Genomic DNA, 479,245 nt, shown 5'->3' on the forward strand with positions numbered 1-479,245 from the left:
TCAACCATACAGAAATAGAAAGAATGATCTCTCAAACGCCTGCCTGTCCACTCTCAACATTTCAAGAATTTTAATGTTTTGCCATAGGTAACAGGCTGAATGTTTAAACTAATTTATTTCTAGATGTTTTAAAGTGTCCTAAAATACTTTATTAGTTGCTTAGTCCACTCTTTATCTTCTAATTTTATAATATTCAGTTATTCAATTCTGCTACTGCTGTTGATTTTGAAATCTAACTCTACTAGATGGACAACACACTAGGAATTGTACACAGTACACACACCTCCATCAAGATTGAGGTGCTCACTGAAGATGACCATCTTGCCATCTTTAGCTTCAGAGAGCAAACAATTTTACTGGGAAAATGGTTAAATGGATCTGTTTTCACTTTCTCTTTTAAAGGATACAATATGGCCTGTTGACTCAATGTATTACGTAGTGAGGATGTGATGCAACCAAAAAAATCAAAGTTCAGCTTCCTTGTCGGAATGAACAAATTACAATAGTTAGAGCTAAGTCTTCAGAACCCAAACTCTGGGAATAGTTCATGTCTTCTACTACTATGTAATTTGGACAGACAACTAACCATTAGAACTTTAATCTTTTCAACTATAGAAGCACTTGTTCTTCTTTCACCAAAATTAAAGGTTTCTGGGATGACATAATACTTAGGAGTGTCTGAGGAACTATATTCCCATATTCAGCTGTAGTTGAATCTAATGATCTCAGCTGAGGCTGAGGCCTTGAGGCATTCATGAGTTCTGGTTCTAGCAATTTCTTTTGGCCTCCCTAACATTTCACGAGCCACAAGGCACTTGGGGCCGCACTTTCTTTACTCAAAATGTTGTGCAGTATGGAAAGGGTAATTTGAGGTTTTATACTTATTCTGTGAGATCTCCAATGTAATATGCTTTCAAAGGGTATAGTGTTGGTGCTACCAAGGCACTATAGAGTTCTTTCATTTATTCCACACAACAATTCCTCATCTTTAAAGTGAAATTATTAGCAATAAAAAGAAATAAGAATCACATTGCTCTTCAAAGCTTGTAAGGTGATTTTCATATACCCCTTTGGTTAGTTACAAAGACTGTGCACAAAAAAATGATTACAACAAAAATGTAAAGTATATACTGAGTATGTTTCTGAAACCATTCAGACTTAGTTACAATGTTCTATTGTACCATTCACTCTCAGATATCAATGCAAATCATAGCTCATTATGTCAGTACTTTACTGGTTTATTAAATTGTTTCTCAAGAAGTCTCCCCCATTTGAAATAAAAATTTAGTTTTTTACTCTAACCAGTTACACGTATAGGATTCTGTGTTTGTTAAAATATTTTATCAAATGATTCTGAAATTAGCCAATTTTTCTACAAACTTATTCTATTTTCAAGGAAGACCAAAGTACAACCATTAATTATGGAGCAGTGTAATTATAACACAACCTTATATGTAATTATAACTAAAGCATCCCTGTGTACAATTCCTAGTGAGTCGTCCATTACTGGTGAAAAAGGCCTTTGATTCTTATACCTCCTTACTGGGGCAACTCATGTCTTTCGGGAGCGACATGAAGGGGATCTGATATTTATATGCTTGGAAATAGGGAGGTATGAAGCTATTTTGGAAGGGTGTTGTGGGGGAAGAAAAGAGAAATGACATCTAAATAAAATTAGAGGAACAGGGAAGGTTTTACAGAAAAAGTGAAATTTAAGTTGAATTTTAAAGGATGAAATATAACTTACCTAGTCAGGGAAGGGAAGAAAGAAAGTATAAGAAGCCCTAGGACTTCTGTTGGACAGGTCCCTGCTATGCACTGAATTATGTCCTCCTCCAAGTTCAGATGTCAAGAAGAACTCATCAGGACAAACAGATACCAGGGATGTGCACACACAGAGAAAAGGACATGGGAGGGCATGGCAAAAAGGCACTCTCTGCAAGCAAGGAGAGGCCCCAGGAAAAACCAAAGTCACCAAATTACCCTTGATCTCCAGTCTCCTATGAGAAAATAAATGTCTGTTGTTCAAGCCACCCAGGCTATGGTACATTGTTATGGCAGCCTGAGCTGACTAATACAGTCCTATGTAACTAGAAAGAAAAGTGAGTGTCAGGATGGTGGGAGCCAAGTAGGGGAGAACCTGCAGCCAATGATCAAACGGCGAGGGTCAGCAGTTTGAAATCTATCTGGAACACAAGCAGCACCTTTGAAGGATTTTAAGCCAGAGAGTCGCAAAATCAGTTTCAGGTTGTGTGTTAGAAAGCTTACTCTCCAGCAGTTTGGGAGGCTGGGGCAGGTGGATCGCTTGAGACCAGGAGTTTAAGATGAGCCTGGCCAACATGGCGAAACTCTTATCTCTACTAAAAATACACATACACAAAAAAATAGCTGGGCATTGTGGCGCATGCCTGTAATCCCAGCTACTCGGGAGGCTGAGGCAGGAGAATTGCTTGAACCCAGGAAATGGAGGTTGCGTTGAGCCGAGACCGCGCTGCTGCACTCCAGCCTGGGTGACAGAGTGAGACTCCGTGTCAAAATAAAAATATTTTTAAAAAGAAATAAAGAAAGAAAGCTTATTCCTGCAGCGATGATTGGTTAGAGGGGTTCAGGGCTATGGGAGGGAGACTCTCTAGGAGGCTAATAATCCAAATGTAAATCATTAAGTTTTGACCTAAGAAGGTGACAGTGGGGTAAAAAAGAAGAGATGAATGCAAGAGATATTTATGAGGTAAGAGTGACCGAATCCTATGATTGATTGGGAGTGCGGATTGAGAGGAGAAGTCAGGAATGACTCCCCACTTTCTGGCTTGGGGTAGCTGGATGAATGGAGACGGCATTTGATTTGAAGGGAAAAAATACAAAATTTTGTTTTGGCTATAGAAATTGTAGAGGCCATGTGTGTAGGTGAAAGAGAGCAGTGGACAGAGTGCTTGGGTGGAAGGCCTCTACTTTCCCAGTGAAGAATGAGGCATGTGTTCTATGCAGAATTGAGGTAAAGGGAGACAGGTGGAAGAATGGTGTAAAGGGGCATTTGCTGTTTTTCAGCTGCCTGTATCAAGCCACCTGCCAAGTTGCATCCCAGAGTCCTCTTAAAGAGGCAGCATACTAAAGTGATAAAAAACAAGAACTCTGGAGTCTGATTGCCATGGTTCAAATCCAGCCTCACTGTACACTGATAGTGTGACCTTCAAGCAGAGTCTGTCATCTCTCTCTCCCTCAGTCTCCTTATCTGTAAACAGGGATAGCAATAGTATCTCCTTCAAAGAGTTGTGTTAAGGATTACATGAGATTGTACGGAAGAGCTGCCATCATTATTGCCTCTCACCCGCTGAGTGTGGCCTTGGGAGGAGGATAATGCCCGATGACTCTCTCCCTCTGTGGAAGTCATCTGTCTCCCTGACCCAGTACCAAATGATCACTTCTGCGATTTTGCTTCTGAAGGCAGCAATGCCAGAAAAGGAGGAAGGCTGGAAGGCCATCCATCCCAGCAGCTGATGTGCAGGGCCTGCCTCCAGCTTCCAGAGCTACCTGGGGTGTTGCCACTTGCACACTGGTTCTCCATCCTCTCCACAATTCTGTGAGCCTTAATATACTTTCAATAAACTTTCCTTTGCTTAGGGAAGCCAGAGTCATTTTCTGTCTCAGCTAGGGTTCTGACTGGAGAAGGAGAAAGACAGATGACTCTGAACCCATATAGGATTGCAGGGTGACACTGAGGAGCACCTTTACTTTAGAAACCTAATTTCAGCAAGTTATTGATTCTCCACAGTGTTACTCACAGCAGTACTCAGTAATGTCACTTATTATCAACCACAAAGAGTTAATAAGCCTATGAGGAGATGACATACTAATCAGCTAATTTTTAAATAAAATTTGCAAGATATTTTTTATTAATCCATAAGACAAAGTAAAGTTTCAAAATGTATTACTTCCGCCTTAAACTCTAAAATGTAGCCATGGAATTATCTATACCCATATGAAGTTTGTGAAATTTTATCATTAATATTAATACTCTACAGTTACCTAACTTCTTATTTTAAAAGCAATATGCTTCCATTAACCTGGATCCTTACCTATGCTAGAAAAGATTTTTTTATTTCCTTCTGTAATTTGGATAATAAGATTAAGAATGCATGATTTTTTCCAAGGTTTGACATGACTAAGTTTCTTAACTCATAAGCAAATGCCTTTTTTATTTACTTGTTTATTTTTTAGCAGCAGTGTCTCACTCTGTCACCCAGATTGGAATGCAGTGGTGCAATCATAGCTCACCACAGCTGCAAACTCTCGGGTTCAAGCGATCCTCCCACCTCAGCCTCCCAGTGGCTGGGACCACAGGTGCATACTATCATGCCTAATTTTTAAAAAAATTTTTGTAAAGACAGCGGTATCTCTACGTTTCTTAGGCTGCCTTGAACTCTTGGCCTGAAGTGATACTCCTGCCTCAACCTCCCAAAGCACTGGGATTCGAAGTATGAACTGCCACACCCGGCTTGAATGCCTTTTTTAAAATCATGAGCCTCAGCATCATCCTTACTCACATTTATTAACACTAACATGTATGAAGTTTACAAAGCGTTCCTGCTGGTACTGCCTTATTTGAGCCATATTCACTTGTTTACTCCATCACTCTTTTTAATCTTTACAATGTGACTAATTAATTAGTAAGATGACTAAGAGAGGGTTCCCTACTCCCATTGCCATCACAGGCCAGTGATGGAGGTAAAAGAAAACAAGTGATTCCAGCATGCTAGACACAGTTCTACAATGGGATTTGGGAGCCCAAACTATTAGGGAAGCATACAAAAGTTGGACCCAAACCAGAATGAGGTGAGAAGAAGACCTTGGTCGATTTTTGTATTATTATAAAGAAGTAACTGAGGCTGCGCAATTCAAAAAGAAAAGAGGTTTATTTGACTCACAGCCATGCAGGCTGTATAAGGAGCATGGCACCAGCGTCTGCTTCTGGTGAGGGCTTCAGGAAGATTCCACTCATGGCGGAGGGGGAAGCGGAGCTGGCATGTGGAAGACCACATGGTGAGAGGAGGAAGCAAGAGAGGGAGGAAGGGATGCCAGGCTCTTTTCAACAACCAGTTCTCATGGGAGCTAAGTGAGAATTCAGTTACTCCTGCAAGAATGGCACCAAGCCATTCATTAGGGATCCACCCCAATGACCCAAACACCTTCCACCAGGCCCCACCTCCAACACTGGGGATCAAATTTCAACATGAGATTTAGAAGGGTCAAACAGACCAAACCATCACAGAGGGCATCATAGATTTCCCATAAATTTGCAAAAACACAGAACAGATAATCATCTATTCCATTTCAGATGTCAAAAACAGCTCAAAGAGGTCAAGGGTCTACAGCCAACAAAAGGTAAATGATCCAGCCAAGACTGCCAACTCTTACCTTTCTCCTTCCACTACACAATGGTATTATCAACAAAATCATTACCATCACTTTATCATCATCATCATCATCATCAACACAGTAAGAAATTTCATAGGACATATATTCCCATAACTACAGTTTATATTTTAAAAGAGAGATAAGGTAGCATCAAAACACCAGCGAATGAGTCAATACATTACCTAGTTATATCTGCAGAGTATCACATAGGCCTTCCGTTTCTTACGGGTTTTTTAGGTGACTAGAACCAAGCAAGTTTGTGAAGAGCAGATTTCACGAAGGAGATGAATACTGAGGAGTGTTTGAAGAAGAATCAGAAAATCCTGTGGTGGTGAGAGAAGGGAAAGGGATTAAGGATAAAAGAATCACCTAAATTGGCTCCAAGGTGGGACCTAACAAGGTGTGGTCGCAGCATACTCCCTGCAGCAAAAATACTGGCCAAAGTGCAGCAAGAGATAAGAACATTCACGAAAGATAAAACCAGTAATGCCGAGACTTGATACCTCTAAGGCCCTTTGAATTTCAGATGTGCTTTCCTGATTGTATGAATGTGGGGGAAAAAAAAAAAAGTACAGAGGTTAAAGAGAAGGATGTATGATCATTTAGGAAGGAAGAAAAGAAAGTATCTGAATTATTAGAAAGTGCAGAGTATCACATAGGCCTTCCATTTCTTACGGGTTTTTTAGGTGACTAGAACCAAGCAAGTTTGTGAAGAGCAGATTTCATGAAGGAGATAAATACTGAGGAGTGTTTGAAGAAGAATCAGAAAATCCTGTGGCAGTGAGAGAAGCAAAAGGGATTGAGGATAAAAGAATCACCTAAATTGGCTCCAAGGTGGGACCTGACAAGGTGTGGTCGCAGCATACTCCCTGCAGCAAAAATACTGGCCAAAGTGCAGCAAGAGAGAAGAACATTCAGGAAAGATAAAACCAGTAATGCCAAGACTTGACACCTCTAAGGCCCTTTGAATTTCAGATGTGCTTTCCCGAGTGTATGAATATGGAAAAGAAAAAAAAAAAAGTACAGAGGTTAAAGAGAAGGATGTATGATTATTTAGGAAGGAAGAAAAGAAAGTATCTGAATTATTAGAAAGGTCATCCAAGGCCATTCCTAAATAACTTGACTGTTGAGATCAGTCATTTCTTTTTGTGGTCACAGATGATGGCCACTTCTGCTCCTTTAAAAAGTGTTCTGTTTCTAGCATTATTCTGAAAGCATTTTTTTTAACCACCTAGTTTTTTCGCTTACTCTGCTGGTCATACCCCATGTGTACAGAATTTTAAACACCTTTTCTGTCCTTGAAGCTGGAAACATCTCTGTTAGTCTGTTAAAAATACGGGTACTCTGAGCCCTTCTGTAATGATCACTGTAGATGACAGTGGTTACTGAGTGACAGTGGTCACCAAAATGTTGGCTTAGTTTTTAATATATTCAAATTTAATTTAAATTCTGAAACAATTACTAGTATAGGCTACACTTAGACTATTAACCATTTCAAACATTTCGGTCCAACCCATTAAATCCCAAAGTCCTTTGCTTCCCGGAGAACTGATTGTCTACTATGGATGTCTGAGCTGTTTTTTCAAATGCCCAACCAGACTCTGAGCTGTCATATTAGCTGGGGAAGAGATAAGGTGTAAGAAAAGTATCCAGTCATCCAACCACATTTCTGGTTTTTTGTACCAGCTTCAGATGAAATACAGTCACTCAATAAAGTCCTTCTGTTTTCTCTTTCCCTCCCTCCCGTTCTCTCTCCCTATTTGCCTAGAGAGGGGAACCCTAAACCCTTTGGAGCATTTCCAGCAGCTCCAAAAGAATCTCTTGACTATTTTCCCAGGGAATTCCTGCCTTAAATGTCAGCAGAGTACAATTCCCCCGCCAAAGCGGAGTCCGCCTGGATCTGAATCAAGAAAAATGTGCCTGCTACACCAAACACGAAAACCTGGATCTGTGTTGCGTGGGGGCACAGAGCGAGATTTATGGTGTTTCTGGAAGGTTCAACAACCATTGGAAGGAGAGGTTTTCTCCCATTAACCTCACTAAGGAACAGGAAGCTAAGTTAAACACTCTGATTCCTTGCTGTATTTGATCATTATTTCTATTTCACTCTTTCGGTGGTGAACTCTATTTCTGGAAGCTATCCTGAATTATAACCATAAGGTAAAGCTTCCTTGAAAAAGGAACAAAGCCCCATTAAGCCCTTCGTCGTGATGGTAGTGGTTGCGGCGGCGGCTGCTGTTGTTGTTCTGTTTATTTGTTTGTTTTTAATGAACATACTGATATATAAGTGCTCTGGGGGAATTCATGATGCTGAGATTCATGAAAAGCAAAGTAAGATTTATGAGTTGCGATTGAATCTGCCCTTACCAGCCTGGAGACACTTCCCGTCTGGTACTGAGGCATTGCTGGCATGTTTAGTGCTTTTGTTTCAGTTTTCAATCTCTGAACACATGAAGAAATATTAAAAGTTCTGAGGGCAAGGATGGGAGAAGTCCACAAATTCCAAAGATATACAACAGCACCCAAGGAAAATAGTATGGCATAGTAGATTAAAAATTCAGAAACAAAGTGTGTCAATTAGCTAGTGTTTGCTAAGTACTTGTCATTTTCACTTATGCTTCTCTCTAGTTCCTCATGTGTTACTGACCCCCAACTTCACAAGGCTATTGAACTAAAGATTCATAAGGTCGTCTGGCGCAAAGACCAATTTTAAATCAATGTGCCATGTAACTATCCTCCCCCAAAAGATCATAACACTGTACAATGAGAAAGTCAATAAGATTTAATTAATAAATTGTTATTCAATTTTTTAATGAATTGCACGCTCTTAAACATACCAGTGGAGGGAGGTGGCGGTGGTGGGGGGATTAGATTCCAACTGTCACTTGGATCCAGGTCCACTTCAAAACATTTCAGTGTAGAAGGTATTACTCATATTCACCAGAGCTTCCCACCTCCTGGTGACCCACCACCACCAAAAGCACATTATAGCTGCTTTCCTTCATTATCGCATTCTGCATACAAGACCACAGACAATCCTGTGGGAAATTTCTGCCCCTAGTCCAAAGGAAAGCCAGGTAACTAGCTGATTATTGCCTACAGCTGACAGTATCACAGGACGATCAGTAGTAGCAGCTCAAGTACAAAAAGAATAATCAGCAATACTTAACAAGAAAAACTACCTCTGGTAGGTGAAGAGTTAATCCCCAATTTTAAGCTACTCTGCTGAGAGTACTAAGAAGTGTAGGGGGTGGTGCCAATGAGGGTGGCCCCTTCCTTGATGGGAACAGTCATCCCTTAGGAACTGCACTGCCAAGGCATCAGCCAGCCAGAAAACAGGGAAAGAGGCTGAGAAACCGTGGTAACCAAGTTTTGCTGGCACTTTGTAAAATGGTAACTGCAACTGCCGAGGTTGTGCAGAGAATGCTAATAAGCCTAGGACAACCTGTGAAGATGGACCTAGAAAATATCCACCCACTGACCAGACCAGCACCCCTAAGGAGCGCCACTCTGTAGATTCCTGTGGATCTGCCCACAGGACTCATTCACAAGGAAGCCCCTAAAGATGGCTGCCTTGTGCCTTAGCTTCACAGCCCTCAAAATACCTCTGACTCAAATGCCTTAGGGTCAGAGTAATGACACTTAGCACATCTGCCTAGAAAGTCAGTTTTCCAATTTGTAACAAACATTTTGCAGCTTTTTAAAATCTCATTCTAAAATCCAAATGGTAAACAGCTTTAAGAATCAATATGAAATGTTTTAAGTGTTCTTTGTGGATTCACATCAATTCTCCCTGCCACTCACTCTCATCACAATTTATTCTGACTTTCAGGGAGCATATTAAAGGTAGAAACCACTGATGTACAATAATCAGTGTACAACCATATTATTAAGAATCTAAATTCAATCTTGGTTAGCTCAAAATGCTTGAAACAGTAATAAAGTGCTCCTTTGAAAGTCACACTCAAATTTTGAATTCCTCTTTCGAATGAGAGTTCTTCACCCATTCCCATGTCTCAAGTACGCAAATGAAAACAAAACAAAAAACTGTAACTGGGATTTAAAAGTATAACAGTCTTTCTTCTCTCTTATGTATTTCTTTCTTGTCATACTTCATTCTGGAAAAAAAAAATCCAATCTGAAATATAAAGTGGGAAAAGGGAGGCGTCCATAGATAATGTGAGTTATTATCATTGTTCTAGTTGTCGACTTGAGTAGTGGGTTCATAGATGTTCATTACATTATTTAAAAGCCATTAAAATTAACTATTAGAAAATAAGAGGGCCATACATGCACGAGTGATGACAGAGTGTTATAACTCAGGAATTCTGATTATTCCAATCCCATGCACCTACGGTCTATTTAAAGAAAAAATAATAATGAGATGGTAATGCAGGTAGCTAATGGCTAAACCTTCTAGAGTTCACCAAACTCCTTAGACAGGGACGTCTTCATAAGCACGTAGCCTGTGCAGCTGCACAAGGTCCTGCCTTTAGCAGCACCCAGCCTTCATTTATGCTCTGCTGTTGCAATCTTGAAATTAAATAATGTTTTACTAAGGTGTCCTGCATTCATTTTGCACTGGGACCAGTAAATTATAAAATCAGTCCTGTCCTTAGGTTTCCAGAGGTTAAATTTACCTACAGTTCCCCGTAATTTCATCCCCATCCAACTTTGATATTTTTTAAGTTTGCTACTTCTTCCCCCCAGATTATTAATATAACAGTCAGGTGAGCACCTAGAGCCGTCTTATTTCCTGTATTTCCTATGTTTCCTTATTTTTAGTGTCCAAATCAGTGCTGCCTGTGCTATAAATGGAGCTGCAGTTCTATATTGTGCTTATAATGCTTCTTCTCAGATCAAAAACTTCAAACAGAATTCACTGGCTAAAAAATAAATGCACCAAGTGTCTATCTCAATTCATCTCAACTACTGGATTATACAAATTCATTTTCTAATAGTTGCCCGATTTAAACTACAACATGTAACCAAACAAGACAAATTCTGAACAATTCTTCGTGGTAGGAAGAATTCAAATAAAGATTTGAGGAAATCTTCATTTTCAAACATTACTGGCTGAAAAAAATAAACATAACGTAAGTAAATGTTTTTGCATTCCTGAAATGCCCTGTGTCTACAGTGATCAGGTACAGAAAAGTTACTTCAAGTTCAAATATAACTTAGCGATTGCCACATGGTGCAGAATCTTTCCACCCCTAACACTCCAAAAACCCAATCAGACAAGTGGCCGTAATCTGACTCCCAGCACACAGGGAGCTGCGGGGCAGGCAATGAGAGCTGCACTCTGGCTGGGGAAGGCATGAGTGACAGACCCACAGCAAGGCGGTGGGGGTAAGTCCTTCTTTGCCTTAAGGGATCAATGCTCAGGGCCAAAAGATGAAACTGTCTCTTTTATTTCAGATGTTTGTGCCTTCTTAGGCAGAATCTGGAAGGCAGCTATGGGGCAGGTGGGTGGTTCTTTTAGATCTAAGTACTGGGCATTTTCAGAAGAGAGGCATAGAGAAGGTAGAAGAAAAGGGATGCTTTTTAGGCAAATCCTCCGTATGTTTGAGATCTGCAAAAGCCCAGGAAAATTACCTTATGGAGGTAAATCTAGCTATAGTGCATTTCATCAGAAAAATTACTCACCCAGATGCTCAGCTGTCCTGGAGTGGATGAGGCTGAGTGTTCAGCTAGAAAATGATGTGTCCGATTCGGTACAACCGGGTCACATCAACAAATCCCCTTTGTTCTGGGGCAAAAGAAGCAAAACTAATTGTATTGATCATTTCCAGTGAGTGTGAACATGTAAGGGAACACTGACAATAAAAACAGGGTGCTATGGGTGACGCTGGGGTGAGCCCTCATAAGGCCAGAGATATGTCTATGCTGCCAGCAAACTTCAGGATTCACAGCCGACTGAGGCTGGTACATCTGCCTTGGAAGGAGATCAGATTTTTGTGGATTAAAAAAAAAAAAAAGCTAAAAAAATTCTTAAAGAGTATGTTTATGTTTTGTTTTCAAGTTTTGCACTCTTTTAAATTTCTCTGGCTGATGAAAATTTGAAGCTGAAAGAGCAACTGAGTTTCTTAAATTAGGTCTCTGGAGAGGTAGACAGGTGCATGAGAGACCAAGCAGGGAGAGAACTCGGGAAACGGCAGAAGTGAGAGGTGAAGCGGGTGAGCAAGGCGGCTGGCCTTTTCTGGGTCCCACCTTGCCTGGTGTCTCCTGCGGGGCTGAGAAGGACGTTTTCTGCCCACCTAGCTTCCTTAGCCTCCTATTTTGTCCTCCTCCTTCTCCCCACTAACCCTGACCACAAACAACAGCACCTGTGATCGCATTTTGCCCCCTTTGCCATCCCGGCTACAGCCCTGGGCTGCCAGTGAGTTCAGAAGTGACTCTCCTAACTTCTTCAATGTGTGACTTTCCTGAGTTTGCCCTCTTTGGGAATATTTTTAGTGTCTCCTCCAGGGTGTCCTCCCTGCCCCATTCCAACTACCGTTTTTGTTTCTTTACATTCTCTTCCTCTAGAGAGTATGATGTCATTGTCATCCCACCTGGAGTTTTTCATACTTCTGAGATTTGCTTCACTGGGGCAGGGGATGCATGGGATGTGGCTGGCCACCCTGCTGTGGAGCCATCTCTTCCTTTATCCTGCCACCCAGGCTTAGGCAAGAAAGGGTTTTTCACCCTCCACCTCTAAAGCAAAGCCCCGTAGCAAACTAAGGGTTAGGCTGAGCTGGAAATTCCCCTCACCCTTTTTGGCACTGCATTTCCTCACTACCCATGCAGAAAGCAGGCTCCTGGGAACATTCAGTGACATGGGGAAATGAGGGCCCCGCAATTTGTCAGAGAGAAAGCCACAATAATATTAATCTCTTAAAGTACTTGACTTTCTTACCTAACCCCTTATGTGGTCCTCTGCAATTAGATTCTTTGGTAAATGCTCTCCATACTTCTTGGCTCTCATGACTATCACAGGCAAAGGACAAGGACAAAAGTCTTAGATGACATGGTAACTGGGGTAATTGCCCCCACAAAAGGGCAGTCCTAGCCATTTCCTCCCAGAATGAGCAGTTGGCGTCAATATCGTCAAACCACCCCTTCTCTGCTCCAAAGATCTAATGACAACAAGAGGGATATAGACGGGAGGAGAAGGCGTCCTCCCTCTCCCAGACTGCCTGCCCACCACCCTCCCCCGAGAAACTCCGCAAGGTGAGACGCACTGTCCTCTAAGCCCATGTAACAGAAAGCCATCAAGAAAACCTTAGAGAAAAGCCGTTTTCCATAGAGCCTTCTGCTCAGGGGCCCAAAGTTTCTCTAGCCACACCCCCTTTTCCTGACTTCCCGAGCTCTGCACCATGAAGGCAAGAAGGGTACAGGGGCGTTGCTGGCACACCCCAGCCTCCAGGCTCCCTGTGGCAGGTTTATCTGCATTTGTACGGTCAGGATCAAGGGGTGAGAGAGGGTCGGGCACGAGGAGAGGCTGTTCTTCCTCCCCTAAAAGCATCCCCCACTCCCATCTCTCCCCACCTCCAGCGGCCAGGATGCAGCCGGGCCGGCGGGCAGGCCGGCGGGCTCGCGGGGCCGCTTGTGTGTGTGCACCTGGCTACTGCCCCGAGCCTGGCACGAGCCGGGAATGGCCGCTGCTCCGCCCTCTGAGAGGCGCTGCAGGCTCCCTGGGGACGGAGGTTGACACGTCCCTGTGCCGCACGCCCAGATCTGGGCGGTGCGCGGTGTCCCTTGGGCAGGCTCAGCTCCCGGACTCCTCCCGCTGGCAGCCTGCTCGCTCCTGGCGCAAGGGAGAGTGAGGGAGAGTCGCTGTCCCAGCTGAGGCCCCGCCTGTTCCCATCGCCCTAGCTAGTGACCAGAAGCTCCTCTCCCCTCAATGAGTTCACTTTCTCAAAAGACAGTCTTCAGCACCCTGGCTTCCTAGAAGTCTCCCCCTTAATCCAGAGTCTTGGGGGAGGGGGAGATTTTCAGAATGCCATTTCAAAGCAATCAAATGCAAAGCTAGAAAAGACGACCCCCCCCCCCACGCATACCTTGTTTTAATACTTTATGTTCAAAATATAAGTGGCATGTAAAATGTACTTGAAACTTAAAAAACTTGCTCTAAGGGAATTAAGTACAAGGTAAATATATTTTATTCTTAATCTTTTAAGGAATTTGATTTAGACATTTTCCTTTCTAGGGACAGTTTGGATAATTTTCCAGTGAAACTGGATGATCTTTGAATATTAAATCAAAGGAGACTAGAATAACAGTCTCTTGACTATTCATGAAGGAGCTTTAGCAGAAGCATTCTTTCTTGGTGTTCTAATCACGCTTGGCAGCACCTGCCCACAGTACCCGAAGATGGCAGGCCTTGTTCCCTTCATCCAAATTCATAAACCCGGTTGTAGTGGCTTCTGATGATGACTTGTTTCTCTTTTCAGTAAGTGTGGACCGTTGTGTACCAGAGAGAACATCATGGTGGCTTTCAGAGGGGTCTGGACTCAAGCTTTCTGGAAAGCAGTCACAGCGGAATTTCTGGCCATGCTTATTTTTGTTCTCCTCAGCCTGGGATCCACCATCAACTGGGGTGGAACAGAAAAGCCTTTACCGGTCGACATGGTTCTCATCTCCCTTTGCTTTGGACTCAGCATTGCAACCATGGTGCAATGCTTTGGCCACATCAGCGGTGGCCACATCAACCCTGCAGTGACTGTGGCCATGGTGTGCACCAGGAAGATAAGCATCGCCAAGTCTGTCTTCTACATTGCAGCCCAGTGCCTGGGGGCCATCATTGGAGCAGGAATTCTCTATCTGGTCACACCTCCCAGTGTGGTGGGAGGCCTGGGAGTCACCATGGTAGCGTCTTTAGCTATTTTCAAACTAGGACTCCAAGCTTCTTGCAAACTCTTTGCTAAATAATGCCTTGGTGGCATGAGGCACATCCCTAAAATAGCTAATTCACTCCTAAGGAATTTTTGGATGATTCTTAATAGTGTGAAAACTGATTCTTGCAGTGTTTAGGTATATCTGTAAGAAATCATTGTTTTTTCTTGAGTGCCCTAAAAATAACAAAATCTAGGTGGCCTGAAAATTGTGTTGGTTTTTACCTCTCCTTCTCCCATTCCAGTTACTATATTGACTTTATATTTAGCTTAATGCATTTTCCTTACAATTATTTGTTCACTAGCAGAAAAAAACTTTTCTTGTCGTGTTCATAAGATGTACAATGATCTACATAAAGGGTTGTGCTTAAAAAACATAGACCTCTGATCCTAGTTTTGTTCTTAGCTGATTAGGAGTATCAATTGTTAACTCAGCACCAGGGCTGATTAAAAAAATAAAAAAAAAAAAAAGCACATGGCTTAAATTTTAATTGAAATATATATTAATTAATTTAAACCTAATTAATGGATTTAATCATTGCCTTATGCAATTACAAGGCTCTCAAGAAATTCTTTTACGAGTTAAGTGCTGCAGTGGCACATTTTGCTTCCTTTGTAGAAAAGGACATTCAGCACAAACTCCTGCTTGGTCATTGTAAGAGTAATTATCTGTGATGACCCAAAACGAATGTAAATTTATTCCTTCTTTTTGGGGGATGAGAGAAGGAAGGCCTCAGTTGAAGGTGGGGTAGAAGACTTACCTTTATTTTTACACAGATCAAATGTGCCTTTCACAGTGATACTAATACATTGTCATCGAAAATACTCTTGCTTCAATTCTGATGGAATATTTTTCTTTCTCTAGGTTCATGGAAATCTTACCGCTGGTCATGGTCTCCTGGTTGAGTTGATAATCACATTTCAGTTGGTGTTTACTATCTTTGCCAGCTGTGATTCCAAACGGACTGATGTCACTGGCTCAATAGCTTTAGCAATTGGATTTTCTGTTGCAATTGGACATTTATTTGCAGTAAGTTTCCAAGTCCATTTATATAACCAATCCCACCTCATTTATCCTCACTCTAGCTGGCCTGAAGATGTTATGTTTTACAGCAGTTGCTCTTTAGTATCCAGCCATGACTGTCCATTTTAGGTTATAATTTTTCCAACTGCGCAATAAGAATGTTGATCTAGCTGCTAACATCTTGAGGTTCCTCTAAGTGACAAATGACAGCAAATTGCAATGAATGATACTTGCTAGTAGCCCTGTTTCAGCAATGTCTGAAGTTGTTTTCTTGTTTCCTATAGATCAATTATACTGGTGCCAGCATGAATCCCGCCCGATCCTTTGGACCTGCAGTTATCATGGGAAATTGGGAAAACCACTGGGTAACCCTCATATTGATAGTCCCTATCTTCCTACAGTTGAGGACAATTACCTGTGGGACTCTTTTATTTTTTATTATCTTGCTTACTAGTTTCTCTTGCATTTCTCTAACCTTGACCCCCACTTTATTTACATCTTTTGTAAAGACTAGGGAAAGACTAGCACAGATCTGCTGTAAAACATCTCTTATATCTGTTCTAGGCCTTCAATAATAGTTTTTTCCTTTTTTGAAGCACTATTTTAGACACTGTACCTGACAGATTGCAGCAGAATACACTGTATATAGAGGTTGCGCATGTGGATCAAGTTAAAGTCAGCATGGTGTAGTAAATACGGTGTTTAAATAATTGAAAGTAAAGTCTTCCCAGCAATAACAGAAAAAAATTGCAAAAAAAAAAAAAAGAATGAATGAAATACTTAAAAGCGCTGCCCATAGCAAAGATATTTACCCTTTTTTGTTTACAAATGCTTAAACTCAATTAATAGTATGTAAGTTGCAAATATTTGAACTGCAGATGGTGTCGAATAAATAATGCAAAGGTTTATGCTATCATCACCATAACCGTAACTGGAAAAATGAATGACTCACAGAAAAGGCTCACTTTTCAGTCTCAAACCCAACCTATTATAAATAAATATTTATGAATGTAGTGGCAGCGCTTCCAGAGAATAGCAGTGTCCATTTAAAAATATTATAATTAATTTTGTTTCCGTTGTTTCTCACAGCAAAGAAATTTAAATCCTTTACAATTAAATAAGTAATGCAGCAATTGTGAAGGCCACCAACATGCTAACTTACAATAGCCAATAAAAATACAAGACCTGTAAGCCAGCTTCAAAGAAGGCTGGCTTTTATTATAGCTTACATATTGCAAATGTCACTTGCAACTTTAAAAAATTCATGAATATAACAGAATATGCCCCTTGTGTTTATTCAGACAGTGATTACTGACCTAGTCACAGCCATTCATCTATGGTATACACTGCAAAGGACAAGAAAATGCACCACTGCTCTGTGCATTCACTTCTAAGAAAAGTATACCAAATCTTTAAAAGTAATCTACAGCATTAAATAACAGAATGAGAGTCAGTGTTCAAATCAAGACTTGGCCAACAATGCCATCCATGAGATTAGTCATTTTGCCACTGATACCTCCATTTTTGTGTCAAAAAACGTTACCACATTAACAGAAATGGAAATTTCTAGTGAGTAGTATATGATCGTTTTTTTCTTCTTCTTTTTGAGATGGAGTCTTGCTCTGTTGCCCAGGCTGGAGTGCAGTGGCACGATTTCGGCTTGCTGCAACCTCCTCCTCCTGGGTTCAAGAGATTCTCCTACCTCAGCCTCCCGAGTAGCTGGGATTACAGGTGCACACCACCATGCCCAGCTAATTTTTTTATTTTTTCATAGAGACAGGGTTTCACCATGTTGGCCAGGCTAGTCTCGAACTCCTGACTTTAGGTGATCCACCCGCCTCAGCCTCCCAAAGTGCTGGGATTACAGGTGTGAGCCACAGTACCCAGCCCTGATCTTATAATGAAAATAGAACTTTCAGTTCAACAAATTAAATTGAAACGATTTTGTCATTAACAACTTTTAGTTAAATTTATAAGCACTTGAAAATGTAGATGAAAATATATATTTTATTAATTACTTGTCAGTTGTAGTAAGCTAGTTAAAATTTAAATAGTAGGAAAATTCTTAGCTTGTTGATTAAACCAAAAGTTTCCCATGTTATATTATACCAAACTTAATTCTACTAAAAATAGCAATGGTTATATGAAATTTAGAACTAATTTAAAGTATATTTGTAGGTAGAGAGATTAGGAATAACATTAAAATATTAATTGGGTTTTTTGTGTAGTATAATGATATTATTTTAGTTTTCTTTACACTTTTACACATTTTCTAGATTTTTAGCAATAAAGAGTCTTTAAAGTACACATGACTTCATTTTGAAATAGCAACCTGACACTGAGATTTGTTTATTTTTGAGAACATGCATCTAGGTATCTCACTCATAGATGTTTTGGAAAGGGTAGTAATTATTTTGCTGTTCTGGTCTCCCTCGTGGGATTTGTAGCCTGTGGAATAGTATATGTCTAATGAGACCTTACTAAAGAAACAAAGAGCAAAGACATTTAGAGGAGCGCTCCCATTTCTCCTTTAAAAGAGCATAGAGAAGATAAAGGCTCATATGGGTTTTTTCATGTTCAAGAGAGGAACTTGATTCTTCCAGCCACTCTAACAACAGTTTCCCCGTGAATGTTATGTCTTCAGCCTCAGCTTAAATTTTGAATTTTATTTAAATCTTACAATGAGGATGCAAACTGAGATTAATCTGCAGAGGGTGTTTTAAACAAAAAGCATCCATCATGTTTTTTTTCAAATGAGTAATACAGTGGTAAACAGTATACTACAGTGTTTGGAACAGTGTTTCAAAAGAGAGGTTTTCATTTTGTTTTTTGTTTGTTTGTTTGTTTGTCTGAGACAGGGTCTTACACTGCTGCCCAGGCTGGAGTACAGTGACATGATCATGGCTCACTGCAGCCTCAACCTCCCTAGACTCAAGTGATCCTCCTATCTCAGCCTCCCAAGTAGCTGGGACTACAGGCGCACACCACCAAGCCCAGCTAATTTTTTTGTATTTTGTAGAGACAGGGTTTCACCATGTTGCTGAGGCTGAATCGAACTCCTGGGCTCAAGCGATCCACCCACCTTGGCCTCCCAAACTGCTGAGATTACAGGGGTGAGCCACTGTGCCCAGCCTCAAATGAGAGGTTTGAAGTCAGACAGGTCTGAAATCTCAGCTCAACCATTTGCTAAGCACAAAATCTTAAGCAAGCTTCTTACCCTCTCAGAGTGTCACTCTTCTTTTCATAAAATGGGAAGAATAATAATATTTATCTCATAGATTAGTGTTAGAATTAAATGAGATTATACAAGAAAAGTGCCAAGTACGGCTGGCTCGGGGACAGTGCTCAACAAGCAGGGTTTCTGTTGACCAAGTGCGTCTGCTAAAAAAATGTCTAATATTCTACAGCACACATGTGCTCTAAAGCAAATGTCTGCACTTCATTCAAACTCAAAACTTTATTCTAGGTGCATAGTTAATATGTAATAATTTCCGGCCGGGCACGGTGGCTCATGCCTGTAATCCCAGCACTTTGGGAGGCCAAGGTGGGCAGAACACGAAGTCAGGAGATTGAGACCATTCTGGGTAACACGATGAAACCCTGTCTCTACTAAAAATACAAAAATTTAGCCAGGTGTGGTGGCGGACGCCTGTAGTCCCAGCTACTCGGGAGGCTGAGGCAGGAGAATGGCGTCAATCCGGGAGGCGGAGCTTGCAGTGAGCAGAGATCGCCCCACTGCACTCCAGCCTGGGCGACAGAGGGAGACTGCGTCTCAAAATAATAATAATCATCATCATCATCATCTCCATTTATTGAAATCCTCTGGAATTGCTACTTCTCAACTATCCATAAACTCATGTTTTTTCACCAAGCCACCATCGTAAGGAACCACATAGATGAAAGCTATCTGCACAGTAATGAACACATGAGGTTTTCATTTAAATCAAATCACCAAATTTTGGAAGCCTGGAATGGAGCAGGTAGTACTAAGAACTAAAAACTATTAAGTACTTTACAAGTAATATTGCACTTAATCCTTTTACCCCATGAGGTTTGTATTATTATAATCCCCACTTTACAGATGGGGAAAGTAAGGCTTTGAAAGTTAAGTAACTGATACAAGCACTCACAGCTCTGCTAAGTGGTAGAGCTGGGTTGGTTTTGATCATGCTGACCTGAATAATGGAATCCCCAAAAGATAAAGCCTGTGTGATGATCATGATTATGCAGGAAACCAGTGAAAGATGGCAATATTGAGAAAATAAGAGAAGGACTCTCCACAAATTTTTTGTCTATATTAAAGAATTCTTAGCTCGCTTAATTTGTAATACCACCAAAGAGGAGCTATCTTTACATTAAGGATTATCATAAGATGGAAAGAACATAATTAATGAAAAGAGAATAGGAGATGAAACAGTTCCTTCTTATTTTCTGTTCAAATGCTGTTTAATGATTTATGGATCTCTGATGAGGATTTGGTGTTTTTTCTTATTTCCTCTCCAGTTCCCCTCTTTTTGATGCATGACACAAATACACTCTTAATTTAACCCAGCTAGATTATATATTCATGAGCTGCTCAATGGAATAGCTTCTCTCTACTTATACTCTATCCTCTTCCATCTTTTCCTTAGATATATTGGGTTGGGCCCATCATAGGAGCTGTCCTCGCTGGTGGCCTTTATGAGTATGTCTTCTGTCCAGATGTTGAACTCAAACGTCGTTTTAAAGAAGCCTTCAGCAAAGCTGCCCAGCAAACAAAAGGAAGCTACATGGAGGTGGAGGACAACAGGAGTCAGATAGAGACGGATGACCTGATTCTAAAACCTGGAGTGGTGCACGTGATTGACATTGACCGGGGAGAGGAGAAGAAGGGGAAAGACCAGTCCGGAGAGGTATTGTCTTCAGTATGACTAGAAGATCGCACTGAAAGCAGACAAGACTCCTTAGAACTGTCCTCAGATTTCCTTCCACCCATTAAGGAAACAGATTTATTATAAATTAGACATGTGCAGGTTTGTTGTTTCATGTCATATTAGTCAGTCTAAACAATAAATATTTCATAAATTAGCAAGGAGGAAAGGAAGAAACCTGTTGTGAATTTCAAATCTAAAAAAAGAAATATTTTTAAAATATGCTTAAGCAAATACATACCTATTTTATCTAGTTACCTTTCATTAACAACCAATTTTAAATGTGTGTCAAGATTTGGTTAAGTCTTGCCTGACAGAACTCAAAGACACGTCTATCAGCTTATTCCCTCTCTACTGGGATATTGGTATGGTCAATTCTTATTTGAATATTTATTCTGTTAAACTAAGTTTAACAATGGCAAAATACAGTATGTCACAGTCATGCACATAAAAGAGAGAAAGTATAACAAGCTCTTTCATGAGCAATCCCTTATTTATAGAGTAGCTCAGCAAAAGAGCATTAGCCAGTGTCACTGCTAATCAGTTACTTCCTTCCATTTATATCACAAATACCCAAGTTTCAATTCTAACTTCAATTCATAGTATTTCTTCTTCCTCCTCACTGCCTAAAGTAATGTGGGACTAAAGCCAGAAATTTGAAAAGAATATTCAGAAACCCTTCCCAAATCATAAGAGCACCTATTGAGATGCAAGACAAGCAAACTCATAAAATCTTGTAGAGGCAAAGTTACCATCATACGAAAATCACAAACAAAAAGGAAATCTGTACTCTTATCAAATGGTTGATCTGTTTTCAGTGCACACCCTCAAATGCGCCACACCAGTTTAATGATCTAAGCTCTTAACCCCTTTACCACTTTGCTTATTTTTTAAAAATTTATCGGCAAAACTGGGGATTTTGTTTGTAACTTTGGTTATCTATATTTAAACATTAGCTGAGACATATTTTTGGTAACAAGAACTTAGCTAGTTGAGTCCTGGCTTTTTGTTGATTATTAAGCTGTGTTCACTCTAGAAGGTGTAAAGGCCCTGTCCCAATCTCGGCCCTCTCACTTCTCATGACATTTGTTGATAATCTTTACTGCATGTGTAATCATATTTGAGTGAATTAAAATGTATGACAGACAAGGTACAACATGGTTGTAGAATAAAATGGTAAGGACATCAGATCACTCTGTATTCAAAGCTTACCAGAAGACCAATCTTTCATTTCTGGATATATTGTACATAACCCAACACATTTTTAAAGTATTTTTGTTACTGACTCATTTACTTGTCAAAATAATTTGGCTTTTTGTCCTGCTTTGCCTTTTGTCAGTAGAATGTTCTCCAGAAACCCCAGTTTCGGTCATCTTAACTAGTCTAGTCTAGCTGTTATCTTAGACAAAGTACTGCATATGTCAATTTCACTGAACAAAAGCTACTAGAAGTAAAGCAGAAACCTATCACCGCAAGGAGTGACTTGTGAGTAACTGATGATCAAGGGCTGTCTTCTCTTAAGCATGGTTCCAACTGTGTGTCACTTTTTAGCATTAATGGCAGTTGTGTGTCTGTGGCAGTGAGATAATGGACCACTATTAAACCTGATTCTCTTCGGTGCTAGGAAAGAGTGATGTGTGAGATTCCCAGAGAGTCATCACACCACTGTTATGCCTGGGAGTGCCATTGGCATACCGCAGGTGCCTAAATCCCAGGCCCCTTTCTCAGGGGGCGTGGCCACACCACACACTGTGCCAGTGACATATGGTTACTTCCTAGCAGGGATGGCACCTATGGAAACTAGGGTGCAAATCTCCCAAAGATGGTTTACACCGTCATTTCAAATGTTTGCACAATATACCACTTAGAGGCTTAAAATCAGGGTGGTTCAGTTCAAAAGGTAATATCAACCATCAGCAAACATGTCAATTTAAAAATAAGTTCGGTTAACAAGGAAGTGTTAAACAGATTTTTTGAATACACTTACAATATACTGGCTTATAATCATTTTTATTCTGCCATATGGTTTATTTCATATACACTCACTTTTACACTCACTTCCAATTATAGTATTCAATAAGTTAGGGTTTTAAAAAAGTGAATGATGTTTTTGTAATTTGTTTCTAGGAGCTAGCAGAGAGCCTGGCACATAGTAGGTATTTGAAACAAGTGTGTTAATTAATAAAAATATATAAATCTCATTTGAGATTTAAGAATATAAATAATTTTCTTTTAATCTTTATTTTGCTCAATATTTAATAGGAAGCATGATTTCAAGGACTACTGAAGGAAGGCAATATAAATGTGAAAACCATAAAATATATTTTTTGCATTCTACTATTTTTAGGGGCATGAAATGAATGAAAGCTTTAGCACTTTTTTCCCCCTACATATGAGACAACATATTTTTTATTTCACTCAAGGCTCTGCCAGTAAAAAGTAATGAAATTGTACCTTTCTAATGACATCTATGCAGCAGGGGTCTATCGCCTTGTGGATGGCACCAAATTATCCAAGTGTATTAGAAGACTGGGGCTTTTTTCTTTAATCCCTTCTTATTAATGAAGTGCATAGTGCTGCTCCCAGGAGACCACTGCTGACAGATACACAGAGAAGAGATCAGAGAGGAAAAACTGGGAAGACATAAATGAATTATACCCAGCCATGAAACAATGCCAACTGTCTCTTCCCTAAGGAGTACAATTACCCTAAAATTGTAAGGTGGTCCCTACACTGAAAACGCACATAGTTTGTCAAAAGTGTACAAAAGGGAAGGAGTCCGATTTTAAGCTTTCAGGGGACCAGAATTCGAATGTATGTTTCCATTGTTGAAGATAACATTTTCTTCAAAGAGCCTTAACCTTTTATACTGGAAGGAAATATTTTCTGGACCTAAGTAGTTGCCTAAATTTAAGATTCCTACACGTTATTTCTGCCATTGATGCTTTTCCTAAACCCTTATACTATCTTTTTATCATGTGAGCCTTTTCTTAATGCAGCTCCTAGGTGCTAGCTAGAGCCGCTGCTCAGTATTGAAGATTTTACAAGAAGATTAGAAATCTTTGGAAAATATCTGTGATGAAATTGAGCTATATGATTTATTAGAGATCTGACTCCAAAGAGCACAGAATACTGTTCTCAGACCATGAAACCAGACAATACGTGTATTGGTTTAAACTCGATAATAACAGGAAAATCCCAAAATAGAGCAGTAAATTCAAATGGTAGGATGAATCCTGGAAAACCTCCGATTGCAGCATGTTGACACCAACCTCACATGTTATGAACATTTCACATAGAAATTGCCTTTGTGACAACTGAAGATGGCACAGACAACCTTATCAAACAATATAAAAGCCAATATAATTTCTCATTGTAAGTACTATGGAATATGCAAATTCAGAACATTTTATACCTAAAGGTAATTCTGTCTTTCCTAATGTGTTTATAACACGAAAATTATTGGAAGATGTGGTTACTATTTGGAAAGCATAATGTAACAAAACTCTCTTTCGTTACCACAAATTTTGTGAGTTTAGTACTTTACAGATTGTCCCATAAGGTCAGTAGCTTTTGAAACCCATAATTCTCCAAAATAAATGAAAGACATTTAATTCAAGGATCAAAAATTGTGGCCACTTTTGCAAATGACTACCTATAGCCTGTGAAAATACATTTCAAAAAATGTCATGTGCAATGAACACTAAATGTAAGAGCAGTTACAGTGTGACTCACTCATGTTAAAAAAATCAAAGAGCTAAAAAATACATCTAATTTATGTAACCCATTGGAATGTATTTCTAGGTTTTCTTCAGGATTAATTAAATAAACATGCAATTTATGAAAACATATAAACAATTATTTATCACTTTTATGACCCAAATCACAATAAAATTGTCATTTAGGATAAACTGGGGAGAATAGACTGAACATATGGTTATATTCACAGTTATTTATTAACTTAAATGTTATTCCAACATTAGAGCTAATGTTAAAAAGATTTAAACTGTAATGTCTAATATTTGGAATAATATATTAAAGTATTAGCATTGTGGTTGATTTTCACAAATTATGTTGCATCTTGTACTACTAAGCTCGTGAAAATAAACATTCGGATGTTTTAAAAGGTAAACATGTTTGATGAAGTTAAAAATTCATTTGTAGTTAGATCTTAAGATGATCCTTTAGAATGATCAGGAGGTTTTGATATTTAAGTATAATCAACACCAAAGGAAATGGTGGTAGGCCCATGAAATCAAATGTATTTTTTGAAAGCCTGCAGAGTATACACTGTGCGATGCCCTGATACAGATAGTGAAAATTGTGTTTGTACAGGCTTAATTCTGAATGTCCACATCTATGCAAAATAAACCATTGGTTATCAGCTATCATTACGGTGAATCTAAAAGTGAAGACACAAACAACTGCCACTAGTATTGCTAAATAAACGATCCGTCCGCAGGCCATTTGGCAGATTCTGCCTACCCAGATGGATAATGTAGGCTCAATGAGTACTGGTTTAACCCGCTGGGTTCTTGGTTTCAGGGGCTTCTCAATTTTGAGAGGTTATACACTCTCAGTGGAAGACTAAGGACAATCATGTATGTAGTGTATAACCCATCAGATGAGTGGTGAGTGATGCCTTAGGAGCCAGGTGGATAAGTACCTCACTTATAGCATTGGTCACACTGTAGTGAAAGCATTGGTCACACTGTAGTGAAATCATTGGTGTAGGTGTCTATCTCCTCCACTAGATTCTAAACTCCTTACTGTGTCTTATTTCTTCTGTATCTTCCCACTCCCACCTCTACCCGTTGGCACTGAGACGAGGCTTGACTTTTCACTCAATAAGTGCCTTTCACTCAATAAGTGCTTGTTGCACGGATAAAGAAAGAATTAATATCTTACAATCATTAGGAAATGTTCAATCTAGTTGGATTTTGCTGCATAGATGTGTGCTAAATATTTGAATTCTTATAGTTTCAGGTAGAAGCCCAAAATTAGCTCAAACACTAAAGAAAAAGGGAAATGCAAAGAATAAAACACTAATTGGATTTCTAAAATTTATACCTAATGTGTAGGCAACTAGACATGTTTTCATTGCTATATTTATACAATGGCCAGATGTTAGATGAAATTTAGCTCAATGAGTACTTCAGCAAAAAAAAAAAAAAAGGTTTTTTAACAAGCATAGAAACCCACAGATATAAATGTCAGCTTGCTTTTGGATAATTAGTCCATTTGGAAAATGTCCAAAACAATGTCACCTGAATTAATTCTTACTATTTTTCCATTTTTCCACTTCTTCAATCTTTGGGTTTAAGGCAAATTAAGAACTCTAAAAAGCTGAGTTGAGTTCTTCAATTTCCACATGTTCAGAAATCTCTGGGAAATGATGATGATGTTTGTAATCTTTTTGCATACCACATGGCTGATGCTCAATACATGCAAGATGGATGGATGGATGGATGGATGGATGGACAGATGGATGATGGATGGATGATGGATAGGTGGATAGATGGATGATAAATGATGGATGGATGGGTGGATGACAGAAACACTCTAATCTGGGAGTAAATGAAAATCATAGCCTGTATTCCTTCTATCCTTTCAAGGATTGCTTTTCATAGAAGAGTTATAGAATTATGAAAGCATCAGCCGAGGGTTTCAAGGGAAGAGGAGAAATGAATGCATTAGAATAATTATCAATTGTGAGCACATATATGGGAATTTTGAATGTATAAATATTATTCTCAAGTACTTAATATTCAAAGCTCATTGTGGGCCAAGCATTATTATCATTCCCATTTCCAAAGATGAGGTAACCAAGTGTCAAGGAAATTAAGTAAATTACCCAAAATTACATTTAAAGGTAAAGCAAAAACTGGAATACAGATCCCAATTGATCCCAATCCCCACATAGTTCCCCTAAATCACACAAAGTTTTCCCACTTGTCTATCAGCTTCATTTCCCACCAGCTATGTTTCCTTTAAGTGGCAAAAAATAAAAACGTATTCTATCTATACCATGGGAACACCCCATGTCAACACCACCAAAGGGCAATAAAGTAAGTACTACAGGACCAGACTAAGTACTGTAGACCTTACAAAAGGTCTCAAATAAGAGAACAGGGCTGACCGCTACAATGGGTTTAATTTAGGATACTCTGGATAATTTAGGAAATTTTTGGTTGTTTTATCCTTAGGAAAATATTATAAATCCCACTATTTGAAACATTTTTCATTTAGTCTAGAAAACAGAGTTGAGGATAACTGCAAAGTTAGTGAGAAGATCTTCCACATTTCAATATGAAAAATAACAACATTAGCTTTGTATTTTTGTGCGCTTACTCAAGCTTTACATAAGTTTACTTATTCCTCATAGACGCCTTATAAGGTAGGTCCTGCTTCTATTCCTATTTTTCAGGTAAAGAAACTGGAGCTGAGCCAGGCGCAGTGGCTCACGCCTGTAATTCCAACACTTTGGGAGGCCGAGGCAGGCGGATTACCTGAGGTCAGGAGTCCAAGATCAGCCTGACCAACATGGTAAAACCCTATCTCTACAAAAAATACAAAAATTAGCTGGGCGTAGTGGCACACGCTTGTAATCCCAGCTACTAGGGAGGCTGAGAGGAGAGAATCACTCGAACCCGGGTGGCAGAGGCTGCAGTGAGCAAAGATTGCGCCAGTGCACTCCAGCCTGGGTGACAGAGTGAGAAAAAAATATAAATAAATAAACAGAAAGAGAGAGAGAGAGAGAGGAATGAAAAGGAAGGAAGGAAGGAAGGAAGGAAGGAAGGAAGGAAGGAAGGAAGGAAGGAAGGAAGGAAGGAAGGAAGAAGGGAGGGAGGGAGGGAGGGAGGGAGGGAGGGAAAAAGAGAGAAAGAGAAAGAAAGAGAAAGAAAGAAGAAAGAAAGGAAAGAAAGAAAGAAAGAAAGAGAGAGAGAAAGAGAGAGAGAGAGAGAGAAAGAAAGAAAGAAAGAAAGAAAGAAAAGAAAGAAAGAAAGAAAGAAAGAAAGAAAGAAAGAAAGAAAGAAAGAAAGAAAGAAAGAAAGAAAGAAAGAAAGAGAGAGAGAGAGAAAGAAAGAGAAAGCAAGGGAGAAAGAATGACTGCACGCTAAGGATAGTAAATAACTTGTTCAAAGACACACAGCTACTAAGCCATAGAAGTAGGATTCGAACCCATGCAGTCTTTCTGTAGCTCTCTACTCTTAGTCACTGCCTGTGTTGCCTCTTACCTGTGGCGCTTTGGGGTTCCACTAGTTTCAGCTTTCATTATCTGCTTTTTCCAAGCCTTTGACTTTTCCATATCCAACAGAGATTGCAGTACATTGGAACTCTTCAGTAGTTCCCGACTTAATCTATAATAATCATTTTGACCACCTCTGAAGGAAGATTTAAACACTCAAGTGCAAATGCCATGAAGATAAATCAGCTAAACTTACAACATATTTTTGAAAGGGACTTTGAATGGCCAATTAAATTCTTTATTTAGTGAGCGGGGCGGTGACAGAAACCTCTTATACAATATACCTTCCATTTTTCAGCTCAGATTTCCTTGTTAGCCTTTAATTTACCAAATGTGGTCATTTCTCTCTGCCTTTCATTGAGACTTAAGCTCTCATTTCAATTTCAATTGTCAATATGTATTTTACTCCTTCTTTACATATTAATCACCTGATTTATATATGCTTGAGTCCCTATTTTGTTCAAAGATCTATCACAGATTTTAATAAGTTAAATTTATTTATTAAATATTTATCAATTTTATTTTATAAAATTTAAATAAGAAAATCAGCAAGATGGTGTTCAGCAATCATCTGAGCTAGCGTTTGATCACTTACCCTAGATCAGCCTATAGAGTTGAAACATTGGCTTTTTAAAAAATAAAACAAATAAAAGTGGGGTGTGTGTGTGTGTGTGTGTGTGTTTGAATGGGCCAAACTGTAACATTGTTACACTGCCAACAGCTTTGGGAAATGATTGGATAGGATGACTATTGCCAGTACTTTCTCTTTCTTTCAATAAAACGACCAACATTTGCATTTATAAAAATAGGACTGAACATACCTATCACCATCCTGTTTCCAAACTACTGGATTGTAGCCTAAGTCCCCAGACATTTTGACTTCACACTCTTGGAAGAAAAAAACAAAATCTTTAAAAATGTGGAAAAAATGTACTACCAATGACTATTTTTTAAATTTGGGGCCCTCAGAAAGGAAAGAGAGGAAAAGAGAAGAGGGAGGGAAGGACAGCCCTCATCCCACAGTAGCAGCAAAGCAGATAGAAAGGGGCGCCCAGTTCTTCTGCCCTCGACTGAATGCAGGAATCACTAAGATGGCAGTTGCCTCTGTACGGAGAAAAGTCCCTGTGCTAAGTCAGCATGAACCTGTCATCCTATATTGTAATTAGTGCCCCAAAGAGAACTGGGCTATGCATTGTCTTTAAGAAACTCAAGCCCATATCTCAATTTTAATTGCCAAAATGTCAATTTAAAGGGAAACAGATTCTTCTTATGAAATGAAAAGACTCACTTGATTTCATCAGTGAATGCAGAATTTTGATTTCATCAATGAATGCAGAATACAAGCAGGATTTCTCCATTTCTCTCAAGAAATCTAGTCTCTAAAATTTATTTCTTTAAAAAAAAAAAAGAGTCTAAATTTTAGTACTTGGCTCCTGGAAAAGTTTCACCATATTAAGCTACTCCAAGATTTCAATGTCAAAACTTATCACAAAGGACTTGAGTTTTATCTTGTTGTTCCAAAAGCCGATATTATGGAAACAGTCACAGAACTGAGGAATGAGAGCAGCTGCGATTTCTCCAGTGACCTGAAGTAAGGAAGACTTGAGAAATTCAGATATAGATTATTCAGCCCTGTGGTGTTAGTACGTTGTGGTTAAATCATTCATATTCTTTGAACTCTAATAAAAAATTCTCATCAAACAATGACATTTTCATCTCATCAAAGTTTAATCACAAGAGTATTGTAATTCTGATTTTCTTCACCTCAGTTCAAATTGAAAGTAATTGTCAGACGTCATTTAATTCTAACCATTACATCCATTCTTATCTGTTCTCCCTCACATTATTATGGCCCATTGTGCTCTCCAAGAGGCATGTCATGTTTTTTCTATTATTCAAGCAGTTTTAAAAGAACTTTGTCACATACTTACAATTAAGGCTCATTTTAAAAAATAATTTGAGATGACAAATTAACATGAATGGAAAATGTTTTCTTGAAACACTAAGAGACATGAGGGGCAATAAATTCTAACTATTGAATTGTTTCATGTAAAAAAACCACTTAATTGCCTGAACTTTTGATTGTTTCAAAAACATTCTTTGCAATTTCCAGAATGACGGACTTAAAATGAACAAAAGCAAAGAGGAAAATACAGCTTGTTTAATTTTCTTCCATTGATGTTTTGGGAAAAACCTCCCTGGTCTAGTCTTGAAACATCCTGGGATCTGGCTTAAGAAATGGGATAAAGTTTACCTGAGTGGAGACAGAGAGGATTGGCTCCTTCCCAGGGGTGGCCTGTGAGTCCTAATCACCTCTTCCAAGGTATATGGAAAGCTAAAACAAAATCCAAGAGGACTATAGGATTTGGGGATAATATACATGTCGTATTTTCTATGTTTTCCACAACAGACATGTAATACTTTCAGAACCAGAATGTAAAAAAATGAATGATATATTAAAAGAGACCTAAGAGGCCTGATTTAAATATATGGGCCAGAGGGGAACACAGGATATAATGTGGGGCCTTTTAGATAGTAATGCTTCTCATGTTTGTATCTATGTCAAAGGTCAGAAAGCTTCAACAAAGGCAGGGGTCATAAGCTCAAATTCTTGCAGGGGTAGGTAGGCAAGCAATGGAGTCAAGAAGTCCATGAAGAGACTGGGACAAACTGGGGCAAATTCAGCTCTGCAGAATTTTGCCACCAGAGTTCTTGGGTCCAGTGTAACCTGATTTGATTTTTCAAACAAACTTAAAATTAAAAATTGTATATGAAGTCTCCAATTATCTTCAATTCTATAGTTTGCCAAATCAAAGACTCTTAAATTCTTTTTGCCTCCATGCCTATTTCCTCTACGTTGGTTCAGACCATTGCAATAGATAACTGCATTAGCCTCCAGCCTCAATGGTTATCAAGAAAGGGTGACCTTGCCCACAAGGAAATACCCCAAAATGTCTGGAGACAATTTTGGTTGTTTCAATTCAGAGTGAGTTTCTGCCATCTAGATGCCAGCAATGCTTCCAAACGTTCTATAATACATAGAGCAGTCCCCTACTCCCAACAAAGAATTATCTGGTCTAATATGTGAATAGTGCTGAGGCTCAGAAACTGTATTAGTCCATTCTCATGCTGCTATAAAGAACTGCCTGAGACTAGGTAATTCAGAAAGGAAAGATTTAATTGACTCACAGTTCCACGTGGCCTGGGAGGCCTCAGGAGACAAAATCATGGCAGAAGGGGAAGCAAACACACCCTTCTTCACATGATGGCAGGAAGGAAAACTGCCAAGGAATGAGGGAAAAGCCCCTTACAAAACCATCAGATTTCATGAGAACTCACTCACTATCACAACAGCAGCATGGGGATAACCGCCCCCATGATTCAATTGCCTCCCACTAGGTCCTTCCCACAACATGTAAGGATTATGAGAATTGCAATTCAAGATGAGATTTGGGTGGGGGCACAGTCAAACCATAGCAGAAACCTTGAAACTGATCTACCTGCCTTCAGTTTTGCTTCACGCCAATTCATCTTCACACTGCAATCAAGGTTACCTCTTAAAAATGAAATAACCTTCCTTTAGTAAAACCTGGGAGATATTATTTGTTTTTCTACCCAGATCCCACTCACATACTTCTTTGCAACAAGAATCATTTTGCTTCAGAGAAAGATGTGTTCTCAGTCCCAGGGAGTCAATCATTGTTAGGCTTCCTCAATAAGAATAATGTTACTGTCCTCCCCAGTGACTGATTTAGAAAAGGACTTGAGAATAACTAATTTACTGTGATTTGAGACAATATTTCTTACTTCAAAGGGAGCTCTGATAGGTTTATTTGCAAAGATGGCCATAATAATGTATACCATTCTTATGTGTGTGTACCTTTGAAATATGATTTTGCTGTTTTTCCCATCATGTGGTAAAATCTATTCTTAATTCCTCGAATTTGAGCTGGCCACTTGCTTCAACCAACAGAATGGAGTCAACTGGGTATTGTGTGATTTTGAGACTAGGCCTCAAGAAACCTTGTAGCTTGAGCTCTCATTGCCTTGGAACACTGCTTTGAGATTGTCATGTGAAGAAACCAAGCCTAGTCATCTGAGGGATGAGATCACATGCAGCAGGGAAGTCAGTTGCCCCAGCCATGAAGCTGAGGCCCCAGACCTATTAAGTAAGGTTATCTTAGAACCACACCACCCCGGCTAAGCCACCAACTGACAGGCTGCAGGTGAATGAGAGTCTAAGCAAGAGCAACAGAAGAACAGCCCAGCTGAACCCAACCCACTCTGCTGAGTCCCAGAATCATGAGCAAGTGAAATGGTGGTTGTTTCTGGACATTAAATTTTGATGTGGTAGGTTTCAAAGTAGTAATAAATAACTGATACAGAAACATATGGATATTTCTACCCTTTGGATGCTGTTGTGTAATAAAAGCAACATCCAGCTTTTGCAGCTATTCTGAGGGACATACTTGGCACCTGAGAAGAGCAGGGCAGGAAAAAGAAATGATCCTGATCTTTTATGTTGCCACAGAGTTGCCAAATTAACCATCTTACCTCCAGACTTTATTTATTTATTTACTGAGACCAAGACTCACTCTGTCACCCAGGCTGGAGTGCAGTGGTGCAATCTCGGCTCACTGCAACCTCTGCCTCCCAGTTTCAAGTGATTCTCCTTCCTCAGCCCCCTGAGTAGCTGGGACTATGGGTGTGTGCCACCATGCCTGGCTAATTTTTGTATTTTTAGTAGAGACAGGGTTTCACCATGTTGGCCAGGCCAATCTTGAACTCCTGACCTCAGGTGATCTGCCCACCTCAGCCTCAGAAAGTGCTGGGGTTACAGGCATGAGCCACTGCACCCGGCCTATTAATTTATTTTTTAATAGACAAGATCTCACTCTGTCACCCAGTCTGGAGTGCAGCAGTGCAATGATAACTCGCTGTAACCTCAAACTCCTGGGCTCAAGTGATCTTGCCACCTCAGCCTCCTAAGTAGCTAGGACCACAGGCATGCACCACCATGCCTGATTAGTTTTATTTTTTATTTTTCTAGAGGTGGCGGCAAGAGGTCTCACTATGTTGCCCAGGCTGATCTCAAACTCCTGGCCTCAAGCAATCCTCCTACCTCAGCCTTTCAAAGTGCTGGGATTACAGGTGTGAGTCACCAGCCTAGACTTCTTGTTATATGATAAAACATAGTAAAATGAGATCCTTTATTGTTTAAGCTACTTTTGTTAGAGCTTCCTCTTCCTTAAATATGAAAGTGTTCTTCAGTATGAAAGTATTCTTCTTTGGATTTTCATTGTCCTTACGATAAAATTAAAGCCCATTCATGATCTGGGCCCTGCGAATTCTGTAGCTTCATATCTCATTTCTGCCCTTTTCATCATCCCTACCACTCCTCTGCCCATCACACTCATATTGAACTTCTTTTGATTCTTCATATGAGTCACTCTCTCTTTCTCTCTCTTCCCTGCCCCCCACCCCAAGGACTTTAACCCAATCACCACAATGCCATCACTCAACCTTTCTCACCTTTTAAAAATGTAGTTCAGAAAACCAAACACCACATGTTCTCACTCAAAAGTGGGAGTTGAACAATGAGAACACATGGACAAAGGAAGGGGAACATCACACACTGGGGCCTGTCAAGGGGTGAGGGGCTAAGGGAGGGATAGCATCAGGAGAAATACCTAATGTAGATGACAGGTTGATGGGTGTAGCAAACCACCATGGCACATATATACGTATGTAACAAACCTGCACATTCTGCACATGTGCACCAGAACTTAAAGTATAATTAATAAAAGAAAAAGTGTAGTTATTTTATGCAGAATATATTTTAACAGCTCTGCAAAATTTGCCCTACTGATGATAATGCCCTACTCTTTCTACTCATTTTTCCCTCCTCCCCTAAAGGCAATCACTTTCACCTATTCTAACTATATATTTTGGTAATTACCTCTATGTTTCTAAATAATAGATTTGTGCTGCCACTTGCTGATTTTGTTAACTCTGGGTTTTAGACATTTATCTATTGACTTGACACTATTAAAGAAGAAGATTTATTGTGTTTCTCTCCCTTGTTTCCAACACGCAAATACATACATACACACTGAGCCATGGAGTTAACCCTGGTTTCTTTGCTTTCCTTGCATGAGTTTCCCTTTTTCCTGAAGTTAATAATAATATTAATTTTTGTTTTCTTAATTTTTTATGTATTTGTCAGTTCAACCTGCAAATCCTTCATCAGTTGTCTACATTTCCTCTTTAAAGGTTTGGACATAGCAAGCATTCTATCAGTTTTACCTTCCTAAAGAAACCTCTCTGACAGCCTTCCTGTTCCAACATGGACTGTTGGAGCTTCTCACCTGGTAACTGTCTGTCATCCCAGAATTTCCCGTCACCATCATCTTGGGGATTCCTTTCACCCCTCTCAAGTGTTTCTCATGTTCTCTACTTTCCTCTTCCTTTGTTTATCCTGAAAATTGATTTGTAGTTTTGCTGAGTATGGAAATTGTGAAGGCCTCTGGCTTCTAGTTGATGAGAAATCTGATGCCATTTATCTTTTTAATCCTGGATCCTCTCTTTCTTTCTCTCTCTCTCTGTTTCTCTCTCTCTCTCCCGCCCCTCCCACCGCCCGCCCGCCCCCCACCACCCCTCATTTTTTTTTCTCTACTGCATTGAAATTTAAAAATGATATGTCTTGGTTCTGTTTTCATTCATTTATTTTGCTAGGCATTCAGTGAGCTTGTCAATATAGAACACAAATCCTTTAATTCTGAGATATTTACTTGAATTAATCCTTACATCCTACTTTGCATTTTATCTACCTCTCTTCTTCAGCTCCTGTTATTCAGATATTGGGCTTCCTGTACTCTGTTAGATGCTTTACTTGGACATCTGATTATCCTTGGCTGTCTGCTCACATTTAAGTGGTAGAGACAAAATCGTCCAAGCAAAAGTGTGTGTAGAACATATGAACTGTGAACTTTAGGGTAACTGATTGGGCAGTTTCCCCAGCCATTAAGGTGGGGAAGACTTGATGTCAATATTTGCAGGTCTTTGTTCGTGGACTGGTCAGATTCCTCAGAGAAAGCTCTTCTGTCCCCTGCATGGAAGGTGAAGGCCTGGCTGCTGGACATCTGGAAGCTCAATGTGGGAAGGCGACTGGGAGATGCTCTCAACCTCCAGTTTTGTATACATGCATTTTATCTCCTAATTTTTTTAATGGTATCTCCATCTTCAACTGAGTCCAGTGTCTCTAAAAAAATAAATCCACCTTCTTCTGCCAGGGTTGGGAAGATCTATTGCCTGGCTTTATGAAGCTGGCAAGGTGATCTGGGAATCTGAGTACTTCAAAAGCTTTCCATCAATCCTCCTCATGTTAGTACTTCTAAGTACCCCTTCTGAGCTGTCAATCCTGAGGAGTAGAGTGTGTTGGATTTCACCTTTCTCTACTTTAGCTTATACTTCAGTTCTCTCTGGTCCTTCACTACTCACCCACCTACTTTCTAGGTTACAAAAGTTTGCAGCTATTGCCTTCTTTTTTGTTGTTCTCATCCTTTAGGGCTTAAGGCTTTTTTAAAAACTCGCTGTATAGTTGTTTTGTGGAGAACTTGGGAGGGAGTGAAAGTGTTTAACTTGCCAACCTTGCACAGAAAGCCTCTCATCTCTTCTGCCCTTGGAATAATGTTACTTCCTCTGAGAAACCCCCGAACCTAGGAAAAGTGCCTCTGCAACATGCCCCCTGTTAAAACCTTGTGTTCCTCCCACAAATATGTGGATGTGGGTGTGGTTGGGACCAAAACACAAATTTATATTTGTCTATTTGTGTCCCTATAAACTTTTATTCAATGATGATAATCTCCTCCATCTCTGTAAGGAAAGTTGGTGGATCCCCACAATTTTCTGCTTACATGAAAAAGACAGTCTTATGATCACATTAACTCACAAAACTCAATTCACTGACTGAAATGTGTTCTCCCCAAAATATTAAACAACTCCTCAATATTTCTTCAAAGTTAAGAATTCTTCTGCTCTCTCTTGCTTAGGCCTACATTTGTCGGCTGCCTGCTGCCAGAGAGGGGTGTGACCAGCTTCTGCTCTCTCCCTACTCTCCTCTTTCATGATGGACAGCAGCACATTCAGCTATGGACAAGAAGGGAAGGAAGCAAACCGTTGGCAGATTTAACAAATAAAAATAGTGGTTAGGTGGCTTCGAGATATCTGGGTCTAGCAGCTTATTAGAGCTGAACTCTTTCCCTCGTGGGTTGGTGTTCTGTTTTTAATTTTTTGGAATTCTCATCCTTAGGGACTCTCTTTACCTGCAGTTCTCAAGATGACAAGGGGATCCATTGATCTCTAAGTCCTAACATCAGCCCTCTCCCTTTGCTCCACAGCAGGAATCCGGATGACTCCAGTTTGGCCCTTTCTTCCATGAAAAACACTCACATGTCTTCTGATGAACTCTAGGCACGCAGGCTGATCCCTGTGCAACATCAAAGCAGTGTGGCATCCTTTCTGTCACCTTCTGGATTTCCCAAGGAAGAGTGAGACCCCAGTGCAAGGTTCCCCCTATTCCTAAAACACACAGAAAGCTCTCCAAGTGAACCTATCAAAGGATTGAGGGAAAGAAAATGTGGTGTTCTCCTCCCACCCTACCCCTTTGGATAGAAAATTAGAGGCTTCTAAACATCATTTCCTCCAAGAAAATCTTCCTCAAATCCTTCTTTCTGCTCTGCAAGCTTGTACAACCTTCATCTGAATGAGGGGTCCAAAGGTTAAAGAACTAGTCCTAGTGCATTCATTACCTTATAAATCCTGTGTCACAGGGAACTTTTTTCACATTGACTTTGATTTCTCACATCCATTATATCAATTTCTTGATCAAAACACAGACAAAAAGAGTTCATTTTCAAAATTCCTTTTTACTTCATTGCTTGTTGTCTCCACCTGCTAGAAAACTCACTAAGCATAAGGACTCATCAGAGCATCTCTACCATCCAGCACGTGCATAGCACATAGATGGCAATCTATAAATAAATATTGATTGAAGACTGAATGAATGAATGAGTTGGTCTTTACTGGTTTTCCCCAATGGGCTGTTACGTAACAAATGGTCAATTACTTCTCCATTCCCTGCCCAATAGAGGTATGAATTTTATCTTCAATTTGCAGATGTAAATTAAACAGAAAAAAGAGAATGCTAAGTCTTGAGGCAAGTTATTAATGAAGGTCTTTAAAATACCTTTTTCAAAAGATTTTAACATGGAATCAATATTCTTCTATTTCAAGCAGTTTAGGTGTTGCCCTGAGTAGACGGTCAAATGAAATATCTAACTACTGAGATAGTCCAACATCACAATGCCATAAAAATACACTTTTGTTTCATTTCTAAAAAGAAACTGAAACTCAATTAACATAAAATTAAGTTGATCAGGACTCTTATTGCTCACACCAAGTGAAACATGAAAAGTAAACAAATTATATCCTATTCTAAAATTTTATGATGCTATGATATGAATAGTGGAAAATAATTTGAACTTTTCAAATACTTCCGGCAAAATTTTGCAATTTCTAGTTAGCAGTTGGTACATAATTTATGTTAGAATTTCCATAATAAATGGTTCTCACCAGAATACTGAATTTGCTTTTAGTTATTCAAAAAGGAATGAAACAGTCTATACAGGATCATAGGGAAAATTTTGGATCATATAAAGTTTACCTGAAGTAAATATCACCTAAAATGTGTTTTCTTTCTAACTCTATTATTTGGAATTCATACATTTATTGTATGTGTCCCTTCCTGCTTCCTAAAAGGATTTGAGGTAGATTTCAAGTTTTAAAAAAGATATCTGGGTACACAGGACAAAGATAAGAAATAACAAAGAAAATAGACAGAAGGGTGATTGTGTATACAGAGTCAGAGATGAGATATTTGCTGCACTTCAGCACTAAATTTAGCTCTAAAATTTCTGATAATAAGTCAAAAGAAGAAATGTAGTGGCCTATATTAAATCTACCATAAAGTAAAATATAAATACCAGCTTTTCAAGAGTTACTATTTTAGTTTTTGTACTAAATTCCAGGAATAATTTGTCCTATAAGTCCTTATAAAATAATAGCTAGCATATATTGAATATTTACTGTGTGCCAAGTACTCTTCTAAACTCTTCATATGTATTAATAATTTAATCCTCATAACAGCACTGAAAGGTAGATTATTATCCCTGCTTTACAGGTTAGACAGCAAAGGCACAGAGAAATCAGTCACCCATGGTTACAGCTAAAACAAAGCAGCAATAACCTGGACCCACGCAATCTACTTCCAAACTCCTGCTCCAAATTGCCACACTGCATAAAATCCTCTTCAGTGACTCCACAGATGACCTAGAAAGTCTCCATTTCTTAAATCAACACTCAGAGCCAAGGGCATAATATTGAACCTAAAGCATTTTCACCATTAAAACTTAGCTCATTGAACTATTGGAACTTAGCTAATGACACACAAATTGTTCATTACTCAGTCCACTGTAGGAAACCTAAAGGAATAATAATAATTATTTAACTCAACATTTATTGAATGCTGACTATATAGCAGGCATTGTGCCAAATAGCTTAGATGCATTATACAATGCAGCCCTCAATCAAGCTTATGAAGGAAGTATCTATTTACCTATTCACTCGAAAATATTGACCACATACCTTCTTTTTTTTTTATTTTTTTGAGACAGAGTCTCACTCCTGTCACCCAGGCTGGAGTGCAGTGATGCAATCTTGGCTCACCGCAACCTCTACCTCCCAGGCTCAAGGAATTCTCCTGCCTCAACCTTCCTAATAGCTGGGATTACAGGTGTCTACCACTACACCCAACTAATTTTTGTATTTTTGGTAGAGATGCGGTTTCACCATGTTGGCCAGGCTGGTCTTGAACTCCTGACCTCAGCTGATCTGTCCGCCTCAGCTTCCCAAAGTGCTGGGATTACAGGCATAAGCCCCCACACCTGGCCGACCACATACCTTCTATGCGACAAATACTGTGCTAAATTGGGCCACAGTGGTGAACAAAACTGGAGCTAATCATGATCTCAAAAGACACAATTATGAACACCATAGTTCCAAATGTTGAAGTCCTGAAAATATTATTATGGAAAAATAATTTTAAAAATTATTTTAAAGATATTTACTTAACATTTTTAAAAGTGACTTTATTCGAGAAACATAAAGACACAACAGAATACTTCATAGGCCACTCTACACAATAAAATAGGCACTAATAATATTTTTGCAAGCATAAGCACTCAGGTATACTAATGATAGCCACATGGGTATAACAGTTATAAGCAGATAAACCATATTCATAAAGAAATAGGTAAGTGAAATATACATATGTATAGCACTATGATAATTGTGTGCACTCAGCTTGATAACTACAGTCAGCTGAAGTACTATGACAGACAACCTAAGTCTTTTGATGAGGTCAATCAAAACCTGTGATGCGTCACCACCACATCAGCACCACACCATTCACCCAAAGAGCCAAGAGCTCAAGAAATTTTATCTTTCACAAATGTAGATGGACAAAAAGGGCATCTCTTCATTTACTGAAGGAGTTTCAATGTTTTTACGTACATGCACAATGCTTACACACAAAGCCAATGCTGCAATAATGCACGTTTGTGGAGTTAAATTTACAAAAAACAAAAATGCATAAAATGAAGAACTCTCTAAAAGTCTTCAGACAATTTATAGCTCCAGTACTGGAATGATGCAAAGATTAAATACATAGCATAGCGAATTGTAAAAAATAATGCTGACAATTTAAAATTGTGGGGAAAAAAAAACTTGAAAAAAAGATAACAGCTAGAAATTAACACCTTTAAAAAGTGTATTACAGGGATAAATTATGGGAAATTGCACAGAGATAGTCCACAAAAGCTGGTCCACTTTCACAATCATTGACTATATTTTGAAGTCTTGCATCTAGATCTGGTGGGGTTTTTTGGGGCTTATTTATTTTGTTTGTTTTTCTTTTAGGACATGGCTCTCTTCAGTGAATACATTCACATTCATTTTCTACATGGCTCTGCCCTTTCTGGAATTCTTCTACAATTTTATATACATTGACATCAGCGTTCCTATTCAATTTTCCCATCTTCTTCTGTGCTCTGCCTTTATGTTGTTTTGGGCATGCAGAAATCCATTTTACATGCACTCATACACAGACAACTGTGTTGGAAACAATACTGTGATCCAACAGCCTAAGTGTCTTCTTATCTTACTGTGTATATAATTATTTCCTCACCAGTCAGTAACTCCTCTGGCTTCTTCAGCCAAATATGGCTTTAATTTATTAAAAGTTCCTGCAGTGTCATCAGGCGGAAGAAATGCCAATGCTCAAAAATGACAAATTTTTAAACTAAAGTTTTTTCCTTGCCGTATCATATAACCAATCCATTCACTTGAATTTTCCACCAAATGCATTGAGCTGAGTGGGAAAGACAAACTTCATTTTTAACGACTAGAAATTCACTTTTAGTAGCTTTGAGCGCACCTAATTCCAAATCTGTGATTATGGTTTGGAAATTCAATTGAAATTAATTTCCTTCCGCATAAAGACAATAACAAGGTAATAGCTCCACCTAACACGTAACCATATTTATTTTCAGAATTTTAGACATTAGGGATTTTAGACTTTTGGGAGTTTGGACTTTCAGAATTTCAACATTCAGGATTATGGCTTTCAGGACTGTGTCTTTTGGGATTATGATCCAAACCCAAACAAAAAAGGGTAGTGCTGGAGGCATGCATAAATTAATCACAGATAAACACAGAACTACAACAGAGATGCTGTGGAGAAAAGGCACAATGTGTTATGATATCATTTTCATTATCATTTTGAAGGGGCATTTGAAATGCTATCTGTGTGGGAGGTAAGTAGGTAAAGAGGAAGGAGGAAAAGCCTCTGGGATCTGAAAAAGCATGAAAAAACCCCGAGAGAACAAGAGCAAGAGTGAAAAACAGAGACAGAAATTAACTTGCCCAGCATCAAGAGCTATTAAGGGAGAACGCCTGGATTCAAGTCCAGGTGTCTGCCACATCCAAGTTCATGCTGTTAACCCTCACATTACAGTGCTCCCAATGCCCAAGGGTGTCTCTCTTATATAACCTTTGGGAGCTAAATGGCAGTCAGCTCAAAACTGAGTTTTTGAATAGCACTGCATGTGCACATTGAAGGTGTTCTTCCGGTATTTGAAAAAGCTCTCTCCATTGTGAGTTGCATCATTCTCTCACTTAATTTTCACTAATTCAATTACATGCATTGGCACTGAATTTTTTTTTAATGTATAGTTAACAGTAAAACTGATTTCACCCAGCATTCCACGTTGAGTATGAATGTCTTAGAATGAGAGTGAAATGGGCAACATGGATCATGCATCCTGTCAGTTTTATCCCAGCCAGCCTCTCCTGGGGAGAGCCTCTCATTGAGAGATCCAGGGCTCTGGGGCTTCTGGACACACATTCTGCAACATTTTCCTTAACCATAAACTGCATTTCCAGAACAAGCACTGTCCTTTCCACCTCCACGCCCAAGTGCAGGCGTCTGTGCCCTCTACCTGGGCGGTGCCTCCACCCCTCTTCAGCCAAGCAGATTCTCTGAACTTCTACCCGAGGGCTGCTTTTCCTCACCACTGTTCATGCTGTGTCTTCACTGTTCTGCACAAACTGGCTGCGTTACATGTTTGTTCCCACACTAGACCTTGAGTTCCTCAAGGACACTAATAACGCTCCACAAGTGTGTCTTCCTAAAGCCCAGCGGATAGCAGGTCTTCAATAATTGTTTGTGAATTGATGAGAGAAAACATATTTACATTGATAATCTGTCTATCCAGGGTATTCATGGCCTTCGTGTGGCCAGGGAGAGACTCTGAGCACACCAGGCATGTCGACAATGAGCTTTCTTTTCTTATCCGGAAAAGATTCCAATGTTGAAAGGAATTGCTTGTCTGTTAACAAGTCTCTGGTCAAAAGGCTCACAGGCCAAATTCTAGACTCTGGTTAGAGCCTGAAAGACTGTACCCACCAGTGTACTTGCCACGTAGGGGTTGGGCACACCCAAGAGACTGCACCCCCACACCAACCATGGTAATTCCCAGGCTACAGTGTGGGAGGGGCAGGCACCAGAAATGGCGAGGCATTGCCTGGGACCCCAGAACAAACATTTTGGAGTTTGTGCTAAGAATGGGCACTCTGGCCAACTGTGGTGGCTTACACCTGTAGTCCCAGCACTTTGGGAGGTCAAGGCAGGAGGCTCACTTGAGCCCAGGAGTTTCATACCGGCCTGGGCACATATCAAGACCCTGTCTCTACAAAAAAAATAATAATAATTAGCTGGGTGTGGTAGCACACGCCTGTAGTCCCAGCTACTTGGAAGATTGAGGTAGGAGAATCACTTGAGCCCAGGAGTTCGAGGCTACAGTAAGACATGTTCCCACCACTGCATTCCAACCTGGGTGGCATAGCAAGACTCTGCTCTCTCTCTCTCTCTTCCTCTCTCTCTCTCTCTATATATATGACATTTTTTGATGAATTTTATGCTTAAGGAGATCTGCATTCTGATCGTTTAGAAGTCAAGGTTAAAAACAACACACTGGGGCGTTGGTGGTGGCAGTGGCCACGAGGAGAGAGGTCAGCGGGGTGCCTTCGTTGCATTGTCTGAGAGAAAAGGCATCTCAAGGTGGTGTCCATCATGTTCTCTTTCAACATGTTCAATCACCCAATTCCCAGGGTCTTCCAAAACCGCTTCTCCACACAGTACCACTGCTTCTCTGTGTCCATGCTAGCAGGGTCTAATGACAGGTCAGATGTGGAGAAGGGAGGGAAGATAATTATGATGCCCTCAGCCCTGGACCAACTCAGCCAACTTAACATTACCTATCCCATGCTGTTCAAACTGACCAGTAAGAATTCGGACCGCATGACACACTGTGGCATGCTGGAGTTTGTGACTGATGATCTGCTACCTCTCACACTGGATGATGCAGAACTTGCTCTTGGAAGAAGGCAGCCTGGTCCAGGTGGAGAGTGTCAACCTTCAAGTGGCCACCTACTGCAAATTCCAGCCTCAGAGCCATGACGTCCCAGACATCACCAACCCCAAAGCCGTATTAGAAAACACAGTTAGGAACTTTTCCTGTCTGACCACTGGGGATGTGATTGCCATCAACTATAATGAAAAGATCTACAAACTCGAACTGTGTGTGATGGAAACCAAACCTGACAAGGCAGTGTCCATCACTGAGTGTGACATGAACATGGACTTTGATGCTCCCCTGGGCTACAAAGAACCCAAAAGACAAGTCCAGCATGAGAAGTCGACAGAAGGTGAAGCCGATCACAGTAGCTATGCTGGAGAGCTGGGCTTCCGCGCCTTCTCCGGCTCTGGCAATAGACTGGATGGAAAGAAGAAAGGGGTGGAGCCCAGTCCTTCCCCAGTCAAGCCTGGAGATATTAAAAGAGGAATTCCCAATTATGAATTTAAACTTGGTAAGATAACTTTCATCAGAAATGCGCGTCTCCTTGTCAAAAAGGTTGAAGAGGATGAAGCTGGAGGCAGATTCGTCACTTTCTCTGGAGGACAGTTGTTGCATAAAAAGGGAAGAAAGCCCTAAATGAGGACTGTTGGATGGTTGGAAAATAATAAAAGAATTAATTGCAACATCTTGGCTTTTAGTTACTGGCACTGAAGGGACGAGCCTCATTAGAGAATACTCTGTTACTCAAGATTTGTTTGAGTTAAGAATTACCAAGTTTGACTTGGAAGTGGAGCAGCAGGACTTTGTAGTTGTATGCTTGATTTGGAGAAAGACAAAGAGCTGTCCCTGAGGGCCTGGAGGCAACTGCCTCCTCACCTCATGCTTTCAGCTTGAGTGGGGCTCCCACTGCCTCAGCAGGAGCAATTCCGAGTCCCTAATTCTGTCAAAACTGATGGAGGTGACTGAATTGTCTAACATGAAGTGTTCTTTCTCTTTCTTCATTTATCCTTTCTTTTCCTAGGTCAACTGCATAGGTGTCAGTCTTTGGCCCAAAAAAAGGGTTTAACTAGACATGCGTTCTCTAAGTAGTGGCTGTCCCACTACTGTGGCTGCAATTTAAGTATTTGACAAAGAGTGTTTCTATTTTTATTTTACATATTTTTTTTCAAAAGCCCACTCCTCAGAAGAACCTGATCTGAATGAGTTTGCACTTTTATTCTCATTTCATATGGACATAATTGGCTCCTTAGTGAACCTGTTCATAGTAAAACAACTCCATGCAGAAGCAAACATGTGAATGTTAGAATGAATAAATGCTAAAGAGATGCTCCTCTTTTTCCTTCTTCCCTACTCCTCCACTCCCAATTTTAATTTATTAAATTATCCAAGCTTCAAAAAAAGAAACACACACACACACACACACACACACACACACACACACACTGAGAGTTGAACTAACTTGTCACCAAGAGAAAGAGAAAAGGAAAATAACTTAAGCACGAAGACATAGAGGGATTAAGGCAATCTTTCTAGCAACTGAAAGACAAAGATGGTGAGAGATGGATCCTGGCCCTGGGGCAGGAGGAAATGTGACTGAAAATCTAGGCTGGGAGTGATACTTGCATTTGATTCAGCTACAAACTTCACTGCTGCTGAGTTAGAATCAAGCAGCTGACTAGGCCTCAAGCCCCATGATCCCTTGAAGCTTCTCCTAATGTAGAGGACACTCCAACCTGGCTGGGCATCAGCAAGGACCTCATCACAGAGGGGAGGAGAAAGGCTGGAACCAGGCCGGGCGTGATGGCTCACGCCTATAATCCCAGCACTTTGGGAGGCAGAGACGGGCGGATCACCTGAGGTCAGGAGTTCAAGACCAGCCTGGCGAACATGGTGAAATCCCGTCTCTATTTAAAAAAAAAAAAAAATTAGCTGGGTGTGGTAGCACGCCTGTAATCCTAGCTGCTCGGGAGGCTGAGGAGGAGGATCACTGGAACCCGGCAGGCAGAGGTTGCAGTGAACCGAGATCATGCCACTGTCCTCCAGCCTGGGTGACAGACAGAAACCCCATCTCAAAAAAAATTAAAAAGACTGGAGCCAAACAGGAAACTTCCTGCCCAAGGTCCTCCTAGGCAGAAGAGGCAACCCCAAAGCAGCAGGCTAGGTCTGTCTCTCCCACGTGGTTTACGTTTGTCTCCCATGTGATTTAGGTCTGTCTCTCCCGCGTGGTTTAAGCGTGTCTCTGCCACGTGGTTTAAGCGTGTCTCTCCCACGTGGTTTAGGCGTGTCTCTCCCGCGTGGTTTAGGCGTGTCTCTCCCACGTGGTTTAGGTGTGTCTCTCCCACGTGGTTCAGGTCTGTCTGCCCCGCATGGTGTGCCTACCCTGTGTGGTTTAGGCGTGTCTCTTCCACATGGTTTAGGTCTGTCTCTCCCACGTGGTTCAGGTCTGTCTCCCCGACGTGGTGGGTCTACCCCGTGTGGTTTAAGCGTTTCTCTCCTGCGTGGTTTAGGTGTGTCTCTCCCGCATGGTTTGGGTGTGCCTCCCCCACGTAGTTTAGGTGTGTCTCTCCCACGTGGTGTGTCTACCCCATGTGGTTTAAGCGTTTCTCTCCCACGTGGTTTAGGTCTGTCTCCCCCACGTGGTGTGTCTACCCCATGTGGTTTAGGCATGTCTCTCCCACATGGTTTAGGTCTGTCTCTCCCACGTGGTTCAGGTCTGTCTCTCCCGCGTGGTTTAGGTGTGTCTTTCCCACGTGGTTCAGGTCTGTCTCTCCCGCGTGGTTTAGGTGTGTCTTTCCCACGTGGTTCAGGTCTGTCTCTCCCACATGGTGTGCCTACCCTGTGTGGTTTAAGCGTATCTCTTCCACATGGTTTAGGTCTGTCTCTACCGCGTGGTTTAGGTCTGTCTCCCCGACGTGGTGGGTCTACCCCGTGTGGTTTAAGCGTTTCTCTCCTGCATGGTTTGGGTGTGCCTCCCCCACGTAGTTTAGGTGTGTCTCTCCTGTGTGGTTTGGGTGTGTCTCTCCCGTGTGGTTTAGGTGTGTCTCTCCTGCGTAGTTTGGTAACCAACACAATATTGTCTTGCACAATTTTTTTAAAAAACAGCTGCCAGGGTTCACAGTTTGGGAAATTTTTGTATAAAAATTAGACCTCTAAATTCTTAAAAATTGGGTTATGAGGCCACACTGGACCTCCATCCTCACTGGCAGCCATCAGCTGGAGCCCAGTTGCTTGTGGTCCCTTTGAGTGAACTGTGACTCTGGATATATACTCTGTCCCTCACTCCACACTGCCTCTTCCACCAGATTCCCTTGACTCATGTATGTCACATGCCAGCTTCGTAGAAGCATTTGAGATTGTGTTCAGCGACCAGGAGGCAGTAAGGCAGGGCTTGGAGCATTCGGTTAGAGCAAGCTCTGTTGCCACCAAAACATAAATTAACATTTGGTTTTGTCCTTCTCCCCTTTGAGAAAGAGTCTGTGGAATTGATTTGCAGGGGCAGCAAATATATCTACGCGCAGATTAAAACCAAGTGGAGAAACTAGAACTCCTTTCAGAGATGGCTGCCCTAAATAAGACAAAAAGGAGAAATTCTTCAATGTGCCAGGAAGAAAGGGAAGAATGGGAGTGAAAGGGTGAAGCTAGCAGACAGAGGGGCAAAGAATGTGCCCTATGATATGACTCCTCCCAGTGACCCACCAAGTCCTCAAGGTTTCCTGAAACAGTGAAAGGAAGGTGGGAATGGAGGAGCGAGAAAGGAAGAAGGAAGTGAAGGAAAAGAAATGGAGGGAGAGGAAATGTGAAAGGACAGGCTAGCTCGATGTAAGAGCTTCTTCTAAACATAGCTAAAGAGGCCAAATTCTGTATTTAGGGCTTCTCTAAACCCAGCAGAGCAGCCAGCATCCACACAGGACCCCAGGGACAGAAGGACACACAAAAAGACAGCTGTAGAAACTTGCAGAAATTAAAATGAGGCTTCTGGATTCTCATGGCCTCGGAGGTAGTGTTTTGAGCCAAGTCTAAGGCTATCTCAAAAGCATAGGGCATCCCAGTGTTACACTAATTCATAAGGCAGTAATTCTTACAAAGGAAGTTTATTCCCCCCTAAGCCTCAAGGAGGCTCACAGGGTCGACAGCAGGTATGGAAAAATCAGTGGATAATAGTCTCAAACCTCAAACTATTTTGTTCATCTCTAAACAAGCAGTTTCCAACATTTCAGGAAAAATTCCTTTAGCAATATTAGAAAGCTTTAGATTCATAATTCCCCTCTCAACCCACCAACACACACACAAAAATGCACACACAGTTTCCTTCTCTAAAAACAAAACAGCAGTATCGATAACCATGTCTATTTTGGTATCATGACAAACTTATCTATGTATATTCTGGAAGGATTACAATGACTTGATGGGGAAATCTTTTAAAGAGAAACATAAACCTGATGTAGGATAATTGCACCACTGGTAATCTCTAGGGATTTGCATTCCTTTTTTTTTTTTTTTTTTTTTTTTTTAACTTTTCAACTGTTTTGAGGAAACGTTCCCCAGAGGCCAGGTGTTTAGGATCAGGATCTGACTAACCGACAGTCAAAATGATGTTGATGACAATAAGCAACAATAGTAATCAGAAGAAATAACTGTGATGATAGTAATAATCCTGGAGGTGCCATCAGAGCCAAACGTTGCCATGGAAACTGCGAAAATGAGAGGGGGTGGGAGACATAGAAAATCTTTTACAATGGAGTGCTGTGTTCCTGGAACTTCTGAGAATGAGCTCATGTATTGTATCCTAAAGAAGATTCAGATAAATAGCGATGTTTCATGATTACACACAACAGAGTTAAGGACAAAACGACTTGCCAAGATAGGAAAGGACGTGCTGGGGCGATGGGTATTTGGGGTGATGGGTATTTGCCTTCAGGGTCTGCCTCAGAGAAACAGCTGCACACCATCTTTTCAGAGAGAATTTAAACCAGCTGCACCGTAAGGAATGTACACAACAAAATGAAAATGTTTTGAGCACGGTAGTTCTTTTCCTTCTGCGCAGCTGTCCAGAGCAGTTCAAGTTTAATAGTGGCACACGTCACTCTTTAAGGCACAATACAGAAATCTTCTGAGTCCCAAGATTGAAATCTGAATGGCTCTAAAACCCTCTGCAGCTATTTCCTAAGAACATAAAGAAAATGCTGGTGCAGAAAGAGGTCAGAAAACCCATCTGGATTGCTTTCGAGCTTGGCAAGTCTATCTCTGAGGTATTTTTTTGTTGTTTAAAAACACTTATCACGATGTTATACAATTATACATGAAATCATTCTTCATTTTAGGCCACACCCTGGCTACTAAAACTTGCAAAAAGAATCACTCTCATTTCCTGGGATAGCCAGCCTGTCTACATGTCCGCCCACTCTCAAGCAAGCCCTGGAGAAGCTGGGCCACAGAAGGTGAGCCAGGCCCTTCCAGTCATGGTGCCCACATCCAAGGGGACCAGAGGACAACCTCCCCGTATATGGTAGCTTCACCAAACACAGTTTGTCATAAGCACCCAGAGATGAATATCTAGAATAATCAGTAATCTGGAAGTTCTTTCACTAACAAGAATAGTCTTCCCTTCTCGTGGGCTGATACTTTGTGTCACTATAGAATGTTCTCCATTCTCCTTCCTACCTGTGAGATAATAGCTACTAATTTCTCATTCTTTTCCTGAATAAATATATTGTGATGGTAGAGGTATGATATCTGGTCAGCAGCATACAAGCTAATCTGTTAATAATACGGTAACTAAAAGTATTCATCTTTTTATTTTGTTCTTCTTCCCAGAAATGTAAGAGGTTAGAGGGAATATTATGTGCTTACATTTCTTTAACTAAAAGTGCAAAATACTGAATAATTCTCCCCAGTGACACTCTGAGAGAGTTATACATGTCTCCTAGTGAAAACCAGTTTGGAGAGCCAGATAGAACTGTACTTAAATCCAATCCCAGCTTTGCCTTTTACCAGCTGTGGGAACTTCATCTTTCTAAACCTCATTTCTCTCCTTCATAGAAGAAGGATGATGAAATTACTAAAGCCATTGAGAGGATTAAAGGAAAGCACATATGCGCCATGCCTTGTCCAGAGCAAGTGCTCAGTACTTTTATTATAGGTGACAAGTGGATACCTGATAAGTTGTTGTAAAAGATTTGTTCATCCTAATGGAAAGAAGAGTAAGGCAGCATGATACAAAACTATAGAGTTTTGTGCTGAAAATGCCTTTTCTACTAGAGCTGGAACACCAGCTTCAGAGGGTCTGCAGACTAGGAAGTCGGTGGCACCCAGAGGGTCATCCCAGTGTGGACGGGGGAGTCTTCTACCCTTCTTACAATAACCCCTGGAAATCTCCAAAAATACACAGCACTACAAGAGCTTTCCCCAAAGTAAGAAATTGAAGAAAAAAAAAAAAAACACCCTCTAAGGACAAGAACCCAGTCTCATTTCTTGGTGCCCTGAGGCATCCGACAATAACAACAACAACAAAAATAGCCATAGCCATCACCCCAGTTTGGAAACACTCTTGAACCACAGACCTGGCTCCAGGTTGCTTCTGAGGTCTCACAAAGTGAAGGCTTTCTCTGAGCCCTTTCCTGGTAGTGATTTAGAATTCTGCAAACAATCTAGAATACAGGGCTCAGCCCTCTTCGTCACTAACAATTCTGTTTTCACACTTATCCAGCCAAGTTGCAGGAGGAACCCCTGAAGTAGTCTAAAACACATACTCAGTTATCAAAGTTTTTGGTCCTCAAGTCACTTTGATTTTACTAAAAGCAATCATTTGAAGGACATCTTGTCAGCTGGAATCCCAAACAAACAGACGAGCTTGAAACAGGAGTAAGTGATTTGAATTCTAACAGTTTTCCCCTGAAATAAGCTTTGTAGTAAAGGTTGTGATGCCAAGAAAAGATAAAAGGGAGCAGAGCTGCAGATAGAGTTCAGGATGACTTAAAAATCAAATATAATCATAAAATGCTAGGAGTTTAGCCAGACGAGCACGCAGGAAAATCTCAGCCCTCCCTTCTTTCATTAAGATTTCTATTTCATATACTCTGAAGGTTGATGTCAAAGGGTGAACAAGCACCAGGGAGCCCCTCAGGGAAGGTTCAGAGGGCTCCCAGTCAAGGTTGGCCCTATCATTAGGCAGAACAGGCAGTAGCCTAGAGCCAAAGAGTATTAGGAGCAATGAAAACGTGTAGTGACTGGATACCCTTTGGCTGACTTCAGGCTTGCAGGCATCACAACATTTTCCAGTATACCTGGGGCAATAAAAGTCTTCATCTCCACCTCTCAATTCAATCCAGGACATACAGCATTGATTTCTGACATTAAATTGTATTGAGGGTTTTTTTTACTATTGTTGAATATAGCTATTTCCCATTGTTTATAATGCATATCTCTTTTAGAAAAAAAATAAAAATAAACGTGAAAGAGCTACATAATGTGAGATACCATCTACTCAAAAGTGTTTTAATAAGCAGATTTTGTTGATTTATACATTTCTATTGCCTGAATAGATTCACTGAATCTGCAAAACAACACTGGATTTTAAGGGATTTTAAACTACATTTGCTTAAAGACAAGCAGCATTATTCAACGGCTGCCATTCTGTATGTTGATACAGCTTTTGACCTACAAGAACCTACATACTTGATGATAATAATTCAAAAACTGTCTCTTCACCAGCCTCTACTCAAGTAGGAAAGATTTATTGAAGCTCTGCCTTCTATAAAACCTGCTGTTTGGTACCCATGGAATATGAAATTCTCACAACTGCTAGACCACTCGCTAGTACTGTATATCCATGCAGTTCTGTCCCAGACCCTGCCTTGTATGCCTAGCAACATGTGAAGATTTCAATTTCTAAATCCAGTGATTCCAGTTGTACGTATTACTGTCATTATGCGGTCTCACTAAATATTATTAAAAGCAATTATGATGAATATGAAGAACAAAAGATCTACTACCTCTACAAAAACCAAATCAAATGTATTGAAAAGAGACAATAAAGTCAGGTCACCTTAAAAAAAAAAAAATAGTCTCATCTTAAGATTGACCAAGGCAACGGTAAAAGATTGAGGGAGGAAATCAAATCATTTAAAAACGGGAAGAATAGTAGTCTTGGATTGCTTTGTAAGTTTCTGTAAGTTCTTCCTTCACCTAAGAAACTGAAGCTTCACATGGCCAATGACACTGTGTAGGTGTCACTTGTCTGTGAGAGCCAATGAAGAACATTAATCTGAAGAACCAAACTCAAGAACAAGGCCTTTTCCTGCTTCACAAGGTTGATGAATTTGTGTATAATTATGGATTTCTATTTATTTATTTATTTATTTATTTATTATTGTTTTGAGATGGAGTCTTGCCCTGTAGCCCAGGCTGGAGTGCAGTGGCACATTCTCAGCTTACTGGAACCTCTGCCTCCCAGGTTCAAGCAATTCTCCTGTCTCAGCCTCCCAAGTAGCTGGGATTACCGGCACCTGCCACCATGCCTGGCTAATTTTTAGTAGACATGGGGTTTCACCATGTTGGCCAGACTGGTTTCGAACTCCTGACCTCAAGTGATCCACCCACCTTGGCCTCCCAAAGTGCTGGGATTACAGGCATGAGCCACAGCACATAAGACTTGTGTAAGCTATTTTTACGCTTCTCTACGTTAACTGACTTTTTTGATTGGGTGATCCACTAAGGGTTTTATTTTGGTCAAAGAAGAATAATTTCATTTTATTACACATGAAATGATATTTTGGGATGATACTGAGGTAGTTTCTCCTTTTCTATTGTCAGGGCTATCTTTACTTTGAAAGATACAGAAAGACTGTGTATATCCTTGCTTGTGATCTCCCAATCAGTCGCATCTGTTTCTAGGTCAGATGGCATACAAGTTCCTCCCCTGCTAAGAGTTACTGTTTTTGTGCCTCCCCCAAAAGATAAATAAAAATAAGATTGAATATGGTCTTTTAATCTTGGAGTCATAAAAGAAATGTTGAGTGGCAGGGGCTCAAATCACTCCCAGATGAGACATCACAACTTGACAAGTGATAGAGCATGTGGCTTTGCATGTGTGAGGTTTCCTCCTGGAAAACAATAATGGCAAACCACAGACAGGATCAGGAACACTCATTATTGCTTGGGTGTAATTCATTATACCTTAGATTCTGGAAAACAAAACATAGCAACATGCTTCACTCTTGTCATGCAGAGAAGCTGTGACTATTTCTCTGTAGATAATCAGAGCCTGGACAATGGTCCTGAGATTGTCTAGGTACCACTATGAAAAATGCCTCAACCACAGATGGATTTCTAAGTAGCCAGACCTAATGGGCCACCTTTAATGATTAACAGAGCCAAATCTTGTTATTTTATACTTAAGGTTACTGGAGCAGATAAACCACATATGATCTGATCAGTGTACTCATTAAAGAAAGTTGGTGCATTTGCTCTAATATATGTCCCTGTGTCAGATATATGTGCCAATGACACATTAGATAAATTTCTGTTAAGTAGATAATCATTGATTAATTAACCTAATTAATTTCATAAATTAAATTTTCCCATAACGATAATAAAAATTTTTATGATGTGGTTTGATATACAGAGATTAGAAAATATCCAGGTTAAACCATGTCTATACAAATACTTCCTAAATTGTGGATACTATAATACAACCTTACTTTTTCTTGCCTCTATCTCAGGATGCTTTCCTTTTTTATATACCTATCATCCCTCTGGTGATATTTAATTAGCAATAATTACTTCAATCATTTATTTTAACTTTACCATCTTGGTCAAACTACTTTCTTTCTAAATTCTAACAAAGATCCACCATGAAAGGTGAGCCACCTTGAAATCACACCATTGTGATGAAAATTGCCAGGATCACCATAGCTTACTGCCACAAGGCACAGTCATCTGTGTCTTAGCAGACTTCTAAGAGGAAATCTTAGAATGCATTGTACTAGAGTTCACTTTTGAGAGCTGGTAACCACCTGGGACTCCATTAATCCTGATTTACTAAAAAAGAGATATCAGAGAAAAAAGCATATTGTCCCCTTCCTTATTTTTATTTTAAACTCAGAATTTCCTTGACAAAATGTAATTCCAATGCAAGCATTCTAAATGGGAAGTTTAACTAGTAAATAAAGTTGTGTTCTGAAGGTGGTAGAAAGAAGATAGGAAGGAGGGAGGGAGAAAGGAATGGGGGAAGGAAGGAAGGAAGAGATGGGGAGAGAAGAAAAAAGGAAAGGGGTGGAATAAAAAGAAGGCATGTTTTCTAAAGAAATTATTATTATTATTATTTTGAGGCATGGTCTTCTTCTGCCAGCTAGGCTGGAGTGCAGTGGTGCAACCACAGTTTACTGCAGCCTTGAACTTCTGGGCTCAAGCAATCCCCTGCCTCAGCCTCCCACAGCACTGGGATTATAGGAATGAGTCACCATGCCCAACCACTTTTACATATTATTTTTAAACAAGGAAAAGAGATATGCAGCCACTAATCGAATAGCTAAAGCTTTCTTGATGTGATGACTACATAACACTCTCAGAGAAAAATTCTAAGAGGTGCGGGAGAGTGTAAAATTGTAGGGAGTTGTGAACTATTCCCCATCCACCATCACACTCTATCAACAGAGGATTTTAAAATCTGCATTCAATTGGAGCCTAGGCTGGGGGTACCTCAAAGAGCTGGAAGCATTGATCACCATAGCACAAAATTACAAAGGGTGATCAACAATGTAATATTGATAAAGACATAAATGTTGGATGAGTTTAAATATTGGGTACTATGTCATGCTTTTTTCCCACATACACAGCATCTTCAATTTTAAAAGTCCATAGAATGCAAAGACAAGTGCATATGGATGTTAACTGCAGCAGCACTTAGCCAAAAAAAAAGTGAATATTACAAAAATGAGCATCGATAGAAAAAAGGTGAAATAAATTGTGATACAGCTGCACAGTGGAATACTATATAGCTATTTCTATATTTAAAAATGATACTAAAGAAAATTATTGTGTATGTGTGCTGCATATGCAAAGAAAAATAGTCAAAGAGATGTATAGAACTATAAGAAATATAGCAACATAGGAAAGAGTTGGAAGGGATATATACCATACTTAACAAGGACTACTTCTGATGGAGAATGGTATCAGAAAGAACAGATGAAGAATACTTTCTACTTCTTATTTACATAATTCAAATTGTGTAGAATCGTATACTTTTTTGTGATAATCTTAGTATTTTTTCTCAAATTTCAAAGATGTTTTATGTTACTATTCCTAGAAACACTCTGGGTATGAACCACAACTTCCACCATTCCAAGTGTTTTTAGAATGGAACTTGAAGAACCTTAGACACAGTAGGGTTCCCTTTATAGAATCAGCAATCCCCAGCAGAAGACACTACAACATTTTGTGGATCCACCCAATCTCTCAGGGTCCCAAAAGAATGAGCAGCCTAAAACAATCCTGGAGTATGTGACCATGTCAGGCTAAAATACCTATCAGGTGCATCTCAGAAGTGAGAGCTACAATATCAAAGTATACTTTTCCTTCCCAATATATCGCATACAGAAGTTTTTAGAAGCTAGTCACAGAATATCTTAGAAAGTTGCATTGCTTATTTAAATTACATTTTGTGGATTTCATGGATACATGAAAACACTCTCAGGATGGTAAAATAAACTGTTCATATTGCATTTAGGAACTTTTTGTCTTGCCCACTCCCCAAAATCATTTGAGAGCAGTGTATGTAGACTGGAAGTGAAAAGACTCAAGAAAGATGGAAAAATAGTACTTTCCAGTGCTCGTCCTCCTGCAGAAACATCAGTTTGAACAATTATTCAGGCACAAAAATACCTTCAGAAGAGCTACGGAAACCAAGTAAGTGATTACAGTATCTGGGTGTAGCACAGAAAAGATGTGTTGAAGAAGGTAGGCCGGGCGTGGTGGCTCACACCTGTAATCCCAACGCTTTGGGAGGTGGAGGCAGGTGGATCACCTGGGATCAGGAATTCGAGACCAGCCTGGCCAACGGGGTGAAACCCTGTCTCTACTGAAAGTACACAAAAAAATTAGCCAGGCATGGTGGTGGGTACCTGTAATCCTAGCTACTCAGGAGGCTGAGACAAGAGAATCGCTTGAACCCAGGAGGCAGAGGTTGCAGTGAGCCGAGATCGCGCCATTGCACTCCAGCCTGGGTGACAAGAGCAAGACTCTCTCAAACAAAAAATAAATAAATAAATAAATAAATAAATAAATAAATAAATAAATAGAAAAAAGGAAAGAAGGTAGGAAGGACAGTTCACATTACCTACCCATGACACCCTCCCCCAATCCCAGGCAGCACAGAATAAAGACAGATACCCTTCATATGGAGGAAAGAGACGAGAGTGAGCAGCAGACTTTGCCTCAGACTCCAATGCTAAGCCTGCCCCAGTAAAATCCAGCACTGGGGAGCACCCTATGGCTTTAGACTGCAGGCCAGCCTGCCAGGCTGAGCCTCCAGACTTGCCTAGGCACCAGGCCAGATCTTATAGCCCCAGATTCCAGGCCTGCCTGTGAGACTCAGTCCCCAACTTCCAGGACCACACACATGTCTCTGGATGAGCTGACTGGTAAAGGGATTGCCCAGACAAAGCCAATCTGCAAAGATTGGAATAAGTCCCTACTTCTTCAAATGCACAGACACCAATGCATAACCACAAAGATCAAGAACAATCAAGGTAACATGACCTCACCAAAGAAACAAATTAAAGCTTCAGTAACAGACCCTAAAGAAATGGGGACTTACAATCTGCCCAACAAAGAATTCAAAAGAATCGTTTAAAGTAAGCTCAGCAAACTTCAAGAAGATACACAGAAACAATTTTACAAAATCAGAAAAATAATAAATAACCAAAATGAGAAAATTAACAGATTGAAATTATTTTTGAAAACCAAACAGAAATTAAAAGCTGAAAAACACAGTGAATGAAATAAAAAATGCAATTGAGGGCATCAACAGCAGAACCAATAAAACAGAATAAATAATTTGTAAATTAAAAGGCAAGTTATTTGAAAATGTACAGAGAAGAAAAAAGAAAAAAATGAAAAGTAAAAAAGAAAGCTTACAGTATTTATGTATCAGCATCAAAAGAGCAAATATTCAAGTTATAGGAATTAAAGAAAGAGAAGAGAGATAAAGTAGAAAGATAAAGTTTTCAAATCTGGGGAAAGATATAAAACTTTTCAAATCTGGGGAAAGATATAAATATCAAGGAAAAAGAGGATCAACATTCTTCAATCAATCAGATTCAATCCAAACAAGACTACACCAAGACACGTTAAAATCAGATTGTCAAAAATCAGAAACACAGAGAAAATGCTGAAAGCAGCAAGAAAAAAGAATGAAATAATAAATAAAGAAGTTCCAATAAGACTGGCAGTGAACTTCCCAACAGAGACCACATAGGCCAAGAAAGAATGGGACAGTATATTCAAAGTGCTGAAGGAAAAAAAAAAAACTGCCAACCAAGAATATTTACCTGACAAACTGTCCTTCAGAAATGAAGAGATAAAGATTTTCCCAAACAAAAGCTAAGGAGGTACATTGCCACCAAATCTGCCTTATAAGAAATGCTAAAGGGAATTCTTCAAGCTGGAAAAAAAGTGATGCTGACTAGAAACACATAAAAGTATAAAATTCACTGGTAAAAGTACATGGTTGAATTCAGAATACTCTAATACAGTAATGGTGGTGTGTAGGTAACATATCATGATTATGACAGTTAAAAGAAAAAGATTATTTAAAATACTAACATAACAAAAAAACAAAATAGTAACAGCTACAATTTAAGGATACACAATACAAAAATATGTAAATTATGATATCAGAAACATAAAATTGGGGGTAGGGTGGGATAAAAGTGTAGAATTGTATACGCAATCAAAGTTACGTTGTTATCAGCTTAAAATAGCCTGTTATGAAGTGTTTTATGTAAGCTTCATAGACTACAGACTATAATACAATAACCTTTAGACTAGACTAAATAGACCTAACAAATATATACAGAACATTTCACCCAATAGCAATAGAACACACATTCTTCTTAGGAATACATGAAGTATTCTCCAGAATAGCCATAAAACAAGTCTTAATGAATTGAAGAAGACTGAAATTATATCCACAATGTTACGAAACCAGAAGTCAATAACAGGAAAAGCCTTGAAAAATTCCCAAAAAGATGGACATTAAACAACACGCTCCTTAGCAATAAATGGGCCAAGGATGAAATTTAAAAATATCTTGAGACAAATTAAAATGAACACACAATATAGAAAAACTTATGGGATGCAGCAAAAGTCATTCTAAGAGAGAAGATTATAGCAATAAACACATACATCCAAAAGAAAAATGATCTAAAATAAATAGCCTCATGTTATACCTCAAGGAACTAGAAAAAGAAGAACAAACTAAGCCAAAAGTTAGTAGGAGGAAAATAATAAAGGTCATAGCAAAAATAAATGAAAGAGAGAATAGAGGCAGGCAGGCGGATCACCTGAGGTTGGGAGTTCGAGACCCACCTGGCCAACACAGTGAAACCTAGTCTCTACTAAAAATATAAAACTTAGCTGGGCATGGTGGCATGTGCCTATAATCCCAGCTACTCAGGAGACTGAGGCAGGAGAATCACTTAAACCTGGCAGGTGGAGGTTGCAGTGAGCTGAGGTTGCACCAATTAACTCCAGCCTGGGTGACAGAGTGAGATTCCATCTCAAAAAAAAAAAAAAAAAAGAGAGAGAGAGAATTGAAAAGAAGTAGAAAACATCAACAACCCTGAGTTGGTTTTTGAAAAGATAAGCTCAGAAAACATTTAACTAGACTAAGAAAAAAAGACTTAAGTAAAATCAGAAATGAAAAAGACATTACAACTGATAACACTGAAATACAAAAAAATCACAAGAGACTACCATGCACAATTATATGCCAACAAATCAGATAGCCTACAAGAAATAAATTCCTAGACACATAAAACCTATCAAGACTGAATCATGAAGAAGTAGAAAATCTGAATAGACCAGTAAAAAGTAAGGAGACTGACTCAATCTCCTTAATAAAACATTTCCCAACAAAGAAAAGCCCAGGACCTGATGGCTTCAGTATTGAATTTTACCAAACATTTAAAGAACTAATACCAATCCTTAAACTCTTTCAAAAGATTGAAGAGGAGGGAACACCTCCAAACTCATTTTATGAGACCACTATTATTACCCTGATACAAAAGCCAGATAAGTACACTACAAGAAAAGAAAATTACAGGCCAATATCCCTGATGAACATTGACACAAAATCTTCAACAAAATACTAGCAAACCAAATTAAGCAGCACATTAAAAGGATTATTCACAATGATCAAGTGGGACTTATCCCTGAGATGCAAGGACGATTCAACATACACAAATCAATAAATGTGATATACCTCATTAACAGAATGAAAAACCAAAAGCATATGGTCTTCTCAATAAATGCAGAAAAATCACTTGACAAAGTTCAACATCCGTTCACGATAAAAACAAACTTTCAGAAAAAAGGTATAAAAAATGTAGGCATTTATCAAAAAAATACATACAATGGCCAAAAAGTATATGAAAAAGTCTCAACATTAATCATCAGGGAAATGCAAATTAAAACCACAATGAGATACCACCTCACACCTGTTAGAATAGCTATCACCAAAAAGATAAAGGATAACAAGTGTTGAAGAGGATGTGGAGAAAACAGAGTCCTTGTGCATTGTTGGTAAGAGGAATGTAAATTAGTACAGCCATTATGGAAAACAGTATGGAGGTTACTCAAAACCTTAATAATAGAACGACAATATGATCCGACAATCCCACTACTGGGTACATACCTAAAGGAAATGGAATCAGTATGTTGAAAAGATACTGGCACTCTGATGTTCATTGCAGCATTATTCCCAAGAGCCAAGATATAGAATCAACCTAAGTGTTCATCAACAGATGAATGGATAAAGAAAATGTAGTATATACATCATAAAATACTATTCAGTCTTAAAAAATAATAAAATGCTGACATTTGGTATAGCTTGGATGAACCTGGGCATTATGTTAAGTGCAATTAGCAAGGAACAGAAGATAAATACCGTATGATCTCATTGATACATGAAATCTAAAAAAGTCAAACTAATAGAACAGAGAGTAGAATGGTGGTTGCCAGGAATTTGGGTTAGGGGTCAGGGCTGGGGAGATGTTTGTCAAAGGATACAAAATTTCAGCTGGGAGGAAATAAGTTCAAGAGATCTATTGAATGACATGGTAATTATAGTTAATAACGATTTATTATACTCTTGAAAATCACTAAGAAAGTCAATTGTAAGTGTTCTTACCACAAAAAATAACAATGTGAGGTAATGTGTATGTTAATTAGCTCAATTTAGCTACTCCACAATGTATACATATTTCAAAATTTAGGTTGTACATAATAAACATATACAATTTTTGTCAATTAAAAAAACATTTTTGAAAATAGAAAAAGAAAAGTCGTATATATAGCTATGTAATGGAGAATAAATTCTTCAATGAAGACACCATTTGGAAATAAAGAGAGCCTGAGAATATGCTCTTAATAAAAGCTTCTTATTGTTATTGTTTTTTGATTTTCTGCTAAATAAGGTAACTTTCATAATAGCCCTGCAATAGAATAAGTATGAGTACAGTAAGTGTTATTATGTGTCATATTTATCAATAGCGATGCATGTTGTCTCAGAAACATATACCTTTTTTCATAAACTAACTTTGGTGTAATTTCTACATTATCAAAAGTCAACATAGAATTAATTTTCTCTACCTACAGTACTCCACTTATTCATTCGAAAAATGTCATGACTGCTTACCTCCAATATTAGGAACTCTGACATGTGGAAATTCTTTGTAAAGTGGAAAGTACTACTCAAATATCAATGCTTGTTTTTCAGTCTGAGCAGCCATTTTTGTGTCTGCTGTCTCCTTAGAGCAGCTATTGACTGCTCTCCAGAAAAAAAGAGAATCTGATAGGTCTCACAGAGGTGACAGAGAAATTTCAGCCACTTCCACCTTTTATAAGAGAATCACATAATATTCTCCATTGTACCCACAATAAAGGCAACAGGACTCATGTAGGTGACCTAACAGGGAAGGGAATGTTGGTTAGGCAGCACCACCTAATGGCTGCTGGACAGAACCTGTATCCTCTACCTTGAGAACATGGGCTGCTTTATCACTTTTTTGTAGATGGGTTTTAGATACAGGTAGACTAGGCATTACACTATTAATTTTTACCAAGGTCAAAAGAGGTACATGACCTCGAGCACCTCCTTAAATGCTGGTAGAAATGTGACTGGACAATGTCAGGCATATCAGAATTACTGCCACTTAGCCTACTCAAAGCTAATAGATTCAGGACACCAAGACTAATACGATGGCATCTTGCTTTCTATTAAAGGCACTTCTTTTAATTTCTGCTACAGACAAAGAAAGAGGAAATAAAAGCTACTTAGAATAAACCCTGCTATAACTTAGCATATGTCTGGAAAAGAACTTCAGGGAAAATTCAAGTTGAGATTCACTTCCCAACAATTAATTTCCATGATCATAATAATTGAGATGAGGACTGACGTTATCCCCTAACCCTACTCCGCACCTCCCTCTTCTCATTGTTAACACATCGATGTAGAAAAACGCTTTCTTCAGCTCTTTCTAGTCTAACCATAAGTTATTATCACCCAGAAACAGTAATGCATACTTGTGTGCCAAAAAGGACAAAGGACTGCTTTTTATTGGAGTAATCCATAAATTCCAACTTCATTACTTCCACATTTCTTTTCTGAAAACAAAAGGGATGATTTAATCAGATAAACACACCTAACTTTACTCCTCTCCCATCCCTCTCACAGCTGCTGAATCTAGTCTTTGTCTTCAAGGCTTTCATTTCCTTGATCTTTACATTATCGCTGAATCCTCTACTACTTTTTTCCATTTTCTCAGTCATACTTTCAATAGGATCGTGGTTTTCCAGGACCCATTTACCCACCTTCATACCTTCCCTTCTAATTTTTAATCTCTCATTCTTCGAGTCAGTCATTTTGCTTTTGAGACCCATTTTGAATACAGAGCATTACTGAGGGGGAAGTTCACATAACTGAGTAGATGGGATCTGCAGCATGTCCATGCCATCTAATTCCATTTGTCTCTCTCCACTGAGCCGTCTCCATCAATCATGTATACTGATCCCTGTTGAGATTCTCTTTATAGCTCTTTGAAAACTTCTACCCTTTACAAGTCCTCACCAAACTACCGCCATATTACCTGGTTCTTTCTTCACTGAGATGCTAGATGACTTCAATTTGAACTCTTTAATTATTCTTTCTTAAACTTCCAATCTCCCTGCTTCTCATGGTGTTCCCCCTTTTAATCACATTCAACCAGAAGTGTCCGCCGAGGCTAACCTTTCCCCTCAGGGTTTTATCTCACTCTTTCCCTCCTCGGGTACTTAATAACAACTGCCTCTCCTCACATCTTCCGCCTCTCCGTCCCCCGGGCACCTTCCTTCCTTGGTTTAAAAATACAACTCTTGGCCAGGCGCCTTGGCTCACGCCTGTAGTCCTTGGGAGGCCAAGGCAGAAGGATCACGAGGTTAGGAGTTTGAGACCAGCTTGACCAACATGGTGAAACCCTGTCTCTACTGAAAAAAAGAAAAAATAGCACGGTGTGGTGGCACGTGCCTGTAATCCCAGCTACTGAGGAGACTGAGGCAGGAGAATCACTTGAACCTGGGATCTGGAGGTTGCAGTGAGCCGAGATTGTGCCACTGCACTCCAGCCTGGGCGGCAGAGTGAGACTCCGTCTCAAAATAAAATAAAAGTAAATAAATAATAAAAATACAACTCTTCCCTCGAACCTGTTTTCTCATCAAGATGAAGTTCCATCCCGCTCCTCTTCTTTGTTGAGCTTCTGGAAAGGATAGCTGTAACTCACTGTCACCACATCCTTCCACCTCTTTAGCCTTCTTACCACTGACTATCAGGTTTTTCAATGGCTTTTGGCTTCTCTAAGGCACCAGTATCCTCCTGATTACGAAATCCAAGACCTATGCTTGGATTTTCCCTTCTGTCTCTCCTCAGTATCCAGTCCTGTTACCATCTTCTTCATGAAACCCCCTTCTACATTGGCTTTCAGGAACACATTGTTCTCCTACCACCCTAATTATTCCTCCCACTTCCTCTACTTCCTTTGCCTTGAAATTACCTCCAAGGTAACCATGTTCCCAGCACATGGGATACACAGGGATCAATGCAAATAAAACTCCCTGTCCCAGTTTTATTTGTAGAAGCTAACATTCTAGAGGGAGACAGAAAATAACACAGTAATTAGACAAATCATTTAGCATGTTAGAAGGTGAATCAAGTATAATTCTCTCTCTTTCAGATGAGAAAATGGACACCTAAAGGGAATGAATCATTTGCATGAGTACATGTAATCAGTATCAGGATTACTCCAATCCAGCGCCCTGACTCCCAAAACCGTGCTACACAACATCTCCAATGCCCAAGAAAAGACCTCTGGAAAAGAACTTCCCTCGTAGAAAAGGATTCTGTCCAGCAGAGCCTGACTTTTCTCCTACACTTTCCTTAGTGCATATTCCCTCTTTAGGACCCTGACACCACGAAGCCTAGTCTCGATAGTCTGTTACTCTCCACATAAAATTCCAACCCAAAATAGAAAAGAATCACCTAAAGTTGGCTTTGTTTTCCTTCACTCACATAAGAAAGACAGAGGGAAATTTTGAAAAATGTCAACACCTAAGGAAAAATGTAACTGAAAAATATGAAGAAAATACACAAATTATACAAAAAAAAGAGGCATAAATATGGTTAATCTTATGAAGAACAGGTTTCTGATTTAGGCATAAATACCTAAATGACTCAAGCAACTCACCCATTCCATCCTTCCCCCTGCTTTTGGAAAATGTCTATAAATAAGTTCCCCAAGACTTTTGTGTTGTCTACTTCAAAACTGGAACACACAGCAGAAGGCAGGCTGAACTCCCATTGTAAGCCCATGATCTGGTCCTTGCAGATACAGGTTGTTACCTCCGCCTCCTATGAAACAGTTCTCATTATGCTTCCACTCCTTCACCCAGTCCCCAATAAACTAACGGTCCTACCAAATAAAGTCTACCAAGTAGAAGTTCTCAATAGAATGACAACTTAACTAGGTAAGGATCCATAAAAGTTAGTTTAGTTCAATTAAGCAAACAATTATTCAGCTCCTGTTACATGCCAGGCCCTGATACAGAGTAGTCATTTAATCAATATTGGTTGAATGAATAAATGAATAAATGAATAATTAAATAAATGCCTTGTTGTGTGCTAAGGCTACACAGGCGAATGAGACGTATCCCAGCTCTCAAGGAGCAAGTTGACCTCTCAATCTGAACATGTATACACTCAAACTTCACATATTCAAAAACTAGCTATTCATCTTTTTTTCTCTCTTTTGAGACAAGGCTGGAGTACTGTTGTGCTCCTGGCTCACTGCAGCCTCCACCTTCCTGGGCTCAGGTGATCCTCCCATCTCAGCTTCCTGAGTAGCTGGGACTAGAGGCATGCACCACTAATTTTTGAATTTTCTTTTTTTTTTTTAAGAGGTTTACATCATGTTGCCCAGGCTGGTCTTGAACTCCTGGGCTCAAGCCATACTCCCACCTTGACCTCCCAAAGTGCTGGGACTAGAAGCATGAACCACTACGCATGGCCTTCATCTTCTTATTAAAAGTAAACTTTGTTCTCCTTTCTTACTTTGCTTATGTTCCCAATCTCATTTAACCTCAGAGTCATTCATACTTCCCTCTCCATGGGCCCCTACATCTTCCAAGTCCATGGCCTTATTTTCCTTCCCATGATCACTTTCCTAGGTCATGATTTATGAGCTTTCATCTGAATAATTTGCTCTACCTTCCTGACTGGACACTCCAGCTCGTCTGTCCTGTCCTCCACCCTCACCCATGCCACCTACTCTCCACCTTGCCCCCAGAATTATCTTTCTAAAACCTAACAATCTCAACAACTTTCCTGTTCAAAAACAATAACTGACTTTTCATCATCCTCTACTGTGGTAGTCACGCCATCCATGATCAAACAGCAGCCTCCATCTCCAATCTTATTTAAACCATACTTCCTTGTCTTACCTGACATCCACATACCCTTAGCCCAAACTCATTGGATTATTATCTGCCCTAGAGCAGGTTCTACTCCCTCCAGCTTCTGTGCATACATCTGGGCCATCCCTTCCCCCTGAAATGCCGTGACTATGGGCCATGCCCATTATGGTTCTATACCTCCTCCAAGGCCTGACTCTAATTCCTTCTACTCCAAGGCATATTCCTAATTGGAACGTCCTCTCTCTCCTTTATTTCTCTTAATGAAATCCATTCATAATTTCATTATGGCATGTTTCACAGTCTTTCTCATGTTAGAATCACTATCTGCCTCTGTGAGATTTTGAGCCCCAGGAGATCTTGGACTTTATCTAATTCATCCATGTAATCCCCACAGTGCTCATTCCAGTTGTGGCTGAATTGGCTGGGTAGTAAAATATTTTGTCTATAACTGAACTGAGCATACATAGAATGATGCTAATGAGAAGTGACTGCGATTTAAACCTGATTTTAAATAGAAGAAAATAAACAGTTTGCTTTGCATGAAGAGGAGTTAGTACCCTGGTCATGAACTCTCTCAATCTCATCAGTCTTCCAGGAAATACATAGTCCTCCAGGAAACCCCTATAATTTTTTTTGCAAATGCAAAGCCAGATTCACAGGGGAGACTGGTGAGAGTTTCATGAACTCCAGCTTAATTCTTCACTACTACGTACACAACTCAAAGCACAGGCCCTGCAGACAATAAGAGCAACACTTAAAGACAACCCTAGTAAAGGACAAACTTGGTGGAAAATAATACAAAAACATACTTTTAACTTGTCCAATGCCAGTTCCTGAGCCATGCCAAAACATTACCTCTTGAAGATGAGAAGGCATTGGAAGAAGGGGTAAAAAGAAGGGAATTGAGACTTTAAGGGTATTGAGACAAAGAGGAGGACCCACGACCATCTGCTGGACCCGACCCAGGGATTTTCCATGTTCTGCAACCTAATATTTGCTTCCTGGACACCGAAATGGCCCTTCACATCCTCTTGATTTGACCAACAATTTCTGCATCCCATCTCTGGTCACACACTAATGGTTAGCTGCCACTTTCTTGGATAACTACATGGGGTGTGGCATCCCCGTCAGATCCCTGACTCTAACTGTTAATCATATCTTTGATGGCAATAGAAAGATTTATGGTCCTGATCCCATATTCCTAAATCACCTCCAGCTGGTCAGTCGACTGGTGAAAGAGACTCGAAAAGATGAATCTAGAGAAAAGATTGCCATGAACAATATGTACTTGCCTGATGCGTTCCCTCTATGCCAAACTCTACATTAACCCACCAAGGTGGCTTCCGCCACAGGATATGGGAAGATCTGAATATGCAGGGCCATTTCTCCACAAAAGAAACAGGACAAAAATGGACAATAATTCCTACTTGCTGGATACCCTGACATTGACATCCCCTCATTCCTTGAATTTACAGTCAGTAGTAAACTTGCACGATCGAAATTAATCCTAACATAACCTCCTCATTGAAACTCCTAATGCTGTCAGGTTCTTTTATCTCACCCTTCCTCTAATGCACATCTCCGATCGGGTCCCACATGAATAATTTCACTGTACCATTACTGATACCAGCATTCGAATGATTTAACAAAAAACATGGCAATTTTTTCTTAACCAGAATCTAGCTGATCAAAATTCTGATTAAACTTTGGCACAAAAAATAATTTTTTGAAGAAAAATTTAAAGGACAATGAAAATGAATAGATATTCAAGTTTTTAGAAAATAAACTTCTAGAGACTGTCCAGGATCAATCCATATTTAGCCCAATTTCCTGCAACTTCTCCATGTAAAATATTGTACAATGAGAATTTATAGTCTGACTGGCAACCCTCAGGCACTGTAAAATTCTTAATCATCAAAAATGCAATTATGCTCACTATGCTGTAATTACTAAGGAAAGAAAGTGCACTCATACATTTTACAAAGATTTTCTAAAGAGAGGAAATGGTAGGTGGTGGGGGGAGAGTTTCTAATTAACTTTCAATTAATCAGAAATTCAAGTATAACCAGAAAACTCCACTTCTTAAACATTCCATGAGTACTTGCTATGCACCAAGCACTCAATTACTATAAATTGGTAAAGTGCAAAAAAAAAGGCCATTTCCTAATTGATAGATGGAACCCCTTTCTGGAAATTCAATTTAACAGATGATTCCACTCTGGGTTTGTACATCAAGGGAGGTCATATGTAAGTACCCAAAGCTTTGAAATTTTTAAACATTTTAGACATCTAAATCCAAATGAGATAGCAAGAATAGTTTTCAAGTTTTATCTTCTGAAATCATGAAGGGTTTCTGTTTGCCACAGGTATGTTTTAACGGTAATGCAGCATTTCAGTAGAGACAAACTATTTATGCTGCAAGTGACACACACACACACACACACACACACACACCTCCTCAACTCGGACTAAATTAATAAGGGATATTTGCTGAATTTTAGCTGAAAAGGCTGGAGGAAGATGCGGTGAGTTTGGATCCAGCGACTGGAAAGATATTGCCCAGGGCTAAGTTCCACCTCTCTCTATGTGGCTGACTTGCTCCTAAAGCTGCCTCACTCCAGAGCTCACATTCTCAGGCTTCCTCAGGCAGAGGAAGGGAGGAGTCTCTTCCTACAGCATTTGGAAGAAGTGCTACATTATCCTTACCCAGAAACCCCAGCAAATATTTCCTTAGGTCTCTACAGTCCTGATTTGTTACAGATCCTTCACTGAGCCACTCACAGGGCCAGAGCAGATGGGATGGTCCTGACAGTGGCCAGTCAGGGGCCACTGCGGAACCAGGGTAGGTTCAATCTTTCCCAATCCTACAGGGCTGAGAAGGAAGGAAGGTAGCTTCCCCAAAGGAAACTTGGAGTACTTTTAAGAAGGAGAAAGGGAGAGTGATGGCTAAAATATAAATACATGAATGTCTAACTAGACCACTAAATACAAAGCAAACTCTGAGGGCTTTACTCTTACTTGCCAGCCTTGGCATCAGGTCAATCATAATTTTCATATCAGAAATTTTTTTTGACATGTTTATTTCATGGAACTTTCCAGAGTGAGGGGTGAGAGGGTAGAGATAGCAACCTAAAGCTGCCCTCATTGTTCCAGCATTCTAGTATACTGGGGCAAAACATCAGAGACCCTTGGCATGAAATCTCAATGACCTCTTTGGAAAAAATGGACACTAGTGGTCAGTCCCCGGAATATACAGATCAAATTTTTCTAATAATACTAATAGCTGACATTGGTTATGTGCTTGCTATGAGCCAGGCACTGTCAGCCCATTACACGCATTAACTCATCTAATCCTCAGAGCAACCTCGGAAGTTGATCCTGTGATTGCCCTCGTATTACATATGAGAAAATTGAGGCAGAGAGAAGTTACCTTATCCAAGGCCACACTCCTAGGAAGCGGAAAGGCCAATACTGGAACCCAAGCTGTACAGCTAGAGGAAGACCAGGTCAGGATTCAAGAGTCCAAGGCTTTATTCTGGAGTATAACTTGACTGTTGGTGGAAAGGAACATTTCTGGATTTGATCATTGGTGCTGCTACTTAAATCTTCCCCAGTCCAGCTTCAGGGGAATGCATTCCAAGTTCCTAGAGTGGGAGAACTATAAAATACTAAAAGTCCAAGGTCAGCCTCTTGCTGGGAGCCCAGCGAGAGTATCTTTTGCCATAGGAGTGATGGGCTCAACAAAATATTAATAACAGCAGGAGAGGCAGGGCCAGCGTGGGCAGCACAGGTGTCTCTTCTTTGGGTGAGAAATCAGAGCGAATAGTGCCAGGTAAAATAAAAAGAAACTGTAATGGCCTCCAAGGAGAAGAGCCTGTACTGCCAAAAACTGTCAGGAGTAGGATGGGGAATTCAGGGACTTTGCCCTTAGATTCTGCTGGGTGGAGGACCTGGAACCAAAGACTATTATTGCCACCCTTATGATTGTAAACTGCACTTTGCAATTTGTCCCTCTAGCCAGTGTGACCTGAGAAAGTAAAGGTTACATATTATGGGACATAATTAAACGAAAAGTATTGCATTAGCAGATGCTGAGAGTCCTAGCAATTACCATGATTTCAATTTTTAGCTATTGTTTTCTACTTTTTGCCCAAACATTAGAAGACAAGGATGGAATTCTAGAATCGCATTTGTTACAAAACACACCAACCCACTACACTAATTCTCCTGACCCACTGGAAATGGAGTGAATACAAAAGATAGAGTCTTCAGTCCAAACCCAATGCAGGTTCTGACACGCACATGGTGATGAAAATCCTACAGCTTAAAGAACTAAAGCAGCAGGGGCCAGCCAGCTCAGACACCACAGGAGGGCAAAGAGAAGCTGAATGAGCAGTCCATGCAGCTGAAGACCAAATGTTGAAACAGTGTCAAAGGTGCATTAAAATGCCTGCTGCTGGCTTCCATGCACATTGTCTCCTGCAAGCTTAAATGACTGAAAGAAAGGTCAAGGAAAGGGACCACGAATTTCTGCCTTGGTGTCCAGGCTCGCTTCCACCCAGCCTAAGTGACAGCTGGCTGCAGTGTGCCTGCCACCTAATGGTGACACCAGTTGCTTTTTTATTTAAGTGGCTGATTGCACTTTTCAAAACATCTAGATTTCTCTCCTCACGCTAATTTCAGTGAAATGATAAGAGTATAAATTGCTTTGTTACAGTTCCAAACAGTAGCCCTGCTTGAATTTTTTATGGCTGTAATGAAGATCCTGAGTATGCTTTTAAATATTAAAATTCAGATTAAATATCAACTAGATGTAATGACAGCTTAAAAAACGTTATCAGTACATTGCTATGCTTCATGAATATAAAACCCGAAAAAAGCTGGGGTTCATTTACTATGCTCCTTCCAACCCAGGAATTTCAGGCTAAATTTCCTGACACCTTCATTTTCTCCCTGAATCCTATGTTTTTAGCTGTTAAGTGGGGGTGCAGCAAAGAGTTGTAGAATCAAACATTAAAGTTAATAATCCTTCTTTAAGAAACACATTTTCTGCACCATCATTTTCTCTGGCCACTTATTTCTTCTCTGCATTTTATGCACACGTCTTATCAAGATGTGTTATTTGAAGGCTGTGCCCCCAAGAACGCTCTCTGTACCCCGATCTTACATCACAGGGGTGAATTGTTAAGGAATTTACACCACATTTAGAATCCAGGTAAAATTACCAGAAAAAAATAAAGGGCTAAAAACCCAATACCATACTTCATCAGAAAAGTAATGGAAAGTGAGTCTTTCTGAAGCATTTAAAAAAAAAAAAAGAAAAGTGTTGTTCTGATGGGACAGAAGAAGCAGTCTGCTGGTAGTCTGTGGTTCTGCAGCTCCACCCCTTGGCAGGTGTTGAAAGTAAATTATTTCTGCATGAGCCATCCTGGATTTTTTTTTACATTAGATGTGTATGTGTGTGTAAAAATTTTGGTTTGGGGGATATTTTAATCTGCTTGACTGTAGTGATCATTTCACTTTGTATATGTATATCAAAACATCATGTTGTACATCTTAGATATATACAATAAAAATATATTAAAAATAAATTTTTAAAATATTAAGTTTGAGGACATGGAGGATGACCAAGAGGGTGACGGAGCTGGTTTTGGCAAGGAATCATTGAAGCAAAACTGTGAAAGGAGACATAATGATATTTGCTTTCTGTTATAGGATTATCTATGTAATTGCTTTAATAGCAATCGTAATGGCATTAAATTCGGTGCCTGAAAGTGGTGAGATGATGAGATTGAAGGACATAAAACCAAGCAATTTAACCATAAGTTGGCATTTTATCCTTTCACTTTCAACTCTCCCTTGCCACACTGGTAAAGGCTAAATGCTCAGATCAGTGCCAGTCATTTTGTAGATTCTGGATATCTTGTAAACCAAGCAAATCTCCTTACATATGCAAGATCCATGGTGACATCACACGACCACATATTAATAAATTGTTATACAACATCCTTAAAGGCAGGATACATTACAGTTAAGAAAAATAATACCTTGGTTAGAAATAATGACTGGTATTGCCAATAAGTAAGAGGAAGGGGTGTAGGGAGAGAGGAGTGTAGAGTGCCGGGGGATGGCCTCTGCCTGCAGCTGCCTGCAGCCCAACTCGATTTGTTACCCAGCTTCCAGAAAGAGCCTTAGGCTGCCAGGGCCTGGCTGAGCCACAGAGGCTGAATTGGGACATGCTGAAAAAGGCTGACCACCTCATTGCTGTGTGCTTCTTCAAGCTAGAGCTTGTTTTCCTGCCTTCCAGATAGGAAAAGTAGGCTGTTGGAGCCTAAGCTGTGTCTCTGGTGAGCTCAAAAAGCCTTTGTCTGTGGCTCCGGGCTTATGAGTTGTCAGCCACTTCAAAGGCACTACTGGGGTCTACCTTGGCATTGTTTCCCTTTTCAACCTTTTTTGTTTTTAGCTTAGACTTCAGGCCTTTTTGTCCTTGATAAATTCATTTTTATAATTTTGGTCAGTGAAGAGGTCTCTCATAATGGACAATAAATAGGTAACAACAACTCAAAGGGGGATAGTTTAATATCTAAAATCCAGGTAAGAAGGTGAGAAGTTTCTGGACCTGTGTTAGTTCCTCAAACATCTGTATGCATTTTCAACATGGTGACTCATGCTTCCTTTCTCTTATAAAGCACTACCATTGTGTATTGCTGCTTGGCTTACTGCCACTCCAAGAGATCCTAGTTGTAAAAGGTGGAACCTAGACACCGGTACTTTTAAAATTTTCCCAGATATATCTAGTGCACCATCAGGATCGATGGTCCTAATTTTATTTCATTTTACTTTGTTTTTATTTCTAATTTGTTATTTTTAATTTTTGTGGTTACAAAGCATCTCATGTACTCATACTATGTGTATATATTTATGGGGTACAAAATATGCTTTGATATAGGCATGCAATGCATAATAATCACATCACGGAATGTGGGGTATCCAGCCCCTCAAGCATTTATCCTTTGTGTTACAAAAAACCCAATCACACTTAGTTATTTTAAAATGTACCATGAAATTATTATTGACTATAGTCACCCTGTTGCGCTGTTAAATACTAGGTCTTATTCATTCCTTCTAATTATTCTTTTTGTATCTTTTAAGCATCTCCACCTCCTCCCCACACCCCTACTATCCTTCGTAGACTCTGGTAATCATCCTTCTACTCTCTGTCTCCATGAGTTCAATTATTTTGAATTTTAGATCCCACAAATCAATGAAAACATGCAATGTTTGTCTTTCTGTGCCTGGCTTATTTCACTTAATATAATGACTTGATGTTCTATCCATGTTGTTGCAAATGAAAGGATCGCATTCTTTTATACAGCTAAATAGTACTCCATTGTGTGTAAGTACTATACTGTTTTTATCCATTCATCTTTTGATGAACACTTCAGTTGCTTCCAAATCTTGGCTGTTGTGAACAGTGCTGCAACAAACATGGGGATACAAATATCTCTTCAATATACTGATTTTCATTCTTTGGGGTACATACCCAGCAGTGGGAATGCTGGCTTATATGGTAGCTCTATTTTTAGTTTTTTGAGGAACCTCCAAACTGTTCTCTTTAGTGGTTGTGCTAATTTACATTCCCACCAACAGTGCACGAGGGTCCCCTTTTCTCCACATCCTCACCAGCATTTGTTGTTGCCTGTCTTTTGGATATACGCCATTTTAACTGGGGTGAGATGATATATCATTGTAATTTTGATTTGCATTTCTCTGATGATCAATGATGTTTAGCACTTTTCCATATGCCTGTTTGCCCTTTGTATGCCTTCTTTCGAGAAATGTCTATTCAAATCTTTTGCCCATATTTTATCAGATTATTAGATTTTTTTCATATGAAGAGCTCAGGTTATTAGATTTTTTTTCCTATAGAGAAAAAATTTGGTTATTAATTTCTGTTAGATGTGTAGTTTGCAAATAATTTTTCCCATTCTCTGGGTTGTCTCCTTGCTTTGTTATTTCCTTTGCAGTGGAGAAGCTTTTCAACTTGATGTGATCCCATATGTCCATTTCGCTTTGGTTGCCTGTGCTTGTGGGGTATTGCTCAAGAAATTTTTTCCCAGACCAATGTCCTGGAGATTTTCCTCAATGTTTTTTGTTTGGTTGGTTTTTGTTTTTTCATAGCCATTTCATAGTTCGAGGTCTTAGATTTAAGTCTTTAATCCATTTTGATTTGATTTTTGTATATGGTGAGAGATGATCTAGTACCTTTCTTCTGCATATAGATACTGTTTTGCCAGCACAATTTATTGAAGAGACTGTCTTTTCCTCATGTCTGTTCTTGGCACCTTTGTTGAAAATGAGTACACTGTAGGTGTGTGGATTTGTTTCTAGGTTCTCTATTCTGTTCCGTTGGTCCATGTGTCTGTCTGTTTTTATGCCAGTACTATGCTGTTTTAGTTACTGTAGCTCTGTAGTATAATTTGAAATCAAGTAATGTGATTCCTCTAGTTTTGTTCTTTCTGCTTAGGATAGTTTTGGCTGTTCTGGGTCTTTTGTGCTTCCATATGAATTTTAGAGCTGTTTTCTCTATTTCTGTATGTTGTTGGTATTTTGATAGGGATTGCATTGAGTCTGTAGATTGCTTTGGGTAGTATGGACATTTTAACAATATTTTTCTTCCAACCCATAAACATGGAATATCTTTCTGTTTTTTTGTTTTTGGTTTTTTGTTTGTTTGTTTTGGTTTGGTTTGGTTTTTTTGGTGTCCTCTTCAATTTCTTCCATGAGCACTTTAGTTTTCATGATAGAGAACTTTCACTGCTTTGGATAAGTTAATTCCTAGGTATTCAATTTTATATGTGGCTATTGTAAAAGGGATTACTTTTTTCTTCTTTTTCAAATTGTTCACTCTGGGCATATAGGAATGCTACTGACTTTTGTATATTCATTTTGTATCCTGCAAATTTACTGAATCTGTTTATCATTTCTAATAGTTTTTTGGTGGCATATTTAGATATTTCCAAATATAAGATCATATTATCTGCAAACAAGAATAATTTGACCTCTTCTTTTCCAATTTAAATGTCATTTATTTCTTTCTCTTGTCTGATTGTTTTAGCTAGGGCTTCAAGTACTATCCTCAATAACAGTGGTGAAAAGTGGGTATCCTTGTGTGTTCCAGATTTTAGAAAAAAGACTTTAATTTTATCCCCATTCAGTGTGATACTATCTGTGGGTCTGTCATATATGGCTTTTATTGTGTTGAGGCATGTTTCTTCTGTAACCATTTTTTGAGGGTTTTTATCATTAAGGGATGTTGAATTTTATCGAATGCTTTTCCAACATCAATTGAAATGATCGTATGGTGTTTGTTCTTCATTCTGTTGATATGATGTCTCACATTGATTGATTTGCATATGTCAAACCATCCTTGCATCCCAGGAATAAATCCCACTTGATCATGATGAATGATATTTTTAATGTATTGTTGAATTCAGTTTGCTAGTAATTTGTTGAGGATTTTTGCATCATTATTTATCAGAGATATTGACCTGCAGTTTTCAGTTTTCTTCTTTTCTTTTTTTTTTTCTTTTGATGTGTCTTCGTTTTTGGTGTCAGGGTAACATTGGTCTCACAGAATGAGTTTGCAAGTATTCCCACCTCCTCTGTTTTTCAGAATAGTTTGAATAACCTCTGCTATTTTTCAGAATAGTTTGAGTAGGATTTGTATTAGTTCTTTAAATTTTGGTGGAATTTGGCAGTGATGCCATTGGGTCCAGGACTTTTCTTTACTGGGAAACTTTTTATTATGACTTCAATCTCATTACTCTTTATTAGTCTGTTCCAGTTTTGGGTTTCTTCATGGTTCAATCTTGGTAGATTGAATATGTCCAGAAATTTGTCAGTTTCTCCTAGTTTTTCCAATGTATTGGCAAATAGTTGCTCATAGTAGCCACTAATGATTCTTTGAGTATCTGCAGTATCAGTTGTAATGTCTCCTTTTTCACCTCTGATTTTATTTATATGGATCCTCTCTCTTTTTTTTAGTCTGGCTGAAGATTTGTCAATTTTGTTTAACTTCGCAAAAAAACCAACTTTTTGTTGTATTGATCTTTTATATTGTTGTCTTCATTTCAATTTAATTTATTTCTGCTCTGATCTTTACGATTTTTCTCCTACTAATTTTGGGTTTGATTTACTCTTGCTTTTCTAGTTCTTTAACATGCATCATTAGGTTGTTTTTTTGAAGTTTTTCTTTTTTTTTTTCTTTTGACACAGGCACATGTAGCTGTAAACTTCCCTCTTAGTACTGCTTTTGCTGTATCATAGGTTTTGGGATATTATGTTTCCATTATCATTTATTTTAAGAAACTTTTCAATTTCTTTCTTAATTTCTTCATTGACCACTGGTCATTCAGGGGCATATTGTTTAATTTTCATGTATTTGTATAGTTTCCAAAATTCCTTGTTACTGATTTCTAGTTTTATTCCACTATAGTCAGAGAAGATGCTTCATAGTATTTCAGTTTATTTGAACATTTTAAGGCTTGTTTTGTGACCTAACATGTGGTCTATCCTTCAGAATACTGCATGTGCTGAGGAAAATAGTGTATATTCTGCAGTCCTTGGATGAAATGTTCTGTAATATCTATTAGGTCCATTTTGTTTATACTGCACATTAAGTCTGATATTTCTTTGTTTTCTGTCTGGAAGATCTGTCCAATGCTGAAAATGGGGTGTTGAAGTCTCCACCTACTATTGTACTGGGACCTATCTCTCTCTTTAGCTCTAGTAATATTTGCTTTATATATCTGAGTGCTCCAGCAATTGGGGACATATATATTTAAAACCGTTATATCTTCTTGCTGAATTGACCCCTTTATAATTATATAGTTACCTTCTCTGTCTCTTCTATAGTTTTTGTCTTGAAAGGTATTTTGTCCAATATAAGTATAGCTACTCCTGCTCTTTTTTGGTTTTCATTGGCATGAATATCTTTTTCCATCCTTTTAAGTGTATGTGTGTCTTTACAAATGAAGTGTGTTTCGTATAGACAACAGATTAATAGGTCTTGTTTTTTTGTCCCTTCAGACAGTCTATGTCTTTTTGTTGGAGAGCTTAGTCCATTTATGTTCTATGTTAATATTGAAAATTAAGGACTTATTGTTATTTGTTTTCTGATTATTTTGTGGTCTTCTCTTCTTTCTTTTCTGTCTTCCATTTAGTAAAGGTAATTTTCTTTAGTGATATGATTTAGTTCTTGATTTTTTTGTGTGTGTATCCATTGTATGTTTTATGGTTTGAGGTTACCATGAGGCCTGCAAATACTATCTTATAACCCTTATTTTAAGCTGATAATAACTTAATACTGTTTACATAAACAAACAAGTAAGCAAGTAAAAAGAAAATTAATAAATACTCTACGTCTTAACTTCATTCCCCCACTCTTTAACTTTTTATTGTTTCTATTTATCTCTTATTGCACTATGTCTTTAAAAGTTGTTGTGGTTAGTATTCTTTATTCATTCATTGTTTAGTCTTTCTACTTAGGATAAAAGTAGTTTACATGCCATAGTTACAGTGTTATAGTATTCTGTATTTTTCTGTGTACTTACTATTACCAGTGAGTTTTGTACCTTTAGATGATTTCTGGTTTTGGTTTTGTTTTGGTTTGGTTTGGTTTGGTTTGGTTCTGTCGCCAGGCGGGAGTGCAGTGGCACGATCTCAGCTCATTGCAAGCTCCGCCTCCCAGGTTCAAGTGGTTCCCTTGCCTCAGCCTCCCAAGTAGCTGGGACTACAGGGGTGTACCACCATGCCCAGCTACTTTTTTGTATCTTAGTACAGACAGGGTTTCACCATGTTGACCAGGATGGTCTCGATCTCCTGACCTTGTGAACTGCCTGCCTCGGCCTCCTAAAGTGCTGGGATTGCAGGCATGAGTCACTGTGCCCAGCCTAAGTGATTTCTTATTGCTCAGTAATGTCCTTTTCTTTCTGATTAAAGTACTCCCTTTAGCATTTCCTACAGAACAGGCCTGGTGTTGATGAAATCCATCAGCTTTTGTTTGTCTGGGAAAGTCTTTATTTCTCCTTCATGTTTGAAGGATATTTTCACTGAATAGAGTAAAAGGTTTTTTTCCATCAGGACTTTAAGTTTGTCATGTCACTCTCTCCTGGACTGTAAGGTTTCTAATGAAAAGTCTGCTGCCTTTGGTTTGGAGCTCCATTGAATGTTATCTGTCTCTTTTCTCTTGCTTCTTTGAAAATCCTTTCTTTATCTTTGACCTTTGAGAGTTTGATTATTAGATGGCTTGAGATAGTCTTCTTTGGGTTAAATCTGCTTGATATCCTATAACCTTCTTGTATGTGGACATTGACATATTTCTGTAGGTTTGGGAAGTTCTCTGTTGTTATTCCTTTGAATAAACGTTCCACCCTTATCTCTTTCTCTACCTCCTCTTTAAGGTCAATAACTCTTTAGATTTTTCCCCCTTTTTTTTTTTTTTTTTTTTTTTTTTTTTTTTTTTTGATGGAGTCTCGTTCTGTTGCCCAGGCTGGAATCCAGTGGTGGGTTCTCAGCTAACTGCAAGCTCCACCTCCCAGGTTCATGCCATTCTCCTGCCTCAGCCTCCCGAGTAGCTGGGACTACATGAGCCTGCCACTAAGCCTGGCTAATTTTTTGTATTTTTAGTAGAGATGGCATTTCACCATGTTAGCCAAGATGGTCTTGATCTCCTGACCTTGTGATCCTCCTGCCTCTGCATCCCAAAGTGCTGGGATTACAGGCGTGAGCCACCGCGCCCAGCCTAGATTTTCCCTTTTGAAGCTATTTTCCAAATGCTATAGAAGCGTTTCAGTTTTTTGTTCTTTTTTCTTTCCTCTCCTCTGTGTATTTTCAAATAGCATATCTTCGAGTTCACTAATTCTTCCTACTGTTTGCTCAATTCTGCTATTAAGACTCTGATGCATCCTTCAGTAGACCAATTGCATTTTTCAGCTACAGAATCTCTGCTTAATTCATTTTAATTATTTCAATCTCTTTGTTAAATTTATCTGATAGAATTCTGAATTCTTTCTGTGTTATCTTGAATTTCTTTGAGCTTCCTCAAAAAGGAATTTTGAATTCTCTGTCTGAAAGGTCACATATCTCTGTTTCTTCAGTACTGGTCTCTGGTGACTTATTTAGTTCATTTGGTGAACTCCTACTTTCCTGGACAGTCTTGATACTTGCAGATGTTTGTCTGTGTCTGAGCATTGAAGAGTTAAATATTTTTTCACAATCTATATAGTCTGGGATTCTTTGTACCTATCCTTCTTGGGAAGGCTTTCCAGGTATGCAAAAAGACTTGGGTGTTGTGATCTAAGCTGCATCTGCTTTAAGGGGCACCCCAACCAAGTAATGCTATGTTTCTTGCAGACTTATAGAGGTACCACCTTGATGGTGTTGCACAAGATCCAGGAGAATTCTCTGGATTACCAGGCGGAGATTCTTGTTCTCTTCCTTTACTTTCTTCCACACAAATGGAGACTCTCTCTCCGTTCTGAGCCACCTGGAGCTGGGATTGGAGTGACACAAGCAACCCTGTCGCCACCACCGTGAGGACTGCGCTGAATCAGACCTGAAGCCAACACAGCAGTGGGTTTTGCACAAGTCCTTCTGTAACCACCCCCCGGCTACTGCCTATGTTCGCTCAAGGTCCTGGGTTCTACAATCAGCAGGTGGCAAAACTAGCCAGGCCTGTGTCCTTCCCATCAGAGTATAAATTTCCCTAGGCCCTGAACGGGTCCGGGGTGCCATCTGGGAGCCAGGAATTAGAGTCAAAAAACTTAGAAGTCTATCTAGTGTTCTATTGTACTGTGGCTGAACTAGTACTCAAACCACAAGACACAGTCCTTCCCACTCTTCCCTCACCTTTCCAAAGGCAGAAGAGCCTTACCCCATGGCCACTACCATCACAGGCCCATGAGAAGTACTGCCGGACTACCACTGACATTCACTTAAGGCCCAAGGGCTATTCAGTCAGTTGTGGTGACTGCTATCTGGCCTCAGCTTCACCCTTCAGGGCAGTGGGCTCCTCTTTGGCCCAGGGCAGGCCCACAATAGCCAAGTCCTAGAACCAGTGACCCCAAAAGCCTACTTGATACTCTATCCTTCTTGGCCCAGCTGGTGCCTAAGGTGCAATACAAAGTCCCCTTTAGTTTTCCCCCACACTTTTCTCAAGCAGAGGGAGTCTTGCCCCATAGCCACCACAGCTGGAAATGTGCTGAGTCTCATGTGAAGTGAGCAAACCTGAGTCTCACCCAAGGTTTTCAACATAGTACCTGAAAGTACCTGAATATTGCTGCTGGTTATTCAGGGCCTACAGTCTCTTCAGTTAGTAGGTGATAGGTCCTGCAAAGACTGGGTCCTTCCCTTCAAGGAAGCAGGTTCCTTTCTGGCCCAGAGTGTATCTAAAACTATCATCTGGGAGCTAAGACCTAGAAAGGGGGCCTCATAATTCTAACCAATCCCTATCCTGCTGTGGTTCAGCTGGTATCCAAGGTGCAAGATAGTCTTCCCACTCTCTCCTCTCCTCTCCTCAAGTGGAAGATAGGGAGTCTCTTTTGGAACCACAAGCTGTGTAGCCTGGGGTTAGGGAAGGGATAATGCCAGCACTCCCTTAGCCACCCCAGCTGCTAGTTCAGTAGGTCATGTACCCTCCACCAGTCCACTGTGCCTGGGCCCAGTTCAGCGCTAGGACTCCCCTAGGAGTGGCAGTCCTTGTGGCCTAGACTGCTTTTCAGGTTAACTCAGGATCCCCGAGCTGCTGACTTGTCAGAGGCTACACAAGGGACTGTTCCAACTCCCTCACACGTTTTGCAAACTATTATTTCCCCCATTACATAAAATGGTCCATAATCTAGGTATTAGAAGCCAAGTTTATTCCAAATGCTCACAGCAAAGTTTAATAAATCTTCCAGATAAATCTAAAAACAAATCAAATATGTAGAAACAGAAAAGAATGATAGTGGCGGTGGTGGTTGGGGGTGTGGTAGGGAGATGTAGATCAAAGGATACAAAGTTTCAGTTTTGTAGGATGAATAAGTCTAAAGATCTAATGTATAGCACGAGGACCCTAGTTAATAATATTGTATCGTATACTGAAAGCTTGCTAAGAGTTTAGATTTTAGGTACTTTTGCCACAAAGAAAGAGAGAGGAAGAGAGGGAGGGAGGCAGAAAGGCCGAAGGGAGGAAGGCAGAAGGGAGGAAGGAAGGAAGGAAACTATGTGAGATGATGAAGATGTTAACAAATGTTAATTTGCTTGATGGTAGCAATCACTTCCATATGTGTATGCATATCAAAACATCATATTGTAGACCTTAAACTTACAAAGTACAATACAAAATTAAAAAGATAAACAAGAAAAAAGAATCTACATATGGCAAAATAAAAATAACCAAAGTTGAGAAACAAATGAAAAATTTAAAATAATAGATAATAATTCATTTTTAGGAACATAGCAATAATCAGAGATATTCAGAAATATTTGCATCTTTTAATTTATCAATTTAATACTTTATTATGTGAAAAATATTGTTCATTCATAGGGTTGGCTACAAAATTATTTATGCTACCCAAAATATGAAAATAATCAACATGTCAAACATCACCGAAGTAATTAGATAAATTTAAGATATATCTAAATAATGGAAAGTAATGTTTTGAAAATATTAAAGATGTGAGAAACTGTGAGATAATGTCAGTAAAAAGCCAACATACCAAAATAAATATACACAAGAAATCTCAATTTTGTTTATATACATATAATTGAACATATATCCATATATACTAAAAATATTTTTTAGATTTTTTTACTCTAGGTAGTAAGATTACATTTTAATTACCTCTCTTACCTTTTATATATTTTCAACTTATCTACACTAAGCATTTGTTACCATCATAACTCCCAAATGAATGATAACTAATTTTTTCTAAAATTAATAAAACATGTATTTAACGAACAAAAATTGTTGTTCTTATTAAATATTATGGTCAAGACTCACTAATGCCTGGATTTGGCATTTTCTTATGTTATATTTTTTCCAAATTATATTCACTCAGAAAAGTTTAAAGAGATTCTCTTGTTTTTAAATGACATTTTTATGAAATTAGCCATTTCTTTGTGTGTATTTAAGCTCTTAAAACTTCCTTTTAAGTTAGAGTGCAGTCATTCCAATGGAGGTCCTCTGGTTGCTATGACAATTTACCTCTTATCTCTGCTACCCTGTGATCCCATCACTTTGGCATTTGGCAGCATCTTACTTGAATTGTTTGTGTAGTGATGCAGAGAAGCTTTGAACATTCTTGCCTTTATATAATATTCTTTAGTAAAGAACTAGTCCTTTGCAATGTGCCATTTGAAGAAAGTTCAGAGGGGGGAAGATAAATAATTCATAAGAAATAACAAGAGAACCATCACGCCTAGGTTGTTCTGAGCATAGACACACAGGCCATAGCTGAGTTGTAAATAGAATTTGAGTAGCACAGTCGTGTGTATTCTAGTTAAGAAGCAAACCTGGATTTGTCTTTTGAAATATATAGAAAAATAATGCTACCATCCCATTATTTATGTATTCATTCTTTCATGAAATATTTAAAAAACACTAGCTCTGCACAAGGTCTGTGCTATCTGTAGAATGAAGAATGTGATGAAAGACAAGACAGCCTCTGCCCTAAAGAAGTTAATGTTTGGGGCCGGGTGTGAGTTGCAGAGTGTTGCCACCAAGAAATGGCTGCCTGGCCAGAGGCTACATTTTCCAGCCACCCTCTGAATCCAGAATTGGCCATATGACACTCGTCATTGGAATGAGAATGGATGTGATAAGTGTCATTTTCAGACAAGTGTTTTTAGCAAGATGGTGTGCCTTCATGCTTTCTTCATTTTCCATCCGCTGGAAGCTAAAGAATGCAGGCCCTAGGAGATTGCATAGCCCCACAAAATGGAGGAAGGCATGGAAGGTTTCAGGCTGTGGTGGTTTTAAAATGGGTGCAAAATCCCTTGTTACACTTTTCTTTGAAAGCTGGAGCTTAGTTTCCCCTTGCCTGAGTGTGACCTAAATTCAGTGACTTGCTTCTAACACATAGAGTGCAGAAATAATGACAGAGTGTGACTTCAAGGGTAGGTCATGAAGGACAAGGTCCATCGTGCTCTTTCTTGCATCTCTCACTCTGGGAGAAGTCAGCTGCCATGCCATGAGGACACTCAGTTAAGAGGCCTGAATGGCAAGGTACTGTGAGTGAGTCATCTTGGAAGCAGATCCACCAGGCCCAGTCCAGCCTTCAGGTGATACAGCCCTTGCCAGTAGTTTGCAACCTCATGAGAAACCCTGAAGTCAGAACCACCCAGCTAAACTTCTCTCAAATCTCTGAGCCACAGAAATTGTGAAATGTGTTTTATTACGCCAGTAAGTTTGATGGGGTGATTTGTTATGCAGAAATAGATAATTAATAAATAAAATAGGTAGAAAAACATGAACTAGATTAAACTAAGGCTGTCCTTCAATCAACACCTGGAGAAGAGCCTCCTGCTAACCAGTAATACCACATTAGACTATTACATTAAATCATTAAAAGTTGGGGGGTTGTTAGAGAAGCTAGTATAACCTTAACTAATACAAGGAGATTACATATGTTTATATTCAACCTCCCTTGTACCATACTGTTTGGCACTTTTAGATACTTGATAAAAAATGATTATAATTATATTAAAACATTACTCACATCTTAAAAGAGGTAAAAAAAACAAGTACAAGAGACACTTAGAAGATGAAGAGTTTGTCTCCATTTGTAAGAACAGAAATTTTTTTATGGACCTGGTGACTTTTTTCCTTTTTTCTTTTCTTTCCTTGTTTTTTTTTTTTTTCTTTTTTCTTTTTTCTTTTTTGAGACAGGATCTCACTCTGTTGTTGCCCAGGCTGGTGTGCAGTGGCTCAGTCATAGCTCACTGCAGCCCCAAACTTCTGGCTCAAGTGATCCTCCTGCCTCAGCCTCCCAAGTAGCTGGGACTACAGTCACGCACCACAACACCTAGCTAAATTTTTTGTAGGAGTCTCACTATGTTACCCCAGCTGGTCTTGAACTCCTGAGCTCAAACAATCTTCCTGCCTCAGCTTCCTAAAATTCTGGGATTACAGGTGTGAGCCACTGTTCCCAGTTTAAAACTGGTGACACTTGAACAATGCCATGTAATGAAAAAATTTTTGAGATAATTGGTGAGAGGGTGTTTCATCCAAGAGTAGCATCAGAAGAACAAACACAAAGGTGAGAAACATGGAGAAAATGTGAGGGCTAATGGGTTATGCAATCTGAGTGCAACATTAAATGATAAAGAGGATGAGGAGTCAAGATGGGAAGGAAAACCAGGGATGGAACACAGAAGGCTTAAATACAAAGGCATTGGGTTTCAACTACAGGGCCATTGATGAAGAGGGCATGAATAGAGGTGCCCCTGGCCTTCATGTGTAAGATTATTAGGGTGGGAAGAGACTAGAGACATGAAGAATATTAGAAGCCTACTGAAACAAGCTGTGACAGGTCACTAAACCTCTCTTCCCAGAATGGAAAAGAAGGAACAGGTGTGAGAAACACAGGAACAGCTTAGGCTCCGTGATTTGCTTTCCCAGAGGTGATGATGGCTTTGTCTTGAGCAGGCCACACTGTTTCTCTTCGTGAGTAAATTCTGTGAGCATGGAAGAAATTTCTTCCATGCAGTTAAACCACAAGAACATGAGACCAAGATAATGGTCTCATTAGCATCATGTTCTAACCAACTAAGCTAAGTAGTCTTTCAGAAAAATCATACCTGCCTCTTGGGCTCATCTAAGAAAAGAAAGCCAAATATCGATTACTCAGTCTTTCTCATGGCTAAACCCCCAAGAATCAGCTGTTCTTTAGAGCAATGGACCCCAGGGAGTGGGAACTTGATAGGTAGAATATACCATATCGTCCCTAAAAATTCAAGCTTACATTTGGCCCAGCTAACAGAGGTGATCTGTTCTCTTTAAATAAGCAAGTTAAGTCCCATAAAAAAAAAAATAGAAGAGCATCTGGCAAGATGGAAAAACATCATCTCAGGGTTAAAGGAACCTTCATGCCTCCTCACATAAAGCCTCTTCCTCAAATATTTTCTTGTCTTCCTCTGGTTTTCCATTGCAGGTCCTTCTCTCACCTACATTGATCTTTATTTACTTTTACTGACATGCATAGCCTGTGCTAAAACTCTTCCTAAAGACCCGGTCTTTCTGGAAGATGGACTTCTTTCATCCGGTGGTGCTTCCTTCCCTCTATTTCTGTCATAGAGAATTACTAACCATGCCTCTCTCATCTTTCTTTTCAGGGCAGAAGCCACCCCCAACCCACCCTTATGGATCAACCGCAGCACTCAGAAGAAGAGAAAGTTGCTGGTATATTTCAGCTTGCTTCATTAAAAACAACTCTAGGCACTACAAAGTGTGTGTTATTAATATGCATATGTGATATCTTTGAGGCAGAGCTGCCTTTAAGGTGTATTTTCAGCAGGACAACATTTTCCCACGTGAGGCGGGGAACAACAGTGCATCATATGTGTGGGAGGGAAAAGCCTGTGGGCTATGTACAATACTTATTCCCTTTGTGTCTTGCTTCCCTCTCCCCCTCACCCCCTCCCACCCACTTTATTAATGGTTTCTGCAATTACTGGTAACAGTGCATTGCCAGCAAAGAAAAATCGGTGACTGTCTGACAGATTGTTGGAAGGAGGGGCAAGAGAGGTTGCCTGTGAAGAGAAAGGAGGGCACTGCTACTGCAAAATGGAGTTTCTGAAGCCAGGGTACATTAGGATGTGTGGAGGTCAGACATCCAGGTGGATATAGGATTCGCTGTGCTACAGTATCAACATTTTATAAATAAAAAGGGAAATCTTAATACAGAAAATGTCACCCTGAGAGCACATCCGATCATATCATCTAAGACAACACTTTCAAGGGATTCCAGGAAGGCTGACATGGGAGGCCCCCAAAAATTTGATTGAGCATATTTTTAATGTCTGTTATAGGTTTAAAAAGATACATTTTACATGGAATGCAGCAGTTCAAATCTCCAACAGATTTGCTCTTCATTAAATATATTACTTGGTATACAGTATAAGGATTTCACGTTAAGGCCAGAAATGGAACGAGAACCTCTGAAAGAAGTTATCAAGTAAACAAATATATATTTAGTCGCTAATAGGACTGCTGAGAAATGTTGGTAAAACTTGGCTTTTTGATTAGTAGATTTGACAGTGGAAACATTAGCCCAGCTAAATACAGCTGTATTCTTGGCCTCACTAAACACAACTGTATTCTTACCCACATGTAGAGAATGCTATAATTGCACACACGTTAAAATAAATTTGAATGATTTTGCCCATCAGAATAAGTATATTGCACCTGAAACTAAAAGCAAATGTTGAGATTCAGTATAAGAGTATTTCTGTTTATTTGTCTTTTATTGGTTTATAATATCCATCAAGCATATATTACGTTTTTATATTTTGAAAAATGTTTTGAAAGAGAACTATCGGTTATAAGGAGATATTTTGCTTACAATGGCAAATCTTCATTGTATTTTGGGCCTGTAGCATTTAGATCTTATCCTTTAAGTAAAATATTTGGTAATGGTGGTCATAAAAACATATGATATTTTTCAAACTACTGTGGTTACAGTTTTTAGGATATGTGTGAATATATATCTAAAATTACATGAACTGCATTTGGTTCCATTACAAAGTTTTGACAAGTTAAGAAAATGTGGCTAAATCTCCAACAGGACTTTAGTGATTAAAATTCTTTCTTTTATTTATTGGTGAATCTTAAAAGAGGATCTGAATACACAGGTCATGGCAATATTTTTAGAATCTTCTTTCCTCTTCTCTCCAATTCTCTAGCTTCCCAAATCTGTGATTACAGACTCCTCAAACTCCAGCAAATTCTCTCACACTCTTCCTTCAAAGGTACCTCTTTCTCAGTCACACACACTCTCTCATCTTTTGCAGAATGCTCTCCAACTGGCAACGATCCCCACAACCCACAGTCGCTTCAGCAGAGCAGTCATTTTCACCACTTTTCAAGAGAACAAATCTGTCAGCCTGCATGGCCCTCATCCTGTCCTCTCCTCTCCTGCATGGGGGCTGTGTTAATATCAACACGTCAATATGCTTGTTCTCCGTAACACACAATTGTGTTATACGTATAGATACAAACAAACACACACACACACACACACACACACACACCAACTTCCTGCTGTCTGGTTCTGGGCTTTCTCAGATGCTCCATCCGGTAAATCCCATCTAGCTCTAAGCTTCTGTTGATCCAAATTCTGTGGAGTCTCTACTAAACTCAGATCAACAAGTCTTCCCATGTCAGGCACCAAGCTAAGCCCAGGGATGAATGTGACAAAGCCCCTCTATTGGAAGATCACAGATCAATGTGGTTGAAAGGATTTAGGAAGTAAAGGAGGAGAAACAATGCCGCTTGCTAAATCTGGGGGCTTTACCTAAGTACAGAAATAAAAATATGTCATTTCGCACCCACTAGATTGTTTAAAAAAGTGCTAAGTCTGACAATATCGAGGGTTATAGAGAAAGCAGATCAGTGGGGAAACCTCATAGGCGGCTTTGGGGAGAATTGGTAGATCCACTTTGGAAAACAGTTTGACATTGTCTTGCAAAGTTGAATACCTGCAGGCCCTGCTTCCCAGTGTACATGCCCCAGATAAATGCATACACATCTAGTGGTTCCTACCAGCCAAATATAATAGCAAAAACTTGTCAAATGCCTGTCGACAGGAAAGGGAAATAAACAATTACTGTATTTTCACATCATGAAATATTATGTAGCAGTGAAAATGAATAAGCAACAGCTACATGCAACATGAATACATTTGGAAACATAATTTTAAGCAAAGAGAAGAAGGCAAGAGAAATCTACAAGCAAAATGATGGGCATTTTTAAATAGAACTTAAAAACAAATGCAACTAAACAATATATTGTTTGAGATTATACACATTGAGATAAAACTGTATTTAGGAGGAAATTCAATGGGCCATTAATCATAAATGTTAGCATAAATGTAGCTACCCACTGAACAGAAGCAGGATTTGGGGTAAGATTACACACAGGATGGGAGTTTTAGTAACATTCTAACACTTAGATTGGGTGGTGGTTGTGGGCATTCCATTTATTTTTAAGCTTTGTAACTATCATTTTTTACAAAATAACATAAGTATAAAGTCATAGAATAAAATAATATTAAAAATCAAATTTTCTTTATTTAAAAAATTAGTGTATAAAAATTAAAACATGTCTGAAACAATAATTTTATTTAAAATGTATTATTGCTGTCCTTTAAAAAGATGTTGTGCTAGACAATGTTGAAATTCAAAAGCAAGTCTTTGAAGAGTCTGATGGGAGGATAGGTCCATCAAACTGGAACACACATGGAAGCAAGCATCTTAACAGGGGGTGACAGATTGGCTCAGAAAGCTCATATTCAGTGCCTTCCATGTCAGGCACCCAGGTAAGCCCAGAGATGGATGAGATAAAAGTTCCTGATTGGAAGATCACAAACCAATATGGTTGAAAGGGGTCAGAAAGTAAAGGAGTTGGGGAGACTATGTCACCTGCTCAATCTTGGAACTTTACCTAGAGAAAGAAGGATGTCACAACCCTGAAACACACAAGATGCCCACTAGACTCACCTATTTTTCTGGTACCTGACCTCATCCTCCAGCCCTTTCTCCTTCCTACCCTCGGCACCTTGAGGTCAAGTATTTGCTAATGACCCAACAGAGTCATCCTGTTCCTCAGAGCCTAGGCTGTGCCCATGAGCACCGAGGATCCTGTGAAGATATTCACGTAAAAATGGTCTGGCAGGGTTTTGCAGCCATGCCCTCCACCAAAACAGCAGCTTCCTCGAGTCATGACACAAGGTCAGTTCCCTCTTCAGGGTCGCCTCTGGAGTGGATCTGCTGCTCTTAGAAATGGAAGAACAGATGCTTCTAAAGCCCACCTCTTTTCTCTCTCAGCCTTTCAAGTTTCAGTCCTTCCAACTCAACTCCAGCATTGGGAGAGTGCCTTCCACGCTCAGTGCATCAGGAGACGCAAAAACTTGCAAGTTCAGGCCCACCCTCAGGGAGCACACAGTTCAGAAAGGGATACAAACTCACAAGGAGCAACTTCTAGAGGCTAAGTGAGGTGCTGAATGCTCTTGGAGATCCAAGAGGAACAGAGTCCGCCTTCAGGGGAATCAGAGAATGCTTTGTGGAAAAAATACCATTGGAAACAGGCCTTGATAAAAGGCCTTTGACTCTCCACCAAACTTGTCTAATTCTACATGTGAAGATCCAAGAACATCTGGATTCTACATGTGGCATCCTGGTATAGAAATGAGTTGCCACCACAAAATTTGATTGAGAGAGAGAGCAACAGAGAGAGAGAGAGAGAGAGAGAGAGAGAGAGAGAGAGAGAGAGAGAGACACTCTTAATTTATTGAAAAAGCTCAGATTTCTGCTTTCCAAACTCACCTACCTCTCCTCTCTTTTACTTAACTACAGACTCCACACATCTTTTGTCTATACTACCTCTTCATTCTCTTTCCTGAGCTCACCCTTCCAAACACCCTGGCATCTGGAAGCCTAGCACCTATCGAGCTGTTCTTTCATTAAAATAGTAGGAAAAGTTGTACTTCAACCAAAAAAGTTAAGGAGGTAGGGCAAGGGGAGGCACTTTGCCATTGGCTTTGTTTCCAAGCATTGGCCTTTCAGTAAAATTGCCAGCCCTCTATAGAGGAAACATCAAAGTGTCCACTAAATGCCATCCCAACACTTGAAAAATGTGTCAAGCTTTATTTGTACGTAAAGCTTCTACCATTAATGTATATAAATGCCTTACTAAAAAAGGCCAAGAGGAAGTCATTAAGTAGATTGACAGACTGGCTGAAGAGAAGGGACAGAGAGAAGCTTAAAAATGCATCTGTTACCCAGGGACCCCAGCGTAACTCATGGAGTCCACATAAGCCAAGGGATACTAGGACGAACTGCGTGTCACGGTAAAAGTAATAGAGCTGGATATGATGAGGGCATTTGTTAAAACGACGAGAATGGTGTCTATAATTTAAATTGGTCTCACCTCAATTCGCACTATATTTTAAGTTACGTAAGAGGAGTTGGTAAAAATGCCCTGAAAAACTATGTACAGAAAAAAATCATTTGTGATTTATTTGCATATCTCTTAGTCATTGTGGACAAAAATAACAATGTTAATTCCCTAAGGAACAAAAATGTGACAACTGAAAGCAGTCATCCAGATATCCTGAGGACTCTGAAGAATCCAGATATGGAAGGTAAGCATTTTGGATATTCGAGCTACAGAACTGTAAGCATTTATGCTGCCCTGCGTAAGGTGCCAGCATAGATTTCCTGATCCAATTTGTCTGCTGATTATTCTAGTTTTCTCATTTGTATTATCAATCACAAAAAAAATGTTTAAAATAATGTCTAACACAGAATTCTTGACCTAGTCTTGCAAAGAACTACTAAAGGATCCAAATACCCTTCATAGAAGACGAAATTGTCAAAAGATGTGTCTCTTGTTTTGTGGGGAGGCACTCCACCAGTACTTCCACAGGAAAATGTTAAGTTCAGAGACAAGAAGCAGATTCTGTTCAAATCAACTCAGCAGGAATTTGTCAAAGACACACTTGTGACATCTATGGTGCTTTGCTATCTTGAAAAAAAAAAAATAGCAAAAATTCCCTCCCTAACATGGGATTTTTTTTTTTTTTTGCTTTTTTTAGAAGTTCTGTGATTTGACTGCAAATGGGCTTCTGTAAGTGATAACTGTTAGATTTTTCTGATAGCCCAGACATTGCCCAAGCTCACCACCGAAGAAAGTGATGCCTTTGCATTCACAATATAGACTGGCTCCCTTCAGTAGGTCTGACATACAAGATGGAAGTCCCTGCTCAGAAAGATGCTCTTCAAAGACACATAATAAATCATTCCATTCAGATTCTAAGAGGAGCCTAGACTCTACTAGCATGAACGAGCAAATGAAGTTAACAACATTGTGTTGGTTTCAAGGACTTTTTAAAGGAATGCCTGATCCCAATGGACCTGGACATCATAGGACAGAATTTTAATTTGGGTACATAAGCTAAGACTTTTTAAGATTTTATTTTCATATCATAAAGCAAATGAACATAAAGACTGTAGTAGAGTACAAATTCAATAGCTCATAGAGGAAAAGCTTGAGGGAAATGATGAAACCTGAAGGAGAGAAGTCCTAGGACCAGGTACAAGATGAATGCTATAGAAAGAAAGAATTCAATATATGGGAACATTTTCTAAAGGTTATAAAATCACTTAAAACAGAACGGGCTAACTTATTAGGTGGTGAACTCCCTAACACTAAAAACATATAAGAGCAGGCAGCCCTTGTCAGTTATGCTGTGAGGTCATTCTCATATTGGGGCAGGAGGGTGAACCAGATACCCTTCAAAGGCTGGAAGAGTCAGGGACTCCACTATATGCTCCATCCTGGCTCTCAGGGAAAAAAAAAAAAAAAAAAAAAAAAAATGTTGCACGTGCTTGGATAAGCACAGCTCTGTCAAACCAGGAGGTGTTAAACCATTATTCCAGAGAGCATGTTAATTCTGAATAGCACAGGGACCCTGGAGATTAGTGAATAATAAATAAAGCATTTCTTCTTTTGTTGGTAGCGTCTGTCCCTGTTCATTAACTCTCTATTTCTGGGCAGCCAAGGGGCATTCTGGGAGGCACGATGCCTTTGGGTTTTCTCACTGCTAAGCAGAGCCACTCAACAGCTTGGAGCATGCTGTCTGCACTCCCCAAAGGAAAAATCTAGAGTCTTTTCATTTGTACTGTCTGCAACACCCTACTTTTCCTCTTTCTCTCTCCTGATCTATCAAATATAATATTCATAATCTATGTACATATTCACACCCCATCCATTGGTATTCCTTTATAAGTGACTTAGGTCTAAGTCTTAGACTGGAAAGATAACTAATTATGGTGGTTTTTAAAGCTATTCATTTTATGTTTTCAAGCTCATAGTATAGAATGTCATTTTTTCATTGATTTTAATTGAAATTTTAAAATTGGAGGCTTTCGTTTGCTCCTCAGAAAGCATAGTCTGTTTTTCACCACAATTATTTGTCTTTTAATTGATGAAAAATGACTAAATACAAGAACTGGGGAAGGGCCACCCAGCACATGAAGAAAGCTCATAGCATCTTCCTCAGCGGCCTTCATGCACCGCTCCTAACATCTACCTCCCACCCACCAGTGCACAATGGTGTCACAAGTTGTATTCAAGCTCTAATCCCAGGGCCTCTGGCAAGCCCACATGCTTGCAGTCTCTCCCCAGGCTTTTGCATGTTGATCCTTCCTCTGTGAAGGATCTTTATTTGACACTCTCTTTCTTGGCATCCGCACCACTGAATTATTCTGATTCTCTTCTTATTTCTCTGATGCTAATTCTATGCTTCTTTTGTGGGTTTCAAATTCTCTTGCCTTCTAAATATCACTTTCTCTCTTCTTTCCAGATTCCTCTCACCCCCAAGTCCTTATTGCCTCATTGAAAGTGAGTCACAGAATTATATCTTCATCCCTGACCTCTCTCTTCAGCTTCACACCTGTTTGTCAATTGCCTGCTGGACATCTCCACCTGAATCACAACAGCCCATTAACTAGTCATGTAATTGTCCTAGGTCAGTTTCCTCTAGGGCTTCCTCCACTGGAAAACAAAGGCGTTTAACCAAAGTATCTCCAAGATTCCTCCTAACTGCAGTGATTTTGTCGACTATTGAACTCATCCTCTTCTCCCATAAATAAGCTCTTTTTCTTGTCTTCCCTTCTGTTTGACTTCCCCCAATCACGACTGGGCTCAAACCCCCAAAGACCTCAAGGCGCAGTTAAAAACAAGAAAGCAAATTTGAAGCAAGCCTGGCTTCCAGCTCAGGATCTTTTCACCTTACCCCCCTCAGGATTTCCCAATCTGCCTCGAAGCTTCACCTTCTCCTGGACACGGCTACTCCACACTCACATGGAGGGCGTTTGCTTACAGTTCCCTAAATACCCACGCACCCACCCACCCTGTTTCACACTTCGTGGCTTTCGTCATATTTTCTCTCCTCTGCAAACAAGTCCTTTCCCTTCCAAGTTTCTCTGCCTGATGAACTCACACCCACTTTTCAAGGCCTTTCTGTTACCTGAAAGTAAACAATTTCTCACCCCAACCAACCACAACTGTCTCTTGGACATCTCTCGGACACTCTTCACTAGGGGTCCTTAACCTCAACTGCACATTGGAGTCACCTGAAAAGCCTTTCTAAACTCTCAATCCCCAGGCTGTCCCCCAGACCAATGAAATCAGAACCTCTGGGAGAAGGACCCTCGCACTGGTGTTTTTAAAGCTCCCCAGGTGATTCCAACCTGCAGTCAAGGTCGATAACCACTGCTTCGTGCCATTTATCACTTTCTTCCTTGTAGTCGTAATTACGCTGTATTTGTCTTATTCCCAGGACTAAATTTGAAACTCCTCGAGGGCACAGACCATCTTACCACATCTGCTTATGCCCTGCAGTTCTTAGTGAATCAGAGCTGCAACAAATTTTGTTGAATTGAATTTAGAAACTTAAAATTAACCAAAAAACTTCCATTTTAGATTTTGCAAATAATTTTAGAAGAGGCATCATATTAGTGGAGGACTAATTTGAATTTTTTCATGTGGTTCTGTCTGCCATTACCAAAAATATTCTGATATGACTTTGAAATCAGAATAGCTCTCATTAAAGACCAACAACCCGCAAATATGTGGCCTTTGCTTTTATACTTTTGCTTTTGAACTCTTCACAAAGAAGTCTTCTATGATTCTTTGAGAACCAACCGCAAAATGTGACTGTGTACATGTGCTCATTTCTAACTGAAATAAACAAAAGCATTCAGTAACATGGACAGTTATCTGCCTGCCTAGCTCTGGTACAGAAGGTACCACAAGCAAAACTGCAACGTGAACTTAACACAGAGCATCTGACCTCTTTTCAGGAACTGCAGAAAATGAAATGAAAAATGAGACAAGGACGACTTGCCAGCCTTTCATATGGCTACAGTTGCTAAGGAAACTGCTTTCTTAGCTTCAACCTGTCCGGTATAGCCCATTTCATGCATTCTTCTGGGTTTTTGAAACTAAGGATATCAAAGAGGGAAAAAAATGGTAGAGAATAAAAGTCAGGGTTGTCCTGGTCGAAACAGAGCCTTGCACTGTTTCTCTCTGCTATGGTGTTGCTGTTTCCCAGGCACCTAGAATATTTGCCACCTGGCAAAATCCTCCTGGAACTAAAATCATAGAATTAGCCAATAGGGTAAACAAAACAATAGGAAGCCCTATTTGACATGCAGCAGTAGCTAAAAAACTGTTTTCTTACCCCAACTGGGCTCTCTTTCCTGCTGGGAACGTAGGAGGCAGCTCTTAACGCAGCAGGAAAAGTTCCTCAGCTCTCTCCTGCCCCACATCTCAGGAGAAAGTGCTTCAAGTTTCTCAGCACCGTGAATACGACCTGGAGTTCCACCTGTGAATCCAAATTGCACGTGTGGGAAGGGGCAGGCTAGGAACTCCAGTCTGCAAGTCAAACGAGGGTAATAGGCTGGTCATAGGAAACAGGGAAATCAAAGGTAAGGAGGGCCAACTTACCTAATATTTTTTCTTTTTCTTTTTCTTTTTTTTTTTCTTTTTTTTTTTAAGAGAGAAAGGATCTCACTCTGTTGCCCAGGCTGGAATGCAGTGGTGCAATCACAGCTCACTGGAACCTCAAACTCCTGGGCTAAAGCGATCCTCCAGCTTTAACTTCCCAAGCAGCTGGGACTACACGCACGTGCCATCATGCCGGGCTAATTTTCTTTACTTTTTTTGTGGAGACAGGGTCTCGCGATGCTGCTCAGGCTGGCCTTGAACCCATGGGTGCAAGCAATCCTCCCAATTTGACCTCCCAAGGTGCTCGGATTACAGGCATGAGCCATCATGCCTGGTCCCAATTTACCTAATTCTAGAACCTCACAGAGGATGTGGAAACAGAATAAAACACACAAGACCAAATGATGAAGATATCACTCCATCAGTAGCCAATTAAATGAGCAAGTATTTCTCAGCATCTACCGCGGAGGCATTAGGTTTGGGTGGTGATTAACAGAGATTCATTTTGGAAAGTAACTTGGCAGTAAATATTACTGTACTTCATATTCAAAAATAATGCCACCTTCCTTCTTCCCCCATTTTCTATCAAAACTTGTTTTCTGGGCTTCAGTGAGAATAATCTATTTCCTTCTTCAATTCTGGTTAAATGTAGCATAAACGAAGGTTACCTATACAAGAAACTGTAGCACTGTTTGAATTGCAGAAGGGAAAGTTGGGTAGTGGGGAGACAGGCCAGCAAAAAGCTTTTCACTTTTAACTATTTGCCCCTTTGGAATGTTGAGCTATGTAAATGTTTTTAAATAAATAAATAGCACTTTAAAATAAAATAAAGTGCTGTTTACTTAAGAGCTGAAATGTCCAAACTAAACTAGAGATTTTTTTTTTAATTTTACATGTCTTTAAGAACATGTAAAATTAAATGCTGCTTGCTTAATTAAAGGCTAAGATGTCCAAGCTGAACTATAGATTTTTAGGGTATCTTTGAGGAAATTTATACTGATTTTTCTCAAATTTATAAAGTTTTCAAAGAACCCAGATAATATATTGAATGTGTTGTCTTCTAGTTACTAATTCTTTGAAAGGCAATTATTAAAATATTTTCTTAGATACTGTATAGCATATAAAATATCTACCTCCTACATTTTTTAAATGTGGAATCCTACTATATTATGCAACATAGCTCAAGAAGTTCTATTCAGACTCCTGGGATATTACAAATTAGTCGGAAATAATGCCCTAAGATCTAAAGATATTTTTTATTTTCTCAGTCCTTAAGTCAAAAATCATTTCTCCACGTGGCTTCGAAAGGCAGCCATGTATTCATTACAAGAGAAGTGGACTCACTGCAGTTAGAAACTACGAACTGGTTGGTCTTATCAAAAGTAGATAACTCTGACCAAGTATTCCAAGATCTTCCACCTCCTCAGCTAAAAAGCAGGAAGCATGGTGTGATTATGGTAATGTGAAAAGGCTCATTAATGACCAGTAGGATGCTCCCAGAGCGCGAAATCCATCCAAACATGGATTACATTTGCGTTTTCTTGATTTTTCAGGTGAATGAAAAGATGCCAGTATGTTCTCTCAGATGTGTGTCTCCAGACGGGGAAGTTTTCTGTGGATGTCACAGCCAGAGGCTAGTATATTCTGCTAAACCCCTAGATTACTGTGTCGGTCACATAGGACCGCCAGAGCATTCTTAACACTTCTGGAAACCTGCTCCGCAAAATCAATAGGTCAAAAGGATTTCCTGTATCTCAAAAGTGTGACAGTAAAATACACAAGGAATCTATTGAAATACAATATGAAGAGCGTATCATAATATGGCTTAAACTCTGATTCCTGCCGCTCTTGCTGTCATCTAGGCATAGCGGGAAGGATGCAGGAAACAGGTGAGGAAGGTGTGTAGTGCTTCTCCAGGGATATCGGGGTCCCCAGCCCCAGGCTGCATTTCAGAACCAGGCAGGGAGCAGGTAAAAAACACCCAAGTCAGGATGGCTACTAAAAATACAAAAAATTAGCTGGGCATGGTGGTGGGCACCTGTAATCCCAGCTACTTGGGAGGCTAAGGCAGGAGAATGGCATGAACCCTGAAGGCAGAGGTTGCAGTGAGTCGAGATCATGCCACTGCACTCCAGCCTGGCAACAGAGTGAGACTCCATCTCAAAAAAAAAAAAAAAAAAAAACCACCCAAGCCTGGGACCTGCTGCAGAACAATTAAATCAGAATCTCTAAGTACAAGGCCCTGGTGCTTCCCGGGTTGAAAATCACTGGTTTACATGAAGACTAACTTCAAAATGTGATTAGTCAAAGGTAAAATTACTTCTGAATGCAAGAGCCATCTGAAGAAGGTACTAAGATGTTAGTTGTTGGGTTCTGGTTACAAGGTAAGTAGTAGTGTGTGTGTGTGTGTGTGTGTGTTTAACACGATAGTATGTTTCCTTGGTGTTCTTGTTGTTCTTTTGTTCGTTTGCTTGTTTTTATTTTTTGTGGTTTTTTGTTTTGTTTTGTTTTTACAAAACTGCCTTAGCTAATAAAATCTTGGGATACCCTAGACAGAAAGGCATACATCAAAGAAGCCAAAGATGTAGCTTCCCATTAGGGAATGCTTTTGTTGTATAGGTGCCAACTACTTGGCCCCGCCTGAAGAATGCAAACTCCCATATGAAACTCTGGCCAACCCTTCCAGAGTTGGCTGCAAGATTCTATTCCTTGGGCCATGAAGCATTCTCTGGTCCCCACAGCACCAGTTGGCAAGGACTTTGCTCTGTCAGGTCTCATGGCCAGGAGCTTTTTGGGCACCCCCAGGAAAACTTCTCCTTGAAGCCTTCCTCTTTCCAGAATGCACGCGTATATGTGTGTTGGCAGGGGAAAGATCTCCTTTAGCATTTCCTTTGAGGATGCATTTAAAGTACTGACTTCAGGCAGGGCCAAAATGACCTGTGAGCAGAGGCATCTGCAGGCAGCATATGTGTTCTTTCCACCTAGCATGAAATTTGATACAGCATCTTTGGGTCTGAGAAAAAGAAGGTGGGAGGAGAGCTGAGGAATGTCTTCATTTCCTTTCCTGTCATTAAGCCCTGCCTAGCCTGGGCTTTGTCAGCTCCAGGCAGACTCCCATCTCCAATGTGAGGCCAGGCTGCTTTGATTTTGCTTCGATTGGGATCTAGCTCAACCTTGTTATATGCCAAATACCCTCCAGGGTGTCCTACTTTTTGGGATCTTCTCCTGTGTCGGAGCTCCTGTGGCTCCGCCTTTCTGTCCTTTAGAAGAAGAGCTCCCACCCCCACCGCCACCCTTCCCAGGGAAAGAGCTCCGAGGCTGGTTTGCCTGCTATTTTAAAATGCTGTGCAAGAGCATTTTGCAATCTCAAATGAAAATTATGAAAACGTGAATTCCTATGACAAAAATTATACCAGCCAGGTTTGCAAATAAATGGGGCATGCTCTGAATTTGATTGAAAGAAAAAAAATGATTCGAAAATCATTTGAAAATTGAGCTAGGGGGAAAAAAAATCTCCTTTCTCTGCCCCTGCTCGGAGTTACTTGGTTCCTTTCCTCTCTGCCTACCCAAATCCAACTTATTCCCATTTCTAGTGATTTCTCAAGTCCGAAAAACTAGTTTTTTTAGAACTAAAAACTAGTTTCTAAGTTTTTTTAGAAACCAATCATATTTCCAATCATATCAGCTCCAGAAGGAATTAAGGTGCACTGGGATTTCACGGGTTTTGGAGTTACACAGACTTGGTGAGACTCCCTCTTGATCTGTCACATAACAAACGTGTACCTTGAGCACTACTCTTAATCCCTTAGGGCCTCAGTTTCCTCATTAGTAAGAAGAATAATGCCTCAGAAGGTAGTGATGAGTACTAAATGAAATAACATGACATATTGCTGTTCACTAAACGTTGTCTTTTGAAGACGCAAATTGGTTAAGAATACTTTCAACTTCAAATTCCCTCTTTTGAACTTACTGGTTGGGTAACCTTTGGCAGACAATTTAACCTCTCTAAACCCCAGTTTTTTCAAATATTAAATAGGAATTAAAAATTTAGCTCACAATTTCTGACACTTTTGAATTACTCGAAAAGTCACAATTTTAGAAAAGCATAATTTTAAACCACTTTTGTAGATAATTACAATATTTTTCTTTCTTTTCTTTTCTTTTTTTTTTTTTTTTTTTTGGCAGAGCCTCCCTCCATCACCCAGACTAGAGTGCAGTATCTCAATCTCGGCTCACTGCATCACTGCAAACTCCGTCTCCTGGGTTCAAGCGATTCTCCTGCCTCAACCTCTCAAGCAGCTGGGATTATAGGTGCCCACCATGATGCCCAGCTAGTTTTTGTATTTTTAGTAAAGATGGGGTTTCACCATGTTCACCAGGCTGGTCTCGAACTCCTGGGCTCAAGCAATCCACCCTCCTTAGCCTCCCTAGGTGCTGGGATTAGAGGTGTGAGCCACCAAGCCCAGCCTATAATTACAATATTTTTCTATTAGCTTGTATATAGCTCTGTCTCAAAATATGTGTTTTACCAGTACATGGGAAATTTACTAAAGAGTATGGTTATCTCCCCTCATATGCTAAAGGTGTTTATGTTTAGTTAGCAAGTCCTTTTTATATGGAATGTTTGTTTTGAGTGTCTGAATCAAAGATTACTTTGTACTGGACGATAAGACATGGCTACAAAATATTCCTATTCCCAAGTCTAACTATACCATGTCACCCTACACAAGATAATCAGCTGCTCTATTATTGATTAGGACCTTGATGAGGATCTTAGTAGTAAAAAGTCAACAAGAGAGAAGTCCTCATTGTAATTAAGAATTTTCGTGGGCCAGTGGGAAACCTGTGTTGGTCTGATAGACAGCAGCCTGGGGATAGGGGTGTGGAGAGAAGGGAGAAGTGGGCATGGTAGGAGGACTGTACTCCAGTCGGGAGACTGAGACCAGAACCCCACAGCAGGTGCAGCCTCCCTGATCAGACAGCACCTGAGACCCAATCTGACCTCATGACTTCTGTCAGCAGAGAGAGACACAATAATGACAAGATATGGTCCAATTTTACCCACACATCAGCCACATCCAATCCAACAGGGAGCACGCTCCAGGGATAAGAGAATCTGGTCCTGGGAACAGAAACAGGAGACTGGCAGCCAGCTGGGGGTAATTGCTGCTTCTTTTCCTTTACTTACTCTTCTGGTGTTAAGAGTTTGCAATTTGGTTAATGAACACGGATGAATGAGAATTTCGCAATATGATGGAACATGTGGGTGCAAGAATGAATTTCATAGGACTTTAGCCTGTGAATTCCACAAAGTAAGTATTTTATAATTATTTTCAGAAGATATACAAACAGCCAACAGACATGAAAAAAAATGTTCAACATGACTAATCATTGAGTAAATGCAAATTAAAACCACAATGAGACACCACCTTACTCCTGCAAGAATGGCCATAATTAAAGAGTCAAAAGCAATAGATCTTGCTGGTTGTGGTGAAAGGGAGCACTTTTACACTACTGGTGGGAATGTAAATTAGTACAACTACTGTGGAAAACAGTGTGGAGATTCCTTAAAGAACTGAAAGTAGAATTACCATTTGATCCAGCAATCCCAACTACTGAGTATCTACCCAAAGGAAAAGAAGTCACTATATGAAAAAGACACACGAACATGCATTTTTATAGCAGCATAATTCACAACTGCAAAAATATGGAACCAGCCTAAGTGCCCATCAACCAACGAATGGATAAAGAAGATGTGGTATGTACACACCAAGAAATACTACTCAACCATAAAAAGGAATGAAATAATGTATTTTGCAGCAACTTGGATGGAGCTGGAGGCCATTATTCTAAGTTAAGTAACTCAGGAATGGAAAAGAAAATATTGTATATTCTCACTCAAAAGTGGGAGCTAAGCCTATGAGGACCCAAAGGCATAAGAATTATATAATGGACTTTGGGGACTCAGCAGAGAAAGCTTGGGAGGGGTTATCAAAAAACTACATATTGGGTAGTATGTACACTGCTTGGGTGACAGGTACACGAAAATCTCAGAAATCACCACTAAAGAACTTGTACATGTAACAACAACAAAAAAAACACGGGTACCCCAAAAACTACTGAAATTGTAAAAACAAAAAAAAAGTTAAAAAGTATTAATATTTTCAGAAATGAACTGAGCATGAAGCACTGAGTTTCCCAGTTTATGAGTCAATGGTACTCAACTCATCCAAACCACTTTCTCTCTACTGCATGCCCTTGGCCACCCATGAAGCATATGGACATACGCACAAACACACATGCCTTTAAGCAGCATCCCTCAAATCACATCAGCTCAACAATCACCTACTTTGCCTTCCTACAAGGCTAATACAATCTCAGGTACCTACTACCTCCACTCTCCCATGTTAAACTGCTAGACACATCTGCAGCTTCCACTTTCTGTGATATGTTTATTAAAGTAGGAACTAGCACTTGCTTATTATTCTTCCATAGGGCTAGCACTATGCCTGAAACACAGTAGGCACTTATTATAGCAAGGGAGGGAGGCAGTCAGGAAGGCAGGCTGGCAGGCAGGAAGAATTTTTACAGTTCGACTAATACTAACTTGCCCCAACTTTTCTTTTTCTCATTTTTTTGCTCTGATTCCAAGGTCCCAGGGGGAAAGAGTGATCCAAAATTAAAATCAGATACTTTACTGCTCAAAATAAATATATTTCTAGAAGCAAGTTTACAGATATAAAAATAGATGCTATATTATCCATATGCATATGAACTATAAAAGTCAGAATACTGTTAAAATTTTACCATAAGGAAATGGTTAAGTAAATATAGTACATTTACTATACTATAGAAAGATTTACAACATTAGAACTATGCCACCTTAAAAAAAGCTGTATTTAGAAGAATATTTAATTGCAGGGAGAAATTTCCACAAAAACCTTTAAGTAAAAAAAAAGCAGATTGCACAACAAAATGTATAATAGATCCTCTAATTTTGAAAAAAAAAAAAAGACCAAAAATATATGAATAAAAGGTATACCCCAGAATGGTAAAAATTGGTATTTCTGAATAATGAATTATAAGTGATTTTTAAATTTTATCTTTATGCCATTACAGATCTTCCCCAAATTCATGCAAAATTTATATTAGTATTAAATATATAATCAAAAAAGGAAATTATTATAAGAAAATAAAAGCCATGTGAATACGAAATGGATTTATGAATACTAAATGAGAGAGAAATGATTTAAGAAAATCTCTTCATGCAAGTCAAGATTCCCAGAATGTGATGGTTAGTACCAGATGTTGTAAAAGCAGGAAAGATTTTTAATTATTGTTTTCCAGACCAAATTTCCAGAAACTACCATTGCTGTGTGAGTGCTCTCTGATTACTCCGTACAAGAAACCAAGCTCTTCATTTTTCTGCTCATTTTCCAAGCAGGCTGATCATGTTCTCTGGAGAAATACACAAGACTTTATATTAAAAAGTTCTCCTGAAAACTTAAATGCCACCACAGCTAATTTTGTTGTTATTATTTGCTTATTTGTTTGTTTACGAGACTTGTACAAATAAAGACCCACACACAGACAGGAAACCATAAAACAGCAACTACACTGTTTGGAAACAGGAAGACCTGTCTCCATGTATACCATGATAACATCTGCTTCTAATTGAAATGATTTATCAAAGTGACCATCAGCAGGAATGGGCCGGCAAGCGCATAAATCTAGCACAAGCACTTTCAGCTCTGAGCTGGGAAGCATAAAGTCTGGTCTTGTTTCTGATATTAACAAGACAGCAGCTAGCTGGCTGAGCCTATGGAAATCAATTACTATCTCAATAACTCAGTCTCCTCATCTGCACAATGGAATTAATATTAGATATCGATTGCCAATTTATCTCTCTGGTCCCAAGGTTGCTTCTCTTTCATTCATTTATTATTCCAATAACTACCGATGGAGGGCCTTCCATGTGACAGGCATTAATCCTCCAGGTCCCCTGTACCAACCTTATTCTTTGTCCCCACAGACAGGCTGCATGAGCATTACTGGGCCCCCACTACTAGCCTTTGCAAAAGGCACCTTGATGTTTCCACTGCCTGTGCCTTCGTCTACTAAGGTGAAAATGAAAGATGAAGGAGGAGCACAGGTGAAAAAGCACCACAGGTGTCTGATGCTTGCCAGGTAATATGGTTTGGCTGTGTCCCCACCCAAAATCTCATCTTAATTATAATCTCCATAATCCCCATGTGTCAAGGGAGAGACCAGGTGGCAGTAATTGAATCATAGGGGCGATTTCCTCCATGCTGTTCTATGATAGTGAGTGAGTTTTCACGAGATCTGATGGTTTTATAAGTGTTTGGTAGTTCCTCCTGTGTTCACTCTCCTTCCTGGTGCCTTATGAAGAAGGTGCCTTGCTTCTCCTTCTACCACGATTGCACGTTTCCTGAGGCCTCACCAGCCATGCAAAACTGGGAGCCAATTAAACCTCTTTCCTTTATAAATTACCCAGCCGTGGGCAGTTCTTTACAGCGGTGTAAAAATGGACTAATATACTAGGTATATTGCAATGTGACAGGTGACAGTACAAGTTATGTAGAGCACAGTTGGCTTCTCAAATAAAATCACCTTATAAGCTGAGAGCCACATTGCCATGTGGGGTGGTGGTACCTGGAAATGATTCGAGACTTACGTGTTGTTTTGCATCTGTTTGTTTTATTCCCTAGTCTTTATTGGGCTATGCCACAAGGACCTTCTGAAGGTCAGAAACAAAAACACAGTAAACAAAGAGATGACCCCAGATGCTGCAGCAGGGTTAAGAGAAGGATAATTTTGCTCCATTAACAATGTTAGAAGCACTTCTCTGGTCTCACCAGCAGGAGGAGAGGAGGCTCACTCTACTTGGGAGGTTTCCCTGCACAAGAAGGCATTTCTGCCCTGAGCAGTGATACATCTGCAAACGCTGGTGCTCAGAACTAAATACCTCAAAAGAACCTGGTCTTCAGATTTAAAAATAAAATGAAATAAATCCGTTCTGGGATCACTGAATTCTTTATGACAGCACTGGATCTGCCATCTGTGCACCAAGTCACAGAATCAGCGCCACCAGGGCCCTTTCCTTTTAAACAACAAGGAAGTTGATACCTGTTCAAATGGCAGTACATAGCCTGGCATGGGGTGGAGGAAGCTGTTTTTCCAGGATGTGTCTGAGACGCATATCAGTGTAGCCTGCTTAAATTTTGTCTCATTTTTTACATTTTTCTTTTTTGGGTGAATCCAACTCAAGCAAGCAATTCCCAAGCTTTAATTTTAAGCAGTAAGGACCCTTCTCAAATATTTCCCTCAATAAAGAAGACTGGAACAGAAGGGCAGCCACAATACTCACATGGGTTGTAGACACCAGTCCTCATAAACAGGAAATAATTCAAGTAGTGACACATGCGGAAAAACAGAAAACAAAATCGGATCACTACAGGTTGGTAGCCAGTGTTAATCCTTCTATGAAAGGCACTAACCTGAGAGTTACACAAGCAAGGCCACAATCATAGTCTACACTACCTGTGATGCTTAATTTTAGGTGTCAACTTACCTGGATTAGGGAATACCTAAAGAACCAGTAAAGCATTCTTTCTTTCTATGAGGGTGTTTTCAGAAGAGATTGGCATGTGAGTCTGAATTGAGTGTTGGGACTCCAGGACTTACACCAGTGACCCCTACCTCTCCCCAGCCCCTGCCCCCAGCCTAGGTTCTCTGAGGCTTGCAGACGAGGATGAAGCCACACTAGCAGCCTCTCTGGGTCTCCAACTTGCAGAAGGCCTGTCACGGGACTTCTCAGCCTCCATACTCATGTAATCAATTCCCCTAATAAAACCCTTCTCATCTATTCTATCTATCTGAATCTGTATCAATCTATCTATATCCTATTGGTTCTGTCTCTCTGGAGAACCCTAATACACTGCCATATTTTTTTTAAAAAAATGTATAGCCATGTTTTGCAGCAGCATTATTCGTAATAGCCAAAAAGTGGAAGAAACCCAGGAGTCATCATTGGATGATTTCATACACAAAATGTGGTCTATACATACAACTGAATATTACTCAGGCTTAAAAAAGAAGGAAATTCTGACACCTGGTACAGCATAGATGAACCTCAAGGACGTTATGCTAAGTAAAATAAGCCAGTCCCAACATTACAAATATGATTCCACTTACATGAGATACCTAAAATCAAACATATAGAGATAGAAAGTAGAATGATGTTGCCAGGGGCTGGGGGGGAGGGGGAGTTGGTGTTTAATAGGTACAGAGTTTCAGCTGGGAAATATGAAAAGTTCTGAAGATGGACGATGCTGATGTTTGCACAATAAGGTACTTAATGGCAGAGAACTGTATACTTAAAAATGGTTCGTATGGTAAATTTTATGTATATTTTACCACAATTTTTAAAAAGCTCTTTATTCATAGACCATCTTTTGTCCAAAAGTTAGAGTAATAAAGTCTTTTGACCCAAAAATTTGTATAAACAGTCATCTGGAGTTGTATTGCCCATAGCTATGACATTAATATTTACATCTGTTCATCTGCCTGTTTCATTCCCTGAAAGTTAGAGGGTGTAAAATGATTGTCCAGGAGGAAGGGTGAAGTCTCTACCTATAAAGAGAAAAAGGAGTTCTTTTTTCCTGCAAACTCGAAGTTTTCTCATGCACATGAAAGTAGAACCTCTGATCTTGGTTTGCTTCCACCACACACTATGATTTGCTCACCATTATCATCAATCAGCGTTGAGCACATGCAGTGTGCAAACCACCAGTTAAGTCACAGTGGAAATGACAAAGAGATGTGGAACACAGCCCCTACCCTCCAACACATAACAGAGGACTTGAGACAGTGAGACACACATACAAAGACAAATACCAATACAAGATGGTATTTAACAGGTGCTGCATCCAATCAACAACCCTAACAAACAAGCAAATAAGAACTTACAGAAATAGAACAGGAAAAAGGGCTAAAAACTTATCCAAGGTTATGGGGCATCACATCTACTACTGCACAAATAATATCTAGTATTTACTGAGTCCCTTCTGTGCTGGGGACTGTGCTAAACCTTCTATATGTGTTGTCCCATTTATTCTACGTAAGAACCTAATGAGGTCATCGTCATTGTTATCCCAATATTACAGATGAGGAAACAGAGGCTTGGTGATGTAAAATGACTGTGCAAGGCACTCAGTCATTCAATGAGAAAGCTGAGTTCTCATTCAGGTCAGTACAACTCCACAGGTCATGTCCTTAACTCTCATTCTCTATTGAATGTGTGTTATCATACTCAATATCTGATTTCCTTTTTGCACCCTGTAAGTGTGACTTTGCCATTTGCTTCACAATGTAAAATATTTGGCAGTCAAAATTGCTAGGCGTATAAACTATGTCAAGCATCTGGAGCAAATGATACTTAGATTTGGCTACTCAGAGTCACATATGGACAAAAGACAAAAAAGAAAATCCCAGGTTGTGATTTTAAACCACAGAATGACAATTAGCATTCCAGGAATCACCCATGCACTAATTAATCATGGATGTCATTTATTGCTTTAGGACACACAGATAAGAAACTGCTTTTAATATCCAATTCCATATTAAGGATAGTCCTTTTCATGATTCTAAGAGAAAAGATAGGTATTATAACATCTTTGTAATGACATCAATTTATAATAGCACATAGATGTAGCCAAAGCTATGAAAGTCTGAATGCTGACACTAAAACATGTCTGGAGACTGACCTTTTGCTTTCAAAACACCCAGTCGAATGTCTCTGGACTCCTACACCTCAAGCACCAACAAAAGTTAGCATTCTTCCATGGCAGTTCACTTTTAATATGATACCATCAGCAATGATCACTAGAATATGATTTGGGCCATTTTTGTAACAGCAAGCATCCACTTGTGCTGATTCATCCACAGATTTTCCGGCCAGATGCCCCACTGGCAAAGCCCTGGAGCCTTCCCTTCATTAGTTCTCCGCTCCAGCCATCCGAGGTAATTCCTTCCTTTTCTCTCTCCTGATCTGTCGGTTGCAAATGGAAGGAATAAACAAACCTTCTGGAGTGGATAAGCCAGCCTGCACAGAGGGATACACAGGAAGGATGTGCAGGGCTTACAGCTTGAACCAGGTATGGGGCTTCCTTTCTCTACCCTTGATGCCCTAATTTGGGCAGGGTTGAGGGCAAGGTAGAAAGGTCAAGGGCACCAGTGAAAGAAAGATAATAAGAGGAGCATCTGCTGCTGTGAAGAAACCATCTCTATCTATCTCAGAATCTCCTATTTCTCTTCAAATTTGTTCTACTTTTCTCTGGTTAGTTTTTATGGAATCCGAACTTGGAGACAAGTTTTTAAGTGACCTAGGCCTTTTGTCTCACTGCTAACTGAGCAAAGAGAGAAATAATGTCACGTCCGTGCGTGCGTCTGCGTGTGTGCGCGTGGGTGAATCAGGAATATCACATTTTAGCCCCAAAGGTTTCACAGTCGGTCAATTATTGAGGGATAGAATGAAGCAAGAACTAGTGAAGATAGCTACCAGGTAACTGATTGTTCTCTTGATGAGTTTGCCTTGAGGGAGGAAAGACAGAAATGGATCAGAGCCTGGAGAGGGAAAAGGAAAGTAACTTCTATTAAGTACCTATTGTGTGCACAGGTGATTCATTTAAGGTAGCTTGTTAAATCCTCCTAAACACCTTTCAAGTTAGTAGTATCTCTATTTTTTGGCTGTGGAAACTGAATAACTAGAAAGGTGTTTAGGAGGATTTAACAAGCCACCTTAAATGAATCACCTGTGCACACAGTAAGACCTCAATAGAAGTTCATTTTCTTTCTTCTCTCCAGGCTCTGATAAAAACTAACCAGGTGCTTCCAATCTTCCAATAAGATAGTCAAAGGGTTAGGATTCATAATCTGTATCCTGCTCTTTAATTCTTATTTAATAAAGTTTTTTTTAAAGAAAATATATAATCAACAGAGAAACACGATAATCTGTTAATTAACAATCTTCCTGAACTGGTCGTACCTTAAACTCACAGGTAAACCAGCACCTGTAAGCCAATGTCAACACCTCATAATTACAGGGAAAGTCTGCAGGCAGAAATAAACTCTATCTCGGGCAGTAGACTTAAAGATGGAAACTTATGAAATAACAGCTTATGATAAATCGAAGATGGCCACACCTTTTGTTTTACATTCTTCTCACCAAGAGTTGGCTTATGCCCATTCTTGAGCTAGATGTCCTTGGATCTAGGTGGGCTCTGTGACTACTTGACCAACAAACTATGGCAAAAGTGACTCTGTCCGTTGCTGGGCCTAGGACTTAAAAAGACTGACAGTTTCTTGGAACTTAGCCACCATGCTATGAGGAAGCCCAAGCAGTCCCACAGAGAGGCTACAGTAGAGAGGAAAGGAGGCCCCCAGCCACAACCCCAGCTGAGCTTCCAAATGACAACCAGTGTTAAATACATGAGTGAGCCACCTTGGAAGCAGATCCTTCAAGCACCTCATCTGGTGCTGTGTGGAACAGAGATAAGCTATTCCCACTGAGCCCTGTCCAAATGGTAGATATGTGAGCAAAATAAATGACTGCAGTTGTTTTAAGCTGCTAAATTTCAGTGGGAATTATAATGCCCAATAGATAATAAAAACACATTTCATTGCTTCCTTAGCATTTAATAAGATCTGAAATTACATAGATATGTGCTTTTATCTTGTCTGTAGTCTTTCTCTCCCCATAGAGTGTAAGCTATGTAAAGGCAAGAACCATATCTGTTTCATTCATCTCTCTATACCTAGCACCCAAGCACAGTCTTATCCAGAGAAGGTGCTCAATTAAATATGTGTTTATTTAATAAATAAATGAGAGCAGCATCATGCTTGTGTATGCTGCACTCCTTCCTCCCTCCCTAATTTAAGGATCAAAACCACAAATTGGAAAGATTTTAAGCATTTCTCTAATACGTTGAGATTTTCACAAAACAAAAGAACAGCAACAATTAAAAAAACAATAATTCAGCAAATATTTGACCCCAACCAGTGTGAAAAGAAGACTCACGAGGTCTCTGGTCAGGCATTACAGGCCACTGTGCACAGCCCATCAAATTCTGAAACATGGTCATGGTGTTATATCTCTATGATACCATGGAGGAATATCAGAGAGACATATTACCTCAAAGATACATCTTCTCTGGGTTAAATATTCTCTGGGTTAAATAAACTTCTTCATTGCTCAAACAACAAATGACATCAAGAGTGAAAATACATGGGATTTGACCCTTGGACAAATTATTTCATATTTTCTGTGCTTTGCATTCAAAGTATGTAAAGTCACTATGTTAAAAAGTCCTTTTAATCTGAATTTTATATGTTTCAAATGAAATAATAATTGTGAAATAAAAATTAAAATTTTAAGATTTTTAGCTGTAAAATGCAATTTGGTTATTAGTTATCACCATCATTTTCATGGTGATGGATGAGTTAATTTTTGCGAAGGACTTGGAACAGTGGTTGGCACACAGTTCAGTGCTGTGTACCTGATTGTGTAATAATATAAAATAAATGGGATCATTTTGCACCACCTCACTAGAGTCCTTGGCACCAGCCAACCCTACCTTGCATTTCTGACATCGGCTTGCTGTTCTGCTCTCATACTGCTCACTGCTTCCAAGACACACGGGCCCCCTTTCTATTTTCTAAGCTTTTCCCTCCTCAGGGTCTTTGCTGTTCCTTCTACCCGTACAATTGTTTTCCTGGGTCTTTCTATGCTTACCTCTTACTCATTCCTCAGATCTCAGCTCTTCTGGGAGGCTTTCCTTGATCACTCTAAATAAGTAAGTTATTCCAAACCCCCTACCATTAAGTCCCAGCACATCATCCTACTTTATTTTTCGTAAGACTTATTCCTATGTATAATGATCTTATTTATTTGTGTACAACTTTGCTACCTCTCTGCCTACTAGAACAAATGGTTACTAGGAACAGGGACCTTGGCTCTCCCATTTGTGACTAAATCTCCAGTGTCTCCAGTGTCTAGGAAAGTATTTGATACTTAGTAGGTGTTCATCAAATATTTGGTGACTTAATGAAAGAAAGAAGCCTCTCTTCTGGCTACCTTCTGGTGTGCCAATGATCCTCATGAAATGTGGTGCCCGGTACTGGACTCGGTACACTGGGTCATATCAGACCAAGACTCATTACAAATTCTATGGACATCTCTCAGGCAGCCAGAGATCAAATGAGCTATTTTGGCAAGTGCATTTTAATACTGACTCACATCATGCTTTCAATTCAAGTCCCTGAGCCTTTTTTCTGCATGCTACTCCTAGACATAGTTTCCCCTTTCTGTATTTATGCTTGTCCACACCTGGCTGGTGCCTTTCACTGTTCCCTCTCCACCCATGCCTAAGGCCATCATAACAGATTAAAAAAAACAGTACAGCAACCATCAGCACAGGAACTGCCCCAGGCTTTGCCTACAACCTACCTCCCCCACCCTCTGCAAGACTTCTCTGTCAACAGATCCCTATCTGGCTGGCTTTGTAGCCAGATGCTCTCTGCCTCCCTAACCTCTTTGGATATTGCTCTGTTGAATGGCCTGGCCAGCTTTTAGCTAAGCATCTCCCCCAAGACAATACCACCCTGCCTTCTACACAAGTGCCGTGCTCAAAATCCAATCCTCCTTTGTCTGGGGGACAAGAACAAATAGTACTAAGGGGTGTGTGTGTTAAATCCAAGTGTAGGACCTTACATTAATCCTTGCTGAAGTCTGTCTTGTAAGATTTTACTCACTGTTCTAATAGTTCTGGATTTGTATTCAGTCATTCAATAGTTTTGCGAAGCTCATCCAGCTTCACAAAATCAACAAAGGTGATCAGCATGTCATGAATAATCTCATCCAAGTTACTGATAACAAACATTGAACAGTACAGATTAAATACAGCCCTTCTTCAAAGCTCCAGCAAGTTGACAACGATCCATTAGTCAGCAGGATTCAGGAACTGGTGGGTCCATCAGGTGACAATGCTGCCGAAACGCAGAAACATCGAATCCGCAGGTTCCCTCTAATTCATAAAAGAATTTGCTAAACTGCCTTGCTGAAATTCAGTAGTTTGTTTGCCCATGTAGTTCTTGTGCCATGCTTACAGGCAGCACAGTTAAGAAATGGAAATACAATACTCCTGTGAGTATTAACTTTACCCTCCTCTACCCATCAGGAAAGAATGTGGCCAGGGGCCAAGGTTCAGGATGGTGTATCTCAAGCCATCTAGACGAAGAGGGGTCCCTGGCTACACCTGCGGGCAATTACTGCCTGCTCAGACCTGATGGGCTCTCTCCCACCTCTCTGAGAACTACAGAGGGTCCAGATGGATTCCCCTGCCTGCCCTCGTTGGATTTCTTGAGGAGGACAGATTGATCACATACCCATATGGCCGTAGTTCAAAGCAGTGAGTTAAGAGGCAAAGTGCCTGAGGGAGAGGATGTCTTTCTGCCAGAGTGAGAACACAAGACAGCTATAAATTCAAAGTCCGGAGTCCAGACCCAAAAGTGCTACCACAATGGAATAGGAATGGGGAAGCCATTCAGGGAAGTCAGCTCTATCTTTTGAAAACTTTCTGTGCTATAAAGGAAGGAAAGATAAAGACAAAAATGACTTCCTCTAAAGAAGAGTGGGAAGGCTGCCTCCAATCTGACCTTCCTCTCGCCTCCCACGTGGTTATTATCTCTGTGTCTAAAAAAGATGTACCAAGAAGTGGAGGAGGTTAAGAAAAAGCAAACTAATTGTTAATTCTAATATGGCTTGTTGTTTTTGTATTTACATTTTCATTGTTCCCCCACCGCCCCGCCATTTGACTAGGACTTACTAATTAGTGATTGATATATGTCTTTCTTAACACAGATCTCAGCAGCCAAAAGAAAAGATTTGTCAATACCACAAATGCGTCATCTTTTTAGGTGAGTGGCATGAAAAATGTAGGCAAAGGCAGTCAGAAAATAATCAGGACCCAGAATCTGTAGGTCAAATATATTTCACCCCACTTTCTAAGCTATATCCTATTTGGTTCTTCATTAAGCCTGCAAACAAGTAGAACCACTCATTCTCCAAGTTCCTAAAAAACGAACAAACAAAACAAAACAAAGTATAATGTTTTGTGGAAACAATTTTTCTTTATTAATCAAGAAGGAATAAGCATGAACCGTTTAACTATGTGAACACAGCAGAATCAGACATGCCAAATATCAGAAGGCATGAATCCAAGTCATTTTTTGAAAACATCAAGAAAAATGTACCTTTATTCATTCTTTCAAATAATATGTAATGGCATTTACTATATGCAAAAAAAAAAAAAAAAAAAAAAAAAAACTTTTACTAAATACTTTGAGGGAGATGCCAAGGCACATAGACAGTCGTCTCTGGCCGGGTACGGTGGCTCACATCTGTAGTCCCAGCACTTTGGGAGCCCGAGCCAGGCAGATCACGAGGTCAGGAAATCAAGGCTATCCTGGCTAACACGGTGAAATCCCGTCTCTACTAAAAATACAAAAAAATTAGCCAGGCATAGTTGCACGTGCCTGCAGTCCCAGCTACTTGGGAGGCTGAGGCAGGAGAATCGCTTGAATCCGGGAGGCAGAGGTTGCAGTGAGCCGAGATCGCAACACGGCACTCCAGCCTGGCAACAGAGTGAGACTGTCAAAAAAAAAAAAAAGACTCATCTCTTTCCTCTCCAGAATTTTGTTATAACATTTTTATAGGCTGGATGTGGTGGCGCATACCTGTAATCCCAGCACTTTGGGAGGCCAAGACAGGAGGATTGCTTGAGGCCAGGAGTTGGAGACCAGCCTGAGCAATGTGGCAAAACCCCATCTCTACAAAAAATACAAACATTAGCCAGGCATGGTGGTGCATGCCTGTAGTCACAGCTACTAGGGAGGCTGAGCTGGGAGGATGGCTTTAGCCCAGGAGTTCAAGGTTTCAGTGAGCTGTGAGCTTGCCACTACACTCTAGCCTGGGTGACTGAGTGAGACCCTGTCTCAAAATAGTAATAATAATAATTGACATTTTATACAGGTAAGAAAAAACAAATGTCTGTAACAATGAAGGAATTATATGTGACAGCACTATATTATTGTTTGTATTAGTTATCTGCTGCTGTGTAACAAATTGCCATAAACTTAGCCACTTAAAACGACACACATTTGTTATCTCAGTTTCTGTGTGTCAATAACCTGGGCACAACTTAGCTGGGTTCTCTGACTCATAGTCTCTCATAGAGCTACAATCAAGGAGTCAACTAGGGCCAGGGTCTCATCTGAAAGCTTACTTGGGGAAGAATCTTATTTTTAGCTTACATATGTAGTGTTGGCAGGATTTGATTCCTTTTGGCCTATTGGGTGGAGAATCTCAATTTCTAGCTAGCTATTGGCTGCAGGCTGCTCTCAGATCCTTGCCACATGGGCTTCCCCAACATGGCAACTTGCTTCATGAAGCCATCAGGGAGGATCTGCTATCAAGATGGAAGTCACACTCTCTTGTAATGTGATCCCAGAATTAGCATCTCCTCAAGATCGACATGTCCTACTCATTAAAAGCAAGTTACTCAATGGGTTGAGATTACACGGGCAATGAATACCAGGAGACGGGGACTATTATAGGCCATCTTGGAAACTATGTAGTGCAATATTTAAATAGAATAGGAAACATAAGTACTCAAAGGCATCCATTCAAGTTTGCTCAACATTTTTTCTTTATTACATAAGGAGAAACAGAGGAAAACCTCTTAACCTTTACAGCCCCCTGGTATTGGGAAGATAAGAATCACAGTTATCCTAGAGGTACCCTCACACGGAAAAGAAAATAGAGAGGAAAGGGTGTGGGGAGGAACAAGGCTTTACTGAGTGCTGCTCACAGGCCAGGCACTAGCGAAGCACCAGCTATTCACAGGGCTCAGAGAGGGCGCCCCTGTGGACTTGAGTGTGTAAAGCATCAACGTGATATAAGATAATGGAGATACTTCATTGCATTGTTAGAAAAGTAAGCTTTTGACTTGAAAACAACAGAATCCAAGACACCTTCCCATCATCAAGGGATAGAAACCTTCTACTTTCTTAAACCTAGAGCAGTAAGCTCCACCTAAAAAGGCATGTGTCTCATAAACTTTTCATGATTGAAAAGGTCACATGTGCTCACCATTCCTACAATGTTATCCTCAACCAATAAGCCTTGTGAAAATATGAAATTCAGCCAGGCACAGTGGCTCACACCTGTAATCCCAGCACTCTGGGAGGTAGGTGGATCATGACGTCAGGAGATTGAGACCATCATGGCCAACATGGTGAAACCCTGTCTCTACTAAAAATACAAAAATTAGCTGGGTGTGGTGGTGCATCCCTGTAATCCCAGCTACTCGGGAGGCTGAGGCAGAAGAATTGCTTGAACCAGGGAGTCAGAGGTTGCAGTGAGCTGAGATCGCGCCTCTGCACTCCAGCCTGGCGACAGAGCGAGACTACCTCTCAAACAAAAAAGAAAAAGAAAGAAAAGAAAACACAAAATTCAGAGGAGTTCTTATATTTGCACTTTGTCTGGCTATGACTCTTATTTAAATGACTAGCAGGCTGGGCGTGGTGGCTCACGCATGTAATCCTAGCACTTTGGGAGGCTGAAGCAGGTGGATTGCCTGAGCTTAGGAGCTCGAGCTCCTGCGCAACACGGTGAAACCCCGTCTCTACTAAAATACAAAAAATTAGCCAGGCATGGGGGTGTGCACATGTAATTCCAGCTACTTGGGAGGCTGAAACAGGAGAATTACTAGAACCCAGGAGGCGGAGGTTGCAGTGAACCGAGATTGCACCACTGCGCTCCAGACTGGGTGACAGAATGAGACTCTGTCTCAAAAAATTAATTAATTCATTAATTAATATAACATAACACTCTGCCCCCATATACTACTTCTTTGAAATTCGTGGCTTAAAAACTAGACACTCCATTTCATTTGCTGCTTTCAAGTGTCCTAGTATGTTTGCCATGAATTAGGCAGGGGTTGGGGGAAATTTGAATGGACAGGACAAGCCATATCCACAGTAGAAAGTTGAAACCAGCTACACTGGCTCTGTTTTTCTAAGAGGAAAGTGTAAAGGAACATTTGTTTCTCCCCCTTCTCTCCAACTCCAAGGCAAGCTATTAAGAGTTCTATGGGACATACTAACAGGGAATAAAGCATCATGGATTTGACTTTGCCACTGAGCTACTAGTGTCAGGTTGCCAGTTGATCATCTTATCCAAGTTTGAGATGAGAAAGCTTTCCACTGATTTCCCTTCCTCTACCAGATTCTCCAAGGATGAAAATCTTTAATCTGTGCAAAGCAAATTTTGATTTTCCTTTTCACCACAACAATTATTACCAAATGCAAGAATCAGTAGCTAAGAAACCTGAAGTAAAAGCAATTTCCCATGACTTGTTTTAGTGGTACTGAATGGAACCTAAACCTGTTATTGGTAATTCCCATTAAGTGTCGTATGTACTTTCCTCCCTCCCACTTTCTTTTCTTTCTCCTCACCCAATATCCCTCCATCCTTCTCTCCTGACAATCTTCAAGACAAAAGACCCCTCTCCTCAAAGAGCAATGTTGGCTTGTGAAGGCTGCCATCCCGAGTAGTGCAGAGAAGTTGATGTGCTCTTTAAGCTCTAGGGTCGAGTCCAGGCATCCATATTTTTTGTTTCTTAGGTAATAATTCTACAGTGAAGCCAGAATCAAGAGCTTCTTTCATGTTTGGCCCAATTCTCTACTGTATTTGATGCCTATATTTGAAAAATTAGAAAGCTTTTGATTGAGAAATAGAAAGCAGAAGAACTTACAAGGCATGTCAGAAAGACAACACCAGTGTGTCTATAACACCAAATGAACCTGTTTATCCTTAACAAGGTGGGTTCAATTAAAACTGAGGATGGCAAACTTCATGCACATTAGAATCACCTCATGAACCATTTTAAATCCTGATGTCCTGCCATACTCCATACCATGTAGGTCAGAACCTTAGGGAGCGGGACCCAGGGTGTTCTCCCGAGAAGGCTCCCAGACTTGTTCCTCTTCCACTGAGTCAGTTTCCTTTCACCAGATTACCAGATGTCCAGGCAATTGCCAAGAGCGGCAAGGTTGAGAACTACCAATTTAGGATCTTTTCATTTTACCATCTAGCCAAGCAAGACATTTTGAATCAAATCCTTTAATATGCAATAGACCAGGACTTAAGGGAGTACAAAAGAGGGTCATTTCGTTCAAGGTGGTGGGTAGGGGAGAGGACAGGGAGAATGGGAGTAAATGAGCAGCTTCCTAAGGACAGTTCCTAAATGGAATGTTAAAGGTGGCCATGAGCAGAGGGTATCCCAGGTACAGGGAACAGCTTGAAGGAGCCAAGAGGTGTGAAAGTCCATGACACATGAAGCCCTGCTATGTGCTGTAAGGCCCAAGAGAACAGAAATGGGGCTGAAAGTAAAGCCCCAATTAGGAAGCGATGGCTGTATCCAAGGGCTGGGCTTTTTCCACCAGAAAGGGGCATGCTGAACATGCAAGGGAGTGATTGGAGCAATTCTGCATTTTAAAGAGGGGAGTCTGGCACATCTTGACTGAATTTGAGGGTCATAAAGCCTAACTAAAAGGAATAGAGAAATTGCAAGGACCAAACTAAGCCCATGGCAGCAGGAAGAGAGTAGAGAGGTATAATTGGAGATCTTAGGGTATGGGATTTGGTGACTGATCCAGTGTGTCCTGACTTTCTGGGTTGAGCAGCAAGGCGAATGAATGGTGGGGTGTGAACTGAAGAAGGGAATATCTGAGAGGCTCTGATCCCAGGAAAAGATGAAGTCTGTCTGTGCACCTTCTTGGAAGAGCATCCTAATTATCATAGTTACAACATGTGACGGGTTTTCAGATGCACTCCAGGGCCTGGGACTCAGCTGCTGTTGGGAGAGCTTAGCTGAGCGCCTCCTCAAGCCCATGACTCTAAAACTAGACAGCCATTTAGGGTACCTGCTGGAATTCCTGATTATATGTTAGGATGATCACTCTCATTTCATCCAGAACTCAGATGAGCCCAAGAAAAACTCATCCTTCAGTGCTTGCTGGAATATGGCTTTACATCCCGTTCTCAACCTCAGAATTCCAGGACCAGAGCCCCTGCAGTTCCAATCAAAAGGGAGGGCTTGGACTCATTATGATCCCCAGCCCCGGGGACAAGCAGGAGGCCTAATAGGCTGTGCACCACAGATGGGTCCATATTAATTCTATAGCAGTAGGTGGCTCTGACAAAGGAGAAGGAAAATGGGGAGGTTAAGGACCCTACACCCAAACCTTTAGAGCATTCTCCAAAGCCTGGATCTCTGGAGATGAGCTGCATTAAGCTGACTTGAGCTGAATCAGACTATACCAGGTCAGTTAGTAATACTACATTAGTAGTATTAGGTCTCACCCAACACCTTCCTCTAGGAAAACAATGAGAATGGTGATGTAAAATGCTAGAAAGTGAATTAACTGCTCCCCAAACGTTATGCTATTTTAACATTCTGTGGTCATGTTGTTTTTTGTTTTTTTGGTAAACACTGACAAATGCTGAGAATTTTGTCAAAACAGACCGAACTGCAATCATGCTGTGTTACACTGACATTATTCACACTTGCTAATGATTAACTCCCTTTGACACTGTAGCATTGTAGAAGGCAGAGTTGAACAAACAGCTTCAGGGGGCCCAGAAATGAGTTACACGAGACTGGGCCAACTGACTTGGAAGAGCTCCAGTGCTATTTCCCTAGTTTAGACTTGTCCTAAGGGGCATTTCCATTTGGGGACCTGAAGTCCTAGAATTCCTTCCTCTTCCTGGTTCAACAAAACTCTAATTTATTGACCTGCAGGGCACAGTCTAAGACATCTGTTAAGTTTGGCATTTCCTTGACCTGTACAGAGAATTCTGTGGAGTAAAAATGGTTTGCCTTTTTCATTCCAGTTTTTGTAGTGTGCATGCATCCCAACTCTGATCTAAAGGAAGTACCTTCTTATCAGCCCAAGAAACAAAAGCGTTTTGCTTTTTTTGCATCAAAGCTGCTCCCTTTGGGGCATCACCTCAATGCAGTCTTCTCTCTTCAGTGTGACAAAACTTTGGATAAATATCCAAGAATCCTTCCTTTACTGTACAAGGAGAAAAGAAGAAAGTGTATTGAACAGCAATTTTTTGTGCTTTGCATGAAGAAAATCAGCTGCAAGAATGTGAGAAAATTTCGGTATACAAGCCAAACCATTGCTTCATGAGCACTGCCTAACAGCTTATGTTCACCTTGGAAGAAAAAGGTAACGAAACATAAACAAACTCTGGAACGAAGGAGAAGGAACAGAAACGCTTACAAAGCTCCCACCCTGCACAGGCGGCAGACACCGCTACTGACAGCCCAGGCAATACTTGGCAGGTGTCAGAGACGGAGGAAAGCGAGGCTAAAGGTGATTCGTTCTCAACTTCAAATGAGAGGTCCCCTGGGTAACACTTAATATTGCTTCATCTCTGATTTCCTATCAGCTGCCTTTGCCGTAATGGGAGATGTCCATGGGAATTAAACTGAAAAGAGGCCTGGGGTTAAATCTCTATAGTCCTTCTGTCAGCTAAGGAGAGAGAGATGAGAAACTTGCACAGGGCTGGTGGGCTCCCCACCCCTCCTTTTTATCAGGAACAGGCTCCCCTAACTTTAAAAAAAATGAAAAAGCTTCTATCCCAAAATCAGAGATTTATTTTTTAGTATATCCAGATCAAAAGGAGAAATAATTCCAATTTGTTTATAGAAAATGCAGACATGCCCAGGGGTTATGATAAATTGAGATCTAGACTTCATGTGGGATTTGAGGCTGCCCAGCTTACAATAATGCTAGACTATTTGCAGTGTCTTTAATGCAATGTCCTCAGACCTTTCAAAGCCGGTATAATTGAAAATCGTAGGCAGGGGAAGATTAAACTGTTTGATCAAGGATAGGAAGAGATATTTTTTCATTGAAGTTTAAGAGGATCCAGGAAGTTGGGGGGGAAAGGCAAAAAGTAGACTTTTGTCTATGCATAAGAATTTCAGGAGTGAACACATAACACTATGTAAACTTAATAATCTAAAATGTGAAATATAGCTTAAGGTTTGATGAAAAAGGAAGCTATTTTCTTATGTTTTCTGTACTTAAGTATTGAAAGAAAGCAAAATATATATTCTTAAAACATATGATTATGCATTTTTGGCATGTTTCTAAAGTACACGATAGAGTCCACTGAGAAAGAAGAAAGAGAACCTGTTTATGGTTCACATTAAATTAACTAACAATAATCAAAAGTATTACACTTGGTAGAAGGTCAAAGATACTGCCCCAGTGAGTCATTTTCTTTCAGATTTCCAGCACTGGCAATGAAATACATCGACCTGCCATACTAATTTTTTCTAGAAACAGCTACGAAGACTGGAGTGCGATCTACAGTTAGAGAGAACAGCTAAGTGGTGCTTGCCCAGATCTGAACCATCAGATTGGTTTTCATGGGCACCCTTAACTATGCCAGAGTCATCCAGCAAAACAGAGCAGGACATTCCCTGTGTCTCATGTGGTTTTGCTAATTGAATGCAGACTAGTGCCGGGTCCTTCTTAAATGTATCCTAAACCCTGTAGCCATTTGCAGTGGTAAGGAAGGGTTGGAAGCCAAGATTTATTTGACTTTAAGACTTCTTTCAACTTTTTATGTCCTGCCCCAAATAGCAATTTTATGAGAGCATTGACAGGGAACTCAGGTGGGATCAAGTTTGGCTGCAAAAGGAATGAAAACAATGAAGAATCTGATTGTGAAAGTAAGAAATGTATATGACAAAATCCACACTTATATTGGTTTGCATAACAAAATTCCACAGACTGGGGTGGCTTCAACAACAGAAATTTATTTTCTGACATTTTTGGAGGATAGAAGTCTGAGATCAAGGTGCCAGCAGCGCTGGTTTCTTCTGAGGCCTCTCTCCTGGGCTTACAGATGGCCGCCTTCTCACTGCGGCCTCACATGGCGTTTGCTCTGTGTATATCTACGTCTTAACCTACTCTTCTTATGAGGATACCAGTCATATTGAATTAGGTCCCACCATAATGACCTCGTTTTAATTTAATTACCTCTTTAAAGACTCTATTTCCGAATACAGTCACACTCTGAGTTACGAGGGGTTAGGACTTCAATATATGAATTTGAGAGGACAGAAATTCAGCTTATAACAACAGTTAAACATGCTAGTATCCCCCAAAGGGACCACTGCAAAGAAGAAAGGGAAGTACAGACTCAGAAACTTGAAGAACTGCATGGGGTTTATTTGGAGCAATTGGATCTGCCACACATGTAGCTAAAAGTTACCCGCACTTGAGATGAAAAAATTTGAGTCCTGCTTTCCACCCCTCAACAGAAAACACCCAAATTCATCCCTGAAGTGTGGTTAGGTGGCTTCAGAACTAAACAGGACCACAAAGAATCATGCTCCATCCTTTCTACATGAAAAGGAGGTAAGCATTTGTTCATCTGTGAGGGTACCTTCTGTGGCCAATGAGAAACATGGATGCCACTTGGCATAGTACCTGGCACATGCAGTCCCCTCAGTAAAGCTTCTTTGTATCGTAAGTATCTGATTTGAAACAGGTATAGGCTGTGTAATTACAAATATTGCAAATAATTTTTTTTAAGAATTCAGAAAACCTATGCCTTCCCAGGGTCAGAGGACAAAAAGGCATTTGTTTCCTACCCTGCTTCCCTTTTTACTATTATTTCATCAAGTAAACATGTATCCAGCAGTGACTAAATTCCTGGAACCACACTAGGCACTTCAGATAGTGTCTACCCTGGAGGTAGTCACAGCCTAGGAAAAAAGGCAGATATGAAAACACATCATTAACCAACTAACAGACAAAAGCTACAGTGTCGGTGTGATGGCTACTTTTATGTATCAACTTGGTTCTGCCAGCATGCCAAAATATTTGGTCAAATAGAATTCCGGGTGTTTGTGTGAAAACGCTTTTTGGTTGAGGTTAACATTTAAACTGGTGGACTTTCGGCCAGATGTGGTGGCTCACGCCTGTAATACCAGCACTTAGGAAGTCCAAAGCTGGCAGATTGCTTGAGCTCAGGATTTCAAGACCAGCCTGACCAACATGGAGAAACCCCATCTCTACTAAAAATACAAAAATTAGACGGGTGTGGTGGCGCATGCCTATAATCCCAGCCGAGGAAGGAGAATCGCTTGAACCAGGAAGTCGGAGGTTGCAGTGAGCTGAGATCGCGCCACTGCACTCCAGCCCGGGTGCAGTGACAGGGCGAGACTCTGTCTCAAAAAATAAATAAATAAGCTGGTGGACTTCGAGCAAAGCAGACTGTTCCCCACAATGTGGGTGGACCTCACCCAATCAGTTGAAGTCCTGAATAGAACAAAACTTGCCCTCACCTGAGCAAGAAGAAGTTCTGCCAGCAGACTGCGTTTGGACTGAAACTGCAAATCCCTGAATCTCCAGCTTGCCAGCCTACTCCACCTGATTTAGCAGATTTTGGACCCACCAATCCTCCATAATTCTGAGCAATTTCTTTAAAATAAATCTCTCTCTGTATCTCTCTTCCTGTTTCTCTCTCTCTCTCTGTCTCTCTGTGTGTGTACATATATATACATATATACGTATGTATATATATGTATTATGTATATATACATATATGTATATATAAATATGTGTACATATATACATAATACATATATACATACTACATATGTATATATACATACGTATATATGTATATATACGTATGTGTATATATTATGTATATATGTACACATATTTATATATATATTTATATACGTGTACATATATGTCTATATAAATATGTTCTGTTTCTCTGGAGAACCCTGACAAATACAATATGTATAATGTTTTTAAACCTTTAAAATACAGAAGGCTTCCCAGAAGAACTGGTATCCAAGTTGAACCTGGAGAAGAGATTATTTCCTAAAACTGGCCAGTTAAAAATCTGGGCATTAAGCCAAGGGACAGTTTTTCTAAAACTAGTGTCTGTCAATGAGACAAATATTCCAGAATCCAAAGATCTCTCCAAGAATTTTTTTTTTTTTTTTTTTTTTTTTTTTTGAGACGGAGTCTCGCTCTGTCGCCCAGGCTGGAGTGCAGTGGCCGGATCTCAGCTCACTGCAAGCTCCACCTCCCGGGTTCCCGCCATTCTCCTGCCTCGGCCTCCTGAGTAGCTGGGACTACAGGTGCCCGCCACCTCGCCCGGCTAGTTTTTTATATTTTTTTAGTAGAGACGGGATTTCACCGTGTCAGCCAGGATGATCTTGATCTCCTGACCTCGTGATCCGCCCGTCTCAGCCTCCCAAAGTGCTGGGATTACAGGCTTGAGCCACCGCGCCTGGCCTCTCCAAGAATTATTTTTCATTTCATGCTTCCATTCTGATACTCTTTAAGATTAACATGAGCATACCTAGTATCACCTGGATAACTGCATAGAACCAGAGTACTTTCATATAACGTTAACATCTCCCATTGCATTTATGCTGATGATCAAGTTTGCAAGAAATCACATTAAAATCATATCTAGAAACGACATGATGAGAGAATTTTAACACCACACAGCATGCCCTGTGCTGAATTGCCCAATAGTTAAAGAAAGGAGAGGGACGTGCATATACACACACACACAAAGATTCATTCACATGTTTTTTTATTTTTATTTTATTTTTTAAATATCTTGATATTTCAATAAGCCTAGAAAATGGTAGATTTAAACTCATATCCGGCTGGGCACAGTGGCATGTTCCTGTGGTCCAAGATACTCAATAGGCTGAGGCAGGAGAATCTCTTGAGCCTGGGCAACAAGACAAGACCCCATCTCTTAAAAAAGAAAAACCACACACACACACACATGCACACACACACACACGCACACACACACACGCACACACAGACGCACACACAAGCACACACGCGCACGCGCACGCACGCACACGCACGCGCACACACACACACGCGCGCACACACACACGCACATACACACGCGCACACACACACACGCACGCACACACAACAGAAATCCTTTACCTGCAGACGCCGAGAAATGCTGCATAAAAATGGAATAGTTGAGCTCTGAAAGAAGAAAAAGAGGGAGAGACAGGCCTGTTGATACTAGAAATAAAAATGAAACTGAATCTTGATTCTGGCAATCACTCATGCTGATGAATAAGCATGGGGCGGGATAGGGGAAGGGGACTAATTGAAGGCAGTGAAGCCTAAAGTCTTAAGTTTTATAATGAATAGAGAGTTATACAATGTAGAAAGCTGGAAGTGTAACTCATACATAAAGTCACATCTTGGGCCAGGCCCAGTGGCTCACGCACTTTGGGAGGCCAAGGTGGCCAGATCACCTGAGGACAAGAGTTAAAGACCAGCCTGGCCAAAATGGCAAAACCCTTTCTCCACTAAAATACAAAAATTAGCCAAGCACAGTGGCAGGCACCTGTAATCTCAGCTACTTGGGAGGCTGAGGCAGACAGAACTGCTTGAACCCGGGACGCAGAGGTTGCAGTGAGCCGAGATTGAGCCACTGTACTCCCAGCCTGGGTGACAGAGCAAGACTCTGTCTCAAAAAAAAAAAAAAAAAAATCACGTCTTGAAGGGCTGCAATTCTGGCCAAGTAAAACTAGAAAAACTCTGCGGGCTGTCTGGAACCCAACAAAGAATATCTCTGCTTTGGCTGTGTGTAGGGGAAAACATGTTAAGAGAAAGCAAAAGACTTGGCCTGGACCTCTGATGGGTTTGAAGTCTGAATGCTTTTCTTCACAAGGACTGGGAAATCCCAAGTCAATAAAACATCACATATTTGCTCACAACTTTGGGGCACCTTGCAGAAGACATGCAAATCCCTTTTCGAAGGATGTCACTGCATCTTTGTCACACAGAATTTTCACTTTAAAATGTGCAAGTCCTGTGTAAAATGAGCCCACAAGAAGAAATTACAAGAGAGAGTCAGCAGACACAACAGAAGGATTGAGTGGCCTAGAACTAGAACTAATAAAATCATAATCTCAGAGCTAATATGAAAAATATGAAAAGTATATTTAAGCTGATTAAAGACATTAAAAAGCATAAAATAAACAGAAGAATATAAATGACAAAAAATAGATTTGAAAAATAATTAAATAGACATACTAGGGAAAAATATACCAAAATTTAAAACTCGATGAGTTAAAGAACCAATTAGATGCAATTGAAAAGAATCATTAATGAGTAGCTATGAAAAAGTTAACCAGAATAGATCCTAAAATTATAGATATTTTAAAGGATAATTATGAAAAATTAAGACATTTAGAAGAGAATAAAAATGTTTAACAATCTATTAGGAATTTAGAAGAAAAGAAGAGAGTGTCAAGGAGAGGCAAGATTTGCAATGATAATGGCTGAGTATTTCTCAAAAGTGATTGAAGGGATGACTTCTCAAATGAAAAAACATGAGTCTTAACCAGACTAACTAAAGTAAAAATGCTCTTTGATATAATATACCATTGCGAAACAGAAAGAGAAAATCATAAAACTAAAGTAAAACAATAGGTGAGCCTAAAAAGAAAAACATTCAGACTAGCAATTGACTTCTCAGTAACAAAAGTAGAGACCAGAAGATAATGGAATAATTTCTTCAAAGCGCATAAAAAAGCAAGAATTCTTTAACCACCTAAACTACCATTCAGTAGTGAGGGTATTGAAATATATACATATAGATAATTAATATATAATTTAACATATATAATTTAATATAGATATTTGTCTATTATATAGTATATAATATTAAAAGGATTTATTCACAAACCCTCAATGAAAAAAATTTCTGTTTTAAGGACTCCAACCTCCCCTGTCCCCACATAATTAAGTTTGAAAGAAATGATGAGGTTGGGTGCAGTGGCTCAGACCTGTAATCTCAGCAGTTTGGGAAGCCAAGTTGTGGGGATCACTTGAGGCCGGGAGTTTGACACCACCCTGGGCAACACAGCAAGGCCCTGTCTTTACAAAAAGCAAAAAACAATTAGCCAGACTGGTGGTGCAAGTCTGTGACCCCTGCTACTCGGGAGGCTGAGACAGGAGGATTGCTTCAGCCCAGGAGTTTGAGGCTGCAGTGAGCTATGATTGTGCCACTACACTCCAGCCTGGGTGACAGAGCAATTCCCTGCCTCAAAAAATAGTGATAATAATAAAATTTCAAAGTAAAAGAAATGATGAGCAAAGTAATTGATAAACATGTATAGAAATTTAAACAGCACTATTTTTAAAAATACAGGGAAACAATAAGAAGGAGTGATTTTAAAGCATTCTAAGAGCTTGGCATTTTTAAAGAAAATAGTAAATATACTGACAACTGTAGATTTGATCTGGTCAAATGATCATTTAAAAAATTGGGCCAAGTGTGGTGGCTCATGCATGTCCAGCACTTTGAGAGGCTGAGGCAGGCGGATTGCCTGAGGTCAGGAGTTCAAGACCAGCCTGACCGACATGGAGAAACCCCATCTCTACTAAAAATACAAAATTAGCTGGGTGTGGTGGTGCATGCTTGTAATCCCAGCTACTTAGGAGGCTGAGGCAGGAGAATCGCTTGAATCGGGAGGTGGAGATTGCGGTGAGCCAAGATGGTTCCATTGCACTCCAGCCTGGGCAACAAGAGTGAAGCTCTGTCATTAAAAAAAAAAAAAAAAAAAAAGGAAAAACAGGCACTAAAAGAATAGAAATCAAATGTTTAAAAGAAGATAAAGGGAATTTTTTTTTTTTTTTAAGTAGAAAAGATGGTAACAAGCACCAAAGAACAAGCAGGCAGTTAGAAAGCAAAAATGAGATGGTAGGAATTAATTTTAAATATCAGTAATCTCAACCAATCTAAATGGATCAAACTCCTCTGTTAAGAGACAAAAGCTCTCAGGCTGGATTATTTCCATTTAAATGAAACATAGGCGCTATAGAACAGGACACATAATGTCACAAAGGAAAACACAGACTTCAGAAATGCAAGATATGGAGCGGCCTACAAGAAACTAACTTGTCTCTGAAACAAGTCAATAGCATGAAAGAAAAAAAAGGGGAACTGCTCTATATTAAAATAGTTTGAAGAAGTATAACAAATTAAATACATTGACCTTGTTTAGCTCTTGATTTAAATTACCAACCATAATAGGGCCAGGCGCGGGTGGTGGCTCATGCCTGTAATCCCAGCACTTTGGGAGGTCGAGGCAGGCAGATCACCTGAGGTCAGGAGTTCAAGACCAGACTGGCTAACACGGTGAAACTAAAAATACTAAAAATACAAAAATTAGCCAGGCATGGTGGTGCGTGCCTGTAGTCCCAGCTAGTCAGGAGGCTGAGGCAGGAGAATCACTTGAACCCGGGGTGAAGACAAGACACAGACACAGAGGAGAAGCCGTATGAAGATGAAGGAAGTGACTGGAGTTATCAGCCAAGGAATGCCTGGAGCCACCAGAAATTGGAAGAGGGAAGAAAAAAATCTCCCCTAGAGAATTTTGTTGAGAGGGAGCGTAGCCCTGCCATCACCTTGATTCCAGACTCTTGCCCTGCAGTTAGAGAATACATTTCTGCTGTTTTAAACCAGCAAATTTGTGGGAATTTTTTACAGGAGCCCCAAGAAACTTACACATATACCTCTCTGCATAGTTGGTAGATCAAGCCAACAAAAAGTAATAAAAACATACAAAAGATTTCAAGCGCATAGTCAGCAGTTTTTATCTAATGAGCATATGTGCAATCCTGCACTCAATTAGTTGTTAAAATACCCCTTATTTTTCATTGCACATGAATCATCTATATAAATTTGAGTCATCTTGTAACAGAATGATTTGTCAATATTGTAGAGCTGAAATCATTTTTATCCTCTAAAAGAGCAGGTGCATTGCCCAAGTAAGAGGAAAATTGGCTTAGAACTTTCTGACCTTTTAGTATCCTAGAGACAGCTTGTCTTTTTTTCTGCTTAGGAGAGAATATAGTTCACTAATTAACCACAAATAAACAACTACAACCAGGCTCTTAGTTTTATCTATTTTGGACGACTCTTACAGGAATTAAAATTTTCAAGGACACACAGATTCCTTTGTCATTTCAAAGTAAGCACTCATGTTACAGGCATTGTCATCGTTACTAGCAGCATAATTACTCTTAAAGGAACAGTCCCCAGAAGGAAGACGGTTCCCCCCTCCACCCCCGCCCCCCGTGTTGCTGATCAGCCCTGAGGCTTCATAAGTAAATACACACAAAGTTAACATGCTTAAATAAATGTTGCATGAATCAGATCATGCATTTTATATGCCTCTCTCACACACACACACACAAAAGGTAGGTTCACAAGTATAACACAGTGAACATCCAGGGAGAAAAAAATAAAAGTAATTTTCAGAAAATAGCCCTACCTATCCTTCTTAACTAGTATACCAACAAAAAACAACAATCAAAATATAGCAACATGACGGGAAGATACTGACAATATAAGCTGTCTTTTCCTTTCTCCTTGAATTGCATCATTCATACCGTTACCTCCTCGGGGCAAGGACTAGGTTATTATTTTTTGGCACAACTCTATTTAACCATGCAATGTGTGTGCACTTCCAGCTTGTAGAAATATTAGATAATTTTATTAAAAGAAAAAAAATCTCCACACTTTTGCACCCTATTGTGTCTCCTGGCCCCCAGCAAGGAAAGAAATCTTTAGAACTGAATCCAGTTTGGAAGAAGGGATGTTTGCCTAGTGAAGCATAAAGTATATCCTAGGATATCTGGGAGAAAGGTCACCATACCAGGGTTTCCATTTCATCAACTATACACTGTCACGGCATTTCCTGGAGGGATTATGTAATGTATTTGGACAAAGACCTCTCTGGTTGCCCACTCTTAGTGAAAAGTAAGCTTTGGAAAGAACAGTTAAGGCATAAAAACACAATTCCTGAGGGCAGCTTTGCAGACAGAGCCAAAACGACTCATGACCCATAAAATACGTTAAGTTCTAACCAGCCCTACCACGGAGAGTGTCAGAATCACATCGAACAGCATGAGCCACATCTGCCAGCAGACGTCACATGATGGGTTCCAAATTTCAGTTTAATTCTCATTCTTCCTCATATTGTGCTTTCTTTCTGAACTACACTGATTTCTTTTCAATTGTGACCTGGGCAGTTTGCATGGATGCCTTACATAGGTAAAATGGTACCTTCTGAAGAGCCGTCCAGAATGTTAGGTAACATCAAATTCCTTGTGCCAGATTTTCAGAGACAAAATACGGGTGTTCTAATTGCCCTTTCTGAAAACAATGATTTAAAATTTTCTTTTCCCTTCTGAAGGGGCCATCCCAACCTATCTGACGATAAACTGATGTGTTAATGTTACTCCTTGATTTGCAGGAACAGAGCAGTTAGAACCAAAAATCTTAAGTGAATCACAGCATGCAAGTGTCTCCTGAATAAATAGAAGCACATTCCTTTAGGGAGGTAGACATCATAAGCCAGGCGTTGTTAATGAGTGAAGAGAAATGCTTAGAGCTTGTGCTTGGAGACCCAAGTCCTGCAGTAAAAGGACTTAGGAGTTGCCCTGTCCCTCTGATGTTCCCTGGATCTGCAGCTGTAGAGCTTCTCCCTGGTTACTCCTATATCTGGACCATTACAACTTTCTTCTCCAGTAGATTCTCCATATCACTGCCAAAGGCTGTCTTTTCCTCATTGTTTTCAACTACCCATACATTTCTGGGATGCTACGGCCATTTTCCATTGCCCTAGGCAGCAAGACTTAGACTCGAAGAAATTCGGCCCTGACAGTCTCTGAAGACTCTACAATCAAAATACCCTATGCTTCAAAGTCTCCCAAGGGCCCTCCCAAATGGTCTTTATTCCCTTGTTTTCTCCCTTCCTTTGTTTATTTGCTGCCTCTACTTCCCCTCCCCCCATAAGAAAAAGGAGGAGATATACAGTGCTCTACCAGTTATGCTGAAGTCACACTGACCCCACGACACCAGCTCGTAGGCTCACCCTGCCCTCTCCAAGGTAAACAGTGCCTGAGCCCTTCCTGTCCTCTTTGGCAGCTTCATCAGCCACCTGAGAGCTGTCGCTGCCCAGTGCCAGCTTCCTTGTTCTCTGTCATCCACCCACCTCACCCCCACCCCACTGCGTCTCCCTAGTCCTTGGCTTTTTAGTGGGTTCCAATCAGACTGCCAGGTGGTGTACACATTCATCAGATAAACACGGTTTATCTCACAGGGGTGACCATTTTTCTCAAATTGAAGATGGGTGGAATGAAGGGAAAGGAATTAAGTAATTTATCTAAGTCATCTGAAACATAATTTTTGTAGTAAACAAACACGGATGTGTTACGGAGTAGAATGCAAAATCTACATTAATTTTTAAAATGAAAATGAGACTTCAAAGAAGTTTAGCATCTGTGAAGGGTGGCTTCTGGCGGCACCAATAGGTCTCTCCACTTGTACATTCTCACTTTTCTCAACCTGAGGGGCCAGGAGAGACACAGGAAAACACATGCCAAAATCCCAGGCTGTTCTTGACTTATTAGTCAATTTCTTCCTTCACTGATTTGAGCACCTCCTATGTGCCGGGCCCTGTGAATATAAATATGATTTAAACAAGTCCCTACCTTCAAGCAGCTCACAGTCTAGCAAGATTAATGCAAATAATCGGCTCTAACAGAATGTAATCACTTTTACAATAAAGGTATGTGCAAAATGTTATGGTATCACATATAACATAGCAATTAACCATTTCATATGTTTTTCTACCATGTTTTTCGTATGTATCATATGTTTTTCTACCATATCTCCTGCCCTCAACAAAGACTGCCTCAGGTGTTACATTTCTGTGTCTAATTAATTTACTTTGCATAGTACCAAATGCATATAGAACCCAATGCATTATTTTGATGCTGGGAAGTGGTCATGGTTAAACACATTGTTGTGGATTGAATTGTATTCCCCCAAAAAAGATATGCTGAAATCCTAACCCCTAGTACCTCAGAATGTGGCCTTATTGGGAAATAGCGGAGGTAATCAATTAAAATGAGGCCATCGGAGTGGCCTTAGCCCAATATAACTGGGGTACTTATAAAAAAGGAGAATTGTGGACACGTACACACAGAAGGAAGACAACAGGAAGACAGACAGGAAGAAGGTGGCCATGTGACTGGAGCGATCTGTCTACAAGCCAAGGAGCACCACGGATTGCCAGAAAATACCAGAAGCTAGAAGAGACAAGGAAGAGTCCACCCCTGGAGCCATTAGAGAGGACGTGGCCCTGCCAACACCCTCGGTTCCGGACTTCCAGCCTCCAGAACAGGGAGAAAATAAATTTCTCCTGTCTTAAGCCACCCAACTTTTGGTACCTGTCATGGAAGCCCTAATAAACTAATATACAGATGCATGTCATTTCAGTGTAAGTTTCTAATATTTTTTGGAAAATTAAACCTCGCCTTTGCCATTCTTGGCAACATTCTTTGCTTGAAGCTAACCTCCAAGTCATTTTCTCTACTGCAGTGGTTCTCAACGTGTGGTCGCTGGGCCAGCAGCATCAGCATCAGCAGGGGGCTCATTAGAAATGCCCTACACTTCAGGTCCCAGCCCAGACCTTCTAAAGTCAGAAACTGTGTGAGCAAGCCCTCCAGGTGATTCTGGCTTGAGAACCGTGGCTGTACTGAATGCATGGGCCAATCTCACTTTGCTTCTGAATCCTGTTCTATTCCAAGTATTAAGGATTATTACAGATTAGTTCTCATCTTCCGAAATATCATAACAATAAAAATAAGCTACTGCTTTCATTATCATTATCCCCAAGCTAAACCTCTAAAGATCCAACAGAGTTTCTTTGGAAGGGCTTTTAACTCCGTGATAGACAAAACTGGTTAAGTGAATGCAATGTAGAGATTTGGGGAATTTTCTCCCATACTTGGCACCGCCCTGCTGCCTTCGAAGCACCTCAGTGCAGATGTTCTCATGCCACAGAATACCCACCCAATTCACCCGACTGCCCCATCCAGGCCTTGTCCTGTCATTCCCCAGAATCCCAAATTTCCTCCTCTCTTCCTTCAATAAAATGTCCAGGCTGGGCGCAGTGGCTCACGTCTGTAATCCCAGCGCTTTGGGAGGCCGAGGTGGGCTGATCACGAGGTCCGGAGTTCAAGACCAACCTGGCCAATATGGTGAAACCCCATCCCTACTAAAAAAGTACAAAAATTAGCCAGGCCTGGTGACGTGTGCCTGTAGTCCCAGCTACTTGGGAAGCTGAGGCAGAATTTCTTGAACCCAGGAGGCAGAGGTTGCAGTGAGCAGAGATTGCGCCACTGCACTCCAGTCTGGGCGACAGAGCAAGATTCTGCCTCAAAAGGAAAAAAAAAAAAAATCCATTCACTTGCAAGTTTGGTCTCAAGAGAGTAGTTGGTGAAAAATATTGATTAATTTATAATTAAAATATTAATCACTAATGACCTCCCTCCTTAATTGATCCAGGTTGTATAATTTTCTAAGTTTTTTTTTTTTTTCAACCTCAATGAACTCTATTTGGGAAGATTTCGAGTACTGTGTCAAAATAAAATGAAGGTCTTTTGTTTGTTGTTTTTCTGGATGGTAGGTTTGGAGACTGGGTTGGCCAGTGCCCTTTAAATGACAAGTTCATGGAGCAAACACTCAGCTAACACGAGGCCAGTCCTGTTTGGCAACTGCTTCCCATTCCTGGGTCAACAGCCCATCAGTCTGTTGACCTTGAAGCCATGGCACCAGGCTTATCCTTGTACTTTTGCTGCATTCCATATTGGGTGGGGTTTTGGTTTGGGTTTGTGTGTATGTGTGTGTATGTTTTGTTTTATGTTTTGTTTTTTTTTTTTAGATATTTCAATTTCTTAACAGGAAATTTTAGCTGCTGGTTTGAATTTAATTGAAGTATTTTGTATGTACACCTTAAGACCCTCAGGCTAGGGTATATTTTTAATAAATCAAACAAATAAATTCCAAGTTTGTACTAACTGAAACGTCCTCATGTCTTCAATGATGGCCCTCTAAACGAAAATACTGAAAAAGGCAAGAATAATGCTGCCTTAGTGGCAAATATATATATGAAAAGCAGCCCAGATTTTAAAAGAGAAAAAAATTCATGGCCTAAATTTTCCTGGAAATGAATCCCAGTTCCAACTTCCAGAGATCACTCTGAACCGAAAGCCCCAAATAGGAGGAAAGGGAAATTGGTGTGTAATGAACATTGTGCCAGGTGCTTTATTTCTTTACGGGACAGTTGGGTTAAGTGATTTCAACCAATCAGATACAGCTCCCTGAAGAGAAACTCCCATTCCTGGTCAAACTATAGGACTGACTCAGGTTTGCATATAATGCATCAACCAAAGTTAGGCCATTGTATTAGTCAGGATATTCTTTTAAATAACCAGAGGGCTTTGTTGTCTCTTAGAATTGGAATGTCAAGTGGGAAGATAAGTTTCAGGGGCTGCTTGATTGAGCAATCCAAAAATGTCATTAAGAAAAGATCCGGTTTCTTTCCATCTCTCCACCCACTCTACTTTTTACAAGTCAATCAACCCAAGTTGTCTTTTTGTTTTGTTTTGTTTTGTTTTCATGATGACAAAATGGTGGCAGCCATTCCAGACTTCACACTGACACGCCACAGCAGCTGGAAGAAAGATTCTTTTCCTCTGTTGCCTCTCTCAGAAGAGTGAGGAGGCTTTTTGTGCAGAATGCCCCAACAAAACTCTTTTCTATTTGTTCTTTCATCGAATATTTACTGAGACTTACTATGTGGCAGGCACTTGGGTTTTATTAGAAAACAAAACAAGATGTTTGCCTTCATGGAACTTCAGCAGAAACTTACATTTTAATGTCTTTTGAGTCTTATTTGAGCTGTCCCTTGACTTCTTAGGTTCTGGTAACCTCACTTATTCCCTTTGTCCCACAAACTTAGGTGTGGTATCTGTTTTTAGCCATTAGTGATCTCTGGTTACCTGAGTGTTCCCTTTTTTCTCTCTTAACCTTTCAAAGAACAAATATGTGTCTCCTTTCTAAAAGGGATCCTGACTGATATGGGATGAAAACCTAAACAAATATCTGTATGCAATGAGAAAAAGTTGGGAAGGTGAACGCAAAGCCTGAGTAGGAACCCAGTCTGTAATCACTAGATGATGTATCCCCAGCTGGGACACTGCCAAGCAAAAGGCCATGGGTCAGCTATACTAACAGAAATTGAGGACTGATTTCTGTAAAAGCAGCGCATATCTAGGCATAACTGGTAAATTTATCCCTAGGCATCTATCTATGTGAATGGGTTTGTGTTGAACAGAAAGAAACCTTCTAGGAGAAGTTTTCTGAATAGGTACCCAGTGGCAGAGAAGGTACCAAAGGAGGGAAGGAAGAAGGAAGAGATTGTAGAAAGAAAGCACAGTGATGTTTACTCTGTCCACTCACAGGGTCTAGGTCTGCCCCCCATGGAGAGACAGGGAGCAGGCTGGCCAGAGAAGACAAGCAGCACTACTTGAAGCCCAGGTGACAGCTGGCTGGAGCGTTCTCTGACTCTGAACTCTGTGGGGTCTGGCTCATTCTCTCTTTGGGCCCACTTTATCTGGGCTTTCATCTCATCATTCCACCAAAACTGCTCTTGTAAAGGCCACAAATGACCTCTGTACTGCCAAATCCATCACTCAAATGTCAGTTCTCATCTGACTTCAATATCAGCATTGCTAATCTTTTGTTTTCTTCTCCAGAAGCTTGTATTTTAGAGACATTCAGCTGCTCTGAATAAGTGCCAAATAGCTAAAGGAAAACGAAACCATCATCTAATCCATTTGACTAATAAGAGTGATGACAATAGTAATAGCTGACATTATTGAGCATTTACCATGTGCCAGACAACATTCTAAGCACCTTATGTGGATTATCTCATTTAATCCTCACTGCAGTCTTGTGAGATAAATGCTATTATTATCTTCATTTTATAGATGAGGTCTCTGAGGTACAGAAAGATTAAGTAACTTGCCAAAAGTCACACAACCAGTAAGTGGTAGAACCAGGAAGTCTCCGTATTTCCATTGTTTGAACTCAAGCGAATCGAATTCCCTATCAGAATTTTCAAATTGTCATCCGCGTATGTTTTGGTGACGTACATATCAGAAGGAGAGAGAACTGAGTTTAAGGATGTCAGGTTCTTAGAAAGATCACCACACTAGTCTGCCTCCTCCACACTACTGTCTTAGTTCAGACCATGGCTGGCCATGGTGTACTGACTTGCAGCCAGAGGGGTCAGAACACCATTCAGAGGGACCCGGAGGGGCGTGTAGTCCAGCAGACAGAAGGTCTATGGATGGCCAACAACATTCAAGAGGCCCGGGGTTCACAGAGTAGGACAACAGGAAATCTCAGGAGTGGATGATGTTCTCATCAAAGGCCAATGGAGACATCCATTGGAGGGTTCCAGGGACCGAGACACCGGGTTGAGATTCAGGAGTAGAACTATTACCCCTGAGAAAGGAACTGGAAGAACAAAGCAAAACAGGAGCCCTAGTGGGAAAGATATTTCAGCAGATTATAAAAATTGAGACTCAGGAGCAACATACAAAGCATAAAAACATAGGCTCCAGGAGGGCAGGGAACCTGTTTGTCCTGCACCATCATATTCTCCTACACAATCTGGCACACACCCCATACTGTTCTATGACTTCCAGGTATCCAGTCTCAAACCGAAGGCCTGCCACCAATAGCATGGTCAAGTTCATATTCAGTGGATATTGAGCACTACAAGAGGTGCTGTGCCAGTTTCTCTCATGCTGGGTCTAGGAGCACTGGACTAGGAGTTCTTGAATGTCCCCAGCTAAGGATATAAACATACTAAAGACCAGGTTGAGGCTGGATCTGCAGTCTGTTGTCTTAGCAGCCAACAGAGAAGGCATGTGAAGGATAAAAACTAGACACACCAAGCAATTTCCTTTTATCTTTCTTTCCAGAAGTATTCTTCATATTTCTAAATTTTTATGTAATTGCTCATTCAAGTCATACTGCTGGCAGAGGCTGAATGTATCACCAAGCACTCTCAAAGTCTGATAAAAACTGATCGGATAGTCTGATGTTTTTGAATAACCTTAGCAATGAAATCAATTAAGATCAGAAGCAGATTGTTTCCCAAATTTTTTTTTTTTTTTTTTTTTTTTTGGTAAATATCCTTTATGTATTGATTTTGACCTGGCTAAAATGTTACTATACATTTTTAACCATTGTTGAAATACTTCATAAAAATGACTAAATACTAAAACTAAGTGACATCAGTATTCAAAACAAAATCAGCTAGTTAAAAAGGACTCATTCACATAAGTACAGAAGCACCTTTTGGTTTTATTATTGGTGAATTATTGCTTTATTGTTAATATGGTTAATATATTGACTTCCTATTATTTCAAAATGTAAAATCGTGCAAAACTATGAATTCGTTACAGCAAAACTTCCAGTGCTCTTAAAATATATTTTGTTTCTTTGTGACAATGGTGCACTTCCCTTTCTTGTTGGTTTATCATCCCATGAACCGTAAAGTCCCAGTCTCAGTGACTGAATCTTTAACTCCGTGAAGTCTCCGCATCATCAGAAAGTTCATGTCACTCAAAGGATGACACGTAGAACAATGGTCCCCAACCTTTCTGGCACCAGGGACCAGTTTCCTGGAAGACAAATTTTCCATGGACAGGGTGGTGGGGATTGTTTTGGGGTGAAACTGTTCCATCTCAGATCATTAAGCATTAGATTCTCATGAAGAGTACACAGTCTAGATCCTTCACATGCACAGTTCACAATAGCTTCGTGCTGCTCTGAGAATCTAATGCAACTGCTTATCTGACAGGAAGCAGAGCTCAGGTGGTAATGCTCGCTTGCCCACCACTCACCTCCTGTTTTGCAGCGGCTTCCTGACAGGCCATGGACTAGTACTGGTCTGTGGCCCCGGGGTTGGGCCCCCAAATGTAGAGTCAACTGTCCTTGCTCATAGAATTCCACTTTAACCTTCTCCATCTTACTATTTCCATCTGACCAAAAATACTTCCATTATAAAGAATGACGAAACAAGAGAATACATCAGAGAAGTTAATTTAAAATACTGTAGTTCTAAATTTGAATTGAAAGTAACAGTATAAATTCAGTATAAACTGAAACATTGGAAAAGAAATTTTAAGACAACTAGAAACGTGAACACTGACTGGATATTTGGTAATACTAAAGAATTATTGCTAAATCTCTTGGGTATGATAATGATATCATAGTTGTGTTTTTTTTTTAACAGTCTTTATCTTTTAGAAAACCATACAAACATTTTCAAATAAAATGATATGATGCCTGAGATTCTCTTAAAAATACTGCAGGAGTGGAGGAAGCAGGTGTTGAATTTGGATAATGGGTATGTGAGTGTTAACAGTACTAAACCATCTCTCTCTGTATGCTTCTACTCCTTCTGCATCTCAATTTTGTTAATTTTCAATGGGGCCAATAATAACAGTCATAAGATTATTATATATATGTATACATATGAGTGTGTGTGTATATACATATACACACACATACTGAAGTAGCTTGAGTATGACTGGAGAGTCATACTTGCCTAGTGGCTCAACCATGTTTTCCTCCAGAAACTCTCTTCATATGTTTGTGCAAATTAAGATACTTAATTCTGTTGCTTTCAAATAATCTTAATTCTTTTGCTTTCCACTATCATAGGGTTTCCTGCCACAGATTCACCTCATCCTCCTCTTTCATTCATAGAAAGCAGGTTGAATCAGATTGAATATGAATAAAGAGAATCAAATTAGACAGCAATCCAAAAGGAAGTCAATTAGACATGTCATTTTGAGGGGTAGAAGAAATGGTAAATGCTGGCTTATTGTATTAGTCCATTTTCAAACTGCAATGAAGAAATACCCAAGGCTGGGTAATTTATAAAGAAAAAGAGGTTTAATGGACTCATATTTCCATATGACTGGGGAGGCCTCACAATCATGGCAGAAGGTGAAGGAGGAGAAAAGCACGTCTTACATGGCGGCAGGCAAGAAAGCAGGTACAGGGGAACTGCCCTTAATAAAACCATCAGATCTGGTGAAACTTATTCACTGTCATGAGAACAGCATGGAAAAAAACCCACATCTGTGATTCAATTACCTCCCACCAGGTCCCTGCCATGACACATGGGGATTATAGCAGCTACAATTCAAGATGAAATTTGGGTGGGGACACAGCCAAACCATATCACTTACTTTTTTAGTTTCTAAGGAACGTACTGTTTATTACTAGTCTTCAGTACTAGAGAAAAACCTTTGACCATCATATAGCATAAGATAGCCCTAATTCTTCTGTGCATCTGGGGAAATGTTACTTCTGCAATCTCTAATATGCAAAAGGCTGAGGAACATTACTGTGTCTCTTGTTACACTTCCAGAATTTTCCCTCTAATCCCTTGAGTTACCAGCAGTTAGCATTCATTAAGAAGTCAAGGCCAGGCATGGTGGCTCATCCCTATAATCCCAGCACTTTGGGAGGCTGAGGCAGGTGCCTTGCTTGAGCCCAGGAATATAACACCAGCATGGGCAACGTGGCAAAATCCTATCTCTACAAAGCGGGGAGGATCACCTGAGCCTGGGGAGGTTGAGGCTGCAGTGAGTCGTTATCGTGCCACTACACTCCAACCTGGACAACAAAGTAAAGAAAGTTAATACCTGAAACAAGTTTCTGAGGGCTAACTTCAGTCCACTAATGTAAACAATAATAATAATAATAATATAAATTATTTCCATTTTATGTATAGGAAAACTAATGTTAAAGAAGGTTAAATAACTTTTCCAAGAAATTCAATAACCAGTGAGAAACAAAGCCAGGATTCAACCCCGATCTCACTTGATTCAATGTCCATGCTCTCCGCCATGCTCACAGACCTCCTTCAAACTTAGAGAAGCTACTCCAGGGAAGTGCACACCATGTTCTCTCTTTAAATGCATGACCACAAATTCTCAGTAGGTGCTCAACTCTGCTGGGAAATCCTGCTACACTCCTCTATTTAGGTCAGTCCCTCTCTATTATCTATCATTTATAATAAATAAAAATCACAACACTGCCCTTTGCCACACATCTCCCTCCAACTACTGCCCCATTTCTCTGCTCTCCTTCATAGCAAAATTTCTTGAATGAATAGCCTCCTTTTCCTTCCTTCCTTTTCTCTGCTCCCCTACTACAATGAGGCATCCATCTCACAATAGAAATTGCTAATGTCATAGGCTCTAATGACCCCCATCTTCCCAAAGTTAGTGCAAGATCTTCTCAACCAACATCAACCACTCTCAACACAGTTGATCATACCCTCCTTGAAACTCTCATCTCTTAGACTCCATGACACCAAGCCTTGGTGCACGTAGGCAGGAATGAGGGTTGGGTGAATTCAGGGCATAGAAAGAAAACCAGTGTGGCTGGAGGGTGCAGAGTGATGGGAGAGCAAGATGAGGTATTTGAGGTGCTAAGGAGACATAGCATCATGTGAAAATCTAAAAGGTGAAGGGAAGAGTTTGCGAGGCTTTAAGGGGATTTTAAGCAGGTGACCAGTGTGCTCTTCAAAGGTCACTCCAGCTGTTTGGCAAGTGGACCATGCAGGCAAGAGAGTAGGAACAGGGACAATTAGAAGGCTCATAATAAATTCTAAAGAAGTGTTTGTTGGCTTGAATTAAATTGGGAAGAAGAAGGAGGGCACCAGTAAGCAGAAATGTCTGGAGGACAGAAACAGAGCCAAAGACTGCAACTCCAGGCAGCAGATAAAGTGCTCTAGGAATTAGTGAGGGGACAGTCTCACCCGTGGGATTCAGCCCAGTTTCCAGCAAACCCAGGAAATTGCCAAATGAGGCCCCCTGTCCAGAGGTGGCCGTGGAGTCCAGTTGCTCCTCTAAGTGGGGAGTAAACTGCCTTCTTCAGCACCTGCAATTCCTATCAAGTAATGTTCGGCAGCAGGGAGAATTTGACTCATTATCTTCCACTGTATCTGTCGTGTCACATTACTCCTAGGGCCCTGCCAGAACACTCTAGAAGCATGATGCATTATGACTTGACACCAGTTACCCAGTGCTGTACCTCATTAGAGGGAGCAGGGAAGGCGTGAGCTAGGGGTAACCCGCTTTGTACTATCCCAACTCTCTCCATGACTTCATTAGTCTCTTGATCTTTTTGTGGTTGTCATTAGGGGCTCAGAGTTTTATGTCCTGGTCAATTTCCAAATGACAGCTTTTAGTGTCAAAGTGATCAAGGAGAGCTGCTTTCCCCTCCCCCTGTGACAGCGGCAGACAATCACAGGAAATTGATCATGTTGGATAAACTCACCTGATCCTAAAAATGATATTGGCTTCATGCTCCAGGGCAGGGCAAAAACAACTGAAAAATAATTGCCAGTACACCCCAGAGGGAAATTCCTTCCCTTCCCCAAATTTGACAATCAATCTAATCCAGTACACGTGACTAAAAATCACTGCTGTAAAGAACGTAATTCCATTTACACACCAAAGACGCCATGGCAGTTTGGTTTGAATAGGGGATCATTTTGTCTAGGCTTTTATTTTTCTTCATGAGAGACTATATTTGCAAGACTGGCAAAGACATACAATACTAAAATAACAATCACATTTAGGACAAAATAAGCATGTCCTGATGCATGTTCTTACCAATCTTAGATTAACTTGTCTTTAGCCGTGTTTTGATCATTCCTTCTCAATTTCTAAAAACATTCCAAAAACAAAAACTATATGCATCATTGCAATGTTCTTTTCCACCTAGTCTCAGAGTTAAATGTGCTAGCTATCTTCAGAAAACACTCAAAACACTCAACATTTTGTGTTACTTTAGGCTTTTATAAATGGAAAGTTTCCAGATGGGTTTATTCATCTCTCTGGAAGTGAGGAATCAACCTGACCAATATGATTCAGAGAGAGAGAAAGAGACTTTCTGTAACCAGGAAAAACAGTTTACATTCCTTTACATTTAAACTCCAGATGCAACCAGGCTTTGAATTTTTATATTCCTTGAATTCTTAGGGAAGTACTGGGGAAGGCACTTGGGTAAAGTTGCTCTCTAAATTAGTATGAGAGCGTTCATTTAGAGGTTGTGACCCTATAGTGTGTGCTTCTGTCTCGAACATATTCAGCTAAATATGGCATGTCTACTCATCACTTAAGAGTACCTGGCTGGGTGCAGTGGCACACTCCTGTAACCCTAGCACTTTGGGAAGCCAAGGTGGGCAAATCACTTGAGCCCAGTTGTTCGAGACCAGCCTGGGCAACACAACAAAACCCCATCTCTACAAAAAATAAAAATAAAATAAAATAAAATAAAAAAGAGTACCCAACTTTCTACAACAATATGGGCTGGTGCTCATTTGTATGTTATTAGAGTCTGTTTGATTTGTTGTTTTTCTTCTGAAACCTCTGCTCTCTCCCTAAGTCCTTCAAGGTCCAGAGGTCCTCACCTGCCATGTACCCGCCTCAGGGCCACCCACTATGCCAGTTTGCCACCATGCCTCCTGTCTGCTTTTTTCCAACTAGGAAAATGGTCCTGATTAGTGTATAAGAAACCAAACTATTTGGGAAAAAAAAAAGCCAGAGTTCTAGCAAATGAACCAGGATTAAATTTCAGAACTATGTTTCCTAGACTCTACAAAATGTAGTTGGAAGGAGATTCAGTAGCCAATAAACATACAAGAAACTCTGAAAGTGTTCAGCAAGGAGGTAAGTTGATAAAGGACAAGGGAGACATCAGAAGACACATGACAAGCTTGCCCAATGTCATCCAACAACAGCATCTAACTATAAGCAGTATGTCAGTAATATTTCCCATCCACAAAATATGGTCTGTTTTTATATCCACGTATCTATCTATTTATTTACTCACAAGATGAATGTATGTGTTTTTCTTCACACTTTCCTGAAGATATCAAAGGCCATAAAACTTAGAAAGTAAAAACTACAAATGAAAATTATGTGGTGTACATGTTTTCTGGATTTGTTTTAGAGGGCTTAATAGGCAAATATTTTTGTCAAATGAAGGTTAAATTTACTTGGATATAGGGTGATCTAAGAGCTCAGAATGAATGGAGCTATGTCACCTAGTTAGGCAGCGTGGACTCAGGCAGGATCCTAGCTCTAGTATTGATTTCTTGTTGTAATTCTTTGGGTAAGCTTCTACTCCTTCTGCATCTCAATTTTGTTAATTTTCACTGGGGCCAATAATAACAGTCATAAGATTATTGTAAGGATTTAGTAAAACAGTATGTGTCAAGCAACAAGCATAGTTCCTAGCATACCTTAGGTGATCAATGGATAACTAGTTCTTTCCCCTTTTACCTCCAGTTAGATTTTAGACATATACAACAATCTAGGTTTATAACGTTTTTTAGAAGTCCGTACTTACATTGTAGTATAATCTGTAATCAGCTTGAATATAACTATGAGATGTTTTTCCTTCATTCTAGATTCAGGTTTATGTCTTCCTCTTGCTTATTTGAGGACTAAAGTCAAAATGTCTATACCATCCTGTATAGCCACGTATGGGTCTTGAGCACTTGAAAAGTGACTGGTCCAGCTTCAAATGTGCTGTAAGTATAAAAACACACCAGATTTCAAAGACTTAGAACAAAAGAGAGAATGCAAAATATCTCATTAAGTTTTATAGTGATTGATTACTTTTATTATTATTATCATTATTTAGAGAAAGAGCCTCTGTCTTTCTCCCAGGTGGGAATTCAGTGGTATGATCGTGGGCTCACTACAGCCTTGAACTCCTGGGCTCAAGCAGTCCTCCCACCTCAGCCTCTTAAGTAGCTAGAACTAGTGCCACCACACCCAGCTAATTTATTTTATTTTTAGTAGAGACAGGGGCTCACTATGTTGCTCAGGCTGGTCTTGAACTCCTGGCCTCAAGATAGCTTCCCACCCTGGCCTCCCAAAGTGCTGGGATTGCAGGCATGAGCCACCACACCTGGCACATTTTTTAACGACAATATTTTCTGTATAGTGGGTTGAATCAAATCTATTATTAAAATTACCTTCACCTATTTCTTTTTCCCTTTTTAGTGTGGCTACAGGAAAATTTAAAATTATATATGTATTTCATGTTATATTTCTATTAAACAGCATTAGTCTAGAGAGTAAAGACCCAGAGATATCCCAAATAAATCTCGAAAGGTGGGGCTGAGTGTGGTGGCTCACACCTGTAATCCCAACACTTTGGGAGGCCGAGGCGGTCAGATCACTTGAGGTCAGGAGTTCAAGACAAATCTGGCCAACGTGGTGAAATCCCGTCTCTACTAAAAATACAAAAATTAGCTGGGCAGGGTGGCAGGCACCTGTAATTCCAGCCACTCGGGAGGCTGAGGTAGGAGAATCACTTGAACCCTAGAGGTGGAGGTTGCAGTGAGCTAACATCACGCCACTTCACTCTAGCCTAGGTGACAGAGCAACACTCCATCTCAAAAAAAAAAAAAGATATCTCAAACAGTGAGCGTTGACCATGTTCACCAACAGCCCAAGGCCCAAACTCAGAATTCAGAGTCCACAAACTTAGTGAGCTCAGTCCTCCTGTTGCTTTATGTCTGGCTTAGCTGACCACTCCCCTTCGGTTCCTGCTTTTTCCGACGATGAGAAGTAACCCACCACTGCAGGAAAAGAGCTAAACCAGGGCTATCAATCTAAATGAACCATACTTCCAGTGTTCAGTAGCACAGGTGATTAATGGGGACTGCACTGGGCAGCCCAGTTCCAAAGAACAACACCCTCATATCTTCCTGACTATAATAAGATAGTTCCCTCTGGTGAAATTGGGGTGGATTTTTACAATAGAAATATAGCCTCCCCCAAAAGAACCAAGCTCAAGATATTCCCCTAATCTTAACCAAGCCTTACATTTTTATGTGTTAAGATTACAATAAGGCCTGGCGCAGTGGCTCAGGCCTGTAATCCCAACACTTTGGGAGGCTGGGGCAGGCAGAGAGCTTCATCTCAGGAGTTCAAGATCAGCCTGGGCAACATGGTGAAACCCCTTCGCTACAAAAAGCACAAAAGTTAGCTGGGCGTTGCGGCGCATACCTGTAGTCCCAGCTACTCAGGAGGCTGAGACAGGGAGATCACTTGAGCCCAGGAGGTCAAGGCTGCAATGAGCCAAGACTGTGCCACTGCACTCCAGCCGGGGTAACACAGTGAGAGCCCATCTCAAAATTTGAAACAATTACAATAACACCCTTAACTCAAATACTAGCCTCAATTTAATAGTTTAGGTTTGGCCTGGCAATGACAAGAGTTGGTCTCATAATAGGCTTATAAAAGACTGATGGCCTAAGAGAAAGCAACCGAATTGCTCATTTGCTACTAGGTGCCGGATGTTTAATTTTCACCCTTGAAGAATTCAGAGGCACACACCTCGACTTATTGCACACTGGGTATGGAACATAGAAAACAGTGGCCATGTAGGAGTTTGAATCAAAAGGACTTTTTTAGGTTAAGTTGTTATTCTTGCCTTTCACTGAATGACAAAATATTTTTTTAAATCATGAAACACCATGCAGTGTGTATCTCAGGTGTCTAAGGCCCCATTAGTAGACCAGTTGTATTATGGAATGGTGTGTGATCTACAAAACCACACTGGCTTATTTTACACTGAAGATTGTACATAGGATTTTTTTTTTTTTTTTTTTTTGAGACGGAGTCTCGCTTTGTCGCCCAGGCTGGAGTGCAGTGGCCAGATCTCAGCTCACTGCAAGCTCCGCCTCCCGGGTTCACGCCATTCTCCTGCCTCAGCCTCCCGAGTAGCTGGGACCACAGGCGCCGCCACCTCGCCCGGCTAATTTTTTGTGTTTTTAGTAGAGACGGGGTTTCGCCGTGTTAGCCAGGATGGTCTCGATCTCTTGACCTTGTGATCCGCCCGTCTCGGCCTCCCAAAGTGCTGGGATTACAGGCTTGAGCCACCGCGCCCGGCCTGTACATAGGATTTTTAAAGTGACACCTTTAAAATACTGGGGAAATAAAGATGAACGCTTTCCATATAGAATTCTGAAAACTAATTTTTGCAAGGGCATTAATTATTATTCTGGGATAAATGCAATTTGAGATTTCCCCACCCCCAAAGAAAGAAGGCTCAAGTGGAGCTCGTGGTCAGGGAGAATTGGGGAGCTGTCATGAACTCGCCAGAGTTATACTCATGTGTTATGCTCAGAACACTAACCATTTCTCCTCGTTCCTTGATTTGACCAGATATCTTAAATTGATTTATCCACTTCATAAAATGTGCTCCCTTTAGAAAAGCAAATCTGCGCTTTTTAAAGAGCAAATGTCACTTAGTTGAGTTGTTGGACCACACAGGAAGCACAATGGCAGGAGCAGTGGAATTAGGAAAGCCGTCCTCTCTTTCTCTCAATTCTACCCAAATAACCATGAACTAATTATTCAGCCCCTCTCAGTCTCTGTTTCCCATTAGTAAACTGAAAGCAATGACTGCAGCTCTCCTTACCACACAAAGACGTCTGGATGGCTAGCAGAAATGACAGCATGGCTCCTTCCTCTACTTCGGGCACACAGGGGATAAGGACTTGACTACCGATTCCATCCCCTAATCCCCCTCCTTCTCCTACCACCCCATGCAGCTAAGAGCAGAGAAATAGAAGACAGTTCTGTACAGCAGGACTCAAAGAAAAAAGTAGTTAACTGAAAGCAATTAATTCTTGGTGGTTTTGAGAAGACCCAGAACTCCTAGCTAACTTGATCTAGCTTCGTAAGTCACTAAAAGCCCAGTGCCTTTTCTGTCTCCAGCACTGTACCAGCCTCTGGAGGAAATGCAAGAGACCTTCCAGACCTGATCACCATACCATATTTATAATCTTGCCATGGAGAAGACATCCACTCATGAAGCCAGCAGAACAGATGTGGGCAACTTTCAAAAACAAAGTAACAAATGGTCAGCTCCTGTTATTCTGTAGTGCTAAGGATGGAAAGAGAAAGAGTGAGTAAAACATACGCCTAATCCCATACGTGGCTGACAAAGTGTAGCGGGGTTTGCATAGGCCAGCTCTTGAAAACTCATTATGCAGTGGTCAAGGAACAACAGGGATTCGGGTGCATTCAACCACTGAATACGAGGAATATACCATTTCAAAATCGGAAGCATACACAGTTAAATCCATAGATGTCTTCAGGAATTTTTAGTAGAAAATATGAAATTTCAACAAAATGTGTGAACCATGCTGTTTCAACTTGTGCTGCTCGAAAGGACACATTCACTTCCCTTTGCCCCTAGTGGTTCTTTAATGTAACTTACATTACATTCTTTTTGAGAACTTACATCAAATTTCTTGAGCTTTTTTGCTACCACTAATGGTACTTGTCACTCAAGTGTTTCAATAGACATATTCTCAGAGAGGATCCTCTCAGGCACAGGGATAAGTGCTAACCTTCATTCTTCTGAAAAACAAATGTAAAATGATCAAGCCAAAAAACAGGACCACCTCTGGTAGGTCCTCAGAAGCATCAGGCCATGCTGTGGGGCGTTCCTAGAGGCAAACAGCACACGTCCATGAGGAGCTCAGTGTGTAGTAAACAGATCCAGCCCATCTTTTTTATTTTCAATTTATTTGTCAATACGGCCAAGTTTAAAAAGTTCTGGAGTTGTGGCAGGCAAGTGGGTTACATTAAAGGTTCTGTTTGGAGGCAGAGAGATGGAAGATAAAGGATGTGCCTTTAAATTTCCCCTGAACTTGTTACTTTCCAACTCTAAAATGCTTTTGGCAAGAGAAAATAACACATAAGACAACTTCTGCTTATAGATGAAATATCAGAAACTGAATTTATTCTCCTGCTTAAACAAGAGGAAAATAGAACAAAACCTGTGACTGGTTTTCAGACATTAAACAACAGGCACTGTGAGACTGTGATGTCAAGAAGATAGTCACAGCTACAGTTGGTGAAAGCCATTTTCAGGCTGCAGGACAGGGAGGATGAATCCAAACACAGCCCAGCAGTTCTATTGAGTTGTAGAGTCAGAGACTAGAAATCAGAGAAGCCAAGGCAGCTAAAACTTGAGGGGCAGAGAAACCAGGAGCGAAAGGACTGTATATACAGAGAGAACTCCAGTATCTATAAAGGAAGGTCCTCAAGTATTTGGCTGAGTACTGATCTGCAATTGCAAAGAGGAAGGAGGAAGAGGAGGAGGAAGAAGAGGAGAAGGAGAAGAAATTGCCAGAGGTGAGAAAAAGAATCACTGGAAGTGATAAACAGAATAATTTCCAAAGCTTGTTCAGGGCTGGAAATAATTTGTACTCCACCAGGCAAAGTAGTTAACTGAAATCAATTAATCCTTTATGGTTTCAAGAAAACCCAGAACTCCCAGGTTATTTAATCTGGCTTCGTAAATCAGCAAGATCTCATAATATGGGGCATCAGGTAGGATCCACAAAAGGGTATTATATTACCTTAACAACGAGATTAAATTAGACATAGATTAAAGACTGCTGTGAAACTGCCCTAACAAAGTATAAAAGCAAATCAAAAAGAAAAGCTAACTCGAAGTCACTTAGCAGTTCACAAAATCCAGCAAGTAACAGTATAACCTTCACAACGTACAATATCTGATTTTTAAAAAATTACAAGGTATGAAAAGAAGCAAGAAAATGTGTTCTATAGCAATAGAAAATCAATACATGGAAACAAGCAAAGAAATAACAGAAATGATGGGACTAACAAACAAGAGTGTTATAACCAATAAATAATAATAACAATTGGAAATGTATAGCTACTAAGTTGAAAGTAAAGATGACATGAAACCATAAAAAAATTAATCTAGGCCGGGCATGGTGGCTCACACCTGTAATCCTAGCACTTTAGGTGGCTGAGATGGGAGGATTGCTTGAAGCAGTTTGAAACCAGCCTGGGCAAAAAAGAGAGATCCTGTCTCTCCAAAAACAAACAAACAAACAAACAAAGAAATACAAAAAAAGTTAGCTGAGCATGGTGGTGGCTACCTGTGGTTTCAGCTCGGGAGGCTAAGGTGGGAGGATCACTTAAGCCAAGGATGTCAAAGCTGCAGTGAGTTGTGATCATGCCACTGAACTCCAGCCTGGGCAACAGCAAGATTCTGTCAAAAGAGAGAAAGAGACAGAGAAAGGAAAGGAAGGGCAAGGCAGGACAGGGCAAGGCAGGGTGGAGAGTAAGACATGGATAAGTTAAAAGTAAAAGGATGGAAAATTTTATGCATGAAAACATGAATCAAAAGAAAGTTGGAATGGCTATATCAGACAAGGTAGACTTTTAGAACACAGAATATTACCTAGGATAAAGATATTTTATAATGACAAAGGGTTCCACTTATCAAGAGGACACAATAATCCTAAATATATGTACCTAATAACAGAGTCTTTAAATAGATGAAGAAAAATTGACAAAATTCAAAGGAAAAATAAATGAATCCACAATTATTGTTGGAGAGTTTAACACTCCTCTCTCAGTAACTGATAGATCAAGTAGACAGAAAATCAGTATAGCTATGGAAGATTTGAACAACACTATCAATGAATTTGACCTGACATTTATAAAACACTCCAGTCAACAGTGGCAGAAGGTATATTCTTTTTTGAGTACACCTAGAACAATCACCAGAATAGATCATACTGGGGGCCATAAAACAAGTCTGCGTGTGTTCACTTGTGTATGCATGTACATATAGAAATTAATTTAAACGAAAACAGAAAAACAATGGAAACAAAAGTTGTTTTTTGAAGATATAAATCAAATTGATAAAACTCTAGCCAAACTGATGAAAAATAAAGAAAAGAAGATACAAATCACCAACAGCAGGACTGAAAGATAGGCCATCACTACATTTTCGATAGCAATTGAAAAGATAATAAGGGAATATTATGAATTTGATGCCAATAAATTTGATAACTTAGATGGAATGAAAAAATTCTTTGAGATGCAAACCTCATTCAAGAAGAAATCAATAATCTGAATGGCCCCTTCACAATAAAGAATTAAATTAAATTATTAAGTAAATTGAATTCACAGTTTAAAACATTCATATGAAGAAAACTCCAGAAAACTTCACATAAGGAATTCACTGATGAATTATTCCAAACATCTAAGAAATAAATAATACAAATTCTACACTCAATTTTTCCAGAAGAATACAATACTTCCCATTTCATGTTATGACATCAACATTACCTTAATACAAAAACCACACAAGATATTATCAGAGAAAATTACAACCAATTTTCTTAATAAATATAAACATTAAAATTTTTTTTAAAGTTTGAGAAAATCAAATCCATCAATACATAAAAGGGATACCACCTTATAACCAAGTGAAATTCATCCCAAGAATGCAAGATTTAACATTAAAAACCAATTGATGTAATCATCATGTTAATAAATGCAAAAAGAACAACCACAAGTTCATCTCAATAGATTCAGAAAGAGAATTTGACGTAAGTCAGCCTTCATTTATGATAAAAGCTCTCAGCAAAGTAGAAATAGAAACTTCCTCAACTGGATAAAGAGCAGCTACAAAAAGCCTACAGCAAACAGTATCCTTAATGGTGAAAGACTAAGTACTTTCACCCTAAGATCAGGAGCAAGGTGAATTTCTTTCTCTCACGGACTGGGAGAAAATGCTTGCAAAATATATGTCAGATAGAGGACCTGTATCTATAAAACTCAATAATTAAAAGACAGGCCAACTAAAAAACAGGACAGGGTTGGGTTCACACCTGTAATCCCAGCGCTTTAGGTGGGTCAGGAGGGAGGAGGCCAGGAATTTGAGACCAGCCTGGGAAACAAAGTGAGACTCTCTCTACAAAAAATTAAAAAATTAGTCGGGCATGGTTGTGCACGCCTGTAGTCCCAGCTACTCAGGAGTCTGAGGTGGGAGAATCACTTGATCCCAGGAGTTCAAGGCTGTAGTGAGCTATGATCACACCACTGCACTCCAGCCTGAGTGACAGAGTGAGACCTTGTCTCTCTTTAAAAAAAAAAAAAAAAAAAATTTAACCGGGGGAAAAAAAAGGACAAAAAATTAGAATAAACACTTCACTAAAGAAAATATATAAATAGCAAATTAACACAGGAAAATATGTTTACCATCATTAGTTTTTCAGGAAATACATATATGAAAACCATGAAATACCATTCCACACTCATAGAATGGCTAAAATTTAAAAGACGATGCTGACTAGGATGATGACAAGGGAAGTGGAAGAACTAGAACCATCCATCATACATTGCTGGCAGAAATACAAAATGGTAGAGCCACATTGGAAAACAGTTTAAAAAATGTGTTTAAAGAATGCACATACCATATGACTCAGCAATCCCTTTCCGGTATTTATCCAAAAGCAATGAAAATAAACGTTTTCACAAATGTTTACAGCATTCATCCCAGGAATGCAAGATTTAACATTCAAAACCTTCATGTGAACCAAAAACTAGAAACAATCTAAATGCTCTTCAACTGTTGATCGGATAAACAAACCTCTGTATGTTCAAATAACAGACCACTACCTAGAAATACGAAGGAACAGACCAATGATACACACAACGATATGGATGAATCTAAAAAATGTAAGCCAGACGAAAGAAACCAATTACAAAGGACCACACGCTGTGTGATTCCGTGTAAATAAAACTCTAGAAAAGTCAAAACTCTACTGACAAAAGGCAAATCAGTGATGGTCATGCGTAAGAGGTAGGAGGAGAGGAATGCCTATAAAGCAGCACAAGAGAACTTTTTGGGGCGATAAAGTTTGCTGCTGTAGACATTTGTGTAGACATTTTTGCGTGAACATGTTTTTGTCTTGGGTACACCCCCAGGGAAAGGAAATTACCAGATTGCAGGATAACTCTGTTTAACTTTCTGAGGAACTATGTCTCTATCATGATTGCAGCAGTGGTTACACACTGTATACATTTGTCAGAATTGTACACTTACAGTACAACTAAGTAACTTACTGAATTGTCTGCTTAAAATTGGTCCATTTTCTTGCATATAAATTATACCTCACAAAAGCCGATTTCTTAAAGCAAAAAATATGAAATCCAAGAAAAAGAAACAATTGTAATTAATCCTGAATTACACACTTTACTAAAGTACAGTGCTCAAATTAATAAGATGCAGCCAAATTTCTACTTACTTTGTGCTGTGTAGACCCTGCTAGTCTCCTGTGCTTATTCTACAAACTGTGGTGGAAATATGGCCACTAGAGAGGAAAGGCCTGGGTTTCCCTTCTGGAACCATCACCTACCACCAGACGGGCATGTGGCATGTTAGTTGCCTCCAAATCTCCCCTGCTTCAAGGGTCCTCCACCTCCACCTCCAACAAAGAGTACCTTCTCTGAGCATCTCTGATTGGAGCTTCTTCTTCAATCTGATTCTGTCTGTTTTTCCCTGCCAGGATTCCTCACAGTTTATGGTCCATGGGAAGATTCCTACTCTAGTCTCTGAATACATGTATGTGTATATGTATGTATGAACATGTTTGTGTGCATATACATGCACATGTATGTGTGTATTTCTGTCATTTCTAATGACCTGGGACAGGTCTGTGTGTGCTTAGTCCACCTTCTTGTACCTCTCAGAGCCTAGTTTCAAATAATGACATAAAGGAGCTGTACAAATGGAAAGCAAATAAAAGGCTTATAATTAAAGCCAGTGTGTTATTTCGACTGACTTGGAAGTCAAACAGGAAATTTCTCATTAAGAATTTAACTATTTCACTAATAAATTTATCTAGTCTGCATAGGTCCTATTTGAGGTCTCTCACTCTTCCCAGAAAAGTCCTGAAGTGTATTTACCCAGAACGACAAAGTATATTAGTGCTGGATTTTTAGAATGATGTATAGATGATAGAGGTAGCTAAATAGATGATTGATTGATTGATAGACAGAGAATAAATAGGTATAAATAAAAGGTTTTCTTTATGTTCTGTTTTTTAAAGGAACATTAACTATATCTAGATGTGTTTTTATTTAAAAGCAATGAAACTGCCATCCTGTACATAAGAAAACCCCTCCCCTGCAGTGACCTTCTAAAATTCTGCCTTAAAACACAAGTGGAAGTACATTCGATATCTCATTCTCTCAGTCACGAAACACCAATTCAAAATCTCAAAACATTTTCTCAGCTCCTCTCAGCAAACAGAAATGGGTTTTCTGCTTCTAGTTGTACAAAATTGCACCACAAGCACTCACTGGATGGTGTCTGCCCAGTCAGGCCTGCAGTTGCCCTGCCAGAGGTTTTCCCAGGACTGGAGAAAGTGCCAGAGAAAGAATTGTCAGGGAGCCAAAGTCAGAACACCTGAGACGAGAGTGAGTTGCATGGGCAGAGCTGAGTTATACTTGCACTGTGCTGGTGTCCAGGTACCAAAGTGACGTTAACTATTTTGAAAATTAACAAATGAAACTTGCCATGCACAAAGGCATGCAAATATCCGATCTAAATGCCAACTCCATTTCACTAACAAAGGAAAAACCGGACTTGGCCAGAATTATGAAACCCTAAAAACAATTTGCAATCATTTCACCATTCTAGCAAATGTTGGACAGCACCCACAATCAGGAGACACAGCCAGAAGGTTGATAACACACACCACTGCCCCACTGCGGTGGCTTATCCCGTCCAGCTGAAAGAAGAGGGCAGTTGTGATCAAGACATTTGCTCAGAGGATTTCCAATGCAATGGAGGCGAATGTGAATATGGAGTAATAGAGAGTGACATTCCTTATGTTGTGTCAGTTTCGAAATCCAGATCGACGGAGATATAGATGTCAGCTCGGAGGACAGGCAGGCTTCATTGCCCATGGACATCACACTGCCAGCACCTGTCCACTCAGCAGGTTGTGTGCCTTGAAGTGGAGGAGTACACATGATCTCCTCCTCAGCCTCCCCTCCCCGGGCTGCAGCGGCCATAAAGGGGACACCTCCTCTCAGTCTGTGTCAGCACATGGAGATCAGTCAGGGGAGACCACTAATAATTATTTGATGCAGATGGTCACTTCATTAGCATACACACCAAGCAGCCAGTTACAGGGTATTACCCTGCCTCCCCAGCCCTCTTCCTGAACCGGCCTTCAGGCTATCAGGCAATATATTTTAAGCAAAAAAATAGCCCGCTCATACCACTCTGGAGTCCTCTTTTGTGAGACACGCAGCCCTTTCTTTTAGTAAATCCTAAAAGAATGACAAGTTTCTGGGTTCCTGGGACTTAACAGCCAGATGCAGAGACTCACCTATTCCTAAATGAGGTCATCAGAATGCCTGAAACTTGTAATGAGAGCTGGCAGGCTCCTCAGCTCCCCTTCCATGGGTTGAGCCTCTGCGCATTTGTGGCAGGTCCTGAATCAGAGAAATGGGCTCTCACAGTGACACTGAGCTAAGGCTTGGTAGGTCCACAGCCTCATTTTGACAACTCACCTCCCCCAGCACAAAGAAAGGACCTGGGGAGCAGGGAACGGCTAGAGATGCAGGGCTCCAAATTTTAAAGTGAAAAAGAAATGTAAGAGACACACAAGTCCAGTGGGTTTTCAATATTTTTTAGTAGGAGATCTCATTTTGCAAATAACACCATGGAATGAATGCTAAAGTATAGAACAGGAAAAGCAAAACTGCTTTAAAGGAGAGTTTGGGGCTCCAGAACCCTATCTGCCTACCTCTACCCCCATTCCCAGCTGCCACAGAATTATCTGACAAAACCTAGGTCTTCTCACAGAGCAATTTGGAAAGCAGTGATTAGTCAGATGCTCTTACTGGGGAGAAGAAACAGAGCCCCAGAAAAAGGAAGTGACTTGTCCAAGGTCAAACCATGTGAGTCTTCTAAAGTGGCAAAAAATAAAAATAAAAAAATAAAACCCCCGTGAACCTATAATCTCATCTCCTTATTCCCCATGCCAGGCAGGGGGGATACTGACCCACTCAATTTGAAGTGTTATTTACAAAAGTGCAGTAACCTCCTTGGACAAAGAGTAATTTCTTTCACCTTCAGCCCCACATTTTCTCCCCATAAGAAATGATCACTATAGAGGGGTTACGCATATAAGATCATCCAACACAGCCCACAAAACTCCCCAAAAAGACACCTCATTCTCACCATCAGCCCAGCATAGAGCTCCTTGTCACCAGAAGGGCACGCCCAACCCATGCTATGCGACGTATTTTGTGGTGAATTGATAAGTGAGTCCCTTCTTCCCAGAGAAAATGAAACAGGGACTCAAGCATTTGAACGTGATCAATAAGGACAGACCATCTGTAAGAAACCAGGATCCCCCATTCCTTCTCATCCTCCCCTCAACAGGATGCTTCTGCCTGAGTTACATAAATAAATGTACTTTGCCTGACCTCTGTATACACAGCAGACAAAATTATTCCTGTTCATAAACGGGAATTTGCCCTGGCTCTTATTGATACATCTTTTGTGCATTTTAAGGTCTTTTAACAGAAACTTGTGCCATTCTTAAAAGCGCCAGCTATCTGGAGAGCGTATCTGAATCTCAGAGTACGAGGTTGATTTATATTTCTGAGGGATCACAACTAAGATATGCTGTAGCCACATTGATTTAATGGTTCCTATAAGGCTCCTTGCTTGGTGCAGTCTCCATGCATCTTTTCACTAGTCAACATTCGTGTCTTTTTAAAAACACAGTAAATCTCTTTGATTGGGACTTGAGGCTGGAATCATTCAATTTGTGTTAAACTAAACTGTCTTATCTCCTTGTGTGCCAGGCTGTCCCTGGCATGTCCAGAACGGCATCCCAGCATGGCCCGGGATGCCCGGGCATAAAAGCAGCAAACAGTATCATTCAGACAGGTCAGACAGGCTTTCTCTGGCCCTCCCACTACTCAGCTCCCAATGATGAGAGACAGGAAAATGTCACGTGATTACTACGCCATGAAATAGAAGAAGGCACTTCCTCCTCTATGGAGACAGACAGAAGCTTGAGCAAAGACCAATTAATTTCAAAGGGGAAGAGACAGCTGCACATATGTTCCCTATGAGTGATCTTAGGCAGAGTCTCCCAAATGCCAAGAAAAATATTTCTGTTGGGAGCTTCTTTAAGAATAGCATTTCTCCTGCAGTTTTAATGCTCTTTTTGATACATTCATCCCATTGCCTAACATTTATTGAACACCTACTACATGCAGGCATTTTCTTGCTCATGGATGCTTTCAAGCATCTCCTCATCATGGATTCATCCATTGAACAACTATTGAACAAGCTCTTTAATGTCAGGACCCTTGCCAGGTGCTGAGCACGCAGAGAGCAAGGACACCATTCCTTGCTTGGAGAGTCAAGGAGCATAGCACTGAGTCAATTCCCACTTAGCACTGGGCCCCTGCTAAGAGCTCTATGACTGTTGTCTTGTTCACAACTCACAGCGATCCCGGGCACATTTTACAGATGAGAAAACAAAGGATTCAGAAATTTTAAGGCACTGTTCCAGGCCTTTCCAATTTCATTGTGGAAATTCTTTCCAGCTCACTATTGACTATCACCTCAGACAGCAAAGAATGTGCTATAAGAGAGATACATAAAAAATAACATGATAGCACCATCCTTTCCAGCCAAAGATGACAGCAATTTCCATTTTTCTTTGTGCCCCTGCAGTTAAAAAGAGATAAATGATGTAAAAAAGAGTTTGGCAGTTCTTTAAAAAGTTAAACGTGGCTGGGCGCAGTGGCTCACACCTGTAATCCCAGCACTTTGGAGGCTGAGGCAGGAGAATCACCTGAGGTCAGAAGTTCAAGACCAACATGGCCAACATAGTGAAACCCCATTTCTACTAAACATACAAAAATTAGCCAGGCATGGTGGTGGGCGCCTGTAATCCCAGCTACTCGGGAAGCTGAGGCAGGAGAATCACTTGAACCTGGGAGGCAGAGGTTGCAGTGAGCTGAGATCACGCCGCTGTACTCCAGCCTGAGCAACAGAGTGAGACTCCGTCTCAAAAAAAAAATAAAAGAAAAAAAAAAGTTAAATGTAATTACCACATGGCCCAGCAATCCCAATCCTAGGACTGTACCCAGAGAAATAAAAACCTTTATTAAATAAGAATGTGTACACAAATGTCCACAGCAGCATTATTCATAATACCCCAAAGCAGAATCAACACAGACGTCGATCAAATGATGAACAGACAAACCAAATGCGATATATCCATACAAAGGAATAGTATTCAGCCATAAGAAGAAATAGAGTGCTGATACATCCTACAACATGGCTGAACATGAGGGAAGCCAGACACAAAAAAGCATAGATTGTGTGATTCCATTTATATGAAAGTCCAGAACAGGCAAATCTGCAGACAGAAAGTAAATTAGCAGATGCCAGGGCAGGAAGGAGGAATGACAGCTAGTGGGTACAAGATTTCTTTTTGGGATGATGACAATGTTCTGGAATGAGATAGTGCTGATGATCAGACAGTCTCGTGAATAAACTAAAACTGCTGGATTGTATGTACACTTTAACGTGGTGACTTTTGCACTATGGAAATTATATCTCAATTTAAAAAGTGAGATGAATGGGCTGTGGTGAATCAAGATGCTGGTAAGGATCCTGCATCCTGCCACCCTGAGAGTCACAGCCCAGGAAGAGCCTCAGAATGGAATATACTCAGCCATAAAAAAAAGAATAATGTGTACACATGGACATAGAGTGTGGAATAATAGATATTGGAGACACAGAAGAGTGCGAGTGGGGTAAACCGTGAGAAATTACTTAATGGGTCCAAGGTACACTATTGGGGTGATGGTTAAGCTCAAAGCTCAGACTTCACCACTACCCAATATATCCATGTAACAAACATGCACTTGTGCCCTTTAATTTTTTTTTTTTTTTTTTTTTTTTTTTTTTTTTTTTTTTTTTGAGACAGGGTCTCGCTGTCGCCCAGGCTAGAGTGCAGTGGTGCAATCTTAGCTCACTGCAACCTCCACCTCCTGGGTTCAAGCAATTCTCCTGCCTCAGCCTCCCCAGTAGCTGGGAATATAAGCATGCACCACCACCAAGCCTGGTTAAGTATTTTATTATTAGTAGAGACAGGGTTTCACCATATTGGCCAGGCTGGTAACTCCTGGCTTCAAGTGATTCACCTGCCTCGGCCTCCTGAAGTGCTGAGATTATAGGCGTGAGCCACCACGCCTGGCCTACCCTTTAAATTTATACAAACAAAAAAAAGAAGAAGAAGAAACACAGTCCTTAAAAAGAAAAAACAAAAGAGCTGGGCATGGTGGCTCGTACCTATAATCCCAGCGCTTTGTGAGGCAGAGGCAGGAGGCTCACTTGAGGCCAGCAGTTTGAGACCAGCCTGGGCAACATAGTGCAACCCCATCTCTGTAAAAAAAAAAAAAAAAAAATTTAAAACCTAGACAGGTATGATGGCACGTGCCTGTAGTCCCAGCTATTCAGGACGCTTAGGCAGAAGGATCACTTGAGCCCAGTAGTTTGAGTCTGCAGTGAGCTGAGCTATGATCATGCAATCTCACCACAGCACCCCAACCTAGAAGACACAGCGAGACCCTGTCCCTGTCTCAAAAAAAAAAAAAAAAAAAAAATGCCTCCTTGAAGAGCACCTTTGACAGCTCCTGCTGCTTCTGCTGCTCACAGCAAGGATGTCACTCTGGGGGGACCCAGCATTGCTAATGCACAGGTGCAAGGAGGGCAGCCCTCAGCAGAGCCCAGAAGCAAGTGACAGCCAGCCCCAGGCTATCTGTCCTTGTCCTGAGCCAGCCCTGGGCAAAGTGTCAGGGACCCTCGGCACTCACTTGTGTTTTGACTTCAGACAAGTCTTAGTGCTCTTTCCAATGGGCTAACCCTTCAGATTCTTTGCCTCAAATTAACGAATGAGGGAAATGTGTTCACCCACAGTAATTTTTTCTCCTCTCATAAAATAGCAGCTGCCTATTCAATCTTGAGCTTCAGCCCAGCAACTGGAGGCTGCAGTGAGCTATAATCGCACCACTACCCTTCAGCCTGGGTAACAGAGTGAGACTCTGTCGCAAAAAAATGAAAAATAAAACAATATAAATTAAAGTAAATTAAAAATCGAGCAGTCACTGAATGCAGATATAAAGCCCATTACTACTCAATCTACCCATTCTGAAGTGAGTCACTGCAAACTGGAAACCTCCTCCCAACGGGGCGCCCCACATTAGGGGCATCCTAGGAGACTGAGAAGCTTCCTACTCCCCTAGAAGGGCTGACTGGGTGCTTCAGTTCATTAAGTCATACATCTTCCGAGCTGGAAGGATCTTCCAAACCATTTCACTCAGGCCCTTCGTTTTATAAATGAGAAAGCTGAACCCTGGCCACTTAACTTCCTTATCCCCAAGTCACAAGCTAATAGAGGCACAACCCCATTCTCTGCTGCCTCCTGCCCAGGGCTCTTTCTAACCCAGCACACTGCTTCTGTAGAGTCAGCTCTTATTTGTAGAAATTCTACACTCAAGATGACCAATATACATTTCTCCTAACGCCTGCGTTGAGCCCAGTCCTCTCTGAACACACTGCAACCTAGATATGAAATTTCACTAATTAAGGTCTTTTTTTTGCAGGTTCACACAGAATGGGACCCTAGTGATATGAAAGTCAAGAAAAAGCGACGAGTATCATTAGGGGAAAATAAATGCTGGACCTCAAATGCTTATCTTAGCGGTCTTAACTCACGAAACCATTCCTCATCATTATAGCATCTGTTTGATGGGTGAAGGCTATTGTTACATGTTGTGACTATCAGAACTCTTGATTGGGAGTAAGAGAAAAACCAGCTCAAACTAGCTTATGAAAAAGGAACATAATTAGCACACAGAAGTAGACTTTAGGAAAGCTTGATCAGGGCTTCAAAAATGTCACCAAAGATTCAGTGTCCCTTTCTCTATCTCTTGACTCTGCTCTCCTCCAGATTGGCTCCACACGCATGTGGACTCACCCCATTCCAGAACGTACTCTTACTTTTAACTGGTGGAGAAGAGTAAGTGTCCACTTTCCCGAGAGCTCCAACAAAAGAGAAGTGAGGCCCCAGGTGCGGTGGCTCACACCTGTAATCCCAGCACTTTGGGAGGCCGAGGCGGGCGGATCACCTGAGGTCAGGTGTTTGAGATCAGCCTGGCTAAAATGGTGAACACGAAATACAAAATTAGCCAGGTGTGGTGCTGCATGCCTGTAATCCCAGCTACTTGGGAGGCTGAGGCAGGAGAATTGCTTGAACCTGGGAGGCAGAGTTTGCAGTGAGCCGGTATCGCGCTACTGCACTCCAGCCTGGGCGACAGAACAAGATTCCATCTCAAAAAACAAACAAACAAACAAACAAAAAGGCCAGGCACAGTGGCTCAAGCCTGTAATCCCAGTACTTTAGGAGGCTGAGGTGGGCGGATCACAAGGTCAGGAGTTCGAAACCATCCTGGACAACATGATGAAAACCCCTCTCTACTAAAAATACAAAAAATTAGCCGGGCGTGGTGGTGGGCGCCTGTAATCCCAGCTACTCAGGAGGCTGAGGCAGGAGAATTGCTTGAACACAGGAGGCAGAGGTTGCAGTAAGTTGAGATCACGCCACTGCACTCCAGCCTGGGCGACAGAGCAAGAATCTGTCTCAAAAAAAAAAAAAAATGAGTCTCAATACTTCAGATTGTCCCAACAGATATTTTTCTTCCTCCCATAGAACCATAGTCTGATTTTTATCCTTTCTATGATGCTGAGGACTAATTAATAAAGGGCCATTAAACATAGAAGAGAATTCTGCAACCATTGGGCCTACGCTTATTAATAAAGAGATCTCAACATCAGATTCTACTTTCTAAAGAGTGGCTTTCTCAGTCAGCTTGGACATCTAAAGAACTCAGTAAAGGGATGAGGAAAAATAAAGCTTATGAGAATACTCTACTAGATCAACACAATATTTTCTTTAGAGTAAGAGATGATTCTCTGGAGGTTTGCATTGCTAATTATAATACACAGTTTGAGACCTTAAATTGATCTAGCATATAAGCAAACGAAAGCCTCCTGCTATCTGGGGTGATTTATCAAAACCAGGAAGTGTGCCATGTCACCCCATCCCCCCAAAAAGGAAATTGCTGGAAAGCATGTTATCTTTATAGAGTCATTTGGCTCAGCAAATACTTTCCTGTCAGTCAGTGTCAGCCACAGGCAAAAGTGTGAAATTAAAAAGGTTGGATCTTCACTATGAGCAACATCCCTCACCCAAGCCTCTTTTTGGTTGTTTTGGTTTGGGTTGGGTTGGTTTTTTTGTAGAAACAGGTCTCACTAGGTTGCCCAGGCTGGTCTCGAATTCCCACCTCAGCCTCCCAAAGTGATAGGATTACAGGTGCCTAGCTCCCAGCCTCCTTTTGGAGCAAAATTTTTCTCATTTTCAGTGCCCTTGACCTTTCCCACACCCCCAGCAGCACCCTCATGTGCCCCCAGATGCCCAGAATCCCCCTCTTTGGATCCCTAGTCTTGCTTTTCCTGCAAATACTTCATCATCATTATCAACACACATTAGTTAAGTACCTATAAGGTGAAGGCATTTGTGGGGTGATTTGGACATTGTTACTTTGTTGGTTCCCTATATCAGTTTCTTTGTAAGACTGCCTCTTCCCTCTTCCCTGCAGCTCTGGCAGGGTTGTCAATAAAAAGAAAACACTGTCCTCAGCAAATGGTAGACCTGCAAGTCAGGCTGGCCTGTCTGCATAGACAACTATGTGACCCAAGTAAGACCCATGAGAGCCCTTTCTAGGGATTGCTATGAAGAGTGAGAGTGACAAAGAGTATTTTCCTTCTGCTACACAACCATGTGCTGTAAGAACCACCTAAGCCAGACACTGATGGTGTTTATCTTTGGGCCTGAGAATAACGTCAACCCAGAAGAGAGGAGAAGCGAAAATGGGAGAGACATGGTTCTAATGGCATTTGGAGTCTTGGATTAAGCTGCATCTAAAATTTTATCCCTAGCTTTTTATTTACAAAGCCCTTAAATGTTCTCTTTAGTTAGGTTACCCAAGTCATTGTCTTGCATGCAACCAAACAATCTTGAGTGATCTAACAGAATATCAAGAAGTATAAGGTATCAACAGCTTACTATATAATCAGCTGAAGAGGGCCATGGCTACATGACCCAGATAAGAAATTTTAAAAACAATGCATCAACAACACAGGCTTCCCATCAAAGCTTATTGCATCCCAGAATTTTGTAACCAGCTGACTGATCTTCCTGTCTCCTGGTCCCTAATCTTCACTTTTTTTTTTTTTTTTAAACCAGGCCTTGGGTTGGTTGAGTCGCTATACCTGCTAACCAGAAGTTGGATTATTTTCCAATGACATGATTCTGTCACAGCATTGACCTGCAAGCCAGAACCTGATACCTAGTGTCCTGCTAGAGCCAGAATACCCCTTTATATGACCAAGGAGCAAGAGGTATAGTGATTCCCAGAGTGGTACTGGTACCTGCATCCATTCATTGCACAGACCTGCCTACCAGAATGAAGGAACAGCCACCCTACTAGCAAAATGGCTCTGCAGTGATTCAGGCCTTGACAAGTAACAGTGTGTGTGGCCTCTGGATCAAGGGGTTAAGGACTACCTGAACATTAAAACCAAAACCAAAGCCAGAAAGTCACTAATCCAAAGGAAAGAGGTAAAGGGAAGAATCCAGGTAAAAGCATCATGACAGAACCCAGGATACTTCAGGAACAGGCAGCAGTCGCTGCTCTCCGCTCTCACCCAAGTTAGCCTCTCTCGTCCCTCAGATCACTAACTTGGTTCCTGAGCACTCTGGGAGCTGACTATAAAGTTGGTGAATAAGATGCGTACAAATGAAAGAATGTCTACAACAAAGATAAGGGTTTTTTTTTTCTTTTTTTTTCTTTTTTACTTCTTTCATTTTTTAAATTTTTAAAAAATAGGGCCAAGAGTCTCACTATGTTGCCCTGGCTGGTCTCAAACTCCTGGGCTCAAGTGCTCCTCCAGCACCGGCCTCCCAAAGCACTGTGATTACAGGCATGAGCCACTGCACCTGTCTCTTTTTTTTTTTTTTTTTTTAGAGGCAGGGTCTCGCTATGTCAACCATGCTGGAGTGGCACAATCAGCTCATAGCAACCTTGAACTCCTGTCTTCAAGAGATCCTCCCAGCTCTGCTTCCCAAAGTGCTGGGATTACAGGCATGAGCCATCACACCAGCCCAAAGACAAGATTTGACTAATGAATGATACAGGTAATGAACGTGAGGAAATCAGATGGAGGAGAGCTTACTTCTTTCTAGGTAGCTCAAAAATACTGCAGAGAAAAGGTAAGAATTGAAGTGGACAGTTGAGGCAGAGTTGAATTTCAATGGCAGCAAGGGTGTATTTAAAGCAATAGAAGATAAATTCACAAAGGCCCCATAGTCAAGACAGCAAAGGGCCTGTTGAAAATACTTTACCCAGCCTCTTTTCCAATCAGACTAGGCTTTCTATCTCCTGTTCCTTGGGGTCTTATTTTCTCTCCTCTGATCTGATAAACTAATCCTTCTTGAAGTGCAAATGGATTGATGAGTAGCCCTTTCTGAGTAACATATTTGCATTTTAATAGAGACCTTCTGGACAGAGAGCCTTAAACCAAAGAAATGGCTGTGAATACTGGTCATTTCTGCTACTATGATAAATTGGTAGGAGAGAAATTTAGGACAGGAAAGTTTTCCCTCAAATAACTATTTTTTTGCATGTAGAGTTGGTACTCATCTCAGAGTTCAGAGTTTAATAAAACTCAATTTGCCTGGTAACCCGTATTTCTCATGGGAATGCTAGCATTCACATGCCAGCCATCCAAATCATAGCTACCTAAGAAAAGCTTACTTACCAATCACTGGTATGTTTCTAAATGTTCTGTAGGTCAATTGATAACTTCAAATGGACCAGAGCTTTCCCATAAGTGCCATGGACCTGTCATGCCTGCTAAACTGGATGGGAAAGTCCTTTAAATACAATAAATATTACAGGTTACTTTGGGTTTCTTGAGTCTAATGCTCTCAAGTTTGGGAAATCTTGTGAAGCAATGATTATGTAATAAAGATAAATCACAAAGGAAATTGTGTCAATTTTTTTTTTTTACAATAGCAACAAGTCTTTTTTTTACTTTAAGGTTGTTTTTATTAGTATTAGTAGTAGCATTGTTCTGGAAAGAATGTTCCATTCGGAAGCATAAAATGGGAAGTAACTGTGAATTTACCATTTTCTTACTCTAGCTCATATTTATTTCTTTCAAACACAAGTACTTGTCATCAAACCAAAGTTAAATATTATGATGTCACAGATGCTGAACTAATAAGTACATTAAGATACACAAAATACACGGGTACTATCAGAGTCCATGACAGAAAAAAACTCATTAATTAATCTTTGAGACAAGAGAAAAAGGTTGGTTGGAACCCTACCTCAGCTTCTCTCATGACATGAATATGTTCATTAATCTTTCTACACTTTAATATTCCCATTAGCAAAATGTAGGCCTTGTCAATCCCAAAGTATTGTCATCATAGCTTATCAAATGGTTTCTTTTGAAGACTCAACTGAATGTCAAGTTTAAAATATTAATTATTTTGTATTTTTCACTCATTACAACTCAGCTTTAAAATATAAGGGAATATATTACACAAGGTTATTTTGGAAGTAATTCCATAAAAACTTCAAAACCAAAGGATATAATTAAGTATATAATTAACTTCTACCATATCCATATGATAGAAAAATTGGCCTTCTCCTGTGCCTTTACTGGAACATTGATTAAAGTCAAGTCCAAACTGACTGTTGTTGGCCACAATGGAGTACCTGATATTATATATCAAATACCCCTGGTTCTCAATACAGTCATACCTTCAAAGAATTTTCTTTTTTTAATTCCCAGAAGAACCACTGTAGGAGGCGTCTTACTTTCTCCAGAGTTTAACATATGTACAATTTCAGACCAAACACATTTCTTTTAAAAGCCCACATATCAAAACTGTGCACTGCATCTTAATGCTGTCTGTGCCCCAGTATGTAATTTGTTTGGGGTTTTTCTGTTGCTTTTTTGTTGTTGTTGCCTTACTTTGAATAAGTAAATTAACCAATGAATGCCTGAGGACACGCAGCACATGTTCAGGGCTTGTGACACAGGAGGGCATAAAAGCAAGGATGGTAATATCTGCTAATAGAACTTCCCATCCCAGGAGGGGGTTTTCATTTCTTTTGTTTGCACAATTTAAATAGGCAAAGCTACCCCTTTAAATGACACGAACCTTTTGTCCCTATGAGATTTCGGTTATCAGGCCACAGTCTGTCAGTTTGAAACCATTTCCTTCCCAATTAGCTTGCAGTTGGGTGGTGCGTCGTGCTGTTTTGCGGTTTCTCCACCTTCATTTGACCTTCAGCATCATCTGCAATGCTCTCTGTTTAGCACCAAAAAATCACAATCAATGCAGAGAGGCACCTGGTGTGTTTGCTCAAGAATTTCGTGCTTGAAACCTTATAGCTTGAAAGGATTTGGGGACTGTGGTTTGTCTGTAGTTGAAGGTTTCCTCTGTGACCGGGATACTTTCTCTTCCTGAGACTGCAGGGAATAACAACCCCAGAAAATCTCCCGCACATTTAATGCTCCCGCGCATTAGTGGCAGTGCAAGGGAACACACCTTTATCAGGAGATTCTATCTCTTCCACGTTTATCTTGTTTTAACTGAGATTTGGGCTATTTCCCCTCAAGCCAATTCTCTCCAGCTATTCCCATCCCCTTCTTTCCTGCTTCACAATGATTGCCTACAGACAGAGTACTGCAGCCCACCTGAACATCATTTCTCATACTTTTCTTTCTCATCACTGCAACTACCCAATTATAAAATACAACTGAATAGCATAGAATGACAATGTAAGTGGTGGGGAAAAAGTCAATGAGTCCAGTGCAAACATCCAGTCTGTCTGAAAGAATCCCAGAACAAATGTAAAATAAATACCAGCTTACCAAGTACCTCTGCAGTTTGAGACTGAATCCTACCGGAGTGAAACTGCAGCATCTGAAAACAGTAAATGGCATAATTAAGGAAACCCTTAAATCAAAATATAAAAGTGAGACCTGTTTCCATGAATATATCAGGTTATTATTAAGCCATTGGAGAAGGTGTAGGAAATATTAAAGAATTACTTATAATTTTTTAAAGCAGTATCTTCACCTCCAAGCTTTAAGAAATTTCTTAACTTCTAACAACATAGAAAGTTAGTTTTGAAATTTCAGAAAGTCCTAAATGCCATTTCTTCCAACCGCCCTGTTCTACAAGTGAGGAAACTGAGGCCCCAGAAATTCAAGGCATCCAATCAACACGAATGAAGAGACCCAGAAGCATAGCTGCACACGTAAGAGCAGAGGCCCGTCCTTCCAACCCCTACCTCATTTTTCCATCCCATTCTCTGGGAATCAGAAGCAGCTTGAGAAGTAGTAATGGCAGAAAAGAAAGGTCTAAGTCCTCAAAATTGTTTGTTCAGCATTTTATTTGGAGTCTGCCTCTTTTGACATTTAAATCATGAACGTTTTGCCAGGTGAAAACTCTGAAAAAGAAGAGAAATTGCAATCTGGCTCAAGAAGTTTGTCTGACAAAGAAGTAAAGCGAAGAACTGTCAAAGGGTTAAAGCTGACATCCAGACTGCACAAAGAAGCCCTAAGTGAGCTGATTGTAGTAGGAGCATTAGCCTGAAAATCAGTACTGCCCGGGAGCACTTCCATCTGTCAATCAGAAAACATTAGAGTGGGTACTTAAGAGAGTTAAGAGCAGATCCAATAGCCAAAATGATGAGCTTCCAAGTGAAATCTAAGGAATATCGACAGCAATTTGCTACAGAGAGGTATCTATCACTCTATCATAACTATTGCCATTGTCATCAACATCAATTTTCTACCTAGACACCTACCAGAATGGCTAAATTAAAAAGGACAGATAACTCTAAACACCGACAGGGGCGTGGAGCAATACCATACATTGTTGGTGGGACTGGAAAGGCGGAGCCACTGTGCCAAGTTTTGATAGTTACTTATACAAATAAACATGTATCTACCCTTTGTCCCAACAACTCTACTTCTTGGCATTTACCCAGAGCAACAAAAACATATATTTACAATATGCAATAATATTCAGAACAGATTTATCCATGAAATCCAAAAACTAGAAAAAGTCCATCAACAAAAAAATGAATAAACAAACTATAGAATATTCATATAATGAAATATCAATCAGCAAGTAAAAGGAACAAACAACATTACCCACAGCAATATGGATAAATGTCAAAACGTTATGCTAAGTGGAAGAAGCCTCACACAAAAGAGTCGTTAGTGGAAAAGTCAGAACAGTGGTTGTCTCTGGAGGGGTGGGGCTGGAGAGAGGCAGAAATTGACTGGGAAAGGGTGTGAGGGAACCTTCTGGGGTGATAGTTACATTTTACATCTTGAGAGAAATTTGAGTTACACAGTATTCATCAAAACTCTGTAAATATTTACTCAAGACCAGTGCATTTCACTGCATATACATCCCACATCCAAAGAAAAAAAAAAACTGTAAATATATATTAAACTTTAGTTATATATGTGCATTATGAAGTACTTAGGGTTAAGTGTATTGATGTCTGCAATTTACTTTGAAACACATCAAAAATATAGACTCATAGATGGATAGATGAATAGACAAATTAGAGAGATAAATAGATGATTGATAATAGCTAGATAAAAATCGCTTTAGTATAATATTAATAGCAGACACTCCATTGTATATGTGTTCACTATATAATTCATTCAACTTTGTTATCCGTATGAAAAATGTTATAATAAACTGTGGAGGGCCAGGTGAGATGGCTCATGCCTGTAATTCTAACACTTTGGGAGGACAAGGTGGGAGGGTTGCTTGAGCCTAGGAGTTGAAGACCAGCCTAGGCAGCATGGCAAAACTTTGTCTCTACAATAAAAAATAAAAAAATTAGCTGGGCTTGACGGTGCCCATCTGTAGTCCTTGCTACTAAGGAGGATCTCCTGAGCCTGGGGTGGTCCAGGTTGCAATGAGCCATGATCACACCACTTCACTCCAGCCTGGGCGACAGAGTTAGACCTTGCCTCAAAAATAAAATAAAGTGGCCGGGCGCGGTGGCTCACGCCTGTAATCCCAGCACTTTGGGAGGCCGAGTCGGGCGGATCACAAGGTCAGGAGATCGAGACCACGGTGAAACCCCGTCGCTACTAAAAATACAAAAAAAATAGCCGGGCGCGGTGGCGGGCGCCTGTAGTCCCAGCTACTCAGGAGGCTGAGGCAGGAGAATGGCGTAAACCCAGGAGGCGGAGCTTGCAGTGAGCCGAGATCGCGCCACTGCACTCCAGCCTGGGCGACAGAGCGAGACTCCGTCTCAAAAAAAAAAATAAATAAAATAAAATAAAATAAAATAAAGTGTGGAGAATAAATCTATTAAGATTTATGACTATGTTTAATCTCTATTAGCAAATGTCTCTCTCTCTTTCTCACACACACACACACACACACACACACACACACACACTTTACCCAATCCTCTAGGAATTTCCAGTCCCAGGTGTAAAGTTCATTAATTTGAATGTGAACCTATCTGTGGGAACTTCATCTAAAGGTCTTTTCAGCATGTGCAGGAGAAAACATGGTAGTCCCATGTCTAGTTTTTGCTGCCTGACCAGCTTGGGCTTGGATCCTGGTTCTACTACTTTAGAAAAAGTTGTCTACTCTCTCTGAGTCTCACTCTCCCCATCTGTAAAATGGCTAATGATCACCCACCTCCGTGAGTCAGTATAAGGTGGTATGATCCATTTAATCACCAGCCAATCCCCAACCCCTGCTGAGTGCTCAATACACGGACCCTCATCAGATGGGCACTCAATGAACAATGGTCAACTTGGTTTGATAACAAGTTAGCTTCAACACACTACATACTCCTTCATTTAGGGAAAGCCGTGCTTGAGAAATGCCCTATTTGGAAACACACTGTTTTAACATCCTAACTTCCTTCAAAGTTTTTCAAATAAAACAATCTTGGATGAGACAGGGTATGTTCGTGCGCTTTGTACATAGTGCAGCACGATGTGAACCAAAGCAGGCAAACAATTCCATGAACTAGGGACAGTCAGGGCACGAGGGCTTCTTGTACATTTCTGTAATTTTTCTAATCTTAAACACACAGGCATGCACACATACACCATCGTCTTTACACGGTTGGAAGGCTGTCTGGAAGGGCAGGCTAAATAAACCCATCTCATGAGGACCTCCCACTCCTCACCCCTCCACTGAGCATAAGTACTTCATCAGCATTTCCTTGACCAGCACAGAGCCCTGATATGCTGAACAATAAGCGCTCTGTTTCTCACAGATGTGCTTGTGCCAAAAAAAAAAAAAAAAAAAAAAGCTCTTGTACCTCGCCAAGATGAAAACCTTCCCCTTGTTTTATTCAAACGCCTGTGTTTCAACATCATGAATTCTTAGAAGAAACCATAGTAAGGTAGTCAGAATTGCACATCGCCATCCTATACATCGTACTTCTTAAGGAAATAAATGGAAAAACTGTTGTCCCTGGACAGTCTGCTCCCCTCTTCTTTCTGCAAAGTCCCCAAAACAAGATGTTTGGTGTACCTCTAAAACAAGATGGGGGTAACAGCATGGGGTTGCCAAGAGGCAGTCACAAACGAAGCCACCAGTGTGTTCTCATTAACCTTCCTTGTCTACTGAGAACATTCCCTTGGTAGTTTCATAAATAGTGCACATTGCTTTGGGAGCATTTCCTCTGATTGAAAGATTTTAATTATGGGTTCAAAGGACAACCCATAACGCAGAAGTCTGAGAACTGAGAACTAAGGTCATTCAGCAGTAGCCATCCAAATACGATAACCTGTGAGCTGAATGTAAATCTGCATGTTGCATGATGGTACAGCTGGCCTTGCCCACAGGACACCCTAGAGATTATTTTCCCAGTACAAGGGCAGGCCTCATTCATCTTCCCTGATAGGGAACTGAACCATAGAAGGCATCATGTCCATTAGACTTGGCACCACTAGTACCCAGCACACATCCAGGCACATAGCAGGTCCTCGATAAATGTTGGTTGGAACTAAATTATAAGGCTGCGGGGCAGAGGCAGCACGGGGCAGTGTTCATATGCACAGGCTCTGGAGCCTCTTAGGTTCAAATCCTGGCTCTGCTGCTTAGACAAGCTGTTTAACCTCTGTGTTCCTATTTTTCCATCTGTAAAATGGAAACAAAAATAGAATACCAAGGGCCGGGCGCGGTGGCTCAAGCCTGTAATCCCAGCACTTTGGGAGGCCGAGACGGGCGGATCACGAGGTCAGGAGATCAAGACCATCCTGGCTAACATGGTGAAACCCCGTCTCTAAAAAAATACAAAAAACTAGCTGGGCGAGGTGGCGAGCGCCTGTAGTCCCAGCTACTCGGGAGGCTGAGGCAGGAGAATGGCGTGAACCCGGGAGGCGGAGCTTGCAGTGAGCTGAGATCCGGCCACTGCACTCCAGCCTGGGCAACAGAGCGAGATTCCGTCTCAAAAAAAAAAAAAAAAAATAGAATACCAGTCTCACGGGATTGGGAAGATTGAATAAGCTAACAAATGCAAAACACACAGAACAGTATTTAACATATGGTAAGTGCTATATAAATGTTAGCTACTATTTTTGTTTTATCTGAGCAGTTCAGCAGGCATGGGATTCACATGAGAACTTCCTAGGTTTTCCTGGGAGAACATAAGAAAACCGTCAGGCTGAGTGCTGTGGCTCACACCTATAATCCTAGCACTTTGAAAGGCCATGGTGGGAGGATTGCTTGAGCTCAGTCCTCAAGTGTTCAAGACCACCCTGGGCAACATAGCAGGACCCCATCTCTACAAAAAATTTTTAAAAGTTAGCTGAGTGTGGTGGTGGCTTGCCTGTAGTCCCAAGTACTCAGGAGGCTGAGATGGGAGGATTGCTTGAGCCCAGGAATTCAAGACTGCAGTGAGCTATAATTGTGCCACTGCAATCCAGGCTAGGTGACAGAGTGAGACTCTGTCTTTAAACCAAAAAAAGAAAAAGGAAGAAGAAACTGTCAGACTAATCACCGAACACTACCCCTAAAAAGATCAGGCACACGTGAGGAAGAACAGAACGGCAATCTCAGGGACCCCTGTTGCACTGGTGTCATTATTCATAGCACTTCCATTCATTCTCAAAATTATCTCAGCTCGGACCACAAATTATGTGGTCACTGTACACATGATCCACCTTCAGACCCTGGTTCAGAGTAAGTGAAGAATTCAAGAATTCTTGCTGTTCCCTCAGCAAGTCGCTGTGCCATCAAAAATTGCCCTTTACAAACCCAGCTGCCTTGATTCTGGAGAACCCGTTCTCCACGTGTCTCGGCAGAAACCACTACCAAACACAATAAGCAAGACTCTTTGATCGCCCAAGAGTTGCAATTAGTTGGAATGAGGAGGGATACCCTCCAGCTTTGAGAATGCTGGACCATGACCTGACATGGCGGCTCACTCCTGTAATCCCAGCACTTTGGGAGGCTGAGGCAGGTGGATCACCTGAGATCAGGAGTTTGAGACCAGCCTGGCCAACATGGTGAAACCCTGTCTCTACTAAAAATACAAAAATTAGCTTGGCATGGTGGTGGACACCTGTAATTCCAGCTACTCAGGAGGCTGAGGCAGGAGAATTGCTTGAACCCAGGAGATGGAGGTTGCAGTGAGCCAAGATCATACCACTGCACTCCAGCCTGGGTGACAGAGCCAGACACCATCTCAATAAAAAATAAAACAGAATGCTGGACCTAGAGTAGTGGTGCATAAAAGAGGACTGGCCATGAGGAAAGGCAGCCACACAAGAAACAGAAGTACAGGAAGAACAGAGCAGAATATCCACATAAAAGAAGCTTAGAGTCGGCCACAGCTGCGACCAAAGCAATGGCAGCAGCCAAGTTACCATGGATGCTGAGGAAGATTACGAAGTGCCCTAACTCTGTCCCCCAGAAAGGGAGGGGTCTTGGGAAGTTGCAATCTTAGCAACCCAGGTACAATATTGGATTAGTACCTGCATCTAGCATGTAGTAGGTACCTAACAAATTATCTTTGTGAAACACAACTCTGATCACTCTATCCTTAGCCCTGTTAGCAAACCTTACTCATCTGTGTATAAAACACCCCGCCGGCTCCCAGAGGTAGGCTGCGAGTGTGGAAGCCAGGGAGCAAGACGACTGTCTGGAACACCACCCCTTTCTAGTTCCTCACATATGTAAGGAGCTCATGGCTCCAGGGCTGACCTTGATGCCCATCTCTCAGCCCTCTTGCCTGGTATTTATCATGTGATCTCTGATATCAGCCTTGGATTTCTCTAGCCAGTGAACAGGCTGGTCCTTTGCCTCCTAGCTCCTCCAGTGCCCAGTTCAAGCTCCCTGCTTAAGACAGGTTCTTTCAGAAGCTGTAACTAGGTCAGTGCCACAGATAGGCACTCAGTGGCCCTTGGACAAATGAAGGCATGTGCTTGGCAATAAGACTTGTACCTAATTCCTGAGCCTCCTTCCAAGCAGAGGGGGCTGCACCAGCATTAACACACTTTGCCTGTCTGCACATTCTCACTCCTTGCCGGCAAAGAAAGACTAAAGTATCTAATTGGGAAATTCAGGGAAAATAATTTGGTGATGTTGACTCAGCGCCTACCTTTCTGCTAACTGGTGAAAGGGTCTACCCAGGGGTGGTGGCCAGCTTTTTCCAGAGACACCTGTGCTGGGTGGTTAAGTCAGCCAGATCCTGAGTTTGTGGATTTGCAAGCTCACCTGGCCCCAGAACAAATAAAGTCATGCTCTTTTCAGACCAGTTTATCTGTGTGGCCGCACCTCCTCCTTCGCAAGCAAGGAGGGCGGGGAGTCCCCTAACTCCACCCTAAGAAGCAGAGTGGCCAGGAACATGTATACCACTGAAGAGCTCTTTTTCTTCGTAACTTCATGGCAACACGACCTACAGTTATTCATTTTTCAGGCCTGAGTTGATCGTTAATCATCTTAATTATGTTCATTCTGAAGCCAACAGGAGAACTAAGACCAAAACTTTATTGTCTCTGCTTTCATTTCTTGATTAAACCTTTGGACTAAGCACACATCTTCCTTGTTAAACTCACTCAAAGGAGTGTGGAGTGCTTCATCTGGACATCCACAGGAAGAAGGAAGACATGAGGTAGGCGGTGTCCTTGTGTTCGAGTCAATAAGGAAGAAAATGTTGTGATCAAGCAGTGCTGTGAAGTAAAGGAAGGAAACTCCCTGGCAGGCATGCAGCCGTACCTCTCTCAGGAACTTGCACTTGGGAGTAGACACAGGCTGTTGGTTCAGAGAGGAAGAGTCGATCTTTTTACAGTTAACATGTCCCTAGAATGAATCCGCCTTCTCTAAGGATCACCATTCCTGCCATGGTTTTGGAATTTGTAAGCTCTTCCTTAGGCAGAGGTTCTCAAACTCTAGTCTCAGAGCCCCTTTACACTCGGCGATTATTGGGAATCCCAAAGAGCTTTTATTTATGTAGATTATTAGTGATGATATTTGAAATTAAAATGGCTCACACCTGTTAATTCCAGCACTTTGAGAAGCCAAGGCAGGTGGATCACTTGAGGTCAGGAGTTTGAGATCAGCCTGGCCAACATGGTGAAACCCTGTCTCTACAAAAAATACAAAAATTAGCCAAGCATGGTGACTGGGGCCTGTAATCCCAGTTTCTCAGGAGGCTGAGGCAGGAGAATTGCTTAAACCTGGAAGGAAGAAGCTGCAGTGAGCCGAGATTGTGCCACTACACTCTAGCCTGGGCAACACAGCAAGACTCTGTCAAGAAAGAAAAGAAAAGAAAAGGAAGAAGAAAGAAAGAGAGAGAGAAAAGAAAAGGAAAGAAAGAAAAAAGAAAGAAAGAAAGAGAGAGAGAGAAAGAAAGAAAGAGAGAGAGAAAAGAAAAGGAAAGAAAGAAAAAAGAAAGAAAGAAAGAGAGAGAAAGAAAGAAAGAGAGAAAGAAAAGAAAGAAAGAAAAGAAAGAAAGAAAGAAGGAAGGAAGGAAGGAAGGAAGGAAGGAAGGAAGGAAGGAAGGAAGGAAGGAAGGAAGGAAGGAAGGAAAGCAAGAAAGAAAGAAAGGAAGAAAGGAAGGAAGGAAGGAAGGAAAGCAAGAAAGAAAGAAAGAAAGAAAGGAAGAAAGGAAGGAAGGAAGGAAGGAAAGCAAGAAAGAAAGAAAGAAAGAAAGGAAGAAAGGAAGGAAGGAAGGAAGGAAGGGAGGGAGGGAGGGAGGGAGGGAAATTAAAAGAGTAAGAAAACTTTAAACATTCATGTAGACATTTATTTTAAAAGAACAATCAACCCATTACATGCTAAGGTACATAACACATAGATAACATAAATAGCATTTTTATTCTACTTAAAAAACTGTATTTTCCTCAGCAAAAAATTTATGAGAAGAGTAACATTATTTTGCATTTTTGCAAGTCTCTTTAACACCTATGTTAAGAAAAGGCAGCTAGATTCTCATATCCACTTCTGCATTCACTTTGTTGCAATATGTTGTCTTAGTGGTATATCTAAAGAAAATTCAGCTTCACATGACTACGCAGTTGGAAAAGGGATGGCCTCACACATTCCCTGAGAGGGTTCCTAAGTGAACTGTGGCACTAGTGAACTCCGGAAGTCATAAGGGACCTCCAGAGGACCCCCCTCCGCCCCCCAGAGCACACTTGAGAACTGTGGCACTAGCGGTCTCTGGAACTCATAAAGGAGAGTGCCTGGGGCTGGGTTCTCTCTCCCACCATCTCTCCTCCGAGCACTGTGCTCTTAGATTTCCAACCTACTCTACTCTGCCCTCTTCTTTCTCAATGTAAGTAGTGAGGAAAAGTCACATCTGAAAGTGGCTTCTGCTGGAGAGGCCTCCCCTAACCATGCACTGCTGGACTGCCAAACAGAGCAAGGGTGAAACCAAACTAGTACTTTGCCTGGAATATTCTGTGCTATGAATATCCCCTGGGAACCCAGGGTAATAGCAGGCAGCTTATTGCACATTCAACCATCTAGACATTGGTTATGGCTTTTTTCCCATCAAGAATGTCCTAACCTCTTCTCCTCGCCTGCTTTCCTTTCTTAGAATCACCCAACAGTCTTCCCAGCTGTGCCTATGGGACATGGGTGGTTTTACAAGATTTAAGAACCTGTGGTTGAGCCTCATATGCAGAGGGAAAAAACGCTCCTTAAAAAGAGATACAGAAACCATCCTGAGAGATTTTAAGCAGAAGCAAATGTCAAAGATCCAAGAGGAGAGATGAAGAGAATGTGTGTGTGTGTGTGTGTGTGTATGTGTGTGTTTCATATGTTCCATTATCACTTCCAAGGAATTATTTTACAAAAGGAAATATTTTGGACCCAGAGTAGAAATTAAAATTCCACTTAAGGATGGCGACACCCACATTAGGGACCATCCCATCTGATAGACAAGCAATTGACATTCTTTATAAGCAACCTTGCTAAAAGTTAGCCAATGGACCACCAAATCATTTGACTTTTTTATTAGCATCTCTAAGACTAGAGTTGATATCTATTTCTGTTGGAGGGTATCACTGATTTCCATAACCTGAGAATCCTTGACTTTCCACTTTTACTGAATATTTAGATGAATAAATGATGTTGGTTCGAATATCTCAAGCAAGACAGTGAGCTCATGCCTCCAATTCCAGAACCATGAAAGGCCTCTACTGTTCCCTATTTATAGTAAGATTGCTGAGCTATCAGAAATGCATCTACATCAACTTATACAGTGGTTTTCATGTTTGTATGCATGGCCTCAGCCACTACCCGTCATCAGGTTCTGAAGTGTGTGTGCTCACACAGCCCTCTATCCACTCATCCTCAATCTCTGCAGAGAAAAGGAAGAAGCAGCTTTTCTCTTCCTGCACCCATTTATCCCAACCCTGTTAGTGTGCCTCTCATTCATTCCTTTCCCTTTCCTTACAGCCCCAAAGCTTTAGTCTTGTAAAGAATTGTACCCTGCCCAGTCTCTGCCCTGCATAGAGCTATGAAACTTTCAGTACATTATAAAGAGGCTAGGCACAGAGGCTTAGGCTAATTCTCAGTCACCTTTCGTGCTGCTAAGTGCAAACAAGCACTTTTTATCAGCTCTCCCCTCCCCAGCGTTAGAGAATATTATTAACCCCAAAGAGCCTCAGGGTGCTCTCTCTCTCTCTCTCTCTCTCTCTCTTATTTTCTAGCTGCAGGATCAAACTTCTCTTCATTCCGGTTTGTGGGTAAGAGACGTGCATTACACATTCTTGTGTGTAGCCATGAGTGTACAAGCATTTCACTTCCTTTTTTGTTTTATATCCTACCCTCATGCCTCTGTACCCCAGAGTCCCTGTTTCCTGGAATGTCCTTGGCAGCTGACCCCAAACTCCACAGGAAAGGAGAACAGTGCTCCTGCAGCCCTGCGCCACCCCCACCTGATATCTCATTAGAATTAAGGGCATTCAAAGAAGAACATTAGCTGACAAGGCTCTTTGAAGAATTTTTTCCATTCCTGTAAGAGGATCTTCCCAAAGGGAGATTCAGATCACTGCTTCGGTTTGTTTAGTGCTTTAACTTTAGTTTGCAGCTACCCCTTTGCAGGGAATCAATCAACAAATATTTAATCAGCACCTACTATGTATCTATCACTCCCAGCCTCTCCAAGTGAGAAACAAGGGAAACTAAAGCATAATCTTTGCCCTCAAGGAGAACGTGACCTACTTAGGAAGACAAAGCTAACACAGAACAATTAAATGCTACACTGTGGATCTAAATAAGGGAGAGAGTTGTAGAAAACTATATCCTAGAAGAGATAGAATTTGTCTTACAACTTGAAAGATGGATAGGATTTAAACAGGGAAAGGAGAGAGGTCCCTAAAAGCAAGAGTAGCTTGTTTAAGGAGGGCCGCTAAGGAGAATGCACCAATTTGGAAGAGGATAACACCCTGGGAAGTCTTGGGAAAGAGGCTGATTAGAGCCCAGAGTGTGGAAAGTCAAGAGACTTCAGTCAATTTGAACACAATCTTGATGCTTTCTGTACTTCATAATTTCAGAGTTTTCCTCAGTGTTTTTTTTTGGGGGGGGTGGGGAGTACTTTGTTGTTTTTGTTGTTTTGAGACAGGATCTTGCTCTGTCACCCAGGCTGGAGTTCAGTAGTGTGATCATACCTCACTGCAGCTATGATCACTGCAGGCTTGACCTCTCTCGCTCAAGCTATCCTCCCCCGCTCAGCCTCCCAAGTAGCTGAGACTACAGGCATGTGCCACCATTCCCAGATAATTTAAATTTTTGTTTGTTTGTTTGTTTAGAGATGGGGTCTCACTATATTGCCCAGGCTGATCTCGAACTCGGGTTCAAGCAATCCTCCCACCTCAGCCTCCCAAAGTGCTGGGATTACAGGCATGGGCCACCATGCCCAGCCTTCCTCAGATTCTTTCCCTGAAAAACAGGGGACATTATCCTGAGGTTGTGATGTCCAACATGTCTGGAATTATGTGATGTATATGTTGCCTGAAATTCAGTCTCTAGCTAGGAACATTGCCCCTTTGTCAAACAAGTTTTAAAGCATTATTAAAACAGTCAAGCTGTAAAGACATTAATTGCAATATTTCTTTAGGGCATTTGTTTTCACCCAGACTCCTCTGAGCCCTAGAATTCCAAAGTGGGAGCCTCAGGGGCAGCTTTGGGAGATGAGACAGAGATAACTCAAGTGAGGGCCTGGGTGCCTTGAGGCAATACTGCTTTTATATTACTTGTTATTGGTTTTCCATTTAGGATTTTCAAACACATCAATAAATTCCTGGTGAAAGTTTTTTGTTACTAGTCATTCCACCATTTATAGGTCATCAAAACCACTTATCCACTTATTTGGGTTGAATCTTCCTTTTATTTTATTTTATTTATTTATTCTTTTTGAGGCAGGATCTTGCTCTGTCACCCAGGCTGTAGTGCAGTGGCTTGAACTCCTGGGCGCAAGCAATCCTCTCACATCAGCCTCCTGAGTAGCTGGGACTACAGGTGCTCACCATCACGCTCAGTTAATGAATCCTCCTTTTAAAGACACACACACACACACACCACTGCACCACTGTAATTACAATATGATTGATAGATTCATTCACTCATTCCCTTATTTCTCATAAACTTGTAGATGGCTATGTACCTAGCACCTACTAGTCAACATCATATGATTGATGGAGTTTGGCCTTGAACACCAGCATAAGAAAATAGATGTGAGGAGGCTGGTTAATGACAATGATGACAACAACAGTGATGATGATGATGCCAGTGCTGAGTGCTTACTGTATGCCAAGCACTGTGCACCAAATACACTTATTAATTTAACTTTTGACACATTCTTATGAGTTATTATTAAACTGAGACTGACTGAGGTTTAACATATTTGCCCACAGTCATGCAGCTAGGAAGAGGTGGAAACTAGCATCAAAGGTCATGCTCTCAGCCAGAAGGATTAACTGACGTGGCTTTATAATGAAGCCATGCTACCAGAAACATTCATTTGTTCTTTAAATATTATTTTACACAAGCGGATATTTTCTGAATATCTTCTTTATAAAACCTCTCACACTTACGGGTTAAATAACTATCCCCTAGACCCCTAACCAGGGAAGACCCTCCCATCATACTTTTCCTTGCTTTGACAGCTGATCCCTCCCTCCTGCTCAGAATCCACAGTCAGCCAAATGCAAGACAGAAAATTAAAATGAGAAAATGGACACAAGACCTGAAGATCACTTTTAGAGAAAATAGGAGCTACCAAGCTCTAATGCAGTATATTTTTCAAAACATGCAACTGAGGTAGGACACCAGCGGGACTCATATCCAGGTCCCAAGGGGATAAAGTGAAGAAACCTTCAGGACCCAGCAGATGGTGAGGAAAGCTAGCTGCCCTCATTGCCTGTTAGGATGAGACTCTCCACCAGTGCTATGATGGTTTACAAATGCCATGGCAACGACCTGAAAGTTACCACCCCTTTCCGTGGCAATGACCTGGAAGTTATTGCCCCTTTCCTAGAAAGTTCTAAATAACCCATCCCCTCAAATTGCATTGACCCACCCCCTAATTTGCATGTAATTGAAAGTGGGTAGAAATACAGTTGCCAATCGACCAAACATTGCAAGTTGTAGGCCTGCTGCCTAGGAGTTAGCCCTGTTCCTCAAGGAGCACTACTGTTCAATAAATATTGCTGTTTAACACCGCCAGCTTGCCATTGAAATCTTTCCTGCACAAAGCCAAGAATTCTCCAGGATAAGCCTTAAAATTTTGGGGCTTCACAACCATTAAGGGGAGACACACCCTATTAAATTGTTAGTCCGGAACTTAGAAATATAAGAACATTATGTGCTAACAGGATTTGGGTACGTGCTGGTGTCACAATGCAATTTTAAAAAGGGGAGGGGGTCAATTGCTCTGGGAAAGGGGAGTCTCCCCCAACATTATCCAGTTGTACAGTAAGTTACTATTACTCTTATGGTCAGTAGGAACAAACACAGGCATACTTTGCAGAAATCAGCAAAATTAACCAGGCCCTAAGCAACTTCTTATTTGTTGGGTTCAGCAATGCATCGTCAACAAAGGCAGGAAGAAAAGTGAAACTGGAGGGTACCACCAAGATGTTTCCTGGCTAGAGTTATTTCAGAACACTATCATTTCCACCAGAAAGCTTTAAACATTTGCGTTTCTCCTATGAATCAGGCTGTATGGCATCAAAACAGACAAACAGAAAAAGTATATTATTAGCATAAAACAATATTAGCATAAATAGAAAGGGAATCAGGATATTCGGAGGGGTGGAAGAAAACAGCGTGTATAATATGTGGCCTACTCATTTCAGCCGACTTCAGTGTAGCTGATAAACTGTGAAATTTCCATAATAACATAGAGTACAGAAAGCAAACAACAATTTTATTTGATAGGGAAATTGCATCCTGATACTGGATATAAAATTCTACAGCATGTTCGATGATATTTTCAAAGCACTGAAAATATAGACGTATGTTTTCATTTTACAATGCAGTTGTAATGTAAATAATAAATCCACCACAATTTGGCTGGTCCAGAGACTGCTGGCATCATTAACTCAGAAACTCAGAGATGCAAACGCTCTACTTACCTTGCCAGGCCCTCAGCCAGAAGTCTCCTATAACTCTGCAGATGTTTATACATGCCCTCTGCTTCATCTACATTTCTGTCTTGCTTAAGGGTCTTCTGGGGTTCCCTATTGCTATTTGTATCACATTTTAACCAGCCATTGCTCTTTGATGCCCTTCTTTCTCCCTGCCTGTATCCTCTTTTTATTTCTTCCTACTTCTCCACACATTTTTTCAACAACAAATCAAGACCATCTTCCCTCAGCTTCCCAATACTGTTCATGATAGTAGATTGATCGAAAAATGGCCACGCCCCTCCCTTTTTTGTATCTCTGCCCTTTGAAATGTAACTGCAGCTCCTCTCATCAAAAAGGCTGCTCTTATCGTTTTATGGAAACTATAGTAGCATGCAGTGGAAGGAACAGAAGATGAGATCAAAAACAATCCTTAGAATACCTTCCTTTTATGTGTCCTCTTTTTCTTTTTCTTTTTTCTTTCTTTCTTTCTTTCTTTTTCTTTTCTTTTATTCCTTCCTTTCTTCCTTCCTTTTTTCTTTCTCTTTCTTTCTTTTTCTTTTCTTTTCTTTCTTCCTTCCTCTCTTTCTCTTTCTTTTTCTTTTATTCCTTCCTTTCTTCCTCTCTTTCTTTCTCTTTCTTTCTCTTTTCTTTTCTTCCTTCCTTCCTTCCTCTCTTTCTCTCTTTCTTTCCCTTCCTTCCTTTCCTTCCTTCCTTCCTTCCTTCCTTCCTTCCTTCCTTCCTTCCTTCCTTCCTTTCCTTTTTTGAGACAGGGTCTTACTGTATTGCCCAGGCTGGAGTTCAGTGACATGATCTTGGCTTACTGCAAACTCTGCCTCCCAGGCTGAAGCCTCTTGCCTCAGCCTCCTGACTAGCTGGGACTACAAGTCCGTGACACCATGATCAGTTAATTTTTGTAGAGATGAGATTTTGCCATGTTTCCCAGGCTGGTTTCAAACTCCTGGGCTCAAGCAATCTGCCTGCCTCAGCTTCCCACAGTGCCAGGATTACAGGTGTGAGCCACCACACGCAGCCCCACTTTCTCTTAAAATTCTGCTACTACTATGGGAATAAGTGCATGTTAGCCTTCTAGAGGATGAGGGACCACGTGGAGGAAAGTCCAGGTATTTCAATCAACAGCTGTCAACTCCCAGAAGACCCGCATAGTCACCCCAGCGTTGCAAAAGACACATGAAAAAGATGAGATCAAAACTGCCCAGCTGAGCTCAGCCCAAATTGTCAACCTCCAGAATCACATGCTATTGTTTTAAGCCACTAAGCTTTAAGGTAATTTATTACACAGCAAGAGAAAACTGATACATCTATTTTGTCTTGTTTTCCTCTTCCTTCCCTGCGTTCATCACACCTGACAAAACACTTATTTCTTCTAGGAATTTCAACGTATCTTGGAAAATGACATCCACCAACCAAACAAATCAGACCGATCAACAACTCCCATATATGAATGTGTGGGTAGATGGGTAGTCACCATGCTAAAGGATATGAACGTTATTACCAGTTTCTACCAACACCACTCCCATGATCATTTTTAGTTTTTATTTTCTGCCTCCATATCTTTTAACATGGGAATGAACATCTGAATTTACCTACTATTGAGAAATTACTAATAATTACTTCAAAATTTTTCATAGATTGCCTAACATCCACTAATTTTTCTAATTTTAAAACTGAAAAATACTTGCTTTCCTTCAAAGTCACCTAGTAATGTGAAGTACCTCTGTGAAACAAATAGAATTGAATCCAGTGATTCCTATGTAGTTTATTAATTTCAGCCCTGACTAATTATTTTCAGCCCTATAGCATCTGAACCATAGCTATTGTGAAGCAAAGGCTTTCAGTGTCTATACCTCTATGACCAACATTTATCCAAACTACAATATGCATAGTACCTTGCTTCTCATTTCTCTCCTAAAATGCCTCAAAGTCTTATCTTTGAATGTGTAATTTAATTGATTTTTAACCAAAAATTAAATTTGTGTATAAAACTCATACTTTCATCAAGAACATAACTGGAAGGAGGCATCAAACTTCCTAATTTCAAAATATATAACAAGCCAGGTGTGGTGGCTGACACTTGTAATCCCAGCACACTGGGAGACTGAGGCAGGAGGATTGCTTGAGACCAGGAGTTTGAGACCATCCTGGCCAATACTGAGACTTTGTCTCTACAAAAATCAAAATAAAATAAAAATAGGTTATTAAGCTACAGTAATCAAAACAGTATGGTACTGGCTTAAAAACAGACATATAGACTAACAGATGGTCAAATAATCTTTGACAAGGGTGCCAAGAATACACAATGGGGAAAAGATAGTCTCTTCAATAAACAGTACTGGAAAAACTGGATATCTCCATGCAAATTGGACAATTGTACCTTTATCTTAAACTATACCAAAAACTCAACTCAAAATGGATTGAAGATTTAAATATAAGACCTGAAACTGTAAAACTCCTAGAAGACTACATAGGAAAATAATTTCTTGACATTGGCCTTGGCAGTGATTTTTTAAAATATAAAACCAAAATGCAGGCAATGAAAGCAAAAGTAAGCAGATGAGATTACATCAAAATAAAAAGATTATGCACAGCAAAGAGAACAATCAACAAAATGCAAAGGCAGCATAAGGAAAGGGAGAAAGTATTTGCAAATGATATATCTGATCAAGGGTTGATATATCCAATATATATAAATAATTTCTACAACTCAATAGCAAAAAGCAAGTAAGTTGATTAAAAAATGGGCAAAGGACCTGAACAGTTTTCAAAGAAGACATACACATGGCCAACAGGTATAGGAAAAGGTGCTCAACATCGCTAATCACCAGGGGAGTGGAAATCAAAACCACAGTGAGATATCACCTCACATCTGTTAGTATGACTATTATAAAACAAACAAATAAATAAACAAATAAAACCACAATGAGATATCACCTCACATCTGTTAGTATGACTATTATAAAACAAACAAATAAACAAACAAACAAGTAAAAGATAACAAGTTGTTATTGAGCATGTGGAGGACAGGGAACCATTGTACATTGTTGATGAGAATGTATATTAATAAGTCACTATGGAAAACAGCATAGAGGTTCCTCAAAAAATTAAAAATGATGGCCAGGTGCGGTGGCTCACACCTGGAACCCCAGCACTTTGGGAGGCCAAAGTGGCTGGATCACCTGAGATCATGAGCTCGAGACCAGCCTGGCCAACATAGTGAAACCCTGTCCCTACTAAAAATACAAAAATTAGCCAGGCGTGGTGACGCATGCCTGGATTCCCAGCTACTCGGGAGGCTGACGCAGGAAAATCACTTGAACCCAGGAGGCTGAGGTTGCAGTGAGCCGAGATCGTGCCACTGCACTCCAGCCTGGGTGACAGAGCGAAACTCCACCTCAAAAATAAATAAATAAATAAATAAATAAATAAATAAATAAAACAACCATATGACCCACCAATCCCACTTCTAGGTAGATATCAAAAAAAAAGAAAAAAGAAAAAAGGAAATCAGGATCTGAAAGAGATACCTTCACTCCCATATTCATTGCAGCATTATTCACAATAGCCAAGATATGGACATAAGCTATATATCCATCATCAGATGAATGAATAAAGAAAATGTGGTACATACCTACACTGGAATACTATTCAGACTCACAGAAAAAAAAAGAAAACCTTGCCAGTTGCAACAACATGGATGAACCTGGAGGACATTATGCTAAATGAAATAACCCAGACACAGAAGGACAAATACTACATGATACCACTTACGTGAGGAACGTAAAATAATCAAATTCATAAAAGCAGAGAGTAGAATAGTGGTTGCCAGGCACCAGGGGGAGAAAGAAATGGAGTTATTAGTCGAAGGGTACAAAATTTTATAAAAGAAATATTTTGTTAAGGAAAGAAAAAATAAATTTGTACCTTTATCATTGACAAATTCCATTGGCCTAGCACAGCACCCAGCAGATAGGAAGAATTGGGTCACTTTGGTTTGCACTGAATCTAACTTGGACATTGCTGCAATTGCTTATATAATATATATTGAAAGAATATATCAACATCATATGGACTTTACATACATTAGCTGTACTCATTTTCAGTTTCATGGATAAAGAAAGATTGAGAAAATAATTTCTTGTAAAACATATTCTTGGAACTGCCATCAGGAAGTCTTAATTAGGATTAAGCTTGATGCTAACAAAAACTCAAAATAACAGTGACTTAAATAAGACAGAGGTTTATTTCTTTCTCAAGTAAGAATTCAAATGTTGGCAAACCAGGGCTGTAAGATGGCTTGCTCCCTGAAGTTCCTATGGATCCAGAATCCTTTTAGCTCATGGCTCTGACATTTCTGAAGTAGAAATCTGGCCTCATGATACAAGACGATAGTTAGAATTCCAGCCATCATACCCACATTTTGGGCAGCACGATGAAGGAAAGGACAAAGAAAAAAGGACAAAGGGCACATGCTTGCTGTCATTTAAGGAAATTACTTGGAGAAGCTGCTTAAATCCCATCGGCCAGAGATTAGTCAGACGGCCATGCTGAGTCACAAAAGAGTCTGATGAAGTCTTTTTAAAAAATCTACTATATGCTCAACTGTAATCAGGATATTAAGAAGGAAAGAACAACTATCACAGTATGTAACCAGCAATCCCTGCAGAAATGTGCTCTACATTGGGGAGATTGTCTTTACATTATCTCAGAGCATAAAATTGCCCATGACTTGCCAGTTTTCCATTTTGTCCTTGGTTTGCAAAACAGCCACCTAACAGACAAGCTCTATCTATACTTCACTATGGCATTGAGTGGGGAGAAAGAGATCCTTTTCCAGTTAGGACTCTTGTATTAGTCTGTTCTCACGCTGCTATGAAGAAATAACCAAAACTGGGTAATTTATAAAGGAAAGAGGTTTAATTGACTCACAGTTCCACAGGGCTGGGGAGGTCTCAGGAAATTTACAATCTTGGTGGAAGGCACCTCTTCACATAGTGGCAGGAGAGAGAAGGAGTGCAAGCAGGGGAAATGCCAGATGCTTATAAAACCACAAGATCTCATGAGAACTCACTATCACAAGAACAGAATGGGGGAAACCGCCCTCATGATTCAATTATCTCCCACCAGGGCCCTCCCATGACATGTGGGGATTATGAGAACTAGAATTCAAGATGAGATTTGGGTGGGGACACAGCCAAACCAAATCAACTCTCTTCTGTTGAAAATGAAAAAAAAAAAACCAAACAAACAAACAAACACTCCGCCAAAACTAGCTCAAGGCAGAAGAAAGTGTATTGGCTCACATAGGTAAAAAGTCCAGGATGGGATTTTCTCCAGGAACAGGTTCATTTAGGCTCCAAAAATGTCATCAAGACTCATTTTCTGTCCACCTCTCTGTGGGCTCTGTGTTCGTCCACTCATTGGCCTTATTCTTGACTTACCTGTGGTGGCAAGGTGGCAACAGGAGCACCAGCTCACCTGCTTCCAGGTTCGAGTCCCTTGGGAAAGAACAACAGTCTCCTTGTGCCTCATTCTGACCGGGTCACATGGCGGATGAATGAACCAAATCCTCTAACAGAAGAGAATGTTAAGAATGAATGTGATGCTTTTTAAACTATGTGGCCTGCGAGTGGGAGAGAGTGGTTCCCCAGATGGAATTTGGGGTGTCATTTTACCCTAAAAACAGTGAATGGATACTGGGAAGACAAATAGTAAATCTCTCCAATGGAGACATACTTCACACGATGTGGGATTCGATTGGTATTCTCCATTACTCAAGATGTAACCACTTCCCAAAATATTCCCAGGACCATGGGGCTAAAAATAAAACCAATTTCATAGGCTTGATGTGAGAACTGAACGACAAAACATACTTGCAAGAGGATAGTGTAACATCTCCAAGCAGGAAGAAAACTTGTCAAGACCCCATTCTGGGAGGGTTACTATTACCCTCTGCCAGATTAGGTCACTAGAAAATTGTCATCTTCAGTATTGTTTCCGGCATTCAGTGGTGCCCAGTTGTGGAACTGGAGAATCCCTAAGCCAGGTCTTTCCTGCCTTTCCCTGTACACTATTCTCATTTCACCATCCGAAGTATGTGTGTCTTTTCTGCATCCTACTCTGTGACATACCTTTTATGAAAACTTTTATTAATACTACAGAATCATGGTCAGGCGCAGTGGCTTATGCCTGTAATCCCAGCACTTTGGGAGGCCGAGGTAAATCATTTGAGGCCAGGAGTTCAAAACCAGCCTGGCCATTACGGTGAAACCCCATCTCTACTAAAAATACAAAAGACTAACCGGGCGTGGTGGCAGGCACCTGTAATCCCAGCTACTCAGGAGGCTGAAACAGGAGAATCACTTGAACTCAGGAGGCAGAGGTTGCAGTGAGTCAAAAATCACGCCACTGCCCTCCAGCCTGGGTGATAGAGCAAGACTTTGTCTAAAACAAAACAAAACAAAACCAAACCTCCAAAAAACCACTACAGAGTCATTAGCCCGTCTGTTGTCAGTATCACAAAGTTCCCATTTCATGTATAAAGCCTTCATCACATTAATTTCTAGGTATATTTACCATCTCCCAACACATAGTCTCTGTAAAAATACCAGCTGTAGAAGTTATCTGAAAGCAATTGCCCTCTATGATTGCTGCCTTTACTTTCTTTCTCTGTCTCCTCCCTCAGGGAACACTGGAAGAGGAGACAGGCCTCAGGTTTGGGCAGAAAGTTCGAGACCAGCCTGGCCAACATGGTGAAAACCCGTCTCTACTAAAAGTACAAAAAAATTAGCTGGGTGTGGTGGCAGGCAGTTTTCAGGCTGAGGCCGATCTAACTATGCACACAGGAACATTCCAATATTTCTTCAGCAACGTTGTCCCAGCACTTCACTGGTTAACTTTTTATGTCCAGCATTTGTGGATTCCACAGCTACTTGTCAATGGTGAATATTGATCATCATGATTATCTACTGAGCAGCTACCATATCCCAACTACTCCTTGCATGTTGTTCATTATTTTCTGAACACTCAGCATATTTGCAATGTGTTATTTCATGTCACAGACAAGGAAACTGAACGCAGAGACGTTTTATTTCTTGCCAAACATCGCCTGAGGATGAATAATGAAACTGATTTGAAACCAGAATTGTCCAATTCCAACATCTCTGTTGTTTTTTTTTTCACTCTGATATGCTGCAATTAAAACGTTATTTCTAAGACTGTACTTTCCGACATCGTTTCTATAGTTGGTTGTGAGAGAACTTTCTCTGAACTTGTGGAGCACAGGAAACCGGCAGGAGGCGGCACAGGGTGCTCTCCACATGCGTGAAACCCGCTGTGGGTGTTGCTTTCCTGCAACTGCCATTTGCCACTGATGATCTTCTCTTCCTCTGGAAGAGTAAGAGGGGAAGGACACAGTTTCAGTGCTTCCCATTTATAATTAATTAATTAAGGGCAGGTGCAGGGGCTCACACTTGTAACCCCAGCACTTTAGGAGATTGAGCAAGGAGGATTCCCTGAGTCTGGGAGTTTGAGATCAGCCTGGGCAGCAGAGTGAGACCCTGCCTTAAAAAATTTTTTTTTTCTTTCGTTTTAATTTTTATTTTTTTGAGACAGGGTCTCGCTCTGTTGCCCAGGCTAGAGTGTAGTAGTGTGATCTCGGATCACTGCAACCTCTGCCTCCGGGTTCAAACGATTCTCATGGCTCAGCCTCCCAAGTAGCTGGGATTACAGGTGCCTGCCACCACACCCAGCTAATTTTTTTGTACTTTTAGTAGAGACGGGTTTTCACCATGTTGGCCAGGCTGGTCTTGAACTCCTGACCTCAAGTGATCTGCCCACCTCAGCCTCCCAAAGTGCTGGGATTACAGGCATGAGCCACCGCACCCAGCCAAAAAAAAATTTTTTTTTTTTAATTAGCCAGACATTGTGGCATGTGCCTGTGGTTGCAGTAACCATGGGGGCTGAGGTGGGAGGATAGGTTGAGCCCAGGAGTTTGAAACCAGCCTGGGCAGCAAAGTGAGACCCTGCCTCAAAAAAAGAAAAAAAAAAAAAAAACTAAAAAGCTATTTCTTACAGATATTCATTGAGTGGAAAGCAATTTAATTTTACATATAATAAGTTATTTCAAAAAGAACTGTGCTCCAGAGACACCCTTCTTGACCAAAACAAAGCAGGGCAGAGGTTGGGAGGCCTTTTGGGCTGGGCTCCAGGACACAATGACTAGAAGATGATGCAAAGCGCAGGACAGAGTAGAGAGAACTACACAATTTGCTTCCAAATTAGACTCTGCAAAAGTAGTTCTTAAATGTTAGCTCACATGCAACCCAGTCACTTTACTGAGTAGATTCCTGGACTCCAGTCCTGGGTGATTCTTGCAGGTGGTGCATTGACCAGATTAGGAGAATCATTGTCCAAGGTCTCAAAGCCAAATTTAGGACGCTGAGAGAAAGAATCCTAAGTGGTTGAATGGGAAACTGATTCTCCTTTTGAGCACACCTTAGATTCAAATAATTGATTGGAGAAGATCATTCTATACAAAAATCCTCTGACCTGCAGAGTTTCTACAAAAAGTCTTGAGAAAGAAAAAAAACATATATTTTTGGAAAAGATTGAATTTAATTATAATTTTGCAAATTACACTGATGAGAAAGGTCAACAAAAAGAAGTGTATTGCGGATGATCTTATAAAAAGAACCTTTTGTAAAGCAAACAATTAACTTCTGATTTGTCTACTCTGAACGCTTGATGTTTATTTAAATTGGATGTTCTCATAGCAGGACACACCTGATACCTGGCTTGTCTAAACACTTAGAAAGTCAAATTGTCTAGTTATCAAAGCCCATCTTATTTCCTGAACACGTATGGATGGTCCTTCAGGAGTCATTTCACAGTGATGTGCAGAGAGAAAAACGAAACAAACAAACAAACAAAAAACAAATCATTGTTCCTGAGTGCATTTTCTAGCCTATGTCTAACTTTCTAGCAGATAAAGGCAATAAAAATGTTTGGGTCCAACACTGCAACATAATTTGAAATTCCTTGCTTACTGAAATCCTAGCCAAAAGGCTTTCTTTAGTTTTGTATTAAATTATCCCACTTGGTTGGCGGCCTTAATCAACTTAACCAATTATTTACCAGATCACCATTTGCCTCTGTGCAGACACCCCGTCAGAGCTCAGGTGGACAATTTCTTGGGCCAGAATGCCTTTCTTTTTCGTCAATACCAAGACTGTCTCCTGCCACACCTTTAACAGTGCTCTCCATCTGTAACCTCAGGTTCATAATGCAGCTTTGTTACTTGGTTTGTCTAAAAGCAATTAGTAGTTTCAGATTTTTATTTCCTATTTAGGGGAGAGATGATTTGGGGGAGAGTTGGGGAGGTGACTGAACAAAGCCAGTTGAACAGTTAATACTTTAACCTTGCGTATAATTTATACAATAAACAAAGTCACATGCTTCCCTAATAATTTAGATGTAAGCAAATGTTGATTTATTCAGGAAGGCTACTGCCAGAAGCAAAGCCTGCAGCACTAAAATTTGAATTAAACTAGGACAGAAGCAGGCTAGTCTATAATAACATTTGTATAATTTTATTTTTGCCCTTGGCTCAGTTCATTTCCTCGTACAGTAGATGCATGAAATTGGTTCTTCAGCCACCTTTAGCTGATGCTCATTGATATCCGGGCAGGCAGAGAAGCAAGAGAATGCACCTTTCTAAGCTTTGTGTTTTCAATCATAAGGCCTTGACTTCCTAGGTCATTTCTGACAATGATTATCTTTCTCTGAATTGTGTTTTTGGCAAATATCTCAGAAAAGCTTCATTTAACCTAGAGATACAGTTTCCCCCCTCTTACTGTGAGGGGACTCTTAGAACTGAGACAGTTAAATAGATGCAAATGTTGTGCTGTTTTTATTCCTTTATTCAAGCCCTGGGGCATGAAATCTGAGTTCTCTTACTCTGCTTTCGGCAGTGAAATAAGGGCCTGAAAAATTCTTTAAATGATGGTGAAAAATAAACATTAACTTGAAACAGTGAGGAATCAACCCCCCCTTTTACTATTAACCTTTGACTTAAGTAAAAACTCGGACCTACATTTTACAACTTACCACTTGTGTTAGGATCTGAGGCTCCTTTTGAGGGAGCAGGCTCAAGCTGGTAAATAATTTTGGAGAGCTTCTGAAAAGTAGATGAAGTTTTACATCCAAACATAGGGAAACCTGGTTTTTTCATGGCAGTTCCTGAAATAATGACATTGCCAACACACACAGCACACACATGGAAGCATTCTCAACCCCCATAATCACCTGGAAATGTCTTACAATTTTTATTCTTCCTCCTCCATACTTCCATTTTAGGCAAAGTAACAGCATTTTAGAGCGTCAAAACTTCTGAAATGAAGAATTTATTCCCTTAGTTCAGGAAATCAATTATGCTAAAAATTCTTCCTGACCTTTTATTTAAGGGGAGTTAAGAAAAAATAAAATCCTAAAAATTTAGAAACTAAAGAATTGGTATTTACACTTTATGTGCAATAATGCATTTATGCCTCACTTCCTCCAGCTGAGAAGGTAAATAGCAGCCCTAGTGTTTTGGAGGCAAACATTGTTCTGTCCTATTCTTGGTAACAAAATCTGCTCCCAGGCCTTCTCCATCCCTGTCTGATTGTGCCCTGGGGCTGTTGCAGGCGGCCAGAGGAGCCTTTCAGAAAATCCAGGCCATGTTTTGACTTCATTAGAGATTCCAAATAGAACAAGTTTTAGCCTGGCTCAGGCTTTGGTTATGAAAGTTTCCCACAGCTCTCAAAAATATACAGAATAATAAATGGCTGGGCAGAGAAATAGAAGGCAATAGTCATTCCATCAAAGGTTTCTAGTCACATCATAAACTACAATTGCAGAGCCTGAGGAGCTTATGTCACTAGGACCCAGAGATAAAATGTTTTGCCTTTGGCCCCCGAGGTCACGCGCTGGGGCAAGAGCTTTGAGGTTGGGTCCTTTGTTTGCAGACTGGCAGGGGAAGGGCACTTGATCCCTGCCTAGGAACAGAAAGAATGCCTCTCTCCCCCACCCTGTGGCCCCTTGGCCTTCCCTGGGGACAGGCTGTGTGGCTCAGCGGGCATTGTGAAACCTTCCACCCCAAGGGGTGGCTGTGAAGCTTCAAATGTTTTCGGGCATTTCCAGCATAAAGGCAAAAATTGATGAGTTTCAGTGGGATAAGCTCTGAGGCTCCAAGGAAAAAACCCTAAGGCGGTGGGTGTGAGGAGGAAACTTTTTATTGTCTTGCTGCAGATTTTTTCTTTCATTTTTCTTTTCTTTTTCTTTTATTAAGTCAAGATGTTATATGAATGCACCAGTTAAATATTACATGCAAACTTCTTAAGGGAACCATTTCCTCCCCAGTTTACAGATCAGTCTGTAGTTTGTCCATATTCCTGTTTCCCATCCTTCTTCCTCCTCTCTCCCTTGTTCCAGGTTCTCCCTTCTCTTACCCCCAGCCTTTTTTGGGAGGAATCATAAAACCACACTTTAATGACAAACTCCAGAAGGCTAGACCTGATGAGGATCCTAGATATTCACCCTACCAACTTCCATGGAATGGCCTTCATTTTCCACACACTTTTATTTCAGAAAACATATGAACTACTAGAAGTCACTCAAACAAGGAAGGATTTACATTCATTTTTCCCCCCAAATAGTCTTAATATACATGTTTCTTGCTAGAAGCAGATTTTGTTGATGCTTTATTTTTTAAAGCCAGTAACTAACTATAGCCTGACAAATCCTATCCCATCACATTGATATTAGATTGGTGGGCTGTGACTTTATGACATCAAAGAAATTGATTACAACTTTTTTATATGTGGCTCACATGCAGTCATTACCATGATCCAAACATTATATGCTAACCTCGGAATCACGCAAGTGATGGGAGAAACACACTGTGGTTAGTGATTAAAGATTGGACTCAAAATTGTCTCCAAACCCATTTTTTAAGTCTTTGAATATGACCAAAATTGTATTAATGAGCTTTGGCTGGAAAGAACACTACAGTGTGTCTCTATCTCCATTTCTCACATTTTAGTTAAACTTATAAACCCTTCCCCCAGATGGGCTTCCCCTGGTAACCATATTAAACAGAAACATTAGGTAGAATCCATAAGAAAATATTCATGCTTGTAATCCTAGCACTTTGGGAGGCCAAGGGGGGCGGATCACCTGAGATTGGGAGTTCTCAACCAGCCTGACCAACATGGAGAAACCCCGTCTCTACTAAAAAAATAAATAATAATAATACAAAATTAGCCAGTCATGGTGGTGCACGCCTATAATCCCAGCTACTCTGGAGGCTGAGGCAGGAGAATCACTTGGACCCGGGAGGCAGAGGTTACGGTGAGCCGAGATTGCACCATTGCACTCCAGCCTGGGCAACAAGAGCAAAACTCGGTCTCAAAAAAAAAAAAGAAAAGAAAAAAGAAAATATTCATTCCTTTTTTTAAATGCATAAACCATCCAGAAAATATATACCTTAAAAATAAAAAAGGGGTTTAGTAAATATTTTATATTTCACTCATCTGGAATTATAATAGAAAGGAAAACTGTTTTATTAGAAAATTTACCATTTGCAGGGAGGTGTGTGTGCCTATGCCCCTGAGTCTTTATTAAGGCAATGGAGGAAAAGCAGCCAGGAACAAGGTGAAAAGAAGTTCATTCACTGTCTCAGAAAATAAAGACCTCAGACTTTCTAAATGAAAATATACCATTAGCATCAGATACTAATCACAAGGTAATTATTTTTAAAGAGGTTCCTAAGTAAGACACACACACCCATGACACCCCGAGGCTAATCTACGCACCGAGAGACTTATTCTGCCCTTCGTTGTATGTGAGTTAGTTGTCCTTGGAGTGAATAAAAGCTGCTTTCCATGTTATTCTACCCTCCTGTAAAAAGAAGAAAAAAATGTCACTTCAGAAGATATGGATAAAAATGCATCTGATTAAAAAACATTCCTCAAGGGCAATTTGGATAAAAGTTAAACTGGGCAACATCAAACTAGGCCCCTTCCTATAAAATACATCAAATTCAAAGAAGTTTCTTGTTTTTGTTTTCTTTTAAGTTACTAATCTTTTTAATGAATCTCAGACTCCATCAGCCAAACTGCTTTTTTGGTAAGAACAGTTTTTACCTATGTAAAGGCAAGGATTGGTTTGACAGAAAGCACCCAAAATATTAATGACACGGCAAAATATCTTTCTATTCTTTAGTTAAGAAAAAAACTCTGTTCAAGGAATTTCAAGTGAACAGAATTATCCACACTGGAAAGGACAGTCCTCATCAATCTAGGTGACTTACTATGGGCTTATGATCCCTAAAAGTGGCCCCCAGTACTCCCCCCATATCCCTGCTGGCATGAATTACAACACCAGGTCACCTCTTCAAGAAATCCCCATTAATAAGCCTCCAACAGTGTAAAATATCAGCTGTTGTGGAAAATTTTTTCAAGTATAAAGAGAGTTTCTGCCCTCATTAGGCTACATGTTATTAGACTGCATGTATATCCATATCTTATACCAAGCCTATGAGCTATCTAATGTCCTGTAACTCCCTTTGGAGCTATATGCTAGTCAGCACTCTTCATTCATTCATTCATTCATTCATTCATTCATTCATGTAACCTCCCTTATTGAAGACCCCACAATGTGCCAGCACTGCTTCTAAGAGCTGGGACATCAGACATGAAGGAGACAGGTATCATCCTGCTCTAGAGGAGTTTATTTTCCCCCAGGCAGAGGCATTCAATAAACCAGCAAACAAATGAAGGAAACCATTTTGGACAGTGATCAGTGAAATAAAAATAAAGGAACGTGGTCAGATAGGGTGGGCTAACATGGACGGAAAGTCTTTGTTGGGTAGGTGGAGATGTTGAGCTAGAATCTGAATGTCAAGAAAGAGCCAGTTGTTGAGAAGCTAGGAAAATGAATTCTGCTTGTTTTTTAGTAAAGATTGATTTACTCACATTATTGTATGGATTGTACAACCTCACAAGCAGTATCACAGACAACTCACAGGATTCCAAGCAGAAATTCAAAACCCAGGCATAGCAAGAACGCTTAGCTTTTATTTGCCAGCAGGACAACCCCAGGCATTATTGCTCAGCTGAGGGCATATTTAATTACCAAATGCTCTGCAAATGTCTTCCAAATTGTATAGATAAAGCCATCTAAATTGCTGACTTTCAAGAGGATATATTCCTTCCTTTATCATAGAAATGCCCCATTCCCTGATGAATTTGCATTTCCAATGATTCACCATTCATTTTAAATTCATTTTAATTTACAATTATTTTCTTAAATTCTTCTACACAGCTGGGAATCTGTAAAGTGCATTTGCTTTATTTCATTAGATAACTAACTTCATTGCTACCTGAGCAGTTCTTTGCTTCAGAAAAACATGCAGCACTCCTGCTATTTCACTGTACAGGCAGCATACTCACCATGCCAGCCAGATTTAGAAATGATTGCTTTTGCTTGTGGCTTACAAGAAAAGACTTCATATCATATATTAATTTTTAAAATGTTTTCTTAAGCCTCATTTTAGCCTCTATGGCAAACCCAGAGGCCAGGTAAAAATGAATGGTTATAATATGGTTTTGTTTAAAGGCATGAAAGTTAGCCATAGCCTTTTCCCATGACACATCTGGACACTTCCATTATGGTCACTTAGGTGTCTGATGGTTTGTCAGAAAGCTAGCCATAACTTAGGCGGAAAACTGGACTCCATTAAAAAAACATTAAAGGCTGAGAGGGAGGCAAGTTGATGTGGCATGGCTCCCAGCACTAAGAAAGCAAGAGTGCATGGTGAAGCTTAGAAATAGAAAGTGATGTCCTCATAAAAACATGGCTCCAGGCTGGTGTGCCACTAGAAATTCTTCTGTCAGTTTAGAATATTTAGCTCTAAGGGATTTCGACTTTCAAATGTATCTTTGGATGCAAAATAGGCTGCACAGGAGGAGATAGCATAGAAGGGAAAGAAGCGTTTGCTCCCAATTATGATCAGCTTACGTTAAACTGAAAATTCCTTTTCTTCCAGATAGAATATTTGATTAGAAAGGGGGGCAAGTAGATTAGAGGAGCTACCTTGCTGACATCAAGTGATCCTCTGGCCTCCGTAACTAGAAAACGTTGCTGATAACTGATAGAGCTAAACAATATTAAAAGCTTCAGCACTACTGGTTATCAGGGGAACCTTTCAGCCTAATTGGAAAGCTCAAAGCTTCAGGCATCTGAAATTTTTTGGTTTAGGGCTCTTCTACAGCATTCCAATGCAGTATATCCAATCAATAATGTGATGCTATGCACAATACCATCACGAGGCTTATTAACTCCCCTGAGTTTTGTATTTGACTTGTTAAACTGTAAAAAGAGTTGGAGAAAACAAACAGAAAAGAAATATCTCGGTCCCTAGCTGCCAAAATATAAAATAAATAAACAAACTCCAGTGCTCAAAGAAAACTGAAAAGGGCAAAGTGGAAAATATATACAGATGTACTTTCATGCACAAAACATGAACATCTTGGATGATTTCTCTTAGTGTGATCCGTCCTGTATTTTAGGCAAAGGGGGCATCCATCCAAGCAGATTTAATTATGTGCTAAAATTCAGTTATGATGATGTAGATTCCACTCTAAAACCTATGGACATGAGGCTTTTTTCCACAGCAGACCGTGGTGCTTTTCAGCCCACCCTGGCTACAAGCAGTGGTTACAGCTGCAGCAATTAGAGGCGGGCATCCCAAGGAAGTTCAATATAGTCGGTTCCTCAGAGCGACAGCTGTCTGCATCTGGGATACTTCACAATTTTCTTACCAATCTCCTTGCACAGAACTAAACAGCAGAATCTTCACACTCTGGTAACTCTGACAGAGCCCGCTTGATTCAGATGTTTGTGAAATTGTCTGCTCCAGAGAACTTCCGCGGAAATCATCAGGGAGGTTTCGACAGCAACAACCAGAAAAAGTTCTTCGTTTGGTTTTGAATTTTCCTTTTCCCCCAAAGGTTCACCAAGCTGCCGCTATAAGAGGTTTGAAAGGGAACACAGGTGGTATTAACAACCAAGTGAAAGGTAAGGAGCAGAAGTTGGAGTTCAGATCAAATCCAGCACCCGCTCCTGCCCTGTGATGGGAAACAACAACCTCTAGAAACACACGGCACAAGCCTCTTTTCTGTGCCTGAGTTAAGAGATACACAGACCTAAATCTGAACTTAAACACACATATTTACTCACATTTTAATCTATCTGAAGTGATACTACAGCCCACAATCGCTGTCAGCCAGCAGCAGTCAGCCGTCTTTGTCATTGCGTATACACGGGCATGAAACTGTGCAATGGCTGGGAAGAGAATCCTGAAGATGAGTGGGGACATCTCTTAGGAAATGCTACATCACCAACACTCTCAACAGCAAAGCAGATGATCCTGTGCAGCCAAACAGGAACTTGATGACTCCAAGTTGGAAAATAATTCAGAAGAGTCAGACTCAGAATGTGAAGTTTCGTAAATACCTTAACTAATTTATTTCACGTATACTTTCCTTATTACATACGCACAAGAGATGTATATGAGAGAAATCCACGCCAAAATAAGTTTAAAACCTTTTTCAGGGTCTCACTCTGTTACCCAGGCTGGAGTGCAGTGGCTCAGTCTTGGTTCACTGCAACCTCCACCTCCTGGGCTCAAACAATACTCCCACCTCAGCCTCCTGAGTACTGGGACTACAGGTGCGCACTGCCATGCGTGGCTAAATTTTTTTGTATTTTTGTAGAGATGGGATTTCGCCACGTTGCCCTGGCTGGCCTCAAACTCCTGGGCTCAAGTGATCCACCTACCTCTGCCTCCCAAAGTGCTAGGATTACAGGCGTGAGCCACTGAGCCTAGCCAAGAAACTCTTCCAATAGGTATACAATGAAAATTCTTAGGAATAAAACAATTACTGTGGTATAGTTGTGGTGGTACATCTTTCTTTCTGCATGGTACATAAAATCAATACAACCTAGACATCTAAAATTCAATGAAATATACAATTTTTGTAACCTGGAAGAGTTTACCTAGCTTCTCTGAGCTTCAGATTTCTCTCCTAGAAAAGGAGAATAATAACCCCGACTCCCAGAGAGATGGGGGCTGACAGAGCCAGCTCAGATAGAGTTCACAGAAGTCTATGTCCAACATTGTCTATTCCTCGTCAACAGTAGTAGCTACTCACCTCTTGTCATTCATCTGTTTCGGCCTGGACACAATGCAAGTATCACAAACATACTCATTTACTTAACCCGGTGTACTTTACTTTGTTCATTAAACTCACCAGCCATGCACCAAGTGGACAAAAAAACAAGTACCAAGAAGGCCTTGATGTAGCGTATTTTTTTGGTGATCATCTATGAAGCAGATAAAGTGAAATGAAATGATTGTTTGAATCCAGTGTTCTAATGGTAGAATAATTGTGACGTCAAAACAGATTTTTTTAAATGTGACTCCAGTGGAATAGAAATGAATACATCAATCTCAAAGTGGATAGAGAAAATTGTTTTTTTTTTTAAAGGAAAACTTTTGACAGTGAAAGAATGAGCCAACTAAAATGCCAAATTGTGTTTAAGTCAAAAGGTTAGATGACAGTTATTTTTCTCTGATTCCAACAAACAGGAAAAGGGGAATATGCAAATGAGCAAACGCAACCTAAAGTTAGCTTTTATTTTTACTTATTTTTTTCCTTTTAGAAAATCCAGTTTTAAGTGGTTGTTTCCTTTTAAAATAGTAGAGAAACAGAGCCAATGGGCTTCCAGTTTCCATTTTCATTCTTTCTTAGTATTTTCCTGCACAAATCTTCACCATAATACTGTAGATATCTCCTTTCTGCTTTGTAAGGTCACAGTTGGTAGAGTCATATACAGAAAAGAACAAGTCAGCCCCCTTATGCCTTAACAAATGTGCAACTGTGCTCTTTTAAAAGACTAGATGGCTGTCCAGAGAGATAGAAGGGCATCAAAGTAGAGAATATGAAGACAAGCTAACAATCACTAATGTATTCTTAGAGGCAAGGCCTGTATTAAAATGATGGAATTACAATTTACGACCAAATTGTAATCTCATAATTTTAGGTCAATGTACACCCCAAACAAACAAAAACACAACCTGTTTTTAATGCATAGGGTGGGAAAGATAAGATAGAATATAACACCAAAAGAAAATAATTCTGCCTGACAGAATACCCGGAAGAGTGAACTGAATAAGTAAGCAAGTGGACATCAGCCTTCACCTGAAGTACCCTTCTTCCTTCAGTCCACTAAGCTAGGCATTTGGAGTTGCTGTTGCAGCTGTAGGATATTTACAAGGTCCATTATTTTATGCTGTCTGCTGTTGTGCACTTTTGCAAATAAATATTTTGCATGTCCCAAAATAAGCTCACAGGTGGAGATGGCATCACACCCAGAGCCAAGAACAGGACCGTAAACTGACATGACATGGCTTTGAGTGCCTGTGACAGCACAGCTGCTGCTGGAGTTAAGACAGAGTGTTCCCTGTGCCTCTGCCCCTCTCTGCTAACCCAGCCCCACATTTTTAGATAAATATAGTTGAACAGAATCTATTCAGCGAACGTAGAGCAAAATGGTACAGACTTTGGGCTCCCACAACCCCACCAAACCTGCTCTCTTTAAGGACACCAGTGACTTAGTAGCCAAATCTTTTGGACAGCCTTTAGCATCTTTCTTTTCCTGTCTTGACCACATTCTCCTTAAAATCCTCTCCTTTCCTGGGGGCTTCAGGACACCATCCTCTCTTGGAATTCTTCACAAAAGCTATGGTCTCTGCCTCTTGTGTTTCTTTTCTTCTTCTTCCTTCTTCCTCCTCCTCCTCCTCCTCTTCTTCTTCTTCTTCTTCTTCTTCTTCTTCTTCTTCTTCTTCTTCTTCTTCTTCTTCTTCTTCTTCTTCTTCTTCTCCTTCTTCTTCTTCTTCTTCTTCTTCTTCTTCTTCTTCTTCTTCTTCTTCTTCTTCTTCTTCTCCTTCTTCTTCTTCTTCTTCTTCTTCTTCCTCCTCCTCCTCCTCCTCCTCCTCTTCCACTTCCTTCTCCTCCTCCTCTTCTTTTTCTTCATCTTCTTCTTCTTCTTGTTGTTTTTAGAGACAGGATCTCACTCTGTTGCCCAGGCTGGAGCACAGTGGTACAATCACGACTCATTCCAGCCTAGAACTCTTGGGCGCAAGCGATTCTCCTGCCTCAGCCTCACGAGTAGCTGGGACTACAGGTATGCACCACTATGCCCAGATAACTTTTTTTTCTATTTTTTGTAGAGATGGGTTCTCATTATGTTGCCCAGGCTTGTCTTGAACTCTGGGCCACAACTGATCCTCCCACCTCAGTCTCCCAACATGCTAGGATTACAGGTGTGAGCCACTGCACCTAGCCTTGGGTTCCTTTTGACACCCCTTGAATGCTGGTGTTCCCCAGGACCTTCCCACTCAAGCTGTTGTTCAAGAGCCAGCAGCATGTACCACCTGAAGGCTTGTCAGAAATCCTAGTGCTCAGGATAATGCTTTGAGAACAAATCTACCTCCCAACATCTGCAATCTGACTCTACCTTTCTCTCCCCACTGCGACTATCTTGGTCTATGACCTGATCATCCCTCATCTGGAGTATTTATCAGTCACTTAACTGGTCTTCCTTAGTCCATTCTCTCCTCTTCCATCAATTTTTTAATGCAAATTTTATTATGTCTGGGGCAAGTTGAATAACGACCCCTCAAAAATATTCACATTCTATCCCTGGAACTTCTGAATGTTACCTTACATGGAAAAAAGCGACTTTGCAGGTGTGATTAAGTCAAGAATCTCGAGATGAGATTATCCTGGATTTCCCAGGTGGACTCGGTGGACTCTGAAGGTGTCCTATAAAAGAAAGGCAGGAGGATCCGAGTGAATAGTTGGAGATGTGACAATAAAAGCAAGAAGCTGGAGTGATTTAAAAGCAAGAAGCTGGAGTGATTTGAGGAAGGGGCCATAAGCCAAGGAATGCAGGTGGCCTGCAGAAACTGTAAAAGGAAGCAAGGAAATGGATTCTTTTCTAGAGCCTCCAGAAGGAACATAGGCCTTCTGACGTTCTGATTTTTAGACTTCTGACCTCCAGCGTGGTAAACTAAAAAATGTTCACCAGGATCACTTGAGGCCAAGAATTTGAGACGAGCCTGAGCAACATAGTGAGACACCATCTCTACCAAAAAAAAAAAAAAAATTAGCTGGGCCTAGTTGTGTACACCTGTAGTCCCAGTTACCCAAGAGGGCTGAGGCAGGAAGATTGCTTGAGCTCAGGAGTTTGAGGCTGCAGTGGGCTATGATCATGCCACTGGACTCTACCCTGAGTGACAGAATGAGGCCCTGTCTCAAAAAAAAAAAGGAAGGATCTCCTTAAAAAGGAGTTTGAGGCTGGATGTGGTGGCTAATGCCTATAATTCCAGCACTTTGGGACGCCAAGGCAGGCAAATCATTTGAGGTCAGGAGTTTGAGACCAGTCTGGCTAAAGTGGCGAAACCCTGTCTCTACTAAAAATACAAAAATTAGCCAGTCATGGTGGAATGTGCATGTAATCCCAGCTACTCAGGAGGCTGAGACATGAGAATCACTTGAACCCAGGAGGCAGAGGTTGCAGTGAGCCAAGATCGTGCCACAGCATTCCAATCTGGGTGACAGAGAGACTGTCTCCAAAAAAAAAAAAAAAAAGAAAAAGAAAAAGAAAAAAAAGAGTTTAAGATGGAATAATCATAGCATCTTCCTCCTTGAGTTACTTGATAATCCATCCTAAGTGGTTGGCACCACACCAGAAACTTAGTAATTGCTCAATACTTTTAGCTGTTAACTACACTTTATTAGCATTCAACTAAAAATTGTTAACATTTATTAAGCCTTTATTATATTCTAAATACTGTTAAGTGTTTTACATATAGGCATTTATTTAATACTCACAAATACCCTCTCAAGTAGATATGATTATTATCATCCTAACGATGAGGAAACTGAGGCACAGGGGTTACATGGCTTGCCCAAGGTCAAACATTAAATAATAGAGCTGAGATTCAAACCCAAGCAGCCTGACTCTAAATCCTGTACATGTAATCACTGTGCTACATATTTCATTGATTCTAGGATGCATATTTTTTCAATCAGTGATTATGGTAGTTTAATTGGCTGGTTTCTTTTTTCCTGTGGAACATTGTATGAGTCTGTTCACATGCTGCTAATAAACGACATACCTGGGACTGGGTAATGTATAAAGGAAAAGAGGTTTAGCCGGGTGCGGTGGCTCAAGCCTGTAATCCCAGCACTTTGGGAGGCCGAGACGGGTGGATCACGAGGTCAGGAGATCGAGACCATCCTGGCTAACGCGGTGAAACCCCGTCTCTACTAAAAATACAAAAAACTAGCCGGGCGAGGTGGCGGGCGCCTGTAGTCCCAGCTACTCGGGAGGCTGAGGCAGGAGAATGGCGTGAACCCGAGAGGCGGAGCTTGCAGTGAGCTGAGATCCGGCCACTGCACTCCAGCCTGGGCAACAGAGCGAGACTCCGTCTCAAAAAAAAAAAAAAAAAAAGAGGTTTAATGGATTCATAGTTCCACATGGCTGCAGAGGCCTCACAATCATGATGGAAGGCAAAGGAGGAGCAAAGGCACATCTTATATGGCAGCAGGCAAGAGAACGTGTGCAGGGGAACTCCCCTTTATAAACCATCAGATCTCATGAGACTTACTCACTATCATGAGACCAGCAGAGGAAAACCCACCCCCATGATTCAATTACCTCCCTTGGTCCCTCCCACAACATTTGGGGATTATAGGAACTACAATTCAAAATGAGATTTGGGTGGGGACATAGCCAAACCATACCAGACATAAAATAATGTTATGACTTACAGTTGATGGCACCTTAAATTCCACGGCGTAGAATGTGTTGCTTAATGACACAGTCAAGGTGGAAAAGCTCTGACTCCTATGACATTTTCACTCTCGTTTCCCTTCCAATCTCAATCCAGAAGAGGGATTCTGATGATAGGGAGTACAAGACTTTTTAGGAAACTGAAACTTCCTTTTGTTGTTAGGAGGAGGCCAGGGCTAGGAGTCTTACTCTTGTGTTCATTTGGACAAGGATAGGTCAGATGCAGCCTAAACGGGAGCCACATGTCTCTCTTCTCACCCAGAAAGTGTGGATGTGCGGGATTCTCAGAGTGTTTTCACAGATAAGGGTGAAAGGCTGGCCAAAGTTCATAGCAACAAGGCCCAGAAACAAATTAATAGAGTAAGATTCTGTGTATAACCCTTAAGGGAAAACTCTTCCTTAATTAGAGACCAATTCGTACAATAGGACTAGAGCTCACAGAAGCTTCCTTCTACTAGTATCTCTGATCAAGCTTGCACTTAAGCCAATACAGAATTAAGTTTAGCAAGAGATATGTAAACAGAACCATTCCTGTTTTATGATAGGAAAATTATATTCATTCAAAATCTCTGTTTGTTCCTTTCCCAGGGGTCCTTGGGTCCCTACCCTAAGAGACTTGGAACGGGCAACATCCTGAGACCGTAATTCAGGTCTTATATTTATACACCTCAAAGCCCCTTGTGGGCCTTTCTCCAGGTATTTGTGGACCAACTGTAAGAATGAATGAATGGATGTAATGAACAACAATATTCTCAGAGCCCCAGAAGTCTAGGATAGAAGATGGTTTAGAGGAGGCTGCTTGGGGTCAGGAGGTCTGGAAACAAGATTAGGGACATCTGGTTGGTTTTTAGGGAATCAGGAGCAAGGTCATGTTCACAACTACATTACATATTGTACTGGACTCAAGTGTTAAGTGCAAAATCTCCAGAATGTTCTTAGGCCCTAAGAACTCCAAAGAAGACCTACATATTTCAAATATATTTTGGGCTTTTTTTTTTTTTTTTTTTTTTTTTTGAGATAGAGTCTTGCTCTGTCATCCAGGCTGGAGTGCAGTGGCATGATTTCAGCTCACTGCAACCTCCACCTCCCAGGTTCAAGCAATTCTCCTGCCTCAGCCTACTGAGTAGCTGAAATTACAGGTACGCACCACCACGTCTGGCTATTTTTTGTATTTTTGGTAGAGACAGGGTTTCACCATGTTGGCCAGGCTGGTCTCAAATTCCAGACCTCAAATGATCCGCCTGCCTTGGTCTCCCAAACTGCTGGGATTACAGGTGTGAGCCACTGCGCCTGGCCTTTAAAATATTTTGAATAGACAGAAAGATGGAAAGAAGCTTGCTGGCTGGTACAGGGCTGAGCTATTCTGCTAGACTGAAAAGTAGTGAAACAAGAATGACATCTGTAAACACTCAGAGTCACAAGCAGAGGTTGGTTCTGAAGCTTACCTTGAGGACTTAAAGAGGAAGTGAAGCCTGGGTGCAGTGGATGGGGAGAGATGATTAGGAAGGTAAGGGGGAAGAGGGTCTGGCATGGTAGCTCATGCCTGTAATCCCAGCACTTTGGCAGGCTGAGGCAGGTGGGTCTCTTGAGCCCAGGAGTTTGAGGCCGGCCTGGGCAAAATAGTGAAATCCCATCTCTACAAAACAATTACAAAAATTAGTCAGGTGTTGGTGGTCCACACCCTGTAGTCTCAGGTACCTGGCTGCGGTAGGAGGATGGCTCAAGCCCGGAAGGTTGAGGCTGCAATGAGCTATGATGGTGTCACTGCATTCCAGTTCTGGGCAACCAACCAAGACCCTGTCTCAAAAAAACAAATAAAATAAAAATAAAATAAATTTTTAAAAAATCAAAGAAAGATAAGGGGAAAGAGAGCCTAAGAGTGACGAAGACACCTTCACTTCTAGTTGAAAGGAAAGCAAGAGCAACTGTCGTGAAGAGGAAGAGGAATGAGAGGATACAAAGGAAGGGAGGGAGGGAAGGAGGAAGGGAGGACCCCCACATCACAGAGTAAGACTCTCCAAGAAGCCCAAAAGTAGTAACCTACTGTGACTTTTGCACCCCGAAGCCCCTCTACTCCTTTCCCCAAACCTCAACAACCCAGGTTGTAGGTGTCTCATTGGGGAAATAACTTACAGAAATGAAAAAGCCATTAGGTTTCAAATCCCAAGCATCCAAAAGATTTTAGAAAGAAATATGCATACATCGAGTCACTGAGTAATAGCTTGAGTTGCTAACACAATAAATGGAATTAGAATAACACAGATTCTCTCAGGTTTTGCCTATGAAACATACTAGGTGCAATCGGGGGAGGTGATATGTTGATGCTTTATAAGCAACCCAGACTTAAATGCAACTTTGGTGAGTGCCTACTAGTGAGGAGAAGAGAATTCATTTTGTCTTATGTAACAGGGAGAGGTCTGAGTATGAGAGCTGCATTGGGCAGTTAGATCACCCCACAAACTGGGTTTGATATTATAATTGGGGGTGACTCCCAAGAGAAAGTCCGCAGCAGTGAACTTGAGGGAAAGGAGCATACTCCAGGAATAAGAAGAAAATGGTTAATAGCAAGCTGAAGGGCAAAGAAAAGCTCAACCCTCAGAATCAGCTGGAGGCAGTTCAGACACCATGTGGAGGTGCACAAGGTCTGAATGCCTCTGAGCACAAAACCAAAGTCTGAAAAGAGGAGGTAAATTAAAGACTGTTCAACAGAAAGTGTGTGGATTTTTGAAAGCAGCCTTTAAAAACTGCACACTTTACCAGAAACTAATGAAACAGAAGAGTCCTCTCCCTCTTCTCCCCTACTCCCTTTACCATCATTAATCAAAAGAACGGAAAAATAAAAGATCATGAAGATTTGAAGGGGAAAAAAAAAGAGACAGACAGGGAGGGGTCGGTGAGGAAAAGAGAATTCTACATTTGAAGATAGAATCCTACAGGTGAGACTGGGGGCAAGAGTTTCCAATTACAGGGAAGGGTGAAAATGGCAGAGAAGATATGAAATATCTTATTTGTGTTTGTTCTGTACCGAAAATGAAGATCTTCCTACCCCAAGGACAATTTTTACAGAAAGCAAAATGTACTGTGAGAGATGATGGAATCTCTCTACATGTTCACAGAGCAGCCCAAACAGGACTGTTCCAACCACCACTGACAGCTGATCGCATGCTCTGACCCCTCACTGCAGCTAGGAGGAGTCCAGCAATGACTCATGGGTCCTCCACCCACCCCCAACTAAAGCAACCACCGTGAACCCAACCAAAGCATGAACACAAACACCCAGAGAGGCATCTCCCTTTTTTTTTTTTTTTTAATGTAGGGACCAGGTCTTGCTAGGTTGCCCAAGCTAGCCTCAAACTTCTGGACTCAAGCAATCCTCCTGTTGGCCTCCCAAAGTGCTAGCATTAGAGGTGAGAGCCACTGCACCTGACTGCATCTCCATTTTTAATCAGAAACTACTATAGTTCTCCCGCCTCCAATTTTTCTTCCCCTTGCTGGGTCCATCCATGTTCTGCTCTCTGATAAGTCTGGAAAAACTTGACTTTCTCTGCCCTTTCTACCACCCCAGGGAGGCCTTGGACCGTCTCTGAGGTTATTGCTCAACCTTCAGTGACCCACCTCAGCAGCTCGCCCCCATCTCATACCCTTCAGGGTAAATATTCTCTTCCATTCCCACAAATCCATGGTCACAGACTTGGGTTACATGGTCCATTTTCCCTCTGTTCTGCCCTTCTGTGAGCTAGAAAGGTTTGTATATCACCTGGTATTGTTCTCTGATTATTTCCTATGTAAAACATTATCTTCCTAACTAGGCAGTAAACATCTCATTGGCTAAAACTATTCTATTTCTGATTTGTACTTGGGAAGCAAAATGCTAATAAACACTTAATGAGTTAACAAAATTTTTGGAGAGTTTGAAATGTTTTGCTTTCTTTATTCTGAGAGGTGGAGGATAAGTTAAAGACACAGAATTTCCCTTTCAGCTTCTTGTCTGAGTGAAGTAAGAAGCTATAGATGTGACAGTGCTTCCATTCAAATTCACATAACCGCTAAAAATAAAAACAGAGACCAGACATGGTGGCTTACTCCTGTAATCCCAGCACTTTAGGAGGCCGAGGCAGTCGGATCATGAGGTCAGGAGTTCAAGACCAGCCTGGCCAATATGGTGAAACCCCCTCTCTATTAAAAGTACAAAAATTAGCCAGATGTGGTGGCACATGCCTTTGGTCCCAGCTACTCAGGAGGCCGAGGCAGAAGAATTGCTTGAACCCGGGAGGCAGTGGTTGCAGTGAACTGAGATCTTGCCATTGCACTCCAGCTTGGGCGACAGAGTGAGACTCTGTCTCAAAAAAAACAAACAAAAAACAAAAACAGAAATCTGTGTTTCAGAGATTATTACCTGTTTTTTAAGCAAGGCTTTATAATATAAAAAATAACATATAATTTGGCTTTTTCCTTGAAACCCAAAATACACATAATCTACCACACACACACACATATGTATGTACACGTGTGCTTTTTTTGCATGTGTATTACATGCCCAGGGCTTTATATATGTTATGTCTGATCCTTCGGACACCACCACAAAGTAGTATTAATTGCCGGCATTTTATAAATAAGCAAACTGATGCCCAAAAGATTCATTCAAGCAAGGCTGTGCAGCTAGTAAATGGTAGGAGCAACTCTGGCTTGATATTGTTTTCACTGTACCACACTACCTCTTTCAGATGTCCAAGATGGAGCCACGTAGCTTGGTTATGGGGTTCCATTAGTTTGCCCTCTTGTCGTCTTTCAGCACCTACCCTGTGGCCGTGAACCATTGATTCATAATCTTCCTGTACTCTCAATCGAATCAGGAACCACCAACCCTGACAAGGCTACCATCTATTGACTCTAGGTTAGAACTAAAAGGTGGTTGTGGAGAATTGTTTCCCACAGAGGACTGAATTCATCCTGAGGGAAATCTCAAGGCCCTCTCCTTACCTCTTACAGATAGAACAACACAAAATATTTAGACAAAGAACATGGACTTAGCTGTGTTCTCTAAAGGTTCCTCCTCTAAGTAATGTGGACCAGTGTTTCTTTCTTTTTTAAAAAATAGAGATGGGGTCTTGCTGTTTGTCCAGGCTGTTCTCAAACTTTTGGCCTCAAGTGATCCTCCTGCCTTGGCTTCCCAAAATGCTGGGATTACAGGTATGAGCCATCATGCCCAACCTAGACCAGCATTTCTAGTGTGTGATGAGGCTTACTTGCATCAGAATGTCCTTAGGTGATGGTTTTGAACACAGATTTTCACACTAAATTTACTGAGTCACCCTCTCTAGCGCTGAGGTCCTGGAAATCTACATGGGATTGTTACCTTCATTCTAGAAAATACAGTAAAAGTACAGTATTATAATTTTATGGGACCACCACCTGAAATGTGGTCCCTCATTGATGGGAATGCACTATGTGGTTCATGACTACAGTTCCTCCTTATGGAAGCTAATGGTAATTAAATAATCCCATAAAGGAATACTTACAAATTGATTAATACTCACAAAAAAAAGTCCAGTGAACTATGAGTGCTTATTATAGACAGCACTGATCTGGTCCCAAAGGGAAGAAAACCTTCCCTAATGAAGTGATACCTGAGCTGAAGGATGAATAGTCATTACTAGGCTAGAGGAAGGAAACCGCATTCTACTTACAGGAGATGCTTCCTGTGCAAAGGCTCTGGGGCAGTGAGCTGAGCTGGAAGAGCTAAAGGAGGCCAGACCAGCTAAGGGTACTCAGGATGGGAAGAGAGGAGCTTCATGAGAGTGCAGAGGGAGACGGGCCAGATCAAGCAGGCCCTTGGGAGATTTTGGTCTTTACTCCAAGAGCAGAGAGAAACCATTGAATAGATGGTTTTATTTTTAATCTTTTAATGTTATTTTCAATTTTTTTAAAGTTTATCTTATTTTTTGTTAGGTGCCTACTGAGGCCCAGGGCCCTTGTATCAGCAAGGTAAGTCTATGCCCTAGGAAGTAGAGTCTCTGGCTGTCTTCACCGCAGATCACATTTTTCCTGCTTGCGAAAGGGAGAAGCAACTCCTCTGCATAACGCAAATGTTATGGGTGTAATGGGTGACTGACTTGATTTCTATATCGCAAGTCAGTGGCTTAGGTTCATACTCTTTTCAAACATCTCTTCTTATTGTCCAGACAGCTACTACTACAGTGCTTAAGCATGGACAGGGAGTTTCGAATTCTGCATCAACCAAGTCTTTTGTTGACTCTCAAGGACATTTGGAATTAAGCAAGCCAAGGGTAATCAATTCTGATGCTTTAGGCTATTAGACTACCCGTGGGGCCTGGGAGATATTTCCTGTTGTATATAAAATGGTACAATGGCTTCGTCTGTGACAAGCTCTCCTCCCTCTCGCCCTAATGTATTACATAGTGGCCTCTGCCGGAGGCAAGTACCTGACTAACCTTTGCAGGGTTCAATTCAGTTTGGGCAAACTTAGAGTCACTAAGAAATAATGGAATTTGTTTTCATTTGCAGGAGCAAAACTCCTTTTTCTTCGTCAAAAGGAAATATGCGTGTCTACATCTATAATCAATATGAAACTACATATAGAGTCATAGAACAGGCAGAGAAACTGGGAGAATCTTCTAACTTTAAAGTGTTCAACTTAGACCTCCTCAAGATTTTTTTCTGTGATTTGGCACATGGCATCCTTCATTGGCTTCCATTCGGCTTCCAGGCATCCTGCATTGGACCCCATGAACGAAGCCAAGTTACAGGGATTATGACCCAGCTTGGTGGTGAGGGCATATTAATCAACATGGGAGCATTGGAAAGGTATTTTCTGCCACTTGTGTACTCATCTGCCTCCCTGTTTCCCTCCTTCCTTGTATTAAAAAAAATAGGTGTGGGCATGGGCAATAGAAACCTCAACCTCGGCCGGGCGCGGTGGCTCAAGCCTGTAATCCCAGCACTTTGGGAGGCCGAGGCGGGTGGATCACGAGGTCAGGAGATTGAGACTATCCTGGCTAACATGGTGAAACCCCGTCTCTACTAAAAATACAAAAAACTAGCCGGGTGTGGTGGCGGGCGCCTGTAGTCTCAGCTACTTGGGAGGCTGAGGCGGGAGAATGGCGTGAACCCGGGAGGCGGAGCTTGCAGTGAGCCGAGATCACGCCACTGCACTCCAGCCTGGGAGACACAGTGAGACTCCGTCTCAAAAAAAAAAAAAAAAAAAAAAAGAAACCTCAACCTCATCGTGAATAGCTACCCTTCCTTTGGGGCAAAGCCACCCCTTTCCTGCTAACTCACAGGACAAAAGTCTTACTGAGGTTCTAAAGAGCCGCACTGTAGATCACTATGGCACACATTTACCTATGTAACAAAGCTGCATGTCAGGCACATGTATCCTGGAACTTTAAATTCAATTAAATTATAAGAAAGAGCTGCACTTTGTTTGATGTATCTGAGTTATGCATTTGACGAGCACACCAATGAATGAGCGTGCTGACTCCTACCAAGCTCTGTCTGTAGAGAGATCATCACAGAATCTCAGGAGACCTTCCCACAGGTATGACATCAGAACAACTACAAGAGTCAGAGCCTTCATAGAAAAGGGAAACAGAACGAAGGAGGAGGAGGAGGAGGAGAGGAAGCAGGAAGTCATTAGTTTCTTCCTTCATACGAGGAGCTTGATATCCCATGGATAAAGAAATTGGCTGATTTGATGTCTCCTGTTTTATTTACTGACTTTTGCGACATAGAACAAATTATTTGAAAAGTTTATTCACTGTTTTAGTTTATATATGCTTCCTACAAGAGCCTGTTTTTTGTCTAGGAAGCCAGAGATGGATATAGAGAAGAGGGACTTGAGAGCAAGACAACTGGTTAGGAATAACACAAATGCAAGGTTTCATCTGGTACAAAAAGTGCTGGTCCTAGAGTCAGACGAAGGCTCTTTCTCCTCTGCTCCATGACTTTCGGGAAGTCATTCTTTCTCTTTCCTCATCTTCAATACAATTAGATTAACAACCTGGGTAAAAGAACAGAATGAAGCAGTGGAGGTAAGTGTTTGGTAAATTGTGCAAATACAACTTCTCATTGTCTCTGTCTGAATAAGGAGTGTTAGAAAATAGGAACGTTATCACAGGAAAATAGCAGGACTAGGTAAAATAATGTCAGTGCTAGCTAAGGCTAAATATATCAGAGATTAAAATATAGACTCAAAACTGTGTCATAATGCTTTGAAACTTAACATGTTGTCTAAAAGTGGAGATTAACATTATCATCTTAATTTACTTTCTGGTTCTTCCAGGAATGACAATGAGAACCTGTGACATCCATGAACTCAAAGAAGAAAAGGGAGAAGTGGTTTTACACCTTCTCCACCACCTAACCCCAATCCTACTACCTATAAACCTGCAAAGAAGCAGACTGCTTGGGCTTGTATTTGTCCCTTAATTTATTCATTATCAATTTTTCATTTTTTCTTAAGTTTCTACCATAGGCTTAGTTCTTTCTAGATCAAGCACAAGGGAAAACCTTCTCAGTCCTTTTGCCTTGATGTATTTCTAAGAGAACCAAGACACAATTCGGGGAGGATGAGTTGAATATCCCAGTATTTAGAAAAGGCATGCCTCTAAATATGATTATGACAGGCCACTCTGCCATCAGCACCAATGTTCCTTACAAATAATCCACAAAATATAATAAAACGTGAACTGCAGATGGAGGTCAGTTTTCAGGTTGAATAGATTTTAAAATCAGAGAGTGGCACCCTCATAGGAAATGAAGGGAGCAGAGAAAAGATGTGTTTTTACTCTTCAAAATCTAAAATGTTCTCTTGCTATTATTTCCAGAACAATAAAACAACAACAACAACAAACAAACAAACAAACAAAAAACACCTCTATTTTCAGAAAATAAAAGAGCACCAATAAAACTATAGCAAGTACAATGAGACCAGAGGTAGCTATTTAGGCTGAATGGACAGATCAGGCATCTCTAGATGGCCACAGAAATTATGAAAGAAAATCAAGGCTGTGGCTATCTCTAACCCAATCCAAACCTCAAAAAAAAAAAAGTAAAAACAGGTTTTTGTTTTATGATTCTAAATAACCAGTTTAGTTCATTATTTTATGAATCTGCAAGCTGTTGTAGATTTTGTATTTTCAGGTACAAGTTCACAGCTACACAATGACAAACACATTAGGGCATGTCTAAAATATTGTCAAACACCAGGCTGTTTTGCCTACATAATTTCAAGTATCCAGACACACCATTCGGCAATTTCCAGTGATTTGATCTGGCTCAGAATATCCAAGTTTTTGTAACACAGTGAAGGAATCCGCAACGAATGAGGCATTTTAGCTATGCCAGACAAAGAATGGAGATCAGTCCCAGCTTCCACTCACGCTGGGTCTTCAATGTGATAACATGGTCAACACAAGGTCCTGGGGTTTCTGCCCCACTTCTTTATGGGCCATTGTGACCAGGTGTAACTCAGATGTAACACTAATTAAGGAGAGAATCAGAGAACTAGATGCTTTGCTTTGTTTTTTACCATATTGTACTTTTCTCCTTTCACCTATTTCTTAGAGTTTAATATTTGTATAATTTATTGATTTTTAATTGTGGCAAACTATATATAAAAATTTCCATTTTAATGATTTTTAAGTGTACAGTTCACTGGCATTAAGTACAACATTCACATTGTTGTCCAACCATCACCACCATCCACGTCTAGATCTTTTTCATCCTCCCAAATCGAAACTCTGTACCCCTTAAACAACAACTCCCCATTCCTTCCTCTCCCCATCCCCAGGTAACTACTATTCTACCTTCTATCTTTATGAATTTGACTATTCTAAGTACCCTACATAAATGGAATCATACAATATTTGTCCTTCTATCTCCACTGTATTTTGATACTACCAGAAAATCCAAAAGTTAGAAAGAGTTAAACCCTGGGTATGATCAATAAAACTAAAATAACAAATATATATGAATACTGGCCATTTTCTGGGTTCTGAGTTAGATGCTTTCTCTTTGATACCTGTGTTTACTACATAAAGATAAGTTTTAAACTTTGTATTTGTTGTAGAAGACCAAAGGTTTAGCTTCTTCTCTCCTCAAAAGACATCTTTAAGTAGGCTTTACTATAGGAAGAAAACCTACAGTAATGCTTGCCCTTGCCTTGGGGAAATAAGGAATAAGAGGAGTATAATAATGCTTTATCTATCAAAATCTTCAGACGCAAAGAAACAAAATAAAAGGCTGATGAGTTACTACCATTATCTGCAAGCTCTTTCACAGAGGGTTTGTTTTGTTTAGGGACATCTACAATTAGAAAAGAAATAGACACACCAACTTTGTTTTCTCAGCAGGAGCTGCTGTATGTTTGGTACAATCGATTTCTTTTTCTCTTTTAAAAAATTAAGATATTCATTATCTACAAAGCAACCTTAGAGGGACAGATTGAGGATTTAATTTCAGATTTTCATGTCTGGCTCTCATAGCCAGATGGTCTTTACACAATGGAAGTTTTGTACCATCAGTCATAATTGTTTCTTATCACTACTATTATTAATGCCATTAGTAAAAATAATGTTGAAATCATTTAAATGTCCGTATTGAATAGTCCTGTTGATTTCCTCTCCATCTCCCAGTGCACATTTTAACTGATCAGGCTAATACTCATTAAGACCCTAGAAACTGCTTTCTCTCCTGATAACTTTGAAGAAAATGCACAGATTCTTGCTATCAGTAGCAATTTGTTTATAGCAGCTCTTGCCACAGTTGGAAGAGTTAATACTTTATTTCTCTTTCTTTTTCTTTGTGTTTGTTTTTTGTTTGTTTGTTTGTTTTTTGAGCAAGACTCTTGCTCTATCCTGGCTGGAATGCAGTGGGGTGATCTTGGCTCACTGCAATCTCTACCGCCCAGGTTCAAGTGATTTTCCTGCCTCAGTCTCCCAAGTAGCTAGGATTACAGGTGTCCGCCACCATGCCCAGCTATTTTTCATACTTTTAGTAGAGACGGGTTCATCACGTTGGCCAGGCTGGTCTTGAACTCCTGACTTCAGGTGATCCACCTGCCTTGGCTCCCAAATTGCTAGGATTACTAGGTGCACCTGGCCTTGTTTCTTGTTTAATTATTACTTATTGACAAGATTTGTTGTTGTTGTTCTTGGCCTTTGGGTTGTGTGTGTGTGTGTGTGTGTGTGTGTGTGTGTGTGTGTGTTGTTTTTTGTGATTTTTTGGGAGAGGGGAGGGTTGGCTATAGCATATTCACAATTCTTTTTCTTTTAAATACATTTTATGTGTTTAACCATAGCATGATTCCACCGGATAAGTTTTATTGGATTTTTTCAGGGGTGGAGCAGGGAAAGGTTTTTTAAAAATTGAAATATGACATCCATATCATTAGAGTTTTAAAGTTAGTAATATGCTTAAGGCGGATTTTTTATGGTTAGCAAAGCTGAGAGGTTCTGACACCCAAAGGATGCAAGAAGAGATAACTTACATAAATGTATATGGTGCCCCGGAGGTGCCACAATTGTATTATGGGGTTTCTCATGAATGGTCTTGGTTCAGACAGTAGAACAGTGAAGCAAAGCTAAGTGGTTCTGTACCGGATGGGCTGTGCATGTGACACATTACACTGCAAACAGAAGTACCTTTCAGTGCCAGATAGTTTACTAGGAGGCACTGGAATATGAACTAGTACAAAATATCTAAGGAAATGTATATCTTATTAAAAATATTTCTTTAAAACAGCCACTGCATTTCTTTAAAAAGCCACTAGCTTTAAAATGGATAGCCTAACAGATTGCATGGAATAATCTGAAAATGATAAGGTCTGAAGCTTAGCAAAGAATATATTTAATACATAAACTGGAGAATGTAGAAAATAGGACGGTATGATATGATTGATTGATTGAACTATTTCTTAGAGATTTCAATCAGCCCTGAAGTTTATTTCTTCCTATTTTGAAAACTGCATTTTCTTTTTTTAAAATTTTGTTTGTGAAGTGCTTGCTTATACTGATTTTGTAACTCCTGAAAGGCAAAAAGCAAATAATTATGAAGAAAGAGGTTCGTGGCAGAATTCTAGTCAAGTACCACTTCTTACACGAGCAATTATACATAATGCTTAATTAATTGTTTTGTATGTGTGAGGCAGTCTTGTCAAAATCAAGGATCCTCAACAGAACTAAAAGAAAGTGTGCTTGCTAGTAAGCAGCATCACAAACATACAATTTTTCACAGCTAGGATTTACCTTGGAGAAATCTCATTTCACCCCATTATTTTACATGTGACCAAGTGAGATGCCCATGTAATTTCTTGATGAAATAATAAAACATGATTTGGTTATTAGCTTTTAAAAAGATTAGCCACAGAGATATTGATAAATTAGTACTCCCATTGCAAAGATATCCTTCTTCTATGCTGTTAACTTAAACACTAGAGACCATGTGACTTAATCAACTAATATAAACCAAAATGATAATAGTTGCTATCATTTATTGAGAACTGACTGTGTGCTAGACTCAGTTCTAGACAGTTTCCATATATTATCCCATTTAACCTCAAAATAACCCTTCAAAATAGACATTTTCATTCATATTTTATGGCTAAAGAAACTAAGAATCAGGTAATACCACAAGTTGAAGTGGCAGAATTACTACTGTAACTCAACTAGAGTAATAAAACCTACTTGCAATTATTTATTTAAAACATAGAAGGTAAGTATCCAGCAAAGAATTTCAAATGCCAGTAATGAATACAGATGCTTCACAACTTTCTCCACACATCTGCCTTCTTGTGGACAAACAGATTTCTCAATTGAATAAGACTACCAAAAACGGCGGTCAGGATATCCAATCACAGTCAGGTTTTATTTCTTCATACATCTGTATTGTTTTATGATGTGAGATTATAACTAGCGTTCACATTAGACGACCAGAGAAGAAACTTTGATAAAAGACCACATTGGGCTAGGCGCAGTGGCTCACACCTGTAATCCCAGCACTTTGGGAGACCGAGGCAGGTGGATCGTCTGAGGCCAGGAGTTCAAGACCAGCCTGGCCAACATGGTGAAACCCCATCTCTACTTAAAAAAATACAAAAATTAGATGGGCATGGTGGCACATGCCTGTAATCCCAGCTACTGGGGAGGCTGAGGCAGGAGAATCGTTTGAACCTGGGAGGCGGAGGTTGCAGTGAGCCAAGATCGTGCCACTGCACTCCAGCCTGGGCAACAGAGCGAGACTCCATCTCAAAAAAACAAACAAACAAACAAACAAAACCATTGATTTAAGGGTCTCAATACAAGGACTTGGTACCTATTTCTGTTTCAGAAATATGCCCATTGGCATATCTGCAACCGTTAGAAGATTTACCTTCTCAGAAGATGAGATATTACAAACTCAATATTGACAGTGATACAGGAAACTAATAGGTTTTCCAGAGGCTAATTACAAACAGGTGGTGGCTGGGGCCAAACTCCAGGAATCACAAACCCATTTTGTTAGAGCTCATTAATGCTTCTATTCAACTCCAGGAAAACGTGCACATTCCACAGCATTATAGGGGGTTTCAGGTTGGCTGATAAAAAACAGGTGATTTTTCTCACACACAAACTGACCCAGGGATAAAATAAAACAATATAATTAGTCTCCCCACGTGGCAGGGCCTCTCGTGGTAGTTACAGGTGGATTCTGCTGGAGCGATAATGGAAATGCTGTTGTTTAGTGACCAGGTAGGGGAAACTGTGGCAGCTTCACCACAGCTAGTGGTATCTATGCACACCCAGGTTGAGCCTAAGCACTGAGGCTTCTCTCTTCTCCCTAATGGAAAGTGCAATGGGATTTTAAAATTTGATCTGAGAGTCTCACTGCTTCAGTGGAGGGCTCTGCAATTTCACATTTCATCTCAGCAGCTAATGTCCAGATCTTGTCAAATCACCACCAAGAATATACCGCAGGGCTACCCTGGACAAAACTGTGCTGTTCTGTGGCACCTTCTGAGGGTTCAGTGACTGTGATGCAATCAAATGTGCTGTCTCATGCTAACATTAGAAGGGGGGCTGCTGCTCCCCTGAAAGAACATCTTGTTTTCTCTTCCACAACCGTCGTAGTGCTAACCTTTTTCAGCTGAGCTGCTAGTTTCAATTCAAAATATCCTATCTTGTTTTTTTCTGCCTTTTAAAAGTGGTAGAACTTATTTTGACGGTGAGACCCTGGAAGATGAAAACAGAAAGAAAACAGTTTTCTTCCTGATTGTTTTCTTGCTGACAATTTTATTGCCATTGTCTTCCGTGTGGCTAATGGTTGGTAGGCTGCTGGTCTCATACCAATTATTTCCAAAAAAAAAAAAAAAAAAAGGAAGTTAGATGGATTTTTAATATACTCTTTTTCCCAGTTTCTTAAAGATGGGCAAAAAACATTGCTACCGACACCACAAAATGCAGATTATTAATTAGATAAAAAGTACAAAAGTACTTTCAGGTCATTTTATGATTATAGAGGCTGATTGAAGTCTGTTAAGTTTGTATGTCATTCTTGGCAAGATATGAACGTGACTTTTCACATGCTATTTCACTGACAGCCTATTTTAAAATTTAAAATAAATTGTCATTACTCTGATTTAAAGGTCATGAAGTTTACTGATTTCTTTGTATTGCATGGAACAAAATAAATTTTCAAAATATTTTATACAGCCTCAACTTTGAGATCCTTTTGAAATGCAAGAAAATAAAGATACCCACCACAACAGAATGAAAATTTACCTTCAGTCTATTTGCCACTGGAATTACTACAAGTTCAAGATCAACCAAACAGGTTGAATCACTTTAAAATGTCAACGGCCTAATGCTTAAAAAGATCATCTTTTTGTAAGTGATGTCATTCTGGAACATTAAAATGTCTTATAAATGTACATTTCAGAACTTAATTCACTCAAATGAATATTATTCCCTTCAGAACAGTTATCTGAAAAAGGAAAGCCCCCTTTCCAGTAATAATTTCATTGCTTAAAATATTTTGAGAACTGTCTTTATTCCTCTTAGGAACTAATAAGAAAACGGTCCTGTTTTTAGTCCTATTTTCTTTTTTTGACTCTAAGTAGCATAAGCCATCTTTCTCATCTACTTAATGTCTAGACCTGGCAATCATTTTTTTGTGTTGTTCTTGTTTCCAAACTTAAATGATCAAAGATCAAAAATTTTTTGCCATCAAAGATATTTAGAAGATTGTGCTACAGGATTTGAGGACAATCTCAAAAAGGGAATTTCAAAAGCACGGTTCAAGCCATGTCAACAAAATTTAGAATGCTATGTGCAACTTCGCAAGGTCAGGACTCACAGAGGGACGTCACTCACCTTTCTTCTTGTCTTGCCTCCTGTGGCAGATCCCCTTTCAATGGCTGGCTTCTGACACCGGACGAGCTGCCTGTTTTCCTTGTCTATAAAATGATGCCAAAGGACTGGATGTCTGCAAAGGATCTTTCCAGTTCTAAAATTCTAGGACAATGATGTGTGGTTCTCTATGTGACACTTGGTTGTTTTCGTTTGTTTTTAATTAAAAGTCACTTTAGGCCACAACTTTAATGTATTCAGTCATCATATCAGTGATTGGGGATATTTCTTCCATAGTCTCTTTTCTTCTCACATTCTCCTGTATTAACATTTATTGCCACTTAGGGGCAAGAACAAAGTTTTTATTCCATTGAATTTAGGGCTTGTGGACATTTAAAATTTTTTATTGTAGATCAGAGAATGTATCAACCTTGTGCGTGGGGAGAGAGAGAAGAAGAATGTGCAAAGATACTCATGTAATATAAACTTGTTACATTAAAAAAAAATCTGCCAACACCCCTGGTTCTCACTCTGATGTTAATCTTTCATGTACTATAGCACTAATCTGATTGACTCTATTTACTTGTTAAAAGCTTGGTCCTTCCCTTTTCTGTTGGCATTGCAGCAGTTGCTTACCTTAAAGGAAAAATGATGGTTAAAAAATACTTCCTGTGAACTGCTGCCAGTTGCAGGTATTTGCAGGACATGTCTGGTTCTATTTAGGGTTTTTTCTTTCTTTCTTTAGTATCCTTGGCCATATAACCTGATCTTTTTCATAAGAAATGTCAGCAAAGTCTTTGAATTAATGAGCTGTGAAGTGCTCAAAAACATACCATTTCAAGAAGTATCTTGCAAGGATATAACACTAATGGGAGGTGATCCTTGAGTTTATAACCAAATATCCCACCCTAACTAAAAAGAACTAAGATAACGACTGGCCCAGGCACAATCTCCTTGAACAAAGACATAGAGAAGAAGTGATGAGGAGTGGGGGAGGTCAGAACCAGAGTAGCAATCTGGGGAAATGTGTTTTTTTGTTAGCCTTTCTAGCTCTGCTGAGCACTTCCGTCAAATAATGGAATTATACAAACCCCCCTTTAAAAGATAACCAGGTGGAGTATAGCAAAGAGAAGGGAGGAGGTGAGGTGTGTTCAGGTTGATCAAATAAAACTGAATGGTAGGTCCTCGGCTACACCTAATGTGGGTTTTGTTTTCTTTTAATTTTGCCATTAAAAAAAATGCGGTGTCACTCCTTCAATCTTTTTACAATTCTGCATGGTTGAACATTTGAAATGAGTTTGTGTATCACCCTCAGGCGCTGATTCAGACTTGATTGGGGCAAAGCAGACTGCATGTGCTTATTTTTATCCACGTCATTTGGGACGTTATGTCGCCAAAGGAACCAAAAATGTGCTGCTCTATTGCCAAATTATCACCTATCCTTTGATGAGACAGGGCGATGATCCTCAACAAGTTGTGCGACCTTAGTGTAATAGCAATGTCAGGTCAACTTGAGAAAGTGAAGAGAGAGCCCTAGACACAAATAAAAAGAAACAACCAACAATCCTTATAATTATCATCATCTGCTGCTTTTCCCTCTTTTGGCAAAGAAACACTCCATCCATTTGCAGAAATCGCCCGCGGAAACGTTACATCAAAACTAATCACAACGATTAAAATCAGCTTTTCTGTGCAAGAGGAGGGTAAAAAGCAAGTTGGAGGCTGGAATGAGACTGTTTTTCCACCAAAAAAAAAAAAAAAATCTGGAAAAAAATTTCCTATGTGTATATTTCTCTATACATATATGTAGAGCTTTATTTTTGAAGGAGATCAATTGTCTGCCCTGTGACCAGTTAATTTGATTTAAGTTTTATTTTGGAGATTGATTTAGACTAGAGGTAGAGGCATGAGCTAATTGTATCCTGATCCTTGCCTTGAGGGGTTTCAAAGCCCTGGAGCAACTCTTCTCTGTATTTTGTTCTGTCTACCTTAGCCAAGCTATTGCATTTCTCTCTGGTGTGGCGAGCCGAGCAGATCGCTGGGAGAGAAATCGGAAAAGGGGGGAGAGGAAAAGGAAAAGGGGACTTGGAGAGAGACTTTGTGCTTCAATGTTTCAGGTAAGATCTGACGGTTTGGGTTTGTTATTATTTGCTAAGGAGGGTATGGCTGGGACTTTGGGCGCAACTCGCTTTTACGCATGTGCCAGGCATGGGGCGAGAGCGCGGCACACTCGCACACACGCCGCCCGCCACGGCGGGCGACTCGGGATCCGCTCGGACCCGCGGCGGCCGCCTCCTCCGGGGCTGCCGCTCCCGGTTCTCGGCTTTCTTCCTCCGGTGGGAGCGGGCGCCAGCAGGGCGGAGCAGAGCGGGCAGGAGGAGCGGGTGCGGCGGGCCGGGGCCGCGGCTGGGGGCCGGGAGCCGGCGCCGGGTTTCCGGATCTCGGGGCCGGGTTCCGGATCTCGGAGAGGAGCCGCCTTGGCTCTGGGAGCCCGTGCCAGAGCCGCCCGCCCGCCGCTCCGCGCGCCAGCCTCCCCGGCGGCCGCTCCGCCGCGGCTCTCCCCCGCCCTCCCCGAGCCCCTCCCTCCTCCCCCGAGCCCCGCGCGTCCCTTTCTTCCCCGGCGCAGAGCTCCGCGCCCGCGAACCGGCCCCGCCGAGAGCGCCCAGCGCCGCGGGTTCCCGGCCGCCGCCGCGGGGGCGCCCCGAGCCCAGCGCACATCCCTGCGGGGCGCGCAGGGGGTGGCGGCGCTCGGGGCGGCGCTTCCGCCGGGGGTAGGGGACCCTCCGCCCCCTTCTCGCAGGCAGCCTCGGCGGCGCCCCCGGACGCCCGGTGAAAGACGCCATTGTGGCGGTCGAGCGGACTGCGGCCTGGGGCGGTTTTTTCTTCCCCCTTTTGCCCGGGCCGGACCGCGCCGCTCCCCTTTGTGAGCCGCGGCTCGTGCCCGGCGCTCTTCGTCTCCGGCCGGGCTGATCCAGATTCGCCGCTTCCGCCCACCCGGGCGCCTTTAAAGCCCCCTCCCACTCCCTCCCATCTCCAGCCCCCCTCCCCCTTTTGGATGCAGACGTTTCATTTATTTTTAAAAAGCTCTCATTCCTCTTCCTCCCCACCTCCTCCCCGGATAAAGGGCACGGCACATGCTCCGGATTAGAAGTCTCCTTGGGAGGCGGGGAGGGAGTGGGGGCGGCGCTGGGACGCGGGGAGGATGCGAGCGCTGCAGGTAATGGCTGTGGCTTTGCTGCGCTCGCCTATTCCCCGCGCTGCCGGCAACGCCGAGTCCGAAGCCCGCATCCTTCCCTCCCCTCCTGGCGGCCTAGGTTCCCTTAAAGGGACAGAGTTTCCCGGCCGCCTGTGGCTCCGCCGTCTGAACCAGCGCTCGGGGCGCAGAGGTGGGCTGGAGGGATGCAGTTTGGCTCCTTTCTGACCTCTTTCCTCCTCCGCTCCCCTCAACTCCCGCCGCCCCCCTTACCCACTCCCGCCACCCCTCTTTACTGAAATGTGAAGTGTGCTTCCTCTCCTGCCCCCAAGAGGGACCTGGCTGGAAAACAGAGTCCGCGCCTCCTGGAGAAAGAACGGGGTGGGGGGCGCGTAATGGTGAATTCGCGTTAAAAGTGAGGTCGAGCCCCAAAACATCCAGGAAGAGGAAAGCAGACCTGCGGTGCAGGAATCCCTTACCTGCACGCGCGCTCCGCACAGCCTCCCCGCCACCGCAACTTGCGAACTGTCGCGGGTAGACAGTGTCTGCCTTTGTGCTTTCGAACACTTGCACTGTCGTGGAAATGATTTTCTGGTGTCAGAACGTTTTCAGTGACTGCTTCGGGGTTCGGCTGGGCGGAAGCCAACTAAGTTAGCAAAGTTGCAAATGGGGCCGTTGGCTTTGTACGTGGAGAATGGCACGCGAGAACTGTCCAGGATCCCAGTGGCACTGGCTTCGTCGCTAAAAGGTGCACCGCAGTAGGCAGGAGTAATTTGGTACAAATGTATTACCTTTTAGATAATAGAACTGGCTGCTTTCAAGCAAATCCTTGACTATGCGTTGTGTGTGAGTGTGTCTGTGTGTGTATCCTGGGTGGTACTGGGAGACATAACAGTTTAACATATTCTTTAAGAAACGTTTGCCTTCTGTTTTCAATCAACTAAGCTGGCAGCTAGAGATACAAGTTTATTTGAGAATACCCTCTGGGTACCAAGCATGCTTGGATTGTTTTAGCAAATTAAAAATGAGCAAAATGCTTTTACCTTCTCAGCAGTAGACTCCTTAAGAGACCTCCTGTTTTGTGTGTATGTGTGCGTTTTTTAGAGAAACATTTTCTGTGTGTATCTCAAATGTGTTTTTAATGTGGAAAAGGAAAAAATAAAGGATTTTAAAAGGCTGAGGCTGATTCTGTAGAATGATTCATTAAACCTGATTCTACATCAAGGAATTCACCTACATATATGGGAATCTGTGGCAACTAATAGCCTACTTGGTGAATTTAAAATAGCAGTGGATCCATTTGTCTCCTGGATAATGGGCAGTGTGCCGATTTATTCCTCGTGTTTGTATTTGTGTGGCATTTGGCTTACTATGAGGGGCTGATGTTCAGGAAACTAACACACTGACGGCAACAGTTTGACTCAGGAGTCCTGCTGCTGCCTGAATGGAAAGAATTGTAAGCAGTTGTTATGATGACAGTAGGTTAAATGTTTACTAATTAGGTTGCAAAGGTGACCACGAAACTTTAAAACTTTGCATCACGGAGAAAACTTCATTGGGTTAGGCTTATATTTCTAAGAGAGTAACTAATTAGGCAAAAATGTCACATATTAGCTGGGAAGAAATTTTGAAATGAATTGAGTGTGAAAGATATTTGGCAAAAATCTCCCACCACAGTATGCAAAACGACTGCAGTGATTTTGCTGTATTAATTATGCCTGAAGCACAATATATAAAGTTCTCCAGCACACACTAGAGGTCTCTCTTCTAGCTGTAAGGTTTTTGTGTTTGTAATTCTTTGCCAGGGCTTGCATAGTAGGGGTGCACAGTAACAGCTTGGTTCATATTTACTTAAGTAATGGTGATTTACTGACCATTCAGCTTACTCTGATGTGAGATATTTATTTTGGGGGGAGCCTTCAGTAATCATTGTACAAATTATACCACTTAAGGACTAGGAAAGTAACTTCACTAAGACTTCAACTAGATGATGATGAAAGCATATTATTCGATTTGCGTTGAATAATGCGTTATGGACCTTTTGGCATCAAATTATTTATCCAAAGCAATTTGTTTTTAAATGTAAGAGTAATTAGTGACAGATGTATTTTATCAGAGAACTTTCTTAAACCTCCATTTAGCTCTACGTTTAGCAATAACAATTGCTTGCACAAATGCTTTCTTGTCTTAATGTTTCTGAATCAGAATGATAGTTTTCTACTTCTGATGTGATGTTTTTAGCTAAGATCTTTTCCCATTTGCATTGCATTTGAGTCATTCAAATGATGTTTGTGAACTATCAGTTCACCAACGTTTTTATTTAGTTGTTTATTAAACTGCATTTCTGAACCTTCTTTTGGACTGCAGTTTATGATTTCCCAAGCAAACAGAGCATTTATTTGCTCCATCTTTAGGATGAACTATCTTGGGAATAAAAATGAAATTTTTGGATGCAAGCGTGTATGCTTATTTTAATAGCTTACTCATGCAGAAGTGAGACACAACGCGCTCTGGCTTTTCATTCATAAAAACGTGGTAGATATAAATAATGTTTTGTTAATGAGTTTGGTTTGAGATAACTGAAGAAACAAAACAGAGAGATTATCCTTTAAGAATAATAAGCCTGTGTTCATTAGGTCCGTTCATTCATTCATTGAACAAATATTTGTGCCTGCTGTATAAGAACTACTGTGTTAAATGCTGGAGACACAATAGTGAGAAAAAGCATTCAGAGCCTCCAATCTCCTGGAGCTTATAGTCCAGACAGAGAGGCAGACATTCATCGAATAACTGAACAACTGACAGAGATGAGTGCTTTGAAGGAAAAGGAATATGGGTTCTGGTAGCATTAACTTAAAGAGCGCCAAAACGGCCTGGACCAGGGTCAGAAGTGCCACACACTGAGATCTGAAGGATGAAGGGGCCTAGGCAAGAGAGAGAGAACAGAGACTAAGTCCAAGGGAGAGAGAAGAAGGAACAGCATTTTACCAAGCCAGGAGAAGCTTAGCAAAGGGGGAGGAACTCAAGGTTTAACTGGCTGGAGTAAGACACGGAGGAAGCAGTGATGCAGACTGCAGGGACGGGCACCTGGTCTTCCCCCTACAAGTAAGTGATGGGGAGGATTGGGAGAGGAGCAGCAGTGACCAATCAGATTGGTGTTTGGAAAGAATGACTCTGCTGGCACTCTGGGAAGTGGTTAGAGGGACCCAGGTGGATGAAGCATAGCTCTTGGAAGGCTATTACAGTCATCCAGGCAAGAGAAGACGTAGCTGGGTTTAGGGTAGGGGAACCACTGTTGGAAGGGTTTGAGATCTATGTAGAGGGGACAATTTATAGAACCTAATAAAGGTTTGGCCATAGGTGAACAAGAAGAGAGAAGTGTCAAGTGGACACCTAGGTTTCGGGCATGTTAATTGAATAGACAGGGGAATTCTGAAGCCTGGGTAGATTTTGTATCTTTCACTTCGTTTGTAATAGCCAGATTAAGTAGCAGTGAGAAGCCTCATTCATATCCGGTGTAACGGCATTCACAAAGGAAACCAAAGCATCTAGTCATTCTTTAATCCCTCCATTTGTTCAGCAATTGGGTCTGGAGTGCCTACAGTGTATCAGGCACGCAATGGCCTGCTCTTTTCATCCTGTTATCCAAAATGCCTTTTCCTTTATGAAGTGTACCATGTGGTTCCATTTATCCAAGTCTGACTAAGTTGGAATTCATCATTAAGGTAGGCCTATGTTGAGCCTTCTGAAACAAACCTGTGCCTTATAGTACAAATTAATTGTGTTAAAATATTATAAATGTGTCAAATGATTATAAAATGAATGGTTGGATGCTTTTTAAAAGTCCGTTTACATACAAATAACTGACACAACTATGCAAATCACTCGACTGAAAACACTTTGAATATCACTCTCTCCATAGGGGTTTGATGTACAAATGCAATTCCATAAGCTACTTTTCTTGGTGGTTCTCATGTGGATGGCCCTCAGGGCAAACTCCAGTTGGAAAAACAACCGTATTTTGACCTATTCCTTATTTCTCTGTAAAAATGGGAACGATGCCATCTCTCTAACCTGCATTATAGGATTGTTAAGAGGAAAAATAAGAGTATGTCCAACTGAAGTGTGTATACATAGTATCAATCAACCCCAAAGGGCACTTTCTTTGGAGGAGCCGCCGCAAGTCTGGCCCCTGCTGTCTCAGTCCCTCGGTCCACATCAGTCCCACCTTATCCTGGCTGCCTCTGAAACCCCAGGCACTGGTAACATCCGCGGCTAAGATTTAGGGAACAAGTAGCAGAGGCCATCTGGAACACCTACCTCCCTGAGCCCTGCAAACAAGACTGTGAGGCAAGTAGTATTCCGCACTCATCTTATTCTGCACCCACCCTAGGTAATATGCCGGAAACCTCGGTGTCCACTTGACACTTCTCTCTTCTTGTTCACCTACGGCTAACCCTTTGCTAGGTTCTGTACACTTTACCTTCTTCTTCTTTTTTTTTCTTTCTTTCTTTTTTTTTTTTTTTTTTTTTTTTTTGAGACTGAGTTTTGCTCTGTCACCCAGGCTGGAGTGCAGTGGCTCGATCTCGGCTCACTGCAACCTCTGCAGTGATTCTTCTGTCTCAGACTCCCAAGTAGCTGGGACTACAGGTGCCTGCCACTATGCCTGGCTAATTTTTCTATTCTTAGTAGAGGTGGGGTTTCACCATGCTGGCCAAGCTGGTCTCAAACTCCTGACCTCAAGTGATCCACCCACCTCGGCCTCCCAAAGTGCTGGGATTACAGGTGTGAGCCACCGCACCTAGCCAACTTTCCCTTCTAAATAGATCTGACTCTTCCATCAGTGTTCCCCCTACCCTAACCCCAGTTGTATCTCCTCTTGCCTGGAGGATTAGAAAGGTTATGTGCCTTGCCTGAAGTCAAACACTAGGCTAGTGGCAGAGCAGGGATTCTAACTCAGCTGGCTGACTACAAAATCCCGTCATTAGCCCCCGTTAGCCATTCTGCTTTCTCATCTACACCCATAGTCCTATCTGTCCAGGACATACTATTTAAGCCCTTTTCAAGGGCACTTGGCAGAGGGCTTGCTTGTTCTGCCACCAGCTTCCATTCCTCCTGTTCTCTCTTCGTTCTCAGCTCTGTATCTCTCTACCACACCAGCACCCTACTGTTATGCCAGGAGAGAAAGGAAAAAAAAAAAAAAAAAAAAACCAGCGTGAGATTGTTGTGATCAGAACATGTGAATTGGTCTCTATCTCTTGCTGAGCAAAGTACTCTGTCATGCTAACCAAAATAGGGATTTGTTTTCTATCCAATGGGAACTGACAATTCAGCCCTTGCTGCCGACACCAATGCTGCTATTAAGAAGAAGAGTTATGAACTGAAGAGAATGTTAACGAGATAGATTTCAAAGGCTGGCTAGAGGAAGGGATATTCTTCCTGATAAATCTTTCCAGAGCATCTACTGCTATCATCACTTACTTGTTTTTGTAGCTCTTTCACTTTGCTGGAAATTTGTAGCTAATGGAACAGAAAATGTGTATAAAACAAAAGACTCAGACTTTCTATGTGAGGGTGAGAAAAAGCTACCACATTGGTCCAATGGTACTGATCCTTCTCTATCCTACCCATCCACTCCCACCACCCCATATGCAAATCCCACTCCATCTCTGGAGTCTGTGCTGTATTTTCTTGGTAATTACTGAATCTCTCTAAGCTTCAGTTTTCTGAACTACAAATGAGATAATAATATGAGATCATTGCAAAGGAGATAATAATAGTCTTAGAGTTGTTCAGAGAATAAAATGAGATGTAACGGGATGGATATGCCTAGCACAAAATAAGCACTCAGAAAATACCCATATATTATTAAGAGTAGGGACTGTGTTTATTCACCTTTGCTTTCTCAGTTCCTTAATACAGGGCCTGGCACACGGGATAAGTGCTCAATAAATAACTGTTGAATACATGAACACATAATTTCAGAGAACACAGGAATAAAGCCAAATGTTGATTTCACTTCCCTGTAAGTACTTTTTGCCATTGACAAGAGGACCCAAGTTCTGCCAGACGCCCTCACCTGCTGGTTATGGGCTTTTTCTTTTTTCTTTTCTTTTCTTTCTTTTTTTTTCTGAGACGGAGTCTCGCTCTGTCGCCCAGGCTGGAGTGCAGTGGCGCAATCTCAGCTCACTGCAAACTCCACTTCGGTTATGGGCTTTTTCTAACCAATTAGATCAATCATTTGGGAACAGATCAAATTTGATCTGGGGAAGCACTGATGCTAGGTAGGATGTTGCCTCAAAGATGGTCCTGTTTTGCCTTTTGATTACTCACGTGGAGGTCCTCCTGTGCACATTTGTCATGGGATTTCCGAAATCTGCGGACACTTATGCTATGAAATGATGCAAATACACCGCTAGGTTCTGAACCCCCACAATGGGAATCACTGAATTTGCGTTTTAACACTGCAAAGAAACACGGGACCCGGTCTGATACCCATTCCATCCAGCAGATGGCAGTGACACACATTGGCAAGTAAACTTGGAATCGCCTCTGGTCTTGCTGTTAGTTTCTCACCATTGCCTGTCTCTCCTGGAAAAGCCAAGCCCAGCCAGTTTTAAAAAGCTGCCTTTTCCCAGCACTTTGGGAGGCCGAGGCGGGCGGATCACGAGGTCAGGAGATCGACACCATCCTGGCCAACATGGTGAAACCCCGTCTCTACTAAAATACAAAAAAATTAGCCGGGCGTGGTGGCGGGCGCCTGTAGTCCCAGCTACTCGGGAGGCTGGGGCAGGAGAATTGCTTGAACCCGGGAGGCGGAGGTTGCAGTGAGCTGAGAGCTCGCTACTGCACTCCAGCCTGGGCGACAGAGCAAGCCTCTGTCTCAGAAACAAAACAAAACAAAACACAAAACCAAAAAAACAAAACGGCCTTTGCTCCTTCACCCAAACAACCGAGGCTCAACGGGGACAGCTGGAAGGATCAACACCTCCGAGCCGCCTGTTTCTTCCTGGGCTGTGGGGCAGGAGGAGAAAGAAAGCAGACCTTGTTATCTGGTGCAATCCACTTACTGCCAGTTTCCCAGAGATATGAACCATAAGAGGCCTGCTTTCCTGTTTATTTAATCAAATCAACAGAAGAAAGTGCTGTCCACCTCCAGCGTCTACCATGCTCTGGATTGAGAGCACTTGATGCCAGAAGTGATCAGGAATACTAGTAAAGATAATAACCCAGTCTTAGGCAGTCACATGCCGCCAGGGAATGGAACAGTGTCCTGTGCTGCTGAAGACCCGTGTGAAACCCTCTCCTGTGGGGTCGTGAAATGACTTGGTCTTCTGGTTGCTTAGAAATAGAGACCCACTGTTAATTATGTGACCCCAAAGCTTTGGTTTCATTATTTACACAATGTAGGTGAGGAAAACCACCTTAGAGGGTTGTTGTAAGAACTGAATATGTAATACCAATACAGTGCTTTAAGTGCCAGACTGTTTTTCAAGGGCTTTGCAAGATATTACTTGTGGAATCCTCATCCATCACCTAAGGGGGTGATATTATTGGCACCCCCATGTTTTAGATGAGGAGATGGAAGTGCAGAGAGATAAAGTAACTTCCCCCGGGTCACATATGATGAGTGGTCGAGCCAGGAGTTGAACTGTGCATTCGAGCTTCCAGTCTTTGCTCTTAGTCTCTACGTGCGGCTGCCTGTTACTAATACTGATTAGTAATTACTAATACTAATAATTATTAAGCACGTTCCGTATACTAGAAATGTTACATATTTTAACTCCTCTTTCATTTTCACGTTCACTTTCCTCATCTTAACAAATGAGGAAAAAATATTTACTCTGTGCCCACTCAGTAGGAAACACAATAAAGTAATTCCAAAGAGGTGTAAATACTTCTGCTCCAATTTACAGTTGGATACAGGTAAACTAATGACAAGACTCTCATTTATTTAAGTGCTGTAGGATGGGTCCCTCTGTAACTCCCCCTGTAACTGACTTAGCAGTAAGAGAAATCTGCAGTGAGGGTATATGGAGCTTATGCTCCCATTGCACACGACAAGGTATGTAAACATTTTTAAAATTGTCTTGCTCTTTAAAATTTTCATCAGGGGCCCTTGGGTATTTACAGCCTCACAGCCATTTCCGGAAATGGTGAATGGCCTGCTGAGATTCGGTTTGGCCCCACTCCCATTTATAGCACTGCTTTCTCCTGCTAAGAGTCACCATCATCATTTGATGAAGAGGTAAGATCTAGATGACTTAAAGCCTGGCCCAGTGGCTCATGCCTGTAATCCCATCAGTTTGGGAGGCCGAGGTGGGTGAATCACTTGAGGTTAGGAGTTTGAGACCAGCCTGGCCAACATGGTGAAACCCCGTCTCTACTAAAAATATAAAAAAATTATACAGGTATGGTGGTGCACGACTTCAACCTGGGAGGCAGAGGTTGCAGTGAGCCAAGATTATGCCACTGCACTCCAGCCTGTGCGACAGAGAAATAAGACTCTGTCTCAAAAAAAAAAAAAAAAAAAAAGATCTAGGTGATTTGTTAAATGGCCATCACCTATGAGGGCCAGCTCCTTTGCCCATGAGTTCCAGGAACTCACAATGGTCAAAGAAATTCACCTGCAGTATGAACCACCTTGGTTTCTCCCTTATCAGAAATGCCATTCCAAGTCTGGGATGGAAGGCAGGTTTTTAGGATCTGGAGTCTAATGACTTTGGACCCTACTTTGTGCAGTCTGCACAAATGAGGTTTGGGTAGAAGAGACAACTCTCAAAGTGAGGCCAAAATTTCAGAATTCAGCCTTTTTTTTTTTTGAGATGGGTCTCACTCTGTCTCCCAGGCTGGTGTGTAGCGGCATGATCTCGGCTCACTGCAACCTTCACTGCCCGGGTTCAAGTGATTCTCCTGCCTCAGCCTCCTGAGTAGCTGGGATTATAGGCACCTGCTAATTTTTGTATTTTTAGTAGACGGTGGGGGAGGGTTCCACTATCTTGGCCAGGCTGGTCTTGAACTCCTGACCTCATGATCCACCCGCTGCAGCCTCCCAAAGCGCTGGGATTACAGGCATGAGCCACCGCACCTAGCTGAATTCAACCATTTTTAGTGGCTGAGAATATTGTATTTCAAAGATCCAAAGTATCTGAAAAGTGAGTCATTCAAAGGTTGCGTAAGTCACACTAGTTCTATAAGAAGCGCAGGTGGTTTTCTATAGGAAAGACAGATCTTGATCTAGACCTGCTCCAGTCTAGCTCATCCCCACTTAGTAGAAATAGCCACAGGAGTTCAAGCCCAGTGGAGTCACAGACATCTGACCGATCATGTATGTTGCTGCAAGGTGAGCCAGGGTTGAGTGAGTGAAAGACAATGGAAATTCTGCACACTTCCACCTTAAGAAATCAGGGGCATTTCTTATATTTTTTTTCTTCCCATTAAACCTTTGTGTTCATGCAAATCTTTGCACATGCTATACTTTCACTTCTGATGTCTTTATGTCTAAATGCATTAGAAACAGAATGTTTCTAGCTGAAGTTCAAATCATTTAAAAAGCTCAAAATTTTAGCTATGCATAATTGTTCAAGGGGTCTTCTTTCTTTTTCCCTCTTAAAAAAATTCTGAGTCAAAATGCATTTTAGATTTTAGGCTGAGATTCAAATTTTACTTTTGAAAACATGCACCCAGATTCCTTTTAGAGTCACACTTTTTTTTTTTCATTGTACAGTTGAAGTGTTCATATAGCTGAGTTATTTTTGACAGCTATTCTGCAAACTATAAATGTCTGGTAAGAATGTCTCCAAATTATTCTGCTAAGGAGCATGACAGATACATTTTTAACACCTGAAAATTATATCTTCTGATACGTTTGGTTATTCAAGAACTGATGATATAGCTTACATACGATCTGTCTTCTCTCTTTGCTTTTTACTGTTGTCTATTTTTGGCCTCATAATTACTTTTTTGGTGCCTCTGTCAAAGGATGGAGAAAAAGAAAAGAAGGGAAATACATTTCAAATCCGTTTCTCTTTCTTTCTCCCTCCTGCTCCTCCTAACAACTTGACAAAGTATATTGGAAAGGAGTCAGCTCTTGATCCATGCTAACAGAGGGACATAACAGCATGAAAAATCCAAAGGAATAGTCAATCCAATATCATTTTGTTAATATATTGATGTGATGTATTAATTAGGCTAGTATTAAATATAGCAATCTTAATTTGCATATTACTATTGGACTCACATTTTTCTTCTTCATTTCAACTTCTGCAGTCTTACTATATGACTTCAGCATTAATATGAAAGATTTATCCAACCCCTTACCAAATAGTCATTTCCAAATATGAATATGAACCAGCCTTCCCAAAGTATTTTCTAGCTCAGTCATTCTTAAAGTTTAGTATACAACAGAATTGTCTGCAGAGCTTGTTAAAACACAGATTCCTGGCTCCACTCACAGAGTTTTCCATTAGATAGGTCTAGGGTGAGGCCTGAGAATGTGCATTTCTAGCAGGTTCCCAATGGATGCTAATGCCACTGTCCAAAGGACCGCACTTTGAAAACCTCTGTTTTAGGGGTATAGTAGACCCTAGAGATGCTCCTGGAGGGAAATAAAAAAGGATTCACACAGCTGGGCATGGCAGCTCATGCCTGTAAAACCAGCACTTTGGGAGGCCAAGGTGGGAGGATTGCTTAAAGTCAGGAGTTTGAGACCATCCTGGGCACCATATCAAGACCTCATGTCTACAGTAATAATAACAAGGCATGGTGGTGCATGCTTGTAATCCCAGCTGCTCTGGAGGCTGAGGGAGGAGGATTGCTTGAGCTCAAGAGGTTGAGGCTGCAGTGAGTTATGATTGTAGCTCTGCACTCCAGCCTAGGTGACAGAGCGAGACCCTGCCTCAAAGAGAAACAAAAAAGGATTTGTGTGCCTGTAATCCTAGCTACTCAGGAGGCTGAGCCAGGATGATCACTTGAGCCTGGAACTTTGAGGCTGCTGTGAGCTATGATCACACCACTGCACTTTATATTTTTTAAGATGGGGTCTCACTCCAGGCATCAGTGAGACCCTATCTCTAAAAAATAAAAAAAGGATTCATCAGTTAAATAAGTCTGGGAAACATAATACACTCTTTTGAAGCCTTTTTAAGTATTTTGAAGATTTATAGAAGTTGGCAATATGGGGAATCCATTTTCTAACTTGCATTTTCTAAAGTTATTTGACCACAGAGCCCTTTATTCTGTCAGTACAATTTAAGTCTCAGAATTACTATTCTTGGAACACACACGTTAGGGAAGGCTGTCCTATTTTGCAGTGCCTTGATGGGCTAAACTTCAGTACCTCTCACTTCTGCTTCATGTGGGCAACCCACTGTCATGGACACAGGTTGGCCGTTTGCATCACTTGGCATCTCTGTAGCTCAGCAATCTCCCACTCCCTGCATTCTATTGACCAGGGTGTATTATTCTCCAAGTGTTCCCACTAAGCCTGCTTTTCGACCTCAGGGCAGTCTGCAGTCCCTTCTCTGCTTCCTCTCTCTCTCTCTCTCTCTCTCTCTCTCTCTCTCTCTCTCTTTTAGACAGAGTCTCACTCTGTTGTCAGGCTGGAGTGCAATGGTGCAATGTCAGCTCACTGCAACCTCCACCTCCCAGGTTCAAGCGATTCTCCTGCCTCAGCCTCCACAGTAGCTGGGATTACAAATGTCCACCACCACACCCAGCTAGTTTTTGTATTTTTAGTAGAGACAGGGTTTTACCATTTGACCAGGCTGGTCTTAAACTTCAGACCTCAGGTCATCTGCCTGGCTTGGCCTCCCAAAATGCCAGGATTAAGGTGTGACCCACCACACCCATGCCCCCTGCTTCCTCTTTACTCATCCCCACTGCCTGTCTTCCTTGTTACCTCTCCCTCCTTACTCAGCCTGGGTTCAGTGGACACTTCTTTCCACAGTGTCCTCACTGCCACCCTTAATTCTTTCATCACCTTGACCTCTCTGTCTTTTCTGTCTTGCCAACAGTCGGTCTTGGATAACCTTCCTTTTTCCTCACTTTTGATCCTGGGGCCCTGAGTGGCACTGGTGGATTGTCACATAATTCTTCCTGCTGCCATTACAACGTCCATCAATTCATCCAGTATTTACGTGGCTTTTTCTATGTTAGGCACTACTTTATTTTTTTTTTTTTGAGACGGAGTCTCGCTCTGTCGCCCAGGCTGGAGTGCAGTGGCCTGATCTCAGCTCACTGCAAGCTCCGCCTCCCGGGTTCACGCCATTCTCCTGCCTCAGCCTCCCGAGTAGCTGGGACTACAGGCGCCCGCCACCTCGCCCGGCTAGTTTTTTGTAGTTTTAGTAGAGACGGGGTTTCACTGTGTTCACCAGGATGGTCTCGATCTCCTGACCTCGTGATCCACCCGTCTCGGCCTCCCAAAGTGCTGGGATTACAGGCTTGAGCCACCGCGCCTGGCCTAGGCACTACTTTAAGCCTTAGAAATACAAGGCAAAAAATCCAAGGTCTCACAGAGTACTTTCTCGGGAGAACGGAGATGAGAACCAAATCAGATAGGACTAAGTGCTATGCAAAAAAATTAAAGCAGGTGAGACCTCCATAAAGAGGTGATGTGTAAGCTGATCTCTGGGTGGCAGTCATGTGAGCTCACCTTAGCAGGCCCCTTGATATTGCCTGGCAGTACCCAGCTAACTTCTTATTTCATTCCCCCTGGAGGCTGTTCTTGATCTCTTTACTCTTCCCAAATTCCAAGCTCATTCCCACTTATCAGATAATTTTGCCTCCTGATTTATTGAGATGTCCACTCCCTCTACTCCTGACACCAGGTCTCCACTGTGGCTCTACTAATCCTCTCTTTCTTTGTTGTCCCTCCTAACGTCCTGTCTTTCCTCTCTCCATTGGCCCCTTCCTGTAGCCTACAACCATCTATTGAACAACCCATCTGTTTGTGTACCCCAGAATTTCATATGTTGAAATCCCACCCCCATGGTGGCTATATTTAGAGATAGGGTCTTTGGGGACATAATTAAGAGTAATTACCAGTTCGTAAGGGTAGGGCCCTGATCCAATAATAGTAGTGTTCCTATAAGAAGAGACACCAGATAGCTCAGTCTCTCTCTGCTTTCACACAAAGAAGAAGCTGTGTAAGCACACAGCAAGAAGGTGACTGTCTGCAAGCCAGAAAGAGAGCCCTGCCAGAATCTGCATCTCCGGCTCCTTGATCTTGGACATCCCAGCCTCTAGAACCATGGGAAATACATTTCTGTTGTTTAAGCCACCCAGTTTGTGCTATTTTGTTATGGCAGCCTGAACTCACTAACACATCATCCTTCAACACAAAACAGACTCCCTGCCTCCTGCTTCCACTTCTCTTGCCTCCCCTCACGCCAGCGCACGCCCCCCCACCCACTGCCATCTGGCTTGGCTTCTCACACCTTCCGCCCTCCTCCCCTCCCCGCAGGTTGTACTTTTCAAATTACATTTCCTTCTAGTGTGTTCATTTAATGCATTCTTACGCCTTTTCAAAATGGGACAGCATTATAAAACATAGGATGGAACATGCTCTAAAAGGTTTTATTTTTAACTTCTCTTGGGATCGCAACTTCTGCAGTCTTTCAGTGTTTCACGCTACTTAACTGACCTCAAACGCCAAATGTAATCTCTGCCTCTCACTGAATCCAACATATTTCTCAGTGAAGTTCCCTTTTTTACCTCCTTAACAGTTTTTTTGAATGACTTAGGGAAATAGAGATTAGTTAGTGCTCTAGTTTGTATTTTTTCAACATCAACACTGTTGGTTTCCTACCACTTTCCAACTGAATGGTAATAGCCCTAAGCAGGACTAAAAATCAAAATTGGGAAGCTGGTTTATTCTTTCTCAGGAAATTTTCCCCGCTAAACTTTTGCATTCTCTTTTTAATTAGAATCCCATCAATCATTGCTTATTTAGTGGAATATTTTCACAGGACATGCCCGAGAGACACCGATTTCTGGGAGAGGACAAATGTCATTGCTTCCGCAAGTTGATATATTGCATCCAAGGCCGTGGTCACTCTCTCTGAGGAGAGATGATAAAACATAGAGATGAAGCAGGATTAGGACATTCACTTCCACTGCTGTGGATTTCCTCCAAAGCTCCTGCACTGATTACAAAGAGTTCCTGGGTCTACTCTGTCACATCCCCACAAAGAAAGCCAAGAAAACCCACCCTGCATTGCAGTGATTTACGATCAAGCCCGAGTCCATAGGGCATGGAAAAGTGTCAGGCAGGGAAGAGAGGATTAAATAGAGCAGACATCTAGAGAGCACTCTGCATAGTGCCCGGCATATAGTAAGTACTCAGAACATGGTAGTCATTGTCATCAATGCCATTGTCAGTATTTATTACTGGTCCTCATCATATAAACATACGTATGCATATGTATGTACACATGTGCATGTGTATATGAGTGAGGATTCCTTCTGGCTCTAAATGGAACCTATGAGTCTTGAAGGAACTCAAGGTGAAATGGTGAAGCTCATCTCGAGATCTGATACCTGCCATTAGAGTTGTCTAGAAGACTGGTTGAAATGTTACTTTAGGCACTGATTTTGTGCCTAGAGAAGGGGCATGGAACAGGCTCTGCCCACCCAACCCCATCAGATCAATGAATACCTACAAAGAGTTAAACAGCTTGGCAAATACGGCACGCCAGAAGGACTGCGCCAGGGGTTCTAGGATGGGGGGTTGTCATAACTTGGGGATAAAAGGGGTGGGAGGCTTACTGCGATGGAGACCAGTGGGGAAATGAAAAAAGGAAACTGAACAGAAGGTGAAACTTCACTCTTGGGCTGCCTGTGAAGAGTAGCAAAATGCTAGCCCAACAGGAAAGAATATGCCATGGGAAGCAGTCACAAAGCTGTGTCTGAGCTAAAAAGGGCAGAGGAGCTTCTGGTGTCTCGAGAAAGAATATTTTTAAAAATCCGAACTATACAAGTAAAATATTACACTCTATGCTGTGGGTTACAAGCAACCAATTAATCAGCACCTGGTTCTCAGGCACCGTGGGGTTACAAGGAAGGCAAAGGCTCTGCCCCCAGATGTTTGGAATCTTGGGGGAAATGCGGTAAATGACAGTGGGGTAGGGAACTTGAACAAAGTACAAGGCCCAGCGGCCAGTGGGATGGGAAGGCTTCCTGGAGGAGGTGAGGGTATAAACAGGCCTTACATACATACACAGCAAGCCAGGCTGAAACAGTGAGATGAACTGCAGGTAAAAACGATTTTAAAAGGCAAGTAAGAAATCAGTCTGGCAGAAACAGGAGTCTGGGGAGGAGAACCGCAAATTCAGCCCCCTTTCCTGTTCCCATCCACCCTGCTTCTGGGATCTTGGCTACTCTCTCAGATCTAGATTCCACAGTACCATCCAACTCTGCCGTCCTTGTCCTCTCTGTGTCCCCAAGCTTCCTCCGCAGATGCCTCCTCTTTCTATTTTGACCACTCTTCCCAGGGAACCTCATGTTCCTTGACTTCAGAACAAACCAGTGCAGCTGACTCCATTCTGTTTTTCTACCTGCATGTGTCTACCTGCCCAGTGCACACCCCCTCCTGACAGACAGCACACACACTCATAAGGTCCCAAAGTAAACTCATCACCTTCCTCCTGTCCTGAACATTTCTGCCTCCTATAAGTGCTCTGGTGCTCAGTACAGAATCCCCATGATTTTCCTGATTCCTTCCTTTCCCTCAATCCCTCCTGTACTCACATAGACACGTGTGTGTGCAGATGCATCATGGTGCATATGCATTTGCTCACACACAGACTCATCAAGGTCATTCCTACTTCCACGCCCCCATCCCCTCTCACTCTCATTCCTTTTTGTATGTTTGTTTTTCAGAGACAGGGTCTCACTCTGTCACCCAGGCTGGAATGCAGTGGCACCGTCACAGCTCACTGCAGCCTGAATCTCCTAGGTTCAGCTCCCGGGAACCTCAGATCCCCCACCACCTGCCCCACCAGTACCTGGGACTACCAGTGGGCAGCATCATGCATAGATCATTTTTAAATTTGTTGCAGGGACGAGGTCTCACTATGTTTTCCAGACTGGTCTCGAACTCCTGGGCTCAAGCAATCCTCCCACCTCAGCCTCCCTAAGTGTGGATTGTAGGCATGAGCCACTGCGCTCAGCCACACTCCCATTCTCTACACTTACTCATCTACCCTCTCTCCTCTGGACCACTGGAGTTTCTCCTTTAGACCTCTCTTCTCTGGACCATTGCTGTGGCTACCACGCTTGTCCCTCCTGCCTCCTCCCTGTAAACCACTCCCCACCAACACAAGCTCCTTCCTGCCCTTACCAAAATTCTCTTTTGACAACCCAGTTCAGAATATCAGGATGCCAAACTCTATCTTAAACAAAACTGGCCATCTACTGATGCACGTGTTTATTGATTCTATGCTGTGTGACCCCCAAGCAGCAGTGTGGCCCAGGGATTCAGAATACAGGTGTTGGAGCCTGATTGTCTGGGCCTAGACCCCCTACGCTGCTGCTTCCAACTATGTGACCCAGGCTTTGAACATTTTCTCATCTGAAAATGGGAATCAGCATTTGACCTACAGCACAGCGGTGTTGTGAGGATTAGACAAAGCAAGCCCTTGTAACAGACCCTGGCACATAATCAGCGCCCATTACACGGTAGCTACGATGGGGTGGGGGAGAGAGATAATAAGAATACAATAATGTTATCGATAATGTTTATCATTATCGTATTGTCGTACAATAACGTTTGACTCTGGGCCCTAGGATTTTTATTTTCTCATTGTTTTCTATATTTTTTCCAATTCTCTGTAATAACCATGAAATCCTTTTACAACCATTAAACTGATCATTTCTTTGGAAATTACATGATGTTACATCCTTGCTTAAAAAGGTTCAATAACCTCCCACTGCCTATAAGATAGTAACCAAAGCCCTGGGCCCGGCCTCGGGAGCCCTGCATCTGCTGGCCTCAGCTGGATGGACTGGCAACTCCCCCACTGCCTCACTTGCATTCCAGGCTCCAGCTTCTCCAGACTTCTTTGCTCCCAGATGCTGTGTCCTGCATCGTCTTCTCTTTTTATGCTGTCCTTACTTCCCAGGGATTCTCAGCGATTCTGACTTCACTACTGCCCAGCGAGACCCCTGTTCACACTAGGAACTCAGGACGCAGGCAATCTCCATGATTCAGATCCCAGCTTTTCTGGGGGGAAATGTTTCTCGCCCGGGGGATTCTGGGGCAACATGCATTGCTCACCAAGACTGAGAGCTCCCTACGTCTCCAGGCTGGGTCACAGTCCCATGGCCATCTCCAGACATTTGCAGAATCCTCCAAGGTTTGAAGAGAGGTAGAGGGATGGAGAGGCAAAGAAGGAAGGGAGGCTGTTGCATGCAGGACTCTAAAAACAAGACACAGCAAGAGGGAATTTTGCATGCTTTTTTCTAGGACAGCATGATAAAAGCAACATTTTTAGGAACAGATACGGGCAATAATATTATGCAAAATGAATAACGTGCAGAGGTCAGAAAGTCAGGAAAGAGGCAGTTGGCTGTAGCTGAATCAAAAGGGGCGAGGTCTTGTTCTCAGGTGGACTGGCTGCTGAAGACAGCACCGAGAGCTCCCACAGCGCCTGTTCCTGGCCACTTGCCCTTTGCTGCCCTGCCGAGCACTTGCCCAAACACGTCCAATGACCACCACCAGCCTCTGTGACTAATACTAATGTCGTTGCCACCTAACGTGAGACATAGTCACACAGCTAACTGTTAAGCAGTAGAGACGTGATTCAAACCCGATAAAACTGACCCCAAAACGGGGGCTGCTAACTAAGCCTCCTCCACTGCGGCTGCTGCTACAGCCTGAACAGCCAGCGGATCTCTTGGCCTTCAGAAATGCTGAGGTTAAAAAATGAATTGTATGCTGTGCTCACGCCTGGAATAGTCTTGAAGCTGTATTTTAAGACTTTTTTTTTAACTACTGGAAAAACTTTGGTGAGAGATAAATAACATATTAAAGGAGAAAAAGAAGATATTCAAGTGTCTTCTAGGAAGTTATGAAGGTTATGAATAGAATGAACTTGGACTGATTTGACGTTGAACTGTGGAGCGTGGGAGTTTCTGGATAAATGAAAGATGCTCTATTACATAACAAGCTGCAGTGCTTTTGAACTTTATTACCTGCAGGTATGATACAGGCTGAAAATGTAAAGTGAGTGCAAAAGACCTGGATATACTGATAGATAATAAATTTGCAACTGATTTTTAAAAAACAAACTATGTATATATGAGAGAGATTTCCTTAGGTCTTTGATGTGACACGCAGGAGAGCCGGCCTACAAATTCAGACTGTCCTTGCTAAGACGGTCTAACATTACAAAAATGATAACAATAGCCACAAAGTGCCAGTCACTGCACTGACACCCTCTTACTCAATTCTCACAACCACCCTTTGAGAAAAGCATTATCATCTCCACTCTTCAGATGAGGAAATTGAGGCACAGAGGGCTTACGTAACTTTCTCAAGGCTGCACAGCTAATACACTGACAAAGCTGAGATTCCAGCCCAGGTCAGTGGACCTCAAAGCCCAGGCTCCTCCCATTATAGACACTGCCTCTAGGGTGAGCCGACCGCTGGACTCACAGAGACATGCCTTCTTTCAAGTTCTGGAATCTTCTCCAGCAGCAAGAAACAGGCTTCATCTCACTGAAGCGACAGGGCTACCTTTCTCCATTGAAAGGACGCCAGGCTTCTTAGTCATGGCTTAACTTCCCTCTGTTTCCAGCTCTTGAAATCAGCAGAGGGGAGGGTGACCACACTAGGTGGGCTGACCCCATAATAGAAGCCTTAACACATTTCACATTTCTGCCCACACACCCAGCGCCTCCTCCTCGCAGCTCACATCAGCACCACCCCCAGCAATCTGGATAGTCCTCCTGCCATTTGAGAGAACATTCTTCGTTGTTCACAGTCTCTGGGGTTCACATAAAGCCAAAGTTTACACTTTGAAGTGTTCCTTTGTCCTGTGACAGATCTGGCCCGGGGTTCAGAAGGAGCATGGGAGGCACCTAATCAGAAGCAATCCAGAGAAGACAGAGTCAGGAAGAGGAAGGAGGGGAAGAGCAAAACATGGGAGACGCCTGGAGAGTTCCAAGTACCACACAGGAACAACAACAAAAAAATTTAAACAGTTTGAAAACTAGGCACAGTGTTGGAAGCGTCAGCGGTAGATGAAGCACAAACGCGAGGGGTCTGAAGGCCTCTGAGGTGCTCTGGAGTGGGCGAGGCGTGGCAGGGACCGCAGCGGGTGAGAGCAGTGGGAATCCCAGCTTCTCTGCTGTTGAATGCCAGGGGAGTTGCTTCACCTCTGGGGACCTCAGTTTCCTCTTCTATATAATGAGGATGATAATATTCAAGAAAATGAAAATAGTTCCAGCAACTGCCGGCTAGGTTGGAATGGGGTCCAGCTGTTGGATGTCCAGGCCCCAGGCAAATAACTTTGGTGGGGGCCCATCTGTATGAACACTTCGGGTTTCTCTGAAGCATGGCAGGACTATTCTGGCAGCTCAAGCCACTCACCAGGCTGCCCTCCTGGATGAGGTGTCCAGACACAGGGCCATGGGGGATCACATGGGTGTGAAGTCCTCAGGGCATCCGGTGACCCCAATGCTCAGGTATTCGTTGGTACAAAAGAAATTGTGGCTTTTGCCATTGAAAGTAATAATAAGAACCGTGATTACTTTTTCAACAACCTAATAGAAATTCAGAAAGCACTTTGAATGGGAGAAATGGGAGTTTCAGTTGGGACTCAGGGCATCCTGGAGTGATGGCACTGCCAGCTCTGGCTAGTCTCAGGCAGCGGGGAGGGACCTAGAAAATTCCAGGAAGTTGCTCCAATGTGAGGAGCCCTGAGAGGCACAGGGTCCCAGCTTGCTCAGGTCAAAGGACAATACTAGCTGTGATGTTCCTAGGGGAACATAACCATCACTCACATAATAAAAACAATAAGACAGGGTCCCTCCACGACCTTGTGAGAACAAACCAGCAACCCAGACCGCCATGAAACAGAGAGATGGGCACTCTGCAATCACAAACATAAACTCCCCCCTCTTCTGACTAACTTGACTATTGCTTCTCTCTTCACGGCAATCTTAGCCCACTTTAATCTTGCACCCTCCTGGACAAATGACCAAGATACCCCCAATCGTCAAATCGCCCTTGCTCTTGGATTGCACTCAGTCTAAAACTGTCCACTCATTCCTTGATCCCTCCTTAGACTCTCCCAGCACAAGCCCCAACCCCGTAACAACCCCTCCCATGCCCTCCTGCAGTTTCCTGGCATGCGTCCTCACTTGCTGCAGCAAGCTGAATTAATCTACCCCGGCGTGACCAGAAGTGTGTTCTTGGTGGTCTTTGGTTGGGGAGCTTCATCATCAAAGAACCCATCTCCCGGGACTCTTTTAAGGATTGTGCACAACTGTGCCTGGCGAGTAGAGGGCTGTCATTATTTGGGGACATTTCACAGTCCTTCTGACCTCACCAAACGTCTAGCCTGGCTCCTCAGTCCTCAAAGCACTGTGGTTTGTGGACCAGTAACCTCAGCGTCACCTGGGGCTTGTTAGAAATGCAGACCCTGGCACCCCACACTGGACTGACTGATGTGGTTTTTAACAAGATCCCTGAGGGGATCTGTGTCGCAGTTAAGTTAGAGAAGCACTGCTCTAGCTTAAGAGATCCATTCGCTCACCACAGGCTCAGAACGGCTGAGAGGGGTGCATGATGGGTGAAGGCTCCTGCGGCTGCCATTCAAACAAACGTTAGGTTCCAGGCGATTTTCCAGCTATGGGTGTGGGCACGCCAAGCGCGCAGGAGCATAACCAGGTCTGGGGATTCAACTTGCTTATCCATTCATGAGCAACTCTAGTAGCAACAATATGCCTGGTGCACTCAAATTTTGTATTCATATCTTCTTAGTTTCTCACCCTAGTCCTGTGGGCACGGTGGGCAGGGAAACCTTATCATTCCCATTTTGGAGATGCACAGGTTTTGTTTAGTGTCACGTGGTGGCCAAATGGTAGAGACAAGCAGGTCCGGCACAACATTTAAGGGACACTAAAAAACTCAGAAATTGAGATAAATAATATTTTAATGCAATATTTTTTGAAATAAAAATTAATGCCAAAAAAAAGCCATAATGAGAAACAGATCAAAAGTTAGTAAAGACAAGGTTCCAAGGCAGCTGGAATTACATTGACGATTTTGATGATTTTGTTCAATGTGGATGTTTTTAACATTAATTTTATTATTTTTAAAATGCTGTTTCTTTTGCTTTCTGAGTCTCTTGGCACCCCCTTAAATTTTGCCTCACTCATTTCTGCTAGAGCCTCAGAGGGCGTTTAGCAAATGGCCAGGGTTGTGTGTGGTTTGTGGAGTTAGACTACCCGGATTCAGATCCATGGTGGGTCAATTCCTAGCTGTGTTCATTTGGGGAAGTCAATTAAGCTTTACTGCTTTAGTTTCTTCTCCGTAAAATAGAGAGGGCTGAAGTTCAATTCAGTAAAAATAAAGAAGGACCAAGATGATGTAGTCCAATTACAGAGCTCTGAAGTTCTAGTTTAATCCAAATTTAAAATATCTACAAGATTGACAGCATTTACTTGAGTAATCCTCTATAAATATAAATTTTAATTATATAAATGTGCACATGTAATCATATCAGACATACTGTTGTTTTTAGCTCGGTCTTTTAGCTCAATGCCCCTTTCCTCCTGTTTTCCTTCCCTCCCCTCCCCGTGTAACTCATGCTAACATGCCTGGTACGTATTTTCCATATTTTCCTTTATATTTCTATAATGAGGTACAGACCACAAAACACACATGCATATACATGTGTACACATTTTGATACGGAGGTTGGGATCGTTGTTTCACAAAATGGATTATATCATAAATGCTTTTCTGTACTCACTTATAAATCATATCGTATAGGAATCCCTCCAAGCCAACCGGTGTAGCTCTATTCTTTGCTTTTTCCTTGGCAGTATGCTGGTCTAAAGGTGCACTACCGTGGTTCATTTTCCCATTTTGTACTAATGAGGATTCATTTTTTCCAACTTTTTTGCCACCCTGGATAATGCTATATTTAAACATACTGATACATATATTCTAATACTGTAGATCATTTTCTCTGTTCCAGAATTTGATATAAATGGAATCATACAGTCTGGAATCTTTTGTATCTGGATTATTTTGTCAGTATGTTTTTGAGATTGAAGCATGCTGTTGAGTGTAGCATAGTTCTTTCCTTTTGATTGCTGAGTGGTCTGTTGTATGCATATACCACAGTTTGCTTATTCTTCTGAGTATGTATATTTCAAATTTTAATAGATACTGCCATGTTACTTCCCCAAAACGCTGTACAATTTACATTTCAACTTTGTAATATATGTTGTAGTTGTCTTTAATTTTGGCAGGCCTGATAGGCATGATCTGATGTCTCATTAGTACTTTAATTTGCATTTCCCTAACGATGGTAAATTCAAGCATCTTTTTGTACATTTGTTGACTCTGCTTTTGTGCTTCTATAAATTGCTTTTCTTATTCCTTCATCGTTTTTCTATTGAGTTGACAAATTATAAGATCTCTTTCTATATGATAGAAGTACATTCTTTGCACTTTCGGTTACAAGTATTTTTTCCAAATCTATCATTTACATTTTGAATTTGCTTAGAATATTTAATACTCTACACGTTTGGGGGGTAGTTATTTTATTTTATTTTAATTGACAAATAATAACTGTGTATATTATGGGATCATACCACATTTACCATATGGTCAACTGTATCTTTCTTTTATGGCCTCTTGTGTTTTCCAGTCTTGTTAAGGTTTCCTTGTCCTTGGATTATACATGAAGCCTCCACAATAATTTGTCTTGTTTTGTTGTCTACAGTTAAGACTTTACTCTCTGGGGAATGTATTTTTGTTTATGGTATAAAACAGGGATTTAATTTTACTTTAATTCAGGTGAATAGCCAGTATTGCTTTTGAAATAATTTATTATTTTCCCACTACATTGAACTCCCACATTTGATATATGATGTATATTACATTCTCATATCCAAGACTTCCAGATCCTCTTTTCTCTTTCAGTGATCTATTTCTCATTCTCATACCAATACAATATTTACTTCATAACAGCTTTATAATATCCTCTGATGTCTGGTAAGGCAATTCCTCTTGCACTGTTCTTTTTTATTATGTTCCTGCTATTCCTAAGCATTTATTCTCAAGTGAATAAATGTATTCCTTATGAAATTTTAAATCATTTTATCCAGTCTCTTCCCCTCCTCACCCCCTCTCAAGACTGTTGCAATTCTAATTGTAATTACATAAAATTTCTATATTTCTTTGGAATAATTGATAATTTTATGCCATATTCCATTTTCATATCCAAGAACTTGGTATATCTTTTCATTTGTTCAGACGTTGTTTTGAGACCTTTACTAAGATTGAATTTTATTCATATAGATGTAGCTATATTATTAATTATATCCCTAGCTATTTTTGTTCACTATTTTTTGAAGAGGATACTTTTCTCTATTTCTATATGCTTATTAGAATAGATAAAAGCTAATATATATGTCATTATCCTATATCCTCATACTCTTGTATTCTCTTACTAATTCTAATTTTTTTAGAAACTCAGTATCTCTTACATTTTCATATCAGCAAAAATATTTATTTCTTCTTTCCAATTGTTTATTTCAGTTATTTACTACCCTTTTATTGCATTCACTAAATCTTCCATGACAAAGTCAAATTGTAATGGTTAAAGCAAGCTTTCCTGTCTATATGTTGATTTATTTTATTTTTTAATTTTAATATTTTTTTTTAAGACGGAGTCTCACTCTATCACCCAGGCTGGAGTGCAGTGGTGTGATCTTGGCTCGCTGCAACCTCTGCCTCCTAGGTTCAAGCAATTCTCCTGCCTCATCCTCCCGAGTAGCTGGGATTACAGGCACCTACCACCATGCCCAGCTAATTTTTTGTATTTTTAGTAGAGAGGGGGTTTCACTGTGTTGGCCAGGCTGGTCTCGAACTCCTGACCTCAAGTGATCTGCCCACTTCGGCCTCCCAAAGTGCAGGGATTACAGGTGTGAGCCATTGCTCCCAGCCTATATGTTGATTTTAAATGAAATGGTTTTAAAGTTGTAGTGCATTTAATGGAGGGTTTTTTGGAAATATTTTTATTCTATTTAAGTGATTTCCTTATAGTCATATTTTCATTAAAATTTTATTAGGAATAGCTGCTATGTTGACTTCTAATTCCTCATAAGCTTTTATTGATGTTTATATTAATTTTCTTTCATTGTTGAAGTACAGTCAATCATGCATTGTATAATGATGCTTCAGTCAATGACAGACCACATATACAGTAGTGGTCCCATTAGATTATAATGCCTTATTTTTACTGTACCTTTTCTGTGTTTAGATACATACTTACTATTGTGTTACTACTGCCTACAGTATTCAGTGCAGTAACATGCTGTACAGGTTTGTGGCCTAGGGGCAATAGGCTATACCTTGTGGCCTAGGGGCAAAAGGCTATACCATATAGCCTAGGTGTGTAGCTGGCTATAAAAGGGAGGTCTGTCTAAATATATCCAGTGATGTTTGAACAAGGACAAAATTTGCCTAATAATGCACTTCTCAGAACATATCTCCATGGTTAAGTGATACATGAACGTAATGATATGTTCATTTCCAGCTATGAAAATACTTTTGCATTCCTGGAATAAGCCCTACCTGGTTTATTGATAAGGTGCTTGATTTGGTTCTATTTAGAATTCCAGTATCTTTATTTATAAATGAAATACAGTTTTTCACAAAGGAGATTTTGGTAAGTTTCAGTGGCAAAATTAGAGATTATATTGTCTGACAGGTAACTAGAATAGTATCACCACCAATCTTATCAGAAAAGCATATATAAGTGTTGGGAGGATATCAAGGTCGCAGTTGCAGAAAGAAGTTTTCCAAAATTCTAAAACTTTCACTTAAGAGCTTCAAGTGAAGGTCTCAAAGCAGCAAAGACTACCAGTTGTCTTCCTTGAGGTGATAAGTATCCTTCATTCAAGGAAACATCTGCCAATTACCCAAGTCTCCATAATTATAGTTTGTCTGCCACTTGCTCTTTCAGATAAAAATGGCATTCCATGACAAAGTGGCTAGTGCAGCTCACAACTCAACCACACGAGTACTTTTCCTTGAGATCATCTTCATAGCACAGTATGCAGCAAAAATGCTTTATGCATACTTTCCAGTCAGCAACACAGAACACTAAGGAGACATGTGGGCTGGGCACAGTGGCTCATGCCTACAATCCCAACATTTTGGGAGACCATGGTGGGAGGATCGCCTTGGCCTCTCAAATTCCTAGGAGTCCAGGAATTTGAGACCAGCCTGGGCAACATAGCAAGACCCTGTTTCTACAAAATATTTTAAAAAATTATTTGGGCATGGTGGCATGCCCATAGGTCCTATCTATTCAGAAGCCTGTGGTAGGAGGATCTTTTGAGCCCAGGAGTTTGAGGCTGCAGTAAGCCATGATTGTGCCAATGTACTCCAGCCTGGATGACAGTGAGACTTTATCTCTTAAAAAACAAAAAACGACATATACTCAAGGGTCAAGACTTAATAAAATTAACAATTTTTACTGCTCTATCAAGAGCACTTTTAAGTGAAACTGGATTTTTTTTAAAAAACTGGGGGTGTGCAACAGTGGAAAATACAGTGATCACTCACGTAGTGTGGTTGCTGTTGCCTGTATTATCAGGAAGGCACCGCAGTTTTACCCGTCATTGCTTTTGCTCCATTCAGATAAATGTCATCACAGTGAAAAAGCAAATAACGCATTAGTGTTATTATGAACACAGTTTTGACCTTGCTGATCTCTCATGTGGGTCTCAAGGGACCCCAGGGTTCCGTGGGCTACACCTTAGGAACCACTGCTCTGGACAGATGAGCTTCCTTTTTTGTTCCTTGAAAGGGCCAAGCTCCAGGAGTTAGTAACCGTCCTGGCCAACATGGTGAAACCCCATCTCTACTAAAAATACAAAAAGTAGCTGGGCATGGTGGCAGACGCCTGTAATCCCAGCTACTCGGGAGGCTGAGGTGGGAGAATCGCTTGAACCCAGGAGGTGGAGGTTGCAGTGAGCTGAGAGCACACCACTGCACTCCAGCCTGGGCAACAGAGCAAGATTCTGTCTCAAAAAAAAAACGAAAAAAGGGTCAATCTAGGCTCAGCTGCTGTGCTCTGTGCTCTCAGTAAACCTCGACATTTCTATCACAGCTCTTATTACAATTGTAATTAACATTTACCTGCATGTTTATCCATGAATGTCTGCTCCCTCTGCTCCCTCAAGAATGTAAACTTTTGACTCTGCCTACCTCTTCTGCCTTGGTATCTCCTGCACCTGGCACCTTACTTACTTATTGCATTCAATCAATATTATTGAACAAATTAAGGAGTGAATGATCTGTTTCGCTTATGGCTGGTTAGCTCAGTTGGTTAACTTGCAGGGCAGAGGCCAAGGTCATGGGCTGGCCCAATTTTACCCTTTTCTCCTTTTACAGCTCCCATCACCAGCTTTTCCTCCTCAAGCCTGCACTGCACACCAACTGGGATGGAGGGTACAGATGAATAAAGGCAAATCCATCGCCATAAGTAAGAAAACCCTTCCACACTTCCTCCCTCATAATTTGTTGTAGATTTGTTGCCATCTGCAAAGCCAGAAAGACAACTCCAGCACTTCCTGACCATCTTGAGACCCACTTAAACTTCCTGAGACTGTGAAAATCTCTCCTATTTATTCATTTACTAGAAGTCCCCTGGTCCCCCAGCAAATACACATGCCTTGCAGAACCTAGAAGAGTAATCGGAAACTCTCCAGCAGTTATGAGCCATAGTTTAAAAACCTCTGAACTCACAAAATTATCATTCTGTCCCAGATTTAAACCGAATTGTGGTGATTATAGCGTAGACTCTGCAGTTCTGGTTGAGAGGTCAATTTAATTAGAAGCCTCTATCTTCAGGCTCTTATAACTCCACCCCATACCCCTTTCCCAAAAATAATTCTTTAGGATGAAATTTCTAATACTGTCTCTCAGCCTAAAGGTATATTTTCTTGTAGAAGGTTGAGTAAGGTTTCATTTAGGCTATTTTTAAAACATAAGAAAAATGGCAAAAAAGGGGGATTTCACCACTTAAGAAATCACTCAGACACTTTTTTTTACTGTTTTTTTTTTTCCTAAATGCAAACGGCTTCCTTTAGAACTTTCAAGTTGTCCTTCTTAGTGCCTTTGGCATGTTTGAAGAAATTTGGTTAAGCTGTGATGAAGTTGTTCACAAAATGTGAATTGCCCATAAGTAGATTTATTTCCACTCTTTAAAAGAAACTTGCATGGAAATGTTACATGGAAATTATGATAAAAATCAGTTCTATGAAAAAAGGTCTCTCTCTCTCTCTCTCTGTGTATGTGTGTGTGTGTGTGTGTGTGTGTGTGTGTGTGTGTGTGTGTGTTATAGATGCATTAATATCTTACCAATGAAAATGTCATTGGTCAACCACATGGCCTGTTACCAAAAATGACCTTAGAAGTATTTAGTCCAGGTCCTGTTTACAGTGAGAAGACTGAGGTCCAAAGGCTTATATAAATGTTTTAGTCTGGATGAAAAATAAATGATTGACTCTGAAACATGTATCTTACATAGAGAACACAGACTCATAAAACAAATGTAAATTATATGACCACGTTACCATTTTGGAGGGAAAGGAGGGCCTCTAGCCCAGGGAAGGTTATAATTTTCACCACTCCTGGCACATCACGTGGTGGGAAGTGGGGTGGAGGCCAAGGCAACCTCGCGGCAGCCTGCAGATCCCTGGGGGCACTGGCTTGTCTTCTTCCAGTCAGGCATGGAAAAGCAATTCCAATACCAAGTTCCTACAGCAAGAACCAGGTGGATTCTTCCTTTATGGATAACCAGGTACAGTCATGGCTTCTATTAAGAGTGGCCAGGAATTTCTTGACTGAGGTCACACATGTAGTAACATCTCATTGCTTTCCTCAAATTATATCGCTAAAAACTAATCACATCATAAAATTCAAATGCAGCATCTAAGCCTAAATGAAAACAAATGCTAAATTGCATAGTCTTGTTTATTCTTGCTGTTTTGATTATTTGCTGCCCACAACTAATTTAAGGGACAGTCTGGTGGCCAAAGATACATAGCTTCATTACAACCGAGCATTTCCTTAGAGGACCCAGGTTCCAAAAAGAGAATTTTTCTGGAACCATGACCAATGCATTGGGACAATTAGCTGCACAGTTGAACTATAGTGTCATATAAAATGATGTTTTAGTGTGTGTTGAGCCATATGACAATGCTGATGTTTGATATTTTTGACCCCACAATGCATGACAATATTCAAATGCACCCTGGTAGTGAGACAGTAAATCGAGAAGCTTGGTGTATTTTCACAACATTTAGGCTTACTGGCATTAAGCTTTTGTGATAGGCGCACCAAAAACAAAACAAAACAAAAAAAAACCCAGAAAATTGTCTCAAAGACTAGAATCAAATTGAGGAGAGTCAATAAAATCATAAGAAAAATATCAAAAGCCGTAGAAGACAGTACATGGGAGCTACTTTCCAATTTCCAGTTTCCAGGTGCTAAGTACGGGAGAGCCCAGGAACTCTTTAGCACAAAAGAGAAGTGATCCTTAGCTCAGTCAGGGAGAGTTCAAGAAGGAGCTGGGGCGTAAGTTAGGCCTTGAAGTCCTCAAAAGATGTTTAGAAAGAGGGGAATGTAATTAAGAAAGAGGAATAAGCATCATTATTCCATACCTTTTATTTCATACCATTATTTGCTATTTCATACCCTTTGTTCAGCCGTAGTGGCTCCTTTCTGTTCTTGTAATCCACCAGGCAATTTCCCACTGCATGGCCTTTGCACTGGCTGTTCCCTTTGCCTAAAATCTTCTTCCCCCTCATCTGCCCATGGATAGGTCTTGTTTCTTATTAAATATTACTTCCTGCTAGGCACAGTGGCTCATGTCTATATTCCCAGCACTTTGGAAGGCCAAAGAGGGAGGATCATTTGAGGCCAAGAATTCAAAACCAGCCTAGGCAACATACAGAATCCCTATCTAAAAAAAAAAAAAAAAAAAAAGTTAGCCAGGCATGGTGGCCCATGCCTGTGGTCCCAGCCCCTCAGAAGCTGAGGTAGGAGGATTAATTGAGCCAGGAAGTGGAGGCTGTGGTGAGCCGTAATTGCACCACTGCACTACACCCTGGATGATGGAGCAAGGCCTTGCCTCAAACAAAAAAAAAAGAAAGAAAGAAAAAAGAAAAAATCACCTCTTCAGGGAAGCCTTCTCTAAATCCCAAATCTTAAGTAGCCATCACTCTGCCCAAGCTGTGTCTATCATTTTGTTTTGTTTTCTTCATTGAACTTACCAATAGATAAAGTTATCTTATTTATTTATTTCTTGATTTTTGGTCTGCTTCTTTCAAGCCCTGTGTTAGGAGGTTAGCTTCGTGAGAATAAGGACTTTTCTGGAACAGTGCCTGGCATAGGCTTAAGCTGTTTGGATGCTCTTGATTGCAAGCAACAGAAATTCCTAATCGAGTTGGCTCCAACAATAAAAGGGTTTTTTTGGCTCGTGAAACTGTAAAGTTTAGTGTCCCATTAAGGAAGGATCCAGTTTCTTCCCATGTCTTCACTGTGCTTTCACAGAGTTAGCTACAGCCTAAACCTCATGGTGGCAAAATGACCAGAGCAGTTCCAGGCTTCACATCCATATGTACATCATCCAGGACACAGCATCTTTGTTCTAGGATTCAGAAGTCCCAAATGCACTCTGATTGATCTGATTTGGGCCACTTGGCATGCTCTCTCCAAAGCAACAACTGTAGCCAAGGAAGGGGAATATATGGTCTGGCCAGGGTGGACTATGTGGAAGAGATATGAAAACCAGAAGGAAATGCTGGATTCTGTTAGGAAGGGGGACTAGAGAGGCAAAAGGCACTACATCACTAAAACTTGAGTGCATGAAGATGCCTGGGATCTTATTTATGAATGGGGCTTCTTATTGTAGTATAAAGGAACAATGTTATAGGACATTACAACAGAATAGCCAATGTATTACTCAATTCTTACACTGCTATAAAGAACTGCCAAAGACTGAGTAATTTATAAAGGAAAGAAGTTTAATTGACTCACAGTTCTGCAGGGCTGGGGAAGACTCAGAAAACTTACAATCATGGTGGAAGGAGAAGCAAACACATCCTTCTCCACATGGTGGCAGGAAGGAGAAGTGCAGAGTAAAAGGTGAAAAGCACCTTATAAAACCATCAGATCTCATGAGAACTAACTATCATGAAAACAGCATGGAGGTAACCACTCCCATGATTCATTTATCTCCCACTGGGTCCCTCCCATGACACATGGGGATTATGGAAACTACAATTCAAGATGAGATTTGCATGGGGACACAGCCAAACCATAACATTCCTCCTCTGCCCCTGCCAGATCTCATGTCCTTACATTTCAAAACACAATCATGACTTTCCAACAGTCCTCCAAAGTCTTAATTCATTCCAGCATTAACCCAAAGTCTAAGTCCAAGGTCTCATCTGAGACAAGGCAAGTCCCTTCCACCTATGAACCTGCAAAATCAAAAGTAAGTTAGTTTCCTCTCAGATACAATGGGGGTACAGGCATTGGGCAAACCCTGTTCCAAATGGGAGAAATTGGCCAAAACAAAGAACTACAGGTCCCACACAAGTCCAAAATTCAACAGGGCAGTCACCAAACCTTAAATTTCCAAAATGATCTGCTTTGATTCCATGTCTCATATCCAGGTCATGCTGATGCAAGAGGTGGACTCCCATGGCCGTGGGAAGCTCTCCCCCGTGACTTTGCAGGTTACATCCCCCCTTCCAGCTGCTTTCATGGGCTAGCACTGAATGTCTGTGGTTTTTCCAGGTGCACGGTGCAAGCTGTCAGTAGATCTACCATTCTGGGGTCTGAAGGATGGTGGCCCTCTTCTCACTGTTCCACTAGCCAGTGCTCCAGTGGGCACTCCTTGTGGGGGCTCAACCCCACGTCTCCCTTCCACACTGCCCTAGTGGAAAGTCTCCATGAGGGCTCCGCCCTGGCAGCAAACTTCTGCCTGGACATCCAAGCATTTCCATAGGTCCTCTGAAATCTAGGTGGAGGTTCCCAGACCTCAGTTCTTGACTTCTGTGTACCCACAGGCTCAATGCCACATGGAAGCTGCCAAGGCTTGGGACTTGCACCCTCTGAAGCCTGAGCTGTGCCTTGGCTCCTTTTAGCCATGGCTGGAGCTGAAGCAGCTGGGATGCAGGTCACCATGTCCTAAGGCTGCACAGAGCAGGGGGTCCCTGGACCTTGCCCACAAAACCATTTTTCCCTCTTAGACCTCTGGGCCTGTGATGGGAATGGCTGCTGTGAAGGTCTCTGGCATGCCCTGGGGACATTTTCCCCATTGTCTTGGTGATTAACATTTGGCTCCTCATTACTTATGCAAATTTCTGCAGCTGGCTTGAATTTCTCCCCAGAAAATGGGGTTTTCTTTTCTATTGCATCATTAGGCTGCAAATTTTCTAAACTTTTATGCTCTGCTTTCTCTCGAATGCTTTGACTCTTAGAAATTTCTTCCACCAGATACCCTAAATCATCTCTCTCAAGTTCAAAGTTCCATAAATCTCTAGGGCAGAGGCAAAATACTGCCAGTCTCTTTGCTAAAGCATAGCAAGCATCATCTTTATTTCAGTTCCCAACAAATTCCTCATCTCCATTTGAGAATACCTCACCCTGGACTTCATCGTCCATATCACTATCAGCATTTTGATCAAAGCCATTCAGCAAGTCTCTAGGAAGTTCCAGATTTTCCCCACATCCTCCTGTCTTCGGAGCCCACCAAGTCTCTAAGAAGCTCCAAAATTTCCCACATTTTCCTGTCGTCGTCTTCTGAGCCCTCCAAACTGTCCCAACCTCTGCCTGTTACCCAGTTTCAAAGTCACTTCCATATTTTCAGGTATCCTTATAGCAGCACCCAACTCTACTGGTACCAATTTACTCATCTGTTCTCATGCTGCTATAAAGAATTGTCTAGGACTGGGTAATTTATAAATGAAAGAGGTTTAATTGACTCACAGTTCTGCAGGGCTGGGGAGGCCTCAGGAAACTTACAATTATGGTAGAAAGGGAAACAAACATGTCCTTCTTCATATGGTGGCAGAAAGGAGAAGTGTCAAGCAAAGGGTGAAAACTCCCTTATATAACCATCAGATGTCATGAGAAGTCACTCTCATGGGAACAGCATGGGGGTAACTGCCCCCATGATTCAATTACCTCCTACTGAGTTCCTCCCATGACACATGTGGATCATGGGTACTACAATTCAAGATGAGATTTGCATGGGGACACAGCCAAACCATATCAGCCAAAATGGGGCTACCTTTTAAGGAAAGAGGAATTTAATCATTATCTGATAGACAATAGGAAGCCATGGAAGATTCTGAGTGATGGCATAATAGAATGAAAGAAGCGTTGAGGAATATCAGTTGGCAACAGTTTGCAGACTTAGTAAGAAGAAATGTTAAGGGTGGGGAGCAGGGAGGAGGGATAGTCAGGGAGAGGGAAGAGATCTGGAGCCAGGAGAGGCAATGAAGAAATTCTCAATGCATGAGGTGAAGGCCCAGACCAGACATTAAAAATGAAAAAATATAAGAGACAGAAAAGATGTTCAACACATATTAACCAGATTTGATGGCTGATTGCATAAAGATGATGAATAGGAGGACTTAATAAAAGATGACTGGCCATTTTCCTAGAATAAAACCATTCCCTGGTTGGCCTGAAGAATGCTGTATGCCTCTTCACCTGTGTCTTGCCCCTTTCTGACTTGTTCACTACCCCCACGTCACGCTGGTCTTCTCAACACTTGGTCTCCTCTGACGCACCCTCTGCAGCCCCAGAGCCTCTGTACACACTTCCGCCACCCCCTCTCCACCCCTACCCATCTGGTAGGCTCCTGCTTCAGCTCTCAACTTAAATGTCATCTTCCCAGAGACCTCCGCCACCCAAACTAGGCTCTTTTCTTTATCTCACATGTGTATGCACATTATTTTTTATTAAGAATCCTTCCTGTCTTTATGGAATTCATCAGTGTTTATGTTGGCATATGTATTTGTTAACCCTTTCACTGTCCCCCTCACCAGAGTTTAGCTCTATGGTAAGAAACAGAGACAATGGCTGGCAAGGACTCCAGGGTTGGGTGTAGGTGATATTCAGTGTGCTACCCAGCAGCAGGCATGGATACTGGGAAAGAGATGGTTTATGGGGAGAAGAAATGACTTTGATGTGGAGCAAGTTGAGTCTATGGGAGATATCCAAATGGAGATAAAAAGTAAGAAGTAGCAGAACCTCAGAATGTAGAGCTTGAAGAAAACTTAGTCCAGTGTTTTCTCAAAATAAGGTAACTCTTTACCAACCCAAGCCTTTGCACCTCCTCTTCTGCTCCCCTCCTGAGTTCTTACAACTTGGTTCTTCTTAGCCTTCCTCACCCTCTTTTTTTTTTTTCTTACTTCTGTGATCTTTGGTAGAGAACTTAGACAGCTTGCAAGCCATAGTTGTATTGAATTGAGAAATGCCTTTAATAAGTCCCTCTGTTTTGCAAATAAGAAAAATATGTCCTAGAGATGTTAAATCACTTAAAACCACACAGCTAGTTAGAGAGAAAACCTGGACTAGAATCCATCGTTTTAAAATTCCAGTTCAGTGCCCTTTCATTAGCCCATACTCAGTGCAGAAGTGGAGGTCAAGCCTTGGGGGTAAATTGTCAGAAATCCATGAACTTCTTGGCTCTTTTCTGGAACCAATTTAACTCTCCTGCAAAGAGGCCACAGAAAGCACGTGAGGACCATCAAATGCATATTTTGTTCCTATTTAACAAAACAAAAAATGTGTTTTCTGGAATGCATGATGACACTGTGAAAGAAGGGTTTGGGCCTTCCAGTGCCTTTTAATAAGAGAAATTGTATTTTCAAACCAACTCCGTATTAACCCATATTATTTAAAAAATGCCATTAGCAAAGACCAAGAGAGCCAACAGGTTGGCGTTCACCTCGGCTCTGCTCTGCCCCCTTGTGCAAGTTTCCTATTAGTGCATTTCCTTAGGATGGCTCGGAGTGGGGCCAAGATGGGCTGCTTCTTTCCTCTGCCTTCCCCTCCCTCCTCTCCCCCGATGTGGCCCCTGCTTGTCTCTTTTTTCCATGTATAGTTCAGATTGCAGACTTAGCTCTTGGACGGCTAAGATTTTTGTGCAAACATGAATTCCGCCGCCCCAAATTTTAATCATTCATTCACCAGGTATTTATGGAACAACTAGGAAGTGCTGAGCTCAGGGATGATGGCTTCCCGTCTAGCAGGAAACACGCACGATCAGGTAGTCTATGGACAGCGTATGTGGACGCTGGAGTGAGTATTTTGTGACATGGGAAGCACAGGAGGTTAGGGGAGCAATAATCAGGGTACCCAACAACATTCATCCAAATGAGTAAGTAGCACCCCTATATTTAAAAAGAAAAAAAAAGATAAAGAAACATATACCCCAAATCCCCCCAAAGAAATAAATTCTTCAGCATAGCTTTGTAAAGAATTCTTTTCAAGTGTTTGAGGATGACTGCTATGCATGAATAAAGCTACACCACCACCTTATCTTTTATTTTAAAATTGCTATCAAATTTGCAATTTTAGGCCAGGCTCAGTGCCTCACACCTGTAACCCCAACACTTTGGGAGGCCGGGGAGGGCAGATCGCTTGAGCCCAGGAGTTTGAGACCAGCCTGGACAACATGGTGAAACCCTTTCTCTACAAAAAATACAAAAATTAGGCGGGCGTGGTGCTGCATGCCTTAGTCCCAGCTACTCAGGAAGCTGAGGTGGGAGGATAGCTTGAGCCTGGGAGGTGGAGGATGCAGTGAGCCATGATCGCACCACTACACTCCAGCCTGGGCAACAGAACAAGACCCTGTCTCAAAAAAAAAATAAAAATAAAAATTGCAATTTTGATCACTGTCATAAAAGTGTCAGACTAACTTGTTACAGCTTTTTTTTTTTTTTTTTTTTTTTTTTTTTTTTTTTTTTAAGATTTACCTTCAGCAAATGCAAACTCCCATGTGAATTTCGTAAGGACAGCTCCCTGGAGAACAGTGAGGACAATCTGTCATGCTCAATAAATACTTGTCACCTTCTACCAGGGCCTTTTAGCCACAATAAGCAATTCAGTCATCAGTCCCCGTATTCCACAGAATCTTAGTGTCTACATTGTGCCAGACATTGTGTTAAGGTCTGATTATGAGACGGAAGAAATACCATAAAACAAACAAAAATCCTTCATCTCTGCCCTTGAGGAGTTCAGAGACCTGTGAGGAGAGACACAAGCAAATAACAACTACCATTGTGCAGGGTTTCCTTGTGAAGAATATTGTATGACTGGGTAAGTGCACACAATATACTATTGAGGAAAGAATGCAAGATAAGTTAGGATGATTTTGGCTGAAAGTCACAGGAAGCACAGTGGAAAGTGATTTAAATGAGAAGGCCAAAATTTGTAAGCAACAAAGGCATCTATACACAACATATAGCTAAGTTAAACTTTCTTTTCTAGTACTCAAAATTAGACACTTAGGATAGTACCAATCATTGCTAATTCTGCCAAACAGACAACAGTTATCCAAGACCCCAGAGAAGGCAGAAGACTCCAAGGAAGGCAGAGCCTCCCTCTATAGACAAAGGGAAATGGACACTGGCTTTCCCTGGAGGACTGTAAAAGGCCGACTACTTATTCTTAGAGAAACACTGGACAGACGATTTCTGCAATCTGCGAAAGGAAGCATCCAACCATAAATGCAGTTCATCTATGCATAGTTTTCCAAGTGTCGGTAGAAACGCAGCTACTTTAATTCTAGATAATAACCACCCTGATTTGGAAAATAGTTGAAAATAGTTGGAAAATAGTTGAATTTTCCAAGTATCTGTAGAAATGCAGCTACTTTAATTCTAAATAATAACAACCCTGATTTGGAAAATGGTTGAAACTAATTGGATTTGCAGCACATCAAGTCGTGTACAGAATTGTAAATTAAATTGGCCCACGGAGTCAATCTTGAAACAGTCTTGCCTTAAGGTCCTTCCTCGTTCACCTTTATCCTTATCACAGGATCTGGGTGTCTGAGAAAGATGAAGAGAGAGGCATCGTTTATTCTGAGAATGTGTTTTCTTGAGTCCTTGATTTGTGGTTCTCTGAAGACAGAGTAGGTAGGTGGTAGGTGGAATGCACCTAGTTCCTGAAGCAAAGGCTCTAGTTCACTTGGCAGGGTTCTCTGAAACCATAATTTATCCTACAGGAGTACCGACAAAACTAAATATGCTGATTCATCTCCTACTCCATTCAATTAACTTCTTGGAGGTAAATTGTCTTTTGAACCCTCACACGTGAACAACACTTGACAATTTCTAAGGACATTCCCACTGAGTCTGCATAACCACTTGTAAGATAATTGTCTTGCCTATTTTGCAGATGAGAAAAATAAGATTTAGAAAGATAAAAAGACTTGCTTAAGGTCACATGGCTTTGAGTGCCAGAGTCTTTCTTTTCTTTTTCTTTTTTTTTTTTTTTTAACCTAGGTCTTCTTCTTTACCCAAGTTCAGCATTTTTTCCTCATTAACACTGCCTTCATAACTGGGCATAGGCAGAACCAGTCAACAAAGAAAAACTGATTATTTGTACTGTGATGAGAAGGTTAGAGCTTCAAAGTTCACAGAGACTTTCTGTCTTCCTTTTTTTTTCCTTCTTTTTGTTTCCCTCTCCCTCCCTTACCTTGCCTGCCCTCCCTCCCTTCCTTCCTTCCTTCCTTCCTTCCTTCCTTCCTTCCTTCCTTCCTTCCTTCCTTCCTTCCTTCCTTCCTTCCTTCCTTCCTTCCTCCTCTCATTGCTTAATGCCAAGCTCACAGCTGTGGTTTTGGGGATAAAAACAAATACATTTAACTAAGTTCTCTCTTCTACCCACACTCTTTTATTCCTCTATCCAACTTTTGGTTCAATTATAACCAACATATGGGAGATCTGGACACCGCATTGTACATGCCCAAACATAATTTGAAAAATTACATGCATTAAAACAATATTGTTGGCTACTTAAAATACCTCTCATCATTTATAAAACATTATTCCCTCTAGCTTCTCATATTTTCAGCTCAATAATAGTACCCAACAGACTGAAAGACTCTTGTTTATCCTGATTTTCCCGTATCATATTTCAAAAACTAAATTGTTAGGTATCCTGTCTATTAAGAGCCTTTCCTCCTCAAAGACAGCATGAGAGAGAGAGCTATGTTGGGAAGCGTCAGCTGTGATACACATCTTTGTACGGCAGTTGACGGCATACATTCCTCTTGGCTGACATAACTAGCTCTGTGGATTACTGTAATGCCTGTTCCTTGACCCTGAATGTAACAGTACTCAAGACATACTCTGTTTTTTGAGCAGTGTTTTTGAATGGACTTAGCCTGGAGAAATGACCTGGAAAGGTTATCTTGGAATGGCCAATTTGTTTAAAATGCGTGAGTCCACTACTCATAGGTTCATAGGTGTTAAGTGAGCAGAGCAAGACATACCCAGCAATTCCTACCCCTTTCTTTTCCTTACTCCACCAAATCAAGGTCAGGCAGTGTACACTTAACAGTCTGGGCAAAGTTCTGTGTTTATTTGGTCAATAATAACAATAATGGCAAGGTTTGCTTGTTTTCCACATTACTGAAATACAAAAAAAATTGAATTTATATGTAAAACTATTGATCTAGATTCAGCATCCTGTTCTCTTTGAAATAGCCTCCCAAAAAGCAAGGTCTCTGTCCATCACTGGGAGAGTGGATTAGCAAAACAAGTGTAGATTGCATTACAAGTAATGGATTAGGCTGGATGCCATGGCTCATGCTTGTAATCCCAGCACTCTGGAGGCCAAGGCAGGAGGATCGCTTGAGCCCAGGAGTTTGAGACCAGCCTGGGTAACCAGACCTGGTCTCTACAATTTTTTTTTTTTTTAATTAGCCAGGCATAGTGGCACATGTCTGTAGTCCCAGCCACTCAAGAGGCTGAAGGGCAAGGATCACTGGAGCCCAGGAGTTGGAGGTTACAGTAACCTATGATTGTGCCACTGCACTCCAGTCTGGGTGACAGAGTGAGACTCAGTCTCTTTACATATATATATATGTGTGTGTGTGTGTGTGTGTGTATACATATATGTGTTTATATATAAAGGTAACGGATTAGCTGTAAATGTGTATCATAGATGGACCCTGAGGGAGTTGTACAGAGTAAAAAAGAAAGAGGCATATAAAACAACAATCTGCATCTGGTAAGAACATATAAAACAAGGGAATAAATCTTAAAAACCATGAGGAAGGCCACCTGTGGTTGGGAAATATCGGGGAGAGGATGGAGATTAAAGCACTTGATCAATCTATCAATCAATCAGTCACAGATCCGTGATGATGAGCCATGTACTGTGGAGGATGGTTAGTTCCAACTCAGCACCTGAGTTCCAACAATAAAAAGAGAAGAAAAAAAAAGAAACACTTAAAAAACTTATTGTCTCCCATGACAATTAAAAGCACAAGTGGGCTGGGCACAGTGGCTCACGCCTGTAATCCCAGCACTTTGGGAGGGTGAGCAGGCAGATCACCTGAGATGAGGAGTTCAAGACCAGCCTGACCAACATGGTGAAACCCCATCTCTACTAAAAATACAAAAATTAGCCGGGCTTGGTGGCGGATGCCTGTAATCCCAGCTACTTGAGAGGCTGAGGCAGGAGAATCGCTTGAACCCAGGAGGCGGAGGTTGCAGTGAGCTGAGACAGTGTCATTGCACTCCAGCCTGGGCAACAAGAGCAAAACTCTGTCTCAAAAAAAAACCAAAAAAACAAAAACAAAAACAAAAAAACCACTAGTGATCCCAATTCCTATAGCTAGTGCTGTAATGTTTCTTTACAGTCCACGTCCTTTCCTTGGAATTCCCTTTTGTCTCCAACCAACAAAAATATGCCCATTTGAAAATAGGTAGATAAGTGCTCACGTTCTAATCAGAACGGGGTAGAATGCTGTATCTCAAATTTCTCAGGGGACCAGTACTGTAAGGGGACAGGATACTGTGGCTGGAGGGGACCACCCAAAACAGATATTTCTTTGATATCTCCTGTTCCAGCTTTAAAACCCAAGTTGATTTTGCACTATTCTCATAAGAGATCTTCATTTGAACATCACAATTCTCAGTACTACTTGTTTCTAACATTATTTAAGTCTCCCATCCCCTTCTCTATCCACGGACTCCTCCCCTAAAACCCTGAGTAAATCCAACAGATTTATCCACATTGAGGTTGTTTTTTTTCCAGTAGCCTTGACATAACCCACCCTTGCCCCATAAATGAGAGGAGTAGAAAAAGTTCTCACCTGACTCACAGGTTTGGTTCAGCCACTGCGTTCAGCAGCTGGGAGCCACAGAACCAGTCATTCAGTCTGCTGAGCCTCAGGACTGGGATGAGCTGGATGGGGTGGGAAGGGTTGGGGGGCAGTTATTTACAAAGCTTTGTAGTCTGTCAGGTTTTCATAACCCCATAACGTTTCCCTGCCCATCTGGGGAGGATGTTATGATTTGTTTCACTTCATGTTCTGTCCTTCTACTGATTGCATGGAATTCATTTGGTCCATGTAATCAGATCAAGAGCCTTTCTCAAGAAAGTGCTGGGTTCATTTTTATACAGAAACAAAAATGAAGGCAAATTTTTATTTGAAAAATTTAAAAAGCAAATGAATCAACGAGCAAATCGTTAGTGAAAGCTACTCAGTATTCTTACAGTTGTGCCACAGTTTCATGGTACATAATTGCTTAGAGAAAAGGTATCTCTGCACATACGTTTAAGGGAACAAGATGAGTGTAGGTCACCACATTAACGAGTTCACATTCAATGAGATGCTGATAAACAACTATGTTTCCTGGAGAGAAGATTGATTAGCTAGAGGTGGTTTAAAACTACTACCCACTTAACTCCTTTAAGATAGATTCCAAATTCCAAGCATTCCAAAGCCTTCCAAGATCAGGCCCCATGTCTCCTTTCTTGCATGCTACATCTGCACAAACCCACATAGGTTTCCATCTGGGTCCAAAGCATTCTGTCAACTCCTGGGGTTCCAAATATCTGCTCACTCTGTGTTGTGAGGCTGAGCGGTTCATCCCTCTCCTCTGCCCATCCCACATCTGCACGAGGCTCATCTCAAAAACTCCCCTGCCTCTCCCCACCCCTTTTTTAGTTGTGCTTTCAAAATACATTATTCAACCCATTCTTCTGCTTTGGAGCAGAGTCATGGATTTTTTCTATTTGTCTTTCTACTAGAAGGTGAACTTCTTGGAATTCAGGGCTGAGGTGATTCACATCATAGCTCCTCCCTCCAGTGCCTTTGCACAGAGAGGAAATCAGCAAATATGTGTTCATTTATTCAACAAATACTAACTGAAGGCATACTGTGTGCCGGCCACTGATCTAAGTGCTAGAATATAGCAAGAACAGTTTCTGTTTCCATGGAGTAGACACTAGAGTAGGAGAAGAGGATAGATGATAAATAAATCAACACATGTATGTTAGATCAATGTATATGTGTAGATACACACAGATATTTTTCTGACTGACTGTCAGGTGGTAAGTGATAAGTGATATGAAGAAAATAAAGGAGGTCAAGTGAAAAGAATGTCACATAAGGAAGGGGTGGTGGGGCTGCAACACTCTGTTAAATAGGATGGGCAGGGAAGGCCTTGCTCCGAAAATGACCCTTGAGTGTAGGCTTGAATGAGATGAGGGTGTGAGCCATGTAAATATCTGGGAGAAGAACAATCCAGGCAGAGGGAACAATATGTGCAAAGACCCCGAGGTAGGGGCATGCTTGATGATTGATGAATAAATGTATGAAATTATGTTTTCAGCACATTCTGCTGGCAGTTTGGTCAAATGAAAGAGCCTCTTCCCTCTGTTCAAAGTAGGACAAAAATGCTTGCCTTGTAAATGATATACTAAAGCCATGAGTCTACAGCTTTACAATTTAAAAAGCTTGTACTTGGGAAATTTTGGACCGGAGTTTCTTCTGTATGTTTTAGCTCTCTGTGGACACTTTAGCAGTACAATAAAAAATGGAGTTAATTTGAATCTCCAGAATGAAACCAAAAAATGCGATTCTCTCCTTTCGCTTTCACACTCATGTCAAGGAAAGCCTGGGTACCAAATTGTGTTACCTCCTTCCTTGAAAAGAACTGAGAGACAGACAAAAATGACAGATAGAAAATCCAGATGAGCAGTGACAAGCTGTTCATTTTACTTCACAGGCTGGGTGGTTTGGGCCCAAGAATTTTTCCCACAGCTCTGTGCTACAGGTACATGACTGTTAATTTAAAAAGGAAATCGTCAGAGTGTCACTTCTTTGAAAACAAGGTAGGAACTAAAATATTTCAGTTTCAGGCTATTTTTCACACACTAAAAATATCAAGTGGAATAAGAAATTTCACATCCATTGATTTTTCATCACAAGTCAATCCTCAGTGTGCTGAGTCCGAAAAACCAAAAATACACTGTTTAGCTCAGATACACTCCAGTCGTGCACAGAGGACTAGTTCAGGCATTGTGGTTGGTGCAAAGGTCTCTGGTCTCAAAGTTTATAATCCCATTGGCAAACCGAAGCGTAGTCCCCAGAATATGAAACAGTGACACTGGACACTGTACAGTTAAAAATCAAATGTGCGAGGACTTCTGCTTCCAGCCAAGAAGCAATAACAACAGGGACCACATTTACCCTTCCACCTGAAACAACAGAGACCAAACTGACACTGGTTTTTAAGACAGTGGATATCAAGCAACGAAAAAATGAGAGGTGGAAAACAGATGTGCTGAGCCCTATGCTTGCTCCTGCTCACTGCCCGAAGAGTTTCCAGGCTACAGCGCAAGGAAGATGTGCTAAGTTTGCCAGAGCTGCTGTAAGAAAGTACCACACATTGGGTGGCTTAAATGACAGAAATTGATCGACCACAGTTCTGCAGGCCAGAAGTCTGAAATCAAAATGTCAGCAGCATTGGTTCCTTCCAAAGGCTGTGAGGGAGAGTCTGTTCCAGGCCTCTTTCCTAGCTTCTGGGTGCCCTGGCGTTCCATGGCTTGTAGATGACCATCTTCTCCCTGTGTTCTCCCGTGGTCTTCCATCTGTACACGTGTCTGTCCAAGTTTCCTCTTCTTACAAAGACACTGGTCCTATTGGATTAGGACCCATTCTAAAAAGTTCATTTTAGCTCGATTACCTCAATAAAGACCCTATTTCCAAATCAGTTACATTCTGAGGTACTGGAGGTTAGGATTTCAACATATTTTTGGGAATGGGATCATTTCAACCTAAAATAGATAGGGACCCCAGAGAGAATCTGGTGGACTCTCTGAGTTGAAGAGATAAAGCAAGATTCCAGGGACACCAAGGCTGCCAGAGTTTGCGAGTCAGAGTATCAGAGAGGAAACAGCTGCACAGAGAGAAGCCCTGGGGTCTGCATTGGGTCCCCTGCATTATTTAACAGAATTTGATCAGCACATGCATGTGAGGAAGCTATCCAAGACCGGGGAAAGATTATTCAACAGAATTAGAGGAAACCGTGCCCAGTACCACACAGGGCCGGGATAGTGCCTGTTCCTACCAGCCAGATTGGAAAAACTCATAATTTACAGGGCATTGGGTAGATGACTAAGGAAAGTCTTGCCTCAGTACTGGTGGGTAATTAGCTAAGCTCTACTCCAGAGCCACCTAACAAATCTTAAAATCAAAACCCCAAGAGATCGAACTGTTTCTAAGTAACTTAACTCATCCCAGAACAAAGCTCAAAAATATTTATAGCAACACATAAGTCTTCATCACCCAACAAAGTAAAATTTACAATGTCTGGCATCCAAAAGAGCAGAAAAATATGACTTATAATGAGAATAGTCAATCAATGAAAACCAATCCAGAACTAACACAGATGTTAAATTAGCACATAGGGCACTAAAACAGTTATTATGGCCGGGCGTGGTGCCTCACCCTTGTAATCCCAACACTTTGGGAGGCCAAGGCAGGCAGATCACCTTAGGTCAGCAGTTTGAGACCAGCCTGGCCAACATGGTGAAACCCCGTCTCTACTAAAAATATAAAAATTAGCTGAGTGTGGTTGTGGACACCTGTAATTCCAGCTACTTAGGAGGTTGAAACAGGAGAATCGCTTGAACCCGGGAGGTGGAGGTTGTGGTGAGCCAAGATCATGCCAGTGCACTCCAGCCTGGGAGACAGAGAGAGACTCCATCTCAAACAAACAAAATCCAGTAATTATAACTGTATTCCATAGGTCCGAAAAGTTAAGTCAGGCAGATCAAGCTCCTAGAGATGAAAATTCAGTGTTTGAGGTGAAAAAAATAGATAAAGATTAGACATTGCAGGTGAAAAGATTAATGATGTTGAAGACATAGCAACAGACACTATCCAAAATGAAAGAGAAAAATTAGTTTTTTAAAAATGAAAAAAGCACCAGTGAGATGTGGGACAACTTCAAGCAGCTGAATATACCTGTAATTAGAGCTCCCAAAGAAGGAGAGAGAGAGAGATCCAGAGAGAAATATAATATTTGAAGAAATAGTGACCAAAAACTTTCCAAACTTGACAAAAACCATAAACCCACAGATCCAAGATTAACAAACCCCAAAGACAAGAAGCATGAACAAGGAACACCAAGACATGTCCTAATCAAATTGCTCATACTCAGTTATACGAAGAAAATCTTAGAAGAGCCAGAGAAAAAAGACATAATAAGTACAGAAGAATAAAAATAAGGATAACAGTGATACCTTGTCAGAATCCAGAAGCAGACCCACAGGTGCATGCAGCTGCTTGTTGACAAAGGCCATTGAGTAGTGAAAAGATAGACTCTTTCTTTCTTTCTTTCTTTCTTTTTCTTTCTTTCTTTCTTTCTTTCTTTCCTTCTTTTTCTTTCTTTCTTTCTCTTCCTTCCTTTCTTCCTTCCCTCTGTCCCTCCCTCCTTCCCTCCCTCCCTCCCTTCTTCCTTCCTTCCTTCCCTCCCTCCCTCCCTTCTTTCCTCTCTCTCTCTCTCTCTTTCTTTCTTAGAGCCTCACTCTGTTTCCCAAGTTAGAGTGCATTGGCGCTGTCATAGCTCACTGTAACCTTAAATTTCTAGGCTCAAGCAATCCTCCTGCATCACCCTCCCAAGTAGCTAGGACTACAGGCACGTGCCATCACACCTAGCTAATTTTTTTATTTTTATTTTTGTAGAGAAGGGGTCTCACATGGTTACCCAGGCTGGCCTTGAACTCCTGGGCTCAAACAATCTACCTGCCTTGGCCTCCCAAAGTATTGGGATTACAGGCATGAGCCACCATGCCTGTCCAAAGATAGTCTTTTCAACAAATGGAACTTAAAATTGTTTCATAAGGAAAAATTTAAACTTTGAGCTATACCTCACACTATATACAGAAAGTAACTCAACTGGAATCTGCTGATGAGGAAAAAAAGAAAAAAAAATAACTCAAAGTGGACTTATAAGATAGATAGGGACAGACACCACAGATGTGCCCACATCTTAGATTTATTCTCATAACATCATGAGATAATGCCTTATTCTCTTGGCTTCTCTAAATAAATTTTTGAACGAAGCATTTTTTAATGACTTGCTAAATGTTCAGTATTTCAGTTAAGATATTCATGAAATGGGTATGTATAGTGCAAATACCCCCATTTTGCAGATCACAAACCAAAATCAGTAAGTTGACACACTTTATGTGTTTTATGGCAGAAATTTAGATCACTTTTGGCACAAGCGTTCTAGAAGTTTGTCACTGGAGCCTGTGGAATTTAAATCAACTATCCCAGATGAAATACAATTGACTTTATCCTTGTAAAAGTTGTATTTTAGGCTCTTTCTGGAATTTGAAAGCTGTAGTTTCAGTCACTGAGAAAACAGAAAATCCTGTTGGTGGTTACATGGGCAGACACATTAACAATCTTAGCATTGGAGTCAATCTGAACTACCCCTTTAAGAGTTCAGAGGCAGAGTTTCCACACCATTCTGAGAAACAGTCTTAATGAAGGGAAAATCAGTTATTAAAAAAGTAAATTGTATCCAGGATTTTAAACAGCAAAGAACTTTACAGCAAGTCTTCTCTGTCCTTTGAGCTGTTATTGAGACACCACTTTTAGATGTGGTGGTCCATCACCCGGTAATATGGCCCCATTAACCTCCTGAGGGCTGAACTTGGTGCTTAAGCAAGAAATCTTTTGCTTCATCCAAGTTGGCCTAATTTGCCCAGCATGGCAGTGAGGCAGGAGCTGAATTCATTTTAAAATCACAGCCCATTAGGGAGAATTACGCCATGATGCGTTAATGCCAGGCACTTGAGATGTTTACTCTTTTCATTAAAAATTTTTCTTCTTAAATATTTAATGCTAAGGGAGTTTCATTTAAATGTATCATATAAAGTGCAATGGCTGACATGGCAGGACTTGTTCATTGCATTATATTAGGTGTTGGTACTACTTTAACATTTTATCCTATAAATCCAGAGAGGTCTAGTGGACAGGACACAAGAGTTATAACCCCAATTTTGACATCATCCTCTGCAGCCTTGGGCAAGTGCCACTAATCTCTTGTCTTTGTTTCAATATCTATAAAACAAGCATCACAATTTACTGAGCCCCACCAGAATACAATGAACTATAACTAATTAGTGTTTACACTCTGGTCTGATGAAAGGCATTAAATGTTATTGTTGTTGTATTATTTTGCAAATGATTGCTAAGTTTGACATCAGAAGTAATTGGCTTGTTCTAGAAGAGCTTTCTGATGAAATCAGAACTTGCAAAAAAGACACAGCTCACTTCTTGTCAATGGATTTCCTTCTTCAAAATAATCAAATATAGTGTGTTCAATATAAAGTGGGTGAAGCATCACTGTGCACAGTAAGACTTAGGAGGTGATTAATTATACATTCAGACATTTGGGGACTGACACATAAAATACAACAAAGAATAATGAGGGGGCAGCGGGCTGGGGGGTGACAGTGCAGAGGGTGGGAGCAGCCCACCAACCCTGCCCCATATGGACTGCTGTGCTCTCCCAGGCTCTTTCTAGGAATGCTACAGTGAGCAGAAGGATGGCTTTGGTACCTTTCTTCAGCTCCTTTCTGTCACAAACTTATCATTTTGCACTAAGAACATGCTTGAGCCATGTCCAACTGGCACATAACAAATGAAGCTCTAGGTGAATCGGGTGAACTAAAGAACTGAAAAACCACAGGTCACAAGATCCTACCTCGTTGCCAATTAGCCTGTGGTTAGAACAATTTTCTCAGCCATCTCCACTCTCACTTGGAAATACAAAATTAGTGAAGCAGGCAAGACAAGAGATCAAACAGAGCGTCTTTTAATCACTTTTAAGGAAGCGGACAATAGTATCATTAAAAATAAGCAATGCATTCAAAGGATATTTTAAAAATTTAAAATTTAAAAAGCAAATAGGTAAACTTTTAAAATTTATTTACAAGAGTAGTGGTGAATGTAATTGAAAACTAAATCAAACAATTGAGAAACTAAGAATTTGAGACAGGTGCAGTGGCTCACACCTGTCATCCCAGCACTTTGGGAGGCTGAGGTGGGAAGATTGCTTGAGGTCAGGAGTTTGAAATCAGCCTGGGAAACATAGTGAGACCCCAACTCTACAAACAAATTTTTAAAAATTAGTCAGGTATAGTGGTGCACACCTGCAGTCCCAGCTACTTGGGAGGCTAAGGTGGGAGGATCACTTGAGTCTGGGAGTTCGAGGCTGCGGTGAACCAAGATCACACCACTGCACTCCAGCCTGGATGACAGAGTAAGACCCTGTCTCAAAAAGTAAATGAATTAACCCCATCAAAAAGTGGGCAAAGGATATGAACAGACACTTCTCAAAAGAAGACATTCATACAGCCAACAGACACATGAAAAAATGCTCATCATCACTCACCATCAGAGAAATGCAAATCAAAACCACAATGAGATACCATCTCTCACACCAGTTAGAATGGCAATCACTAAAAAATCAGGAAACAACAGGTGCTGGAGAGGATGTGGAGAAATAGGAACACTTTTACACTGTTGGTGGGACTGTAAACTAGTTCAACCATTGTGGAAAACAGTGTGGCGATTCCTCAAGGATCTAGAACTAGAAATACCATTTGACCCAGCCATCCCATTACTGGGGATATACCCAAAGGATTATAAGTCATGCTGCTATAAGGACACATGCACACGTATGTTTATTGCAGCACTATTCACAATAGCAATGACTTGGAATCAACCCAAATGCCCATCAGTGACAGACTGGATTAAGAAAATGTAGCACATATACACCATGGAATACTATACAGCCATAAAAAAGGATGAGTTCACGTCCTTTGTAGGGACATGGATGCCACTGGAAACCATCATTCTCAGCAAACTATCGCAAGAGCAGAAAACCAAATACCACATGTTCTCACTCATAGGTGAGAATTGAACAATGAGATCACTTGGACACAGGAAGGGGAACATCACACACCAGGTCCTATTGTGGGGATGGGGGATGGGAGGAGGGATAGCATTAGGAGATATACCTAATGTAAATGACGAGTTAATGGGTGCAGCACACCAACATGTCACATGTATACGTATGTAACAAACCTGCACGTCGTGCACATGTACCCTAGAACTTAAAGTATAATAAAAAAAAAAAAAGTAAATGAATTTTAAAAAATAAAAGAATTCAAAAACTTCAAGGAGTAACATGACTGTTCAATATGGGAAATTACCAATCAATGAAAATATGACACTGCATAGGCTTAAAAGCCACACGTGACAAGGAAAAAGAGGTGTAAATACATCCTCCAATATGTGATCAGTGACTTCTCTGATGGTGAGTGATGATGAGCATTTTTTCATGTGTCTGTTGGCTGTATGAATGTCTTCTTTTGAGAATTCGGGTGAGTGGGGACATATTATAGAAGGAAGGACCTAAGCATTATAAGACACTATATTTATTGTTTGGAAGAAAGAGAATAAAAGAGAAAGAATTACATGTACTTAACATCCTAGAATTTATTTTTTCATTCGTGCAACAGATATTTTTGGTGCACATCATAGGATAGGTTGTCCTTGCCCTCAGCTAGCTCAGCCAAAAGGAGAAATGGCTGTGTGAACAAGTATCTATATGTTACATGCTATAATAGAGGTGTGAGGTTTGTCAAAGAAAGTGTCTAGCCAGGCACGTTGCTCATGCCTGTAATCCCAATTACTCTGAGGCTGAGGCAGGAGTATCACTTGAGACCAAAGTCACCAGCCTTGGCAACACAGCAAGATCCCATCTCTAAAAAAATTATTTTAAATTAGCCTGGCTTAGTGGCTTGCACCTATGGTATCAGCTGCTGAGGAGGCTGAAGCCAGAGGATTGCTTGAGCCCTGGAGTCAGAAGTGAGAGTGAGCTATGATTGTGCCACTGCACTCCAGCCTGGGCAACAGAGCAAGACCCTATCTCTTAAAAAAATAAAAAAGAAAGAAAGGGGCTAGATCTGCCCAGATAGGGACAAAAAACTTTTCCAGCTAAGATTATATTTGATCTGGGTCTTGAGAAATAGATGAGTTTAGGAGTTTACTAAGCTGACAAAAAAAAACAGGCATTTTAAGGTGAAGGAATAGCACATGCAAAAGCACTGTGTCCTTGATCTAATTCCATAGTGAACACTGTCTCCCATAGCTTAGTGGCTTAAAGCAGCAACCACTCTTTATGTTACACGAGTCTATGTGTCAGCTAAGCCATTGTACTGATCTGAGCCTGACTCAGCTGATCTTGAATGGGCTGGCACAGAGCTGAGGTCGGCCAGCAGGTCAGCCAAGGGCTGGATGGTTAGAACTGGACTTGACTGGGATGATGTGCAGCACTGCACTTGGCCTCTCATCGTCTAGCAGGATAGCCCAGGCTTATTCTAATGACAGAGACAGGTTCAAGAGATCGCTGAAGCACACAGGCCTCTTTAGGCTCTCACTCAGAACTGGCATGTAGTTATTTCACACATATTCCATTGCCCCAGCAAGTCACGAGGCCAGCCCAGATTCAAAGACTGGGGTACTGGACCCATCTCTTGATGGAAGGAGCTACAAAGTGTAAACCAAAAATAAAATTCAAAGGCCCCCCAACTGTCTGAATGAACTCCTCCTCTTAGCCAAGGGCATTCCAAAGTTAACCTAATCATACCCTCCTCCCTTTTGAAATTCGGGAAAAGCCAACTGGCATTAACATCAACACAGACCTTAAGAAACGTTTACAAACTAATCTCTCTGAAGCCTGCTACCTGCAGGCTTCATCTGCATGATAAAACCTTGGTCTCCCCAACCCCTTACCTTAACCAGACATTTCCTTCTATTGATAATAACTATTTCAACCAATTGCCAATCAGAACATTTTTAAATCTACCTATGACCTGAAATCCCCTGCTTTGAGCTGTCCCACCCTTCCAGATTTAACCAATGTAAGTCTTACATGTACTGACTGATGTCTCCCTAAAATGTACAAAGCAAGCCACGCCCCAACCACCTTGGGCACATGTTGTCAGGACCTCTTAAGGCTGTGTCACAGGCGTGTCCTTAACCTTGGCAAAATAAACTTTCTAAATTGATTGAGACCTGTCTCAGATACTTTTGGGTTCACAAAAGTCACATTGCAAAAAGAAGGGTAAACAATTTTTGTAATCGATCTACTACAGTTACTAAGATGTTAAAAAAAAGTTTGTGTATATATATGTGTGTGTGTGTGTGTGTGTGTGTGTGTAGTGTATTTAGGGGGAGTGGAGAGGACAGGATTTAGGTATGGCTTGAGCAAAAAGTTCAAGTAGAGAGAGAGAGAGAGACAAACAGAAGCTACAGCTATAACAGTGGTCTAGGGCCAGGTCAAGAATGAAACTTGGAAACCACAGGTAGGAGTGGGAAATTTTTTCTGGAGGCAATTGGAAAGCCATTGAAGCTTTGATGGGATTACATACTTATTTCAGAAAAGATATAATGAAAATTTTTCTGAAGGGAAGAGATTGGAATTAAAAAAAACACACACACAGTTAAGAAGCTACAGTACCGTAGTAATTCAGGTGAGAAGCTATGAGGACTTGTATAAGGGAGGAATGGCAAAGGAAAAATGGTGATACATTTGGGGAAATGTTGGGGCAAAATTGACAGATCAAATGTGTGTCTGTAACTAATTTGTTGTCTCTCTTCTTTTTTCATAATAAGACCCTCAATTTTAGTGAGCCCATGTTGACTTAAAATAAAGACCACATCTCCCAGCTTCCCTTGCAGCTAAGTGAGACTATGTGAGTACATCCTGATCAATGGAACAGAAACAGATGTGTCATGTGGTGATTTCCTGGACCTTCACTAAAAGACAGCTGAGGCATGCCCTTTGTCTATTTCTTTTTCCTTCTTCTACCCTATTACCTGGAACACAATAATCCATTTTGGGGACAGGAGAATAAAGGCTATACTGTGAGGATGGCAGAGTTGTGAGCTAGAAGGAACCTGAGTTCCTAAAGAGGTAATAAAGTCATCAAGTCAGCCCTGGACTGCAGGCCTACGTCCTGAATTTCTTTAATTTTTTTAAACTTTTATCTTAGGTTCAGGGATATATGTGAAGGTTTGGTATACAGGTAAACTCGTTTCACAGGGATGTATTGTACAGGTTATTTCATCACCCAGGTATTAAACCCAGTATCCAAGAGTTATCTTTCCTGCTCCTGTCCCTCCTCCCACCCTTCACCCTCAAGTAGACTCCAGTGTCTGTTGTTCCTTTCTTTGTATTCACGAGTTCTCATCATTTATCTCCCACTTGTAAATGAGAACATGCAGTATTTGGTTTTCTGTTCCTGTATTAGTTTGCTAAAGATAATAGACTCCAGCTCCATTCATGTTCCTGCAAGACATTACCTCATTTTTTATGGCTGCATAGTATTCCATGGTGTACATGTACCACATTTTCTTTATCCTATCTGTCACTGATAGGCTTTTAGGTTGATTCTATGTCCTTGCTATTGTGAATAGTCCTGCAGTCAACATTTGTGTGCATGTGTCTTTATGGTAAAATGATTTATATTCCTCTGGGTATATACGCAGTAATGGGATTGCTGGGTCAAATGGTAGTTCTGCTTTTAGCTCTATGAGAAGTTGCCATACTGCTTTCCACAATGGTTGAACTAATTTAAACTCTCACCAACAGTGTATAAGTGTTTCCTTTTCTCCACAACCTTGCCAGCATGTTATTTTTTTGACTTTTTAATAATGGCCATTCTGACTGTGTGAGATGGTATTTCATTGTAGTTTTGATTTGCATTTCTCTAATGATCAGTGATATGGAGCTTTTTTTCAAATGTTTGTTGGCCACATGTATGTCTTCTTTTGAAAAGTGTCTGTTCATGTCCTTTGCCCACTTTCTAATGGGGTGGTTTGTTTGTTTCTTGTAAATTTGTTTAAGTTCCTTATAGATGCTGGATATTAGACCTTTATCAGATGCATAGTTTGCAAATATTTTCTCCCAATCTGTAGGTTGTCTGTTTACTCTATTGATAGCTTTTTTTTTTTTTTTTTTTTTTTTTTTTGGTGTGTGCAGAAGCTCTTAAGTTTAATTAGATCCCATTTGTCAATTTTTGCTTTTATTGTGATTACTTTTGATGTCTTTGTCATGAAATCTTTACCTGTTCCAGTGTACTGGATGGTATTGCCCAGGTTTTCTCCTAGGGTTTTTATAGTTTTTATAGTTTTATATATGTGTATTTATTTATTTATTTTCTTTTTTTGAGACACAGTCTCACTCTGTCATTCAGGCTGGAGTGCAGTGGCGCAATCTCAGCTCACTGCACCCTCTGCCTTCCGGGTTCAAGCGATCCTCCTGCCTCAGCCTGCCAAATAGCTGGGATTAGAGGCGCGTGCCACCACACCTGGCTAATTTTTGTATTTTTAGTTGAGACGGGGTTTCATCATGTTGGCCAGACTGGTCTTGAACTCCTGGCCTCAGGTGATCCACCCACCTCGGCCTCCCAAAGTGCTGGAATTACAGGCGCAAGTCACAGTGCCTGGCCTACATTTAAGGCTCTCTCTCTCTTTTTTTTTTCAAGAAAACAGGGTCTCACTCCAGTTGCTCAGGCTGGAGTTGCAGTGTGGCAATCTTGGTTCACTGCAGCCTCGACCTCTTGGGCTCAGGTGATTCTCCCACCTCAGCCTCCCAAGTAACTGGGACTAGAGGCATGTACCACCACGACTGGCAAGTTTTTTATATTTCTAGTAGAGACAAGGTTTCACCATGTTGCCCAGGCTGATCTCAAACTCCTGGACTCAAGCAATCCACCTGCCTCAGCCTCCCAAAATGCTGGGATTACAGGTGTGAGCCACCGGGCTTAGCCTACATTTAAGTCTTTAATCTATCTTGAGTTGGTTTTTGTATATGCCATATGGAAGGGGGTCAGCTTCAATCTTCTGCACATGACTAGCCAGTTATGCCAGCACCATTTATGGAATAGGAGTCTTTTCCCCATTGCATGTTTTTGTCAGCCTTGTCGAAGATCAGATGGTTGTAGATGTGTGGCCTTATTTCTCAGCTCTCCATTCTGTTCCATTGGTCTATGTGCCTGTTTTTGTACCACTACCATGCTGTTTTGGTTACTGTTGCTTTGTAGTATCAAATGAAAGAGAAATAAACTATTATTCTCTCACATTTAGGCCCTTTGTTCTTTAGGATCTTTGTTATTCACAGGTGAGCCTATGCTGAACTGATACAGCTGTGTAAGGAGAACTTAAGTTTATGTGGATCATGATGTTATTAACCCAGGAGGAGGAACAGGTCTCTAAGGGGAATTTATGAGATCTATCATGTAGCTGATAAGTTCCTGATGCCTGTGGAAGAAACAGATAAAGACCTTTACCTCTGGAGAGAGGAATTGTGTGATGAGACTCTGGAAGAGGGGCCTGGATGACTTAATCTGATACTAAAAACACTTTTGAATCTTTGGCATTTTATACCATTTGCTTGTTGTGCCTAAGCATAAATAATTAAATATTTTCAAAAAAATGAAAGAGGAGAGAACAATTCCAAGCTTATTCTATGAAGTCAGTATTACCCTGATAAAAAAAATCAGATAAATCCATCACAAGACAGGAAAACTATACCCACATTTCTTATAAATATAGATGTAAAAATTTTCGACAGAATACAAATGGAACCCAGAAAAATATGAAACCATGATCAAATGAGATGTATCCCAAGAAGGCAAGGTTGGTTTAACCTGAAAATCAATCATGTCATATATCATACTAATAGAATAAAGGACAAAAATCACAAACATTTCAATTGACACAGAAAAATCAGTTGGCAAAATTCAACACCCTTTCATGATAAAAACACAAAATAACTTCCTCAACCCAATGAAAAGACATTTATGAAAACCCCACAACTAACATCATACTTAATTGTGAAAGACTAGACACTTTCTCCTAAAGTCAGTAACAAAAGAAGAATATCTGTTCTCATCACTTCCATTCATCATAGAAGTGTAGTTGGAGGTTCTGGTAAAGGCAATTAGGCAAGAAATGGAAATAAAGGCATAAATATGAGAAAGGAAGAAGTAAAACTATCCTCAGGTGACACAAATTTTTATTATATAAAGTACTAAGAAATCCACCAAAAATGATCTAAACAAGCGAGTTCTGCAAGGTTGCATGATACAAGATCAATACTAAAAATCAGTTGTATACACTAATAATGAACAATACAATAATAAAATTAAGTAAACATTTCCATTTATAATTGCAGCAAAAAATCTAAGAATAAAGTTAACAAAGGAAATGCAACATTTGTAAACTGAAAACTACAAATTATGTTGAAGAAAATTGAAGACCTAAAGAACTAGAAAGGCATACTATGTTTATGGATTGGAAGACATAGTATTGTTAAGATGGCAGTGCTCCCCAAGTTGATCTGCAGATTCAATGCAGAATCATGGCTGTGTTTGTTGCATACAATCTTGAAAAGGAAGAACAAAGTTGGAATACTCACACTTCCCTCAATTTCAGAACTTAATAAAGGCTCCAGTAATCATAAAGATAGATATATAGATATGATGCTGACATAAGGATAGTTGTATAGATTAATAGAATAGAACTGAGAGTCCAGAAGTATGCCTTTACATTTATGGTCAACTGAATTTCTAAAAGAGCACCAAACAATTTAATGGAGAAGGAATAGTCTTCAACAACTTTTGCTGGAACAACTGGATATCTACATGCAGAAGAATGTGACAAAAATGAAATAAAAGCCATCATACGTTATACCATTTATAAAATTATCACATACAAAAAAAACTCATAACTAATTCTAAGAGCTAAGATAGTAAAACTCTTAGAAGAAAATATTGAACTAAATCTTTGTGATCTTGTTTTTATCAATAGTATCTTAGATGTGATACCAAAACACAAGTAACAAAAGAAAAAATAGACAATTTGGACTTTATCAAAATTAAAAACGTTCTTGCTACAAAAGATATCATGAAGAAAGTGAAAAGACAGCCCACAGAATAGGAAAAAATATTTACAAGTCATAATCTGATAAGAGATTTGCATCCAGAATATATAAAGAACCCTCACAACTCAACAATAAAAACAAATAAACCTATTTAAACTGGGCAAATAATTTAAAGAGAGATTTCTCCAAAGAATATATATGAGTGGGCAATCAGCACATATAAAGATGCTCAATCTTATTAGTCATTTGGGAAATGCAAATCAAAACTACAATGAGATACTCACACCCACTTAGGATAGCTATATAATTTGAAACACAGACAATAACAAGTGTTGGTGAGGATGTGGAGAAATAGGAATTCTCAAACACTGCTGATGGGAATGTAAACTTGTGAAGCTGCTTTGGAAACAATTTTGAAGTTCCTCAAAAAAGTTAAACATAGTACTACCATAAGACCCCGCATTTGTACTCCTAGAAAATCAAAAACAGATGTGTATGTGTGTCTGTGTGTGTGTAAAAAGAGAGAATTGAAAATATATATCCATACAAAAGCTTATACATGAATGTTCATTCTAGCATCATTTATAATAGTCTTAACAGTGAAAACAATGTAAGTGTCCATCAGCTAATGACTGGATAACAGAAGAGAGTACATCCCTACATGGAATATTATTCAGCCATGAAAACAAATGAAGTTCTGATACATGCAACAATATGGATGAAACTTGTAAACATGCTAACTTCAAGAAGCCAAACACAAAGGTCATATATTCTATGATTCCATCTACATGAAATGTCCAGAATAGGTACAGGATTCATAGAGACAGCAAGCTGATTGATTAGTGGTTGCTAGGAGTTGAGGGGAAGGCAGAATGGGGAGTGACTGTCAATGAATACAGTGTCTTAGAATCAGCCTTGGAACCCATCATTTCTCCAAGAAGTCCTGGTTTCTGGCACTGAGCAATAGTATCTAGAAGCCAAGGGCCAGGTGCGGTGGCTCACGCCTGTAATCTCAGCACTTTGGGAGGCCAAGGTAGGCAGATCTCTCGAGGTCAGGAGTTCGAGACCAGCCTGGCTAACATGATGAAACCCTGTCTCTACTAAAAATACAAAAATTAGTTGGATGTGGCAGCAGGCCCCTGTAATCCCGGCTACTTGGGAGGCTGAGGCAGGAGAATTGCTTGAACCAGGGAGGTGGAGGTTGCAGTGAGCCAAGACGGTGCCATTGCACTCCAGCCTGGGTGACAGAGCAACATTCCAAACAAAACAGAACAAAACAAAACAAAAACCAACCAAGACCTCAGTACTAGGTATGTTCATTTGCTACTGGTGTGTTGTTGCTCCCAGATTCTCTCAGTGGAAAGAGTTAGGAAGTATATATGTACATACACATAGTCATTAGCACCTTTTGTTTCCAAAAAATACCCATTTGTTTTTATATCTGCTTATCTTGCAAAACTTTAGGTCATACCAATACCTCCAATTCCAGTCCCTCATCACAGGGTAGTTGTCTCCCACCCTATATGATACAGGATATTATCTGATCAGTCCTCTGTATGTAATCAATATTGCCACTGCTGCCCCTCCCTGCCCAATGCCCTCCTCTCAGTCTCCACACCTCAAGTTGGTTCCTTCCTCCCATGTGCACGTCATCATCACCTTGCTCAGGCCCCAGCAGCCCACACCAGGCCACTCCTTTATGGGGTGCCCTTGTGCTTTCACCCCAGGCTCTAACTTTCATCTCAGTATCCCCTCTTTGGGGGTACTCTCCTCAACTTGCCTGGGCTCCAGTGACCTGAGCCAGTCTTCCCCTCCCACATGGAGGTCCTCCTCACCCATGGGACTCCTATTCCTACAACAAGCAGCCCTCCTACACATATATTCTCTTTATCCACTGAGACTCCAGTGCCTTCTCAGGGTCACTGCAGCTTCCCCAAAGCAGGCCCAGATGACAACTTGGCTCTGCTCTAGTGGTGTTACAACCAAATTTTTCAAGAAGGAAAGTGGATGAGAAAGAGGAAATCAAAGAGTCATTTGTGATTTTAAGAACTCTTTCATCAGCAATTCCAACTAACATGTCTTAGATTAACAGAGATGGAACTCGAGCCTTGAAGAGAGAAGAATGTTTAAAACAAACATTATAGATTGTAGTAACATTCTTAACAACAGTAGCAATGGCTACCTGTCATTTAGTAAACTATTACTTTGTGCTCGGCACATTGATTTAATCCTCACAAAAACCTTGTAAATTGAATATTATCTCCATTTTTCAGAAGAAGAACCTGATACTTAAGGTGGTAAACCAGCTTAGTCAAGATTACCCAACTCTTGTTGGTAATGTAGAGTCCAAATGCAAATCTATTGGAATTCAAAGCATCAGTTGTTTAACCACTAAACTCCCTCACCAGAAATCCCTTGCCAGGTACACATGAGTCAGAATTAGTGTTTAATTAGAATTAAGTCCCCTCGGGCTGCCATAACAAAATATCACAGACTGGGTGACTTAAACAACGGAAATTTATTTTCTCACAGTTCTAGAGGCTGGAAAGTCCAAGGGTAAGGTCCTACAGGGTTCACTTTCTGGTGAGAGCTCTCTTTCTGTCTTGTAGATGGTCACCTTTTCTTACTATGTGTTCAAATGACCTCTTCTTTGTGCACACAAAAAGAAGAAAGAAGAGAGAGAGAGAGCTTTCTGGTATATCTTCCTATAAGGGCACTAATCCCATCTTGAAGGTCTCACCCTCATGACCTTACCTAACCCTAGTTACCTTCCAAAGACCCCATCTCCAAATATTATCACAGGCGACTTAGGGCTTCAACACATGAATCTGTGGCAGATACAAACATTCAGTCCATTACAATTAGGATTACATTACTTTATTTTTAGTTATTTTTAATTTTTCTTTTGAGACAAAGTCTCACACTGTCACCCAGCTAGAGTGCAGTAGTGTAATCATGGTTCACTAAAGCCTTCAACTCTTGGGCTCAAGTGATCCTCCCACCTCCTCAGCCTCCTGAGTAGCTGGGACTACAGGTGCACACTACCACACCTGGCTAACTTTTTAAAATTATTTTTTGTAGAGATAGGGTCTTGCTGTGTTGCCCAGACTGGTCTTGAACTCATGGTCTCAAGCAGTCCTCCTACCTTGGACTTCCAAAGTGCTGGGATTACAGACATGAGCCAATGTACTCAGCCAAACATTTCTAATGTTAAAGCTTTGCCTTCTTCAATACAAAACTTAGAACTTTAAGAGGGTCTACTTAAAAGTAAATGGAAGCCCAAGAAGTCCAGCAGTGATGAGCCTCAGGTAGGTGGTGGTGGCACAGTGCGGGGCACCTAGGCACTTCTCTGTGATTGCCCCTCTGTGTGTGGCTTCTTATCCCAAAGTCACTTTGTGGCAGTCCAGCCCCTCCATCCTGCCAGCAAGAAGGAGGAAGGAAAGACATTGCCCACGAGCTATGCAGGCCCCTCCCTCTAGCATCCATTGACCAGAACATAGTCACATGCCAAAGCCTAACTGCAAGGGAAACTAGAAAATGTGATCTTTATTTAGAGAGCCAAATGTTCACCTAAAAATTGGGATTCTGTTTCTACTGAAGAATGGAGACAGGTTATTAGAGATACACTTGTGGCTTCTGCCATATCAGAGAAGAATGAAGGAATCCTAAGGAAACCGAGGGCTGAGGTAAATTGGAAATAAGAAATGTATAATGATGCTCAGGACCTATCACAAGAATGGGGTAGGAGGTAATGAGAAAGCCTCTTGTGCCAGGCCTGACATCATTAATCAAAGCCCTAAATTTAGACTTTCAACTTAATGTCTAAATAGAGTTATACATTGAGGATAAGGGTGTGTATGAGTCAGGGTTCTCCAGAGATACAGAACCAATTAGATGAAGAGAGGAGAGAGATAAAGAGCAGAAGAGCGGGGAGAGGAAAAGTGGAAGAGGGAGAGGGGAGGAGATGGGGGAGAGGACAATGGAGAGAGAGAGATTTATTCTAAGGGATTGGCTCACATGATTGTGAGGGCTGCTAAGTCCCAAATCTGCAGGTCTGGCGGGTGGGCTGGAAGTTCCAGCAAGAGTTGATGTTGCAGCCCAGGGTCCAAAAACAGCCTGGAGATAGAACTACTGCTTCCTGGGGGCCTCAATCTTTTCTCTAAAGGCCTTCACTGACTGGATGAGGTCCACTCACATGATGGAGGGTCATCTGCTTCACTGATTTAAATGTTAATCTCATTCCAAAATACCTTCTCAGCAGCGTCTAGACTGTTGGTTGACCAGACATTTGGGCACCGCAGCCTAGCTGAGTTGACATAAAGTTAGCCATCATGGGGGCCTGCAGATCCAGTAACAGGCTTGAAAGGAGCAGATACTCTCTGATTGCAATGCATTTGTGCTTCAGTTACCCGGATCCCCTCACCTAGGGTCTTCTGTGATTTTTGTCTTAACTTCTCTGTCATAGGAACAGCATAATTCTAGGTGCACTATATTCTTAACTTTAAAAGACTTAATTTGTTAAATATAAACTTTAGGATTTTAAGGAGACCCAATAAAAATCCTTCTCTCCTCCACCTGACTTCTAGACATCAATTAAGAAATAAGTATGTGCACAAATGCCCAAAGTTTACCGTTATTACTAAATAAGCTTATATTACAGAATGCAGCATACATTTACAGACAAGTGGTCTTCCTAATACTCTACTGATTTAGGCTAACTTCCACTCCAGTCACTGGCAGCTCTTGAGCTAGGCCTTCCCTAGCTGGAGGAGGAAGGAGCAACCCTTCTAGACTATGGAGCAGAAGAGCACAGAGAAATGCCTGGAGGGCAGAAGAGGAGCTGTCCAAGCCCAGCTCCTTCAAGCTCACCAAGATGGTAAATGATGCCACTTGTTATGCTAATGTGATTTCTTCTTCCACATAAGTGAAGGCATCAAGGATGGGGTTGGAGTATTTCCTCTAAACAAAATATTCCACTATTTTTATAATCCTGTTTTGAGTGCTTCTCCCTCCCTTCTCTTCTTCCTCGTCCTACTCCTCCTCCTTGTCTTCCTCTTCCTCCTCCTTGTCTTCCTCCTCCTCCTTCCTTATGAGAAGCTTCAGAAACAGAAATGTACAGGGCCTCCATGGCCAAGCTAAATGCTCTGGGCAGTCCAAGAGCAAGAGTGAAGCATGGAAGTGGTGCATTGTTCCAGGCCTGGTGTTAACCTGAGCCATGTGGTGTAACATCAGAGAAATGAAATGACTGACCTTGAAGCCCAGAGGGGTACAAGAGACTGGAGAGACCAGTGTTCTCTTTGAGATTGAACAATAAAGTTAATAGATGTGAGGAAGAGGGAGGGAAGGAGAGAAATTAGCTTCACTGAGCATCAACTGTGTTGCCAGGTGCTTTCAGTCATATGCAGCTCACCTTACCATCCTGCAAAATCCTCTGTCACAGACAAAGAATATAAGGCTCAGAAACATAATTTACCTGAGGTCACACAGCCAGCAAGTGGCAGAGCCAATATTTAAACCCAGATCTCTGCTTCTAAAGCTTGCCCCCATTTCCCCATTAGATTAGCTGCTTCCAGGGACATAAGAAAGGTAGAAAATGGGAGGTTACCAAGCAAAGGGGATTATAATGCTTAAGCTTTCAGAGCTGGAGCACTTCCCACTGAAGACAAAATAAAGGATGTGATCATGGGGTTGGGTTGCTGAACTGGATAGAAGTCAAGATCTTTGGAGTAGAGAAGGGCAAGAACATATGGGGCTCATGTTGGATGGGCCATCAGCATCGACAGTGATGGTTTACTAGGCTGGGCTGAATAGAGGTGAGTATGCATGCAAGACAGAAACCCCTGAACAGATGCTAGGGGCAGAACTAGAGATTGGCGGACATGGAGTGATGGGCACAGAGCCCACAGCTTGGTGATCGGAGTCGTGGAACTGTTATAAATGAACAATCCCAAGGCGACTGCAGAATTTTGAGTTTTTCCTCTTTTTCCTGATTTTCTCAGCAAAGCATATGTTGCCATTTCACTGTCATCTTCTTATACTTCACTGCAGAAGAACTAAATAATTTGAAAGATTACTTAAATTATTTTTCTGGTAAAGAAAAAAACTGTTTCTAACTTTTTGTATTAAAGGGATTTTTTTCAAGGATGGGTTTTAAGAATTAGACAACTCTACTCTTAAGAGATGGGGACTGAGACCTTAATTCTCATAATCAGTAGTGATGAAGCTCTGTATGAGCCATTATTACACATGGTAAAGACTTTCATGAATATGCCCAGGTGTCAGAAGTTGTTACTAGATTAACAAAGTAACTAGTAGGTATAGTTACTTCCACAGTAGCTACAGTGCGTGATTTATGCTCTAATGTTAAAAATAGTATTGTATCATGTGTTCAATAGATTCCGGCTAGGCCCCACATTGTATCTCTTACAGGGACTAATTTTACACAAAAACTGATTTGTAAAAAATGTTTCCATGTCTAACAGTCCTGATGGTAAACTCCAAATCATGGCTGGTTTGTTTGACGCGCCAGGAGTGCTAATTTATTTATTATACACACTAAGAGGAATATAAAGTTTGGTGGTTTGAATTAGATAATTTAGTGTCCCCAGATTTTTATTTGATTGCCTTAGGCAGGACTTAAGGGTAACTAGAGAATTTGCACAGCTTCCTCTAGGTATGTAGAGTATGGAGGTCTGTTGCTTCCACCCTCTCCTTTTGCACACTTTTTGAGCAGTTTACTACGTATTGCAATTTCTGCAGGAAGGTGGCCATGGTGAAGGCCTTGGGGAAATCCCCGCACCTTGAACAGAATTTGGGATGTGGCTCTGTAGTAAGATGGACTTGTGGTTCAATCCCAGCTCAGGGTCTTTTATTATTATTATTATTATTATTGTTGTTATTGTTATTGTTATTATTAGTATTAGTTGGGAGGCCTTGAGCAGAGCAACATGCTTTACCTTGTATCTTCAGCAACCCTTCCTGAAAGGATGAAAGTATCCTTAAAAGATGGGTAAAGAAGATTGAAAATAATTTCGTTATTTAAAGTATTTTCAGGCCCTGCATGGTGGCACATGCCTGTAATCCCAACATTTTGGTAGGCCAAGGCAGGAGGACTGCTCGGAGCCAGGAGTTTGAGATCAGCCTGGACAACAAGGTGAGACCCTGTCTCTAGGGAAAAAATCATAATAATTAGCTGGTGTAGTGGTATGCACTTGTAGTTTCAGCTGTGTGGGAGGCTGAGGCAGGAGAAAGGCTTGAGGGCAGGAACTCAAGCTATAATTGCACCACTGCACTCCAGCCTGAGCAACAGAGCAAGACCCTGACTCAATTGAAAAAAAAAAATCAGTGATTTTCATATACATTATCTAATCGGAACCACTGATCTTCATATTCCCCTTAGTGCATATTAGTAATAAGCATTCCTTGGGTGTCAAACAAAGCAGCCATGATTTGGGGTTTACCATCAGGACTATTAGACATGGAAACCTTTAGAAAAAAATTTAGTTTTTACTTAAAATTAGTCCCTGTAAGAGCTACAATGTGGGACCTAGCCGGAATCTTGTGAACACAAGATAAAATGTTATACTTCATGTGTATAATACATTCAGATTTCTGGAGTTAGAAAAACCAAAAATGCATGTAGGCAGTTTTCACCCATAATGGAACGTAAACAATAGCCTAAATAATTGAATATTTGCAGGTGCATCATGTAACCTTTTAACATTGTTCTGCAAATAGCTATTCATTTTTCAGCAGGTTAAACTGTACCAGACAAGGGGAAAAGGCCTGGCTAAGTTTATATCTTTTAAGAGAAGCCTTGCTAAAAGAAAACAACCATATGTTTTAAGGTATTGCTTGATCAGCTACCTTTCTAAATAGATAGAGCAATATAAGTCACAATTAGCTTAGGATGCTTTGGGCCACTAATAATAAGAGACTCAGAAATGGTCTAATACATTTCTAATAAATAAGAAAAATGCATTCACAGCCGGGCACAGTGGCTCATGCCTGTAATCCCAGCATTTTGGGTAGCCAAGGCAGGCAGATCATTTGAGATCAGGAGTTCGAGACCAGCTTCGCCAACACGGTGAAACCCCATCTCTACTAAAAATGAAAAAAAAAAAATGAGCCTGGTGTGTTGCCACATGCCTGTAACCCCAGCTACTCAGGAAGCTGAGGCAGAACTGCTTGAACCCAGGAGGCAGAGGTTGCAGTGAGCTGAGACCACTGCACTCCAGCCTGGGTGACAAGTGAGACTCTGTCTCAAAAATAAAATAAAATAAAATAAAATAATGCATTCACTTATGAAGTACAGAGATAGGGCTGTTCCAGGATTCACTAATTTGGCAACCTAACAACAGAAGCATTGCCTCCTTTCAGTTCTGCCTTCTCAGATCGACTCCCCTCGTGCTCACAAGGTGGCTGCCAATAATCCGGGTATCACATGTAGTTATGACTTCATGAAGTCAGAGAAGATGCTGTTTCTTCCCATGCATCCGTTTACCAGCAGTCACATATAATAATAGTCTCCCAGTAAACTTGCCTTTCTCTCTCACTGACCAGAATTGCCTTGTGTGCTCATTTCTGGTAGGGGATGGAATCACCATGCTGTGCTTATACCAGTCAAGGTTGACCCACTGTGGGTAGGGAGGGATCTAACCTTCCTTGGTACACACAGCCACCAGATATCTGAATATAAATGGGGTTCTGTTAGCAAGAAAGAAAGGAGAATGGCCAGCGGCTAGGCCATTGATAGTAACTACCGCAGTAGCCAAAATACTTTGAAAGCATTCTTGTGATGTCTTTGATAATGCTTTTCAAGTTTATTTAAAGTCAGAAAGACTTTATATAACTAGCTTTACATTGAGAATTTCAGAAAGCCTGGCTCCACCACTGAGACCTATGCCCCTTTGCTCCAGTTACTTAATTTCTTGAAATCTGTTTCCATAAAATGTGGAAAGTCATAAAATCCCATAGAGGTTTCATGAGGATGAAACAGGACCATTTGTGGAAAGTGCTTTACTGAATGGCTTGCATATGATAAATGCTCAGTTAATGTTGTTATTCATTCTTCATGCTTTTTAAATGTCCTCCTGTGGCCAATGGCCAATCCAAGGTCCAAGACTGAAAATCTGAGCCACAGGCCTGAGTCTTGTCTCTCTGTTGCCCTCACATTCATGTTACCATCCTGTCCTCCCCCAGGTCTTATCCCACAGCCACAGGTCTAGACAGAGCCTTTAATTATGAGGTCGCCTCATGCAGGTATCTCCCTTCATATCCTCCATTCCCCCACACATAGGCCTAGGAGAGGGATCCTTAGAGAGTATTTATCGCTGCTCTGCTGATTGTTTGCAGTTAGATCCGTGGTTTTCCTCCACTCTTCCTGGGAGCCTAGGGATCTGAGTTCATGCTTCAGTAAGCCAGGCCACATGGACCTCTTCCCTACTTCATCCAAAGCAACACACTGCTCTGTACTGTATATATTACGGCTTTGTGTTGGATTCTTGTGAAAAAGGGGTTCTGCTCCTTGTAGAAAGTGTGAAAAGCAATGGATTGGATAATGTCTCCAGTGGGGTATCAGGAACCTTCCAGAACCTCTCTCAGCTCTGCAAACTGTCTCCTATCTCATGCAAACTCCAAATGGCCTGAAGTCCCTCCCAAATCAGTGCTTCCTTCTCTATACTGTGCTTCTTTGACAGCCCAGCCTCCAACAAAATGCTTTCTGGGCCCCTGATAACGGGTGTTGCACATATCAGCTACCTTGTTTCTAATGTCAACTGCTCCCTAGGCAATTGTCACCCTTCAAAGCTGTGCCCAACTCTTTATTACTCTGCAGAATTGTCACTATTTCATACTTATTGATAAATTCCTGCATTCAAACTCTGTTTTCCACAGAGTACAAATTATTTTCAGCTGATCTGTATTCCAGAAGTTCTCACAGTGTGGTGCAGGGTCCCCCGGGGTTCCTAAAAAAAACTACCCAGGGAGTCTGTGAGTCAAAACTGTTTTCACAATGATACTAAGGCATTATTTGTCTTTTTGACTCTCATTCTCCCATAGTTGTAGAGTGGAGTTTTCCAGAGGTCACATGACACGTGATATGACAACAGGTTGAATGCAGAAGTGGTATGAGAATCTAGCTGTCGCCCCTTAAGATGGACATTAAAGAGATTTGCAGAAATGTAAAACAATGCCACACTTTTCACTAAATCTTTTGTTTTAAAAAATATAGGCATTTCCATTACAGTATATTGTGTATCATGACATGTAACTGTTTATTTTTAAATGAATTTTAAAATAAATATTATGTTTTCTCAGTTTCAGTTTTTTAGAGGATAAATATTGACAGATATAACCCATGACAGCTTTTAGGGGGTCTTCAATAACTTCTACCAAAGTAAAGGCATCCTAAGACCAAAAAGTTTGAGAACTGCTGCTTTCTACTATGCTGTTTCAGTATTTCCCAGTACAGTGCTCTATATTCCACAGTAGAATCTAGAACATTCCACACAAATCCTCTGTGATGGCTGCTAGAAAATGCTCCAAAGCTACTGGAAAATTTATTGTGTCAGAACTGTGCTAGTTTTGTTAGCTTATTTCATATTTTTATAATACCCTTTTATTGCAATATAGTCCAGAGGTACCCTCAAAGATATTGAGGGCTCAGTTCCAGACCATTACAATAAAGCAAGTCACATGAATGCTTTGGTTTCCCAGTGAATTAAAAGTTATGCTTACAATATACAGTAGTTTATTAAGTGTGCAATAGCATGATGTCTAAAAAAAAGTACATTCCTTAATTAAAAATACTTCATTGCTAAAAAATGCTAATGTTCATCTGAACCTTTAGCGAGTCATAATATTTTGCTGTGGAGGGTCTTGCCTCAGTGTTGATGGTTGCTGACTGATCAGGGTGGTGGTTGCTGAAGGTTGGAGTGACTGTGGCAATTTCTCTTTCTCTTTTCTTTCTTTTCTTTTCTTTTCTTTTTCTTTCCTTCCTTGCTTCCTTCCTTCCTTCCTTTCTCCCTCCCTCCCTTCTGCCCTTTCTTCCTTCTTTCTCTTTCTCTCCCTCTCCCTCTTTCTCTCTCTCATTCTCCCTCTCTCTCCCTTTCTTTCTCCCCTCCCCTCCCCTCTCCTCTCCTCCACTCCCCTCTTTTTCCCTCCCCTTCTCTCTCTGTCTCTGTCTCTGTCTCTCTCTCTCTCTCTCTCTCTTTTCTTTTCTTTCTACAAAGTCTTACACTGTTGCCCAGACTGGCACCATTATAGCCCACTGTAACCTGGAGCTCATGGGTTCAAGCCGGCCTTGGCTTCCCAAAGTACTGGGATTACAGGTGCACACCACCACACCCGGCCACAATTTCTTAAATTAAGACAGATATGAATTTTGCCACATTGATTGACTCTTCCTTTTGTGAAAGGTTTCTCTGTAGTATGCAAGGCTGTTTGATGGCATTTTACCCACAGTAGGACTTCTTTCAAAATTGGTGTCAGTTCTCTCATACCCTGCTGCTGCTTTATCACTAAGTTTATGTCATATTCTAAAACTTTTGTTATTGTTTCAGCAAGGATCACAGCATCTTCCCTAGGAGTAGATTTCATCTCAAGAAACCACTTTATTTGCTCATTTATAAGAAACAACTCCACATCTCTTAAAGTTTTCTCATGAGCTTGCAGCAATTCAGTCACGTCTTCAGGCTCCACTTCTAATTCTAGTTCTCTTGCTATTTCCACTACATCTGCAATTGCTTCCTCTACGGATGTCTTGATGTCTTGAGCCCCTGAAAGTCATTTATGAGGGTCAGAATCACCTTCCTCCAAACTCCTATTAATGTTGATAATTTTTACCTCCTCTCATGAATCATAAATGTTCTTAATGGCATCTAAATGGTGAATCTTTTCTAGAATATTTTCAGTTTGCTTTGCCCAGGTCCATCAGAGGAATCACATAATCTATGGCTGCTATCGCATTATGAAATAGATTTCTTAAATCATAAGACTCCAAAGTCAAAATTACTACTTGATCCATGGGCTACAGAATGGATGTTATGTTAGCAGACATGAAAACGACATTAATCTCTCCTCTGTATATCTCCATCGGTGCTCCTGGGTGACTAGGTGCATTGTCAACGAGCAGTAATATTTTGAAAGGAATCTTTTTTTCTGAGTAGTATATCTCAACAGGGAGCTTAAGATATTCAGTAAACCATGCTGTAAGTAGATGTGCTTTTATCCAGGCTTCGTTTTTCATTGACAGAGCACAGGCAGAGTAGATTCAACATAATTCCTAAGGGTCCTACAATTTTCAGAGTTATAAATGAGCACTGACTTCCACTTAAAATCACCAGCTGCCTTAGCCCCTAACAAGAGAGTCAGCCTGTCCCTTGAAGCCAGGCAGTGACTTCTCTCTAGCTATCAAAGTCCTGGATGGTATCTGCTTCTAATAGAAAGCTGTTTTATCTACATTGAAAATCTGTTTAGTGTAACCACCTTTATTGAAGAAATAGATCTTAGCTAGATCTTCTGGATAACTTGCTGCAGCTTCTCCATCAGCACTTGCTCCTTTACCTTGCACTGTTATGTTATGGAGATGGTTTCTTTCCTCAAACCTCATGAACCAACAACCTGTGCTAGCTTCAAACTTTTCTTCGACAGCTACCTCACCCCTCTCAGCCTTCATAGAATTGAAGAGAGTTAGGGCCCTGCTTTGGATTAGGCTTTGGCTTAAGGAAATGTTGTGACTGGTTTGATCTTCCATCCAGACCACTCAAACTTTCTCCATATCAGCAATAAGACTGTTCTGCTTTCTTGTTATTTGTGTGTTCACTGGAGTCGCACTTTTAATTTTCTTCAAAATCTTTTCCTTTGCATTCACAATTTAGATAACTTGTGCAAAAGGCTTTCCACCTGGTTCGGCCATCAACATGCCTTCCTCACTAAGCTTCATCATTTCTAGTTTTTTATTTAGACATGTGACTCTTCCTTTTACTTGAACACTTAGAGACCATTGTAGGGTTATCAGTTGGCCTAATTTCAATATTGTTGTGTTTCAGGGAATAGGAGGCCTGAGGAGAGGGAGGGAGACTGAGGAACAGCTGGTTGGTGGAGCAGGCAGAACACATGCAACGCTTACTGATTAAGTTCACTGTCTTATATGGGTGCAGTTCATGGCACCTCAAAACAATTGCAGTAGTAATATCAAGTCATTGATCACAGATCACCATTACAGATCTAATAATAATAAAAAGTTTGAAGAATTATGAGAATTACCAAAACACGACACGAAGATACAAAGTCAGCACATGCTGTTGGGAAAATGGTGCTGACTGATTTGCTAGATGCAGTGTTGCCACAAACCTTTAATTTGTAAAAGATGCAGTATCTTTGAATTGCTATAAAGCGAAATACAATAAAACAATTGAATTGAAGAGACTGCTTGTTTTGTTTTGTTTTTTAAGAAAAAGGGTCTTCCTCTGTGGCCCAGGCTGGAGTGCAGAGGCCCAATCCTAGCTCACTGCAGCCTTGAACTCCTGGGTTCAAGCCTGCCAAGTGGCTAGGACTTTAGGAATGCACCTCCATACCCAGCTAATCTGCTTTGTTTTGTTTTGTTTTGTTTTAATAGAGACAAGGTCTCACTATGTTGCCCAAGCATACCTGTACTTTTAAAGTTTCGACTATAGTTAATCATATTTGGGAGATTTAAAAATTACTACCACAGAAAATCTGTCCAAAGGGTGCTTATTGTTTTCATTTGCCAATTTTGTTTTTTTTTAATTAGATGCGTCACACAGCGTAATTCAATAAAATATGATACTTTGAATAATAATTGCAAAATATATAATTGGTTCTCTGACTTGGACCATTAAACTGAATGAAATCCCATTTTTGCCTTCTTGGTATTGTATCTGGCCTTTTCCTAGTTAGATAATTATTTATTAGTGTGCACACCATTTACCAGACTCTGTGAAAGTTAAAACTAAAAGAAAACTAGAGATCACTGAGTTGAAAACTCTTATTAAAAAATGAACAGAGGCCCCTGCATGTTAATTACCTTGTTTAAAGTCACTCATTAAATAGTTGAACAAAAACTTCTGACTCTAGAATTTATTGCAATGCCTTAGTCAAACACAGAATTCTTTGTACAGGTAGAAAATTCCATTTGGATGGTAACTTTAGGCCTTAAGTATATTACCAATATGGATAGATAATGACCTTACCGTAATTGAAAACTTGTTTGTTAAAAGGCATTAGTTGCCAAAAGTATGCTGGTGGCTGAAATGTTCAAGAAATGTACCTTCCCAACAGATGGAGGTCCTGGCTACACAGGTGGGGCAGTTAGGGGTCCAGCCAAGTTCACTTTTCTCTTTGGCTCCCCAAAGCAACCTCCAGCCTGGTATCGGGGGGCAGCATCAGACCAGGGCAAGAGTGGCCTGGAATGCTCATGAGGCATCACCCAAAGTCAGAAGCAGGAAACACCTAGAAGAGGGGCTCCTTGCAATCTAGACCTACCTGCCACCTCCACAGTCCCTCAGTTCACCCCCACACTCCAGCAGGACTACATGCTCCTCCTACAGGGAGCTGCGCTCTCTGCCTCCCAGTCTTATACATGCCGTTCTCATGCCGTTCTCCACGCCTGCAACACCTTTCTCTCGTATCCCTTTTTCTCCTGATCTGGTTAATTCCTGCCAATTTTCAGCACTCAGTTTATACTTCACCTACTCCGGGAACCCTTTCTTGCCTCAGCCTCCATCATCAAACCCTACACAGCCAGTGCAGTGGGCTCCCCTCTCCTAGGTACTCACAAAACACCCTGTGAATACCTGTCTCAGTACTTCTCATCTTCCTCTTGCACTAAAATGAAAGCTCCTTAAAGGCTGGGGCTGTGTCTCATTTGTCATGATGCCTCCTGGACCCAGCTCAATGCCTGACACATAGTAATCTCCTCATAAATAGTTGTCAAGTGAATGACTGAAAGAGCTAATGAATAGGAAACCCCCTAACTTAGCACTAACAAACATGTAATGCAAATTACATATGTAGTTTTAAATTTTCTAGTGATCACATAAAAAAGGTCAAAAGAAACAGATAAAATTAATTTTATTAATATATTTTGTTTAACCCAGTACATCACAAAATTATTTTCAATGTGTAGTCAATATAAAACATTGTTAGTGAGATATTTTACCTTTTATGCCCCTAATCTTCAAAATCCAGTCTGTATTTTATACTTGCAGCACATCTCAATTTGCCTTGCCACATTTCATGGCCAGTGGCTACTGTATTGGGTAACATAGGTGGATCCATGCCAAGAAATATCTGTTCCGGGTATTGCCAGCACACTTGATGAGCCCTCAAAGCCCTCACTCCAATCCCAATATTGCCTCAGAACCCTGGTCTTTCCTATGAGAAATGACTTCGAATACACAAAACCTTCTGGTCTGGCACCAAACCCAGCTGGATTCTAGAAAATACGAAGACGGCCACTCTATAGGATTTATGTCTTGATCTGCGGACTGATGTTAACATGAGGATGCAAAACAACAGACCCAACTCAAAATCAAGAAATGCCTGGCACTCCTTTACAGGGAAGCTGGGTGGCTGTCCTGTGCTTAAGAAAACAGCTACCATTACTGAGAATGTCAAGGCCTTCCTCCAGCGTCCTGAGGAGCCACTTTCGTATTTTGATAGATGGAGAAAGAAGTTGGATAACTTTTCTTAAACAGAAAGGATATTTTTAAATTTCCTAAGACACCTGTTAATATATGTAATCAAAATGATAGCTGAAATAACTCATTAGGTCCTCATTGTATTTTTGTTGTGCTAAAGATTTAGATGATAGCAGCATCAGATGAAATAAACTTTTATCCTCTTTAATGGAACTTATGTATGGCCAAGTGCTTTTGAATTCCTATAAGGTGAAACAGAGTACATCAGAGAGTACCATTTGCATAGAATAATGTCACACATGAAGCCAGATTACATTTGTTAGATGATTTGGTAGTTGTAGTAGCTGTCACAGTAAGTCCTATTACCCCTATCTCTGACTGAAAGCTCATGCAAACTTTTGCTCCTTTTTTTTTTTTTTTTTTTTTTTTTTTTTTTAGACGGAGTCTTGCACTGTCACCCAGGTTGGAGTGCAATTGTGTGATCTCAGCTCATTGCAACCTTCGCCTCCTGGGTTCAAGTGATTCTCCTGCCTCAGCCTCCTGAGTAGCTGGGATTACAGGCGCCTGCCACCACATCCAGCTAATTTGTGTATTTTTAGTAGAGACAGGGTTCACCATGTTGCTGGTCTTGAACTCCTGACCTCAGGTGATCCACCTGCATCGACCTCCCAAAGTGCTGGGGTTACAGGTGTGAGCCACTGCACCCAACCTACTTTTGCTCTCTTTTATCTCCATCATATTTTTAAAAAATTACCATCTACTATTAAACATTACAGAAATATATAACTTAAAATTGAAAATTCCCTGTAATGTTGTTTGTTTATATTCATTCGGATTTTTCTATGTATACTCATTTTTTCTCTAAATTGAATTCATGTTCATATTTCAATATTAATTATATTTGTAAAAGTTACACTTCTCAAAGGCAACCACTACTACCAATTTCTTCTGTATTTTTTCTAAAGATAGTCTATGCAAAGAACTCCATATAAATCTTTTTTTTAAAAAAAATGGTATTATTCTATACATGCTCATTCTACTTTTTCATACTTCACATATGTTGGAGATCCTTCCATATCTATACATGAAAAGTCACCTCTTTCTTTTCTAGAGGTGCATGGTATCTTGTAGGCTGCACATTAATTTATTTCACCTGTTGATGGACAATTTAAATTATTTTCCATATCTTGGGATCATAAGCAATGTCTCAATAAATAACCATGCAATTGTGTCATTTCGAATGTGAATATTTTTATAGGATAACTTTCTGAAATTAGAATCATTAGAGAAAAGGATATATGCACTTTAAATTTTGGTTACATATTGCCAAACTGTACTCCCTAGAAAGTTCTGCCAATTTACAATTCCACTAGTACAATGTGTTCTCGTTAGCTGAGAGGTAGAAAAACAGTAACTCATGTAGTTTAATTTGCTTTTTTCTTATGAGTGAACTTGGCCATGTTTAAATAGGTTTAAGGAGCCATTTGCAGCTACTTTCTATAAATTGCCTGTTATTATTTGCTGACTTGTTTTTTTTTTTTTTTTTAGACGGAGTCTCACTCTGTCACCCAGGTTGGAGTGCAATGGCACGGTCTTGGCTCACCTGTAACCTCCACCTCCCAGGCTCAAGTGATCCTCCCACCTCAGCCTCCCAAGAAGCTGAGACCACAGGCACGCACCAACATGCCCTATTAATTTTTTTTTTTTTTTGGTAGAGACAGGGTTTCACCATGTTACCCAGGCTGGTCTTGAACTCATGAGCTCACGCAGTCTAACTACCTCAGCCTTCCAAAGTGCTGGGATTACAGGCATGAGGCAGCATGCCCAGCCCTATTTGCATACTTTTCTATTGGGTTGTTGATCTTAATGATCTGTAGGAGTTCATTAAGGAATAGGCCCTTGGTGATTTCTTGAAGTTTATCATGAGTTGGCTACGTTTATTTATGATGGTTTCAGCCATGTAAAAAAAATATATTTTTATCTTTTAAATTTTTATGAAACCAAATTTCATATATATTTTATATAGCTCCCTAGGTGTTGTGTTATAGTCATTCATTCATTCAACAAATATGTATGTATTTATTTATCTAGAGATGAGGTCTTGCTGGCCTTGAACTCCTGCACCCAAGAAATCATCCTGCCTCAGCTTCCCCAGTAGCTGGGACTACAGGTATGTACCACTGTGCCCAGCTCAGCAAATATTTATTGAGAGTATACCAGGGGACACAAGGTTCTAGGTACTGGGGCTTTAACAGTGAACAAAGGCCAGGCATGGTGGCTCATGCCTATAATCCTAGCACTTTGGGAGGCTGAGGCGGGAGGATCTCTTGAGTCCAGAAGTTTGAGATCAGCCTGGCGACATAGTGCCATCTCATCTATCCAAAATGTTTAAAAATTAGCCAGGCATGATGTTGTGTGTCTATAGTCCCAGCTTCCCAGTAATACTATGGAGGGTGAGATGGGAGGATTGCTGGAGCCTAGAAGGTTGAGGCTACAGCAAGCCATGATTAACCACTGCACTATAGCCTGGGAAACGGAGTGAGACCCCATCTCTAAAAACAAAAACATGTATGAAACAGACACAGGGCTGCACTTATGGAACTGATACCCTAGTGGAATATTTAGAGAAGTCAAATGTATTACACTCAAATTGTTTTTGTTTTACTCAACATATCATAGACATCACCCATATGGAAATCTAATTCTTTTTCATATCTGTATAGTATTCTTTTTCCAGCACATACCAAAATGTTATACCCAGTTCCTTGCTGAACACAAGCCATACTCTTAGTCAGAGCCAACAGACTATCTTATGGGACCAAATCGTAAATAGTTGAAGCTGTGTGGACCATACAATCTTATCACCACTATTAATTCTGCTATTTCAGCGCAAACGCAGCCAAGACAACATGTTCAAAATAAGCATTGCTGTGTTCCAGTAAAACCTTATGTATGAACACTAAAATTTGAATTTTATAAAATTTTCATGTCACAAAGTATTCTATTGATTGATCTGTTTATTTATGTAGTTTTGGCTGCCCATTAAAAAATGTAAAATACAATACATCCTTAGCCCCTGGGCCCTATAAAAATAGATAGCGGGCTGGCTTAGCTGCAGGCCATGGTACACTGACCCAGGCTCTAAGCCATTTTGCCACATTGCCTCCCCAGTGTCCTCTGGTATGTGAGTTTCTGTGGCTTCTTTTAGAATCAGATTTAGAAACAATGCAAACTTCATGGCCAAGGCCGACAGAGGTGATAACAATAGTAATAATCAATCACATCCTTGGGCTCCACACTAAGGCAGGCTGAGAGTGTGTTCTCAGCCACTGCTTGCCCAGCTATGTTGGTAAACAGTGTGCCCTGTCCTCATCAGAATTTAGATCTGACTGAATGATAAAGGTGATAGGTCCACCAGGGAACCACACTGAGCTCCTGTATCACACTGGGTAGCCTAAGATCCCTTACTAGATGCAAACCGCACCCACTGCACAGCACCTTCCACCTATTACTCAGTATCCCCTGACCCTCCTGTCCTTGTTATCACTGCACTCAGGACACCTGACATCATATTATGCATTAGCGTGATTCTTGTTTGTCTCCCCGGCCAGAAGCAAGCAGGAACTTTGCCTTACTCACTGCCTAGACCAAGAGCCTGGAATGGGGCTTGGCATAGGGTGGGTGCTCCACAGATGTTTGTTGACTCAATGAATCACCTCTGTAAGTCACCCACTTGGCTTTGGGCAGGCTGAGCCTGAACTCTCAGAAACATGGAAAGCCTTACTAAAACTGGAACTTACCTGCTTCTGAGAGAATCCACAAGGACTAGGCTACTGTTGGCCAACTTCTCCACACAGCTAAGTAGATAGAGATGAGGCAAAAATGGGGGTAGCTCACGGTTTCATCATCCTATACTTCCTTTGTGACTCAAAGGATAAACAGGGCTCCTTCCAACGTGTGGGAGACCTAAGCACCAAGAGAGGGTGCCCAGCTGAAGAAATGGCTTCAGTTTTCCCCTTCCAGCTGGAGTCAAAAACAAGCCTTTTTTAAGTGCCACTTATTGTTCTCAGGCTGTAGCTTGGCCATTTATGGGCTATTTCATCATTATTAAATATTTCTGCATGCTAACAAGAAATAAAAATATGAAAATTTGATGATGGGAAATAACTTCTGGGTTTTGCATGTAAGTTATGGAAAATCTGACTTTTTCCCCAAACTATTTCTATGTTACACTTACACTTTAAGAGACCACAGCTAAATTATAAGAAGGAAATTAAACCTCTTAGGGGAAGCAGTACAGAAAACCCTAACTTTATCTAAATCAGGAGGAACTCACCAGATGACAATTATTGAAAAAATCTACAACTTTTGTTTTCTCTGTAGTCATCTGCAAAACTGTTGTTTAATTTAATTAGTTCCTAAGGTCAGGCATAAAATAGAGCAATTAACCAATCACCAAATATGTTTTGATTGCCAAGTTTGTCCAACACTAATTGGACACTAACTGAACATTCAAAACTTTGGATGCTTTGTATGTCTGTGAGAGGGTGAGAAAAAGTTCACACTGTATAAAATTAACTTATTTTCTACTGGAGGTATTAAAAAGATCCAATAAATATGTTTAGAGCACTGACTGCGTGCCCAGCTAGGTGCTGGAAGTATAGTGGAGTGAGACAAATAAGGAGTTTGCAGTCTACACATTTCCTACTTATTAAGTCTTCATCTTGTATATGCATCCAGTATTTGGTGGACTGAAAAAAAAAAAAAAACAAAACAGGTAAAAACACATTCTGTAGGAACTATATGGGATGCATAAAATAAGCCTGGCTTTGTTGAGAAGCCTTCCTATTTCCTATGCAATTGGCATGTGGTAATTATTTTTGCTTTCTAATTCCTAATGAGCACTTCTTAAGTAATTGGTACCCTGTTCATGCTCCCCAGTACTAAGAATTACACTGGATAACCTCCACGGACGTGTGGATGTGTAATTTGATCAACTGGAAGGGGTAAGGCATCCACTGTAGTGGAAATCAGTTTCCTGGGTGCGTTTAATATTGGCATACAGGCGGGGAAGAGAAGTCATATATAATTACGACTAAAAGGGAGTTTCTCAGGCATGTCAAGGGCTCCTTCATACAGTCACCTAGGGAAGAAATGTGTAAGGCTTAGAGCCTGGAGTCTGCAATGGAGGATGGTTGGTTGGTTCAGTTGAGTTCAGCAAAACTAATGGAACACCAACTACATGGCATGTACTTTGCTAGGAACAGTTTTATTAAACAACAACAACAAAAAAAAACCCAGTAAGATGCAACCTTGGAAGTTCTTTATAATTCTTCAAGCAGCTTACTATCCACTTGGGAATATAAATAGGAGCAAATACTAACAATAGTTTGTGATACAAGCAATTTCGAATCCTTGAAAGAGTTTTAATTTTAGTATAAATATGTTTTCATTAAAGGCAGTTCAGTTCTTTTGTAAACAACAATATACTACCAAAGTTTGTAAAAGTGATTTATAGAAGAGCAAAAATATTTATAGAAGAACACCGATATTACTGCTTACTAAGAATAAAGGTGGAATTAGCTGGGTGTGGTGGCGCACACCTGTGGTCCCAGCTACTCAGGAGGCTGAGGCAGGAGGATCACTTGAACCCAGGAAGCTGAGGTTGCAGTGAGCCAAGATCAGAATTGGACCACTGCACTCCATCCAGGGCAACAGAGCAAGACTCTGTCTAAAAAAAAAAAAAAAAAAGAAAAAGAAAAAGAAAAGAAAAGCAAGGTGGAGATAGGGCAAACAGAAAAATACTACAGTGAGTTATAGTGATAGCCCAGAAATAATCATCTTCATTGACTTCTTACCAAATCCCTAAACTCTTTCCAACACAATTCAGATCACAGACACCATTGAATTTATGGGTGATCAGAATTAAGAAATGCTCAGCCAAGCACGCTGATTCACGCTTGTAATTCCAGCATTTTGGGAGGCTCAGACATTGGAATCACTTGAGGTTTGGTGTTCAAGACCAGTTTGGATGACATAGTGAAACATCATCTCTACAAAAAAAAAAAAAAAAACTAAAAAATAATTAGCCAGGCATGGTGTTGCACTCCCATAGTCCTAGTTATTCAACAGGCTGAGGAGGGAGGATCCTTGAGCTCAGGAGTTCAAGGCTACAGTGAGCTATGATTGAACCACTGCATCTCAGCCTGGATGACAGAGCAAAACCTTGTCTCAAAAAAAAAAAAAAAAAAATTAAGAAATGCTCATGAATTTATCTAAAAGAAATAGTCACATTGAAAAGAAAAGGAGAGCCCTGTTCAAGATGTCACAATAAGCACCTGTGTTTGTCTCTACTACCTCCATAAGCCTCATCAAGATGATAACAAAGATACCCTGAAAAGAATTGATTGATAACAACATTAACAAGGGAGGTGTCATTAGCAGATAAGAAATTTCAAGAAATTTCTAGAAGCCAAAAGCAGAGACACTGGATAGAATAAATGGAAACTACTAAAGCCCAGATGTAAATATCATAAACCTTGACAGTGACGGATGGTGAAGATGAGAGAAGTTTGAAGAAGTGGAAGGAGAGTGTAGGTGTTCTAACATCTGCAAAGTGCACAGCAGGGTACCAGTATTTTCTGGGTAAAGTTGATGGGGCAAGATGGAATTTTAGCATTTTATATAAGGTTATTAATGTAACCACTAAAATAACTAAACATAAACCACTAAATTCTTCAACTTATCAAGGAGTTCATAGATACTTTCTAATGTTGAGAAATCAAGAAACAATTCATAGTTGCTGGGATAACCACCAAAAGTACTAAAACTCAGCACAGTTACAAAGTGTTTACCTCTGTGATATGGAATAAGCAAAGGGTGGTAATGGACAAAGGCAGTTTCACTCTTCATTTTATACCCTCGGCGCTGTTCAACCTGTTAAAACAAGCGCATTGAACATTTTAATAATAAATAAATATGTAGATGAATACCTGATGAATAAATATTCTGAGCCTATATATACAAAATAATAAGATATGTTATATATTAAGTAGAAATGGCAAGACAGAACAAATCCTAAAATATAACCCTATTTTTTTAAAAAATCTTTTTGTTGGTATATTTAAATATGCATTTATAAATGTGAGGAAAGGCTTTAACAGTGCTTTCCTCTGGAGGAAGCGGGTGGGATTGATGAGGAATGATGAAAACAGATTCATTTTTTCCCCTCTGTATGTACTTCTGAATCGTTTGAAATGGCTACCAGGAGCACGTGTAACTCTTGAAAGCTTAAAAGCAACTTGCAAAGATTAATAAATTAAGGGAAGTCAAGAGACTGGCAAAAATACATTAAAATGCATTTTATACATTTCATTCGATAGGAATTCAGTATATGTGTGTTAAATGGATGAATGGAAACAAGTTTGAGCACCCAAATCTCAGCAAGGGAGTAGAATATGGATGATGGATCCGTTCATCCATTGAACAAATATATACTGAATTCCTACCATGTGCTATACATTGTACTAATCACAGGAGAAACAGCAATAAACAATACAATTTTTGTCTTCAAAGAATTCGTAGTCAAATGATACAACAAACAAAAACACACAATTACGCGACACGGTGAAAAGTGCTGTGACAGATGTATGCATAAGAACCTGGAGAGGGCTATAAAGGGACATTTACCCCTACTGAAGCGGATGGAGCAGTGTTAGCAAAGCTTCCCGGAAGCGATGCTATCCATAAGGAGTATAGACACAGGGGTGCCAAGGCATGTATGAGGTGTATCCTTCTGTGAATATATGTATTTACTTACACGTCCATGTGTCTGGAATGTGTAAGCATTTGTATGAAGTAAAAAAGCAAGCAAGCCAGCCATGCTAATAGCAAAGTAACACCGGATATCGTTGTGGCTGACACTTAAAGCCTCATCCTTGGCTCTGTTGAAGAAGCTCCAATAATCAAAAGATCAGTGCCTTCAAAGAGGCTTTAGGGAGGGCAGGAGGAGGAAGGGACGATAGCATGCTAAAGTTTCTGGGTGATCCAAATTCCCTGAGAAGTTTGGGGGAGCATAATGAAGTATCAAGAGCGCAGCCTAAATGATGTACAAATATTTGAATAATAGTTCAGAGTCTTCCTTTGAAGATCCCAAAGCGCTTCAGCAAATAAAGGCTTTCCCTTTCTAGCTGGCAAGCTAGAGACTAAGCCATTTCCCCAGGTCACAAAGACCGTGACTTACAGAAACAGACACACCATTTTAGACCTGGCTGTCTTTTGTTCTGGTGTCTGGATCGTGCTCCTCCCTCCACCCCTGGAGAGACAGAGAGAGGAAAGTTAGAAACGGCCCTGTCCAGGGGGTCGCCGTCTCTGGCGTGAACTAGCTTTGTTTCCCGAGCCCTGCCCGCACGCACACCACGTTCTTGGGAGACGCTGCATGTGGTTTCCCAGGAACGCAGGCTTTGGCGCGGCGCTCTGCATTTTCAAGTCTGCACGCGTATCCGAGTTGCCACGACTCGGCGATGCTTTGCTGGCAGGTTAGTTTATGCCCTGCAGTACTTTCGGTTGGTTTTTATGGTCTTTTAAAGCCACCGTGAAAGTCAATGGGTCTGGAAATCAAACTTCTGAAATATTCTACTCCATTGCTGAGATTCGGGTGTTCAAACCTGTTTCTTTCTGCAACAGGAGGCTCAGCATTTAAGACAAGATGGATGTGATAAGACAATGGCAGAGGAAATTGTGGGTTTATGTCTCCAGGTGGGCTAATTTCCAAATTACACTGGAGAAAATTGCTCAGGATAATTTCACAGATTTCCTCCATGGTTCGTGGTAGCAGGATTGTTGCACCTGCAAAATTTAATTACACGTTTTATTTTTATTTTTTTTTCCACAGCAAAGATATCACTATAATTGAGGGTTGCTTGTCCTAGCCAAACTTGTTTCTCGTAGGGCCCAGGAGAAACAGTTTTATCCTGGGAATGAATAAATGATGATGTGAAGCTATCTAACATAATTACTCTGCAGATTCCGGGTTCTTCATTTTATCTATCATAAAATCACTGGAAGAAGAACCTGTGCAAAAAGTTTTGATCTTCACCGCAACTCACATTTCTCTTTATCAATTGTGAGATGGTGACATACTTGAAAGTGAAATATAGTACATTAAAATGCTGTCTATCTGGAGGAATTGAAGCTAGTGTGTTTTGATTAATTAATATTGGTAATTACTATAAATAGCTTACATAGACAAATTCAATTCAACAGATCTGTATTGAGTGCCTTCCATGCTTACAGCTACCTGGGAGGCACTCAAAGGCTCACCCTCAAAGCCCTTGTGCTCTTGAGAATTACTTTTTGTGTGTTTGAAAGACCACAGTAGAAGTCCGTGTTAACTGGGAGCCGTTTTGAGTATAAGTTAATCCTTCTCAAATGGCTGGAAGATACTGTGCTATCTAAGGGCATCACGAGTCCCATGGCAACAAGCACGGAGGGCTAATATTTAGAACAAATATCTGACATCAGCTCATTTATTTGTCAGCTTTTATAAAAGGAGCCGTGTGTTTATAAAAGAGGAGAGTGTGTTTATTTAAGATCCTCTGTTATTTGGTTGTCAGCCAATTAGGCAGCACTGTTAAAAAGCCATTTTATTTTTTATTAATTATAATCAATAAGAGATAATCAAACTATGAGCTCCAAGATGAAGGAAATCATAGTGGAAAGAGGGATCTGACCAGCACTAGTGAAAGGGTGCCTGAACCTGTGGCACAAAGTATGGCCAGCACGTGCCAGTGGCTCTCAAGAAGGGGTTTGATGAAAACTTGGGAGGTCTTTTGGTTGTCACAAAGACTTTGGGGCAATACTGGTATTTGGTGGGCAGGGACCAGGGATAGGAGATGTCCAGCAAATGCAAGGACTAGTCTTGAAACACAAAAACTCCTGTGTCTTCAGGACTTCCACATCCAACCCATTCTGTAGGTGAAAAATTGCTTAGAATAATCTATGAATTCAATTTGTTTGTACATATTGAATTGAAAAACACGATGTCTATTTTGCAAGATTTTAAAGACACTGAATTTTCCAAAAATGCAACTACCATATACATGTAGACAAAACTGTGCCTTGCTTTGGGCAGAGCTTTCTGAGAGTTGGCCACCATTTGGCAAATCCCGTGCACAGCAGCATTGCTCTGGAAAGGCACTTATAGCTGACTGCGTTTGTAGCACACACATCAATGGTGATTCCAGAGATAACCAGCTTCTCACCACCTTCTCATGTCTTCTGGCATAGTTGTGCCCAAACATTAACATTTTATTGTTCGTATTAATTCAAAATAAACGTCTTGCCCTTTTTGTCTCTTTTATAAGTAGGGCAGCATCACAATTTTTAAAATTGTGGTAAAATACATATAATATTTACCATCTTAACAATTTTTAAGTGTATAGTTCAGTGGCATTAAGTACATTCACATTATTGTACAACCATCACCATCATCCATCCACAGAATTTCCATCTTGCACAACAGAAACTCTGTATCCATTAAACAATAACTCCTCATTCTCCCCTCCCCCCAGCCTCTGGCATCCACCATTCTAATTTTGTTTCTATGAATTGCCTTCTCCGGATACCTCGCTATGTAGTGATTTTTGAGGTTAAAGGTGAAACGATGTTATATTATCTATGAATTACATTGAAGGATGGTAAGGTGTTATGAAATATTTGTTATAAAAAGGGGTTATTGCCACTGCACTCCAGCCTGGGTGACAGAGCGAGACTCCGTCTCAAAAAAAAAAAAAAAAAAAAAAAAAAAAAAAAAAAAGACAGGGGTGGTTATTGGGTCTGGAGGGTTACAATATATATCAGACTATAAATACATGGTCTGCATCTTAGAAACTCAACTATTAACTTAGTTGTATACTTAATATAAAGTCATTTCCTTCAAACCTAAGCCATTTTGAGGAAGGCCTTTGTTTACTTGAGTTTTTCCAGCATTATTTCAACTCCTACACTAGTTTGACCTGCAACTATCTTGAGATTTTATATCCTCTCATCTGCAAACATGAGAGCTCCTCACCTAGCTCATGGTCTAATTTATTTAGTATCTCAGGGTTTACTACCATGGAGGGCAGTTCCTGAATAAATAATTGTTGGAATGTTTGGCAGCACAAGTGGCTCATTGGTGTAACCCCATAGTCTACTTCGCAGTTACTGCATCAAAAGCAACCGAGTGCCTCATCCCATTGCCATAACCCCACACACTGATTCATTTAAATAGGATCATTATATTGTAGCCATTCTAATGTTCACATCCCTTAGCTCTTCTGATTACTCTGGCCCTAATAAAATACCACCCAAAACCAATACAAAGAACTTGGTATAATCGGACTCATGTACCATGCCTGTGACTTTTCACTTTCCTTAAATTACCTAATTTTCTTGCACTGAAAGAAATTTCATGTGTTATTCTGTAATGGTGCCAGCCAAGAACTGTAAAAACCAGCAGTGGCTCACACCTGAATCCCAGCCCTTTCGAAGGCCAAGGCAGGTGGATCACGAGGTCAGGAGTTCAAGACCAGCCTGGCCAATATGGTGAGAGCCTGTCTCTACTAAAAATACAAAAATTAGCCATGCGTGGTGGCACTGTAGTCCCAGCTACTCGGGAGGCTGAGGCAGGAGAATCACTTGAACCTGGGAGGCGGAGGTTGCAGTGAACCAAGATTGTGCCACTGCACTCCAGCCTGGGCAACAGAGTGAGACTACGTCTCTAAAAAATAAATAAATAAATAAAAATAAAAAATAAAACCTTACCACTAGCATGAGGTTTAATTTTAATGAATACAGAATTAAGTATCATGTACTATCTCACATTTGAACAGAATAAATTCACTCAATGGGTTAATTTGTTCTTCTTCACCTCTACACCAAACACTTCATACCATTGTCTGAAGAGGCAACATGGAACATTATATATGTAGACACCTTTTAGCAAAGCTTGCATTTGCTACCCTGTGACTTTTTAAAATAAGGAATGGCTATTTGAAATGGGTTACACTATGAACGCCAGGTACCATGCACAATCACCATACCATATTCATGATCCAAGAATATCTATATATAGTTGGCTCTATGTATCTGTAAGTTCCGCATTCTCAGATTCAACCAACCTCACATTGCAAATATTCTAAAAAATAAATAAACCATAATAATACAACAATTAAAATAACACAAATAAAAACAATACAGTGCAACAACTATTTTCATAGCATTTATATTGTATTAGGTATTATAAGTAATCTAGAGACGATTTAAAGTAAACAGGAGGATGCATGTAGGTGATATGCAAACACAACACCATTTTATATCAGTAACTTGAGCATCCTCAGATTTTGATATCCTGTTGGGGAGGGTATCTTGAAACCAGTGCCCCTCAGATACCGAGGGACAACTGTATAACCAGATATGGGTATTTTTTTAAATTGCAATATGGAGTGTTCTTGATTATTTCTTCTCTGTTTGTTAAGGCCATGGCAGTTTTTCCAAAGCTTGGAGAATTGGAACTCAGTTGTTCATTTACTTACCCATTCATTCATTCAATAACTTGTGTTTACTGGCCTGCTATGTGCAAGGGACATTCTGTTAACGCAGAAATGAATGGATACTCGGTCTCCACCCTCTAATTAGTGAGAGAAAGACTTTTTTTCATATTCAGTGGTTACTTAGAAATCTACTATTAAGCCTTTACATTCTATAAAAGAAAAAGCTGAGGAATTTTAGGTGTAATGACTATTTACCAGTAAAAATATTTTATAATTAGCAATAAAAATACAAATGGAGTATTTGGAAATGTTATCTGGCCAAAAATATTCTTAGAACCATGGAAGTGCCCGAAACAAACTCAGAGATTAATTGTGTTATACTCGGCATATGATTTAGACAACCTCACAGAATAATAGAGCTATACATGACTGAGGCATTCTTAGAGAATAATGGAATTATACTCAGAGTACATATATAGATATATGATTTAATTTATATAACCGCTCCCCCCGTTTTTTTTTTTTGTTGTTATTGTGTGGGTTTTTTTGTTTTTTTTTTTTTGTTTTTTTTTTTTTTTTGAGACGGAGTCTCACTTTGTCACCCAGGCTGGAGTGCAGTGGCAATAACCCCTTTTTGTAACAAATATTTCATAACACCTTACCATCCTGCAATGTAATTCATACATAATATAACCTAGTTTCACCTATAACCTCAAAAATCACTATATAGTGAGGTACCTGAAATGAATGCGATTTCAGATATATATATATATAGAGAGAGAGAGATGGAGTTTCACTCTGTCGCCCAGGTTGCAGTGCAGTGGCACGATTTCATCTCACTGCAACCCCTCCCCTTCCTGGGTTCAAGAGATTCTCTTGCCTCAGCCTCCCTAATAGCTGGGATTACAGGCATGCACCACCACGCCCAGCTAATTTTGTCTTTTTAGTAGAGACAGGGTTTCACCATGTTGGTCAGGCTGGTTTCAAACTCCTGACCTCAGGTGATCCACCCACCTTGGCCTCCCAAAGCGCTTGAATTACAGGCATGAGCCACTGCACCCAGCCTATGTGACCTTTTAGTTAATTGACTGCTAATATCTAATTAATTCAGCTTCTCAGACAATATATTATTCCTAATTATTTGGGAGTGAATAGCTTTATAAGCTGTGTGTCTTTCTGTCTAAAACTAAATTCCAATAGATGATTTCAGATCTGAGCTAGGAGAGGGTTAAGATCAAGTTAGAGCAGGTATTTCATAACCTGAGGTGAGCTGGGAATTATCTTTTCTTTGTGAATAATCTGTACCCCTTCTTCCCCCTCAACAATTAATGTAACAGTTTAGTTGTCATTGTCATGAGAATCAAGGCAATGTGCTCCCCGCACCCCCCACCCCCCACCTCCCTGATGTGTGTCCCAAATGCTTTGCAAGAGGAATCTGACAGCCTGAATAGAAGAGTGTTGTCGGGGGCGGGAGAAAGGCGAGAGAGGTAGGAAGTGTTTCTTTTCGATGACATTTGAGCTGTGAGTTGTCAGGAAGGAAGGGATCTGAGTGGGTTTTATCAGTTACTGAGAGAAGCTCTGCCCAAAGCACTAAGATTATTTCTCAGAGCCCCATGTAGTACTTCTGCAATTTTTAGGTGGCAGCTGTAGTGTAATGAAGGAATACAGGATTTGGGATATAAGCACAGGGTTCAATTCCTGGCCCTGCATCTTAATACCTGGATTATTTGGGGGCAAGTTGTTTAAATGCTCTCAGCCTGTTTTCTTATCTGTCGAGTGTAGAATAATAATACTACTTACTCATTTTTTGTTGTGAAGTTGAGATGAGATAATACATGTAAAAGTGCTTTGTAACCTCTAACACACCATACAAAGGTCATATGATTAAGTTACATATGATTATTACAAGTGCTTTAGCTCAGTCCTTTTGTTAAAATGCTACTTATGCAATAGAAGTGGGATCAGTTAACGGACTAATTGCCTTTTGAAAAGATTAAACAGTAATTCCTGTCCCTTCCTCTTAAATCAAATTGTTATGCCCAAACCTAATAATAATAATAATAATAACAAAATATTCTTTATTTTCCCAAAGAAAATATATTTGGAATCCAGCTTTGTATTTTCAACAGTATCAACAAGGGTCAATTTAGCACAAAAAATATCAGAACAATTTGTTGAGCTTCCAGTGTTTTGCTTGCAATCTACAAAGCTGTGTATCAAAAGTATACCAGTAGCAGCAAATTAGTTACAAATTAACAGGAAGCAAACAGAGTGTTGGCCTTGATTAAGCTCTCCATGGATCATGTTAATGACTTTATTTTTTATTCGTACTATTCTACAGTGTGATGGTTTTAGATGCAATTATTATATAAATGACTGTGTACACAACCTATCTCATTTTTTTTTTAATGTTGTAGGAAAAGAAATCATTAAAAAAAAGTATGAGCTGAGGCTGGGTGTGGTGGCTCACACCCACAATCCCAGCACTTTGGGAGGCCGAGGTGGGTGGATTGCTGGAGCCCAGGAGTTCGAGACCAGCCTGGGCAACATGGCAAAACCCCGTCTCTACTAAAAATACAAATATTAGCTGGGTGTGGTGGTGCGTGCCTGTAGACTCAGGTACTCAAGAGGCTGAGACAGGGAGATCACCTGAGCCCAGGGAGGCCGAGGCTGCAGTGAGCTAGGAGTGCCACTTCACTCCAGCCTGGGTGACAGAGTGAGACCCTGTCTTGGAAAAAAAAACAAACAATAATTGTATGAGCTGATCCACTTATATTTGTTAACTACTCCACTCTTTCCCTCTTGATAATTCCACTTATATTACTCTTGCTGTGTGTGGGGTTTCATTTAACATCACCTTATGGAATCTGTTAATCATGCTTCATTAAGTAGAAGGAAATGGGTAGGAAATGAATTTTCCAATGGCCAGAGAAGAAAAAGATAGAAAATGTTGTGCTAACTTAAAATCTTACAAATGTTTTACAAAAAATTAGGCCTTGATCATCTTGATTTTGATTTCATAAACAATATTTTTCTGAAAAATATAATTTCATTGTTGTTTTCCTCCTTCTGATGGAGTAAGAGAGGGGGCAGGTGGAGACGGACAGCTGCTTTTTTATATAGATTAAAAGAAATCTCAATCTTCTTCAAAGTGTGCATTCAGTTTCTATTTGCCAAAACAGTAGGTTTTCAAAGAAGCACTTGGCCAGGCACGGTGGCTCACACCTGTAATCCCAGCATTTTGGGAGGCCGAGGCAGGTGGATCATGAAGTTAGGAGTTAGAGACCAGCCTGGCCAACATGGTGAAACCCTGGTCTCTACTAAAAATACAAAAATTAGCCAGGTGTGGTGGTACATGCCTGTAATCCCACCTACTCGGGAGGCTGAGGCAGGAGAATTGCTTGAACCCAGGAGGCGGAGGTTGCAGTGAGCCGAGATCATGCCACTGTACTCCAGCCTGGGCAACAGAGTAAGACTGCATCTCAAAAAAAAAAAAAAAAAAAAAAGCATCAGACCTCTGCTTCTAGAACAACAGCATTTCCCTCTCATCCCCACACCATCCCTAAGTTGGAGACACAATTAACTTACTCTCAAGAAAGCATGTTGGAATTGCAAATAGATTCCAGAGTGGTTGTTACACAATTTGTATGTAAATAACCTTCCAATTTCAGCACCTTTGAATTAGTAACACATTTCTTGAAACACTGAGCAATGCCTGGGGATCTCTTATCTGAAGGTAAGGATTAGCAGAAATCCTAAAAGATAGAGACCTTGGTGGTGTTTGGCTATAGCTCTTTAAAATGTAATTGGTGGAAGAGTAGGCAACTAGTGTCAAGGGAAGACTGGGCAGTAGATCTGAACTCTACTGGCAAAGAGAGGCTTTGCAGGAGCCTCTCAGAGTCATTCCCTTTTCTTTCTTCCCTAGCTCCCAGAGAGCCACTTGCAGCCAAGAAAACGAACCCTCCCCTGCTCGTTTGTCTCCGGGAACAGCCTTTTGTGGCACTATCCTCAAGGCTGATGCCTCCACCACCCCGGGGATATTGGGGCACAAATCCCTGACTGGAAATGAACAGCTACATAGATCATAATCCCTTCCCTGTCTGCCCCCACCCCCACCTTTTTTTTTTTTTAAAAAAGATCTTGCCTCCAAAGTAGAGCTTAGGGATTGTTGTCTAATCCAAGCCACCAGGGGAAATGCCAGTTGTGTGGGCTGTGACTTTGGGATGAGACCACAGAGCCTGTAGAATCAAGTTGAACCTCAAAGTGCCAGCCTTGTGGATTTCGGCCCACAGGCTGCTCCAGCAGAATGTTCATGCAGATGCTCCTTGAACAAACTCCCTCCTCAAACTGCAAATTCAGCCTTCCCAAATGGATTTGTCAAGTTGGAAATCTCTTATATATACCCATCCTCACCCTTCGTAGGCAGAAGCAATTCTAGAGCTGTCTTCTCAGCGAATTGTTAACCAACTCAGAGCCTGGTGGTGTACCGGGAGTGGCAAGTTCTGTCGGTTTATTTCAGGACAGCCAGAAGGTGTTCGGTGGAACTGGTCCCGTGCCTCTGCAGTGCAGGTGTGGGCCTGGTGGGGTGGGAAGTGCAGCCAGGGAAAACACAGGGCAGAAGCCTGGGCAGAAACTGTCCTTATGGAATCTGGCTTCCTACTCCCTACCCAGGTCACAGATACAGTGCTAGGATCCTTGGACAGACCATGAAACCTGGAGAATTCGAATTCAAGAAGAAAATGGTTTCAAATGCCATAATCTTGCATTGAATTCATTGAAGAGGAAACAATATTTGATTACAGCTATTTGATACCACTTCAAAATGGCAAGCCATTAGATTCAACTCAGTTCAACACATTGGTCCCTACTGTGTGCTGGGGTCTGTGTTAGGCACTGAACATAGTGCCTGGATACAATGAATCCCATAGGGTTCAGCTTCTACCAAGACAAGAAAGTTATCTTGGGGAAAAAAAAAAAAGTAAAAAGTACTTGTCAAAGAAACACATTTTTCCTAAACAAAACTTAACATCATAAATCTAGAGAGAAAATTATCCAGTAATAATATACTCTCTGAATGGAAAATTCCCACAATAATAACAAAAATAACAATGATATGTATACTTAGTACAGCTCTATTTTTGCTTTTCATCTAATGATTTCAAAGAGTTTAGCAACCACTGCTGAGCTAATCCTTAGTACTAAACTTGACTCTTCCATCCTTCTTTGAAAAAAAAAAAAAAAAAAATTGGCACTAACACATCAACATCCCACAGGGAAGAAGTTCTGGAAACAAAGCTTGGCTCACTCCCACACAAGCATCAAGCAGCAAATTAAAGACAGTCTAATTCATCCAGAAAAGTAAGTTGGGACCCAGAAGAATCAAATGAATGCCCACAAAATGAAAGTCATTTAAAAAAGAAATACAAGTTTTTTTCTCATAGATGAAAAGGAAAAACTTTTCAACGTACCATTGGGCATTCTTGATGGGTTTATATCTCTTAGAGATGTAAGTTCCAGAGTATGCTTTGGGAAGGCTTTCATTTTCAAAGACAGAATTTAAATCCTGTTTTAAAAACAGAAAGGGAGATAAAGATTTCATTTCCATAACATGGTATGTAAAGACAACCTGATTCAGCTGATGATCTCCAGGCTCTTTGATGAATCCCCTCAGAACCACATCCATATAAAGGGAAAGGTTACGAATGAAAGAATTCAATTGTTTGCAAAAATAAAGCGAGACTCTGCCAGAGATAGAGATGATCTGGAACAGAACTGGTCCCTAATTACACAGTAATCTGACACCTTAGTACTCTCACCCTGCAGTCTTCACCTTCAAAGGATCTTTCCAATATTAATGAATTCTTCACCTCCTTTTCTCTCATCTTATCCATAATAGCTACTCTTTAAAGAAAAGTTGATCTAACTTTTTAGAAGACTAAACATTATGTTAGAAGACTAACATTATCATTTTTAGCCTAAGATTTAGTCACAAGTATCTCTTTCCTTTTGATGCTTTGTGGTGTTTCCTTTTGCCTGGTTTTGAATACATATTGCAGGCTGTATTTATGACCCTTTGAAACTGTTCTTTTTTTTTTTTTTTTTTTTTCCCCCTTGAGATGGAGTTTCGCTCTTGTTGCCCAGGCTGGAGTGCAATGGCACGATCTCAGCTCACTGCAACCTCCACCTCCCAGGTTCAAGCGATTCTCCTGCCTCAGCCTCCCAAATAGCTGGAATTATAGGCATGCACCACCATGCCTGAATAATTTTGTATTTTTAGTGGAGATGGGGTTTCACTATGTCGATTGGGCTGGTCTTGAACTCCTGACCTCAGGTGATCCACTTGCCTCAGCCTCCCAAAGTGCTGGGATTACAGGCATGAGCCACTGTGCCCGGCCTGAAACTATTGTTACACACACACACACACACACACACACACACACACACACACACACACACAGAGAGAGAGAGATTGAGAGAGAGAGAGAAGCCTTGCTGGGAAGATATTATTATAATAAAATAATATAGAAGTATTACCATAGGACAAAGATCAGAGATGGCTTTCTAAAAGCCTCAAAGACATGTGTGAGTTGGGTCCTAACAGATAACTAGGAACGTATCAAGTGTGTAAGAGGGAAAGGCATCCTAGGCAGAGGGGAGCTGTTTGGAGAAAGGCCTGTGACATGGTGGGAATAGATGGTTCAGATATAAGGCACACTGCAGTGCAGCTAGAGCCCAGGCTGGGGGTGTGTATTGAGTTAATCAGAATGAGACTGGAAAAGTGACTTCCTCAAGGTTACACAGCCAGAAAGTAGCACTGCCTGATATCAGTGAGGCTGTCTGGCTCCAAGTCCATGCTCAGTCTGAGTTAGCACCCCAGTCCTTCTCCTTGTGCAAAAAATGAATGGATACAAGGAGTTCATAGTCGAATGGGTGATACAGGCATATAAATTCACAATTACAATACATGCAAGAAACATCTGTCGAATATGTGCCAGTAACTATGCTAGGCAATGTGAATACAAAAAAAAAAAAAAAGGCCCTTTTTTGAATGAAGCCTAAGGAGTCTGGTTAAGAAGAAAAATAGCAATTACAATACATGCAACTGCTAAAACATGGGTCAGTCCAAAGTGCTGGGGAGCCAAAGAAGAAATCTGCCATACGGAGTGAGAGAAGGTGCCTCAGAGGACTTGAGCTAAGACTGGAAGACTCACAGATCAGTGGTTGGCACTACCAAGGCAAGATCATGATCATTGCTAATATGGATGAGCACTTAACAGTATGCCAGGCACTCTTCTAAGCTCTTTATCCATATTAACTCATTTAGTCATCAAAACAATCCCCTATTCTACAAACAAAACGGTGAAGGATTTTGCCCAAGATCACGCAACACATAAGTGGCAGTGCCAGAATCCAAGTTGTTTGGTGCCAGAGCCCATGCACTTACCACTATACTACACTCTCTTGCTATAGAGAGAGGGAAGCCCAGGCCTGCTGAAGTCAGGGAATGCTTCCAAGAGAAGGTAACATGTGAAACCATTCCAAAAAGATCTCTGGGAGTTGAGTTGTTGAGCCAGGAGATGAAGAGTATGGCCAAGGGCATAAGAGCCAAGGTAGGATGAGAGACAAGTGATTTCAAGGAAGAGCAATTACTTCCTGGTAGCTGGAGGGTGAGGCTGGTTTTGGAGAATGGTGGACCCCCGTCAAGGAGTAGGCAGGGAGTACATTATAGTTTGGTTTGTTGGTTTTCAGGGAAGACAAACTTACACCAATAGTCTAAGTTAAAGGATACAAAGGACCAGGGATCAGAGACTAAATTCAGCCTGGACACGTTTGCAGGCTGCCCACTCTCCTGTGGGTGGTGCGGCCTCCAGTTTCACCTTCTACTTTGTTTGCTGCATCACTGAAGAGCAGAAGTGGCCTGAATTAGTGTGATGCCATTGGAACTGGAGAGCACAAGCTGAATGGGATGGATTTGACATAAAGGAGAGGAAGCAGGGAAGGGGACTGCAGAGTTCCTAGCTTGGGTGTGTTGCAGAGATGGGAAATAAAGCAGGAGGAGCAGATTTGGATGATGTTGCAGACTGAACCATGTTCCTCCCAAATTCATATGCTGAAGCTCTAACCCTGCAGTGTGACTCTATTTGGAGATAGGGTTGTTAAAGAGGTAATTAAGGTTAAACAAGGGCATAAGGGTGGGCCCTAATCTGGTAGAACTGATGTGTTCATAAGGAGAGAGAGATACCAGAGATCCCTCTCTCTCCAGGCTCTCACACAGAGAAGTGGTCATCTACAACCAGGAAAAGAGGTCTCACCAGAAACCAACCCTGCTGACACCTTAATCTTGGACTTCCAGCCTCCAGAACTGTGAGAAAATTAATTTTTGTTGTTTAAGCCACCCAGTCTATGGTATTTTGTTAATGGTACCCCAAGCCGATTAATAGAAAGGAAAAGACTGTTAATCAACCTTTGGATGAAGACATAATAGATGGATTTAAAAACAATTCTTGAGGCCAGGTACGATGGTGCATGCCTATAATCCCAACACCTTGGGAGGCTGAGGTGGGAGTATCACTTAAGCCCAGGAGTTCAAGACCAGCCCAGGCAACTTAAGGGGACCACCCCACCCCCCCACCCCACCAGTCTTCACACACAAAAAATAAAAATTAGCTGAGCGTGGTGTTGTGTGCCTGTAGTTCCAGCTGCTTATGAGACCGAGGTGGGAAAGTCACTTGAGCCTGGGAGGTCAAGGCTGCAGTGAGCTGAGATGGCACCACTGGAGTACAGCCTGTGTAGCCCTATCTCAAAAACAAACAAACAAATCTTGAGATACAATTGGCAGGGCTTGGTGCTTCAGTGGAAGTGGAGTCTGAGAAGGAGGATGGGATATTGTCCAGTTTTGAGTTATGGATACAGGGTGAATTGTGGTGACTTTCCCTGAGTCTGAGATTTGGGAGTTGCACCTGGGCAGAAGGCGAAAGCATAGTTAGGATTTCTTGGTTGTAAGCAAGAGAAATTTAAGACAGGGCTGATTACCTGTAGGGATATAGTGAGACTAAAAGGGAAGTGGAACCTCATTCAAACCCAACATCAGCACTCTAGGAGAGTGAGACTCCTTGGAGGCTGACTAGACTGTGGTTCTGGATACAGAGCAGCCCAGGCCCTCAGCAGGTGCTCATGCCAGCATGGGACTGGGCTGATTACATGGCCCTGCCCCCTTTCTTCTAACTACTGACTACTCTGACCCTGATTCCTAGAGAAAGAGAGACTGCTTGGCTCAGGAGTTTCAATCCAGCCTTCTAGTTAGCCCAGGGATTGGCTGCCCAGGGACCCATCCTTGGGCACATTCATTATAATTGCTGGTCATGTGACAGACCACTTGACAAATCTGTCCCTTGATCAGTGGTTGTGAGCAAGGCAGCATCCTTAGAAAGGTCTGAGGTGTGGCAGGCACTATAATAGAAACACCTAGAACAGAGGGTTGGGGTGGTAAGAAGATCATTGTGTTGGTTTTAGACTTACTGGGTTTGGAGGACCTGCTTGACATGCAAGCAGAGAGACCCAGGACATATATCTACAATAGGCACCTGGAGACATGGGCCACTCAACAGAGCAACAAAGGCCATGGAGACAGAGTTCAAAAATGACAGCACATGGACCCAATTCCTATTAAATAAGCAATAAAGGGACACATACTCATGTTGCAAAATTCAAACAATACCAAAGTATGGAGTATAAGAAGTTAAAGTCCCTCAGTGCCACTCTCTTCTCCCAAAGTCACCACTGTAAATTATTTTATATGTTTTCTTTTTACTCCACTGCAGTTACATTTGTAAAATATGTATGGATCATTTTAGGTCAGAGGTTTTTTTTTTTTCCAGCAAATTGGCTTATACTTTTCACTAATGTTTTTATCTTGCTTAATAAAATGTCTTGGAGACCATTGCACTCAGCACTTACAAACCTACATTATTCTTTATATCTATAGATAGTGTTCTGTTGAATAGATGACACATAATTTATTTATTCATCATCTGCCTCTGAAGTTAGATTGTATCCAATGATTCTTTGTTACAAACAATGCTTCAAGAGCACCCTTGTACATATATCTTTGTGTGCAGCCCATTTCTAGAAATGAATTACTGCGTTGAAAGGGATGTGCATTTTTCTGCTGTCCTCTAAAAAGACTGTACCATTTACCCTTCTAGCAATGACAGAGGATGCATATGCTTATTGCTCTACACCCACGTGGATGTTTCTTGAACTATTTTGCATCACAGACTCCTTTAAGATGTGGAAAGCTATGGATTTTAATTCTAGAAAAATATACAGATGTACATATACAGAACATTTTGCATACAATTTCTGCAGGTTCACAGACAACCTAAACATACCCCAGAACACACCCTTCCCCACCCCCTGCCAGACCTGACATTGAGGACCCTGAATAGACATGTGTGAATGGTGTCAGTCTAAAGGCAGCGGGTCCCAATCTTAGTTGCACATTAGAATCACCTGCAGGACTTTGAAAAGTCCTCATGCCCAGGCCACTTCCCAGACCTATTCGATCTGGTTCTTTTGGAAAAGGATCTGGGTATCAGTATTTTTTGCAAGTTCTCCGGGTGATATTAACATGCAGCCAATCACAAGAACCACTGCAGTCTAGGAGAGGCCTGAAGAAGGATTAAAAAGAATTTAATAACAGAAAACCAGAGTGGACAAGGGGCTTTTGGGGGGCTCACACGTGGCTGGAGGAGCTTTTATTTGAACAAATCTGGGGTGGGATCTGGCATTGATACATATTTTTTTTGTTGTGAGAATGTTTGTCATAGACAAAAGTAGAGAGAATGAACACCCATGTATCCTATGTTCAATACTTAAACAAAATTTGGCACATTTCCTTTTTTTTTTTTTTGGTTGGGGGAAGGTGGCAAGGGCTAATATTTATCTTACATTATTCTGCAGTGTTTAAATTTGTAAAAGCTCCCCTGGTGATTCTGAGGTATAGCCAATGTTGAATGCTACAACAAACATGGAAGTACAGATATCTCATCTATATACTGATTTCCTATCTTTTTGGTATATACCCAGCAGTGGGATTGCTGGATTGTATGGAAGCTCCATTTTTAGTTTTTTGAGGAACCTCCAAACTATTCTCCATAGTGGTTGTGCTAATTTACATTCCCACCAACAGCGTACAAGCGTTCCCTCTTCTCCATATCCTCGCCAGCATTTGTTATTGCCTGTCTTTTGGATGTACGCCATTTTAACTGGGGTGAGATGATATCTCATTGTAGTTTTGATTTGCATTTCTCTGATGATCAATGATGTTGAGCACATTTTCATGTGCCTGTTTGCCATTTGTACGTCTTCTTTTGAGAAATGTAGGCACCCTGCTTCAACAAGCCTTCTGGGTGATTTGGAAACACACGCAAGTTCCGTGATCACTGTCCTGGGGACTCCCAGCCAAATGTCCTCCCAGTGTCTGAGCTCTCCAGAACTCTCTGGAGTCTTCCCCAACAGAGAGCTGGACTCATATCAGGGAGATGAAACAGACAATGTCAGGAAATTAGACTGTGGCAAGACCGTGGGGAGTTTGGACTTGAAACTAAAGTAAGAAAGGAGCCACGATGATGTTTTGGCCAGGGGAGGATATGTATTAAAGTGGTATTGGAGACCAGGTAGCTGCAGAGCTTCAAGAAAGCAGGCTTGACTCCAATCCCTGCTGAAATGGTAGGCAAAATTGGTGTGTGTGTGTGTGTGTGTGTGTGTGTGTGCATCTTCTGAAGAGGTTTCACAACTTGCATTCAATTTTCAAGTGAATTCACCACCCCAGAATGATTGCTAGAGAGGAAATTATTTTATTGCTTAATATATGAGCTTTGAGGCAGTGGTCTCAAAGTGTGGTCACATCAGTATTAGAATTGTTTGAGCTGTGTGTTAAAAATATACATTCCTGGGCCACATTCAAGAGCTACTAAATCAGAATCTCTGGAGTTGGCACCCATGAATCTGCATATTTTAAGCAAGTTCTCCAGGTAATTCAGCTAATTCTGATGTACTCTAAAGTTAATATATCTCAGGCTGTAAATCTAAAAACTAGCAATTCTAGGAAAGCAAAGTTAATAGTGAATTTAGAAAGCATGTTGACCACTAAAGCATGGTACTGAGGTCTAAAAAGCACTTACAATATCCAAAGTGTCACCGAACTGGGAACAGTAGCCACAGCAAACACTTTCCTGGGCATTTCAGTGACCATCCACTTAAAAGCTGTATTCTGTAAGTAACACCATATAAATAGCAAGAAAAGCTTGAGGAATTCATCCTCAAACTCTGACAGTTCAACTAACTTCTCAGAGGTGGATAGAGAATAAGTTTGTGTGTTTTCTATGGCAGATTGCACTAAGATAACCATGAGAAAGACAGGAGAAATGCTATTGACAGAAGAAACACTATTGACCATTTTGGGCTTATTGAAAATCTGCCCCTCCCTGGAGTCAGGGAGCTCCTGGAGAGAGCCTTCTTTCCTTCCTGTCTCTTAGCAGGTGCTTGGCAGAGTTTGCCAAAAATCCACTGATTACGTAGTTTGAATTACAGATTTTCAAATACTGTCTGTAGTACTTAAACGGTAAATGGCATGTGATTGAAATCACGGAAATAACACCCAAATGTATTTGGGTGGTTGTCTCTGGCAGTGGAAATAGAACTCAAAGGTCATGGTCTGGTGAGTTGTTCAGAAAGTGTGCGTGCCCTAGAGTCTGGCCTCCCTAACTCCGTGAGGTTGGGCAAGTTATTGAAGCTCTCTGTGTTTCTACACATGTGAAATAGGAATAGAAACAACCCTCACATATACTCATAAGAAGAAATCGAGAGTGTTAATGTAAAAACCCAGGCCCACAGCAAGCATTCACTAAACGTTAGCAAGAAAGAAATAAGACACATATATGTTTCCAGATTTCTGTACTTCCCAAATCTTTGCCAATGAACACTTACTGCTTTTATAATCAGAAAAGAATGATAAACCACATTTTTGTTTTGTGTTTTTTAGTTTAAGGCAATGAGCTATAACGAGAAAAGACTGTAAATACAACAGATGCAATCCATGTCAGGGGAGTTTGTTTTCATTGGGAATAATAACACCACGTGACCCCCTGGGTATCCTAATCCAGGGACAGGCTGTAGGAAGACTAAACATGAAGAATGGTGAGGCTTCCCCTGGGAGCAATCATGCCCTGGCTCTGCAAACTTAGGTCACAGAAGAGAGGGACCAGGTCACAATGTTTGCTGCTTCTCTGCCCCTCTCCAAGGCAGTCTCCTTCCATCAGGTGCAAAGCCTGGATCTCTAGCATCAAATTAAAGAAATAGAACAAACCCATCCCAGGGCTTCTTTAAATATTCAGATAAACCCATGTGCCCCTATCAGTTAAATTAAGCTTTCCTAAGAAAAAGTAAGTCAATTAGTTCAAAATGTGGGTTAGTGCTTCTGGGTATTTAAAAGGGGATTTTTTTTTTCTTTTCTTTTTTAGTTCATTTAGAAACACAGCCACGGGGCAGGTACATACCCACTCCTCCGCACATCCTGTGAATTGCCCCAATACACCCAGATACCAATTTCTGATATCTAGAGCTTAAAAATCTGGTCCTTAAACTTTCTCAATGTCATGAAGATATTGAAATACGAGCTTTAAAATTTATCTCGTTTTGCCCTTTGAGTACATATCGTTTATTTTCACTATCATTATCGTTACTCATTCAATGGTAACTGACATTGCTATAGAACATTGATAAGACATGATTTTACCCTAATTGAACTTCTTTCTTCTCCATTCCACAAATACTTATTCTCTAAACTTCTGTGAACAAAGATAGGTCTCTAAGACATTATAAAATGTAGTTCTACAGCATAGTTCATGACATATACCAAAAAATTCATTTGTCCAGGTGGCCTGGATGCAATAAACCAAACTTTACCAAAATACAAGTAGAACAGGATATTTCCTAAGAAGATGAACTTCTAGCATCAATTTGTGGGTCAAAGAATATGAACATTTTCATGGCTTTTGAAGAGGTTGCCTAATAATTGCATTCTTAAAAGGCTATTTTATTTTTATTTTTGAGATGGAGTTTCACTCTTGTTGCCCAGGCTGGAGTGCAGTGGCGCAATCGCTCACTGCAAACTTCGCCTCCCAGGTTCAAGCGATTCTCCTGTAAAAGGATATTTTAATTGATATTGACAGTTAAAAGAAGATAAGGATAACATTTTCATACCAACATTTGGGTAGAAAGTGTTTAAGTTTTTATTTGTTTTGCTTTTACTAAATTAACAGACCACTTTATTTGAAATCACAGCAAATCGTTTCAGGAATATTTTAGATTGTGAGACCATTGTAAGTAGTTCTACCATTATTTTAAAAATACATATTTGTTACATGACATATTATCACATACCTTTATCTCCATTTCCACCATAATTAGTATTCCAATGACATTGAAATAAAATTTTATTTAATAACAGGACTAATGTCCACTTTAATCCCACATACCTTTTACAGACATACAACTAGAAGATAAAGAAATGACAATCATTCTGAATTTTAGGTTTCTTTTAACTTTGACAACCTTTACATTTGACTTCTTTATTAACCAAGTGAAGTTTCATGATCAGAATATTGTAACGATGAAAGATGGTACACTTTTACGCTCGACAAAAACCCAATTTACTTACGGAAAACTACATATCTCTTGCACATTATTTGTTTCACAAAGAGCCTAGGAAACAAGTAGGTGATTATTAGGTGGAAAGACCTAGAATTGTAGTTACCAGGTAGCAATTAGGAACTAAATATTCTGTCAATGACTGCATTAAGTCTACTCTGACCTGTTTTTTGACAAAGCATTGAAGAAAAAAGCAGGAATACCCTCTTTGCCCCAGGAGATTCACAATAGCTCAGGATTTCAACAGAAAGCACCTCTTCCTAGTCTGGTTGAACCTCTGGGCATTCCTTTTGTCTCTGAATTCTTCACTGCCATGTCTTCTAAGACACAGATGGGCCCCTACTTCCAATAGCCAAGAAAAATTGTACCAGTGTTTAGGTGGCCAAGTGACAAAGATGACACTGTGTCTCAGTCCATTTATACGTTGTGTCACGGTCCAAGACATTGGCAAAGTACTATTCTGCCTTTCCAAGTTTCCCAAATCCAATTATACACAGGGGTATTTTAACGGTAGGGAATTTTTCCCTTGAAGATTCTTTTTGCTCTTCTCTTCTTTCTTTCTTTTTTCTTCCTTCCTTCCTTTCTCTTTCTTCTCTTTCTTTCTTTTCTTTTCTTTTTTCTTTTATTTCTTTCTGAATTGTTCCCTTGAAGATTTTTTCTTTTTCTTTCTTTTTCCTTCCTTCTTTCTTGCTTTTTCTTTCATTCTGAATTCTTCCCTTGAATTTTGTTTTTCTTTCTTTCCTTCCTTCCTTATTTTCCTTTCTTTCTGAATTATTGAACATTTTTTCTTTCCTTCCTCTTTATTTCTTTCATTCTTTCCTTCCTTTCTTTTCTTTCTTTCTTTTTTTTTTCTCTCTCTCTCTTCCTCTCTTCACTCTTTGGTTCCTAGAGGCTGAATATGGTCAAGTGGTTCAAGCACGGCCTATGGAACCAGATTTGCCTGCCCTGGTCAGATCTGGGAGACCTCGGGAAAATGTCTTCACTTTTTTTTTTTTTTCCTCCTCTCTGGCCTTAGTTTTCTTGTTTGCTATCAAGCTTGGGAAACAATAGGGCCTTAATAAATAAGAAGTAATGGTTGCATGTGTATGAATGTGTTAAGTGTTTTGTGCATATCAACTTATTTCATTCTCAAAACAATCCTGAGGGGTAGGGACTGTTATCATTATCACCCAGGTAATATAATGAGAGAACTGAGCCATAGAAAAGGGTGGTTAGTAAGGCAAACTAGGATTCACACCCAGGTAGGCTGGCTTCAGAGAGAGTTTTTCACCACTCTGCTATACAACGTTTTGTTGAAGTTAGCTTTCTCCCCACACATAAATGTGTGTATATTTATTGAGTATCTACTATGTGCCAGTCACTCTGCTAAAATATACCAAGAAACTGAATAGGAAATGAACTGGAAATACAGAAATAAATAAGACATAGTTTCTACTCCTGTGGAGCTATTTTTCTTTTCTTGCACTTTGTCAACTTAGATTACATGGGTTCGATCTTCATCTGAGTTCAAAAAACATTACTCAAGATGATCCTCAATTGAATTCAACAGAATTAATAGCTAAACTCTGAGACAGGAGTGGTGGCTCACTTGAGCCCAGGAGCTCAAGATCAACATGGGCAACATGGGGAAACTTATCTCTACAAAAAATACAAAAATTAGGAAGGCTTGGTGGAGCAGGCCTGTAGTCCCAGCTACTTGGGAAGATGAGATGGCAGGATCACTTGAGCCCAGGAGGTTGAGGCTGCAGTAAGCCATAATCACGCCACTGCCCTCCAGCCTGGGTGAAAAGAATAAGACCCTGTCTCGAAAGAAACAAAACAAAACAAAACAAAAAACCTCTAAAACCAAGATATACCAAAATAGTTTCAATTTGAATTCATATTTAGCCTTGAAAGCCCTTTATGAATCTTTTAGTAATTACATCAAGAGAGTATGGCGTTCTCTTTTAATTTGTGTCTTTAAAATGATGAACTAAATGCTTTTTCTGGCCTCTGCTCTCAAGAGCCCACAAAATTCCTCAAATTTAACAATTTAAATCCTCCCCAGCCCACCTCTCTTAACAGAGACACTTCCATCCCCCAGATCTGCCCTCAGAACAGGCAACATTAACTCTGCTGAGAGAAAAGGGTCCCTCATTCTACTTCTGCAATAACTTTCTAAAGCATGTTCCACTGGAGAGAGGATTAATGATAAGGGAATATTCATCCAAAGCAGCCATTCAGTTCATTTTAACTTGCAAACAATAATGTTGCCTTGTAGTTAATATTTGTCCAGGTTTTTAATACAGAACTTCAGATTCATGTTATTTTTAATTTTTCACAAAAACTTCCCTGCAAAATGTAAGATTTAACCAAACACAGATTCTCTTCATTCAATATAAATGACAAGTGCTCACCATGTCCCCAGGCACCAGACTGAAACTACAAGGGTGTGTGTTGCTTAGGAGAGAGGAAACAGGCAGATAAAAAGCAACTATATCCAGTATATTAACAGGGATGATACTCAGAAGACTGGAAGCAAAAAGGAGGAAGAGCTGAATATGATTCTGTATAGTATAACCTTTCATAAAATGTTAGCCTGAAATGGAAGTAGTTGGGTTATGAATCAAGGGGGAAACATGTGGAGTTTTTCATCCCGAAATAACCGTTTCACTATTTTCAAGTATTCTGAGAAGTGGAGAAGCACAAATATACAAGGAGACCTCCCCACCCCCACCAGCAAAAGATGGAGAATCTTGTTAAAAGTCGTAAACATCATACCATAGTTTAAAGAGTTCTGACAGTTAAATAATTGCAATAAATGTTCCCTATAGTGCTGGGATTATAAAGAAGTCACGTATCCTGCACAAGAAATAAAGCATCCTTTCAAAGGGGTGACCGGCAGCTTCGATTGTCAAGGTGGTAGTCAATGGACTTCATGATATGCAGAGGTCAAGTAGAGGAATCGAATGCTGGCTGATAGGCAGAACGACAACCAATATTGCCTCTACAGAAATAATAAGAAGAAAGCTTTTTTGATTCTTTCATTTTGGAATTGAGTTGTATGGAACCACAAGATGTTTTTAAGGGATCATTTATTAAACTTGGAATTGAACTACTTTATGAACTGCACTGTAATTTTGTGTTATTGGGTTTTAAAAATTAAGCAACTTTTTTTTTCTTTCTTTCTTTCTTTCTTTTTTTTTTTTTTTTTCTTTTTTTTTTTTTTTTGGTCAAGGGGAAGCAGGGTTCATATCTGTTTTTCTGGGTGTTCTTCCCATCACTCCTACAGATAGTAGCCCAAAGACGTCTTCTTTTCCAGTATTTAATGAAGTATCCTACCGGCAGATCATTTTGGTAGCCTTTCCGGAGCTGGTGCAACGAAGCAGATCCACAGTTGCCCGGTAATCAGGCCAAGGCATACTTTCCAAGGTGCGTTTTTCATATCGAATTTAAGCGCGGGTCCTGCCCGTTGTTTGCAAACTGTCCAAGCAGCACCCCAAACTGCTGCTTTTCCAAGTCCGTTAAAAAGTTATTTGCGCTTGGGGTTTTCTTTCCTCTGACTTTTGCCAGTAGAGACCTGCCCTGGGGGGTATTTTGTCCTGGGAGCACAAAACTATTTTCTTTTCTGGAAATAAGTTGACGTCAACTGGGAGCTGTTTTGGGTTGCTTTGTTTCCCGGAGCGTCCAACCCAGCACACCGCCTCCGGCAAACTGCGAGCAATTCAAAGCAGCTCGCCCAGTAGGGAGGGGAGCTGGTGGGAGCGGGGGTGGACCCCGCCGCCCGCAGAGGTGGGGAGACCTGGGGGGGGCTCCGCTCCCAGGCTGGAGCGTGGGCCTGTGTCCCCGGCCAAGCCACGAGCACAGCCCGGAGCCAGCGCGGCCCCCGGGTCCCTGCGCTTATGGCAAGGGCCGCGGGGGACCAGCCCCTGGTAGGTAACTTGCCGGGCACCCACCTGAGTTCTCCGCACCGCGGCCCGAAAACCTGGGAGCATCCCAGGACAAAGGGCCAGCCCTCTGGAAGTAGCCGTGTGTGACTAGTGTGTGCCAGCTCACTGTGTGCGGGTCCGAGTGTGCAACTAACTTAGCTTCTCACCGCAGCCTCGGAGAAACGAACACGCCTTTCTGCACGTGTCCAGGGCGGGTGGGGAGGGCAGTGCATTGTGAACAAAGCCGGCCACCTCTCGGACCGCACCTCGGGGACGATTCCCGGACGGTTCTCCGCGGAGAGCAGGGCGGATGAGAGTGTGGGGTGTGTGTGTGTGTGTGTGTGTGTGTGTGTGTGTGTGTGTGTGTGTTTCCCTAAGGAGCCGGAGGCGGCCCGCGAGGCAGGGACTTGCTCTAACTTGTTTCACACCTGGCGCGGGTTCCCCAAAGCTCGGGTGGCGTCCAGGGCCGGGGAGGCACGCGGATGACCAGCAGCGTTCGCTGCAGAAAAATGCATCGCCAGCTCCCACTCAGAAGCCCACGCGGCCCTGAGACCTGGTCTTTCTTTCTTTCTTAAAAAAAAAAAACAAAAAAAACAAATTGATGGATGGGTTTCAATTGACGCGTAAAATGTATCCCTTGAGAGCAAGACAGGAGGGCCAGGGAAGGGGGGAACAGGCAGTTGACAAGATTCTCACAGCCTAACTGCCGAGAATTTGGACTCGGAGGCAAATTCGAGGGCACCCGAGGAGCAGGCGAGGCTGTCTCCCAGGAGGACGGCCTGGCACCGGGCCGCGCTGCTGGGGACCTGACTCCCTCGAGTCCCCTCACCCCAGGGACTCGCAGTCGGCCCGCGCACCAGGGGACACACGGGCTGCGGGAGGAGGTGAAAGTTAGGATGCAGCGCGAGCTCCGAAGGTGGCCTGGACTGTGCCTCCTAAGAGAACAGCCGAGGTCCTGGGCGACTCTGGGACGCTGCCCCTGGGCCGGGAGAGCGGGAGGCGGCGACGCAAGGACGCGCCCGGAGCCTGGGCGCGCCGGGGGCGGGCGTTTGGCTGGAAGTGGGGCAGTGTCTCCTATGGGAAAGCGGGACCCGGCGAGCTCTTTGGCTGCTTTTCCAGTTTCCGAGGTGCCCGCCCCCGCGCGCCTGAGGCAGCGCAACCCGGAGGGCGAACGAATGGCGGTTGGCAAACTTTGAGTGAGAGTGCGCTCCGGCTCTGAATTGCCGAATTGTGGCGGTGGCAGGGTCGGCCGAGACCCAAGTTCGCTTTTTCCGTCTGCCCGACGGGCCTTAGGGAGACTTTAGCTCCAGCCTGGTGGAGCGCCTCGCCCGAGGGAGTTGTGTCACTTTGCCCGCGGGCAGGGAGGGCGGCGCCCTGGGCGGGTGCGGAAGGGTCCCTGGGGCCCCTGGGGTCCCGAGCGCCTGTTCCCTCGTCTCCCCTCCCACCGGCCCCTCCCATTCTTCTCTAGCTCGCTCCTTCCCGGGGCTGGCTGGACCCGCGCGGACTTGCCCCAGACCTACGGGGAGCGCCCCAGGTCTTTAATGACAGCTTAAATGTGGCTGTTGGAAAAGTCGAAAGGGATGAGGCTGACGTGGGGCGTGTTTCGCTCCTTTGCAAGAGTCGGAAAGGGAGTTGGGAGCCGCGCGGCTGGCCCCAGGCCCCCGCGCCTCGCCGCCAGCAAGTAGGTGGGGGAGCCGCCGCCGCCGCCAGCCCCATCCCGCTCCCAAGCCTCGCCCGCTGCGCCCTGGCCGCGGGCGCCGAGAGGGTGCGGGGCCTCGCCGTGCCTCCTCCACCCTGCTCATTAACCTGCCTGCTCCGCTCCGCTCCGGGCGGCCCCAGACACGGGTTTCCCGCGGCAGCACCCGTGGCCCGCCCGGCGCAGCCGCCGCCCCGACCCCCCGGCTCCGGGGGGCAATGAGGGGGCAGTGGAAGGGGCACTGCTCCTCGGGCATTACTTAGAGAAACGAGACCATCCCGCCCTCCCGCCGGCCCTCCCTCTCTCCTGCCCGGGCCCGCGCAATTCTCCGCCAGAGGGTAAGTTGGGAGTGTTTCGCCCCCACCGACAGCTCTCCCTCCCTTTCCTTTTTTTTCCTTCAAAGTTTTCTTAGAAGTGGGAGCCGGGTGGGGGAGGAAGAAGGTCTGGTCAGCCTCCGTCCTTTACCCTATCTCTCCCGTCTAACTTGTCCCCCCCTCCCCCCTCCCCTCCATCCCCTGCGCGCCGCTGCCCCTCCGGAGCTGCGCTCGGGAATGACAATTGGAGCGCGGCTCCTTTAAGAGCCCGGCTTTGCCTCCCGGTAGCTGAAGGTCATTAAACACAAAAGCTCTCAGCGCTGCGGTCCAATATAGCGCATGCGCCCTGCCCGAAGACTGGCAGAGAGACGGCAATATGGCGAGAATGCCTGGCAGCGGGGACTGTAACACCAGCGCGGGCGGCAGCGCCAGCGCCGCCGCCGCCGCCGCCGAGAACAATGGGGAGCGGGGCGAGGGCGAGCGCGGCGCGGGGGGCCGCGGCCGCCGCCACGGCCGTCCGCACTACTGCAGCGCGGGCGAGGAGGAGGAGGAAGAGGAGGAGGAGGACGAGATCCAGGAGGTGCAGATAACGGGGGACGAGGAGGAGGAGGAGGACGGCGGTGGGGGGCTGGAGGAGGACGAGGAGGAGGAGGAAGAGGAGGAGATGGGGCTGGACTGGGACGAGCCCCTGGAGCCCGAGGACTCGGCCGGGGAGGAGCTGGAGCCCGAGCCGGTCCATATGATCAATATGGACCAGAGCGCAGCGCTGGAGCCCGAGGCGCCGCCGCGACTGCTGGCGCCCCGGGCCCGCGGCGGGCCGCCCGGGGACGGCGCCGAGCTGGACCCCGACGTGCTGCAGCGCCCCGAGCGGGCCCGGCTGAGCGAGAACACCCGGCTGGCCACCCGCTACGCCGTGCGCATCTTCCGGGAGTACCTGAGCGAGAAGGCGCAGAGCCCGGACTTCGAGACCATGGACAAGGGGGCGCTGTGCCGCGTGCTGCGCTCCTTCTATGCCGAGGCCCGCTCCAAGAGCGGCCAGCTCTACAGCAAGTCGTCGCTCATCAGCATCCGCAGCTCCCTCAACCGCTACCTCAATGAGCCCCCGTACTGCCGCACGCTCGACCTCACCAAGGATCCCGAGCTGCGCAGCGCGAACCTGACGCTGGCCGCGGTCATCCGCAAGCTCGAGGAGCAGGGCGCCGGACCGGTGGTGCAGAAGCAAGCCATCACGCGCGCCGACCTGCGCAAGCTGTACACCTCCAGCGTCTTCAGCACCAACACGCCCTTCGGGCTGCTCAACAAGGTCTGGTTCGAGACGTGCATGTACTTCTGTACCCGCGGCCGCGAGAACCAGCGTGAGTTGGAGGAGGACTCTTTTGGGCTGGCCATGGACGAGGACGGTCGCAAGTTCGTCTACTTCAAGTCCCTCGGGCCCTACCACAAGTCGCGCTCGTCGTCGTGGAGCAAGAAGCGCGCCGAGAGCAGCGACGAGGAGAACTTGCCCCGCATGTATGAGACGGGCACCGAGTTCTGCCCCTACGCCAGCTTCGTCAAGTACCTGTCGAAACGCAACCCTCTCTGTAAGGCATTCTTCCAGCGGCCCCGGGACCACTGCAGCGAGGGCGATGTGACCTGGTACGAGAACAAAGCCATCGGCAAGAACTTGCTAGGCACTAGGATGCAGATGCTGTCCAAGGCGGCTAAGCTCTCCAAGACCTACACCAACCACTGCATCGGCGCCGTCTCCATCGCCACGCTCAACAGCATCGCGGGCATTGGTACCAAGCTGGGCTCGCCCGCCCCGCAGGGCTGCTACGCCGAGGCTCTGAACGGGGCGGCACGGCACCACTCCCACCACCCCCCCACCCATCCCTCCCACCACCACCGCCCCCAGCCGCCCTCGCTGGGGAACACTTACATCCTCCCCAAAGACAGCCAGGTCGGGCCCGACGTGAAATCCGAGGCTGCGCCCAAGCGCGCCCTGTACGAGTCGGTGTTCGGGTCGGGGGAAATCTGCGGCCCCTCTTCCCCCAAAAGACTTTGTATCCGCCCCTCGGAGCCTGTGGATGCGGTGGTGGTGGTTTCCGTGAAACACGACCCCCTGCCTCTTCTTCCAGAAGCCAATGGGCACAGAAGCACCAATTCTCCCACAGTAGTTTCACCTGCTATTGTTTCCCCCACCCAGGTAACCAAACCAAACTCTATGCATGAAATGTTTCTTTGGTACAACTTCGGGACTAACTTTTGTGCTAATGCAGCTCTGGGCAGGGGGGAAGTTTTAAAAAGTAGGCAATGTACTGAATGGGATTTGGTTTCACCCTTAGAAGTTAACTCTCTTGGTGCTTTTTGGGAAACTTTACACCTAACCTTAAAAAATGTGAGAGAGGGCATGCTACCTAACAAATCACTTCTGTGCAGTAAGGCGAAAAACTTCAAAGTTCGCCGAACAAAAGGATTAGCTCACTCTTGCAGCCGCTCTTCATTGAATGTGTTGAGTTTTATAAGGCAAAGAGTGCGAGAACGCTGTAAATGCAAAGGAAGCAGTTGCTTAAGACATATTTGAATCAAATATCCCTTAAAAGACTCTATTACATATTCGCCATGACTTTGGAAGGTAGAAAAACAGTTATAAATTATTGAAAAGAAAACGTGCCAATCCCACTTCCTGTAGCTTTTTTTTTCTTTTTCTTTCCTTTTTTTTTTTTTTTTTTTTTTTTTTTTAAGAAAAGGGGTGGAGAGTGGAGAGCCAGGCAGTTGAGTGCCAGTTTATACTGTAACATGTAGTCGAATGTAAAGTGGCCGTGTGGGGTGCAATTTTCAGAAACTAAAGTCTCTTGTTAGAGTTATTATTCAGGTGGGAACGTGGTATCTGCAATTTCAGTCAGGCTACAAATTAGTGTATGGGCCTGTGGTGCCCAGCACTGTGGGCACTGAAACATTGCTGTCTCCCTCTAGCCCCATGGAGCTCACCATCCTAGAGGGCAGATAATACCTATGAAGTAGGTAATGAGAGTAAGAGTGCTAACCCAGCAGCTGAGTCAGCATGAACAAATCACTTCATTTCTCTTGGCTTCACTGTCCTCATCAAAGAGGAAGAAATTATTTCAACCCTAACATTATTTAAGTCAAAGCAGTGCCAAATTCTGGGTGGAGATTGGAGCCTCTAGTGTTAGATGCTTCCTCCCTTATTTTCCCCAGGGTAGTATTTTCGTGAGTATTAGTAAAGTTATATTCATTTTTTGGACACACTCTAGGAGTCAGGAACCAGAGTCTTCGGACACTGTGCTCTATTCTGCAGAGGCAGGCGTAGCCACTGGAGGTTTTACAACTGTGACCTGCCTGCCATCAAGCAGAAGTAGGAATTTTGCAAGTCTGAAGGTATAGTGCAGGCCCTCCAGGAACATATGTCAGGTACCTCTGTGCTTTTTCCAAAGTGGAAATTCCAGTTCTGGACAAACTGACCCTTTCAAACGTTTACCAGCTAATGGGCAAGCCTCAAGGCCAACTGAGAAAGGGGCTGTGAGTGGTAATATAAACACCAGAGTTCTCTAAAATACACAAGACCTGTAGGCTATGTGTCTTCTGTACTTCGGGTGTGTAGTCCATTTCTGACAGGTTGTGTTAGAGTTTTAAGAATGGGGAGGAGAATTTAGGGTTTGCTTTTTCTTTGAAAGAAAAAATAAATGTTCACGTTCTTCTGATACAGTAAACACCCTTGAAATGCTCTAGTTTAGAAGAGCACCTAATTAAGAGTTAAAAGCCTAAGAAAGTTTATTAAGGCATGCATGGCCTTGGGATAACAATGAAACAGTTTGTCTACTGGCATCTGTCTGCTGGTTTCTTGACACCAGTGTAATATAGAATTGTGACATAAAGAACCACAAAAGATAAGAGGGTTTTGTTTCATTGGTTTGGTTTTGTTCTAAGGAATGCAATCTTTCAGCCATTATCTTTTATTTACCTGAGTAAAATAAATCAGCTCCAAAAAGACTGTATACTGATGCTTTTATTATTCTTGCATTATTGTCAGGTAACTCCTAAGTTAAATATAGATTTGAGTGTCCATATGTGGCTTATATGATTATTATGGCTCTCAAACAAGATCTTAGCTCCAAGTCCCTGTTAGTTAAAACACTACAAAAAGTTGTTCAGTTTGCACATATTTAATAGTCAGCTTTTCACTTATGAAGTCTGAGCAATCGAAGTGTTGCTCAGTAGAAAGTTGATAGCAAACTTTTTCCTTCTTTATTTATTAAAATCACTGTAAGGGTTGAGGTTCAGTGCATTTCCTGGGGCTTAATGCCTGGTGGAGGTTGCTGGCCTGTGGCATTGCTTTGGGTTATCAACTGTTCTGGCTGGTCATTAACCCCCAGGAAATGCCCGGTGCAGCTCCAGCTTCAGTCATTATTACTTAATCATAAACATAGGCTCTCTAGCCTAATACTGAGTGGACTTCATCAAGTAGTGTCATACGGAATTCCACTGTTGACCATCTTAAGACTTCTCGATAACAGAGAGGTCACACACTGATGTTTTGACTTTCTACTAATGTTGCAAGTTTCTCAAAAGATGAAGAGCCAGTTTCTTTAAATGCATTTACTCTTTTTACTTTTTGAGGGTGTTATTAAGTATATTATAGATGGGACTGGTTGAAAAATGAATGCATTCAAGGATTAACAAAGATTATGGAATGTGTGATTGCTCACGTGAAGTATCTGGCTTTTGGGGTGAGTGAGGAATTATGGCGATGGTTGTAATGGTCGCTTTAACTGATCCACTCTTTAATTCTCTTGAATGGTTGTGTTAAAAGTAAAGGGTAGTTTTAGTTCCCTTGTCCCCCAAATAGCTATTGTGATCTGAAATGATTCAGTTATTGGTACGGTTTGCAAGCTCCCAGGTGGAGGTCATGTAGTCCATTTTAAACTGCTTACCACTGTATCTTCCATCCTTATAACTATCCTCTTTGCATAAAAATAGAGCATTTTTCCTACCTCAGAGAACAGTACTTCAGGTTAGAGGGATGATAGAGATTAAAAATTTTGTTCTTTATCATTCTCAGAGGAAAAAATACTAATAAAGTTTAGATTCTGAATGTCATAGTTTTGTCACTACAGTTTCTGTAGACATGTCTCTCTCCTGTGCCAAACAAAAGTGTGAAGCATTTGCAAACTGTGACAAAGGTGTCTTTAGTTGCACTTGCTTGACCCTAACCTAGATTATTTCCAGAAATACTTTTAAGGAATTCTGTAGAGAGGACATCTGTTAGTGGAAAGACTGTGGGGGCTGGTGCACATCCCCTGTTTGTGTTTTATTGTCTTCACTGTGGGCTGTTGGTCCTTATAGTTTGCGGGGTGGAAACTGCAGAGGCTGCAAGCAGGCTGACACAGTTAGTTGTTCATTAACTTACCTTTGAGGAGAAGCCAGAGGCTGACAGCTCAGGGAATCGACTCAGGTGCTGTAGGGGCAAGGAAGAAGGAATACTTAATGTATCTACTTAATAGAAAAAGGCATGCGTTTTATGTATTAATTGAAATAACTGGTCAAGTCCTAGTTTGAATTTGGAGACTAAGAGGGAGGGATGTTCTTTATTTCTTATAGATGGAATCAAATTTTTATAAACAGGAAAGGAGTATAGCAATTGTAACAAGACTTCTTGCCATGGTTATTTGGAGCTATTAAGATTAACTGCCTTTTAAAGAGTGGGTGTTTTTCTGATTTTTAATACTAGTTTGTGGCTACGTTCCTTTTTCTGCTGCAAGAATGTTTGCTGTCCTTTATGAAAAGTTCAAGTTGGTGGAGAAACTAAATGTCTTGTACACAAGTACGTAACTTTCTTCATTCAGGAAGTAGTTACTGAGCACCTACTATTTTGGCTTTTGTAACAGGAATCTATAAATTAATCGTTTACCACCTGACAAGTAGTCTCATTGGCAAAATTTTGGCTTCTTTACCTGTTTAAACTAGATCAAAATAAAGACAGTTAAAAGGTGATGCACTCAGTGTTTTGCAGCAGTCATTTTGGGAAAGAAATCTGAACCTTTATATTCTCTTTCATGCACTCATATATTAATGTTGCAACCAGTATTCAGGAGTATTATTTTAAATTGATATAAACTCATATCTGATGTCAGTTCACTCTGTACTCAAGCTGACCCATGAAATAGAAAAAGAAATACTTGCTGCCAAGGGAGAAAGTAGACCCCATTCATCTAAAACTTAAATCTTTGTGTCATCCTGATTTTAAAATCTGGCTCCCCAAGCAAATGTCACCGAAAGACCACCCTCTTGTCATTACTAAGTAGTTTTCAAGCAGGAAGAAGCCTTTCTTTTCTGGGAACCACTAGTTACATGTGAGACCACTTGGATGAACTTTTCACCCAAGTGAGTCCAGGCCAGTCAAAGCGCTACTTCAGTTATCCAATAAAACTTGAGTTTCAAGACACCTTTTGGTGTTTTACCTGCCATTTCAAAAGCAGAATCGATACAGGAGTTCCGGTGTAGTATGTGTCTTTAAAATCTTAGGAACGTAAATGTAAACTAGTCATCTGTAGGTCTGTCACGTTTAGAACTTTCATTCGTAGAACCGATTTTACTTCTCTTGACTTAACTGTCATTCATTGCATGGTACCAATAGTCAAGTTGCCTTTTTAAAGATTTCTTTGGACAATTTATATAAGGGATAAGGTAGTATGAATTAATTTGTTCAAAAAAGGGGGATATGGATTGACCTTGATAAACTAACATGAACGAAAACGTAGCTTTAGGATTTGAAACATTGCACAGGCACGCTTCTTTAATTAACATTTTTAGTGCTCTAAGATGCTGAATTCAATTCATCCACTGTTAACTGAGCATCTTTCTGCTTGCTAAGTGCTGCAGAGAGGAGCAGGATTCAGTCCTTGCCCTCAAGAGGGATTCACAGAGGCTGGGCAATTAGTGGACTTGTACCCTTAAAGCTGAAATAATTCTCTGCTTGCTACATGATCATCAGAGGGGAAACAGGTGAACTCTTAAAGTTTTGGGCTCTATAAAGTTCTTTTGGATTTTCAGATTTTTAAAAACTTTTCGTTTGCCTACTCTTCTCTTCCAAGAGAACATGGGTGGTGAGTGGTTTTGAGTCTTTATAACAGCATGAGCTTCTAGATGGCCCGGAAATAAATGATCTTTTCAGTCCTTTGAAATACACTACAGCAAAGGGTATGGGTAGAGATTCAATCTGAATATGAGGTTGTGTTATCTAATGCCCATGACCGTAAACTGGACAACAGACCCTGCTGTGCCCACACTAGCACTACAGGAAGCTGAACCTAATGAGGCGTGTTCTGGGTTTTCAGTGATTCTCCAAATTCCTTTCAACACTTTCTTTACAGTCAGACTTCTTACCTTTTAGCTTATAGTATATAGCAACCTGACAGAGCCTTTTCTTTCTTCCTAAAAAAGATCCACTTACATATGACAGCAAACTTTCATTCATGACAGGCAGGGCTTTTTTTTTTTTTTTGGTTGGGGGTGGATATGATACATTTTGCCCAAGTCTTGGGTAACAGAATTTTCAACAATAACGGAGGTAGGAGCTATCTTACGGTATCGTAAGTCAAAAGTGTCTGCGTTTTCTTTGGAGTTTTTAATCACATGTGCTTTTAGGCAACTCCTGCATGTACACAGTTTGCTTTGGGCTAGCTTTTCACATTTTCAACCCCAATGAGAATTTCCTTTCTCTGAAGACCCTCTCGATCCAAAGGTGTGTGATTCAGCTCCTTTTTCTCCAGGCAGGGACCTTGGTTGTTTTTAATCCTGTGGGCTGCAGGGCAGAGGGAAGATGGTGCAGGCCTCTAGTGATGAGTTCATTTTATGTAACCCGGGAGAGCTGAGGGAATTGGAGAGACCTGGAGGGAGAGGGCTGAGGATGGACTCAGGCTTCTTAGTGATCCCCACTCCACCAGCCCATTCTGCACCTCCAACCCTGCAGCACCATCTCCACCGGGAAGAGGCAATGCCACTTGAAAATCCTCTTCATAATCCAAACCTTTCCTGGGAGTATCTGGACTCGTTCACACCCTGAATTACAGTTGACCATTGAACAACTCAGGGCTTAGGGACGCCAACCCCCTGCAGTCAAAACGCTGCTTATAACCAATTTTTGACTTCCCCAAAACTTAAGTAATAGCTTGCTGTTGACCAGAAGCCTTGCCAATACCATAAACAGTTGATTAACATATATTTTGTATGTTTTATATATCATCTGAATTCTTACAATAAAGCAAGCTAGAGAAAAGAAAATGTTATCAAGAAAATCATAAGATAGAGAAAATGTATTTACTATTCATTGAGTGGAAGTGGATCATCATAAAGGTCGCCTTGTCTTCAGGTTGAGTAGGAAGTGGGGAAAGAGAAGGGGTTGATCTTGCTGTCTGAGGGGTGGCAGAGGCAGAGGAGGCAGAGGAGGTAGAAGGGGAAGCAGGACAGGCAGGCACACTTGGTGTGACTTTCATTGAAAAACATCCGCATATAAGTGAACCCGCACAGTTCAAACCCCTGTCATTCAAGAGTCAAGTGTACTGCTTTCCCCCAACTGGCAGTGAACCTGGAAGGTTTTGATCCAGTCTGGGAGGAAGGCAGGTAAAACGTGCTGCCCAAAGAGGCTGGCAGATTTAAGACAGCATTAGGTGGTAGGCCTCTAGGCGAGAAGAGGAGGAGTCCAGAAAGGAATGCTAAGGAATGACAGAGACAGATGTTGCTTCCTTTGTGAGTAATTCAGTTGCAAATTAAAATGTCAGGACTAGTTTGGGAGCTTGTGATCATGAATTTCTAGTTTTACTTCATGTCCCTAGTCCGGTTTAACCCAGTTCAGCCTAGTATCTCCCCATTCAATCCCCATCCTTTCTGTCTTAACACAAGAAGAAAAAGGAAGCAATTGTTTATAGCACCGGTTCCCATTTGGGCCCTTTCACCGTGTGCCAGGGACCAAACTAGTTAAGTACACTATCTATAGCTTTAAAATCGAATTTCCTATTTGTGTATTTCTCTGCTTCACCCTCTATTTAGACAAAATGTTCATAGATAATATCTTCATATATACACATATATGTAAATTTGATATTTGAAAAAATCCTTCATTTTCATCATGATCTGAGAAATAAGTGTTGAGGATAAGTTTCTTGTGCCTGTGGATTAATTCTGATATTTCAAGTTGCTATGGTTTTTGACATGCAGTTTTAAGGAACTTAACTTAGAAACGTGAATTATTTCCACATTCCTGGCTGTTACGGGTCAGCGAGTGGAGTGTTAGACCAGATCCAGGGAGGAGTGAACGTGGGGAGCACTGTAGGGGCATGAGGCACGAGGCTCCCATCTCGTTGTACTGCAGTCTGCTGAGACAAACTTGATTCATTCGTTGGAGAGTTCTGATGTAAACTGTCACAATCTCTAACTGGTTCTGTAGCTGTGGAGTAGAATATAACCATTAACGTTAATAATAATGAAGACATACTGAAAACTTGAAAGTAGTCCACCAGCCAGCAGCATCTGCGTCACTTGGGAGCTTGTGGGAAATGCAAAAATCCCGCCACTCTGTGCCCCTGAATCAGCCCCTGCACTTGAAAAGACTCCTAGGCAGTGCATGTGCTCTGAACATCTTGAGCACTGGCTGATGTGGTCTCTCATTTAATCCTCATGCAGCCCTCCCAGGAATTATGGTTATTATTTTCATTTTGTAAAGGAGGAAGCAAGCTAAGGGTCACAGATGCTGATTCAGTTGTTTAAGCCCTAACAACTGGTAAGTAACTATGCTGGGATTTGAACCCAGCCTGTCAGATTCCACAGTCTGCGCTTTCAAACCCATGGCCCGTCGATTCCAGAATTCTTATCAACTGTTCAAATAAAAGAATCCAATAAAGAGAAGATGATAGAACATGAAATCACATTATTACCTGTGATGCTTTTCTGGAACAACTGAAGAAGAGAGAACGTGTTAAAAGACAGCATTACAAAGCAATGATATAAGTAGGCAGAGACACACAAAATGATATTTCCAGTGTGTGGCATGCTTCCGTTTTGCTGTGTGGGGCCCCCAGCCTTTGCTGAGTCTGGGATTTGGAGCAACCTCATTTGAGAAACCATATCACGTAGTGGTTAAGAACAGACTCCAGAGCCACATCCCCTGGAGCAAATCTCAGCTCTGCCCAGACCGCTGGGTGCCTCAGTTTCCTCCTCAGTCAAACGGGGATGATGATAACATTGATCTCACAGGAGCGTGGGTGTTAAATGAGATACTGCTTGAAAAGTGCTTCAAACATGAGCACTATATGAATATTTGCTATCAGTTTGTTATCTTAGTGCAGAATGCTTTACATTTGAACAAATGCAGATCTTTACCAGCCTTCAGTTTGGCCCTTGGAAGTAGCTTGTCCAGGTGCTGTGCAGGGGGCCCCTCTGCCGTTTCTTCTTTTGCGGTGTCCATAGACTGTGGTCAGTAGCACTTTTGCAGGTCTTCTGGGAGATACGAGATCTCAGTGCAGGCTCGGGCACTCTGGCCTACCTGGGCCCTCTTCCCTCTCACAATTAACCTAAAAAAGCCCATCTGTGTGGATGCTTTACCTCAAAGCCTGTTTTCTCTCCTCTACTTTTCCTTAAGATTTGTATGTTCTGTGGCCCACGTGGGATTTAACTCCACACCTTCTTCTAACTTAGTTCTGCAGACCCTTCCTGTTGCTCTTTACAGAGGCTTAGAAATTTTCTTTTCTTTTCTTTTTTTGAGACGGAGCTTTGCTCTTGTTTCCCGGGCTGGAGTGCAATGGTGCGATCTCAGCTCACTGCAGCCTCTGCCTCCTGGGTTCAAGTGATTTTCCTGCCTCAGCCACCTGAGTAGGTGGGATTACAGATGTGTGCCACCATGCCCGGCTAATTTTTGTATTTTTAGTAGAGACAGGGTTTCACCATGTTGGCCGGGCCGATCTCAAACTCCTGATCTCAGGTGATCCACCTGCCTCAGCCTCCCACAGTGCTGGGATTACAGGCGTGAGCCACCATGCCCGGCCGGAAATTTTCTAGTGCTAAAAAATTAGCACTAGGACTTGGGGAGCCTACTGATGGGCATAACTGCTGCCCAGGCTACAGCACATTGACAAATGAAATGAGACAACAATGAACAGAGTGAAATCAACAGTTTTTCAAAAGAGATTAAATTTTATTTGGAATGGCTTGAGATGAAGGGAATGGTCATTATACTGGGATTCCTAAAATATTATGAAGGTCATTATAGCTATAATCTACATAAATTTCTTAATTTCAGTATTCTAGAAGTAGGGTCTATATTTGGCTAGAGCTTATGCTATGATGTTTACGTTTCCCTAATGCAAAAATGCATTACAACTTTCTAATACTTGACTTCTGTCTTGGATACTATGTAAATCAATAGAAATGTCACTTAAAGTTGAGGTGTACTAATATACAGTTGAAATAGACTATAGAATTAAGATAATTGGTTGGTATTTTGATACATTATTGCTGACCAGTTAATGATCTTTTGTAACTTGTTTTTAGTGTGACAGTGCAGGGATTTATTACCTCTGATTTAGTTTGCCCTTCAAGTACTTACAGTATTCAGCCAGCATAGTCCTTATGGAATAGGTTTTTGGGTTTTATAGAATAGCATATTGTATTAAGCCAGTTTATATGGAATATTGGCTTCTATTTTGTGATATTCTTTCTGACAAAACTATATCTAAATAGATTTTAGATATTTTCTTACATCTTGAACAAATATTGTTGTTGTTGCTTTTTACTCCAGAAAAAAAGAGACTTGCTGAATGTTTATTTTTCAGTGGATTGAGGTAGCAATTTAGAAACATGTTGCTGTAGAAACACACAGACCTAAATAAAAGTATAACAAGAACATTAGAAAGCTGATTATGCTAGCTTCTTTTCCGCTCACCCCAGAGTTCTTTCACATGTTCGTCTTTTATAATTAATGGTAGGGTGTTCACAATGCTGGATTTTACTGTTTTTTCAGGATCACTTTATGGAGGTGGTGGGGGTGGTAATGTTCCAGGAATGTGTCTCGTGGTTTTTTGTTTTTTTTTTTTAATTTATGAAAAGGATCATGGAGTCATAGAATCCCATGTCATCCTGTAATTCCTCCCTTGAGGGGTTTTTAGAACCACCTCTTGGGATGTGAGCCAAGATCTAAGGAGAGAAAGGCAAGGTGAAAGAGGATGCTATTCAGAAAAACTCTGAAAAGCAAATTCATTTATGAAAGCATTTATTGAGCACTTACTGTGTGCAAGGTAGGAATTTGGAGGTAAAGAATAACTTAGAAATATTTAAGAAAAGACACTGGAGAAACTACAGTGGAATATCTAGGGCAAGTCCAAAGGACTGGCTGGAGATCCAGTCTTATCTCATTGCTGAGTGTTCCCAGGTCAGCCCTGGAGAGCAAGGGGTGTGTATTAGTATCTCAGAAATGGGACCAAAACTGGCCTAAGCGAACTGAAAGACTAAGCAGTTAAACCTGAAGTGCATGTACGGGGAATGTGGAAACCCAGGAAAAAATAAAATATTACCTTGTCAAAAAATTTAAGCCTTTTCTTTGCTGTAACATTGCAGGCTTCTCTGGTAAGCCTTAGTACACTTGTATTTTAGGTGTCCCCATTCCAAGTGAGCTGCCACATTCCACCACATATGAGCTACTCTGAATGTTCACCCTGTTGTGAAGCCACATATTTTAAGATTGAGCGTATGTACAATAATCCCACAAAATCCAGAACTGGTACCCTGTCAGTTCACATGTTAATTACAACTCCCACTCACTAAATGTATGGCTTTGGAGCCCAGCGTGGTTTCCTTCACCTCTCAGGTCTGTGGGGCCACACTCTGAGTAACCACTAAGGTGCTTGTAGACAGTACCTCACAGTTGGCAAAGGGCTTTCCTGTATGTGATTTCATTCCAGGGACTTTGTAGGGCAGTTCCTAGTGTCAGGTATTGGGCTAGACAGACTGAGGGGACACAGAAAAAAAAAATCTTTTTTTTTTTTTTTTTTTGAGGAATCACTTAGTCTCATGGGGGAGGCAAATAAGTAACCAAATGAATAAACCCTGACTGTGTGATAAGTCCTGTGAATCTATGCACAGAATATTAGCAAGCTGAAGAGAAAAGATAGGAACTTTCAGCATACCCATTCTACAGATAAGGAAAACTGACCTTCGCATTCACCTACCTACCGAAAAACAAAGTTCAAGTTCTGGTTCCAACTCCAGGCCACGTCTACAGTGGTACTTTTAAAGCTGTACCTTATAGATAAAGTTATAAATACGGTCCAGTTAGGTATTAAAGGGAAGATAAAAAGGACACCAAATCACAAGTGTATTGATGGATGTGTCTTTTGAAAATGGAATGAATCCTAGTGTGATTTTGTGTTTTTGGAGCCTCAGGAAAAGAAAGGGGAACATGATGGGTTCAGGTGAAATGAACAGCCCAGTCTTCCAAATGTCAGTATACACCCGAGACATCAGTGGCGGAAAGCTACAGTCTTAGGTTGACTTGGGGACTTTTTTTAAAATACGAAGTCGAGCCCCCGGAGCCATTTCTGCAGTGGGTCGGTGCAGACTGGCTCCTTGCTGGGGGTCTGACGCTCACTGGGACCAGTCCTGTGTTTCTGTGGTTCTTTATCTGTTCACTGACTGTTTGGCAGTTGAAGACTTGCTCCCCAAGGCCCTCAGCCTTTGGCACTTCATTCAGAACACTGAATTAAAAGAGAAAAGGAATGCAGTTCTGATGCAGTTAGAGCTAGTAAAAAGAACCAATAAAAATGACTATAAAGTGCCTGACAAATAGAAAATGTTTAGTAATACCAAGGTACTTTATGGGGGAAGGGTTTACCTCTTGGCACAGGATGACAGCCCCCTGCAACCCCAGGCTTTTCCCTCCATGATGCCCTTGGCAGGGAGCTCTTGCCCAGCCAGAACAGGTGAGTGAAAAGATTGTACTGTCTTGGAGTCACCTGACTTCTTACCACAAGAACATCCTTCAGAAGTGGAAATCACAGACACATAGGTCTTTTGCTGGTGACAACAGATAACACAAGAGATAAAGAACACTTTGGTGATATGAGAGTAAAAAGGAAAATGAGGAAAAGACAGTAGAAAAAAGTATAGGAGAAGTAAGTGGTTAAAGAACCTCTGGTCATAAAGGAAGAGGTACATCAGTTTGGAGCAAAACTCATATTCTCTGTGGGTTCTGGTAGAATTACCAAGGGATGGACCAACTTAAAGTTACATGAATCATTGACCTGAATGATCTTAGGCAGGTTACTACATTTCTTAATAGGAATAATACAAATACATATGTATAAAATATATATCTATATTCTATGGGGTAGAGATTATTGACAGGTTAGAGGAAAATGAGAGAGATTATATACAATTTACAGATGATCTTCAGTAGTCTGTTTGAAAGATAAGACAAAGGGTCCAAAAAAATTACAAAATATTTATAAACACAGGCAGAAGTGTGGAGATGTACAAAGAAACCAGTTGGAGAACTCACATCTTTGGCAAGGATAAAATAATGATAATCGAGACAAATAAGAAAAACTAAAGCTTAGAGAAAGATGGATATTAAATTATAGGTGTAGGTAGGTATTATGTGACTCACTAAAATATAAAAATAAAATGAAACACCAACTTTTTTCTCTCCTTTATGCCACAGAGAGAAAAGTTTAAATATACTTTATGTAAAATATTTAAAGGATTAATTTTGAACAAACACTAAGTAGATTTTATTTTCTATGTATATTTTTAAGTAGATTATAAATAAAAAACTAAAATGAATTACAAGTGTGGGCAATAGAAATCTTCAGGTTTCAATAAGATTATCCATCTCGTAATAAAAAATACAATTTGATTTTTCCTAATTATAAGCAGTGTACTTACAGAGATCAGTCACTTTTTATTTATAATTTTCATTAGAATGTTGTGATACCAGTAAACCATATTCCAAATGTGTTTCAATAAAGAAATACCTTCATCATCTAGAATATGGAGCTAGGCTACTCTTACACTTTTATTATTAAAATCTAACACAATCAGATGATAAATTGCAAATTCCATGGCTTGCTTTTTTTTTTTTTTTTTTAATTATAGCTTTAAAATATTCTCAAAGGCCAGGAGTGGTGGCTCACACCTGTAATCCCAGCACTCTGGGAGGCTGAGGCAGGCAGATCACTTGATCTCAAAGAGTTCAAAACCAGCCTGGGGCAATATGGTGAAACCCCATCTCTACAAAAAATATGAACATTCGTTCAGCAGGGTGGCACATGCCTGTAGTCCCAGCTACTTGGAGGCTGCGGTGGGAGGATTGCTTGAGCCTGGGAGGTGGAGGTTGCAGAGAGTCAAGATTGTGCCACTGCACTACAGCCTGGGCTACAGAGGAAACAAAGAAAAAAAATTCTTACGGCCACTTAGCTAGAAAAGATCTCATCGAAATACAATAAAGAATATGAAACTTTCTGGCAATGTATTACATAGAACAGTAGCACTCTTTGTAATAAAGTGCTCATTTGAGACAAATTAAGTCATTCTCTTAGCCCCCTTTTCCTACTTGACTGAAATAAAATACTTGCTCAGTTGACAAAAACCATCAAATAATTCACATTTTAGTCGTAATTGAGTTTGTACTAGCTTGTTTAGAAATAAAGTCAGCAAACATTATCTGCATCATAAAGTGTGAATCGCAGTTAGATTATTAGCTTTCAATGCTTTGCTTGGTAAGAGGGCTACCACATATCTCATTCCTGAAGACTCTGTTCCTACAATCAACCCAACAACTAACAGCTGTGTATCACATGTTATGTAAATACTCAAGGTTCTCTATTCCGTATGATCCTCATAGCAACTCAGGCTACAGAGCTTAAGTGACCTGCTCCAGGAAGGAGGTGGTCAATGGCAAACCTAGGACTGGATCCCAGGTCTTTCACTTGTTCTGTTCACTCAACAAACATTTATTGAGCACCAGCTTCACTGATCACTGAGTACACAATAAAGAACAAGGCACTGAAGGTCTTGTTTCCCATGGACTTGACAGTCAAGTGGGAAAGACAGGAAAACTCATAAAACCATGCTTTATATAGATGGAAGTAACTGAGCAGCTACTCTAGTCCCCAGGATTCCTCCTCTTAATGTGTCATCTTTTTCCCCATCAGTTGGGTCACACCCCCACAGAAGCCGGCCACACTGACCACTCATGCCAACATAATCACAATAAGGCACTGCATAAACCCAGAGCCAACCTTCTCTGACCACCTCAACCCGTTGTTAGGTAGGGTAGACATCACAGGTGAGGAGATGGAGGCCCAGAGAAGGTGAGTAGCAGATTCCGGCCTAGAGGCAGGAAGTGATCAGCAGGGAGCCATGACTCACACCTGTAACCCCAGCACTTTGGGAAGCTGAGGCTAGAGGATCGCTTGAGGCCATGAGTTTGAGACCAGCCTGGGCAACATAATGAGACCCCATCTCTACAAAAAATTAAAAAATTAGCCAGTTGTGGGAGTGCATGTCTGTAGTCCCAGCGGCTCTGGAGGCAGGAGGATCTCTTCAGCCCAGGAGTTTAAGGCTGCAGTGAGCTATGATCATGCCACTGCATTCCAGCTTGGGCAACAGAGCAAGTTCCTGTCTCAAAAAAAAAAAAAAAAAGAATAAAAAAGGAATTGATCCTGACTCAAAGACTCAGAATCGCTTTCCTTCTTGACAAAGCCACCTCTCCTCACTTGTTAGATTATGTGTAGCCTTTATGGTGGGATTACCTCCTGCCTTATTCAGCCCGTCCTCATCCCGGCATACCACTCAAAATCTGAATGAATTGCTCAAGGGCTAAGATCTTTGTTCTCTGGGATACACACTTTCCTTCCAACTGCCGCTCTCCAGATAGGTCTGTCAAGAAATCAGGCCTTTCTCCCTCATTCTTATAAAAGAAAGCAGCTAAGGTATTATTGATGGAATCAAAAGAAACTGTTAAGAAAGGTAAGCACTTGTTTGTGAAATGCTTCATCCATATTTGTGATACTAAAGAATCGTGGGATTAGCTTTGGAGAATGAGATCAGCTCAGGAGGCTGCTGTTCACAGCTAAACTGTATCCTGATCCTCCTACTTGCTGTCAATGGGTGACCTCACCAAACAAATTTAGGAAGAGCCCTTCTGAATAGGGCAGCTAGGATCCAGTAATACCTGGTCAGGTGATATTTAGAATCTCTTTCCACCCTAAGAACCTATGATTCTATCCTGGCAAAAAAATGTCTGCAAATCAAACGCTTCTAAATTAGATCAAAGTTTAAGTACACTGAGGGAAATTCTGTTTTTATAGCTCCCATTTGTCCTTGATACGAATTTTGATACTGGGTCAGGCTTTTTAAAGTTGAACATACTTTGGTATACCTTACGATGCTGTCATTTTTGGTTAGGATTTATATGTTTTAAGGATATATACACATACTTCTTTTTTACAATATTTGATTTAATGTAATGTGTATGTATTTGACTTAAAGTATTTCAACCTGTGGTTGAAATTTTCTAATTGATTTTGGGTTATTTTATTTTAATAGAGACACAGTCTCCCTATGTTGCCCAGGCTGGTCTCAAACTACTGGGTTCAAGGGATCCTCCTGCTTCAGCCTCCCAAGTGCCAGGATTACAGGTGTGAGCCACCACGCCTGGCCTCCCTATTTTATTTTTTATTTGCCATAATCATAGTCCTCCAAAAAAATGATGGTTATACGTTTTTAAGAGTGAGAAATAATATTTTCATGATTTTAATTCCTTTTACTCTTTAAATAAATAAAGTCTATTCCTCAAGGGCAGGGATATGGTCTGTGTTGCTCACTGCCCTAATCCCCATGCCTGCCACAGTGGTTGGTACATACTCAGTACTGAAAGTACTTGTAGAAATGAATAAAAATATGTTATAGTAACATTTTAAGGTTACTTGATAATCTTTGCCCTCTTTGCCTTGAACAGAAAGAATCTAAGTATTTTACCCTTATTTGAAAAGATGAAAACAAATTCCTTAGCTGTGAAGGTTAGAAATAAAAAGCTCTTCCAATAGCACATGAAGAAAAAACCCCATATCATCCCTTAAATAGTTTTACACACCTACTGTGTGCCTGGCACTGTGCTGTTCTCTGCAGGATCAGACGATTAAGACAGTACTCTGAAGGTTAAGTCAAGTGCTGTACCATGTATGTTCCAATTTTAATTTGTTCTCCTCTGTTGATTTCTTAGCACATAGTAGGTATCACATACACCCAAAATAAATCACCAGCCAAATTAACTGTGGTCGTGGTAGTAATACTGCTGTCCTAGTGAGGTGTGGGTCTGGTTTCGTAGGTTGTGCCCTTTGTGCATGAGGGAGGGGTAGGACCAAGATGGACTTGCCCCAAAGTCACCAAATCTGGACTTTCAGCCTCTTCTGTGTTTTGGGTCTATATGGATGTCTTTTTCCTTTTACCTCAAGCCTACTCTTCTTTTCTTTCTTTTTTTCCTTTCCCCTTAACCCTCATATCTCTTTTGTCTTCCCCTGGCTCAACCTCTAAATCCTTCGAAATACCACAAAGATAAACTGTTCTATAGAGGTTCAGAATCACCTAATATATATTTACTCAAAGTGTAGGGTTGACAGGGCAAAATTGAGAAGTTCTTAGGGAAAGAACTCCAACTTGAGGGGGTCCATGTTAAAATTTGGGTGTAGGGAAAAGAGTAAAAAGAACTCTAGACATACTGCTTTGAAATCCTAAGGGAATAAATATCAACCCAGGGCATGAATCTGTTTAGTCTTCCATTTCCATTGCCTTGGGAGACTCTGATTTGTAAGTAAGCACCCTTTCTACAGAAGAGAAGGGCCAGAGACAGGCCTGGATCCTTGTCTGTAGGTCTAGCCATCCACCTTGGGGTTTTGTTGATGTTGTTTATGTTTAGCACCTCTTCTTGCTTTCCTAGTTTAATTCTGTTACTATTAGGACATAGCATTCCTCTGTTAGGAAATGTCAGTGACTATTGTCACTAATCCTGTTTTACTTTTTACTTTTATGGGATTTGGTCATGGATCCCATTTGTCTTTTTGATCATTCACAACTGCAGAAATTAAAATCAGCGTTCTCAAAGTTATTTAATATCATTTGGAAATTTGTATTCTGTTAGGCACAACCTCCTTGGGTTGCATTTTATTTTAAATTTAAAGAATGTGGTCTGAGAGGACAAAGTACAGTTAATAAACGGAGATGAACTTACCCGTTTTTCTGTCTTGGTACTTTTTGTCAACTGGTTAGTTTCTCTTGGTTCTCCTTTTCCTTTGGGATTTACTCTGTTTTAACTTCTGGGGGTGCAAAGAGAGCAACAAAGAGAAGGATTTTGGACTAAGAGACATGGTAGACAGAAATGTACATGAGCAAAGGCCCTGATACAGGAAAGAACATGGAACATTCCAGAATATTCTAGAAATGAAAGTTCATGGGCTTGTAAGCTAGAGAGGATAGGGAAGTGGTAAGAGAGAAAACTGAAGAGTTCAGCAAGGACCCTAAAGTGCAAGTGCCAAGGCCATTTAAAGGTTTCAAGCCTCATCTTATATATAGGCAGGGCAGTCATGGAAGGGATTTGAGTGGAGGAGGAGATGCAGACCATGGATTGCAGAGGGATCAGAGCAAGGGGAGAGGTCATTGTGTCTGAGGACTAGGATGGCGGTAGTGGGTGAACAGAAGTAGATATTGACATGCTGGTGCTACGTGTGGAAACAGAGGCCACTGCAGGGGAGTACAAGGGGCTGTGATGAGTCTGCTTTAGAAGCATTGGGCTTGAGGGGCTTATGGTGTGACTAGGTAGAAATGTTGGATAAGCAGGTAGATACACAGGTTTGGCAAAGGTCTGAGCTGGAGGACTAAATTTGGAATTTCATCAGTTTACAGATGATCATTGAAGCTATTGGGGCAGATTGTTTTGCTTAGAAAGAAATTACAGTGACAAAAGAGAAGAGGGCCTCAAGAAACTGGAATCTTTGGAGGCAAAGCAGAGAAGGTGTTGCCGGCATAGAACCACAACAAGTGGCTGGAGGGGAGGAGGGGAACTGTGGGCCTTAGTTTCAGGGGCAAAGGGAGTGGTCCATTTTGTTCAATGCAGCTAAGATTTCAAGTGAGATGAAGCCTGGGTGTGTGTCCTGCAGCTGCTCTATAGGGAGGCCATTAGTCATCTCTGCAAGAACAGTTCTGTGGGACAAGGAGCAGAAGCCATATTGGCGAGAATTGAGGGAACCTGAGAGGTGAGGAACGAGGAACAGAAACGTGGCTCCGGTTTGACTGTCAAGGAGTCAGGCAGCAGAGCAACAGCTGGAGGAAGGCAGAGCTCCAGAGGAGATGATAGGTGGATCCCGTATGTTTTTCAGAAGAGAGAGGACCTGAACCTGTTTAGAAAGAGCAAGAGAGATGGCAGGGTGTAGGCATGGCGGGATCCTGAGGACAGGTGGAGTGACTGGCTTTAGATTATTTTATTTACTTTTTATAGACTTTAAACTCAGAAGGAAAAGATTGACCCACGTTCGGCTGTCACTGTGGTCTCACCTTCCTCCCACCATTCTGGGACCCTCCTCCTCACATGGGGCCCACTGTACTCCCTTGGGAGTCCTGGCCAGGAAAGGATCCTGGCTCCCCATTAAAGGCTGTTCCTCGTTCAACCAGATGAACTCCAGCATCCTTTTTACTTTGAGCAGGAGACAAAAGCTGAGGATCAAGTTCAAGGTAGGGGCCCATAGTATTGAAAGAAAAGCTAATAAAATAGGATCACTGTCTAGAAATATTTCTCAGACCACAGAGAGAACCAATGAGTTCCATTCTGTGCAACATGCTGGTCTGGTGTTTTTTGAATTAAAATAGGCTCTTGTTAGCATTACTTTAATTGATTTTAAGTGCAGTGCCTATATGCAGAGAGAGTTTCTAGATTTCAGGCTGAGTTGGACCTGAGTAGAGTGGATGCTCATCAGGGAAGAGCTAGGCTGCTATTTGCTGGCTTTCTCTGGAAAAAAATTACTGGATTTGCAATTATAATTTTTCCTCTTATTTATTTTTCCTTAACATTTGTCAGAGCAGTTTTAGGTTCACAGCAAAATTGAGCAAAAATTATGTAGAGTTCCCATAAACCTCCTGCCTCCAAAAAAGCACAACTTACCACAAGATTGACATGTAGAACCAGCGTGGTGCATTTGTTGCAATTGCTGAAACACTGACACACCATTATCACTCAAGGTCCATACTTCACAGAAGGGTTCATCTTAGTGTTGTACATTTTATGGATTTGGACAAACGTATAGTGACATATCTGTGCCATTATGGTATCACATAGAATAGTTTTGCTGCTCTAAAAATCCTTTATGTTCCACCTCGTCATCCCTCCCACTCCCCCCACTTTTTTTTTTTTTTTTTTTTTGCAGTAGGTCTCTTTCACATAAACATAAAAATGTGTTTTTCAGCCTCACCTGTTTGAAGATCTTGACACAACCTTAATAATAGCTTTGTTTTGGTTTGAGTACACAAAAGAAAAATTCAGTCGCTGACATGGAATGACATTAGAGCAGTAAGTCACTCAGTTGTCTTCCACATCTAATGCTAGTTTTATTCTTCTCTCTGTTAGTTTCTCTTCCTCCCTTTTGAAGCTCTCTGTAGTTCCCATTTCAGCAGAAGCTTTTTTCCCTCCTCTGGGCAGGCAGACCTGTCCTTGATCCTGACCTCCCACCTTGCAGAGGGCCAGTCAGTGAGGATGTGTATGGCCCTTCCTGGCATTACAGAGTAAATTTCTGTCCCTAAAAGGCCAAGGAGGAGAAACTTTGGCTTTTTAAGTTGCTTATGATAATGTCTCAGGCAGAGGGCAGGGAGGTTAAAAAACAGGTAGTTTGGGAATTAAGGGGTTAAAGCATTAGCGCTCACAGCTCCACTGTTTACGCATCACTACATTTTACAGAAAATAGGCTGCTTTAAATCCTAGGGAAACTGGTCATTGTATGTTCTGTGGTTTGAAAGTTGTCGGAGACAAAAAAAGAAAAATGTAAGATAAATGGGACTGAAAATACCAATTCTTCAGGTGAAAGGCTTCCTCAGAGAGAAGCTGCTTTTAATCCACACATTGTTCTCCATTTCCTAGTCTTTTTTTTTTTTTCTTTTCTTTATCTTTTCTCAAATGGGATTGGCTCAGCATTTTCAAGTGTTGACTGAGCCCCTCCTGGGCCTCCAGCATCCCTCTGGATGCGCTGAAGGAGGCAGAGGAACAGAGGGACCCCTTTCCGTGTGCCTTGGGCTTGACTTTTGCTCCTTCTGACTTTGCCATATTTCTGTTTCCCTAGCATCTTTCTCTTGGCTATGCTAGCCTCATCTCAAGTGACAGTCGCCACGAAATCCCAGGTTTGATGCACTAGTTATATTTTCTAATACCTATTCAAACACATGTAGGACTATTTAGAAGCCGTAAAATGGTCATCACGTGCCACCTCAAATAATCCTGCAGCTCTGCAGTGGTGCGACGTCCTCTATTTGGGAGCCCGGATCTAGATCACAGCCTCCAAGAGCTGGAAAGAATCCTGCAGATTTCCTGAATTTCATGAATTCCTTGAGGCCCAGGGAGGTTCACTGTGCATGGGCAGCATGGTGTCCCTCCTCCTGCTGCTCCCCAAATCTCCAGAAATGCATAACCAACAAACGGGCTTTCCTCGGAGAGGGCTGCTTCTTCACTGGTCTCTTTTCTCACATTTAACTGTCACAATTTTGTGCCGCCTTGGATTTTTTTTTCCAACCCAAAGGAAAATGCTATTAAAGACTGGCCACCTGCCTCCAGAAACATAGGATCTGTGTAAACTGTCTAAATAATTTGTATGTCTCTCTCTGAACTACTCTTCACTAAACACCTACTACAGGTGTAGGCTCTGGAAGTGACAGCAGGCCACAAAAGGACAAGCGTCCTGCCCTCTCAAGAGCTTATATTGTAGGGGGAATGAGATGGACAGAAAGGGGAAATAGGTACCATTAAGAGAATATGCTGAGCACAGTGGCTCATGTCTGTGATCCTATCACTTTGAGAGGCTGAAGTGGGAGGATCGTGTGAGCCCAGAAGTTCGAGGTTACAGTGAGCTATGATCATGCCACTGCACTCCAGCCTGGGTGACAGAGCAACACCCTGTCTCAAGGAAGGAAGGAAGCCAGGCAGGGAGGGAGGAAACATTATATAGTAGTAAATATAAATGTATCTACAGAAAATGAAAACAAGGGGACATGACAGTTGGTTATCAGGGGAGTGAGGCTGCTTAGATGTGGGCTTCGGGAAAGAAATTGCAGAGGCAGGAAGAAGCTGACCATAGGAGAGCATCCCAGGCAGAGGGATCAGCTCATGCAAAGGTTTTGGAAAATCTTTGGGAAATACCAAGTTAGTTCAGTTTGACTTGACTGCAGAGAAGGGAATGAGGTGGAGCAGTTAGTTGGACCTCACTGGAGGCTGTGGGGAATGATTGAATATTGGCTCACAAAAGGTAATCACATCCCTGAATTCAGCCCTGGAAATGAAGCAGATTGGTTCCGCCAGCGGATCAGAGCACATGCATTGTTGCAGTTTGTCATGTGGTTACTTTAGGATCTCTAATCTAGATTTGATCTGTGGGGATACTAGTGGTCCTACCTCAACAGAGTGTGTCTGCACCCTGCTTAGCACAACGGAGCTTCCTCCTAACCACTAAGGCCTTCTGGAAAGTCCATACTGATAGAAAAAGAGACTTGCATGTGCAAAAGAAACCAAGATTTTTAAAGTTGGTGTTTGGATCATTCTGCCCTGTACCACTCATCAAAGGAAGGTGTTGGGGATTGGCAGTTAGTATTGGCTGGGTTTTCTATGAGAGAGTTTTTTTTTAGGGAAATGAACTTTTTTGATATTCAGCATTCTTTCCAGAGGTCCTTTCTGGGTGGAGTTCATCCAGGCAGTACATATAAACAGTGAGATCAAGGCATTTTGTTAAAGGAGAACTACAAGTTGTGCCTCTAACAAATGACTCCAGAAGAGCATATGCGGTTTGTGCCTTTAGATTTTTTTTTAAATTAAAAAATGTCTTAAAATTTAACACATGTACATGTTAAAATTTAAAAATATACCATGAAAAATGACTCTGCCTCCTATTTCTGACTGCCAATCCCCCATTTTCCTCTTTAGAGACAACCACTGTTAACATTTTCCTATGGATTCTTCCAGAGATATCATATGCACATTCAAACATATATGTACATACCACATATGGGTTTTGAAAGGTAGAGCTTTCTTAATGTTTGGGTGTATGGCAGCTGCTTAAAGGTTAGGGAAAAATTGAACAATATTGAAAAAAGAACAATACAGGATGAATAATATCACTGGGATACTGATTCCTGAGCCTGAGTGACTTTGGGGGCTCATGTAAATAATGCAGATCATTCCTACAGGAAAAAATATAAATAATACATACAGTTAAAGTGAGCTAATTCTATCTGTAAAGACAATGTTTTGAAATAAAACAGGACCTTGAATTTTCTCATTTTGTCTGTAATAGGGGAATCTTTGGGAGTCTTGTCTCTCTCTCTGTCTCACTAAAGCTGGATAGTGATGGAGCCTCTGAGCACTGTCTTGCATGCTCCTTGGCGCCTTCACCTTGGCCCATAAGTAAGGGTGGTTGGGAGCTGTTCCTAGCAACAGGCATCCCCCTCCCCCTGCTGGAAAGCAGGCAGTGTGTGCCTGGTGAGGACTAGATCCTAATCCAGTTGTTATGGGTAGGATGCACCTTTTCAACGATGGGCTCAAAGTATTTGCACTAGAAGATACCAAGATAATCATTGAGAAGTTTATGAATTCATTCCCTCTTGTCCCCTACATTGTCTCCAGTGGGACTGCTGCAGTCTCCAAATCCTGCTCAGGCTGAGCTGTTCTGAGACTGCAGATTCGAGTCTGTTCTCTGCTTGAAGCCCCGTTGGCCAGCAGTGAGTGTGCTCAGACCCCAGAATCCAAGTCATCTTTCTGGCATCACCCAGAGTTTGATCTCCTAAACATTAATTGTTGTTTCACAAATTGCATTTCCCAAGCTGCTTGAAGCTTTTCTTAATTTAGGAAAGAGGAATCAACAATAGATTATGGGAGGCTCCCCACCACTATTTTTCCAGACTCAAAAAACTCTGTTAGATAGTAAGATTCTCAGAAAACCACACAAGGCTTACCTTAGGCGTATGATGGTTTGATTTTATTTTTTTGTTTTAAATTTTTAAATTGTATTATTTGTTTGAGAGAGGATCTCACTGTGTGGTCCCAGCTGGCCTTGAACACCTGGGCTCAAGTGATCCTTCTGCCTCAGCCTCCTGAGTAGCTGGGATTACAGGCTTGAGCCACCACACTCAGCTTTTTCCAGATTTTAATGTGCTTCTCATGTATATCTAATTTGATCTCTTTGGGGTGGCCGGGGGAGGACTATTATCTACATTTTATAAATGCAGAAATTGAGTCTCAAAATAGCCAAATCCCATGATAGTTTCGTACAGAAAGTAAGTCACTATCTGCAACAGAGTTTCCCCCAAAGTAGAGGGAACACTGACCCTTCAATAGACATCTAAAGAAATAGAGTTCCAGGGTCAGGGGAGCTTGGCAAACAGTGCCATCCTCTTGGAAGCCCTATATAAAGAAGCCTGTTTAACTCAGTGTTTCCCAAATTTACTTGATCGTTAATCCTCCCCTGCCTCCACTTGGTAATATCTTGCACCACGGTTTCTCATAACACTTTGGGAGACGCAAATCTACAACATCACCATGGAAAACAAAAATGTAATTTTTGAGTAACTTTAAAAAAAAGTATCTCTATTTAAAATAACTTTAGCTCTAATTCAGAAACTCCAAAAGTTATCCCCATGGCTGTCAGCTAAGAGTAATACTTCCAGATTCATGGAGCGGTATACAAGGCACTGTGGGAGATGTTTAAAATCTAGTCTAAGTCTCAGTTAGTTACTAGCTTTGTCTGTAAGCCTCAGTTTCTATACCAGAAAATGGTATTTATTCCTGTTTCATGGTCATTGAAGAGGGTAAATGAGCCAGCTCGCACACAGCACTTGACACAGAGCCTGGCACATAGTCAGTGCTCAGAAAATACTAACTTTTTATTTTTAGTTCATGAGCTCCAAGCAGATTTGCTGTTCAGAAGAGCCCAGTGGCCTCTGTCTTAGGGATGGTAATGGGCATGGGCCAGAAAGAGGTGCCATCGAGATTAGATTAAACCTGAGAAAGTTACAGTTGGTTGAAGTGTCTAATCCTATGTAGCTGGAGTAAAGCACGTGTACCAGATTATATTATTTTCCTAGGACCACCATAACAAAGTACTACAAACTGAATGGTTTACACAACAGAAATGGATTGTCTCACAGTTCAGAAGGCCAGAAGTCTGAGATCAAGGTTGTCGGCGTGGTTGGTTCCTTCTGAGGGCTGTGCGGAGGAATCTGTTTCATGATTCTTCCCAGCTGCTCGTGGGTTGCTGGCAATCTTTGGTGTTCCTTGGCTTGTAGACACATCAACCGATCGATCTCTGCCTTGGTGCTCACGTGGCGTGTTCCCCATGTGCTTGTCTCAATCCAAGTTTCCCCTTTCTGTAAGGATGCCAGTCACTGGACTGGGGCCCACCCTATTCTCAGATGATCTCCTCATAACTGATTACTTCTGCAGCAACCCTATTTCCAAGTCAGGTCACATTTTGAGGTACTGGTTTAGAACTTCAACATATGAGTGTTTGGAGGACACAGTTCAGCTCACAACATGAGTGTAGTCTGTCAGTCCCTGGAAGAACCTTCAAGAGGAATTTGGCTAAGCATCCAGTTGTTGCATCTTTTTCTTTAGAACTACTTTTTTTTTTTTTTTTCCAGTCACCTTTATTAAGGTATGGCTTATATACAACCAAGTGCATCTGTTTTTAAGTGTACAGTTTAGTGAGTTTTGACAAATACACTGCCCCAATTAAGGTATAGACCGTTTTCGTCAGGTTAGAATTTCCTCCTGCTCGTTCCCCGGCAGCCCCTCTCCCATGTCCTAGCCCCCAGGCAGCCACTGCTCTGCTTCCTGCCACTGGAGATTAGTTGTAGCTGTACCTTTTCTAGAGTTTCATGTAAATGAAATTATACAGCATATATTTTTTATGCTGGCCTTTCGGCTTTTATGTTCTTTTAATGTGAACTGTGAGTCCACAGGAATCGAGCATGGAAGTTTTTAATAACCATAAATCCAGCCTTTAGAATTCTGCAGCTATTGGGGCACAATCTTGATAGATCTTTAAGGAAAAATTTATTGTTTTCTTACTGTGCCCGTAGCCCTGTAGGAGACACCTCATACCTTCATTAAATCCCCAGACAGCCCTGTGAAGTAAGTGTTCTTTTCTCCATTTATAAAAGAGGCAGTTTCTTAGGGAATCTTTTTTTAAGTCTTTGATGACTGCTACCTGGAAAATGGGTTGAACTGAGAGATTTTTGAGCTTTTGCAAAAAAGCATTTAAGAATATTGGCATATGCCCATAGTGGTGTTTGTAGCGAAGTGTTACAAGGCCACTGTAAGGATTAAATGAGATAGTGATGTCAAGGGTTGAGAATGGTGCCTAACACACAGTGGGCACCCCCAAATGCCACCTGGCATTACTGTGATTAGCAGACTCACAGGCTGTCACAACCAAAGCCCTTCTGTGATGATCCAGGCCAGCACTCCGCCCTTCAGGGCCCTGAGGTTCCCCCCATCTCCAGGGAGGACTTGACCTGTCCCTGTCCTTCACTCCCGTTCCCCCAGCAGCTTTGCCTTCTGGGTTTTTATCTGCAGCTAAAATGTAAGCTTTCCTCTGTAAAGAAGAGGTTCCACAATGGACAGGTATGGGCACCCCACCAGTGGGGTTCTGCTGCCTCCTTTTTACAGCATGAGAAGGCTTAGCGACTTTGGGCAGCAGGTGTGGGCAGGAGCCTGGAGCCCAGCTCTCTGAACTTCCAGCCTTTAGGAAATTAAAACAGGGAGATGCCAGCCCAATGCTGAGATATTTTAATGCCATGCCAGTTCAAAGTGAGGACGACTCTTACTATCTCAGTATCTCGATATCTCCAGGCAAGCTAGAGGAGGAGTTTGTAGGCATGAATTGAAAGCTAATAATTTTCCAGCCTCCTGTTTGGGACATAGCAAACATTTTAGAGCTAAAATATGGAATCAGCCGACACTGTCTTTTTAGCAGTTATTTTTAATTTTGGGGGTTTGGGGGAGTTCTAATTTGTCAAATTTCCTCATCCCTTATCTTTCACATCACTTCAGAAATACGTGTGAATTAAGGTCAATTAGCATGTGTCGACATCCACCTCAAACTAAATCTCTAAATTATCTTCGTATAAATCTTGAAGAGGTAGTAATTTCAGCTTAAGTGGCAATTAAAAAGCAAGGATTATACTTAATAACCTCTGGGGGGGTACCTGAGGTCTTCTGTTGTAAAGTCTTGACAAATACTGTTAGTCATCAATAATTTAGGGGGATATCATCTGACTTCCATTTAGTTTTACATGGTTATGAAGGCTCCAGTTCTCTCTGGGGAGATGGCAGAAAGAAAATAGCGGGCACATGTGTGTGTGGACTCTGGCGGCTGTGCTTCCCAGGTGCTTCTCAGCTGTGGCACTGAGCAAACCACTCAGTCGCCCTGAGCCTCAGTTTCCCTTTTCTCAGAAACGATCATAAACCAGATCTTTTCCAGCCCTGAATTCATTTGCTATTCATTATAAAAATGCTAATATGCAAAATCTATTTTAGAGCTACTAACTCAAATATAGTCCTGTGTTACGGGATTAACATTAATTTAGTTAACTGTATTGTCAGATTTGACATTGAGGACATATTCATGCTAATTAGAACAGGTACAGTGAATAGGCTCTCACTCGAGCTGTCTCATTAAGACTGAACTGAATTGATTTTGATGCTTTCTTATAGATTTTTAAATTAAGAGTAACAAATGGTAGCAACTGGCTCCGAATAGATAGACTTTTACCTAGAGCAGCCACAGTCCCTCTCCACAATTATTTTTTGCATTTCAGATATGCTAATTTGTTACCTCCTCCCATCTTTCTCTTTATTCTTGTCCAACTGAATTATATTAGTACAACTGAATGTATCTTTAGAGAGACACGTGATAATCACTGCTTAATTTGTTTAACATTTTAATACCCGTAGCCTGAGTACATGAAACAGGATATCGAGTGTGTTATTAGCAGATAAAATAATTCCAGTGATGGAATTTATTTTGAGTCTTAGTTTATATAAATGGTTGAGTGACTGTTAATATCAGGTCATCTCCTCTAAATGGTGATAAACAGGCCAGAACGTTAAGTGTCGTTATTATTAACTTCATTTCATTACTTCTAGTTTAGGATTTTCATTAGCTGACCAGAGCATTTTCAAATAACTTAGACTTAGAATATTTTTTAATTTGTCTCAAGAAAACATGTTTCCATAAAATACTGGACTGACTTAGGAACAAGAGGTTAATATTTTAGTATCACGCACATACCAGAGTCTCATCTTTTGCATATTTGCCATAGATAAGACAAACAGGAAGGAGGTATGTTCTGTACTTCTGAGGGCACTTTTTCATTTACATGAGGATTCTTTAAGCAGTGACTATCTAAGACCATCATTAAAGTTAGGCATTTCTGAATACAGGTGAAAATCATCACTTGTGAGATTTAAGCATAAATGTAAAAGTCGGGCAAATTTTCATTTACCATGTCTTAATTGAGAATTTATATTTTAAAAGCTTTGAGAATATAATAAAAGCAGGAAAAATAATGAATTTACCATGTATTATTCTTGTAATTAATAATATCAGAAGTTCATTAGTACACATTATCCATCAGCAGAAAAGATAATACTTGTAAAGTTTACATTTATAATAAAGTTTACTTTGTATAGCACAGTGTCCTGTGCAGTATAAAGTGTGTTGGGATTTCACAGTAAGTTCAGAATCACTGGGAAACAGAGGGAATAAGGAAATAAGGATAGCTGGCGCAGTGGCTCATGCCTGTAATCCTAACACTTTGGGAGGCTGAAGTGGGAGGATCACTTGAGGCCAGGAGTTTGAGACCAGCCTGGACAACATAGCAAGAACCCATCTCTAAAAAATTTTGTTTTAATTTTTAAAAAAGGAAAAAGGAATAAGGATGGTATGTGAGCAACATGTGTAGACTGGTGTTTTGTAAGTGTCCTTAAAAATAATCATTAAATCTTTAATATGTTTGCAAAATTTTGAAAATCTTCATGAAAAATTATAGCTTTGGCTAGGCGTGGTGGCTCACACCTGTAATCCCAGCACTTTGGGAGGCCGAGGTGGGCAGATCACAAGGTCAGGAGTTCAAGACCAGCCTGACAATGTGGTGAAACCCCATCTCTACTAAAAATACAAAAATTAGCCAGCCATGGTAGTGTGCACCTGTAGTCCAGCTACTCAGGAGGCTGAGGCAGGAGAATCACTTGAACCCAGGAGGCGGACCCCGCCTGGGAGACAGAGAGACAGAGTGAGACTCCGTCTCAAAAAAAAAAAAAAAAAAAAAAAAATTATAGCTTTGCGTTTTACAAATTAGTTTGTTTCCCTTTCTGCTTTTATTCTCCATACTAAAGTGTTTTCTAATATTTCATATGGTTATTGGAGAGAAGAAAAAGTTTATGTGAAGGAAGGTGAAAGATGGTGAGCTGTGGTGCACCTACCTTTTAAATTCTCTTCTGGAATGCCATATTAATGTTTATTTAGTGCCTACTGACTGTCTTGCCCTGTGCTAGAGACGGGGGGTACAGCAAGCAAAATCCAGTTCTACCCTTGCAGAGCCTGCAGGTAGACTGATTTCCTAGGGTAATTCTGAGTACCATATTTCATTTCTGAAAACACTTTGCCCTGATTGGGGGACCCACCCTACCCACTCTGAATCTGTCTCTTATAGCTACAGGAATCCAGAGTCAGCCCCGCAGAGCTGTTTGGCTGCTGTATTAGTCTGTTTTCACGCTGCTGATAAAGACATACCCGAGACTGGGCAATTTGCAAAAGAAAGAAGTTTATTGGACTCACAGTGCCACGTAACTGGGGAGGCCTCACAGTTACGGTGGAAGGTGAAAGGCACATCTCACATGGCACATGGCGGTAGACAAGAGAAGATAGCTTGTGCCGGGAAACTCCCCTTTTCTTTTTTTTTTTTTTTTTTTTTTTTTTTTTTGGAGACGGAGTGTCGCTCTTGTTGCCCAGGCTGGAGTGCGATGGCTGACCACAACCTCTTGCCTCCTGGGTTCAAGCAATTCTCCTGCCTCAGCCTCTTGAGTAGATGGGATTACAGCCATGCACCACCGTGCCCGGCTGATTTTTGTATTTTTTAGTAGAGATGGGGTTTCTCCATGTTGGTCAGGCAGGTCTCCAACTCTTAACCTCAGGTGATCTGCCCACCTCGGCCTCCCAAAGTGCTGGGATTACAGGCGTGAGCCACCACGCCCAGCCTCGAAACTCCCCTTTTTTTAAACCATCAGATTTCGTGAGACTTATTCAATATCACGAGAACAGCATGGGAAGGACCCGCCCCCATGATTCAGTTATCGCCCACCAGGTCCCTCCCACAACACATGGGAATTATGGGAGCTATAAGATGAGATTTGGATGGGGACACAGAGCCAAACCATATCAGCTGCCTTCTTGTCATTTTTAAAAACTGCAGTATTACCAGCACTCCTAATGTCCCGCTTCTCAGAGTGTGGGCTGATAACCCAGAGATTCCTCAGCGAGCACAGGCTGCCTCGTTCCTCCTGGTTACTGGAGTTTTTACTGTGCAGGGTGACTGCATCAGTGTTTCTGTCCTGGGAAGTATTATGTATTTACTTTATTTCCACAAAATCTCTATCATCTTGTGAGTGTTTGATTTTCCTTTACTTGACATGTGTGCCTATTAACAGCATGAAATTGTGGGGTTGGTTTTTTCTTTTAATTGACATTTGGGCTGGGTAGGTAACAAATCAAACAGCATTTGATGCCTGCTGTCCCAAGGGACAAATCACTACTGAGGTCACTTACTGGAAAGAGATCAGAGCACTCCATCATAGAGCCTTGTCGGCTTGCTTTGTCATCTTCAGTACTGTGTATTCATTTTCTACCAAGTACCAAAAATAAAAAAGGATTTCATGAAGTACTGTGGGGAGTTGATAGGAAAAGTAATTGGATGGTACTCACCACCTGATTTTATTCTGATTGCATCTGCAGGCTTTCAGCTGATGCCTGTGATGCTGTGAGCTCATTTAGTGGTGAACTTTCCATCAGGGCCAAGGATCTACCTGATGCTCTAAAAATCAGGCTTCAGCCCCAGGATCTTCAGGAGGAAGCCACACAGAGAGGGATCTTTCAGATTGGTTGGCGGGAGGACTGAAGCAAAATGCAGGAGCTGGGGCCGGGCGCGGTGGCTCAAGCCTGTAATCCCAGCACTTTGGGAGGCCGAGACGGGCGGATCACGAGGTCAGGAGATCGAGACCATCCTGGCTAACCCGGTGAAACCCCGTCTCTACTAAAAAATACAAAAAAAAAAAAAAAAAAAAAAAAAACCTAGCCAGGCGAGGTGGCGGCGCCTGTAGTCCCAGCTACTCGGGAGGCTGAGGCAGGAGAATGGCGTAAACCCGGGGGGCGGAGCTTGCAGTGAGCCGAGATCGCGCCACAGCACTCCAGCCTGGGCGACAGAGCGAGACTCCGTCTCAAAAAAAAAAAAAAAAAAAATGCAGGAGCATTCTCTTCTTACAAACCTCTCTCATTCAAAAGGGCCCACTTGCAGAGGGATCAAGTAAGTTCCTCCCGTGGATAAACAAGATCTATAGGGAAGCACACAGGCATTAGCCTGACCTCCTGAATATGTAAGTAGACAGGAGGTTGGGAAAATGAGGTGAAACTAGTCTGATCCCTCCTCCCTGACACACACCCCTGTCCTCCTGTCTCTCTCATCTCCTATATTTTCCTTTCCATCAGTTTCTTTCTCACTCCCTCCCACACCACTGTCCTTTCCTCACTTCCTGCTCCCCTTCCCTTTCTTCTAACTTCTTGGCCTCTTTAGAGCTGCTGTCTGTCCCTTTCCTGCTTCTCTGACCCTGACCCCTTTTCTTCTCAGACAAAATTGCATTTATCCGCTGTGTTCTCCCAGCCCCTGTCATTGTCTTGGCATTATATACTGTGTCTTTTGCTTTAAAAACCATCTAATGAAATTCAGCTGGGCTCTTAACAATACCAAAGAAATTCTGTCGCCCATTTCACTTCCTCGGGCAGGAATGCTCTAGCGCAGTGCCGTCTGCTGCCACGGGCAAATGGCCTATTTTCCGCTGGCCGTTGTGGCTCACGTCTGTAACCCTAGCACTTTAGGAGGCCAAGGTGGGTGGATCACCTGAGGCCAGGAGTTTAAGACCAGCCTGGCCAACACAGTGAAATCCCGTCTCTACTAAAAATACAAAAATCAGCTGGGCTTGATGGCGCACACCTGTAATCCCAGTTACTCACTCTGGAGGCTGAGGCAGGAAAATCGTTTGAATTCAGGAAGTGGAGGTTGCAGTGAGCTGAGCAAGATCGTACCATTGCACTCCAGCCTGGGTGACAGAGTGAGACTCCATCTCAAAAAAAAAAAAAATAGGAAAAAGAGGCCTGTTTTCAGAGTCTAAGCCCTAGTGGGTCAGACGCCACCAGATTGCCCCAGACATCTAAGATAGGAGGATGCAAGTTTAGATCCTGGAATATTTTGCCTCTAACTTTTAAACCAACTAGCTTGTTTGAACTTGAGCAACTAATCTAAATATTGCTGCCTCCGTGTGTTCCTTCTTTGCAAAAGATGGTATTGGCTTTCTCTACTGCTTCCTCTGGACCTTACAAGGGTCATGGTTGTTCGTAAAGTCTTTGGAGTTCTGGGATCTCATAAATGGCGGCTTCCTGTGTATGAAGCACTATCTGGATACAAGGTACGATGGTTTTCTAATGCATTTCCATTTTTACAGGAAACTTCTTCCCAGTCAGGTTGATCTTTTAAAAGTTGGTTTGTTTTGTACTCTTGTTGGTTTTTATTTTAAGATATATCTCCAAGAACACAGATGTCTCCTTTACAGTGTGAAAATTGTAAAGAATAGCTCAATGCAATAAAATACTGAGGAGGATGATTGTTCACTGCTGTCTTCAGGGCTCATTCGAATGCCTGCTTCTTAATCTGTGCTTTCAGTGATATCTTCTCACCCATCTGCTCCTAAGCAGGAAGTTTCATCCACCACTGTCCTCTCCAAAATATTCCAAGAAACAAATCTCCTGTGCTAATACCAGGTCTGGCAGTTCAGCTGCAGGCAGTATTGGTCCAAATAGGACAAATGTAACTAAGAACTGGACAGCCCAATGGCCAGAAGAGAATTGGTCTATATTTTCTGAGGACAAATGAATGCCAGTGAATGCCAGATGTCACCTAGGTCCAGGAGGAGTGTTTCTGGCAAATCGCTAGGCCTGGAGCCTATCAACAGGACACATGACCCATTAGGTCTGAGTGTAAACGTGATACTACTTCCCTCAACATCTCTCTGCCTTTTCTTTCTTTTTTTTTTTTTTTTGAACGAGGTCTCACTGTGTTGCCTGGGCTGGGATGCAGTGGCATGATCATAGCTCACTGCAGCCTCGAACTCCTGGGCTCAAGTAGTCCTCCTGTTTCATCCTCCTGAGTCACAGACTGTAGGCTGAGACCACCACGCCCAGCTAGTTTTTTAATCTTTTTAGAAACACTGTCTCACTATGTTGCCCAGGCTGGTCTCGAACTCCTGGCCTCAAGCATCCCTCCTACTTCAGCCTCCAAGTCACTGGGATTGCAGGCATAAGCCACTGTGCTTGGCTCTCTCCTCCCCAACACCTTTAAAAATTTTTATTACCGAATATGTCTTTTGGAAAACTCAGCACTGATTCTGCTTACAAGAGATCGTTACTTTATTTTTAAAGAGCATCACTTTATATCATTGAGACAAATTTTTTTTCCTGTTCTACAGGCGAATCTCAAGCGGCTTTCAGACTAATATTCTAGAACAATGAAAGACATAAATAAGTAAATGATACTCCAATAAAATGACACTAAGTAAAGAATCTTTCCCAAGTAGGCATTTTGCTTATTAAGCACCATATTTTATTTGCTGTTTTCTCCTGCCAGTGGAGGCAAATAGAAAGCAGTAGTGATTAAAATGTAATCTTCCCGATCAGCTAGAGAAAATGGTGTGATTGTTAAGGAATCTCCCTGGGTTGGCTTTTTTTGCACTCATGCTTTTGGAATGCCTTTCATTTCATGACCAGTTCTCCTTTCTTTCAAAGGCGTTTTGAATTCCAATTCTGACCTTCTAAAATGTTAGCTTTCTTAAGATATTTGAATCTCTATGGCTTATATTTTTTAAAAATCATAGACTAGTAAAAATTCAGAACTGGAAAGAGCATTATAGAGCATCTGGTCCGACTGCATAGATTATAAATGGGAAAGCTGAAGTGAGGGAGAAAAGAATTTGCCAAGGCCACATAGCTCATCGGTGACATGGCTTAGGCTAAAACTTGGTCTCTATGTTGTTGCATCCTTGGGAAAACGTTCTGAGTTTAGGTCCCTTACTCCTTGTCAACACTGTTAGAAGTGCCACAAATAGTTTGCTCTTTAAAAGGTAATTGGGGCAAAAGTTAGAAGTGTGATCTTTGTAATGTGGAATTACTAAATATAGGTACGTCTTATTTAAAAATAATACATCCTGGATTTATAAAACCCAGAGAAGTGCAGTCTTTGGGGTATTTAAGTATTATTTAGTTCTCAAAGTATTTCAGACATAATTTGATTGAAAAAAAAATTTTCAGCCCACTACAGCCTCCACCTCCCTGGTTCAAGTGATTCTCTTGCCTCAGCCTCCCGAGTAGCTAGGACTACAGGCATGCACCACCACACCTGGCTAATTTTTGTATTTTTAGTAGAGATGGGATTTCACCATGTTGTCAAGGCTGGTCTTGAACTCCTGGCCTTAAGTGTCCACCTGCCTTGGCCTCCCAAAGTGCTGAGATTCCAGACATGAGCCACCACATCTGGCCAAAAAATTTTTATTTATGTGGGGTCTCTTGTCATCAGGAATTCCCTGTGCATATGACTAATTCTCACATTAAACTTACAAACTCCCTGAGGAGTTCGTTTCCATAGTGTCCTAGCCTGGCATCAATTAGAGCAACCAGCCAACATTTTCTAAATGAATGAACAAATGAGCAAATGAACTTTTTATGAACACATTTATTATATAGAGTAAGTCATGTACGTATAAACCTGTGTATTTTAACTTTTCTTTTTTTAATACAAAAAAAGTCAAGCAAATGGGCACTTAAGAATCTCAGAGGAGGCCAGGCACGGTGGCTCACGCCTGTAATCTTAGCACTTTAAGAGGCCGAGGCAGGCGGATTGCCTGAGCTCAGGAGTTCGAAACCAGCCTGGGCAACACAGTGAAACCCTGTCTCTACTAAAATACAAAAAATTAGCTGGGCGTGGTGGCGGGCACCTGTAATCCCAGCTACTTGGGAGGCTGAGGCAAGAGAATTGCTTGAACCCAGGAGGCAGAGGCTGCAGTGAGCCGAGATCGCGCCACTGCACTCCAGCCTGGGCGACAGAGTGAGACTCCATCTCCACAAAAAAAAGTCTCGGAGGAGGTTCCCAGAGACTCAATTCAGATTAAAAGGAGCACATTTAGCTTTGGATACTCTGCTGAATGAGGACTTTCTATGACCAAATCCAAGAAGTTAGTAAGTTTATGATTTATGTAGAGGCCAATACGTCCTGCTAAATGCACATGGAACTGAGAGTTAGGGGAGTGAATAAAGTGCCAATTTTCTGTGGTAGGGGAGGTGTCCACTTCCTGGGCCAGCTGGTCCCCGCCTTCTCTGTGATCACTGACCCTCCTTCTAAGCCTCCAGCCAGTATGTTCACCCCCAAACACAGACAGGGTGAAAGGAACAAGGCAAATCTCTCCCTCCTCCAGGGAATGCCAGAGCATGTATAGCCTAGTAATAAGAGAGTGGCAACCTTATCTGGGTACACAATGGCTAGCATGTAAAATATCACAGTAAATTTATTACTAGATAATTATAGGCTAAGCCACTTGACCTCAGAGTCAACTTCCTTCTCTGAAATGGTGATAATACCTAACATTGTGCAGAGGTTTCTGATTTCAGACTTGAAGGCCCCCTCTACGTGTTAGATGCTGTTTCATTGCCAACATTTGGTGTCGTTCGCATCTTCCCCCCACAAGAGTGTGTGCAGGGCGACTTCAGGAAACGCAGGCAGTGTACTTGGATAGCTTTGATCATTTTGCTCTCGCCGTGTTTTAGAGCTGGGAATGGAGGGATCTAGAAGAGGGGGCAGACGACCAGACAGACCCTGAGAGTGTGGGAAGTATAGGCGACTGACCCTGTCTTTCAGGATCAAATGAAATCGTCTTGCTTGTCAGCTGAATACAAGCTTCCTTGACCTGAAGCCCATTTAATACTCAGTTCCGTGCATTTGCTCCCTGGCAAGAAAATTAAGAAAAGGGAAGTATTATCCCTAAGTTTAGTTCCATTCCTGTATTTCTTCATTCTGGCCTCTTAAAAATGTCAAAAATCCTATTATGAAGGTAAAATATAGCAGTGTGTCAAGAGTATGTACTAAATGATTTGATTGGACAATTGAGCGCTATTTTTTTTCCATTTTTAAAATTCAATAGTAGTAAATATTCAACTCTGTATAGCATAAATAAAAGCAACTAAAAATTTTTGCCTGTAGCATCATCACCCGGTCCTAATGCCTACTAATATTTTGGTGCATTTAATGCTACAATTTTTTATTGTACCTACACACATTTGCAAAAATGGCCTTTCCCTATAGAACTATTATTACTGAAGCTGCTCTGTCACTTTTAATGCTATGTTTTAGCTTTTTAAAAGTGAACAGTATCTATAGTTGAGCTGTAGAATGTATTTAAATTATTCTCTAGTGTTTTAAGTGTATTTAAAAATATGTAAGAAATCTATTTTAAAAATTAATTCTTCTATAAGAAACTTGTGAAATTCTATTCAGATGTTATTTTTCTCAAGTTCATTTCCTTTTTGAACTAAAAGCAGAGAAATGTTGGCCAATAGTCATTCTTTTCATGGCCTCAGCTTGGTAATCTAATAAGGGAGCTTCTCAGATACATATTTCACTATGAAAAAGAAAAAAAAAAAGGCATGTTGAGGACACTCACTGTATCTGGCAGACAGACTGTGCAGTGAAATAGATAAACAGCAGTAACACCTTGTCCTGCCCCACAGCAAGAAGGGTAACATTTTACCACTTCAGATTAGGGAAGAACTGTAGATTAATTTAACACAGTCCCTGGTCATTTTGAAACAACTTTGAAGCACCCTATTTTTAATTTGTCTTTAATTCTGTGAAATTACGATTTTAATCTGAAAAGAAAAAGCAATACAGCTCAAGTACCATTTCATGAACCTACTGTAATGATTTCATTCTCTACTTCCTTTCATACACTTTGTCCAAGGCACATAATTAGCATCTCCGTCCCATTTTCTTTTTATTTATGTGCACCCCACAATGCAATACTGTGTTACATCAATGCAAAGCACTGCCTTTTTGTTGGGCCTTGCCGCTCAGTGACCTTAAAGTAGTTCCCTGTACTTCTCACTAGGTCTGTAGAAGGCTTGTCTGTCTGTCCATCTGGCTTGTCAAATTTCACTTTATTTGTGCTCAGAGGAAAGAAAGAAACTTCATTTTTTCCTTCTAAATGCCAGACACTCTGTTAGATGTCTTCCCAAGCACTGTCTCATCTACTGCCATCTTTGCCCCTCTGTCGGGTAGGGCAATTTGATTCCCGTCTTAGAGATGAGGATACTGGAGTTAGATCAGTTTGGTAACTTCTCAGAGATTGCACAGGGGGCGGGCGGCTGAGTTCAAACCAGGTCTTCAGATTCCGAAGGAGCAGGGCTTTTTCTCCTGTACCCTTACTTAGGGTGCCCTGTATATGTGACTTTGCCAGTTATATGGAGTTTTGAAAATTGTCTTAACTTAGAAAAATGTTTTCCTTTACTGTTTTGGGATGGAAATTTTTATTCAATATATTGTATACTTTCCAATCTAATTTATTCTGAGGATTGATCTTTGGATGACTTAATTTTAGGTGATTTTAGCAAGTAGCTACTGTCCTGTGAGCTAGAAAACCAATAATCCCACTTCTTATAATGATTAAGAATAAGTAACACAAAGAAATGATAAATGGTTGAAGTGATGGATATCCTAATTACTCTGATCTGAGCATTGTATACATATATGGAATTAATACTCTGTACCTCATAAATATGTACAATTAAGTGTCAATTAAAAATAAAATTTTTAAAATTTTATTACATTCTTAAAAAAGAGTAAGTAGTCTCTATGAATTTGAAGGGGGCTCCTATGAATAAAGTGACTAGAAAGCTTGACATCAAATTTGGATACTCAGGAGACTCTTTTGGGCTAATTCTTCGTTGTTTCCCAAATGGTCAAGATTGACAGAAACTGTTCTCTAAATTATGCATACAGTACTCATCAATTTTGAATCACTGCTGCGTTTTGTTTTGTTTTGTTTTTCTTAAGTGAAATTACCAGAAAGATTATTTTCTTTCTCTTCAGGCTCATTCTGCTATTTAGTTAAAGTCAATGGAGAACATAGAGTTTGGCAGGTGATAGGTGCCCAATAAATAGCACTTGAATGAATGAAGAAACCAGTGAGGCCTCTTTCAAAATACATTGACGTTATGGTTGAGAGTCTTGCTATACAATTAAGTAGCTATGGTCAGTAAAGTGATGTTTTCTTGTAAGAACCTTTATTGAGAGTCCAATGATTGTCATTCTTGAAACAACACTCCCAAGGCAACTACAGATTTCCGTCCCAGGAAGCAAGATCCTTGCCTAAGACACTTTTGATTACCCTTGTCAGACTATCAGAGTTAATCAGAACATTCCCATATCCAAGTATGCCATATAATACAGATGGTGTGTGTGTGTGTGTGTGTGTGTGTGTGTGTGTGTGTGTGTGTGTGTGAGAGAGAGAGAGAGAGAGAGAAAGAGAGAGAGAGAGAGAAATATATTTAAATCGAGGTTGAAATTTGTGGAAAAGTTATGATCTGTATTAAATTCTTTCACTGCTCTACTGAATGTTATGAATTAAAATGTCAGAGAATATGGGTATTTTACCACTGACATGCTTTTCTGGAGCTATCACTAAGAAGCCTGTTTCTTTCTCCAGTGAAGGAGGTAATATGGTCAAACTCAATAGTGAAACGTGACATAAGACAGGGACATACACATTCTTAACAAATAAAGTCATTAAAACGTTCAGTTTAAACTTCAGCTCATTTGTTCAAGGCAGTACCCCTAGGGCTCCCGTTTGAACAGCACGCAGCTAGGTTAGAAGGCAGATTTTTCATTTGCTTCTTTTGAAAGATGCCTGAAGTCAAATCCCTTGAAGGATTTTACTACCAAAAAAATCATTGCTCCTCTGTTGGGTAGGTGAGATGGATGATGAAGCTATGGGAAGGAGCTGGGAAACAGAAATGTTAAAGATGCACTGATCAGCACGCCTGGAAAATCTGTTCAGGACAGATATGGGAAAGGAGGAATTAGAAATAGAATTCCTAAGGGCTGGTTCAGGTCAGAGTATATTTTAGTCAGATTTGGTGAATTCTATCAAAGGAAATAATAAGCACTTTTTTTGGCTTTAAAAAAAAGTGTTATTTCACAGAAATTTAAGTATTTCAACAGTAAAGTGTTCTAATTGGAGGATTTTTTCCCAAGATTATTTTCAGTTTATCTTATTTTTATTTAATAGAACTTAAAGTGAACGAATCCTCCGCGTGCATATGTATACAACTGTGTCACCACTCAGATCAAGATGTGCAGCTTTGCTGGTCACTCCCTCCTGCAGCCACTACTCCCAAAGGTGGCCGTTGTTCTGATCTTTGTCATCGTCCTGCCTGCCTGTCACTTCATGTAAATACAATCATACAGTACGTGTCCTTTTGTTCCTGACACCTTTTCTTCAGTGCTCTACCAAATCCATAGGGCATCATTCTTTTTTTTAAAAAAAAGTATAGTGTCAGTAAAGAAGGGAGAAATACTGTTAGAAAGGGAGAGGGAAATGAATGTGTGTGAGGGGTCATAAGGCATTTGATCACTTGAGGCCATGAGTTCAAGACCAGCCTGGATAAACATAGCGAGTCCCCATCTCTACAAAAAAAGAAAAAAATTTTTTTTAATTAGCCAAGTGTAGTGGCACACACCTGTAATCTCACCTACTTGGGAAAATGAGGCAGGAGAATCGCTTGACCCCAGGAGCTCAAGGCTTCAGTGAGCCCTGATAGCACCACTCCATTCCAGCCTTGGCAACAGAGTGAGACCCTGTCTCTAAGAAATAAGAATAAATTGTATTTAGTTCTAAAATACTCCTGCTTCTCCATCACAGGAGTGGGAAATTCAAGTCAGTCATGATTTGGGCTTCCAAATATTAAGAAAAATTTTAGCAAAGTTTACTTCTACCGGAAGTTACTACACTGTCCAAAATGATGGCAACTAGCCACAGGTAGCTATCTAAATTAAAATTTATTATTATTATTATTATTATTATTATTGAGACAGAGTTTTGCTGTGTTGCCTAGGCTGGAGTACGGTGGTACAATCTTGGCTCAATGAAACCTCCATCTCCCATGTTCAAGCAATTCTCCTGCCTCAGCCTCACGAGTAACTGGGATTACAGGCACCTGCCACCACACCCGGCTAATTTTTGTATTGTTTTTGTTTTTGTTTTTGTTTTTGTTTTGAGATGGAGTCTCGCTCTGTCACCCAGGCTGGAGTGCAGTGGCCAGATCTCAGCTCACTGCAAGCTCCACCTCCCAGGTTTACGCCATTCTCCTGCCTCAGCCTCCCAAGTAGCTGGGACTACAGGCGCCCGCCCCCTCGCCTGGCTAGTTTTTTTGTATTTTTTAGTAGAGACGGGGTTTCACCGTGTTAGCCAGGATGGTCTCGATCTCCTGACCTCATGATCCGCCCGTCTCGGCCTCCCAAAGTGCTGGGATTACAGGCTTGAGCCACCGTGCCCAGCCAATTTTTGTATTTTTAATAGAGATGAGGTTTTGCCATGTTGGCCAGGCTGGGCTCAAACTCCTGACCTCAGGTGGTCTGCCCACCTTGGCCTCCCAAAGTGCTGGAATTACAGGCGTGAGCCACCACGGCTGGCCTAAATTAAAATTTAAATTAACTAAAATAAAATTAAAGATGCAGTCTCACTATGACACCCACTTGTGGCTGGTGGTGACCGTATTGAACTGTGTAGGTCCAGAGCATCTCCTCCACTGCAGAAAGTTCTGTGGACAGCTCTGTTTAGAATGTGGGGTCTTAGCTCCCTACCTTTCCACCTCTTCTTCTCCAGACACAAGGATGTTATTATGGTGGGCTTCATTTATTTTTTCATTGTAAATTATCATGTAATTCTGTGGTTCTCAGACCACAGATCACCATACAAGCTTCTGTCTCCCGCATTATCCCTCAACCTGGGAGAAAAAAATAAGTGGTTGTGACACTATGCTGAACTTTTAATTTCTGGAAGGTACCATGCCCTCTCCCACTTTGGAGCCTTGGGAATACCACTTGGGACCCTCCTTCCTACCTCCCAGTGTTTGTTAAGTTCTCAGTTCTCAGTCTCTAGGGATCCTTCCCCATCCTTCCAGCCCCCACCCTGGGTTAAATGTCCCCTCCATCAGCTGCTGTAGTAGCCCGGCCTTCCTCTGTCCTGATTGCAGTCGCATGTTTCATGGGCTCTCTTCTACTGAACAGCAGGACTGGTGAGGCCAGAGACCAGCCTGTTTTGTTTACTCTTGTTCACTTACCATTTGGAACAATGCCTGGCACTCAAGAGATGTTAATAAATGTCATGGGCTGGGTGCAGTGGCTCACACCTATAATCTCAGCACTTTGGGAGGCCGAGGCGGGCTGATCGCCTGAGCTCAAGAGCTGGAGACCAGCCTGGGCAACATGGTGAAACCCCATTTATACTAAAAACATGAAAAAAATAAATTAGCCAGGTGTGGTGGTGCACTCCTGTAGTCCCAGCTACTTAGGAAGCTGAGGCATGAAATTTGCTTGAACCTGGGAGGCAGAAGCTGCACCAAACTGAGATCATGCCACTGCACTCCAGCCTAAGTGACAGAGGTGAGACCCTGTCTCAAAATAATAATAATAATAATAATAAAATGTCATGGTCCAGGCCTGGTGGCTCATTCCTATAATTCCAGCACTTTGGGAGGCCTAGGTGGGAAGATCAGTTGAGGCCAGGAGTTTAAGACCAGCCTGAGCAACATAGCAAGACCCCGTGTCTACAAAAAAATGTTTTTAGTTGGCCAGGTGTGGTGGTGCACACCTGTAAACCGAGCTACTGGGAAGACTGAGACGAGAAGATCACTTGAGCCCAGGAGCTCAAGGCTGTAGTGAGCTATGATTGTGCCACTGCACTCCAGCCTGGGCAAGAGAGTGAAACCCTGTCTCTAAAAAATAAAAATACGTGAAAATGTTTTGAAGGAGAGAACAATGGGCTGCACAGGGGAGGAGCAGTAATCAAGTAGCTTCGTGTTAGGACAGGGTTCGTCTCCCGGATTCTTCCTCTGTATTCCGGAAGGAGTTTTAGCACAGAGGGCTCTGCCTGAGCAATGCGCAGAAATCGAAATAGTCTTTAGCACTCTCAGTTGTTTCTTCAGCAGTGTGATGGCGCATCCAAGTCACTTGCACTCTTTCTGGTTAAAGGTTATGGTTTTCCTTTCTCTAGAAGTAATCCTGAAAGACATACACAAACTAAGATGATGATGGGAAGGTAGAGTTGAGGACGATGATGGAACGACAGAAGGCTCTGCTGCATCTCAGCGGGCAGCCATGCTTGGCATCCCTGGCCAAGGCCCCCCAAGCCAAACAACCTCGCAGGGAAGCAGCTGTGTAACAGGAAGGATTCCTTATCAAGACAAGTGGCAGAAATCCCACTTCAAACTCGCTTTACAAATACAGAAATTTATTTTCCCAAGTCACAGAAAATCTAGAGGTGGGAGGCTGAGAGATGGCTGATGCAGTGTGTCAACAATGTCAGCGAGGACCTGGCTTCCTTCCAGCTCTCAGCTCTGCCATCCTGGGCATTGGCTTCATCCTTAAACTGGCAGGGAGATGGCAGCTGCAGGTAGCAGCGTCCCATCCTGGACTTCAGTGTCCATCTAGGTAAAGTTGAGAAAGTGTCAGCTGCAGCTACTGGCCAAGGAAAGAGGTTGCCACAACTGTGTTAGATGAAGCATCTGGAGTCAATGGGATAGATACTGAGCATCAACTCCAACGTCTATTACAAGTGCCCAGACTCTCAGCCCCAAATATCCTCCCCTAACACCAGTCTGAGGATTTTAAAAGTTCTCATATATCAGGTACAGTGGCTCACACCTGTAATCCCAGTGACTTGGGAGGCTGAAGCAGGAGGATTGCTTGAGGGCAGGAGTTCAAGGCCAGCCTGGGCTACACAGTGAGACTCCTGTCTCTAAAAACGTTAAAAATAAAAAATTAGGCCTGATGTGGTGGCTCATGCCTGTAATCCTAACACTTTGGAGGCCGAGGCAGAAGGATCACTTTGAGCTCACGAGTTCAAGACCAGTCTGGGCAACATGGCAAAAACCTGTCTCTACTAAAAATATAAAAATTAGCTGGGCATTAGTGGCCTGTACCTGTAGTGTCAGCTACTCAGGAGGCTGAGGCTGGAGAATCGCTTGAGCCTGGGAAGTGGAGGTTGCAATGAAATGAAATGGCGCCAGCCTGGGTGACAGAGTAAGATACTATGTCAATAATAATAATAATAGCCAGGTGTGGTGGCATGTACCTGTAGTACCAGTTACTTGGGAAGCTGAGGTGGGGGGATCGCTTGATCCCAGAAGTTTGAGGCTGCAGTGAGCAGCTTTGATCACACCACAGCACTCCAGCCTGGGCAACGGAGAGAGACTCTGTCTCTTAAAAAAAAGTTCTTACAATCTGCCCCATATGGAAAATACCAAGTGAAGTGAAAAGCCCTGACTGGGTTAACTAATATCAGTTAATGCCTTAGAAATGAGCATAGCCAGAGCAACCCTGCAGAAAGAGGAGAACATCCAGGATGGGGAGATCCAGCCTAGGAGAACCAAGAGGACTCACCAAAGGAGGGCAGTTCTAATCCTCGCCCTTAAGGGTCAATGCCCACCCCACCCCACCCCTACCCTGAGCTGAAGAAACACTAGTTTAATTTTAAATTTAGCAATATCCATTGCATTTATGACTTACAATGTAAATGGTATATATTCTGAGAAATCTGGAATGCTTCAACCGATCAGTTACGCTTTCATTTTTCTCTCTTTCTATATAGACCTGACAGTGTTAGAGCCGTGCTGAATGAGGTCACAGTCTAACGACAATATTAACCCTGCAAATCTGTTCATTTTCGCCTGAGCACCTTCAGGCAGGATAGAGAATGCGTCCAATTGAAAAACTATTACAGACTCTGCCGCACTATGATGGGCTAAAATGTAACAGGGAGGGAGGTGTGCGTGTGCCTGTGTGTGTGCGCGTGTGTATGTGTGTGTCTGTCCCAGGGAATCATTTTCTAAAAGGAAGTCAGTATGTGTCTGTTAAAAGTGGAGGTTGTATGATAGCATTTTTAAAGGAAAAATGTGTTTTCTGTCATCCAAATTTTAAAATGCTACTTTTAGTATTTCTGAACCTTACCTGTTTTGTATTTACTACCAACTGTCTTGGTTTTTAAATTTTTTTTCAATACCTAATACCCCTTTAACTCTCCTTCTTTGTGTGTTACAAACATCCTGTTGTGTTTTTCAATATCTATTTTGCATTGTTAAAAATATCTAGAAACATATAAAGAATAATGTAGTAAACACCCTTGGCCGGGCGCGGTGGCTCAAGCCTGTAATCCCAGCACTTTGGGAGGCCGAGACGGGCGAATCACGAGGTCAGGAGATCGAGACCATCCTGGCTAACATGGTGAAACCCCGTCTCTACTAAAAAAATACAAAAAACTAGCCAGGTGAGGTGGCGGGCGCCTGTGGTCCCAGCTACTCGGGAGGCTGAGGCAGGAGAATGGCGTGGGCCCGGGAGGTGGAGCTTGCAGTGAGCTGAAATCCAGCCACTGCACTCCCGCCTGGATGACAGAGCCAGACTCCATCTCAAAAAAAAAAAAAAAAAAACACCCTTGAGCCGACCAGCCGATTTAAGAACTAAAACATTAACTCTTTTTCTATAACTGTTCCTAGGCTCTGTTAATTCAGCATGTAGAAACACATAACACAGATGGTAAACATTTTGCATAAAGGCCCAGTCACCACCCCATTCACAGTAGATGTTGAGTTTCAGAAAGCATGTGCATTCACAGTCTTGCTTGGACATGTGGTTAATGCTAAGTGGTCTAACAGTTGTGCCCCAGGTAACTCCTGAAGCTGTTCCAGATCATAAAATCTATGATGTTTTGCAAATTTATATTTTATCATGCTGTGTTTTATGCAGAAAAGCTAGATGACTTCCCCTTTGTGGTCTCCATCAAAGGCATTTTTCAAAATCCCTGGCTTTGCCATACATTGTTTGCATGTTTGAAAGCAATCTTTGGCTAAATTATAAATCTGAGAGTATACGTGTGTCATTGGTGTTACAGAATTCGTGCATAAGTGCTATTTTAGCTTATTCTTCAGTTAGATACTCTAAATGTTTGACCGCTTCATTGAATACCAGAGACCTATCTTTACTTGTCTGTGGTTTGGGCTCTAATTTAAAAGCAAACAACCATGTTTTGATAGCATTTGAAATATTTATATTGTATCCATGGAAAGGATGTAATAATTTATTTTCTCAAGAGTATAGTTTCTGCCCGGGTGAGGTGGTTCACGCCTGTAATCCTAGCACTTTGGGAGGCTGAGATGAGCAGGTCGCCTGAGCCCAGGAGGTCAAGATCAGCATGGGCGACATGAAGAAACCCTGTTTCTACAACAAACATAAAAATTAGCTGGGCGTAGTGGCGGGTGCCTGTAGTCCCAGCTACTAGGGAGGCTGAGGCGGGAGGATTGCTTGGGCCTAGGAGGTTGAGGCTGCAGTGAACCATGATCATACCACTGCACTCCAGCCTGGGGACCCTATCTCAAAAAAAAAAAAAAAAAAAAAAAAAGGTACAATTTCTTAAACATGTTCTTGCTGCCAGCAGGTGATATCCTCTTTCTGGTCTGTTTGCTCACATTGCCCCTTCGCCTGTGCGACCGCACATCAACATCTGCCTCAGTTACACTTTGGGAGCTTGATTTCTTCAAGAAGTCAGGCATACAGAAGAGCAGTTCGCTTGTGGTCCATGAGCAAGCACATATTTATCATTTGAGGGTATATTGACTGATAAATTCGTCGTACCTCTTTGCGAGGTTGCTTTGAGTATGTGAGCTGATGGCTAGACCAGTATGCTCTCTTTTTCCTGATTTGAAAAAGTTTAAGAAAACATTTTGTAGAACACGGGTGTCAGGGGTCTGTTTTATTCCAAGTGCATAGCAATGAGGAAGTTTTCAAAGAGAGGGCTAACTCATATGCATTTTATTTAGATATGTATTGTTTGAAGGGTTTGATTGTTGTTTTATTTGGAATGAATAGACTTTTCATATCATACTAGTTGCGATTTGTCAATTGATAAATGCAAGAATTTGTTAGTATAATAAGCCTTCATAGTCCTCAGAGTTATTTGAAGTGAACATTAGTTCAGCTCCTTATTTCTGAGCATGTGAAGATTTCCTTTTCTTTAATACAGAATTTGTTTTTCTGATACTCATGATAACAAAAGCAAGAGCTTGCCGGTTTTTCAGGTTTTATTACTGAATGAGTATCGTTAATCACTTGTTCATTCCTTATGCTATATGTATTTCCTATCTTTCTGCTGTAAAGAGAAAAAGTGTCTAAACTTGCTTATCTCTCTGTAGGACAGTCGGCCCAATATGTCAAGACCTCTGATCACTAGATCCCCTGCATCTCCACTGAACAACCAAGGCATCCCTACTCCAGCACAACTCACAAAATCCAATGCGCCTGTCCACATTGATGTGGGCGGCCACATGTACACCAGCAGCCTGGCCACCCTCACCAAATACCCTGAATCCAGGTAATCTGAAAAACTGAAACATCAGACTCTGACGTGCATGTATTTGATAACCTAACTGTTTTTCCTTTGACAAGCAGAGCAGCGTAGCCTCGTGGGGGCAGGGGGCAGGACGTGAAAGTGTGTGAGCCACCCTGCTGCCTAGGCTGGACGCCTTCGAATCAGGATTGGACCCGCAGCTTAGTCGAGTCCATGTAAAAATGTCACAGGAGAATGGAATACTGTGATATTTTGCTCTACGATGATACCCATAATTCTCAATGTAGTACAAAAAAGATGCTGATTTCTCCCCAACGCCTTCGTTCCTTCCTTCTTTAAAAACATGCTTTCTTATAGGTTCTGATAATTTTATCGGAAATGAGTTGGTTCATCAACTTGTGGACTAGAAAAAAAAAAAAAAGAGATTCTCAGCAGTGAGGCATTATATTTAGATCTGTATGCAAAAATCCATGAAGCCAAAATAGTATAGTTTTAAAAAAAGGGCGGGCCATGGAACTTACGAACTTAAGGTAGATAAATAAATATACAAATTGTTTAAAGATAAAGGGTGATTTACAAATAGGCAGTATACATTTATGTTTATGACTTATCTCCTCCCATGCCCCTGCCCACCCATTTCTTTATTATTATTATTATTATTGTTGTTGTTGTTGTTGTTATTATTATTTTGCAGTCAGGGTCTTGTTCTGTCGCCCAGGCTGGAGTGCAGTGGTGCAAACATGGCTCATTGCAGCCTTGACCTTCTGGGCTTAAGTGACCCTTCCACCTCAGCCTTCCCGGGAGCTGAGACCATAGGTGCATGCCCCCATGCCCACCTAATTTTTTTTTTATTTTTTGTAGAGACAGGGACAGACTATGTTGCCAAGGCTAGTCTTGAACTCCTGGCCTCAGCAATTCTTCCATCTCAGCCTCCGAAAGTGCTGGGACTATAGGTGTGAGCCATTGCACCTGGCTAATTTTTTTTAATTTTTTGTAGAGATGGGGTTGCACTATGTTGCCTAGACTGGTCTCGAACTCCTGGCCTCAGGCAATTCTTCTACCTTGGCCATGGCCAAAGTGCTGGGATTATGGGTGTGAGCCACTGCACCTGGCCCCAACCACCCATTTCTAAAGGAGTTTCAAAGAAATAATTTCCTTTCTACCCTGGGACAACCCTCCTGGCTCTGCCCCAGATGTGGGGGCTATGCCCAGATCCTGTAAGGGAAGTTTTTTGCTGGTGGATAGGGGAGGAGGCGTGCACTCATGTGGGGTAACGTCAGGAAACAGGGTGGTTCTCTGTTTCTGATGAAGCCCTTGAGCTTCAGAAGGGCACATTTTTAAGAATATCTTATGAAGTGACAGATAACAGATAGCTTGCAGTCTAAGTAGACAGCACTGACATAAAAGTCACTGTCACCTTGCATACTACATGAAGGCCGACTTTTTTGATTTTGTTTTAAAATCTCACTCCATTACTTGATAATTGATGAAAGAATGTGAAGGTTGAAAAGAAGAAAGATGAAATGTTTTCTCTCTTAATTTCCAGATTTAATTTCTACAATAGAAATGCTTTAAATAAAATAGATTTCCATTGGTTCAATTATCCAAAAGACTATATACTTTAAAATGAAATGATCGTATTAGTCATCTATGACTATTATTTAGTCACTACCTTTCCTAAGTATATTGGAATAGGGACTACAAAAAAATCATTTTATAATAATGGCTTTATTTTTCAAGTATTTTGTTATATAAGTAGTGTTCTTTTGGAAAATGCCTATTTCCATTCCTTCCAACCCTCTGTGAATACCACCATCAACTACAGAAAATCACAGCTGCCTCTTTAAATGAACACTTAATTCTAGGGTTTAAGTCACAAAATGCATATTAAGAGACAAAAAGCAAACCTTAAACTGTAGCAAGATTTACTGGTCTGATCTGATGGCCTTTTGCTTCAGTTTTTTTTAAAATTAAACCTTGAGACAGGAGGGAAGTTAATAAAAACTACATTTTCTGTGACTTAAGCAATTGGTTTTCTTCTATGTTCGTTGTAACTAGGTGGGTCTCCTTCCACTGACTCATTCCCCCCAGGGTTTAGCCCCTAGGAAGCTCCCTAGTATCACTTGGTGGGCTGGCCAAAGTAGAAGATAGAGGGAGAAAGGCTCTATTCGTTCAGTTCCTATCTCTCAAATAATTTGTTACTTTCATTATTCTGTCGCTATATATTATGAGGTAAAGACTTCATATAGTGTCCCATTTGGAGATTCTTTCTCAGTCCATCTTTCCATGGATATTTCTGAGAGTCTACTTTTGTTCCTTCTTATCCACACCCTGAAACATGCATCAAATAGCATGGATCTCATCACTTTCTTTACCTGCGCTGTGTCATACAGTAGTCAGTAGCCACGTACAGCTATTGAGCACTTTAAATATGGCCAGTCCAAATTGAAATATCATCTAAGTGTGAAATATACACCGATTTTTAAAGACTTAGTACCAAAAAATGTAAACTCATAATTTTTATGTTGATTTCATGTTGGAATGATAATATGTTGAGTTAAATACAACATATTATTAAAATTAATTTCACTCGTTTCTTTTGATTTTTTAACGTGGCTACTAGAAAATGTAAAATTCCATGTGTCTTGCTTTTTATTTCTGTTGGACAGCGCTGAACTATGAAACAGATGTTTTTATAAAAGCATCTCACTAAACCTCCCCCTCCCCCAACCTGATACTGAAATACATCAAAAAGTGAATGTCTCTTTCACCAATGTGATTAGAAAAGATAGAATTGTTGATCTTCCTTTCCTAGACTTTCCCTCTGCTTTCTGTCACCAGTGAGTCCTAGGATCACGGGAGCAACAGCAAAAATAATTTGGATTCATTAGTTCTAGGATTGGATGCTGGCAAATGGCGAACAGTTCTTTGGCTATGGAAAGGTCTAATTTCTGAACACCTGTCGTCTCTCATGTAAAATAGGCACAAATAGGTCTCCTTGCAAGGTTATTGGGAGGATTAAATGTGATTATGAAAAGCACACCATGGCCCTGTGCCCAACACATAATATTGTCTTCATACTTAATCTTCTGCCAAACCCAGGAATTGTTTCTTTTCAAAATGTCTTTCAAATTCCAAATATTTTCCATTTCTTGCTTTCCTAGCCATGGAAACAGCTTTACATCTGGATTCTTGCCTGGATGACTCCCATCTCGGGGGACTCCTGGCCTGCACCTTCTCCTCCTTTATCTTAAATAGCCAAGCCGGTCACAAGTTCCGAGACATCCTTATCATTAGGAGATATCTTTAAGAATTTGTCAAGACTCTTTGAAACAAGCCTTACAAGGTAACCTCTGTTTCAGCTGCTATTACTAAAGCAAATGACACTGCTCAGGTAACACTGGTTTTGCTGTTGAATTGACCACCAGGTATTGCTTTGTTTCCTCTTGGGTTTTGGGGGGCGTATTTTTGTAGGTAATTAAATGTTCATTTCAAAGCAACATCCAATTTAACGGGACCCATACACAAATTTTAGTAATCAAAGATACAGAGAACTAGTTCTTCATGCTTTTCCCATAGGCATCAGGTGCTCCTTCCAATTACTGGGAAAATCTCTTGCATATTATTAACCTCTCTTGGATAAATCCAAGGACATTAGGTTGCCCATGGCCATGGAATCACAAATAACTCCAATTAGTTTTGTAGATTCTGGGGTGCGTCAAACCCTTCCTACCCTATGAGACCATTCTCTGCTCCAGCCTCTTGGATTCCCTGGTTCCACTCTCACCTACCTCTTCCTTAGTGTCACGCAGAGGATAGGAGGGCTTTTCCTAGATTTCAAGGGAAAGACTTGTAGTTTAAAACTACTAATTTGTATGTAACAAGTGACCATAAAAGATGTAATATTATCTTTCTACAATTTCAGAGGTCCTGCAAAGAAACTTTATTCCATTTTGAAATGTTGTAGGTGTTTTTAAAATTCTGTCTCTACTTAACCTGCCCTCTTGGCTAAAGAGCACCCTTAGAACTTTGTCCCCCAAAAAGTAGTATGGTGGACTATATAGCTAAACATTAGAAGCACCTGGGAAGCATTAAAAAGCCATGCAAGGCCCTGCTCCAGACCAATAAATAGGAACCTCTGCAATTTTCCAAAGAGGTCTTGATTTTCACCATCTGGCTCTGAATGGCACCAAGATGTATGATCCCTTCTAGAGAATGGAGGCCTCTTCCTCAATGAATATTTCATGTATCTCATAATGGCCATTTCACCAAAAGAAAATAGCTTTCAATCTTCATTTCTCTAATTACCAAGGTTACCAGTGGTTCCAGTGTGTGTGTGTGTGTGTGTGTGTGTGTGTGTGTGCGTGTGTGTGCGTGTGTGTGTGCACGCGCGGGCGTGCTTTTTTTTTAGCTTGTAAACCCTGAGTAATGATTCAGTGAGTAAATTGACTTTTACACCTCACGGTTAACCACTCATGTTGTTATTCATTTCCATCATCAGGTGTTTTTTTAGCTAAAGGGACTAAAGTTTTCAAATTAACTGAAGTATTACATATATCAGTAATGTACTTTGTCTTAACCAATGTGTATGTAAGATGCAAAATAGCTCTTTAGGAGGTGTTTCTGAGACAGAGGTTAATCTCCACCATCTCAGTGGTAAACACTGATTCCTTTCAGAGGATCATAAGAGTCTCCAATTCTCACTGCCATTTTGAATTGTAATCCCCAAGAAAAACACCCAATTCAGATCTGCAATAATTTCACTTTAAATAAGTATGTTTTAAGTCAAGAAAAATAGATCACCATCAAAAAAGGATTATAAATGGACAAAGAAGATAGAACATATTTTATTAATAGTTTGTTAGCTTGATTTATAGCTTGTAAATATCTAGAAGTATGCAAAGTAGACCCTCCACTCGCACTGTTGCCCTGGACTCTGAAAATTTTAAGAACAGACCTGATTATATCTTAGTCAAAAATCCAAGGTACCCTTTATTAACATCATTGGTAATAAAAGATCTAGGTAACTAAGTAGTTTTTCATAAGTAATTAATATTGGTACCATATTATACGGCCTCTTTAAGATCTGCTGTTGACACTGAAATATCCTCTTAGCCACATGCATAATATTGAAAATACATTCTATTTCTGCTTTAAAAGAAGACACAAGTCTGATTTCAAAGTTAGGTCTATTCATTCTCTACTATCACCTCCAACAAAAACAATCTCACTAGCAGCTGTATTGATGGTTATTCAGATGTGGATAACCATTTTTAAAACCAAGAAGTAGACTGATACTACTAATTCGTTGAACCTATCAAGTGGTAATAAGACAGGGGTCTTAGCTAAAAGCACTGATTGTCAACCAGTGACCTGGAGGTAAAAGGCGAGATCTCATGTTTCAGTCCCCTGAGCCATCCAACCTGACTGCTTGACAAAGCTTTTGTATATTTTAAACCCAGTACATGAGTTAACTCCCACATAAGTAGATTATGTTAAATTGGTCTCTTCTAAATAGCAGTAGAGTTACTAAGCACGCTGGCATATGTAGGTAATTGCAAAACACAAGAGACTCTACTTTCAGCCTTGCAGCCGACACCCATGGCCACCCAGGGGTGTGTGTATTTGGAGCTTTAGGATGGAGATGCCAAACATGTGTGTCCTGCCAGCAGCAATCCAGCTTTTGGCGTGCGTCACTCTCGGATGTGTTAGCCATTACCGGATTGCTTATGTGGAGCTACACCAAAAGGAAAACCAGATAACTGTAACACTAAGGGACTGGTGCATACGTTCAGAGGATAATTGCATTCAAATATTTGGCTTTCTGTGTAATTGTTGCATGCCAGCCTAGGGAGTTTGCTGTAATCCTGTATTAGGTTGGGGATTCTGTGCCATCACTTTTTATGACTTTACAGTTCCAGTTTTAACACTACAGTTCCTAGACATGGGTCCAGCAGCCTCATCGTGCAGGCCGTTGTTTTAGGATCTCAACAGAAATGCCAAAAAAAAAAAAAAAAGCATTCAGTGTATTCACTGCACTTGCTTTCGGAATCACTGCATGGCATTGAATAGAGAGCTTTTTATTATAACCTGCTCTCTACATCCACATGCTTTATAATTCAGTGTCAATAGCAAATGTAAAAGTCACAGAATAGGTATTAGGGATTTTTAGATGAGTTGAAATCAACCTTCAATATATAATCTCGGCACAGATGGAAAGAGAGCATATCCCTGCTGCTATGAAAAGTCTTAAGGAAACGCATAAAATGATGAACAGTTTTGATTGGTAAGATCGGTTAATCTTTAAAAAAAGAAAAAAGAAAGTTAGTTTATGGAGGAACCTAAAAGGGGGGGGGGGAAAGCACCTGGCAAATGAAAAATGGAAAGTTTCTCCAGGGTAATAGAAGAAATTTTCCTCTTCTCTCTCTCTTCTTTTCATCTTACAATATTGCTTTTCCAAAATTGCTCCTCAGTTATATAGGTAAAGAGTAAATGAAATGGTTGGCTTCAAATGACTTTAAAAAAAAATGAAACTGGATTTTATGTTTCGTGCTGAAAAGCCAGTCCTTCAGTAACTTACCCTGCACAACTGCTAGATTCAGCAAACTTCCTTTGCCACTAGGGAACAAAAAAGGCCTTATTTTTAAAGTAATCTAGCTCATAAGTCTTGGAGCATAATTTAAAGGAAAGATGCCATACAGTGCCGGAGTTTCCTCTGTTGTGTTTGTTTTTGTTTTGTCCTGTTTGTTTTGTTTTTTGAGAAAGGGTCTTGCTCTGTCACCCAGGCTGGAGGGCAGTAGCAGGATCATAGCTCACTGTAGCCTTAAATTCCTGGGCATAAGTGATCCTCCCACCTCAGCTTCGTGAGTAGCTGGGACTGTAGGCATGTACCACCATACCCAGCTAATTTGTATATTTTTGGTAAAGATGAGGGTCTCACTGTGTGGCCAGGGCTGGTCTCAAACACCTGGCCTCAAATGATCCTCCCACCTCAGCCTCCCAAAGTGTTGGGATTACAGGTGTGAACCACTGAGCCTGGCCTGTTCTTTCATGCTTTCAACAGACTTATTGTATTCGCCTCATCTGCCCAGTGTATAGTTACCAACAAAAGTCCTTGCTCTTATAGTTTACCTGGGTGAGGGCGAAGGACAGCCAGGAAACAAGTAAACCACCAGTAAGCAAGGTTTCAGTGAGTAGTGATATTAAGAAAAATATTTAGGTTGGTGCAAAAGTAATTGAGCTTTTTGCTAATGGCAACTAGGGTAGTGGGCTGGGAGTGGAGGGGAAGAGAGGATGGTTAATGGGTACAGAAAGTATCCAGAAAGAACAAATAAGACCTAGTATTTGATAGCACAACACAATGACTATAGTCAATAATAATTTAATTGTACATTTTAAAATAACTAAAAGTTATATTTGGATTGTTTGTAACACAAAGGATAAATGCTTGAGGGGATGGACACCCCATTCTCCATGATGTGGTTATTATGCATTGCATGCCTGTTTCAAAGTATCTCATGTACCCCATGAATATATATACCTACTATGTACCCACAAAAATTTTTCAAAAAAGCAAAAGAACGTCTAGATGGAAGTGTGACATCTAGGTGTTCTTTTTCTAGAACAAGAAACAAAAAGAACACACATGATAAATAGGCCCACTTTGACATATCGTTTTCTCCCTATATTAAAACTAGTTTTATTCCTGCATGTTTTTCCCCCCAAAAATACATCTTTATTTGTTCATCTGTATTTTCAAGACAAAATCTAGTTTTCATGTTAGTTTAGATTTAGAAGCAGACTTTGTCACTATCACACATCACACTGGATCTGTGAAGGTGAAGGCCACTCTGCTAGCCACAGACATCTCACATTTGCATCCCTGCCAGAGCCTTTGATGGCCAGATGAGTCATACTGGATATCCTAATGTGAAATAACTTAGGGCGGGACTCCGGATCATACGCTCAACTTCCAGTAACTTCTCACTTACCCAAAACTTAGTCTCATCATAGACAGAAACCCTCTCCCTGGAAAGCCCTTTCTCACTTATTTTTCATCCTGTATCCTTGGGACCTGGTAGCATCCCAGCCACAGGTCAACATTCAAAAGTTTGTTCCATATATAAATTAATGATTGGGTAAAATATTGTATTCAGAGGTCAGATCCTCCAAAGAGCGAAGGGAAAATAATTGAGTAACGTTATTCAAATTATAAAGCTAAATGTAAAGGCTGGGCTGGTTTCATTGCATATATTTTCATGTATAACCTTATAGATAGAGACTGTATTTATCCCTCTATCCCTACAGAGAAGAGCCCTGAAACTCTGAGAGGTTAAGTGGCTTCACCTTAAGTCAGTCTTCTTTGGGAAATGGGGTAAGAGCCGGGCCTCCAGCTCCCACTCTGACTCCACGATGCTTATTGTTTCCTCCTCTTTGATAACAATGGTTCTCTTTATTTATTTATTTATTTATTTATTTATTTATTTTCTATTTTTTGAGACAGTGTCTTGTTCTGTCACTCAGCCTGCAGTGCAGTGGCATGATCCTACCTCCCAGGCCCAAGCCTTCCTCCCACCGAGTAGCTGGGACTACAGGCACACACCACCGTGTCTGGTTAATTTTTAATTTTGTATAGGGACGGGGTTTCACCATGTTGCCCAGGCTGGTCTTGAACCCATGGGCTCAAGCGATCTACCATCCTTAGCTTCCCAACGTTCTGGGATTATAGGCATGAGCCAGGGCTCCCAGCCTGATAACGATGGTTCTCAAACTTAGGGGCAGGTTAGAATCAACTGGGACTCAATAACAACAACAAAAAATTGCCTGCCCCTACCCCTCAAAGATTCCTTTTTTTTTTTTTTTTCACTCTATTGCCCCAGCTGGAGTACAGTGGTACAATCACAGTTCACTGCAGCATAAACCTCCCACGTTCAAGCAGTCCTCCTATCTTAGCCTCTCGAGTAACTGGGACTACAGGTGCATGTCACCACACCTGGCTAATTTTTTATGTTTTTGTAGAGACGAGGTCTCACTTTGTTGCCTAGGCTGGTCTCAAACTCCTGGCTCAAGTGATCCTCCCTCCTTGGCTTCCCAAAGTGCCAGGGTTATAGGCATCAGCCACTGTGCCCAGCCCAAGTGGGCTCTTTGGATCCCAATTGTGTTGGTCTGGGGCAGGTCCTGGGCACAGGATTTTTTAATGTTTCCCATGTTCAGCTGTATAATCCAACACACCCCTTTTGGAACTGTGTTCTCAGAGTGGTTTTTAGACAAAAGGTCAAATTGTCTATGATATTTCAAGCCACTTTCTTCTCAAGGCAGCCTTTACCTTATTCACTAGCCAAGGGCATCTCCGTTAGTGCTGGGACATGGGTTACCCTTGTGGAGCCCTTCAGCCCCCAAGGCAGCCAGAGCTCCAGGCCAGTCACTTCCTGCCGTGAACAAAATTCTTGCTACCCTAGTGTCATACAAATACGGCACCATCATTTTCTGTGTGTGTCATGACTTGGAACCGTTTGGAAAGGACCGCCTTGGACTGGGCAATGGGATAAGTGGGTCTTGTTCTTATTTGCCTGTGGGTTTCTGAAGTCCTTTTCTTTCAGGCCCATATGTCCAGTGTACAGGTCTGCCTGCAGCCAGGGACAAAGTTGACTTTGGACCAGTGACCTTGCCACTTGTCTGATGGCTTGCTGTTTGTACCTATGAAGAGAAAGTTGTTAGCAACAGTCAGTGACCAGCTTCGATCCTTGCACGATGTGCCCACCAGAAAGAATGGTGCACTTGACAACGCTGGGATATTGAGGGCCACTCCCCAGGCTGGGGGGATTGAGGCCCATGGCTGTGTTAGTCACCACCCTCCTGCTGTGCCCTCCTTTCTTGTTGCTGATGGAACAGTAGACCCCAAAACACCCCGCCAATGCATCAACCAGTGCAACACTCAAGGTTCACACTCCTACACGGAACACGCATAAGCATGCATGCATGCACACACACACCAATCCAGGAAACTTTGTTTAAATTTTTATTGTAAAAATATGCCCTCTGGGCCAGGTGCGGTGACTCACGCCTGTAATCCCAGCACTTTGGGAGGCTGAGGTGGGCAGATCATTTGAGCTCAGGAGTTTGAGACCAGCGTGGGCAACCTGGTGAAATCCTGTCTCTACTAAAAATACAAAAATTAGCTGGGCATGGTGGCATGCACCTGTTGTCCCAGCCACTTGGGAGTCTCAGGCATAAGAATCGCTTGAGCCTGGGAGGCGGAGATTGCAGTGAGCAGAGATCATGCCACTGTACTCCAGACCCTGGGTGACACAGCAAGACTCTACCTAAAAAAAAAAAAGACCTCCAAATCTATGCCCTAGGTTTTAAAACAGATAATAGATCCACCAGTAGTCTTTGGTGCCTGGCATGGAGCAAATGCTTGATAAATATTTGTTGAATGTGAATGAATTTTGCTTAGTATCTCCCTTTATGTCCTGGAGCAACTCAGCCACCCCAGGACAGTTGCAGCGTGAAAGTCAAACAGTTTGAGTCTTAGGTGCTAGAGTAGCCTTAGGACCTGCCTGGCCTAGTTTAATATGGGTAGCAAAGATTTACATCGTTTTTAATTCAAGGCACAAACCAGAAAGGATTTTTCTGGTCTCACTATCCTGGAGGGAAAGAGCAATGGACCAGATTAACAGAAGAGTGATCCCTGCCTTCAGAGTGCTTTCCTCCAGTTGATAGCTTTTCCCTAATCCCCCTGTATCAGGGTCATCTCAGGGTACTTCAGACGATGCAGATTCCTGAGTTTCCACCTGCTGTTTACTTAATCTATATCTCCCAGGTTGTGAGGGAAATCTTTAGTTTTAATAAGTTTTCCCGCAATCCACATGCCTCTCCAGGTCGGAGCACCTGAGCTGCAGAGAAAGGTGATGACATGTAAACGCGTCACCGTGCAGTACCGTGGGCACCATGGTGGTGTGGCAGCAGACTCACTGGCAGAGTGAGGGCTTTCCTATTGACTCTGGCACGATCCACGTCGCTTGGGACAATAATACTGACTGTACTCGTTTTTGATCAGTCATGAATAATATCATTGAGCAACACCCCAGGCATTTTTGCTCTATTTTTTTCATCGTATTTCGAGTTTACCCTCATCATACCAGAAAGAACTTTTATAATAATAAACCATGTGATCGAATTACTTGTTTGAAAAATTCATAGGCATTTCATAGAAGATTCAGATAATCTCTTACAACGTTAACATGTGACAAATATGCTCCACTTTACTGTGTCTTGAGAACAGTTCCATTCAAAGGGGTTTAATATTTTAGATGTTATTTCAGACAGCCCAGCCCACGAATCTCACGCATCTCCTTTCAAGGATATCTGTGCTATATGTATGCTAGGCTGGAAGAAAATCCCGTACAAGTTATTCTCAAGCTGGGGAAATGTTTTTTATTAGGCCAATGTGGAAAATAACCTTTGTCCCCAATTCCCAAAAAGAAGCATTTATTCACACCCCAAAACCATGATGTTATAATTTTCATTTAAATATTCAGGATTAAAAAAAGAAAACAGGCCAGGCACAGTGGCCTGGAATCCCTACACTTTGGGAAGCCAGGCAGGAGGATTGCTTGAAGCCAGAAGTTCAAGACCAGTCTGGGAAACACTGGAAAACACTATCTCTGAAATAAATAAATAACCCAGACTTCCTATGAGTAGTATCAGAAAGTCCCTCTGAAAGAGATCTCAAGGGTCCACAAAACTGCCACATAAACGCCCTCCACTGAAACATGAGCTATGTTAGGAGAAGAGTCTGGGCCACCACATCTACCAGACAGTTCAGTCTATTATTATTATAGAAATCGCCTATAAAAATACCATTTCTTTTTACTAAAAATGCAGGATTTGTAGCCTCAGTTCGATGAATTACCAACATTTGGCTTCTGAAAGATGACTCTCAAGCTGCCTGGAGATAGGAAGTGGTGACAGTTTGTCCCCAAAGCAGCCAGCTGCGTGGGTGCAGAATGTTTTCTGTGCTGCCTTTCAAAGGTACCCAGGATGGTGCTGGTCCGGGCAGGGGATGAGAGTCAGGTGTAATCTTACAAGATGTGTGTTTTTCATGCATTCATATTTCAAAAGTAGGCACCTGGAAGCTCCAATCTGATGGCAGTGACATTTGCAAATGAAAATGTTTTTTAAAAATCATGTTTCAGTGCCACAATCGTATCAGCTATTTGCCCGACTGTCTGAATCTATTCAAGACGTGGTATCAGTGGAAAAGACACTGTCGCTGGATAATGGCTCCCTGCTGCTACCGAGTATCAAATGCCAAGTGTCAGTTTGCTTAGTAATAACATTGCTGTTTATCTTTTCCGGTGGTAATGATTATTTTTATTCTTATGCAACTTTTCTTATTGTGTTCTCCATATTCAGAAGATAAATTACAACCGTACATAACAGCTAACCACCACTTTCAAACAGTGGCAAACCTTGCCAGGCTGGGAGGGCTTCATAGCTGAAGGGTGAATTTGAGCTCGCCCAAACTTGTTTCTGTGATCGGAGCCGAGTGTGTTCCAGAACTCCCACCCAGCCTCATTAAACGTGGTGAGGCCCCTCCGACCCCGCCAAAAATTGATTTTCAAAAAAAAGCTAAAAAGTCCTGAGGGCTTTAGAGCTTAGCTAAAAACGGAAAACTCTTCTAGTCCGAAAGCAACACAAACAGTCAATATAAAAGAAAAAAAAAAATAATAACAATGCTCTTTTAAGTGTATCCCACGGATCTGTAATCTTAGGGGCCCTAAAGAAGGTACTTTATTAAAACATCATCATTTTGATGATACATTGCAGAAGGAACAAAATAGCATGAAGGTTGGAATTCAGAGAAAATGGACTGGAATAAAGGTTGTTGTAACAACTAAGAAAACCTAGGAAACCACGTTAAAAAAAAATGAAGTTCCATTCTTCACCCTAGCTTGATGTCTCTAACGATTGGAAAAGCTGAACGGGGAAGATATGGTTTGGATTTCCAAGTACACCAGGTGTCAGGCTCTGGAGGAAGCCACTGAGAATTCTTTATGCAGATTCTTAAATGAGAAAAGTATTTCTTTCGCACCCAGGCCTTCTGAATGAAAAGCTAGTGGAAACCACAAGTTATGGGAAGTGAAGTCATCAAACTACTACCAAAACTTGTCAGTGTCTATACATGATCATCTTAAAAGGAAGAGGAAAAAAATGAGGAATCCTTGTTAGCTGGGAAACTTTTCTTTCTTTCAATGATTTTCAGGTTAGGGCTTGGTTCTGTTCTTTGTTAGAGGGGTAGGGAGAAATATTGATAGATATTCCTATCACCTAGCATGGCTATGGACTGGCTTGGGGCCTCTGGGTAAATTTTTGAACTCTGATAAACCACGACTAAGCCTAGAAGGGCGTAGACGGTTGCACAAGACACACACCTACAGACCGCGCATTGTTGGCCACAGTGCACCCAAGGGCAGAATGCTGTCAGCGCCTTCTTGGGTATTTCCCAACCACACACACCCACAAGTGTTGTCTTTGAATCATGAGCTGATATAAACTTAATATTTTTCACATGTCATTTTGATTTGGTGACTATTTAAATAAGCTTGCGACATAAATTAGAAACCTTAAAAGCTTCTCAGAGCATAAAGCCTCATCCTCCACGGTGATTTGAAGAAGCAATTAGACATTCTTAAAATGTTGGGTATAGATTCTTTAAAATGTCTATATACTTTTGAAGTTGTGTATTAGGATTCTTGTCCAATTTTCAGCTTTCTGTCCTCCTTTTCAAGAGATATAGCTCACCGTCCTGAGGCTGTCTCCTGCATTTGACTTGGTCATTGCAAGGCGTAGCTTCTGAATGTGTTTTTAAGCTTCCTAGTCACTCTAACATCATAAACGACAGAATAATTCATTCCTTTTCATTCATCCAACCACGTTTCAATACTGTAAATATTTGAAGAGAGATTCTGTTGACTGATACCATCAATGAAGTTTTGTGTGTGTGTGTGTGTGTCTGAGTATGGAGGGATAAAGTAGGGGTGTGAAGGAATCAGGGTAGATTCAGTTATTTGCTTCCAAATATCTTCTGTTAGGTGTCCAAAAAGTATTTACTTAGTCTGTAAGTAAATTACATCTATTTTCTAGTTCTCTTTTTCTGAATTAAGCACTGTGTTAAGCCTCTGGTTTTTCACATATAGGTAAAAAGCAAAAGGTTTAAATACTTTCATTGTAGGCTGTTCTTTTGCTGGCATGATTGCAAGTGGGAAAAATTGTAAAATTGAAAATACATACAGCTGGCTTGGCCATACTCCTCTCATAGTGCCATATAATTAATCTGACGTTTTTATATGAAGTGACCGCAGTGACATGTAAGTTAATTCTAACAGTCTGGAACAGTAAAACACCAAGGGAAATAATCAAAAAATAGGGAGAGATGGGGCCACCTGGAGAGCAGCAGTCACACGGGGATGGGCCCAGAGTCTGTTCCATTTGTTAGAGCTGTTGACACCACAGATGAAGAATCAAGAATGTTTCTTCACACAGGAAGGCCCCAGTCCAGTAGTTAGGGTTGCTAATACTGAGAAACCCAGGAATAGGAATAGTCCTTCCAACGCAGATTAAGTTCATTGGGAACACATGCAAAAGAGTTTGTTCTGTAACAAAAAGCACAACTGCGACATGAAGAAAGATTGGCAGGAGGTGCCAGAGCAGGAAAGGAGCTGGGACTTCTGGGACAGACGGACACTGTGAGTCAGGGACAGCTTCGAGCATGGGCTGGCCCTCACTCTTCAGGGACAATAGACTATGTAGCTCAGAAACCCTTGGCAAGTTACTCGATGGCTCTGTAACTCAGTTTCTCCATCAGGAAAATCAAAATACTTTATAGAGCTGCAATAAGATTAAATCAGGGCCGGGTCCGGTGGCTCACACCTGTAATCCCAACACTTTGGGAGGCCAAGTGGGGCAGATCGCTTGAGGTCAGGAGTTCAAGACATGGGGGCCAACATGGTGAAACCCCATCTCTACTAAAATACAAAAATCAGCTGGCCATGGTGGCGCACACCTGTAATCTCAGGTACTCAGGAGGCTGAAGCAGGAAAATCACTTGAACCCAGGAGATGAAGGTTGCAGTGAGCCGAGATCATGCCACTGCACTCCAGCCTGGGCAAAAAGAAAAAAAAAAAAAAAAGATTAAATTAGATAATCCATAAAGTTTTTAGCGGAGTACTTGATATGCTTAATACATGTTGGCTATTTTAACATTTTTTTCTCTGAATAGTAATTATTATTGTGAAATGGAAGACAAATTATGGAGTTTTAAATTAAGAGAAGAGACTAAGGAGTGTGTCAGAAATACCTCCAAATATAGAACAGTGTTGGGAGGAAGGTGGGCGTGGGCTGTGGGGGCAGGCTCTGTGCATATGTTCGTGCTCGCCTGCCCAAATAAAAAGTAAGGGAAAACCTAAACAGAAACTGTTCTAGCTGAAAAAATACTAAATTGGGCTTCCCAGGGAGGTTACGATGATCTGATCCTGGACTGATCTTACACAAATAGCCATTTGCCCTAGAAATCATGTTTAAACACTCAAGTCAGAGAACAGGCCCAGGTGATCTTAAAAGTTTTCTTTCAATTCAAGACGCATGCAGGATTTTCTGTTCAGTCAGAACTCTGTTTTGGCATAGCACATCGTCTCCCAAGGATGCACATCTGTCAGCATTTACCAAGGCCATGCACAGTGCTTTACTGAGCAGTAGAATGGCCACAGTGAGGATGTGGGTCCCAGCTGGACCCTGTGGTCCAGCCGCCTGGTTGTGAAATGTGGCCTCACTGTTGATTAGTTGGCCAGGTGTCCTTGCCTGTAAAACGGGGATAACAGTACCTACCTCATGGAGGTGTCAAGACTCTATAGTGTGCCCCGCACAGATGAACACTCAGTTCAATGTAGGGCTTATTAGATATCCACTTACTCCTCATGAGAACTATTTGAGGTAGGTATTATCCCATTGCTCAGGTGAAGAAATCAAAACTCAAGGCAAGTTTCAAACCCAGGTCTATGGGTCTTGGAGCTGAACATGCCAGGAAGTTCCTAAGACATGACTGAAGGGCTGTGCCAAAACTCTTGTGAATAATGGTGCCCTTACCTACCCCGCTCAGGTCAATACTGAGAGAAATGCTCTTCACTGGCTGTGTCTGTACCTCGCCCATCACACATCATGTTCTTTCCTGCCTCCGTGGCCTCTCTCCAGCTGAGCCCTCAGGCTAAATTCTCTTCTCCAAGCCCCTGTGCACTTCCCCTTACTCCAGACCCTGCAGAGTCATCGCCTCCAGCAGGAGGCCTGCCCTGCCTGCCTAGGCCAGCTGGTTCCCTCTCCTCTGTCCTTCCATGACACCCAATGGGACCATATCATGCCCAGTTTAAGGCCCCAAAGAGAACAGGGAACATGGTGGGCATTCAGTAAATGAAGAAACAAAAAGTCTACTTATGTCAATTCTTAAAAAGTTCAGTTTCATTGTAATAGTACTTTTCATAGTAAAAAGGCAGTATAACCCTCTAATTTTTAAAAATGTTCTAACCACAGTCAGGGGAGGATTAATAAGCTTACTGGAGAATCAGCTACCCCTGAGTGGCCCTGTGATGGATTCTCCACAATGCCGAGTTCCTGACTTGTTATTGCGCTCATACTTTTTCTTATATTTCAAACTTGCCTTTCCTTTCTCCCCTACTTTCTTCAGTTCTATGTATCATTTAAGAAAATGATGCCACCTCAGGGAACAGGTACTAGAAACATTATATCCTCATAAGTAGATATAATTTGTTTTGTTTGTTTTTACTTAGAAGGTATTTCCCCCTTCTCTTAAATTACTTCTATCCATTTCTGTAACAAGCTCTGACTTAATTTTTATCTGTGTTCATGAAATATAGATGAAATTTCTTGAGTCTGGAAATCTTAAAGAGCTATTCCTGGAATTTTTAACAGTTATAATACTTTAAACAAATTAAATGCTGTTTATGATAATGCAGACTTCTGAAACAACTAATTGACTAATGATATTTTTTACACTATAATTATCTCCAGCATAGCATTCTCTTTTCTAACAGAAAAACGTTTTATTATGGACATTCAAAAATATTTGCAAACACAGGGAGAATACAATATTGAACCCCTATTTTTCCAAACGTTTCGTGTATTAACCTACCATTTCCTTCCCTTCCACCCACTTTGTTTCGTTCCTCTCTCATCTCAGCAGAAAGGAGGCAAAGGAACCCTTTGTTTGCAACACCATCTCCTCTTTCCAGGACTCCTTCCCTTCCTGCTGTCCTGAGTTTAGGTTGCACCTGTGGTGTCAGCTCTGCACATGCCTCTTATGTGCACACACACACATACACACACACCATCCCCATTGTGCATGCACACAACTTCCACACCTTCACCCAGCCTCCACCCTGGATTTATCTATCTTAGGTTTCAGACATTAGGAAAAAAAGTTGGTTGGGAATGCAAATTAGTAGCCATAAAAATGTATGAAGCTACAAGTGCTTCCAAAAACAAAATGGTTCAATGGAAATATACTCATTAGGCCAGGCATGGTGGCTCATGCCTGTAATCCCAGTACTTTGGGAGGCTGTGGCGGGAGGATCACCTGAGGTCAGGAGTTCAAGACCAGCCTGGCTAACATGGTAAAACCCCAACTCTACTAAAAATACAAAAATTAGCCGGGCATGGTGTCAGGTGCCTGTAATCTCGGCTACTCAGGAGGCTGAGGCAGGAGAATCACTTTGACCCGGGAGGCAGAGGTTGCAGTGAGCCGAGATCATGCCACTGCCCTCCAGCCTGGGTAACAGAGCGAGACTCACTCCCAAACAAAAATGAAAAAGAAAAGAAAGAAAAATACTCTTTAAATCAGATTTTAAAAAGTAATTTCCTGCTGAGTGGTGGGCTCACAGCAGATTGTTCTTCTGTTTTGCTGCTTCTTCACCCTCTATACTTTTCCCGTTGACAACATGAGCAGGTATCACTTTTGTAATTAAATATCTCCAAATGCTAAAGATGGCATTTGTAAGCAGCCTCTGAATCTCTTGGCCAGTAAAATAAATCTGGACCGGAATCTAAATGAAATCTTTTCCTAAAATCCAAACCTTATTTCCCATGGCTTGGAAGCCTAGACGTAGAGGAAAAAAGGCATTTCTTGGCAAAGGAGAGCCAAATGGATAAAAGGGCCCAACCACCGGTGCCCTTCCCTTTGCACTTCTTTCCCCAGCCTCACCCCTGAGCAGGATGCATCCGCCCGCTCTGGGTTGGTCGATCCTGCAGCAATGCAGATGAGCCCTCCCTCTGTAATTACCACGCATGGACCGCAGGGGAGAGTTGGAAGGATTAACCTGCCGGCCTCTCGGTAAAGCTGGGCCTGGTGTTGAGTTACATGCCTTGGTGCATGAGGTGGCATGGGGTGCCCTGGACAGCGCAGTATGGGAAGGGTGGGGTATATAGAGCCTGGAGCCAGAAGGCAGCTTTGGCAGAGTTGGCAGCCTCTTCAAGCTAAACTTCCTTAGCTGTAAAGCGACAAATCCCATAAGAGTTTTCAGGATTAAGTGTAGGGACACAGCATATAATGGAACAAGAGCTGCAAGGTAAATGGAGACGGAGCCTCACGTATACTACTCTTCTCAGAGGTTTCCATTTCCCTGGGAGTCCTCTTTCCCATCCCTCCTCAGACCTCTTTACAGTTGTAACAGCAGTTTGAAAGGAACCTAAGAAGTCTTGGGGTGTTTCAGTTTGGTTTGGTTCTGTTCAGTGTAGGGTATCTTCTCAGTCTACCAATGATTTCCTTGACCTCATTGTAAAGATTAAATGAGATACAAACCCTTAAAGCAGCCAGCTCACTCTTTGGCACATAATGCTATTCAATGAGTAGTAACTGGCATTAAAGCCGTTGTCTCCCGTAGGCTTGAACTTGACCATTGTGCCGATCACCACAGGGGCAGCATGCTGAGGTCTGGAGCCAGCTCTGTGTCTATCCAGCCATGCGCCCTTGAGTGTTATATATTTGGGACTTGGTGTCTCCATTTGTAAATGAGAGGCTGAATTTGGTTGTCCTGGAGATCCTTCACAGTTTGAGAAAGTATGCTGTGACACTTCAGAATGACAGGGTGTCCATTGAGATTTACTTGCCTCCTCTTTCGTCTCTCTGCTCAACCTCCTTTACACTGGTTGTCAACTCAGTTGAGACTTACAGAGTTTTTTTTAAAGAAATACAGATGCCTGGGCTTCATTCCCGACCAATTACATCAGAATAGCTGGAGGTGGGGAGCCAGCATCATTATTTTTTCAGAGTTGCCCAGGTGATGCCACCGTGTAGCCAGGGTTAAGAACCACTGCATTATGCAAATGACGTAGTCAAAGCAAGGCAAAACAGACAGGATTTGGGTAAGCCAGAAGCTGTGTCTGTGAGAAGGTGTGATTTCAGATGTGGCATCTTGACTCTGTCTCACTCCTAAATGTGCTCTTTTACTTACTGTCCCTGACAACATAGCCTGACACCAGTCCCCATTGCCCTTGAGACCAAATCTAAACTCCTTGACCCGGCTCACATGGCTTTTTACAATCTGGCTTCTGCTGCTCCAGCCTCGTTTCTCAGCCAGCCTGACTACACCCCAATAGAGAGTAATCACGTGGCAGGGTTTGGCTACAAGCCTTTGTATCTTCCCCACCCTTCTCCCTGCTTACCTAACCTTACCTCCCGCCCCTGTACCTGGCCAACTTCTTCTCCTTCAGGTCTCCGATGAGCTTTCTCTTTCTTCCCTGCCAACCCCAGATTGAGTTAGGTGATCCAGGTGCACCTCCTGAGCCCACTGTACATACCCAGTGACACACTTGATCACACTGTACCTGACCTGCACTCCCAGCCCCGACGACTTAAATTCCACAAAAGCAAGGACTGTGGCTGATTTACTACTGCATCCCCTGTATCTGGCATAGTGAGCCCCCACTAATACTGGTGGAAAGAGTGAATGAGTAACTGAATGATTACACAAGAAAGAAAGAAAGAGAAATTCTTAAGAACCTGAGTCACAGGAAATTAGAGAAATCAGGTTCATAAAATGAATGAATACACAAGAAAAAAATTCTTAATGAATGATTCACACTAAGCCAAATGTAGGATCCTAGCCCTATACTCTCTTTGACTTAAGACTATTCTTTAATGCACAGTATGGACAGCACACGATGCCAGGGAGAGTGGAGAAAACCAGACTCACTTCCCACCAAATAAGCTTGGTTTCCTCAGAGATTAGGTCTTGCATTACTTGCTCTATAAACAAGAGTAATCAACAGAGCACTATTTTTTTTTTTTTTTTTAAGACAAAGTCTCGCTCTGTTGCCCAGGCTAGAGCGCAGTGATGCGATCTTGGCTCACTGCATCCTCCATCTCCCGGGTTCAAGCAATTTCTGCCTCAGCCTCCAGAGTAGCTGGGATTACAGGTGCACACCACCACGCCCGGCTAATTTTGTATTTTTAGTAGAGACGGGGTTTCACCATGTTGGTCAGGCTCGTCTTGAACTCCTGACCTTGGGATCTGCCTGCCTCGGCCTCCCAAAGTGCTGGGATTACAGGCATGAGCCACCATGCCCGGCCTCAGAATGCTAATATTAAAAAGCTAGTATTAACAGTGGAATTCAGTATCTGTTGTTTTTAATGAACTTTTTTTAGTGAACATATTTTTAGTGAACTTTCTAATCTTACTAGTTTATGAGATATGTACAGTAAAATAATACAGTGTTTGAGATATACCTCAGAATTACCAGTTGAAAGGAGAGTGAGGCACAGAGGTAGAGTTGAAACAAAATTAACCAGGAATTGACAGCTTTTGAAGCTGGTTGATGGTCATATGGGGGTTCATTCTATTATTTTCTCTGCTTTGGCATAAGTTTGAAATTGTTCAAAATAAAATGTTTTAAAAAGTAAAAAAAAGTTAGTTAAAATAGTAATGATCATCCTTAAAAAACAAAAAGAAATTGGTGGAAGAAAGTCATTCTCAGCATTGCCACTTGATTCAATGAGTGAAAAAAAAAAAAAAAAAAAAATTCCAAAACCAGCCATACGTCGTCTGGAGCCAGCTTGGTCTTGGTTAGTTGGAAAACAGGAATGTTCTCCAAGGTTAGTAAACTGTAATGAGTTCCACATAGTTTTCAGGCACCAGAGTTTACAAATCACTGCAGTTTGATTTGTAACTCCATTCACATGTCCACAAGAAATACAGCCTGTGCCGATTTTCCCCATTATTTGCTTAGCCAAACAATACTTTTCCACAACACAGCCCTGCAATCTCAAACACCACCCAGGGACGCCATTTTACGACCCTTGGCACCACATGTCCCCTCCGCCGTGTTTTCACAACTCCAACGTTCCTCCTTTTAAAGTTGGCAGAAATCAGCAGCCCTGCGTTTCTTGTCATTACTCCTAATGTTTGTTATTTCCAATGGGGAACGTTTTCTTCTCCGAGAGGCTTTCACCTCCGCCAGGCCTGTGCCTCTGCGGCCCAAGCGCTCATCCCTTCCAGCCCTTTCCCCTTTCTCTCCACAACCCTTGCCGGCTCGGCTCCCACGGAGCCCACGCGGCCTTTCCTGCCCTGGCAGCGCGCGTTTTTCAGCCCCTTCCATCAGGTCTGGCCGAGCTGGCCGCCGCGTTCCTTCCCACGGCCTGGCGGGGGCCTGCGGTTCCACCAGGCAAGGGGGCCCCAGACAGGGCCTGGGCCTTGCTTGCTGCCCTTTGACTGGACCCCCTCATGAGAAAAATTCCCTGGCTAGGGTTCCTCTTGTGCTGGGTGGAATCCAGGCCTTCCTCAGCTTTTCGTCTCCTCTGATCTTGGTGGAGGCCGCCTGAAGAGTCCAGTTCTCCCCACTCTCTCTCCCGCCCGGACGGCCAGGCGGCTTCTAGGTTACTCGCGGGCCAGCTCTGCAAGTTCTCGCTTCGCCTCTCCCTCCTGCTCTGCTCTTTGCAGCTTTTTTCTATTTTAACTACGTTGGAAGTGAAGATGCTTCATTGTATCCACACCCGATGTTGTTTTTTATTCTTGGTTTTTGCATCCTAAAAACCATTTAAATGACACTTCTCTCCTATTTTTAGAAAGGTCTATAAACAATGCACTTCCAGGATTGTTCCTTTTTCTCCTTAAATCCTGTGCCTTAGCACTTGCAGTCTTCTAAGAGTTGCTTTTATAGAAATTTTTGTTGGCTGGCTTGGAATACTTTCTATTGCTGTGCATTTTTTGAGCTCACCATGAGCACACTGAATTTCCTCATCAACCCCGAGAAAAAGTTAAAGTTATTTTATAAAACAAAGTGAGACTTAATTTTTAAAAAGAAATGGAGACAAAGAAGTCGATTCACCTAGATTACAGCTAGTAACTAGCCAAACCCCATTCTCATTCCGCACTCCTCAGTCCTGATTCCTTTACACGTTCACTCCGTATAGGTTTATTAATCACTCATTCTGTGCAAGCGTACATCCAAGTCTAGACCTGAAAATGAGAGTTTATCTAAAAATTTAAAAACAGGATTTTTAAAAGAACAAAATACCTACTTTTCCTCTCTTAGTAAAGTGACAGGATCACTGATACTGACTTATTTCGGTATAGGTGCTTGGATTTCATTGTAAAATTCTCACTCCCCGAATATATGGCAGAAATAAAACTCTAGACCATAAGCTTTCATTCGATATTGGTAATTCTTTTCATTCCGATTGTTGTAAGGGAGGCCCCTCTAGGACCAGACAGACTGTGCACAGATCCCCCAATGCTGCTTAACTAGTTGGGCAAGTTAGTCATCTTTTCAAGCCTATTTCTTCATCTTTAAAATGAAGATAATGGGTTTGTTACATATATAAAGTACTAAGGATGGTACAAGGCATCTGGAAAGCACTTAATATAGCTCCCTTTTCTTCCCCTGTCAACTGGAAATTTATCATGTTATTAAGAGTGAAGAGTAAAATGTTTTAATAATAGGCAAACAAATCTCATTCTTTTTCATCCTGTATCAAATTGTCCTGGAAACATTAGAAGTAAGTGACTAAGCATAGTTTAGTTTCAAGCCTACTGTTTGATTGATGTGCCAGTGAGAAATGAATGACTAGGTGGCATGCAGTGAAAGAATCCCAGAAAGGTTGTAATCCACACCCTAGATAATCACGGGCAATTCATGGAAAGTTGGATAAAACAGTAGCTCAAAAATATTTATTGAATTTTAGAAAATAACCCTACCATATGTACTTGCTTTCCTCTTTGCCCTTACTGCCTTCAGAGTAAGGTAACATGGGTTTTTAAAAATGATTTTAAAACATGAGTTTTAAAATTATCTTTAAAAGATTTTTGTTGAAACAAAAATTCACATGCCTTTCTTTTGGGGGAGAGAGGAAAGTAGCTTTCCTACTTGTTTGTTTGTTGTATTTTAAGAGGGGTGGAATTATTGATTTATCATTACACCTGCCCCACTTCAACCTAAGATTAGAAAATGTATAATTTCAAGATCTTCAGAGCAACAGAATGATGTTATTCCAAATCAGAGAGAGATTTGTTAGGAGATCAGCAAAAGCTTTTCGTTAAAAAATGGAGCCCTTTGCCTGCCCACACTGTTAATGAAAGTAAAATGTACCTTTTGGTACAGGAACTGATTTCTAGTGTGTAAATTCTATTCTATTCTCTGATATGGAATGTTTGCATGTCATTAGCCAGCCCTCTGTGTTTTCACAGTATAGATATGACCACCTTCTATTAACTGAGCATATACTAATGTGTATAGGTTCAGCCTTTATTAATGGGATAAATGATAGATGCAAAACACTTGTAACTGCAGCACACCATACAAATGTTCATTCCAAAATTGGGAAAAGCATATTATGGATTCTTGTTTTTAAGCGTAGTTACTCATGTTCCTGAACAGGTCATATTTTGGGGGTGGCCAAATATTTTTTTGTAATGATGCGTGGCTGTTAAAAATGCTTGTTGCTGAGACCTAAGAAACTGTAGTGTCTATTGTTATTGGAAAACATATTCACCTAGATGAGTGGTATTTTAAATTATTCTTTTTTTATCATTAAATGTAGGTGTCAACATATAGACTTTGCCTTATTTTTAGAAAGTTTGGGATTCATGGGTGACAAAAACTCAGAAAACGATTTCTTAAAAACAAAATTGCTTTTTTAGTAGAACTGTTTCAAAGACACTTTGGAGCAATAACATTTTTTAAGTAGCAGAGAAGCTTGTTTTAAGTAACACGGGGAAAGATGTGACCTTCCATTACAGTGACAGCAGTTAGCCATAATCACCACGTCAGGAACATTTTCTTTGCAGGTGAAAGACAGTGAATAAAAGAATTTATTTGACAGAGCCTAGGACTATTTTGAATGGTCTCATCCTGAGATATTTATCAAGCAGGGACCAACACTTTGCAGACAATCGTGATTTTTCCCTACTGCCATCTTCAAAAGTGCTACCTTTGACAGTGATAAAAGTCACCTCTTAGTCTCAGTGGCTGAACAATTGATCTAATTGTCTTCACTGTTCCCTCTTTTCTATCACAGAATCGGAAGACTTTTTGATGGTACAGAGCCCATTGTTTTGGACAGTCTCAAACAGCACTATTTCATTGACAGAGATGGACAGATGTTCAGATATATCTTGAATTTTCTACGAACATCCAAACTCCTCATTCCTGATGATTTCAAGGTGAGGGATCCATGTTAAATCACCAATAGCATAAATATGTGATTTTTTTTATGTGCTCCAAAAACATATTTCTAGTTCTACATTATTAACATACACCAACTCGAAAGGTGCCAGAGTTCTCTTTCACATGGTTATGCTGTATTCATGAAATAGTGGATATGGTCATTAAACTTCTACATGACTAAAATAGGATCACTTTGCATTTAAAGAATTGAATTATAATTCACTTGAACAAACTGAAAAGGAGTTGATTAAATTCAAAGCTCATTTCTGATATGTCTTAGAGAGCTAGAGAATAAAAGAAAACTTTCTTAGCTTAATGAAGACTTCCCCTCCCCGCTCCCAGAAATCGAAAGCATACATGAACAGTAAAATTTTAGAATTGTTCCCTTTACAGTTAGAAACAAGTGTTAAGGTTAGTCACGCTGAGATAGCCCACGTTGTGCTGGTAACTCTAGGCAATGGAGTCAGACAAGGAGAACAAATAGAAAGTGTTAATATTAGAAGGGAATTTACGAAAATGTAATTTTTGCAGCTGATAATGTTTCTTCAAATGGATGATTCTAAAGAGCCAACTTAATGCTATTAGAACTTATAAAGAACTCATTAAAGCAGCTCAATTCAGGATCAATATACAGCTTTTTTTTTTTTTTTTTTTTTGAGACGGAGTTTCGCTCTTGTCTCCCAGGTTGGAGTGCAGAGGCGTGATCTTGGCTCACCGCAACCTCTGCCTCCTGGGTTCAAGCAATTCTCCTGCCTCAGCCTCCTGAGTAGCTGGGATTACAGGTGCCCACAACCACGCCAGGCTAATTTTTCCTATTTTTAGTAGAGATGGGGTTTCGCCATGTTGGGCAGGCTGGTCTCAAACTCCATACCTCAGGTGATCCGCCTGCCTCAGCCTCCCAACATGCTGGGATTACAAGTATGAGCCACTGTGCCCGGCCAGTCAATAGCCTTTTTAGAGAATAGCAAGAGCCAATTGTAAACTATAATAGAAAAATATACAGCAAAAATTATAACAGCTAGGAATAAACCTAACAAGAGACAAGCAAAGGCTGATTAAGAAAACCACAAATCTCTCCATACAACTGTAAAACAGTTGAATAAATGAGGAAACATTCTAGGTTCCTGGATGGGAAACCTCAATATTGTTAAGATGTCAGTTATCCTCAAATTATTCTGTATAGTCAGGACAAACCCACTTAAGTAATAGAGTTTTCAAAATGAAATTTGAACCATTTATAAAGTTTGTGTAGAAGAAAAAAAAGTGTAAGGATAGCTAAAAAAAAAAAAAAGTATTTCTGGTCATAGTGATGGTGATAAAGGTGGGTAATGTGGATGTGTCCTACCAATGTCAAAACAGACTTTCGAGCTATGTTAATTTAAAGGTGTGGTTCTGACAGCGCTGAAATATACAAATCAATGGAGAAGAGTAGGGTCCAGAGATAGATGTACAGGTACACAGGAATTGGATGTACTATAAAGGTGGCATTTCACATCAGTGGGAAAAGAAAGCAGTAGTCAGTAATAGGCGCTGAGACGATCAGCACTGAGACATTTGAGGGAATTGTAAAGCCAGAGCCCTGCCCTACATCATAAATTCACAAAATTTCAAAAATAAATACAAAAACAAGGGCAATAAAAGTATTAGGAAAAAATACAAAGAAATTTCTTTTTTTTTTTTTTTTTTGAGACGGAGTCTCGCTCTGTCGCCCAGGCTGGAGTGCAGTGGCGTGATCTCGGCTCACTGCAAGCTCCGCCTCCTGGGTTCACGCCATTCTCCTGCCTCAGCCTCCCGAGTAGCTGGGACTACAGGCGCCCACCACCTTGCCCGGCTAGTTTTTTGTATTTTTTAGTAGAGACGGGGTTTCACCATGTTAGCCAGGATGGTCTCGATCTCCTGACCTCGTGATCCACCCGTCTCAGCCTCCCAAAGTGCTGAGATTACAGGCTTGAGCCACCGCGCCCGGCCCTGAAATTTCTAAAAGTATAATTTTGAGGCAGAAAGGGCCTGTCTAAATGAGACTTCCTACCCAGAAGCTATCCTTTAAAAAAAAAATAGTTGAGTTAAAGACATCATATACAAATAAAAGATAAGTGTCAGACCATAAGAAATATTTGCAACAAAAGATGAATACCTGTCCTAAAAGATCTATCTTAAAAATCTATAAGAAACATACAAACAACCCAGTGGAAAAAATTTTTTAGCTATGAACAAAATTTTCCCAAAGAAAAAAACAGAAATTGGCATTAAACATTTGAAAAGGCATTCAGTCTCTTTTGTATCAAAGAAACAAAAATAAAATGAGATACTCCCTTTTATCCATTAGATTGGCAAAATTTTAAAAGATGTATAATATACAGTGTTAGTTCCCTAACATACAGTGTGGTTGGAAGTAAAAATCATTAAACATTTTTGCAGGACAATTCAGCAGTAAATATTAAAGTTTCAAATACACATACACTTTGATCTGCTAGAAATAGTCACATAAATATATAAAGATATTTATATGTAGGATGTTTATTATAGTCATGTTTATAATAGCAAAAACTGGACTTTCTAAAAAAGAAAGTTCAGCAGTGGCAAATGGTTACAAATATTATAGACTATCCATACTATGGACTAGTTTGAAAGATGTGTTAGATCTATATCTGTTGATATGTGCGGGGGAAATCCCATAATTCCATGATTCAGTGAAAATATTAAGTTGCAGAACCATATGTGTAGTATGTTTCTATTTATGTAAAAGATCAGGTATGTATGCATATATAAATGCATAGAAAAAGATCCAGAAGGGTAGATCCCAAGTTCATGAGAAGCTCAGGGGCCCCTTATTTATCTTCTCCTTCAGGATTTTGAACAGTGGGGCACATGCCAAGGATTATTAGCCAAATGGAAAAGAGAGCACAGAGGAGTTGCATCATGTGCATATTTATTTTACATGGAAACAACTATATGCAACTGGCAAGAAAATAGAGAGAGTGTAATAACTGCAGCCAGTGAATGAGCTTCCCGCAGCCCTGGAATGAGCCTGAGGAAGGCGCAGGAGCCCACTGCTCCCAGCCAAGGGCAATTCCCAAGGCCCCCTCAATGGCGTGCATCTCACTGCACTGAGCTTGATTCCAGGGTTTGAAGACATGCGGGCTTGGTTTGTGCAACATGGCTCCTAAGCAAAAGCCGCTTCATCAGTAGTGATCTCTTCCAGCTCAGGAAAGGAAGCATATTGAGGAGCGATTTCTTTTTTATTATTATTATTGTTGCTATTTTATTTCAAGTTCTGGGATGCGTGTGCAGGACGTGCAGGTTTATTACATAGGTAAACATATGTCATGGTGGTTTGCTGCACCTGTCAACCCATCACCTAGGTATTAAGCCCTGCATGCATTAGTTATGTATCCTGATGCTCTCCCTCCTCCTACCCCTACAGGCCCCAGTGTGTGTTGTTCCCCTCCCTGTGTCCTTGTGTTCTCATTGTTCAGCTCCCACTTATAAGTGAGAACATACAGTTTTTGGTTTTCTGTTCCTGTGTTATCGTTTGCTGAGGATAATGGCTTCTAGCTTCATCCATATCCCTGCAAAGGACATGATCTCGTTCCTTTTTATGGCTGCATGGTATTCCAAGGAGCAGTTTCTAATATGGTACCTTCCTAGAGGCTGTTCAAGGATAATTTTCAACGTAGTGTATACAGTTTTTTCTTGGCATGACAACTTTTGAACCTCTTTCCTGCCTTTTTCTCCATGCTACTTTATTAATTTGAGCAAAAATTTTATCCAGGGCTCTCAGATCATAGCTGAATTAGACAGCACTCTGCAGGCCCAAGGCCAAAGTGCAGTCTCTACCTCCAGCCCTCAGTCTGCACCTGGGGTCACACACTCTCAGACATGATCAAGGGAACTGACTGGGTTTAGACAGCAGCCCCACGTCTTCGAGGCCACGGCTGATGAATAGCATAGTTGAAGAGAGCAGGCCAGCATCCCACAGCAGCTGCAGGTGAAACAGAGAGACCTAGGGAGAGAACGAGGCCTGTTCTCAAAAGCAGATGCTTGCTGCACGTGGCGACAGGAAGAGGAGTCAGGAAGCTGGGTCCCTGCTCAGGGCACAGATTCCAGCAGTGATCGGCCGCTAGTCCAACCTGGCGCCACCAATGTCAGGCGCTCCCCAGTCAGCTCTGGACCCTTTCCCACTTTGGGGAGCAAGTAAGCTCTTGTAGAGAGAAGGGCCAAAGCATGATGTGGAGAGGTGGGGGAATGACTTCTTACTCTCTCATCTTTTCCTAGAGGAAAGGCAGTAGAATTGGAAAGAGGTAAGGGAGAATATTTCACTTTTAGTTCCATATGCTTTGGTATGAATTTTATCATTAGTTTTTACAATGAGCAGGCATTCACATAGGACTTAGGTCATTAAAATAAAACAATAAAATAACAATTTTAAAATAAAGTTGTCAAAAAAGAAGTCAAGTCGTCACAGCTACAGACATGTATACTAGTAAGGAAAAACTGCCATAGGATTTCATATTTTTTGCTAAGTTATATATGGCCTGGACTTCATCAGGAGAAGGTTTGGTTAGTACAAATATGAAAATCACCTCATGTTTAGCTGATCGCATTTCCAAATACTGACTCAGAATCCCTGCCTGGATAGTTCATTCGCTCTTTAAACTTTACATGCCCAAAAATGAGCTCCCTCTGCCTGCCTCCCCCTCTGCCACCACCACCACCAAGAACAAAATCTGCTCCTCTTCCTTTGTATCCTATCTCGGTAAAAGATGCCAGATCCACCTACTTGCTCAAGGAAGGAACCTGCAGTCCTTCTGGACTTTTTCCTCTTCTTTGCCTCCCACACGTGATCTGTCAGTGCGTCCGTCATCTTAACCTCCTGGACGCATCGCGAATCAGTCCACGGCCCTCATCCTACCTCCCTAGCCCAAGGCCCAGCAGCTCTCTGGACTCCTTGGAATGGCTTCATAATTGGAGTCCACTCTCCCACTCTTAACCCCTTTTTGACTCATTCTCTGCATGGAAACTGAGATGCTTTTTAAAAATTCAACTTTTAATTTTGACATCATTATAGATTTGCATGCAGTTGTAAGAAATAATAGAGATGCTGTGTTACCCAGCTCCCCCCAGTAATAACATCTTGCAAAATACTATCACAACCAGGATATTGACAGTGATACAGTCAAGGTTCGGAACAGTTCCATCACCACAAGGATCCTTCCTCTAGTCCTTTGACAGTTACACCCACCTCTCTCTCTCCCGGCCACTATCTCCTACCCCATCCCTGACCATGTGACACTTTTTAAAAAGGATACTGTATCAGGAGTTGCTCCTGCTTGAAACTCTGCAGGGACTTTCTCTTGTTCCTGAAACTGTGGAATGAAGAAGATAAACCAAGCTTTTCAAGAATTAAAGTTAGTTCGACTCAGAAGTCTTACTGAGGTCCTACACAGGATTTCAGCCCACAGCTTGTATACAGGCGGTGGAGGTTCAGTACTCGGAAAATCACATGATGCTTGCTCAGACGCCACAAGCAGAATACATCGAGCTTTGGGTGTAAGAGTACAGCATGTTATAGATTACAGAAGCGTCCTCACCAACCTGTCAGACGTTATCTCATATGGAAGAAAAGGCAAGGACTAGGGTCATGTATCTCTTAAGGAATGTAGTGACTCAGGCAGGAGACCTGGGGGGGCCGTATGCTCGGCTCTGTTGTGTCTTCAAGGCATTTTCCTGGAGAGCTGCACGTCCTCCCAGAGTCAGAGGGTCAAGCAGAAATGAGCAGCCACGGCTTCTTCCATTCATTCCTCTGTCTCACAGAGCAAAGCACCACATCCCTGTCACAGCCCACAAGGCCCAGAAGGCTCTAGCCTCTGCCCACCTCACCCACTCTCACCCTCCACATGTCCCTACAGGACTTCTCTCTGTCCCTCAGACACACCCTCCTCTTGCCCCCTGACAAATGCCCCTCTGTGCGCCTACACAGCCATTCCCCTGGCCTTTACTGGAATTCAGGACTCATCTTTTTCACCACATCCCCCAGCAAACCTACCTGGGCCCAGTGTAGCTTAGGCTCACCTGTACCCCCGATTCTCCATGCACACGCAGTGCGTCTATCACTCACTGTGCAGCACCATCTGGCCAGCTGTGAGGTAGGGATGCTTCCGGCCACGAGAGTGGGAACAGCCAATGAACAGTGGCTTACACTATTGGAGATTCATTTTTCTCACGTGAGAAGTCAGAGGCCTGTGGTTGTTGGCAGAGGTATCTGCCCAGCAATGTTATCAAGGACCAGGAGGCTTTCTGTCTTTTCGTTTTGCCATCCTCAGTGTTGACATTCTGGCCTCATGCCTGTCACCTCAAGATCATATGGTGACTGCATCACGGCACCAGGCATCGCCATTCCAGGCGTCACATCCTCAGTCAAGGCAGGAAAAAGGGGCAGACAGCTTTTCAACTCACAAGACTCTGTCCTTGTCAGACAATCCCACAGAAGACTTTCCCTTTGTGGCTCATTGGCCAGAACGGAGCCTCCCCTTGGTGGCTGAGAAAGGGATTTTTTTTTTTTTTTTTTTTTTTTTTTTTTTGCTTATTTTTAGCCTCTGTAGTAAGAGAAATAGGCAAGGGAGAGAGGTTGAAATGGCTGTTAGGGAAGCTAGCCAGCAGCATCTGTCCCACACGCTCAGCACCTGCCACATATTAAGCATGTAAATATTTGTGGCATGAGTGAATGAACGCATGGATGGGTAAATAGATGAGTGGAGTGAGGTTCACATTCAAACTAGGCTCTGGCTCCCACAGTTCATCTGAAACCTGCTGATCTACTTTCTGATGTTTGGACTCTGGATATTTTGTGTATATATCTTCACTTCCTTGCTGCATTTTATAAAGTTCTTGCAGGCAAGGACTTTTTTTTTTTTTCTTTTTTCTTTTTTTTTTTTTTTGAGATGGTCAGTGTTGCAATCTTGGCTCACTGCATCCTCTGCCTCCCAGGTTCAAGCGATTCTCCAGGCAGGGACATTTTTATGTTTTTCCAGAGGATATTGTGTGTTGGGCACATAATCATTGCTTAGTATTAATTCATTGAAATACAGCAAAAAAGGGTTAAAAGAGATGCAGGAAACTGCAATCTAAATGTGAGTAGGCAATGCACTTCTTTTCAAAGTTATATAGGACTAAGTAGAAAATATAAAACAGGTATATAATATCATCATTGTGTGCTGCTTATCAGAATAATATTAATTTATAATTCCCATTATTAAAAAGGATGCAGGCTGCAGGGAATCACAAACGAATATATTGGGAATTACAGTTAGAAATGATAATAGCCATTCATTTTTAGTTGCAGTATGTTCCAGAAACTGAGCCAGGTATTTTAGGCATGTACTTTGGTTTAACGCTCAGCACATAAACCTACATAGCAGTTGTTATTTTTCCTCCAAGAGCATTCAGGTTAGATGCTGGGGAGGGAAAAACGTCCACACGGAGTTCAGCTGCGGCCGGTTTCCTTAAGGACTCACCCGCCCACCTGCCGAGGATTGGCACAGCTGCTTCTCTGCACCTTTTGCGTGCTTCCTGAGGATTCCAGAGCCTTTAAAGACCTGCTATTTATCAATCCTAAGTACCAAACACACCCTTTAATTGGCTAAGGATTTAGCTGTAACCCACGCTTGAGGAAAAACAAACAAAAGCATGTCAAATGAAACTCACGTATCCCAGGGCCTTAAAACATTTCCCACAGAACCTCTGGGTGACAGGCTGTAAATTACAGTACCGGGTGTTCTGGAACCTGGGAGGGGCAGCGGAAGCTGAAGGGGTCCTTCCGCTCTGGTGGCTGGTGATGGAACTGCATCAGCAGGAGCAGTGCAGTTTACAGGAGTCACAAATACAGGTACACAGAGGAGCTTTGAGTCTGTGCGTCCCGAACAGTACTATTGGTGCTTTCTTCCTCGTCAGAGTTTTCTCTTTTACCTGGGAGGGACATGGTTTTTGGGGTTTTTTGGTTTCTTTGAGGTCTTGCTCTGTCGCCCAGGCTGGAGTGCAGTGGCGCAATCTCGGCTCACTGCAACCTCTGCCTCCCGGGTTCAAGCAGTTCTCTTTCCTCGGCCTCCCAAGTAGCTGGAACTACAGGCGTGTGCCACCACGCTCGGCTAATTTTTACATTTTTAATACAAACGGGGTTTCACCATGTTGGCCAGGCTGGCCTCAAACTCTTGACCTCAAGTGATCTGGCTGCCTCAGCCTCCCAAAGTGCTGGGATTATAGGTGTGAGCCACCGCGCCCAACTGGGACATGGTTTTTTGCATGAGGAGAGAATCTCTTTCACTACGTTTGCTGGGGAGAATGTTTGTTGATTACCTGCTTCTCTCCCTAGCCGTTTAATACTGCGTGAGCAAGTGCATGCAATCCTGAGAAAACAAGATCCTCCACCCCTAAAATCTCATTCTGCAAATGTGCTGTCCAAGCTGGATACCCATTTCATCTTTGAGATAATTTCATATTTTAGAACACCATTTCAGTGGCAGCCGCTTGTGTCCTGGCTTCCATGGAAAGCTGTTGAGATCTGGTCTCTGCATAAGTGACTGCAGAGCTTTTCTGCAGTGTTTTATTATGGACATGACTGCCCCTCTTCCCTTAATTTTCCCCTCCCTCCAGTTTTACTGATTTGCTCATTTTTGCTTTATGCCCTGCACATGCACATGTACGCATGCATATTCACACATGCACACATGTGGTTGCAGCTCTCAGCACACCAAGAGTCTAGAGCTTTGGCCCCATTTTTTATGGAGAACCATACAATTCTCTCTCTCTCTCTCTCTCTCTCTGTAGCCTTGTATCTTTAATGTTGTCTTTGGTAAGTGTCCCCCATGTTGCTCACATCTTTCATGTTCTATCTGTATGAATGTCCACCATTCCTAGACATAGACAAATTTTCTGGCAGGCAGCTCCCAACTTACCTAGCCCTGGATATGTTCAAAAGTCTATTGGGTATTTTTTAAATTAATTTAAAAAAATTTTTTTTTTTTTTTTTTTTTGAGACAGAGTCTCGCTCTGTCACCCAGGCTAGAGTGCAATGGCACGATCTCGGCTCACTGCAACCTCCACCTCCTGGGTTCAAGTGATTCTCCTGTCTCAGCCTCCCGAGTAGCTGGGATTACAGGCACCCACCACCATGCCCAGCTAATTTTTGTATTTTTAGTGGAGATGGGTTTTCACCATATCGATAGGCTGATCTTGAACTTCTGACCTCAGGTGATCCACCCACCTCAGCCTCCCAAAGTGCTAGGATAACAGGCATGAGCCATTGTGCCCAGCCTTAAAAAAATTTTTTGAGACAGGGTCTTGTGCTGTCACCCAGGGTGGAATGTAGTGGTGCAATCATAGCTCACTGCAGTCTCAGCCTCCCAGGCTCAAGCAGTCCTCCCGACTCAGTGCCCCCGCAGTAGCTGGGGCTGCAGGCTTGCACCACCACACTCAGCTAAGTTTTTTTTTTTTTTTTAATTTATTTTTTATTATTATACTTTAAGTTCTAGGGTACATGTGCATAATGTGCAGGTTTGTTACATATGTATACTTGTGCCATGTTGGTGTGCTGCACCCATCAACTCGTCAGCACCCATCAACTCGTCATTTACATCAGGTATAACTCCCAATGCAATCCCTCCCCCCTCCCCCCTCCCCATGATAGGTCCCGGTGTGTGATGTTCCCCTTCCCGAGTCCAAGTGATCTCATTGTTCAGTTCCCACCTATGAGTGAGAATATGCAGTGTTTGGTTTTCTGTTCTTGTGATAGTTTGCTAAGAATGATGGTTTCCAGCTGCATCCATGTCCCTACAAAGGACACGAACTCATCCTTTTTTATGGCTGCATAGTATTCCATGGTGTATATGTGCCACATTTTCTTAATCCAGTCTGTCACTGATGGACATTTGGGTTGATTCCAAGTCTTTGCTATTGTGAATAGTGCTGCAATAAACATACGTGTGCATGTGTTTTTATAGCAGCATGATTTATAATCCTTTGGGTATATACCCAGTTATGGGATGGCTGGGTCATATGGTACATCTAGTTCTAGATCCTTGAGGAATCGCCATACTGTTTTCCATAATGGTTGAACTAGTTTACAATCCCACCAACAGTGTAAAAGTGTTCCTATTTCTCCACATCCTCTCCAGCACCTGTTGTTTCCTGACTTTTTAATGATCGCCATTCTAACTGGTGTGAGATGGTATCTCATTGTGGTTTTGATTTGCATTTCTCTGATGGCCAGTGATGATGAGCATTTTTTCATGTGTCTGTTGGCTGTATGAATGTCTTCTTTTGAGAAATGTCTGTTCATATCCTTTGCCCACTTTTTGATGGGATTGTTTGTTTTTTTCTTGTAAATTTGTTTGAGTTCTTTGTAGGTTCTGGATATTAGCCCTTTGTCAGATGAGTAGATTGCAAAAATTTTCTCCCATTCTGTAGGTTGCCTGTTCACTCTGATGGTAGTTTCTTTTGTTGTGCAGAAGCTCTTTAGTTTAATGAGATCCCATTTGTCAATTTTGGCTTTTGCTGCCGTTGCTTTTGGTGTTTTAGACATGAAGTCTTTGCCCATTCCTATGTCCTGAATGGTACTACCTAGGTTTTCCTCTAGGGTTTTTATGGTATTAGGTCTAACATTTAAGTCTCTAATCCATCTTGAATTAATTTTCATATAAGGAGTAAGGAAAGGATCCAGTTTCAGCTTTCTATTTATGGCTAGCCAATTTTCCCAGCACCATTTATTAAATAGGGAATCCTTTCCCCATTTCTTGTTTCTCTCAGGTTTGTCAAAGATCAGATGGCTGTAGATGTGTGGTATTATTTCTGAGGACTCTGTTCTGTTCCATTGGTCTATATCTCTGTTTTGGTACCAGTACCATGCTGTTTTGGTTACTGTAGCCTTGTAGTATAGTTTGAAGTCAGGTAGCGTGATGCCTCCAGCTTTGTTCTTTTGACTTAGGATTGTCTTGGAGATGCGTCAGCTAAGTTTTCATTTTTTGTAGAGACAGAGTCTCACTATGCTGCCATAAGTTGATCTCAAACTCCTGGGCTCAAGCAATCCTCCTGCCTCAGCCTCCCAAAGTGCTGGGATTACAGGTGTGAGCCACCACCACAACCAACCTCTATTTTTTATGTTTAATAACGTTTTAATATTATAGAAGAAGTACATGTACATTGTAGAAAATTTAAAAATATAAACAAACCAAAAGAAAAAAAAAACTATACCATATGTTCCCACCACTCAGCTTGCCAATGGTAAAACATTAGTGAGTAGCCTTCTGGATCTTTTCCTGTGCTTATTTTGGACAATAACCTTTACCTTTCCATTTTCAAAAAAAAAAACCAATTATTTCCTCTAATTCCGCAATTATATTCGAGTTTCCCTGCTTGACCCCACAATGCCTTTTACAGCTTGCTGGAGACTGGGCCTTGTCGTGTGTAGTTTAGCTCATGAATCTATCCCCTGGTTTCCTGTAAACTGGAAGTCATCTCTAAAGACATGATGGGTTTAAGTTAGACATGTTGGGGAGAATACATCACAGTGATGCTGTTTGCTTCATGTTACATCACAGTAGCAAAGGCATGTGGTTGAGCCACCATTAATGATGCTAGGAATGAACTGATCATTGGATCAAGGTGAGTTGCATGCTCCTTAGGCTGCAATAAAAACGATCTCTGTCAAGCTCAGAGTAACATTTGGGGCCAAACAATTCTTTGTGATGGGGGTGTCCTGTGCAATGTAGGGTTTTCAGCAGCATCCCTCCCTACCCATCAAATTCCACTAGCACCCGCTTCCTGGTTGCAACAACCAAGAGTGTCTCCAGACCTTGCTAAATGTCCTCTAGTGTCAAAATTACTCCTGCTGGAGAACCAGTCGCCAGCTTAAGGAAAAGTTAAAGGGAGTATTGACAGGAAGCGCTTACTAGTTTATCTCACAGAATTAGTGGAAGCTTTCTCTCAGGGGTGGAAACACCAGGACCGCCCTGAGGACTTCAATTGCAGGAGCTGCCATTAACATGTGCCAGTCTCAGCAAGCCCAGGGCCTCTTTTCCCTCCCTTGGTCCTACAGAGACACCATCTGATTGGCTCGGCTTGGCTCCGATGCCTGCCCTTTAGCCAATGTGGCAACACACACATTGCTTCTAGGTCCTCATTCCTGTGGGTAGAACTTTCTCGGAGAAGGCAGAGTGGCAACCTGGGTAGGCCCCCACTCACTGGAGTTTCTTCACCGGTACTTGCGGGAGTGCCCACTCAGGACATGCCCCAGACCACGGCCTCAGCTGCCGCCACCGAGGCTGTATCTGTGGTCTGTTGACTGGCACTGTCTAGTACTGCCCATGCCCTCTTTTCTCCTCCCAAGGATATTTTCCCGGAGGCAGGACTGGGAAGATGGGAGAGCGGCCAGCCCCAGCCCCGGCACCATCTCTGATGGTGTCTCTGGTCCCCACCCTCAGCACGCTCTAGACATCAGGCCTAGCTCCTGTGGTGTGGCGTCCTCGTGACTTACCAAGCCAGGGTGTTGTTTCAGAATGCTGGTGGGCCTGCCTTCCGTCCCGCCACCAGCACCCTGGCACGACCACCTGTGTGTGCTTCTGTCTGTAAGATGGGGAGTGGAGACAGTGACAGGGCATAGACGGGACACTGCTGCTGCTTTCATTTCTTTCAGTAGCCATCAAGACTAATCCTAGTCTGGGTATCCTTGACCCAGGAAACAAGAGTAGTCAGGAGAAGCTGGGAGTCAGTGCCCCTGGATGGGGAGGGGACTGCCTGGTGAGAAGTATCAAGTAGTGGCAGGAGAAAAGGGGCACATGGGCCAGTCCCTCCAGGCTTTGAAGAAAAGAAAGAATGGGCCAGGCATGGTGGCTCACACCTGTAATCCCAGCATTATGGGAGGCTGAGGTGAGCAGATCGCCTGAAATCAGGAGTTCAAGACCAGCCTGGCCAACATCGCAAAACCCTGTCTCTACTAAAAATACAAAAATTAGCCGGGCCTCGTGGCGGGCGCCTGTAATCCCAGCTACTCTGGAGGCTGAGGCAGGAGAATCTCTTGAACCTGGGAGGCAGAGGTTGCAGTGAGCCAAGATCATGCCATTGCACTCCAGCCTGGGCAATGAGAGAGAAACTCCATAAAAAGAAAGAAAGGAAGGAAGGAAGGAAGGAAAGGAAGGAAAGGAAGGAAAGGAAGGAAAGGAAGGAAAGAAGGAAGGAAATTATTCCAGCCCAAAGGAGTATGACAAGCCAGGGCAATGAAGAGCTTTAGTACCCCAAACACTGAAAAAACTACAGTGGCCACTCCCCCAACCTCCCGTCCCTGACAAGAAAAACAAAACCTTTACAACCAAAGGAAAGTAAGTGCTGCAGAGATCTGTCTTTTCTTGTGATGACCACTACTTGGATGCTGTTTTGGAAATGGAAAAGGTAAAATCCTCTCATTTTCTTGGCACCCCTGCTTTGTTGGTGGTACCCCTGATACATAGGTGCCCTGCCTGCTAGGGAACCACCCACTGCCGAGGGTCCCAAGAGCAGGATCCCACTGCCCTGAGCCTGGGGATGGGGAGAGCGAGAGCTCCTGGGAGGTATTAGAGACATTCCCCAGAGAAAAATCCTTTTTGTGCTCACGGTGCCTTCCATGGCATCTGGCACCTACACAGGTTTTAAAATGAAATAGGTGAACAGTTGAGTTGCCTTTTGAGTGTTAAGGACCTGTCAGCTACTGAGTAAAACCTCAGGTACATTCAGAAAATAAGCCTTTGAACTGTTTTGCGGAACCATTGACTGTGAGGGGAAGTTTGCCCCAGTCCTCAGAACCTGTGAATACGATGCCTGACATGGCAAAGAGGACTTTGCAGATGTGATTAAGTTAAGGGTCTTGAGATGGGGGGATTAGCCTGGATAATCCAGGCGGGCTCTGTATAATCACAGGGGTCCTTATTTGAGGGAGGCAGGAGGGCCGGGGTTAGAGAAGATGGGATGAGGGAAGTGATGTGCGTGCTGGCCATGGGCCAAGGAATTCTCGCAGCCTCTGGATGCTGGAAAAGATGAGGAAGTGGATTTGTCCCCACAGCCTCCAGAAGGAAGGCATCCCTGCTGGCACCATGACTTCGGCCCAGTGAGATCCATTTCCGACTTCTGACCTGGAGAACTGTAAGGGAATAAATTTGTGTTGTTTTAAGCCACCAAAGTTGGGGTAGTTTCTCACAGCAGCAGTAGGAACCTGTTACACTGAATATATCGTTTTCCTCCCTCTAGGGAGGATGTTTTCTGAACTCCAATTATTTAATCAAGAAAGAAGTTTCAAAACCCGGCCTGTTTGCATTTTGGAGTCCACCACCCATGTCTGTTTTCTGGTCCCATGTACCTGTCCTCAGGATCTTAGGGAAGCTCATCTGTAAAATTATTGTAAATCTTAAATTATTTAAAAGTATGTATTCAGGCCAGGCATGGTGGCTCATGCCTGTAATCCCAGCATTTCGGGAGGCCAAGGCAGGCGGATCACCTGAGGTCAGAAGTTTGAGACCAGACTGGCCAACATGGCGAAACCCTGTCTCTACTAAAAATACAAAAAATTAGCCGGGCGTAGTGGCAGGCGCCTGTAATCTCACCTACTTGGAAGGCTGAGGATGGAGAATCGCTTGAACCCAGGAGGCAGAGGTTGCAGAGAACCGAGATCATGCCACTGTACTCCAGCCTGGACGACAAGAGCGAAACGCCATCTCAAAAAAAAGAAAACAATATTCTAAGATTTTGAAATGATTTAAACATGATAATAGGTCTGTGAGTAACTGGTTTCCCTTTAACTGTATATGGGGCTAAGCAAGAAATACGGATGGTGCTTTTTTTTTTTTTTTGATGGGTCTTTCTTGATCTCCTAGGCTGGAGTGCAGTGATGCAAACATAGCTCACTGCAGCCTCAACTTCGCTGGGACCACAGGCCCAGGCCACCACGTCCAGCTGATATTTTCACTTTTTGTAGAAATGGGGTCTCCCTTTGTTGCCCAGGCTGGTCTGGAACTCCTGGCCTCAAGTAATCCTCCTGCCTCTGCCTTCCAAAGTGCTGGAATTACAGGTGTGAGCACTGTGCCTGGCCAGATGGTGCTTTCTTAATCACAGAAGATAAAATGGATATGGGACCAGGGCAGAAGAGTGACAGCAGCTAGCACACTCTTGAGTTGCTTTGCTGAAAGCTCATTGCTCAGAAGGGAGGAAAAGTGGATGTTGTGAATTCATTTCCTTCAGAAACACAGGTGCTGAACCTGCTGCTGCCACATAAACCCCTGCCTATTTTCACCAAGAACCTTGGAAACAAGAGACCAGTCATCTCAAGTTTATAAAAGCCCCAGAAAGGACATTGCCAGATTAGAACAAAGGCTTAAGGAAAGATTTCTGAAGATTCAGAGGCCTGAAGGAAATAAGCACAAGGCCAGAGAACCTAACAAAAACACACTAAACTTTAAAAACCATGGTACTTAGAGAGTCAAGTTAAATGATCCCGTTTAAGGAAGGAAAGGAGGTTTCTAAAGACAGCAGCCAGCGGGACTGACTCTGCTTTGCAGGTTCATTTCTGATGAGCTGAAACTGTGAGCGGGTGTTAGGCAGGATAGACAGACAGACACAAAGGAGCCTGCCAAGAAAATGAATGGCCAGCGTGCACTTCACCGTGTGCAGAAAATGGGAACGCAGCAAGAAGGACCATTTCAGTTCTCCAGCCGGCCAGTGCTTAGAGGCAAGGCAGCATGGTGAGCGGCCCCCGGAGAGAAGCACGAGCACTCGGCTGTTCTCTGTCATCTGCTCCCCATGGCGCAGCAGTGGCTCTACTCTGGAGATCAGATAGAACAACATAGTAAAGGAAAAAATGGAGCCAGGATGGTCAAGAGAGAATAAAAGAACACCTGGTGGCTTAAAGCAGTTCAAGGCTAGGCCCGTGAGACTATAGCCAGGGGCAACACGACCTTCATAGGAGCGCTTCTGAACTCTCGCTTTAATAAACCCTAGCAGGATCCCAGAGTGGTCACTGAGCAGGGCCAAAATCGGAAAAGGGCCAGTGTTTCTCGACTTTTCCAAGAGTAGGTAACAAGGAATTGGAGCAACATCATGTTGCGAGCCTCACTGCCCATCCAGGGCCAGACCTCAGAGTGGATTATTAAACAAGTGGCTTGTGAACCTAGAGGGAAGAAAAGATGGTGAGGACTCGGGGTCAGCGTGGGGAGGACTTCTAACCCCAAGTCCTGTTAGCTTCATTCACTTCATTCACTTCGGACACATTGGGAGATCAGGGCTTTGTCCGCCACCACGCCCAGCTAATTTTTGTATTTTTAGTAGAGATGGGGTTTCGTCATGTTGGCCAGGCTGGTCTCAGACTCCTGACCTCAGGTAATCCACCCACCTTGGCCTCCCAAAGTGCTGGGATTACAGGCGTGAACCACCGCGCCCAGCCGATAAGTGGTATTTTCACTGGAGTCTAGATCCTTCCTTGTGCTAAATTTTGTAATTAAATCTCACAAGAAAATAAAAAGCAATAGCATAAGTTCTCACTTCTCTTTCTTGTGTAACTCTCATTGCCGTTTTAAAATCTTGAGAGCTGTCATCTTGGTAACTAAGTATTTAGGTCAGTATCTTAGAGTTTGTGTGATGCCAAGATGACAAAGGCCTGGAGTGGGGATCCCAGGTAGAACCAGGAGGAACCTGCAGTGGCTTCCCCACTCCTACCCCTCAGGCTGGGCTAGGGGCCCTGGATCTGCCCTGTCTTAAGAGTGGCCACACCTCAGCCTAGTTTTCAACTCCTTAAAGCAAAACAGTATCTCCTCTGGGTCAGGAGGCTAAGCAGGTAGAAACATGTGCAAGGAAGATTTTCAGAGCAATGGGCTCCTTTCCTGTAAGGAACCAAGACTCCTGTGGTAAGGGGGTTGCCAGGAAAAGGACAGAATAAAGCAGCAGCCCATTCCACTGAGATGAGTGTCGTCATCAGCATCTTCTACTGGGTCCGAGTTTCTTTATATGGAAAGTGGATTACCCACCTCAAGGCCGCCAAGTACTCTCATCTCTCCATGCTGTTTTCTCTGGAAGTGTTGAATAATGCCCCTACTGCTGCTACTGCTATTGCTTGATTTGTAAGAGAAGAAGCAAAGTGCGAAATGAAAATAATTATCCCATGGTCATCTTCTGCTTCTCATGCTCTAACCCACCTGGACATCAGGGGCCTCTTTGAGGCACTCAGACCACATGTTTGCAACACTGGCTGTCGTGCAGGCACTGGGCATCCCCTGCCAGGTCTTGCCCATGGACGGAAGGCACAAATGCCTGTGTCAGCTGATTAAAATGTTCTCAGTCAACGTGTCTAGACAAGTATCCACTTATCTTACACCCAGAAATGATTGTGGCCATAGCTACGTTTAGCCATAACATTGACCTGCTTGTTAACATTGTTCCTGAGTTGCTGCCTCCCCCTCATTCTCTTTTGTCTTCCCATTCAGTGGCTTACGTGTGTGTTTTAATACCTGTTTTGTTAGATTTCTGTTTCAATTCAATAGATTATTTTGAGGCTGGAGGAAAGGAAACCATGCCAAAAGACCAGGTGTTCATGCTTTCAGAAGTGCAGAAATGGACAGGTTTTCTTTATTGCACATCTTGCAGGAGTCAAGGCCTAATGTTGTTTATGTCTCTGACTCTGTGATGGCAGCTCCAACAGGTGGCACAGGGCGGTACACTAGCCTTCCAGATCTCCACCAGCCTCCCCCGAACCATCACAGATCAACACCCAAGTTCAAGTAAAAGCCACATGCCCGCCCTCCAGGTGCCCATCCCCGCCTGTCTCTAGCCTCATATCTCTGTCCCACACACTCCTGTAGCCACCAAAGGTGACCCGGAGCTTCTGATGAAGGGTACCTGTTGGCAAGGTTGTGCCTCCCCTTGGTCAATGTATGCGTTCCATCCAAGAGGACAGAAATTGGGTTCTCACCGACACAATCAAACTTGAAATACCCAGAGACATTTTTTTCTACTAAAAGAAAGAAGTCTTGGGTGAATCTTTTCACATCTCACTTTTCTCATCTGCAAATGGGAATAATAATGGTTCCTAATTCACTGGGCAATGATGAGGGTTACAGGATTTAAATCATGTAAAAAGGCCTGACCAGCCCTAATCTGCTTAGCTCCTTTTATCCTCACTGAATGAATGAATGCAAATTGAGCCTCTACGAACCTGTCGCAAATGAAAAATGCATGTGCAGATTTGATTATTGACATAACAAGAGGTGGGAAAAATCACCTCTTAGATGTGGACATGTTCAGTACTTTATGTTTGCAGTTTACACTGTGAAATACTTTTTTTTCCCCCCAGGACTACACTTTGTTATATGAAGAGGCAAAATATTTTCAGCTTCAGCCCATGTTGTTGGAGATGGAAAGATGGAAACAGGACAGAGAAACTGGTCGCTTTTCAAGGCCCTGTGAGTGCCTCGTCGTGCGTGTGGCCCCAGACCTTGGAGAAAGGATCACACTAAGCGGTGACAAATCCTTGATAGAAGAAGTATTTCCAGAAATCGGCGACGTGATGTGTAACTCTGTCAATGCAGGCTGGAATCACGACTCGACCCACGTCATCAGGTTTCCACTAAATGGCTATTGTCACCTCAACTCAGTCCAGGTATAGCATTGTTACACACTGTGTGGCATCAAATGTCACTCTCACCGTTGTCACTTAACCTTGCCCCCACATAGTGCCTTTCCTCCAAAGAGCTGAGAAACTCTCACTCAGTGACACTTCTGTTGGGTAGGTGAATTATCACCCTCTACAGCAGTCATTCCGTAAGTCTTGTGATTATGCCAGGTGCTGGGATGAGCACTGGAGATACAGAAGGGACAGATGTAGAACACAACAGCTGGGCATGGTGGCACACGCGTGTAGTCCCAGCCACTCCAGAGGCTAAGGCAGGAGGATCACTTGAGCCCAGCAGTTCAGGTTCAGTGAGACAAACAGAGAACAAGACAGACAGCTCTGCATTCATGGAACTGCATTATGGGAGTGGAGTGGGGGGCAAACAGTCAACATAAATATATTGCCCAGGAGGTGGTAAGTGGATTTCTGGGGTAGAGTATGCTGGGCATATTGAGGACTATCTGGAAAGCCAGTTTGGCTTGAAGAAAGTGAATCAGGGAGAGAAAGTGCCCAGACAGGAGGGAAGATCAGGGACAGATCATGGAGAGCCTTGTTAGGGGGTGGCAAGTGCCCTAGGATTGTTTATTTTGGCACCTTTTGGTTTTGGTTCATTTGTGTATGTGAGCCAAATGGAAATCCATTGGAGGGTTTTGAGCAGAAGGGAGAACTGACAGAACTCATATTTTAAAGTGAACACTGTGACAGCAGCTAGAGAACAGGAGAAGCGAGGAGACCGGGCAGCAAGCTGTGGTACAAGCAGTTGAGAAGTGTCCAGTTCTGAGTGTCTGGAGGGTAGAGCTAATAAGGTTTTCTGACGATGGCTGTGGGTTGTGAGACAGAAGCCCGGGATGACTAAGATTTTTGACAGAGGAACTGGGTGAGTGGAACTGCCATTTCTTGAGATGGAGAAGTCTAGGGGAGCAGGAGATGTGGGGGTGGAATTCAGAACTCAGAGGCTAACATGTGCTGAGCACCGACTCTCTGCCCTACCCTGGGCCAGGGCCTGGACATGCGTTGTCTTCTTACAAGCCTAACAGGTAAGCACTGTTAATCCTCTCTGTCTTTCTGATGAGAAGGCAGAGGCGCACCTGGGTCTCGATTCCAGCTCCGTGTGACACAAAACCGTTTGAAGTCAATGGAGTGAGGGTTCTAGTTTTTTCCCTCTTTTTAACTGGAATGGGCCCATGAAGTTGTTCAGTATTTAGTCAGCAGAACCCTTCCCAAAGCACAGAGACTCGAAGCACCCACTCTTCCGTGCTGCCTCTTAAGGATTGTTCCACGACTATTTATAACTCTTTAAATGTATGAACAGATGTCTGAGAACAGAAGAGCAGAAAATTCTGGCAGAAAATGTTCCCTAAGCATGCTAGCGGAAGGCACATGCTCCCAGGCGGCGGGGCGGCCGCTGGGTCGCAGGGTTCCGGAGGACGGCATTCGCGTTCTCACCTGTGTGGAGAGCGCCCCCTGGAGGTGTGTGGCGCTCCCGCATGGCCCTGCACAGCGTTCCTGAGACGGTCTCAGCAGTTTAAACCTCTTTAAAGCCCAGAAAGCCGGTCCCCTTCCACACAACAGCCTGCCCTGGCTGCCACAGGAGCAGACAGAGGGGCAGAACCATTCAGAGCCAGGACAGGAAGGCCTCGGCCACACCCTGGGGCCAGTGAATAACGATCGTCAATTCATATGCTTGACAGTTTCCCACGTCAGATGTGGAAATTTTCATCTGGATTAACGTGATCGTATGACACAGCCATGACCTACCCTTGCTTCCTGCTCCACTGACCAAGAAATAGTCACCAGCCTGTGGGCACGCAGAGACTCTGGGATAAGGCTTATGACACCCTATACCTCACTAAGTTGTTATATGATCACTCAGTTTAAGGAACTTTGCTGTGAACGTGTTGTTGTTTCCAAAGTAATGGCTCCATCAGCTGTTTGCATTACATTGAAATAAGCTTTTGACCACATCCAAGGTAACATTGGATCACATTGAATAATTATCACATGATGCCTATCGAACTCCGAAGAAGAGCTTAGAGATTTCCTCCTGTTAGCATTTAGTGACCTTAAGACTCAAAGAAAAACGGACATCGGGGTTAGGTTCTCTGCTGTTCACAGCTTCCTCCCCTTTGGATTTCCCCTCCTAATCATGGCAAGGAATGTTTTCCAGGGTCTGGTTTGGCCAAGCAAGCTGGAGTGCCTCTTGCTGAAAGCTGCATTCCTGCCTCTGCTGGGGAATACGTGGAGGGAGCTGTTGTTCGTCTTTGTATCTACCTGCCACCAAAGCACGTCTTGATTTTGAAATTAGGGATTGTTTTCTTCCTGTCCTTATGCTGACGGGTATCATATGCATTGTGAATTTACCTACAGAAATAGCGCACTGCTGGGTAGAATGTTAATTTTGTTCTCATAAGGACTTGTGTTTTTTTAATTTGCCAGCACTTGAGGTTTTAATTTTTAGAAAACACACTCTCTTGCTTTCCAGTCTCATCTAGTAAGCTGTTTTGCAACACAGCAGACTATATTCTATATTGAAGTAGGCAACTAAAAAATAATAATTTTTTTAAAAGTAAGGATTCACGTTACATTGACTACATTTCACTTCCTTCCAATAGAAGTTTTTTTGAGGTGGGCGTTTTTTTGTTTTTTATGGTTTTTTTTTTTTTTTTTTAAGTTATGACTGAATCACTTTGCTTTCAAGGTGGTGTGGAGGTAATTTAATTATATTCAGAACTCTGGCAGGAAATATTTGCAAGTCTAATAATATTTGTTGGATTCCTAAAGAAACAGAATGCTCCAGATCAGTTTCCTGTATTTGTGTCTAAGAGTCACAGGTACTGTTTCCTGCATTTAAGAGTGTCAGACGTGTAGTGCCAAACCCGGGAATCTTGCTGGCGTTAGGTATTTGATTTCAAAATTAAGAAACAGATTCTATGGTTTACATTTGTATAAAAAGTTTAGAATATCTTTATTTTTCATACATTTTCTTATATGTAATCATTGTGCTGATTCTTGTCTCCTTGAATGCATGCAGGGAAATACATCTGTTTCAAATGCTACAAACTTGAAAATCTGTAGATAATCCTCTAGTGTCTTCAGTAGTCCCTTTGTTCTGCTATTGAAATTACATCAGTCTTCCAGTTTGAAACATATATATTAACTTGGTGTTAGGAAACTCGAACAAAGGCGGAGTTGAGAATACAAATGAATCACTGGCTAAGTAAACTCTGCCATCACTGTCCTTTCCAGATTTATCATCTCATAGGATGTATTTTAGTGATAAATGAGCTTTGAAATGTGAACCCTCATTTTTGACAGAGAGGGCAGCATTGCGTATACAAAAATAACAGGTTTGAGGCCAAACAGACCTGAGTTGGAAACCCAGTTCCATCACTGACTAGCCATGGGCCTCAGTTTTCTCATCTATAAAATGGGCCTAACACCACCGAGTGTTGTAGCTGGTGTGTGTAAAGCAACCATGTAAAGGCACATTTTAGGCACTAGAAATGCTTACTTCCTCTCTCCTGCCCGTTAATCCAGGATCTTCCTTTGAGAGGAGCAGCTCACAGGGACATGGGTGCTGGATGAGATGAACCAGAGCTGCGCATAATCTCAAACTTTGGGGTGTTTATGTAGCCATAGGATTTACCTCACCCCTAACTGGATGCTTGTCTTGTCCTCGCAGGTCCTTGAGAGGTTGCAGCAAAGAGGATTTGAAATCGTGGGCTCCTGTGGGGGAGGAGTGGACTCGTCGCAGTTCAGCGAATACGTCCTTCGGCGGGAACTGAGGCGGACGCCCCGCGTACCCTCCGTCATCCGGATAAAGCAAGAGCCTCTGGACTAAATGGACATATTTCTTATGCAAAAAGGAAAACACACAAAACCAATAACTCAAACAAACAAAAAAGGGACATTTATGTGCAGTTGGAACAGCAAACCAAGTCCTGGACCTAAAATCGAATAAAAGACACATTTATATCCAATAGAGACCACACCTGTATTCATATGGGAACAATTGGAATAGTGATATCCTCAAGGTGTAAAAAATATATAAATATATATATATACATATATATATATATATATGTCAAAAGGTAGGAAATGCAAAAAAGAAAAAAAAAAGGTGATAGCCGCAGTTGGTGCTGTGATGGCCGTGAAGTGTCGTAGGCCTCCCGAGGTCTCTGACTAATAAACAAGCCATGAGCGGTGAGGACACAGTCTCCTTACAGTTTCCATTGCCAACAGCCATCCATTCTTTCTTTTTCCTTTGTCTTTCTTTTTCCTTTTTTTTAAAAAAGAAAAAAAAAACCAAACACCTTGAATCCAGTTTTTTTGTATATGGAGGTTCCACGTCCCTCTTTAGGCTGGGACCAGGCGGGACTTCAGAAAAACCCTCATGAGCACATTGCAAAGATGTTAGACATGAAATTTTACATGTAGTTTGTACAGAAGTCACACTTTTTTGTCCACCTCACAGATGTGAACTTTACTTTGTTTTAAAACTGATCAGTTTTGCCAAGGGGCCAGAATTATTCCTTGTTAGAATTGCTCCAGTTCAAGTCTGCTGCTTTCCTACAATTTTTCAAATTTTATAATGTATTAAATACAATAAACTCTGTTTAAAAAAGATGGTCTGTGTGAAACACACATGTGGGGGTGAGGCTGGATTAAAGTGAAATTTTTTCTTTTTGAAATTGTCCGTGTTGAGCATCAAAAAGAGGCTTGAAAGCCGGGGTCAGTTTTGAAGGCAAAACCTACTAAAGGCTAAGGATGTCATCACCTGTTCCAGACAGTGGTCTTCTGACTCAGCAAATGTTATTTCACGTGCTTTGTGATTCTGCATTGGTTAGCAAGGTAAATCTTCCTTCTTACGGACTTTTCGGTTACACCTATTTCAGTTATCTCTGGCCGCAGAGCAAGCCACACCAAAATTTAATGGCTTAAAACATTTTGTTCTGACCTGCGATACTGGCCTTCGCTGGGCTGTGTCTGCTCCACGAGTCTGCTCCATTGCTGCAATCCAGGGGGTCTTATTGGTGTGGAATGTCCTACATGGCTCACCCAGATGGCTGCAAATACTTGGCTGTTGGCCTCTATGTGGCTTGGGCCCCTCTCAACATGGTAACCGGATTCCAAGAAGAAGGCAGAGAAAGCCACAGTTCTCTAAAAGCCTGGGCCCCGGGCGGCACAGTACACTTCTGCTGCTTCCTGTTGTTGAACAGCCACATGGCCAGCCCAGACTCAAGGAGGGGGAAATAAGAACCTCCTGTTGGGGAAAGTAACAAAGCATTTGTGACCACCTTCAATCTACCATAACACCTGTCCAAAGCATCTTATAAGTAGGGCATTATGGTTTTGCAAAAAGTAGGGAACAGCGCAGAGCCAGAACTATCATTATATTATTAGCCAGAGAAGTAAAAAACCTGAGATTTCAACAGCACTTTAGAATGAAGTCCTCAGCTTTTCCAAGGTATTAGTGACCCTGATTCTTCGATCAGCCCTACACCCACCTTTCTTCCCTCCTCTTCCTCATTGCAGACACTCAAAATAAATCTGACATGCTGGTAAGATTGACAGGTAAACGAGAATGTGTTTCTGGTGCAGAGATATTCCTGTGGTGATGGGTTATTTCCATCCTGAACTTACTTTCTTTTTTTTAATTAAAAAGTGTATGCCTGAGGACACTAGTAATGAAAATATCTCTGGCTTCTGAAACTAAAAGTGAGCTGTTAATGGCTCCTATCACTGCCTGAAACACAGGCGGCCCAAACGCTGAATTACTTTAATGATGGCTAGCCAGGTTTCCACATTGCTGCGTAATTTCCCTATTTGAGACTAATACACCACTCTCTCAGATGGGGACAGACAGGGCTGCTCCCACCAGCTGCTCAGTCATCCACGTCCCACTGAAAGGAGAATAAAATTGCTGTATGATTTACTAGCAATCCATTCTCGTTAAGCAGAATTTCCTCAAATCAATAATGCAAGGGCCTCACTTTGGGACTCTGCTGGTTATTGTCATCAGTTAATGTTTACCCAGCACTGCTTATGTGCAGTTAGCATTGTCCCAACCAAATACTGCACAGAACGGTGTACATTGGCTACTGGCATCCACTTTGTTCTTTTCTAAGTTCTTCGGTCTATTTATATGACTGCATCCCAGTTGCACATTGTTTCTACAAAAACTCTGATCCAGTTCAATGGAGCAAACAGTTCACTTGTAATGTTCACCTTTTTAGGTCTTGAAACATGTAGATTCCCAGACACCAAAATACTTTAGGAAAGAGTAGGTCAATCAAAATGTCAAAATATAATTGAATCATCTTTTTTCTTTTCTTTTTTCTTTTTCTTTTTTTTTTTTGAGACAGGGTCTCACTCTGTCACCCAGGCTGGAGTACAATGGCACAACCTTGGCTCACTGCAACCTCCACCTCTAGGTTCAAGTGATTCTCCCACCTTAGCCTCCCAAGTAGCTGGGATTACAGGCATGTGTTACCACACCCAGCTAATTTTTTTTTTTTTTTTGGTAGAGATGGGTTTTGCCATGTTGGCTAGGCTGATCTTGAACTCCTGAACTCAAGTGATCCACCCCCATCGGCCTCCCAAAGTGCTGGGATTACAGGTGTGAATGAATCACAATCTTATTTTTCACTACTGCTTATTATTCAATGTAAAGTTCATGTTCAAACTTCACCAGTGTCCCCAAAAGGATCTTAACAGCTGTGCTTTGCACCTAAGGATCTGATCAAGGATTACGCATTGCATTTATTAATAATACCCCCCCACCCCTTGCTTTTCTTTGGGGGGATCTTTCCATGACATCGACTTATTGGAAGAGTCTAGGTCAACTGTTTTGCAGATTTGGATTTGTCTGATTTGTCCCTCATTGGTAGAGTCAGGTTTGTTTGGTTTCAAGAATACTACATAGGCGATTACATGTCCTCAGTGCATCATATCACAAGACTCAGTTTGGCCCATATCATTAATGGCAGTTTTAGCCTCTTGGTTGAAGTAACATTCACCAAATTACCCAGTGTAAAGGTAGCTTTTTCTTTTTGTAATTAATGATTACCTATGGGATGACGCTATGAGACTATAAATATCTTGTATCTCTCAACACACTCTCACCAAATGGTTTTGACATCCATTGGTAATCCTTTCCCAAATCAATCATTACCTTGGGAGCACTAAAAGTTTGCTTTTTAAAAAGCCACTGTTGGCCATGCGTGGTGGCTAACGCCTGTAATCCCAGCACTTTGGGAGGCCGAGGTGGGTGGATCATGAGGTCAAGAGATTGAGACTATCCTGGCCAACATGGTGAAACCCCATCTCTACTAAAAATACACAAATTAGCTGGGCGTGGTGGTGCATGCCTGTAGTCCCAGCTACTCCAGAGGCTGAGGCAGGAGAATCACTTGAACCCAGGAGGCGGAGGTTGCAGTGAGCCGAGATCACGCCATTGCACTCCAGCCAAGGCGACAGAGCAAGACTGTCTCAAAAAAAGCCACTGTTGCCTGAATCTTTGATAGTTGGAATACTCTCTTTTTTTTTTTTTTAGCAAAATAAAAAATCTTTAGTCTAGGGCAAACAAGCTACACTACTTGACCTGCTCTTTTCTAAGAAGTATTTTAGAAAACTAGAATAAGGCAAGCCACTTATAAACTGGTTCCAAATATTAGATGAGTTTCTCCATAATAGTAATAGTCATCCGTTTAGTGTTTGCTGTGTGCCAGACCTGTACTGAGCACTTTACCTGTTAACTCATTCAATCCGTTGACCATACTGGAGGTTGTATTATCCATCCCTATGTCTTGGTTAAAGTAACTAAGACCCTAAGACATCAAATAAAGGATATGATTAAGGCTAATGTTTGATTAAGTTTTATAAGGAGGACCCAAAACAACTATTTAAGAAAAAGTAAGTTTTTATGTGCAATAGGAGGAAGCAGTAGATTATTAATTAATAGCATTTTCTCCTCATAATGGAAATGTACTCCTGTTGTCAAGTATTTTGACCATCTTCTTCAGTATGTTGGGTACTTGGCTTTGCTGATACTAGGGTGACCATGACATGGTTTCTGCTGTGGGTTTCTGGGGAGTGAGAGGAGCAGGGCTCTCTGCACATCTAGCGGTGAATTAAGGTATGTGCATACCTAACTACAGTCCAAGGCACAATGGGATATGTGTCATTTCATAGTTACAAACCAAGGATTCTAGAAATGCCCAATCATATGGGATCATATCTAGTCGGGGATATTAGAAAAACCATCCTTGGGGAGGTGGCGCTTGAAAGATGGGTAGGCTTTGCAAGGAAGGAGTATTTGGGGGTGGGGCAGAGGCTCTGAGCTGGAGGAGCACAAGGCAGGGTCAGCACATGGTATGGGACGAGGGAAGCATGGGCTAGAAAAGGAAGGTGGAATTGGATTTTGGGAGTGTGAGAGGGGAGCTGATCTTGACTGCCAGACAAGGATTTGGACTTTATTTAGGAACCATTCGAGAATCACAGAAGGTGGGCAGATACTCGTTTAGGGAGTCTGTAGGCTTGACTGTCCGAGAACAGTCTGTTGATGGGGGGGGCAGTTAAGTGGCTGTTTTCCCCATTCATCCATTCATGATCTACAAAGCAGGCTAAGACCTGATGACATAAAGATGTATGAGAAAATAAGATATCACCTTTAGAGTTGGGGCGGCAAACTCAGATGCCTCCAAGGGCAGGGCAAGTTACATGAATCAGTAAGAGATAGCCGAACGGGAGTATTCGAAGGAGCAGCCCCTACTCAACCCCAGCAGGTTGCAGCTATAGGAGAACAGCGTCCCTGTACTTAAACATCTCATTTTTCTAGAAAACCTGGGAATCCAGACTTTTGTGTGAAATCTCTAGATGTGTAAATATTGGAGCTGACTCATTTTTTTTCAAATGTACAGCCCAAACAAGACATCTGCAAACTAGGAGTTTGTAACTCTGAGAGTTATGAAATAAAACAATTTTAGACACTCTAGGAAAATTTCATTTGGGTGGGATTGCATGTGAGATCACAAAAACTAAGTTGATCGAGGACATACTTTATAAAAAATCAAAATTTGATGCAAATTTTTAGTTTGATTTAATAATATAAGCTGATCACAAAAACAACACTTATTCACATACACATACACCAGGTCTGAATCATACTTTGAGCTCAACTCTTTCTCCCTTTCCAACCCATGCAAAAAATGCGCTTGCTGGCATCGGCAGCTGCAGTGTGCTCCACTGCAAGACACTAGACAAATGGCATTGCAGTAACTATTAGTAGGAATCTACTGGTAGGAATTACTAATAACATTTGTGACTGACTAATATTCATCTATAGGACTAAAACCCTGAGAATATGCATTGTGTCTGACTTTGTCACTGTCGGGCAGCTTTTATCCATCAAAGTTGATCACAGGTTCTATCAGTGATTTCCAAACTTGCCTGTTCTTAAGACACACAAAAGGCATTTTTTTTAAGTTATAATTCAAGCCCATCACCACCCCTGTATCCCATCTCCCCACAGATTTCTGAATTTCACTTTTTTTTTTTTTTTTTTTTTTTGAGATGGAATCTCGCTCTGTCACCCAGGCTGGAGTGCAGTGGCGCGATCTCAGCTCACTGCAACCTCCGCCGCCTGGGTTCAAGTGATTCTCCTGCATCAGCCTCCTGAGTAGCTGGGATTACAAGCACAAGCCACAATGCCCAGCTAGTTTTTTGTATTTTTGGTAGGGTTTTTGCCATGTTGGCCAGGCTGCTCTCGAACTCCTGACCTCAAATGATCTGCCCACCACAGCCTCCCAAAGTGCTGGGATTACAGGCGTGAGCCAGCATGCCTGGCCTGAATTCCACTTTCTAAGTGAAAAGTCTGGGACTCCATATTTTAATAATGCCCAATACAGTGACTCTTCAGACAAGTATTAAAAACACTGGGTAATGTCATTGTGCTCCCCAGCGTAGCCTCAGAACAGTAAATAAGGATCTTCTGAGTGTGCTTTTGTGATGTGCCTTTTTATGATTTCACTGATGTAAACAATAGTTGGCATCTCCTATTTTGAAGCTCAGATTGAATTCTTCCAAATGCAGTTAATGGAGGAGGTAGGGGATGTGTGTTGGGGGCGTTGCAGGGAAGTCCTTAAGTGGCATTTAATCCAAGGGCCTTCATCCTTTCCTAATTAGGCAGAAAACTGCCCAATCCAGTGGAAATAGCCCACCAACTACAGAATTCTTACACCTCCTCTTAAAAAGCTGTCAGAGGTTCGAGTGAACAGAAAAGAGCACAGGAAGTAATTACCATAGCATCTACCACCCATAACAATAGCCTACTGTAGGTGTATATGTCCGTCTTTTCCCTTGTATTTTAATCTAGGTGAGTTTCTCTGAAACTTAATGATTTCAAAACTTCCGAATTTGAAGGGGAATGTAAATCGATAACCCTAACCACTTACCACAAAACTCCCTTGCATGTGCTGAAACGTTCGCGTCAGAGGGCTCAATCTGGCTGCATTTCATGTGACTCCAGGTTCATTCTCTCTCCACCTCTCCTTTTCCCCTCATTCGCAGTGTGAATCACACAGTGCTGCACTGCTCCTCCCAATCTGTTTATCAGATTGTGCTTGTCAGAAAAGGGAACAGACAGTACAAGTATTAAATTATGCTGTTGATCAGCAGGACTAAAAAAGCCACAGAAACATGTATTGCGCGTTCCATTCAAACTTTGGAACTTGGAAAGCCTGTCCCAAAAGCTGAAGGTCAAATCCTTGTCACAGAAGATCACACTTGTTGGAAAAGAAGCAAGATCAGTTGGTTAAATCCAGTTTAAGGAGGCCTTCCAGGATCATCTTAAGGTCTAGCAACTTGAGCAATCTGACGCAGCTGGGTTTTTAAGTGAATCAGCAGTAATGGGAAACTGGCTTGGGAAGGGGCAATGGTGGGAGGCAGATGGCTTATGTGCCCCTAAAATTTAAATTTTCATCCATTATTGCTCTTTATTTGAAATTTTAAAAAATTATTTAAGATGTTGTTCTTTTGTAAGTCATATTCTTAAATGTTTGGTCTCTTAAATACATAAATAACAGAAAATTTGAAATTCTAAGTAGAATGCATATTCACGAAAATAATTCAGTTATACTTCTTAGTTTAAGCATAGTAGATGTGTTTATAAAACAGAATATTGACCTGTATAATCTTTTCCCTACTGCCATTATAATATCAAAATCAGAGTTATTTTCCTCTAGGTAGGGAAGGAGTGGGAGAAAAACTACACACACCCCCCAAATTCTTTCTTCCAATAACTTCCTGCCTCTGTCCAGTCTGCAATAACACCCCTCCTCCACCATCCACTCCCCACTTTTCTTCCAAGCAAAGTTAGTCAAGTGATGGATGGAGATGACTTCTGCACAATCACTAGAAGCCTTCGTGTTAATATTAAAAGCATGTAAAGGGAATGGCTTGCCTGGACACTGACAGGGCTGCAGGCCTGCATTGAGGTGGCCTTTCACAGGGCCCACGGAAGAGCAACAGACAATGCAAGGCCACCAGGTCACTTACTTCTCAAATTCTTACCCCAGGTGTGAATATCTTTTTCTTGCTTGTCACTGCTTTTCTCAGTCTCCTCTCCTCTCCCTGGGAGATCTCAACCATCGATGGCTTTCCTGTCACCTGTGCTGCAGGCAGACCTCTCCCAGAGCTTGGGTGGGGTAGGCAGCCCTGAGGATACAGGACAAATAAGACATGACCTTGCCATTTGACTTTTAGTCAGGCAGGAGGGTAAGCCATGTAAACCCATCGTTTCAATATATTGTGTCATAAGCAATGATAGATGTAGGATCTGCCAAGCATTTCCATTGGACTATCAAGAACAGAGCTTATTTTGGTCACTGGGCCTTTTGTTTCTCCTTTTAGATTTCCTATTTCAGTTCAGGATGCTCCTCTCTGTTCACATCAGGGAGCCATTTCTGCAATCCCCATACTTACATGGTCACCAAGTTCTACAGAAAGTATCATCTAAATATTTCTTCAATCGGTCTTTTCCTTTCCACCCCTACCTCCACTTACCAATGTCATATTATCAATTCCTCCTATATGGACCATTTCCACAGGATCTTAATTGGTTTTCCTGTTGAGAATTGAGATGGTCACCCCTTAAAATCCATCCTCCACATTGCAGCCTGGTTACTCCCCTGTTAAAATCCTGACAGTTTCCTTGTTATTTTTAGAATCATCTTGTCTCCTTAGTGTGGCATCCAAGCCTCCTTGATCTAACTCTACCTACCCCTCAGCCTCACCTGGGGCCACCCCTGGCCTCCTACAAAATACTTTTAGTGTCATATTTGGTTTTTTTTATTTGCTGTTTTTTGTTTTGTTTTGTTTGTTTTGGAGACAGGGTCTCACTCTGTTGCCCAAGCTGGAGTGCAGCAGTAGCACAAACATGGTTCCCTGCAGCCTTGACCTCCCAGGTTCAAGTGATCTTCACACCACAGCCTCCGAGTAGCTAGGACTTTAGGCACCTGCCACCACGCTTGGCTAATTTTTTTTTTTTTTAATTTTGTGTAGAAATGGGGTCTCACTGCTGGGCGCGGTGGCTCATGCCTGTAATTCCAGCACCTTGGGAGGCCAAGGTGGGTGGATCACAAGGTCAAGAGATCAAGACCATCCTGGCCAATATGGTGAAACCCCGTCTCTACTAAAAATACAAAAATTAGCCAGGCGTGGTGGCACATGCCTGTAATCTCAGCTACTCAGGAGGCTGAGGCAGGAGAATCACTTGAACCCAGGAGGCAGAGGTTGCAGTGAGCCGGGATTACACCACTGTACTCCAGCCTGGCAACAAAGCAAGACTCCGTCTCAAAAAAAAAAAAAAAAAAAAAGAGAAATGGGGTCTCACTATGTTGCCCAGGCTGGTCTCAAACTCCTGGATTTAAGCAATCCTCCTGCCTCAGCCTCCCAAAATGCTGGAATTACAGGCATAAGCCACCATGCCCTGTTTGTCATATTGTTCTGAGTCTCCCTGCTTTGTAACACATTTATCCTGTTATTTGTTTAATCACTTGCCACTCATCCTTCAAGACCTTCTTTACCCATCACCACCTTTTCATGTGCTCCTCAGATGGGTGACGCTCTCTATGGTCCTAAAGCACCCGATTTGTACTTTTATTATCATACTTACCACTTAATATTGAAATATCTATATGTATATGTTTTAATGTTAAAATATCTATATGTACTAATCTAATGGCCATCCTTAAGATCTTCAGTGGAAGAAATCTGACTTATTTATGTCCTAGCACCTAGTAAGTGCTAACTAAATGATTGTCGATGACAGATGAAATTCACAACTGAAGTCTACTATTTGAAGAACTAGGCAGAGTATGGGTTTCATGTTCCTTGCTCCAACACTTAGAGAACTTATTTCTACTCAAAAGCACTAAAATAAGAATTAATATAAAGTATAATAACTGACATCAGAGAATCAATTACTAGTAATATTAAATCCCTTAAGCACTTTGGTTCTTTTGATGTTTACTTTGGATTTTGCCTAATCTAAAGTCATTCAGGAGTTCCACATTTGGCCAATATGAAGTGGCAGATTATTCTCCCTCCCGAAACAACCCACAAACTGGGCAGAATATATGAAACAATGATTTTCAAGACATTGAATATGAGGCACAGTGACCCCTGTGAGGTGGAGAGCAAACAAGGTGAGCCCTGTGGTTGCCCTGGCTAACTGCCTTGAGGAAGTTTCCGGGCCATGTTGAGGGAGGGGTAACCCATACAGAAACCAATGCTTTCCCTGAGTTGAAGAGATGGAGATGGTAGCATAGGGAAACAAAGGCAAGTAGAATTCACAGGGCAGAGCAATGGAGAAGGGAGAGATACATGGAGAAAGAGAAGACTCAAGAACAGAAGAGACTCTTCAGCTGAGTAGTGATCAGTGCATGTGTTGGAAGAAGTCACCCAAGCCTAGGGGAAAAGCTACGTAGAAGAATCAGAGAAAGCAATCCCCATAGCCCATCCAGGACCAGAAATAGTTCCTGCTCTCAGCAGACAGAGTGGAAAGCCTCATAATGAATGGGGCATTGGTTAGAATACTCAGAATGCCGGAGTGCTGGAGGGAAATGAGCCCGAGACTAAACACAGCTCGGATCTTACCTAACAAAGCTTAAAAGCAAATCCCAAAAAGGATCAAAGTGTTTCCAAGTAACTCTACTTCATTCTAAAACAAAGTCAAAAAATATTGATAGAGATACACAAATATTCAGCACCCAATAAGGTAAAATTCACAACTGGCCTCTAATTTTCAAAATTACCAGGCATTCAAAGAAGCAGGAAAATATAACTCATAGTAAAAAATAAAATAAAATAAATAAATTTAAATCAACCCAGAGGCCAACACAGGTGGCTCATGCCTGTAATTCCAGCCCTTTGGGAGGCCAAGGTGGGTGAATCACTTGAGGCCAGGAGTTCAAGATCAGCCTGGCCAACATGGTAAAACTCCATCTCTACTAAAAATACAAAAAATTAGCTGGACATGATGGTGTATATCTGTAATCCCAGCTACTCGGGAGGCTGAGGCAGGAGAATTGCTTGAACCCAGGAGGAAGAGGTTTCATGAGCCGAGATCGTGCCACTGCACTCCAGCCTGGGCAACAGAGCAAGACTCTGTCTCAAAAAAATAATAAAAATAAAAATAAATAAACCAACCTAGAAATGATGAGACATTATACAATCAGTAGACAAAAACACTAAAACAGTTAATAAACTTTATTCTATATGTTCAAGGAGCTAAAGACTTAACATGTTAAATGGTGACATGGAAAATATAAAGAAGAACAAAATCAAATTTCTAGAAATAAAAATTATGATGTCTGAAACACTCACCTGATGAGATTAGCAGCAGATTACAAAAAATTAGTGAACTTGAAGATAATATTAAATAGCAATAGAAATTGCCTAAGATGAAACACAGAGTCTTGTCTTTAAAACTCTGAAACAAAATGAACAGAGCATATTGAACTGTGGAGTAACTTCAAGCAGCCTAAAAATACACATGTAATTGCAGTCTCCCTCAAGGGGTCAAGGGGGGAAACAGAAAAATACTTGAAGAAATAATGGCTATTTTCCAAATTTGACAACATCTACAGTATAAACTCATAGATCCAAGAACCTTAATGAACTCTGCAAAAGTAGCGTAAAGAAAAACACACCAAGACACATCATAAACAAATTGCTTAAAACCGATGATAAGGAAAAAATCTTAAAAGCAGCTAGTGGGGGAGGGAGAAGATACTTTATGGACAAAGGTGGAAAGATAAGGATGATGGCAGATTTCTTATCAGAAACATGCAAGCCAGAGACATTGGAACAACAAAGTAAAATTATCTTTCAAAAACAATGGTAAAATAAAAACTTTTTCAGGAAGACAAAATCTAACAGAATATATCACCAGCAGCTTCCTCTATAAAAAATGCTAAAGGAAGTCCTTCAGGCAGAAAATGATGACAAATGGAAATCAGCTTCTATACAAAGAATGGAGGGCACGAAAAATGATAACTATGTGGGTAAACATAAAGGGCTTTGTTCTTTATTGTTCATATTTTTATAAAGATAACTAAAGAAAAAATAATAACACATCATGAGTTTATAGCTTATGTAGAAGTAACATTCGTAACAACAATATTGGAAGGGAGAAATGAAATTATAAGATTCTTATATGTTAAGTGATATCAAATCATTTGACAAATGACTGTAATAAGTTAAAGATAATACGATAAACCTTGCAACTACTAAAATAATGCAACAGAAGCCAATAAAGTGAAATTATTTTTTAAAGTACTCATTTTATCCAAAAGAAGGCAGAAAAAGAAGAAAAACAAAACAAAATACAGATGGGAAAAGTAAAAATTAGCAAGAGGATATAGTTAAACAAAACCATACCAATAACCACATTAAATGTAAATGGCCTAACACCTCAATTGAGACAAGATCGTCAGACTGGCTAAAAATATGACACCCAACTATATACTGCCTAAAAGAAATCAATTTCCAATTTTTTAAAAAATAGGTTAAAAGTAAGAACATAGAAAAACATATCCCAAACTAACAGTAATCTAAAGAAAGCTGGAGTTGCTATATTAATATCAGGCAAAGTGGACGTCAGAGCAAAGAGTATTACCAGAAATAAAGAGATAATTTCATACGATAAAGGGGTCAACAAGACATACTTTTAGCCCTTTCATTTCACATAATAACAGGACTTGAGAATGCAGAAACTAATCATTGATGTAAATTACAGGTAAATATAGGCAAATCACATGTATAATCAGAGATCTGAACACTACTCTGTCAAGAAGTGATAGGAAAAATAGACAGAAATTCAGTAAAAATACAGATTTGAACAACTCTAAAAACATAAAACAAATCTTAATGGATTTAAAAGAAGTTATACAAAAGAAATTCTCTAACCACAATGGAATTAAAGAACTCTGGAAAATCCACAAATATTTGAAAATTAAATATTATGTTTTTAAGTAGCCCATCGAAGAAGAAATCAAAGGGCAATTAGAAAGTATTCGAACTGAATCAAAATGCAAATATAAGATACCAAAATGTGTGGAATTCTGCTCAAGCAGTACTTAGGGGGAAATTTATAGCACTAAACATCTACATGAGGAAAGAAGAAAACTTTCAAATCAACAACCTTAAGAAACTAGAGAAAGAAGAACAAAGAAAATCCAAAGTAAGCAAAAGAACAAAAATAATAAAGATCAGAATAGAAATCAACAGAATAGAAAAAGAAAAAAATAATAGAGAAAACCAATAAAATGAAAAGCTGGGTTATTGAGAAAATTAATTATATTGATAAACCTCTAACCAAACTGGGGAGAAAAGCAAGAGAACACAGATAGTCAATATCAGGAATAAGTAAATTACAGGAGTCCAGATTCTAACCCAGATCTGGCCAGCTATCAAGTCCACACCAAGTTGACTCCTGGGAGTTGAATGAGGCGCACCAGATGGACAATCGGGTTGGGCTTATATAAGGTTTTCCTTGATCCATAAATGGGTCTCTAACAAGCTGAATAACCTTCCAAATTGCACGTTGACCACCCAAACACTTTCCGGCAGCACTTACTCATAAAGAATTTTATATTTTGTTGCTCTTAGATGAACTGTAGTAAATTTGTAATGAATTAGAAAGGCAAACATTACTTTTTTATTTGGTAAATTATCTGACTTTTCAACATTAAAGTATTTTTTAAAATAGATTCTTAAATTCTGTACTTCCTTCAAACAAAAAGCATTTGCCAGAAAAACAAAAGTCATGGCTCGTGTTTCAAAGATGTTTTATGCCTGGCTGCATGCTTGAATCCTGACTATATCCAAGTTTTGGATAGGGCTGCCTCCTGGATAAACACTGGGAAGTCACGACAGGGTTAATCAGAGTGATGGGACAGGATGCAGAAAAGAACCTTCAACAGGCTGATCTCTGCCTCTGCCTTTCTAGTCTGAATGCAGCTGATAAATGAGTTCATCTACCACACAAAATAGCCTTTGTTTCATTCTGTAGCTTTCTGGCTTTCCACTGCTAGGAAAAGAAAAGAGGCAGTATGGTTTGCCTCAACTTGCCTACTTACCACTGGAGCTTTTCATTTTTAGACTTACTATACAGTAAAACTATTTCCTGAAATTTCCCTCTATTTCAGTGTTAACCATTTCCCCCCAGCTTTCATTTTAAAATATTCAAACCTGCAGAAAAGTTGAAACAACAGTACAAATAACGCCATGCACTCTTCACTTAGATTCATCAGTTGTTAACGTTTCACCACGTCTGCTCTCTCCTGGTCCCTGCCTACCGTTTTTGCTGAGCTATTGGAAAGTAAATTGCAAGCAGTGCGGCAATCACCCCTAAGTACTTCAGCACAAAATCGCCTACGAACAAGAACATGCTTCTACTTAACTCTCAATGTGACCACACACACACATACACACACACACACACACGCACACACACACACACAGTCAATATTCAAATTTCCCTAATTGTCCCAATAATTTTTTTTTTTTTTTTTGAGACAGACTCTGGCTCTGTCACCCAGGTTGGAGTGCAGCCCCGCGATCTTGGCTCACTGCAACCTTCGTCTCCCAGGTTCAAAGGATTCTAACCCCCTCAGCCTCCCGAGTGGCTAGGACTACAGGCACCCACCATTACACCCAGCTAATTTTTGTATTTTTAGTAGAGACGGGATTTCGCCATGTTGGCCAGGCTGGTCTCAAACTCCTGACCTCCAGGGATGCGCCCGCCTCAGCCTCCCAGTGCTGGGATTACAGGTGTGAGCCCAATATTTTTTTTTAAAAGCTGTATTGTTTTGTTTGCTGACTCGACCTAGTCCAGGATCACACGTTGCATTTAGTTGTTATATTGCCGAGTGCTTTTTAGCACACATTAAACGTGTGTCTGATTTCCCACTCCCGCTGATTAAGAAATCGCAGATAAATGAAAGCTTGATTCTGCAATTAATCCAGAAGTTACAACTCTCGAAGTACAGTCCTGAGTATCAGAACATACTGTTCCACACGGCGGAAGTGGCTACTTCATTAAATTATCCTGTTGCATAAATGACATAACTCATTCAGAAATGGTGCAGGGCATACAGGCAGGAAAAATGTTAACTGCTCACCACCTCTCATCGTCTGTAGTCAGGGACACAGAGAGTTTGCAGCAGAGACTGACATTCTGACCTCGTCAAAGTCACAGACACTAGGAGCTAGGCATCTTTCAAGGTAGTCCTTCTCCCTCCCACGGAAGGAATCACCTCTATGGCATCCCACGGGAGACCCCGCCACGGTCTTCCAGCTTCTCCTTCAATGCTTTTCATGCGTAGCCTGGAACTCAGAATGCCTGGGTTCCAGCTTAGCTCTGCTCCTTGAGCTATGTGACATTGAGCGGGTCACTTAAACACTCTTTATCAGCCCAGCTTCTTTAGCTAATGAGAGCACACTGCCATCCACCTCAAATGCACCTGAAGACTGTTGTGGGGAACAAACAAGAAAGAATGTGGGAAGCACCACCCTTCACCAGGTCAGCCATCACTACCTTCACAAGGAGCTTGCTATTGTCACGCCGGGTGCCTCTGCTGCCCGAACAGCTCTTCCTCTGGGTCCACTGTCCTCCACTAAGGAAGAAAGGCATTTATTTAATCAGTCCTTACTGCTTTCTTCACCAGATTAAGCAGCCCCATTTTCTTCAACTAAAATGCCCTTAATCTGGACACTGTACTCAACTTAGTTCAGCCTAAGAAGCAGACACCACCTGGACCTTGAGTTTGATCAAGCCAGATATCCCCCATGCCTTGAGCAACTGATCATTTATAACCAAAGAAAGAACTGGCCCTTATTCCCCATGAAATTTCACAGAATTGGTGTTTTGGATGCTTTGGGGTTCTTCCATCTGTCGTCCAGGAAGCTATTCACTCCTTCAAGTCTTGAGTCATCTGAGAATTCTCTGAGCATGGCTTGTCCAACTTCACCCGAGTCACAGATATCATTGTTGACCTGAAGTACACCATCAAAGTTCTCCCTCCAGGGTGATGCCAGCCTCTTCACCAGCATTACTTGGGTATGGGTGTTCCCAACAGCTGTGAACCCACAGGAATAGGCTATCATTCATTCATTCATTCGTTCATTCATTCATTCATGCATTCAGAGCTGCTGAGCACCTACTGTGAGCCAGCCCTGCACTTGGCACTAGCCCCCACCAAGACAAAGAGGAGGAAGCTGGCACACTTACGGCTTTTCCACCCAGATCCCTGCATTACAAATCCCTGCATCCTCCCTTTCTATCCCTTTAGTACGTCCATCAAGAAGGAAATGACTTCTTTGGAAGGACCTGGGCATCTGCTTTCTTTGATATGCTATTCATAAACTTTCAGCGCACAATTTATCAAGAAACTTGGGTGTCAGCTTAGATACCACCACATCTAAGAACAGTTTCCTATCCCCTGCCCAAGTTTCTGAACACACACACACACACACACACACACACACCCTTGCCTCCACTGCACCATAGTTTGAGAAGTTACAATTACCCAGGACACTGCCACCTTCACTGATCGGCCCAGAGGGAATACCTGTGTCAACCAGGTCTCTTACCTGCAAATATATAATTGAGTCCAGGAGGCTCATCTCTGTCTGGCTGCGCTGTTGAAAAGAGGAACTATCAGCCTTGGCTCTGTGGGCTGCCAAGTTCACAGGCAAGAGAAAATTCAGAGGCAGGTGTACAGCAGAAGCAGCAACAACAGCAGTTGATTTCCTGGTTCTGGTTGACTCCTGAGGCCTGGTGGGTCCCTGCTGTCCCTTCTGTGAGACAGCTGTATACTGTCAGAGTAAGCTCCACTTCCTTTAAGCTGCATAAATTGGTATATGTTATTTGCAATTTAAAAATTCCACCCAGCAGGGCACGGTGGTTCATGCCTATAATCTCAGCACTTTGGGAGGCCCAGGTGGATGGATCGCTTAAGTCCAGGAGTTCCAGAGCAGCCTAGCCAACATGTCAAAACCCATCTCTAGAAAAAATACAAAAATTAGCCAGGTGTGCTGGCGCATGCCTGTAATCCCAGCTACTTGGGAGGCTGAGGCACAAGAATCACTTAAACCAGGAGGTAGAGGTTGCAGTGAGCCAAGATCGCACCACTGCACTCCAGCCTGGGTGACAGAGCAAGATTCTGCTTAAAAATAAAAATAAAAATCCCACCTAATATATAATGCATAAAAGGTGCCATTAATAGTTGATTTTAGATGTTTTTGTACTCTTTTAGATAACTAGGAACATTATTGATTTTGTTCCTAGTTATTGATTTTTTATTGTTACTGATATTCCATTGTTACCCTTCCCCACTTTCTCCAGGAAATCTCACTAGTTAACACATCTACAGGTCTGTCCTTATCTGGAAATGTATTTCTTCTAAACCTAGAAGCTCCAATTCAGGTATGCTGCCAGGGGCCAGCGCACACTCCACACCTGTCCTGAGGTCCAGTTCCTTCCACACTTTGTTCCATTCTTTCCAATTTGAAGTCCATTCTCTGAGATGGGGAAGGCAGCAGTGACGTGTGTCTGCCTTGTCTTGGCCACCAGTCACATTACACTGCTCTAAGATGTGGTGCCATGGCTACCAGTGTTGGTTCAGATCCCTGTCCCCTGCTTACTGGCTGTGTGACCTTGGGAAAGTTAGGGAACCTCTCTGTCCATCACAGTCCTCATCTAAAAACTAGGAATCACATCAGCGCCTACCTCATAGAGCTCTTGTGAGGATTTGACTAAATGAATTAACACAAGTAGAAGACAGGGCCTGGCTCAATAAATGTTCACTTTTATCTTATTCTTTTCCTATCCTGACTAAAGCTAAAACAACCCTCTTCTGTGTGTGCAAAGTTCCTAGAAACTTCTGTTTTAGTCTTCTTGTCATTTTTCATGCTGCTTCTTTTTCCTTGGGCTCTTCCTGCTTCCTTGTGAGCGGGAAAATAAAACCAAGGCCAACTACAATTTAATTTAATTTAATTTATTTTTTGAGGCAGAGTCTCATGCTATGGCCCAAGCTGGAGTGCAGTGGCACGATCTCAGCTCACTGCAACCTCTGCCTCCCAAGCTCAAGCAATAGTACTGCCTCAGCCTCCTGAGTAGCTGGGATTACAGGCACACACCCCCATGTCCAGTTAATTTTTATATTTTTAGTAGAGACAGAGTTTCTCCATGTTGGCCAGGCTGCTCTCAAACTACTGAGCTCAAATGATCCACCTGCCTCAGTCTCCCAAAGTGCTAGGATTACAGGTGTGAGCCACTGTGCTCAGCTCCAACTACTATTTGAAAAGGTATAGCCCTGATAAGAAATGTTCACTCCTATAAGGAGTAAGGAAAGCATCCAGTTTCAGCTTTCTATTTATGGCTAGCCAATTTTGCCAGCACCATGTATTAAATAGGGAATCCTTTCCCCATTTCTTGTTTCTCTCAGGTTTGTCAAAGATCAGATGGCTGTAGATGTGTGGTATTATTTCTGAGGGCTCTGTTCTGTTCCATTGGTCTATATCTCTGTTTTGGAACCAGTACCATGCTGTTTTGGTTACTGCAGCCTTGTAGTATAGTTTGAAGTCAGGTAGCATGATGCCTCCAGCTTTGTTCTTTTGGCTTAGGATTGTCTTGGCAATGCAGGCTCTTTTTTGGTTCCATATGAACTTTAAAGCAGTTTTTTCCAATTCTGTGAAGAAAGTCATTGGTAGCTTAATGGGGATGGCATTGAATCTATAAATCTATAAATTACCGTGGGCAGTATGGCCATTTTCACAATATTGATTCTTCCTATCCATGAGCATGGTATGTACTTCCATTTGTTTGTGTCCTCTTTTATTTCACTGAGCAGTGGTTTGTAGTTCTCTTTGAAGAGGTCCTTTACATCCCTTGTAAGTTGGATTACTAGGTATTTTATTCTCTTTGAAGCTATTGTGAATGGGAGTGCATTCATGATTTGGCTCTCTGTTTGTCTGTTACTGGTATATAAGAATGCTTGTGATTTTTGCATATTGATTTTGTATCCTGAGACTTTGCTGAAGTTGCTTATCAGATTAAGATGTTGGGCTGAGACAATGGGGTTTTCTAAATATACAATCATAACCATAAAAACCCTAGAAGAAAACCTAGGTAATACCATTCAGGACATAGGAATGGGCAAGGACTTCATGTCTAAAACACCAAAAGCAATTGCAACAAAAGCCAAAATTGACAAATGGGATCTAATTAAACTAAAGAGCTTCTGCACAGCAAAAGAAACTACCATCAGAGTGAACAGGCAACCTACAGAATGGGAGAAAATTTTTGCAATCTACTCATCTGACAAAGGGCTAATATCCAGAACCTACAAAGAACTCAAATTTACAAGAAAAAAACAAACAACCCCATCAAAAAGTGGGCAAAGGATATGAACAGACATTTCTCAAAAGAAGACATTCATACAGCCAACAGACATATGAAAAAATGCTCATCATCACTGGCCATCAGAGAAATGCAAATCAAAACCACAATGAGATACCATCTCACACCAGTTAGAATGGCGATCATTAAAAAGTCAGGAAACAACAGGTGCTGGAGAGGATGTGGAGAAATAGGAACACTTTTACACTGTTGGTGGGATTGTAAACTAGTTCAACCATTGTGGAAGACAGTGTGGCAATTCCTCAAGGATCTAGAACTAGAAATACCATTTGACCCAGCCATCCCATTACTGGGTATATACACAAAGGATTATAAATCATGCTGCTCTACAGACACATGCACACGTATGTTTATTGTGGCACTATTCACAATAGTAAAGACTTAGAACCAACCCAAATGTCCATCAGTGACAGAATGGATTAAGAAAATGTGGCACATATACACCATGGAATACTATGCAGCCATAAAAAAGGATGAGTTCGTGTCGTTTGTAGGGACATGGATGCAGCTGGAAACCATCATTCTCAGCAAACTATCGCAAGAACAGAAAACCAAACACTGCATGTTCTCACTCATAGATGGGAATTGAACAATGAGATCACTTGGACACAGGAAGGGGAACATCACACACTGGGGCCTATTGTGGGGAGAGGGGAGGGGGAAGGGATAGCATTAAGAGATATACCTAATATAAACCACAAGTTAATGGGTGCAGCACACCAACATGGCACATGTATACATATGTAACAAACCTGCACATTGTGCACATGTACCCTAGAACTTAAAGTATAAAAAAAAAAAAAAAGAAATGTTCACTCCTGGCTTGTCCCACCACACTCTACAAAGGGGTACTTGAAACTGCCATTGTCTTTCCAGACAGCTCTTCTCTTCCAGACGTCACCTTTCCCAGGCAGTGAGGCCTCCCCAGGCTACAAAGATCAGGCAGGCTGCAGCGCCCCGCTAGTTGAAGAAATGAATGTTATCTCCTAGCTACCAGGAGGGCTACCTCAGTGAGGCTTTTCAACTTGGAAGTTCCTTACATTGAAATAGGGAAGCTTCTCATTATGCCCAGCTAATACAGCACTGATGGGCACAGGGTTGAGAAGGCGCCCAAGGGAGGCTCTGAATTCTCCTTCCTGTTGCGCCTCTCAACCCCTCCTTAATTTTCTTCTACTGACAAAAAAAAAAAAAAAAAAAAAAAAAAAAAAGAAATAAAATGTTCCAAAACTGACTCAGAGAAGCTATAGGTCCTAACTAAAGCAACATTTGCAAAACAACAAACTTACTATTAGCTCCGCCCATCGCACTACCTGACAAGCAGTGCTTAAAATAAGACAGAAGGCAGCAGGGAGGCTCATTCACGCACTGCCCACAGCCAGGAGACAGTGCCCTGCCTGCCTTGGAGGGGCGCTCCCAGCAAGGAGAGGCCGGTGGGAAACCACCACAGCAGAGGTGGAGAGGCCCTGACACGGCTGTTCAGCCTGCTCTGGGAACATGAGGCAGGAACAAACCACTAGTTCATCCTGGGGAGGCCAGGGAAGGTCTCACAGAGCTAGGGCAGGAGCAGAATCTTACAGGATGCGTCCACCAGGAAGACAAGAGGAGGAAAGTGGGAAGCAAAGGGTGTTTCAGGCAGGGACAGTAGGCTGTGCAAAGACAGACACCTGAACAGAATGATGCTGAGTATAGGAAGAATAGCCGAGGTCCCTGTGGGGCAGGGGCAGGCAAGGAAAAGAGCAGGGAGACCCAGCATCAGGAGAACTTAGGACGGGGGCCCTCCTGAATGCTGCTTTTCAAGCCCCACAGACTGATTCAGAGTCCTTAGGGTGGGACCCAAGAGTCTACATCCAGGTGGCCCTGAGGACCCAGTGTGGGAAGGGGTCATAGCCAACAAGGAATCACTGGCATTTTCACACAGCAGTGTGATGCAACCAGATTTGCTTTTAAGAAACACTGTATTTGTGGGAAAATGGAGAAGGAAGTGGAGCTTGCAGAGCCTGAAGAAGAGATCAATCAGGAGATGATTCCAGCTGTCCTGTGGAGCCGTGATAAATGAAAGCAACTGGGGGGAGGAGAGGGGTGAATTCATGAGATATTTCCAAGGTACAAACAACAGAACTTGATGAGCAATTACATGTGGGTGGTGAAGGAGAGAAAACAGTCAAAATGATTCCAAAGTTTCCACCTCAGGCTCCCCAAGGGTTGAGAGCCCTTAAGAAAAAGAGGGAATGGAGGTCAAGACGAAGCTTGCAGTTGTCGGGCAGGCAGTGAGAACTCTCCACGGAGTTTAGCTGGGGTGTGCAGCCCACGAGATGGCTGTGGAGAACTGCATGTCCAGAGAGGAGAGCAGGAAGCCACAGGCACTGCAGGGAGGAGCGGAGGTTAAACATGGGGATTTGGAGTAGTAACTGACAAGGAAGGGCTGAGGACGCCCAGGGAGAGTGGACAGAGTAGGCGCGCACCTGGAGATGCCTCCAACAGGAAAGGTGGTGGAGACCCAGAAGGAACAGCAAAGGAGGAGGAGGAAAACCTGCTTAAAATAGTGTGGGAAATTGGAAAGGAGGGAGTTTCAAGGAGAGAATGAGAATGTCCAACACCCAAGAAAGGTCAGACAGGGATAGAGCGGAAACACGTAGATTAGGTGTGGCAATTCCAAAGCCACTGCCAACCCTAGAGAAGGCGACCGTGGTGTGCTGGGATCTGGAGCCAGACCGCAGCAGGCTGAGAAGTAAATCAAAGCCAGGAGGAGAAGACAGCAATTGCAGACTCTTCTTTTATTGTGGAGGAAAAGAGACAGGACAGTCACCAGAGGGAATGACAGAGTGAGATATATGAAGCCTTTCCCCTCTTTTTAAACTTTTCACTCTATTAAAATAGCATGCTTTAACATGAGTCATTGAATATAATGATTATTTCCTACATTCTATAGATATCCAAAATGATTAGAAATATTTTCTATTCTAGCACTTCCTGATAATGTATTTGCAGAGGGTACAATCTCAGCAAGTTAGGGTGAGAATTTTCTTTTCAGTTTGAGTATTTGAGAATGGCCATATGGATTCATATCATCTCATATCCTTGCAGTAAAAAAACATGAACACCAGGGTTACAAGGGAGTTTGCACGATGTTTGTAAGAAGTGATGTAAGCAATAAGAATGAGATTCAAACTCCATGCTCCTTGGGTAACCCTTGCATCACAAAAGTGTTGGTATTAATAGTGTGTGACCCATTTAATTCTCACAACAGTTCAGTTGTTCTTCCTAAATAATAGCAAACCTTTATAGAGTGCTTAGTATATTCCAGGCAATATCCTCAGTGCTTCAATATGTAATCCCACCTGATACTCAAAACCATCTTATGAAAAAGATACTATTATTATCCCATTTTACAATGAGAAAACTGTAATTCAGAGGGCCTAAAGTAACCTGCTCAATATCACATAGCTAGTAAGTAGGGATGAATTTCCAAATGATGTTATTAAATTTAGAAATTAAGGGGAAATGGCCAAATGTGAAAGAAGTTAAAAATACGAAGGGGCCAAAACCAGAAACAACTCAATGTCCTCCAACAAGAGTATCAATAAACAAATTGTAGTTTATTTAAACAACAAAATACAACTCAGAATCAACTACAGATATATGCAGTGACATGAATGAGTCTCAAAAATTATGTTGAAGTGTATGAAAAAAAGCTCAACACCACTGATCATTAGAGAAATTGAAATTAAAACCACAATGAGGTACTATCTCACACCAGTCAGAATGGCTATTATTAAAAAGTCAAAAAATAATAGATGCTGGAGAGGTTGCAGACAAAAAGGAACACTTACACACTGTTGGTGGGAGTGTAAATTAGTTCAATCATTGTAGAAAACAGTGTGGTGATTCCTCAAGGACCTAAAAACAGAAATACCATTCGATCCAGCAATTCCATTACTGGGTATATATCCAAAGGTGTATATAAATTGTTCTATCAGAAAGGCACGCTGGGTGTGGTGGTTTACACCTGTAATCCCAACACTTTGGGAGGCTGAGGTGGGAGGGTGGATCAGTCTGACCAAACCAGCCTGGCCAACATGGTGAAACCCTGTCTCTACTAAAAACACAAAAATTAGCCAGGCGTGGTGGCGCATGCCTGTAGTCCCAGCTACTCAGGAGGCTGAATGGGGAGAATTGCTTGAACCTGGGAGGCGGAGGTTGCAGTGAGCGAAGATTGTGCCACTGCACACTCCAGCCTGGGTGAGAGAGCAAGAGGCTATCTCAAAAAAAAAAGAGAAAAAGAAAAGAAAAGAAAAGAAAAGAAAAGAAAAGAAAAAAGAAAAGAAAAGAAAAGAAAAGAAAAGAAAAGAAAGAAGGAAGGAAGGAAGGAAGGAAGGAAGGAAGGAAGGAAGGAAGGAAGGAAGGAAGGAAGGAAGGAAGAGCATATGCACAAATACGTTTATTGCAGCACTATTCATGATAGCAAAGAGATGAAATCAACCTAAATGTCCATCAATGACAATTAGGATAAAGAAAACGTGGTACACAGACATCATGAAATACTATGCAGCCATAAAAAAGAACAAGATCTTGTCCTTTGAAGGAACATTAATGGAGCTGGAGGCCATTATTCTTAGCAAACTAATGCAGGAACAGAAAACCAAATACTGCATGTTCTCACCTATAAGTGGGAGCTAAATGATGAGAACACATGAACACATAGAGGGGAACAACACACACTGGGGTATATTGGAGGGTGGAGGGTGGGAGGAGGGAGAGGATCAGGAAAAATAACTAATAGGTACTAGGCTTAATAACTGGGTGATGAAATCATCTGTACAACAAACCCCCATGACACAAGTTTACCTGTGTAACAAACCTGCACATGAACCCCTGAACTTAAAAGTTAAAAACAAAATAACTTTTATTTAGGCCGGGCGCGGTGGCTCAAGCCTGTAATCCCAGCACTTTGCGAGGCCGAGACGGGCGGATCACGAGGTCAGGAGATCGAGACCATCCTGGCTAACACGGTGAAATCCCATCTCTACTAAAAAAATACAAAAAAAACTAGCCGGGCGAGGTGGCAGGCGCCTGTAGTCCCAGCTACTCAGGAGGCTGAGGCAGGAGAATGGCGTGAACCCGGGAGGCGGAGCTTGCAGTGAGCTGAGATCCGGCCACTGCACTCCAGGCTGGGCGACAGAGCGAGACTCCGTCTCAAAAAAAAAAAAAACAAAACAAAAAACAAAAAAAAAAACTTTTATTTAGTAAAATAAATTACATTGAATGAAAAATCAGACAACCAAAGAAATATATACTGTACAATTCCATTTATATAAAGTTCCAGAAGAACTAATTTCCAATTATAGAAGTCAGAATAGATGTTACTAGGTACAGGAGTGAGAGCGTGGTGGGCTCGTGAAAGGGGTTAGGGGAATTTTCTGAGGTGAGGAAAATGTCTTATATGAGGGTGGTAATCCAAAATGAAGTCATATGTAAATGAACTTTAGAAAACAAGAAAGAGTCAGAGGTACGATGGAGGAAAGCCAAGGAGCAGGCTGAGGGGCTCAGTTAACAAACACAGATGCAGGCTTAGCTCCAGACAAGCCCCTAAGCCCTAATCCCTGAGAAGGAGGGAGATCCAGTTCTGTGGCCAGCAGAAGGATGGCAGTAGCCAGCCAAGGGAGCTGACATCAGAAGACTCGTCTGTCGTTTCAGTTGGAGGAGTAAGACTGGGAGAATACTTTTCCAACAGTAGATGTTCTTGGGGCCAAGGATGTTAGATCTGGGACAACCCCCTTTTACAGATAAGGATACAGTGTTAGTGACTTATTCATGGTTACATAGCTAATTAGCCACAGAGCTGGAATCAGCACCTAGTTCCTTTACATCAATAAAATAAGTCTATTGGGGTAGTGTCAGAGCCTCCTCAAATGCATGACCCTGCATCACTTCCCACCATTGACTCCCGTCACTACTAATGAAGGCTCTGACCCTTGCTTACTCAAAACAAATGAATGACTTCCAGTTGTATCTTCATTAAATAAACACTCATCTATCACCAATCACTGGCCAGGTGCTGTTAGGTGAAAATCCAAAAAGAAAAAGCCACTGTCCCTGTTTTCAGATAACTTAAGGTTGGTGAGGTGAGACCCACGTGAGTGGGTCACACTAGAGAGTACTAGAGTACTCATCACACTAGAGATGAGTACCAGAGTACGAAAGAGGGGAGAAGGTTTACTGACGGCACAAGCAGAACTCAAGCAATCCTGCTAAGGTGAGGAGTTGAGAAGTCCTCCTCAAGCCTCTGAGAGGATGGGGCAGGCTGAGGTCAGAGAACTGAAGAGAAGGGTTTAGGGACAGAATCACCCCCACTGAAAGCACAGGCGAGCACGTGCACAGAGACGCAAGCAACTCTCTTCCCCTGCTCCCCATCCAAGACCCCAGGGCTCAGGGGTATAAGTCTGGCTCCCCTTAGTGAAGTGCACCAGCCAAATGGACCTGTAAAAACAATCAGTGTCAAAAGTATCCATGAAGAGTTTGGCTTCAATACACCCCTGAAGATAAATATGATGCAATCTCAACATGTGCTTATTCTACAAACAGAATTTCCACAACAGAATATGGACTAAGCTTTGGTGAGTGGAAACATGATGCTTTTAAGCACATTTTAACGAACACAGTGATCTTTAAACAGTCACCTACACAGCATGGTGCTGGCATAAGAACAGATGCACAGACCAATAGAACAGAATAAACCCACAAATAAATCCATATATCTACAATGAACTCATTTTTGGCAACAGTGCCAAGAACATACATCAGGGAAAGGACAGTCTCTTCAATAAATGTGCTTGGAAAACTGGATATCCATATGCAGATGAATGAAACTAGACCCCTGTCTCTCACCAGATACAAAAATCAAATCAAAATGGACTAAAGACTTAAATCTAAGACTTCAGACTATGAAACTACTACAAGAAAATACTGGAGAAACTCTCCAGGATGTTGGACTGAAGAAAGATTTCCTGAGTAATACCCCACAAGCACAGTCACCAAAGCAAAAATGGACAAATGGGATCACATCAAGTTAAAAAGTTTCTGCACAGCAAACGAAACAATCAATGAAGTGAAGAGATAGCCCACAGAATGGGAGAAGATATTTGCAGATGACCCATCTGACAAGAGATTAATAACCAGAATATATAAGGAGCTCAAACAACTCAGGAAAAATATATAATAGGAAAAAAATACAATAATCTGATTTAAAAATGGGCAAAAGGTTTGAACAGATATTTCTCAAAAGAAGACATAGAAATGGCACACAGGCATATGAAAAGGTGCTCAACATCACTGATCATCAGACAGATGCAAATCAAAACTACAATAAAATTTGTACTACAATTAGTGCAATAAAATTGGCTTTTACCCAAAAGACAGGCAATAACAAATGCTGGGGAGGATGTGGAGAAAGGGGAACCCTCATACACTCCCCTTAGTACAATCACTATGGAGAACAGGATGGAGATTTCTCAAAAAACTACTGTATGAGCTACCATATGATCCAGCAATCCCACTGCTGGGTGTACCCGAAAGAAAGGAGATCAGTATATTGAACAGAGACAATCTGCACTCCCATGTTTATTGCAGCACTATTCACAATAGCAAAGATTTGGAAGCAACCTAAGTGTCCGGAAACAGACAAATGGACAAAGAAAATGTGTTATAGGCAGGGTGCAGTGGCTCATGCCTGTAATCCCAGCACTTTGGGAGCCTGAGGCAGGAGGATCACTTGAGCTCAGGAGTTTAACGCCAGCCTGGGCAACATGGTAAAACACCATATCTACACTACATTTAAAAAAAAAAAAAAAAATTAGCCAGTGCACGCCTGTAGTCTCAGCTACTTGGGAGGTTGAGGTGGGAGGATCACTTGAACCTGAGAGGTGGAGGCTGCAGCGATCCATGATCATACCACTGCACTTCAGCCTGGGTGACCGAGCAAGACTCTGTCTCAAAAACAACGACAACAAAAGTATATGTGTTATATACATACAATGGAGTACTATGAAGCCATTGAAAAGAATGAGATTCTGTCATTTGCAACAACATGGATGGAACTAGAAGACGTTATGTTAAGTGACATAATTCAGGCACAGAAAGAAAGAAATTTAGCATGTTCTCACTCTTTTGTGGGAACTACAAATTAAAACAATTGAACTCATGGGGACAGACAGTAAAAGGATGGTAAGCAGAGGCTGGGAAGGATAGTGGGGAGAGAAAGGTGGGAAATGGACATGGCTAATGGGTACAAAAATACAGTTCGATACCACGAATAAGATGTAGTATTTGATAGCACTAGAGGGTAACTACAATCAGCAATAATTTGTTGCACATTTTAAAATAACTGAGTGAATACAATTGGAATGTTCATAACACAAAGAAATGATTAATGCTTGAGGTGACGGAAACCCATTTACCCTGATGATGACATGTTGCATGCCTGTATCAAAATATCTCATGTGCCCCATAAATACCCACATCGACTATGTACCTATAAAACTCAATCATTACAAATATTTTTAAAAACCAGTCGCCTCAACCTGTTCCACAATCAGTAGTCATGAACAATAAACTGCTGGCTTTATCAACCAATATCTCCTGAATCCAAGAAACGTGCACACTAGCTGCAATGCAGGCCACAGCTCTTCCAGTGATGGATAGCCAAACAAAGGCAGCACTAATGAAAAATTAATGAAAACAGTTACTTCCATAAGAAAAATGATCTGTTTTCTCCCACCTTCGTATTGATTTTTAACCAGCCCTGTAATTGGAATGTATATGTTATCCTAAGGTAAAGGCAGGCAGAGGGGAGCAGAGTGTGTAATCCACTCCAATGTGGGCAGGCTGTCAGCCATGCAATGAAGCTTTAGCCTGAGAAGCACAGCCTCTCCCTCTCATATTCTCTCCACCCAGCTGAAACCTCATCCTCCCAGGCTCTGAGTCCTGAGTCATTCCAAGGTTATGAATACTGAAAACACCCTAATGTTCCTATGTCCATCAGGGAATCCACTTTTGGGATCATCTTCTCCTATAGCATTCAATTGAAATAAATACAACCCCAATCTTCACAGTGCGGGAAGTCCCGTCTCTCCCCCAAGTTCTGAGGAATTCCTTGGAGATTTATCCTTCCCCATGGTCACTTTTCTTTTGAGAAGGAGTCTCAGTCTGTCGCCCAGGTTGTGCAGTGGCGCGATCTCAGCTCACTGCAACCTCTGCCCAGGTTCAAGTGATTCTCCTGCCTCAGCCTTCTGAGTAGCTGGGATTACAGGTGCACACCACCATGCCTGGCTGATTTTTGTATTTTTAGTAGAGATGGAGTTTCACCATGTTGATCAGGCTGGTCTCGAACTCCTGACCTCATGATCCACCTGTCTCGGCCTTCTAAAGTGCTGGGATTACAGGCGTGAGCCCCTGCACCAGGACCATAGTCACTTTCTGTATCTCACTCACTCAATTCCAGCCTCAACTCTCCCATCCCCTCTTCTCTCATCTGCTGTGGCTCTCACCGAATCTACCACATTTTGTCACAAGCTTGGATATAGCCCACCTCCTTGCCTCTCCAAAGACACTAACCTAAAGCAGTATTAGGTTAGGATAAAGTTAGTTAAAGCAGACTGGGTGTGGTGGCTCACGCCTGTAATCCAGCACTTTGGAAGGCCGAGGAGGGCGGATGACCTGAGGCCAGGAGTTCAAGACCAGCTGGGCCAACATGGAGAAACCCCATCTCTACTAAAAAATACAAAAAATAGCTGGACGTGGTGGCGTGTACCTGTAGTCCCCGCTACTTGAGAGGCTGAGGCACGAGAATTACTTGAACCTGGGAGGCAAAGGTTGCAGCGAGCCGAGTTTGCGCCACTGCACTCCAGCCTGGGCAGCAGAGAAAGACTCCGTTTCAAAAAAACAAAAAACAAAAAAACATAAAGTTAGTTAAAGTAGACTGAGGCAGGTTGGAGGGTAGAATCCTCATTTGCTTTGCTCACCACTGAATCCTAAATGCCAAAGTTCTACTTGGAGTATCATAGGAGCTTATAACTAATAATAGGCCTACAGTATAGACACAGACCTTGAACAACCAAATTCATAGAGACAGAAAGTAGACAGGTGGTTGCCAGGGGCTGAGGGAAGGGAAACATGGGGAGTAACTCTGTAATGAGTGCAAAGTTTCAGTTTAGAAGATAAAAAAGTTCTGGAGAGGCCAGGCACGGTGGCTCATGCCAGTAATCTCAACACTTCGGGAGGCTGAGCTGGACAGATCACTTTAGGCCATGAGTTTAAGACCAGTCTAGCCAACATGCTGAAACCCCATCTCTACTAAAAATACAAAAACTAGCCAGGCATGGTGGCACACACCTGTAATCACAGCTACTTGGGAGGCTGAGGCATGAGAATCACTTGAACCCAGGAGGCAGACCTTGCAGTGAGCCAAGATCGTGCCACTGCACTCTAGCCTGGGCGACAGAGTGAGACTCTGTCTCAAAAAAAAAAAAAAAAAAAAGAGTTCTGGAGAGGCGAGGCATGGTGGTGAACGTTGCATAACATTGTGAATATTCTCAGTGTCACTGAACTGGTCACTTAAAAATAGTTAAAATGGTAAAGTCTATGTTATGTGTATTTTACCACAATTTTTAAAATTGAATGAAGCAACGATAGAAGAAAAGAGGAGTGGAGCTCGGTTCTCTTTTATCCTAAAACTAAACATCTGTTCTCAGGACTCCTAAATGTCCCAGCTCGTGGGGTGGCTGCCCGGTCCAGAGCTCTCCCAAGTGAGTGCTGTAGACCTATTTACAACATAGTCCAACTGGAGAGAGTAGAGCGAATTACAACTTCTATTTCTATATGTTAATATTTTCTATTTTGGGGGTGTATTTAAACATATATAATACTATAGAAGCACATGTAGATAATTTAGAAACAACTACATTTACATTGGAGGAATGTTGTCAAAAACTTTACACTCCTGGATTGCGTAATCAACAAACCTTGAAGATCATCATTATTATTAATTTGTATAGCTTTAAGTGGTACAAGTACAGTTTTGCTACATAGATATATCGCTTTTGGTGAAGTCTGGGCTTTTAGTGTAACCATCATCTGAATAATATACCTTGTATACATTAAGCAATTTCTCTTATTATGATTTATTTATTTATTTAGAGACAAGGTCTTGCTCTGTCCCCCAGGCTGGAGTGCAGTGGCACCATCTTGGCTTACTGCAGCCTCTACCACCTGGGCTCAAGCGATCCTCCTACCTCAGCCTTCTAAATAGCTGGGACTACAGGCACACACCACCATACCCAGCTAAATTTTTTATTATTTGTAGAAACGAGGTCTCACTATGTACCCAGTCTGGTCTTAAACTCCTGGGCTCAAGCAATTCTCCCACCTTGGCCTCCCAAAGTATTAGGATTACAGGTGTGAGCTGCTGCTCCTAGATTCATATTATTATTTTTTAATGTCTAGCTCACTTTACTAGCTGCGAGCTCACAGGGACAGGGATCTTCATATGTTTTGTTTTTTGTTTTATTTAGTTGTTGTTTTTTTTTTAATTTTTACAGATGGAGGGTCTTGCTATGTTGACCTGGCTGGTCTCGAACTCCTGGCCTCAAACGATCGTCCCATCTCAGCCTCCCAAAGTGCTGGGATTAGAGCATGAGCCACCAAACACCCCGGCCAGATGTTCATACATTTTGTTTATCTGTGTATCCCATACCCCCAGCACAGTATCTGACATACAGCAAGTTCTCATGGATAGTTGCTGATGAATGAGTTGTGGCTGCTGTTACCACTACTCTCTCCAAAGCAGACACTCTTAGCCCATGACCATACCATGCTGCTGGGGGCTTCCGGCCCACTGGGACATGCTCTCTTCCTCTTTCTCCTCCTTTTCTTTTTTTGCTACACCATCCTACAGTTTCCTAATCTATAAAATGAGGATATTGGGCAGAATGCTTCCAAAGTTCCTTTCTTTTTTTTCTTTTTTTTTTTTTTTTTGAGATGGAGTTTCACTTTTGTCCCCAGGCTAGAGTGCAATGGCACGATCTAGGCTCACCACAAACTCCGCCTCCTGGGTTCAAGCAATTCTCCTGCCTCAGCCTCCCGAGTAGCTGGGATTACAGGCATGCGTTACCACGCCCGGCTAATTTTGTATTTTTAGTAGAGACGGGGTTTCTCCATGTTGGTCAGGCTGGTCTTGAACTCCTGACCTCAGGTGATCCACCTGCCTCGACCTCCCAAAGTGCTGAGATTATAGGCGTGAGCCACTGCACCTGGCCCAAAGTTCCTAACTTTCTGTGATGCTGATTTTCCTGCCTAAATGCCAGCTAGTAGGTTGAAGTCATTTCTAAGCCATAACATGAATCTGAATCAGGGATAGACACATGCAGCTTCAAGGTGACTTTGGGGACTTGGCCTGACTTTTTTTTATCAATATGGGCAAACTGCTGACATCTCCTCTAGGATACCAAAAGCCACGTACATTACAGAATCTCACCAGTCAAGGCCCTTCTGCTGTTCAAAGTAGAAAGGTGGCCCTTTTAGAGGCAGAAAAACAAATTTACATTGAGTTACCATTAAGATCTTGGTTTCACAGAACCCAGGTTTGATGGGAAATCCATGTTTCCTGACTTGGCTCTGTGTTGGTCTTGCAGCTGGACAATCCCAGGTGGACCTCCCTTGTCCATGCACACATTCCCGAAGTGACTTGGAGCAATTTTCTCAACCTACCTGCGTCTCATATTTCTCTTCTGATAATCCAAGAAAATAACATTCATTTTGTGGGGCTGCTGGAATAATAAAAAGATGCATACACAGTGAGATCTCCATAAAACAGAACCTTGATCGCCAGTATTATATTTTGTTTTCTCAAATGGGAAACAAGAGACTAAATCAGTAGTTTTCAGAGGAATTCCAGAATTCTCAAGAGCTGCCAAAATGGGGCTCCAGGTAGTTCATCCTCCAAGATGCCCCCACCTTTTTTTCCAGCTCTGCTTTTTCTCAGATTTATGGATGTTTATTTCTTTTCAAAAAAAAAGAGGGAGATTCTGCAGATTTTGCTTTAAAAATATTGGACTAGATAAGCAGATAATTTTTAATCCTATGAATCTAATTAAAAGAAAGTAAGATGCCTGAACTCAAACCACTGCGCAGGTGATCTCACCTGACAGAGAAAGTGGGATTGCCCCGCCCCCGAATTTCCCGGTTCCCTTCGCTGGGCTCTGCCCGGAAGAGTTCCCTGTTGGAATCATCTCTGGGACACGTTGGCCATCTCCTAGCCAGGTGGTGGTTAAACACCCACTCTTTGGTGAAATATCTCACACTGCCATCTCTGCCTACAACCGCTCATCCCTAACCACTCACTTTCAAGAAAGGGAGGAGGGAGGAGAGAGTGAGTTATTAGGAAATAATCCGAATACACCCAGGCCTGCTGTCTCTCCCATCTTTCCAATCCAAGTTCAGCCCCGAGCATAGATTTAAAACAACATTGTTCCGGAGTGGTCTTCAAATGCAAAAGGCTGTGATTAATGCTCACACTGTCCTTTAAGGCCATGGGCAGCCTTCTGGACTATTCTCCATGGGCTGGTGCTAATCTGAGTTCAGGTCATGGTGGAAATAGCCTGGTTCACAGGTGTGGAGCAGACTCAGCTTCTTCATTTGTGGCTGAAAAACCTTGGGCAAATAACTTGCATGCTTTAAGCCTTGGTTTTCACACCTGAAAACTGAAGGTAAACAGCATTCACCTTGCTTATCTCACAGGACTTTTGTGAGAAGCTCATTGAAGACTGGATGTCAGAACCAGATAGAACCACACAGAAGGGAGGTCCGAGGTTACCAGAGACCATCTGAGTCTGCCTCTAGCTGAGGAGGTTGGTGTGGCAGGAAGGGGCCGGGCCATTCTCTGGACACATCCATGGATCCTCTGGCATGAAGTCATTTGGAGAAGGAGAGGACATGGGGCTGCAGGTTCCTACATGATCCATCCTCGCGTCTGATCCCAAAGCTCACATTCACAGCTTGCCCAATGCCAGGCAGGGAGGATGAAAGTGTCCTGGCTGAGATTCCATCCAGATACCACTAGCTCTTCCAAGATTAAACAGATAGTGCCTCTCACTCCCACAGCCTCTCAAAGCAGAGCTGGCCTTTGGTTCAACAGGGCCCAAGGCAGGAATGGGTGGGGCCCCACCTTCTCCTGCCACTCAAGGTGGGCATGAGGGATCTGCAGGCACAGTCACTTGTTTTGAGGACATCTAGGGTGTGGAAAGCCAGAGAATGACCATAGAAGAGAGCTAATGACATGGGCCAGGGAGCAAGTGTGACTGAACCAACTGGGCAGGTCCAGTGCACGTGGAGGCACACCTCATTGTCCTGCACTGGCTCTTCTTCCTACTCTGTGTGGCCTTGGGCAAGTCACATCACCTTCTCAGGTTTCTATAGATTAATGGAGTTGGACCAGAATCTTGCTTTTCAGATGGGTGCATTTAGGCCCATTACTCAGTGGCAAAAAGCTACAAGTTACTCATCTTCCCAGAATGCCAATTTTACTTGGAGATTGGAAGAAACAGTTTTTCATTTTCTTAAACAGTTTTATGAGATATAATTCACACCCCATACAATTCACCCATTGAAAATGTACAATTCAGTGCTTTTTAGTGTATTCACAGAGTTTTCCCAGCATTCTCACCATCAATTTTAGATCATTTCCATCACCCCAAATGGGAGAAACCCATTTCCTTCAGCCATCACCTCCTACCACGCAGTCCTTCCAGCTCCTGGCAACCACAAATCCACTTTCCATCTCTACAGGTTTGCCTGTTTGGGACATTTCATATAAACAGAATTATACACTATGTGTTCTTGGAAGGCTGATTTTTATATTAAAACAAACAGTTGTGTTATGAAAAGCATGCCAAAATTACATTAATTTTCAAATCACAAAAGACATTTCAGAAATCTCCCGCATGTCTGGCAGCTTCATGCTCAGTCTGAGTCTCCTCTGGGGACAGTAATTCACTCTCCTCTGCCCCCGGGGCCACTTGGTGGAAATTCTGGACGGCACTGGACTTAAGGATCTAGATCCAACCTTTGAAAGACCCCAAGGCTCAGTTAGATAAACCAACAGAGTGATTTTCCAGGAGAAAAAGTCACTAATCATGACTTTCTATTGCCATTTTCCTCCTCATCCCTTCATCTTTCCATCTTATCTCACCTCCACACAGAGATCTACATTTAGAATAACTGAAAAAAAATAAGAAGACGATCCCACTATTTCAGATTTCCATGTGAAAGAATAACAGGTTGTGGCTGCCCTCCCTGCCCACTCACCTCATGCCACTCTTCCAGTCTCTGGGAGGAGCTTCTTCATCTGTTTATTCATTGCAGCCTCCCCGTGCCCAGTACAGAGCCTTGGAATATGATAGTGAAGCCCAGTTCCAGCTCCACAAATATTTGATAGAAGAAAGAAATGGAAGAAAGGCTGAAGAAAAGGAGGAAGCAAGGGAAAGGGAGAGAAAAAAACTAGGATTTCAGGATCTGACCAGCCCTCTATCTCCTCATCTCCACACCGTGCTGCAATGCAGCCCCCTAGGGCTTTGAATTTGCCCATATCAATCACCTGCTTCTCAGAAATCATTACTGCCCCAAATCAAGACAATGAAACCACCTGCTCACTAAGGAATTTGAAAATGAAGAGCTGTGAGTGGGTTGGGGAGGGTTATTAGACCAGGAAGCAGAGCACTTTTCACTGACACAGTGCTTGTGCATATATTATCTCATTTGACCTTCCCAGAAGTCTGGCGAGAAAGCCAAGGCCGGGATTTTGTAGGCTGTTTTGGATGAAAAAAAAAACAAAAAAACAAAAACCCAGCACTTAGGTAGAATGCAGTACTTTGGTACACACAGGTTCTAGAATCACTTAGCTTTGTTTAAATCTGAGCTCTGGCCCTTGCTATCTGTGTGACCTTGGCACCAGTGCCTGACCTTGGTTATGCTAAGGGGCACAGGCAACTGCACAGTGTCATGGGGAGCAGGTGGGACCTCACAGGGAGGAGGGTCTGCAGGTGCCTGGGTCTGTCCTGCACACTCTCAGCATCCTGCTCAGAGCGCAGGCTGTGCTATGCTTGCGCTGGAGGAGAGGGGTCCTGTCCCCCTTGTTCTTCCTTTGTGTTGGGCATAAAGGGAGTCTTGAGGGGGAGGGACAAATGGCGCAGGAGTGCAGGGCAGTCTGAGCATAGATGTGGGCTGTTCGGGGAGGTGCTGGGAATGCCAGCTGCCCAGGACATGGAGACAGCAAGCAGGAAGCCACCAGGCCACTTGAGGGTTATCCACTGAACGATTCGGCACGCCTCTCTGCAACCTCTTGGAAGATCAGTTTCCTCATCTGCCTTCTCAGAGGATTGTGGTGAGGGTCCAAATGAAAAGTACAAGAAGATCTTTTGCCCAGAAGCCGGCCTCCAGACAGTACTTGGAAAGGGTCCTGTCCTCAGAGCGAGAAGAGCTGGAGCGGAGACCTTGATCCATGGCCTACGTGTTTGTCCAGGGCCCCTGCAGGGACTCAGGGCTGCCTCCCTGTGCCCAGTGCACTGTGTGCTCCATGCACTTGACCTCAGAGCAGTTTAATGATATCTGTCCCAAGGCACCTGCTGCCCTAGGATACAGAGGTGCTAATTAATGTATTCATGAGGTACAGAGAACCTTTTCTGTTTAATACACACTTTTCACAAATCCAGAGGTTAAAAGGAATTTTCCTGAAAAAATAAATGCACAAACTAAGCTTGTCCGATAGGAATCCACTCCAGCAAAGACTCCTCCTGAGAGCTGCCTGGGTCCCCAGGCTATGAGAGGGCATTTGTCCCATGGAAGGGGCATATGCACCCCACTCTATGCCTCACCTGGAGGGCTGGGGCAGCTCCAGTGAGTAAACCCAAAGGAAATGGCACCCAGGCTGGGCTGACCACCCCAGGCTTTTCTGAAGGCACTCCGACCTCATGGGATTGGCAGTCAGAGCAGCCCTCTGTCCATGAAGCCACGATCACAACCTGGTGTTCTTTCGCAGGGCTGCATGGGAAATCACAGAGCACTTTTCCCACCCACTGCCAGTACACCTTCAAAACTGGCTTACCACCGGACGCAGTTGCTGATGCCTTTAATCCCGGCACTTTGGGAGGCCGAGGTGGGCAGATCACCTGAGGTCAGGAGTTCAAGACCAGCCTGGCCAACATGGTGAAATCCTGCCTCCACTAAAAATACAAAAATTAGCCGGCTGTGGTGGTGGGCACCTGTAATCCCAGCTACTTGGGAGGCTGAGGTAGGAGAATCACTTGAACCCAGGAGGCGGGGGTTGCAGTGAGCCAAGATCGCGCCACTGCACTCCAACCTGGGCGACAAGAGTAAAACTCTATCTCAAAACAAACAAACAAACAAACAAAATAACTGGCTTACCTTCTTGCTGTGGATAAAGCCGGAGGGCAGAAGGTCCAGTAACATAGGTAATGCTGACCACATAGAGCCGCCGTAACTTCTAGGGTCCCGAGGCATCTTTGTCTTCATAAGGCCCTTCTTCCAAAAAATACTACAAATGTAATTTGAGATTGCATTGATATGAAGATGTCTTAGTTTGTTTTCTGTTGCTTATATCAGAATACCTGAAACTGGGTCATTTATAAAGAAAAGGAATTTACTTCTTTCAGTTACGGAGGCTGAGAAGTGCCAGGTTGAGGAACTACATCTGGTGAGGGCCCTCTTGCTGTTGGGGATGCTGTAGAGTTGCTGCAGGATGTCACACCATGAGGGGGCTGAGCAGGCTAACACGCTAGCTCAGGTCTCTCTTCCTTTTCTTATAAGGTGGCCAGTCCCACTCCCATGAAAATGCATTAACCCATTAATCCTTGAATGGATTAATCCACCCATGAGGGCAGAGCCCTCGTGACCCAGTCACCCCTTAAAGGTTCTACCCCTCAATCCTGCCACATTGGGGATTAAGTTTCAACATAAATTTCGGTGGGGGCAAACATTCACAGCAGAGCAGGAGACAAATATAATCCAGGCTGGGTTTACATGTTACATATTATATATGAGAATCAAATTTATTTCTTCCTGTGATTTCAAAAGAATTTTAAGTTAAAACATTTTGTAGGCCTTAGGACCTGTGTTTGCTCTTGCTGGAGAAGTTGCCCTGAGACCAGGACAATTCAAGAGCCTACAGCCCATCCTACTTAGGCTGGGCCAGTCACCTACCCTGGGGTGTTTGGTTAGTCAGTTAAAAGAAACTCGTGTTAAAACAGTACATTAGAGACAGGCTTCCTTTAACAAAATCTGAAGCTCCACTGTAAGAATAACACAAAAAGAAATGAAAGAAATCAGATTTCAATGAAGGTGTTTTAAGTTTATGGGTGGCCTTAATAAACACCCGCGTGTACAACCAAGAGGTGAGCCTGGTGTTTGATAATGGCTTTTAGCTAGGAAATGAGTTTGATTTGAAAAAGGGATATTTTGAGAGGATAGAAAGAGCTTCCATTTTATCTGGATAGAGAACAAGCCCCTTTATGGTGTTTTACAAAATTTCCTTTAGTCCTCAGTTGCCGGCTGAGTCCTGCCAGGCACGGTGCCAGACCTTGGGGTGAGGACGGCTTGGCCATGTTGTTTGCCTAGAGGGGCTCACCCGGCAGTGGGAATGGATGTGGAGGGCATCTGGATATCATTCTGCAGGGAACAGGGAACCAGCAGAGCAGGACCAGCTACACCATTCATGGGGCCTAGAGCAAAATGAAAGAGAAGGGCCCCTTGTTCAAAAAGTGTTCAGAATGTCATGGCAGCAACATGAAGCATTAAACCAAGTGCAGGGTGCTGGTGGGGGGCCCGGTGTCACTGTACGGGCTGCTGGCCTGGGAAGCTGCTTACCTGGTGCAGTTCGGGGTATGAATCTTGCCTGAACCAACTGCAACCTCCAGTCTAGCCTAGTGTACTTGGATTGTACTTGGAGTGTCTTTATATTATGGCTGTATTACTTTTTACTTAAATGTAAGATTTTAAAATATATATTTTGATCTTTTGTGGGATATTGACAAGGTTGTTTCTTTGAAAAAAAGAAAAGTTGTATGTCATTAAATACACAAATTATCCAACTAAACAGAAACTCACTCCAGAGACAACTTCTCCAGAATCTCTTCTCCAGACGGTGAGGCCCAGTCAATGATCCAGGGTCCCTCCCTGCAGCTGGGAAAAGAAGGCATGGAAATTACTGCTGGGGTCAGGAGCTAGCGCTGCCCTTACAAACAGAACAGCAACACAGAAGGTTTAAGTCCTGCCAACAAAGAAGTTTTAAAATTCTCCTTCTACATATTCTACAGCAAAGGTGGCCAAATTCATCCCAAAACTTTCTAAGAAATTCTTTTACTGGCCTGGTGCAGTGGCTAACACCTGTAATCTCAGCACTTTGGGAGGTCCTGGCTCGCAGATCGTTTGAGCCCGGGAGTTCAAGACCAGCCTGGGTAACATGGAGAGACCTCGTTGCTACAAAAATACAAAAAAAAAAAAAAAAAAAAAAAAATAGCTGGGCATGGTGACACACACCTGTAGTCCCAGCTACTTGCGAGGCTGAGGTGGGAGGATTGCTTGAGCCTGGGAGGTCAAGGCTGCAGTGTGAGGTGATTGTGCCACTGCACTCCAAACTGCATGACAGAGTGAAACCCTGTCTCAAAAGAAAAAAGAAAGTAAATTCTCTTACCCCATGCCTAGGAGAAAGTAGAAGCTGGGGAGAAGAAAAGAAACCTCATTTAAAAATGACAGGCAAGGACCTATTTTTGGGGAGTGCTCGAAGCTCCCCTTTGCCCTGAACTCTGGGTTCTTCCAGCGCTGCAGGGTCTCCTGTGATCTGCAGGATCGGTCACGAGTTGAATTGCACAGGAGGGCCAGCGCCAGGACAGAGTCTTCCCTCCTCCAAGCGGCCCTGGAAAGAAAAAGGGTCTGCTGTGCTCATGGTGCTGAGAAGCTAGCCAGGCCCTCTCCACAAGGCAGCAGGGAAGGTGGCAGGCTTGCAAAAGTAGGTGCGATTTCTTAGGTTATTTCTCTGGTGCTTACATTTCTGCCTGGAATCTGTAGAAGACTCCATGGAAGACTCAAAACTACCCTGAGGCAGAACAGGCAGAAAGGGGGAGCCTGGGCTCTGGAGGCACACTACTTCATGGAGGGCTAAGCCTTGATTTGCTCATCTGTAAAATGGGCATAATACTCCATTGCCACAAGTCACAGCAGTGCCATGATTAGGAAGATGGACATGAAGGCCTTTTAAAAACATCTGGCACACAGGGAAGGTCCAACACATATAGGGTAACTCCTGTCATTTCTGCCCAGTTCCCTAAAACAAATATTCTAAAATTGAAATATTCAGAGATGGCAAGGGGTTAGCAATGATTGGGGAGGAAGGTTGATTTTTCACAAAATTATTGTTTTCATTTCCCCCAAAACCCCGTATGAGGTCCTGCCCAGTGGCACCAGGTGTCTCCTGTGAACTCACTGCCATGGATTTTATCTGTGTCCTTTGGCCTCTAGCCATGGGCCTGGAGGGGGGCCTCAGAGATTCTCATGATCACAATGGCCCATCCCTGCGGCCCCTGACCTGTTTAAGTCAGCAAGTGTCTTCAGGGGCCATAACAATAGAAGCTACTCCCAAGAACACTGCCTGGGGTTTGACATCCCTCAACCATACTTTACCTGGTTAAATTAGTAACCGCACATCTGTCTGGCACAAAAGCAGATTTTCTCGCTGCTATCATATAGAAGAATGAATGGAGAGGAAAATTATTTAATGGGTTTTTAGATCTGAACAACTGAGCCTTCTTGGGTCCCGAGCAGGTTGGAAATGAGTCTCTGGAGATAGGTGTGTGGGTTACAGCGCCTGACCTGGGCCCTGGGAACAACCTCAGACCCCTGGGTCCCAGCGGCTGGCTCTGCTGGCTGTTTGCTATAAAAAAAAAAAAAGTCTGTATCAAAACTGCTGATACTCACTGGGAATCTCCAGCAGGGGAAAACAGCCTGCAGCATTCCCCAAACAAAATTTACCACAAAATACTCTTATTCAGGGAGTTCTGAATGAATGGCCACCGAGAGCCATTGATCTGGGGCGTGAGGTGAAGGGAGAGCCACAGTTCCGGCCACGAGGAGAGTACAGCAAGTGGGCCGGGGCACGCAGCCGCCATATTGGAGAAGCTGGACACGTGACCCCAACTAGCAACGCGCAGGGCAGGTGTCATGGACTAGGGTGCATCCTCCTTCCTTTTTCTCCACTGTCTCTGAACGTTTATGCCACTGGGTGTTCTCGTTGCTCCACCGCAGCATCAGTCAGAGAGGCTTTCGTGAGGTTCTTGCCCCTCACACTGCTCCGAATGTCTGACCCCAGCCCACATTCAAGCCTGAGGCAAAAAAGGGGATCCCGAATTTTATGTATTTTCCACGACCAAACTTCTCATCATCAAATGGGATTTTTCAAAGGGATCATACCCATTTTTTTAAAGGATAAAATTTATGGTTTGAAAGTAATGGCCACCAACCTCATAAAATGAGGTTTAATATCACCAGAAACATTCTCACAATTGGCCAAATCCCCAAGACATTCATGAAGAGTGAACAGCCCTAGGCAGAAAAGGATTAAATCCGCTCAACGTCATAAAAATACACAATGAGCTCCACATCCTTTCTCATTTTCCAGTGATAGTCATCCTGGGCAGGGCATCTTGGTACGCCCTCTTTCCTCACCATTTCCCCTCCTGGTCTCCATGCTAAGCCGCACGCCTTCTCTTCCAATGCTGGTCTCGGCCCGGACACTGACCTGGAGCTGCTCCAGCCCCCTCAGGATCAGTGTCTTCTCTTGGTTCCTGAAGAACTGAGTGAATGTAAGATTTGTTACTAGGCATTAGGAATATGGATTCATTAATTAATATAGATGAATTTAAAGCTTATATTCACCTTGCTTTGTGAGATATGTGAAAAACCCGGCTCTGCTTTATAGACTGTGACCTTGGGGAATTGACATAATTGCTCTGAAAATGCTTATTGATCTGTTAAAAATAAAAACATATAGAAAGGTAATTTTATCATTAATAGGTCACTTTACTTTTCACTAAAATCCTATGTGATGAGTGACATTCCTCTCACAGAAATGAAGGAAACTGACACCCCGCACTCAGTAAGTAGTGAAGTTGGGATTCAGATCCTGACTTGTCGGATTCTCTAATCCATCGTCTTTTTCCGTAGACCTCCATCAGACCTTGAATGGAATTTTTAGAATATGTGCAAGAGGACTGAGAAAGGAAAGAACATGATAGCAGAGGCATAGCCAGGGAGCCTGATGCCCTCATCCAGGGATGAGTCCTAAACCAAAGCAAAGACAGCTGGAATCGAGGGAGATTTTGTGGAGGTTGAGCCACCTTCATAGGGGGTGAGAAAGCAGGGAATAAGAAATTGGGAAAGATCAAACAAAACTGAGACTGCTGAGCCTAAAGGAACCAGGAAGTGATGGAAGAGATGAACATATTGAGGAAAGGGAGCCTTCTTGAGCAGAGGGGCATCAAATGAAAATGTCGAGAAAGAATTTGAGAATTTAGATTTTTGGCTTTAGAAGAAATTAGGGGAGGAGAATGAAGATGCGAAAAGCAGCCCCATCCATAATAGCTAAAGTCACAAACGTGGGCCGGGTGTCCCTCAGTATAGGAAGGAAAGCTGTGAGCTGAGAACAGGCTTGGGCGGAGGGGAGGAAGAGTGGTCAGAGGGCAGGAGACCCTGGCAGCACCCCAGGGCCACAATGGGCAGAGGTCACTCTCCCACCAGGGGTGCTCAGAGTATCAAACAGAAGCTGCAGAGAGGACATTGTGGTGGTAATCAGAAGGAAACTCATTTTTAAGAGTGTAGTCTAAGTAGAGTGGTGAGAGCGGAGGTCAGATTACAGATGGTTAAAAAAAGATGCAGGGTAAAGAAAGAAGACAGAAGTCACAGACCATACGTTTAAGATATTTAGAAAAAGAAAGATAAAAAGGGAAACAGCAGGATTAAGCAAAGATTTTTTTTTCTTTCCCTTCAAGTTCCAAAATACTTGAATGTGTCTGACCATAGAAAGGAGGGATCTAGTGAAAATGACGACAGAGTGAAGAAAAGAGATTGTTGAAGAGACTGATTTCTAAGGAAGGCAAGAAGCATTTACAATGAGCCACTGTGTGCAGAGTATGTTCTGCACAGTCAGAAAGAATGCAGAAAATGCTGTCTTCCGTAAGGAACTCACAATTTCGAAGGAGAAATGACGGTTATGCAAATAATATTTACAGCAGTGTGAGTCCTATGTCAATGTTATGTTAACAATAAGGTGTTCTTGGAGTCCAGAGAGGACATTTGGGATGGAGGTGGAAGGGACATTTCAAAAGGCATCACAGGAGAGAAAGTACTAAACTCAGTCTTGAAAGATTAGTAAGAATATAATTGGCAAAAGATGAGGAGCAAGGAAAGAGGAATTTTGGGCACAAAAGTGGAATTCATAGCAAGGGTAGAGGATTTGGCCTTAGAAAGGAGCGGCAATTCTCCAAGTGAGACTTTAGGGGGAAGAGTAAGTCGGAAAGATTAAGTGGATAAAGAGGTATGATAAAGTAGAGAGGACAGGAAGGAGAGAACTCATACCTGATAGTCTCTCCATACTTGTAGGAAAGCAGAGGGCTACAGGTCAAGGCCAAGAGGAAAAAGGTTTTAAATAGCAGTGAACATTCAGGTGAATGAAGTTAGAAGCTCCCAAAACTTTGTCTAGCAAGAACTGGCACTCTGGGAATAGGAACTAGGATAGTAAATGTCGAGAGGACTTGAGCTTCTGAAAGTCTGATGAAGAAGATACTCTGGCCTATCCTCATATGGAAAACAGTGAACAATGCAGATATACAGCAAGTACTGATGAGTTTGGCAATAAAATAAATAAATAAAAGGTGAGTGACTGAAAACCAAGCAAAGGTGAGAGTGAAAGCCCAGAAAAATAAGCAGAATTCTAATGCCACCTTATATCTTGATAATATTTACTCTAAACTTGAATTTTTATTTTCACAGCCTTGCTGGGTAAAAAAAACAGGGCCCAGTCAAGGTGGGGAGGCTAACAGAAGAGCCCCTCCATAAATCTAGAACCCTAATGGGTTATATCTTCCAGTTAATTAACTAGGCAATAGATTCACCCACTCCCTCCCTCAAGGGGATGCAAGGAGTTTGCCTCTTTGAACCTTACACCTGAGTAGAAGCAAAAAACCTCAAGTTGAATATTTAGTTAAAAGATGCCTATAACTGGTAGTTCCCCCAGATGCCCGGAAGAGGTAAGTACAAACCTTCCCAAGAGAAACTTACTCAACCCAGCATCAAGTAATTCCTACAGATGTGAGCTCACAGTCAAAAATCACGAAGCAGACCAGGCATGGTGACTCATGCCTGTAATCCCAGCACTTTGGGAGGCCTAGACAGGAAGATTACTTGAGTCCAGGAGTTCAAGACCAGCCCAGGCAACACAGGGAAACCTCAGCTCTACAAAAAAATCAGAAAAATTAAAAAATTAGCCAGGTGTGATGGTATGCACCTCCGGTCCCAGCTACATGGGAGGCTGGCACAGGAGAATTGCTTGAGCCCAGGAGGTTGAGGCTGCTGTGAGCCAAGATTGCACCATTGTACTCCAGCCTTGGTGACAGAGTGAGACCTGTTGCAAAAAACAAAACAAAACAAAAAAGTAATAATAATATCTTATAGAGTTAAAAATTAGAACCAAAATACAAGACACCAATAGCACATGATCTAAGATGAGGGAAGGGGTTTGTTGATAGGATTTAAAGTATTCTGAACTATACACTATTTAGAGAGAAAAAATACTGATTAACTTCAGACTGATAAGTTAGAATTTTTAGAATAATAATAAAGAATAAAGTGTATCATTCCCAAACTAGTAAGAATAAAATTACATAAGAAAAATAATGTTTATTCCAAAAAGAAGAAAGAAATGGGTGGACCTTGTTGGATCCAGTTTCAGACAATCCAAGAGAAAAAAACAAAACAAAAAAATTTTGTGTGTGTGAGACAGGAAAATTTGAACACTCACTGCATATTTAATGATATTAAAGAATTGCTATTTTTAAAGATGTAATAATGGTAATGTAGTTTTTTTTCATGAAACACTTCTTGAATATTATACACATACTGAAGAATTTATGAATAAAATAATATGATGGCTTAGTTTTGCTTAAAAACAATCCAGTGTTGGGTAATGGGGAAGGTATAGAGGATAGATAAAATGAAATTTGTTGATCGTTGCTGAAGTTGAGAGATATTTCTCCACTTTTGTTATGTGTGTCAATTACCTATAATGAAAAGTTAAAGTAAGAAAGTAAATATTGAAAAAATAAAAGAAGACAAGAAAAGAAAGATAAAGGAACAGAGAAGGTAAGATAAATAGAAAGCTTTTAATAAAATGGTAAATGTAAGTGCAAATATTTTAGTGATCACGATTAATATAAATTAAGTTTCAGCTTTAAAAATCCACCTATATGCTATTTATTGGAAACATATTTAAAACATAAAAGGTTAAAAGTAAAAGAATAGAAAATAATACTTCAGGCAAATACTAATCCAAAAGCTGGTATACCTAAATTAATAGCAGACAAGTTAGACTCTAATGTAAGAAGCACTACTAGGAAGAAACAGGATCATTACACAATGATTAAAGTTTTAGTTCCCTGGGAAAATATAACAATTTTAAACATGTATATACCTAATAACATAGCCTGTAACATATAAAGCAAAAACATATGCAATTACAAGAAGAAATAGATAAATTTGCTTTTATGGTAGAAGAATTTATTATAACCATCCCAGTAATTAAAATATCAAGAATACTAAAAACAAAACCCAAAACTGTACAAATATAGAAGATCTGAACACTATAAAATTGACTCAATATATAGTTACAGAAAATTGTACCCAACAACTATAGGAGACATTATTTTCAATGACAACTGAGCCAAACAAGTTTCAACAATGTTTAAAGTATTAGTATCATACAGACCACACTGACTACAAGGCAGTTAAATGAGAAATTAACAGCAAAAAGATGATTTCCCAATGATTGAAAAGTTTTAAGTGTGCTTATAAATAACCAATGCCTCAAATAAGTTAAAGCACACAGTTTATTTTTTATTTTTATTTTTATTTTATTTTTTGCGAGTCTTGCCGTGTTGCCCAGGCTGGAGTGCAATGGTGCGATCTCATGCACTACAACCTCTGCTTCCCAGGTTCAAGCAATTCTCATGCCTCAGCCTCCTGAGTAACTGGGACTACAGGTGTGTGCCACCACACCTGGCTAATTTTTTTTATTTATTTATTTTTAGTAGAGACAGGGCTTCACCATGTTGGTCAGGCTGGTCTCAAACTCCTGACCTCAAGTGATCTGCCTGCCTTGGCCTTCCAAAATGCTGGGATTATAGGCATGAGCCACCACGCCTGGCCATAAAGCATATAATTTATAATAGAATTAATCATCTATTCATATGATTTAAGATAGAAAAAGAATTGAATAATCCCAAAGAAAGCTAAAAGAGACTGATGAAATAAAAGGCAAAAATATAATAGACTCAACACAACCAAAAATCATTTGACAAAACTAATAAAATTGATAAATTTCTGGCAAGATTGATCAAGAAAAGAGAAGACACAAGTAACAATGTCAGAAACAAAAAAAATGAGACATAAATGCCGATGCTGCAGACATTACAAAGATTTCAGGTTATTATAAACATTATACCAGTAAATTTGAAAGTGTAGATGAAACAAATTACTAGATAAATATGACTTTTCATAACAAACTCAAACTCAAGAGGACATAGAACACTCAAATAGCCATAATCAATACAAAAATTGAATCAACAGTTTAAAAATCTTCCTACAAAAGGAAACATCAGGCACAGATGCTTTTAGCCACAAGTTCTACCAACATTCAAGAAATGGGCACAGTGGTTCATGCCTGCAATCCCAGCACTTTGAAAGGCCAAGGTGGAAGGATCACTTGAGACTAGGAGTTTGAGACCAGCCTGGGCAACATAGTGAGACTCTGTCTCTAAAAACAAAAAGAAAGAAAGAAAGAAAACTAGTCTTAAATTATTTCAGAATAGAGAAAAGTAGGTAAGACTCACCATCTCATTTTAATGAGGCTTGCATAACTTTGGTAGCAAAACCAGGTAAGAACAGTAGCTGAAAAGAAGTTTGCAATCTCACTTATGAAATGTAGATGTAAAAATCATAAACTAGCTACCTATGGAAAATGTAACATAATAGAATATGGCAGAAGTGGCACTGAATGACTTCTAAGGCTAGTGAGCAGAAGCTTGTGGCTTCCATCCTAGTCTCAGAACACTCTGTTGAGGAGCCCTGAGCTGTCACATAAGACATAAGACTGCCCTGAGAACACCAGCTAGAGAAAGCACTGCAGTGACAGTCCCAGGCAATTCCAGTTTTTCTATCAATGGGCCAGAAATGTGAATGAGGCTCTCTTGAACCCACCAGACCAGCCCATCTGCCAGCTTAATACCACCAAGTGACCTCAACGAGTCCATAGGGAACAGCAATATTCCTGAGCTGAATCCTGCCCAGATCCCTAACCTGCAAAATGGTAGGTATAATAAAGTGGATATTGTTTTATTTTTTATTTTTTTGAGACACAGTCTTCTGTCACCTGGGCTGGAGTGCGGCGGTGTGATCACAGCTCACTGCAACCTCCACCCTCCCCCTACCACCTCCCCAGGCTAAAAAATCCTCCCACCTCAGCATCCCAAGTAGTCGGGACCACAGGCAGGCACTACCATACCCAGCTACTTCTTTTATAGAGATGGTCTCACCACATTGCCCAGGCTGGTCTCAAACTCTTCGGCTCAAGGGATCTGCCTATTTTGGCCTCCCAAACTGCTGGGATTACATGTGTTAGCCACTGTGCCCAGCCTGGATATTTTTTAAATAACTAAGTTTTGAGGATAATCTGTTATACAGCCATAGACAACCGGAACACTCACAAACTCCAGCATTATATAAAGTCATTATAGGCCAGGCACAGTGGCTCATGCCTGTAATCCCTGCACTTTGGGAGGCAGAGCTGGGAGTCTGAGACCAGCCTGGACAACATAGAGAGAACTTGTCACTACTAAAAATAAAAAAAAAAGCCAGGTGTGGTTACATGAACCTGCAGTCGCAGCTGCTTGAGAGGCTGAGTCAGGAGGATTGCTTGAGTCCAGGAGGTTGAGGCTGCAGTGAGCCATGATTGTGCCACTGCACTCCAGCCTGGGCAACAGAAAGACCATGTCACAAAACAAACAAACAAACAAACAAATTTCAGGTGGGCTAAGGAGCTAAATGTGAAAAACAAAACTGTAAAACTTTTAAAAGACACTAGAGGAAACTACGTTTATGAATTTGTATGTAGCAGGGGAAGATTTCTGAAACCAGACACAATTATACCAACTATAAAGGGAAAGATTAAAGAATGTAACTGTTAAAGTTAATAACTTCTGTTCAGCAAAAGCCACCATAATGAACGAATAAGCCAAAATTGGGAGAATATATTTGCAACACACATAAGTGACTCAAGATTGGTATCCAAAACATATAAAGAACACCCACCTATTAATCCGTCAAGAAAAATAGGCAAAAGATTTGAATAGGTGTGTCACCATGGCCAATTTGCATGTTAAAAAAACCCATCCTCATTAACCAACAGGGGAATTCAAATAGAAACCAATTCTATTTATCAAGCTATCACTTCGTGCCCACCAGGTTGGCAAATATTAAAAACAATATCAAGTGTTGGTAAGGATGTGAAATGAGTGGTAGATCTATGCCCCACTTGTCGGAATGTAGACTGACCTAGCTGCTTGGAAAACTGAAGATGTACAAATCGTATCATCCAGCAACTTTACTTCTAGGGAAAGTCCTGAACAAGGAGCCATGTCTAGAATGTACACAGCATAGCAAGGGAGCCTGGGAGAGTAAAAACCTGAAAACAACCCAAGTGTCGATCACAATCAATGTCTACACGCAACGGGACTCAAGGCAGCAGCAAAACAGAACAATTTACAGCTGTGGCCAAATGATGCTTCTCGGCAGCCTGGTGTCCGGCAGAAAGAAGCACGTTGCAGAAGGCTATGTCCTGTATCATTCCATCATGTAAAGCTCAAAGATACGCAAACAGAAAGTGCTAGTTAGATGAAGAAAGGCGAAGGAATGGTGAATACACAACTCAGGATGATTACTTTTAGTGTAGAGACAAGGTGACAGGAACAGGGTAGGGGCCACATAGGAAACTCCAAAGTTAGGAGCAGTGGCCTTTTATGAAAGGTGGGTGTGGGGTGCATGAATGCTCCCAGGATCATTATTCTTTTATTCTATTCAATATCATTATTTAACACAGTTGGGGAGCCTCCCACGCCCGCCGCCTGCCCCAGGATTGGCGACTGGCATGGTCCAAGGTGCCGCTACAGAACAGCTCTTCCCACTGTGACCAGAGCATTGAGTCGAACGCCTCCAGAGCAACATGCTGCAGGATTCTTCAGTCACCTCCCAGAAATAAGAAAAGGCTTCTTTTCCTTTCCAAGCAGGTTTTCCACCTGAGCTAGACCCAGGGAAATCTCTGACTCTACTGGATAAAGGGTGATATATGTGTGAACTGTGCGTGTGGCCAGAGGAGGGGTGGAGAAGGACAACCAGAGGTGAGGAAAGGGTGTTGGTTAGGGCCAAAGACAAGCTGCAAAATAGGAGAGGTTATGGGAAAGCGCCTCACAGCACTCAGGGAACACGAGGATCAACGCTGAATGCACCAATTACCACACATTGCGTCTACACTCAGGGCCTGATGAAACCAGTTTGATTCTGGCCAGCAGCCAAGGGAAGAAACCCCACTGGGCCCACTTTCACAATGCCCTTGAGGATGGGGCTGGTAAATGGGCATCTTGGAAGGAAGAATAAAGGGTTCTGTCCATTCCTGCCAACTTCTTATCCGTGCAAGGTCCTAGCATCAATTAAAAATGCCCCGTCCTGTTTGGCCTGTCTGCCAGAGGGCAGGGTGGAATACGCTTGCCTCATCTAATACCAGGGATTGCTCTGCCTTCATTTCTCCTAAAGCAAAACTTGGCACTGGCCCCCAGCATGGCAGAAAGACAAGCCCGTCCCTCCCAGGTCATTCATTCTTGGCCTGAGCTTGGGGCGGGAAGGCAGGAGGCGCATGAAGCACCTCGGGAAAGGAGCCCACGGCGCTGGCCCAGCTTCTCCAACCTTCACCTATCAAAGGGCTGGGGAACCACCGCGGCTCCAGTTCGCCTGACTTCACCACTCCAGCGGCTGGGCCTTTTTGGTTTTTATTCCATTCGGCTTTTTTTTTTTTAAGTTTCTAATCAGCAAGAATCAGCGAAGCAGCCTTTATGGTGCAATAATTCTGCATGTCTTGTTATAAATATCCCCAGGCAAAGTTAGGGTTATTTCATATGACTATCAAAGTAACACGCCCGCTTCGGTTGCAACAAGGAATCTGTGAGGACTAGCAAGCAGGAAGCTTACCAGCTGCATTGTAAGAGGCCTTTCTTTTAATAAAATGGGCACATATGTACCTATAAAAGAGAATGACCAGCTGGGCACATTCAGAACCCATGTGACATAAAGATACAGAGAGAGAAGCCACGTTATTTATGGAATTTTAAAAAGAAAAAGAAAAATTCACCCATCCACTCACTTCCCAGGAACAGCCCTCAGTTGTGGGTTTTGGCGACACTGATGTTTACAATAAACTCCCAGAGCTCAAAGCCTCCAGGTCCAGTACCAGAGGCCTTGGATCTCAAGAAGACGCTGTGGTCTGGTTTTCTTAAATGGAGAATGAAGACCCTCCTCCCTTTCCTCCGAACAAACCTCTGCTGAAAGCTTGAAATTGTTAAATCCAGGATGAAACGATACTCCTATGGTTCTGCTTCATTGACTGCATTCGATCTTGGTTATTCAGACCCTGATGAGGTTCAGCAGGGACACGAGTGAGCTCACAGAGAGGCAGGACAGAGGCAACGAACCCCCGCACTCTGTTCTTTCCTGTGCAAACTTGCTGCTCGGCCTCTTAAGATTTCCAAACTGCAGGCTCCCTACCAGGGAGGACGACACAACTTTTTTTTCTCCTCAAACTTCCCCGAAGCTGCAAGTTTGTTCTGGCTAAGAGGGAAATGTCTGCGAGGGGTCTGATTTGGTAAGAAGCTTATTGGTTCACTTATGTCTTTAGTTTACTAAGCACTTCACCTGCGTTAGCCTCTGTGAGTACATTTGCATATTGAATCATCCCAATTTTGCATATACAGCAGGCACCTTTCCTCTTCGGACAGATCACCCTGCTGTAGCTGGACAGGGGAGTAACTGCCCAAGAGCACATGCTGCCGAGTTACTAGGGGCTTAGGAAGTTGCCTGCGCCTGTCCCTAATCTTTCCCACCAGAGTCCTTCCTGCTGCCCTTCCTCAGGACTCTCCACCATCCAGGTGGGGGAGAAACACGTGCGCCCTTGAGCTGTGAGGTGGACACACCTGGAGGCGGCTCCGCAGGCTCTTGGTCTATGGATATAGCAGCTGTGGGTCCTCCAGTCAAATCACAGATCTGGATTTTGAGTAGGGAAATATGGGCCCTGGCTGTAGGGCCACAGGGACCCTCCCTCTGCCCCTTTATACCTCCAACCCTCTGCCTCTAACTGGAGCCCCAAGTTTTATACCCCCCAGGCACTAATTAAAGGCCTCCCTTGGAGACCTTCCTGGAGTGCATTTCAGGGCAGCTCCCCCACCCCCGTCCCACGCTGAGATGGAAAATGAATGTATTTATCCTCCTGATCTCCATGGTCACATTTCTGAGCTGTGAGGAGACGTGGCCTGACACGTGGTCTGTGCGCCAGGGCGGAAAAGGAGAGGTGGTGTAGGGAGGGGGGCCCCCAGGCAGCTGCTCCTCTCCTGGGCTCTGCCCTGCATCTGCCCCCTGAGTGGTGTCCATGGACCAGGTGAAACCCAGACCTCCTCTTCTAGCCTGGACCGTGACTGCCACACCAGCAGCCCTGTGCAGGCCTGGGGAGAGAGAACTAATTTCCTTCGTACCCAAAGTGCACACCCAGTGACAGCATAACCTCCTCGGGGCTCAACCAGGCACCCACAGTGATACTTGGAAGGGATTTCTTCTCTCAAACCCCTTCCTACAACAGACAGACTAGCCTAGTAGATAACAAACTAGTTCTAGCAAAATGACTAGAGAGCCAGTTGCTGGTTAATGGGCCTTCAGTTGGTGCCGGGGTATAAAACTTGGGGCTCCAGTTAGAGGCAGAGGGTTGGAGGTAAAACAAGTCTATCTGTCTTGATTGTAGAGCCGGAGGCTTCATCCCCCGGACACTAGGATAATGAAAGGGGAGACACCGATCTTCCTCGAGTTTCTAGCTTGAGAGACCACAGGGAATCGTTCTGGGGAGTGATGGCTGGGTTACCAGACTTCCATCGACCTGCGGGAGGAGAAGGGTCTCAGCAGGTGAGGAGATGCAGGGAGCTTTCTGGTCAGAACTGCATGTGAATAAGAAGGGCTTTCAGGAGGCCCATTGACAGATGCCTAGAAAGCTTGGGGCAGGATGCCTTTGAAAATGCTTAACCCGGGTTTAAGGCTGAAACAGCACAAGCAAACCTGCTGCCTGTGGCTTTCACAAAGCCAGTTTAAAGGGTCTCCTGTGCTCAGTTTCCACCTGACCCCTCTGGGGAAGCCCAGAGGAACATGCCTGTGACTCAAAGCGTGGCCTGTGCTGCCACCAGCTGTCAGGAGGACACTGCCAGCCTCTGCCAAGCTGCTTGGGGTTCCACTGACTTCCAGACTTTCTGCTCCAGAGGAGCTAAAACAAGATGATAAAATCCCCAGTTATGGCCTCTGTAGGTACTCCTACCCTAGGCCCATGCTAGCCGCCAGGTAGCTAAGAGACTCCCTGGGTGCTGAGTGCCCAGGGAGGAGGCCCTGCTGGCTGAGACCTCTGATCCAGCCCAGGCCCATGACCCTCCATCTCCAAATCTCTCACCAGCCATGAGTTTTCCCCCAAGTGAGGCTGCAGTCACTTGTTACCCATTACCAAAAACACAATCCCCAAAGTGGGACCTTAGTGGATACGTGTGAGGCTGTCTGTAGATAACCCAGAGCTGTCCCTGCCCTCACCCAGCCCCACCAACCCTACCAAGGAGGAGGAGAGGATGGGGTTGGGGTGGAGGAGCAGCAAGGATTCTCTTCAAATACTGACTTGGCAGCAAGGCAGTTACCCCTCACTGGCTGTTCCCTCGGTGGTGGTACCTGGCAGGTAGGCAGGGCCACCCCGAGATGCTTTATCATGAGATCTGTGACCTGGGAAAGACCAGATGCGATGGATGAAGGTGGGTGTGTATGTGCATGAACGGGAGACCAGGTGGAAACTACATGAAATCCGGGACCACCCATACTTACATTTGAATAGGCACTATCTTTCAGGAGCACCAATATATCATGATTTAAAGAGTTCCCGAGTCAAGGGAGTTTGAGATACGTGTTCTGTGCAGAACCACCAGCGGGGTCTGGCAAGACAGTCTAGTTAACTCCTGTACTCCTTAGCTTAGCTCACAAAAGCTGTCACGCTACACTCTGCATCAGACATGCCCCAGCCTTAGTTAACAAACAATTCTCCAAATAAGACATGGCATGACACCTTCAGTCTTTGCCTAGAAAACTTTCCTGCTCAGCCTGTCACTCCTATTTATTCTCGAGGTCTCATGTAAAAGCGTCCCTGTCTCTTCCAGAGTAGGCCCTCCTCCTGCATGGCCCACAGGACCTGGCACATGCCATCACGGCACCCAGCGTGCCCCATGTCATTATTTAGTGATAGATGTGTCTCCCTGATTTGGCTTATCTCTGTGTACCCATCACAGTGCTGGGGGTACAATGGACACGTGACAAAATAAAGGTATCACTAACTGGAAGCTATTCGATAAACACTCTTTTCAGGAAGACAAGGAAGCAGGCAGAATGTGAAAGAAATAGAAGTTGAGGCAAACAACACATCTCCCACAGCTCTCGGGCCATACACTCCCTGCACCGTCACCTGCTGTGTGTGCCTCACAAAGCCATTCTGATGTGAATCAAAACGGAAATTCAGAATATAAAAGATGTGTGAAGCTGGGCATGGTGGTGCACACTTGCAGTCCCAGCTACTTGGAAGCCTGAAGTTGGGGGATCACTTGAGCCTAGGAGTTCAAGACCAGCCTGGGCAACATAGCCAGATCCTGCATCTTAAAAAAAAAAAAAAAAAAGTATGAGAATTTGCTTAGAAATGTTAGAGACAGGACAGACTCTCATAATCTCTCCTCTGAGAGTCAGACCAGATGGAGTGGACTGTGGGGAGTTAGCCCCTCTAACTGGAAGAACGGCGGTGTTTCTGTCTAGCAGACTATTTGGATTCCTTCCAACCCCTCATGGCACTACCCTCTTTAAATGCAGTTAATGTATGTAGTCAGCTAATTTGTCCGTTGCTTGAAGTTCAGACCCAGTTCTTACATTTATCTGGCTCAAAAACTGACTGACATTGCCAGGTTGCATATGAATTTTTTTTTAATACTACCAGTGTTCCTAGAAATTGTGCATAAATCAAAATGAATTCTAGTGCTGTGTCCTCAGGCAAACTACCTCATCTCTCCGGGCTTCAAGTCCTCGTCCTGAAATCTGACTCTATGGCTAGAGTTCAACCCAGTTTTGAAATTCCTAAGCCTGGATTGGATCTGATCCTTAGGGAATGCAGTTTTAAGCAAATCTAATATACAGAAAAGCCCAGGTTTACTAAGAAATCAACGAAGGGGTTTGGGAGTACAGCACTTCTCGAAGTTATAATGCCAGTCACCTAGGGATCTTGTTAAAATGCAGATTCTCACTGAGTGGCTCTGAGGTGGGGCCGGGGTTAGCATTTCTAATAAGCTCCCAGGTGATGCCTAGGCTGCTGGTCCGTGGACCATACTTTGAGTAACATGCCTGCTATGCTAAAACCTCAGATTATCTTGCCAAGACCAGGATGACCAATTTCACCAAAAAGCAATAGTGGAAGAGAGGAAGGGATGGTGTATTCATTTGTTAGGGCTGCCATAACAAAGCACCACAGACTGGGTGGCTTAAACAACAGAAATTAATCTTCTCACTGTTCTGAAGGGCCAAAAATCCAAGATCAAGGTGTTGGCAGGGGTCAGTTGCTTCTGAGGGCTGTGAGGGAAGACTGTTCTGTCCAGGCCGTTCTCCTTGACTTGGAGATGGCCAACTTCTCCCTCTTTCTTCACATGAAGTAAGGACACACACACCCTATGTGTGTGTCTGTGTCAGTATCTTCTCCTCCTACAAGGACACCAGTCATTGGATTATGGCCCATCCTGATTCTGTCACTGTGACTTACCTCTTTAAAGGCCTTACCTCGGAATGCAGTCACCTTCTGAGGTGCTGGGGGTTGGGGCTTCAATGCATAAATTTGGGGAGGTCACAGTTCAGCCCATCAGACGGGGATCTTCCACCCATTGTCCTGTCCTTCTTTGAGACAGCTGCTAGATGGGTTAACCACATGCCAGGTAGTGCTTAGAACCAAGCAACTTGTCCTTCAGAATTGCTCATAAACCCTGTGGACTCTGCAATAGTACCGGCAGTTAGATACAGTCACAGCTGACCGTAGAGTGATATCAGTGCTAATTAATAGGTTGATGTTGCAGGGCAGCAACATGCTTCATGGTTTTATTGCTGGCCCTGTCTTGCTCAACACGTTTATGCACAAGTTGAATGAACACAGAAAGCATGCTTATGAAATTTGTGGATGACACAAGGTTGAGAGGGAAAACCAATTGTATAGTTGATTGAAGAACTTGAATTCCAATGTTCTCAGTAAGTGACAGAATCAAAATGATTGTGACCAGCTAAGAATAACAGGCCTAAACAAACAAAATGAAGTATAACCAGATACAGTTAAACTTTCCTCTTTAGGTTGATCAAGGCAACTATCAGAAAGGCGCATCCCAAACTTCAGTGCTCATCACAATCCCCGAGGTATCTTGCTAGAAAGAAGCATCTGATTCAAAAGGTCTGGGGTGGGGGCTGGGCATGGTGGCTCACGCCTGTAATTCCAACACTTTGGGAAGCCGAAGCAGGAGGATTGCTTCATCTCAGGAGTTTAAGACCAGCCTGGGAAACATGGCGAAACCCCATCTCTACAAAAAACCCAAAAATTAGCTGGATGTGGCCAGGCGCAGTGACTCAACGCCTGTAATCCTAGCACTTTGGGAGGCTGAGGTGGGAGGATTGCCTGAGCTCAGGAGTTCGAGACCAGCCTTAGAAACATGGTGAAACCCCATCTCTACTAAAATACAAAAAATTAGCTGGGCAAGGTGGTATGCGCCTGTAATCCCAGCTACTCAGGAGGCTGAGGCAGGAGAATCGCTTGAACCCAGGAGGCAGAGGTTGCAGTGAGCCGGGATTGCATCACTGCATTCCAGCCTGGACAACACAGCAAAACTCTGTCTCAAAAATAAATACATTTTAAAAAAATAAAAATAAATTAGCAGGATGTGGTGGTGCATACCTGTGGTCCCAGCTACTCGGGAGGCTGAGACAAGGAGATCACTTGAGGTCAGGAGTTCGAGACCAGCCTGGGCAACATGGTGAATATATATATACACAAAAATTAGCCGGGTATGGTGGCACACACTGGTAGTCCCAGCTACTCCAGAGGCTGAGGTAGGAGAATCACCTGAACCTGGGAGGCAGAGGTTCAGATCGAGCTGAGATTGCACTATTGCACTCCAGCCTGGGTGACAGAGCAAGACCCCATCTCAAAAACAAAACAAAATAAAGTCAGGGGCGGGGCTTGAATCCTGCATTTCTTGCAAGTTCCCAGGTGATACCAATGCTGCTGGTCCATGGGCCACACTGAATAGTGAGAGTGAAAAGCACTAGGATGATTAATCAGTCTTACTTTGTACCTACAGAATTATGGAATTCTAAGTAGTTAATGGGCACTGTCTTTCCTACTCCTGAAGCCCCACCTGCTGTGCTGCATTTACCGTGAAGAGCCATATTTGAACGTGGCCTTTATGATATTAGAATACAACCAAGACAACAAAAAAATACTGAGAAATCTAGAATCTCCGCTGTGAGAACCGAAAGAGCTGGGGTCCATCAGCCTGCAGAAGGGAATAATAAGTGCAGGAAAGAAAACAGGTAGCTTTCCTTAGATTTTTAAAATACTGTCAAGTGAGAGAGAGTAGCCCTAAGCATTTAAAGAAAATCTCAGTGTAGCGTGTAGGGATCAAGAGTCCAGGCTCTGGGGTTGGACAGATCACCTTCAAATCTCAACAGCACTGCTTTCTCTGTGACTTCCAGTAAATTACCTAGTCTCTTGACATACCAGTGTCCTTATCATATAATAAAAATATTAATAGCAGTAGCCATCTGTATTAGTTAATTCAGCTATGCTAACTGCCATCACAGAAATATTGTGTTAGTGGCTCACACATCAGAGGCTTCTCGTCTGTGTGTAGTCCAAAATGTGCATTCTGGATTAGCAGGTAGCTTTGCACTAAACAAAGATTCAGTCACACAAGGCTCCTTCCATCTGGTGGCTCTGCCATTTTCATCTCCAACCTTCCAAGGTCACCATGAAAGGGAAAGAGCATGAAAGATCATGCATGGAGGCCGGGAGCAGTGGCTCGTGCCTGTAATCCCAGCACTTTGGGAGGCTGAGGGGGTAAGATCACTTGAGCTTAGAGTTCGAGGCCAGCCTGGGAAACATAGTGAAACCTCGTCTCTACTAAAAATACAAAAATTCACTGGACATGGTGCTATGTGCCTGTGATCTCAGTGACTCGGGAGCCTGAGGTGGGAGAATAACTTGAGCCTGGGAAGTCAAGGCTGCAGTGAGCCAAGATCGTGTCACTGCATTCCAGACTAAGTGAGAGGGCAAGACCCTGTCTCAAATAAATAAATAAAAAGTTCATGCATGGCAGGTTTTCATGAGCCATATCTGAAAGTGTCATACATCCCTTCTGCCTACATGTCATTGGCTGGACCTCAGGCACCAGGCCACATTTAACTATGATGAGGCTTAAAAATGTGGTCTAGCTGTACAGCCAGGGGAAAACGAGTTCAGTAAACAGCTAGCCCCTCTCTGCCACTCTCTATCACAAGACTGTTGTGAGGATTAAGTTAGATAATGCAGGTAAGATGCTTAGTTTGACATGGTATCTGATACATAGGGGTCAGCAAGTTGCTACCGGTATGTGCTTTTGGAGGAAAAAAGGTAAGTCCCAAATATTAAATTATAGGAAGGCAGATTTCAAAATCAAACCAAGACAGAGCATAAAGTATAACAGTACAGTTCAATTGTGAATTCTAGGATACGGTAGAACTATTCTAGTAGAAAGTTTGTTTCAGGGATACTGAAGGGAATTCCTTTAGTAGATGAAACACTGAACTGGGTAACCTTTAGATATGCTCAGGAATATCAAGAACCTTGGGATTCACATATGTAGCTTGATTCTAAGGGGATTTATGTTTAAATGTGGTAGAGTAGACCACATCAGCATTGTCATTCTTTGTAACCTAGTCTGCATCTTAATAATCAGTATCACTCAGTAACCCTGAAACAGACTTAAGCAGATAGAGGTTACAAAATCCTAGCTTTTGCTTGGTTTGAAATCTTTCTCTCCTTATCTCCACGCCTACCTCTGTGTATTTCCAAAAGATGAATTAAAACGTAATCTTGGGAACCTCAGACCTGAGTCCTCCCTAGAGAAAACTGAAGAGACTGGGTCATGAAAGAAATGTGAGTATCTAGTAGCTGATCGTTCCTATGTTAACATCTTCGGCCAAGCCTGCTGTTTTCAGATCTTTACAGACTGCATTAGATAGATTTTTCTGCAAGAATCTCCCTAGAGTATATGGAAACTTCTTCTAAGGGCCTTTTCCCCAACCCCCTGCCAACTATTGGTCTAGTTATTCAATACATTCATGCGTAGTAGACAGAGGATGGCTTTTTAAAATTACAGTAGGCAAAACACATATTCTTTTTAAAATGAGTTAAGATCCGTTTAATATTCTAGGCACAAAAGAAATCTGACAAAAATCTGCACTGCCTGTAAAGATCTTCAATTCACAATTTGCCACCAACTCCCAGTTCCAGAGGCTAATGCCCAATCGTGGCATCTGCGGTTAAGTCAATAAAGCTACTCTTGATATTTCTCTAATTTCCAAGTCTGCCTGGTGATGCATCTCTCCCCAGTCATTCTGAGTTTTGCTCCCTCCTTTCCTTCTCCAATAACACAGATTTCCACCTGAAAAGCAAGCCTGCCAGCGTTAGATCAATTAACTTGTTTGGTTTAGTGGTACCAGACCCCTAGCTGCTTTTGGAAGCAAACAGAGAACAGTTACTGACATTTTCCAAATATTAGCATATTCTCATTTTAGGAGAACTAGAGTCTCCTGAAGTTCTTGCAAACAGAACCTTGGTATATTTCTATTTAAAATGTTCTATTACTTGTTATCTGTTAGAATCAACACTTCCACATGAAATAAATTTATGATTTGCTCATAGTGTGGAGAGTTTCCTTAAGAACTGTTAACATGTAAATAGCGTGAAAATCTCAAGTCTTCTGAATACATTCACTTGACTATATGGTACTTCTCTGAACACCAGGACGACACTGTCTTAACCACACCAAAGGCATTTCTCAGGACAGTCACCTACTAGGAACTTCCTGACCTTGCCTGAAGTGGAAGAGAAACCAGTCTCTGAAAAGACCTCAAGATTCTATGTTTCCAGTGTAAAGAGACACAAAATCAACCCCTACACATCTTAGCCATAAGATTTTCGCTATTATTAAAGCCAGGGATAGAAAGTAGAAGAGCTATCAGGACTATAAAGTCACAAGGCATATGCTCCTGTGGTGGGTTGAACAGTAACCTCCCAAAATTCACACTGACCTGGAACTTAAAAGGGGACCTTATTTGGAAACAGGGTCTTTGCAGATGTAACTAGTTAAAGGTGAAGATGAGATTATACACTTGTGTGTAGTCCAAGTGAGGGCCCTCAGGGAGGAGGGCCCTCCAACTGGTGTTCTTATAAGAGGAGGAGAGGACACAGAAAGACACAGAGAAGACCATGTGAAAACAGATGCAGACATTGGCATTTTGTTCCCACAGCCAGCAGCTTCCAGAGGCTGGAAGAGGCAAGGAAGGATTCTCCCCTAGAGCCTTTAGAGTGAGGGCGGCCCTGCCGACCTTGGATTTGAGCTTCTAGCCTCCAGAACTGTGAGAATAAATTTCTGTTGCCTTAAGTCACCCAGTTTGTGTCATTTGTTACAGCAGCCCTAGAAAACGGATGCAGCCAATATAGGTCAATGGCAATGCTTGTGTTATTTTTTAATTGGGGTCTGGCCCAGCAGTACACACACACTTTTCGATAATGGCAGAAAGCACAGAAGACACAAAGCACTATTTGTTCAATTTTCTTCCTTCCCTTAGCATTAAAGGCAACCACTATCACTTTCATAAGAATTAAGATTGCTAAGAAGTACCCAGTGAGATTAAACTACCAAGAATCGAAAGTGTAAAGGACCCGTGGAGATCCCTAGCACAACTTCCCACTTGTATTTAGGGAATTGGAGGCCTCAGCCATATGATGTTGTCAAGAAGCCAACCATCAAGTCCTGACCTTTCCTTCATTCTCAGGCAAAGCCTCCATTAATATCACAAATAGGAAAAGTTATCAGTCCTATAGCCTAAACCTGAAAAGTTACATTTCTATACTAGCTTTGAATCTAAATAATTTGCATAGAGTTATGGCATTTTTTCTTCCACAATACCTTAACATGTAGAGAACCGTGCAAGCAATGACAAGACGAAATGGGTACTTTCATTTCACCCGTAACAACAGCAAATTGAAATCACCTTCAACAAATCCATATGCTATTTGAGGAAATGAGAAACATGGCCTCAACATCACTTTGAGGGACAGAATTCAAAAGCGATGCTTCATTCTCCTACGTGTTTTTCTTCTCATTTCCCCCAGCATTTCCAAAAGTACATGAGTAAGACACAACGCTGGCTCAACAATGTGATCTAAAACATCTACAGAGTTAGCACAGGAAAAAGGGCTAGAAAGAAATGCATCAAAATATTAACAGTGCTACATGTGTTTTCATTTTCCTTATATTTTTATTTTCCACATTTTCTGCAATGAGAATATATCACTCTTATAATCAAGGGGAAGTCTTTGAGGAAGATGAAAGGTTTTCAGGCAACCCTTTAACTCCTTTTCTAAAATTTCTTTGAAACTGTGAACAATTTACCTAGACAACAAAGGTGGGGGACTCTACCGTATCTTCTTTTGTACCGTTTGAATGTGGACAGTGTATATATATGTATTAATTGTCCCCATCTGACATTTCCAAAATTTGCCTTTTCTCCCCTACATGACCGTCATAACTAGTCAAAGTAAATATTTTCTTTACTAAACATATTTTCTCGTTTTGGGCCTCTCAATCTTTTGCCTTAGAAGGCCCTAGAATATAAGACTTAAGAGTATTTTGGGTATCAGGCATCCCATCAGGGATCACTCCCAGGAATCTCAGATTTAGATCACCCCTATTCTGATCTAGTCATTAATTTTTAATCAGAAATATAAATCTTACAGAAAAGAGGTTGGAGCAATCCTAAATTCAGGTTGGTTTCCAGGATACCAGTGGTTTGTGGTGGGAGGATGCTGTCAGAGAAACTTTATAATTACAACTGGAACACTCAATCCTTCCCTTAAATGACTTTTTGTCTTTCCCTCTCCCCACCTCCTCATCTTAGGAAATCTCTACTCCCCTTATGTTGCATGCCTCTTTGGTAAAGAAACACTGTGATTTACAAAATAGTAAGAAAACTTGTGACTAAACCCCTTGAGGAAACAGTCATGTGTTGTTTTCCCAAAGACTACAGCAAGATTCTACCAAGACTCCTGACCTGGAACACAGTATAAATTGAATGAAGAATAACAGGGTTTTGAAAATGGCAAAGGACAGATCAGTATGCTGTCATATGCAAATAAAGGAGGAATATACAACTATGGGCTTATATATATTGACTATGCTGGAAAGATATGTTGAAATTGGCAAAAGTGGGTGAATCTAGGGAGGGAAGCAGGGGACCTGGGAAGGTCTGAGTAAGATAGTTATTTTGCTATGCTTTTTTATACTGTTTGAATATTCACCATGTATCTATAGTGTTTTCAAGTAATGACATGGCTTCTTCACTGCTTCCAATTCCACAGGAAACTTACTAGGCAAAGCCACAGACATAAGAATTATTCTGACAAATGGCTCCACTGTATTATCGTACCTTTCTCCTCCTAACCTCCCCATTACCCAATCCCCAGTGCAATATATAACAATCTCACATGATCTTAGACTGTCTATAAATAAGACACTAAGGTGCATGCATTCAGTCAGTGACTTTCATCAATATAATATGGTACTGGAGGCCAGGCATGGTGGCTCACATCTATAATCCCAGCACTTTGGGAGGCCAAGGCGGGAGGATCACCTGAGGTCAGGAGTTCGAGACCAGCCTGGCCAACATGGAGAAACCCCATCTCTGCTAAAAATACAAAAATTAGCTGGGTATGGTGGCACGTGCCTGTAAACCCAGCTACTCAGGAGGCTAAGGCAGGAGAATTGCTTGAACTTGGGAGGCGGAGGTTGCAGTGAGCCAAGATGGTGCCACTGAACTCCAGCCTGGGCAACAGAGTGAGACTCTGTCTCAAAAAAAAAAAAAGGTACTACAGGCCGACAGGAAGTTGAACTATGCCATTCAAAAATCTATAAAACAATAATAACCAACATACATGGCCATGTGCCACATAATTATAATACTGTATTTTTATAGTACCTTGTCTATGTTTAGGTATGTTTAGAAACACAAATAGTTACCATTGTGTTACAATTGCTGTATTCAGTACAGTAACAGGCTGTACAGGTTTGTAACCTATGAGAAACAGGCTACACCATATAGCCTAGGTGTGTAGTAGGCTACACCATTTAGGTTTAAGTATACTCTATGATATTTGCACGACAAAATTGCCTGATGCATTTCTTAGAACATATCCCCATCGTCTCTGTCATTAAGTGATGCAGGACTGTATACTGTTCACTATATGTTCTAGCACTGTTCACACATAAAGCACTTAGAACAGTGCTTTACATATGACAATGTAATAAAGTCCCCCAACCACCTCACAGGTGGTCCCTATTATATACACGCAAGAAAACAAAGGCACAGAAAAGTTGAATAATTTGCCAAGGTCACACACTGGAAAGAGGCAGAACTAAGATGGGAAGCCAGGGTATGCTCTCGCCCATAGCAATACTGCTTCACCACCATCCATGGTAAAAGAACTTGGAGAGATGGCAACCTAACATTATTTTAAGAGTTGCCATTAAAATTGCTCTCACTGTGGTTTACCAACAAAGCCAAAAGTCTTTAAATGAGTTCCTCAGGAATATTTTCTTCCTACAAATATTCAGTGTGGCAAGGTCTACATAGCCTGTGATGCTCCTACTTTATATATCTGTAGTACTTTCTGTATCTATATACCGTGTATAGTAATGTACTCTATTACTTTATATTTCTATATCTCACCGAATCAGCCAGTGTTCAGCTATATGATGATCAACGCTTTCGGTTTCTTGTTTGGTACAGCACAGTCTCTCAATTGTTTACCAGAAGAAAAATAACAAAAATATCTACTGAAGACCAACTTTCAACTGGTGAAACAACTTCGGCAAAAAAGCAAATGCACCAATGTGATACAGCTGAAATGCATATGAAAATATTAAGCACTATTAAAAAGTCAGAAAAGATGCTGATATCAGCTATAAATCATGTCCACATGTAAAAAAAAAAATAGTTCAGAGAGGCATATGAAAGTGTTTAAAAAGACAGAAATGTTAAAAACAAAATAAAAACTGACGACTAGGTCATGTGTAAACATGTGACACATTATAGTTTTATCTCTGCACAATCACTGAGTCTTGTTGAGGAAAAAGTTTTATAAACAGTTGGTTGACAGTACAACTAGGCAAAGAGATAAAGTCCAAACTAATCAACTTGAGAACTTGGTTCCGTATTTTTCTAAAGAATATGCCTTAACACGGCTTGTGTTCTCTGTTTTAACCATGACTAGTATAACTATTCTTAATTCTAAATAAAGTTTTTCCATAATTCTTACAAAATTTACCTCAGATGCAGGTCTTAAGAAATATTAAAGTTTACTTTTTTATTGTGAATCAAAAATGTTCAGCAGGAGACCATTTAAAAGATCGTTCAGTCTTATTAAAAGTAAATGCGGGCTGGGCACAGTGGCTCACACCTGTAATCCCAGCACTTTGGGAGGCAAAGGCGGGTGGATCACTTGGGGTCAGGAGTTCAAGACCAGCCTGACCAATGCAGTGAAACCCCGCCTATGCTAAAAATACAA

At 41.7% G+C, this 479,245-nt stretch overlaps 2 protein-coding genes, 7 long non-coding RNA genes, 1 other non-coding gene and 1 pseudogene across 19 annotated transcripts; 6 read left to right on the forward strand and 5 right to left on the reverse strand.

Moving 5' to 3' along the window:
• The first annotated feature begins 10,714 nt into the window (after positions 1-10,714).
• On the forward strand, positions 10,715-24,357 carry AQP4 (aquaporin 4). 2 transcript variants are annotated; one of them, XM_045377919.2, is made up of 5 exons: positions 10,715-13,547; positions 13,851-14,265; positions 15,157-15,321; positions 15,600-15,680; positions 19,947-24,357. In XM_045377919.2, exons 1-5 carry the CDS (start codon positions 13,501-13,503, stop codon positions 20,223-20,225), a joined length of 987 nt encoding a protein of 328 aa, XP_045233854.2. In that variant the 5' UTR covers positions 10,715-13,500; the 3' UTR covers positions 20,226-24,357. The 2 variants fall into 2 exon arrangements, with proteins under 2 accessions (XP_045233854.2, XP_005587045.2); XM_005586988.4 differs by having other exon boundaries at positions 10,715-10,764.
• Positions 24,358-42,215: 17,858 nt separating this feature from the next.
• LOC102138083 (ubiquitin recognition factor in ER-associated degradation protein 1 pseudogene) lies at positions 42,216-43,192 on the forward strand (annotated as a pseudogene).
• Positions 43,193-49,185: 5,993 nt separating this feature from the next.
• On the forward strand, positions 49,186-51,967 carry LOC135968192 (uncharacterized). 2 transcript variants are annotated; one of them, XR_010582771.1, is made up of 3 exons: positions 49,186-49,374; positions 49,940-50,817; positions 51,761-51,967. It is a non-coding gene; the product is annotated as an uncharacterized lncRNA (long non-coding RNA). The 2 variants fall into 2 exon arrangements; XR_010582770.1 differs by lacking the exon at positions 51,761-51,967 and adding an exon at positions 51,321-51,495.
• A 68,320-nt stretch (positions 51,968-120,287) lies between these two features.
• Positions 120,288-139,482, reverse strand: LOC102138708 (uncharacterized). The gene is made up of 3 exons (XR_010582748.1): positions 139,064-139,482; positions 120,673-120,717; positions 120,288-120,439 (listed from the first exon to the last, which is right to left on the reverse strand). It is a non-coding gene; the product is annotated as an uncharacterized lncRNA (long non-coding RNA).
• Positions 139,483-157,908: 18,426 nt separating this feature from the next.
• On the reverse strand, positions 157,909-216,947 carry LOC135968259 (uncharacterized). Its single transcript, XR_010582890.2, has 5 exons — positions 216,853-216,947; positions 191,734-191,938; positions 188,725-188,809; positions 162,061-162,219; positions 157,909-161,690 (listed from the first exon to the last, which is right to left on the reverse strand). It is a non-coding gene; the product is annotated as an uncharacterized lncRNA (long non-coding RNA).
• Positions 183,084-183,296, forward strand: LOC123570143 (small nucleolar RNA U3). The gene has a single exon (XR_006694136.2). It is a non-coding gene; the product is annotated as a small nucleolar RNA U3 (small nucleolar RNA).
• On the forward strand, positions 215,184-415,627 carry KCTD1 (potassium channel tetramerization domain containing 1). 8 transcript variants are annotated; one of them, XM_065533966.2, is made up of 7 exons: positions 215,184-215,297; positions 243,017-243,107; positions 288,363-288,984; positions 368,091-368,269; positions 392,826-392,970; positions 411,330-411,635; positions 415,330-415,627. In XM_065533966.2, exons 4-7 carry the CDS (start codon positions 368,106-368,108, stop codon positions 415,486-415,488), a joined length of 774 nt encoding a protein of 257 aa, XP_065390038.1. In that variant the 5' UTR covers positions 215,184-215,297; positions 243,017-243,107; positions 288,363-288,984; positions 368,091-368,105; the 3' UTR covers positions 415,489-415,627. The 8 variants fall into 8 exon arrangements, with proteins under 8 accessions (XP_065390038.1, XP_065390040.1, XP_065390041.1 ...); XM_065533968.2 differs by lacking the exon at positions 288,363-288,984; XM_065533969.2 differs by lacking the exon at positions 243,017-243,107.
• On the reverse strand, positions 243,127-260,540 carry LOC141409047 (uncharacterized). Its single transcript, XR_012427230.1, has 2 exons — positions 255,981-260,540; positions 243,127-250,363 (listed from the first exon to the last, which is right to left on the reverse strand). It is a non-coding gene; the product is annotated as an uncharacterized lncRNA (long non-coding RNA).
• On the reverse strand, positions 292,067-295,233 carry LOC141409046 (uncharacterized). Its single transcript, XR_012427229.1, has 2 exons — positions 295,057-295,233; positions 292,067-293,750 (listed from the first exon to the last, which is right to left on the reverse strand). It is a non-coding gene; the product is annotated as an uncharacterized lncRNA (long non-coding RNA).
• LOC135968258 (uncharacterized) lies at positions 295,240-305,515 on the forward strand. The gene is made up of 2 exons (XR_010582889.1): positions 295,240-295,351; positions 303,273-305,515. It is a non-coding gene; the product is annotated as an uncharacterized lncRNA (long non-coding RNA).
• Positions 415,628-415,750: 123 nt separating the features above from the next.
• Positions 415,751-424,849, reverse strand: LOC123570009 (uncharacterized). Its single transcript, XR_010582891.2, has 3 exons — positions 423,219-424,849; positions 422,102-422,268; positions 415,751-416,910 (listed from the first exon to the last, which is right to left on the reverse strand). It is a non-coding gene; the product is annotated as an uncharacterized lncRNA (long non-coding RNA).
• Positions 424,850-479,245: the final 54,396 nt, after the last annotated feature.

The sequence above is a fragment of the Macaca fascicularis genome, chromosome 18 (assembly GCF_037993035.2).
Source record: "Macaca fascicularis isolate 582-1 chromosome 18, T2T-MFA8v1.1".
NCBI classification, from domain to species: Eukaryota; Metazoa; Chordata; class Mammalia; order Primates; family Cercopithecidae; genus Macaca; species Macaca fascicularis.

What these genes read in the sequence shown, in the direction of transcription:
- AQP4 (XM_045377919.2), top strand. Translation starts at nt 13,501, where the DNA reads ATGTACTTGAAACTTAAAAAACTTGCTCTAAGGGAATTAAGTACAAG. An exon ending in GAGGCCTGGGAGTCACCATG is followed by an intron (nt 14,266 to 15,156) that starts GTAGCGTCTTTA and finishes TTCTTTCTCTAG; the next exon opens with GTTCATGGAAATCTTACCGC. An exon ending in GAAATTGGGAAAACCACTGG is followed by an intron (nt 15,681 to 19,946) that starts GTAACCCTCATA and finishes TCTTTTCCTTAG; the next exon opens with ATATATTGGGTTGGGCCCAT.
- KCTD1 (XM_045377921.3), top strand. Translation starts at nt 320,354, where the DNA reads ATGGCGAGAATGCCTGGCAGCGGGGACTGTAACACCAGCGCGGGCGGC. An exon ending in ACCAAATACCCTGAATCCAG is followed by an intron (nt 368,270 to 392,825) that starts GTAATCTGAAAA and finishes TTTCTATCACAG; the next exon opens with AATCGGAAGACTTTTTGATG. An exon ending in GTCACCTCAACTCAGTCCAG is followed by an intron (nt 411,636 to 415,329) that starts GTATAGCATTGT and finishes TTGTCCTCGCAG; the next exon opens with GTCCTTGAGAGGTTGCAGCA.